This window comes from Typopeltis vanoorti, chromosome 25, assembly GCF_054136105.1.
Source record: "Typopeltis vanoorti isolate ZY-2024b chromosome 25, IOZ_Tvanoo_1.0, whole genome shotgun sequence".
In the NCBI taxonomy this organism is placed as follows: domain Eukaryota; kingdom Metazoa; phylum Arthropoda; class Arachnida; order Uropygi; family Thelyphonidae; genus Typopeltis; species Typopeltis vanoorti.
In genome coordinates, this window is record NC_143573.1 from 12,166,082 (window position 1) to 12,637,951 (window position 471,870).

At 35.5% G+C, this 471,870-nt stretch overlaps 3 protein-coding genes across 3 annotated transcripts; all 3 read left to right on the forward strand.

Annotated features, from left to right (window-relative positions):
• The first annotated feature begins 46,333 nt into the window (after nt 1-46,333).
• Nucleotides 46,334-46,789, forward strand: LOC150092544 (protein CFDP2-like). The gene has a single exon (XM_090414231.1). The coding sequence runs from the start codon at nt 46,334-46,336 to the stop codon at nt 46,787-46,789; it is 456 nt and encodes a 151-aa protein (XP_090270357.1).
• A 4,168-nt stretch (nt 46,790-50,957) lies between these two features.
• On the forward strand, nt 50,958-386,740 carry LOC150092545 (uncharacterized). The gene is made up of 13 exons (XM_090414232.1): nt 50,958-51,081; nt 77,031-77,096; nt 103,476-103,550; nt 122,048-122,136; nt 148,071-148,287; nt 157,455-157,707; nt 173,763-174,438; nt 206,618-207,013; nt 252,571-252,673; nt 264,768-264,808; nt 282,974-283,078; nt 331,539-331,672; nt 386,431-386,740. The coding sequence occupies exons 2-13, from the start codon at nt 77,033-77,035 to the stop codon at nt 386,738-386,740; spliced, it is 2,463 nt and encodes an 820-aa protein (XP_090270358.1). The 5' UTR covers nt 50,958-51,081; nt 77,031-77,032.
• An 8,841-nt stretch (nt 386,741-395,581) lies between these two features.
• On the forward strand, nt 395,582-440,333 carry LOC150092546 (uncharacterized). Its single transcript, XM_090414599.1, has 3 exons — nt 395,582-401,388; nt 416,652-417,377; nt 440,006-440,333. The coding sequence occupies exons 2-3, from the start codon at nt 416,904-416,906 to the stop codon at nt 440,150-440,152; spliced, it is 621 nt and encodes a 206-aa protein (XP_090270725.1). The 5' UTR covers nt 395,582-401,388; nt 416,652-416,903; the 3' UTR covers nt 440,153-440,333.
• The last annotated feature ends 31,537 nt before the right edge of the window (nt 440,334-471,870 follow it).

Sequence of the window (471,870 nt, forward strand, 5' to 3'; positions counted from 1 at the left end):
CGTAAATTCTGTAAATAGCCTTCAGGACATCCACGAGGTGACAGATGAGGCCGTGGATTGGCTTTCTGGTCTGGACATTGACCTATAGCTGCGTTTACCAGAAAAATAAATAAATAAATGCATTGATTGTTATTCAATTAATGATATTGAAAAGGATTTGACAGGAGGCTTATCGTTATTTGCTGATTATGCATAAATAGACTGCAGTAATCAGGAATGTGGCTGATCTGCAGTGCCTCCACAATAAGTCGAATAAGCTGGAATTGTGGGCATATGAATATTAATTCACTTGTAAGTTCAATGATAATAATTGTAAGGTCGTGCACTTTGGTGTAATGAGATACCTAATGTCATAATATATTGATGGAATTATGCTAGGAAAAACTGATCAGGCTAGTGTTTTTGAAGTTTCAGTACATATGAAGCTGAAGTTCAAGGGCTATAAAAGATTGCAAATACAATTCGGATGATAACTGCAATGCTGAGACATATCTTGACGTGTAAAGATAAGGAGATCATATTGACTCCTTACGAGTCCTTGACAAGCCCTCACTTGGACTATTGTGGCAGGTCTAGTCTCATGGTAGCGATTCTGAACACAATGGACAGAGTGCAAAGGAGAGTGTTAAAATGATATCGGGATTGTGGACCCATTTAAAATTTGTTGACTGCAGACACTAGAAAACGGGACTAAGAGAGGTGATGTGATTGTGACCTATAAATTTCTGAAAGGTTCATACAGAATATCAGTAGATAAATTTTTTCATTTTACAAAGGATGTGGTGAGAAGACGAGAAGGAAGTCATTGACGTTGAGAATGAATGTAGTGAAGAGGGGTGATTTTTCTCACATAGTGTGGTATGTGATTGGAATTGATTGTCGTTGGATGCGGTGAATGCAGGCAGTGTGAATAAGTTCAAGAACAGATATATCAGCTGGCGTGGGCAATGTGTAGTCTCTCTCTATGAGGGACTCATCGAGGGAGGCTTTCTTAATAATAATAAGAAGAAGAAGAAGAAGAAAAAGAAAAAGACCAATGGAGAATGCAAAGAGATAAACCAGTTTAAAGTATTGATTATATGGAAGAAAAGTGGGGGAGGGGAAATGTCACATTTTTCCTGTGTGTTTACAGAGGGAGTCTCTGTAGCTCACTCACCTTCAACGAACGATGTCATTCGGTTGGAAAGACCAGTGCTCCAATCCCATCTAGGAAGTGAATAATCGTTATCAGCGCTTTTCAAGTGAAGATGAGTTGGTTGGTGTCAAGAAGTTGACAGGATTTTCTTCCCTCCAAATTTATCCTCCCATGAAACAGATAAAGTGGGAATAACCATTGAAGACAATGTGTATTGGATTAACAACCTTATTATACGCAGTTATTATGTTTCTAAGAAGCCGAATTACTTGGCAGTGACAGATCATTGAGCCTGACACTAAAGGAAAGATAGATGAGAAAAAAAGAGACGGGGCTTCACTGGGAAAAAAAACAAAGAAAGATGGGATTAGGAAGCGCTACTTTTATGCAGTTTTGAAGATCGTGTGAAAGCTGGTTATCTGTGTTCCTGGTGAATTTTTTTTACTATGGATTTCACAAGAAACTTATGGCCAGCCTGTATTCACTATCTAATTATGGTAGCTGTTTCTGTTTACGTAATAGACTTAATCTGTTACAAGTGTAAACAGCACTTTACTTTCGTTGCTTTTTTCTCTACTCCTTTACCTCCTTAGCCCTTTTTTACTTGTGTTTTTTTAACCAAGACATAATTTCCAACCTTTTCTCTCTAATTCCTTTATCATCTATTTGTTCCCAGAGCTGACGATGCTACAGGGTGAAAAAAAGTTGGCCTTATTGTTAATTTTTCCTTTCTTTCATTCATTTCTTTCTCTGTTTATTCTTCAACCCTCCTTTCTGACCTTCTTCCCCTAAAATCCTTTTTAAAATTAATAGAAATTCTACCATGCACTACAATATTTAAGTTTCAGCAGCCTTATGAACTTCCTAATTCAAATATGCGATTCTTTTTCTATATCATTTTATTTTGATGTTTCATCTGGCTGTCAGGGCTTGTTTCTTGGAGATCAAAAATATTGTTGCTAATCAGTAAATAATATGTTCGAAGTATTTTTGACCATTTTAAATGCCTTCCATTCGTCATAAAAACATTGAGAAATCGTGACTATAAAGAGCTCGGAAGCATTACATTGGTGAGCATCAAATGGTAGTAGAATAACAAAAAAAAAAAAAAAAGGTTTTCTGGAGTCAGGCGAGGTAAATAAGCATGTATAATGCTAACCTTAAGTGATCCTTAGAAAATAATCTGTTTAATTTGATGTATTAGGTTTCCATGTTATATTATTTTGTATTGAAATTGCCATAAAATGCAGGCATTTATCACACTTACTTTTTCTGAATTAAATCTTATCCTGAATCTAGAACAAGTGGTATCGACCTCAGCAGAATTCAGAATATTGCATGTAATTGAGTTTCATACAAAGCACCCTCTGGACTGTTAGTTTTATAATTGACTTAGCATGATGAATATACGCTTTTGCAGTAGTCGTTTGTTGGATTTGCCATCCATGAGCGTTGAGTGGGAGAGGTATAGCAGGATTAATGAAGATGCAAGAAACAGCTATTTTTTGGGAGGGTGGGGATGTTAAAAGGAAGTTTAAAATAAAATCTTTATGAAATACAGTATTCCCTCGATTAATGTGCCCCCGATTAGTGCGTCATTTTTTTTTGCGATACCCAAATTCGATTAGTGCGCCTATATACATCTTAAAAATAAATGTTACAGATTTTAAAAATTTTCTATCTAGACATTTTTATGGCTAACTATTTTAAAAAATCACTTACCAGAATGAAATAATTCAAAAAAAAAAAAAATCAGCTAACGCCTTTTTATTCCAGTATATGTAGGGAGCATGCGAGGCCATTTTTAGCCCTATCTAACTTCTGGAGACTAAGTGGGCAGTTCAATCTTCACTGGTACCCAATCAGAGATAGCTGGCCCAAGGCTATCACTAATTAAGCGGCACGCAGTGAAGAGTGACGGCTCAACGAATTAGTTACCGATATAAAACATTTTACGAACTTATTTTTAATGGCATACTACACTATTTCCATGTAAACTATGTATACAGTACTATGTTCCAAATTTTTACCGCCAAAATTTGTCGTCTGCTATTGTACGCCCACAGATTTGAGACCCTTTGACACTTCTGCGTATGTCACAAAAAGGAGAATCCATTCCGATAATAGGGTAATCAATCGTCTTCTGGGATGAGTTGTTATTACACGTCGGAAAATTAACTTTTCTTTTATGGTCATTGTATTTTTTAAAGTGGTAACTATTTTGCTTGTATAACAGTCCGGAAATTTTATCTATAAAGCACGTGATTTCGCGTGTTGGCGACCAATTCGTACGTCCTTCATTTCTTTCTCCCCTTCAGTGATAATTAGATCTCATTCGGAAGAATTAGTGATTCCGACCTGCTAAATTTAGATGCACAGCGGGAAGATCCCGAAGAATATGAAGAAAATTTAACCACTGATAGTCAGCCAAAATAGATTTCACAGAAACAAGTTGAAAATGTTTTTCGTACAATCGAAGTTTTTAAGCAGCAATGCTTAGAGGCTGACCCCAATGAAGAGAGGGGCAGTAAAATTTGTAGAAGAGTAGAAGAGGCAATAGGGCCATATCGTCGGTTGTATGAAAAAAAAAAAAAAAAAAATGCCCGCCAAACTATGTTAGCTAAATTCTTTGTTAAGAAGTAGAATAATAAATTTATATTCTGAATATGTTTTATTGTCTTTCAGTTTCATGGTTTGTCATTCGGAACATGGTTTGTCATGTCCTTTAACTAGACCGTGAGACATACCGTAATTCTTTTATAAAAAAAAAAAAAAAAAAAATTAAAGGTCAAAAAAGAAATCTGAAGAACGAATTATACATTTTCCCATAGGTTCATTTGATACATTCGATTGGTGCGTTTTCGATTAATGCGCCTGTTTTAAAGAACGCATTAGGCGCACTAATCCAGGGATTGCTGTATTCGCATGTCTTCGGTATTCAGTTGCTTTAGTAAACCGACACACACAAACAGCACACACATCAGGTTTTGAGTGCTTAAGAACACTAGCAATCTCAGAACTGTTCCCTAAATGCGGTAGGTTTGATAGCAAGTACTTGTGTAGAATAAGATTATTGCTTTTCATGTTTATTTTATAAACCTTTAGTTCACAACTAAAGGTTTACAAAATAAACCTTCAGTTGTGAACCTTCGAATCGTGCGAAGGTAATTTTTTTCTATTTTTTATTCATTGTGTATACACCAGATTCGGAAACTCTGCCTGGAGACCAAACATGGAACTTTTGAAGCCATTTGAGTCCTCCAATAAGCAGGGTGATGGTCCCTCACCAGACTACGAAAATCAACTCCCTTCTACAGACATTCACAAACATGCCCACGGTGCATTTCGACTCGATGATCTGTTGGTTGGAGAGTGAATACGTTGACCACTCTGCCAACGTTGTTAATTTTAATTACTAGTGTGACTTGTACTGTTATCTATAAACAGAAAAGGGGGGGAAAGGAAATGATGAGTCATTCCACAGCTATGTTCAAAAAACGAAGTGTTTAGAATGTGTAGAAGAGCTGGTGTCAGGAGAAGGAAGTGATAGAAATGATTGCTGTTGCTCGCTTTGATCTTTGGTACTCGTACTATTTATTTATTTAGCGTTGGGCTAAGAAGAATACATGCATATGTCACCATACACACACACAAAAGGACGTACTAGACAATAAAATGAATAAAACATGCATAAAAGAATAGAATACTGTGTGACACTGTAGTCATATATAGAAATAAAAATATACAAATAAGTATAAAATTAAAATTGAATGTCTTAGTTCGACAGCCAATCAAAAGCATCTGTAGAAACTGTTATAAAGTCAGGGGCTGGTACTCAGATCCGTCGTCGTTTGAGCTAGAGATTTTATTGTTATTGCCAGACACCTCCAAGGAGTCCGAGGACTCATCGCGGGAGGGCACTTCACTCTACTCCGCTATACACATCTCTCCGTCTCCCCTATTAATTAACCTCCATCTACACACAACGACACTATTACCATCAACGCCATCTACCGCCCATCATCACCAACAGCAACAGTATTTTTTGTCTGTAAATTGCGCGTGTACGCATGGCTGATTTACCTGTACGCTTCTCTTTCACAGATCATATGTAGTTGTAAGATTCTTTCAAATTAGGAAACCTGTAAGACTTATCATACACTAAAATCTCGAATTCCATAGCACCAATTATGTCATACTTAACACTGTCGGTTGCATACTCTACTATATATAAATCAAGTACTTGTGTATACGCGTGTTGCATATTGTCAATACTTGTTGACAATATGCAACACGCGCATTTCCAACTGATTCACTGTGTCACACACGTTACTAGAAACTTAAGCGAAATTTAGAAATAGTGATAAATAAAAGAAAAGTGATCAAATCAAACTGCTAAGCGTTTTACGTGTCTTTCTAGTTTTTTTTAAGATGTTTCGCAATAATTGTAACGTGCTATTTCCTTCGTCATTGTTTCTTTCCTTAATTGTTTATATCCGTCACTGTAGCGAAAGGATTTTTATAAAATGTAACTCTTCAATGCTTGTCGAATCTAGTTTCCAAGGCTTACAACGAACGAGTGATTGATGAAACCACTTACAACAAGAGACTGATACTCCTGAACTGTTACCATCTTCATATGTCGTCACTATTAAAATCGATCTCCGTAAAAAAATTAATAAAAGAAAAATAATAATAATAACAGTGTGTGGAATTTCCCTCAACCTTATGGTGGGTGGGGGTAGCAATATGGTATTTTGCTAGGGAATTGATTATGATACAGGGTGGTTTCCCGTTACCTTTCTTGCCCTACAGTAAATATTTGTGTGTGTGTGTGTGTGTGTGTGTGTGTGTGTGTGTGTGTGTGTGTGTGTGTGTGTGTGTGTGTGTGTGTGTGTGTGTGTGTGTGAGAGAGAGAGAGAGAGAGAGAGAGAGAGAGACCGGATAAACCATCTTTAGTCGAAAAGTCCTGATAAAGGTTCCTCGCGTCATGGACTGATGGACTGGAAACGAATCCCGATCTTTCTGACCAAAGAGCTTCGTAAAGACGCTCTGAGCTACGGAGGCTCCATAATAATAGTAATAAAATAAAATAAAATAAAAAGCACTTTGAGCTGGATTGCAGCATATTATTTTGACTTAGTGAGTGTAATTCTGGGAAAGATTAGAACATCTTCGATGTTGGAGCATCGAGAATTTTTTTTAATAGATTTTCCAGCAAAGGTTGGTCGATTGGTAGAGCTTCTGCTACTAATGGCTCACGCCAAAAGTTAAGCAAGTTTGAGCGTGGTTAGTAGTTGGAAGGGATTAAATCGTTCGATGCTGTTGGCACACCCTCCCTTAATGAGTCTTTGGACTCCCTGGAGGTGTCACATAATAATAATAATAATACTCGGGAATAACAAGATGACATATTTTACCTATAATTCAATAATTTAACAACTGTTTAAAATATTTTCAATCTCTCTCTCTCTCTCTCTCTTACTAGATCTACAAATCAATTTCATTGATTTGTAGATCTAGTAAAACAGGCCAAATGATAAATTTGGAAATATTCATTAAATTCAGGTTTAATAGACTTTTCTAACTGAATACATAAAAATAAATAACTCCTCTAACGCCTTTCATCCCCCCCCCTCCCAAAGAGTAGGCGGAACTCTTAACTTTTGAAAATCAGCAAGTAATAGAACTGTTCGTTTACTCTACTTATGAAACAAAGCTTCACTCACAGAAGAGAAGTGCGTGTGTTTAAGTTACCAAGCGATTTAATAACGAAGGAGCAATCAAGTGCAAGTCATTTCCTACTACATTTTGGCTAAAATTAGAAGTATACTATGAACTGTCAGCAAAAATGCTCTTAGGAAACAACGATGTTTTTCCTTCAGCATATTTTAACAAGTAAGTCTTCTTCACTACAACTTAAAACGAAAGAATGACAGTCAGTCTTCAACCGGAAGAAGCAGGTCGATTTTCTATGTGAAAGTACTACCATGAAAACATCTTGTTAAGGATTGCGATCGTAAAACAAATTAATACTTCACTAAAAACTCAAGAGATTATTAGTTTGTTTCCCAATAGGATTATTTTCGAACACACACACACACACACACACACACACCTCTATATACAATAAAACATACCTGCGCGAAAAGGCGTAGCTATGGAGGGGTGGAGGGGGTTTCGGCCCCGGGCGGCACTTTGAACTTTCTCGAACTTTTGCAGTTAATTCTAAAATAGTCTCGAGAACTCATTTCCAAATATTGTAATACTACTGCGAATTTTCCTCATAATTGCTGTAAGTGTTGCTAGTTGTGAGAGGAGTTTTTCTAAATAAAATTGATTAAGCATTACCTACATTACAATGAAATAGACTTTGCCAATGTCATCGACGATGTTGCTAACAGAAAAGCAAGAAAAATGACATTTTAGAATGTTGTAATTAAAATTTTACTTCAAAAATAAACATAGTCGTTTACATCGCTTTGACTTTTTGTAGTATTTTTTTGGTGTGTATTGAGAGGGGCGACAAACTCAGGGATCGCCCCTGGCGGCAAAAGCTCTAGCTACACCGCTGATCTTACCAATAGCTGCTAAAAACGGAACCTGTTGTTATCTTGAAAAATATCACAACATAAATAAATCGTTTTATTATATAACAGAGAGAGAGAGAGAGAGAGAGATGATTTCAGCACAGAGAGATAGATGTTATTTTCTTTTTAATGTATTAGAAGTAAAAAAGTATTTCTTTAATAAAATCAAGTAAATTGCCAATCTAAAGATTTCCAGTTTTATTAAGATAATATATATCGATAACACTAGTTTGTTCAAATTAGAGTTTGTCTGATAACTGTATGTTTGGCCACTGCAGCAGATCAGTGGCGGCTCGTGGCTTGAAATCGTGGGGGTGCTTCATCTTTCGAAATATGCATACACAGTGTAAGTACAGTGTATACATGTTTGGATAAAATATCAAAATTATGGGAAAAAAATTTTTAAAAAAAACTAAACATGAAAAAATACTGTTTATTATCGATAAAATTATACATTTTAGTATAATTCAAAATTACTTAAAAATAAAATCCATTATCACAACCCCAATAATGTTCTAAAATAAAAACTATAACAAATGTTATGTCTTTAATTGTAATGTCCAAATATTTAAAGAGATGGAGTAAACACGATAAGCACTACGAACACTCTACTACTAGCGCAAACTGCATATAAACAACAGTGGAACTGCGCGACGGACAGTGCCCCATTAGGCTAATAGATCGCATTTCACTATGACGTGTATATGCTTGTGCGCGTAGCAAATACTAGCAATATGACACTGTGGTAAACACAGTGCTGCTAGCGTCCCTCCTAAGTGCTACAAGATGGATTTTTATTATTTTTTATACAAAATAAGAGAATTGTATAGGATTTTTGATGATAAAATTGAATATTACAAGCAAATATAAGTAAATTAATAAATATATTTATATATCGAGAAAAATTGGGGGTGCTGCAGTTCCGTAGTGCCTATGCACGAGCCGCCCCTGCTTATTTATTTATTTTTATGCTATTCCGCCAAAAAAAAAAAAAAAAAAACTTTTGGATTGTAAGGTCAAAATAGGAAAGAAAAAATATGATGTGGGAGGGATGTTTAAAGATTTTATTGAAAGAAAAGAATCAAGAATTGGTAGATGTGCTTTCTAGATATTTCGATAATGCATTCCTAGTTACCTGTATTTCATCGATTTCTTCTTCTTTTCAAGTGTCTTTCCAAAAATATTCTTGCAGTCTTAAGGTTTCTAGCCATTCGATAAGTTGCCTTCATTGTAAAAATAGAAACCTTATTGTTACTAAATCTTTACAACTTTTAATGGCTTAAGATTTTTATCAGCTGTTAATAAAATACTGGGCTGCACGTAAGATCAGAAATACTTTTCTTTTATTTATTTTTCTTTTATTTTTTTTTTTCAGGGTGTAACTTGTTTTAGAGATTGCAGGATAGTTCTTTTCTCCCCGAACTCCAACACTTTGTTTGGAACTAACAAAATATTGCGGGGGGGGGGGGGTTAGAAAGTTGAGGTTAGTGTCTTAGTAGACAAACGTCAGTCAAATTAGCACAAATAATAGAACAATTTGGAAGAAAATTAGGAATTTGAAACTGGTAAAGACTTTTTCGAAACTGTATTTGAACTTCCTGAATGTAAACATTACTAGCTGCACTTGTAAAAGTCTTACTGGCATATAGTCAGAAACTAAAGCAAAACTGCGTCAGGATGACGAAATCGTACTTGTTGTCGTGAAACTATTTAAAGCAAGTATTTACGAAAACAACCGAGCCAAATATTTACACTTGGCTTTGTCTGCAATCCTAGGGAGAGTTGCGTGTGACTGACACACTTTTCACTTAAGAGTTTGACACCGAACCAGCTAAATATGAATAAAATTTCAGACCTCATTGTTAATACCTATACGATAAGTAATTTTAAGAGTCAATACATTTCGATATATTTCGTCTCACGTATCGTAAGACATGATTAGTGTGGAAAGGACAATAACAGAAATTTGAATAGAACTGGGAAGCGAAACGAGCAACAACAGAGGGATTTTTTTTTTTGATAATTACGTGGTTGCATACAGGGGCGAATTCTCCATGCTTGCTGCGCAAGCTCATTAATTGAGAAAGAAGTAATATTTATTTGTTAATAAATGCATGCATTTATAAGCATTCCATTTAGGCTTTTATTTTTCTAGACAGAAGACGTCTTAAGCTTGAGCGGCAATAATTGAGCTTTGTTGTGTATCGAAGGCCGACGCTTGCTGGTCTAGTCAAAGCTACCTTGGCTTGCTCGGTTGTTGGAGCTTCCAGGTCCTCGCAGCAGCACTGTGATATCATGCGCGCGCTCGCATAGCCATTTCACGTCGTCTCACTCTGTTGCTTAAACACAGGGCATGCGCAGTCAACGTCGCTCTAGCCATTTTATGGCCCCTTTTTATGTTTACCTCTCCAATTTCTTCTCTATTTATAACGAACGTTGTTTTCCAGTTTTTCATGCTGGATTGCAAAAATTTTTGCACGTTTTCGCTAATACCAAATAGTTCTGTGCATTTTAAAATCCAACTATGAGGCACCGAATTAAACGCTTTTTTATAATCTATCCAAGCCATATGAAGGTTGGTTTTTCTACGTTTGCAATTTTTAAGAATCATTTTATCAATCAGCAATTGGTCTTTTGTGCCTCTTGAATTTTTGCTGTTACCTTTTTGTTCAATTGGGAAAAGAGAATTTGCTTTAAGATAGCTGTATATTTTATCAGCTAGTATGCCTGTGAGTAGCTTAAAAGTTGTTGGCAGGCAGGTTATTGGTCGGAAGTTTTCTGGGTTTGGACCTTTTTCTTTATCCTTTATGATCAAAAACGTTTTTCCTGCTGTGAGCCACTCTTCTTTGCATTTTCCTTCTAAAACATCATAAAATTGGTTAGCAATTCTTTCATGTAAGACTGTTAGATATTTCAACCAGTAGCCATGTAATTCATCCTTCCCGGGTGTTGACCAATATTTTATTTATTTTTGCTTGCTTTTGAACCATTTCAGTTGGTCCATTTTTCGTTCTTGAGATTTGTTCGTAATTTGTTCAATCCATTTTGCCTTGCTATTGTGCCTCTTAGGGTCGTCCCATAGGTTTTTCCAAAACTTTAGTGTATTTTCTTTGTCTCTGGTATTTATATTTATATTTTCTTTAAAGTTATCATTCCTGCAGCAATCAATTTCCTTGTAAAACTGGTGCTGATTTGCGCAAAACATCGAATTTTGCTTGTACTGTTCAATGCGTGCACTGTATCTTCTTATTTTAGCTGCAACTGCAACTACTACTTTTTGCTTCACTTCATCAATAGGTCGTGTTCCAGTATTATATCTCTTTATGAGGTTATTTCGGATTTTTGTGTTTTTCAGCTTCTTTTCCTTAAGGTTTTTCAAATTGCTCACGTCTGCTCTGAGTTTAAGAATTTTATTCTCCATTCGATGCTTCCATTTTGGTTCCTGAGACTTACTGCTTTTGGGTTCACTAATCTTATATCCTAATTCAGATGTTATGACGTAGGCTATTGAGTACATAAGTTGATTCGTTTGCCCAATTGTTCCAGTAGGAATATCCCTTGCAGCTTTATTGGCCTCTTGTAGGAGTTCCTTGAGTTTTTGTTGAGGTACTTGTCTCAATACTGGAAGCCTAACTCGTTCCTGGTTGCTGTTCATTTGCTCGATAATTTTTCGTGTGAGTTCTTGTTCCTTATCTGATAGCTTCCTTTCAACTATTTGTATATTTTCAAAATTTTCAGCATTCTGCACGCTGGAATCTGGTTCTGCTTCATTCATATTCTTGGTCACTTCAGGTTCAGTAGGGTCTCCTTTTACAGCTTGAGGTTTCAGTGCTTCCAGCTCAAGTTCACTAAATACCTTGCGTTTGATTATGAAGCTACGTTGCTGCATCAGCCATTCGAATGAAATTTCAGAATTTGGGTGCCGTTCAAGCCAAAGTTGGAACATTCGTTTCTGAAATCCCCTAACTGATGGGTTTGAAAACAGACAAGTCAAGCACTGCATGACTTGTCTGTTTTCAGCCATGCTCCACTTTTTCCTAGTAAATACTATCGAGTTCTGTGGATCTTGCTCCTGTAGTCCATTTGTCACTGGCTGTCCAGGAAGCCTAACATCCAGTGTGGTCCTTGGTAAACCGCGGAACGACCGATGCGGTATAGTCTTCTGATTTGTCTTCACCATTTTTAACTGGGGGTGGGCAGGTGCATGAGATAAAAAAATAGGTAAATATGACAGAATCACCCCTAGCCCTCGATACTCTAATAGTATTGGGGGGGAAGGAGCAAGGTGAAAAGAAATACAGAGGGAAAGAAAAGTAGGAACCAGTCTACAGATAATATAACAGGTATATATTACATGAAGTAAGGCGTGGTCCAGCTTCAGGTGCCTCGGGTTCGCCATGCCCGTACTCACTAGAGTGAGCCCTTGAGGTATATATATATATATAATCAGAAATGCTGCTGATATACAATACTTGCAGAATGATTTGAATTGTGGGCTTGGGAAACCGGATGTCAGTTCGGCATGATTAGATATCCAATGTCGTATTATATTGGTAGGATTATGCTAAAAGAAACTGATGAGGCTAGGGATCTTGGAGTGTTACTAGATAGGAAATTGAAGTTCAGGAGCCATGTGGCAAAAATTGCAAATACAACTCAAAAGATAATAGCAATGCTGAAACGAACGTTTACATGTAAAGATAAGGATGTCATTTTTCCTATTTGCAAGGCCTTGATAAAACCTCACTTGGACTATTGTGCGCAGATCTGGTCTCCTGGTTTCCGCTGTGATTCTTATATATATTGGAGAAAGCACGAAGGAGAGTGTTAAGAATAATATTAGGATTATAAAATACTGATTATGAAGACAGATTGAGAATTTGTAGACTGCAGACACTAACAAACAGGAGAAAGAGAGATATGATTGAGACTTACAAACTTCTGAAAGGGTCATACAGGATTTCAATTGATGGAATTTTTCAATTTATGGAGGGTAGGGAAAGAACGAGAGGACATCCTTGGAAGCTGAGAATGAAGGCTGCTAAGAAGGGGGTAAGGGTTAGATTTTTCTCTCAGAGGGTGGTGCGTGATTGGAATGGATTGCCATTGGATGTTGTGAATGGAAATGTGAATGAATTCAAGAATACGTATGATAGCTGGTGTGTGTAGTAAGTGGCCTCCCTCGATAAGTCTCTGACTCCTTGGAAGCCTGTCTTATTATTATTTTTTTATTGATTTCTAAAATATTTACACAATTACAATAATCATCTTCAGTGACATTCCAAATTATATTTTTTACAAAATTCAGCACTAAGTGCTGCATATGTGAATTTTTTCTACATTGCATTTGAATTACAATTTTGATAATAATACTTTGCATATATATATTTACAACACGTGTTCTTCTAATATTAACAATGAAGATTACACAGAATTATATATATATTATTCGATAAATATATATATATATATATATTAGTTACATTTTCTGTTCAGTACAAAATGTAGAGTACAGTTATTTTTTTAAATATAAATGTACATGATTTTTTTTCAGTATCAATATCATAGCTTATTATAATACAGCCTATTTACATATTCACAATTTTTTTAATATCAGTACTTCATTATTGTTATACACCTTATGTTACTTTTTGTGACTGCTTTGTTACATAATCTGCATTCTTTGATAATGAGGATTACGTGTAGATGAGTGAGGCAATTTAATCCCACCTACTTCGAAGCTCGGGTTAGCTTTTATGAAGAGAGTGGGATTTAGCCTTCACTATTTATGTTTTTGATACTGTTTATGTATAGGGATGTAGGCATTGGATGCTGGTAATTTGTGATGGGTATATTAACTTTGTTGGTATATTTTCCAGGGTTCGTGTTATCTCTGTGTTTTAAATTTCTTGGTAGGTTGTTGAGTAGCGTGGGTATCTGATGTGATCTCACAAAAGAACCGTATGAGTTGCTGAAGGGTGTGGGGATGTTAAGAGTTGTAGGTCGTGTTATACGATATGTGTCTCTGTTGTTTCGATAGGTGATGTTGAAGTAATTCCTTATTAAGTTATGTAGTGTTTCAGGTTTTTAACGCTCAAGATTCTGTGTGTCGCCATCTGCTGGTCGGATATTGGTTGTTGCGTATAAGGTGTCCAAATCACTGTTGACACAATTTTCCTATGATATTTCTAATTTTATTAGGTGGCTGTTTGATGTGTTTGCATAGACTGTTATACCGTATCTGAGTAGAGATTCGCAGATACCGTGATATATATATATATATATATTTTTTTTTTTTATGTTGGTTGGAATAATGTCTTTAACTTGCAAGAGTTTTGCTGCGATGATCCGGAGTTTAGTATGTAGGTATTCTATATGTTTTGTCCATTTAAAGTGCCAGTCTATGAAGAGACCATGTGTTACTATCTATCTATCTATCCCAATGGCTTTAACAGGCCTTTAAGGCCCACAACCTTCCAAGCATGCTTGGATTTCGTAACCGAAATACGAGGATAGAATGGTCACTCCTATGCCTCAAGGTATTCTTGGCTGTATCCATGTGTGTTCACGGGGCCGGTTTGCCTGCTTGCGGGATGAAAAACACCAGATAAACTGGCGGAAAAAACCCTACTACCCGCGCCCAAGACCGGCTAACTTGGCTATGGCTGAGGAAGATCCTTCAGCTCCTCACGTCTCCGACGGGAATCGAACCTAGGACACTCCTTCCCCAGGCATATGGTTGCGAAGCGCAAAGCCACTAGGCTAACCGCGCGGACCCATGTGTTACTACAGTTTTGATTTCGGGATGTTGGCAGGTATTTTTATTGTTAATGCAGCGGTATGTGTGACAGTGTATCGATAGTGGTGCGGGGTGGTTGATTCTTGGGTTGTGTATTATCAACATCTGTGTTTTGGTGCCGTTGATTGCAATTACGTTTTGGTAGATGTATGTTGTGATTTCATTTAGGTCTTGTTGTGCTTTGCAGAGAGCCGTGTTGATGTCTGTGTGGATTGCTAGTAGTGCGGTGTCATCTGCGTACTGAAATATTTCACTTCTTATGGCCATGTTATGAACGTCGTTAATGTGTATATTGAATAGAATGGGTGATAATATGGCGCCTTGAGGGACACCGTGTTTTATTTGTATACCCCGTTTGTGACATGTGCCTATTTTTGTTATTTGTGTTCTGTTTGAGAGGTAGTTCCTCAACCATGTATGCAGCATTCCTCTTATACCTATTGAATATAGTTTGGTGAGTAGTATGTCATGTTCAGGTGTATCAAATGCTTTGGTTAGGTCCAGCAGTATAAGGACGACGTACTTGTTTTTGTCGAGGGCTTTGTTTATTGTGTCGGCGATGTCTTCTAATAAAGTGATAGTGCTTTTTGTTTTCTGTAAGTCGTATTGGTTTTGTGAGATGATGTTGTACTTCTGTAAATAGTTCTGTAGTCTGGTGTGTGTTAATTTTTCTAGAATTTTTGAGATGACTGGTAGTGTAGCTATTGGTCTGTAGTTCTGAGTATCGTTTCTTTTGCCGTATTTGTATATTGGCGTAATTAGTGCAGTTTTTAGTTGTTGTGGAATAATGTCTGTGTCGAATATTATGTTCACGAGTCTCAAAATTATTGGATTTATTTGTTCAAAGTGTGTTATAAGGTCTGCGAGTCTTATTTTGTCTATTCCTGGAGTGGTCTTTGGTTTTAGTTGTAGGATTGCTTCTTTCAGTTCCTGTTTTGTTATGGATGGAAAATATATCGTTTGTTGTTGACTTTGTGTCGGTAGTTTTTTGTCGATCGTTGGTAGTTTGTCTTTTTTTAGTTGTATGATATTGTTTGTGAAGGCATGGTTGAATGAGTCTGCTGGTTCCTCTTGGTTTGTGTCCTGACCGAAGCTTTTTGCAATAAAATCTTGTGCTGAAGTTTTTTTTGGGGGGGTTACTAATTCGTTGAGTGTAGCCCACGTTTGCTTAATGTTGTCGTTATATTCCATGAATTTTTGGAGGTAGTAGCGTCTTTTTGCCCTACGAAATTTTGTTGTTAGTTTATTTCTTGTGTTTTTGTATAAGGTTTGTAAATGTGTGTTACTGGGTGACTTTTCAAGTTTTTTCCATAGATTTTCTTTTACAGTAATAGCATTTAGAATGTCGTCATTTATCCATGGATTGTTGTCTTTTTGACGCCTCGTTTGTGTAGGTTTTGTTGCTTTTTTGTATTATTCTGTGAACTTTAGTTGAAAATTCTCGTATAATGTTACAGGATCGTTTATTTTAAGTAGGGAATTGCAGTCTGTATTTTTTACTTGGTTATCGACAATGCTCTTTAGTATGATCGAGTTTTGTCGACTTTTGTGGTGGTGGGAGGGGGGTAGGAAACGTAATAAAACGAAGTTGAGACAAAGTAGTGATCGGCAATTTAGCTGAGTGGATTATTATCTGGCGATCTGTATATTGTGTATTTGATACTACGTTTGTGGCTATTTGTGATTTCCAAAATTAGTGTTTTCGCATTAGTAATTTTTGCAATGAGTGTTTTTCCGTCACATTGTATTTTCTTTGATAAAATGCCACGCTGCCACCTCCTCTTTTGTTTGGTCTACATAACATGTTGGTTTGGTAATTAATAATGTTGTATGCGTAGATTTCTGTGTCGTTTATTGTAACTTCGGTCAATATTAGCGCATCTGTGTTTGTCATGGTGTAGTTGAGCAGTGTTATCAATGTAAGCCGGTGTTTTTTTTATACTTCTTATGTTTGTGTGGACGATAGTGAAGTTGGAATTGGTGGATATGTTGTCTGACCATTTCTTCAAAGAGTCAAAGACCTTGAAGTTTATATTGTCTGACTGGATATGTTCGTCTATATTTGAGATCTCCATTATATGGTTTTTAGTGATTTCTACTCTTGTTCTTAAGGAAGTGAAGTGTTAGTGTTTTATATTGTTAGGCTATGTAGGTCGGATTCTCTTGCAATTATATAAACTCGAGTTCATTCTTTCTCATAAATATCTGTGAATCCTTAGTCCACATGAACTTGTAGTTTTTCTCTGTTTTTGTCTTCCTAGTTTGATATAAAAGATTTTTAAAATATGGAGTCCAGTGTTCAGTTATATAGATTGGTGTTGAGAGTTTCTTGTCAGTTAGGATCGATGTTGTCGACTTTGTTTTCTTTCTTGCTGCAAGAATGGAGTCTCTCAGAATTCTGCTGGTAAAATGAGCGATGATTGGTGGCGGTCTCTATTTTAATAATAATAATAATAATAATTTATTACATATGATACATACATTACATAGTTTTGATTACGTATGATACAACATTAGATACATTTGTTTACATATGAAACAAATACAACATTACATACATTTCTTTACATTTGATACATTCATGTATTCTGACAATAATAATAATAATAATTTTTTTCGCAATAATAATTATAATAATTTATAACATATGATACATACATTACATACTTATCATTACATAATTTGTTTACATGTGATACGTACATTACATGCATTTGATTACATGTGATAGATTTATTTTTTATTTATTTTTATTTATTTATTTATTATTATTATTTTATCTTAGATGAGATGAGATGTATTTTCTCAGCTTTCATCCTCGAAGCTTATTTGTGAGCTTATCTGAGGATGACACCAGTTATTATTTATTGGTTTATTTGCTGTGTTGGGAAGCTATGAAATCAAATCTATGTTTAATTGGCTTGATTTCCACCGCAGCCGTTGATTGAGAAATTCGCACGCGCATGCAGACACGCACGCCAACTTGGAATGTATTAATGCATCACTGAACTGGAAGCCTGAACGAACATATTGTGTTTCATTAAGTTTGTATGGTATTTTGGGTGCATGTTTCTTGTTCGTAGTATGTCCTTAGAGCTCGTTTCAGGCTATTGTAGTTTGTAAGGTTTCTGTATTCAAAAGGTAATTTGTTTATCATATTTGGGATGTAGAAGTTTCGCGTGGCCTTTCCGTAATGATTATTGTATTTATATGTGATATAATTAGTTGTCTGAGGTCTTGTTATACGCTATGTATTTCTGACTGACAATAATAATAATAATAATAACAATAATTTTTTTTAATATATTGAGTGACTTTATTTACAATAAAGATTATACAGAATTTTTGAATATAGAATATACATATTAATAGTAATAAAAAAAAATAATAATAATATTTTATTTATTTATTTATTATTATTATTATTATTTTTAATTATTATTTTTTTATGTCTCAGATAAATTGCATACATAGATGCTGTAATAAATATATATATATAATATTTATAACATGTTACAATTGTGATTAACAGATACTTGCAAGTTAATAATTTTCTTCCTCGAAGCTTAGGCTTATCTGAGGAAGATAATAGATGATAGATGGTGGTGGTTTCTTGGTGATGCTCCTGTAATAGTCACAAGCCAGGTATTGATTTTACTGTCTGATGGTACATGCTTGGAAGATTCAACTGCTATTACAGTTTAACTTTTTTTTTGTGCAGATAGGGTTGGATTTAGACATGGTGTGTTTGTTTCTTTGTGTTCTTGTAGTGATGGTTTTTGAGAGGGGGTTTGTCATAGGTTTGTGTGTGTGTGTATGTGTGGTGGGGGAGAGAGAAATAGGAATTGCTCTAATTTTCATTCTCGCTATAATATTTATACAGCGCCTGTTTCAGCTCTCTGTATGTTCCTAGGTTTCTGTTGTCAAACGGCAGTTTGTTTATCACGTCAGGTACATAGAAGTTTCGGGGGGCTTTGCTGTTGTGATTGTTGTACTTATATGTTATGTAGTTTGTTGACTGTGGTCTTGTTATTTGATATGTTGTTCTGGTTACTCTATATGTTGGGCTGCAGTGGTGTTTTAACATGACTGTGTAGTGGCGTAAGTGTTTCACCTTAAATATTTTGTGTTTTGTCCGTGCTTCCTGCATAAGAGTGGGTTGTTCCCAGAATATCAGTTTTAACATTTTATCTTGCAACCATTGTAGCCTGTTAAGTCTGTAGTCTGTGCAGAATGCGTATGATGTGATTGCATATCTTAAAATGTTTTCACGTAATGCTTTATAGATTAGTATTTTTATGTGGGTTGGGGCAATGTCTTTTAATCTGAATAGTTTGCTTGCTATTATCCTAAGCTTGGTATGTAGGTAGTTTGTATGGCTATTCCAACTTTGATCAGCATCGAAGTGAAGTCCAAGATAGCGTGTTGTTTTCAGCTGTGTGATGGTTGTGATTTTAGGTTCTACGCTTTGTGTATAGGAGGATGAATGTTGGATAGAGATATTTAATTTCTATGGGCATGGTTTGGGGGTGAATGTGAATACTATTAGATTTGTTTTCCCTAGGTTTATATATATGCCATTTTCAGTTAACCAGTTAGTGATTTGATTGATGTCGTGTTGCATATTTGTGTAAGCGATATTTGCATTGGTGTGAATGGATACTATGGCCATGTCATCTGCGTACTGGAAGATTTTACTTTTTAGGGGGAGTTGGCTTATGGCGTGTGTGTATATGTTAAATAGAATGGGAGATAGGACAGCTCCTTGCGGTACTCCACAGGTTACATGTACCTCTTTGCTGTATGCTGATCCTATATGTGTGGTGTGCTTTCTGTTTTTCATGTATGCTTTAAACCACTGGAGTAGACGACCTCCAATTCCTATATGGGTTAGTTTCGTTAACAAGGTTTTGTGTGTTAGTGTGTCAAATGCTTTTGTTAGGTCAATGAATACCACTAATATTATTCTGTTTTTATCCAATGCAGCGTTTATTAGATCTGTGAAATCTTCCAGGAGTGTTGCCGTTCCTTTATTTTTTCGAAAAAAGCAATATTGTGTTTTGGGTATGATTTGAAATTTTTCAACGTATGTGGAGCGTTTCTGATGCACGATGCGCTCCATGATTTGGTTGATTACAGACAGCGTGGCGATGGGTTTGTAATTACTTATAATGTTTCTTTTTCCCTGTTTGTGTATGGGTGTGATTAATGCAGTCTTCAGTGTTTCAGGTATGTGTCCCGTTTCGAAGATTTTATTTAACAGTTTTTGTATAACTGGAAGTAGGTTGGTTGAGTGTTTCTTGATGTCTTTTGGTCTGATTCCGTCTGTCCCCGGTCCTTTGTTAGGGTTAATTTGTTGAATTGCCAGTGATAGTTCTTCTTTTATTAATTTAGGGAACCACATCGACTGGGTTGCTTGTGGACCTAGTGGAGAATGTTCGTTTGTGTGAGGAAAGGTTGTTTCTTGTAGCTTTAGGACAGAGTTCACGAAGTGCTGATTAAATTTGTTTGCCAATTGTTTGAGGGATTGGGGTCGCAGGCAAAGCTGTGTTTTATTGTTTCTGAGGCAGTGGTTCTGTGTATATTGTCCAGCATTTCATTAATCAGCTGCCAGGTTTACTTTATGTCATTGTGAGCTGTTGTTAATTTGTTGCTGTAATAGTTTCTTTTTGCCGTTCCTATCTGTGTTGTTAGGAGATTCCGTTTTCTTTTGTATTCAGCTTTTAAAGCGATATTGTTCGGCGACTTCTTAAGTTGTTTCCATAGGGCATCTTTTCTTTTTATGTCTGTTAGTATGTTGTCTGTTATCTATGGATTTTGTTTCGTTTGGGGACGTATTTTTATTTTTGTTAATGCTTTGTTATATATTTTGTTAAATGCAAGTTTAAGATTATTATATATAGCTTCAGCAGAGTCTAAAGATGCTATCTGCATCCAGTCTATTTTTCTGATTTCATCGTTTACTATTATTTCGTTTAGAATGCTATATTTTGTAGTCTCAGTGATTTTTATGGGTTCTGGTTCAGTGTATAACTGTAATGCTGTGAAATAATGGTCTGCCAGTTTGCATGTTATGACGGCTGCTGTGTGGCTGTTTGGAGGGGCCCTTATATTTATATGATCGATGCAGGATGAGGTGTTGTGTTTCCGACTATCTCTTCTCGTGTATACGACTGTATGGATGGGGGTTATGTTATATGCCGATAATAGGTATAGGTATTGTTCTGTGTTGTTATTTATGTTCCTAATGTTTATATTAATGTCTCCTATTATCATCAAGTATTCTGAGGTGCCTACTTCCGTGGTTGAAAGCCATTTGTTTAGTTCATCTAGGAATTTTGTGGTGCTTAAGTTGGGTGGTCTGTATATTGCGTTTAATATCAGGGAATTTTCTTGTTTGGTGTTTTTAATTTTGATGAATATGTTTTCTGCGTATTCTAATTTATAGTTTGTTTCTGTTACTTCTAGTTTATGTTTGGTAAATATTATTATACCACCGCCTCGTTTTGTTTGTCTGCAGTGTTTGTGTTGTTGGAAGTGTAGCATTTGGTAGGTGGATGCCTCTTCGTTTGTCGTGGATACTTCAGTTAGTATTAAAATGTCTATATCGTCTATATCTTCCTTCAGATAAGCTTGCAGAGTCAGCCAGTATTTCTGAATGCTTCTGATGTTGATGTGGAGAATAGATAGTCCTTTTTTGGGGATTGTCAGTTGTTTCCATTCTGATATTGATTTCATAATGTGGCAATTATCATGTTCCGGGGTGATTACGTCTGCTTGATGGTGTGCATTCATGTTGGTTGGTGTGCTGTCCATTCTTTACGAGTTGTCCATATTCCTTTCAATGTCGCAGCCTGTTGAGGTCGTCAACGGATTTTATTTCGATTGGTTTTGCGTCTTGTGTCTTTCTTAGGAATATTTTGCTGTCTCTTATCCATATAAACTGGTAATTGTTTTCTGTTTTTACCTTCTTTGCTTGGTAGAATATTTTCTGGTAATATGGCGTTAGGTATTCGGACAAGTATATTGGGGTATTGTCGTGGTCTCCTTTCAGATCCTTGACTACTGGTTTTTTAATCCTGCTGGCTTTTATGAGTGTAGTTTTTGTTGGGCTGTTGGTGAGTCGCACTACGACGGGAGAAAGATGGGTACTATTTTCTCTTTTCCTTTTTTGTGGTAACCGATACCCTGTCTGGATGTCTCTTGATTCAATGGGAGAGCCAATTTTTTGGCTTAGTTGTATTACGGTGTCTCTTAGATGTTCCGTAGCTATTTCTGGGAGACCATTTATGAGGAGATCATTTTTGTGCTGCTGTTGGTTTGAGAGTTCGTACTGTTGCTTTAAAGAGTTTAGTTCTTGCCGTAGTTCCGTTGTCCCTTTAATTAAATTATGCTGTCTTTCCGTTAGCTCTTTAACGCAGTTTTTAATTTCTCTTACGGTCTGTAATACACCTTCTACCGAGTTATTATTAAATTTAATAAATTCCTCATATTAGTTGAATTTTTCTATAATTTGTGCGGTATGTTTTTTAAATAGTTCTCCAACAAAATCGATTAAACAGTCTTTTAGGTTTTGTAATCTCTTTTCAAGTAATGCATTTAAAGATGGCTCACCTGGGTTTCCGTTGTTGTTTTCTTTGTTTTTAATTTCCTCTGTTGTTGATAGCTGTTTACTGCCTGCGGTTGTTTTCTGCATGTGCTGTTTTCCGCCTGCGGTCGAAGGCGACATTCCTTTGTTGTCTCTGCAATGGGGACACTTCCACTCGTCACGGTTCTTGTTTGATTTTCTCTGCCAAGTAGACTCAGACAATCCTGAACATAGAAAATGCATGTTTCTCTGGCAGTTCCTACATGTTACGTGGTTTTCTTCCCCGTTAGGTCTTCTTGGCATTTGTAGCACTTCATATTTCTTGTTTGACGATCTTGCTGTTATTTTTAATATGGCGACTTCCTTTGTTCTCTCCTCGCGTAGTTGACCAGCGTAAACTTCGAACTTTGAATACTTATATTTTACTTATTACTTAACAGATACTTACATTTTTTACATCAATATGTTCGTCTTGAGGAGCGGAATTCACTGGTGTACTTAATAATAATAATAATAATAATAATAATAATAATAATAATAATAATAATAATAATAATAATAATAATAATCTATGTATGTATATATGTATGTAAAGTAAACACACAAAGGTGTTAAAAGGTATTTTTGAGATGCTGTATATTGGTTGCCCTTGCTATGAGACCGCGCCCTTCTGCTAATGTGTATTGTGACAGCAATTCCATAAAAGCAAAATTACTAGGTTTCAGATGTGGGTAGAAGGATTTGCTTCTCCTGGAAACTTTTTTTCCTGAAAAAATTTGCAAACTGGCCAGCTAACACATGCAATAGATACAAACAGTTGCCAGTGAACGTTAACATTAATTCCAAATAGCTGAATCGAACGCTGAATTCGTTATAATTCTTCTAGTAATTTCTCTCCTAACATTATGAATAGTTACTTAATGAAAAGTATTTTATTAAGTAACCAGCATTCATTTCTTGGTTACTAAATAATGTCTTACGACATTCTAAAGTGAATATAGTCGCCAAATATTCAGGACCCATGATGATGCATCCAAAAATTGGTATAGTGAATTAACTTTCTGGAATTTTGTCGGTGAAATGTGTAACCATTGTGTAAATGTGCAAACGATGTGTAAAAAATGTGTAAATGTGTAATACGTTGGAGAGAGAGAGAGAGAGAGAGGGGGAGGGAGAGAGAGAGAGAGAGAATTGTAAATACTGTTATTCGAATTTCGAAATGACGTAAGCTGTAACATTATAAACCAATATTAGCATCGGATGGCAAAGAAACTGAATACTCGATGAAGACATATCAGAACTGTATAAAAACATCATTTCAAAGGTCATAAAGGACTGCATTGGTATTCCTGTGTTACATGCAAGCGCATTTCGGAATGTTGGGTATGGCACATTGTTTGAAATTTAAAATGATACTTATTTTAATTTCAGTCACTGATATATTATAAAATTATTAATTTTAATATCCTTGATTGAAAAGGCCTAGGTTCGAATCTTTCTCGAACCTAGGTCTGTTAATTGAATATGCTTTCTGGTCTGTCTAACGACCAGAAAATACATTCAATTAAAAGATATAATACACTGGCCTTAGTTTGCGCCTGTTGTAATTCCAAATAATCACAGCAGTTGAATCGTCTCAACGATGCTCCTAGGCTGAAAATACCTGGGTTTTTCGAATTCGATCTAGGATTAGAAAGATTTTTTCATCTGAAAAAAGAATTAGTCAGCCCTCTCATAAAATGGTAAATTAGGTACAGAATATGCATTTCATAGGCATAGAAGACTACATAAATAAGCGCAAACTATGAAATTCGATATCGAAAGCTAATATGATATAGACTTTTCGAAACCAGACTGGGCTTACGAGCAAGCGTAAACAGATAACGAGAATAAATTTTAATAAAATACGTAATTAGTAAAATATAATTCCAGAAATATGTTTCGCATTAGGATCCTCTTGTATTCTTAGTCAATTTTGATACCAATAATAACAGTTTTTTAACCAAGAAACAGAAATAGCACTGTTTTGTTATTTGTTTTAACACTGGTGCGTAAAAAGATCCAAGTAATTTTTGGCTTGAAAAAGTTCCAGATTACCGAACCATTAGCATTTTAAAAGGAATAATGGGAGGTGCATAACTTTTCTACACGTTGTAAATTTAAGAAGGTTTGTTTTTATTTTTATTTATTTATCATTTTCCAAACTTTAAAATATAGTCTTCAAAATCAGAGTCTCTTCATTAGAATACTGTTTTCAACAAGATCGGATTAGAATGAAACATACCTTTTTCAGTCCTAAGAAGCCAACGATTGTAAGACGCACAATTATTTTCACTATCACTAACAAAGAAAAAAAAAATACCACAGAATACAATTTATTGACGATATCCAAACCATATAAAACAATTATTCACAGCATATCACACTCCAGTTTTACTTGCAGTATCTCTGTCCGAGTCTCAAACTTCTTTACATTCAGCCTGATTCTTTTTTTTTTTTTTTTTTTTCAAATCAAAAAATCATGTTTATTTGTAAGCTTCCTATAATAGTACAAAATGTTGAACAATCCTATGTGTAACCTAAGAGCAACAGCTCATTCAGGTTACGATATTCATAAAGCTACAAAAGTTTATGTAATGCATTTTCATTATATACACGTATGTACATTCATATAATATACATATTACATATTATTATAATATAATTACATAATAAAATCGCAGATAAAATAAAATTTCATCATACAGAGAAAGTTGCATAACAATTAATTAGGAACAAAATAAAACAAAGCAGTTAAATAGCATTTAAATTTTACGTTTTACACATAAGACTGGATCTTTGAATACAAATATGCTAAAAATCAATGATTTATACACTTATTTTGAACAGAGCTTCCTCATTTCTGTGGGAAAATATATACTCTTTGATTAGAGTTTTGTATTTGTTTGAGTTAGTTTCATTTGAATCACTTTTCGATTCTGAGTCGTTGATGTGCGTTTTCACCTAAAATATCAAATTACACTCAAATCAGAACCAAATTATAACTCTTTTTGATGAGCTTATTCTTGAACTGCTCAGATAATGCTCACGAAAAGAATGAAGAACTGACATACTTAATAATCCTAGACCTCTATTCTAGATGACCTTTACCAGTCTTCCATTAGCATTTTCTGCGTATCTAACATCTTTTGGGAAGATCCCATTCTTAGGGATAATTTTCCGGTTTAAAATTAAACACGGAGGGCGAATTTCAGGCCATCGGCAGATGTACGTCACGGTGAAACTGCTTAAGTAACCAGTGCCCATCATTTTAATCTCTTGAGCACATTTAGCGTTCACAGTATAGAAACACATCAGGATTTCGTCTGGTTTGCATTTTCTGTTTGACATAATTCGGTTGCTTCTTCCTCCCCCCCCCTTATTCGAATCAAATGATGCTGTAACTTTTATTCAAAGTCAACAGGAAATTTTTGGTAACTATAGTTGAACGCCTATGGCCCTATACGACGCATGAATCAGCCACATTAACCTCTTGTTTTCATCTATTTGGAGAGATGTTGGCAATTCGTCTTCCGATGCATTGCTTGGCATGTGATAGGCAATCCTTTTGCGCTTGTCTTAGTAACAAAACGTAATACAGCATCATCTAAGTGTGGGTATCTTCCTTTCTTAGGTCGCGTAAAGCAGATGGTTGTTAATTTGCAAGGGAACAGGGAATATAAGTCATTTTTCTCACGACAATTTTGCTTCATTAATAATACCGATTTCATGATCCTCAGGTATGTTATCATGTTTTCTGCGCACATAATAACATTTATTTTCAATGCAGCATCATAGTGTAATGCTTTCAAAGACATTTAAAATTGCAACTGGGGATCCTAATTTTAGTTAAACTCAACAGATGTAACAACAGGATGAAAATATATGAACAAGTGTGCCAGTGAATTCATAACTGTTACAGGACTGCCTCCTGGCGACCTTTCCCTGTTGATGATTGGTAACTTTTTTGACAGAAGTTGTAAGATGCCATCAAGTATAAAACGCATCTCAATATCAAAAATGTTAAAATGTGAAGAAATGTGCATTGTAGAATAAAAAAAAAGTACGCTATATCATTACATACTATTCAAATATAATTATTTGATATAAGTAATTATTTATACATGATACTGGAATATGTTTGTAAGGAAAAGTAAGTGATATGTTCCAATTATGAACAAAATTGTTCTATATTGAATTAATAACATGAACATTTAAATATATTTATGCTTATATTTTTCAGTCATCTAGGAAGGATTACATACTATTTGCGGAATAATACCAATTTTTGATTTGAACTATAATCATAGGAGATATCCAACTGTGGGACAAATTTGCAATGCTCAAACTATACATGTTTTACTTTGCTGGTGTAGAAAATGAGCTGAAAACATGCAAAAAAAAAAAAAAAAAGGAAAAAACTGGCGGACTTACAGCACCAAGGCTATTTAAACTAATATTTACGTTTAAATGGTGAAAAAGAGGGAGAGGTTAGATCCATCACTTTATTGAATTTGCTCTTATATCAAGGAAGCAAAGCGGATTTTAACGAAGAATTATAAGTGATAAATGCATGCAGATCAGATAGCATTCCTTGTAATATAAGCATTTAAGGTGTAAACACACAAACAAAAAAAGCATAAAATCTTTGAAATGTCAGTTCATAATAAAGTTTGTCCTCTTGCCAGAAACACAAACACGTGACCCCTAGTTAGACCAGTAACCTTGGCATGATTTGAACTGTAAGGGTTCGTCGGTTCCTAATTTAGAATCACTGGAGACCCATTTTTAGTACTTTTTTTTTCTCTCTCTGCTTTTCCCTCGTTCTCTCCTCACAGGCTGAATTCTTGGCAACTGAAATCACAATCTGAAAGAGGGAAGTGGCAAAATGAAATAATAAAAATAATAATAAATGTGTCATCCATCAGAATTGCATCCTGATACTCCGTTTAAGAGAAACTTTTTTGAGAAATAACTGACATAAATTTAAGGGCTTTTTTTTTTAATTGATTTCTGGGGGACATATCAGGAATTTGAAGTGTGTTAACAAAATAATAGTAAACAATACATTGACAAATAAGTGGTAATAAGTGATGCATTTATAATTGAAGTAAGTCAGTAAAAAAAAAAAAAAAATTCTCTGCTGCCTGCAGAGGTTAGCCAGTCTAAAAAGTAGAAAAAATTTGCAGCCAATTCATCTAAATGTTTGGCACTACATTATTTATCGCCCAGATGCCATCATCGTGATTTGGTGGTAGTAGTGGTCTCCTCCCACTAATTAATAATAATGCATATCTTCAGTCAAATCACAAGTAATCAATTAACTGGATTTAATGGCAATTTAATATCTAATTAAATATTTAAATAATAGAAAAAAGTGAAAACTTCACCATATTAAATATAAATATGAAATAAATATGAAAAAAATCACATTTTTCTCATTAACATTTTTCACGAATAGCTATAACTCCCGCCACACACACACACACACACACACACACACACACACACACACACCAAGAGACTATTGGTTCAAATCCACCATGTTTGATCTCTACAGCAGGTTTTTCTGATTAATAAAAAATAAAAATAAAAAAATATTTATTCCACTCAGAGTACTAATGTACTATAGATTTACACCTTTTACAAGCGAGTAATATCATTATGGGGGGGAAGTAATTTCATGCACGATATCTCCAAGAAGACATTCTTGAAGGAGGATGTACATCAAAGATTATCAGAAAAATTCTCCATTTTTTTTTTACTCTTTAAATATGTATTCTCCTGAAGTCTATTGGTTCCTTGTTCTTTTCTACTTTCATATTGTGGCCAGATGGGAAGGAATCTCGTTTAAATAAGCCTCTGGATTGCATAAGATATCAAGAGACGAACAGGCGAGTCTTATCCATTATCTGATTTCATTCAGACACATGGTACATTCCAGTAAAACTCATGTTACATTAGAAGATAGTGTCTCTACAGACTTACAGGCATGAAGCACAGTTAAACTATTTGTTTGTTTAAAGAATTTGACGAAAGTACTTCGTTGTGTTTATGATCGTGGTTTTAATCATTACTCACAGAAGTAATTCTTTCATATTGTTTAATGTAAGAGTCTTTTTTGTGTAACACTCTCTATTTATTATTAGTATAAATAAGTCCAATAAATAATAATAAATACAGACTCCACCAACGCTATTTATTTGTGAAATCTGCAAACAGAATCTTCGTCAGTATTCAAATTGTGTTACATTTTTTTCGGAGAATAATAGAAAACTTAAAGAAATAAAATTACTAAAAAATACTTATTCTGAAAGATATAAAAACACAAAGATACTTTGAATCTCTGTTTTAAAATCTTAGAAACGACAGTTTGAAGATCAGGCTCGCATTTGACAGGTGAATAATTAATTTTTCACTTGATGGCCCCACACATGAAAAGCCAATCTATAACACAACAGTGCCATATGTGGGTAAATGTTTATGGAGAAAGAATTAATCTATTGATATGTTTCTTAAAGAGCTGAGGATCATATTCAGTGAGGAAAAACAGTATGGCGAATGTCGTTACAAAGAACAGAGATGGATGGAATGGAGGAGGATGAGAAATTTGTTCGGCATGCAGGGGCGAATGCTGGTTCTTGAAATTCACGCTTGCTCTTGTTATCATTCAGGGAGTGAGAGGTGTGATTGAAGTCTGATTAGCGGAATAATGAATTACTTACCGTTTAAAACTATGTATTTAGAAATGTATGTACATTTAATCATACAAATACAACATTTATTTTACAAATGATATTCTACCTTTTTCAATTTAGCTACTTGAATACAAATTCTACCCTACGGTTCTTCTTTATGAACTGGTCAATAACATCGTCATAAAAAATTGGTTGTAACTTAATTTTCCCAAGCAACACGCACACTTGTAAAGGCTGGCTGAAGCTCACTGCTAGAGCTACGTTGACTGCGCATGGCCTGTGTTTAAGCAACAGAGTGAGACGACGCAAAGGGAGCGGAAATGGCTACGCGCGTGCATGAAATCACAGCGCTGTAGTGAGGACCGGGAAGCTCCCACAACCGAGCAAGCTAAGGTAGCTTTGACTAGATACACAACGCAAAGCTCAATTATTGCCGAGCAAGATTAAGACGTCTTCTGTCTACAAAAATAGAAGCCTAAATGGAATGCTTATAAATGCATGCATTTATTAACAAATAAATATTACTTCTTTCTCAAGTAATGAGCTTGAGCAGCAAGCATGGCAAGCCTGGAGAATTCACCCCTGTCGGCATGTTTGGAACTAGACAGTATATGGATGGATGTTAGCCAGTGGCTGCTCTAGTTTATAGATGGTTAGAGAAAAAAAGTGTAAGAATGGTAGTAGCCATTTCAGAGGAGCAATGCCCATGAAAGTACCTATAGAAAAGGAACAGCGCTAAAACAGAGAGTTCATGATAGTGACTGAAGGGAGTCTGTGAGAAAAGGGGAAGCTGTTAAGCAGATTGTCTTCTTCTGTATATCATCAAGAATTTTTAGGGAGGTTTGCGGTGGACCATCCCAAATATGGGAACAATATTGCTAGGTTGGTCGGATCTAAGACTTATAAAGTGTTAAGAGTAGAGAAGAAGAGAAGTAATGTTTTGAACGAAGAATGCCTAGCCACTTAGAGACTGAGGATGCTATGTATGTAATATGTTTATGCTATAATAATATGGATGTGATGGTCAGCTCTGAGCTTGGAAGAAAATTAAAACATTATCAAAAGTAAGTGGGAGTGAAGTAGGATAGTTCTTGGGGTAATAAGGCAAGCCTGAATTTTTATGGTATTGAAATTTACTAAGTTATTTTCACCCCATATGAGGATGCTGGAGAGACCAGTATTGACGTCACTAGTTACGATAATCTCGAAGCTTCTAACATTTGAGTACTGCAGAGTTTCTTGAATACACAAGAGGAATGGAGAGTACTGTCATTGGCCAAATTGGTATAGGATTTGAAGTCAACGAGAAGGTCATTGAATAAAGGGGTTCTAAATGGATAGGAGTACAGATGATTAACACACAGTTGACCAAAACAAGATTTATACACTATATTTAAGCAACTTCACTTCACGATAGTTCATACGCATTCCATTATTTGTAACCAAGAAACAATTAGACTGTTTGCTTGTTATACACTTAAAGCTTCAGTTTAACTTTATCTGTTAAGAAAAAAAACTATTTTGGTGTAACTTTACTGCACTTAATTTAAAATGCAGAACTATGAGACCCTAGTAAACCTGTATTTTTTATAGATATGTTCAAATTTTCAAAATACAAAGCAACTATTTATTGACAACTTCACAAGATGTGGTTGTTAAAGAGGTATTAACACTGGCGTCGGTGGATGAGAGTGATCATGTTGGGGAAGTGGTGACTTCCCCAACATGACAAACAAGAAAATGGTATTTAGAAAAAAATGATATATGTGGAATTGTAAGGTGGTGACTATACGAAGTTCCATAGTCAACTAGTATCAATAACCTTGGATTGATGAACTGCAGAAAAGATATTGATAGTACATGGAATTCATAGGACAGTTTTGAACACAAGCAGTGTATAACCGCATGCCAAGAGCTAAGCGAATAAATAGATAATGAGCAAAATGGATGAACAATAGAATCAGCCATCCATGTTGGAAAAGAAAATGTTAAGGAATAGTAAAAAGTATAAGACGGTCTGTAGCGATCAGATGCATGAAAATTATAAGATGCATGGTAAAGAAAGGACAGATGCAGTATGAGAGAAGATTATCTAGTCCGGCTAAGAATAATTCAGGGTTCTTCTGCTATATGGCAAGCAAGTGGAAGAACAGAGATGAATGGAATGTCAACCTGCTATATGGCAGGTTAATATTGGCAGATAGTCATAGTTAACAGAGTGAAAATGTATAAAGAATATAGTGGAATTCCTAAACTTGACTTTCGTCAGTGTATACCATGCAGGTGTAAATGATGCTGTCTAATATGTACGAGCAGAAGAAAAGCAATTATTAGAAAGAATTAGAGGTGTATCAGGTGTTGATTGTGTTAATGTTAACAAGGCTGTGGGAATGGAGGGCATATCACCATGCATTTGTAAGGAATATGCACAATGGTCATTTAATGAAAGTTTTGCAGTTGTGTAGCTCCTGAGAAGTCTTTTTTCCACTTCTCAGGAGCAAACACATGATTCCAAAACCATGGTTATAGGACAGAAGTATCCAATTATAGACCAATCTCAATAACTGCAATTGTAACCAAAGTGGTAGAAAGATTGGGTTGGAATAGAATACAGGACTGGGTTGATGGACATAACATTCTTATGATGGTCAACATGGATTTTAAAGGGTAGGTCTTGTTTTAACAATTCACTAGCAATTTTGGATAAGGTAACGAATGCGATAAAGGAGAATCATATGTAGTGACATGCTTGGACTTTGCAAAAGCATTTGATAGATTACCTCATGATAATTTAGGGTGCGGAGGACTGGAAAAGATAGTATCTTGGTTTAATGTATTGAAGACTGGCTCTTTGAATGACACCAGCAAGTTGTCGATAATGTAACAGTGTCCAAAAAAAAAAAAAAAGAAGAAGAAGATTGTAACCAGTTGTGTGGCCCAGGGTGCTGTTCTTGGGTCCCTGTTATTTAACTTGTTTGTAAATAATATTTCATATGAATTGACTGGTGATCTTCAGTTGTTTGCTGATTCAAAGTTGGGAAGAATTACAAAGAGCACTGCTGATATTAATTTCCTTCAAGAAGATTTGAATAAACTTTTAGTTTGGACAAATGGGGTTGTAGTTACAATATTAATAAGTGCAAAATGTTGCATTTTGAAGTGTACTATAACAAAGCTGTGTACTGCATTGATGGAGCTGCTGTGCAGAAAGTAGATGAGACTCGAGATCTGGGGGGGGGTAGTTCACACTAGACTGAAGTTTATAGGGTATGTTGCAAGTGTTTCAAAGACTGCACATCAGATTGCTGCAGTGGCATATAGCAATGACATGTAGAAATAAAGAAGTTGTGCCACTATATATAACACTGATCAGACCAAACGTAGGCTATTTTGCTCAGATTTGGTCACTTAGTTTTCATGATGCGGAAACATTGGAGAAGGTCCAAAGACGAGTGACTTAATTTTTTTTTTATGTTGTGCCCATACACAAGAGGTTGGTTGATCAACCTATAGTACATTAGTACCGTGTATGGGTAGTGGATTAAGAAAGAAGGAACTTGTTTATATTTGATTTAAATGACTGTAAATTGCATTCCTAGGGAAACACAACAGGGGAAGACTATTCCACAATACAGCAGTTGCAGAAATGAAGGAGGAGGAGAAGAAACTTGTTCTGTAGGTTTCAAGGTGCACTGTGAAGAGATATTGAGCAACAGCTGCACGTATTCCGACGTATTGAGTACAAAGTGGGGGAATTATTGATGCTAGTTCAGATGAATATTTCCCATGGAAATATTTGTAGAATTCGTGAATATGTAAGAGTGCGGTGAAGAAGGGCGCCCGTGTACATGTGTCTGTTATCATGTTGACTAACCTGACATCTTGGAAATGATGACTTCAGATCAGTATGCAGTCGTGTGTCACTGCCAGCCTGTCCATCATAAAGATTTAAGTAATTTTCTTCAATGTTAGCTTTCAAAGTTTTTATAAAATGCCTTTGATTCACTTTGAAATATTTATTACAAAAAAAAAAAAAAAGATTTACAGAGGTGAAATTATTAAGAACAAGAGGTTTGTTTACAAATATTCTAGTAGCATCACTGCGTGCGTTTATTAACATATATTTAGTATATTTACAAATATTATATTTTATTGCGTTTTTGTGGCCAGAATTCTGTGTAATGCTTTATGTGCGTACAACAAGTGTAGGTGTCACTCCCCATTAGGTAAGTCAAACTGCCCAGTCAGTGTGTGTGTGTGTGTGTTTGTGTGTCGTTATGGTTAGGGTTACCATACATCAGCATTTATGTGGACATGTCCGCATTTTGATAAGAGAAATATCTGTCCGCATACATTTTTGAAAAACTCCCGTTTTGTCCGCATTTCTGTGGGGGCATTTTAGAGTTTTCCCCCAGGCGTTTCTCCTGTGTTGGTAACATTGCTGAAACAAGAATGCAGGAGGTTGGTTATATTATAGAACAACTGAATCAATAATCGATCGAATTGCGCTTTTAGATATCCGCACTCTTTTTTTTTTCAATTAATTAATTCAATCAATTAATTAATCAGTTAATTAGTGTTAATGACCTTACCAAGTAAGTAAGATATTAAATTATCAAATTATATTAGAATTAAAATATATACCACGTTTTAGGTTATGACATAGCCGTTATGTAGGTCTACCTAAACATTACGATACAATTTTATATCATCTTACTTATATTTATTTCAGATTATCTGGAGGATGTCTAAAGCTAAAAGAAAGTGCTCCTTCGATGATAATCATACAGAAAAATTTCCATGTTTTCGCCCTGGACGTGAGCCATGGGAGACTGAATGAATTGTATGCAGTCCAGGTACATACGTTTCGGTCGCCCAGCATGGGATAAGAGACTTGGAACTACATGCAAAAACAGAAAAGCATTTAAAGTGTGTTAGGGGGATAGAGTTCAAAACGAAAATTAAGTGATTATTTTATCAAGCCAAATTCTGAATTGGAAGACGGTGTAAGTGCTGTTGAAGTGGCCTTGGCATATCATACTGTCGTTCAGCATCTCTCCTGGATTGTTGAAACAAATTTTCAGCGATTTAAAAATTGCAGCCAAAGTTGAGTTGTCGCACATAAACACAAGACGTTGTAAATTCTGTTCTTGCTCCCCATTCGATAGAAACTATAATCAAGGTAATGTGAAAGTATTTCCTATCCTTATTTAATATTTTGACTACAAGAATGAAGGTTTACAGATTAAAGTAGTGAATGTTGAGAGCAAACCAAATGAAACTGCAGAAACTATTTCAACTTATGTCAGTGAACCACAACAATTTGAGACTTCAGAATAAACGTCTTGCAAGAGTGAAGAACAGTACAATGAAATTGTAAAGATGGCTCAGTTTCTGTTTGCAATTTCAGGTCACAATGCCAGTGTTGAAAGGCTCTTTTCATTAATACAAGCTGTGGACCAAGGAAAGAAAAAGACTTACAATAGAATCTGTGAAAGGACTTGCTATAGTTAAATTTAATTACAGACATTTTACATGTAAAAATATGTTCGACTATTTGTGTCTAAACAAAGAACTGCTAAAGAAAATTAGGTCTAGTGAAAAATATGCATGGGCAGCCTGGGCTGCAAAGTAATGTATGTAGTGTTGATAAGTCTAATTCTTTTTCATATAGCCCTACTCTTGTTTCATAAGACTTATGATGACACTTAATTTTAAGTTAAAATCTCATATATTTGTGTGTTCTAATAAGCATACTCATCACATCTAATTAATGAAAATCTTACAAAGGTAAAGATTTCAAATTGTCCGGAGCAAGTTGGTCAGGCGATGGGGTGTCAGCATTTTGGCATTTTAGAATATGGTAACCCTAGTTATGGTTGTTCGGCATTACGGCCTAAGCAACTAAGGCAGGGAGATTCCGTATAATGTGGTTGTTAATTGGTGGTGTGTAGGTTTGCCTATTTTGAGGAATTAAAACCCCAAGTTCCTGGAAGCTATCATTTAACTATAGAAATGAGATGATTTGACATTTTGAAGGAAAATAATAATCGCTGATTTCGATTCTTTCAGTCCAATGAAATATTTACATGGCCTCAGTAATAAAAGTAAGCTCATTTTCAAAACAATAATAATAATGAATTATGTTTTCCCTTGCCTAACGAACTGTCAGCCTAATCGTTAAATTACGATAATTATTATTATTATTACTGCTTTGTTAACAAACGTTCGACCAAACCTACAAAGCCCAACATACGTTCCATTGCTTTTAATGCAGCTATGCTCAGTCCTTATCAGTGGCGGCCCGTACATAAGCACTGCGACACTGCAGCACCCCCAAGGAAAAAATGAAAATTTTAAATTTTGTTTGTGTTTATAAATAATAACAATGCTTACTACATTATATAAATGCAGTACAACATGTTAAAGGTTACAGCTTATGTTTCGACAGTGATTTAATAGTTAATAATTGGAAATGTTCGATTAACTCTTTATATTAAGAAAACAAATACACTGCGATCTAACGCAGTGTCGATATTATCACGTTCGACCAATCGCAGCCAGTCTCGCCGATGTTCGTTTGCGTTTGTGATTGCACGTTACAAGTCATTCCGACACTGCTCAAACGAGCAGTGTATCGTATGCTTGGGATGTTATTTCTGTGAGATACGAAACTTTTATTATTGGTGTTTGTTCGTTGCGAATGTGAAATATTTTTAATAAAGCAATTTTTTAATATGTAAATTTATTTATTAATAAATTGGTTACTGATTAGGAAAAAAAAAATTATTTAATTTTTATTTTGTATAGGCAGTACCCCCATTTAAAATTTTCACCTGCCACCACTGGTCCTTATAATATCTCCAATAGATATGCAAAAAACTCCTTCTGTGTTTACATTACATTAGAAAAAACCACGAACCTCTTTAAAGGAAACTAATGTTGCAGTATATTGAAGATAGATGGCAGCAGCTTATCGTGCTCAGTTCACGGAAAAAGAGACTGGTTTTCTATTAATCATAAATGTTCTGTGTACTTAAAGAAAATAAAATAAAACTCGGTAGCAAAATCAATTGTTTTAAAGAAAAATAAATATTTGTTTCTATGAGAAATGCAAGAATCCTTGGGAGATATTGTTTAAAAAAAAAAAGAAGTGCAAATCGATATGAGTGAAGAATAACACTGTGATGTGGAAAAAGTAAGTAAATAATTAAAACACACACACAACGATAATAAAGCATAAGCACGTCCAATTCAATGACGTGGAGTCATTTGCCTATCCCACACTAATAAGTTGAGAGTATACTTTTTAAAGTCAAATCAAGTGAAGATGTTTAGTTATGATGGCCATCAGGATAAAAATACATTTACTAATGGAGCATCACATCTGTTAAGTGTGACGATGAAGTAGTGGGTGTAGGGTCACCTGATTAAGATGAACATTCCTTGCTAATCACGTGAAAAAGAATTCGCTAACATTATCTTTATATTTAACATTTTATTAACAATTCATTTTTATTAACATTTTTACATGTAACTTTTACATTTAACATTTTATATTTTTACTAATATTCATGGCTAGAATTTTATTAACATTCTCTGTAAAATTCTGTGTTGCCAATACTGTGGTATTTGCAGAAATAGAATTTCTGAAGTCAGAACATAGACTGTATACAAAGATAGACTGTATACAAAAAATATACTATGTATACATAGACTGTAAAGTAGCAGAAAATTATGACCATCCTCTTATAGGCTGAATGAGGATAGTGAAAATGTTTCATCTACTACCATGGTGGCGAACCTTTTATTTAAGCGTGCCAAAAATTAACCAATCGATTTGCCGACGTGCCAGGCAGTTTTTAATAGGGGAAAAATTAATAGAAAAGTAATCTAACTTAATTTATTTATATATAAATTTATAATATATATATTTATTTATAATATTTTATAATATATATATTTATTTATAATATTTTATAATATATATATTTATTTATAATATTTTATAATATATATATTTATTTATAATATTTTATAATATATATATTTATTTATAATATTTTATAATATATATATTTATTTATAATATTTTATAATATATATATTTATTTATAATATTTTATAATATATATATTTATTTATAATATTTTATAATATATATATTTATTTATAATATTTTATAATATATATATTTATTTATATATATTTTATAATATACATATTTATTTATAATATTTTATAATATATATATTTATTTATAATATTTTATAATATATATATTTATTTATAATATTTTATAATATATATATTTATTTATATATATTTTATAATATATATATTTATTTATAATATTTTATAATATATATATTTATTTATAATATTTTATAATATATATATTTATTTATAATATTTTATAATATATATATTTATTTATATATATTTTATAATATATATATTTATTTATATATATTTTATAATATATATATTTATTTATAATATTTTATAATATATATATTTATTTATATATATTTTATTTTAGAGCCTGTATAGCTCAGTGGATGTGGCGTTTGCCAACCATCGCGCTTGGCCGCACGAAGGCAGACTTGGTTTCGAGTCTAGTCGGCGACAAGAGGAAATTTTTCTAAGCCTTTTTTCGACCGGTTCCCGAGTTAGTCGATCTCTGGCACGGGCAAGCAGGTTTTTCCTCCCGGAAAACTCGGGTTTTTCGTCCTGTAAACTCAAGAAAATCGACCGTAGAACCCACATTATTTCAGACATTAAATATATTGTGTTAGGATTAGGGACCACGAGATGGCGGCACATTTGAGCCGTCTCTCTTCACTGAGTACCGCTTAATTAGTGATAGCCTTGGGCCATCTATCTCTGATTGGTACCAGTGGAGATTGAACTGCCTACTCAGTCTCCAAAAGTTAGATAGGGCTAAATGGCCTCGCCTACTCCCCGTATACGGGGAATAAAAAGGCGTTTAGCTGATTTTTTTTTTTATTTTATTTATAACATTTATTTATATATAAATTTATAATATTATTCAGTTTAATTTATAATATTAAACCAACATTAATGATGTTGGTTTTGAAAAAAAAAAATGGTAGTGACAAAAATATTTATGCATTGTAACTCACCATAGAAGTCAGCTGATCAGGGAAAGCAGCAGAAGGATGTCAATTTGTTGGAGAAACGCTTACTGTATCTACTCGAATATAACTTGCCCTCACGTATAACTTGAACCCCTGATTTCTTTAGAAAAAAGTCATTAAAAGGTTTTGCATATATGCGCACGAAAAATGTTTGAACATGTTCACATCGAGGCGATAGTAACTCGCACCCCCAGGGATAACAATACGCCCTCCCCAACAGCCATTATATTGCAGATGCAAGAAAAACAAGTAGTTTTATTGTATCTCTGAATAAGATACAGAGCCTTTTTGCAGTTTGTGTAATATATTTCTACAAATAGTGCAATTACAGACAGCTGGAATAAAAATGGCACTAACTAATGAACCACATGTCCTCTCTTAAAGAAACTATGTTGTATAGGTCAGGAATGACAGGGAGAATAAAATGGGGGGAGTATTGTTGATGATAGCTGATGAGCTGCAGCCAAGGAGAATAGAAGTTGAATTGCAGGATAGAGAAAAGAGCACATTTGAGACCATTTGGTGTGAGATTGTGGCTAGCAGAACTAAATATACAATTGGGTGCTGCTATAGACCAGGTGATGGCAAAAGATGGTGGAGACAGTATGCACAAGCAAATAGAAGAAATGAGTGGAAGGAGGGTAATTATTATGGGAGATTTCAACTATGGTCGCATTGATTGGAGTGAGGAGAGGACACACGGGAGGAAGGAATTGGATTTTATGCGGTTATTAAGGGATAACTATCTGCGACAGCATGTAATGGAAAATACTAGGGGTAATTACATATGAGGATTTGGCTGTAACAAATATGACCACATTGCCACCAATTGGTGCGAGTGATCATAGGGTCTTAACTTGGAAGGTGTCTAAAGGTGTGGAATTTACAATTAAGACAGGGTATATGTGGAATTATCGGGCTGAAAAGTATGACAAGCTTAGGAGTTTGATTGGTTCAGTGCCATGGCATGTACAACTGCAAGGACTGGAAGTTGATAACGCATAGGAGCAGTTAAGCAGTGTTTGCGTGAAGCAATGGCTGACTGTATACCTAGAGTCCGAAATAATAAATCAGCTAGGTGTTAAATAGATGAATAACACCATTAAGCTTCAGCTGCAAAAAAAGACACAACTATGGAGAGAATTTAAGGAGAAAGGTGACCGGCAGGCACACGAACGGTATAAAGCGCAGGCCTGGAGGGTAACGAGTGTGGTAAGAAAAGCAAAAAAGATTACAAAAGAACATTGGTCATGCAGGCTAAAGAGTAAAGAGAATCGTAAACAGTTTTTCGATATGTTGCAAATAAAAGGAAAAATGTATATGGCAGAATGATTTCAAAGAATGGCAATGGTAGGGGGATAACTGAATCAGTTGATATTGTTGAGTTACTGAGTGAGCACTTTGCAAGAATATATCATCCAGGTGGTGACATTGCAGAAATGAATGAACCAGTAGATTATACGCGAATTGTAGTGAATGAAGTGGAGGTGAGTAGTTTATTGCATAACCTCAATGTCAATACATCTGTGGGATTGGATGGTGTACCAGCTTGTGTCCTACGAGAAGCGGCTAAAGAATTGTCAGTACTCTTGACCATTTTGTTTAATTTGAGTCTCGGGTCTGGCTTAGTCCCGAGGGGGTGGAAAGAGGGGGGGGGAATTGGTTTCACTGCATAAAGGTGGTTCCAAGACTGCTGTTGTAAATTACCGACCGATCACCATATCAGGAATCGTTGTCAAGGTCTTAGAGCAATTAGTCAAGAAAAGAATACAGAATTGGATAGATGAAAATCGGATATTGTATGGGGGACAACATGGTTTTGTGAAGAGTAGATCATGCCTCAGTTACTTGCACACGTTTTTTAACACAGTGACGGCAAAACTGGATAAGGGTAATGGGTTTACAGTGATTCTACTGGATCTTGCCAAGGCCTTTGACAGGATACCACATGGAACCCTAATCAGTAAACTGGAGCAGATGGGGATGGATATAGGGTTGGTGAGATGGATAGGAGGGTGGTTGATGGAGAGATACCAGAGAGTGGTTTATTCAGGAGTTGAGTCTAAAAGACAGCTTGTGACTTGTGGTGTGCTGCAGGGCTCTGTTCTTGGACCACTACTTTTCAATTTGTTCATCAATGATATAGGAAAGGATCTGAGAGGAAGTGTTTACTTGCTTGCTGATGATGCAAAGTTGGGTACAGCAATTGTGAGTGCACAGGATGTCAACATTTTGCAGGATGATTTGGATAGTTTCGAGGACTGGGCTAGGAAAAATGGATGTCAATTTAATATGGCAAAGTGTAAGGTTATGCATTTTGGAGTGAAAAGAATAGCAGCAGTATATCGCATTGGTGGAACCATACTCCAGGAGATTGATGAGGCCAGGGATTTGGGAGTGTTGGTGGAGAGGGAATTGAAGTTTAGGGGGCACATTGCAAAAGTGGTTAAATCTGCTCATCAAATCACTTGGCTTCTGATAAATACTTTAAAATGCAGACACAAAAGTTATTGTTCCTCTGTATCGAGCCTTGATAAGACCCCATCTGGACTACTGTGACGAGTTATGGGCGCCATTGTTTCTTCGTGATGGGGAGGAAGTGGAGAGGATCCAGATACGAGTGACCAAGATGATAGCAGGTCTGTGGAATGAACCTTATGAGAATAGGTTGAAGATTTTTGGGTTGCAAAAATTGGTCGATAGGCGGAAAAGGGGTGATATGATTGAGACATTCAAATTACTGAAGGGTTTCTATAAGATTGATCCAGAAGATATTTTTGAAAATAGGACTGGTGGTGGGAGGACTAGGGGCCATGCATGGAAGCTGGGTAAGAATGTGGTTAACAAGGGTGTTAGAGCTAGGTTTTTTACTTGGAGAGTGGTGAATGAGTGGAATAAGCTGCCAGAGTCTGCTGTGGGTGCTATGACCGTGAATGAATTCAAGGCAAGGTATGACCGATACTGTGTGAATGTCGAATAGTTGTTCTTGACAAGATGTTAGGGCCTGCCTCGATTAGTCTGTCGAATCCTTGGAGTTTCCCCGGATAATAATAATAATAATAATAGACTCAGGCAAAACCATATGTGGCACCAGGAACACAGTATCTAACTAAAAACTATTTTCCTATTTTCCAATCCAATTTTTCAATTACATGAAATAAGTGTTTGTTTTATTGCATTTGAAAATCTCGATGTCACTATGACAGATCACAAAGGCTAACTTCAAACAAAATTCTACCACTAATTGAAACATGCCATATAATGTGTGTGTGAGTTAGTCTGCCAGTGCGAACAAGCAAAAATGAAATTCAACCAAGGGTTGAAACTTTGTGTGAGTTGAGCCCGCCGGTAATGAGATGTTCCGTCGGAACGATAAATGACACCCCTTTGTGAATGTGTTAAAACTAATAAATATATACAATGAATGTTGTTATGACAGCTTCAGATGTTATGGAACAGAGAATTAGCATTTAAACTCAACAATTTTCGGTTGCCTTTGTGTTTAGGTCGCGCGATCTTTTGTTAATGCCGTACTAATCATATGCACGTCTTCATAGCTGCTCTCTTGTGTAAAACAAAATTTAACTTTAAATTTAAATTGTAAGTATTGTTACAATTTTAAAAAAAGGTTGAAGAATTCATGTGTATAAAAGGATATCACCTGTAAATCGTTGATGTGCCAGCAAAATTCCCGGACGTGTCACCTCTGGAACGTGTACCATAAGTAACCCATCTAGGTACTATAGTATAAAGGTACATGTAACATAATATAGCTTGTTATATTACTATTATTACTCTTACTTCTCAATGTATTCTTAACACTTTTTTGAGATGTATTGAAATATTTTTCTCCTTTATTTCTATTAAACCTCTTTTGCATCTACTCTTCTTTGTCGGCCTTATGCACAATTGTTCAAAAAATATATAAAACTCCAAGTAGTGACAAATCCTTGCATTGTGCTCATGCACTTCATAATCCTATCTAAAAATTATACTCAAATTCCTTGCTTGCTCCAACTTGTAATTGATTTCCACCAATGCATCGCATTGCATTTTATTTCTTTCGTCCAGAATACAAAACCGTACCATTCACAACAATGAACGAAAATCTATATTCTTCTATTTACAATCCAGTCTATTTAAATTGTCATGAAGTGACATCCTATCAAAGTTCTGTTTCACAACTCTCTCCATCTTGCATCATTTGGAAAGCAAATCAGTCTCTCTCTCTCTCTCTCTCTCACACACACACACACACACACACACACACACACACACACACACACACACACACACACACACACACACACACACACACACACACACACACACACACACACACACACACACACACACACACACACACACACACACACACACACACACACACACACACACACACACACACACACACACACACACACACACACACACACACACTTTTTTATGCTTCTTTACATGTTTAACTCTATTGTTTAGCTAATCTTTAGTTTATGTCACCAATTCATTGTCACTCTTCCCCCATAAATGTAAATACTAACTTATCATACGAATTTCATCATGTCTTTGAAAAATGAATAAATGTTACAAAAGAATCTGGCTACTCGTTACCTTATTGCAAAATGTAGTCAATTATACTAAAATAAATCCTTACTTTCAAATTGAGTTCTATTCTTTTGGTTTATTAGTCGACCATAAATATTAAAAGATCTACACAATTGTCAACAAGTTTCACCAGCTATTCTGTCTGGCTTCTTCAGGACAAGAAAGTCGGTACAATAACGTTTATTAGTAAAAAAGTAGAATGGAGTAGCACAGTCAAATCAAGTAAATTTAAAACTGACGCGTAACATCATAAGCATGGAGCGTGGTGTCTCAGTCATTGTTCGTTGAGCGTGTTGTAGTTTTTCACGAAATGAAATTCTGGTATGCTGAGTGAATTTATTAGCCTTTTCCAGATGTCTTTCAGTATCATGCCTTGATTTCTGTTTAGATTATCTCCTGTACAGAGTGCAACTGCAGGTTATTTGACGTTTCTACATCTAAAATCTTCTTCTATATAAGGCATGGAGCTGATATCCCAATCCATGGAATGGTGAGAAATCGAAAAATGATGGGCTAATCCGAAGTGTCTATACTGTTGTTGTTAACATCTCAGAAACCTGTCGAAGAAAGGGTTAGAAAACAATTCCTCTGGTAAGCGACTAATTTCGACCGGAGAACAAATCTCTCAAATTGTCATATTAATAAACTATATCAATTTATTTTTGTTTCGCATCCCTGTTATATCAATTGCAGTGAACACTTTGGATCCAATATAGTCATTGGTGTGCACACATGTCAAGGCTAGAACGATAGTTAAAAATTTATTCAATACTGAATAAATTCAATAACACACCCTATGACAACTTGACAACTCCTTACTCAGCAAGAAGCTAAGCAGCATTTATAAGGAGCAGTTGCAAGAGAGCATCTTATACCTTCAACACTGCTCAAAAATCTGGTCACACACATGCATGCACACCAACTCAAATCAACTAAACATTTGCTAGACACTAAAATAACAACTCAGATAACAACTCAAACAATGCAGCACATTCAAAAAATTGTAAGGCTAAGCAAAGTCACTTAGCTAGGATATGAATGGGATTATACTTATATAACATCGTCCTGGGTGCTTTTACTACAGTCCTTCAATATAACATTTGGTGTTTATGACAATGAATTTTATATCAAGTTATATACACACCACTTTCCTTGCTTACACTACAGTGTTTTATTTCCTGAATTTTGGCCACACAAATTTTATTCTTCCACTGTCATTTACTTAATTCTATCTGTATTGCTTACCACATTTCATTTAAGCTTTTACCATGTGAATGTTTTGTGTTGTGATTTCTTTTCTTCCGTTTTCTCCTTTTTTCCCTTCTCTTCTTTTCTTCTACTTATCCTCTTCGTCTCACCATTTTAATTTTAAGTTTATAATTGTGGGATTTTGGGTATTTTCCCTTTCCGTAAATATGACATATACTATAATAATCATAACATAAAAATACACACTAATAATTTTTAACCCGATTTTTTTAATAGTATTTTTATCTTTGAATATCAAAACTATTATTATCTCATCTTCCTTTTTCCCTCTTTTACCTTGCCGTGTCGAGGGTTCATATTAATCATCGGACCCCAAACCGTTCACAGGATAAGGTGGTCAGTCCTATGCCCCGGTGTATCCTATATCCTGTAGTGTTGAGTTCTCAAGGCAGGTTTGCCTGCTTCGAGGGATGAAAAGTTTTATGCTCCCCAGACTGGGAGAAAAACTCTACTGTCCATGCCAAAGACCGGCTAATTTGGCTATGGCCGAATAAGATCTTTCAGCTCCTCACTTCACCAATAGGAATCGAACCTAGGACACTCTTTCCCCGGGCATATAGTTGCGAAGCGAACAGCCGCTGGGCTAACCGCGCTGACAAACTATTATTATAATAAAAGAAATTACTCGACGTACGTTGACAAAACATAAAATAAATCAACTTACTCCTTTCATTCCCCTGTAAGGAGTAATCGAGGCCGTCTTAGCCTTATCTGATTTTTGGAGACTTAGGGCACAGTTCTCCACCGGTAACCAGTCAGAAATAGATGGCTGCAGATTATCACTAGATTATCTTCATTAGATGCTGCGTTATAATACGCAGCATCTAATGAAGAGCGGCAGCTGAGAAGTGCCGTCATCTCGTGGTAGCTAATCGTAACACTATGTTTACGGTCCTAAATAGTGTAAGTTCTACAGTCGATTTTCTTTAGTTTAAATGACGAAAAACCCGCATTTCCGAGAGAAAAAACCTCTTTGCCCGTGTCAGAGATCGACTAACTCGGGAACCGTTTGAATAAAAGGCTTAAAAAAGTTCCTCTAGCAACTAGAATCGAATTTTGGACACTCTTTCTTTGGACGTCCTAGCTTCATGGACACACATGTCACTTCCACTGAAATTATATTATTAATAATAATACTAGACTTAAACTTTCATGACAATTACATGAAATATAAAAGCAAAATAAAAAGGATGAGAACAAAATTTCCAGTTACTTAAGTATAAAGAGCTAATAAGCTTCATTTCGGCAATGAAAACATTACTTAAATTAAGGGGATATAAAATCCCACATAGTTTTAAAACCGAATAAGAAACTCAAAGATTGGAATCAGAGAGTTTAGGTCTAGCTACTCACTGATGAAGCCTCAAAAAAGGCTGAAACCGGTCTGGGTAGTGACCTCCCTCCATAATGTAATAACAGCATACATTTCCTAGGAAATGTGTTTTTACATTATGGAAAATACCTAAGAATAGCGATCTGAACTTCTTCCTCCACCTTTGCAACGAGCTGCCCAGTTTTGTACTACGTACTAGGATCACTTGCATTGGCTAACGCTAGTGTTCGCCGATACTTTATAGTTTACTATATTCGGCAAGAAACTCTCTGATTCCAATCTTTGAGTTTCTTATTCGGTTTTAAAACTATGTAGGATTTAATATCCCCTTAATTTAAGTAAAATTTCCAGTATTATTTGGAATGTATATGAATGAAAATAAAGAATAGCAGTCAATCAGTAAAGGAGACATCTAAATAGGAAATAAATTTATCTTAGATACCTTATTTTTTTAGATGATCAAGCGATATTTTGAGCAGCTGAGGAAAATCTAAAATAAACATTATGTATAAATTGAATTTTCCTTCAAGGGCTCACATTACTGAGTACGGGAGTGGCGAACCTGAGGTACCTGATTGTGGACCATGCCTTATTTCAAGTCATATATATCTGTAATATTATCTGTAGACCGGTCCCTACTCTTCTTTCTTTTCCTGCTTGCTCCTCTCCCCTTCAATCTTCCTATTTTAATTTTCTTCTTCTCTTGCAATTGTTTAGCCTTACTTAGTATGCTAAACAAACACAGCAGGAAGGCAATGGCAGACCACTTATGTATATATTTTGTCAAGAAAATCGTATGAACAGAAGCTTAAGTTATTGTGATATAGTGCTGGAAGATTGGACATCAGGTTGGAAAGCACTGAAATGGCTACTGGGGAAGAGCAGAGAGGAACTTCCAATGAAGTTAACAAGAATGAAGAAGCTGAATCAAAGCCTTTTGGAAGTTCAACTTCTTATAAAGTTAATCTCAAAAGAAGATGCTTCTGCTCTACTTACTTACATAAAATAGGAACATGGAATATAAGAAGCATGTATCAAGGAAAACTGGAACTTGTGAAGAAAGATATGAGAACTCGAGTTAAGATGTTAGGAATTAGTGAACTGAGATGAACACGAATGGGTCACTTTGATACCGATGATTTCATGATGTATTACTCTTGGCATGAAAACCTCCAAAGAAATGGAATAGCATTCATAGTTAGAACAGAATACAGAAAATACATTTTGGGTTACAACCCATTGTTTGATAGAATAATTACTATCAGAATAAAGGCACACCCAGTGAATGTTACAATCATGCAGGTGTATGCAGCCACTACAGATTCAAGTGGAAATGAGGTAGAAGAATTTTACGGCAGCTTGCAACAGGTAGTATATAGTCCTGATAAAGTAAATTTCCATTTGATATTACGTGATTGGAATGAAAACGTGGATGAAACAGAAGAACGAGGGATCACTGCAAAATATGGTGTAGGATTGAGGAACGGAGCAGGGAAAGGATGTTGGAGTTTTGTGCTAAGAATAGTGTGTTTTGTGTGCAACGGATCATTAATTATTGATATCAGAAGTTAAGTTGAAATTAAGAGCTGAAAAGAAACAAAAGGACAGTCAGATTTGATTTAGATCCTATAAATGAAGCATTTAAACTAAAAGTCGGAAAGAGATTAAGGAGGTTGAAGAAGACAGGATGAGAATTAGAACTGTGGGAAGAAACAAAATGTACAGCCATTGAGGCAGAAAAGAAGACTTAATAAAGGAACAGGGAAAGATCGTAAATGGTTGTCAGAAGAAGCTATTCAAATAGCAGAGGAAAGAAGAAAGTGAAACTTAAGAAGAAAAAAAAAGAAAGGGTTAGACAACTGAGTGCAGATTTCCAAAGGCAGGCTTGGAAAGAAAAAGAAAACATCTAAAGAAAAGGTGCAAGGAAGAGCGGCAGCTTGGAAGAAATTGAAGAAAGCAATATTGAGGGTTGAACAAGAGATCTGTTTAGAAAAATAAATGATGTTACAGGGAAGTTTATTCCTCGATTAGGAGTTGTAAAAATAATTCAAGTAAATTTCTGATGGAAGAAGAAGCAGTGAAAAAAATATGGAAAGATTATGTAGAGAATTTTTACAAGAAAGATAATAATATTGAAGGAGAATTGAAATGAGAGAATTTGTTGAAGAACCCATGATAATAAAAAGTGAAGTGATATCAGCAAGAGAACAGCTACCAAAAGGAAAAGCTGCTGGAGCTGATGGTGTGTCAGTGGAATTATTGAGAGTGGCTAGGGATGAAGTAGTGAATATATTAACTATAAATTCGGAACAGGTTTGGAAGAAAATATGTTGGCCTAGAGCAGTATTTTGCAACGTTTTTTGGATCATGCCCCACCTTAACGCCTCAAAGATTTTGATGTCCCCCCCTCGCCGACAATGGTGAGTGTTTTGAGTATATCAGTGATGAGGTGACAAATGCAACATAGTTTTCATTTGCCCCAAAAATATTCAAATTTCCCCTTGTGAGGCGTACGCTAAACGTTAAGAAACACTGGCCTGGAGATTGGTAAACATCAGTATTCATCCCAGTCCCCACCCCCCCAAAAAAATCAAATGCCAGAGATAGTGAGAATCATAGAACCATCAATTTAATTTCACATGCAAGTAAAGTTATAATGGAAGTGATCCAACAAAGTTTGGAACCAAATGTGAATAGAGAAATGTCACATGAACAGGAAGGCTTTAGGAGAGTAAAGGAACTAGAAAGCAAACATGAGATGGATTATGGAAAGAACAAGAGAATTTCAGAAGGAAGTATTCATCTGTGGATGTGGCGTTTGCATACCACTGCGCTTGGCCTCACGAAGGAAGACTTGGTTTCGAGTCTAGTCGGTGACTAGAAGAAATTTTTCTAAGCCTTTTTTCGACCGGTTCCCAAGTTAATCGATCTCTGGCACGGGCAAGGGGATTTTTTCTCCCGGAAACTCGGGTTTTTCGTTCCGTAGACTCAAGAAAATCGACCATAGAACCCACATTATTTCAGACATTAAATACGAGTGTTAGGGTTAGGGACCACGAGATGGCAGCACTTGTTGAGCAGTCTCTCTTCACTGCGTGCCGTTTAATTTGTGATAGCCTTGGGCCAGCTATCTCTGAATGGGTACCAGTGGAGATTGAACTGCTCACTCAGTCTCCAAAAGTTAGGTTAGGGCTAAAAACGGCCTCGCCTATTCCCTATATACTGGAATAAAAAGACGTTAGCTGATTTTTTTATAGTATTCATCTGTTTTATTAATTACAAGAAAGCTTTTAATTGTAGATCACAACAGACTCTTGATTGTAATGAGATCAATGGGAATACCTGAACATCTAATTCTCTTGATTAAAGAGCTGCATGACAACCAAGAAGCTTCAGTTAAAAGAGTCTTTGAAGATACAGACAGTGTTTGAGTAGAAAAAGGGTTGTGGCAGGATTGTATACTGTCGTCCTATCATCATCATCATCATTATTAAAGAGCCTGTGTAGCTCAGTAGAAGTGGCGTTTGCATTCTCCAGCGCTTGACCGCATGAAGAAAGGATTTGGTGGTTCAAATCTAGTCGCCGACTAAAGGAAATTTTTCTAAGCCTTTTTTCGGCCAGTTAGTCGATCTCTGGCACGGGCTAGCGGGTTTTTTCTCCCGGAAACTCGGGTTTTTATTCCCGTGAACTCAAGAAAATCGACCGTAGAACCCACACTATTTTCAGACATTAAAAATATTGTGTTAGGGTTAGAGACCACGAGATGGCGGCAATAGCTTTCCGCCTTCTTCACTTCGTACCGATGAAACGGTGATAGCCTTGGGCCAGCTATCTATCTGATTAGCTACCAGTGGAGATTGAACTGCCCACTCAGTCTCCAAAATTAGATAGGGTAAACGGCCCCGCCTACTCCCTATACGGGAACAACATAGGCATTAGCTGATTTTTTTTCTGATTATTATTATTATTATTATTATTAGACACCTCCAGGGAGTCCAAAGACTCATCGAGGAAGAGTGTGCCAACAGCATCGAACGATTGGTCCTCTTCCAACTACTAACCGCGCTCAAACTTAACTGAGCCATTAGTAGCAGAGGCTCTACCAATCGACCAACCTTTGCCAGCTTATAGTGAATATGTTATGATAATGACTGATTTAGACAAAGATCCAGACAAAGAATTAAGATTGGTGGCAGAAAAATAATTAATTTAAGATATGCAGATGATACAACCCTCATAGCAGGAACTAAGGAAGATCTGGAGCGGTTGATTGCATCCGTTAAGATGGAAAGTGACAAAGCTGGGCTTAATTTAAACATCAGCAAAACAGAAGTGATGGTTTCTGGATACTATCATATCCTCAACATCCCTTGAGGGTAAATGTCAGGAATTTGATGATGATGGGTTCTGGCATTTTAAATGAATTTACAATAGAGGGAGATAAATAGAAATTGTTGAAAGTTATGATTTCCTGGGGTTCAGAATCAGAAATGCTGGTAAATGTGAAGATAAAAGGGTAGTCATTGGGGAAAAAAAGCGATGTTAAACCTGGCAAACATTATAAAAGATAGAAGTGTGAGTAAAGTCACAAAAGTTAGAATTGTCAAGGCAATGATATTTCAAGTAGTGATGTATGGATGTAGAATCTGGATTATTTAGAAAGATGGAAAGCGAATTGATTCATTTGAATTATGGGTGTTGAACTAACTATTCAGAATCTCATGGACAGCAGAGAATTCCCCATGGAGGCGGTAATTGCTAAACGAAGTTGATATATTTTGGACATATTATGCGAGTTGATGAATCATTAGAAAAGGCAGTTATGTTGGGGAAGATTCAGGAAATGAGAAGAGGAGGAAGACCACAAAAGAGTTGGATGGACAATATAAAAGAACTTACCAAATGGACTTACAGTTACTGAAAGAAAGGACAAGAGGCCAAGTGGAATGAAGAGCCTTTCTTCACGGGATCAACAAAAGTCGAAAAGGAGTGGGTGGGTGGCAAATAACAACAACAACAATAAATTGATTTAATAATAGAAAAATATAAAATGTCATTTCCCTCTAGGAAAAAAAAATAAAAGTATGGCATTTAAAGGAAAAATTCCCCATCCTAACTAAAACTGTAAAAGTCAGTAAACGTCAGTATCAGACGGTGTGAAAGTCACTGTCTGATATTTCAGAATTTTTTCTCTAGGAAATCACTCATTTTGGACATTTCCGATTTTGTTCCACTACCAGTGGAAATTATTTATTATATTTATAATTATTATTTCTGGAAAATTTTCCATGTTACTCCTCTAAATTAATATTCATTTGTATGGCTATTTTGCCAATTTTTCTTTAGGAGTACTCCTTGTATAATGTCACTGGCTTTTTTACTAATTTTTTAAAGCATTATTGATATTTTGAGACTATATATGAAAAATATAAGGAAGGAATCATTTTGGACATGCCTTCGCTGCTCCAAAAGAAGAACATCCTACAACGGTATGTACAAAATTATTCCTTTCTTACATTTTTCATGTATCTACATCTATAAAATATCAATAGTGCTTTAAAAAACTGAGTAAAAAGCCAATGCCATTATACAATGGATACTAATAAAGAAAAATGGGCAAAATGTTAAAATAAAATTTCCATAAAAATTCATATTTATTATATATTTTCCACGTTTAGGAGAAAAGAGAGGGCGCTGTATCGTTAAAATGTTATAAAATTTTGTTTGGTAAATGTATCTTTGATATATGAACGTGGATATGGCATTGTTTTATTTATACTATTTGTAGTCGTAACTTTAGGTATTTTGTCGTAATAAATATTTTACTAAGAGTGTTTTGGTTATTTTCAATATACTTTTTTAAGGCAAGTTCACGTATTTCTTGGATGTTATTTTGAATATGAACTCTGTTGGTAACACGTATTTGATATATTAGCTTTTCATCATTGTGATGCTATTGAGGCCTTAGAAGTTTTGTTTGTGAATGTTGAAGAATTGTATTATTGAAGATATATATCAGGAGAGCTAGTAACCCGTTACGAGTTGCATATCACTTCCAAGTATTTCGCTACCTATGTCTGCAGTTTCAAAAAATGATACAGGAGGTTTTTTTATTAAGATATAATTATATACACACATACAAAAATGATAAAAATAATAATATTTTTATTATTATTTAGATTTGAAAGTACATCACATGTGATGTGATCATTATTATGTTTGCCACTTCCATAAAGTGGAAGTGGTAAATATAATTTACTCTAAGATTGATGTGAGATGCTAGTTAACAGACATCACACCATTCTGTTTCCATTGCTTCATTAAATTAGGTCAGCTTTTAGATAAACTTATTTAATGAAGAAAATACATGCAATTAATAGTTGACTGGTTTACCTGATTGCGAGAGAAAAAGCTTTCCAACTTATGTCATATCCCAACTTGCTTTTAAAAACCGTGACCATAAGGATAATACTTCATTGTTTTTACATAGCAAAAACAACTGTTCTTCCACTTGTATTTTAAATAATGTAGGAGGCCTATTTCTTTGTTTTGATAAAAATAATTTAGAACATCATACACACAATACAAATAATGAAGTTGGAGGTGTGGTTATTATTCTCATTGATTACCAATTGTTATTATGTTATGCAATACCTCCAAGGACTTATTGTGGGTGGGCACTACATGAGTCACCATCTGTGCTGCTTAATCCATCCACACTGTATGCTACTATCTAGCATCGACACAGTGCCATCTACTACCCACTAATATTATTTTTTTTTGTCTGTAAATTACATGTATATCCTGGTAGATTTGTCTGTATGTATGGAGAAAAATCCAGGTTTATAGAAGGAAAACTCTGCCACTTCCATATGGGATTGACTAGCTCATGTTTGAAAAAGCCAACATAAAGATTCCTCTTATGATAATGAGAAGTGAACTCAGGTCTTATCCACTTGAATGGTGCATCGCTCTTTTAACATTTTTATTCCTAATACCCCTTATTCCTAAAGAGTATTAGGAATAAGGGCACAGAGTTTTATGGCCTTGATACTGGTAGTCAATCCACAGATTATTAATTCCAGTGAGACATGGTTAATGGAGGATGATGTGCTCAGAAATAGAATGATGGTTATAGCATTTTTCAAAAAAAAAAAAAAAGAGAGAAGTTGAGGCATCACTGATATTTTAGAATATCTGTGTCCCCTCTTTGCAGAACTTGAAGCAGTAATGATAATGATTTTGAAGCCATTTGTTGTGGGGTTGAAGTATACACACATTTTAGATATTTAATGAGGTGTTGCTGTAGGCTAGTAAATGCAAAGAGAGAGAGAGAGATGATTCTGAAATAATCAGGCAGTTAAGACTTGAGTGGCAGGAAGGTAATAATGGAGACTTTAACTTTGGAAGTAGAAAATAACATGAAAGGAAATTGAATTCCTTGAGTTACTTAGGAACAACTACCTTAGACAGCATGTAGTTGAAGCCATACCTGGGATATGAGTGTTGGATTTAATATTTCATACAGTGATAATAGCAGAATGTTACCATGATGCCATTAATTGTCGAGTGATTTGGTTTTGGCAGGGGGAATGGCTAAGCAGGTACTGGCTTCACTGAACTAGAGAGATGTATGAAATTACAGAGTGGCAGACTGATAACCTAAGTAAACAGAACAGATTGGTTATGTGCAATGGCTTGATCAATTGAAGGAAGAGAAATCATGAGTGTTGGGATTTTGGTTTGGAATCAGTTATTTATGGTAATGTCAGATTTTATTCCTAAGGTTAGAAGGATAAACAAAATAGGGTGAAATGGATGAAAAATTAAATTATGTATGAACTTATGAGAAAGAGGTGGAAGTTTATTTTGCACAGGACTGGTAGCTCAGCAGCAATTTCCTCCATTCTGCTCTGTCATTGGCTTTCTTCTTAACCTCCTGGTAACTCCTCAAACCTGTGCTGTCTTTGACTTGATCAAGAAAGCTTTTCCTTGGTCTTCCTCTTCTTCTTTCCCCCTCTATTTTGCCTTCAGTTATTCTTTTCACGAGTCCATGTCGAAGTATATGTCCAAACCACCTATCTCTTCTAATTTTGATCGATTTAATTACAGTTCTTGTTTCATTTATCTCTCTCAGGACTTGTTGGTTTGATTTTTTTTCTGTCCATTTTATTTTGTTCGTGTGGTGCCAGCACCACATTTCAAAAGCCTCCAATCTTCTTACATCTTCTTTGCCTAGAATTCAGGTTTCACATCCATACAGTGCAATGCTCCATATCAATGTCTTTACTAATTTTTTTTTCAATTGTATGTTGAGGTTTCCTGTTAAAATGCTTTTCATCTTAGAGAATTGGGCTTTTGCATTGTTTCTTGATATCTTCTCTTGTTTTGCCATCTTCTGTTATTAGGCTTCCTAAATATTTAAAGCTTTTCACTTGCTTTATTTGTTTCCCTCTGATGTCTGTATGCTCTATATTGATAGGGATTTTGCCATAACAATGATTTTAGTCTTATCTGTGTTGATATCTGAGTGGCTTTAGCAATAAAGAGAGGGCATGAAACAGACAAGATGATAGTTATGGTGGGTACGAATGACCTGAGAGGTAGTATAAATCGGGTAGGAAAAGATTTAAGAACATTATTAGATATTGTGAAGAGGAAAAGTGTCAATGGGAGAATAGTGTGTGTGCTGCCTCGTTTTGACAATTACGAGTTAAGTCGACGAGCAATGATAATGAATGATATGATTGCAAGAATGTGCAGAAAAAGAGGTCTGGAGTTTGTTGATGTTTGGAGTGTGTTTGAAGGAAAAAGGCAGTTGTATGCTAGAGATGGACTGCATCTTAACATGGAAGGACATAAGAGATTGAAGAAGTTATTGTTTTCTGAACAGGTTGAAGTTATTGGGCAGGGAAACTAATATTGAAAAGGTTGAGTGTAAGAGAGAGCAACTTTAGCACTGATTGTGTATTTATTGATCCTTATAGGCAGAATAAATTGCAGAAGAGAGGGGAAAAAAATCGGCATAGGACTACGGTAGTTAGTGACTTATATATCAGTTCTAAAGCCGGTACAAGATCTAGAGGGAATCTGCAATTTTTGTATACCAATGCTAGAAGCATTAGAAATAAGAGAGAAGAATTTTTGGCATTAGTCAGTGAAATCTCACCAAAAGTTGTAGGCATTAGTGAAACTTGGCTGTCAGCAGAAGATGTGGTCACTGGAATTGAATGTGATGGGTACAGTATTTTCAGGGAGGATAGAGAAGATAGAACAGGAGGAGGAGTACTGTTGATGATAGCTGATGTGTTGCAGCCAAAGAAAGTAGTATATCATGATGATAGACATGTGAATGAGAGTTCATTTGAGGCAGTCTGGTGCGAAATAGTGACCAACGCAACCAAATATACAGTTGGATGCTGCTATAGGCCAGGGAGTACAGGGGGAGATATTGAATTCATGCATCAGCAACTTAGTGCAATGAGTGAAGGCTTAGTGATTATTATGGGGGATTTTAATTATGGTGATATCAATTGGAAGGAGGAAATATCACGTAGCAAAAAGGAAATGGAGTTCATACATCTGCTACGAGATAATTACTTGAAACAGCACGTAACTGAAGGGACACGTGGTGTGAGAGTGTTGGACCTGGTTATTGGTTCAGAGGTTATATGCATAAGTAAGGTGACCTCGTTACCTCCGGTTGGTGAAAGCGATCATGTGGTATTGACTTGGGAGGTTGCAAAATCTGTGGATTTTTCTATTAAGAAGGGGTATGTACGAAACTACAGGTTAGGCAATTATAACAAGCTTCGGAGTGAGCTTGCAGCCATCCCATGGCAGAACATATTGCAAGGGAAAGATGTTAGCAGTGCTTGGGATAAAATCAGTGGGTATCTGAGGAAAGCAATATCAGATTGTGTCCCCATGGTCAGGAGGTCAAACAAGGCAGGCATTAGATGGATGAGCAGTAGTATCAAGCTTGAACTACAAAAAAAGAAAATGTTATGGAGAATTTACAAGGAGAAGGGCGATCAGGACACCCATGAGCAGTACAAGGCTCAAGCTAGGAAGGTTACCAGCATAGTAAGAAAAGCTAAATCAGATTATGAGAAGACCTTAGCCAAAGAGATCAAGGGTAATCCCAAAGCGTTCTTCCGCTATGTGGCAAGTAAGAGGAAGAATGACTTCGGAAGGATAACCTTAGTGGGTGCTGATGGTATTGAGGTGACAAAATCAGATGTAATAGTCGAGTTACTGAGTGATCACTTCTCAAAAGTCTATCACCCAAGTGAGGATATCTCTATACCTATAGCAATACCTAATGTGAGAATTGAAGCTAAAGAATCAGAGGTATTAAATATATTGCAAAACTTAAATGCAAACACTGCGGTAGGCTTAGATGGAATATCAGCTCGGGTGTTGCGTGAATGTGCAAATGAATTGTCAACCCCTCTTACCTGGATATTTAATTTAAGTTTGAACTCTGGTATGGTCCCTAGGGAGTGGAAGTTAGGCAAAGTGGTTCCTTTGCATAAGGGTGGCTCTAAAACTGCAGTATTGAATTACAGACCAATCACCATCTCAGGAGTAGTGGTAAAAGTATTGGAAAAGTTGGTTAAAGACAAAATTCAAGAATGGGTGGATCAGGATATGATACTCTATAGAGGCCAACATGGTTTTGTTAAAGGTAGATCCTGCCTTAGCAATCTATTAACTATCCATAATAGAATAACATCAGAGTTGGACAAAGGAACTGGCTACACAGTGGTACTTCTGGATTTTGCTAAGGCTTTTGACAGGATACCCCATAGAACACTGTTACGCAAATTGGAGCAGATGGGAATGGATATTAAATTGGTGATATGGATAGGAGAATGGCTCAGGGAGAGATACCATAAGGTGGTGTATGGAGGAGCCGAGTCCAGAATGAGGCAGGTGACCAGTGGTGTGCCTCAGGGCTCTGTGCTTGGGCCAATGTTGTTTAATTTGTATATAAATGATATAGGAAACGGCTTAAAGGGAGATATTCAGTTGTTTGCTGATGATGCAAAGTTGTGTAGTGCAATAAAAAATCAAGCTGATGTTGAAAGTTTGCAGGAGGATTTAAATAAGCTGGTAAAATGGGCAAAAGAAAATGGATGTCAGTTCAATGTGGAAAAGTGTAAAGTCTTGCATTTTGGGATTAAAAGATTACCAGCTGTGTACTACATAGATGGAAAGGTACTCCAAGAGATTGATGAGGCTAGGGACTTAGGGGTATTAGTAGATAAGGAGATGAAGTTCAGAGGACACATTGCTAAGGTGTCCAAGATTGCACATAGGATTACTTGGTTGTTGAGGAACACACTGACATCCAGAGATAAAGAGGTTATTATTCCCCTTTATAAAGCATTGATACTTCCACATTTGGATTACTGTGCTCAGGTCTGGTCACCTGGATTCCTTGGAGATGAGGAGGCTGTGGAGAGGGTTCAGAGAAGAGTGACCAAGTTGGTGAGTGATATAAAAAATGCTCCCTACATTGATAGATTGAGAGCTTGTGGATTGCAGAGATTGGCTGATAGGCGAAGAAGAGGGGATATGATAGAAACATTCAAATTACTAAAAGGTTTTTATAGGATTGATGCAGGGGAAATGTTTCAGCTGTGTGATAGTGATGGAAGAACAAGAGGTCATCTCTGGAAATTAAAGAAGAGTGTGGTTAACAAAGGTGTCAGAACAAGGTTTTTTGCCTGGAGGGTGGTGAATGAGTGGAATTCATTGCCTGACTTTGTTGTGAGCTCTTCATCTGTAAATGAATTCAAGAAGAGATATGACAGATATTGTTTTGCTAGTTTGGGTCTCCCGCGATGAGTCTACTGACTCCATGGAGATACCCGTAATAATAATAATAATAATTTTCATTTTATATTTTTGAAGGTTATTATTTAGTAATTCTAGCATTGTTTTTAACTTTCTTCTGTTTTCTGCTACAAGGGCAATGTCATCAGCAAATCTTATACACATGACTTGCTCACCATTTATCTTTATGCCACTATTTATTTTATCTTTAGTTTCCTGAATGGCCTTTTCAATATATAAATTAAATAAAAGTGGCGAAAGTATACATCTTTGTCTTACTCCACTCCTTATATTTATTATTTTCTCCTTATCATTGATTTTAATCCGTCCATTTTGATTTTTGTAAATTTGATAAATTATTTTCCTATCCCTCAAATCTATGCCGATATTAGTTAGACAATTTAGGAGTATTTGCTGGTTTACTTTATGAAATGCTTTCTCTAAATCAAGGAAGCAAATGTAAGTATTTTGACTCAGGTGTAATCTCTCTATTATTGTTCTTAAACAGAGTATTGCCTCTCTTGTTCCTTTATTCTTTCTGAATCCAAATTGGTCTTCATCCAATAGACCATCTATTTTTGAATAAATTCTATTTTGAATAATTTTTAGCAGAATTTTGCTAACATGTGGGATTAAAGCTATTGTTCTAAATTGGCTGCACTTATTAGCATTATTCTTTTTTGGTATTATGGCTGATTTCATAAACTCCTTTGGTATTTCTCCTCTATCATAGATTTGGGCTATTAATTGATAGAGTAAGGTTTTTGTCTCATCACCTAGATTTTATAGCAGTTCTATAGGAATATTGTCTACACCTGGACTTTTTTCCTTACTCATTTCGGACAGTGCTTTATCAAATTTTTCTCGCATTATTGGGGTTCCTAGATTATCTTCATTTTTATTTTCTATGCTGATATCAACATCAAGTTCGTCGCCATTATAGAGATAGAGAACTGAATTAACTTGATTCAGTTAATCTACTATAGCAGTTGTTTTCAAGATCTGTATATATAACAATTAAGACAAACTCAAAGAGCTATCAAAATTTACTGGATTGGAATATATTGTGAAAATATAATTTACCTGCTGCCCAACATAAGTCTTGTATTTCTGTCAGCAAACCTTTTTTGTATGTGCTTGTTAAGTCGGGCCACTAACAGAAAGTTCATCAATGATAGTGTTTGTTTCCCACAGAGTAATTTGACTTATGGAGCAGATCAAAGTCTGGAGAGATCACGTAAGGGGAGTACTTATCCTCTACTCTTTACCATAAACTTATTTCATATGTTAACAGTAAAATAAGTAATTTACACATCTTTATAAAATTGCAAATGGCAACTTAGTTGCACTGCTGGAGATAAATTATGTAATCTAATATATTTGAACATAGTATTTTAATGGATTAATTCATCTATGTTATATCAATTTCTGTTCACGCATTCTCCTCCTTTCTTTTCACCCATGAAAGGCTGCAGACAGAATATGGATTTCATGTAGGGTTCCAACCCACAGCCTATTGATTGGAGGATAGAATTGCTATCCACACTGTCAGTTAGGTCAACAAATTTGCTTCTTAATTACATTTCAAAGTGACATTATTTTTAACACCAGATACCTCCATAGAGTTGAAAAACATTGCAGAAAGCACTCCCTCTTTTGCTCTCTCTCTCTCTCACACACATACACACACAGCTCATCAGACTGTACTTTCAACTCATTCATCATGTCTGCATTTAGCACACTCTCAAGCAGTGCATTCCACTCACCAACTACTCTCTATGCAACGGATCTGACTGTTTCTTGCACCATTCCTTATACATTTTCTAGGGATGACTTCTTGTTTTACTTTCCTCTTCTATGTTATGAAAAATTCTTCCTCATTAACCCAGTAACAACCTTTACCAATTTGGGTGTTTTCATAAAGTTGTATGAAAACCTTTGTTTTCATATGTCTAAATCATACCCCTCTCCTGGTCACTAGGTTTTGCAAATTGGGAGAGTAAGGAAGGCGAGATTGAAGTGATGCTTATGAAGTGAGTAGCATGAGTGTAGAGAATGAGAGAACAAGTGTGCAAGGCAAAGAAGGAAAAAGAAAACTCAGGATGAACAGTGGAACACAGCATGAGGAAGGTTGATTCTCCAAGAGGATGTGAAGTTGTGTGTGTCTGTAGACAGAAAGGGAAGGAGATGACCTAGGATCAAGGGAAAACAGTTTGATTTGAAGAAGGTTCTCAGGTGAATAAGGAAAAAAAGAAATCGCTCCTGGAAAGCATGGAGAAGTCACATCCAGTAAGTGGTATCAGTGAAACTTGTTATAGATCCAGGAATGAGCTGTTTGTGTACAAATGCTAGAAGTATAAGAAACAAGGCATGTGAAATGGTTACATTGAGTTGGTTCACTCAAAAATTGTTGGAATAAGTGAGACATGGCTGGATGAAGATGATATCTTGACAAGAATAGAGGTTTAAAGGTACGATGTGTTTCGTGAAGATAGAAAGGGTAAATAATGGAGGTGAGGTGCTATTGATGATAGAAAAAGAGTTATGTCCATGCAAGATAGAGATGCAAGAGGGAAATAGTGGCAATGGTTTAGAGGTGAATAGAATGAAATACTTGGTCGGATGTTGTTATAGACCTGGTAATGTGGATAGTAGTGACCATGAAATGTATAATCAAATTAGTCAAGCAAATAAAATGGGTGATTTTAATTATGGCAATATAGACTGGTTTGATAAGATAGCAACTGGAAGTAAAGAAAATGAGTTTTTGAAGGACAGCTACCTCGGGCAGTATGTAACAGAGGGTACACAAAGATTTAAAGTCTTGGATTTGAACATCTCTTCAGAGGATGTTATTATAAATGAGGTGTCAGGTCATTTTCCAGTTGGTGAGGGTGACTATGAAGTGATTACCTGGATGGTTGCCAGCAGTGCAAGGACTTCTGTAAGAAAAGAGTATATATGGAACTACAAGGCTGGTGATGAGAATCTCAGGAGACAATTTAGAACTGTAGCATGGAATGAGGAATTGGGTAGAAAGGAGATCAGTGCTGCATGAATGATATTTAAGACCTATCTAGTAGAAGCAATGTCAAAATATATTCCAAAGGTCAGACTATTAAATAAAGTAGGTGTGAAATGGATGAATGAAATCAAGCATATGATGCAGAGGAAAATATCATTATAGAGGCAACATAAGAGGAGTGGTAATAATCAATTCCATGAGGACTACAAAAAATGGGCAAGGAGGATGACTTGGTTGGTAAGGGTAGCAAAAGTGAAGTATGAGCGGCATTTAGCTAATGAAGCCAAACAAAATTCTAGTTAATTCTTTCGATATGTAACCAGCAAGAAAGAAAAAAGAATGATTATGGGCTGATGACATTGATTGAAGAAAATGTTATAAGAACAACTGCTGTGGAGGATATATATGGTCAAGATATTTAATGAGCAGTTCATAAAGGTCTTTCAGTCTTGTGAATGGTGTGATCACCTTGGAGAATTTGAGAGCAGTGGATGATGAGGAGGAGAGACTAAGTGAGCAAGAGGTGTATGGGGAGTTGAGCATAATAATAATAATAATAATAATCGTATGATGATACTCGTCCGTGAGTCCCCTTTACTGGGAGGTGCGGCACCATCTCAGTCCCCCCAAATTTTATCTGGGCTCCGGAACCGGCGTAGCTGACGAATTAGACCTATGGCTGGGTCAGTATTCCTGACTGTAATCTGTGTATGTTCACTGGACCGGTGAACATACACAGATTGAAAAACCCCAGATAAACTGGGGGGGGGGGAAACCCCACTGTCCATGCCCAAGACCGGCTAACTTGGCTATGACTGAGGAAGATCCTTCAGCTCCTCACGTTGTCGATGGGAATCAAACCTAGGACACTCCTTCCTCAGGCATATGGTTGCGAAGCTCATAGCCACTAGGCTAACCGTGTGGATGGAGTTGAGCATATTTGAGGTTCATAGGACTCTGGGACTTGATAATATATCACCACATATTTTGAAGGAATGTGCCAGGGAGTTGACATCTACCTTGAAATATTTCTCTAATATGAGTCTTACATTGGGTCAAGTTCCAAAGGAATGATAGGAAGGCAAGATTGTGCCACTTCATAAGGGTGGTGACAGAACTCAAGCATCAAATTATAGGACTATCTGTGTGTCAGTTGTTGTGGTTAAAGTGTTGGAGAGGCTGGTGAGAACAAGGATCCAGAATTGGGTTGACAACAGTAGTACTATCTTTGATGGACAGCATGGATTTGCTAAAAGGAGATCATATTTTAGTAATCTACTTACTTATTTCAATAAGGTGATGGCTTCATTGGACAAAGGGGATTGATGCACAGTAGTATAGACTTTGCAAAGGCTTTTGATAGATTACGTATTATAAGTTGATAGACTATAGCAGATGGGATTGGATGTTAAGACTAGTACATTGGATTGGAAATTGGCTATCTGATAGGTATCAGCAAATTGTGTATGGGGAAGCAATATCCTAGAAGAGAAAATTCACTACTGGTGTGCCTCAGGTCTGTTTTAAGGCCATTGCTGTTTAACTTGCATGTTAATGATATTGGGGAAGATTTGGATGGAGATATTCTGTTGTTTGCAGATGATGCAAAGTTGGGATGAATTATGAGCAGTATAGCAGATGTTCTTCTGTCCTTACAAGAAGACTTGAATAGATACAGTGAATTGGCATTGGAGTGGGATGCCAGTTCAATGTTGCAAAATGTAAGGTTTTAAAATTTGGGAAACAAAGATGGGATGTAGAATTTAAGCTTGGTGGGAATATATATATATATATTGTTGGAGTTGGAGGAAATAAGAGATCTTGAGTTGATGGTTAAGGATCTAAAATTTAGAGGATACATTGCCAAAATTGGGAGGACAATACAATGAATTCTGGGAATGATGCAGAAGACATTGACTTGTAGAAATAAGGAAATTCTTGTTCCATTGTATAAGGCCCTGATTAGGCTACATATGGACTATTATGCACAGATTTGGTCACTTGGTTTTTCAATAGAATGAAGAGATGTTGGAAAGGGTCCTGAGGCAATTGACTAAGGTAGTTTCTGATCTTGAATGTTGAATATGAAGAAAGGTTGAGAAGATGTAATTTACAGAGTATAGTGAATAGAAGGAAGAGGGGGGTGGTGTGATAGAGACATAAAAGTTAGTAAGGGAATGTTGAAGAGTTTTCTCATAAAATGGTGGGAGATTGGGGAAGAACAAGTGGTCATCCCTGGAAGCTGTATAAGGAGTGTGTGAGCAAGGGTTTTATTAGAAGCAAGTTTTATTATTATTATTCGTGATACCTCTAAGGAGTCCGAAGACTCATCGTGGGAGGACACCCACTATACAACTGTCTCCACCACTACACCGAATCTCTACTACCAATCAACACCATCAGTATATCTCCCCAGCTACTCATATTTACTCTGTCTGAAAGAAACAGTAAATATGAGTAGCTTGTGTCTGTGTCCCTTTCTTCATATGAATATATTTAATATATTTTGTACATTTTTAATATAAACTTAATTCCTTAAATTTACCAAGTGTTTCACTTTTTGATAGAATTTGCAATATATTTCATTCCTGCCCTAATTTTTCCTTTGACTTAATTTTCCAAAATATTAAGGTAGTGCATGTTATGCCAACTGTAAAATATGGTAAAGGGTGTGTGTGTGTGGGGGAACAGTTGTCGACTAATGGGTCACTGAATTATATGCTTTGTTCAAGTGGGCTGCAGCCAGAAAAGTTTAAGAAATGGATATAGTGATGAATAAGAGTGGAGTTAGTGGACTTTTGTCTCCCTTCTGATTTTACACCAACCCATCTTCCTGTACCCTTAATTTCTAACCCCTGATTTATAATGTAGATAACTGAATATTCCACTATATTTTTAGCTAATTTTTTTTAATGTTTTTAACTAATTCACTATGAATAAATATACATGAATAAAATAAGATAAAATAAGAACAACTAAAGATGCCTTCTGGAAAAATAAAGACCTGCTTAGAAGAAGTTCTGTGGGTATCGAGACAAAAGAATGATACGAACATTAGTGTGGCCAGTTTTTGCATATGGAAATGAGACCTGGGTATTCAAGAAGAGAGTAAGACAGTAGATAATGGCCTTTGAAATGTGGTGCTATATGAGGGCTCAGAAAACTTCATAGGCAGATTACGCGACAAATACAGAATTCCTACAGAGATCTTTTTTACAGGAAATGATCCAGAGGAAGATGAGATTGGCAGGACAGGTACTGAGAGGTTCAGCAGGACAGAGAATACTAATAGTTTTAGAAGGAAAAATTATGTGAAAAGGATCAAGCGGTAAAAATCAAAGAACATGGTTTGAAGATATAAGATCATGGACTGGATCACATGACTATGCAGAAACAAAAAGGAAAGCCACCAACAGAGAGAACTGGAAGGACATGGTGTTGCACTCTCTCACTGAGGAAGCTACATGAAGAAAGAAAAGAAAATATACATGAACTTAATAAATAATCAGGTTGGTAACTTGCAGACATATCAGATGTATTTCGTTGACATACTTTGCTGTCTGTATGGCTGTCAGCATACAGGAAGTTATTTAACATAAATAAAAAAATAATTTTTTTATTTAAATTCCCAACATCTGGAATGACAGTTTAATCACATGTATCAGTAGGCATTCCATTTGCATTCTTGTGTAAACTCTGTATGTGAGTTTCGGCATTTAATGATTTCCAAATGTCCTGAATGATTAGTCCTTAGTTTCTATTTATTTAGTGTGCCTTTTGAGTGAATGACCTTGGAAGGCTTCATGTTTGTATGTCCTTTTTTATGAATTTCAAAACTTCTCCCAGTTTGACCTATGTACATATTTCCACAAGAACACAAAATCTTGTATTATTATTATTATCTGACACCTCCAGGGAGTGACACCTCCAAAGACTCATTGAGGGAGAGTGTGGCAACAGCATCGAATGATTGAACCCCTTCCAAATACTAATCATTTAAAATTGTTAACTTATTGCATAAGCCATTAGTAGTAGAGGCTCTACCAATCAACCAACTTTGCTGGCAAATTCCAAGGCATTTTTAAAATGGGACTTTGGGGAATATAGGAAACTTTGTAAGGTTTTAACTGGTTTAAAGGCCATCCTGATTTTGATTGATTTTAATATTTTGCTATATTTCTTGATGAATTGTCAGCATATTATGAAGGATACCATGCCTTCATAATTAATTTCTTGATTATCATGGGAATGAATGTTCATCAGAGAATAAGGTTTCTTTAGTACCTTTTTTTGTGTTGCTAATTTGAAAGAACTGATTAAATAGGATTTGAAGTTCTTTTCTTTTAATATTATCATTTTTGAGTATATTTAATGCTATATTTTTTAAGATTTTGATATATCTAATTTCTGTTGAGAGTGATGGAATGAGTTTGCTTGTAGATACCTGTTTGTGTGAGTTTCTTTCCTGTAGACTTCTAATGATAATCCTCTAGCAATGTTTTTGTTAATAAGGATGTCTAGGAATGGCAGTTTTCTCTACTTCTAATGTGAATTTGATTTTTGGATGGCGATTATTCAAGAAATGTACAAAATCTACAAGGTCTTTATGGATATGTTTCCAAAATGATAAAGATGTCATCAACATATCTCTTGAAGGTCATGTATGCTGTAGTTGATGTTGTGGCTGGGGTTGAAAAATTGCTAAATTTCAGTTATCACACAGAGGCATTATTATTATTATATGGGTATCCCCATGGAGTCAGAAGACTTATTGCAGGAGACCAAAACTATCAAAACATCTATCATACCTCTTCTTGAACTCATTTACAGACTAAGCATTCACAACTGGGTCAGGCAATGCATTTCATTCGTTCACCACTTTCCAAGCAAAAAAATCTAGTTCTCACACCCTTGTTAACCACACTTTTCCTTAATTTCCAGGGATGACCTCTTGTTCTTCCATCATTATCACACAGCTGAAATATTTCCCTTGCATCAATCTTATAAAAACCTTTAAGTAATTTAAATGTTTCTATTATATCTCCTCTTCTTTGCCTATCAACCAACCTCTGTAATCCACAAGCTCTCAATCTATCAATGTAGGGAGCATTTTTTACGCCACTCACCAACTTAATCACTCTCCTCTGAGCCCTCTCCATCAATTCCTCGTCTCCAAGGAATCCAGGCGACCAGACTTGAGCACAATAATCCAAATGTGGAAGTATCAATGCCTTATAAAGAGGAATAACAACCTCTTTATCTCTGGATGTTAGTGTGTTCTTCAATAACCAAGCAATCCTATGTGTTATCTTAGACACCTTAGCAATGTGTCCTCTTCAACTCCCTATCCACTAATACCCCCCCCCAAATCCCTAGCCTCATCAATCTCCTGGAGTACCATTCCATCAATGTGGTACACAGGTGGTAATCTTTTAACCCCAAAATGCATAACTTTACACTTTTCCACATTGAACTGACATCCATTACCTTTTGTCCACTTTGCCAGCTTATTTAAATCATCCTGCAAACTCTCAACATCGGCTTGATTTCTTATCCACAAGATTACTTAGCATTTTGGTTTCATTAAACAGTTGTCTGCCAAAAAATAATATCACAGCATTAGAGGAAAGATGCTTTAAGAAGTTTACACGACAGTGATGAAATCATTATACTTAAAGCGGAAGGGAATTCAACAGTCATTTTAAATATTGTGGATTATGACAACCAAATCACCTGCATGTTATTGGACTCATGCAAATATTCAAAAATGGAACCATGATCCCACTTGGTTGTCACATATAAAAACTAATGATATGATCTCCAGTACTTTTGAATTTACAGATCTTAAAAAAACAACTGAAATCAAGACGCTCAATCAATTCCAAATTATATGGTGTGCATAAAATGGACAACCTCCTCCATCCAGTAGTGGATTGCAACTCCAACATTTTCTCTGACCTAAAGGCATACACACTCCTACTTGAGAAACTCGATGCATTTGCAGATAAAATTTCAAACACACAAATATCTCTATGAGACATATTTAGTAATTTAGACTCAGTTTTGTTATTTATGAACGTCTGTGGAAGAATCAGCAGAGATCCTTTTAGACCTATTTCCTCCTGACATCATGTCTCTTCCATCTTTGCTTAAAATCTTCATTATTTCAAAAGAAAAATTTTACTATCAAATATATGGTCTGTAAATGGGCTCACTTTTATTGCCTACTGTCACTAACTTATACATGGAAATATTTGAGAAAGTAGCAATAGCATAGGTGACCTTAAAACCCCAACGCCTGGTGGAGATGTGCTGATGATATCTTTATCATTTGGAAACATACCAACAAAGACCTTGAAGATTTTGTACGTTTCCTGAATAATCACCATCCGAAAATTGAATTCACTAATGAAGTAGAAATTACCATTCCTAGACATTCTTATCAACAAAAACACTGCTTGTGGATTATCCTTAAAAGTCTACGGGAAAGAAATTCACACAGCCAAGTACCTACAAGCAAGCTCATTCCATCACCCTGAACAGAAATTAGGTATCATCAAAAAATAGAACCTTAAATATACTGAAATCCTAGTTAAGATAAAAAGCCAAATGGCTAGTTTTCTGGCACCTTAATATAGAAAATAAGGGAATAAACATCCTTTGTTGTTTTATAGCCAATAAGCAAAACTTTAGTTTCACTTATTGGCTATAAAACAACAAAGGATGTTTATCCCCTTATTTTCTATACTGAAATCCTATTTAATAAGTTCCTCCAAAATGGCTGCACAAAAAAATGAAACAAAAGAAAAAAACACTTATTTTCTGACCAACCTTCTCATGATAATCCAGAAATTATTTACAAAGGCACAGTGTTTGCACCATACATTGACAATGCATCAAGAAAAACAGCAAGATATTAAAATAAATCAACATTGAAATGCCCTTCAAACCCATTAGCATCTTGCATAGTTTCCTACATTCTCCTAAAGACATAGTCCAATTTTATAAATTTTCTGGAGTATACAAGATTTTGTGTTCTTGTGGAAAGATGTATGTAGGTCAGACTAGGAGAAGTTTCAAAATTCATAAGAAGCAACGCATAAGCAATATTGAAAACAAAAGGGAAGAAAAGGACTCGCAATGCATATCTTCAAAGAACATCACACAGCAAATTGGCAAGCAGTCTCTGTGTCTTATCTAGAAGAGAATTACTTCAACAGATGGCTCAGGTAGCCTTCTGAGATAGCTGTATAACTGAGAGGAGACCTCCACATAGTCTTTAAAGAAATGCAGAGAACCGACCAGGGCTTCTGACCTAATGTTCAATCCTCACCTTCTTGTGGTGCACCCTGTTGGGTATCTACCTGGATACTGAACAAACGAGGATGGGCTGGCAATGTGGGATTTAGCTGACCAAATTGTATTCTTATTGGTTAAACCAAAATAAAAAATGATGGTACAACATGACAAAATTTCATACCTGCTGGGGCGTCGCCCGGTTAAACAAGGCGCCCGTTGTTTTCGCCAGGGAACCAGGGCGAACAGCAAAAAGTCAGTTACTGGAACAAATCTGAAAACACAACTCAATATAAACACAAACCCAACTCAACATCACCAGAGTTAAAGATCAGTACTATCAACATAAGAAGCCTGAATGGCAAAGAAATGGAGCTAGCTGAGGAATTAGATAAGTACCAGATCAACATAATAGGGGTGACTGAAACAAAAAAAGACAAAAACTGGTGAGATCTTTCTGAGCAATAAATACAAAATGTTTAGGCAATGACAATCAAGGAAAAGGAGTAGCCATAATATTCAATACAAAATATGAGGCTAATCTTCTTGAATGCCAGGCAGTCTCAAGTAGAGTGATTGGGCAAATATGAAAATGGGGAACTGGACAATGAGACTTATTTGTGCCTATGGTCTCACAGAAGATTCAACTAAGGTAGAAGTGGAGGAATTTTTTGATGCTTTAGAAAAAGCAACTGACACAATGAAAAAGGAAAAGTTGGTCCTTGTTAGGGATCTGAATAGCAGAGTAGGAAATGAATGTCAGACATATAAAAATATTTTGGGAAAATTTAGAGAAAAGCTAATAATAATGGCAAATGCCTATTGGATTTCTCTTCAGGACATGGACTGGTTATTACTAACACCATGTTCCTACATAAAAATGTGCAAAAATTCACATGGAGAGAAGAGGCAAGGAATAAGAAAAGTCTCATTGACTATGTTATTGTTGATAGTGATATTTTCTTCCTGGTTCAGGACGCCAGAGTGTACAGAGGATTTGAAATTGGAAGTGATCACTATTTAGTCTTGAGCAGGATAAAATTGAATTTCACATTGAAAAGAATAACATGTAAGAAAGTTTTAAAGCGAATAAAAGTTGAGCAGCTCTCAGATGTGAACTGTAGACTAAAATACACAAAGATTATTGAAGAAAAAATGAAAGAGTTTGAGAACAGGAATCAAATTTGGAGATTCAGTGGCAAGCCTTGAAGAAAACCCTGATTGATTCAGCTAGAGAGGCATGTGGTGAGGTTCTCTGCAAGGAGAGAAAAATCAGGACTCCATGGTAGACACAGGAAGTTAAAGAGGCAGTGAAGGAAAAGAAGAAATTTTATCAAAAGTTCCTGGCAAATAAGTCAGCTTTAGCTCTTACAGAATACAGAGACAAATGTAAGAAAGCGAAACACTGTGTAAACTAGCTAAACAAAAGTCATGGGAGGACTTTAGCAAGAACATAGAAAATAAATATCAAGAAGGTGGCAAAATATTCTGGAGGTTGTTGAAGAAGCTTAGGAATGGAGGAAAGATTGCTGTAAAAGGAGTTAGAGATGATAAAGGTGACATAAAAACAAGAGAAAAGGATATCCTTGAAATATGGAGTAATTACTTCGAAAAATTGCTAAATGAAACACGCAGTGATAGCACAGTAATAAAAAACACTGACCAGGCATGCAGTCAGGAATACATATCCATACTTGAAGTAGAAAAAGCCATCAAAGGCTTGAAATGTGGAAAGGCAGCAGGAGTAGATGATGTTCGACCAGAAATGCTGAAATGTGGTGGTGTAAAATTCTTACAGTGGCTGCACTGCATAATTAAGAAAGCCTGGACAGAGGGACGAATTCCCACTGATTGGAGTAGAGCTCTAATAGTGCCCATATATAAAAAGGGAAATAAAACTGAATGTGAGAATTACAGAGGTATTTCCCTACTGAGTGTTCCTGGCAAGATCTATGCAAGTATACTTGAGAAACGGTTGAGAAGAATTGTGGATGAAAAGCTTGGTGAAGAACAAGGTGGATTCAGACCAAATAGAGGCTGTCAGGATCAGAACTTCACTTTACGACAAATAGTCGAGAAAGTATGGGAATATAACAGAGATCTGTATTTAAGGTTTGTCGATCTGGAAAAGGCATATGACAAGGTGCCAAGAGAGAAGCTATTCAATACGCTACAGTTATATGGTGTCAGTGGGGCATTATATCAAGCAATACTTAGTCTTTATTCGAGTTGTAAGTCAGCAATTAGAATTGAAGGAAGTACAGGAAGATGGTTTAATGTTAAATCTGGTGTTAGACAAGGATGTACATTATCCCCTCTGTTATTCATTATCTATATGGATCACATTATGAAGGAAAGTGGTATTAAACATGATATCAGAATTGGAGATGTTAATGTCAGCTCTTTGCTTTATGCGGATGATGTTATACTTCTGAATAAATCCGCTACAAGTTTGCAAGATTCCCTGACTAAATTGAATAGCTGTTGTAATAAATATGGTATGAAGATCATCATTAAAAAGACAGAGACAATGAAAATAGGTAGAATTGTTGAAAATGTCAACTGTGTTGTGAACAGGAAATCTGAGGAACAAGTAAAACATTTCAGCTACTTATGCATGATTTTTAGTGAAGATGGTAAATTAAATATGGAAATAGACAACAGAATCAACAAAGCTGGTATGGTAGGAAGTCAATTGAATAAATTCATATGGAATAAGAGAAATTAGTCGGAACACTAAATTAGCTGTATACAAGATGGTGTTCAAACCAGTTTTAACTTATGGATCTGAGAGCTTGGTCAGAAGTAAAACACTTGACCAATGACTAGAGACCGCAGATATGAGAGTCCTGAAAAAGATTAGAGGCATGAACAGATGGCATCAATGGCAATATCATATTAAAAACGAGGATATTAGGAAAAAACTTGACATTGTTGGCATCGAGGAGTGCGTTAGCAGAGCTGATCTCAGGTGGTATGGTCACTTAAACAGAATGGGCGAGGAACGATTAGCAAAACAAGTGTTCTCTGTCAGGTTGGCAGGAAAACGACCGAGAGGAAGACCAAGATATAGGTGGATTGATACGGTACAAAGTGCCTTAAACGATAGAAATATAAGATCTGATAATGATAATATTGGAGTCTTGACAAGTAATAGACTGATTTGGAGGAAAATTGTAGATAGGAAGTTAGTAATGATGTAAATTTTTCATGTAGTACTATCATATCCAGTACACCCCTTGAGGGTACATGGTAGGAATTTGATGATGATTAATATGTAACATTCACGACTTTTCCTGTGCCAGCAATTGCATATAGAGTTTACATAATGTAGAGACTGCAAGTAACATGTTATTAAACTATCATTCGAAACTTTTTTTGATGTATAGAAATCACAGCTATTGGGGAATATTTCATTTTTTTTTCATTTTTTACTTATATTAAATAACTTCCTGAAGATGCTGTCAGCCAATGCAGACAGCAGAATGTGTTGAAGAAATACATCTTGTTTTATTAAATATAAATGTTTACGATTTGGAATCTAGTTATTTATTAAGTTAGTGTATCATATTATCCCATATAATTTTAATGTTTTGAAGAACTGTTCTCTTGTCATTTTCCAGATCTTCAAAACTTTGAGCTCCTTGTTATAATCCTGTGATTTCTTAAATAGGTACAGTGCTATAAAGTGAGGATCTGACCCTGACAACCTCTATTTTGCCCAGATCCAACATCCTCTTCCGTAAATTTTTCACAGCTGCTTGTGGATGCTTGTATAAATTTTACTAGGAACTTTAATAAAATTCCTTAGCAATTTTCACAATTATATTTATTCCCTTTTTTCTCTGCTCTAGTTACTGGGAATTCAACCTTTCAAATTATGCAGTGTATCCATCCACTAAACTTACACCTCCTTATTTGAGTATTTCATCTAATGTTACTTTTCTATTTCTAGTATTGATAACTTCTAATTGCATTCCTTGAATATTTTCCACCACATTTTTGTCACTTCATGTTTCATATAAGTCTTCCACATTAATTACTGCAGACATCACAAATACCTCTAACTTCAGTTTTATGTCAGCTTTATCATCTGATTTCTCTTACAGATCTCTTATTTCAAAGCTTTTCAGTTGCCTCCAGAAAATTTGTTACATTTGTGATATTCTTACCATCATGTTGGAGGTTTAATGGAATATTTTTAGCACTGGGAAAGGATTAAAACTAATTTTAATGCTTCCTAATTTTAATGTTTCTCAAATTTTAGGAAGTTTTATGCAACCATATTTATTTAAATTCGGTTCATTTCTGAGTGTTGCTGCAGATTCTAAAACAGTCTTTCTTTTTTGAATTTACTATGGTGGAACATGGTCTGCAAGGCCAGATTGACCATAGTCACGATTGCATATGTATGATTTCTGTTCTTCTAAACAGATGGTTGCTGATCTGCCTTCTGTCTGAATCCTGTAATCCTTTCCCAGTGCTGAAAATATTCCATTAACCCTCCTACCGGCCAAGGTGGATGAAATAGCAAGACTACCCCAGACTTTTTCATGGATCAAAACTTCATCGGCATTCTATCAAGTATTTACCCTCCCCCGCTGTTAATTCTTAATGGTGATTTGAGAGCCATTAGAGGATTAACTGTGGTCGAGCGACTTTTGTGTCACTTGTCTTTACATGTACTCTGTTACTTTGAATTTTCTTCACTGTACTAGGATATTTGATCGTTTTTTTTTTTTTTTTTTTTTTTTTTTTGCTGAACAATTTATTTATTGTGTCTCTTTCAAAATAGAAGTTTCATATCTGCCAAAATAAATAATCAATCCTGAAATGACCACAGATCAGCATTTGCAATGAATATACTTTAGTAATAGTTAATTTCCTTCGCTTTACTGACAATATAGATTCTTTTTCACGGATTTTCTTTTTACGTTTAAAATATGTTGTTCAAATATTTATATTTGTAAATAACATTTAGTGAAATAAATGACATTTTGCTGCTTTCTTTGCAAAATACCTTTATATTGTCACATTTCAATTTCAGGAACGTTTTTTTTTTAATGAACAACAAATGATTATAAACTGTATTACTCGGTTTCTGATATGGTGTCTTTTTTAGTATCAAAAATTTATACCTAACAGTATTTTATCAGAGACTCTTTGCCGCCGCCTTCTGAAAATTGCAATAGAGGGTTTTTTTTTTTTGTAGGATGCACATTACTATAATATCCAGTACTTAACCACTGCAGATACGTTAAAAATATAATAGGAAGGATATCCTGTATGGAATGATTAAAAATTTATGCTCATTTTTAGGATTTATTACTGCAACCCCCCCTCCCTCCCCTGTCCCAGAACTGAGTTGCATAACTACTTTAAATTTCTACAGTTTTGAAAGCTTTCAGACGGTATTCAAAATCTCTTATGAGATTTTGAATACCGTTTATTTCAGTTTACCATTTTGACAAAAGAAATAAAGCAATAATATTTTGTATATTCTAAGTGTATAATTCTGTACTCTTTCTTTGAATATGAAATCAGCGATCTGCTGAAATTATTCTAAGATCTAGAAATACTATGCTGTATTTTCAACATGTAAAACTGTATACCACACAAAGAAATTTCAATTGTGTTATTTCTGTTTCTTTTTTTTTAAAAAAAAAAATCTAAATATTACTACTTCTATTTCTGCTGATTGCTATTTCTGAAATACGTCTTAGAAATGCTGGACAATAATCCTCTTACCTAGAGAAAAAGCTTAAAGTCTTAGATTACTCTTTGGAGAAACACAAGACAGAACGTTTCCGAGAAGTCGAACTAAATTGCCTCAAGCAAGAATGTCTTGTTTTGTTTTCTGTTGTTCAGATATCCTAACACAGTAAAACTGACATTTCTTTTACAGGCTGATGAATTATTTATGCCAAAATGATTTCTTTATTTATAGTGATCAGTTTCACTTTGATTATCGAAAAATTCTAAATTATTTGATAATTATCTTGAAAAAAATTACTGCCATTGCTGCTCTTGCTTGCCATCTCACAAATGAATTGTATATTGGGTATACTTTCTAATATTCCTTTCTGCCCAATAACAAGTTGTAGACTAACAGAGATTACTAACTCCCCCCCCCCCCCCCACACACACACTGGGAACCTGGTCAAAAGAACATACCCAGAAGGCAGCACACTAAAGTAACTTGTGCAATAACTGAATATTTTACAGGCAGAAATTCCTTGTTCTGTTTTTCCATCTTTCTGATTGATTATCAGACATTCGAAGCATATTCTGATATTGCATTTGTAGGATGACAGTGTTTTTAAATATTAATTTACCCTATTAGCCAATGTCACATAACTTCCTGATTTACTATAATAGGGAAATAATATGTATATTTTCTGATTTATAATTTGCTAATTTATAATAATCACCACATAGTTTCAGTATCAAAAAATTAAAGTTATGTGGAACAATTACTAGAGAAAAATAACGAATTAAATAAAAACTGTACCTATGTTTCATAAGAGTTTTCGGGTGTGTGATAGTGATGCAACGGGGGGGTAAACTATCAGAGGTGAAATAAAGTTCAATTCTATTGTGAAAGGAAATAAAATTTCACATTTGATGCATTTGATATACATATTTTGAATGATAAAAATAAGCAAATGTATCACTTACTTTAAAAATTGGAGAATAAAATATCTGAATTATGCAGAAAATATCTCTAACTGTTAATTTCATTTTGTAATGACAAATTATACAGGGAAACCAAGAAAGTGAAAGTACAAAGAACAGTAGATTACTATATAATATAAAGAAAAAATTTAGTGATATGATTAAAGAATTTCATGTTATTCTCTATAAAGCAAAGTTGCTCCAGCGTGTCCTAAAGGAAATCTGTGAAGTATTATTCGATTTCGATGGTTTTGTACAAAAATAAAAATAATAGAATCTGGAACGTCGGCAGTCGGTTTTATTTTCTTTTTTTTAAAGAATATTTCAAATAATTATCGTGAATTAATTTCTTCGAGAACAAAGAAAAATGTTTTGTTTAGAAAGCTATTAGAAAAAAATTAGTGCAAAAAAATTAAAAATGAAATTGGTTCTCCAAGGTAAGGCAATATTTAAGTGAAGAAATTATGCAAGACCTTTATTTTGTCCAGAAATTAAAATTGTATTGTACAATAAAAAGAGAAAACAAAAATATAAATAATTTCTCTATTTTTAGTCTGTCCTATATAACTAAAATCCAGTTACCCAGCATAGAACAAGGAAGTGCATTTCTTGTTATAGACAACTGAGAGGTAGCTAGGAAAGTGAGATAATCTGATTTACCGTTCTCTTCAGCATGAGGGCTTATCACATCTAATGGATATGAAAGTCCAATTGCACTTCTTATCCAGGTTCTTTAAACAGGTGAGCTGAATCCAACATGATGTCCCATGTTTGAAATTCATTTCCTGTTTTGGACCTATGGAACCAGGTATTTCAATAGCAATATATAAGCAATATATACATAGACCATAACATATGCAGTTAACATCATATACTCTGCAGCATTAATTGCTTTAGTTATAACCAACCACATCTATAATTATGACAACTACAATTGCTGCAGAAGACAGCTTAAAAAGCAAAACAACAGTAACAAAAAAAAAATTATTAGGGTTTAAATGCTGTTACAGTATATGTAAATTGTAGTGGAAAAATTAGTGGATCTCAAGCGAACATTTTCTGTTTCTGCACTTGCCATGCTCTTGGCCAGCACATTTCACTCACCAACTCCATGCAAAAAATCTGATACCCAACTTGCACTTTTTTATGTCTTTTAGGATTGGCTTCTTATTCTGTTCTTCTTACTCTCTGTGAAAAACCTGTTCACCATATTCTAGTTCAAACATTTCACCAACCTATGTCTTAATCATATACTCCTCCTCTTCCTATCCCAGTCTCTGTAAATGGTATTCTCTACTTTACTCTTCTCTGAAACTTCCAAAATTCCTCCATCCTATTGAAAAACCAGATAACAAATTTGTACACAGTAATCCAGATGTGGTCTTGTACAGTGGAAATATAATCTCCAGGTTTGAGATACATTTATCAAGAAGTTCAGTCACTTGAGTTATGATAGAATATGTGAAATAAAGGCATAGTTGAGTAATTAAATTTTGAAATTTCCAAAGCAAAAAAATAAAGGAAGGTTTCTTGTCGAACATGTTATTATTACGTGACACCTCTAAGGAGTCCAAGGACTCATCATGGGAGGGCACTCTACTCCACACTGCTACACACCTGTCTCCCCTACTACTTAATTCTCCTACTACACACAATTACCATCAGTGCCATCTATTGCCCATCACCACCTTTTCTGATAAAAGATGTGAGTACACTTAACTAATACTTTCAATATTTCACCTCAGTCACTGAGACATCTTCAAGAATTACAACTAACTCTTGTAGCACACACTCAAATACAACACAATACTAAGTGAAACATGTGGGTAACTGAAGTCCTATCTAGGTGGTGTGCCTTCTATGGATGTTTGTAGGTGATGCTCCACAATAGTAAATTCAAAAAAGAAAGACTGTTTTTAGAATCTGCAGCTGCACTCAGACATCAACAATTTAAATAAATACAGTTGCATAAAACTTCCAAAAATTTAGGAAACATTAATTATCAGAGATCCCACTTTACATCCTAGGCCACCTATAAATGCCCATAGAAGACAAACCACCTAGATAGGACTTTAGAGTGTAAAGTAGCTTTTAATCCTTTCCTAGTTCTGTATTCCATTAAACCTCCAATTTGATGTCCTCACAGTACTTAAGCCTCAACAGATGTGTTAGATATAGTTAAACTGTAGACCAGTTTTAAAACTGCATAAGGACTATCTCAGCATAAGTAGTATTTTCACTTCCACCTTTTAAAATAGAAAGATACATGGAAAAGTAAGATGAGTGAGATACAGAAACCGTTGGTTGAATTTTGGTCAAAAAAAGCAAAGGTGGTTTTAAAAATTGGAAGTAAATTTTTATATTGATGTAATTTTTAGATTAACTTTATTGGCTGACCTCAAGTGCATTTGTATTTATACAGTTGACTCTCACTGTACCAAACTTGTAGGGATCATAATTTTGTGATATTTAGTTATCCTCTGCATTCCATAAGGTTGGTCCATTTCCTTCACATACCTGTCTTATTGGATGGGAATTTTGAGTATTTGTTACATTGTATTGAGTTTGTTATAATGGGTATCGTAGATTTCATTCACCAAAGGAATCTATTCAAATCTGAATTCAAATCTGTAATGTCTTAGTACTATGGTTTGGTGAAAAGCTGTAATTTAGAAACCCTATTATAGAAATCAAACGTGCAATTTTTCAGACTACTTAAGGCTTCTGAAAGTAGTGTGCTGCTCTTAAACTGGGCATTGAAATTCATTTCCTATCCAAAGGCATTGACATCCATGCTTGAAATGGGATTTGAATCCAGAGTCTATTGACTGGAGACCTGATAGGCTGGATATCTGTTCAGCTAGCCATGCTCCCAAAGTTTGCTATACTGAGAGTCAATTCTGTTGTTGTTTTTATTGCTTATTAAATCATAATAGTTAGTTATAAATATTTTCACTCCTTTTCAATATTTAGATATGGTTAAAAGAAGAGATAAAACAAGTCGCAGGCCAATTTTACAGCTGGATGATGACCGTCAGTGTAAGTAATTCTTTCCCCTTGTCCACTGGAATAATTGTAATTCACTTTTATGGTACATATTGTACCATAAAAGTGAATATCATAAAAGTACCATAAACATGCTCATAAAGAATGTCACTTAATTTTCTGTGTTATAAAATGACACTTGTCTGTCACATTGGTTAGGGTGTCCATGTTTGAGATTGTATTATTATGTTTATTACTTGGCATCTCCATAGTATCCAAGAACTTGGAATGTGAGGCTATCCCACTATTTGTATATATGTGTATATTTTTATATACATATTTTAAGTAAAAATTAATACAGCAGACAACTTATGTTAATATTTTGATTATATAAAATTTTCACCAAGATATCAATGGCAACTTTGGTATGAATTCAAAATTAAACAAAGCAATAACATAACAAAAACTTTCAGTTAGTCAACATAAATATATTTCTTTTAATTGTGTTGTGGTACATCTCATCAGCGGGTGTGCATTAGTATTACATCCTTGCTGGAAAGTGTAATATCATTGCATTAGATCTCCATGCCATTTGAAAAATATTAACCTTAAAGCTGCAAAAAAAGATGGAGAACAAAAAAGAACTGCATGCAGACAGGCCATTTATCATCATGCTGTTACTCTAGACTGGTGTATGCTCTGATCAGTTTCCTGTTTTGTTAGCAGAAAAACTTTGCTCATCCTGCATGAGACATTAGCTTACTTTACTTTGAAAAAGTCTATACAGTCATCCCTTGACTTACGTCAGTTCGAAGATATGTCCGTGATCCCATAAGGGAATAAATAATATTTTTGGAAATACTTTTGAACAAGACGCAAGCGAGCGTAAGGTAAAGCATGCACAGTGGCAACAGTGCTTTCAATGCAACCTCCCTCGGCAGTCGGCATGTGTCTTCAACAGTTCCTCTGTTGATTTTGTGTTTGAGAAATGTGTTATTTGTGTATTTATTGTTAAATATTTCGCGATGTTTTGTGCAACATGGCCCCTACATGCACAATCAAAAAACCTAGTGAAAAATCATAGAAAAAGAGGCAATTGATCTTGAAACGAAGTTGCAAATTATAAAGCAACATGAAGCTGATAAGCCCCTCAATGTGATTCCATATGATTTCGGATGGTCTCATTCTACAGTAACAACCATTTTGAAAAATAAGGATAAAATCTTAGAGGCTGTGAAAGGATCTGCTTCCATTAAATCAACGATAGTGACGAAGCAACGACAAGGTCCTATCTGTGATTTGGAAAAGCTACTTGCATCATGGATAGAGGACCTGAACCAAAAGTGCATACCCCTTAGCACTAGGACCATAACCGCCAACGCACTAAGTCTTTTCAATATGTTGAAGAAGAAAGCAGGACCCGATTACTACTACGAATTCAATGCTTCTTCCGGTTGGTTCATGATATTCAAGCAGCATTTTGTGCTGCATAATGTGAAAATGTATGGGAATCTGCAAGTGCTGAGAAGGTTGCCAAAAAGTTTGTGGAAAAATTGGATAAAATTATTATATAGGAAAATTATTTGCCACAGCAAATATTTAACGTGGATGAGACGTCCTTGTTTGAAAAAAGTGCCAGCAGACATTCATCCGCAAAAAGCTAAAATCTATAACTAGTTTCAAAGTTCTTAATGCCCTTATTACGATTCTATTACAGGTAATGTGGCTGGATATAAGCTGAAACCATTTGATATGGCACAGTGAGAATCCACAAATCTTCAAAAACATTAGCGAGCATATTCTCAGTTCATTATCAGAGCAATAAGAAGTTGTGGATGACTCAAAAATTGTTTGAGGACGCCTTAATCAACTGTTTTGCGAGTGAAATAAAAAGCTACTGTGTGAAAGAAAACGTAGAATTTCAAATTTTATTAATTCTAGATAATGCTCCAGGTCATCCATCTTATAGTGGTGATCTTCTCCAAGTTCAAGGTCATGTTTCTCCCTCTGAACACTACTTCATTGATCCAACTGATGGATTAGGGAGTTCTTGCAGTGTTTAAGGCTTATTATCTATGGAGAACTTTTTCACAAGTCATTTCTGCTACTGAAGGAAATGACCAGACTCTCATGCAATTCTGAAAAACATTAAATATTTTTCATGCTATTAAAAATATTGCTGTGGCTTGGGATGAAGTGACCTCTCAATGTATGAGTGTCATATGGGAAAAAAAAAGACATTAAAAAGGTTTGTGCATGATTTTGGAAGTTTGTAATAGTGGGCCTAGCAGACAATCTGAATCTCGAAGTGAATGATGACGACATAATTCAACTCATTGAAAGTATTGAAAGTCCTCCCCTGAAGAGTTGACCAAGGAAGAAATTGGTCGAACTGGAGGAACAACTGTTGCAGAAGAAAAAAGGAAGAGGGAAAAGAGAAACAGGAAGAGGTAGTTAAACAATTTACAGTGAAGGGTCTTGAAGAAATGTTCTTTGCCGTTAGCGATGTTCTCAAAACGGCTGAAGACGTGGACCCCAATGTTGAACGCTTTTTAATAATAGAAACGAAAGTACATGATGCGCTTACTTGCTATGAACAAATTTATGATGAAAAGAAGAGGAATAAGCAAAGCTCATTGGACATTTTCATCAAAAAACAAAGGTTACACAAGAAGAGGTCCGTGCGGTTAGCCTAGTGGCTTTGCACTTAGCAACCATATGCCTGGGGAAGGAGGGTCCTAGGTTTGATTCCCGTCGGCGACGTGAGGAGCTAAAAGATCTTCCTCAGCCATAGCCAAGTTAGCCGGTCTTGGGCATGCACAGCAGGGTTTTTTCCGCCAGTTTATCTGAGGTTTTTCATTCCGCAAGCAGGCAAACCAGCCCCGTGAACACACAGGAATACAGCCAGGAATACTTAGAGGCATGGGGTGACCATCCTATCCTCATACTTTGGTTACAAAATCCAAGCATGCTTGGAAGGTCGTGGGCCCTAAAGGCCTGTTAAAGCCCTTAGGATAGGACACAAGAAGAACCACAGCCTGATTGTTCACACAGGAAAGGTAATGAAGATATGATTGTGGAGGAAGATTTGGGTGATTATTCTCCTGTTTTATAGTGGCAGTAACACACAGTACAGTTTTATAATATGGTTTAAAAATTAAAATGACAGTATACTTATTACAGTTAAGTCCCTAACCCCTATAACTCTGTTGATTTAATGTATCGACTTACGTCCTGCCCGATGAAACAGAACCCGGACGTAAATGAAGTCGAGGGATGATTGTATAAAGGTTCCTTGCATCAGTGAAATGTAAACGTAGGTCTTCTCTGGCCAATGAATGCATCCTTAAATTTCACCTTTTTACTTTATAATTCTCTAGCTAAGCAGTGTTTACAAATTATGAATATTTTGTGACACTTATTGTAAGACCTAGCAGCCAAAAGGAACGGTCCTTAAGAAACCAGTTTTAATTCTTGTGTATTTTATCCAGAATTGCTTGGTCTTGGCTTTAACCACGTGTTGTTTTTGAGGATTATGATAGAAATCATGCTACATTGCTTGAAGTCTATTATGGAAAAAGCTGTTCTAAATAGCATACATGGAATCACAAGTGAAAATATTATCTTTTAAATAGATCTAGGATGAGTTGTTAATAATCGTTAAACATGGTATAACAAATTTTCTCTGAAAATAAACAATAAAATGCCACCTCTGAAAATGTAGCATCTACCCAAAAGTTGACATTTTAAAGAGCATTAATTAAAAAGTTAGTTTTTTGGAGGAAACATAAACTAGAAATGAAAGGATATACACTTCAGTTTTTTGAAATGAAAAAAAATACTCAGAAATTAAATAAATATATATAATTATTTAAATTAAGGGGATATTAAATCCCCTTAACTTAATTAAAATGATGTTTACGTTGCCGAAATGAAGCCTATTGGCTCTTTATTTTAAATAATATATATATATATATATGTTAAAGATACCAAGCAATTTTAAACCTGGTTTTACTCCATTTTTCCTAAGTAAGCAAACAGACAAAAATGTCAAGTTTGCGTCTGCAAGTGATGCAAGACTAGCTGATCCTACAGGTAGTGCAAGACCAAGACAACTCGTGGTAGGGGTGGAACAAGCTCCGATCACTAATCTTAATATTTACCCTTAATGCCAAAACACATCTCCAAGAAGGGGATGTATGATGTTTTGTATTAAAGGCAAGGGGCCACTACCCAGACCGGTTTCGACCTTGGTCTTGCACTACCTGTAGGATCAGCTAGTCTTGCATCACTTGCAGGCGCAAACTTGACATTTTTGTCTGTTTGCTTACTTGGGAAAAATGGAGTAAAACCAGGTTTAAAATTGCTTGGTATCTTTAACATAATTATACCCAAGGTAAAAATAACTTCTACATCTATATCTCCTCCTGAGATTTTTATTTAATAAGGTTAAAACACCTTATGGTAACTTGTTTTGGTAAAATACTTACAAGCTCTGTATTACTAAATCTTGGTATTTCTAGCCTAGCTCCCACTGATGAGACCTTAAAAAAAGGTCGAAACCGGTCTGGGTAGTGGCCCCTTGCCTTTAATACAAAACATCATACATCCCCTTCTTGGAGATGTGTTTTGGCATTAAGGGTAAATATTAAGATTAGTGATCGGAGCTTGTTCCACCTCTACCACGAGTTGCCTTGGTCTTGCACTACCTGTAGGATCAGCTAGTCTTGCATCACTTGCAGGCGCAAACTTGACATTTTTGTCTGTTTGCTTACTTGGGAAAAATGGAGTAAAACCAGGTTTAAAATTGCTTGGTATCTTTAACATAATTATACCCAAGGTAAAAAAAAAAAAAATAACTTCTACATATATATAGTCTACCCATGGTCAAGAGAACCATAGCTGACGGAGTGCTAAGAAGAGTCAATTCATGTTAAAGGGGAGAAAAGAATAAGAGATGTATGAATTCGTCACCAACATGTGAAATCGCCTGCTTAGTACGTAAAATTTTCCAACTGTTATACAAGCAAAATAGTTACCACTTCAAAAATTAGAATGCTCATAAAAGAAAAGCTAATTTTCCGATGTGTAATAATAAATGCTCATCCCACAAAACGGATAGATTACCTATTATCGGAATGGATTTGCCTTCTTCTGCCATGCACAGAAGTGTCAAGGGTTCTCTCATCTCTGTTCGAACTCTCTCTATATTTGTGGGTGTGTCTGTTGCTATTATTTTTCCTTTTAGTATTCTCAGGGGGGAAAAGGAAAACGTTGCTATTAGATCTGAAGGTTACGATGACCAAGGAAGACCTCCATTTCAAGAAAGTAGGCAACCAGGCATATAGTGGAGAGGCAAGCTACTGATTCTCTTGACTTGTACTAGGATAAGTTGTACCATCTTGTAGAAACCAGACTCCATTCTTGATTTATTATTGCTCTCCTATACCTCCCAGAAATGTAATAATCATTGCTTGTTCATGGTTATTATAACCATACCATCCTCTTGGTTAGGTGCAGTATTTGCTGTAATTTTCAGTGATTTTTGGACAATCTGGTCTTTCAGACTGCTACTAAATCATTTTCTCAGAATGCTTTTACCCATCTTCATGCTTTGTTTACTCTTTTCATTCTGTGCATTTTCAAAATGCACAGAACAAGAATTTTGTTCTGTGTTGTTGAGCAAGATGAAATTGAATTTCATACTGAAAAGAAGAGCATGTAAGAAAGTTTTAAAACGAAAAATTGATTAGCTTTCTGAGGTGAACTGTAGACTCAAATATACAAACATCTTCTGAGAAAAAAAATGAGAGATTGAAAACAGAAACCAAACCTTGGAGATTGAATGGCAAACCCTGGGGGGGGGGGAAGAAGATTGATTCAGCCAAAGAGGCATATGGTAAAGTTGTCTGCAGGGATAGAAAAATCTGAACTCCATGGTGGACTGGAAGTTAGAGGCAGTGAAGGAAAAGAAGAAATCATATCAAAAGTTCCTGGCAATTAAATCAATGTGTGATCTTAGAGAATGCAGAAAAAAATGTAAGAAAGCTAAGCATCTTGTAAAACTAACTAAACAGAAGTCATAGGGAGACTTTAGTAAGAACATAGAAAATAAATGTCAGGTAACAAAATATTCTACAGGCTATTGAAAATGCTTAGAAATGGAGAAAAGATTATAAAAGGAATCAAACACGATAAAGATATTCTATTATTATTATTAAGAGAGACCTCCAGGGAGTCAGGGAATATTCTCTGTCTGGAGTAATCACTTTGAAAGACTGTTGAATGAAACAAGCAGTGTTAACACAGTAGTAGAAAGTGCTCAACAGGAGTGCATTCAGGAATACATATCAATACTTGAAGTAGAAAAAGCTATCAAAAACCTGAAATGTGGAAAAGCAGCTGGAGTCCATGATATTCAACCAAAAATGCTCAGATATGGTGGTATAAAGTTTTACAATGTCTACACTGCATAATTGAAGGCCTGGTCACAGGGTTGAATTCTGGATAATTGGAGTAAAGCTTTCATAGTATCCATTTATAAAAAAAAAAAAAAAAAGGAGTGATGAAACAGAATTACAAAGGAATTTCCCAGTATGTCAATTTATGCAAATATGTGTGAGAAAAAGGCTGAGAAAAATTGTGGAAGGGCTTGGGGAAGAACGAGCTTGATTCATTCCACACAGAGGTTGTCAGGATCAAATTTTCACTTTGTGAGAAATAGTAGAGAAATCATGGAAATATAACAAGGATCCATATTTAAGTTTTCTAGATCTGGGAAAGGCTTATGACAAGTTGAAAAACTGTTCAAAACACAAGTATATAGTGTAAATGGGACATATCAAGCAATAATTAAGTGAAGCAAGTACAGGAAGATATTTTAAATCAGGTGTGACACAAGGGTGTATGTTATCTCCACTGTTTATTCATTCTATATGGATCATATTATGTAGGAGAGTAGTATTGAACCTGATATCAAAATTGGAGAGGTTAATCCCTGCCCTTTACTTTACAGGTAACGTTATATTTCTCAGTAAATCTAGTACAAAGTCTGAAGAATTCCCTGACTGTATCGAATAACTGCTATATTAAGTGTGGTGTGAAAATAGACTAAGACTATGAAAATTGCCAGGAACATTGAAAACATCAACTGTATTCTCAATGGAGATCTTGCAGAACAAGTAAAACATTTCAGCTGTTTACACAAAATTTTTAAAGAAAATGGCAAATTAAATATGGAAATAATAAGAATTAGCAAAGCTGGCATGACAGGTAGTTGGGTGAATAAATTTATATGGAATGAGAGGGGAAATTAATCAAAACACTAAACTAGCTGTATACAAGGCAGTGTTCAAACCAGTTTTAACTTATGGATCTGAGAGATTGGTTAGAAATACTTCTAACCAATCTCTCAGATCCATAGATCTGAAGAAAGACTGGAGACTACAGATATGAGACTTGCAAAAGATTAGATTAGTGAACAGATGGCATCAGTGGCAGTATAATTAAAAATGAGTATATTTGGAAAGAACTTGAGATTGTTAGCATTAAGAAATGTGTTAGCAGATCTAATCTCAGATGGCATGGACACTTAAACAGAATTGGAAAAAAAAGTTAGAAAAACATGTTCTATGTGAGAATTACAGGAAAAAGACCCAGAGGAAGACTAAGATTTAGGTGGATTGATACAGTAAAAGTGTACCTTAGAAGAGAGAAATAGAAGATCTGATAATATTGAAGTCTTGAAAGATGATAAATTAATTTGGAGGAAAATTGTCACTTGGAAGTTAGTAATGATGTAATTTTTCCATGTAGTACTATTATAATATCCTGTACCATCTCCCTGAGGGTACATTTCAGAAATTTGATGTTGTGCTCTCATAGTACTACAGTGTGCTCTCTCTCTCTCTCCACTTATCCATGATGACTTTAGCCATAATGTTATGAACAGTTAATCATGATTACTAATTATGCAAAAAAAAAAAAAAGTGTATATATATATATATATATATATATATATATATATATAAACATAGTAAATGGAAGGTGAGTTTAGCTGCTTTCATAGAGAAGTGGCAGCAGGGGTTTTACCTCCCAGGACTCTGGCTTTTCATCCTACAGAACAATAAACTAAAGATACCAAGAAATTATATACTTGGTTTAATCCTTTATCCAAGTGTAAGCAAACAAAGTTTTCTCCTGAAATATTTTCAGGACTGGGGCAATTCATATATAAAAGCAATGACTTCACACATGAGTCTCCATAGCTCAGTCAGTATGGACAAAGCCCTTTGGTTGGAAAGACCTGAGTTTGATTGCTGTTCATGATGTGAGGAACTTTTATCTGGTCTCTTTTGACTAAAGGTGAGTTAGCTGGTCTCATACAGAGGTAGAGTTTTTTCACCTGGTAACTGGGGGTTTTTCGTCCCTCAGAATAAGCAAACTAGCCTGTGAACACATGAATCTACAGTCATGAAATACATACTTAATCCCTCTTTAGGAAGGATCAATTAGTCCTAATCATCCCTAAGGGATAGTGGAGGAACGAGGGGAATAAAAAAAAATAATAATAAACTGCACATCATTTGCTTTAGTATCCCATAATGCAAAGCACATATCCTTATGGTGTATAATTATTTTAGATTAAGAGATAGTTGTTTGAAGTTTTCCCACTTCGCTATACTGTAAACTAAAGATACCAAGAAATTATATACTTGGTTTAATCCTTTATCCAAGTGTAAGCAAACAAAGTTTGCACCCCTGAAGTATTTTCAGGACTGTATTTCAGGACTGAAGTATTTTCAGGACACTTAGATAAAGGATTAAACCAAGTATATAATTTCTTGGTATCTTTAGTTTATAGTATAACCAAGTGAAAAAACTTCCAACAATAATTCTCTAATCCAGGGTATTTTAATAATAAGGTGTGACATCTTTTGGGCAATTCGTATTTGAAAATATGACTTCTGTGTTACTTCAACCTTAGTATCATCTCTGGGTCTGTCTCCCATTGATGAAACCTTAATAAAAATCAAAACTGGTCTGGGTAGTGACCCTTCCCATAATGCATTGCATTATACATGTCCATAAGGATATGTGCTTTGCATTATGGGATACTAAGGCAAGTGATGTAAAGTTATTGTCTTTTATATACGAGTTGCCCCAGTCCTGAAAGTACTTCTGGCGCAAACTTTGTTTGCTTACACTTGGATAAAGGATTAAACCAACTATATAATTTCTTGGTATCTTTAGTTTATAGTATAACCAAGTGGAAAAACTTCCAACATCCTTTAGAACAGTTCAACCAGCCATAATGTACTATGCAAATAGAATTAACTGCTGTATTACAGCATTCATTAGGTTTCAAGAAGCCAAGTTACTGGCTGTGACTGGCTAGTACACAGTGGGAAATGGGATGCGACCCATACATTCAATACTTCTGTTTTAACTTATCAGTGTCCCATCATGGCCAAGGAATTACTTTACTTATTATTGTCATTATAGGATGGTTGGTTTATTATACTTGACAAAAAATTATATTCTTGTTTTAATCCTTATCCAAGTATGATATACTTTATAACTAAGAGAAAAAAAACTTCCTGCAGGGTGGTTAACCTTATTTAACATAGGCTGCTATGTTTATCATAGCATGTATGTATTCTCGGCTGGTTTGTCTATTATATAGAGACACAAATGAAATAAAGTTACAGTGATCACACTTATAAAGCCTAATCTGTAACACACAAGAAGAAGATCTAAGAATAACAAATGCATATTTTTCACTGATTTTAATGCTACTTTCTTTCTTTTTTTTTTTTTTTTTTTTTTTTTTTTAATGTCCCAAGTGGCTTGTAGGAGACTGCCTGGTGTGGTCATCTCCCACCAGGCATTGCAGCTCATTATAATGGGATTACAAGGGTGATCTGAAAAGTTCTCGGCTTCAACTATAGATGGCAACATTTTTTTTTCCATGTTGGTACATCTGTCATAAGTATCGTTGAGAAATTGCAAGTCATTCTATCAAGTAGTTTGTTTTAGACAGCTGTCAGAAACAAAAGTGTTGTCTGCATCCCCTTGAAATGGATAAAATTGAGTATCATGCAGTTATAAACTTCTTTTAAAAGAAGGTTTAATGGCAAAAGACATTCATTTGAAGTTCATAAAAGTTTGAGCACTCTTCTCCTTCATTTTCGACAATTAAGAAATGGGCTGCTGAGTTGAAAACGTGGCTGTACCAGCCTTGAAGATGATCCACGTGAAGGACGTCCAAAAAGTGTAACAACACCAGAAATCATTGATCAAGTGCACAATATGGTATTGGATGACTGGCAAGTCAAAGTACTTGAAATTGCTGAGACTATAGGCATTTCAAAAGAACATGTAGGATATATTTTGCATGAAGAATTGCAAATGAAAAAGCTTTGTGCAAGATGGGTGCTGCGCTGATCAAAAATGTGCTCACATGAAAATCTCTGAACAGTGCTTGGAGTGTTTTAACAAGAATAAAAACTGATTTTGTGCGTTGATTTATTATTATGGATGAGACTTGATTTCACCATTACACACCAGAATCCAAACAGCAATCAAAACAGTGGACAGAAGCCGGTTGTTCAGTGCCAAAGAAGATAAAGTCAGTTTCATCAATAGGAAAGGTCATGGATTGGTGTTTTGGGATGGCATTTTGTTTATTTATTATCTTGAAAAGGTAAAACAAGAACTGGGGAATATCATTCCGATCTTTTAACCAGACTAGATGAAAAAATTTGTGGGAAAAGATCCGGTTTGCAGAAGAAAAAAATCATCTTTCATCACGACAGTGCACCTGCCCACAAAGGTGTTTTGGTAATGGGAAAATTAAAGGTATCTGCACTGTGAATTGTTGGAACATCCACCCTATTCCCCAGATTTGGTCCCTCTGACTTCTGTCTCTTTAGTATCCCAAAACTAAAATTCTTCCTCGCTGGTGAGCATTTTTCTTTGAATCAAGTGGTGATTATAGCTATAGAGGGGTATTTGGTATATCTTACTGAGAACACTACAGGGATGGGATAGTGCGCTGGAGCATGACTGGAATAAATGTATTAGTCTTAAGGGAGATTATGTTGAAAAATAAAAATAATTTCGAAATTATAAATTCATTTTTAAATTGCTAGGCCGAGAACTTCTCAGACCACCCTCGTACATGCTGTGTGTAACGTCGATGGAACTAGACACTACAAGAAATTTGAGTGTAAAGATTTGGAGGGTGATGGTAGACAGTTGAGGTTAGGACGACATATTGCAAAATTAAGCATATTATGGATGCAATAGTGGCATTTCACTACCAGGTGTTGGGTTACGTTTGGATTCGCCTTACTTTATGTAGTTTTCTATATTCGGCATGAAACTCTTAGATTAGATTTCCTATCTTTGAGTTTCTTATTCGGCTAAGAAATAATGTGGTATTCAATATCCACTTAATTTTGACTAAGCATATTATCTTAAAAGATCACATGGATGTCGAAGAACACAGACAAGTTGAGATAAGGAAGTGATTATCCATCTTTGTTAAGGACTTGATATGGCCACATCTGGACTACTATGCATTCATTTGGTTACCCGAGTTTCGTGGTTGAGGAATTGGAGAGGATTGAGGCTATTGATCGAGATGTTCACTGATCTGGTATGGATACTTGGACGTTAATTATCACTCATGCTCATATCATTTTTACAGTCCTAATTGGCAATGAATGAGGTGATGAACACTTGCTGAAGGTTTTAAAATTATAGTCTCCCAGATTTTTGGCAGTGTGATGCAGCCAAATTTGTTTAAGTTTGGGTAATCTTGTACTGAGGAAAATTACTAGTTGCCTCCATGCACATGCTGAATATATTACGTTGTGCCCATGACAAAGGCAAAATTATTGGCTTATTAAGCTAATTATCTAATAAATTATTACTTAATTATTAGCTTTAGGTGTCTGTTTTTCCATTAAACATCAATATGAGATGTTGACTGTCTATGCACATGTTGTCTCTCTCTCTCTCTCTCTCTGATTTAAATCTGTTCCTGATAGGAAAGTTTTTTCCCATTGAATCTGGTGATTTGTATTCATGGCATGACCTGATTTTGAACACACATTTGCCTATCACACCACCATCACTTCTTCTTATAGTATGGTGTTATAAAAACCTTAGCAAACAGTAGAATCTTATGGGAAACCATCATTTTGAGATCTTTAGTAAGTGTCCATCTATGGGTGTAGACCCATAGAGGGTACCAATCAGGACTCTAAGAGCCCACTTTTTACTTAGTCTGTTTTTTTTCTTGCTAGATGCCTCCATGCACATGCTCAATATATTACGTTGTGTCCACGAAGATGCCATGCTGACAAAGGCAATTGTCAGCATGGCATCAAAACATCTGTTTACGCCTCTAATCTTTCTCTGGACTCATATCTGTGGTCTCTAGTCTTTGGTCAAGTGTTTTACTTCTAACTCAGCTCTCAGATCTGTAGTTAAAATTGGTTCGAACACTGTCTTGTATAGAGCTAATTTAGTGTTGTGACTAATTTCTTTCTTATTCCATATAAATTTATTCAGTTGACTTTCCGCCATACCAGCTTTGTTGATTCTATTGTTTACTTCCATATTTAATTTACCATCTTCATTAAAAATCATGCCTAAGTAGCTGAAATGTTTTACTTGTTTTATAGGTTCTCCATTCACAATGCAATTGATATTTTCAATGCTTCTGCCTATTTTGATTGTCCTTGACTTGTTATTGCTGACCTTCATACTATATCTATTACAATAGTTATTCAATTTAGTTATAGAATCTTGCAGACTTGTAGCAGATTTATTTAGAAGTATAACATCATCCACATAAAGCAAAGAGCTGACATTAACATCTCCAATTTTGATATTAGGTTTAATGCCACTTTGTTTCATAATGTGATCCATATAGACAATGAATAACAGAGGGGATAATGTACATCCTTGTCTGACAACCAGATTTAACATTAAACCATCTTTCTGTATTTTTAACTGCTGACTTACAACTCAAATAAAGACTAAGTATTGCTTGATATAATGCCCCATTGACACCATATAACTGTAGCGTATTGAATAGCTTCTCTCTTGGCACCTTGTCATATGCCTTTTCCAGATCGACAAACCTTAAATACAGATCTTTAATTACTTCTCAACTACCTGTTTTAAAGTGAAAATCTGATTCCTGACAGCGTCTGTTTGGCCTGAATCCAGCTTGTTCTTCACCGAGCTTCTCTTTTACAATTCTTCTCAACCGTTTCTCAGGTATACTTGCATAAATCTTACATATAACACTCAGTAGAGAAATACCTCTATAATTCTCACATTCAGTTTTATTTCCCTTTTTATATGTGGGTACTATGAGAGCTCTACTCCAATCATCTGTATACCATTCAACTGTAGCATTTTAAATAGCTTCTCTCTTTGCATCTTATCATATGCCTTTTCCAGATGTTCCAGTGTAATCCCTCTGTCAGGCTTTCTGTACTAGGCAGTGCAGCCACTATAAGACTTTTATACCTGTATACATTAGCATTTCTGGTCGAATATCATCTACCACCACCACCACCAGCTGCTTTTCTACATTTCAGGCTTTTGATGGCTTTTTCTACGTAAAGTATGGATATGTATTCCTGATTGCATGCCTGGTCAGTGTTTATTACCACTGTGCTGTCACTGATTTTTTCATTTAGCAATTTTTGAAGTAATTACTCCATACTTCAAGGATATCTTTTTCTTCAGTTTTCATATTACCTTTATCATCTCTAATTCCTTTTACAGCACCCTATCTTCCATTTCTGAGCTTTTTTAACAGTCTCCAGAATATTTTGCCACCTTCTTGATATTTATTTTCTATGTTCTTACCAAAGTCTTCTCATGACTACTGAGAGCTCATGACTTTTGTTTAGCTAGTTTTAGACAGTGTTTAGCTTTCTTGTATTTGTTTCTGTATTCTTTAAGAGCACAAGCTGACTTATTTGCCAGGAACTTTTGATATACTTTCTTCTTTTCCTTCACTGCCTCTTTAACTTCCTGTGTACACCATGGAGTTCTGAAGTTTATTTATAAAATTGCTTGGTATTTTTAGCGCACAGTCTTTCTCTTTACCGCATACTAGCAGCCATTGTCCTTAGCTCATACTTCTTGTCCATTTATATCATCCTGTAGGATCTGCATATCTCCTTAATTCTCTACTTAGTTTTACATCATAACAACTGGTTATTTCCTCTTGAATAAATTTTTATATCATTTGATATTATTATTATTATTATTACCGGCAACTCCAAGGAGTCCTTAGACTCATCGGGGTAGGCCCTAACATCATGTCAAGAACAACTATTTGACATTCACACAGTATCTTATCATACCTCTCCTTGAACTCATTCATAGTCATGTCACCCACAACAGACTCTGGCAGCTTATTCCACTCATTCACCACTCTCCAAGTAAAAAACCTAGCTCTAACACCCTTGTTAACTACATTCTTACCCAGCTTCCATGCATGGCTCCTAGTCCTCCCACCACCAGTCCTATTCTCAAAAATATCTTCTGAATTAATCTTATAGAAACCCTTCAGTAATTTGAATGTCTCAATCATATCACCCCTTTTCTGCCTATCAACCAATTTCTGCAAACCACAGATCTTCAACCTGTTCTCATAAGGTTCATTCCATAGACCTGCTGTCATCTTGGTCACTCATCTCTGAATCCTCTCCACCTCCTCCCCATCAAGAAGAAACCCTGGCGCCAAAATCTGGGCACATTAGTCTAGGTGGGGTCTTATCAAGGCTCGATACAGAGGAACAATAACCTGTTTATCTCTGCTTGTTAAAGTATTTTTCAGTAACCAAATGATTTGATGAGCTGATTTAGCCACTTTTGCAATGTGCCCCCTAAAATTCAACTCCCTATCCACCAACACTCCCAAATCCCTGGCGTCGTCAATCTCCTGGAGTACAGTTCCATGAATGTGATACACTGCTGCTAATCTTTTCACCCCAAAATGCATAACCTTACATTTGCCACATCAAATTGACATCCATTCTCCTTAGCCCAGTCCTCCAAACTATCCAAAATCATCTTGCAAAATTTTGACATCCTGTGCACTCACTATTGTTCTACCCAACTTTGCATCATCAGCAAACAAATGAACACTTCCTTTCAGATCTTTTCCTATATCGTTAATGAACAAATTGAAAAGTAGTGGTCCAAGAACCCCTGTGGTACACCATTAGTCACAGGCCTTCTTTCGGACTCTACTTCTGAATAAACTACTCTCTGATATCTCTCCATCAACCACCCTCCTATCCATCCCCATATGCTGCAGTTGACTGATTAGAATTCCATGTGGTATCCTGTCAAAGGCTTAGCAAGGTCCACTAGAATCACTGTAAACCCATTACCCTTATCCAGTTCAGCTGTCAATGTGTTATAAAACATGAGCAAGTTACTGAGGCATGATCTACCCTTCACAAAACCATGCTGTCCCCCATACAGTATCCCATTTTCATCTATCCAATCCTGTACTTTTCTCTTGACTATTTTCTCCAAGACCTTGACAACGATTCCTGATATGCTGATCGGTCGGTAATTTACAATTGCAGTCTTGGAACCTCCTTTATGCAGTGGAACTATTTTCCCCTCTCCCCCCCCCTCAGGACTAATCCAGACCCAAGACTCAAATTAAACAAAATGGTCAAGGGCACTGGCAATTCTTTAGCCGCTTTACATACGGCATGAGCTGGTATACCATCCAATCCCACAGATGTATTGACATCGAGGTTTTGTAATAGACTGTTCACCTCCACTTCATTCACCACAATTCCCGTATAAGCTATTGGCTCATTCATTCCTGCAATGTTACCACCTGGATGATATACGCTTGCAAAGTGCTCGCTCAGTAATTCAACTATATCAACTGATTCGGTTACCTCTCTACCATCGGTATTCTTTAAAATCATTCTGCCGTATACATTTTTTCTTTTACTTGCAACATATCGAAAAAACTGTTTGGGATTTTCTTTGGCCTGCATGGCTAATGTTCTTTCATAATCCGCTTTTGCTTTTCTTACCACACTCGTTACCCTTCTGGCTTGCGCTTTATACCGTTCATGTGCCTGCCGGTCACCTTTCTCCTTAAATTCCCTCCACAGTTGTTTCTTTTTTTTGCAGATCAAGCTTAATGTTGTTATTCATCCATTTAACCTCTACTTGATTTATTATTCAGACTATAGGTATACAGTCAGCCATTGCCTCATGCAAACACTTCTTAACCACCTCCACTGTCAAAATCCAGCCCTTGCAGTTTTACATGCCATGGCACTGAACCAATCAAACTCCTATGCTTGTCACTTATCAGCCTGATAATTCCACATGTAACCTGTCTTAATTGTAAATTCCACACCTTTAGACACCTCCTAAGTCAATACATATAAATATATAGTCAGGATATATAAATTAAATCACACAGTTCATGACAGAACCCTACTGCATATTGGTAGTTACTTCTGGATTCAACTTCTCTGTATGGCTTTGTAGGCAGATTACTAGCTATTAAAGGGTAGCATAGAATATGCTACACTTTGATATCTATCCATCAGCCACTCTCTAATCCAGGCGTTCCCAACCCTATGCCCGCGGGCACCATGGCGACCGTCGACCAATTTGTGTGTGACTGCCTCTGTTCAACCGTGTGCCGTATAGTGTGAAATAATCACGTGCACATCACGCAACAATTCATGGCATGCTATATGACGCATGCGTTAATGGCACATGACGAGTATTAAACCCATACAATGTAAAGTAGACACGCATTGGAAGTTGTTCGTTATCTGTTGCTAGTTATATGCACATAACTTTAACTGTGTCTTGTACTTAAATTTTTGAAATATCATCATCATCATCATCAAATTCCTGCCATGTACCCTCAAGGGGTGTACAGGATATGACAGTACTACATGAAAAAATTACATCATTACTAACTTCCTATCTACAATTTTCCTCCAAATCAGTCTGTTACTTGTCAAGACTCCAACATTATCAGATCTTATATTTCTATCGTCTAAAGCACTTTGTACTGTATCAATCCACCTATATCTTGGTCTTCCTCTGGGTCGTTTTCCTGCCAACCTGGCAGAGAACACTTGTTTTGCTAATCTTTCCTCTCCCATTCTATTTAAGTGACCATACCATCTGAGATTAGCTCTGCTAACGCATTCCTGGATGCTGACAATGTCGATTCTTTCCTAATATCCTAATTTTTAATATGATATTGCCATTGATGCCATCTGTTCACGCCTCTAATCTTTCTCAGGACTCTCATATCTGCGGTCTCTAGTCTTTGGTCAAGTGTTTTACTTCTGACCCAGCTCTCAGATCCATAAGTTAAAATTGGTTTGAACACAGTCTTGTATACAGCTAATTTAGTGTTCCGACTAATTTCTTTCTTATTCCATATGAATTTATTCAATTGACTTCCCACAATACCAGCTTTGCTGATTCTGTTGTCTATTTCTATATTTAGTTTACCATCTTCAGTAAAAATTGTGCCTAAGTAGCTGAAATGTTTTCTTGTTCCACAGGTTCTCCATTCACAACACAGTTGACATTTTCAATGATTCTGCCTATTTTCATTGTCTTTGTCTTTTTATTGCTGACCTTCATACCATATCTATTACAACAGTTATTCAATTTAGTCAGAGAATCTTGCAGACTTGTAGCGGATTTATTTAGAAGTATAACATCATCCGCATAAAGCAAAGAGCTGACATTAACATCTCCAATTTTGATATCAGGTTTAATACCACATTCCTTCATAATGTGATCCATATAGATAATGAATAACAGAGGGGATAATGTACATCCTTGTCTCACACCAGATTTAACATTAAACCATCTTCCTGTACTTCCTTCAATTCTAACTGCTGACTCACAACTCAAATAAAGACTAAGTATTGCTTGATATAATGCCCCATTGACACCATATAACTGCAGCGTATTGAATAGCTTCTCTCTTGGCACCTTGTCATATGCCTTTTCCAAATCGACAAAACTTAAATACAGATCTTTGTTATATTCCCATGCTTTCTCGACTATTTGTCGTAAAGTGAAGATCTGATCCTGACAGCCTCTATTTGGCCTGAATCCAGCTTGTTCTTCACCAAGCTTTTCTTCCACAATTCTTCTCAACCGTTTCTCAAGTATACTTGCATAGATCTTGCCAGGAACACTCAATAGGGAAATACCTCTGTAATTCTCACATTCAGTTTTATTTCCCTTTTTATATATGGGTACTATGAAAGCTCTACTCCAATCATTGGGAATTCGTCCCTCTGTCCACGCTTTCTGAACTATGCAGTGCAGCCACTGTAAGACTCTTATACCACCATACTTCAGCATTTCTGGTCGAATATCATCTACTCCTGCTGCCTTTCCACATTTCAAGCCTTTGATGGCTTTTTCTACTTCAAGTATGGATATGTATTCCTGACTGCATGCTTGGTCAGTGTTTTTTATCACTGTGCTGTCATCACTGCTTGTTTCATTTAGCAGTTTTTCAAAGTAATTACTCCATACTTCAAGGATATCTTTTTCTCCTGTTTTCATTTCACCTTTATCATCTCTAATTCCTTTTACAGCACTCTTTCCTCCATTCCTAAGCTTCTTCAACAACCTCCAGAATATTTTGCCACCTTCTTGATATTTATTTTCTATATTCTTGCCAAAGTCCTCCCATGACTTTTGTTTAGCTAGTTTTACACACTGTTTAGCTTTCTTACATTTGTCTCTGTATTCTGTAAGAGTAAAAGCTGACTTATTTGCCAGGAACTTTTGATATGCTTTCTTCTTTTCCTTCACTGTCTCTTTAACTTCCTGTGTCCACCAGGGAGTTGTGATTTTTTTATCTTTGCACACAACCTCACCACATGCCTCTCTGGCAGAATCAATCAATGTTTCCTTCAGAGTTTGCCACTGAATCTCCAAGGTTTGATTCCTGTTCTCAAACTCTCTCATTTTTTCTAGAATAATGTTTGTATATTTTAGTCTACAGTTCACATCTGAGAGCTGCTCAACTTTTATTCGCTTTAAAACTTTCTTACATGTTATTCTTTGCAATATGAAATTGAATTTTATCCTGCTCAAGACTAAATAGTGATCACTTCCAGTTTCAAATCCTCTGTACACTCTGGTGTCCTGCACCAGGGAGAAAACATCACTATCAACAATAACATAGTCAATGAGACTTTTCTTATTCCTAGCCTCTTCTCTCCATGTGAATTTGTGCACATTTTTATGTTGGAACATGGTGTTAGTAATAACCAGTCCATGTCCTGAGCAGAAATCCAACAGATATTTGCCATTATTATTAGCTTTGCTCTTTTCTCCAAATTTTCCCAAAATATTTTTGTATGCCTCACAATCATTTCCTACTCTACTATTTAGATCCCCAACAAGGACCAACTTTTCCTTTTTCATTGTGTCAGTTGCTTTTTCTAAAGCCTCAAAAAATTCCTCCACTTCTACCTTAGTAGAACCTTCTGTGGGACCATAGGCACAAATAAGTCTCATTGTCCAGTTCCCCATTCTCATATTTGCCCACATTACTCTACTTGAGACTGACTGCCATTCAAGAAGATTAGCCTCGTATTTTGTGTTGAATACTATGGCTACTCCTTCTTTTCCTTGATTGTTATTGCCTGAATATAACATTTTGTATTTATTGCTCAGAAAGATCTCACCAGTTTTGGTCTTTTTTGTTTCAGTCACCCCTATTATGTCGATCTGGTACTTATCTAATTCCTCAGCTAGCTCCATTTCTTTGCCATTCAGGCTTCTTACGTTGATAGTACCGATCTTTAACTCTGGTGATGTTGATTTGGGGTTTGTTTTCAGATTTGTTCCAGTAGCTGACTTTTCGCTGTTCGCCCTGGTTCCCTGGCGAAAACAACGGGGGCCTTGTTTAACCGGGCGACGCCCCAGCCGGCATGAAATTTTGTCATGTTGTACCATCATTTTTTATTTTGGTTTAACCAATAAGAATACAATTTGGTAGGCTAAATCCCAAATTGCCAGCCCATCCTCGTTCGTTCAGTATCAAAGTAGATACCCAACAGGGTGCACCACGAGAAGGTGAGGATTGGACATTAGGTCAGAAGCCCTGGTCGGTTCTCCGCATTCCTTTAAAGGCTATGTAGAGGTCTCCTCTCAGTTATACAGCTTTGACCCTTAAGCACCCCCCCATTGAAATATTTTGATTTTTAATCCTAAAATGAGTGAATTAAGTAAAAGTAAAATTGAAAAAATAGATGGTGCCCGTCACCCTACTGGTATTTTAAAATGTGCTCTAGGAAACAAAAAGGTTGGGAACCACTGCTCTAATCCATATCACCAGCTTTGTATTCATCCTTATTTTTGCTCCATTTTACAGAGTTCTGTGTGGTCTTCTGTTGAATCTGGCAGCATCATGTAGCCATTACCTTTATGCAGCCCATCTGCCACCTTATAAAAAAGTGAGTAAATTACCTGACCTTATAAAATGATGTTGCCTCTACAGAGTATTGTATTTCTGTTCCATTTATTCTTGAATTCTGCCTTTGATTATTTTGTTTCATTACCTTAACCACCACTCCTGAAATATGAATCTGTTTATAATTTTATTCTTTGGGCCTTTTGGTGGAGCCTCCTTTATGAATCAAAACTACTTTGCCCTTTCTTTCTCTATTCCATAAGGATCTTATTAGCACTGAAGCTTAAATTAAGCTGCCCAGTCAGGGCACTAACAATTCTTTTGCACATTCTGTTAATATGCATGCTGATATCCCATCTGACTCCATGATATATGATATATTCTATTGTAAGATATTGTAATAATATCTCAAACACTTCAATTTATCACTGTTCTCACATATTCTTGATCCTTGTCACATCATTCACTGCACTTTCTCCACCATAATGAACTTCCTTATTAAGCAATCTCTCAATCATCTTATCATCATTCATTATAGTTATATTTCTGCATCATGTTTCCTTTAACTTACCATATAGTTAAAGAACTTTTTCTCATTTCATCTTCCTTTTCCCTCTTTTACCTTGTGGTGTCGAGGGTTAGTTAATCATCGGACCTCAAACCGTTCACAGGATAATGTGGTCAGCCCCATGCCCCAGTGTATTCTATCCGTAATGTTGGATTCTCAAGGCTGGTTTGCCTGCTTTGCAGGATAAAAAGCCCCAGGATAAACTGAGGAGAAAACCCTACTGTCCATGCCCAAGGCTGACTAACTTGGCTATGGCTAAGGAAGATCCTTCAGCTCCTCACGTCACCAACGGGAAGATCCTTCAGCTCCTCACGTCACCAACGGGAAGATCCTTCAGCTCCTCATGTCACCAATGGGAATCGAACCTAGGACACTCCTTCCCCAGGCATACGATTGCAAAGCACACAGCCACTAGGCTAACTGCGTGGACTGAAAGAACTTTTTTACTTTCTCTAATTTCTTGAAATATGATTTTGTCCATTCTTATCATCCCGATAAGAATCACTTGCAGGTCGCTTCTCTTCATAATACTCTTCGCAGCATTTTTTTTTCATCAGTTCTTGCTTTACTCCTCAGTGATATATTCTCTTCCTGATCCTAGGTATATTGCTTGATACTGCTTCTTTCAAGTGCTCTCTGACCACTTTCCATGCACTGCTGGCATTGTTCCCTTGCAGATTCATGTTATGTTCCTGCTTCATTGTGCCTAATAAACCCTTAAGTACATGTGGAAGTAACTCAGATTGTTTCCACATGTACCCTTTCTTAACGGAAATTTTACATGTGGCATCTTCCAGTTGAATGTTGCATGATCACTCTCCCCAATCAGAATCGATATAGCTACATTGGTTATTGACAATGCTCTTGATGCTCTTACTAGATCCAGCACTCTCAAACCTAGAGTCTCCTTTTTTACCTGCTGTGTTTTAGGCAATATTCTTAGTATCTATATAAATTCCATTTACTTAATCCATGTGTCCTTTCAGTCTATGTTGTGTGTAATAATTATTTGCCCAGTGCTTGTTCTAATTTGCTGATATATGATGTCTGCATTCTGCTTTTTACTCTCTGCCTATATCAGCAGCTCATTGTGTTTTGTCTTTTTTTGCCTCTATCTCATACAGATATTCTCAGATGTACTTCCTTCTTCATCTTGCTGTCCTTTTGGTTTTGGCTGCAAATCTTATTGTATCCTTAAAAAAATCCTTCCTTCTCCTTCTGTTCAGTCTACCCTCCTTGAAAATGCTAATTTTCTTTTAGCTCTTCCCTTCTATCACTGATTGCCTTTATCTTTTTGCCATGTTGAACTAACCAATACCAAAAACTCCTACCTTATTACAGATGCTATTGCTATTAGCATACTTAAATCTCAGTATTCTCTTGTTTCCTTAGCTGCTGTTTCATCTATCATTGACTATTCCACTCAAATTCATGACTTGAGAAACTATGTTCACAATTTTTTTATTTATTTTTTATCATTCCCTTACTCACTCGCCTCAAGGATGCCTACAGACATGCTTACCTGCTTCTCTCCTTAAACTTCTCGTTTCTCTGACTCTATGCTTCTGTTATTTAACAACTTATTCCAGAGACCTAACTCTAAAATCTATTTGAGTGCAATCCATCATTCATATATAAGTTCTTCCATCCATCAAATTTACTCCAAGCATCTGCAAACTGCCTGTGTGTTGACTTAGTGCATGAGCCTTCTTCTTAACTCATCTCTATTATGCTGTGACAGCTGAATCAAAGTCTTGACTTCCTCACTACTTCTTTTTCTTGTTCTTACAACTTTTATTGCTTGCATACCACACATTACTTGCTAGATCATTTGTACCTACCAAAGCAATCATCTTTCATTTTCTGAATTTTTGGAGTCACAGTAACATCTGTAATTTCATCATCTGAGAAACACGACTTTTCATTCTTCTCATCATGCTGTGCATCATTAATATTTCTGATTGCCATGTCTATTTTTGCATCATCAACAAACAAAATGGTAACTTCTTCCCAATATCATTAATGTATAAATTGAATAACAGTGGTTCAAGGACTGATCCAAATTTTAGGTTACCTATTAGTCACCTTAAATTTGGCAGATTCACTCCCTCCCATATACTACGTTCTGATATCTATCTATCAGCCACCTGCCTATCAAAGTCAGTAGTTTATATTCCATTCATAACTTCCAATTTGTTCAACAGTAATGTGATATCCTGTCATATGCCTTAGCAATATCCAGCAGTAGCATAATCCCACCAATATAATACAATATTGGATATCTGATTGTACTAAAGTGCATGACCTTACATTTATTAACATTGAACTGATAGCCATTTTCATGTGCCCACAATTCCGACCTATTCAAATCATTCTGCAAGCACTGCATATCAGCAGCTCTCCTGATTATCCTACCTATTTTTTGCATCATCAGCAAATAGCTGTATGTCACATGTCAAATCCTTTCCAATGTCATTAATGTACTGATTAAATAACAATGGATCAAGGACTGATCCTTGAGGCATACCACTGGGTACCTTGAATCCGGATGATTTGCCCTTCCCCACCACTGCCATATACCACTTTTTGATATCTGTCAGTGAGCTATCCTCGTATTTATGCTAATAGGTTATAAGCCAATCCAATATTCTCCAGATTATGCAACAGTCTTCCATTTCAAAAGACTTAGTAAAATCCAAAAGTATCATGGTATATCCATTGCCATTGTCTAACTTAGTGGTAACATTATCATAGAATGTGAGCAAGTTGCTAAAACATGACCTTCCCTTATTAAACCTATGCTGTTTGTTGCAGAGCAGAGATTCTCTGCAATCACATTTCTGAATGTGAGGCTTAACCAATTTTCCCAATATCTTCACCACCACTCCTGAGATACTAATTGGTTGAATAGTTGGATACATCAGTCTTTGCACCACCCTGTTCTGAGACTCATATTATATAGCCTAGTCAAAGGAATAGCCAGTTCAGCTGAACAATCTTTTAGCATCCGTGCTGATATCCCATCAGTTCCTATGGCAGAATTCTTATTCAGTTTGTGCAACAGCTATAGTACTTTCTACTCATGCACAAGTTTTCTCATACAGTGAAGAGGTAGTGACGAGTTCAATGCACAACCTATGTTGATACCAGGTTGACAGCTTTTAGCAAAATGGCTACTCATTAGTTGAACAATCACTTCTGCATCAGTTCCCCCCCCCCACACACACACCTCGTACCATCTGCATTCAGAAGTGTTATTCTTCTGAATGCAGATTAACATGCTGAACTACTCAGACTTAGTTTTCCATACAAGACTTCTGATTCTTCTGGCTTTCTGCTTACAATTATCATTCCATATGTCCTCATCTGGATTACTTTGCTCAAGTCTGGTCCTCTGGATTTTTTGGGGATGTGGAAGTGGTGGAGAGGATCCAGAGGCAAGTGACCAAGATGGTGAGTAGCTGGAATGTGTCCTATGAGGATAGATTGAAAGTGTGTGGATTGTAGAAGTTGGTTGATAGGAGAAAAAGAGGGGATATGATAGAAACATATAAGTTGCTTAAAGGATTTTATAGGATAGATGCAAGAGAAATGTTTCAGCTTTTGGCAAGAAGGACTGGAACAAGGGGTCATCCCTGGAAGTTGAATAAAGTGTGGTCATTAGGGATGTGAGGACTAGATTTTTTGCTTGGAGAGTGGTGAATGAGTGGAATCGGCTGCCAGAGTCAGTTGCGAGTGATTTTTCTATTAATGGGTTCAAGGAGAGGTATGATAGATTGTGTGGATAGATTGGGTCTCCCGTGATGAGTCTTCGGACTCCTTGGAGTACCTGTATAATAATGCTGACATCATCCTTATTCACACGATATTCCTTCCACATGTGAAGTATTTTTTTAAACACTTCACATGTACTGTTTGTCTTTCCCATCCAATAACTGATACCATGGCACAGAACCCAGCATACCCCTCAGGTGGTCATAATTTCCTGCTTTGTAGTTCAGCATGTAACTTTTGCTGAATGGAACATCACAAACTTAGCCACTTCCCAAGTGAGTATCGCATGATCACCATCACTAACCAGAGGCAGAATAGTTATCTTTAATTGAAACCCTCTCTGACAGTCTTTGATGTAGAGTTCCTTCTGTCACATACTGCTTGAGGAAGTTGTCTCACAACAGCTCAATAAACTCTATTACTGTTACCAGTAACAGTAATAGAGTTTAGTAATAGAGTAACAGAACAACTGTTACCAGTATTGTAGTCATAGGTTTCAACTCTAACTGGATTCAAGTCATGTGTTATCATTGGCAGCATGATCGATTAGTATGTCTGCTTCTCATAGCCAGGTCTCACTAATGCCTACAATATGAGGTCCCAACATATTGACCAAGGCAACGAACTCTACTCCTTTGTTTCTGATACTCCTAGCATTCGTGTACAGACATACGTTACTTGCATGACTTTTGTGTATTTTCTTGTCTTTGTTCGCATGATGCAGTTCGACAACTTGCATATCTATGTTCTTATCTAGTTCCTTACTTATGCAGACATCATTACACATTCTTGATAGGTCCAAACCAGATGAACACACAATCGTTCTCTTTTCATAATCATAATTGATAACCATCCCCATCATTAACACAATTACCCAACATTGTCACTCTTACATACAGATTCTGATGATTCTTCCTATTTCCCTGACTCTGCATTAGGTCTCATATCAGTTAATAATTTTTCATGACTTCTGATGGCAAACGCATTAAAGTGTAGGCCGTCACTCTTATACAAATCTAATCTTCCCTCAAACTTGCTCCACTCATCCAAAAAATCGCATTCATTCTTTCTACACAGAATGCTGATTAAATTACATCAAATCGTTTGCCATGAATAAATGAATGAAAGCTGATTAAAGAACTTATGTTTCCTGCCTGTTCTAATTTTTCAGTATGCATAATTATTAAATTCTTGGTTTGTTACAGCATAAGTTTTAATTTATTATAAATATTAATCCTGGTTGGTCGAATGGTTAACATATTCACTCTGTGGGTTCGAATCCCGCTGTGGGCATGGATGTGTGTGTGATTGTGCAAATAGTGGTGGTGGGCGGTAGATGCTGTTGGTCTGATTGCAGTTCGTTGATGGATTGAGTGGTGGAGACAGTTGTAGAGTAGATGCCCTCCCTCAATGAGTCTTTGGACTCCCTGGAGGTGTCATGTAATAATAATAATATCACTATTTAAACTTGCTTAGTACTTTTTTTAGTCAATGTTGGAGATTTATTTTGAAAAAAGAATTTTTAAAAAAGTAGTAGCATCTCTTATACCTCATTTGCTTTATCGTTAAGCGCTTTGTATTTATTTTTTTAAAGCAACTAATAATAGAATTCCACTTCGTGGGTTATCACAATATAGTGATAGTGATGATGACAGTAAACAGATCCAAGGTATGATATAGTTTTTCTATATTTATTTTTATTTATTTATTTTGTTCTTTGTTTTCATTTATTTTAAATTTTAAGTTGTATTTCATAAGATATTACTGTAGGATTGAGTCTTTGTTGCATGAATAGATAAAAATCCTGATTTTTAACTTTCATTGTATTCTTTCTTTTCTTCATTTCACAGTTTAAAAGTGGATTACAGAATGTAATGCATAACCAATTATATGCTTGTCTAAACTTTTGTTGGTTATTACACATGTTAACAACACAACATAAAAAAAGTCAGTATTTTATTCCAGTATTTCTCCACAGCAACTGATGCATTTTTAAGGATAAGGCCAAATTGAATAACAACATGAGATTTCAAGCAAGCATTTATATAAAGAGATAATCAAAGCTTTTATGTTATGGAACACCATTGGATAAGAACGTATCTTTTGACTTCAATCATTTTTTTAAAATTTAATGAAATACTCGTTATACCTAGCCTAGCTATAAATACTGTTACAACTTGAACAGTGCATAAACTTTCAATCTATCAGTAAATCATTTAGAGCTTTCAGCACATACAAACCACATATATAACATGCATATAGCAGCATTCAATATTCAAAGTGTCTCCCGTTTGCCTTCATGCATCCACGCCCAAAGTCTGTGAGTTCACACATTGATGGTGGCATGCACAACATCCAATGAAAATGTTGCCGCTGCACATTCCAATTCTGCCTTCAGGCTGGCATTGCTGGGGTGTCTTTTCTTGCAAACTGCTCTCTCAAGCTTCAACCACAATTTGAAGTTTAGTGGATTCAGATCAGGACTTCTAGATGGCCAATCAGATAGTGATATGCAGTCAGGCACATTTGCATCTAACCACTGTTTGTGTTCCTTGCCTTGTGTGCAGGAACTAGGTCCTGTTGGAAAGTCCACTGCCTACCATGAAACAATGTGTTGTTCATGAGCTGTGCCACAGGTTCCAGCATGGTCTTGATACACTATGGTAGAGGTTTCGACTCTTTTCTCCTAGAAATGCAACTTGGATACCCAATAGATCATCTCCCACCAAAACCATCACTGATGCTGGGTGATGACCTCTTTAAATTCTAAGTGCTATGTTCTGTGCAACTATCCAGGTCATAGCTAATCATTTTAGTGGTTAAACAACTCTTCAGTTGTGAAATTCTTCTCATCTGTGAAGAGGATATCTGTGTCTGTTGTTCACATATTGCTAGAGAAGTGCATTTGATTTTATCATTCTCTGCCGCATAAGTTGTGGTGTTAGGAAGTATCCAGTAGAACGATGATAGGCTTTCACCCCCAGGTTATCAGTTAGCAACATGACATTGTTTTCTGTGAAATGTTCATCACTTTCTGCGTTCTCACAGAATTACAGTAGAGGTGTGCCTTCACAGCTCTCACAAGCTCTTGCATCCTTATGCAGTGTGATCGACCCATTCTTTGGCAGTCAGATATGTCTTCTGTATTGTTATAATAGTTAATTGTCCAATACACAAGCATTCTACTGATCCTGGGTGTTTTTTAGCTTGTTGAAAATAACAGGTGGCTGCATTCCAACCTTGTGAAGTGCTATTACAGCTACATAGTTCTCGTAATCTCCTCACTGCATGTTAACCCATACAGCTAGACAGTTCTCTCTCTTTCTCTCTCTACTGATAAACACATGAATGTTGACTGCACACAGCATCACTAATGTAACTGACTTGTGGAACCGTGGTGGCATGCAGAAGTTGTAACCTGTGTATATGTTCTGAACTAGCTTTTAAACCCCAGTCCACTCTCCATCTCCTGTTAGATAAACTCATTAGATTACAAACAGCTGTCTGATTATTGTAATGCAGTTCCTCCACCATTTTCTGAATATGCTTGATTTTCTTGACATCCATTAAAAACCTTTTGCATGTAAAGTTGGGAACCATAATCCAACATTGGTGTAACCAACCTATAAATGGTATCATACCTTCCTTTTTTTTATCTGGAGCTTTACTAGTTGTCTTACCAATATAATTTCTGAAAGTAAATTCCTTATCAACCAAAAGACCCAAATCTTTATATTTCACTGTTTCTGAGCCAGTCCATTTCAACATGAATTTCTTTATGGAAATCCATGCTCTTTATTCCACGATTAATCAACTGGTCACAACATTGTTTAAAATTAACAGACTTAATATACTGGCCTTTGTAGTCGTAATTGCATAATTCCAACAGCAATAACTATTCAACTTATATTCATCTGATATCTTTTACTGAATCACATATTCTTATGTTTCTTGACATTAAATTTTAAACTCCACTTCTCTGTCCACTTAAAAAAATGTTAGGCTGTTATCTTGGACTATTTATTTCTTGTGACTTAATTGTAATAATTGATCCTCCAAATTATATTGGATATAATTCGGAGGATCAATTATATTGTCACTTGTAAAGTTATGAATAGGAGTTGAAGTCTGTGAGAACAGATCATTTACAGTATGAAAAAAAAAAAAAAAAAAAAAAAAAACAGTAATGCTGAATAACTACAGCAATATATGTCATGGAGTAAATCGATGTTGAAGTTCAGTAGTTATTTTTTATTTATTTTCTTTTCTTTTATTTTTTTTGCACCATACCATATATACATGAAGAAGAGTGTCAGTAAAAGTATACCAAACATTGGATAATTGTGGGCATTTATTTTTTTTTCCCTTGGTTGTAAATTAAACTTGCTAAGGAATTATATTGTTTAATCTTTTATCCAACTGTAAACAAATAAAGTTTACACGTTAAGTATCTTCACGATTAGGCTACTTCATGTCACTTATCATAGTATCCCATAATGCAGTGCACACTTCATTTTGGCTATGCATTATGGAAAATTATGCTTTTAAATGTGAAGCATGACCATGTGAGTTTTTCTAAATTTTTCCATGGCTTGAATCCGGAGATGGGTTGTGAAGACTAGAACAGCTGTGAATCTAGGCAGAATGCATATTGCTGGTCACTGTTTAGGTGGTTGGTCTCCAGGTGGTGCTGAAGTTGCCTCTTGATGACATTTTCCTTAATTTTTGAGAGAACAGAAGTGAAAACAATTCAATGGTATTTTTGCTGACTGATTTTTGTTACCTTTCTTTGGAATGGGTGGATGTGGGCTGTATAGTAAGCAGTTCTGTAAAGTGGGGGGGGGAACTTTCTCTTGGTTATCAGTGCAGGAATTGTCCTTTGGGTGAGGTGGCTATGGTGCCATCTGGATGCAAGACCCTTGGAAAAGAACAAGAAAGTCAAATCCCACATTCTCCAATTTATATAACAGACTTCCATACTGCATTGTTAATAGAAAGAGAATTTATTATATTTACAGATGGTTATATAGAGGATATTTATATAATATTTATCCTACCGGCTGTGCCATTGTTTAAATATAGGATTTTTAATTATTTAATATTATCCTGTCTATAGAGGTGATCTCTGTTCAACAATTAATTTTTTAATTTATTTCCGAGTGTACCTATATATGCACAAGGGTTCTCTCCGATTGGTGCAATGACCTCTTTTTTACTATTTCTTTCAGAATCCAAATAAATCACTGACTCAAGACCAAAATACAAAATAAACACATTTAATATAACAAAAACAATATATATATACACTTCAAACAAATATTACATAACTAACTACAAATTAATTGGATCCAAGGCCTTTTAAAAATAAACTTACACTTTAGACTTAACTAAACACTTTGTTTTCACAATGTCAAAATGTTCATAGCCAGTTTCTCTCTCTGTCAAGGCCCTTTTCCGAAGGTATATGACTTTATTCTTCATTTTCATAGGATCCTTTTTCTTCACTCATGTAGCACACATTTAATTCTTCCTGACTCAATTCTGTCTCTTTTTAGTAGAAATAATAGTTAAATCCGGTGTCCTTAAGACAGATGAAATTTCCTAATCAGAGTTTTCTCAAACATTCCTTTAGAACATAAATAGCAACTTCTTCTTTTATTCACTAATGTTTATTGACAGTCTTAACTCTTCCAAAGAATTCACAGTTATACGATTTCCTTTTCAGAACCTACTGTAAAAACGCCTATAGCAATATTTCCTTTTTATTTATCAATACTTATTCCACTTTGAAACTTAATAGTTCCACGATTCTCTTTTCGGAATATACAGTACTATTCATTTTCTTCCGACTGTCACATAAAAAAAAAACTCAATTTCCTCTGAATCTAAATGTCTGCCGGCCTGTGTTCTAATTCCCTTCCGAACGCTATCCTTGTTTACTCTCCTGTTGCTATGATACCAAACTTGTCAGCTGTCAATCACACATCAAACTTCTTGGCAAGCATGCGCACTCCTTGAAAATGTCCAGCGAGGAACAAAATACAATGGCTGACACGTGTCTCCATTAGCGACAAGAGAATGTCTCCATAAAACAGAACTTTTGATAATTTTAAACTACAATAAAATTCCTGTAAGTAATACAAATATCAAATCCAGTAAGTACATACATTTTTTTAAATGTTTTACATATCTTTACATCCCCCCCCCCCACTTTACATTTTTAAAGCATTTAAAAAAATTTGCAAATTTTTTTAAATGCTTTGACAAAACAATTTCAATAACGGGCACATCGTAAGTGCTGACAATGTATGTTATGAAATTAAAACTAATAAACATACATCATCATCATCAAATTCCTGCCATGTACCCTCAAGGGGTGTACATGATATGACAGTACTAAATAAACATACTAACATAAATAATATGTAAAAATATTCAGAATTTTAAGTTATGATTATTTTTACAGTATCCTATTAAAAGTTTTAGCAAAGTCCAAAAGTATCATTTCAGATCACAGTTTCTCTTTCAACCTATTTCTGTATGCACGCACTTGCCAACTTTTCCAAAAAGTTCACCACTCCACATATGGATACGTCAACTTTGCACCAGTATTGTATGATGGGATTGTTATACGTTCTTTCCACACTGGGTGCAAAATTCCACAGGTGTGGAATTTTGCACCCTTTTCACTCATAGAAAGAGAATTTGACCATATAAGAAACGAAGACATCAGAAAATAACTAGATATTTATAACGTAAATGAAAAGATCAATGAAAATAGAGAGAAATGTTAAGATATTGACTACCAAAAGAAGTGAATAGATTTAGGCCAAAGGGAAAGAGTGAGAGGGGAAGACCAACGGCAAGATGGAAACACCAGTGAAGCCAGAACAGTCAAAGCCTAATCCTTGAAGAGAAGAAGAAAAAGCAAGATAATTCATTACAGTGATGTTTGCTATAGTGAGAGTCAACTGTATTTGATCTGGAGGAGAGATTTTAATTTTTGGTTGCTAGAACAAATCTGGAAAAAATAAGCTTATTTTTTTTATAAGTTGCAATTAAGGGAGGGGTAAAAAAAATCAGAAAATATTTATATTTTCTTCCTGATTGAAATTCTTCCTGATTATGTACCTTCAGAGTGTGTATAGGATATTATAATAGTACTATATGAAAAAGTTACACCATTATGAACTTCCAATAATAATTTTTCTCCAGCTAATCTGTCATCTGTCAAGACTCCGATATTAATAGATCTTACATTTCTGTCTTCAAACATACTTTTTACTATATCAATCAATGTAGATTGTGGTCTTCCTCTGGATCTCTTTCCTGCCAACCTGGAAAAGAACACTTGCATTGCTAATCTTTCCTCTGCTATTCTGTTTAAGTGACCATACCATCTGAGATTAACTCTGCTAAGACATTCCTGATTGCTCACAATGGCAAATTCTTTCCTAATACTCTCTTTTGTAATACGATACTGCCATTGCATACTGCCATATGTTCACTCCACTAATCTTTCTCAAAACTCTCATATTTGTATCTCTAGACTTTGATCAAGTATTTTATTTCTAACCCAGCTTTAGATCCTCAACTTAAAATTGGTTTGAACACTCACCAACTCACAGTTGGTGTTTTGATTGATTTCTTTCTCATTCCATATAAATTTATGCAGCTGACTTCCTACTAATTCTGTTATCTATTTCCATATTTAATTTGCCACTTTCACAAAAAGTGCCTAAATAGCTGAAATGTTTTACTTTTTCTATAGGTTCTCCATTCAGGATATAGATGTTTTCCCATGTTTCTGATTATTTTGTTTGTCTTTTTATTGCTGATTTTCATACCAAATTTGCTACAGCAGTTATTCAGTTTAGTCAGGGAATCTTGCAGACTTGTACTGAATTTATTCAGAACAAGTCTGCAAGATTTGTTCTGAATAAAATTAACATAAAGAGATGAGATTAACATTTCCATCTTTGATATCAGATTTAATACCACTTTCCTTCATAATTTCCTTCATACAGATAATGTGCACCCTTGTCACACACCTTATTTAACATCAAATCATCTTATCCTACATCCTTGAATTCTAACTGCTGACTAATAGCTTAAATAGACTGTATTGCTTGATATAATGTCCCATTGGCATTGTATATAACTGTAGCATTTTGGATAGCTTTCATCTTTGGCACCTTGTCATATGCCTTTTCCAGATCTACAAAACTTAAATGCAAATCAAAGGCATAATGCCCAGATTTCTCAACTATTTATCTTAAAGTGAAAATCTCTGACAACCTCTATTTGGACTGAATCGAGCTTGTTCTTCACCACACTTCTCTTCCACAATATTTCTTAGTACCCATTTTTATAGATGGGTATTATGAGAGCTCTACTCCAATCATCCGGAATTCATTCATCTGTTGAGGCCTTTTTAGTTATGTAGTGCAGCCACCGTAAAACCTTTATACCTCCATACTTTAGCATTTCTGGTTCGGTATCATCTACTCCAGCTCACTTTCCGCATTTCAGGTTTTTGACTTTCTCCACTTCAGGAATTGATGTCTTCTTGATTGCATTTCTGTAGGCATTTTCTATCACTGTACTGACACTACTTGTTTCATTTAGGAGTCTTTAATTACTCCAGACATCTAGAATATCCTTATCTTCTGTTTTCATGTTGCCTTTATCACCTCTGATTGTTTTTACAGTACTCTTTCTTTTATTTCTATACTTTTTCAATAACTTCCAGAATATTTTTCCACCTACCTGATATTTGTTTTCAATGTTCTTTCCAAAGTATTCCCATGACTTTTGTTAGCTACCTGTACACACTTCTTTACTGTCTTACATTTTTCTCTGTATTCTTTAAGAGCACAAGTTGACTTACTTGCCAGGAACTATTGATATGCTTTTTTCTTTTCCTTGACTGCCTCTTTAACTTCTGAGTCTGCTATGGAGTTCTGATTTTTCTACCCGAGACGATCTCACATATGCCTTTCTGGCTGAATCAGTGTTTTCTTTTGGGTTTGCCACTGAATCTACAAGGTTTGGTTAATTTTTTTTTTTTTTCAAACTCTTTCATTTCTTTTTGAATGACGTTTGTGAGTTTGAATCTATAGTTCACCTACTAGAAAATTAGTACAGACATAGAAATGTTGGAAAAATTTAGATAAAGGGGCAAAGCTAATGACATTGATAAGTATCTACTGAATTCAGGACATGGACTGTTCATCATTAACACCATGAACCGGTGTAAATATGTACACAATTTACACGGAGAAAAGATATATATATATATAAGGAATAACAAAAAGTCTCATTGATTATGTTATTATGGATAGTGATATCTTCATTCTAGTTCAGGATATAAGAGTCCTAAACTTTCATCAAGTTTATGCCAGTTCTAGCATGAAATATCAAGTGGTAGTGACCACTTGATATTTCATGTGATGATTCTTCAAATTCTTCCATGGCCTGTGTTCAAAGGTGGTAAGGTTATCAAGGAGGTCTGCAATAGAATGATCACTGGTACGGATTGTACCAGCGATCATTAACTGATGGATATCCAAGTAGTGCAGAAGCTAGGTGTTGTTGACCTTCTCCATCACTTTTGAGAGTATTCAGATGATGACAATAGAAACAGTTTGGTGGTTGCCTTTTAACTCCCTTTTTTTCAGAACATGATGGATAAGGCTTGTTTCTCTGTTGTTGGATGGATGCCAGATGAACAGGACAACTTGTAAAGGTAATACAGGAATTTATTTTGGTTATTTGGAGCATGCTGCTACCATAGCTCATGCACATAGTTCACGGAAAATTCACTGCCAATGATTCATTGTGGCATGGATAATTTATTGCGAGGAAAATTCATCGCAGGAAAAAGCCTCATGCAAAAAATCCACGGAAAATGTTATTCGCTAAAAAAATTGAAATGATATTGTATTGATATTGTATTAATACAATGAGTTTGTATTAAAACTGCAAGGGCTGGATGTTGATAGTGCATGGGAGGTGGTTAATCAGTGTTTGCAGGAGGCAATGCCTGACTGTATACCTAAAGTCCGAATAGTAAATCAAGTAGGGATTGAATGGATGAATAACACCATTAAGCTTCAGCTGCAAAAAAAGAAACAACTGTGGAGGGAATTTAAGGAGAAAGGTGACCTGCAGACACATGAACGGTATAAAGTGCAAGCCAGAAGGGTAACGAGTGTGGTAAGAAAAGCAAAAGCGGATTATGAAAGAAAATTAGCCATGCAGGCTAAAGAGAATTCCAAACAGTTTTTCGATATGTTGCAAGTAAAAGAAAAAATGTATACGGCAGAATGATTTTAAAGAATACCGATGGTAGAGAGGTAACCAAATCAGTTGATATAGTGGAATTACTGAGCAAGCACTTCGCAAGAGTATATTATCCAATGTCAATTGCAGGAATGATGGAACCAACAGCTTATACGGGTATGGTATGGTGGTGAATGAAGTTGGAGGTGAATAGTCTATTACAAAACCTCAATGTCAATACATCTGTGGGATTGGATGGTATACCAACTCGTGTCGTACGTGAAGCGGCTAAAGAATTATCAGTGCCCTTGGCCATTTTATTTAATTTGAGATGTTGGGTCTGGGTTAGTCTTGAGGGGGTGGAAAGATGTGAGAATAGTTCTACTGCATAAAGGAGGTTCCACGACTACTGTTGTAAATTACCGCGTTTTATAACACAGTGACTGCTGAACTGGAAAAGGGTAATATGTTTACAGTGATCCTACTGGACCTTTCTAAGGCCTTTGACAGGATACCACATGGAATTCTAATCAGTCAACTGCAGCATATGGGAATGCATATAGGGTTGGTGAGATGGATAGGAGAGTGGTTGATGGAGAGATATCAGAGAGTGGTTTATTCAGTAGTAGAGTCCAAAAGACAGCCTGTGACTAGTGGTGTGCAGCAGGGTTCTGTTCTTGGACCACTTCTGTTTAATTTGTTCATTAACGATATAGAAAAGGATCTGAGAGGAACTGTTCATTTGTTTGCTGATGATGCAAAGTTGGGTAGAGCAATAGTGAATGCACAGGATGTCAAACTTTTCAAGAATGATTTGGATTGTTTGATGGATGTCAGTTTAATGTGGCAAAATGTAAGGTTATGCATTTTGGGGTGAAAAGATTAGCAGCAGTATACCACATTGGTGGAACTGTACTACAGGCGATTGATGAGGCCACGTGTTTGGGAGTGTTGGTGGATAGGGAGTTGAAGTTTAGAGGGCACATCACAAAAGTTGCTAAATCAGCTCATCAAATCACTTGGTTGCTGAAAAATACTTTGACAAGCAGAGACAAACAGGTTATTGTTCCTCTGTATCGAGTCTCGATAAGACTCCACCTAGACTACTGTGCCCAGATTTGGGCGCCAGGGTTTCTTTTTGATGGGGAGGAGGTGGAGAGGATCCAGAGACGAGTGACCAAGATGATAGCAGGTCTATGGAATGAACCTTATGAGAACAGGTTGAAGATTTGTGGGTTGCAGAAATTGGTTGATAGGCAACGTGTGTAGAGGCTTAAGTGCTGTGAGGACATCATGTTGGAGGCTTAATGGATTTTTTTACAACACTCAAAAAGAATTAAAATAGAATTTAATACTTTGGGAAACACTCATCACCAGAGTTCCCACCTTACATTCCAGGCCACCTACTACTGCCCTTAGAGGGCACTCTACCTAGATAGGACTTTAGTGTCACCCAGGTGGATGGGCTTAGTATTGTTTGTTATTTGTGTATATGTTACATTAATTGTTTTTGTAATCCCCATAGATGTCCTAGTGACTAGGACAAAATATAGGAAGTATTAAATTCTATTTTAATTCTTTTTGAGTGTTGTAAAAACTCCATTAAGCCTCCAACATGATGGTACTTGATAGGCAGAAAAGGGGAGATATGATTGAGACATTCAAATTACTGAAGGGTTTCTATAAGATTAATTCAGAAGATATTTTTGAGAATAGGACTGGTGGTGGGAGGACTAGGGGCCATCCATGGAAGCTGGGCAAGAGTGTGGTTAGCAAGGTTGTTAGAGCTAGGTTTTTTTATTGGAGAGTGGTGAATGAGTGGAATAAGCTGCCAGAGTCTATTGTGGGTGACATGACTGTAAATGAGTTCAAGATGAAGTATGATAGATACTGTGTGAATGTTGAATAGTTGTTCTTGACATGATGTTAGGTCCTCCCTTTATGTATCTAAGGACTCCTTGGAGTTCCCTGTACTACTACTAATAATAATATCCATGTATGAAAAGTAAATGGAGTACAAGATATATTTCACAAAATATAGTTTTGTTTTATGTATTTGTGTTATTTAATTAGATTTTCATAATATTTTTATTCTTATAAAGTGAAAGTAATATTTTATTGATCAGTGAGTTTCCTAATTTCTGTTTTATCTTAAAAAGTTTTATTCTTATAAATAAATATATACATATAAATATGTTAATGTTATATAATGCTATAAATATATGTGTGTGTGTTATGGTTAAAGTGATAAATCTGGTTATTATTAATAATTACCGGTTAAAGTGAATAATTAGAATTAATCACTTTGACCGGTTAAATTGAATAATTCCTAGAGGAGTCTGGTAAATGTAATAAAAACATGTTTATAGATTTTCTATATAGGTTTTCATTCTCAATAGAAATTATAACAGCTTAGGTTAGGTTAGTTATAATGAAAAAAAGTAAGGAAAGTACTTCTCAATAGAAATTATAACAGCTTAGGTTAGGTTAGTTATAATGAAAAAAAGTAAGGAAAGTACTTCTTTTGCACTCAATGAAATCAGAAATCATTATAACCTAACCTTTATCAGTCGGAAATCATTATAAACTAACCTAACCTGAACTAACATAATCTAATCTTTATTGGTTAGGTTAGTTTAGGTTAGATTAGTTTATAATGAAAAAAAGTAAGGAAAGTACTTCTTTTGAAAGTACTACTTCAATGAAATCTGAAATCATTATAAAATAACCTAACCTAACCTAAACTAACCTGGATGTCGCATGTCAAACCAGAGTGTAGTCATAGTTTGTCGTGAGCAGGTTAATGGGGATGAAAGATAAATGTTGTTGTGGGCCGAGCTTAATGATTGCAGGCAGATAAATGGGATGACAAATAAAAGTTGTGGGCAGATGAATGGGGATAATAGATAAATCAGAGAGGAACTAATCAGTGCTTTTCTCCATTGATGAGGAAAGAGGGTACAGCAACGACGTTTATCTATTATCCCAATTCATCTGCCCATGACAGCCTTTATTTGTTATCCCCATTTATCTTCCCTCAATCATCAAGCTCGGCCCACAACAACGTGTATCTTTCATACCCATTAATCTTCCCACGACAAACTATGACCACACTCTGGTTCGACATGCGATATCCAGGTTAGTTTAGGTTAGGTTAGTTTATAATGATTTCTGATTTCATTGAGTGCAAAAGTACTTTTCTTACTTTTTTCATTATAAACTAACCTAATCAATAAAGGTTAGGTTAGTTTATAATGATTTCCAACCGATAAAGGTTAGGTTAGTTTATGATTTCTGGTTTCATTGAGTGCAAAAGAAGGACTTTCCTTACTTTTTTCATTATAAACTAACCTAACCTAAACTGTTATAATATGAATTATTCACTTTAACCATAACATTTATCTGAACTAATTCAGAAAATGAGGTGTTTCAGTTATTGAATACACATGTATTTTAAAAATGACTCCACTTTTCCTGCATAGTAGAGACATCTTGCATGCTATTATCATTTACAGAGCTAATTTAAGACATAGGTACACTTTTGAGTAATATTAAAGAAAATGATAATAAAATTACATGAATTCGGGTGCTTAAGGGTCAAAGCTGTATAACTGAGAGGAGACCTCCACATAGCCTTTAAAGGAATGCGGAGAACCGACCAGGGCTTCTGACCTAATGTCCAATCCTCACCTTCTCGTGGTGCACCCTGTTGGGTATCTACTTTGATACTGAACGAACGAGGATGGGCTGGCAATTTGGGATTTAGCCGACCAAATTGTATTCTTATTGGTTAAACCAAAATAAAAAATGATGGTACAACATGACAAAATTTCATGCCGGCTGGGGCGTCGCCCGGTTAAACAAGGCCCTCGTTGTTTTCGCCAGGGAACCAGTGTGAACAGCGAAAAGTCAGCTACTGGAACAAATCTGAAAACAAACCCCAACTCAACATCACCAGAGTTAAAGATCAGTACTATCAACGTAAGAAGCCTGAATGGCAAAGAAATGGAGCTAGCTGAGGAATTAGATAAGTACCAGATCGACATAATAGGGGTGACTGAAACAAAAAAGACCAAAACTGGTGAGATCTTTCTGAGCAATAAATACAAAATGTTATATTCAGGCAATGACAATCAAGGAAAAGAAGGAGTAGCCATAGTATTCAACACAAAATACGAGGCTAATCTTCTTGAATGGCAGTCAGTCACAAGTAGAGTAATGTGGGCAAATATGAGAATGGGGAACTGGACAATGAGACTTATTTGTGCCTATGGTCCCACAGAAGGTTCTACTAAGGTAGAAGTGGAGGAATTTTTTGAGGCTTTAGAAAAAGCAACTGACACAATGAAAAAGGAAAAGTTGGTCCTTGTTGGGGATCTAAATAGTAGAGTAGGAAATGATTGTGAGACATACAAAAATATTTTGGGAAAATTTGGAGAAAAGAGCAAAGCTAATAATAATGGCAAATATCTGTTGGATTTCTGCTCAGGACATGGACTGGTTATTACTAACACCATGTTCCAACATAAAAATGTGCACAAATTCACATGGAGAGAAGAGGCTAGGAATAAGAAAAGTCTCATTGACTATGTTATTGTTGATAGTGATGTTTTCTCCCTGGTGCAGGACACCAGAGTGTACAGAGGATTTGAAATTGGAAGTGATCACTATTTAGTCTTGAGCAGGATAAAATTCAATTTCATATTGCAAAGAATAACATGTAAGAAAGTTTTAAAGCGAATAAAAGTTGAGCAGCTCTCAGATGTAAACTGTAGACTAAAATACAGAAATATTATTGAAAAGAAAATGAAAGAGTTTGAGAACAGGAATCAAACCTTGGAGATTCAGTGGCAAACTCTGAAGGAAACATTGATTGATTCTGCCAGAGAGGCATGTGGTGAAGTTGTGTGCAAAGATAAAAAAAATCAGAACTCCCTGGTGGACACAGGAAGTTAAAGAGGCAGTGAAGGAAAAGAAGAAAGCATATCAAAAGTTCCTGGCAAATAAGTCAGCTTTTACTCTTACAGAATACAGAGACAAATGTAAGAAAGCTAAACAGTGTGTAAAACTAGCTAAACAAAAGTCATGGGAGGACTTTGGCAAGAACATAGAAAATAAATATCAAGAAGGTGGCAAAATATTCTGGAGGTTGTTGAAGAAGCTTAGAAATGGAGGAAAGAGTGCTGTAAAAGGAGTTAGAGATGATAAAAGTGACATGAAAATGGGAGAAAAGGATATCCTTCAAGTATGGAGTAATTGCTTTGAAAAATTGCTAAATGAAACAAGAAGTGATAGCACAGTGATAAAAAAACACTGACCAGGCATGCAGTCAGGAATACATATCCATACTTGAAGTAGAAAAAGCCATCAAAGGCTTGAAATGTAGAAAGGCAGCAGGAGAAGATGATATTCCACCAGAAATGCTGAAGTATGGTGGTATAAAAGTCTTACAGTGACTGCACTGCATAGTTCAGAAGGTCTGGACAGAGGGACGAATTCCCGATGATTGGAGTAGAGTTCTCATAGTACCAATATATAAAAAGGGAAATAAAACTGAATGTGAGAATTACAGGTCTTTCCCTACTGAGTGTTCCTGGTAAGATTTATAGAAGTATACTTGAGAAACGGTTGAGAAGAATTGTGGAAGAAAAGCTTGGTGAAGAACAAGCTGGATTCAGGCCAAATAGAGGCTGTCAAGATTAGAGCTTCACTTTATGACAAATAGTTGAGAAATCATGGGAGTATAACAAAGATCTGTATTTAAGTTTTGTCGATTTGGAAAAGGTATATGACAAGGTGCCAAGAGAGAAGCTATTCAATACGCTGCAGTTATATGGTGTCAATGAGGCATTATATCAAGCAATACTTAGTCTTTATTTGAGTTGTGAGTCAGCAGTTAGAATTGAAGGAAGTACAGGAAGATGGTTTAATGTTAAATCTGGTGTGAGACAAGGATGTACATTATCCCCTCTGTTATTCATTATTTATATGGATAACATTATGAAGGAAAGTGGTATTAAACATGATATCAAAATTGGAGATGCTGTCAGATCTTTGCTTTATGTAGACGATGTTATACTTCTAAATAAATCCGCTACAAGTCTGCATGATTCCTTGACTAAATTGAATAACTGTTGTAATAGATATGGTATGAAGTTCAGCATTAAAACGACAAAGACAATGAAAATAGGTAGAATTGTTGAAAATGTCAACTGCATTGTGAATGGAGAACCTATAGAACAAGTAAAACATTTTAGCTACTTTGGCACGATTTTTAATGAAGATGGTAAATTAAAAATGGAAATAGACAACAGAATCAACAAAGCTGGTAGAGTAGAAAGTCCATTGAATAAATTCATATAGAATAAGAGAGAAATTAGTCTGAACACAAAATTAGCTGTACACAAGACAGTGTTCGATCAATTTTAACCTATGGATCTGAGAGCTGTGTCAGAAGTAAAACACTTGACCAAAGACTAGAGACTGCAGGTATGAGAGTCCTGAGAAAGATTAGAGGCGTGAACAGATGGCATCAATGGCAATATCATTAAAAACGACGATATTAGGAAAGAACTTGACATTGTCAGCATCCAGGAATGCGTTAACAGAGCTAATCTCAGGTGGTATGGTCACTTAAACAGAATGGGTGAGGAAAGATTAGCAAAACAGGTGTTCTTTGCCAGGTTGGCAAGAAAACGACCCAGAGGAAGACCAAGATATAGTTGGATTGATATGGTACAATGTGCCTTAGATGATAGAAATATAAGATGTGATAATGTTGGAGTCTTGGCAAGTAACGGACTGATTTGGAGGAAAATTGCAGATAGGAAGTTAGTTATGATGTAAATTTTTCATGTAGTACTATCATATCCTGTACACCCCTTGATGGTGCATGACAGGAATTTGATGATGATAATTCTTCCTCCTTATCCAATGGATATAAGAAGTCCTTCATAAATAGTGTTGAGTAGTCGTGTTTCAGCATCCTCTTCAAATACAGAAGAAATAACACATATACCTATCCCCTATGTGCATGCTATTAGCAAATGCATGGCTAAAGTGTTAAAACCACTAAATATTTGTGTTACTTTTCGACTAATCAGAAAAATCTCCACATTCCTCAGGTCTCCAAAAGAACAAACTCCCACATATCAGCTATCTAGGTGTACCATATTCCCTGCTCTTGTGGGTTATCCTATTTTGGACAAACAGGAAGATCTGCTCTTATCCAGTTAGAAGAACACAGGTCATGTATTCAGTACCTTGAACCTGAACAGTCTCGACTTGCAGAGCATGCCATCAACACTAGACATAGAGTTCATTGGAACAAGACAAAAGTCATTCACAAAAGTCGGTTCCTCATGGAACAGCTTTACAAAGAAACATGTGAAACGTTACTTCACTCCACTAACTTAAACAGATCGGATGGTCTACGTTTTTCCCCTCTGTGGGAGATAGTACTCTATAAATCAGCTAATCTTTCCTAACTTTTGTAAATGCATACACATATATTATATAGTTTATTTTTAAAAAAATAAGTTTAAAAAAATTAAGCACCGTTTTTAGTTATCTTACTTTAGCTACTTAGGTGGCACCTTGTGAATATGTCAGTTATTGTTTAATTAGCCTTTGTACTTGTACTGATAATGGCTGTGATACTTAGGCGAAAATTCTACTAATAAAAAATATTTTACGTGAGTTAATTCCGTTATTATAATTGTAAGTAAGGGTACTGAAGGGGAAAGAGTAGATTATAGAGGTGGGGTGTCCCCCCCTCTATAGATATATAGGCCAGAAATGGGAAAATCCTGTAGCCCTCAATAACTAATAGCATAAGTGTTATGAAATAAGAACGACTTTGCTGATATGAAATAAGGCCTTATAGGAAAGATTCAAGTGAGTGTATCTTCCTTAAAGTAAAGGAAGAAGAGGATAGATCCAGCTAGGGGACCATGGGAGTGTCACTTCACTACAATCAAGGTGATTGCCCCCTTATGGCCCTGTTGGTCCACGAGTCCTTATTCAATATATTCGGACCACCCACCATATTTGGTGGGCTTCCCTGTTCTCCACCCAGGGGACGCATTCTGTAGAGGTTACAGGGTCCCCCGAAAGGTTGATGATGTAGGTATACTGCAGGATTGGATTCTTATTGTGGGCAAGGGATAATGGTTATCAATTTCCTTCCTTCCTTTCCCATCCATCACTTAGGACAGGTTGAGTTCCTTAGTGAGAGGTTTATGATGATGAATTAATGCAGTATCCTGCCTCTGCTGCATCCCCTAAGGGCAAGTATGCATGACTGTAGATTTGTGTGTGTTCCCAGGCCTGTTTGCCTGTTCTGTGGGACGAAAAACCTGAGTTTCCAGATGAAAAAACCCTCTGCCACTGTTATGAGACTGGCTAACTCACATTTAGCCAAAAGAGAAAAAGGTTCCTTACATCCGAGAAACAAACCAAGGTCCTTCGAAACGAAGAGCTTCATCTATACTAACTGAACTACAGAGGCTCTCGGTTGTTGATTTAATGTTGCAAAATGTAAGGTTTTATGCACTTCTGGTTAAAAATATTACGTATCATTGTTGGTGCTGAATTGCAGGAAATTGAGGCTAGGTTCATAGGGTTACAGTAGACATGGAGTTGAAATTCAGACAGCAAAAGTTGGCGAAGTAGCTCAAAGGATTACTTGGATGTTGAAAAACAAAGTAAAGATAGGGAGGTTATTATTCCTCTTTATAAGGCTATGATTTGTCCACATCCTGATTACTGTGCACAGTTTTGCTCATTTGGGTTTCTTGATGATCAGGAGGTGGAGAGAATTCAAAGACAAGTGACCAAGCTGGTGACAGATATATGTGCAATGCTCCCTATGAGGATAAGTTGAAATTGTATGAAATCTAAGAAATTTTGATCTAGAGTAGATCAGTAAATTGTGTAAAATGTAGTAAAAGAAAAATGAAGTTAAAATTAACATTGAGGTTCCATTAGGAATAACAAATGATGTTATAATGACTATAAATGGTGCAGCACATCATCTATATATGCAAGGCCATGAATGTTGTTGTGGAAATTTTTTTTTTCCTCTGCCATGTATTTATTATTTCATTTTGGTTTTTGTTGTGTTCTTTATAATTTTTTGGTGGCAATAGTTTTTATTGCAGATCACAAAATCTACCAAAAAAAAACAGACATTGACTCTCATGGTTAATGGAGGGAAGTTAAATAAAGAGCATTTAGTGGGAAGTGAAAGACTTGTGATTATGTCATCTACACAGTTAGAATCTGGTCTGCTTTCCATGATACTTGGACTTGTTCTAAGAATAATCTGGCAAAGTAAGTGTCAGTTGATTCGCTAGCTAGTTGGCTCCTGATTTGCTACTATTACGTTCAGTTCCATGAAGAGAGACGGCTCAAATGTGCCTCCATCTCGTGGTCCCTAACCCTAACACAATATATTTAATGTCTGAAATAATGTGGGTTCTACGGTCAATTTTCTTGTGTTTATGGAATGAAAAACCTGAGTTTCCAGGAGGAAAAACCCGCTTGCCCGTGCCAGAGATCGATTAACTCGGGAACCGGTCGTAAAAAGGCTTAGAAAAATTTCCTCTAGTCACCGACTAGACTTGGAACCAAGTCTTCCTTCGTGCGGCCAAGCACCATGGTGTGTAAACGCCACATCCACTGAGCTACACAGGCTTACACTTCTAAAATTAATAAAAGTAGTAAAAAATTTCCTTAGTCTACCCACAGTATTAATTGTATTATAGGTTTATAACCTCTCATGTGGGTGAAAGATGCATAAAAAAAAGGGGAAACCAAAAATCATGTAAGTTGCTGCATCTTAAAGTTTAATTTTTTAAAAAATAAAATTTAATATTTCAGGTGACCATGAATCACTTGTTACTTCATGTGAGCCAGATGTTAAGGATTCTTCAAGTGCAATTGCTTCTCAAGTTGCTGATTTTCTTAAGGTATGTTCATTATATATTTTTAGCTTGATTGTTTACGTTTTATTGTTTTTTCATGATGAGAGGTAAAGTATTATGTCATAAAGAAATACATTATATATATTCTTAAGATGTACTGTCATACTGTTCTTATTCTGATATATCTGATTTTAGATATTTATAAAATTGCAATCCAGCTTTGTGTGGGGAGTAAGGAAGGGGGTGACCAGTAATGTATATACAGGGTGGCCATAATTAAACTTTCCTCATTCAGAGCTTTCTGTAGCTCGATCTAACAACTGGAATGTCATCACATTTGTAGAGAGAGACTAATCAAGACATTGGCAGAAGGATTCTGTAAAAAATAAAAAATTAAAAAAATTAAAGTTGCTGATAGGGGGAACATGGCACTATACAATGTAAAAAAAAAAAAAAAAAAAAGCATTAAAATGAACAGACAAATGAATAACAAAACTGAAATGAAAGATTACATTTGTGTTTCACTTATGATAACGTAGCAATAAAACATTTAATATCAATTTAATTTAGCGCAGTAATTATAGTATTAGTTACAGTAAGTGTTGTCATAAATCTGCACTCGAGCACATCAAATTTACCCATATGAAAGAAGACCTGGTTCATTGTAGCCACTGTTCTTGTGAACCAGAAATTGCATTCCATACACAGCATTCCCAACAGCAGAATATGACATGTCTGAAGGAATGTTCATCATAGTCAGTGATATGTTGACACTGCCATGATACACCAGAAATAGCATTGAGTAATATCAGGGGAGTGAGGTGGGCATGCAACTGGAAAGAAGGAACTGATCACTTTTTCTTCTGTGAAGTGATGCTGTAGAAGCTGCTGTACTGGTCATGCAATATGGGGAAGTTCTCCATCTTGCATAAAAATAGTCTCGACATCATCGTTGCTGAAGTTGTGGAATGATGAAACTATTCAGCATATTGCAATATTTCCATGCAGTAATGGAACAAATTACTGATCCTGTCAGAGTGATGTCCTCAAAAAAGAATGGCCCCATTATAAAATTTGCTGTGAAGCCCACCAAACAGTAATTTTCAGTGAATATAATGGGAGTTCTTGGAGTGTGTGGAGTGATTTGGATGCCCAAATTTGAAATTTTGGGTGTTTACATACCCATTCAGATAAAAATTAACCTCATCTTCCCATCAGAATTCTCCAAGGCTAAGCATCGTCGACTTCCAGTCTAACCAGAAATGTCAGGGCAAATGTCAGTAGCTTATCATACGTGATTGACATTTGCTCTGACAATTACTTATCATAATCATCATGTAGCAGCTGCTGTATGTGACTGATTTTGTATAGATAAAATGAAATATTTTTTTGCAAGATTTTCCATACCATGGAATAAGGCATATCCAACTGTCACACTACTCCATGGGTTCTGCTACTACCAGCAACATTTTCGTGTAATCTGTCAACAGCTGTGGTGGCACTGGTTTCCGTCTTCTGCCAGGTTGAACATCCAAAGATCCATTTCTTCAAACTACTGAATGATTGATCTGTGTTAGCTAATAGAGACCTGACCTTTTATGCATGTTCTGGCAGGTTCTAAATTCACGAAGAGCAGCTGATGCATCATGCAGGATAAGGTAAAGTGAGGCATGTTGAAAACTATCAGTAGGAATGTGTTTGTGAAGTTTTCCCTTTACTTTATAGTTCTTATCATGCAGCAAAACAGTTGTTCAACTTCGTTTTATGATTTTTATTCTTCTGTGCTATAACAGTGCCATATTTCCCCTATTGGCAACTTTTTGAACTAAAATATTTTTTCCTGCAGAATATTTCCCATGTATTGACTAGTCTCTCTACCAAATTTTGTAAAATTTTGGTTGTTAGATTGAACTAAATAAAGCTCTGAATAGCGGAAGTTTAATTATGGCCACTCTGTATCTTATGTTATTTATAACATTTATGAAGTGTCAGTGTTTTCTTCCTTCTTGTTCACTCTCTGTTCTTAATCACAGATGCACATTTCTGTTAACAGATTTCTGATGTATTCTTCAAAACTTGCATTTTCTAGAAGGAAGTGGTGGAGGAGGGGGGGGGTAGAGAGAGAAAGAGCTTTTTTGGTTTCTCTTGTAACCAGAGCATTTTGACAACTGCAACACATGCCATGAATATCAGTAATCACTCCAATTGTTCCATAGTTACATAAAAAATATTTTTTTCAAACAGAATACTTTTTTCATGTTTGATGTCTTATTAACATTTCAGGTGTCTAGCCAATTTTGTGCATCCTGTCCAGTAGTAGGCCATGTGGTCTTGCAATCTCAACTCATCTTTTAGGCTAATCTTCCTGTTAGTTTTCTTCTTGTGGTGTATCATATTTATTTTATTCATGATATCTTATTTTCTGATGACCTAGATTTCACATCCATAGGTAAGAATTGGTGTTGCTAATGTCTTGTATGCTTTTATTCTGGTAGACTTTGTAGGATTAAAAACTTGATTAAGTATTCTAAGTGCTATACTTTTGAATTTTATTATTAATTCATTTTTCTTTGTAAGTCACTACAAGCAAGATAATTAAAGCAGTTTACTTGCTCAATAATTGTTTTTTCCAATATGTATTTTATTGTTGAATTGGTTCCTTTCCTAGAAAGCCATAATTTTAGTTTTTGCAGCTGATATTTCCATATTAAATCTTTCAGCAATAAGTTTAAATGATTTACAGAATATTGCAGTTCATCTTCATTATTGGCCAGTACATGATCATCTGCATATAAGAGTGTCCAGGTGGGTACCATTTCATAATGAGATTCATGAACTTTCAATCTCCAGTGTTTGACAATGGTTGTGATATATATAAATATATATATAAATCGAAGAGCTGTGGAGATAAAGGGTAGCCTTTATTTGTTGGATGCCACAATTTATTGGTTTCAATTTGATATTTCAGTTCCCACCTTGACTGCTACAAGATTATATCTATTAAGATTGTAGAGTGTTACTGTTATTTGGTTTGCAGTTTTATCAACAAATGTTTCTAAACATTATTCACACAGTCAAACATCAACATGTACTATGACAGTACTTCAAGATTAAGTTTACATTATTAATAATCTCCTATCACTGGTTTTCCTTCATATTAACATCACTTGCCAGCATTCCAGTATAGTGATATCTGATATTTTGGTCTGTCTCTGAAACTTTTTATTACTATCTCGGCATCAAACACCTCTTTTTTTCTAACTTTTCCTCTTCCATTCTGTTTAAGCGATAATACCACTTTAGATTAGTTCTTTTGGCACATTCTTGAATGTTAACAATGTCAAGTTCCTTCCTAACATCTTCATTCTTAATGTAATCCTGTCATTGATGCCATTTATTTATCTTTGGTGTCTAAAACTTTGATCAAGTGATTTATTTCTAACCCAATTCTCATATCTAACATAAAAATGATTTGATCACTGTCTTGTATGCTGCTATTTTAGCTTTTGGCTTCCCACCATACCTGCTTTGCTTATTCTGTTTATTTCCAAATTATAATTTGCCATCTTCACTGAAAACTTTGCCTAAATAGCTGAAATATTTCACTCGTTCTATAGGTTCTCCATTGAGAATGCAGCTGAAGTTTTCTGTTCCTGCATATTTTCATAGTCTTAGTAATTGTATTGCTGATTTTCATGCCAAACTTGTTAAAGCTGTTATGCAATTTAGTTGGAGAATTTTGAAAACTTGCACTGGATGTGTTTAGAAGTACATATCTACATAAAGTAGGGAGCTAAGTTTGATATATCCAATTCTGGTTCAGGGAAAAAAAAAGCTATCACTGTTTTCTCTTCAAGATTTTGGAAACTTCCGAGCATGCTTCTTGTTTCGTACCTCTATTTGCTGTACTCAGTGTATTTTGTGTCCTTGTTTCCTGATTAATCTATGTCGTATTATCTATATCTGTAAATAGTCTCTGTGCCCTGATCAGTAAAGATCTTCTGCCTATGGAAAAGCACGTAAGGAATCTGAGTCAAGCTTGTGGAGGTTGAGTCTGAGAAAACTCTCTCAGTGATGGTCATGTCTCATGGTTTTAAGCTAATAGATATTGACATGACTCTTTGAAGTACATGATCCTGACCACATGAGGAGCTTTAAAGTGAAAAGTAAGATTGAAAATGTCTTAAAATGCTGCAAGGACAGCTACAATCAGAAGTTAAAAACTACAAGTGAGGTTTCCATTGCGAGATCCCTCAGAAAGCAGCCCTCTACTTACTATGAACATTCAACTTTAGCATGCTGGCTATTGAAGATGTGATTAAGATGTAGTTGTGATGTATTAAAGTTGAAAATAATGAACTGCTTTAATTGTTATTTGTTTTATACTTGATGAATATTCTATTTACTTCTCAAATGCCTTTATATGTATGATAAATCGATGCATTTTTGATTAAATTAATTCTGAAAGATCAGAATCTCACTTGTTTGCAAACCCAACATTTATTATTCCATGTTATGAGCCTCCCATTTTATGCATTTTGGTATATGTGGCAATTCTCTAGAACACAACCCCTGCTAAAACAAGATGCATCTGTATCAGGTGCCTGCCACTTTCCTTCATAATGCAATCCATATAGATGATGAATAATGGTGGAGATAGTGGAGGAGTCAGTTCTAATTGCTGACTTTACAACTTAAATATGGAGTATGTATTGCTCTGTATAATATTACATTTACTCTGTATAATTATAGGGTTTTGAAAGGCTTTTTCTCTTTATACTTGTTGTATGTGCCTTTTCCAGATCTACATAACTTAAGCATACATCCTTGTTATATTTTCATGATTTCTCAACTGTTTGTTTTAAAGTGAAAATCTGACCTTGACATCTTGTATTTGGCCTAAACTCAGCTTGCTCTTCTCCAAGTTTCAATTCCACAATTTTTCTTAGCCTTTTCTCAAGTATTCATCCTGCATAAATCTTACCAGGGACACTCAGTATGGAAATTCCTCTATAATTCTCACATTCAACTTTATTCATCATTTTATAGATGGGGACTATGAGTTCCCTACTCCAGTAATCTGAAACTCAACCTTCTTTGACTAGGTCTTTTGAATTATGCATAGCCATTTCAAAACTTTTATATCTCCATTTCTGTCTAAATAGTTTATTTCCAAATTATAATTTGGAAATAAACAGAATAAGCAAAGCAAGTATGGTGGGGAAACCAAAAGTTAAAATAGCAGCATACAAGACAGTGATCAAACTATTTTTAAGTTAGATATGAGAATTGGGTTAGAAAAAAATCACTTGATCAAAGTTTTAGACACCACAGTATCATCTGCTCCAGCTGCCTTTCCAAATGTTGAGCTTTTGGTGGCTTTTTCTACCTCAAATGTTGATTATATACTTGATCTTACTTGATACCTGTATTTTTCTTGAATATTTTATTTTGCTGTTCTGCACTTCCTGTTTCATTTGACATTGTTTCAAAGTAATTACTCTAGACATCAAATATATATGTCTTCAGTTTTCATGTCATCTTTATCTTCTTTGATTCCTTTCATGGTATTCTTGCTCTATTTTTAAGCTTTCTCTGTGGCTTCCAGAACATTTTGCCACCTTCCTGATATTTATATTCTTAAAGTCTACTCATGACTATTTTGTTTAGCCACTTTTATGCATAACTTAGCTCTTTTACATTTTTCTCTTTATTATTTTAAGCATCTCTTGACTTATTTAATAGGAACTGTTGGCTTGCTTTCTTCTTTACTAGGACTGCTTTAACTTCTTATTCCCACTGTGGTGTTCTTATTTTTCTATCCTTGCAGGTAACCTCACCACATGCCTCCCTAGCTGAATCAATAGAGATTATTTTTCAGTTTACTATATTACTCCGACTTTTGGTTCTTGTTTTCAGTTTAATTTTTTTCTTGAGTAATGTTTATATAGTTGAATCTACAGTTCATCTGTTAAAGCTGCTGTTGTGTCCCAATTTATGATTTTTATTCTATCTAGTAATTTCCTCTTATCTATGCTCGAGATATCACCAAAATTTTTACTAATACTTAAGTTATTTCTCCCCTTAGTACCCCTAATATTTGTATTTATACTGCACCTTTTGGGATATTTAGTTTGAGATATTATATACAAAAACAAGGAGAAAGAACTCAAATATGTCTGAAAGTGTAACTATGTTGCAGTCGTGACACTTTATCTCGTTTCATAACACATTAATTTCCCGCGTGATTAGGTTCGTATTTTTCAAGTGGTGCATTGGACAGCAATTTCAGACAACTGTTTTATCATTGAACAAAGGGTTTATTAAATTCCTTAACATGGTACAATTCAAATTTTAGTTATTACTAAATTCAATGCTATACTAAATATTTACAAACTAACATTAGCTTATAACAAGTAATTAGGCTATGATCCAATAGTGGGTATTACGATCATGCCGCCATACACATTCAACACATAAATTCATTTGACACGGACATATAAGATTAATTCACACTATTTAACTATCCAAACGTAAGTAGATTAACTAAACCTTTTACTGCACTAACACACAACTATGACATTTCAACTTTCCTACACATTACAATAAGCATTCAAAATTCTCAGGACACGTAATTACTTAATTCGCACTATTCAGCTATCCAAACTTAAGTAGATTAACTAAACCATTTACTGCACTAACACATAACTATGACATTTAAACTTTCTTATACAATATAATAGACATGCAAAATTCTCAGGACACTTAATTATTCATATAACATTAACACTAGCCAGCTTACTTTTAATATATTCTGTCAGATACTAAAGTCCTAGTATAATTTTTCCTTGGTCACTTCCACAGTTCCGTATTAGAATAATGATACCTATTACAGACAAATTTTAGTTAACATTAGATATAATTTACAGTACCTTTCTTTCTTGAGTTTTCCACATGGGCCTTTACCTTTTTCTGATTGAACTATCTGGTATGACCTCTCCGATAATCTGCTACTCCTGCGTTCCTTTTGGAATTGAACTAGGCTTACGCAGTCTTAACTTTTCGTAACTCTGGACACACTTTGAATCATCTATATATCGGCTGTGCAACTCGGACATCTATTTCTTTACAGCTCTCCCTTTTTCTTTGTTATCGCTGGAGTTGAGACACAAAGAATATGCTTTCTTTTCTTTGACTCTATGGCATTCTTCGCTTCTTACATAGGAAATTCGGAATCGAAATCCCGCTCACTTTTGTTTCCATGTTGTGACAACGGAGATATAACCCCAATCTCCACTCAGGAAAACTCCGTGAAACCTATGCCACGGAGCTCGTAAAGAACTCTCCGGGAACAGAACCAAAACAAAAAACCCAAAAAGCCTCTTGGGGGGGGGGGGGGGGGTTCCAATCCTTTTATTCTTGCTCTCCTAACGGCACCCTCTTTAACTTCTTTTCTCTGCCCCCTACTTGTTTTTACTTCACCGACCAATTAGGGTGGCATTTTTTTTCCCTGCCAAACGTCCTTTGGTCGGCGAGCCAAATGATGTCTCAATCCAGGAATCGGCCCTGAGCGATAGTCTGTTGTTTTTCTTCCGCTAGCCTCTAACGTAATCCTCTTTCCAAAATTTTTCTATGAATTCACTTAATATTTTAATCTCTAGCCTCTCACATATCATCTCTTATGACAAATCCTTTTCTGTCTTATTTAGTTAAATTTTCTCTTTTATATCATATTACAACATTAATATATTCTTTCTTTTTGTTAGTTAGTTCAACAAACACCTTTATATTTTATATATTTTATTGGATGCAAGAATATTTCTTTTTCTTTTAAATAATTCATCTATTATCTTTTTTTGCAGGGTTTTTAATTTATTTATTCTTCATGTTACACCATGATAGCTGAGAATTCTACATTCTTAAGTTATCAGGTGTAACACTGCTCAACTTAAATTCTTTCTAAAACTTGCTTACATATTATTGTTTTCAATGTAAATAATTTTTATCCTACTTAAGACTAACTGATGATTGCTTCCAGTTTCAAATCTTCTCCATACTCTTGTATCCTGAACCAGCATGAATATATTACTATTGACATAATAATCATCGAACCTTTCTTATTTCTTCTGCCTTCTCTCCATGTCAATTTGTGCACATCTTTATGTTAAATATGATGTTAGTAATGACTAGTCCATATCATGAACAAAAATCTAGTACGTGCCCTTTTCCTGAAATTTTACTAAAGCATGTCTATATGTCTGGGATTCATTTCCTGTAGTATATAAATGCTGCTTGTGATTTTTATTTGGTATACTGAATTCTCTGTGCTTTTCAATTAGTTATTACTTTTCTTTGAAATTACTATTGGCACAGGATCTGTCCCTTATTAAATCCATTTTGTTCTTCACCTATCTTATCACTGTAATGACTTGTTTGTTTGTTTATAATTTTTGCATTTATTTTGTAATCACTATCAAGAAAACTTATTCCATGATAACTTTCACAGCCTTTACAGTTACTTTTTTTTGTCAACTGGAAGAACTATGATGTTGAAAGTTTATTTTTCATTTGGTTAGAATATAATAAATTTAATTTAATCCTTTATCCAAGTGTGGAAAAAGTGTGTGCAACTCCTATAGGTAAAGATGACCTCTTCATTGCTTCTGCTTGGTATCTCCACTTCTGGGCCTGGCTCCCAATAAAGAGACCTCAATAAAGGTCGAAACTAGTCTGGGTAGTGGCCCTTCCCTTAATGCAAACATTATACATATCCACAAGGAGATGTGTTTTGCATTATGGGAGATACTGAGATAGGAGTGATGTTAGCTTGGTCCACCTTTGCTACAAGTTGCCCAGTGTTGTACTACCTTACCCCAATCCTGAAGATATTTTCAGGTGCAAACATTGTTTGCTCACACTTGGATAAAGGATTAAACTAAATTTATTATGGAAGAACTATGACTTTCTGCTAGGATTCTGATAGCTCTTCCCCATATGGTATTCTGGAAATCTCTAAGTTTTGATGAATTTCATTAGAATATTTGAACATTCTGTGTTATTACCATCATCTCCAAATGATTTATTGTTTTGGAAAGTTATTTAATATGTTACTCAGTTCTTTTATAGTCTGTAAATGTATTCTGACAGATTATTTTTGAATTTTGGTATTTCTGATATTATCATAGTATGTGACCATAAAAACTGAAAATACTGTAGCCACATTGTTTTATCAATCACATTGATTCTTACATTTGGTCTTGTTTCTTGATTGAAATTATTTAAAAAATTATAAATTATTCTCTCTTTAAGTTATATAAGAAATTATTCAACCTTTCTCTGTCTTTACTGGTTTCTATTTTCGTGATTTTTTTCCATGTTATATTCAGTCTTATTTCCAGTTTGATCTGGTTGATAAATACTTCTTGAAAGCATTTCTTTTATCTTTTATAATCATATCTATATCCTCGTTCCACTTTCTGAGACCACTTTTATGATACCATCTCCTCTGCCTGCTTAAGCTTTCAAATACTGCTTTAATGTACGGTTTTGATATGCCACAAATGTTTAACCATTCTTCTTCAGTTGAATCCCAGATTTTCTATACCTTCTGTTAATTTTTTTACTCTATTGAAAAACTTGCTTTATACTTTTCAGAGACTGACTTTGAAGCAGTCTTCTTAGTTTCTACTTTCATTATCCTCAACCATGAACAAAATCAAATTGGTTAGACCAGTAGGAAGTGGTCCGGTTCATCGCTTCTAAAAAGCGTTGCATTAAGAACAAGTTTTGCTAATTTGTTATTTACCATTATATACTGTATTGGTATGTATCCTCTTCCCATCTAATTGTATTAATGACAATCTTTTTGTGTGAAAAATGTGTTTGTATCTTTAAAATTATTATAATCTAACTGTTCTCAACCAGTGGTATGCGGAAAAGGATTTCGTATGTGAATAATGGACACTTATGAAATTATATGAAAAATCAAATATTAACCACGCTACCGGCCAAGACGCCTATAGGCTTCAAGTTTATCATGGATGCGAAGTGCATATTAAAATTCTAATACCATTGATATTACATTGAAATATATGATGGATACAAAGCATATGAGGATGTGTATTTGATCCATAATGGCCGGTAAGGTGGTTAACCCTCCCCTCTAAACATCAATAATTATATGTATAATATGAGCACGTATACACAAGAAAGATATTTAATTAGCCAAATATTTCGGTCTGAAAATTGCAGACCATCTTCAGTGGCAATACAAGAGCAGTATTTAAAAAATACAAGGTGGAATGCTAACAATAGATCATTTATAAATAGAACAAGCCGCGCGATGTTATATCACTAAGTATTAAAGAGAAATATTACTTAAATTAAGGGGATATTAAATCCCACATAGTTTTAAAACCGAATAAGAAACTTAAAGATTGGAAATCTTTTGCTAACGCTAGTGTCGCCGATACTTTATATAGTTTACTATATATTCGGCAAGAAACTCTCTGTTTCCAATCTTTGAGTTTCTTATTCGGTTTTAAAACTATGTGGGATTTAATATCCCCTTAATTTAAGTAATGTTTTCATTGCCGAAATGAAGCTTATTAGCTCTTTATACTTAAGTTAAAGAGAAATATTTTTAAACAGAGACATGATTGAAATAAAGATATTAATTAATAATTTCAATAATTTTAAATAACATAAAATTAATGAATTAATGAGTTATCCTGATTAGACTTTCCCAGATTTTTGGTACAGATATACAGTCATTCCGATTCAAGTTAGGACGATGAAGTAAGGCCTCTATACTTTCTTTGAGTAAACGTTCAAATTTATAGCGGGATCTATGTAAGAGGCAAGTTTTTGACCAAAGGATGTTGTGGTTACTTTCTATTCCGTGCTGAGCCAGTCCAGATTTTTCGGGTTTGTTGTGACGAATGGAGGATTGATGTCCTAGGATCCTTTTTTCTAGAGAGCGTCCAGTTTGTAAAAAAAAATAGGAGAGATCACAGTTGCAGGGAATTTGATAAACTCCAGGAAGAGACGTTTGAGCATTTGTCTTTAGGAGAATGAAAATGGGAAGATAATTTGTTAATAGGTGAACACGTAGCTGTTAACTCATATTTCTTCAGAATTCTTGCGATAGGTTCTGAAATCCCAGAGATGTATGGAATTGGATCTCGATGTATTGAATCTTTGTTGTTTTGTGGTGGATTATAAGAATAGAGAAGATGTTGTGTACTCTTTTCAGAAAAGCCATTGAGTTTCAAGTGTTGTTGGATAGTAGAAAGTTCTTTCTGTAGAAAATTAGAAGTAGAACAATTAGTTTTGGCTCTTCTGATTAGACATTTTATGATTCCTGTTTTTTGACAAGGATGATTGGCTGATTCTTTAAGAATATAACAACCTGTGAATGTTGGTTTCCTGTAAACTGTAGTTGTAAGAGTATTTGAAAGTGACCCGATGAGGAGAAAGTCTAAAAAAGATAACTAGTTGTTTTCTTCCATTTCCTTAGTAAACTTTATACGATGATGTAAGGAATTGATGCTGTTTAAAAAAGAAGCTAAGAAGTCTTTGTTGTGAGGCCATACAGTAAAGATGTCATCTATATATCTTACCCAAAAGGATGGTTGAGGGAATATAGATGAGAAGAGGACTTTTTCTAGATGTTCTAAATAAAAATTGGCTAAAGCAGGAGAGAGAGAGGACTTCCCATGGCTGTTCCTTCTACTTGGCTGTAAAATTTGTTTTGACATAAGAAATATCCAGAGTGTATTACGAAATCGAATAGTTTTATAATGTTCTCTTCGTCCAATAGTAGATTGTATTGATTCTCGTACTTACCGTATAGCCAAATATCTAGCTAAATTATTGAAATCTCATATAGGCAACTCTAGTTCCTTTCTTAAAAACTCCTCAGATTTCTTAGAAAAATTGAAAAATATCTCTTTGCAACCTACAGATCTTATGGTGAGCTTTGATATAGAATCTTTATATACAAATGTGTACCTCTCAAGGAGACTTTAAAATTACTGGCTGACATCTTTCCAGAAGACATTATAAAACTATTCGATTTCATAATACATTCTGGATATTTCTTATGTCAAAACAAATTTTACAGCCATGGGAAGTCCTCTCTCTCCTGCTTTAGCCAACTTTTATTTAGAACATCTGGAAAAGTCCTCTTCTCATTTATATTCCCTCAACCATCCTTTTGGGTAAGATATATAGATGCCATCTTTACTGTATGGCCTCACAACAAAGACTTCTTACCTTCTTTTTTAAACAGTATCAATTCCTTACATCATCGTATAAAGTTTACTATGGAAATGGAAAAAAACAACCAGTCATTTTTAGACGTTCTCATCACGTCACCTTCGAATACTCTTACAAGTACAGTTTACAGGAAATCAGCGTTCACAGGTCGTTATATTCTTAAAGAATCTGCCCATCATCCTTGTCAAAAAAACAGGAATTATAAAATGTCTAATCAAAAGAGCCAAAACTAATTGTTCTACTTCTAATTTTCTACAGAAAGAACTTTCTACTATCCAACAGCACATGAAACTCAGTGACTTTTCCGAAAGGAGTACACAACATCTCTGTTCTTATAATCCACCACTAAACAACAAAGATTCAATACGTCGAGTTCCAATTCCATACATCTCCGGGATTTCAGAACCTATTTCAAGAATTCTGAAGAAATATGAGTTAACAGCTACTTAATCACCTATTAACAAATTATCTTCCCATTTTCCTTCTTCTAAAGACAAACGCTCAACTATGTCTCTTCCTGGAGTTTATCAAATTCCCTGCAACTGTGATCTCTCCTATTTTTTTTTACAAACTGGACGCTCTCTAGAAAAAAGGATCCAAGAACATCAATCCTCCATTCGTCACAACAAACCCGAAAAATCTGGATTGGCTCAACACGGGATAGAAAGTAACCACAACATCCCGTGCTGAGCCAATCCAGATATTTCTGGATTGGCTCTCGCCTCTTACATAGATCCTGCTATAAATTTGAACGTTTATTCAAAGAAAGTGTAGAGGCCTTACTCCATCGTCCTAACTTGAATCGGAATGACTGTATATCTGTATCAAAAATCTGGGAAAGTCTAATCAGGATAACTCATTAATTCATATTAATTTTGTTATTTAATATTATTGAAATTATTAATTAATATCTTTATTTCAATCATGTCTGTTTAAAAATATTTCTCTTTAATACTTAGTGATATAACATCACGTGGCTTGTTCTATTTATAAATGATCTATTGTTAGTATTCCACCTTGTATTTTTTAAAACTGCTCTTGTATTGCCACTGAAGATGGTCTGCAATTTTCAGACCGAAATATTTGGCTAATTAAATATCTTTCTTGTGTATACGTGCTTATATTATACAATATTTATGTCACAAGTATCCTTAAAATATCAAGAATTATGTGTTTTATCTGCCTTTTTTTCATTTTAGCAGGAGCTGACCAATTATGCATTGGTTTTCAAATATTTTGCTATTTTAACCTTCAAGCAAATAGCTATGGGAAGCTTTAAATTGAGAGCAAGTCTTATCTCGCATTGTTTTCTATTCCTTCCTGGAAACTTTCTTACATGGCATTGTTGCTTTAGTAAGTTACTGTGCACAATTGGGGATTTAGTAAAGGTCTGCATCAGTCAGTGTAATCCATGTCTTGACCACTTGCTCGTATAATTTAATGTGACATCAACATTTCCTTTCATTTAACTTCTAATTTCTGTCACTACAATATGATGATTGTTTTCTGGTGAAAATTTAGTCATAAGAGTCATTGCAACAAACATTACCAATTTAATTGTTATTGATTACACTTAACCCATTAACATACAAAGACGTCTGTGACACGTCTTTTGTTTATTGCACCAAAATTGATTTTGAGGTATCGCAGATGTTACGAAGTTTGCATCAATTCAAACGAATTTAGAGTTTAAAAATAATTTATATGTCACCATGCTAATGCAGTATTTTATAGTTTATTTTGTATTGTACATATTTTAATAAGTGGTACTAGAATTTTTCGATTTTTGTTTTGGTGATACATGTATTAAAAAAGGTTGAGAACTACTGTTATAAACTAAGTAATTAACCTTCTCCCATTTTTGTTAAGTATTTGCTATCCATTCTAGTGACTGAATTAATTATATATTGCCAGTTCTAGCATTTAAGTCTCCCATCAACACTAGATAGTTATTTATTTACAGTATACATATTCTTGCTGATTTATATATGCTTTCATTTCAATAAATATAATTAACTGCTTTCTTTTCAAAGAGTTCTGTGTACTATCAATGCTCCTCCGATTCTCTCATTACTGCTTATACCACTGTAAAATTGTATATAATTATTTATTTCTGAGCTGTTCAACTTTTTTCGTGGTTTCAGATATTACTTCATTTTTTATGTTTTCTTAAGAGTTCATGTGGTTGTTCATCTTTGTGACCTGTGCCTTGGATATTCAAGTTGCCAATGTTAATTAGATTCTTTTCATTACATGTCCTTATTTGTACTTTGTCATCATCAGTTTCCTTATGTACTCTCAAAAAGTGTACAGTCTGCTGTGACAAACTTAAACATATTTAAGTTTACCTTATTTTTAATATATTAACAGTTTTCTCCATTAGCTAGTCTCTTAGTTGTCTGCACTCCAGTATTGTCATATCTAACATATCGGCCTTCTAAGGCATTTTTGGCTGAATCACTTCACTTAGATCTTGTGTTTTTCTTGCCATCTTCGCATCAAACCTGTCTTGCTAACTTTTTCTTTTCATTCTATTTAAATGACCATACTACCTTAGATTAACCCTGCTCACACATCTTTGAATGCTAACAATGTCAAGTTTATTCCTAATATCTTCATTTTTAATATGATTCTTCCATTGATAATTGTATCATGCATTTGACCTTTATATCCAGCCATTTTGTTTCCTTTTGAGACTTGAAAGCAGTTTAAATATTGTATCACTCAGTTGACAGCCAAGCAGTAGTTAATTCAGTGATAGGAGCGTCGTTTTACGGTTTTGCGGCATCTTGACCAACACAAATTATATTGGCTTTTCTTCTAATATGATGAACTGGTTTTGCCCCTTGAACTCAGTATGAATGCAAGATGTAAAATGCCAAATGTGATAAAAAAAAAAAAAGTAGGTTTATTTTGAAAATCTGTTTTGCATTCTCTTTTATTTCAGACTTCCATTTGTCTATAAACTTCATTTTATTTTTACCACTTTAAACACTCAAGTACAGTTTGTATAGTCATTATTTGCAGTTTTGTTTATTGTTATGAGGTGTCATTGTAGAATCAGTGATTGTCTTATTATAATTAAAAGGCAAATAAATCATGTTTCTACAAGGGAAGAGAAGTGCATGTTGAGTAGATTCTACTCAGTAGTGCATAATTTTTTTTCCTAATCTTTTTTCCCCCCCATTACTATTAGTAAAGCTATATTTTGTTTTTTTCATGTTTGTATTGACTTATAACAAAGTTTGGAAGAAAGAAATCAACATAAGTTGATCTTTTTTCAATGCATATAATATCACACACTTTCAATTTAATTGTTGTTCTCTCTCTCTTTTGTTATATTCCTGTAATGTATTTGAAAATGGCTATGAAACAGCTGAAAATTCTACAAGTTGATAATTTTAATGTGACTTTCATCATTAATTAGTATTATAATGTTTAATCATGTTTGTCACAAGTTGTCTTCTTGACATGAATCCCCATCTGTGGCTAAATAACAAATATAGAACCAGATTTCACCAAACTAAATTCTTAACAGAAACAATTTAATTTGTCTCATTATACATTTTTAATTATTGAAAATTTAAATTTCGTAATTTGTTCCTACTGTGTGTGTGTGTGTGTGTGTATATATATTGGATTTATAAAACTAAAAATATATTAAATAATTAAAAAAAAAAAGTTATTATAAAGCAAATATTAAAAAATAGATTTATAATTATTCATGTTTGAATGAAATATAATTTTATCCAAATTGGTCTCCTGAGAGTGGGTTATGGCAATGGTACTAAAATTTTAAAAAGGTCACACTGATACTAAAAGTTGGAAAACACTGCTCTAAAGGTTTGTATGTAGTGTGGTGTCAGAGAAGCACATTCATTTTGTGATTATATTCACTAGTATTGAGGACCACAGTGTCGTTACCCTTGTCAGCTCTAGTAACGACTGTGTTTCCTCCCAATTTTTTCATAATTTATAGCATGCAGACTTCCTCCAAATTAGTAAAGTTTTTTGTGGTGAAGCTTGCTTGATTAGCAAAACAAGTGTTCTCTGCCAGGTTGGCAGGAAAACGACCCAGAGGAAGACCAAGATATAGGTGGATTGATACAGTACAAAGTGCATTAGACGATAGAAATATAAGATCTGATAATGTTGGAGTCTTGACAAGTAACAGATTGATTTGGAGGAAAATTGTAGATAGGAAGTTAGTAATGATGTATATTTTTCATGTAGTACTTTTATATCCTGTACACCCCTTGAAGGTACATGGCAGGAATTTGATGATGATGAGCTTGCTTAATGAATTGCATTGACAACATGGTATTATCTATGATGGACAGCACAGATTTGCTAACAGGAGGTCACTAATCTATTTGTTTATTACAATAAGGTGTGACAACAAAGGGAGTGAGAAGCAGGTTTTTTGCATGGAGAGTTATGAATGATTGGAATGCATTGCCTGAGAGCATTGATCTGATGAAAATTTGAATGTGTTTAATTCATGGTACGATGAGCTGTGTGTGTATGACAAAAGAGACCTCCTAGATGAGTCTGTGACTTCATTACGTCTTAGAATAATAATAATAAAGATGTTGTCTACATTGAGCTTGCTGTTGGTGATCTTTAGACACAGATTGTGGATGCTGTGTTCTATATGCAACTAGAGTCTAATGTTGGTATTTGATGAAATTCTGCTGCAAAGTTGTAGTCAAGGCTAAGTTGCTGGTGACTGTTTTGTAAAGTCAGTGAAATTATTAAACATGTATTTAATTCATTCTTTGTGCTGTTTTCATTCTATTAAACCATAATATGAGATTCAATCAGCACTTAAGCCTTCATTTAAGTCATGTAATTTTGATATTGAAGGTTGTATGTAAGAGAATACAACCTCTGTAGCTTTTTGTTTTGAGAATATTTGGCTATGAAAGAATAATTAATGTTAATATTTCCATTTGATAGTTTTGTCTCCAAATTGAAGCCTTCCTAATCTCTTTGTTCAGCAGTTGTAAAAAATACAACTCTCTAACATGGGATTGCTGTAGTATTGAAAAGATGATGTTGGTTCTCAAGGTTTCTGCCTGGGTCTGATGAGAAGAAACAGCTTCCAGTGAGAGTTTGAAACAGCTGTTCAGTGATCAAAATTGACCTTAATCAAAAGCATTAATATAAAGAAAATTGATAGTCTCCTGGGCAGTGTTTGTGTCTTTTATATAGTGCAATACCAAGGAAACTTTTGCTGAAACTTTTCTCACAAGCTCTGTGGTCAGCTTTCAAATATTTGTCAATAGAATTTAATGGATTTTAATTTATTTCATTCACTAACATAACTTTCATCCTCTGCCATATGTCTTGGTCTTGAATGCAGAAATTTCATTCAGTATGACATGCATTCAAATGTTACTTAAAAAAAAAAAATTGTATTCATTCATAAAAAATATCTCTCTTCACTGATTTCCAGGAAACTCTTTTCCAGTTTCTTAGATAAATGGTATACTGCCAGAAGAATGATGGCTGGTAAATGAATAATAGATGTTACCATGATTGTTATTTAGTCTTTTTGAATTGCTTGCATGTTGTTCTAAGTGACTAACAAATTAAAATGCTTATCAACTTTCATGGGACCTGGAATGTCAACATTTTTCATGAAAATAGCAAGCATCTCATCCATTATACATCAGAAGTCATTCAGCATTTTTAATTTACTGAACAGTAGGAATTAAAAAAAAAAAAAAAAAAAAAAAAATATATATATATATATATATATATATATATATATATATATTCATTAAGCTAAACCAGAGAAATTATAGTCTAAAAACTTCACAAACTCACTTAACTATTAGCATTTCTGGTATGCACTCACTTTGTAGCAGAAATAAAGTTAAAAATTGTGTAGCGGAGCACCTAACAATTCATTACTGTGTGCGTGTGTACATTATCAAGACAGGTGTTGGTTAAAGCTTATAAATGGGTTTAATGGAATTAATATATCACAGAGAATTAAACACAGATTTAATCATTCAATGAATCCAATATTTGTCTGTTAGAGACAAAATATTGGATTCATTTCAGAGACAACAGTGTTAGAATTAATTACTTTAATTTCCTGACTTTTCGACCTTCATATTAAGATCATTTAGAGTATACACACAGACATACACACACAAGTATATATATATAAAGAGACAAGCTATATTACATTTTAAATAGTATGCTAGAGAGAGAGAAAATGATTTGATCAACCATTATTCTACTAACCTGACCTCTAGTGAGGGAAAAAACCTACATCAAACCTATATTCTATTTATAAACATCATCAGAGAACAAATTCATATACTGTAGATAGTTTTATTATAGCAAAAGTGGTGTCATTATTTAATATGAGAGTTGTTATATTAGACTCAAGCAGATTACTTACAGTCCTATTTATAATTAACTCTTAGATGAAAAGGTTATGTGGGTAGAATATGTGCCATCTATATTCTTAGGATTTTTTGATCATTATTATTAAGATTAGGATGGTCGATAAGAATTTCACAAGTTTCCTTAAATTTACGTTCATATTACGTTTTGGTGTGATGTAAACAACAGGTGCCTTTCCTGTCAATTGTATGGTAGAGTATTTAGGGATTACTAATGATCAGAAAGGCCATAGATCAGATTTACCATAGTAATTATATTTAATGGAGTATGAGTGAGAGGTATAGGGATGCTCAAAGAGGAGAGAATGGAAACAGTAGAAGAGAGGGAATGAGAGAGAGGTATGGGAATGCTAGCAGACGAGAGGATGGAAACAGTAGGAGAGACAGAATGAGAGAAGGATATGGAAGTGCTAGAAGTGGAGAAAATGGAAACAGTAGGAGAGAGAGAATGAGAGAGATGTATGGGAGTGCTAGAAGAGGACAGAATGGAAACAATAGGAGAGAGAGGTATGGGAATGCTAGAAGAGAGAGAATAGCAGTAGAGGAGAGGGAATGAGAGAGACCTATGGGAATGAAAGAAGAGGAGAGAATGGAAACAATAGGAGAGAGGGAAAATGGCAAGAGGTATAATGTATGGCGACTCAATGATCCGTGGTGTTCAAGATAGAATGCATGAGGAGTGTTTGCCAGGAGGAACAATAGAAAGGGTGGCTATGGCAATTGAGAGAGGTGAAAGGGTGGATGGGATGATTGTGATGGTAGGAACGAATGACTTGAGTGGTAATGTAAGTCGGGCAGCGAGATATATGAGGTTTTTGCTTGAGACTGTACGGAAGAAGACAGAGAGAGGAAAAATAGTGTGTGTGTTGCCTAGGTATGATAATGATGAGCTGAGCAGAAGAGCAGTGATATCGAATGGCATAATAGCAAGAATGTGTGACAAGAGAGGACTGGTGTGTGTGTGGATGCTTGGAGCACGTTTGAGGAAAGAGAGGAATTGTATGCGAGAGGCCGTTTATATTTGAATGAGGAAGGACATAGGCATCTGGAGAGATTGCTGTTCTGAAAGAGTCAGGGTGTCCCAGGGAGGATGATAGCAGGGGTGGCCTCTTGTGGGAATGGATACTTGGGAGAAGGGAGGCGATGTCAGGTAACACTGAGCCCAGTGGAGTCTAGAAGGGATAATGCTGGGTATAGAAACAGTGGCATTTATATGCTTTATACTAATGCCAGGAGTATCCGGAATAAGGGAGAGGAATTGGTGGCGCAGATAGCATCAGCCTGGCCAAAAATTATTGGGATCACTGAGACGTGGTTGACAGAAGGGGATATAATAACAGGAATAGAAGTCGCTGGGTATAGCATTTTTCGTCAGGATAGGAGGGGAAAGTGTGGTGGTGGGGTACTGCTTATGATAAGTGATGACCTATGTCCTCTAAGAGTGGAGGTTTTGGAAGGAAGTGAGACAAATGATTTTGAGAGCATATGGTGTGAGGTAGAGGTAGGCAAGACAGGATATTTAGTGGGGTGTTGCTACAGACCCAGGAGCACGGAGGATGGGGACCAGGAGATGTTTAGACAGCTAAGTTTGGCAAGTGCAAGAAGAATGATTGTTATGGGAGATTTTAACTACAGTAGTATAAATTGGGGAGAGGAAGATGCATGTAGCAATAGTGGAATGGAATTTCTAGAATTCTTGAGGGACAAATGTCTTAGGCAACATGTAACAGAGGGAACAAGAGGTTCAAGAGTTTTAGATTTGGTTATAGCATCAGAAGAGTTGATAATAACTGAGATGACATCGCTCCCACCAGTTGGAGAGAGTGACCATATGGTTTTGACTTCGCAAATGAATAGACATGCAGGAGTATCAAAGAGACGGGAACTTATGTGGAATTATAATGTAGGTGATTATAATAGTCTTAGACGTCAACTTCGGGAAGTTTCATGGAGGGAGGAATTGGAAGGCCGGGATATCGCTAGTGCGTGGGAAATTATGAAAGAATATTTGTTAGCAGCAATGGTAAGTTGTATACCACGAGTGAAGAAGAGGACACAATTTGGAGTAAAGTGGATGACAAACAATATTAAATAGGAATTGCATGTGAAAAAGAGGCTATGGAAGAGATATAAGGAGACAGGTGAAGAGAGGATGCGTGAAGAATATAAGACACAGGCCAGAAGAGTGACTAGTGTGGTAAGGAAAGCGAAACTGGAATATGAGAGGAGATTGACCCTGGGATCCAAAGAAAATCCTAGGAAGTTTTTTGGCTATGTGGCCAGTAGGAGGAGAAATGACTGTGGAAGAATGATATTGTGGGATGAAAATGGGAATGGAGTGACTGATGCAGAGGACATAGTGGAATTGTTCAATGACCCCTTTATTGGAGTATTTCGTCCTGGAGGAGTCAGTTTTAATGCTGGAGGGATAGGGCAGGTTCAGGGTTTAGAGGTACAAGAGGAGAGTGTGTTTCAGATACTGAGAACTCTGGATGTCAATAAAGCTTTTAGACTGGATGGTATTTCATCACGAGTTTTGAGAGAATGTGCTTGGGAACTGACAGTGCCTTTAACCTGGCTTTTCAATGAAAGTCTGGCTTCGGCAAAGGTGCCCAGGGAATGGAAGGAGGGTAAGATGGTGCCATTGCATAAGGGTGGTGACAGACTGGAGGTGTCTAATTGTAGACCAGTCTGTGTGTCATCAGTAGTTGTTGGGATCTTGGAGAAAGTGGTGAGGGACCGTATGCAGCACTGGGCAGATGAGGGTAATGTTGTCTGTGAGAGTCAACATGGATTTGTGAAAGGCCGCTCTTGTTTTAGCAATATGCTAGCCTTTTATAATAAAGTTACAAGAACATTAGATGAAGGAAAGGCATATACTGCAATTTTCTTAGACTTAGCAAAGGCGTTTGACAGGGTTCCACATGATAAGCTGATATTTGAGTTGCAACACATGGGTCTGGATGTCAGATTGGTCAACTGGATTCAGGATTGGCTGTCTGATGGGTATCAGAGAGTTGTGTATGGTGGAGCAGTTTCAAGGAGACAGAAGGTTACAAGTGGGGTCCCACAGGGCTCAGTAGTGGGGCCTATATTGTTTAACCTTTATATCATTGACATTGCCAGTGGATTGTAAGGGGATATTCAGTTGTTTGCAGATGATGCGAAGTTGGGAAGGATTATTAGTAATAGTACAGATGTGGTAGCCCTGCAGGAGGATTTGAATAAGCTGGATAGATGGGCAAATGAATGGGGTATCAGTTTAATGCAGCAAAATGTAAGGTCTTGAGGTTTGGGAAACATTGATGGGATGCTGCATACTCTATGGGAGGAGTTATACTGGAGGAGGTGGGAGAGACAAGAGATCTGGGATTGATGATTGATAGAAACCTGAAATTTAGAGGACATATTGCAAAGGTGGTGAAGGTAACACAGAGGATTGCTGCAATTATGAGAAGGACGCTGACCTGCAGAGATAAGAGGGTTATCATTCCGTTGTATAAGTCTCTGATCAGACCACACTTGGATTATTGTCCTCAGATTTGGTCCCCAGGATTTGAAGGGGATAAATTAACTGTGGAAAAGATGACAAAGATGGTCTCAGGACTGTACAAGGATAGTTATGAGAATCGGCTGAGGGAATGTGGACTGCAGAGTTTGGCAGATAGAAGAAGGAGAGGTGATATGATTGAGACTTTTGAACTGTTGAGAGGTGGTTACAGGGTTGACACTGGGGAGTTCTTTCGCTTGGTTGAACAGCGGAAAGGAGTGATGACAAGAGGCCATCCCTGGAAGTTACGAAAGGAAACTGTGAGCAAGAGAGTGAGGAGTGGTTTCTTTGCATGGAGGGTGGTTGAGCTGTCGAATGCATTGCCTGATAGAGTGGTGGGGGCAAGAACGGTCAATGAGTTTAAGGATTGGTGTGATAGACCTTGTGTTTCTTAGGGGGAACCTCCCCTCGATGAGTCTTGACAGACTTTGTTCTTAGGAAGGACCTCCCACGATGAGTCTTTTGACTCCATGGAGGCCTGAATAATAATAATAATGTGCTATTTATGTTCCTTTTTTCAGATAGAAATTGTGTCCTGTTTCACCTATATAGGGCAAATTACGGGTGTAATGAATATGATGTACTCCAGTGGAGGAAGTGGATCCTTGGTTGAGTTGAATAGGTTCTTTAATTTTGCAGGAGGTTTAAAGGTGGCATTAAGGTTGTATTTCTCTAGTATTCTGTTTATTTTATCTGATATCCCTTTAATGTATGGAATGGTTAGTTTTATTGTAATCTAGTTTATTTTTGTTTTTAAGTGGGTCTTGTGAAGAAATTTGTTGATAGTATTTTAGCTGTAGCCATTTTTCAGGAAGGTATTGCTGATAACTTTTAATTCATCTTTCAGTGCTTGTTCACTGGAGTAAATCTTCAAATCCCCTTTTTTTAGTGTGTTAATGACACCTTATTTTTGTGTTGGGTTGGTAAGAGTTTGTGTATATATTGGCCAGTATGTGGAGGCTTCCAGTAAATCTTTTTGTCTGTGATGATGTTATAAATAGAATATAGCTTTGATTTTTTTCCACTAGAGGTCAGGTCAGGTCAGTAGAATAATGGTTGATTAAATCATTGTCTGTTTGAAATGTAATATAGCTTGTCTCTGTACATATATAGTATACTCTAGATCAGTGGTTGCCAAAGTTGTCGATATAACATTGTTAAGGGTCGATTCGGGATCAGGGGTCGATAGAAAAATATAAGATGTTGCACCGAAACCATTTGGTGGCATAAACTCTCAGTCATGAACTGCATGATACTCTAAGAGTGTGTATTAAATCTATTAATCAAATTAGAGCTCATCTTCTTAAATCGCAATTATTTGCCAAACTTTGTGAAAAAAATGAAGTATCAAACCAATTACTCTTGCATACTGAAGTAAGATGGTTGTCTAGAGGTGCAAGTCTACAAAGATTTGTTGAATTCTTTGACTCAACTCTAGAGTTTCTTACAGATGTTAATTTGTTTTTGAGCGATGAACTGGAGAGAAATAAGAATCATATTTTCTACTTAGTGGACTTATTTTCAAAATTTAATGACATACAGACCTGTCTACAAGGTAAAGATGTCAAGATTATTCAAGCTCGGACGAGTCTTTTAGGCTTCCAAGCTAAATTAGCCTTATTCTCTAAATCATCATTGTTGCAAAAAAGATTTTCAGTATTATGCACAAACAAATTCAATATTCGAGTGATGCTTTTAAATTGCACTTTGCAGGTTTTGAAAACATGCACATTGCAAATTGGGTTATCACCCATTTTCTGCAGATATTGAAAATATCGAATGTAACTTACAAGATGAACTTATTGAATTGTCAGTTGATATGAAGCTAAGACGATTTTTAAAAATAGGACTTTAAGTTACTTTTGGATGAATATAAATGTTGTTGAAAAATACCAAAACTTTCTGAAGTGGTACTCCCCCTTTTGCCTGCATTTCCAAGGCTCGTACATAGTTGAAGCTGGTTTGAGCCACGTTAATTCCATTTTAACAAAACAAAGAAATAAGCTAGATATAGAATTCCGTGGCGATTTAATGCTGAAACTTACTAATTTTGAACCCAACATTGCTAATCTTGTCAAGAGTCATGAAGCACACCCTTCACAATGACAACGTTAGTAAATTGTATACTAAGTTAATAAAAGTCTTATTTTCATGTATATAAGGAAGATTATATTATTATTATTTTGTTATCTAAATTAAATTTTATATATTATTCATCCCTCGTATCAAATATGTAATGCTAAGAAGGACGTCAAAAACATATCCCTTTAACGTTAATATAGTATATTATAATAAAATATACTATATTATACATACAATAAGCACTGTATCTATAAAATAAACAATCTAAAAACTCGCATAAGCATATTTTTTGCTCATCCTATTATAATTTCGTAATAGTAAAATAGAAGGGGTCAATAAAAAGTCAAACTCTTGAAGGGGTCGACGGTCAAAGAAGTTTGGCGACCCCTGCTCTAGATTATGACCTTAATATGAAGGTTGAAATGTTGGGAAATTAAAGTAATTAATTCTAACATTAACATAATTTGTCTGAAATGAATGCTAATCACTGTGCAACACTAAAGGAAAAGAACAAAATATTGGAGCTCCTCCACCTCCATAGCCATTATTCCAGAATTCAGTTTACTATAGAAAAAGAAAATACAATAGCCTGCCTCATCTAAACATTCTAGTCGCACATCTTCTGAATAGCACTTTTTCTCAGTTTACAGAAAACCTACCCACAAAATAGATGCAAAATAGATTAAAAAATTTCCCCACTTCCCCTCCCAATAGTGTGGTGTTCTTAAACCCTTATCAGCAGAGCCTCAATCTGTGTTCCAACTAAACTTTCCTCATAGCTGAACTCTCCTTTAATTGCTATACCTTCCTGTCCACTAGCTACTACAGTGCTAAAAAAAAAAAAAAAAAAAAAACCACCTTACATCACTCTCAATAATACAGGTTATAGTAATCCATCACTATTCCCAGTAAGCAAGAGCACCTTGGAAAAAAATAGTCAGAATTTCAAAGAAATATAATCTCTGCACTACTTTCAAACCTTAATTGAAGCTGGCTGCTCTTATCCACACTCTTAAAGATCTAAGATTTCCTAAAGATCTTCCTGCCTCTCTGTTCCAGGTGTTTATAAGGTTCTTTTTTCTTGCAACTTGTCATATTAAAAAAATAATAAAATAAAAATGGGCAAATCTGCCAATGCCTTGGAGAACATAAGAAATTCATTTGTGCCACAGCTATAGTTAGTCAGATCTAGCTGACCATGCCTTTGAATACCTTGCATGGAATAATATTAAAAAAAAAAAAAAAAAATGCTTTTCTTCACATCAGCAAATGCAAACTTGAAAGACATTTATTAGAATCGCAGCAAATTTTAAAACCAACCTAATCTAAATAAATATGGTTGTGTTAGATTTTCCAGTATTTGGGAAACATTAATTCTTAGGCCTCCTGCTCAGTGCCCATAACTAATTACCTCTACCCATGTAGGGTACTTCTTATATAAGGCTTTTAATCTAACTTGTTATTACAATTTTTGTATTGTATCCCAGAAGATATCTCTGTGAGAGAGACAAAATGTTGGAATGATTAAACCTATGTTTAATTATTTTTTATGCTATATTTCTTTCATTGAGCCTTATTGTGGATAAATGTTTCTCTTGCAAGCAACTCAAAAGTCCCATTGCTAACTTCAGATTTATAATCTATAGGAAATAGATGCACTTACAACAGAAGAACAAGAAATACGCGAGGCTGAGCCTAAAGAAGAAGCAAGTGAAGAAAAAAATATCAATCAAGAGTCTGAAAATATTTCAAATGAACTGAAATTGCTAGATTTATCACAGACTGAAACATCTGACAAAAATGAAGAAAAAGATACTGTAGTTGCAACCGAAATGTCTTCTCTTCCTGATCAGGATACATATGGTAAGTTGTTTTTTGCTTCCATTAATTACGTATAATTTCATCAAAGTATGTAAAATCTGCTTCTTGCTTGTGTTTTATGTACAATTAATATACAAGGTGCTATCAAAAAGAAACCGGACAGTGCTGGATAATCGGTGACAGAGCAAGTTACAGTCTCACATCGCCAGGTGTCAGTGGCATGGACATTGTTGAGTCAGCCTGCCATGTGGTTTTGAGCTGTGTGCACTGGAACTTGTGGAACACATGTTATTCTTATTGCATGTTTGTGCCATTCTGCAATTTCGCCATGAATGCCAAATTAGAGCAAAGGGTGAATTTAAAATTTTCCATAAAACTGGGGAAATCTGTCATACAGACCCTCAAATTACTTTGTAAGGCACATGAAAATGAAGCCATGAGCTGAACTCAGTGAACTTATTGATTGGCACTTGCATTTCAAGAAGGGCAGAACTGCCTTGGAGAACAACCGTCCATCAGCACAATACATGAAAATGTCGAAAAAATACAACAGATCATCTGTGCAGATTGTCGCATCACCATCCAGGAAGTTGATGACAGAGTTGGGATTTCATATGGAGCAGCTCATTGCAAGTAGATTTGAACATGCATCGCATCGCCGCCAAGTTTGTTTCTCATCTCTTGACTTCTGAACATTTGTCAAGATATTTGTCAAAAGGCCATTGTTGACCTAACTTTCATCACAGGGGACAAGACTTGGGTTTACGGCTATGATCTGGAGACAAAACAGCAGTCATCACATTTCCCAAGACCAAAGAAGACAAGGAAAGTTAGGAGTGGCAATGAGCATGTCAGTCAACTTTTTTAACATGAAGGGTGCATTGAGAATGTTGACAATCCCACAAATGAAAGATGGTTGTTGCCTGGAACTGTGGCAAAGCTTCTTCAACTGGCCTCCACCGTGACAATGCTCCCTCCCACAGTGGCTTAACAATGCAAGAGCTTTTGGTGATCATCCCACTTCCTCCTTACTCACCAGATTTAGCTTCTTGTGAGTTCTTTTTGTTTCCAAAAATGAAATAGAAGCTTTAAGGGGTGGTGATTAGACACTGTTAAGGGGATCCAAGACCAATCGCAAGTTGTGCTTGATGTACTTCAACAAAAAGACTTCCAAGATGTTTGGAGTATGGCAAAAGCAGTGAGATTGCTGCATGAACTCGGAAGGGGACTACTTTGAAGGGGGTTTGAGCCTAAATTTAAATTGGGTAAGTTGTAAAGATTTTATTAGCCTAGTCTGGTATTTAATGGGTATACAATCTGACCTCCAGTTTGCATTCAGCTCTTACATTTGGTCTTCTAATCTCAGTCCACAAGAATTGATCTTGGTCCTTCTGGGCCATTTTCTTTTCATTTAAATATATTGTGTGTTGTTTGAGGAAATGTTCTCAACATCTCCTCTCTTTAAGACATTCATTATGTTTGCTAGTCTTATCAGATTGTTTTATTTGAAAATGATAATACTAGAACTAAAAGAAACAGATAATTTTCTTTAATTTTACTGGTGGGGTTTTCATCTACGTATCTAAGGCATGAAGTACAACTAAATAAATGAAATAGAATAACATACAATTAATTAGTATGTTTTTCAATCTGCTACAGTACTTTTCAATGAGTGGCCTACTGTCATTGAAAAGTACCTAGCTGAAAGGTTAGTGTATCTTTTCTCCAGCTGATAGGTTGCAGTTTTGAATCCTGCTGTGAGCATAGATGTTTGGGATTGTCGTTACCTAGTCTAGCCATCAATACTGTTGCAGCTTGAACAGCATGTAAACCTTTAATCTATCAGTAAATCATTTTACAGCTTTCAGCACATACAAACCACATGTATGACATGCATATAGCACCACTCAATGTTTCAAAATGTCCCCCTTTTGCCTTTGTGCACACTCTAAGTTTGTGAGGCCACATATCAATGGCAGAACACAACATCCAACAGAAAACGCTGCCACTGCTTGCTCAAAATCCATCTTCAGGCTGGCGATGCTGAGATGTCATTTCTTGCAGGCTACTCTCTCACAAGCTCCAACAGAATTCGAAGTCCAGTGGATTCAGATCTAACTACTGTTGTGTGGTCCTCACCTTGTGTGCAAGGGCTGAGTCCTGTTGGAAGATCCACTGTCTACTGTGAAACAAGTGTTGTTCATGGGCTATACCACAGGTTCCAGCACAGTGTCTTGATACGCTTTGGCTTTGATCCATTTCTCGCAGAAATGCAACTAAAATACCTGCTGATACATTGCCCCACCTGCCCACTACCACCAGCAAACCATCACCGATGTGGGGTGATGACCCCTTTGAATCACATGCTGTTGGCCATCCAGGGCATATACCAATCATTTTGTCAGTTAAACAACTCTTTATTGGTGAAAATCTTCTCATTTGTGAAGAGGTTATTTCTGTATCTGTTGTTTGCATACTGACTGAGAAGTGGCTTTGATTTTATCACCCTCTGCTACATAAGTTGTGGTGTTAGGAAGTGTCCAGTAGAACGACAACAGGCTCTCACCCCCCGTCATCAGTTAGTACACGTGACATAGTTGTCTGTGAAATGTTCATCTCTTGTGGCATCACTTGCTTCGTTCTCACTGGATTATGGCGAAGGTTTGCCTTCACAGCCCTCACAAGTTGTACTTGCCAATTTCTACTTAGAGCATCTTGAAGAATTCCTATTCTCTTCAATTCAACTTCAATCTTCCTTTTGAATACAATATGTGGATGATGGGTTTGTCATCTGGCTACACTCAGAAGCATCTCTGTTTACCATTTTATCCAAAGTCAGTAGTCTTCACCCATGCATCAACTTGACATATAGAAAAAGAAAAGAATGAAAAATTAGCCTGCCTGGACATTCTCCTTTCCTGTACTCTTTCTGGAAGGGATACTACATCTGTTCACTGTAAATATACTTTCACAGGTTGCTACATACAACAAGATTCAATGCATCATTCATTTAAAAAAAATAGGCATCTTCAAATCTTTGCTCAATAGAGCATATGTTATCTACTCAATTCCCAAGCTCTCCAACAAGAATTGAGCACTATCTAGTGCATCATATTACATAATGTCTTCACCTCAAGGAAGTTTAAATGCATTCTGGACACTTACAAACCTATACCCAAGAATTCTGAACCTGTATGGCGAGTCACTGTCCCATACATTGTAGACATCTTGGAGACAATTGCAAAGATCCTGAAAATATACAATTTAGTTCCTTTATTCTTCCCTTTCAAGAAAATATCCTCTTGGTTACCATCCATACAAGAACACCAATCTTATATCAGTAACAATAAACCTGAAAAATCTAGCAATGATAGATTTTTCAGGAGTGGACACTAACCACAATATTCTTTGGTCCAGTACTTGCCTTTTACATTGGTGTAGGTTTAAGTTTGAGCAATTATTTAGAGAGTCCTGAAGCACTTCTACACTGCTCCTCCCCTTTTTAAAATATAATACTGTCATTCAATTAATTATCTATAATTTGTTAATTTTTATTTCAAATTACTTAATTTAATTTTAATTGTAAATTTAATCTTATTTTATTTTGTAACCACTTGTAAGGTAGTATTCCAGCATACGGCTCAGCTCTGTAACTAAGTTATCATTCTTTGTTCTAACTTCACCTTTTAATTATGTTGATGCACTAATGATGGTCAGTTCATTTCTGGTTGAAATATTTGCAATATTAAAAACTATTATTTATTCTTGTGAATATGTGTTTCTAATAAATTTTATCATATCACAAGTGCCATTAAAAACTCATTATTGGAACATGGGGATCATTGAAAGGCAGCTGCAACAAGCATTTAATTGTATCTTTTCATGGACTCTTAATAATGGGTTCATAGTTTCAGATGGAAAAAAGTGTTTGTAGGCACTTCACCAAAAACACACAATTCACCCACATCCAGAGTGACCAGGATAAACTGTTATATCCCAGTAGTGACAGAAAAGAGTCATGATTATCATTTGCACTCTCTCCTATACAGAATAGGGTATGGATCAATTTTACTTACTTTGCTTTTATCACTTGTTTGATAAAGCTTGATTATGGGGTACTAAATCTATGGTTTTGCAAGGGAGAGTATCCTGTGAGGCTGGATCCTGTCCATCATCATGTTAGATGAATAGCTAATTGTCCATATCTGTCATTGCCAATTCAAAGTCTTCATGAAACCAGATGAACCTGCTCTGTCACTTCAAAGAGAAATAGTTCTCTTAATTTGTCCTAAAAATAGTCTCTTCCTAAGCATCCTATGTGAATTAGTATTTTTTCCCTATGTTGGGAAATTCAGTATTACTCACATCAGACTGCCATTTGCCTGTTTGGATGAAATTTGTTGACATGAATGTTGACAACATTGCTTGCATTGAACATGGTAGTATTCCTTCATGGAAGATTTGCATTCAGTCATGCATTGCATTGCATGCAGCCTTTTGCTGTGCCAGCTAGGGAGGTCTTAGACCTCTATCTACAGCTGTTTAGTACATGGACAGAGCAGAGGACTGATTTCTTACTCTGATGGTTTGAGATCTGAGAAATCTGTTGATTTTCCTCACTGCATTGCATCCAGTCAGATTCCACTTGAATGCAGTATCCCATAATTATGGGATACGATTGATGCGAAGTCAACAGCCTCTTTATACAAGTAGCCTCATGTGCAGCTCAGCAGTAATTATACTGCTGAGCTGCACATCATTCAACTCTGTAACTAGAGTAGTCCCCTCTTATCCATGGGGCAGGGATACATTCCAAGAAGTTACCTGAAATTGCAGACAGTACCGAATTCTATGTATATACTATGTTTTCTCCTAATATATACATACCTATGATAAAGTTTAATTTATGAATTAGGCAGAATAAGTGATTAACAACAATAACTACAATAATAAAATAGAACAATATAACAATATATTCCAATAAAAGTTATATGAATGTGACTGGAATCTTAGCAACCTCAGCATAAGTTTTTTTATTATTATTATTATTTTATGAAGTTGAGAACTTTCACCTTTTCACTTAAAAGGAAGAACTTTACAGATTCTCTTTGACACATAACCGAATTGCCAGCATCACTACTCTTACGCTTCAGGACCATTATTAAGTAAAATAAGGGTTACTTGAACACAAACACTGCAATACTGCAACAATCGATCTGATAACCCAAGAACTACTCAGAACAGCATGCAATTTAAAACTTATGAAATGTTGATATCTGGAATTTTCCATTTAATATATTCAACTACTAAGTGACTAACGGGCATGCAGCATATCCGATACATCTTGAATATGCTGGACAAAGGAGTGATTCACATCTCGGGTGGGACAGTGCAAGATTTCATCACATTACTCAGAACTACATGCAATTTAAAACTTATAAATTGTTTATTTCTGGAATTTTTTATTTAATATTTTTGCACTGGGGTTGACCACAGAAAGCAAACCTGCAGATGAGGGGTGTCTATTGTAATTGATACCAAACATGATGATTTATACAGATTTGTTGAGTTCTTTACAGGCCATTTTCTCTCCTGTATACAATCCTGTATATATCCAGTGCTTTATGATGTTCTACAATTATTGTATAAAATGAAGACCCTTAATTTTGATATCTAGTTTTGCTCGATTCCTATCCACATTGGAATTAAGAGTTATGAGACTGTAGACACAGTTTGTATATCAGCTCATAATTTAAACTTGCCAAGACATTATATTCTTATTTAAACTTTTATCCAAGTGTAAGCAAACAAAGTTTGCACATGAAGTAACTTCACAACTAGGGCTACTTGTATATAGAGGCTCATGACTTCACATCAATTAGTTGCCTTAGTATCCCATAATTATGGGATACGATTGATGCGAAGTCAACAGCCTCTTTATACAAGTAGCCTCATTGTTGAAGATACTTATGGGATACTAAGGCAAATGATGCAGTCATCAACAAGCTGTATTTTCATGCATTCATTTGGTTAAAAGCTTAAACAAGAATATAATTTCTTGGCAAGTTTAATTTAATTTCTAACCATGTTAAAAACTTTCTATGATAGGTCAGCTCATACTTTTTTCCATGTACCGTTTGTTAGTACACTATACAGATACCGACCACATACAGTTAACGAGTCGTTAATTAATAGTATTCATCATTGCAAAGAGCATTAGCAATCTGTTCAGTGTAGAAACAGAAAAGTTGTTGTTGCTAGGCTCTGCATAAATCATGATATCTCAGACATTCTTATATCCCTTGGGAGATGATGACCCATCTATGTGTGCATCAGCAGCAGCGTAAGTGGATACAACATAGGTGGATGCAACATAGATGGATCATCGGCAACATTTGTCTTAACATTAACCATTTTCTGGTATATTGTGAGCACTTCGCTTCAGAAAGGAATGCAATTTTTACTTACCAATGAACCATATAAACTCAGATCTTAGACTCAGACAAACTGCATGAACTTTTAAAAAATAATGAACTTTTACAAATACATTTGATTAGCGATATAATCAATATGTAAATATAGCATTGAACAATTTGTTTTCTTGTACATAACATGTTATTTACTCTACTTGCATAAACACATTACATCAATTGCCTCTTTAGCTTAAAAAAAAAATATTAAAAAAAAAAAAAAGTAAAAATAAACTCTTTTCCATTTGAGACACTGCTTTTCATCCATCCAGCTACTAACTATATGAATTGCCCAACCATGCTATTTAAGAGAGAAGAGCAATATGGCTCATAGATGATGCTCCCCTTTCACTCTCTCTCACAGATATGCTGTTTCAGTGCTGTCTTTTCTATGGATACCTCCATGAACACTGCTTCACTGAAGTGACAACTATTGTTTCTCCACTTTCTGTTGGGCCTGTGAATACAAGAGCAGCAGCTGTCCAATGCCCCTTTTCAGTACAACTTCAACAAGTGTTATTCTGATATCTTTCTGGCAGAAGATCAGAGGAAGTATGAATTGAACCATTCTTAATTATAGTGAAAAGTAAATTCTTCATACCTATCTCTTTCAGAGTTGAAGATTGATAGCAGAAGCTCAGCCTCATGATGTTTTGATGCTGCTGCTGGCTGTGAGAGATGGAAAGCTGCAGATGGCTGTGAGAAAAGGAAGTGTGACTTTTGTGAAGGGAGCCGAGAAAGCATGACAGCCATTTAAACAGGAAGCATGTTTCTGCATTTCATGCTTTGAAAATCATATTTGGATTTTTGATGGTATTTCTGCAGATTTTGCAATCTGTGGTGTAGACTTAGTGTAAATCTGGGTTTTTGACTTGGGTCACTTGAGATATGCCTAATTTTTATCTTGGACTTCTTTGTCACACTTGTTGGTAAACCAAAGTTGCACAGTGGTCAAGGTTTTTGGATAGAGTGGAGGATGAAGACTCATTCAGCAAGGATTATTATTTCGGTTCTAGCAAGTGTTTGAATAATTGGGAGAGTGGAGTCGATAATTTGACCATGTAATGAAGAAGTCAAAATCACAGAAGCCATCCCATTTGGCACCAACATAGTACCAATGGATATGAGTGGGATTGGTTAGATTGAAGTTCCATCTTTTGAAAATAAAATCATAGCTAAGATGGGGAGCTGATATCAATAGTATATTTTCAAGGTTATCTGGCTAAAAAAAAAATCAGGCATTTTGTGTTAGATCATTACCAACAGTAAATACTTTGTAATTTTTTTCCACCTTTTTCAGTGGATTAGAGAAGGGAAGTCAGATTGAGTTGGAAAAACATCAGATTTCCCAAGGAATATTATCTGTTTAGATAATTAGACTGCAAGAAATTAAGTTTCAGAGATAAATAATCAAATAGATTATAATGATTTTCCAAGTTTCTGAAAGTAATAATGACAGCAAATGAAGTATGGCAAGGAAATTTTGATCTAGAGTAGATTATAAAGATGGTTTTTAGTAACTGGCATTCTCTGATATCAAATGCCAGATCTGATGAATGTATGTGCTGTCATTATTTATGGAAGTTATATAAAGTGTAATTTGGATAGTTGGGATGGCAGTTGGTGCTTGTGGTGTAATGTTTGTTGTAGAGGAAGAATTAGAAGCTTAGTGACATAAAATTCTATTTCATTAAGTTGATATGATCTGCTATACAGATAATGTTTATCTACCTACTATGAATGCATAGTAGTTGTCTTAAAAACATGTTAGTAATTTCATTCTCAGACAAGCTCCATTGGAAAAATGTTAATTGCATAACTATCCATTATGTCTGAGGCATCTCAGAGAAGATTATCCACATTCTAAATAGTTTAATTTAAAAAAAGTTCATGTTATAAATTTTTAAAATGATCATAAGCAAGCCACATTAAGGGCTGTTTCAAAAGTCATGCGCAAGAAGGCTTATAAATGTATTTAACTTAATACATTTATTTGTAGGCTTTCAGGATAGTCTCTATTTTCCTGTATGATTATTGCTGATGTTTGGATAAATCTTGTTTCAATCAGCAAACCTTTCTTGGTTGATGTGTATGATAAGTTGCATCACTTCAGCAGCAACCTCATCATTTGTAGTGAAGCATTTCCCATGGTGTAGTTCTTTCAGCTTAAGTAATAGATTGAGATCTGGGGTAGCTGATATCAGAACTGTACAGGAGGACTGTATGGAAGTACTTGCCATTTATACTTTTCCAGGAGATCAGATACTTCATGTGAAACATGACTAGTCATTATGCAATATCTGACCTGACTCAGATTCTTCCTCCATTTCTATTTGTATTTCAGGAACAAGAACATCATAAACAGAAAACAAACACAACAATTTTACTTAGTTTGACTTTATAGCCAACATGACAGTGGAACCTCTTGCATTATCCATTGGTCCGTTATTTGTCAGATCTCTGATTTGATAAGCTCTTACATTTTAATATTCTGAAACATGCCAGCCATGCATGCATATGTGCAGTTTACAGTAATGACCCCCCCATAGTTGCCAATGTTGGATATGTTGCAAACAAACAAACATACCAGAAATTGGCTACTTTTACATATCTTTGGTCATCAAGAAAGAAAACATGGATATATATTTTTTATACTATAATATAATTGAAACATTTGGGTTGCATAACTAAATTTCATTTTCTACTTGTTAAACACCATTATCTTTTTATTACTGTTAGCAGTGTATTCTGTTTGGCAACATTGTCAAGATGAAAGCACTGGATATACTTACTTCTGGAACACTAAAACCAATGAAGTTACTTGGGAATGTCCAGCTGAGTATGCAGCATATCTTCAGGCAGCTCAAGGAGGTAATGAAATAGTTTCTGGATTACATGAGGTTAATCAGAATTTGGCTGCTGCTTCAGAAACTACTTCCCTTTCCTTGAAAAAAGCAAAATCCAAAAAGAAATCAGTTAAAATTGAAGAAGGGTAAGTAATCAAAATCTTCCTTGTTTATTTAAGTATGATCATTTCTTTCCAGAATGGTGAATAAAGCATTATAACTATGTGAATTGTTATGAAATTAATGAGATTTATCATTCCATTTCTTGATCACTGATTAATAGAAATTCAAATTATAATGTATTCTTTTAAATTATTTTTTTTTTTAAAATCAGTTCATTTACATGAAAGGCCTGCAAAATCTCTATTACATTTTGTGCTATAAATTTTGAACTTTACAATGTAAAGATTTGTGTTATTTGTAGTCAGAAGTTTTTGTTTCATTTTTTTTTATTATTATTATTTTTTTATTTTTTTTTTCAACTACTTAGGCACGATTTTTAGTGAAGATGGTAAATTAAATATAGAAATAGATAACAGAATCAGCAAAGCTGGTATGGTGGGAAGTCAACTGAATAAATTCATATGGAATAAGAGAGAAATTAGTCGGAACACTAAATTCGTAATACACTTGACCAAAGACTAGAGACCACAGATATGAGAGTCCTGAGGAAGATTAAAGGTGTGAACAGATGGCATCAATGGCAATATCATATTAAAAACGAGGATATTAGGAAAGAACTTGACATTGTCAGCATCCAAGAATGCGTTAGCAGAGCTAATCTCAGGTGGTATGGTCACTTAAACAGAATGGGCAAAGAAAGATTAGCAAAACAAGTGTTCTCTGCCAGGTTGGCAGGAAAACGACCCAGAGGAAGACCAAGATATAGGTGGATTGATACGGTACAAAGTGCCTTAGACGATAGAAATATAAGATCTGATAATGTTGGAGTCTTGACAAGTAACAGACTGATTTGGAGGAAAATTGTGGATAGGAAGTTAGTAATGATGTAATTTTTTCATGTGGTACTATCATATCCTGTACACCCCTTGAGGGTACATGGCAGGAATTTGATGATGATGAGTTTTTGTTTCTTGTATACACATATGCTGTAATCTTCAAAAATATTACAGGTGAAGTCCGTCCAAGTGCAGAAATGGAGATGATGGATGGATATTATTGCATGGCAGTGGGTGACTGTTCTTAATGCAACCTTTGGGTTAGTCCCTTGATTGATTAGTTAGTTTCCTACTTATGGGTCCTTAGATTAGTTACCTCAAATATATGTCCAGTGTAGTCTGTAATTTGAGTCCTGTTAGGTGACCCCATAGAGATCTATATTGTTTATCATTTAGATTGTATCTTAACATCCCACATTTAGACCATCTATGCCAGGCTGGATTTTTGTTTGCAGTATGAAAATCAGAATTGGCAGGGATAAATCTGTCACCTCTATTTTGAGTCCGGCTAACTCACATTTAGATGATAAGTCCTAAAACTGTTTCTTGTATCAGCAGTGAGAATTAATCAAAGTATTTCCTGGAAAGTACAACTAGTTCCAGGGGGAGGATAGGAAGCATGTCCAATCCAGGTTTTTTCTCTGTGTTTGTGTGTGTGTGTGGAAATGAGCTTTCAGTGGATGTTGTAAGTGCATCTTTAGTAATTGTTTTATTATTATTATTGCACAAGCACCTCCATGGAGTCTAAAGAAGACTTATTGCAAGAGACCCAAACTGTGCCTACACAATATATGTAACACCTTTCCTTGAATTCGGATAAAGCACTTGCATCAGACTCTGGCAATCCATTCATCACTCTCCAAGTTAAAAATATAGTTCTCGCATCCTTGCTAACTGTATTATTACTCTGTTTCCAGGAATGACCTATTGTTCTTTATCCTCTAGCCAAGTGCTGAAATCTCTGCATATGTCTTATGAAACCTTTTAGTAAATTGAGGGAACACTACTGTAAATGGAATCATTGTTATGTCACCTTTATCATCTTTATCAGTTGATAAAGGTAGCATGAAAACTTAGATATTCTAGATGTTTGGAGCAATTACTTTGAAAGATGGTTAAATGAAACAAGAAGTGAACAGAACGGTGGTAGAAAATATTCAAGGAAAAACATAGTTGGGATACATATTGATGCTTGAGGTGGAAAGAACAATTCAAAACTGAAATGTAGAAGACAACTGAAGCAGATGGTATGTGGAGGTGTAAAAGTTTTACAGTGCCTGCACTCATTATTCAGAAGGCCTGGGCAGAAGGTCAAATTCCAGATGATTGGAATTAAGCTGTTATAGTAATTTCATAATTTCTAAAAAGGGAAATAAAACTGAATGTGACAATTATAAAGGAATTTCCATATTGAGTGGTTCAGGTATGATTTATGCAATCATACACTTTGAGAAGCAGCTAAGAAAATTTGTGGAAAGGAAACTTGGAAGGGGAAAAAGATGGATTCAAGCCAAATAGGAATTGTCAGGATTTGGTTTTTCACTTTATAACATAGTTGAGAATAATGAGAATATAACAAGAAACTGTCTTTAAATTTTATAGATTGGAAAAAGCATTGGACAGCTTCTGCCAAGAGAAATCTCGTTAAAACACTACAATTACAGTAGGTTCCCCTTCACTTCTCTGTTGCAACCTAATTGGTTCTTGAAAAATTTCATTAGATAAGCCATCATAAATTGAACTCAAATTCTGAACATTGAGCCTATGAGAAATTAGAGTTACATTCGTGGAAATAGTCTGAACTCTATAATATAGGATAAACTTTGTATTTTCTGTAAGATGGTTCTTATTGTGGAATGGGACAACTGAAACTGGGAGTAAGTTCTATCTGTTAGTTTCATTCTGAATTCAAATTAAAAAAATTCATGCTTTTCTTTCTAATGTTACTGATTTCTGCTTCTGGAAGGATTCTGCTTTCTCGAATTTTCCTCTTTCCAGACATTTTTGAGAACATAAATATGTTCTGTTGTGTACTGTTCTGTAAGAAGTACTTTTCTAATCGTTATAGAGAGCACACATAGATTACAAAAAGGTTAATGAAACAAAAACAAAAAATCTGAAAGTACTGTGAAACAATCTTACATTAGAAAAATAAAATAAAATAATAGTTGAAATGGATGAGATATCAAAGATAAAAAAGGCATAGTTGGAAAGAGCTAGATAATATTTTTCAGAATTGTTTGTTTATTTTTTTATAAATATTATTATTATTATTATTTGACACCTCCAGGGAGTCCAAAGACTCATCGAGGGAGAGTGTGCCAACAGCATCGAACGATTGGTGTGTGTGGAGGACTGGGATAGAAGTTTTTTTTCCTGAAGAGTTGCAGATTGTAGTTTGGAAATACTTCATGAGGAAGGCCATTCCAGTGGACTAAGGTGGATAGAATAAAAGAAATATAGAAGTAGGTTTGGTTTCTGTGTTTGCAATTGCACAGCAAATTGATGCTGGACAGCTGCTGCTCTTGTATTAACAGGAGCAACAGAAAGTGGACGAATGATGGTTGTCAATTCACTAGCGCAGTGACCATGGACAGTACTGAAACATTTGACTGTGAGATAGAGGTTGAAGTGAACCTGTAAGAGAGGAATCATCTGTGAGCCTAATTGCTGGCCTCTGGACTGTGTAAAGGATTTTAAGGGAAGTTTCAGGTGTCCCCCCCCCCCCCATATATGTGAACAGTATTCTAAACATGGGCAGATTTCATCAACTCAGAAAACTCATAAAGAAAAAAAATATCCATCTACAAATAACATCAAAAATCCAACCAAACAACCCACAAACATTAATTCTTACCAAAAAAAAAAATGTAACATCCACTTCACCAACGTCCATGGTCTAAACAGCAATATAAATGACGTTCACCACCACTTAGTCATCTAAACCAGAAGTACTATTCCTATCAGAACCCCAGCCGGCAACTTCAACAGTTTCCAAGTTTGTCAGGTATTCTGGTAGGAAAATCTGTCCACCTGAACTGCCCAAACTACACATTACACAACTCTTTCTATCACAAGGGCATTCATCAGAACTGATATACCATGCCAGAGAGACTGTGTATATCCTTGCATCCCCACTATTTGATCTGCTTTGGCTCAAAATTTCTCTACCAAATCAACCTGCCCTTTTCATATGCTCTCTGTTGCTCTCCAAACTCTGTCAGCCACTCTGACTTCTTCAACTATCTCTCAAGCTCAACTTTCTGCAGTTGAAATACCCCAATAGTGAAATCATTCTTCTTGGGGACTTCATTGTCCACAACTCACATTGGCTCTGCTTCTCCAGTTTCACCACCCAAGCAGGCTGGGATGTTGAGGTGTTTGCCATCAGCAATGACTTATCAAAGGAGAGCAGGAAGGGAGACGCTGTCAAAGGCCTTTTGGAGGTCCAGCGACGCCATATATAGAAGCTTAAGGTGGCGTCAGGAATCAAAGAGAAGAGAAGAAAGAAGATATATATTCTCGCACAGCCATCCGAAGGGACATAAGCTCTCTGTCTATAATCATGCTGTATATGTTGCTGAAGTCGTTTAACTACTATTTTATGATAGAGTCTAAGTAACACAGGGGAGATGTTAATAGGCCTAAAGTCTGATGCACAGCTTGAAGTTTCTTTCTTCGGAATGAAGATAGTTCTTGAAGCACATAATTATAGTGGTATTACTTTACTGGAAAGGAGAATGTCCACCAAGTCTTGAAGAATCTTCAACGGCACCTTCCGAAGCCTAGACACAGGAAAGCCATCGGGTCCGGAGGCAGAGAAATTGGATGGAAGTGCTCCTTTAATCTCCTGGATGGAGACAGGCTGATTATTTGAAGGGCAGGAATGGACCTCAGTATCGTAGGTTGGTCATCATAATAAGGGAAGTGTGGAGGTGGAGCAGAAAAGACGGTACTCCAGAATTTGACAAAATCATCATGTAAGTCTGCTAGAGGTGGAGGGGAAGCACCATCAAGGATGGTTTTGGCACATTGCCCTCTATTCTTTTTATAGAGGGCCTGCATAGCTGCATAGGCCCTCTTCCTCTGCTTCCTATTTGACAAAGTCATTGTAGAATGAGACGTAGGCTGATGTTGACGAGGAATAAAGTGTTCAGAGAATTCAGCATGGAGGTAGTCATTTAACTGATCTGTGATATCCATTCTCAGAAGGTGAGTCTGGATGAGATATTTAAGAATTTGATGGTTATATTCTGGAAGAGGAATATCATCTAGAGATGATGTCCGTCTGAGAATCAAAGCCTCTTCAACAGCAGGATGGTGGCTTGAAGATGGAAAGGCAGGGACAGGAGATACGAAGATATTACCTGTGGCAGATGGACTGCCAATTCTTGAAGTAAGTCTTTGTAACTGGCTTTCCATTTTGCAGATTCACATTCCCCCATATGCTACTTTATGATATCTGTCAGTCAACCATCCTCTTATCCATGCTAATATTCTATAATCCAAACTCGTATACTTCAATTTATGCAACAGTCTACTGTGCTGTATTTTGTCAAAAGCCTTAGCAAAATCCAAAAGTATCATTTTGTCATTCCCCTTGTCTAATTCAATGACGACATTGTTATAGAATGTGAGCAAGTTGCTAAAACATGACCTTCCCTTAGTAAACCCATGTTGCTCATTGCCAAGTAGAGATTCACTGTCAACCCATTTCTGAATGCGAGCCCTAACCAATTTTTCCAAAATCTTCATTACCACTCCTGAGATACTAATTGGTTGATAGTTGGATACATCGGTCTTTTTTGCACGACCCTTATGCAATAGAATTATCATGCATTCTTTCTCTTCTTGCAGAATCTTCCCTGTTCTGACACTCATATTAAACAGCCTGGTCATACGAATAGCCAGTTCAGCTTCATCTATAGTCCTCTTCTGCATCTGTAACCTCACACCATCTGCATTTAGAAGAGTTATTCTTTTATATTCATTTTTTCTTTTACTTGCAGCATATTGATAGAATGCTTGTGGGTTCTCTTTAGCACTCAGAGCCAGTTTCTTTTCATACTCACTTTGCTTTCCGTTCAACAGTTTTGAGTATTCTGGCCTGCTGCTTATAATAGTCATAATGTACATTATCCTTGTGCACTCGGTATTCCTTCCACTTCATCATTTTCTTATGAATTTCTTGCTTAATATCCATTTGACTCCTACCTTATTTATTCTTCTAACTCTTGGGATACACTCTGATATTGCATCATTTAAGCATTGTTTAAATGCTTCCCATGCACTGTCGATATTCTTCCCATCCATCAACCGATTCCATTCCACTGAACTTGGTATACTCCTCGGTTGGTCATAATTTCCTGCTTTGTAGTTCAGCATGTAACCTTTTCTGAATGGAATATTCATAAACTTAGTCACTTCCCATGTAGTACCACATGATCACTGTCACCATCCGGAGGCAAAATAGTTACATCTTTAACTGAAATGCCCTCTGACACTATAATGAAATCTAACACTCTTTTACCTAGAGTTCCTTCTGTCACATGCTGCTTGAAGAAGTTGTCCTGCAACAGCTCAATGAATTCATTTTCATTCTTCTCGTGAAATTCTGCTGCTACCCAGTCAATATTTGGATAATTGAAGTCTCCTGTTGTCATTACTGTTTTCACTCTCATCTTATCTATTTGGTGATGAATTTCTTCATCACTAGCAACCGATCCACCAGGTCTGTAACAACACCCCACTATGTAATTGATCTTGTTAGATTCTACCTCACACCAGATGGCTTCAAACTCACTGCCACATGAAATACTGTTAGTAGTAGTAGTAGTAGTAGTAGTAGTACAATCATAGGTCTCAACTCTAACTGGATTCAAGTCATCCAATATCATTAGCAGCACATCCCCTCCTCTTCTATTCTCTCTATCCTTCCTAATAATAGTGTACCGTTGACACTTGATACAAGTTAGTATGTCTGATTCTAATAGCCAGGTCTCACTAATGCATAATGTCTTAGGTCCCAACATATTGACTAAGGCAACAAACTCTATCACTTTGTTTCTGATACTCCTAGCATTCATGTATAGACATAATAATCTACCTGCATTTTCTTTTGTATACTCTTGTCTGCATGACACAGTTGGACATCTTGCAGATCTCTATTCTTCTCTAGTGCCTTATACGTGTAGACATCTTTGCACATGTTTGATGGATCCGAACCAGACAAACACAATGCCAAAATTGTTCTCTCCTCATCAACATTTCCACGACAAAGCAGCCCATTCCTGTCATTAACACAGTTATATAACATTGTCACTCTTACTCACATTCTCATCCTTCTTTTCCCTTTATCTGAATTTTTCTGAAGTTTAAATGTGATATGAAAAGTTATATCAGAAAATTCCTCTGTAAACTTTCACACAATTTCAGCCAAATGGCATTTGCCCATTTTCCATTTTAGCTACTTCTGTAACACATCTGAACAGCCACCATCTGAAAATATTACACTTCACATTAGAAAACAATCAAATAATTTTGTGCCCTTTTTTTTAATACACTATTCTGACTTTTAGATGGTTCACTACCTTTTACTATTTATAGAAAGCCAACATATATTTGAAGATATTAGCACAAACACATTACCACAATCTTAGTGTTATGGGGTTCTTTTCCACATCCCATTTTCACAATTCAGAAATATGGTAAAGGATGGAATTTGTCCTTTGAAGTGTGGTTTAAATGTGATATGAAGGCACTTCAGTTATCTTTTTCTTTTCAGGTAGTACAAATCCTCAAAACATTAACACAGAGCAGGGGCTATTTGTTCTAGTGATATGGCTTTTGCCACCAATCTTTTTGGCAATGTCTACAGCTACTACAAAGATAAAATATTACATTCACCCCCACCCTTCCCCAAACACACAACACCAAAGGACCACTATTCTTATCTAGTATGTCTCGAAATAGCTGAAAATAAAGCTCAAGTCCTAAAGAAGAAAGGAACAAATGAATGACCACCATTAAAGCACACTTTCATTGTGGCAACAGTAATCTGCACACCAAAGAACAAACTCCATCCTTTATGACATCCAAAAGTATATACGAGGGTGGTCTGAAAATTTCTCGGCTTTGACCATATACAGGCAACACTATCAGCAACATTTTTTTTTTCTATGTTGGTACATCTGTCATAAGCATCCATGTGAAATTGCAAGTTATTCTATCAAGTAGTTTGTTTTATACAGCTGTCTGAAGCAAAAGTGTTGTCTGTATCCCTTAAAATGGATAAAATTGAGTATCGTGCGGTTATAAAATTCTTTATAAAAGAAGATTTAACGCCAAAAGAAATTCATTCAAAGTTCATGAAAGTTTATGGGCACTCTTCTCCTTTGTTTTTGACAATTAAGAAATGGGCTGCCGAGTTTAAACGTGGACTGTACCAGCCTCAAAGATGATCCACGTGAAGGACGTCCAGAAAGTGTAACAATGCCAGAAATCAAAGTACGTGAAATTGCTGAGACTATAGGCTCAAAAGAACATGTAGGATATATTTTGCATGAAGAATTGCATATCAAAAAGCTTTGCACAAGATGGGTGCCATGCTTGCCCACGGCAGATCAAGAAAGATCATGAAAATCTCTGAACAGTGCTTGGAGCTTTTTAACAAGAATAAAAATGATTTTGTGAGTTGATTTATTACTATGGATGAGACTTGGATTCACCATTACACACCAGAATCCAAACAACAGTCAAAACAGTGGACAGAAGCCAGTTGTTCAGCTCCAAAGAAGACAAAGTCAGTTCCATCAGCAGAAAAGGTCATGCATTGGTGTTTTGGGATGCTAAAGGCATTTTGTTTATTAATTTTGAAAAGGGTTAAACAATAACTGGGGAATATTATTCCGATCTTTTAACCAAACCAGATGAAAAAATTTGTGAGAAAAGACCGGGTTTGCAGTAGAAAAAAATCATCATTCATAAGGACAATGCACCTGCCCACAAAGGTGTTTTGGCAATGGGAAAATTAGGGATCTGCACTATGAATTGTTGGAACATCCACCCTATACCCCCAATTTGGCTCTCTCTGACTTCTATCTCTTTCCAAAACTAAAACTTCCTCACTGGTCTGCGTTTTTCTTCGAATCAAGAGGTGATTGCATCTGTAGAGGGGTATTTTGCAGATCTTACTGAGAACCACTACAGGGGATGGGATAATGGCGCTGGAGCATCGCTGGAATAAATGTATTAATCTTAAAGGAGATTATGTTGAAAAATAAAAATAATTTTGAAATTATAAATTCGTTTTTTCATCTTTAGGCCAAGAACTTTTCAGACCACCCTCATAGAGTGTCCTGTGACTGCAACATGACCTACAGTGGACAGACAGGAATGTCTGTTAACAACCACATCTGAGAACAATCTTCTTCTGTCTTATCCCAGAAGAAGCTGTGTTAATCTGCCAAAAATTTGGGAAGCAGTCATTTTAAGAACAACTTAAATCCATGAACTGTTAATAGCTGCTATTTATACATTAGCGGGTATCAAATTGGGACTTTAGGTCTTTGCAATTTGAATTATTTCCTTATACTCATTGTCACTCATGTTGTAATAAGTAATTGGGCTCTGGAGATGCTGGGTGAAAATCCAGCAAAATATAAATTAGTTAATAAACATCTTTATATGATTTATTGTTTTAGTGTTGTAAATATCATAAAAGAGAAATGAACAATGTCGAGCACCTATGCCTGCCAACAAAGTATCTAACTGAAGATTAAGTTTGTTGAAAGATAGAGAAAGCACTTTAATAAGATATTAAATGTAGAAACAGTATAAGTACAAGAATGGAGGTATCTCTCCTATATGTGTGTGTGTGAATTTAAGTATTACACATGAAGGTAATCCATAGAGGAAGAAAGGAAAGGCATGTGGCAGTGGTAATATAGCATTAGAATTGCTTAATATGGCTAATGAAATTGCAAGTGATATTTAATAGAGTGCTAGAGAGTATAAAAATATCCCAAAGAAAATGAAAGAAATGTTAATAACCATAATTCCAAAGAAAGAAATCTGAATATTGAAGAGAAATTAGCCTCCTATCAGTACCTGCAAATTTTTGTAAAATTTTGATAAATAGAATTATTGAAATACAAAAGATATTAAAGCATAAGTAAATTGGCTTTAGAACAGGTGGAAGTTCTGTACATTTGAACTTTAAGGAGTATAATAGCAAAAATTGCAAATACAACTCAAAACCCAGCCTGGCTTGCTGAGTGGTTAGCGTATCTGCTCTCCATCCAAAAGGCTGTGGGTTCGAATCCCACCGTGGGCATTGATGTTTTAATTGTCTGTGGAAAAACAGGTGATGGTGCTCTGCGGTAGATGCCGTTGGTAGTTGCGGTCATTTGGTGAATTGAGTAGTGGAGACAGCATTGTAGAGCAGGTACCCTCCCTCGATGAGTCTTTTTTGACTCGCTGGAGGTGTCAAATAATAATAATAATAAAAAAGATAATTGTGATGTTGAAATGAACATTGATCTGCAATGAACTGTCGCCTCCTTTGATGAGTCCTTGACTCCCTGGAGATTGGATAATAATTGAGTTGAGTATAGAATTTAGAAGACCATCTTTATACCTAAATTTTATAGATTTTGTCAAAGTTTTGACAGTATTGATGGATAGATATTATGAATATTTATTAGAAGTTGGAATTAATATATAGAATAATAAATGTATAAAGAAAGTAAAAGTTATTACCCACATGTATTATATTCTGATTTCTTCCAAAAATGTTTGCATTGGGCAAAAGCATTGTATCAAGTATGGCTCATCATTATAACATTAATCCATAAATGAATAGGGGAAATTCTTGCACAGTGCTATCTGATTGAAAGTTAAAATCCATTAGTGTTTCAGAGCTGACTTGCATAACTTTTTTGCACATTAGTTATGCTACACCAGTCTTAATCATACACATTTTTGCTATTATCCATTTTTACCATTTTCTATTTTTCTTAGTCCAAAATTCCAAAGAGACAAGTATTTTCTTTACTTTCAGGACAGATTCTTGTCAGCTTTAGTGCTTTTTATACTGAGTGAAACAGCTTGAACTTCAAAAATGGCAGAGTTGCTGTCTGAGAGCATTATTTTCATTCATTCATTCTTTCATTCCAAATGCATGATAATCAGATTATTTTGCCCATCAAACTTAAATTTGCTTTCTTAGATCTATTTGCATAAGATGCATAGGTTCAGACAGATAAGCCAATGTCTTAAGATTATTTTTTCTAACCATAGAAGATGCTCCTCTTCAGCAGCAGCCAATCAGCATTATTCACAAATTCTGAATTGGTGAAGGACCTTATTTTTTACAAATATTTCTGCATAAAATGAAGTGACTTGTCATTACTCTCAATTTACAAAAAACAAGTAAAAAATTCATCACTGATTTTGTTCAATAACAATATATTAAAACTTACAGTTGATTCTTTTGCTTGCAGGCCTGGTTGGCTAAATGGATAGTTTCCACTTTTCAATATATGGGTGATGAATTTGAATCTCATTATAACATTGGTATTAGTGGTATGTAGGGAGGAAACTGTCAAAGCCACAATGAATGGGAGACCAGGGGTTTAGAATTGAACAGCTGCTAGCAAGCCATCTCCATTCACTGTCTCACTGCAGATGTAACGAACTTATGTTTAGAATGGGACAGTGGCATCGAAAAGGGGGCAACTCTCGTTTCCTGTTCTTTCATTCCATTTACCTTTGTGCTTTAGAACAGTCTTTCTCAAAACACATTTTCCATAAGGATTTCACCCTCTATTTCTTCAAAAAATATTAACGGGTTCCTTCTTTCTTCTTGCCTCTGTGCTATAGGATTTTGTAACCTGTCGTGTGTTTGATTGATGTTAAAAACAATAACTATTTTCATCACCTAATGTGAGACCCCAGCCATCTCATTTGCTTGAGGTATGAAGTGGCTTGAAAAAGCAAATCTTAGTTTCTAGGATGTTTTCTGGATTATGCGAGTCATTATTATTATCAACAGTTCTCCATGCAGTCAAGAGACTTATCATGGGAGGTTCCACTCTCACATGTGCAGTTTATCGTACCTCGACTTAAATGCATTCACTGTCCTTGCACTCATCACACTCTCAGGCACTGCATTCCAATCACCCGCCACACTCCATGCAAAAAATGTACTTTACACCCACCTTATACAGCTTCCAGGGATGGCTTCTTGTTCTTCCCGTTTCCAAATACTCTATCAAAAATCTCATCCATGCTAATCTGATAATTACCCCTTACCAACTTATATGTCTCGATCATGTCTTCCCTCTTCCTTCTATCCACTAGGCTCTGTAATTTGCATTCTCTCAATCTGTCCTCATATTCCACATTTTAGATACCAGAAATCAACTTGGTCAATCATCTCTGGACCTCATCATCTCCAGCATCTCATCATCCTTTTGAAAACCTGCCAACCAAATCTGTTCACAGTAATCCATATGCAGTCACTAGTGATAGGAATGTGTTATAGGCTACTGACCTTTCTTGGTTGGGATTATCATTAAAAAAAACAACAACCCAAAAGCAGTTATCTGATAATGCTGTATTTATGTTTTTGAAACTTTATGAAATTGTTCACAACAAAAACAAACTCGTCATTTCATGCAAAGTGGTTTTAAAAAAAGAATACCACCTTTTTTGTTTACCTCTATCCTCTCACAACTCTAACTACCCTTTTAGTCAACAGTAAACTCCCAGGTGTATTAAGAAGTTGTCTTGATTTTTGATAGCATTGTTGATTGAACCTAATTAAAAAAAAAGTATTAAAAGTAAGTAAAATCATGGATATTAAAGTTTAATATCAGCCAGTTTTTCTCAGAATAATATTTTAGTATATTTGTAAAAATAATCATAATTTATAATTATGAATCTTTTTACAATTATTTCTCTGTTAGTATATTATTAGTTTTGGTTTCATAACATGTATATCAGCACTTGCGATGTGCTGCTATTGATGTTATTGTCAAAATGAAATGTGAAGCATTTGGAAAATTGATGTATTTACTAGATTATGATAGTTGTTACTTTCATTTTTTTTATTATAAAAAAATTGGAAGTGACACAACTATCAAAATCTAGTAAATACATCAATTTAAAATTGTTAAATTTAAAATCAGAAATTTAAAATTGTTAAATGTTGAAGTATTTGTGGTAGTTTTGTTTAGACATTCTTGTTATGGTAACTGAGACGTGTCAGCCATTATATTTAGCTTCTCCCTTGCCATTTACATGGAGTGTGCATGCTTGACGAGGAGATTGATGGGCGATTGACAGCTGATAGAGAGAATGTTCGGTATTGGAGTAACAAGGAAAACGAGAGAGCTAATGGAAGTTTAAGAATGCAGACTGGAGAAATTTTGTTAGGAAGTTTTTTAAGTTTTACGCGACAGTTGGCAGAATATTTGTAGAAGATTCCAAAAAGGAATCGTAGAACTGTGAGTCTTTAAACTGGAGGAGTTGAGACTGTCAACAAGTATTTAGTAAATAAAAGAATATTTGCAGTCGATGTTCTAATTGAATGTTCAAGGTAATGCTGAATGGAAAGTTTCATCTTCTGTCTTAATTCCCCAACTGGCCAGTACATTTATATACGTCCAGATAAATCTGGATACGATTCTGTAACACCTATTGAATAACATGGATAAGAAGTGCAAGTTGGTCTCACTATTTCATCCATCTCGGCCAGTGGAGAGGTTAAGGATGCTGGATTACTATGGAAAAGCAATTGGTGAAATTTGAAACTGTAAACTGGCTTAACTGTCAAACCTATTGATATCAGAGTAACCGTCAAACCTATCGAGACCATTCAAAAGTTTATAAGATCACCGAAAGATAGCCATCCTTTCTACAAATACTCTGGAGTTCATATAGCATACCCTGTTCATGCAGTATCAGTTACATCGGACAGACATCTAGAAGTTTTGAAACAAGAAAGAAAGAACACATAGGCTATGTAAGGAATAACAGACAGGATATATCAGGCCTTTCTTCCCACTTTGCCTCTACCACCCATAATATTGAATGAGATATGAGTCATATGCCCTACATAGAAGAGAACTACCATTCCAGAACATTCAAAGAAGCTGCTGCAGTTGCCCGTTCAACAGGTAACTTAAATAAGAATCAAGGCCTAATCTTACCAGATATATGGAAAACTAATTAGATCATTTAACCAAAAAGAAATGAACTTTCTTGAAAATTACAATAAATATCTCAACAAATAAAATGCACTTGCGACATGCATATTATATCATTGTATCATGCACAAAGTGATAACTTTATATAATTTTTAGAATTGTCGGTTAGTTTTCCTAGTTTTTGTTACTTTCTATTGCTTACCAGTGTATCCTTTGAAAATGCTGACAGATATTAGTCAGTGAAACGTCGGATATTAAACTATTATTTACTTGACTAACAAAGAGAATTAAGTCTTTAATACTAGTGGTCAAGAAAAAGGTCATAAAAGCAATCTGAAGTTTGGAAACACATTTAAGAAATGTAAAAGTGAGGAGGCACTTGTGCAGTTTTGTCCAAAGCAGATTTCATATAAGGAATTGAACACTATTGGACTGAGAAGGCATTTATGTATGAATCACACTTTAAAAAAAGGACTGAGCAAAAATACTGAACCTTCAAGTAGCTCAAAAGAATTTTTGTGAAATAAAAAAATTAAGTAGGATTATATCGAGATTGGCTGCTGCGGATGATTCTCATTTTGAAGTATAGAGTTGAAAGTCTTCAATTTAACTTTCTGATGTAGGATTACTGCTATGAAACTTTTGTATGCAAATAAATTCCAAAGTAGAATTATGTATTAGCAAAGACCCAGTCTGATATCTTACAGTTAATTTTGGACCTCTGCGAACATAAAGGGGAAAAAAAAAAAAAGAGCAAATATCAAAAATAAAAGAATTAGCAGAATTGGGTCACAAATTTCATTTTACTTTGGCTGTGAGTGGACCAGTATTGGAAATAAAAAAAAAAAATAAAATAAGATCAACATTCTTCTGGGTATATACCGAGAAGAATGTTGATTAGTTGATATTCAAAATATTGTGGACTTACAAAATCGAGCATTTGGAATAATTTTGAAAAATATACTGGGTGTAACAACAGATAAATGCAGAAATTTGAACGAGAAAGCTTAGTCGAAAATTTACTCTGACTTAATTATTCAATTATTGATGTATTTCAACAATTCATTATTTAAAAAAATATAAAAATTTAATATATTTAAAATATATATTAAAATTAAAATATTTTAAAATATACAATAAAATTTAAATATAATTAAAAAAAATAATTTTCACGAACAAAATTGTATAGTCATTGAAATTCTTGGGACTTGTGAAAAAAATGTCTTTATTCCTGGAAACTGAAAAATAGCTGAGACTCTGAAACCCTAGTAGGAATATATAGCACATGTACTGACAGAGTAAGGATTAATTAAGCTTTGGAAGCCTTTCTCTAGAGCATCAATTCCCAACTGGTGGTATGCATACCCTCCGGGGGGTTACATGCTGGGCCGTTCAGGCGTACACGAAAAATAATCAGTAATGGTGGAAAAATAAGTAAACTATTTTACATTGAGATAGGTGCTGAACAAAACTGTCAGTATTTAAAAACAGCTATTTTAAAAACAAAGAGTACAGTTTATAGAAATGGGTTTAAAAGGGGTACACAAATTGGAAAAAGGTTGGGAACCATTTCTCTAGAGAATAAACATTATTTTGCATCACTTCAGATCTTCAATAAGCATTTAGTGATGGTGGCTACACACACAAGGCAGTAAAAATCTTTTTCCCAAAAATATCCCAGTCAGATTCAGTTCTGTAATCTCTCTCTCTCTCTTTGTGTGTGTGTGGAGTGGACATTTCATTTCCTCTGATGCCAGTGACATGCTCATAAACTACTATAGTCAGATTTTATAACTTGAAAATTTATATACGAACTCCTCACGTAGAAGTTATGTATCTCTGAAATTTCATTAAATGTGCAATGCATGTATGACTATGGTTGTTTAAATTTATAATGAGCTTTTATAAATGAATTGTTGTGCTATCAAATTTTTGGAGGTGTTTCTGTGTGTGTTCATTTTTAATGGTTAGTTGATAATATGAAGCAATATTTTAAAATTTGGAAAAATTTCTCTGTCTCTCTCTTTTCAGAAAAATCATTCCTATATCTTATTTTGGGCCTTCTTCGTCTTCAGAAGATTCATCTGATGAGGTGACAAAAACTGAAATAAGAACAAAAAAACATTCCAAAGCAACACGGTTGCGTAAAAGCAGGCATGGTTCATCTCACTCCAGTAAAAGTACTTCTGGTCATAAAGGATCCCAAATACAGGCTGAAATAGGCCCTCAGTTGCCACCAGATTTCCAGTTCCCTGAAGATGTTCCTGTAGCACCATCATTACCAGTATCTTCTGAAACTAATGACGTACTTCAGCAGAATGTGAATGAAAATAATGCAATTATAGGCCCACACCTTCCATCTTACTATTTACCAAAGGAAACTAAGCTGAAAACAAAGGCTGAAAAGCAGTTGTCTGTTGAAAATGCTAATAGTCCAACACCAGCTGACTCTCCTGAGGAGACAGAAAAAACACAAGAAAATAGTCTTCCATCTTCACCTATCAGTGAAGCACCACTAGAATCACATCTTCAAAATGAAGAGAAAGAGACTGCTGATGAAGGACAAAAAAGTGTTAATCTGTTTGATGGTGACAGTTGCAATGAAGAAGAGGAACCAGATTCTACAACAAAAAAGGAGAGTATACTAAGTTCCCCAGTTGCAGCAGATGTTTCCATATCTCAAAGCAAAGTACACAGTGATGTGCAGGTATGAGAATTATTATATAATTATTTGTTGAAAGAATAAGGAATTTGTAATTAAAAAAAAATGGTTTAAAAGTTCTTATGATTTTATATATATATAATCATTTGATTATATATAAAATTTCTTTGAATTTCATATTAGCTGAATTCAATCAAATTTGATTGAATTCAACTAATTCAAAGGGACTATATAAATAAAAACTTAGTTTACAACTTTGAAATCTTTCAAGAAAAGTACAATAAAATTCAGAAAATGAGGCAGTTTGTTTCTTCATTATGCTTTTCCTCTGGCTTAGTGTCAAGCCAGACAAAATAATGTATTCCGGTGTTTTGACTTGCCGAGTTGAAAGATCAGATTTGAAACTGATGAATGATGGAATTATTTTGAATGCTCAGTTTAGCTGTTGTCACTTGCACATGTGTGTGTGTATACAAATGAAAACACCTAAACTCAATGTTCAAAATAATTCCGTCACTCATCAATTTCAAAAGTGCTCTCGTTCTGCTCTGTGTTTGTGTATTGACAAAATATACAGATCGTAATATTTTGACATTCAAATAATCAGCTGCCACCTGTAAGAAGAGGATGGTCTCACTTTGAGCTTTATTTGGTCATCCACTGCATATCTTATAAAGGACAGAGCAGAGATTCATGACACAACATTACTTTACAAATGTTTTCTTGACATGTATTAATTTTAAGAAGCAAAAATAAAATTTTATGAAAAGGTAATTTTTTTTTCTTCTCCTGAAGATGGGTAGCTGTTACTTCATTATTAAAATATTCAGATTCTAAGATTTACAGTTGTGCTCATAAATGACAATATAATTGTATGTAGAAATTTTGTTATAATATTAGTCATAATATTATAACGTTACAATAATAGAGAAAAGAAGAGAATACAATTTATAAACACATATTGCATTTATTGACTTTGAAAAAGCATTTGACAAAGTTAAAAGAAACATGATATTTAACATATTAAAAGAAAGACAAATACCAAATAATATCCTAAAAGCTATCGCAAGTATATATGAAAATAATCAAATACAAATAAGATTAAATCACGAGCTATCATATATGAGAGAGATAAACCAAGGGGTCCGACAGGGATGTCCCCTCTCAGCAACTCTTTTTAATATTTACTTAAATGAAATAATAATAAAATGTAATAAAAATATACATCAAGGAATTAAACTTTCTCCTACAGTGAACTTAAACACCTTCCTTTTTGCTGATGACCAAATAATAGTTACAAATTCTGAAGATAACTTACAGAAAGCCATTTTAGATCTAAATGAAATAGCCAAAGATTATGGTATGATAATATCAACAGAAAAATCAAAAACTGTGGTCTTTAAAGGAGACAAGATCCAGCAAGAACTAAAACAGTAATAGATAACAAGATCTTAGAACAGGTGAATTCATTTAACTACCTAGGATGTATGATCACATATGAAAATGAAAAAGATATAAATGTAAAAATTGCAAAATATTTAAAAATAACAGGTGTAATTAACTCTATACTTAAACCAAACCTAGTTCAAAAACAAACCAGACTAAAAGTATACAATACATTAGCCCTAGCAGTCTTAATGTATGGAAGCAAAATCTGGACAATAAAACAAAAAGACAGATTAATCAGAAATGGAGTTTATGAGAAAAACTGCAAAGTATACCCTATTTGATCACAAAAGAAACAAAGATATTATGAAAGAATTAAACCAAGAACTAGTAATAGAAAAAATTAAAAGATATAAACATAAATGGATGGAACACGTTCAAAGAATGAAAACAGAAAGATTACCAAAACAAGCCTTAAAGTACAAGCCATTAGGAAAAAGAAAACCAGGACGTCCTCTTAAACGATTCAACAATGACTTCTAAGGCCGGAACAGGCCAGGCCGAAATCCTTGATACGCGTGATGATTATTAGTCATTATTATTACTGCAAGGACACCTCCATGAAGTCTAATGACTCAACACAAGAGTCCCAAACCATCCACACAATATCTATCATATCTCTCCTTGAACCATTGACAAGGCACTCACAACTGACTGGACCCATTCCATCCATTCACCACTCTTCAAGTGAAAAGTCTATCCTCGCACCCTTGCTAACAACACTCATACTCAGTTTTCAAGGACATCTTGTTCTCTCTTCTCTGTAGCCAAGTACAGAAATCTCCATTATAGAAATCATCATTTCTATAAAACCCTTCTATCATATCCACTCTTTTCCACCTATAAACCAAATTTTGCAATTCACCAACTCAATATATCATCATAGGGAAGCATTTCATAGACCACTTATCATCTTAGTCACTTGTCTCTGGATCCTTTCCACCATTTCCTCATCCTCAAGAAACCCAGGTGACCAGACCTGGGCACATTAATCCAGATGTAGATATGTCAAGGCCTTATAAAGAGGAATGATAGCTTCCTTATCTCTGCTTTTTAGTTATGTTCTTCAATAACTAAGTAATACTATGTAGTGCTTAAGCAACCTTAGCAGTATTCCTTTTATTTCAACTCTCTATCTCCTATCATCAAATTCCTAGTGTGTGCCATTGAGGGGGGAGGGGAGAGTATAGAACATTATTATAGCATTAAATGAAAAGTAGATCATTATTGACCTCTTATAAATAATTTTCCTCCAAGTTAATCTGTTATCAGTCAACACTCCAGTATCATCAGATCTTATGGCAAAAACATCTCATTGTATCAATCTACCTAGACCTCGGTATATCTCTCACACTTTTTTCCTACAATTTTGCAAAAATACTTATTTTGCTAACCTTTCCTATTCATACCATATGAGGTGTAGGGCCTAATGGGATGTGAAGGAGTGGGGAAGTAAAATATAAAGCCTTTTCAACTCAAATGCTAACCTCATCTCGTGGTCCACCCTGTTCTAAAAGTACAAATAAGGCAAAATGGCTAAAAATAACCATCAACTGAGTGACAATTTCTTCATTACAGGATCCCCATACTATGCAACAACATAAGAAATGCACTGATTTAAAAATAAACCATACATGAATCAAATAACGTAGAAGAGGAATGGGAAAATCAGAAACAAATCCTCACAAAGCAGCAACAGAAAGATTAGGAATAAAGAGTAAATGAAATAGAAAAATAGGACTACAAAACTAGAATAAAGAAATATAAAAGATAATAATAATAAAAAGTATTACCAGTAATTGGCTAAATTCCTAGACAGATGCAAAAATAGAGTACAAAAGAAAAAGTGCAATTTCCATACAAGAAGTAAGGAAAAAACAGAGAGAGAGAGATGCAACAATTTTTTAACAGAGCTAGAAAAGGATATATCTAAGCCACAACAAAAAAAACTATAAAATAATAAACTACATAAACAAAAAAATAAGATAAAAATACAAACAACAGATTTAGAAAAATGAGCATCATCATCAAATTCCTGACATGAATATATATATATATATATATATATATATATATATATATATATATGAATCTCCTGTACACTTATCCCATACAAGGGGTACATGTACAGGATATTGTTAATATTAGAGATGTTTATATATAGGGTTTTTATTTATTTTATTTAATCTCTGTATTTCTAACAATTATTTTTCATTTCAGAGTGCTTTTATTATATTTATTTATTGCACAATGGTTGACTCCGTTTGGTGCAATGACCTGACTGAAGACCAAAATACAAAATAAACACATTTAATAAAATAAAACTAATATATATACACTTCAAACAATATTACATAACTAACTACAAATTTAATTGGATCCAAGGCCTTTTAAAAATAAACTTACACTTAAGACTAGACTAAACACTTTGTTTTCACAATGACAAAATGTTCATAGCCAGTTTCTTTCTCTGTCAAGGCCCTTTTCTGAAGATACATGACTTTATTCTTCATTTTCACAGGATCCTTGATCATGACTCATGTAGCACACATTAATTCTTCCTGACTTAATTCCGTCTCTTTTTAGTAGAAATAATAGTTAGATCCGGCATCCTTAAGACAGATGAAATTTCCTAATCAGAGTTTTCTCGAACATTCCTTTAGAACATAAATAGCAACTTCTTTTATTCACTAATGTTTATTGACAGTCTTAACTCTTCCACTTTAAAAGAATTACAGTTCTATGATTCCCTTTTCGGAGCCTACTATAAATCTTTCAATCAAAGTTTCCTCCAATATTCCTTTTAAAATGCCTATAGCAGTATTTCCCTTCTATTTATCAATACTTATCCCACTTTAAACTTAATAGTTCCACGATTCCTTTTTCGGAATATACTATTGATTTTCGTCCGACTGTCACATAAAATACTTAAGTTCCTTCTTATCTAAATGTCTGCCGGTCTGTGTTCTAATTTTCTCTCAGAACACTATCTGGTTTTCTCTCTTGTTACTTCGATACCGAACTTGTCAGCTGTCAATCACACATCAAACTTCTCAGCGAGCATGCGCATTCCATGAAACTGGTAAACAAGAAGTTAAGTGTAATGGCTGATGCGTTGTCTCCGTTAGCGACAAGAGAATGTCTTCATAAAAACACAAACCTTAATATTTTAAATTACAATAAATTTGTTTAAAGTAACACAACTATTCAAATCTGGTAAGTACATAAATTTTTAACTGCTTTACATATCATTTTTGACAAAACAATTTCAATAACGGGCACATCGCAAGTGTCGACAATGCGTGTTATGAAACTAAAACTAATAAACATTCTAGCATAAACAATATGTAAAAATATTCAGAATTTTAAATTATGATTATTTTTGCATCAGTTTCATCCTTCTCCAAAAATTTTTTTTAAAAAAAATTTAAATATTTAACCTATGTCTAACAAAACTTTTAATGCTTATTCCTAGATCTTAAAAAATAACGTGATTCTTGCTGATCATTATTTACACTCTCGGAATCACTGGTTTCAGAATCATCTGATGCTAGAGATGATTCAGAATTTACATCTTCTAATTTACTATACTTACAAATCTCATTTCTGTACTTCTCAAATATTTCATTTAAACTATTTGAATTATGCCCTAAATCTACAGAATCATCACTATCAGAATCAAATTCTACAGGTTGAGATTCTTTATCCTTATTAACTAACGTAGAGGTATTTTCACATTTTTCTGGTTTATTTAATTCTAAGTTAACTAACCTATGATATTCTGCTACTATTTCATCCATGTTAGAGTCAGTTTGATTATCATCACTCTTACATTGTACATTATTTGAATTATGTGTCTTGGGATTTCTAAAATTTCCTGCATTAGGTTTTGTTTTGCCCAAATTAAATTTTATCCTTTGCTGTGTATTCATCTAACAATACTAAATCTCCTGGTGCAAACGACTGATACTTTCTGAAATGATTTATATACTGCCTAGTTTTCTGAGAACTAGATTCCTTATTCATCTTGTGAATAACATTTTAGATTTTTCTTTATCTTGATTAAAATGGTTATTCTTAGAGACGATTCATCATCAGATCCTAGAGATCTAGATAAGTAATCAGCTACTATATTTCTTTTTCCTGGAATATAAGCCACATCGATATTATATTCCTGCAGTTCTAGTGCCCACCTAATTATACGTTGATTTTTATCCTTCATAATACTTGAGAATGACAGAGGCTGGTGATCAGATCTTATTTTAATAGGTTGTCCTAACAATAAGTATCTAAATTTTCTCAATGGAAAAATTATTGCTAGTGCTTCCTTCTCTATGGTTGAATAATTCAATTCTGGACCTGATAGTTTTCTACTAATAAAAGCTACTGGCTTAAAATCTTCTCCTTCTTTTTGTTCTAATACAGCAGCAATGCAATCATTTGGAGCATCAGCAGAAAGATAAAATACTTCACCAAACTTAGGATAAATGAGAATTGGAGCTTTAGTCAATGCCAGTTTTAGTTTGTCAAATGCTTACTGTTGAGCTTCACCACACTAAATAAATCATTTTGAAAATATTTATGGATAAATTATATGCTTTTTATCATCAATCACCAAAAAATCAACGGGAATTAAATAAGATTGCAAAAGACCTTCAAAAAAATTTTAAAGATCGGCTGTGTGTTTGGACCATGATGAGCAGCTTGCAGTTTACAAACTGCTTTTGCTTTGTGGAGAAATTACCCAGCTTTATGAAAACATTTTGCCTCCAACGATAAATATAAGGGCTTTTTAAACCGACTTCTCAATTTGGAATTTTTAAAAGATCTAGCATTAATGATTGATATCCTACAGGAATTATCATATCTGTCAGAAGCTCTACAAAGTCGCAATATAAGCATCATAAGGGCTAAATTAGGCTTTTTTTTTTTTTTTTTTTTTTTTTTGCTCGACGATGCGAGCCCTTTGTTAAAATTTCCATAGCTCACCACTGTCTATATCCCTTGAATAGATTAATAGATCATCCTGAAAATAGATGACTCCATTTCCCAACATATCTGATAAGACAGAATTCATTAAAGACTGGAATGACATAGCAGAATTTCTTACACCTTGTGGTAATCTACATAGTTGATATTTTTGCCATCTAGTAGTAAATGCGAAGTATTTTCTGTCTTCCTTCTTCAAAGGAATCTGAAAGTAGCCAGAATTTAAATCCAGTTTTGTAAAATATTGTGCTCCTTCCAAACAGATCAATAATTCCTCAATTTTACACAAAGGGAAATCAATAGGTTTTGTAACCTTATTGATGGCTCTCAAGTCTAAGACAAATCTCAGGCTTCCATTTGGTTTTTCAATTAAGATGAATGGACTGTTCCACTGAGAATTTGACTTCTCAATTATTCCTGCCCTTTCATATTCCTGCAGTAGTTTCTGACAACTTTCCATATATTTTAGTGGAGTTTGATATTGCCTAATGTAAATAGGAGATTGAGTACAAATCTGCACTGAGTGTTCTACTGCATTAGTGCAAGACATTGAAACAATATCCTCTGTGAAAACACCAGAGAAAAATTCAAAGGTAGATTTAAAGAAATTCAGAATTCTATTCCTTTCTTCACTAGTAATTGCTGATTTCATTGAATTCTGCACCAAATTCTCTTTTAATTCCTGAATGTTTTCCTTCTCTTTTTTCTTTAGAGTTTCAATATTAAGCACTTGATCATTATCATCAGGGTGTTTAAAATCTTCAGAAGACTGTTCTAATTTTCCATTGTCACTTGATGTCCTGTCTAAACAGTATTCTAGTCCACACAAGGACACTGTACTATCAACAAAATTACATGCAACACCAAGACATTTCAGAAAATCAATTCCAAATATTACTTGTACATTTGGATTAGATGATTCTGGAAGAACTATTAATGGATGACAAACTTTCAATGGAAAACAAGGAATTGAAATAAAAACAGTGATTTGCTTATCAGCTGAAATCAAATATACCCTTTAATTTAATTGGACAACTTAAAACTGAAATTTTATTTGGAATTAGAGATTTAATTCTATTAAACAAACTATAAGAAATTATAGTTTCTGACAACTATAATTTGTGCACCTGTGTCAAGTAAGATTTCACAAGGCACATCTTCAATAAATCCTTGTAGAACTATCAAAGGATTACCTCCATTAGCATATGGAGCTAATGATACGTTAAACTCTCTTTCAAGGTTAGAGCTGCCTCTAGCTTTACCCAGAAATGTCAAACTAGTGAGTAGTTTGACATTTCTGTCCTTGCCAGTATGATATTGGAATAATTATTTCCAGATTTTTCTTTATTCTCTGATTTCTTATGTCGAAAACAAGATTTTTCCCTAACATAACAGTCTTTAGGCAAAATGACCAGGTTTGCATCTAAAGCATTTTGGAATATGTCTCCTTGGAGATCTTTTATTCCTGTCAATACCATTAGATTTACAAAAAAAAGATTGATTATCTTTAGGATTATTGGACATTGTTAAATCAGATGTCATCTTAAACAGAAGTTCAGGTCCTTTTACTATTGGTCTCTGTTGTCTTTCTGTTTCTTCACTAAGAAATGTTTTCAGTTCCTCTAATTTTCTCAAATCATGTGATTTTACCTTGGAATCAGATTCTGGAACATTTTCTGTTAGATTTACAGAAATTTCCTTAGACTGTTTCTTTTTCTTAGCTCCCTTTAATTTTTGAAACTTTACTTCTCTCACTTTATTCTGTAGCCATAATGTTAGAAGAATGAGTTTCATTATACTGAAGAGAGTTTGGCTGTGTATTATTTGCAGAATAAAATATGTCTTTAAATCTCTCTTCCTTTTCTCTAACAAGTTCAAAACATTGTTCAATATTTTTAACCTTTTTCTTGTATGCTGTTTCTTTCAAATTATCTTTAAGGCCATGCCTAAATTGATTAAACAGCAACCATTCTAAAGAGGATTTCTCTTCAGATGAAACATTAAGTTTATGAGCAATGCTCCAAAGTCTGTGGTAATACTCTGAAATAGATTCATTACTTCCCTGAATGCACTGATGAATTTTCCAAATGTTAGGCCCTAATCCTCTTACACTTGAAAATTCTGATATTAGTAAACTTTTAAAAGTTGCATAACTGTCAGTGTCTCTTAGTAAAGGAGATTTGTTTAAGAATGTTTTGGCTTTGCCCAACAAATTTATTATGAAATAAAATCAACAAATGAAAATCTGACCATTTTCCTAAATCTCTAATTTGTTCTGCATATCTGAAAAATGTTTCTACACTTTCACCACTATCTCCTGAAAAAGAAGGTATTACTAAAGTTGGATTAATTACTTTAAAAAATTCCTCATCTTTAACTAAAGAAACTTCACAACTAGAATTGCTATCTCCTGTAGCCATTTTACTTGAGTCTAGATTTACTTTCTGGATTTTAAAAATAAAGTTAAGTCATAACCAATCCTGTCATTGACTGTGCCATTGTTAATATTGTGGATTTTTTTTTTTTTTTTTTTTTTTTAATTTTAGAGTGTACCTATATATTATATGCACAATGGTTCACTCCGATTGGTGCAATGACTTCTTTTTTTACTATTTCTTTCAGAATCCAAATAAATACTAACTCAATCCTGACATGAATATATACATAATCTCCTACATGTATCCCATACAAGGGATACATATAGGAGGTATTATGATATCACTACATGAAAAACTTACATCATTACTAACTTCTGTCAATAATTTTCCTCCAAATCAGTCTTATCTCTCAAGACTTCAGCTTTATCACATCTTATATTTCTGTCTTCTAAGCCACTTTTTACTGTATCTATCCACCTATATCCTGATCTTCCTCTGCGCCTTTTTCCTGCCAACCTGGCAGAGAACACGTGTTTCTGTAATTTTTCCTCTTCCATTCTGTTTAAGTGAATATACTATCTGAGATTAGCTCTGCTAACACATTCCTGATGCTAACAATGTCAAGTACTTTTAACCTCGTTTTAATGATATTGTCAATGATGCCATCTTTTGATACCCCTACTCTTTCTCAGGGCTCTTATATTTGTGGTTCTAGTCTTTGGTCAAGTATTTTATTTCTAACCCTGCTCTCGGATCAATAAGTTAAAATTGGTTTGAACATTATCTTCTATACAGCTAATTTAGTGTTCTGACTAATTTCTCTCTTATTCCATATAAATTTATTCAGTTGACTACCTACCATACCAGCCTTGTTGATTCTGATGTCTATTTCCATATTTAATTTAGCATCTTCAGTAAATATTGTGCCTAAGTAGCTGAAATGCTTTACTAGGTTTTACTACATTCTATAGGTTCTCCATTCATGATGCAGTTGATACTTTCAGCATTTCTTTCTGTCTATTTTAATTGCCTTTTTCTTGTTATTGCTGATTTTGATACCAATTTTATTACAGTTCTTCAATTTAGTCAGGAATCTTGCAGACTTGCAGCAGATTTGTTTAGAAGTATAACATCATCAGCATAAAGTAAAGAGCTGAGATTAACATCTGCAATTTTGATATCAGGTTTAATACCACCTTCATAATGTGATCCATATACATCCTTGTCTGACACCAGATTTAACATCAAACCATCTTTCTGTACTTCCTCCAATCTAACTGCTGAGTTACAACTCGAAGACTAAGTACTGTTTGATATAATGCACCATTAACACCATATAACTGTAGTGTTTTGAATAGCTTTTCTCTTGACACCTTGTCATATGCCTTTTGCAGATCTCCAAAACTTAAATACAGATCTTTGTTATTTTTCCATGATTTCTCAACTATTTGTTGTAAAGTGAAAATCTCATCCTGACAGTCTCCATTTGGCCTAAATCCAGCATTTTCTTCACCAAGCTTCTCTTACACAATCCTTCTCAGCCGTTTCTCAGGTATACTTGCATTACTCTTACCAGGAATATTTAGTAGAGAAATACCTCTAGAATTCTTTCCTCTGTCCAGGCCTTCTGAACTATTTAGTGCAGCCACTGCAAAGCTTTCATACCCCCATTTGACTAGTATTTCTGGTCAAATATCATCTATTCTTGCTGTATTTTATGCTTTCGTATGGCTTTTTCTACTTCAAGTATGGATCTGTATTCCTGATTGCATGCTCGTTGAGTGTTTTTTTTACTACTGTGCTGTCACTATTTGTTATTCAAAAAATAAGTAGTGATACTTGGCAATATTTTGAAGTAATTACTCCATACACAAGGATATCTTTTTCTAAAGTTTTCATGTCACCTTTATCATGTCTTACTGACTTTTTCAGTGCTCTTTCCTTCATTTCTGAGCACTTTTTCAACAGCCTTCAGAATATCTTGTCACCTTCCCTGATGTTTATTTTCTATGTTCTTACCAAAGTCTTCCCATGAGTTTTGTTTAGCTAATTTTATACAATGCTTTGCTTTCTTACATTTTTCTCTATATTCCCTAAGCACACAAGCTGACTTACTTGCCAGGAACTTTCGATATGCTTTCTTGTTTTCCTTGATTGCCTGTTTAATGTCCTGAGCACTATGGAATTCTGATTTTTCTATCCTTGCAGACCACCTCACCACATGCTTCTCTGGCTGAATCAGTCCATGTTTTCTTCAGGGCTTGTCACTGAATCTAAAAGATTGATTCCTGTTTTCAAACTCTTTCATTGTTTCTTAATTAATGTTTGTGTATTTTAGTCTACAGTTCACATATGAGAGCTGCTCAACTTTTATTCACTTTAAAACTTTCTTACATGTTCTTCTTTTGCAATATGAAATTCAATTTTATGCTCAAGACTAAATGGTGATCATTTTCAATTCGAAATCCTCTGTACACTCCAGTGTCCTGCATCAGTGAGAAAACATTGCTACCAACAATAACATGGTGAGATTTTTCTTATTCCTTGCCTCTTCTCTCCATGTGAATTTGTGCACTTTTTTATGTTGGAACATTGTATTAATAATAACCAGTCCATCTCCTGAGGAGAAATTCAACAGGTGCTATTATTATTAGCTTTGCTCTTTTTTCAAAATTTTCCCAAAGTATTTCTGAATGTCTGACAATCGTTTCGTTGATAATTTAAAGAAATTTTTATATTGAGAGATGTTTATATTAATTTAATCCTGTATATAGAGATGATCTCTATTCAACAATTATTTTTAATTTATTTCTGAGTGCATCTTTATATTATTATATGCACAAGAGTTCACTCCGATTGGTGCAGTAACCTCTTTTTTACTATTTCTTTCAGAATCCAAATAAATCACTGACTCAAGACCAACATACAAAATAAACACATTTAATAAAACAAAAACAATATATATACACTTCAAACAATATTACATAACTAACTACAAATTTAATTGTATCCAAGGCCTTTTAAAAATAAAATTACACTTAAGACTAGACTAAACACTTTGTTTTCACGACAAAATGTTCATAGCCAATTTCTTTCTCTGTCAAGGCCCTTTTCCAAAGATATATGATTTTATCCTTCATTTTCACAGGATCCTTTTTCTTCACTCATGTAGCACACATTTAATTCTTCCTGACTCGATTCTGTCTCTTTTTAGTAGAAATAATAGATAGATCCGGCATCCTTAAGATAGATGAAATTTCCTAATCAGAGTTTTCTCGAACATTTCTTTAGAACATAAATAGCAACTTCTTCTTTTATTCACTAATGTTTATTGACAGTCTTAACTCTTCCAATTTAAAAGAATTTACAGTTCTATGATTCCCTTTTTGGAACCTACTATAAATCTTTCAATTAACATCTCCAATATTCATTTTAAAACGCTTATAGCAATATATCCCTTTTATTTATCAATACTTATTCCACCTTAAACTTAATAGTTCCACGATGCCTTTTTTGGAATATACTATTAATTTTCCTCCGACTGTCACATAAAAAAACTCAAATTCCTCCGAATCTGAATATCTGCCCGTCTGTGTTCTAATTTTCTTCTGAATGCTATCTTGTTTACTCTTCTCATTACTCAGATACCAAACGCTGTTTTTGTCAGCTGTCAATCACGCATCAAACTTCTCGGCGAGCATGCGCACTCCATGAAACTGGTAAGCAAGAAGTTAGGTGTAATGGCTGACACGTTGTCTCTGTTAGCGATAAGAGAATGTCTTCATAAAACACAACTTTTGATAATTTTAAACTACAATGAAATTCTTGTAAGTAATACAAATATCAAATCCAGTAAGTACATCAATTTTTTAACTTCTTTACATATCATTTTTTACAAAACAATTTCAATAACGGGCACATCGAAAGTGGCGACAATGCGTGTTATGAAACTAAAACTAATAAACATACTTACATAAACAATATGTGAAAATATTCAGAATTTTAAATTATGATTATTTTTACATCAGTTTCATCTTTCTCTGAAAATTTTTTTTAAAAAAAATTTAAATATTTAACCTAGATCTAACAAAACTTTTAATGCTTATTCCTTGATCTTAAAAAATAACGTGATTCCTGCTGATCATTATTTACACTCTTGGAATCACTAGTTTCAGAATCATCTGATGCTAGAGATAATTCAGAATTTTCTTCTTCCAATTTACTATACTCACAAATTTCATTTCTATACCTTTCAAATATTTCATTTAAACTACTTGAATTTGCTCTAAATCTACAGAATCATCACTATCAGAATCAAATTCTACAGGTTGAGATTCTTTATCCTTATTAACTAATATAGAGGTATTTTCACAGGGAGACTCTGCCCCACTGGTGCCCTAGGCATCAGGGGGGCAGAGTCCACCTAGTAGAATATATAGAATGTGGGTGGAGGGGAAAATAAAAAAATTGGAAGACCAAGAAAGCAGACCAAGACTGGAACAGACTGCTTATCCTAAAATAACAACATAAGGTTCTTTCCTATCCTCATTTTTAATATAATATTACCATTGATGCCATCTGTTCTCTTTCCTAATTTTTCTCAGAACTTATATGCTCATATCCGTGGTCTCCAGTGTTTTATTTTTAACCCAGAACGCAGATCCATAAGTTCAAATTGGTTTGAGCACTATTCCAAATACAGCTAGTTGAGTGTTTGACAAACTTCTCTCTTTTTTTTCAGTTGACTTATTACCATACAATCAGATAATTCTGCCATGTTCACTAAAAAATAGTGCCTAAATAGTTTTGTAAACTCAAGAAAATCGACCATAGAATCCACACTATTTCAGACATCAAATATAATGTTAGGGACCACGAGATTGTGGCACTTGTTGAGCTGTCTCTTCACTGCATGCCGCTTAGTGATAGCCAATCAGAGATAGCCTGCTATCTCTGATTGGCTACCAGTGGAGATTGAACTGCCCACTCAGTCTCCAAAAGTTAGATGGGGCTAAGATGGCCTTGGCTACTCCCTATATGTGAATAAAAGACATTAGCTGATAGCTGATAATTCTCCATTCAGGATGCAGTTGATGTTTCCTCTCCCTCATCATGGGCAGCTGTTCATGGTAGTGGGGACCTCCCGGTGATGGTATGCTGGCCCTTTTCATGCTTCTTTGTCTTTGCTTTTCTTCTGTAATCTTTGCTCTACTTCTGATTCTTTTACACTATCCTTTCTTTCAGACCATCATCACTGGAATCCAATGCCACTGTGCAGTGCAACCTGTGGACATCCAGAAAGGGGAATCTTTGTAGTCTTGCACTACTTTCTCTTCTGCAGCAAGATGGGCAGTCCTGGATAACCCAGCCAATATCATTTGGCTAGTGGTCTTGCATTTAAGGATCAACAACAATGTTGCAGTAGGTCTCTACTCCCAGGGTCAGGGTTCAAGGCTTGCTATGGTGCTGGTATAGCATTTAGGATAGCCCTGGCCATTTCTTTACAAGATCCCAACCAACCAAGTACTGATACTATAGATTCATCACTTGATTATAGAAGTAGAAACAAAGCCAGTATAAATGTACTAGTTTTTCTCATCATTCATGCAACAGGTGAAAAGCCAATTGGAAAAATGTCACCCTTGTTTATTCAAAAGGGCTTAGAAGGAATGGCTGGTTCTCCCAAATCAGTCAAGAAACTTTGTGCTAGTGATGTTTTGTTTCCACAAGGAAACAAAACATTGTGTCAGCAACACTCAAAGAAAGTGTTCAGTGCAGGATCTGCAGGTGGAATATCAATTACAATAATGTTCACTAGAGGAATGATATCAGAATGCGATCTTGATGTTCTTTTGAGGAAATCTTTTTTTCTTTTAAGGTTACACGGTGATCAGCATTCATATTTATAAATTTAGGGACACAAAAACACGTGTTGAAAAGATTATTTTACTAATTAATAATAAAATAACACTTGACGTTTTTCGACCCCTGTATCGAGGTTATCATCAGAAGGATACATGCGTATAAGGAACCAAGCTACATGCTCTAGCCTTGTAAACCGGTAAACTAAATCTACGTAGTTAATTAATCTTTTTCCTAGCCTGACCTAGTGATAAATAAATAAATACGACTACAATAAACTGCTCAAGTCCTCATGTATTAATATTCTTCTGGATTTGTACAGTTCTGATTGTTATAATATGATTTCCTTCAGTTGCTGTTGAATGTTACAAACACTTCACCAGGTTGTCTTCTTGTAGTGGGATTTTTCTTCAGCTTGTTTAGGTTGCTATACGGATTGTAGATGGGTCCTCCACATTCTTGGAATGGTTAGGCTGTCATTTTTGTTGAGATTTGGGTTATGTCTGAGCATTTCACATGACTCTTTAAATTTCCTCTCAAACCAGGTTTTCGTGTGAAATGCTCAGGCATAACCCAAATCTCAACAAAAGTGATGGCCTAACCATTCCAAGAATGTGGAGGACCCATCAACAAGCTGAAGAAAAATCCCACTACAAGAAGACAAACCTGGTGAAGTGTTTGTAACATTCAACAGCAACTGAAGGAAATCATATTATAGCAATAAGAACTGTACAGATCCAGAAGAATATTAATACACGAGGACTTGAGCAGTTTATTGTAGTTGTATATATTTTTTTTATTTTTTATTTTTTTTTTTTATCACCAGAGGTCAGGCTAGGAAAAAGATTAATTAACTACGTAGATTTAGTTTGCAGGTTTATAGGGCATGTAACTTGGTTCTTTATACGCATGTATCCTTCTGATGATCACCTCGATACAGGGGTCAAAACGTCAAGTATTATTTTATTAATAATTAATAAAATAATCTTTTCAACACGTGTGTTTTTGTGTCCCTAAATTTATAAATATGAATTTTGAGGAAATATGTGCAGAGCTTAAATATTAGGGTGTGATTGGTATGATATGCGTCCTATATAGAAATGGTCACCTGGTTTCAACCAGGAACCTCATTCTTACTTTGATTTTTAAGTGAATCTTTAAGTGCTTGTTTATTGGAGCAAAAGTTATCGGCAATACCTTCCTAAAAATGGTTACGGCCTAAATACTATCAACAAAATTCTGTACAAGACCTCACTTAAAAAGAAAAATAAACTCGACTACAATAAAACTATAACCATTCCATACTTAAGGGATATCAGACAAAATAAACAGAATACTACAGAAATACAACCTTTAAACTTCCTGCAAAATTAAAGAACTTACTCAACTCATCCAACGATTCCCCCCCCCCCCCCACTGGCCCACCCTGGAGTATACTGTATTCATTGCACCTGTAATTTGCCCTATATAGGGGAAGCTGGACACATGATTCCTATCAGAAAAAAAGGAACATAAAAGACACATTAAATGTAATAACTATGGTCAAGCTGGTCTTTCTGATCATGCCCTGAACACTTTACATAGAATTGACTGGAAAAACATCTGTTATTTACATCACACCAAAACATGATATGAATGTAAATTTAAGATGTCCTGTGAGATTCTTATCAATCACCCTAATGTTGCCAATAATGGTCTAAAAATGCCAAGAATATGGAGGACACATATTCTACCCACATAACCTTTCTCCCTAAGAGTTAATTGTAAATAGGACCATAGGTAATCCAGGATCTTAAATCTATTTTAAATCTAATATAACAATTGTCATGTTAAATTAGGACATCATTTTTACTGTAAAAAAACTATCTATATGAAAAAATGTTTCTCTAATGTTGTCTTAAATAGAATACAGCTTTGATGTAGTAATTTTATTTTATTTCTTTATTGTAATTTTATTTTCGTTAGAGGTCAGGCTAAAATAGACATTGATCAAATCATTGTCTCTTCAGCATACCGTGTGAAATGTAATTTGGCTTGTCTCTCTATGTATATGTGTGTATACTCCAGATGATCATCTTATTATGAAGGTTGACACATTGGGAAATTAAAATAATTATTTATAACACGATTGTAGAGTCCATAATTTGTGTAAAATGAATGCTGATCTCCGTGTAACACTAAAGGAAAGTAAGTCCTCAACATTTTGGAAATTGGACAAGCCTACAAAGCTAAAACAATTGGAAAATTTCTACAGGTAACTGTTGTGGGTTTTGCCATAATATTGATGATATCAAGGTTCTGCTCAGCAACACAAATCTTTCTTTTTCTGTCTGTAGTTAACCTATTTAAAACCCAGTGAGATTCTACCTTAAGGCATTTTACAGTTCTTAACAAGGACAGAACTGGGGGGGATAGTCTAGCTTGTGGTGGAATTATCCTAGTGGGCATTCATACCCTTTTCCAGCATGGCCAGCTTAATACTGCTCTGGAAACAGTAACAATTTGCGTATCTGTTGGATTTCTTATTAACATTTATTTATCATTGGTTTGTGAATTAAAATTAGATTGAACTTGATAATCTTATATTGCATCTCATCCCATACTTGTGATTTTAATAAGTACAACACTCTTTGAGGTAGTGTTGTGCTCATAATAACACAAATGGATAAGGTCGTATCACTGAGTACATGCTCAACAATCATGACCTCTCCCTTCTAATTATATATTTGGTTTAATCCTTTATCCAAGTGTAAGCAAACAAAGTTTGTGCCTGAAGTATTTTCAGGACTGGGGAAACTTGTGGTGAAGGTGGGATAAATTCTGATCATTGCCTTAGTACCGCCCATAATGCAAAGCACATCTCCTTGCAGATATGTATACTGCTATGCATTAAGGGAAGGGTCACTACCCGGACCTGTTTTGACCTTTATTGAGGTCTCGTCAGTGGGAGCCAGACTCAGAGGTGATGATACTAAGGTGGAAGTAATGCAAAAGTCATATACCAGTTGCCAAAAGGTGTCAACACCTTATTACTAAAATTATCTAGATTAGAGATAGTTGATGGAAGTTTTTTCACTTGACTATGCTACCAATTATATATTTGGTTTAATCCTTTATTCAAGTGTAAGCAAACAAAGTTTGTGCCTGAAGTAGTTTCAGGACCGGGGCAACTCATGGTAAAGGTGGGATAAGTTCTGATCACTTGCCTTAGTATCTCCCATAATACAAAGCACATCTCCTTTGTGGACACGTATACTGCTATTCATTAAGGGAAGGGGTCACTTTGTTTACTAAGGCAGCGATCAGAACTTATTCCACCTTGACCACGAGTTGCCCCAGTCCTGAAAATACTTCAGGTGCAATCTACTCCCTGCCATTTTTCCAACATGGAATATCAAAAAAAACATATGGAGTGATAATTTTTCTTGTTATTTGCATTGTCTTCACAGGAACCATGTTCTCCTACACCATTCTTTACACACCCACATTCATCAACTTAGGGACATATGCAAAAAACTATTCAATCTCCTTCACACTCTATTCTTTACAGAATTTGGTCATGATTGATGTTTCTTGTTCCACCTTTATTGTGCACTTGTATAGTCAAAGCTTGATACGTGGGTCCCAAGTTCTGCAAGGGATCACACTCCAATGGTTGGATCCTATCCATTAATAGGGTATAAGAATAGCTACTAGTGCTCTTCACACATTGCTCATTCAGTTCTTTATCTTGAATCAAATGAACTTACTCTATTGCTTAGATGAAAGCAGTTGTCTCTTAACTCTGCCTTAAAAATAAGGTCTTTTCCAGGACATCTTACATGGACTAGTATCTTTTCTCTGTATTGAGAAGCTCAATATTACACGTTAGACTGCCACACATCCCTTTGGTATGTGTGGCATGTTAAAGAGATTATGGTAGCTATTGGCATGAATGATGACAATGTTACCTCTTATTATTATTGCATAGTACCCCCAGGGAGTCCAAGGACTCATCGAGGGAGGGAACCTGCTCCACAACTCTGTCACCACCACTCAACTATGTTCATCATCTACACCAACGCCATCTACTGCCGACCACCACCACTAGTATTTTCACAAACATCCATGCCCATGGCAGGATTTGAACCTACAGCCTTTTGACTGGAGAGCAGATATGCTAACCACTCGGCCAACCAGGCCAGCTGTTATCAACAGCAGAAGTCTCATACTCCATCTGTATACCTGCAATTGTTGGCTGCTCTGTGAGTATCAGAGCAGCTGACTCTGATTTCTTGTCCATCTATACTAACAGTTCAAGATCTGAGACCCCTCTGTTGGTTGTGCAACTCTTTTTCCTGATATTATTATATCCTGCTTAATTGCAGTAATTGTATAGCAAAATTGCATGTCACTCAGCTTGCACTTGTGCATATACAAGAAAAATGCTACAAAAATGAGTAATTTATACAGACTCATTGAGTTCATTACATGCCATCTCGTCTCCTGTTTATAATCCCCATCCTGTGCTTTGTGAGGTTTTACAGCTGTTGTGCAAAATGAATATCCATAATTTTGATATTTGGTTGTGCTGGACTCACAGCAATATTGGAATTATTAAAAGAAATGAGATTGAAGCTGTGGAGATAGTTTTCGGTATTGCGACCACATGTTTATTAAACAATAAAACACCCGACAAGTTTTGTTCGTCTTAAGAGATTGAAGCTGCTAAATCAGCTCATACTTTTTCCATATAAGTGTTTGACAGTCCCAAATACAGACTTCAGGCGGCTTATAAGATCAAAGCCAATTACCCAGTAGCGGTCTTCATGGTAGAAAGCACTGAAAACCAAATTGCATGAGATTAAGCTTGAAATTAAGCATTTACAATCTAGTTAGTGTAGAAACAAAATGGAGGAAGTTATTCTTGGTAGGCTCTGCATAGGTCAGTCATCTTACACATTCTTGTATACTGAGAGCTGATGATCCACCTATGTGTGAAAAATGCATCATGTCTCACCATTTGTTATATTCTTATGGAATGCCAGCACTTCTGATGTGAGAGGAATCAGATATTTACTAATTGAGTTGAGCCAGAGACACTTAAGCATATGTTATCAGACTCAGACAAATTGCATATGTTTAACTTTCTACAAAGAATTGATTTTTAATTATATTTGACTAGAAATTATATTTCTGTGTAGATACTGAATTGTTTAATTTATAAATTTTTAAAGTTTGTTTTTTATAGAGTACATGTTATTTACTAATTTATCACTTTATTACTGTTGTAATCTTTGCTTTAGTCCGGTATGACCTTTGCTGTCCTTGTGCCAGTGAACCATAAATCACTAATTTTCGATGTTTCTGCCTATTTGTGTTGTCTTTTGTTGTCGATTTTCAAACTTAATTTATTACAGCAGTTATAAATTTAGTGACTCCTTGACTAAATTAAATAAATTTAGTCAAGGAATCCCTCAGTCTTGTACTGGATGTAAGTATAATTCCATCACCTGCATTAAGTAAGGATCTGAGATAACATCTCCAATATTTGACATTAGTTTTAATTCCACTTTCCTTCATAATGTGATCCATAGATGTCATAAATAACAGTGGAGATAATGTGCACCCTTGACTCTCATTTGATTTAACATTAAACCATCTTCCTGTACCTCCTTCAGTTCTAACTGCTGACTTACAACTCAAATATAGCCTGTGTATTGCTCGACATATAATGTCCCATTTACACCCTATACAGGTAACCCTCATATAACGCAGTACTTATACAACACTGTTTTGATATAACGCAGTCTACAAATTGTAGTAACCTTTGTTGAAGGCTGTACTTATAGAACGCGGTTTCGATATAAGATGGTTTACAAACTGTAGTAACCCCTTATCTTTTCATATGTTTTTCAATCCACTACTAAAAAATCAAATTTTATCTTCATTAAATTTGCGTCTGCCTATATCGTACATGTAGTTATAAGTAGTGAATTTATATTAGGGGAAATACCCTTTGGCATGCATGAACATCAATAGTTTACCGTATGAAGTATTTATTGTTGAAAATTGTCTTAATTTTCTGCCTGGAAAGTACATTAAAAATCATAGGTGTGTTAATCTCAAGCTGAGCACTTTATTTTTTGGTGAGTTACATACAATATGTAATGCTATTTTTTATGTAAAAAAAAAATATTTTTTTATAGTAATAGCCACTTAGAGCACTTTTGTGATATATGTGTTTGTTAATAGAGATAAACCCACCCACTGTAAACTATGAAGGTAACAATTGAACAAGACTGAAGATACATTCAGTTTCAATCAGCACATGAGACTCAACCTTCGCAAACTTCTTCATAAATGCTCCAATCTCTTCAGTAGTGAATTAATTGATGGAGAAATAGATTTAAATGAGGAGGAACTGGTACAATTAATAGATGACATCGAGCCAAATAGCGGGGAAAGTTCTGCCAAAGATTCTGATTGTGATGAATTTGTTAAAGAATTCAGTTTATTAGCAATAGAATTGGACTTGGCAAGAAAGTTATTTTATGGATAATTAGCTCTCAATGGAGCTCTCCGGAAAATTCACGAGACAATTGGATATTTGTTTAGCTCCGTATTATGAACTTAATAAAAAAAGTGCAGCATAGTGGTAATCAAGGTCTTATTACTGACTTCTCGATAACTAAACCAGCCAAAATATGCAATGAGAATTATACTAATGTTCAAGAGATTTCAAGTGATGATGACGTCTGGCCACTCGTAAATAAACAACATCTACGAAATATTAGTTTTGAAGAGAGTGATGACGATGGACTTTCCTACATAGGCCAAACTTCAAGATGCCTGGAAATTAGACAGAAGGAACACGTTGGAGATGTAAATCACAACAGAACAGATACCTCAGGTTTGGCGCATCACTTCTCAACGTCTAACACGCAATAGATTGGGAAAACAGCTCAATGCCATATATAGAGGATGATTACAGATGCCGAATATTCAAAGAAGCAGCAGTGGTCCTACAAACATGAAATAACCTGAACAGAAATTAAGGAGTAGTATTGAAAGATACATGGAAAAATCTGATTAATTCATTGAGTATAGCAGAACTACAGTACGCTAAAAACTATGTAATGCATATTCACAATAATGACTGAAGCAGCTCGCTATATGCATACATTGTCATGCGAGCTGTCCAATTTGGTTGCCTAACCGTTGTAAATGGTTATTCGCTGTATTCTTTCGTTTTTTTGCATTTATTACTATTTTTCACCTTTTTTTAGCCTTGACAAAGCTAGACAGTTTGCTAGCAAAACTAGTCAGTGTTCTTGTACATGTGTATATTAAATTCTTGTAATCATTGATTGAATCTTGTAATCAGAATAAGTTTTTGTGTTTATTAAGAGAGATTATTCTTAGAATCAGCAGCAGCTCTCAAAAATCAACCAAATCTTAATAAATATGTTTGTATTAAGCTTCCTAAGATTTGGGAAACACTTACCACTGTGTGCTCAACCTAGATAGGACTTTAGTGTCACCCACATGGTTGGGCTTAGTATTGTGTGGTATTTGTGTATATGTTACATTATTATTATTATTTTTTTTTTTGTAATCCCTGAAGATGTCTCAGTGACTGAGACAAAATATAGGAAGTATTAAATTTCTGTTTTAATCCTTTCCGAGTGCTGTATACAATCCATTATGCCTCCAACATGAATTACCTGAATTAAATAAAAATTTTTTTTGTTGGATATTGTCATTGTTTATATAATCTTTTTTTTTTTTTTAAAAAAAAAAAACAATTTCGGAACTTAACCCTACTTTCTCTATGTGATCTGAGTCTCGCATAACGCAATTTATATAATGTGACATTTTTGTGGAACCTAACATCCACATTATGCGAGAGTTACCTGTAATTGTAATGTTTTCAGTGGTTTTCGCTTTTGCACTTTTTCAGTGCCTCTACCAGATTTACAGAAGTTAAATATAGATTTTTTTGTTTTATATTTTCATGATTTCATGAAACGACATTCACTTTAGAACAGTGAATATCGTATCCTGATGACTTCTCTTTTGGCCTGAACCCGTCTTGTTCTTTCTTGGTCTCCTCATGTCTTAGGACTTGTTACCCTAGCCGTAATGTCTCTCCATTTCTTTGTTTTTTGTTGCAGCAGTGGCCAACTCAAAAATAAGTCTTTTTAATCAGGCCCAACCATCCTTGGGCATTTTTTTTTTCCCTTCCACTTTGCCCTGGATGATTAGTTTTTCCAGGTCGTTATTCTCATGTCTTGAAATGTGACCAAAATATTTGAGAATTCTTTCATTTACAGTGTCACATAGCCACCTTTTGATTTTTAGTTGACTTACTATACTATCATTAGACCTTTTGTCCATCCAGGAGACTCTTAACATCCTTCTCCAGCACCACTTCTCGAAGCTGTTTATCTTGTCCATATCTTTCTTCCTGAGTGTCCAAGATTCAGTACAATAATGAAAATCGAAAACATCAAGCTATTTTAGTGTTTTAGATTTCCATTAGTGGTGATAAAAATGTTTATCTTTTCATATTTTCTGCAATTGCATGATTGCTGATCTCACCATGGTAATTCTTCTTTTTTCTGGTTAACATCTACTCTTCGTGCTTATTAGAGCTCCAAGGTAAATGAATTGATCCACCTTCTCGGAGTCAATGTTGTAGACAAAATTGTCATTTTCATCTATGGCCATGCATTTTGTTTTATCATGATTAATTCTTAAACCATATTTCGGGCTTTCCCATTCAATTCTTTTAACAAGCGATTTTATTTATCCTTTGCTGCTGTCAGTAAGAACGGTATCTTCAGCATACCTGAGATTATTTATCTTTTTGCCCCCAACTGAGAAACCACTATTGTCTTTCTCAATGTTGAACCACTGAGGTGTTTTTCCATACATCTTCAACACAGCCTGATTCCTCTCGTAGAGTTGTTTTAAAGGTGGGTCAAGTGTTCTGGAATGTCCATTTTACTTAGTATTTTCCATGGGTACTCCCACCTGATACAATCAAATGATTTAGCATAATTGTGTTGTTGCTCAACATATTGTTTAAGTGTTTCTCTAATGAATGTTGCAGCCATGAACATGTAAGGTTATTTACAAATTACAAGTCTCTATTATATCCCCTCACCTGTTAACTAGCTTGCCTGTTTGGCCGAGTGGTTATGGTTATTGTATCTTCTCTCCAGCCAAAAGGCTGTGGGTTCAAATCACACCATGGTCATGGATGTTTGTGATTGTCTGTGAAAATACTAGTGGTGGTCAGCAGTAGATGGCATTGGTGTAGATGATGAAAGTAGTTGTTGGAAACGGAGAGTTGTGGAGAAGGTGTCCTCCCTCGATCAGCCTTTAGACTCCCTGGAGGTGCCATGTAATAATAATGAAAGACCTATATCATGAAAGTAGAAAAGTCGGTCTAAAAATAAACAGAGAAAAAACTAAAATCATGTTTAATCATTTTGTAACACCAAAAAACATAATAATAGAAAACAATTTCTTGGAAAGAGTCTTTTCATATACATACTTAGGTTATCTCATTGATCTAAACTGTGGACTCCAAAAGGAAATAAATAGGACAGTTCAAATTGCCTGGAGTGCATTCGAAAAATTGAAAAGCATTTTTCAAAACAATGATGTCTGACTATCTTTATAAAGGAAGATATTTAACCAGGGGGTGCTTAAGGGTCAAAGCTATATAACTGAAAGGAGACCTCCACATAACCTTCAAAGGAATCCGGAGAACCGACCAGAGCTTCTGACCTAATGTCCAATCCTCACCTTCTCGTGATGCAACCTGTTAGGTATCTACCTGGATACTGAACGGACGAGGATGAGCTGGCAATTTGGAATGTAGCCGATCAAATTGTATTCTTATTGGCTTAAACCAAAATTTCAAATGATGGTACAACATGGCAGAATTTCATGCCGACTGGGGCTTCGCCCAGTTAAACAAGGCCCCCGTTGTTTTTGCCAGGGAACCAGAGCAAACAGCAAAAAGTCAGCTACTGGAACAAACCCTAAAACTTACTCTAACTCGACATCAACACAGTTCAAGATCGGTACTACCAGCTTCTTCTGTTGATAAGAATGGCAAAGAAATGCAGCTAGCTGAGAAATTGGATAAGCACAGATCGATATAATAGGGGTGACTGAATCAAAAAAGACAAAAACTGATGAGATCTTTCTGAGCAGTAAATACTAAATGTTATATTCAGGCAATGACACTCAAGGAAAAGGAGTAGCCATAGTGTTCAACACAAAATATGAGGCTAATCTTCTTGAATGGCAGGCAGTCTCAAGTAGAGTGATGTGGACAAATATGAGAATGGGGAACTGGACAATGAGACTTATTTATGCCTGTGGTCCCACAGAAGGTTCTACTAAGGTAGAAGTGGAGGTGATAGATGTGAACTGTAGACTAAAATACACAAATATTCAAGAAAAAATGAAAGAGTTTGAGAGCTGGAACTAAACCTTGGAGATTCAGTGACAAGCTCTGAAGAAAACACTGATTTATTCAGCCAGAGAGGCATTGTGTGCAAGAATAGAAAAATCAGAACTCCATGGTGGACACAGGAAGTTAAAGAGGCAGTGAAGAAAAAGAAGAAAGCATATAAAAAATTCCTGGCAAATAAATCAGCTTGTGCTCTGAGAGAATACAGAGACAAATACAGGGTGTTCGGGATAAATTTGACAGTTTCGTAAGGAAAAAGAAAATCTTCTTTGTATCTAATAAATTTAATGAATTGACAAAAAACATTACAGGCAGAGTTAATTACAATACTATCAACAAGATTTACTCAAAATAACCACCATTAGCATCGATCACAGCTTCAATCCTGCTTCGGAACCTCGAACAAGCTGATGCTACAGTCTCCCTGGGAAGGGCCGCAAAAACTGTTTTAATTTTATCCATTAACTGGGCTTTTGTATTACTGGAAGTGCGATTGGTGTCTTTTTCAACTGCGCCCCATACAAAATAATCCATGGGGTTAAGGTCTGGGGAGTTTGGAGGCCAAACATTTGGACTGGTGAAGTCGTAGAAATTTTCAGACAACCATTTTTGACTTTTCCCAGAGGTGTGGCAAAGGGGCCGAATCCTGCTGCCATACATACGGCCTACCATTGGCTACCCTTGTTATCCAGGGCTTGACTACAGTGTTTAGCAACTCCACGTAGCCATCTGAAGTCAACCTGAGGCCCTCTTGGAAAAAATGCGGAGGCATCACATTGCCTTCAGAGGATACACATCCGAAAACCATCACACTTTGGGGAAATTTAGTCTGAATTACACGAGGAATGTCCTTTGTACTGTATGCAAGCCATCTGTTATTCTGCGTGTTGTGTTTTTGATCCTGGCAAAAGTTTTTCTCATCGGAAAAGAACCAGATTGTTTGTGGTTCCGCAGGATGTTTCACTCTGCTTAGAAGTTTCTTCGCGTTTATCAAACGTTTTTCACGGGCCTTTTCTGTAAGCAGCTGACCTTTGCGGCGCTTGTATGAGTAATAGCGGAGGTCTTCATTGAGTGCAAGCTTCATAGTAGAGGCTGCAACATTCATTTCACGTGACAAAGCCCGAATTCCAATGCCAGGGTTCTTCAACACCTGTTCCTGCAGATTTGCGAGGAATTCTGCTGTACGAACGCAATCAGATCGTCTGCTAGGGATCTTTCTTCTTGCTACATCCTCGTAGTCACCATTGCAAGTCTCTAGTTCATGCCTGATTGTTTTTACTGTATTCAGGGAGCATTGGGCAGCAGTCGAAATATCCTTATTTTGATGGCCGGCACGAATCATCATGATACAAGTTATTCTCTTCCATGATTCAGGTGGGTTCCAGCTATCCATCCTTTCTGACATCTTGTATATGAATGAAGAAGGGTCCAACCTTTTAAATGAAGAGAAGTGTGTGTTAATACATGTAACTTACGGAAAAATATAATTAATTATAAATATGTCAAATTTATCCCGAACACCCTGTATAAGATAACTAAACATTGTAAAACTGGCTAAACAAAAGTCATGGGAGGACTTTGGCAAGAACATGGAAAATAAATATCAAGAAGGTGGCAAAATATTCTGGAGGTTGTTGAAGCTCAGAAATGGAGGAAGAAGTGCTGTAAAAGGAAATAGAGATGATAAAGGTGACATGAAAACAGGAGAAAAAGATATCATTGAAGTGTGGAGTAATTACTTTGAAAAATTGCTAAATGAAACAAGTAGTGATAGCACAGTTTTAAAAAAATAATGACCAGGCTCAAGAAATACATGTCCATACTTGAATTAGAAAAAGCCATCAAAAGTCTGAAATGTTGAAAGGCAGCAGGAGTAGATTATATTAGACCAGAAATGCTGAAGTATGGTGGTATAAAAGTCGTACAGTGGCTGCACTGCATAGTTCAGAAGGCCTGGACAGAGGGATGAATTCCAGATGATTGAAGTAGAGCTCTCATAGTACCCATATATAAAAAGGGAAATAAAACCGAATGTGAAAATTACAGAGGCATTTCATTACTGAGTGGTTCTGGTAAGATATATGTAAGTATACTTGAGAAACAATGGAGAAGGATTGCGGAAGAGAAGCTTGGTGAAGAACAAGCTGGATTCAGGCCAAATAGAGGCTGCAGGTATGAGATTTTCGCTTTACGACAAGAGAGAGAGAGAAGCTATTCCAAATGCTACAGCTAACAGCTATATGGTGTTAATGGGCATTATATCAAGCAATACTTAGTATCTATTTGAGTTGTAAGTCAGCAGTTAGAATTGAAGGAAGTACAGGAAGATGGTTTAATGTTAAATCTGTTGTCAGACAAGGGTGTACATTATCCTCTGTGTTATTCATTATCTGTATGGATCACATTATGAAGGAAAGTGGTATTAAACCTGATATCAAAATTGGAACTGTTAATCTCAACTCTTTGCTTTATGCAGATGATGTTTTACTTCTAAATAAATCTGCTACAAGTCTGCAAGATTCCCTGACTAAATTGAATAACTGTTGTAATAGATATGGTATGAAGGTCAGCATTAAAAAGACAAAGACAATGAAAAGAGGCAGAAATATTGAAAATATCAACTGCATTGTGAACGGAGAACCTGTGGAACAATTAAGACATTTCAGCTACTTTGGCACGGTTTTTAGTGAAGATGGTAAGTTAAATATGGAAATAGACAACAGAATCAACAAAGCTGGTATGGTAAGAAGTCAGCTGAATAAATTTATATGGAATAAGAGAGAAATTAGCCAAAACACTAAATTAGCTGTATACAAGACAGTGTTTAAACCAAGTTTAAACTAATTTTAACTTATGTATCTGAGAGCTGAGTTAGAAGTAAAACTTGACCAAAGACTAGAGACCACAGATATGAGAGTTCTGAGAAAGATTATGGGCATGAACAGATGGCATGAATGACAATATCATATTAAAAACGAGGATATTAGGAAAGAACTTGATATTGTCAGCATCCAGGTATGCATTAGCAGAGCTAATCTCAGGTGGTATGGTCACTTAAGGAGAATGAGTGAGGAAAGATGAGCTAAACAAGTGTTCTCTGCCAGGTTGGCAGGAAAATAGACCCAGAGGAAGACCAATGTGGATTGGTCTTCCTCTGGGTCAAGATATATGTGGATTGATACTAGAAAGTGCCTTAGAAGACAGAAATATAAGACCTGATAATATTGGAGTCTTGACATTTAACTGACTGATTTGGTAGAAAATTGTAGATAGGAAGTTAGTAATGATGTAAATTTTTCATGTAGTACTATCATATCCTGTACATCCCCCTGAGGGTATATCAGGAATTTGATGAAGACATTTAACCCGTGTATACTTGGTCTAGTAAAAGCACTGGCAAAACTATAGCCACAATGTGCCGGACGTCTATCCAGAAGAGAAGATCAGCAATGGACCAAAATACTAACAAACTGAATTCCAAAAGAAGAGAAACGAGGCTGAGGACGTCCTAAAATAAGGTAGAGTGATAAATTGTCAAATTTTGTTGGGAAAAATTGATCAGCCATTACCAATAACTGAGAAAGGTGGAAAGAACTAGAGGAGGCCTTCGTCCAGCAGTGGACAGAAAATGGCTGAAAAGAAGATTTGAGCAATAGGATTTCCGTCTATTAAGAATGTCCGTTGGATCAGTAAGCATGCTATTGTTGACATCAGCTATACTTGAATTCTTTGCTTTATATTTTATATTCAACAGCTGTATTTTGCTAAATAAGTCTGGTTTTATTTTGATTTGAGTAATCTTCAATTTTTCTGTATATGTTATTGATAAAGCTCTTTTTATCTTATAGTGCAAAGTTTTTTTTTTGATGAGCTTTGAAAACTCACTATAGATCTGCCTATCATTTTCAATTGAAAGTCCTTTTGACTTTATTTCTCTACTTTTCTCGATTTATTTTAGTTTCATTTGATATCTAGGGTGTGTTGATTCTGTATTTTTTGGGCAAGTTGACTTTTCAGTGTCCGTAATATTATTTTGGTTTTATCCCTAAGTTTTTCTGGGACCATTTCATCAGAGTAATTTCCTATTTCTAGAAATTTTTTTTTTAATTTGTTTGCAAACATATTTTCATATTAGCAGTGAAGAGTTGATGATCAGAGCCACAATCAGCTCCACGAAATGCTTTAACATTTTTCATCATAGACCTCCATCTTTTGTTAAGGATTTAATCAGTTTGATTCCTTGTTCTGCCTCCATCCAGGTGACCTCCATGTGTATAGTCAATAGGTGTCCTTTTGTTTTGCTCAAATGAGGTGTTAGTAACCATAATTTCTCTTTCTATACAAAAGTCAGTCAGTCTTTCACCTCTTTCATTTTGAGATCCCAGGACTATTTTCTTATCGTCTTCCGTCCTTTTTCACTTTTGCATTGAAATCACCCTTATAAAAAAAATTCATTTAACGAATTAATCGACCATGCCAAACGCTGTATCAGAGCTGATGGGGAGTATATTGATTAAAATAAATGATTCGAATAATTATAATTGGCCTGTGTTTTATTTTCTATCAAAAGTTCGTTTTCTTTTTGGACAGAGGGTGTATATAAGATACAAGCTACATGACACTGCGCTGTACAAAAGTAAAATGAATCTAAATGCTTGTTAATCTTCTAACCTAGACTGACCTCTTGTGGGAAAAAAAATTAATATAATATAAAATAAATAACAGTTTCCCATTGTGATATTGCCCCATCACTTTATTTGATACTATCTGCCATTCAAGAAGATTATCATCATATTTAGTGTTGAATGGCTTCTTTTCCCTTGTCGTCATTGCATATAACATCTTTTATTTGTTGCTCAGAAAAATCTCAACTGTTTTTGTCTTCTTTGCTTTGGTAATGCCTATCATGTCGATCTAGTACTCGGGAAGTTAAAGAGCAGTAATGGAAAAAAATAAACGTATCCAAAGTTCCTAGCAAGTAATTAGTATGTCATCTTAGAGAATACAGAGAAAAATATAAGAAAGTGAAGCATTGTGTAGAAGTAATTAAACAAAAGTCATGAGAGGAATGGTAAGAACATGGAAGATAAATATCATGAAGGTGGAAAAAAATTCTGTAAGCTATTGAAAAAGCTTTGAAAAGGAGCAAAGAGTACTATAAAAGGAATTGAAGATGACAAAGGTGGCATGAAACTGCACTGTTGAAATATTGTTAAATGATGCAAGTATCAGAATAGTAGTAAAAATATTCAAGAGCAATGATTAATACTTGAAGCATTAAAAGCCATCAAGATGATCTTTGATTAGAAATGCTCAGATATGGAGATATAAAAGTTTACATTGGCTGCAGTAAAGGCATGGTCAGAAGGTTGAATTCCAGGTGATTGGAATAGAGCTCTCTTAGTACTCATCTATAAAAAGAGAAAGAAAACTGAATATAAGAATCATACAGATGAATTCTAAATGTCCCAAGTAAGATTTATGCAAGTATAGAGGCTAAGAAAAATTGTGGATTGTGGAAGAGTAACTCAGAGAACAACTATCTGGGTTTGGGTCAAATAGGGATTGTCATTATCAGATTTTTACTTTTGTTGAAAAATCATGGGAATATATAACAAGGATGTGTATTTTGTATTTAGGTTTTGTAGATTTGGAAAAGACATGCAACAAGGTGGCAAGCAAAAAGCTGTTGGAAAACATAGTTATATCTCAAGTAGTATATTGAACAATACATAGTAGACCTGAAGGGAAGTTTGTAAAATCAGGTGCGAACAGGGGCACACACTTTTGCCAATATTATTCATAATTGCACTCATTATTGATTATTGGTCTTCAGCATTTTCAAATGCCTTGTTATGGCAATTTTTTTTTTCCTATACAGTGCAATAAAAATCAGATGAACAACATTTGCATATTGTGTGCACTTAATAGAATGGTTTTTCATTCCTTAAAATGTCTTCAGAATCGGAATAGAAGTTTTGTCAGATTTTTCCCATACTTAATAAAGTGAAATCTCCTGTATGGTTAGTTTGTTGCAAGAAAAATATCAATATCACTCCTGTAAATATATTAATCAACAAGGTAAGTAAATGTCTTTTTGTTTCTTGAATGTTAAACTTCAGAAGCATTAATAAAAACATCAAGAGCAATTTTGATGTGCTTTCTTATGTTGTCATCTCTGTCACCAATCTCATTAGCTTTCTTTGGGCAGCCTGGAAAATTCTATTTGATTTATTAATATATAATGCACATAAATTTAGAACAAAGGTTTGTTCCTTTGAAGATTTTTTTTTTTTTTTGAATGGGATTGATAAATAATTATTATGCATTTTCTAACTAGATGGATGCATCAAAACTTGGTGTGTGCACACACACACATATGCACCAATATATTTCTCCAGTCACACTTATAGATAAGTGATGCCTTTGGTTAGAAAGACCTAGATGTGAATCCTGTCCAGGACATGAACTTCTGAGAGCTTTTTGATTGAAAATGAGTTAGCCAGACTCATGTAGAAGTGACATTTTCTTAAAACTTGAGTTTCTCTTGTGCAGAACAGGCAAACCAGCAAGAACATGTATTTCACTGAGATAATAAGGCTGACCTCACAGTCTTAGTTGCTTATTTTGTGATTCCAACCCAATGATTATATAACTAACTTTCAGAAACATTTCATAATTGACTTAATTGACTTGTGCCTTCTGTTTTGTCATCCATAATGTCTTGGATTTGTAAAAAAAAAAAAAAAAAAAAAAATCTTGTCTTAATGTTTTTATTTAAATTTTGTTTCCATTTTATTTTAAATTTTTTGATTACTTATATATCTATATATTAAAAAGCAATGTAGGAAAACAAGTGGACTATTAAAAAAAAAAAAATGGTAGACAAACAAGGTTTATGTTTTGAAATTGACTCTGCTGAAATTTCTCCCACTCTACTCAGAAGGCTGTTGAATCCTTATATTTTAAATAATGTGAAATATGTTGAATAGGTTCTTTAATGGATGCATGATTCATTAATAATATGTAGAAAATCTTGTTTATTCAAATATTGTTTTTGTTGTTTGTTTATTAGGGCATTAAAACTATAGTTCATTATGATGAATCAAGTGATGAAGAAAATGATGGAGAAGATGAAGAAAAACAAGAAGAAATCATTCCAGAGAAAATAAATGTGAATCGAGGTTACATTGAAAATATGTTCAGTACTGCTCAGAGTGGAAGATTTGGTTTTGGTTTTAGCAAAAAACGACAGCTTGCTCTAGAGGAGAAATCCCATAATTTTGATAATATGCAAAAGAAATCTAGAAAGCTTACTTCAACCCTTTATCCCACAATTAGTTTTGTAAAATCAAATGAAATATTAGATTTGAATAAACTGATTTCATTTGATAAAGAGGTTCCATATGAAGGAGAAGATATGGATATAGATGAAATAGATAGGGCTCTAGATCTTGCTTTGGAGAAGAAGGTTAGTATACATATATCTCTCATATTAACTCATATATATATGTTTGTTATCAAGCCTCAGTCACTGTACTTGTTATACTGTATCTTTATTTCATTGGATGTTGTACATAATATTTCCCCATCCTACCTTAGAGCACATTCCAGAATTGTGCCTCATCCTTTTCATTACCTGGTTCCTTTGTTACCAAGTACACTACTTTAAATTTTGTTATGAGTTTTGTTCATTTGTTTTTCTAAACTATTCAGAAATGGTTGTTATAGCCGCTGAGGTAACGCTGTATAAAAACATTAATGCAAGAATGATGTGAGGATTTCTCTTAAGGAGTATTTCCCATAAGAAGAAGAGAGATGTTTATGATGTATAACATAATCAATCCCACAAGAGGTTACAAAAACTAGGACATGTTTTTGTAACCTTTTTGACTAGGACAAAAACCAATGCTACTATGTGTAGGCATGCACTAAGGATAAGGAAAAAGAACGATCCTATTGTATTGAACAGCTGAAGTCATATTCCTTGGAGTAAATGATGTGAGGAAGTCTTTCCCAAAGAACAGAGGCCGAGGAATAGAAGAAGAGGAAGATGATTTAGTTCAGCAAGTCTGAAGCCAAATTGTGTATGGATCCACTTGCATCTCTTCATTCCTCCCATGGAAAGCAGAACAGTGGCAATCGATCAGCAGATCAGTGCCCCTGAAAAAAAAACCATAGAAAAGGCAAAAGCAGAAACAGAATTGAAAAACCAGATGGAGTGAGTCTTTGAGAGAGGTGGACCAAGTGGAGTGCCCTCTCTTAGACATCATGTGTCATTCCTAGGCTGGTTGTTCTTATTGTATCACTCCAAATTTGAGAACGATGCTCCAAGGCTGGACTATCTGGGATGCATGCCTGCGGTGTCAGAAGCTACACAAGTGAAATGAAGTGTCTCAAGTAAGAGAATACTAAGTTTTTTGGAAGTAGAGAAGGCTTTGGATGTAATGTTTGTACCAGAAAAGGCCAGAGGCGCAGGTTATCCTAAGAAGAAAAATCTCATTGATAGGAGATTTGAATATCGTTGAAGGCAAGGGAAAGCAAGTTGAGATCTCTCCCATGAGAATCAATGCAGACTGCCCTGGTAGCAGAGGTGCACACCAGACCATACTTGTCTAGCTGTAAAATGGCAAGGAGACTGGCATTCAAAATACCAGTCATGAGTATATCAAAGCTGGCCCGATGGATCACTATAAGGCTTATAAATGAAAATAGAGTGCATTGTCATTAGCAAAACTATGAATGAATTCTTGGTTAGTGAGAGAAGGTCATGAAATATATAGGAGAATGTATGGGCAAAAATACAGATCTGTATATGGGACCCCTCCAGCACTATCAAAGAAACTGAAAAGAGAATCAGTCTTTTTGACCCATCTGCAAAGTGCTTTTTATTTCATGAAGCAGACCACGGGACAGTAGCATGGCAGGTAAGACTCTACCTACCAAGGCCACTCACGTGATCTGTCATGGAGTGAGCAGTAGAATCCAACTCATGATAACCATCTCATTAGTATGCAGTGAAGAAACCAGGCGTTCATAATCCCTTACACTCTCCCTGAGAGAATTGAAGTGAGGGAAGTGAGATAACAGTGCCATAGCTGACCTTCTGGACAGGCTGAATACACCCACCTTTACACCATCAGGCATGTGCCAGATAAGTATGACATCCTATAAAAATGATATAGCATAGGGTGGCTATCAGAGTGCAAATACCAAGTACAATAGGTAGAACACTATCCGGGCCAGGAGATCCAGTCTCATCTAAGACATTAAACAATCCTCCTAAATGCAAAAGAAAGAAGATAGAGATATACAGTGAGCACTCCCAGCATGGTCAACTTATTCCTGTTGTCCATACAGTAGCAGGAGGAGAGGATTGTTACCAAGAAGTCAGTGTTATCTTTAGGTGATGTTACAGTGGCACTATCTGGATGTAAGAGAAGTGGAATTATGGAAGAACTGTTACTCACAGTAGCCTTAGTCAGGGAGCAGAAGGCCTCATATGCTGCTGAACAGAGGCAAATTTTCTACATCTAGCCTCTCCTAAATTGTTACCTGGACTCACCGATGGTCTTTCCACAAAAGCTATGGTCTTTAGTGTGAGCAGTGTTTAATTGGAATTTCTTGATCTGCCACAGAACATACTAAATTTTTATTTCAGAATGTCACCCAGGTTCACCATAAAGAACCATGCTCTAGGCCAGTTGTTCTCAAACTTTTTTGCCTGGCAGCACACTAAAATCAATAAATAAATTTCACGGCACCCCTAGTATTATTTGCTTTTTATAGAGAGTAAAGTGCCAATTAATTGATTCTGAAAGACTCGCATATATAACCCATAAATAAATTGATATTACAGATACTAAAGATATGAAGGAAAGCTTGTTTAAAAGAAAACAGATTTTATTTAAACTAAATGGGTTTATTTTCAAACAACCCAAAAACATACAAAACAAAAGCTATTATAAAGGTTCAGATAATAAAATATGAACTTAATGTGAAATATGTGTCTGATGTTGTTTGCATATTTCTTTGATATTAGGCCTTGTTTTTGAGAGACATTTTCAAGGGCCTTTAGTCTTTCTCTCTTCTTTGTTTTAATATTTACGAGTGCAGAAAAACCCAGTTCACACAAATAAGATGTAGAAAATTGCAATAAGATGTTAAGTGCTTTGAATCCTATATTGGGGTACTCCTTTATAGTTGTTATCCAAAATGAATTCAGAGACATTTCTGAATGCTCTGATCTCAATGTACGATTGTTACTTATATCAATTAATTCTTCGGTTTCTATAAGACTTAACTCACTCATTGCTGATGTTGACTCTACAAATGGATTTCGAATCCAATCGTATAAATTGACTGAAATGTCTGGAAAATAATGGTCAATTTTTTCTTCTAACGATGTTAAATGACTGTAAATAAGCTTTTGCAGATCGGTGTTCTTCATTTTCTGGAGGCAACTTTAAGGAACATTTCTACATTGTTGGTGCTTAATTTTATCTTCCACATTTTTATTTTATCTTTAAAAGCTTTCATTTTATCTGTAGATGTCAAAATATTCTCATTTCTTCCTTGCATGTTGGAGTTCAGCTTGTTCAGATGATCGAATATGTCTGTTAAATAGGCTAGTTTGGAACACCAAAAATCATCTTGTAATAATTTATAGAATTCTGGTTTGTCTTCATTTTGGAAAAACATTAATATTTCTTCTTTAAGTTCAAAAAAACGATCCAATACGAGATCTTTTGAAAGCCATCTTACTTCGGTATGAAGAAGAAGCTTCCTGTAATGAGATTGCATCTCTTCATATAGTCCTGCAAATATTCTAGATTTTAATGGTCTGACCTTGATATAATTAACCATCTGAATGATTTCTTCTAATACACTTTTTAATTCCAAGCCTATTGTCTTTGCCACCAATGATTCACGATGAATGAAGCAATGAGTCGTTATAATGTTCTCATTTTCTTTTCTAGCAAAGGAAACAAACCCTTTTGTAATTCCAACCATAGAAGGTGCATCATCTGTACATATACCCACACAAGTTTACCAAGATAGACCATTTGTATTAAAATATGTGTTCATTATATCAAAAACATCTTTTCCCATCGTAGTTTTTTCGATTTCCTTGCAGCATAGAAATTCTTCGATAATTTTAGCGTCTTCAATGAATCGAGTAGAAACGAGTAAGTGTGTTTTACCACTGATATCACTTGACTCATCTAACTGCAAACTGAAAAATTTTGATTCGATTATTTTGGTTATAACTGACATTTCAATATCGACTGACAGATCATTAATATGTCTACTCATCGTATCATTTGATAGTGGAATCTTCTTTATTTCTTCTTCTTCTGCCTCAGTACCAAAAATTGTTCTTACAATTGCTGAACAGGTCGGACGAATCAAGGTTTTCGCCGATAGTATGAGGCTTCATTTCCTTCGCATTATTTCAGCGACTAAATAACTCTCTTCTTGAACTCTGTCAGAAATTGTAAACTTTCTTACAAAACTTTTACTTTGTTTTTCTGTAATCTTATTAACTCTTTGAAATATTCAGGATTTTTATTCGACAAGTTGTCATGTTTTGTGGAGAAAAGTCACAATAATTTGCTAGGAACCATAACCTCATTTGATAGAACCAAACCACACAAAATACACTTAGGTCTGGGAATTAATTTATCACCACACCACTTAAATCCCATTTTTAGATAGCTCTCTTGATATAAACGAGTTTTTACATTCTTTTTCATTGTTCCCTTTTTACATGAACTTATTCTTTCTGTTTCTGTTGTTTCATTAGTGCTTTTTTGTTGCTGAACGTTAAAAATAGTCAAATCTTCATTAATGCAAGTATCAGTTTTTGATAATTTATTAATGCGAATTGGATCATTAGCTTTGCTACAAGTAGACATTTCTTGATCGTCAGAATCTTCACTTCTTCTTTTTTTTTTTTAAGGAAAAAAAAGTATTCATGATTTTGAAGGGCATATGTAACTTTAATATTTTATTTTAAAATTTATTTCAAGTAAATAATTTTTTTTTCTGGATGAAAAAAGGAAAAACATTTGTTTACGATGTCTCTCGTTATAGTTGGAATATATAACAATAAGAAAAACCTCTATTCACTTATTCAAATTAAGGGGATATTAAATCCCACATTGTTTTAAAACCGAATAAGAAACTCAAAGATTGGAATCAGAGAGTTTCATGCTGAATATAGTAAACTATAAAGTATCAGCAAATTGCTAGTGTGAGCTAATGCAAATAGTCGTAGTACAGTCTCGGGCAACTCGTTGCAAAGGTGGGGAAAGTTCAGATCGTTATTCTTAGGTATTTTCCATAATGTAAAAACACGTTTCCTAGGAAATGTATGGTGTTATTACATTATGGTGGGAGGTCACTACCCAGACCAGTTTCAGCCTTTTTTGAGGCTTCATCAGTGAGTAGCTAGACCAAAAGATACCAAAGGGTATAGCGAAAAGAACTTATATACTTTGCTATGCGAGTTGTCAACCAGGTGCAACCATTAAGTTATTTAAATATAAAGAGCCAATAGGCTTCATTTCGGCAATATAAATATTATTCAAATTAAGGGGATATTAAATCCCACATTGTTTTAAAACCGAATAAGAAACTCGAAGATTGGAATCAGAGAGCTTCATGCCGAATATAGTAAGCTATAAAGTATCAGCGAATTACTAGCGTGAGCTAATGCAAGTAGTCCTAGTACATAGTACAATCTCGGGCAACTCGTTGCAAAGGTGGGGTTCACTGAATTTAACGACTTTAATATCGTACTTCGTTTATTCTCACCGATGACAAAAGACTTATGATTTTTGCTTAGGGGAATTGATCATGTATAATACTTGTCACACTAAACAGAGAAATACTAAAACAGACAGCAGGACAACTAACCATTCATTAGTTCATTTTCCCCAGTATTTATGTGCCGTCACATATCTAGTTACTACGACACGCGGTGATCTAATGAAATCAGAGGATATAATATAAGAGTGATACAAAAAATGATAATTTTTATATACGCTTCATCCATTAAAATCAAAATATATAATTTTTTTTGTTTTTGATTTAGTTATTTGTGGCAATTGAATATTTTGCTTTTTTCAAATAAACGATTCAAAATTTCCCGGCACCCTTGTGGCATACTTGCGCCACCCAGTTTGACAACCACTGTTCTAGGCACAAATTCCTTCCTCATTCTGCCAACTACATTTGAAGTAGGTAAGGATAAATTCTCCTTCCAGTAAAGATTTCACTTACTCATTTGGAGGCTGTTTTGTTTCATAGTTTAAAATTTATGTTTTTAATATCCACTTTTGCTTATTGATTCATTAACGTATTTTATTTAAAAAAAAAAAATAAATTAAATAAATAATATACCTCAAACCTCTCAGTGCTAGTGTATTTTTTTTAAGTATAATTTGGATCAAATTTAAAATTGACTGCATCTTCCCCCTAATACTTAGTTTTCCTGAGTTTATACTTCCAATCTCTCACTGAACAACATTAACTCCCAAACTATTCAGATGCAGGCCATTGTCATATACAAGTTCTTTTGTTCCTCAAATTCATTCCATACATCAATAAACTACACACCATTCCTCCTACACAATCTTCTCATTGATTCATTCGCAATCATGGTCCTTCTTCTCAGTTCAGTCCCATCATATGAAGGAGGCAGACCCACAATCTCTATTTCCTCACTCTTCCTTTTCACTTATATCAGTAACTCTTTTATATCTTCCTTCATTGCATATTTCTCATCTTTCAGATATTTTGTGCCAGCCAAAACAGTCAATTTATATATAGTCCATATATGCATATAGTTCATATTTTGTTTTCTTCTCCACTCATGTTATCGGCCCAACAACTTTTCTAAGGATTTCGCCTTCAATGATGAGCATAGTTAGAAACTTGCATCTTGGTCTATTATGCTCCAGGTTTTGGCTCCTTATAAAACAATAGATATTATTGCCTTGTATATCTGTTTTAGCTTGCTTGAGAGAATTTTTGCAGATAATTATGATAGTACTACATAAAAAAGTTACACCATTACAGATATTGCAGATTAAAGACATTACATATTTAATATAGAAATAACAGAGCTCGGTAATGTTCAAGTTTCAGAAATTTCCTATTTAAAATGTTTAGTCCATTTGATTCCTTGTTTACTGTCTTATTTATGCATCATTATCAACATCATTTTCTTACTGCATATTCTCAGCTCAATCAAATGTGGCACCAAATATTTTGTTTGTAGGTCTGAAGTGGTGCAGCATCTGGTGATTTTTCTACAAATGAAACTTTATCTTTCTGTTAAATTGGCGATGTCTTCCTTCAGTGTAGTGTTGCTTTTATTGTGGAAGTTGAGGATAATGGCATTATATTTTTTTGTGTTCGGCATTGATTGAGTTATGAATGGGTAATGCTATACAGCTGGCTGGTAATGGTGGCCAGTGATTTTTCATTGAAATACTGATTATGAAGCTCTTCTAACTTGACTTCAGTTAATTTGATTTTGCAGGAGAAAGTTTCATCAGTAGCAATGAGACACTGCTCCAAGCTTTCAATGCATTTTTCTATTCAGGAACTGTTTCACTGAAAGGAGGCACAGTGGGCAGAAGAAAGCATGTTTCAAGTTCACAAGAAGTTTGTATGCTGATTTATTGATTTTAATGCATTGAGTATTCATCCATTAATGACAAAAATTGCATAAAAAGGCCTGTTTTGATATCTGTGATGGCTAATCTACCATTGCGATACTTGATAGCATCACTGAATTTATTGGTGCTGGTCGACTGCACTGTGTTGACTATGCTTGGATTACTCTGTTGTCATTGGGCTCTGTTGCTGCCATCTTTGCTCTGTGTGATAGGCATTAGTGGCTGCTTGCATGTTGCCGATATTATATGAATAAAACAGACTATTATGGGACACTTAAGGAGTACTTGTGGGTTTCTCCATGATATTAATACTTTTTTCTATTCTTACAAATGTAGAGGCAGCCAGCTCTCAGTAAGATCTCCTGTGTTGGCTATGCCTGGAATATTCTGTCGTCGTTGGGCTCCACTGCTGCCATCTTTGCTTTCTGTGATAGGCTTTAGTGACCTCTTACACATGGCCAATAGTATACAAATAAAACAGACTGTTATGAGACACTTAAGGAGTATTTGTGGGTTTCTTCATGATATTAATCATTTTTCTATTCATACAAATGTAGAGGCATTCGCTCTCAGATCTCTTATAAGAATGTGCTTCATCCTCTTACCTCCTACTATAAATATCTTAGGATGATCTTGGTGATGTCATATTGCAGTTGTTATCTCCTTTACTTTCTAGGAACACAAATTAAAAATTGGAGAACCCGTAACAATAAAAATAATAGTAGTGATAATTATTTTTATTATCTCTACTAATGATAATTAGTAGGGATAAATAATGAACTATGCACCCACCTCAACAGCTGACAAAGAAGAAATAGAAAATTTCTATAAACACCTACGAGAAACATTACAGAAAAAACAACATACACAATAGTGTGTGGAGATTTCAATGCAAAGATTGGTACAGGATTTATTGAAGAAAAATACATTGGAATGTGGGATAAAAGAGAAAGAAATGAACGAGGTGAACTCCTAGCAGAATTTGTAGAAGCAGAAAGGCTGTACATTATGAATAGTTTCTTTAAAAAGAGAACTGGAAAAAGATGGACTTGGCAATCTCCAAATGGAGAGACAAGAAATGAAATTGATTTCATCCTAACAGATTGCAAAAGAATAATAAAAAATGTCGAAGTCATTGGGAAAACCTACTGCGACATTCATTCAGACCACCATCCAATAAGAGCCACCCTCAAAAAAAAAAAAAAGAATGCATACGAGCAAAGTCCAACCATGAAGAATGCTCTAAACAGATAAACCCAGAAGAATTTAGAAAAAATGTGGAAGAAACTGACTGGTAATTAAAAAATGACACCGACGAAGATTTAACAATCAATTAATGAACTGCAAAGAAAGAACCTCGTATGAACTTCCTCCTAAGACCAGGGAACGCCTATCAGCAAGAACAATAGAACTACAGTGGTACCTTGGATTGCGAGTAACTTGGTCTGCGAGTGTTTTGCAAGACGAGTAAAAATTTTTAATAAATTTTAACTTGATAAACGAGCGACGTCTTGCAATATGAGTACTGTATTACCTATATGCTTTGTCTGCCAAGCGTCACGTGATCACAAGCTGCTCGGGATTGTGGGTAACCGTCTCGTGCAGTCTCAGTCCGCATACCTCATTCGTATAGTCAACATTCGTGCTAGCGTTGTGACCACGTGGGTATGCATAAAGCATTTTTTTATTTTGTGTCCAAATGTAGTGACTGTTCTTTATTAACTGTACTATGACAATGGCCCCAATGAAGAAAAGGGTTGAAAAGGAAGGTGATAAGAAGGAGGAGATGATTACAGTGGAAGTTAAGGAGATTATTGGGAAGCGTGAACAAGGTATGCAAGTGGCTGCCATCACAAGATTTTATAAGAAGAGTAGGGAGGTGTGTAAAATGTGGGAAACAGTGCAAAATTTTGTAGAAAAGCACCACCTGAGTAAGGCTGTAGCAGTGCGAGCGATGAATCTGTTTTAACGACAATGCAATGCCATATTTCCATAAAATCCTCAAAAGGAGGCAAAAGCAAGTGTCATTGGATAGGTTCCTGTTAAAGTCGCACAAAAAGAAAAAGAGTCAACAGATAACAGTGATTCCATTAGTGACAATGAAAGTCGTCCTACCCAATACAATTACTGTAATATGTAATTGTAATGTAATTAATAAATTCGATTACTTTATGTATTTTGTATTAATCATTTTTATATGAATATTTTTGAGTTTTGGAACGAATCATCTGAGTTTCTATTATTTCTTATGGGGAAAATCGCTTTGATATACGAGTGCTTTGGATTTCAAGCACATTTCCAGAACGAATTATGCTCGCAAACCAAGGTACCACTGTATTGAAGAAAAGAATACTGAAAGATACAGGAAAAGACTATCTAGAATATAAAATTATTTGTAAACATCTGAGGCAGAATATCAAAGACGACTATAACATATATAGAACAACAAATTTGGCAGAAGCAGCTAGGCTCTGCAGTAGCCTAAAAAAAGTAGAAAAAGAAATAAATTTAAAGCAGCCACTACCGTCAGCCTTCAAGACAATCAAGGAAACAGACACACAAACAGAGGTGAAATGGAAAAAATAGTAAAATCATTTTATGAGAACCTTTACTCATCATCTAAACAAGTAATCACAGCTCCAGTACTGGACGAAAATTTGGAAATAAATAAATTTCTGTCCTACCTGAAGAAGTAAAAATGACTATCCACCATATGAAAAATGGCCGATCACTAGGAATTGGCAGTATAAAATCTGATCAATTAAAGATGGGTGGACAAATACTCTTTAAAGCTTTAGCAGAAAGGTTTACCCGATTGTACAATTAAGGAAAGTACCTACTGAATGGAAAACATCAAAGACCATAATTCTGCATAAAAAAGGCAATAAAGAAGACATCAGTATCTACAGACCCATCTGTCTATTAGCGTGCACACATAAAATATTCGCCAGAGTCATCCTAAACCGAATACAAACCTCCATCAACGAAAATAGCTGCAAAGAACAGGCTGGTTTCAAAAAAGGCTTTTCAAACAATACATCACATTCAAACTATTACTCAGCTAACAGAAAGATGCAGAGAATATTAGATCCCACTTTGTCTTCTTTTTATAGATTTTAAAAAGGCATTTGACAGCGCAGTATTCGAAGCTTTAATAGAATAAGCCATAGAAAAAGCATACATCCAACTCATAAAAGATATCTACAAAGAAGGCACAACAAATATCACCCGATTAAAATTAACTTAAGTAGAGGAGTATGTCAGGGTGATGTCTTATCACCTAATCTCTTCACATCTATTCTGGACAGCATCATTCGAAAAATTGACATGAAAGATGGAATAAACATTGATGGTGAAATCTTAAATATCCTATTATTCGCCGATGATGTGGTATTAATATCTCACTCACCCAAACTCTTAGAATCAGTGCTGAATAACATAAGCCAAAACTGCCAAAAATTGGATTGGAAATACACTCGGACAAAACAAGATGGATGAAAAACAAATACTGTAAAGATCCTACAATCACTCTTGAATCTCACACCATTGAAAAAGTTGAAGAATACATCTACCTCAGCCAGTCCATAAAAATGAATAATGATATATCAAATGAAATAGCAAGGAGAAAAAGAGCTGCTTGGATAGCCTTCAACAAAATAAAATCAACAATTCCAACGAAAACATAGATATAGAAATAATAGCCCATCTTTTCAATAGTCACATCTTACCAGCATTAACTTATGGCAGTGAAACATGGAACACAACTTTAAAAGAAGAACAAAGCTTAATAACAACTCAACGTGCAATAGAAAGAAGAATGTGCAATATAAACAAAATAGACCACATAAGACACACAGAAATCAAGAAGTCTGGACTCACGGACATAATAAAAGTGATCTACAACAGCAAAAGAAGATGGGCAGGACATCTCGCCAGAATGAGAGACAACAGATGGACAGTCAGAGTTACAAACTGGTATCCAAGAGATACTAAAAGAAAACCTGGAAGACCAGCCTTAAGGTGGGAAGACCCAATGATTAAGAAAGTCGGAAGAAAATGGAGAAGAAAGGCCCAAGATGGACTCTTTACGACCTGTAGTCATGGAGAAATCCTGACTGAAATCACAGGTCCATCAAGGTAATTATGTATACTATATATATATATACTTTAATGGGAGGATTTAAATACACACAGTACTGTATAGAGGATACTGGCAACTAACATAAAAAGAAGAGTTGATGTATGTATGCTCGACAACAATAACCTCTAGAGCTTTCTTTCCATATGCCTACCTGAACATTCGCTTCCACCAACTTAACTGTCTGCTCATTCTCCCTTTTCTTGGTCTTTAAGTGAGAAACTGAAGACAACTTATTCAGGAGTGATCATTTTCTCATGATATTCACTTTTCTGCATATACAAATGTGTATACATCATGGGTATCACAATGGAAAATCAGACAGGCTTACTTTCTCCTCTTAGCACAGAATCTTCAACACAAACTACTCTCCTTTGCAATGTAATGAATCATGTGACAGTATGTTACACAAGCTGCCTCAAGTGCAGTTCCCAAAACATCCAATTGGTTTCCATACTTCCATAAACCTTACTGGAACACTGGTTTTACAGCAGCTAAGGAAGCACAGAAGAAAGTTTGAGTATTTTCTGGAGATATTCCACAACAGCAAACCTCATTGCTTTTAAATGTGCACAAAGCTTGAGTAAGACACATCCATCATTAGAGCCATAAGGATTCCTGGATCCAATTCACATTTTCCATTACAAGAGGCACCACAAGTTAAGAAATCTGAGACAAAATCTTGAAATATGAAAGGAAGATATACCTGTATGTCTTTTCTGGTTGTTTTAGAGGCGAGTCCTTTTTACACATCATCATCTTCATCATCAAATTCCTGCCATGTAGTACTATCATACCATGTAGTACATATACATATATGTAGTACTATCATTCCTGCCATTTAATACATATATTTTTTTCATGTAGTACTATCATATCCTGTACACCCCTCAAGGGGTGTACAGGATATGATAGTACTACATGAAAAAAAATTTACATCATTAATAACTTCCTATCTACAATTTTCCTCCAAATCCGTCTGTTACTTGTCAAGACTCAAACATTATCAGATCTTATATTTCTATCATCTAAGGCACTTTGTACCGTATCAATCCACCTATATCTTGGTCTTCCTCTGGATCGTTTTCCTGCCAACCTGGCAGAGAACACTTGTTTTGCTAATCTTTCTTTGCCCATTCTGTTTAAGTGACCATACCACCTGAGATTAGCTCTGCTAACGCATTCTTGGATGCTGACAATGTCAAGTTCTTTCCTAATATCCTCTTTTTTAATATGATATTGCCATTGATGCCATCTGTTCACGCCTTTAATCTTTCTCAGGACTCTCATATCTCTGGTCTCTAGTCTTTGGTCAAGTGTATTACTTCTGACCCAGCACTCAGATCCATAAGTTAAAACTGGTTTGAACACTGTCCTGTATACAGCGAATTTAGTGTTCCGACTAATTTCTCTCTTATTCCATATGAACTTATTCAATTGACTTCCCACCATACCAGCTTTGCTGATTCTGTTATCTATTTCTATATTTAATTTACCATCTTCACTAAAAATCGTGCATAAGTAACTGAAATGTTTTACATGTTCCACAGGTTCTCCATTTAAACACAGTTGACATTTTCAATGATTCTGCCTATTTTCATTGTCTTTGTCTTTTTATTGCTGACCTTCATACCATATCTATTACAACAATTATTCAGTTTATTCAGAGAATCTTGCAGACTTGTAGCGGATGTATTTAGAAGTATAACATCATCCGCATAAAGCAAAGACCTGACATAAACATCTCCAATTTTGATATCATGTTTAATACCACTTTCCTTCATAATGTGATCCATATAGATAAGGAATAACAGAGGGGATAATGTACATCCTTGTCTCACACCAGATTTAACCACCTTCCTGTACTTCCTTCAATTCTAACTGCTGACTTACAACTCAAATAAAGACTAAATATTGCTTGATATAATGCCCCATTGACACCATATAGCTGTAACGTATTGAATAGTTTCTCTCTTGGCACCTTGTCATATGCCTTTTCCAAATCGACAAAACTTAAATACAGATCTTTGTTATATTCCCATTCTTTCTTGACTGTTTCTCGTAAAGTGAAGATCTGATCCTGACAGCCTCTATTTGGCCTGAATCCAGCTTGTTCTTCACCAAGCTTTTCTTCCACAATTCTTCTCAACCGTTTCTCAAGTATACTTGCATAGATCTTGCCAGGAACACTCAGTAGGGAAATACCTCTGTAATTCTCACATTCAGTTTTATTTCCCTTTTTATATATTGGTGCTATGAGAGCTCTACTCCAATCATCGGGAATTCGTCCCTCTGTCCAGGCTTTCTGAACTATGCGGTGCAGCCACTGTAAGACTCTTATATCACCATACTTCAGCATTTCTGTTCGAATATCATCTACTCCTGCTGCCTTTCCACATTTCAAGCCTTTGATGGCTTTTTCTACTTCAAGTATGGATATGTATTCCTGACTGTATGCCTGGTCGATGTTTTTTACCACTGTGCTATCATCACTGCTTATTTCATTTAGCAGTTTTTCAAAGTAATTACTCCATACTTCAAGGATATCTTTTTCTCCCATTTTCATGTCACCTTTATCATCTCTAAGTCCTTTTACAGCACCCTTTTCTCCATTCCTAAGCTTCTTCAACAACCTCCAGAATATTTTGTCACCTTCTTGATATTTATTTTCTATATTCTTTCCAAAGTCCTCCCATGACTTTTGTTTAGCTAGTTTTACATAGTTTTTAGCATTCTTGCATTTGTCTCTGTATTCTCTAAGAGCACAAGCTGACTTATTTGACAGGAACTTTTGATATGCTTACTTCTTTTCCTTCACTGCCTCTTTAACTTCCTGTGTCCACCATGGAGTTCTAAATTTTCTATCCTTCCAGACAACTTCACTACATGCCTCTCTAGCTGAATAAATCAGGGCTTTTTTCAAGGCTTGCCACTGAATCTCCAAGGTTTGATTCCTGTTCTCAAACTCTTTCATTTTTTCTTCAATAATCTTTGTGTATTTTAGTCTACAGTTCACATCTGAGAGCTGCTCAAATTTTATTCGCTTTAAAACTTTCTTACATGTTTTTCTTTTCAATATGATATTTAATCTTATCCTGCTCGAGACTAAATAGTGATCACTTCCAATTTCAAATCCTCTGTACACTCTGGTGTCCTGCACCAGGGAGAAACCATCACTATCAACAATAACATAGTCAATGAGACTTTTCTTATTCCTTGCCTCTTCTCTCCATGTGAATTTGTGCACATTTTTATGTTGGAACATGCTGTTAATAATAACCAGTCCATCTCCTGAGCAGAAATCCAACAGATATTTGCCATTATTATTATTAGCTTTGCTCTTTCTCCAAATTTTCCCAAAATATTTTTGTATTTCTGACAATCATTTCCTACTCTGCTATTTAGATCCCCATCAAGGACCAACTTTTCCTTTTTCGTTGTGTCAGTTGCTTTTTCTAAAGCATCAAAAAATTCCTTCACTTCTACCTTAGTAGAACCTTCTGTGGGACCATAGGCACAAATAAGTCTCATTGTCCAGTTCCCCATTCTCATATTTGCCCACATTACTCTACTTGAGACTGCCTGGCATTCAAGATTAGCCTCATATTTTTTGTGTAATACTATGGCTACTTCTTCTTATCCTTGATTGTCATTGCCTGAATATAACATTTATTATTTATTGCTCAGAAAGATCTGAGCAGTTTTATCATTTTTGTTTCTGTCATTCCTATTATGTCGATCTGGTACTTATCTAATTCCTCAGCTAACTCCATTTCTTGCCATTCAGGCTTCTTATGTTGATAGTACCGATCTTTTACTCTGGTGATGTTGAGTTGCGGTGTGTTTTCAGATTTGTTCCAGTTGCTGACTTTTCGATGTTTGCGCTGGTTCCCTGGCGAAAACAACAGGGGCCTTGTTTAGCCGGGCGACGCTCCAGCTGGCATGAAATTTTGTCATGTTGTACCATCATTTTTTATTTTGGTTTAACCAATAAGAATACAATTTGGTTGGCAAAATTCCAAATTGCCAGCCCATCCTCGTTGTTCATTATCCAAATAGATACCCAACAGGGTGCACCAAGAGAAGGTGAGGATTGGACATTAGGTCAGAAGCCCTGGTCGGTTCTCCGCATTCCTTTAAAGGCTATGTGGAGGTCTCCTCTCAGTTATACGGCTTTGACCCTTAAGCACTCCCCTTTTTACACATAAATATTGCAATTAAACAGTTGTGTGAACAGGCCATGACTATACAAAGATTCCTCTTATATGTAACATTAGTAAAGAAATTTCTGATTACAAGGAGTAATGCATTTTTGTTATGCATTTAAGAAATGTTCACATATAAAATAAAACTATAACTTATCCTTTCCTTTTTATTTATTTAAATTTGTGTCACTAAAAATTACAAAATAAAATAAAACGCAAGATATTCTGATATCATTAAATCGCAGATATCCCACACACCACTCGCCAACTCTCCATCCTCGAAAATAATGGATGTACAATTGTCCCACCCAACGATAATTGCTGACACTCTTAGAGAGAATTTTGCTAAAACATCAGCAGTATCTTATGTCCCCTGAGTTCCTTACCCAAAAATGCAAAGCAGGAAAACAAATTTTCTTTTCTTCAAGCAGTATGAAAGAATACAATAGGCTGTTCACAAAAGAAATGAAAACTACTTTACTTCAATGCTGCTAAGTGCTGTTAGACCAGATAACATCCATTATATGATAATTAAACATCTGTCACCAGCTGTCAAGGATCAGTTGCTTGAATCTCTTCAACAGAATATTTGTGAGAATGTTTTTTCAGATATTTGGCAAATATTATTGCCAAGTATCAAGAGGCAATTATTATTGCCTTATCGAAACAGAAAAGATTCAAAATCCCTAATAAACTGTTGGCCAATTTCTCTGACCAACTGTTTTTGCAAGATTGTGTAGAAAATGGTGAACCCTTGTCTTTTATGGAGAAAAACAAACTGTTTTTTAAAAGATAATCTGGCTTCCATAAATATCATCCAACAACTTATCATCTAATCTGATTGGAAGCATCCATTTAAGATGCTTTCCTAAAACACTTGCACTTAATATTGGTTTTTCTTTGATATGGAAAATTTGATATATCTTTAGCTTTATGTTCTTTTATTTAATTACTTTCACATAATGCTGAGACATTATTTTTATTCGCAGTATTACCTTAGCTGTTTTGATATTAAAAGCAAAAAACCTCATTCAAATAGAGTTTACTTCATTCAAGTTTATCCACGTCACTCTACTTGATATTGTCTGCCATTCAGGAAGAATATTCTAATATTTTGTGTTGAATATTATAGCTACTCCTTCTTTTCTCTGATCATTATTGCTGAAATATGACATCTTGTATTTGTTTTTTACTAAATAATTTAAGGAAATTACAACGTCAACTAGGATATACATTAAAATAAATTTTAATATACTTCAGTATTTCGACAACGTCACGTTGCCATTTTCAAGAAACTTAAGCACAAGACACATGCATGCAGGCACAACAAACAGTAAGTGAGGAAGAAGCAGGAAGCTATTATTTCTCCTCAAGTCCTGATGGTGCCCCCTAGCAGGTAATGTTGATATTCTTGGGCAATTGGGCTAAAGGTCTTCTGATGTAGGTTTCCCAAATTTGAGGCAGTCTCATGCAGCCAAATTTGTTGAGGTTTGATTTGTTTCTTAGGGCTGAAGCTGATTCCATGAAAATCCTTTCATATTTGTATTAACTACGGTGTAATTATCGTAGCTTTCTTCCACCGTATTCTATGGCAGGTATCCAGCACATAGTCAGCAAGACCAGAGTGGCTGTATTGGTGAAACTGGATGTAGTCCTTGTGTTCTGAAATTCTGATATTAGCTGTCCTGCCTGTTTGGCCAAAGTAGGACAGCTTACAGCTGCAAGGGACCTGGTATACACCAGGTGGGTCTAGGGGGGAGGTTGGTCTTTGGTCGAGCAGATAAGGGATGCCAAATTTTTATATGGTCTGTAACAAGAAGTTAAGTCATGTTTTTTTAGGATTTTTGTAATTTTTTCTGAGCTGCCTCGGATATAGGGTATGGTGATGGATTTAGAGTAATCCTTGTTGTGAGGGGGGAGGTGGGGGTTGTGGTTTACTAGTTTCAATATTTTTTGGATTTTTTTGGGGAGAGGTAGCCATTGGCTGAGAAAGTGTTGAGAATGTGGTTTAGTTTTGTGGTTAGGGCATTGTCATTTGAACAGATAAGTTTAGCCTGTTGTGCAGTGTCTTAATGACTCCATATTGTTGTGAGGAGGGATGGTGGGATTGTTGATGAATGTATCTGCCTGTATGGGTGGGTTTTCTATAGACCGAGAAAACCAAGGTTCAATTAGGCTGGCAGGTGACTAGTGTGTCTAAGAAAGGAAGGCAGTTGTTTTTTCTTCTTCCAGGGTGAATTTGATTCTGGGGTGTTGGTTGTTTAAGTGTGTTAGGAAGGAGTGCATCAGAGCCATGTGGCCAAATAGGCGAACACATCATCAACAGCGAAGCCAAATGGTTGGTTTTTGTGGGCAGAGTTTAAGGCTTTCTCTTCAAAAGTCTCCATATAAAAGTTGGCCAAGTGTGGGGAGAGTGGAGAACCTATGGCTGTCCCCTCTATTTGTTTGTAGAATTTTCCTTGCCAAACAAAATAGCTTGAGTTCATTGTGAACTGAAATAGGGCTGTGATATCGGGAGGAAATTTAGCTTGGATTAGCTCTAAGGATTCTTTGAGTGGGACATTTGTGAATAAGGAGGAGACATCAAAACTGACCATTATGTCAGTGTGTTTGAATGCAAGGTTTTCTATGCTGGCTTTGAAGTGGGCTGAATTTTTTATGTGTGAAGGTTTGTTGCTAGTATAGTGTGAGGGAGCTTTGGCCAAATGTTTAGCTAGTTTGTATGTGGGGGAATCAATGCCATCCACTATGGGACGTAATGGTACAATCCCACCAACTCACAAATTAGAAAACTCCACAGGCTCCTTAAGAAGGTCACTTCTTGGTCTGTGGAAATCACTAACAAATTAAAACCATTTAACTCCATAACCCCCCCCCCCCCATTTATGGACTCCCAAAAATACATAAGGAAAATGTGCCATTACGTTCCATAGTGGATGGCATTGATTCCCCCACATACAAACTAGCTAAACATTTGGCCAAAGCTCCCTCACACTATACTAGCAACACACCTTCACACACAAAAAAACTCAGCCCACTTCAAAGCCAGCATAGAAAACCTTGCATTCAAACACACTGACATAATGGTCAGTTTTAATGTCTCCTCCTTATTCACAAATGTCCCACTCAAAGAATCCTTAGAGCTAATCCAAGCTAAATTTCCTCCCGATATCACAGCCCTATTTCAGTTCACAATGAACTCAGGCTATTTTGTTTGGCAAGGAAAATTCTACAAACAAATAGAGAGGACAGCCATGGGTTCTCCACTCTCCCCAACCTTGGCCAACTTTTATATTGAGACTTTTGAAGAGAAAGCCTTAAACTCTGCCCACAAAACCCAACCATTTGGCTTCGCTGTTGATGATGTGTTCGCCTATTTGGCCACATGTCCCCGATGCACTCCTTCGTAACACACTTAAACAACCAACACCCTAGAATCAAATTCACCCTTGAAGAAGAAAAAACAACTGCCTTCCTTTCTTAGACACACTAGTCACCTGCCAGCCTGATTGAACCTTGGTTTTCTCGGTCTATAGAAAACCCATCCATACAGGCAGATACATTCATCAACAATCCCACCATCCCTCCTCACAACAATATGGAGTCATTAAGACACTGCACAACAGGCTAAACTTATCTGTTCAAATGACAATGCCCTAACCACAGAACTAAACCACATTCTCAACACTTTCTCAGCCAATGGCTACCTCTCCCCAAAAAAATCCAAAAAATATTGAAACTAGTAAACCGCAACCCCCCCCCTCACAACAAGGATTACTCTAAATCCATCACTATACCCTGTATCCGAGGCACCTCAGAAAAAATTACAAAACTCCTAAAAAAACATGACTTAACTTCTTGTTACAGACCATATAAAAAAATTGGCATCCCTTATCTGCCCGACCAAAGACCAACCTCCCCCTTAGACCTACCGTGTATACCAGGTCCCTTGCAGCTGTAAGCTGTTTTACTTTGGCCAAACCGGCAGGACAGCTAATATCAGAATTTCAGAACACAAGGATCACATCCGGTTTCACCAATACAGCCACTCTGGTCTTGCTGACTATGTGCTGGATACCTGCCATAGAATACGGTGGAAGAAAGCCACGATAATTACACCGTAGTAAATACAAATATGAAAGGATTTTCGTGGAATCAGCTTCAGCCCTAAGAAACAATCCAAACCTGAACAAATTTGGCTGCATGAGACTGCCTAAAATTTGGGAAACCTACATCAGAAGACCTTTAGCCCAATTGCCCAAAAATATCAACATTGCCTGCTAGGGGACACCATCAATACTTTAGGAGAAATAATAGCTTTCTGCTTCTTCCTCACTTACTGTTAGTTTTGCCTGCATGCACGTGTCTTGTTCTTATGTTTCTTGAAAATGGCAATGTGACGTTGCCGAAATATTGAAGTATATTAAAATTAATTTTAATGTATATCCTAGTTGACGTTATAATTTCCTTAAATTATTTAGTAAAAAATGCATAACCAACATCTAAGGCTTTCCACGAGACATATTTGTTGCTTAGAAAGATCTCACCTGTTTTTGTCCTCTGCTAGTTCTGTTTGTTTTCCATTGATGCTTCTTATGTTGATGATGTGTCAATCTTGAACTCTGCTGATGTTCAGTTGGGATTTGTTCCAGTAATTGACTTTTTTTGCCCTAGTTCCCTGACAAAAATAATGGTGACCTTGTTTATTTGGGTTATTCTCCATCTGGTAAGAAATTCTATCACGTCATACCATTATGTTATTTTGATTTATGCCAGTAAGAATACAGTTATGTTTTCTGAATCCCAAATTGTTAGCTTATCCTCATTCATTGAGTATCCAGGTGGATACCTACTGATAGAGTGCACCAAGAAAAGGCAAGAATTGAACTTTAGGTCAGAATTCGGGTAGGTTCTCTATATTCTTTAAAAGGCTGTGTAGAAGTCCTAGTTATTCAGCTCTAACCCTTAAGCACTCCAGTGAATTTTCTGCATGTTATTCTTTCAGCACTTCCTCAAACTAGACGGATATCACTGGCTGGCTCTAGTATTATGCTTCTACTTTTGTCATATGTTATGGTTTTACGAATACATTTTCATTTTGATAAATCATGTATGCTTTATTTTTTTATTTTTACCCCCTCAAAGCCAACATATCTATATGAAGAAATGTCAACTTTAAGGGGAATATAATTTAGCAAAACAAGTGTTCTCTGCCAAGTTGGTAGGAAAACGACCCAGAGGAAGACCATGATATAGGTGGATTGATACGGTACAAAGTGCCTTAGATGATAGAAATATAAGATCTGATAATGTTGGAGCCTTGACGAGTAACAGACTGATTTAGAGGAAAATTGTAGATAGGAAGTTAGTAATGATGTAAATTTTTCATGTAGTACTATCATATCCTGTACACCCCTTAAGGGTACATGGCAGGAATTTGATGATGATAGGAATATAATTTGTCCATTAACATGGACAAATTATATTCTTGTTTTAATCATATACCCAAGCATAAGCAAACAGTGTTTGTGCATAAAGTATCTTCATGACTAGGCTGCTAGTCATGAACTATATACAGCTGATGTCAAGTGATCAGCTGTATATAGCTCATGGCTTGACATCAGTTGCCTGGGTATTTCATAATACAAATACACTTCTTTCCAGAGCTGTATATTGCAATACATTGTGGGAAAGGTTGCTACCTGACTGGTTTCAACATTTGTTGAAGTCTCCTGATTGGAAGCCAGATCCAAAAAGACACTGCAGTTAAATCAATACCAAAGTTATATTTCCCATCTACAAGGAAAATTAGTAACATAGTGTATTACCATACACTATGCGGGGGGGGGGGGGGGGCTTAAGGGTCAAAGCTGTATGACTCAGAGGAGACCTCCACATAGCCTTTAAAGGAATGCGGAGAACAGATCAGGGTTTCTGACCTAATGTCCAATCCTCACCTTCTCGTGGTACACCCTGTTAGATACCTACCTGGATATTGAACAAATGAGGATGGGCTGTAGTAGAGGGATTTGTAGTGTGTAGTGTTCGTGAAAGCTCCGGATAAGAATAGGTATTATTTTCAGTTATCGTTGATAAATTTATTTAATATTGCGTAGTTTTGTTTGCCTTGCGTCTCTTAGTGCATCTTTTTGTGTGTTTTTGGTGTGTTATAATTTGATAAAATACGTTGCAAGTAAGTATGGCTCCAGTACGAAGGAAAATGGCAGCCAGTAATGATGGTTCGCCATCTTTATCAAAGAACGGTAGTATAAAAGAGATGATTCAGTGTACTAGCTGCAAAATGTACGCTTTGTGGAGTGTAGTCAGATGATAATAAAGGAGTGAATGTGTGTAGAAAATGTAGGGAGAATGAGAAATGGAAGAGTATTTCGGATCGTGAGTGTGATATTTTTGTCAAACTTCAGAATGAAGAAAATAGGGATATGACAAGAAACGGCGAGGTTGTACCAGAGAATTGTGAGAGTGTGAATGTAGAAAGTGTGAATGATAGTATTAATGGTTTTAATGAGAATAAAAAAGATGAGATAGACGCAATGAGTGAGATCGCGATGTTGAATGGTGCGATACAAAGGGCCAAAACAGCAGCTAGAGCGTATGAGCAAAAGTCGACTGAATAAACCAGCCAATAATAAAAAGTATGACAGGAAAAATAGACATATGAGTGTGAACATGAACAAAATGAAGGATAGAGTGCTGTTTGGAGACTCGTTAGTATGAGGTGTGATAGTAGAGGATTTGACAAAATCATACCCATCTAGTGCGACTATAAAGGATATAACTGAGTCTATTAGAGAGCAAAAGGAAAGGGTGAAAGAAATGATTGTTGTGGCAGGTATGAATGATGTGAAAGGAGACAAAATGGAAATGATAGAAGACCTGAATGAATTGTTTGAGGTAGCAAAAGAAAAGAGTGAGAGAGTTAGAATGATTAGTCTTTTGCCACGGTATGACAGTGAAATGTTTAAAAGGAGGGCCATAATTGCGAATGACTTTATGCGTGGGTTATGTATGACGAGTGGAGTGGAATTTGTGGACGTGTGGAGTAAGTTCGATGGACGAAAGGATCTATATAAGATGGATGGCTTGCATTTGAATGGTTACGGTGTAAGAAGACTTGAGAAAGTGTGGTGGATGTGCAAATTCAGGGAAACTAGATTTATTAAGGGGGGGGGGGGAGTAGATATATAGTCCTTAGGGAGGCAATTGAATGTAAGAATGAATATAATCTGCCCGAACAAATAAGGACAACAAATCAGAGTGGGATAGTTAATATAAGGCATCAAGGTAGAGTTAGGGCTAATGGGGGTCTTAAATTCATGTACACTAATGCTTAGGAGTATTAGGAACAAGAAGGAAGAGTTTTTGGCCATGGTTGGCACTTCCAGACCACAGGTTATTGGTATTAGTGAAACATGGCTGACTGGAGATGATATAGCTAGTGGGATTGAATGTGATGGGTATAATGTGTTCAGGAATGACAGGGAGAATAAAATAGGGGGAGGAGTATTGTTGATGATAACTGATGAGCTGCAGCCAAGGAGAATAGAAGTTGAATTGCAGGATAGAGAAAAGAGCACATTTGAGGCCATTTGGTGTGAGATTGTGGCTAGCAGAACTAAATATACAATTGGGTGCTGCTATAGACCAGGTGATGGAAAAGATGGTGGTGACAGTATGCACAAGCAAATAGAAGAAATGAGTGGAAGGAGGGTGATTATTATGGGAGATTTCAACTATGGTTGCATTGATTGGAGTGAGGAGAGCACACACGGGAGAAAGGAATTGAATTTTATGCGGTTATTAACGGATAACTATCTGCGACAGCTTGTAATGGAAAATACTAGGGGTCAGAGAGTGCTTGACCTAGTAATTACATCTGAGGATTTGGCTGTAACAAATATGACCACATGGCCACCAATCGGTGAGAGTGATCATATGGTCTTGACTTGGGAGGTGGCTAAAGACGTAGAATTTTCAATTAAGACAGGCTGCATGTGGAATTATCGGGTTGGAAAGTATTAAAAGCTTAGGAGTTTGATTGGTTCAGTGCCATGGCATGTACAACTGCAACGACTAGAAGTCGATAGTGCATGGGAGGTAGTTAAGAAGTGTTTGCATGAAGCAATGGCTGACTGTATACCTAGAGTCCAAATAATAAATCAACTAGGTGTTAAATGGATGAATAACACCATTAAGCTTCAGCTGCAAAAAAAGAAACAACTATGGAGAGAATTTAAGAAGAAAGGTGACCAGCAGGCACACGAACGGTATAAAGCGCAATCCTGAAGGGTAACGAGTGTGGTAAGAAAAGCAAAAAAGGATTACGAAAGAACATTGGCCATGCAGGCTAAAGAGAATCCTAAACAGTTTTTTAGATATCTATCAAGTAAAAGCAAAAATGTACATGGCAGAATGATTTTAAAGAATGCCGATGGCAGGGAGGTAACTGAATCAGTTGATATAGGTGAGTTACTGAGTGAGCACTTTGCAAGAATATATCATCCAGGTGGTGACATTGCAGAAACGAATGTACCAGTAGATTATACGGGAATTGTGGTGAATGAAGTGGAGGTGAGTAGTCTATTGCATAACCTCAATGTCAATACATCTGTGGGATTGGATGGCATACCAGCTCTTGTTGTATGAGAAGCAGCTAAAGAATTGGCAGTACCCTTGACCATTTTGTTTAATTTGAGTCTCGGGTCTGGGTTAGTCCCAAGGAGGTAGAAAGAGGGGAAAATAGTTTCACTGCATAAAGGTGGTTCCAAGACTGCTGTTTTAAATTACCGACCGATTAGCAGATCAGGAATCATTGTCAAGGTCTTAGAGAAATTAGTCAAGAAAAGAATACAGGATTGGATAGATGAAAATGGGATATTGTATGGCGGACAACATGGTTTTGTGAAGGGTAGATCATGCCTCAGTAACTTGCTCACGTTTTATAACACAGTGACGGCTGAACTGGATGGGGGTAATGAGTTTACAGTAATACTACTGGACCTTACCAAGGCTTTTGATAGGATACCACATAGAACCCTAATCAGTAAACTGGAGCAGATGGGGATAGTATAGGGTTGGTGAGATGGATAGGTAGGTGGTTGAAGTAGATTTACCAGAGAGTGGTTTATTCAGGAGCGGAGTCTAAAAGAGACGGCTTGTGACTAGTGGAGGGCCACAGGGCTCTGTTCTTGGACCACTGCTTTTCAATTTGTTCATCATTGATATAGGAAAGGATTTGAGAGGAAGTGTTCACTTGTTTGCTGATGATGCAAACTTGGGTAGAGCAATTATGAGTGCACAGGATGTCAAAATTTTACAGGATGATTTGGATAGTTTGGAGGACTGGGCTAGGAAAAATGGATGTCAATTTAATGTGCCGAAGTGTGAGGTTATGCACTTTGGGGTGAAAAGAATAGCAGCAGTATATCGCATTGGTGGAACCGTACTCCAGGAGATTGATGAGGCCAGGGATTTGGGAGTGTTGGTGGATAGGGAATTGAAGTTTAGGGGACACATTGCAAAAGTGACTAAAACAGCTCACCAAATCACTTGGCTTCTGAAAAATACTTTAACATGCAGAGAGACAAACAAGTTGTTGTTCCTCTGTATCGAGCCTTGATAAGACCCCATCTGGACTACTGTGCCCAGTTATGGGCACCAGGGTTTCTTCGTGGTGGGGAGGAAGTGGATAGGATCCAGAGACGAGTGACCAAGATGATAGCAGGTCTGTGGAATGAACCTTATGAGAATAGATTGAAGATTTGTGGGTTGCAGAAATTGGTCGATAGGCGAAAGAGGGGTAATATGATTGAGACATTCAAATTACTGAAGGGTTTCTATAAGATTGATCCAGAAGATATTTTTGAAAATAATACTGGTGGTGGGAGGACTAGGGGCCATGAATGGAAACTGGGCAAGAGTGTGGTTGACAAGGGTGTTAGAGCTAGGTTTTTTACTTGGAGAGTAGTGAATGAGTGGAATAAGCTTCCAGAGTCTGTTGTGGATGCTACGACCATGAATGAGTTCAAGGCAAGGTATGATAGATACTGTGTGAATGTCGAATAGTTGTTCTTGACATGATGTTAGGGCCTCCCTCGATGAGTCTGTCGACTCCTTGGAGTTGCCCGGAACAATAATAATAATAATAATACCTACCTGGATACTGAACAAATGAGGATGGGCTGGCAATTTGGGATTTAGCTGACCAAATTGTATTCTTATTGGCTTAAACCAAAATACAAAATGATGATATAACATGATAGAATTTCATGCTGGCTGGGGTGTTGCCCATTTAAACAAGACCCCTGTTGTTTTCGCCAGGGAATCAGGGCAATCGCGAAAAGCCAGCTACTGGAACAAATCTGAAAACACAACTCAACATCACCAACCCAACATAAGAAACCTGAATGGCAAAGAAATGGTGCTAGTTGAGGAATTAGATAAGTACCAGATCGTCATAATAGGGATGACTGAAACAAAAAAAGACAAAAACTGGTAAGATCTTTCTGAGCAATAAATACAAAATGTTTTATTTAGGCAATGATAATCAAGGAAAAGGAGTAGCCATAGTATTCAACACAAAATACCAGGCTAATCTTCTTGAATGGCAGTCAGTCTCAAGTAGAGTGATGTGGGCAAATATGAGAATCGGGAACTGGACATTGAGACTTATTTGTGCCTATAGTCCCACAGCAGGTTCTACTAAGATAGAAATGGAGAAATGTTTTGAGGCTTTAGAGAAAGCAATTGACACAATGAAAAAGGAAAAGTAGGTATTTATTGGAGATCTAAATAGCAGACTAGGAAACGATTAATAAACATGGAAAAATATTTTGGGAAAAAAGAGCAAAGCTAATATTAATGCAAATACCTGTTGCATTTCTGCTCAGGACATGGACTGGTTATTACTAACACCATGTTCCAACATAAAAATGTGCCTCTTCTCTCCAAATTCACATGGAGAGAAGAGGCAAGGAATAAGAAAAGTCTCATTGACTGTGTTATTGTTGATAGTGATGTCTTCTCCGTGGTACAGGACATCAGAGTATACAGAGGATTTGAAATTGGAAGTGATCACTATTTAGTCTTGAGCAGGATAAAATTGAATTTCATATTGAAAAGAAAAACATGTAAGAAAGTTGTAAAGTGAATAAAAGTTTAGCAGCTTGCAGATGTGAGCTGTAGACTAAAATACACAAAGATTATTGAAGAAAAAATGAAAGAGTTTGAGAACAGGAGCCAATTTGAGATTCAGTGGCAAGCCTTGAAGAAAACCTGTTTGATTCAGCCAGAGAGGCATGTGGTGAGATTGTCTGCAAGGATAGAAAAATCAGAACTCCATGGTGGACACAGGAAGTTAAAGAGGCAGTGAAGGAAAAGAAGAAATCATATCAAAACTTCCTGCGAAATAAGTCAGCTTGTGCTCTTAGAGAATACTGAGACAAATGTAAGAAAGCTAAACACTGTGTAAAACTAGCTAAACAAAAGTCATGGGAAGACTTTAGTAAGAAAGTAGAAAATGAATATCAAATAGTGGGAAGATATTCTGGAAGTTGAAGAAGCTCAGAAATGGAGGAAAGAGTGTTGTAAATAGAAGTAGAGATGATAAAGGTGACATGAAAACTGGAGAAAAAGATATTCTTGAAGTATGGAGTAATTACTTTGAAAATTGTTAAATGAAACAGGCAGTGATAGCAAAGTGGTAAAAAACACTCAACAGGCATACAGTTAGGAATACATATACATACTTGAAGTAGAAAAAGCCATCAAAGGCTTGAAATGTGGAAAGGCAGCAGGACTAGATGATATTCAACCAGAAATGCTGAAGTATGGTGTTATGAAAGTCTTACAGTGGCTACACTGCATAGTTCATTAAGCTTGGACAGAGGGACGAATTCCTGATGATTGCAGTAGAGCTCTCATAGTACCCATAAATAAAAAGGGAAATACCTCTGTAATTCTCACTGAATGTGAGAATTAGAGGTATTTCTCTACTGAGTCTTCTTGGTTTATGCAAGTATATTTGAGAAATGGTTGAGAAGAATTGTGGAAAAAAAGCTTGGTGAAGAATAAGCTGGATTCAGGCCAAATGAGGCTGTCAGGATCAGATCTTCACTCTACAACAAATAGTTGAGAATTCATGGGAATATAACAAAGATCTATGTTTAAGTTTTGTAGATCTGGAAAAGGCATATGACAAGGTGGCAAGAGAGAAGCTATTCAATACACTACAGTTATATGGTGTTAATGGGGCATTATATCAAGCAGTACTTAGCCTCTAATTGAGTTGCAAGTCAGCAGTTAGAATTGAAGGAAGTACAGGAAGGTGGTTTAATGTTAAATTTGGTGTGTGACAAGGATGTATATTATCCCCTCTGTTATTCATTATCTATATGGATCACATTATGGAGGAAAGTGGTATTAAACCTGATATCAAAATTATAGATGTTAATGTCAGGTCTTTGCTTTATGCGGATGATGTTATACTTCTAAATAAATCTGCTACATTCTAGTGGTAAGACTTATACGTTGGTTAGACATAACTGGTAATTAATTTACGGAATTAACAACGCATATAAAGTAAATTAATTAAAGATAACTTTAATGAATCACTTCTATATTTCGACAATGTCACATTGTCATCTTCAGGAACATAAAGATATGGTATGTGCACTACAGGAACTAACAAAGCAAATGAGGAAGAAATTAAGACACTAATTTTGTTCCTAAAGTCCTAATGGTGCCCTCTTGCGGGCTAATTTGGTAGTCTTGGCCATTGGGCTGAAGTTCTCATAATGAAAGTCTCCCAAATTTGGGGCAGTTTCGAAAATGCACCCAAATTTGTTGAGGTTAGGAACGTTTTTTAGAGCTGCTGAAGATTCTTTGAATAATCTTTCGTATTTAAACTTGCTGCGATGGATTATTTTTGTCTTCTTCCAACGAATTTTATGGTGGGTATCTAAGGCATGGTCTGCCAGCCCAGAGCGGCTGTACTGGTGAAATCGGATGTAGTCTTGGTGTTCTGAAATCCTGATATTTGTTGTTCTGCCTGTTTGGCCAAAGTAGGACAATTTGCAGCTGCAAGGGACCTGGTATACACCAGGTAGGTCTAGGGGAAGTGGTTGGTCTTTGGTAGAGCGGATAAGGGATGCCAACTTTTTATATGGTCTGTAACAGGAAGTAAGGTCATATTTCTTGAGGATATTAGTTATTTTTTCAGAGGTGCCCTGGATGTAGGGGATAGTGATAGACTTGGTGTAGTCTTTATTGTTGAGGGGGGGAGGGGGGTTGTGGTTTTCAGGTTTTAGTATTTTTTGGATTTTTTTGGGGTTATAGCCATTGGCTAAGAAAGTGTTGAGGATGTGGTTTAGTTCCATAGTCAGGGCCTTGTCATCTGAGCAGATTAATTTTGCCCTGTTATATAGTGTTTTTATCACCCCATATTGTTGTGAGGAGGGGTGGTGGGATTGCTGGTGAATGTATCTGCCAGTGTGGGTGGGTTTTCTGTAAACAGAGAAAACCAAAGATCCATCAAGCTGGCGGGTGATTAAAGTGTCTAGGAAGGGGAGGGTGTTGTTTTCCTCTTTTTCTAAGGTGAACTGGACTCTGGGATGTTGGTTGTTTAAGTGTGTTAGGAAGGAGTGGAGTGAGTCTGAGCCATGTGGCCAAATAGCAAACACATCATCCACATAACGAAGCCAAATAGTGGGTTTTTGTGGGGCGGAGTTTAAGGCTTTTTCTTCAAATGTCTCCATGAAGAAATTGGCCAAGGGTGGGGAAAGTGGTGAACCCATGGCTGTCCCCTCTATCTGTTTGTAGAACTTTCCTTGCCAAACGAAATAGCCTGAGTTCATTGTGAACTGAAATAGGGCTGAGATATCGGGAGGAAACTTGGCTTGGATGAGCTCAAGGGTTTCTTTGAGTGGGACATTAGTGAATAGGGAGGAGACGTCAAAACTGACCATTATGTCAGTGTGTTGGAGTGTGAGGTTTTCTATACTGGCTTTAAAGTGGGCCGAGTTTTTTATGTGTGATGGTGTGTTGCCAGTGTAGTGTGTGAGCGTTTTGGCTAAATGTTTGGCTAATTTATATGTGGGGGAATCAATGCCATCCACTATGGGACGTAATGGCACATTTTGTTTATGTATTTTTGGGAGTCCATATAATCGGGGTGGTCTAGAGTTATAAGGTTTAAGCTTGTTGGTGACTTCCACAGGCCAAGAAGTGACTTTCTTAAGGAGTCTGTGGATAGTTCTAATCTGAGAGCTGGTCGGATTATATTCAATGGGGAGGTAAGTAGTACGGTCTCGTATTAAGGAATCGCACGAAAGGCCCGTCAATACGGCAAACTGAGGTTAAAGATATCGAGGCAAATAAATCGCCTGACGTTCCTAAAACGCTGCCGGGATAACAAAGTGATCCCCAACTGTGTCAAATTGAAGCACCGTTTCACTTCCGAGAAAGCTCTACAGTGAGAATTACAGAGGTATTTCCCTTTTTATTTATGGGTACTATGAGAGCTCTACTGCAATCATCAGGAATTCGTCCCTCTGTCCAAGCTTAATGAACTATGCAGTGTAGCCACTGTAAGACTTTCATAACACCATACTTCAGCATTTCTGGTTGAATATCATCTAGTCCTGCTGCCTTTCCACATTTCAAGCCTTTGATGGCTTTTTCTACTTCAAGTATGTATATGTATTCCTAACTGTATGCCTGTTGAGTGTTTTTTACCACTTTGCTATCACTGCCTGTTTCATTTAACAATTTTCAAAGTAATTACTCCATACTTCAAGAATATCTTTTTCTCCAGTTTTCATGTCACCTTTATCATCTCTACTTCTATTTACAACACTCTTTCCTCCATTTCTGAGCTTCTTCAACTTCCAGAATATCTTCCCACTATTTGATATTCATTTTCTACTTTCTTACTAAAGTCTTCCCATGACTTTTGTTTAGCTAGTTTTACACAGTGTTTAGCTTTCTTACATTTGTCTCAGTATTCTCTAAGAGCACAAGCTGACTTATTTGGCAGGAAGTTTTGATATGATTTCTTCTTTTCCTTCACTGCCTCTTTAACTTCCTGTGTCCACCATGGAGTTCTGATTTTTCTATCCTTGCAGACAATCTCACCACATGCCTCTCTGGCTGAATCAAACAGGTTTTCTTCAAGGCTTGCCACTGAATCTCAAATTGGCTCCTGTTCTCAAACTCTTTCATTTTTTCTTCAATAATCTTTGTGTATTTTAGTCTACAGCTCACATCTGCAAGCTGCTAAACTTTTATTCACTTTAAAACTTTCTTACATGTTTTTCTTTTCAATATGAAATTCAATTTTATCCTGCTCAAGACTAAATAGTGATCACTTCCAATTTCAAATCCTCTGTATACTCTGATGTCCTGTACCAGGGAGAAGACATCACTATCAACAATAACACAGTCAATGAGACTTTTCTTATTCCTTGCCTCTTCTCTCCATGTGAATTTGGAGAGAAGAGGCACATTTTTATGTTGGAACATGGTGTTAGTAATAACCAGTCCATGTCCTGAGCAGAAATGCAACAGGTATTTGCATTAATATTAGCTTTGCTCTTTTTTCCCAAAATATTTTTCCATGTTTATTAATCATTTCCTAGTCTGCTATTTAGATCTCCAATAAATACCTACTTTTCCTTTTTCATTGTGTCAATTGCTTTCTCTAAAGCCTCAAAACATTTCTCCATTTCTATCTTAGTAGAACCTGCTGTGGGACTATAGGCACAAATAAGTCTCAATGTCCAGTTCCCGATTCTCATATTTGCCCACATCACTCTACTTGAGACTGACTGCCATTCAAGAAGATTAGCCTGGTATTTTGTGTTGAATACTATGGCTACTCCTTTTCCTTGATTATCATTGCCTAAATAAAACATTTTGTATTTATTGCTCAGAAAGATCTTACCAGTTTTTGTCTTTTTTTGTTTCAGTCATCCCTATTATGACGATCTGGTACTTATCTAATTCCTCAACTAGCACCATTTCTTTGCCATTCAGGTTTCTTATGTTGGGTTGGTGATGTTGAGTTGTGTTTTCAGATTTGTTCCAGTAGCTGGCTTTTCGCGATTGCCCTGATTCCCTGGCGAAAACAACAGGGGTCTTGTTTAAATGGGCAACACCCCAGCCAGCATGAAATTCTATCATGTTATATCATCATTTTGTATTTTGGTTTAAGCCAATAAGAATACAATTTGGTCAGCTAAATCCCAAATTGCCAGCCCATCCTCATTTGTTCAGTATCCAGGTAGGTATTATTATTATTATTATTGTTCCGGGCAACTCCAAGGAGTCGACAGACTCATCGAGGGAGGCCCTAACATCATGTCAAGAACAACTATTCGACATTCACACAGTATCTATCATACCTTGCCTTGAACTCATTCATGGTCGTAGCATCCACAACAGACTCTGGAAGCTTATTCCACTCATTCATTACTCTCCAAGTAAAAAACCTAGCTCTAACACCCTTGTCAACCACACTCTTGCCCAGTTTCCATTCATGGCCCCTAGTCCTCCCACCACCAGTATTATTTTCAAAAATATCTTCTGGATCAATCTTATAGAAACCCTTCAGTAATTTGAATGTCTCAATCATATTACCCCTCTTTCGCCTATCGACCAATTTCTGCAACCCACAAATCTTCAATCTATTCTCATAAGGTTCATTCCACAGACCTGCTATCATCTTGGTCACTCGTCTCTGGATCCTATCCACTTCCTCCCCACCACGAAGAAACCCTGGTGCCCATAACTGGGCACAGTAGTCCAGATGGGGTCTTATCAAGGCTCGATACAGAGGAACAACAACTTGTTTGTCTCTCTGCATGTTAAAGTATTTTTCAGAAGCCAAGTGATTTGGTGAGCTGTTTTAGTCACTTTTGCAATGTGTCCCCTAAACTTCAATTCCCTATCCACCAACACTCCCAAATCCCTGGCCTCATCAATCTCCTGGAGTACGGTTCCACCAATGCGATATACTGCTGCTATTCTTTTCACCCCAAAGTGCATAACCTCACACTTCGGCACATTAAATTGACATCCATTTTTCCTAGCCCAGTCCTCCAAACTATCCAAATCATCCTGTAAAATTTTGACATCCTGTGCACTCATAATTGCTCTACCCAAGTTTGCATCATCAGCAAACAAGTGAACACTTCCTCTCAAATCCTTTCCTATATCAATGATGAACAAATTGAAAAGCAGTGGTCCAAGAACAGAGCCCTGTGGCCCTCCACTAGTCACAAGCCGTCTCTTTTAGACTCCGCTCCTGAATAAACCACTCTCTGGTAAATCTACTTCAACCACCTACCTATCCATCTCACCAACCCTATACTATCCCCATCTGCTCCAGTTTACTGATTAGGGTTCTATGTGGTATCCTATCAAAAGCCTTGGTAAGGTCCAGTAGTATTACTGTAAACTCATTACCCCCATCCAGTTCAGCCGTCACTGTGTTATAAAACGTGAGCAAGTTACTGAGGCATGATCTACCCTTCACAAAACCATGTTGTCCGCCATACAATATCCCATTTTCATCTATCCAATCCTGTATTCTTTTCTTGACTAATTTCTCTAAGACCTTGACAATGATTCCTGATCTGCTAATCGGTCGGTAATTTAAAACAGCAGTCTTGGAACCACCTTTATGCAGTGAAACTATTTTCCCCTCTTTCTACCTCCTTGGGACTAACCCAGACCCGAGACTCAAATTAAACAAAATGGTCAAGGGTACTGCCAATTCTTTAGCTGCTTCTCATACAACAAGAGCTGGTATGCCATCCAATCCCACAAATGTATTGACATTGAGGTTATGCAATAGACTACTCACCTCCACTTCATTCACCACAATTCCCGTATAATCTACTGGTACATTCGTTTCTGCAATGTCACCACCTGGATGATATATTCTTGCAAAGTGCTCACTCAGTAACTCACCTATATCAACTGATTCAGTTACCTCCCTGCCATCGGCATTCTTTAAAATCATTCTGCCATGTACATTTTTGCTTTTACTTGATATCCGCTCTACCAAAGACCAACCACTTCCCCTAGACCTACCTGGTGTATACCAGGTCCCTTGCAGCTGCAAATTGTCCTACTTTGGCCAAACAGGCAGAACAACAAATATCAGGATTTCAGAACACCAAGACTACATCCGATTTCACCAGTACAGCCGCTCTGGGCTGGTGAAATTCGTTGGAAGAAGACAAAAATAATCCATCGCAGCAAGTTTAAATACGAAAGATTATTCAAAGAATCTTCAGCAGCTCTAAAAAACGTTCCTAACCTCAACAAATTTGGGTGCATGAAACTGCCCCAAATTTGGGAGACTTTCATTATGAGAACTTCAGCCCAACGGCCAAGACTACCAAATTAGCCCGCAAGAGGGCACCATTAGGACTTTAGGAACAAAATTAGTGTCTTAATTTCTTCCTCATTTGCTTTGTTAGTTCCTGTAGTGCACATACCATATCTTTATGTTCCTGAAGATGACAATGTGACATTGTCGAAATATAGAAGTGATTCATTAAAGTTATTTTTAATTAATTTACTTTATATGCGTAGTTAATTCCGTAAATTAATTACTAGTTAAATCTGCTACAAGTCTGCAAGATTCTGTGACTAAACTGAATAACTGTTGTAATAGATATGGTATGAAGGTCAGCAATAAAAAGACAAAGACAATGAAAATAGGCAGAATCATTGGAAATGTCAACTGCATTGTGAATGGAGAACCTATAGAACAAGTAAAACATTTCATCTACTTAGGCACGATTTTTAGTGAAGATGGTAAATTAAATATGGAAATAGACAACAAAATCAACAACGCTGGTATGGTACTAAGTCAATTGAATAAAGTCATATGGAATAAGAGAAATTATTCAGAACACTAAATTAGCTGTATACAAGACAGTGTTCAAACCAGTTTTAACTTATGGATCTGAGAGCTGTGTCAGAAGTAAAACACTTGACAAAAGACTAGAGTCCTGAGAAATATTAGAGCCGTGAACAGTTAACATCAATGGCAATATCATATTAAAAACGAGGATATTAGGAAAGAACTTGACATTGTCTGCATCCAGGAATGCGTTAGCAGAGGTAATTTCAGGTGGTATGGTCATTTAAACAGATTGGGCAAGAAAAGATTAGCAAAACAGGTGTTCTCTGCCAGGTTGGCAGGAAAACGACCCAGCGGAAGACCAAGATATAGGTGGATTGATATGGTAAAAAGTGCCTTAGACAATAGAAATGTAAGATCTGATAATGTTGGGATTTTGACAAGTAACAGACTGATTTGGAGGAAAATTGTATATAAGAAGTTAGTAATGATGTAAATTTTTCATGTAGTACTATCATATCCTGTCCCTTGAGGTACATGACAGGAATATGATGATGATGGTTTATTATCATATTATTAAAATACTCTCAGTCGGAGATAATTGCAGATGTTTTTTTTTTTTTTTGCTTGGTTAACAAGTAAATTATGATTGACAAAAACTTATATTCTTATTTTAGTCTAGTCATGAAGATGCCTCGCACTCAAACTATGCTTACGCTTTAGTGTTGGATTAAAAACCAGAAGATAATTTCTTGTCTGTTAATTATTAATCATTATAATTTAACATAAGAGTTTGACCATTTTTGAATCTCTTCTTTTTGATCTTTTTCATTACCAAATTCCTGATATATCTCAGTGGATATACAGAATACCGTGATTAAGTATACATTAAGTTCATGATACTGTATTTGTTATTCATAATTTTTGTCGTTGTCAGCAGTTTGCTCAATTGTAACCTTAGTGTATAGGATCATATGATAGTACTACATGTAAAAAATTACATTATAATTTCCTATCAACAATTTTCCTCCAAATTAATCTGTTATCTGTCAAGACTCCAATATTATCAAAGCTTATATTTCTGGTTTCTTCTCAAGCATTTTTTATGACAAGGAACATGTCTGCTTTACTTTACTATCCCATTCTGTTTAAGTGACCACACCACCTGAGATTAGCTCTGCTAATCTATTCCTCAATGCTAAAAATGTCAAATTCTTTCCTAATATCCTCATTTTTAATGTGATAATGTCATTGATGCCATCTGTTCACTTCCCCAATTTATTTGAGCACTTTCTTATATACTGCTAGTTTAGTGTTTTGAATAATTTCTTTCTTATTCCATACAAATTCAGTTGACTTCCTATCATACCAGCTTTTCTAATTCTGCTATTTCCAAATTTAATTTGCCATCTTCACTAGCAATTGTGCCTAAATAGCTGAAATATTTTAATTGTTCTGTAGGTTCTCCATTCAGGATACAGATAAAGTTTCTGTCTATTTTCATTGTCCTTTTATTGTTGATGTTCATACCAAATTTATTACAGCAGTTATTCAATTTAGTCAGAGAATCATGCAGGCTTATACTGGATTTATTTAGAAGTATAGCTGAGATTAAATATCCAATTTTGATATCTATTTGGTTTAATACTATTTTCCTACATACTGTATTCCCTATAGACAATAAACAACAGTGGTGATAATGTGCAGTCTTGTATTATATCTGATTTCACAACAAACCATATTCTTATACCTCTTCAATTCTAACTGCTGACTTACTGCTCAAATATATATATATATACTGTATTGCTTGATATAATGTTCAGTTCTAACTGCTGACATACTACTCATATATATATACACACACACACACACACACACACACACACACACACACACACACACACACACATGCACATACTGTATTACTTGATATAATGTCCTATTTATACCATATAGTTGTATCTGTCAAGACTCCAATATTATCAGATCTTATATTTCTGGTTTCTTTTAAAGCACATTTTACTGAATCAATCAACCTAGACCTGAGTCTTTTTGAGCATTGTTTTGAGCATAAATGCAGCTTTTCTCTTGTCATGTCCCTCTTCCAGATTAACAAAGATCTGTATTTAACTTTTGTTATATTCTCATGATTTCTCAACTGTTTGGCCTGAAGCCATCTTGTACTGTAAGTTGCCCTTCCATAATTTTGTCATATTCAGTTCCCTTTTTTTATAGATGGTTACTATGAGAGCTCTATTCTAATCATCTGGAATTCGACCCACTCACCAGGCCTTATGAATTATGCAGTGAAGTCAAGCAGACTTTTATACCTCCATATGTGAACATTTCTGGTCATGTATAATCCATCTGCCTTTACACATTTCAGGTTTTTGATGGCTTTTTTTTTTCTATTTCAAGTATTGATATCTATTCCTGAATGCATTCCTGGTGAGTGTTTTCTTCCACCATGCTGTCACTGCTTGTTTCATTTAGCAGTCTTTGAAAGTAATCACTCTAGACATCTAGAATATATTTATCATCAGTTCTCATGTCATCTCTATTATCTTTGATTCCATTTACGGTACTCTTTCATCTATTTCTAATATTTTTAATAGCCTACAGAATATTTTGTCACCTTCTGATAATTATTTTTTATTTTCTTACATAAGTCTTCCCATGGATTTTGTTTAGCTAGCTTTGCAAAATGCTTTGCTTTCTTGCATTTTTCTTCATATTCTCTAAGAGCACAAGTTGACTTACTTGAACTTTTACAAGAACTTTCAATATGCTTTCTTCTTTTCCTTCACTGCCTCTTCAACTTCGTGAGTCCACATTGGAATTCTGATTTTTCTATCCTTGAAAACAACCTCATCACATGCCTCTAAATCAATATTTTCTTCAGGGTTTTCCACTAAATCTCCAAGGTGAAGTTCTTGTTTTCAAACTCTTTCATTTTTTCCTGAATAATATCTGAAAGCTGCTCAACTTTGATTCGTTTTAAAATTTTCTTACACACTCTTCTTTTTGATATGAAATTCAATTTTATCCTGCTCAACACTAAGTAGTGATCACTTTAGATTTCAAACTCTCAATACACTTTTGTGTCCTGAACCAGTGGGAAAACATTGTCAGTTAGACTTTTCTTATTTCTTACATATTCTCCTCGTGTGAATTTGTGCATCTGTTGGAACATATTGTTACTAATAACTACTCCATATCCTGAACCAAAATCCAGCAGGTACTACTATTATTATTTGTTTTGCATTTTTTCCAAATTTTCCCAAAACACGTCTGGTAATCATTTCCTACTCTCTGTTTAGTTTCTCCAACAAGCACCAAGGTTTTTTTTTCATTGTCATCTGCTTGTCTAATGCCTTAAAATTCCTCCACTTTTTCTTTAAAAGAGCCTTCTATTGCATAACAGGCACAAATAAGTCTCATTGTCCAGTTTTCCATTCTGATGTTTTGCCCACATCACTTAACTTGATATTTCCTGCTATTGAAGAAAATTATTCTCATGTTTTGTATTGAATACTATAGGTACTCCTTCCTTTCCCTGATCATATAGTATTTTGTATTTGTTGCTTAGAAAGATATCACCTGTTTTTGTATTCTTTGTTTCATTCAAACCTATTATGTCAACCTGGTACTTTACCAATTCTTTTGCTAGTTCCCTTTGTTTTCCATTGATGCTTATGTTAATCTGGAACTCTGATAAAGTTGACTTTTCATAATTTCATTAATTTTTCTCTAATTTAATCTTCTGTTTGTCAGTATTCCAGTAATGTCAGATCTTACATTTAATTTAATTTCCTTGGTAGTATTTTAACTGTGTTTGTCTGCTTAGATATAGGTCACCACAGAGAGATGTCATCCTCTGAGTATTTTTTTTTCCCTTCCATCCTGGCAGACATCTTTCTTCTAACCTCTTCTCTCTACTTCTGTTTAAGTGACCATAGTAACCTTATATTATAATAAAATTAGTTTAATCCTTTATCCAAGTGTGAGCAAACAAAGTTTGCGCCTGAAGTATCTTCAGGACTAGGGTAAAGTGATACAACACCAGGGCAACTCGTTGCAAAGGTGGAGAAAGCTACCAACACTCCTAACTCAGTATCTCCTATAATGCAAAACACATCTCCTTGCGGATATGTCTAATATTATGCATTAAAGGAAGGGCCACTACCCAGACTAGTTTCGACCTTTATTGAGGTCTCTTCAGTGGGAGCCAGGCCCTAGTGGAAATACCAGGCAGAAGCATTAGTAGGTCATCTCTACCTATAGGAGTTGCCAAATGGTGTGCCACCCTTTTTTAATAAATTACTCTGGATTTAGAGAAAGATGTTGAAAGTTTATTTTTTCACTTGGTTAGAGTATAATAAAATTAGTTTAATCCTTTATCCAAGTGTGAGCAAACAAAGTGGATTTTCTAAATCCAGAGTAATTTATTAAAAAAGGGTGGCACACCATTTGGCAACTCCTATAGGTAGAGATGACCTACTAATGCTTCTGCCTGGTATTTCCACTAGGGCCTGGCTCCCACTGAAGAGACCTCAATAAAGGTCGAAACTAGTCTGGGTAGTGGCCCTTCCTTTAATGCATAACATTAGACATATCCGCAAGGAGATGTGTTTTGCATTATAGGAGATACTGAGTTAGGAGTGTTGGTAGCTTTCTCCACCTTTGCAACGAGTTGCCCTGGTGTTGTATCACTTTACCCTAGTCCTGAAGATACTTCAGGCGCAAACTTTGTTTGCTCACACTTGGATAAAGGATTAAACTAATTTTATTATACTCTAACCAAGTGAAAAAATAAATAAACTTTCAACATCTTTCTCTAAATCCAGAGTAATTTATTAAAAAAGGGTGGCACACCATTTGGCAACTCCTATAGGTAGAGATGACCTACTAATGCTTCTGCCTGGTATTTCCACTAGGGCCTGGCTCCCACTGAAGAGACCTCAATAAAGGTCGAAATTAGTCTGGGTAGTGGCCCTTCCTTTAATGCATAACATTAGACATATCCGCAAGGAGATGTGTTTTGCATTATAGGAGATACTGAGTTAGGAGTGTTGGTAGCTTTCTCCACCTTTGCAACGAGTTGCCCTGGTGTTGTATCACTTTACCCTAGTCCTGAAGATACTTCAGGCGCAAACTTTGTTTGCTCACACTTGGATAAAGGATTAAACTAATTTTATTATACTCTAACCAAGTGAAAAAATAAACTTTCATAACCTTATATTACTCTACACACACATTCTTGAATGCTACTGATGTCAGCTTTCTTCCTGACATCTTCATTTTTAATATGATTCTGCAATTAATACTATCTGTGGTCTCTCTTGATCAGTGATCCTGTCTTATGTACAGCTAGTTTATGGTTTTGATAATTTTTCTGTTATTAACATATAAAATTTCTCTTTTGACTTCCAACCAAACCAGATTTATTTCTCCTGTTTATTTATAAATTTTATTGGCAGTTACTAAAATTCTGTCTAAATTTCTGAAATGTACTTGTTCTATAGATTTCCCATTCTGGAGATGTAGTTAACATTTTCTGTGTCCTTGTCTGTTTTGTAGTGTGTCTTGTTAATACTTATTTTCGTACCAGATTTGTTCCAACAGTTATTCAATTTAGTTAAAGAATCTTGCAGACTTCTTCTGTATTGTTTAAGCATGTGACATCATCTACATAGCATAAAGAACTTGGATTAACATTCCAATTTCATATCAGGTTTAATGCCACTTTTCTGCATAATGTGATTGTAATTTAAATAGATGATGAATGACACCAGGGATGTGCTCCATAGTCTAACACCTGATTATATGTTCAAACCATCTTCTGAATGCTGAATTAACTCAGATATTACTCAGTATAATCTACTATTTACATATACAGGGTGATTAAAATGAAAGTATTTCTGTTTAGGGTCTTATGGAGCACCATCCAGTGATCCATTCGATGCGAAACATTATGCAGAAGCAATATCTGAGGTGAAAAAAAAAGTAGTTCCAAAATTCACCACAAGGGAATTGTAAACACCAAATGCATGGAATTTGCATATTACACAACTTGGCAGGTGCCAGGAGGGTTTAAAAAATGGGCATGGGATTTTTCCCTTCATTCTGGTTGTTAATACCATCTGCAGTGATGGCACTAACCATGTCCCCAACATGCTTTGCTCATGAAGCTGTACTACCTAAACAATTGCAATGCTGTTACTGCACTCTGCAAATTTTGTCACCTGAACAAATGTCAATCAGATCCACTATTTCCGTGTGCCCTGCGACCAGTGATCAGTTGTTTTGAAGGAAAGGGATCATTGGGAGTTAGACCCAGCAGGGATTGCAAACAAATCAGTTTGCAAGTGAATGACATTGTTACTGCTGTTATGGAGCAGGCCATGAATAACAGCGTTAGTTCCTGCAGTGCATGTGCTTATCAAGACACATGGATGTGCCTTACACAACTGTCAGAAAAAATGCTATGGAAGATTCTGTATTTCTTCCCATTCAAGATAATCCCGACACAGGAGTCATGACTGCTGGACTTTGAAAGTCAATTGACATTTGCTTTAATATTCCTTGCTCAAGTGGAGTTAGATGTTACGTGGTTGTGGATGATTTTGTGGGGAGATGAAGCTCACTTTCACCTGAACAGAGCTGGGAATGGGCTTTGCAAAACCTGCATGCATTCTGACACATTCCTTTGCATTCACCCAAAGTTACTGTCTGCTGTGGGTTTACAGCTTTGTTTCTCATTGGACCATTCTTCTTTGATGATGAACAATTTTGTTGTGCTACAGTGACAGCAGCACTTGTCATGGATTCAGACATTTTCATGAAGGATGGGGCCTCCTCCACACATCAATAGACCTGTATAGAAAGTTCTTTTCAGAATCCAGAGTAATCAGCTGTGCATTTCCCACTGCATGGCTGCCTTGTTCACCTGATCTGACCCCCTGTCACTTCTGGCTCTGGGGATTTCTCAAAGACAGGGTTTATTGGGAGAATGCATAATTGAAGTGAATAAAAACATATTATTTATGCTTGTATCGCTTTCCTCCTCTTTACACACATGCACACAGATAAAGCACTACATCTACGTTCGGTACGTCATATAGCACTCCCTGATGGTGAATTTTGGAACTTTTTTCCTTCTCAGATATCTTTTTTTCATGATGCACAATGCATTTCTGTAAAGTTTCTCAGCATTCCAATCACTAGGTGGCACTCCACAAGGTCTTAAACAGGGATACTTTAATTTTTTGATCACCCTGTATAATATCCATTGACTGATCCCTAGGATATTCACACTTGCCATGTACCCTTTTCTGATACCTATATGTCAGCTACCCACTTATCCAAGTCAATAGTTTATATTATTTATAATATAATAGTTTGACATGTTTGTGCAACATGAGTCTCAGCTCAAGAAAGTTCCCACAGGAGTGGAAGAAATGTGTGAGAGTTCCATTGTTCAAGAGTGATGCAAAAAACCGATGTCTAACTACTAACCTACTAATGTCTGTAGTGATGGTGAAGATTTTAGAGAAGTTGGCAAGAACTCACATACAGAAATGGATTGACAGACAGTTTGCAAACAACAACCTCCCTTTAGCGATGCTGTTGTTTGCAAACTGTCTGTCAATTTCCACATATTTTATAATAATGTTACAGCTGACTTGAATGAAAGAAATGGATACACTTTGATGCTGTTAGGCTTTGCTAAGGCATTTGATATACCATATGAAAGGCTGTTGCATAAACTGGAGAATGTGGGATTAGAGTATAAAAATATTGACTTGGATAAGTGGATGGCTGACAGATATCAGAAAGTAGTATATGTTAGGTGTGAATCTACCAAATTTAAGGTGACTAGTAGTATACTCCAGGGATTACTCCTTGAATCATTGTTGTTTGATTTATACATTGATGATATTGATAAGGATCTCACAGGAGATGTTTATTTGCTGATGATGCATAGGTAGGTAGGTCAGTCAGGGATGCTGCTGATATACAGTGCATATAGAATGCGCTGTATATCGGTATATACATTTTGCTTCTTTACAAGGCAAAATGATATGACCCACCTTGACTACTGACTGTGCACAGATTTGGTCCTCCTGTGTTCTGAAAGTGTAAAGAAGCTGTAGAAGCGAATATGGAAGAGCAACAAGGATGATATTGGGATTATGGAATATAGATTACAAGAACAGATTGAAATGTTTACTGTAGACAGGAGAGAAAGGAATTGATAGAGGTCTAAACTCCTGAAGAGGAGTTATAGGTTATTAACCAGTGAACGTTTTCATTATATGGAAAGTGGGAGAGAATAAGAGAATGTCCATGGAAGTTTGTGCTCATTGAAGAAAGAAGTGAGAGCTCAATTTTTTTTCTCACATAGAAGTGAGTGGGTGGAACAGTTTGCCTGTTGAAGGAGTGGGTGTATCCGTGTGAATGAAGTTAAGAAAAGATACGACATCTGGTGTAGATGATTTATACCCTTCCTCAATGAGTCCTTGACTTCCTAGAGATCTCTGACAATAATAATTATAATGATTTTTATGGCTATTTTGCCTATTTTTGTTTAGGAGTAAGCTTTTATAATGTCATTAGCTTTCTGCTCAGTTTTTAGGGCATTACTGATGTTTTAAATATATAGATATATGAAGAATATAAGGAAGGAATAATATTGGACATACCTTTGTAGGATGTTCCTGGTTGTCATCTTATTGAGCGGCATATGGCAATATTGCTAAAGTATGACTGGAAGAAGGGGGGGGTTGGAAATGTGGAGATAGATGTGGGAGAATTGCAGGTATAGTATGCTCCCACTTTAGAGAGCTGCGCTTGGAGACTTGCCAAGAATAGTCGATTCATGCTGAAGGGGAGAAAGAAATGAAGGACATATGAATTAATCGCTAACATGTGAAATCACGTGCTTTATAGGTAAAATTTTCAAACTGTTATACAAGCAACATAGTTAACTACAATGATCATAAAAGAGAAGTTAATTTTCTGACGTGTAATAATAAACAACTCATCCCACAATACGGATTGATTACCCTATTATCGGAATGGATTCTCCTTCTGTTGACATGCGCAGAAGTGTCGGAGGATCTCGAATCTGTGGGCATACTATAAGACACAAGGTATGTGAAATTTAAAAACCCGGGTTTTAAGGGTGGGCAGTGAATTCTTTGGGAAGAAAGTAAAAGATAGAGATTTTATGGGGAAAGGAGAAAGATAGAATATGATGAAACAAGATTAGCGGTGGTTTTGTTTATTATACTAGGAGCACTTAAGTTTCTTGCTGCATTCCAGGCAGTCTTGATAAGACTTGAAATACTACTTTTCCAGCTTTGCCTATAACCCCTAATCTTGTTTTGTCATACTCTATCCTTCTCCTTTCCCCATAAAATTTCTATCTTTCACCTTCGTTCACCGCTCACCCTTAAAATCCGGGTTTTTAAATTTCACATACCTTGTGTCTTACTTGCAATTCTCGCACATCTCTCTATATCCACATTTCCAACTCCCTCACCTTCCTTTCAGTCATACTTCAGTATCGACATACACTGGATGCCGCTCAATAAGATGACAACCAGGAGTATCCTACAAAGGTATGTCTAAAATTATTCCTTATATTCTTCATATATCTATATCTTTAAAACATCAGTAATGCCCTAAAAATTGAGCCAATGACATTTAAAAAAAATAAATAAATAAATAGCCAGTGATGTCATAAAAGGGGTACTCCTAAACAAAAATAGGCATAATAGCCATAAAAATTAATATTTATTTAGAGCAGTAACATGGAAAATTTTCCAGAAATAATATCTATAATTGTATTGTTTTGAACAACTTTTCTCATGACTCCACCCTTTGTCTTTTCTAATGTTGAATCATTTATACTCTATTCATTGTACTTTGTATGTTTAAAGGTGTTCATCAAATAAAGTTAATTCTTATCTTGTCATCTCTTGTATTGTATTTGCTCTCTAAGTGTTCAAACATGATTTAAAATACCTCCCATTCTTGATCTTGATTATGCTAAATGATCCAACTTTTGAAACGTTATTAAAAAAACTCGTATATTATGATTCCGTTAATGACATACTTGCCTTTAAGTTTTTATGAGTCTTAAGTTACATCAGAGACATAGATAAATCTGTCTTTGGGATGTAGATGAAATTTATATATTGTCTTCTTCCTCTTTATGGCACTGTTATCCCACTTGGTGCAGGGTCTGCCATGATTATGCAACTGTAGGAAACCCCAACTGGCTCGTCGCAGAGTCTAGCATTGGGGAGGGGGAGAATTTTTGTGGCTGTAGATACATGTATTAATGGGGCCACTTTGCCTTTTCTGTGTGTGTGGGGGTGGGGGGGGGGGAACAGAGTTTCTAGGTGAAAAAACCCAATCTCTGTATGAGACCCTAACTCACCCTTATTTGAAAGAGACCATTTAAAGGTTCCTCATATCTTGGACAGGAAGTGAACTGAGGTCTTTCCAACCAAAGGGCTTTGTCTATACCGACTGAGCTATGGAGTCTCTAAATATTGTACTTTTGTTTATTATACTAGGAGCACTTTAGTTTCTTGCTGCATTCCAGGCAGTCTTGATAAGACTGGAAATACTACTTTTCCAGTTCTGCCTATAACTGTTTTTTTAATATTCTGTTTTCAATATTTCTGTAGCATTACCACGCAAGCAGTAACTATTAAGTAACTATATTTTTATCTCTATTTTTGTTGTTTATGCCAGTGATTCTTAAATGGCTACTATGCTTTTAGGGCACAAGTACTAGTAAGTAGTTTGAACCTAATTAATAAATTAAGCTCTTAGGTATTTCTTTTTGACTAGATGTGCCATGAAAAAATTGCTCAGACAATAAGGGTATTTTGAACCAAGAAAGCTTGAGAACCTCTATTTTATGCAATGTTAATGTTGGAAAGTCTGAAATTAGTTTGTCAATCGATTGATATTTTGAAAAATACTCTTAATTCTTTATTATTATGATATGATATTTTTCTTAACAATAATTTCATTTGGTAATTCTCCATCTTATTTCATTAATTTCTTATTTTATTTTAGTCACTGGAAGAATCCTTTCCAGATTCATTGCCAGATACCACCCACAAGCTTGCATCAAATGAAGTAGATGTTCAAGGATTAGATACGACAAGTGATGAACAAGGTAATATATTGACTCACTTAAAATCTAATAATAATATGCCCAAGTAGAATCAATTGTTACAACAGATATTAGCTCACTGAAAAAACTACAGAATAGAGGTACTGTAATGAGATAGTTACATTCTGTTAATTTACTGCAGGGAAGGAGTTATGTATGGACTTCAGCATGTAAATTTTATTCTCTAAGTGATAAGTCAAAGTTAGCATTAATTTGGGACTAATGAAATTTAAATCTTTGCCAATGACAGCAACAAAAACAGATATGGTGAAATTTAAATGCAGTTTGCTTGAATTTTTGATTTTGCAAGAGAATATCTGCATCTTACGCAATCATCGAGGAAAAGAAAATTGGATGATTTCAATAAGAGAATAAGTAGTTTTTGAATCAAAATGTTAATGAGATGGTTAAAAATTTGTTTAGGTTTACAGAGTTTAAAAGGTACACCTTTTGCATAAGTTAAACATTTCTCTATATTATATTTATAATTACTAAAAACACTTAATAACCACAGTAATGACTATTTAATTCATAAATATTTCATCCCAAGTATCTTGGGACATCATCAGTACAGTAGTTTAAACAATACTAGGAATAACATACAGTTAGGGCACATGATTACAATGGAATCTCAGTATGCATGCAGTAATGTGTTATATATTCATGAATTAAATAGTCATTACTGTGGTTATTACGTGTGTTTTTAGTGATGAATTCACCACAGGTTTCGTTATATAAAAAAAAATTTATAATTAACCTTTCACTATGTGTGTGGTCATATCATGAAACCCTGTTCTTATCCTCTGCCCAGCAGACTTATATGCAACACTACTGTCAAAATGTATTTGAAGATGATATTAAAAAAACTACTTCTGTTAATGTGGAAAGGGCTTTTTTTTGTGAATAAGGTTATTAAGCAAGATAGATTCCAGACCAATTCAGAAAATTGGCAAGTGATTACAGAATAAAATTTAAATTGCAGTAAATTAGAGGCTTCCTACCTTAATCGGGAGTAACAGTAAGTAATAATTGGTTGAAAGACCAGAATGTGGATCCCTTCTTTTCAGCACAGTGAATTAGTTCAGGGCTGTCCAAAACGCTGCCGTGGGCTGCATCTGGTTCACGGTGCGATTTTGTACAGCCCACCTATGGGTTTTGATTTTCACGAACGAAAAAATAAAATTACAATTTGAATTAAATACGTATTAGACATTTTAATTCCATCACTAATCAATAATCTTGATGCTGGTAATTTTATTTGATGTTTTTACATCCCTATATACTCATATTTTTCAAATATTAGATGTGTCAAAGAAGTGTTCTTGCACTGTTTTGTTCCAACATATATAATATGTGTACTGTATTTATTATTCTGGATGCAGCCCTCGGATAAATCTTTTTTTTTTTTTTTTTAATGTGACCTTCGGATTACCTAAGGTTGGACAGCCCTGAATTAGTTGATCTAATATTCAGGAGGCAGGATTTTTCTCTGCAAATGAGACACCAGCCATAAAATACATGTATTTGACAGACACAGAATATGCAGGTGAATAGCTGTATTTCATAACAGTCAAGTTGCTTGACTGACAAGCCTTTTGGTCTGAGACCACACTGTGGTCTCAGAGACTTGGCAGTATTTTCCTTTCAATCAGGAAGATTTGGGTTTAAGCACCACAATGTTGGAAAGGAATTGTTTATACATTATTAAAATTTACTGATCTATCCCAATCTTCTCGATTATGTGTTAAACTCATTGGCTTAATTGGAATTATGACCAAAACAATTGAGGCTATGAGACCAGTATATATTATCTGTTAATTTATTGCTGGGAACAATCCGCCTGTTGTGAAGAAACCTGAGAGTTCCTGGAAGAATTTGATGTATCTTCTTGAAACCCTGCTGTTACCATATGAGACCAACTCACTTTCATTCGAAAAGTCCTTAGAATGGTTCTTAGGTCCTCGTCAACTGTGAGGATACTTTACTCACACTTTTCTCTTTATTTTTTTATAAATCATTTGTGTATGTTTTCAGGTAGTATATCTGTAAGATGGTGTACAGCTACATGTGAAGGGCATATAGAAAAGAAGCTATATTTTCAGTTAATTAAGTTTTCAGGAAAATCTATATTATATCTTTAGCTACTAATTTTCATTTATTAATTCACAGCAACACAATAAGGAAATATGTTATATTATAACATTCTTCAAAATTCAGTCATTGCAGTTAGCTTTGATATTACAATCTGCTCACTGATGTACCACTAAAAGATACTTTTGTTCTAATTACTCCTTGGCATTTGGGAAATATTTAAATTACTGTTCTTAACTCATTATTTTACACAGAGAAGGGGGGGAAATGTATACAAACAACTACATCGGGCTACAGTGGGCATATACGTAAAGTAAAGAGCTTTATCTTCAGTTTTCGTACAAGTTTTGATGCTTTGATCAATGTGATCCATGTAGACTGTGAATGAGTGGAAGTATTCTTCATCCTTGTCTTACCTTGTTTTACATGAAACCATCTTTCTATTCCTTTCAATTTTATCTGCTGACTTACAACTTAAAAATAGGCAATGCATGGCTCTCTAGGCATCATATACACCATATAACTACGGTGTATTGAAGAACCTTTTATCCTTGCAGCATGTCATATTCTTTTTATCATCATCATCAAATTCCTGCCATGTACCCTCAAGGGGTGTACATGATATGATGGTACTACATGAAAAATTTACATCATTACTAACTTCCTATCTACAATTTTCCTCTAAATCAGTCTGTTACTCGTCAAGACTCCAACATTATCAGATCTTATATTTCTATCGTCTAAGGCACTTTGTACCGTATCAATCCACCTATATCTCGGTCTTCCTTTCGGTCATTTTGCTGCCAACCTGGCAGAGAACACTTGCTTTGCTAATCTTTCCTCGCTCATTCGGTTTAAGTGACCATACCACCTGAGATTAGCTCTGCTAACGCATTCCTGATGCTGACAGTGTCAAGTTCTTTCCTAATATCCTCATTTTTAATATGATATTGCCATTGATGAAATCTGTTCATGCCTATAATCTTTCTCAGGACTCTCATATCTGCAGTCTCTAGTCTTTGGTCAAGTGTTTTATTTCTAACCCAGATCTCAGATCCATAAGTTAAAACTGGTTTGAACACTGTCTTGTATACAGCTAATTTAGTGTTCCGACTAATTTCTCTCTTATTCCATATGAATTTATTCAATTGACTTCCTGCAATACCAGCTTTGCTGATTCTGTTGTTTATTTCTATATTTAATTTACCATCTTCACTAAAAATCTTGCCTAAGTAGCTGAGATGTTTTACTTGTTCCACAGGTTCTCCATTCACAACACAGTTGACATTTTCAATGATTCTGCCTATTTTCATTGTATTTGTCTTCTTATTGCTGACCTTCATACCATATCTATTACAACAGTTATTCAGTTTAGTCAGAGAATCTGGCAGACTTGTAGCGGATTTATTTAAAAGTATAACATCATCCGCATAAAGCAAAGACCTGACATTAACATCTCCAATTTTGATATCATGTTTAATACCACTTTCCTTCATGATGTGATCCATATAGATAATGAATAACAGAGGGGATAATGTACATCCTTGTCTCACACCAGATTTAACATTAAACCATCTTCCTGTACTTCCTTCAATTCTAACTGCTGACTTACAACTCAATTGCCCCATTGACACCATATAACTGTAGCATATTGAACAGCTTCTTTCTTGGCACCTTGTCATATGCCTTTTCCAAATTGACAAAACTTAAATACAGATCTTTGTTATATTCCCATTCTTTCTTGACTATTTCTCGTAAAATGAAGATCTGATCCTGACAGCCTCTATTTGGCCTGAATCCAGCTTGTTCTTCACCAGGCTTTTCTTCCACAATTCTTCTCAACCATTTCTCAAGTATACTTGCATATATCTTACCAGGAACACTCAGTAGGGATATACCTCTGTAATTCTCACATTCAGTTTTATTTCCCTTTTTATATATGGGTACTATTAGAGCTCTACTCCAATCATCGGGAATTCGTCCCTCTGTCCAGGCTTTCTGAACTATGCAGTGCAGCCACTGTAAGACTTTTATACCACATACTTCAGCATTTCTGGTCAAATGTCATCTACTCCTGCTGCCTTTCCACATTTCAAGCCTTTGACTTTTTCTACTTCCAGTATGGATATGTATTCCTGACTGCATGCCTGGTCAGTGTTTTTTACCACTGTGCTGTCATCACTGCTTGTTTCATTTAGCAGTTTTTCAAAGTAATTACTCCATACTTCCAGGATATCTTTTTTTCCTGTTTTCATGTCACCTTTATCATTTCTAACTCCTTTTACAGCACTCTTTCCTCCATTCCTAAGCTTCTTCAACAACCTCCAGAATATTTTGCCACCATCTTGATATTTATTTTCTATATTCTTGCCAAAGTCCTCCCATGACTTTTGTTTAGCTAGTTTTACACACTATTTAGCTTTCTTACATTTTTTCAGTATTCTCTGAGAGCACAAGCTGACTTATTTGCCAGGAACTTTTGATATGCTTTCTTCTTTTCCTTCACTGCCTCTTTAACTTCCTGTGTCCACTATGGAGTTCTAATTTTTCTATCCTTGCAGACAACTTCACCATATGCCTCTCTAGCTGAATCAATCAGGGTTTTCTTCAAGGCTTGCCACTGAATCTCCAAGGTTTGGTTCCTGTTCTCAAACTCTTTCATTTTTTCTTCAATAATCTTTGTGTATTTTAGTCTACAGTTCACATCTGAGAGCTGCTCAACTTTTATTCGCTTTAAAACTTTCTTGCATGTTATTCTTTTCAATATGAAATTCAATTTTATCCTGCTCAAGACAAAATAGTGTTATGAGACTTTTCTTAATCCTTGCCTGTTCTCTCCATGTGAATTTGTGCACATTTTTATGTTGGAATATGGTGTTAGTAATAACCAATCCATCTCCTGAGCAGAAATCCAACAGATATTTTTCATTATTATTAGCTTTGCTCTTTTCTCCAAATTTTCCCAAAATATTTTTGTATGTCTGACAATCATTTCCTACTCTGCTATTTAGATCCCCGACAAGGACCAACTTTTCCTTTTTCATTGTGTCATTGCTTTTTCTAAAGCCTCAAAAAAATCCTCCACTTCTACCTTAGTAGAACCTTCTGTGGGACTATAGGTACAAATAAGTCTCCTTGTCCAGTTCCCCATTCTCATATTTGCCCACATTACTTGAGACTGCCTGCCATTCCAGAAGATTAGCGTCATATTTTGTGTTGAATACTATGGCTACTCCTTCTTTTCCTTGATTGTCATTGCCTGAATATAACATTTTGTATTTATTGCTCAGAAAGATTTCACCAGTTTTTGTCTTTTTTGTTTCAGTCTCTCCTCTTATGTCGGTCTGGTACTTATCTAATTCCTCAGCTAGGTCCATTTCTTTGCCATTCAGGCTTCTTATGTTGATAGTTCCGATCTTTAACTCTGGTGATGTTGAGTTGCGGTGTGTTTTCGGATTTGTTCCAGTAGCTAACTTTTCGCTGTTCGCCTTGGTTCCCTGGTGAAAACAACAGGGGCCTTGTTTAACTGTGCGACGCCAGCTGGCATGAAATTTTGTCATGTTGTATCATCATTTTTTATTTTGGTTTAACCAATAAGAATACAATTTGTTCGGCTAAATCCTCCCAAATTGCTAGCCCATCCTCGTTTGTTCAGTATCCAGGTAGGTACCTAACAGGGTGCACCACGAGAAGGTAAGGATTGGATATTAGGTCAGAATCCCTGGTCGGTTCTCTGCATTCCTCTAAAAGCTATGTGGAGGTCTCCTCTCAGCTATACAGCTTTGATCCTTAAGCACCCTTATTCCTTTTATAGATCTACAAAACTTAAACAGATTCTTGTTTATATCTCCTGATTTCTCAGCCATCTGTCTAAAAGTAAAAATGTGATCCTTCTTTATTTGCCTGAATCCTTTGTTCTTCAAACTTCTCTTCCAATTTTTCTTAGCTTCTTTGCAAATATGCTTGCATAAATCTTACCTGGAACATTCAATTGGAAAATTTCTGTAATTCTCACATGGTTTTATTTCTCATTTTTATAGATGGTCCTATGAGAGTCTACTCCATTCATTTGGAGTTTGACCCCTCTAACATGGCCTTCTGAATGATGCAGCGCAGCCAGCCACTTAAAATTTTATACCTTTCATATCTGAGCGTTTCTGGTCAAATATCTACTCCAGCTACATTTCTATCTCATATTCATATGTACTTCTGATTGTATTTCTCTTGAATTTTTTCCACCACTCTTCTGTTACTTTTCATTTCATTTCAATTGTTTCATTCAATTCTCAAATTCTCCAGACATCTAGAATATCTTTATCTTCCATTTTAATGTCACCTTTATTATCTTTGATTTCTACTATTTTCTCCATTTCTAAGATTCATCAGCTTCCACCAGGACATTTTGCCACCTTCCTGATATTTATCTTCTACTTTTACCAAAGTAAGAACATAGAATATAGATGTGATAGTTATCTTCTATATTCTTACCAAAATCTTCCCAATACTTTTGCTTAGCTACTTTTATTCACAGCTTTTTTTTTTTTTTACATTTTCTTTGTATTCTCTTAGAGCACAAGCTGATTTCCTTACCAGGAAGATTTAATACACTTTCTTCTTTTCCTTAACTGCCTCTTAACTTTCTGAGTCTGCCATGGAGTTCTAATTTTTCTATCCTTGCAGACAATCTTACCACATGCCTCTCTCTCACTGGCTGAATTTAGTCAATGTTTTCTTCAGATTCTTCCAGCAAATCTCCAAAGTGTGGTTCCTGTTTTCAACTATTTCATTTTTCCTTGAATGATATCTGAGCCTACAGTTCAGATTTGAATGCTGCTCAACTTTGATTCTATTTAAACTTCCTTACATTCTTTTCTTTTTAATATTATACTCAGTTTTATCCTGCTGAAAACTAAATGATGATCAGTTCTTATTTCAAATCCTCTGTATACTCATGGCCTGAACCAGCCAATGAAACTTTCTTATTTCTTCTGTTTTCTCTCCATGTGAATTTGTTCACATCCTTATGTTGGAACATCACATTAATAATGCCTAGTCCTGTGTCCTGAACAGAAATTCAGTTGGTACTTACCACAATTATTTGTCTACTGTTTTCTCTATATTTTCCTAAAACATATCTATATGTCCAATAATTATTTCCTACTCTGCTGTTTAATACTCCAAAGACCAACTTTTATTTGTATTATCTGCACCCTAATTCTTTGGTGTATATCAAAATAGTATGTTGTACCTAAGGAATAGTTATTTTGTAACACTCAATACTTGTTCAGTTCAAGTTTGTCTTAAGAAAATTTGCATTGATAGAAAAGACTTGAAATACAATCATTCAATGTGACTTTTACCATTTTTTTTTTTAATATGTATCCACACTTCCAAGTTTTATAGTTCAAAAACTTTAATTTATACTTAAGAGTATCACTGAATATACTATCATTTTCATTGTTTACAAGAAGATTCAAAATAATGCCCAATAAACTTCAGTGACATAATTTCCCCATGCAGTATTAGTTGTACATGGCTTGCAGCCTTTCTCAGAGGTTCATTCATGATTGTCATATCAGTTAAACAGATATTTAAGATAAAATATTCTATTTGTCATATAATATGCAAGGAGGAATCTGAAACTTTAATTTAAAGACTATAAGTATATAAATTAAAGGCCATAAATTGTGAGTTGTAAACACATTCCTTCGAATGAAGTTTTTTATACAAAAAATTAATATAAATCACTTAATGTCTAGGTGGATAGTAATTACTCTTTGTTTCACTTACTCGTTGTATGTAAACTGTGACATCATTTTTGCTCTGAGGATACTGGTTTGAAATCCAGTAGGCCAGTTAATAAATATCCTTTTATAATTTACTTTTGTTTAGTGTTGTAATACTGCTAAAATAAGTTATGAATGATTTTGTAAGCTACTTCAGCTTTCAAATAAGCATGATGGGGGGGGGGGGTCTCATACTGAGCAGTGTAATTTAACCACCATCCAACAAATGTACATGCCTATGGACTTTTTAAGCTACTTTGCCCTTCAAGTGATTGGGATGTTGGTCTCATACATAATGTTTTTCATGTTTCTGCTTGTTTTCATAGTTTTTATCACCGATTTTCACATTTGTTATATCATTCATAGTCCTGGAGACTTGAACTGAATTTATTGAGTAGTATGACACTATTTCTGATTTTTATATCAGGTTTAATGCCACATTTCACTTGTAATGTAATCCAAATAGATGATGAATAGCAGTGGAGATAGCGTGTACTTTCATATTATATCTGATTTTATATTAAACCATGACATTGGGAAGCAGCATTGTCAGTACTGACACAAGGTTGAAGCCAAATGATGACGGAAAAGCTTGTTATCAGAGATTTGCAGATGGCAATATGATTATATTGTGTACGTCTGTAATACTGCAGAGCAGAAAGCAAACGGAGAAACTACTGCTCTACCTTATCTCCAGAACAACCACCATGGCGAGCAAACCCTTACAATTGGCCCCAAGTTCCCGGCGTCCCTTAAATGGGACAGGGGTGCGAAGAATCTCCGGGCTCAAAATGGTGTCCACTTTTAAAATTGCAACTTGGAATGTCAGAACTCTGTATGAAGCTGGCAAATTAAGAAATGCCACAAGAGAAATGAAGAGGCTGGGCATCCGGATTTTGGGAATTTGCGAGACAAGATGGCCAGGATCTGGAAAGTGTCAACAAGATAATACTACAATGTATTACTCTGGGAATGATGAGAACAAACATCAACATGGTGTAGCTGTAATAGTAGATGAAGAAATCAATAAATCAGTAATAAATTGGATTCCATTTTCTGAAAGGATAATGCTGTTACAACTTAAGGGAAACCCCGTTAACATAAATATCATCCAAGCTTATGCACCCACAGCTGACAAAAGTGAAGAAGATGTTGAAGAGTTTTATGAACACCTAAAAGAGATTAAAAACCTAACAAAGAAACATGATATAAACATAGTGATGGGTGACTTCAATGCAAAAGTAGGAAGAGGGGGTGATGGAGAAATTGTTGGCAAACATGGCTTAGGCACCAGAAATGACAGAGGAGATCGCCTAGTCCAGTTCTGTCAGGAAGAAGATCTAACAATAGCAAATACCTGGTTTAAACTTCCACCCAGAAGACTGTACACTTGGAAATCACCTCAAGATGACCAACATAACATTGTCCGAAATCAAATTGATTATATACTGATAAATAAAAGATTCCACAGTAGTATAAAGAGTGCAAAGACTTATCCTGGAGCAGATATCTCATCAGACCACAATCCCATAGTTGCAGAAGTACGTCTTAGATTAAAATCAGCTAAAAAATCACAAAAGAAGAAAAAGAAAATTGATGTAGAAAAACTGAAAGACCCGCACATAAATAAAAGTGCCAAGACACAGCTTAACCTGCGATTACAACAGATTAACATAGAAGAAAATAAAAGTGTGGAATCTCTTTGGAATAGCTTAAAGAATGCCATCGTAACAACAAGTATTGAAGAAGTAGGTTATGTGAATAATATAAAACAACAGGAATGGATGACAGATGAGATTCTTTCTCTTATTGATACAAGAAGAATGTACAAAAACAAAGACCTAGCCAGGTATACAGAAACACATAACATCATCAAGAAAAAAATAAAAGAAGCCAAGGAAAATTGGATGAAAAATTTATGTACTGAAATTGAACTGCTTCAGAAGAAACATGATAATTTCAATCTGTATAAGAAAATCAACGAAATTTCCGGAAAACTGAGGAAAAAGCAAATAGTGTCTCTAAGAGACGAAAATGGAAAAATAGTTCTAGAAGAAGAGAATAAAGCACAGATTTGGATAAAATATGTAACAGAACTTTTCAATGATACTAGACAGAAGCCTATAAATATAAAAGATAACATTCGGGGACCAGCAATCATGAAATGCGAAATAGAGAATGCTATACGAACAAGTAAAACAGGAAAAGCCAGTGGACCAGATGGTGTGCAAACAGAATTTTTAAAATTAATAGAACCAGATAACATCAAACTTCTTGAAAAACTATTTAATGAAATATATGAAAGTGATGAATTTCCATCAGATTGGCTCAAATCTACATTTATCACTATCCCAAAGAAACCCAAAGTGAATTCCTGTGGTGACTTCCGACTTATTAGTCTATTGAGCCAAACATTAAAAATATTTTTGAAAGTAATTCAGAATCGCATTTATAGAAAAAGTGAAGAAACTCTAAGTGAAACACAATTCGGCTTTCGGAATGGTTTTGGTACTAGAGGGGCCCTTTTCTGTACCCAAATATTGATACAAAAATGCATAGAAAGACAGAAATCTGTCTTTATGTGTTTCATAGATTTTGAAAAAGCATTCGACAAAGTCAGACACACTAACTTAATAGAAGTCCTTCAACAAACAAGGCTAGACGAACAAGACATAAGACTAATAACAAATCTGTATTGGAATCAGTCGGCTACCGTTCAATTAGACAACATTACCACCAGTGATATTAACATCAAAAGAGGAGTGAGACAAGGATGTGTGCTCTCACCACTCCTGTTCAACATATACGCAGAGGTAATCTTTAAAAAAGCATTGCAAGAATGTCCAGAGGGAGTCGCAATAAATGGAAAGATTGTTAACAACCTACGATATGCAGATGACACCGTGCTAATTGCAGATAACATTATGGATCTCCAAAAACTCATTGACAGAGTATACATAGAAAGCCAAAGAATGGGAATAAATGTAAACATCAACAAGATAAAATACATGATCATCAGCAAACATCCAGCCTCATCAATGAAACTGACACTCAATGGGAAAAATATTGATCAAGTGTCAAGATATAAATATCTTGGTTGTTGGCTTAATGAACGGTGGGATCCAGAAATAGATATAAAGACAAGGATTGAAGTTACACGGCAGTTTCATGAAAATTAGAACACTATTCTGCAATAAAGACCTAAACATGGAAGTCAGATGCCGAATGCTGAAATGTTACATGTGGTCTGTTCTGCTCTATTGAGTTGAAACATGGACATTGAAGGCGACAACCATCAAGAAAATTGAAGCCTTTGAGATGTGGCTATACAGAAAATGCTAAAGATATCATGGACAGAAAAAATTACCAATGAAGAGGTCTTAAAATCCATTGGCAAAGCTAAACATCTTGTACAAATAATCAAGAAACGAAAAACATATCTTGGCCACATCATGAGAAACAGCAAATACCAACTTCTACAAACTATTTTGGTAGGAAGAATTGATGGCAAAGGAACTAGAGGAAGAAAAAGAATATCATGGTTTGACAACATCAAGACGTGGACAGGAAAGAGCAATGCACAACTGCTCAGATTAGCACAAGACTGCAGTTTGTTCGCCAAGATGGTCGCTGACCTTCGATAGAAGATAGCACAATAAGAAGATATTAAACCATCTTTTAACTCCTTCAATTTTAATTACTGACTTACATCATAAGTATAAGCAATATATTGCTCCGTATAATGTCTCATTTTTACACCATATGAATGCAGTATCTTCAACAACTTTTCTCTTGTTGCCTTGTCATATACTTTTCTACAAAACTTAAACATCGATCCTTGTTATATTCCCATGACCTATTCAACTGTTTGTCTTGAAGTAAAAATCTGATCCTGATAACACGTTTGGTTATCAGATGATAACACATTTGTTCTTCCCAATATTTCTCTTTCAATTAATGTTTCTTAGCCTTTTCTCAAATAAAATTAATGCTATTTGAATATAGGGAAAAGTTATAACTCCAAATATAGGGAACACATCTTCTCTATATTTAGAATTGTTAACTTTTCAATAGTTTGATTTTCAACAATTTGTTCAGAAGGTTACAGAGCATTAAGAAACAGAAATCAGATAAGTAATTTGTGTTTCAACACTGAATGTGATAAAATGATAAGTAGCTGCCATTATGTATCAGTAATGTTGTTAATGTTTTATTTCTAGTTAAAACAAATGAGGAACGTCCTAATAAGAATGATCTCTTGGTATGTTACTTTTTTTTTCCTTTTGTAAAATTTTATTGATTTACTTGTATTTACAAAGCTTTGGATGTACAGCAGGCCCCCATATCTGCAGTTTGAAAAAAGTGTGCGAAACGGTTGAGTGTCGCGATAGTTGAAACATGCATATGCACAGGCTGAAAACTTGTCGAAACACACTTGTTTTGCTAGGTGTGTAGGCTTAAACGTGCATGTTAGTTTTACTCGAATTGTCAAAGAAAGCAGTCAAATGTCTGTCATTGCAATTACAAATGAGGAACGTCCTAATAAGAATGATCTCTTGGTATGTTACTTTTTTTTCCTTTTGTAAAATTTTATTGATTTACTTGTATTTGCTAAACTTTGGATGTACAACAGGCCCCCATATCTGCAGTTTGAAAAAAGCGCGCGAAACGGTTGAGTGTCGCGATAGTTGAAACATGCATATGCACAGGCTGAAAACTTGTCGAAACACACTTGTTTTGCTAGGAGTGTAGGCTTAAACGTGCATGTTTGTTCATGTTTAGTTTTACTCGAATTGTCAAAGAAAGCAGTCAAATGTCTGTCATTGCAATTAAAAATTGTGTTTAAATTCAAGCAAATAAATTGTGAAAAATTTAACTTCAAAACTGAAGAGAAGACATAAAATGTTCCGTATCTGTGAAAAATCAAAGATTATCAATATGATTGAAGTAGAAAAAAAGTCAAATGCAACCGTTGCCAAGATCTATAATAAAAACGAATCTTTGATATGTGAAGTGTTGAAGAACAAAGAAAAAATTCATGCCAGTCTTTCCATTGCTCCCAAATCTGCAGAAGTTACGGGTATACTGTGTGATAAGGCGTTAGTCAAGGTAGAGAAAGCTTTGAATTTGTGGGTGGAAGACATGACAAGAAAAATGATTCCTATTGATGATAACAAGTTATAACAAAAAGCATTGATCCTATATGAAGACATGCAGCTGCAAGACAAAACAGAAGAGGAAGAAAGGTCATTTACAGTAAGCAAGGGCTGGTTGCATAGATTCAAAATTAGGTTTAATCTAAAAAATATAAAAATTACTGGAGAATCTGCATCGGCTGATGAGAAAGCTGCTGCATTGTTCCCAGCAGAATTTTAAAAAATTATTGCAGAGAAAGGTTATCATCCTAAGCAAGTTTTTAATTGTGATGAAACCAGCCTCGTTTGGAAAAATGACCCAATGGACTTTCATCCATTAAACTGTGAAGCAAGCACCAGGCTTTGAAGCATTTAAGGACAGATTGATGCTGGTACTTTGTGGCAATGCAGCTGGTCATATATTTAAACCTGGCCTTGTTTACTAAGCACAGTATCCATGTGCCCTTAAAAACAAAAGTCGTCTGCTTGTTTTTTGGCAATCAAATCTGAAAGCATGGGTCATGGCCGTGTTATTTACAGAATGGTTCCATCAATGTTTTATTCCAGAGGTGAAAAAATACTTGAAGAGGGGAGGATTACCATTTAAAGTTTTATTGATAATAGACGACATTCCGGGGCACCCTGAGTCACTAGTGTTATGTGGTTTAAGTGGTTTTCTTCCCACCTAATATGACCTCATTGCTTCAGCCACTCAATCAAGGTGTCATTAGATGTTTCAAGGACTCATATGCTCGGCAGGTTTTCAATATGATTCGTGCAATGGTTGAGGATTCTGCTGATGTTGGAGTCATGGAATTCTGGAAATCATTCACAGTTGCGGTTGTATTCATCAAGGGAGCAATGGACGAATTGAAACCAGAAATGGTAACTGCATGCTAGAAGAATTTGTGGAGTGATGCCGTTCATAATTCCCAAGATGCGCCTGATATTAAATCGCAGATAACAATGATAATTAACACAGCACAGAAAATAGGTGGAGAGGGATTTGACAATATGATAGAAGAATTAAATGATTACATAGATGAACATCGTGAGGTGCTCACTAACGAGGAGTTGAAGGATCTTGCCAAATCTTCTACAGAAGAAGATGATTGATGAGGATGAAAGTGAACAAGAACCACCAGCATGGACACTGGAAAAATTTGCCATGATATTTCGAATAGCTCAAACATTAAAGGAACAGATATGGATTATGATTCAATGATGGAGCACAGCATAAAAATTACTCGCACAACTACAGAAGCTTTGGAACCTTTGCAGAACCTCTTTACTGAATTGAAGAGACAAAAACGGCAGCTTCTAATAACAGTGTTTATTAAAAAAGTCGACAAAGCTTCTACTATCGATGATCCTCAGCCGTCTACATCATTTGCTCAGTAGGCAAGCAAGCAGCCGACTGCCAAAGATTCGGAAGATGAATATATATGTAGCTGAACACAACGAGATGTTCTGATCTCAGTTGATTCCTCCTAATAAGAATAAAAATGTTAAGATTTTATTAACAATTACATTTTCATTAGCATATTTTCTCTCGTTCTACATAATTATTATATGGGTTAAATTTTGTTTGTCTAAAGATGAAATTTTATTGAATGAGGCAATTTTTTTGGTTTGCCACTTCACCAGTACTACTCAAGGGTGCTTCCTACCGCATTTGGGCACACATTCCATTGCTCCTCGTAGATTCTAAAGACGTAAAAATTTTTTCATGATAATTTTAAATAAATATGTAATATTATTATCAAGGAGCAATGGAATGTGTGCCTAAATGCGGCAGATAGCATCCCTGGATAGTATGGGTGAAGTGTTAGTCTAGAAATTACCTCATTTAATAAAAAAAAAACTCTTTTTATTATTTATTTAGCTATACAATTTAGTATATACATTATATATTAACATAACATATTCACTAAGGAATCCTACAGTCCTAGCATGTGAGACTAAATCAATTTACTAATAATTTCCTACTTCAATTTTGCTATATATGTGCAAAAATCTGGGTGTCACTAGTGGTTCGCTAGTAGATCTCTAATAAGGGTAAGCTGGTTTTTCTCCTGGAAACTTTTTTTTTTTTGCCCCATTAACTCAAAATCCACTGTATAACCCACACTATTTCAGACAATAATATACTGCATTAGGGATCACAGGATGGGTGGCACTTGTCTGCCTCTCTTCACCAGATGCTATTTAAAATTAGCAAGTCTTGGGCCAGCTATCTCTGATTGGCTAATGGTGGAGATTAATTGCCCTGCAGTCTCCCAAAGTTAGACAGAACTTTAGACACTCTCACCTACTCCCTTTGGGGAATAAAAGGCATTAGCAGATCCTTTTTTTTTTTTTTTTTTTTAATATTCTATTTTGTCCTTTTGTAGCTACTTCCCAACAGGCAAAATTTACTCACCATGGACAAATGACAAATATATTTGAGTCCTGTGTATTATATATATATATATATATATATATATATATATATATATAAAATATCATGTGTATTTGTGTGAATGTATTTCATCCATTAAATTTCAGACTGAATTATATGGCCTTATAACCTTGTGTTTTCTTGTAAATAATTCATATAACTATAGCACAAGTTTTTCTGAAAGAAAGAAACTCTGTGTATTATGCTATGTATTATGGGAAGAGCCCCTCCCCAGGCCCAGAGTTTCTTCTGCAGCATGTTTAAAGCACACTCCTTATTTCACATAGGGAGGGAAAATATACAAATAGCTCGATGGGACAGCTATGGATTCACCCCCCCCCCCCCCAACACACATTTTGGCCAATTTCTGTATTGAACACAAGCACTCAACACAGCAACTACCAATCATTGGTTTGGCTGTGCTATAATGTTAGGCCATATGGTCCAGACACAATCAGTACATTTTTATTAGTGCTTTTAAATAGCCAATATCCTAAAATCCACTTCCCAATGGAAAAAGAATTTATTTACCCTTCCTAATTACACTAGTCACACATCTTTCAAATGGTTCATTGCTTTTTTTCCATTTATAGAAAACCTATACATATTGGATGATGTTTGCATAGACAATCACACCATCATCCAACTCAACGATATGGCATCCTGAGAACACTAATACATGCATCAGAGTTACATGTTCCATTGAACCACTGAGCTCGCCTACTTTTGCCACAAAATCTCTACACACTCCAACTTTAAACATATTGGACCACATATTTCATATTTTCCTTCATTTTATCTACCTTTGAACAACCTTTCTCATACTGTTTTTCCCAATGAGTACAAATATTTGATTTCCCATTATGGAATGAATGACAAGAACACACACGTATGCATGCATATGTTGCTCTCAGTGACAACCAAGTGTGCATCATTTGATGAAGCTTTATTTATTTGAAGTTATATTCTTGTAAGTTTTTGATTACTTTTGAAACACGTTAAAATTTAAATGCAGGTAGTTTTAGCCTACTTCGTTTATATTGTAGAATGATGGATTTTTTACTTATTTATTTTATTTATTTTTTTTTTGTTATCCTTTGTTTTAAGAATAATTTGCATTGCTAACTTCAAACTTTATTTTTGAAACTATTAGTATTTAATGAGCAAAACGAATAAATGCCAACAGAGAAAGAAGAGTAGTGTGATCTAGGGTGAGGAATATGAGTATCGTGTGGGAATGGATATTGCATCAGGTTGCGTAATAGATTTAGAGGATAAGAGTGGGTTGCTTGGAGAGAGAATGTCTGAAAAATGAGTTCAGAAGTGTGAAAGAAGAAATATGAAGCAAACAAGAGGAGGAGAAAGAGAATTATGGAAATTATAGAAGGAGAAACAATAGAAGAACCAGGAGATGAAAGGATTGAGAGGAATGCTAGGTAGTGCAGGAGCTAACGATGGAGAGATGACAGGAAGGCATTGCTCCATCCTTAATTTTTAGTGGAAGTGCAGAGATAGTCAGAGGAGAGGCAAAAGCTGGGGATGGAGAGATAATGGGAAGCCAGTAAGTGGGAGTGCAGGTAATTAAGAAATGAATGGAGCAGTGAGAGATGTGATGTATGGAGATTCAATGATTTGTGGAGTGCAAACTAGAAGAGTACTTGCCTGGAAGAAAGATAGAGAATATGATTTGGGTACAAATGACCTGAGAGGGAATGGTATCAAGAGAGTAAAAGGTTACAACTGGGTCCCTGAAGGCTCATTACTGGAACCAGTATCATTTAACTTGAGTTGTGAAGGGGTGGTGAAGCACAATATATAGCCTCTCCCACTCAAATGCCAGCCCCTCCTTCACTGGCCCATCCTGTTCCAAAAGTACTTTTGAAAGGGTGAACCAGGGGATGGATCGGTGATAGGACTTAGCCTTTCGCTACATCCCATCACTGGACTTAGCAAAAGGCTGGTAACCTGTCTTGGGGGGAAATTTGACACTTTCACGTCTCAGCCAAAGAAAAGCAGGACAGACTATAGGGGAAATAACCATGATTCAGGAAAATGTAAACAAAACTAAAAGAAGGAACATCATCATCAAATTCCTACCATGTACCCACAAGGGGTGTACAGGATATGATAGTACTACATGAAAAAATTATATCATTACTAACTTCCTATCTACAATTTTCCTCCAAATCAGTCTGTTACTTGTCAAGACTCCAACATTATCAAATCTTATATTTCTATCGTCTAAGGCACTTTGTACTGTATCAATCCACCTATATCTTGGTCTTCCTCTGGGTCATTTTGCTGCCAACCTGGAAGAGAACACTTGTTTTGCTAATCTTTCCTCGCCCATTCTGTTTAGGTGACCATACCACCTGAGATTAGCTCTGCTAACGCATTCCTGGATGCTGACAATGTCAAGTTCTTTCCTAATATCCTCGTTTTTAATATGATATTGCCATTGATGCCATCTGTTCAAGCCTATAATCTTTCTCAGGACTCTCATATCTGCGGTCTCTAGTCTTTGGTCAAGTGTTCTACTTCTGACCCACCTCTCAGATCCATAAGTTAAAACTGGTTTGAACACTGTCGTATACAGCTAATTTAGTGTTCCGACCAATTTTTCTCTTATTCCATATGAATTTATTCAATTGACTTCCCACCATACCAGCTTTGCTGATTCTGTTGTCTATTTCTATATTTAATTTACCATCTTCACTAAAAATTGTGCCTAAGTAGCTGAAATGTTTTACTTGTTCCACAGGTTCTCCATTCATAACACAGTTGACATTTTCAATGATTCTGCCTATTTTCATTATCTTTGTCTTTTTATTGCTTACCTTCATACCATATCTATTACAACAGCTATTCAATTTAGTCAGAGAATCTTGCAGACCTGTAGCAGATTTATTTTAAAAAAAATCAATATAATAAAAAGTTAGGAAAGATTATCTGATTTGTAAAGTACTATCGCCCATAAAGGGGATAGACATAAGCCGTCGGATCTGTTTAAGTTAGGAGAATTAAGTAGAGTTTCACATGTTTCTTTATAAAAGCGTTCCATGAGAAACTGACTTTTGTGAAGAACTTTTGTCTTTCTCCAGTGAACTCTGTGTCTAGTGAAGATGGCATGTTCTGCAAGTCCAGACTTTTCAGGTTTAAAGTATTCAATATAAGATTGGTGTTCTTCTAGCCGAATAGAGACAGATCTTCCTGTTTGTCCGAAATAAGATAATCCACAAGAGCATGGAATCTGGTAGACACCTGGATGATTAAGATGTGGAAGCTTGTCCTTAGGAGAAGTGAGAAAGGCAGAGATTTTTCTAAACGGTCGAAAGGCAACAAAAATATTCAGTGGTTTCGAAACTTTTGCTAGACGTTCACTGATGCCTTGTACATAAGGGATAGTAACGTGCGTTATTTCTTCTGTGTTTGAAGAGGAAGACATATTAAAACTACTCAAAGTTCTTTTAATGAAGCAATTCTTATAACCATTAGATAGAAAGGAAGAAGTTATATATTGTAGTTCTTTCTGTAAAAGATTGTCTGAAGAACAAAAGGAGTGGGCACGATGAATCAGTGTTTTAATAGTTCCTGCCTTTTGACTGGGATGGTGATGAGATTCCGCATGAATATAATGGCCTGTATGAGTCTTCTTTCTATAAACTGCGAAATGTAGGTTACCATCTGGTTGGCGAAGAATTAGAAGATCTAAAAAGGCTAACTGCTTATTTGATTCTACTTCTAGGGTAAACTTGATCCTAGGACGAAGTGCGTTTAACTTGGTGAGAAATTGTTGAAGTTCATCCGAAGAGCCATTCCATATAGCAAAAATGTCATCGACATATCTGAACCAATGAGTAAGTCTGGGATAAATGTTGTCAAAGATATGTTGTTCAAAATGTTCCATAAAGAAATTGGAGATAGCAGAAGAAAGAGGATTGCCCATTGCTGTTCTTTCAATTTGTTGATACAACTTATTTTTAAAGGAAAAATAACCAGAATGTATTACAAAATCAAATATGTTTACAATGTCCGAAGGAAATTCCTGTTGTAGTAATTCAGTGCTTTCAGAAAGAGGCACATTTGTAAATAAAGAAACATCTAAACTGATCATGATATCAGAAACATCCAAATGAAGATCTGAAATTTTATTTTTGAAATCCAGAGTATTTTTTATATAAGTATCAGTTCTTCTAGTTGAAGAGGAGAGTAAATTTGATAAAAATTTTGAGATTTTGTAAGTGGGGCAACCTATACAATCTACGACTGGTCTTAATGGGATGCCTGGTTTATGAACTTTTGGAAGACCATACCATCTAGGTGGACGACCGAAGAAGGTTTTAAGTTTTTTCTTTTGATCTTCATTCCATGTAGATACATTATAAGAGAATGAAGTCTCTTCAATTGACTCTGGGTAGGATCCGATGTAAGAGGCCTATAAGTTGAACAGTCGTGAAGTAAAAGAGACATTTTTCTCTCATATTCCTTTACAAATCAGCTAATCTTTCCTAATTTTTTATTGTATTGATTTTTAGGAAATTTATTGACCTTCTTAGTTACCTTACACCAGCTACTTAGGTGGTGCTTTTTGGAATTGTCAGTTATTGTTTAATTTGATCTTAATGTACTGAAGATGCCTGTGACACATAAGCGAAAATTATACTATTAAATAATCTTTGTATGCGAGTTTTTTCTGTTATTAATTTTGTATCGATATGTCTACTCATGGTATACCTTTTTTAAAACTCATATTATTTGTATTCCTACTTCTACCAGTACTGGGTGATGTTGGTTATGTGGAAAATCTTCAAAGACTTGTCTTGTGTTTAGCATCTGATTTTGCAAATTTTGGGTAACAAAGCACAGGTCTGGGTTGTATTCTCTATTCCATGCTGCAGCCTTAAAGGTTCCTTTGTTCTTTGCATTGAATGTTAAGCTGAGACTTTTTTGCTCAGCCCAGTTTTATAATACTTCACCATTTCCATTATTATTATTGTAATTCCACAAGATGTGATGGCTGTTAAAATATCCTATGTAGATAGTAAGAAAGACGTGGGAATTACTTCACGTGGCCATTCTGCCACAGGAGACTTATAGATGTTAACCAATGTGAGACTTTCAGTTTTCACTATAATAGTGTGTATATTCTAATTAATATATACTGATATTAAGTGAGCATGCTCTATATATTGTGTACGTAAATTGCAGAATCATGAGTTTGGTGATATGTAGCTACTAGAATATCATACCCTGCAATTCTTCCTCTAGATTTCAATTGTTTTTCATTTTTTGTATGTGTCTCTTGAATGACAGCTACATCTAGATAATTTTCTTGAATGATTTTTGAGAGATATTGACTTTTAGCAAAAAAAAGCTTGTTCTGCTCCCTCTAGCCAAGTGCAGAAACATTTCCCCTGCATTTATCCTATAAAACCCGTTAAGCAATTTTATGTTGCAATCATATCCCCTCTTTTTCTCCTATCAATCAACTTCTGCAATCTACACATCCTCAATCTATCCTCATAGGGAACATTCCACGGGCTACTCACCTCTGAATCCTCTCCACCACTTCCTCATCCCCAAGAAACCCAGGGAACTGAACTTGAGCACAGTAATCCAGATGTGGGTGTATTAAGGCCTTATAAAGAGGTTGGAAGTTTATTTTTCACTTGGTTAGACTAATAAATTTAGTTTAATCCTTTATCCAAGTATAAGCAAACAAAGTTTGCACCTGAAAATATCTTCAGGACTGAGGTAAGGTAGTGCAACACCAGGCAACTCTGAGCAAAGGTGGACCAAGCTCTCATCACTCCTTGTCTCAGTATCTCCCATAGTGCAAAGCACATCTCCTTGCAGACATGTATACCGCTATGTATTAAGGGAAGGGCCACTACCCAGACCAGTTTCAACCTTTATTGGGGTCTCATCAGTGGGAGGCAGAAGCAATAGGAGAGGTCATATTTACCTATAGGAGTTGCCAACAGGTGTACCACCATATTATTGAATTACTCTGGATTTAGAGAAAGATGTTGGAAGTTTATTTTTCACTTGGTTAGACTATAATAAATTTAGTTTAATCCTTTATCTAAGTGAGCAAACAAAGTTTGCACCTGAAAATATCTTCAGGACTGAGGTAAGGTAGTGCAACACCACTATAGGTAAATATGACCTCTCCTATTCTGCCTTAGTATCTCCACTTTTGGGTCTGCCTTCCACTGACGAGACCTCAATAAAGGTCAAAACCGATGGGGACTGTCCCTTCCCTTAATGCATAGCAGTATACATGTCCGCAAGGAGATGTGCTTTGCACTATGGGAGATACTGAGACAAGGAGTGATGAGAACTTGGTCCACCTTTGCTAGGAGTCGCCTGGTGTTGCTCTACCTTATCTCAGTCCTGAAGATATTTTCAGGTGCAAACTTTGTTTGCTTACACTTGGATAAAGGATTAAACTAAATTTATTATAGTGTAACCAGGTGAAAAATAAACTTCCAACATCTTTCTCTAAATCCAGAGTAATTCAATAATAAGGTGGTACACCTCGATACAAAATAAATAATGGAAAAAAACTCACGTAGAAAGATTATTTAATAGTATAATTTTCGCCTGTGTGTCACAGGCATCTTCAGTACTTTAAGCTCAAAATTGAACACTAACTGACAATTCCAAAAAGCGCCACCTAAGTAGCTGGTGTAAGATAACTAAAAAGGTCTATAACTTTCCTTTAAAAAAAAAAAATAATAATATTAATAATAATAATAAAAAATTAATACAATAAAAAGTTAGGAAAGATTAGCTGATTTGTAAAGTACTGTCTCCCATAAAGGGGATAGACGTAAGCCGTCGGATCTGTTTAAGTTAGGAGAATGAAGTAGAGTTTCACGTTTCTTTATAAAGGCGTATTAATTTTTTTTTTTTTTTAGGAAAGTTATTGACCTTTTTAGTTATCTTACACCAGCTACTTAGGTGGTGCTTTTTGGAATTGTCAGTTAGTGTTTAATTTTGAGCTTAAAGTACTGAAGATGCCTGTGACACACAGGCGAAAATTATACTATTAAATAATCTTTCTACGTGAGTTTTTTTCCGTTATTTATTTTGTATCGATATGTCTACTCACTGTTTACCTCTTTTAAAACTTAGGTGGTACACCTGTTGGCAACTCCTATAGGTAAATATGATTTCTCCTATTGCTTCTGCCCTAGAATCTCCACGTTTGGGTCTGCCTCCCACTGACAAAACCTCAATAAAGATTCAAACCGGTCTGGGTAGTGGCCCTTCCCTTAATGCATAGGGAAGGGCCACTACCCAGGTATGTATCAATACAGTGTAAAGAGGAATTACAACTTTCTTATTTCCACTTGTTAATGTGTTCTTCACTAGCCAAGTAAGCTTATGGACTACCTTAGCAACCTAAGCAATATATCCTCTAAACTTTTACTCTGTCTACCACCACCCCTAAATCTCTAGCTTCATCTGTTTCCTGGAATACAGTGCCATCAATATGATACATAGCTTGTTATTTATTTATCCCAAAATGCATAACTTTACATTTCTCAATATTAAACTGAAACCCATTATCTTTTGCCCATACTGACTGCATGTTAAAATCGTCCTGCAAGCCTCTCACATCGCCTTAATTAACTATTACTCTATCCTAATTTTGCATCATCAGCAAACAACTGAATATTTTCTTTCAGGTTATATCATATGTCATTTATGTACAAATTAAACAGCAATGGTCCCAGCACTGAACTTTGCAGCACACTACTAGTCACCTGTTTTCTCCTCAATTCTGTCCCTCCACATAGCACTTTTTATTATCTGTCCAGCAGCTATCTTCTTATCTGCTTAACCAGTGTCATATCCATCCCCATTTGTTCTAATTTGCATAACAAAGTTTCATTTGGTATTCTGTCAAATGCCTTTGCAAAATCCAACAAAATCATCTTCTAACCGTTTCCTTTATCCCACTCAGCTGTTACTCTATTATAAAAAGTTAGTAATTACTAAGCCATGACCGACCCTTCACAAAGCCATGTTGATCCTCATACAATATCATATTTTTATCTACTCATTCTTGAATTTGCTTTTTGACCAATTTTTCTAGTACTTTTACCACCACACCTGAGATGCTGATTAGTCTATAATTTGCTAAAATAGACAAAATAATTCTCTTGCATAAGAGAAGTTCTAAGATGCAAGAGAATTATTTTGCCTATTTAACTCAGTTGGCACTCTACCAGAGATGAGACTTCATTTAAAGTGTCTAGTCAAAACCATTGCCAGTTCCATTGCACATTCTTGCAAAACCCTAGATGATATCCCATCTAATCCTACAGCTGTATTTACATTGAGATTCTGCAATATCCTAAGAATTTCCAATCCATCCATCTCTGTTCCCACATTAGTGTCTGTCACATAGGTTAAAGCAGTAACCTCACTAGGATGATATACCCTTGCAAAGTAGTGGCTCAGTAACTCAACTATTTTATCCACTCCTGTCTCCTCGTGACAATCATCACTCATTAAGGTTAATCTAAAAGAACTCTTTAGGATTTATTTTGGCCTGCTTAGCTAGATTCTTCTTATAATCTGATTTTACCTTCCTTGCCATGCCAGTCGCCTTTCTTGCTTGAGCCTTGTACTGTTCATGAGTTTGCTGGTCAGCTTTCTCTCTATATACGTTTCACAGCATTTCCTTCTTCTACAGCTTGTGCTTAATGATATTACTCATCCATCTAACTTCTACCTGATTAATCCTCCTTATCCTAGGTATATAATTTAATGCTGCTTCCTCTAGATGACCCTTAACTATATCCCATGCATTACTCACATCCTTACCCTGCAATGTTTATGCAATGGCACAGATTTAAGCTTGTCATAATCATATGCCTTGTAGTTCCACATGCATCCCTTCTTGGCAGAATATTCCTCATGTTGTACAATCTCCCAAGTCAAGACCGCATGGTCACTTTCACGAATTGGAGGCAATGTGGTCACCTTGGTTATGGATAGCTCTTCTGATCCTATTACCAGTCCAATACCCTCTCACCTCTAATCCCCTCCATCACATGCTGCATTAAGTAATTTTCTCTTAGTAGATGTATAAATTTCATTTTTTTTCCTGCCATGTGATTTTTCTTCCTTCCAGGCTATATCTCCATAGTTGAAGTCCCCCATAATAATCACTTGACCTGTACTTGTGCTAATATACCACTGCTTATCTTCCAGATCATCTGTGGAACTTCCTGTCCTACAAGGGTGGTCTGAAAAGTTCTTGGCCTAACAATGAAAAAACGAATTTATAATTTCAAAATTATTATTATTTTTCAACATAATCTCCCTTAAGACTAATACATTTATTCCTGTGATGCTCCAGTGCCATCATCCCGTCCCTGCAGTGGTTCTCAGTATGATCTGCAAAATACCCCTCTACAGTTGCAATCACCTCTTGATTCGAAGTAAAATCCTGACCAGCAAGGAAGCGTTTTAGTTTTGGGAAAAGATGGAAGTCAGAGGGAGCCAATTCTGGGGGATAAGGCGGATGTTCTAACAATTCATAGTGCAGATCCCTTAATTTTCCCATTGCCAAAACACTTTTGTGGGCAGGTGCATTGTCCTGATGAAAGATGATTTTTTTCTACTGCAAACCCGGTCTTTTCTCACAAATTTTTTCATCTAGTCTGGTTAAAAGATCAGAATAATATTCCCCAGTTATTGTTTTACCCTTTTCAAAATTAATAAACAAAATGCCTTCAGCATCCCAAAACACCAATGCCATGACCTTTCTTGCTGATGGAACCAACTTTGTCTTCTTTGGCACTGAACAACCGGCTTCTGTCCACTGTTTTGACTGTTGTTTGGATTTTGGTGTGTAATGGTGAATCCAAGTCTCATCCATAGTAATAAATCAACTCACAAAATCATTTTTATTCTTGTTAAAACACTCCAAGCACTGTTCAGAGATTTTCATGTGAGTGCTTTCTTGATCTGCTGTGAGCAAGCACGGCATCCATCTTGTACAAAGCTTTTTCATATGCAATTCTTCATGCAAAATATATCCTACACATTATTTTGAAATGCCTATAGTCTCAGCAATTTCACGCACTTTGTCTCGCCGGTCATTCCGTACCATATTGTGCACTTGATCAATGCTTTCTGGTGTTGTTATACTTTTTGGACGTCCTTCACGTGGATCATCTTCGAGGCTGGTACAGCCTTAAACTCAGAAGCCCATTTTTTAATTGTCGAAAGCGAAGGAGAAGAGTGCCCATAAACTTTTATGAACTTCGAATGAATTTCTTTTGGTGTTAAACCTTCTTTTACAAAAAATTTTATAACCGCACAGTACTCGATTTTATCCATTTTAAGGGATACAGACAACACTTTTGCTTCAGACAGCTATATAAAACAAACCACTTGATAGTGTGACTTGCAATTTCACATGGATTCTTATGAGAGATGTACTAACTTAAAAAAAATCTCTTGCCATAGTGTTGCCATCTATGGTTGAGGCTGACACTTTTCAGACCACTCTCCTATAGCAACACCCAACTGTATGTTTTGTTTTACTGGCCTTAATCTCGCACTAGAACTGCTTGAAATGAACAGCCACCCTCTTGCCTATCTTCTGTTCTTTTTGGCTACAATTCATCCATTATCATCAGCAGCAGTACCCTTCCCCCATCCTATCTTCTCTGAAAATACTAAACCCTTCATACTCTATCCCTGTAACTACATCTGCTGTTAGCCAAGTTTCACTAATGGCAGTGACCTTTATCAAGATTGCACTAACCAATGACAAAACCTCCTCCTTGTTTACTAAAATAAAGAGTAAAAAGGCTTGACTTCTCTATATTGTTCCTGATACTTCTGGCATTAGTATATAAAAACTGCAGCATCTGTTTAGGCTCCCAGCCACCTTTACTCTATGAATTGAGTACTCTATTCAATATTTTTGCTTGAGAGACTGATTCCACACTTGGTCATTCTCACAATCACTTGCTTCATTGGTGTCTTCACATGCTTCTATCCTAATTGCTTAAGTTTCCCTGAATTTGTATGTCAGCATGCTCGGTGAACAAATCTCTCTCTAGATACCTAAAATGAAACAATTTGGATGCAGTCCATCAGCCATTGTACAGATCCTTCTTTCCATCAGACACAGATCCACAAATCCTACATCATTCCTTCTGCACAATCTATGTATAGACTCATTTTCTATCAACATCCTCCTCCTCCTCATTGCGTGGTAGGAGACTTAGTCTTCACCTTCTTGCTCTTCAGTTTTGCCTGTTCTAACAACTCCTTTACATCCTCCCACATAGAATACTTCTTGCCTCTCAAATCATTTGTATCAATCAATGCAATCATTTCCTTTGACTTACTTTTTTTGTACCTGGGAAACGGGATTTTGTCACACTTGTTAAGTACTCCCTTTATCATTGAATCTCCATACACAATTTTCTCCTTAACTTGTTTTTCTTGTTTGTTTGGTTGGTCTTTATCATTCCTTTAGACCAGTGCTTCCCAAACTTTTGAATGTAAAGGACCCTTGGAAAAATTAAAATATTTCACGGCCCCATCAGGGAAAAAAAAATCTTATTACAGACATATATTTGTTGTATTTATATTCAATACAGTCTTACAGGGGCTGCCTCAATAGTTCAAAAGGGCTGGACAGAGGGATGAATTCCTGATGATTGGAGTAGAGCTCTCATAGTACCCATATATAAAAAGAGAAATAAAACTGAATTACAGAGGTATTTCTCTACTGAGTGTTCCTGGCAAGATTTATGCAAATATACTTGAGAAACAGTTGAGAATAATTGTGGAAGAAAAACTTGATGAATAACAAGCTGGATTCAGGCTAAATACAGGCTGTCAGGATCAGATCTTCACTTTACGACAAATAGTTGAGAAAGCATGGGAATATAACAAAGATCTGTATTTAAATTTTGTCGATCTGGAAAAGGCATATGACAAGGTGCAGAGAGAGAAGCTATTCAATACGCTGCAGTTATATGGTGAAAATGGGGCATTATATCAAGCAATACTTAGTCTTTATTTGAGTTGTAAGTCAGCAGTTAGAATTGAAGGAAGTACAGGAAGATGGTTTAATGTTAAATCTGGTGTGAAACAAGGATGTACATTATCCTCTCTGTTATTCATTATCTATATGGATAGTGGTATTAAACATGATATCAGAATTAGAGATGTTAATATCAGCTCTTTGCTTTATGTGGACGATGTTATACTTCTGAATAAATCTGCTACAAGTTTGCAATATTCCCTGACTAAATTGAATAACTGTTGTAATAGATATGGTATGAAGGTCAGCAATAAAAAGACAAAGACAATGAAAATAGGTAGAATTGTTGAAAATGTTAACTGCATTGTGAATGGAGAACCTGTGGAACGAATAAAACATTTCAACTACTTAGGCATGATTTTTAGTGAAGATGGTAAATTAAATATTGAAATAGACAACAGAATCAACAAAGCTGGTTTGGTAGGAAGTCAATTGAATAAATTCATATGGAATAAGAGAGAAATTAGTCAGAACACTAAATTAGCTGTATACAAGACAGTGTTCAAACCAGTTTTAACTTATGGATCTGAGATCTGGATCAGAAATAAAACACTTGACCAAAGACTAGAGACCGCAGATATGAGAGTCCTGAGAAAGATTAGAGGTGTGAACAGATGGTATCAATGGCAATATCATATTAAAAACGAGGAAATTAGGAAAGATCTTGACATTGTCAGCATCCAGGAATGCGTTAGCAGAGCAAATCTCAGGTGGTATGGTCACTTAAACAGAATGGGCGAGGAAAGATTAGCAAAACAAGTGTTCTCTGCCAGGTTGGCAGGAAAGCGACCCAGAGGAAGACCAAGATATAGGTGGATTGATACGGTACAAAGTGCCTTAGACGATAGAAATATAAGATCTGATAATGTTGGAGTCTTGACAAGTAACAGACTGATTTGGAGGAAAATTGTAGATAGGAAATTAGTAATGATGTAAATTTTTCATGTAGAACTATCATATCCTGTACACCCCTTGAGGGCACACGTCAGGAATTTGATGATGATGATATTCATTACAAAACATACACAGCAAATATTGTAAAAATCAAATGCAAATATTATATTTTTAACATCTTACATACACATTTGACATGGCACACTTAGTCTTAAAACATTTTAAATTTGTTTTCATTATTTAATGGCCCTCTCAACAAAATTAACGCTCCCAAGAGGGCCGTGGCCCACAGTTTGGGAAGCGCTGCTTTAGACCATCTTCTTCTTTTTCTTTTCTGATTTTCCCTGCTAATCTCTTGTCGCTTCTGCAATTTTTCGATTTCACACTTTGTCCTATGAAGGATGACATTCATAGGACATAACCTAACAGACACTCACTTTTGAAACACTTAATGTATACTCTCTCTCTCTCTCTCTCTCTCTCTCTCCAGTTTCAATTTCTTTTCACATATTCATTAATTTTCTCGATGAATACATTTCATACACACTGCACTGAATAAAATCCAGCAAATTCAAATCCCTGGACAACGTGGATTATGGTGACATTGTTCGTTGCATTGGTGCCATGTCAACAATATCACAATAAAAATGTTATAAATACACTAAATAATTGAAAAACTCAAATTTACATTAATACATTATATTACACTAATTTTCTAATGAAATAACACAAAACAGATAAAAATCGCCAATTTTACATGAGTTCTTAATTACATGACCTTTAGCCAGGAGAGTCTGGCTGCCAGCAGTCGTTCTAGCTAATTCAGCATTAGATGCACCATGTGGATTCCAGCTAGAAATGCACCCTACTGGGGAGAATTATTAGCAATAGTGCCGAAATGGTAGCTCTTCAGGAGGATTTCAATAAGCTGGGCTGGTGGAAAATGAATGGGGGAAATCATTTTAATGCAACTAGATGTGAGGTCTTGAACTCTAGGATCCATTGATGAGAGGCTGCATATTCTAGAAACTACTAGAAAGTGGAGGTGACAAGGAATCTTGGGGTGGTGGTAATTAATAGAAACTTGAAGTTTATTATTATTATAATTATTTGACACCTTCAGGGAGTCCAAAGACTCATCAAGGGAGGGCATTTTTAGGGAATGCAAAGGTATTGAAGTGACTCAGAGGATTGCTGCAGTACTGAGAAGGATGCTGACCAACAGAGATAGAAGAGTGGTGATTCCATCATATAATATTCTGATCAGACCACATCTGGAGTTTTGTACTGGGATTGAAGGGGGATATATTAACTTAGGAGAGGGTGCAAAGGTGGATAACAAAAAATGATATTAGGATAGTGCAGTATTATCTATGAGGATAGACTGTGAGGGCATGTAGAATGCAGAACTTATGGTAGATGGAAGGAGAGTTAATATGATTGAAGCATTTAAACTGTTGAGATATAGTTATAGGGTCGAAGCTGGGAAGTTCTTTCGTATGGTAGAACTAGTGGATAGAGAAACACAAGGGGATCATACCTGGAAGTTACAAATGGAGGTGGTAAGTAAGAGGCGAATAACTTTTTTTTTTCTTTTTTTTTTTTTGCATAGAGAGTTGTTGTTGGATCACAGAATGCATTGCCTGATAGGGTAGTGAGATCTATTTCACTGATTCACAAACAGTGAATGAGTTTAAAAAATGGTATGATATATTTTCTGTTATTTAAGATGGGCTTCTCACAATGAGTCTCATGACTCCATTGGGAGTCCTGAATAATAATAATAAAAGAACATGAGTTATTTTTCATTAATTACTAATAGCTCTGCTGTAAATATATATATATATGTTGGTTCTTTATATATAGGAAGAAATTCAAGAGCTCTCTTCATTATTAGTTGAGAAATTATCCTTCCTTTGTGCTGGTCATTTAAATATGTCTGCTCTTACAAGTTTGCTGATTCAAATACAGGTAAAGTTAATAGGTTCAATTTTTTCATAAAGTAAGATATCTTTTGAAACAAGAAAGGTTTATTGTTTGATAATTTCTGTCTCTAATTAAATGAAATCAGATATACGATTCATGTTATTTGTGTTAAACAGCTATAGGCAGTTTCACATAAAAAAAAGGGTCATTTTATTAGATAAATAATTTTGCTGTTTTTCTGAATAACTATTTCAGGATCCCAGTTATGGTATTAAATTGCAGTTGTGAATATAAGGAATTTCATGAAACCAAATTTAAAAAAAAATCCATTCAGAAAACAACAGTGATTTATTTAATTATATCTAAAAATATAAACCTTAAATATTGTATTCTCGACTCATTGTTTGCTTGAATAGACGCATTTTCTGTTCATCCATGTTAAATTACTAGTTCAGAATATACTATATAAAAGTAAGTATATCATCCCTTTGTTCATATTGTATCAAATAGTCAGGATTAGTTTAGAATACTAATCTTGATTAATTAGAATTAGTCAAGATTACTATTAATTAGATTAGAATACTAATCTAAATATGAGGCTAATCTTTTTGAATGGCAGGCAGTCTCGAGTAGAGTGATGTGGGCAAATATCAGAATGGGGAACTGGACAATGAGACTTATTTGGGCCTATGGTCCCACAGAAGGTTTTACTAAGGTAGAAGTGGAGGAATATTTTGATGCTTTAGAGAAAGCAACTGACACAATGAAAAAGAAAAAGTTGTTCCTTGTTGGGGATCTAAATAGCATAGTAGGAAATGATTGTCAGACATACAAAAATATTTTGGGAAAATTTGGAGAAAATAGCAAAGCTAATAATAATGGCAAATACCTGTCGGATTTCTGCTCAGGACATGGACTGGTTATTACTAACACCATGTTCCATCATAAAAATGTGCACAAATTTATTATTATTATTATTATGGTTATCTCCATGGAGTCAGTAGACTCATCACGGGAGACCCAAACTAGCAAAACAATATCTGTCATATCTCTTCTTGAATTCATTTACAGACGAAGAGCTCACAACTAAGTCAGGCAATGAATTCCACTCATTCACCACCCTCCAGGCAAAAAACCTTGTTCTGACACCTTTGTTAACCACACTCTTCTTTAATTTCCAGAGATGACCTCTTGTTCTTCCATCACTATCACACAGCTGAAACATTTCCCCTGCATCAATCCTATAAAAACCTTTTAGTAATTTGAATGTTTCTATCATATCCCCTCTTCTTCGCCTATCAACCAATCTCTGCAATCCACAAGCTCTCAATCTATCAACGTAGGGAGCATTTTTTATATCACTCACCAACTTGGTCACTCTTCTCTGAACCCTCTCCACAGCCTCCTCATCTCCAAGGAATCCAGGTGACCAGACCTGAGCACAGTAATCCAAATGTGGAAGTATCAATGCTTTATAAAGGAGAATAATAACCTCTTTATCTCTGGATGTCAGTGTGTTCCTCAACAACCAAGTAATCCTATGTGCAATCTTGGACACCTTAGCAATGTGTCCTCTGAACTTCATCTCCCTATCTACCAATACCCCTAAGTCCCTAGCCTCATCAATCTCTTGGAGTACCTTTCCATCGATGTAGTACACAGCTGGTAAACTTTTAATCCCAAAATGCATGACTTTACACTTTTCCACATTGAACTGACATCCATTTTCTTTTGCCCATTTTACCAGCTTATTTAAATCCTCCTGCAAACTTTCAACATCAGCTTGATTTTTTATTGCACTACACAACTTTGCATCATCAGCAAACAACTGAATACATGGAGAGAAGAGGCAAGGAATAAGAAAAGTCTCATTGACTATGTTATTGTCGATAGTGATGTTTTCTCCCTGGTGCAGGACACCAGAGTGTACAGAGGATTTGAAATTGGAAGTGATCACTACTTAGTCTTGAGCAGGATAAAATTGAATTTTATTTTGAAAAGAAAAACATGTAAGAAAGTTTTATAAAGTGAATAAATAACATTTAGTAATAAGTAACATTTAGGAGAAGAGCAAATGGATTTAGGAGAGGGAAATCTGCAACTGTTGCAATCTATACTCTTTTACAATTGACTGAGTTAATGTGGGAAAAAATCCAGAAATCTTTGCTGCTGTTTTATAGACTTTAAGCATTTAAAGTCTAAGCAAGAACTTACAATTGACTGAGTTAATGTGGGAAAAAATCCAGAAATCTTTGCTGCTGTTTTATAGACTTTAAGCATGCATCTGACTCAAAATAAGCAAAAATAAATTGCTTGAAACTTTAGAACAAAAATTAAAAGAGGAAAAATACTTGGTATTATCCTCTAATAGTATAAAAATACTATGGTAACAGTAAAATTTGGAGCAGTCGAAACGTCTGAAATACCTACCAGTGGGGGAAGGGGGAGAGACAGATGTCATGCAGGAATGTCAGCTTTCATCATATTTGTTTTAGCTGTGCCTAAAAGAACTAATAAAGGTCTGTTAGTCAGATAAAAATAAAGTCAGTCTAATAAAGGTCAGAAAACATGGGAATAACTCTGAATAGACAATTATATCATATAAAATATGCAAATAATATAGTATTATTTAGAGATAATATTATACATGAATGAAAACAATGAAGACAGTGGCAATAGGAAGAAATGGAGAACAGCTTAACTTGGAAGTTAATAAACTGGAACAAGTTAAAATTTTCAATTACCCGGCGCATTGTTCACAGACCAGGTGGGCTAAATTATAAAAACGCTGTTGAACACTGAATAAATCTAGGGTAGTCTACCATGACCAAACTTACAAATATGTGAAAAAATACACATTTCCAAAGAACTTAAAATCAAAATATGTAGAGCAGCGGTTCCCACAGATCTGTGTGGTGCATAGACTTGGCTTATCAAACAGAAAGAAGAACAAAGATTGACAGCTTGAAAACAAGTGTTTGAGAAAAATAAATAAAACATCACGGACTGAAATGGAAACTAATCAGTCAATCTGAGAAGAATTGTACTACAATTTTCAGTAATAACAAGAATCGGAGAAAAACGTATGGACATTGTACGAAATGCCTACTAACATTTCTCAGATTCTCCAGAATAGAAGAGTTGAATGAAAGAAACTACCACTAAAACCTAGTAGAAAATTGATATAGAGAGGATAAAGAATATAAGTGGTCTAAACTCTTACAGATCTTTAAATGACTTAGCTTCCAATAGGTTGGACTGTAAAATTATTGTTTGTGGTAGCCTCAGTTCCTCATCTGTGGTAGGCAGATGAGGAACTGGATGCTGAATAATTTGCTTATCTCATGCTTTATGTCGCAGTGTCACATCCTCTGAATTTTTTGTTTGAACTTATGGATCTGAGAGTTAGGTTAGAAATAAAACACTTGACCAAAGACTAGAGACCACAGATATGAGAATCCTGAGAAAGATTAGGGGCATGAATAGATCACATCAATGGCAATATCATATTAAAAACAAGGATATTAGGAAAGAACTTGACATTGTTAGCAGACCTAATCTCAGATGGTATGGTTACGTAAACAGAATGGGAGAGGAAAGATTAGCAAATCAGGTGTTCTCTGCCAGGTTGGTAGGAAAAGACCCAGAGGAAGACCAAGATGTAGGCGGATTGATACGGCAAAAATTGCCTTAGAAGACAGAAATATAGATCTGATAATGTTGGAGTCTCGACAGCTAACAGATTGATTAGGAGGAAAATTGTAGATAAGAAGTTAGTAATAATGTAAGTTTTTGATGTAGTACTATCATATCTTGTACACCCCTTGAGGGTGCATGTCAGGAATTTGATGATGAACAGTAGTAGTGCAAGGTGAATTTAGCCTGCAGTCTATGTCCATGTTCGATATACCATAAAATCGTCATAAAAATCACTAAATTTAATAATCTTAGTACGTAATGTAATATGTTTACACGTCTTCTTTGCACCTTTACTTTGAATTTTATCAGCCATAATTAACAATAATAAAATAATAGTTATAAACAGTTTATAATTGACAGAGAGATGTAGTGGCCAACGAGATCATAAACAATCATTTTACAAAAACTGTGCATCGGTTGATTCGCAGGAGCATCATGTTGCTAAATCCATCATGTGAGTTGATGCAGCATTGCATAAATGGGCATTAGTAATAATTGAAATGTATCATATCAGCAGATCATTGTAAAGCAAAGCATTGTATTGCAGGATATTACTGTGATTTAGTTTGTCAGTGCCTAGGTTAAATCATAATGAGATGGAAGGAATACATTGAAGATCCCTATGACAAGGAAAATAGACCAAATGAGTTACCATTAGAAGATATAAAGAAGGTAAATGGAGATGATCTAGGCCCAGAGAGTTTGAAGACAGAAGTAGAAGTGGCCATTAAAGAACTAAAATGTGAAAAGGCAGAAATCATAGATGAAATACCTGCTGAATTCCTGAAACAACTTCAGAAGAAAGGAACTGAAGAAATAACCAAAAGAATAAATTTAATTTATAACAAAGGAGAATTACCAAAAGATTTTATTACTTTAATATTTATACCTATGCCAAAGAAAAGTAATGCAGTGAACTGCAAGGATTTTAGAACAATAAGCCTCATTTCCCATACATCAAAAATACTTATGAGAATCTTAACACGAAGAATTGCATCTAAGGTAGAAGAATTTCTTGGAGAAGATCAGTTTGGTTTCAGGAAGGGTAGGGGAACAAGAGATGTGCAATTGGACTGTTAAGAATAGTAAGTGAAGTCTGGAAGAGAATAAAGAAGTTGATCGGTTATATAGGTTGGTCAATTGGTAGAGCTTCTGCTACAAATGGCATGCAAAAAGTTAAGCAAGTTTGAGTGCGATTATTATTTGGAAGGGGTTGTTCGAGGCTGTTGGCACACTCTCCCTCGATGAGTCTTCGGACTCTCTGGAGATGTCACATAATTATTTTTTTTTAAACTGTAATAACATTTTATTTATCATCATACAGAGTAGTTACATATATACAATAAAGTATACTATTACATTTTCTGTTCAGTACAAAATGTAGAGTATAACGATTTTTTTTTCAATATCAATATCATAACTTATTATTATACAGCCTATTTACATGTACGCACATTTTTTTTTTAAATATCAGTATCTTCATTGTTGTTATACACCTTACTGACTGATAATAATAAGATAATAATAATAATTTTAAAAATTTTTTTATTTATTTTTCATAAATTCATTAATTTAGTTATTTATTAATTTTTTTTCTTTCTGTTGATCTTGGTTGGGATGTAATGTCTCAGCTTGCATCCTCGAAACTTTGTAATTAGCTTATCTGAGGATGGCACCAGTTAGATATATTTTTCTTTTTATTGATTTGATTGCTATGTTGGAAGTAGGCAGATGTTTGGGAGGTCAAATGAATGAGCTGAAAGGTCTGATCGAAGTGAAATTGCCAATATATTCTGGTGGTATTGCATCTGTCTTGATGGTTCACATTCTTTTTTATTGTAGTCTTCTTTTTGAACTAATTAGGAGACTTTTTTTTTTTCACTGTGTCAGCTTTTCTATGTCTTCTGAGCTTTTAATTTGTATCGGCTTTGAAGTTTGTGACTTCCTTAAGAATGTCTTGGCATCTCTGATCCACAAAAATTGGTATTTTTTTTTTGTTGTTGTTTTTGCTTTTTTTCCTTGTACAACAAATTCTGGTTGAATAGTGTTAAATATTCGGATAGGAAGATTGGTGTATTGTCTTGCAATGCGTTCAAGCCCTTGGCAACTGTTTTTTTCTGTCTACTGGCTTTTATGGGATTGTCTCTTGCGGACTTGCTTGTAAGATGAACTAAGACTGGTGCAGGTCGTGACAAGCCTTGGTTTTTGCTCTTCCTAGGAATCCGATTTCCAGTCTGAATGTCGTTAAGCTGTAGGGGATATCAATTGCATGGCCTAATTTTAAAACTACGTCTCTGAGGTTTTCTGTAGCAGCAGTTTCAGGAAGACCATTTATGACAAGATCTTTATGTTGTTGCTGATTTAAACATTCGTATTGTAGTTTTAGAGAATGAAGTTCTTGACAGAGTTTGGATGTCTCTTTCATCAAATTGTGTTGCCTGTCATTTAGTGCGTTAATGCTGATTTGAATGTCTTTTACCGTTTGCAACACTTTTATCATGGCTAAATTATGTTTGACCAAATCTTTATATTTTCCTAGACTTTTTTGTTATTTGTTTGTTCTGTTTGTCAAAGACTTCTTCCACAAGATCTACTAAGTTGGCTTTTATAGTCTCTAGACTGTTTTCTATTAGTATATTTAAAGATTTGAAATTATAGGACTCGCGTGCATTTTTTTGTCTTTTGTCTACATTCAGTTCATTGTCTGATTTTGCCTCCAGTATAATTGGCTGCCTTAGGTGCATTTTTTTGTTCTTCCTGCAGAGTATGCACTTCCATTCTTCGCACGTTGCATTGGATACACGTTGCCAGGTTGTTTCTGAAAAGCCAGAACATTTTAAGTGTAGAATCCTACTGCATTTCGTACAGGTTATATGATTTCCTTCGGATGATTAATCCTCCAGGCATTTGATATGACTCATCTTTCTTCCATTGAGCAACTGTGGCTGATTGTAAAGATGGCGACGTCCTTTGCTCTTTGATCATTGTTGACCACAGTCCTCTCTGTTCACTTTTCAATACTTCAAAATTTGGTTTCTTCTTAGCCGATTTTGGTGAATTTTATATCACTGTCTTCGGTGTGACAAGTAGAGTTACTTGGGAACACTTTCAAATTAAAAACAGGAGTTGGAACCACTTTAAAACTATAAAAAACGGGAGCAGTGATATCACCGTGTTCCCTTTTGTATGCCTACACAGCCCCCTCTGTGATATATAATAATATAGATTTTGAAAAAGCTTTTGACTTTGTAAAATGAGATAAGATGGTGGAAGTAATGGAAAAGATTGGTATAGATTGGAAAGACAGAAGGCTTCACTATATATTGGACAAACTACCATAGTGAGAGATGTATATGGTACAACAGAACCAGTTATCGTTGGATGAGGAGTAAGACAAGGCTGTTCTGTCACCAGTTTTGTTTGACATGTATTCTGAAGCAATGTTGAAAGAAGCACTGGAGAATTCGGAAGAAGGAATAAAGATTGGAGGTAGACAGATATTTGCAATAATATACACAGATGACATGGCATTATTATCAAATACTGAAACAGGACTACAATATCTGTTGAAAGATTACTGGAATCCTGTATTAATTATGGAATGAAAATTAACATAAGAAAAACAAAGTTAATGAAAATAGCAAGGAAAGAAGCAAATATGGATATCAGAATAAATGGGGAAAAATTGAATCAAGTAAACATTTAAATATTTAGGAAGTGCTATTAGCAGTGATGGAAGATGTAAAAGTGACATAAAAGCAAGAATAGCGATGGGGAGAGATACCTTTAATAGAAAATGGAATTTATTCAGAAATAAAATGGATAGAAACCTGAAGAAGAGACTAATAATATGTTATGTGTGGATTGTTGCCTTCTATGCAGCTGAAACTTGGACATTGAACAAAGAAGAAATTAAGATTTTGGAAAGCATTGAGATGTGGATTTGGAGAAGGATGGAAAAAATCAAATAGACAGAAGAAAGAGGTCTGTTAAGGAGGATAAAAAGAAGCAAGGGAAACTGGATCGGACATATTCTGAGAGGGAATGGAATCATCAGAGATGCGATCGAAGGAAAAATAGATGGAAAAAGACCCAGAGGAAGAGTAAGGAAAATGCTAGATGACATGCTGAATGGAGACAGGTACACAACCTTGAAAGAGAAAGCTCAGAACAGAAGAGAGTAGAAGGAAAGTTTCTGCTACTAAAAGAGGAACAAGCTCAATTGCAGAATACTCAAGAAGGTTAACAATCTTTGAGTGAACTAGTGTTATACCCATTTCTGATTATTGAGGGAACTGTTTGCATTTGGCACAGCAAGCATGGTTAATGCTGTCATTTTTCTTCATATGATTGGAAAGTTGGCCTTGCAATGGATGATGTATCTCACTTCAACTTATCAGTCTGTGTTATGTCCTTTTAAGCAGCAAGCAGTAATTACCATATCCCACCTGTCTTCTCTTTACTTATTAGGCACAGAGGCCTGTCATTATCAAGTAACTGAGCTGCCATAACTAATTCAGTATGAATGATGCCCTTTGGTTGGAAAGATCTGAGTTTGAATCTTTTATAAAAGTTTTTGTTAGCTTTGGCTGTAATTCCAAAACATACAATTCATAAGACAAAACGGACAGAAATAAATAATTGTTAATCAATCCTTTCTTTTAGGCTTGCACGGTGATCCGAGTACATTTTTGAAAATGATGGAGACAACTACCGTGTTTGAGTAAAACTTTAGTTTAATATAATTAAACTCTACATTTAACATTTCAACCTTTATATCAAGGTCATCTTCTGGAGCATGTGCACTATATACAGAGAACAAGCTAAACTACAATCTATCTGGTTTGTTAAAGTTACTGACCAACCGTTACAACAATTGTTGGCCTGACCTCTAGTGAAAAAAAAAAAAAAAAAAAAATTAATAAAATAGAATATACATCAACGCTAGAGTCCTATTAGGCTAGGTAGTTGTCCATAATTTTCAAAAATGTAATTATTAATTAAAAGGTTTACACTTAGCATGGGATCACTATCCAAAGTAGAATTTACATTATTCAAGAAGCCTTTTCCAATGAAATCCTCCCAAATAACTCTTGGTCTAAACTCCTAAACACCTCCTTAAACTGTGGATTTTGATCAAACTTGTTATAGCCTTCTGGAAGTATTAATAAATATGTTTACTTTGTCTTTCACCTTTGATTTTATGATAAGCATCAATATTTGTGTGTTTGTATGTGTGCGTCCAACAAGTTAATATTATTTTTAGAAAATTTGTCATCATTCCCCAGAATGTGCATTTAAAAATCCTTTTTTTTTTCTTATATATCTCGCTCAATTTCTTTTATGTAAAGAAAAACTTAAATTTTAAATCCATCTTATTAGCTACACACCATTGTAGTTAACTAGATGTCTTCTTTATGCAGCTAATAAAATATAGGTTCATATCCATGGTAATTATTATCATTTATTTATTTTATTCTTTCTTTGTTTATCTTGTTTGTTTATTGCCCAAATTGCACTGCCATATAATAATATAGGCACGTCTAAAGTATTGTATATTTTTCAATATACAATACTTTCGAAGCACGTGTTTCTTTTTGTACACTATTTGGATTGAGTGTTTATCAGGCCTATAATCTAAAAATTTTGAAGTTTTTAATTTTATATCTTTTTCTCCTTCATGTGATATTTCACATCCACGATAACTGAAAATATTTATCTGTTCTATTATTTTATTATTAATAACTATTTTATTTCTAACTGGAGTTTGTCCACAAAATTCCACTGTTTTAGTTTTATCTACGAATATTTTCATTGCAAACTATTCTACTGTAATGTTTAATTATATATTGCTCTTTGTAAATTTTCTTTATCTGATATCATTACTTGATCATCTTCAAATAATAAGCATTTTATTTTGTTATGCTAGGAAATTTCTATTCCTGGGCTTTTTATTTCATTATCTTTGTACACTACACTGTTCAAAACAATTAGGGGATATTTTAGTTTCTATCAGATAATTATAAATTTCTGCAAATAATTATAACTATTGGGTACTTTATACATGAATGAATATTTCTTACTTATGGATAGGGTATAATTGATGAGATATTGTTTAAATAGTCGATATTTATTACAGATTTAACAAATTATACATTTTAGTGTGAAATAATTTTAACAAGAATAACAACAAGAATAGCCAAAAACGTTTTTATTAATTTTTTAATAGAGCATATGGTCTCCATTAATAGCCAAAACAGTACATTTTGATTGCATGGACTGGATAAGATGATCAGTTTTTGTGGGATATTTCCCTGCTCTTCTGTGAGAGCAATTTCGAGCTCTTGAAGTGATCGTGGTGGCCCAGTCAAGCAGAAACATGCCTACCCAAAGCATCATCATCATCATCAAATTCCTGCTATGTACCCTCAAGGGGTGTACAGGATATTACAGTACTACATGAAAAAATTACATCATTACTAACTTCCTATCTACAATTTTCCTCCAAATCAGTCTGTTACTTGTCAAGACTCCAACATTATCAGATCTTATATTTCTATCGTCTAAGGCACTTTGTACCGTATCAATCCACCTATATCTTGGTCTTCCTCTGGGTCGTTTTGCTGCCAACCTGGCAGAGAACACTTGTTTTGCTAATCTTTCCTCTCCCATTCTATTTAAGTGACCATACCACCTGAGATTAGCTCTGCTAATGCATTCCTGGATTCTGACAATGTCAAGTTCTTTCCTAATATCCTCATTTTTAATATGATATTGCCATTGATGCCATCTGTTCACGCCTTTAATCTTTCTCAGGACTCTCATATCTGCGGTCTCTAGTCTTTGGTCAAGTGTTTTACTTCTGACCCAGCTCTCAGATCCATAAGTTAAAACTGGTTTGAACACTGTCTTGTATACAGCGAATTTAGTGTTCCGCCTAATTTCTCTCTTATTCCATATGAATTTATTCAATTGACTTCCCACCATACCAACTTTGCTGATTCTGTTGTCTATTTCTATATTTAATTTACCATCTTCACTAAAAATTGTGCCTAAGTAGCTGAAATGTTTTACTTGTTCCACAGGTTCTCCATTCATAACACAGTTGACATTTTCAATGATTCTGACTATTTTCATTGTCTTTGTCTTTTTATTGCTGACCTTCATACCATATCTATTACAACAGCTATTCAATTTAGTCAGAGAATCTTGCAGACTTGTAGCAGATTTATTTAGAAGTATAACATCATCCGCATAAAGCAAAGAGCTGACTTTACATCTCCAATTTTGATATCAGGTTTAATACCACTTTCCTTCATAATGTGATCCATATAGATAATGAATAACAGAGGGGATAATGCACATCCTTGTCTCACACCAGATTTAACATTAAACCATCTTCCTGTACTTCTTTCAATTCTAACTGCTGACTTACAACTGAAATAAAGACTAAGTATTGCTTGATATAATGCCCCATTGACACCATATAACTGCAGCGTATTGAATAGCTTCTCTCTTGGCACCTTGTCATATGCCTTTTCCAAATCGACAAAACTTAAATACAGATCTTTGTTATATTCCCATGCTTTCTCGACTATTTGTCGTAAAGTGAAGATCTGATCCTAACAGCCTCTGTTTGGATTGAATCCAGTTTGTTCTTCACCAAGCTTTTCTTCCACAATTCTTCTCAACCATTCTCAAGTATACTGGCATAGATCTTGCCAGGAACACTCAGTAGGGAAATACCTCTGTAATTCTCACATTCAGTTTTATTTCCCTTTTTATATATGGGTACTATGAGAGCTCTACTCCAATCATCGGGAATTCGTCCCTCTGTCCAGGCTTTCTGAACTATGCAGTGCAGCCACTGTAAGACTTTTATACCACCATACTTCAGCATTTCTGGTCGAATATCATCTACTCCTGCTGCCTTTCCACATTTCAAGCCTTTGATGGCTTTTTCTACTTCAAGTATGGATATGTATTCCTGACTGCATGCCTGGTCAGTGTTTTTTATTACTGTGCTGTCATCACTGCTTGTTTCATTTAGCAGTTTTTCAAAGTAATTACTCCATACTTCCAGGATATCTTTTTCTCCTGTTTTCATGTCACCTTTATCATCTCTAACTCCTTTTACAGCACTCTTTCCTCCATTCCTAAGCTTCTTCAACAACCTCCAGAATATTTTGCCACCATCTTGATATTTATTTTCTATATTTTTGCCAAAGTCCTCCCATGACATTTGTTTAGCTAGTTTTACACACTGTTTAGCTTTCTTACATTTGTCTCTGTATTCTGTAAGAGTAAAAGCTGACTTATTTGCCAGGAACTTTTGATATGCTTTCTTCTTTTCTTTCACTGCCTCTTTAACTTCCTGTGTCCACCAGGGAGTTCTGATTTTTTTTATCCTTGCACACAACCTCACCACATGCCTCTCTGGCAGAATCAATCAATGTTTTCTTCAGAGTTTGCCACTGAATCTCCAAGGTTTGATTCCTGTTCTCAAACTCTTTCATTTTCTTTTCAATAATCTTTCTGTATTTTAGTCTACAGTTCACATCTGAGAGCTGCTCAATTCTTATTCGCTTTAAAACTTTCTTACATGTTATTCTTTTCAATATGAAATTCAATTTTATCCTGCTCAAGACTAAATAGTGATCACTTCCAATTTCAAATCCTCTGTATACTCTGGTGTCCTGCACCAGGGAGAAGACATCACTATCAACAATAACATAGTCAATGAGACTTTTCTTATTCCTAGCCTCTTCTCTCCATGTGAATTTGTGCACATTTTTATGTTGGAACATGGTGTTAGTAATAACCAGTCCATGTCCTGAGCAGAAATCCAACAGATATTTGCCATTATTATTAGCTTTGCTCTTTTCTCCAAATTTTCCCAAAATATTTTTGGATGTCTCGCAATCATTTCCTACTCTGCTATTTAGATCCCCAACAAGGACCAACTTTTCCTTTTTCATTGTGTCAGTTGCTTTTTCTAGAGCATCAAAAAATTCCTCCACTTCTACTTTAGTAGAACCTTCTGTGGGACCATAGGCACAAATAAGTCTCATTGTCCAGTTCCCCATTCTCATATTTGCCCACATTACTCTACTTGAGACTGACTGCCATTCAAGAAGATTAGCCTCGTATTTTGTGTTGAATACTATGGCTACTCCTTTTCCTTGATTGTCATTGCCTGAATATAACATTTTGTATTTATTGCTTAGGAAGATCTCACCAGTTTTGGTCTTTTTTGTTTCAGTCACCCCTATTATGTCGATCTGGTACTTATCTAATTCCTCAGCTAGCTTTTTTAATAGCTTTTTTAATTTTAATTTTTTAATAGAGCATATGGTCTCCATTAATAGCCAAAACAGTACATTTTGATTGCATGGACTGGATAAGATGATCAAACAGTTTTTGTGGGATATTTCCCTGCTCTTCTGTGAGAGCAATTTTGAGCTCTTGAAGTGATCGTGGTGGCCCAGTCAAGCAGAAACATGCCTACCCAAAGCATCCCAGGCATGTTCGATTGGATTACAATCCAGTCAACAGGCAGGCCAGTCCATTTGTTCAATACCTTCTTCCTCAAACCACTCTTGTACCAAATTGCGCACAGTGTAAACGAGCATTGTCATCCATAAAACTGAATTCTTGGCCAATTGCAGCAGAATATGGATGAACTATAGGTTCCAAAATCTCATCATGATATCTTTGGGCTGTTAAGGAACCGTTTCTGATAAAATGGAGATCAGTATGGCCACCTATACTTATTCCAGCCCATATCATCAAACTTCCACCTTAATGTTGGGGTCTTTCACGAACAAACTGTAAATTATTTCTTGTTCCACTTTCACACCATATCAAGTAAGTCGGTTATCTGGTTGGAGACTTAACCAGGAGTCATCACTAAAAAGTACACGGGCCCAATCTTTATTTGTCCAGTTGCGGTGTTCCTGTGTCCAACTCGTTGCTGCAGCAAGTTTGCTTCGAAGTTGTGTTGCGCTAAGTGTTCGATTTCTTCTGGCAAGTAATGACAAATATTGATCATCTCTTGGAGTTGTTGTAGATGGATGATCTTGACTTTGTCTTCAGCAAACATTTCCCATCTCCAGAAAGCTATTTCAAAGTCACAAAATTACACTTTGAGATACACAAACTTGAGCGACAACTTGCTGCATTTGTCCAGCTTCTAATTGACCAATGGCTCTCCAAGCCATGAATTCTGAGATATGTTGCTCTATCATTTTTAACAAAATAGTGGGTGGTAGATGACACAAGTTTACAATTGAAGTGATAATTATGCATTGTGGAAGTGAATGCTTTCTTCAACCTCATTTGCTTGTCGTTATGCCTGGTGCACATAACATAGTTTTATGTTCCCAGAAGATGGCAATGTAACATTGCCGAAATATTGATTAAAGTTTTTTAATCAATATTTTAGTATACATTTCATTTCCTGAAAAATTTAAAGTGATCTCACGGGATCAAGGAGTTCTCCTCCTACTGGCTACATAATAAAAGAATTCCTTATGATTTTCCTTGGGCTATAGTACTAATCTCTTCTCGTATTCCATTATTATTTTAATGGCCAATATAGCCTACTTTCATTTAGGAGTGCCCCTTTTTTACAATGTTATTGGCTCTTTACTCAGCTCTTAGGGCATTACTGAAGCGTTCTAAAACTAATGTATGAAGATAATATAGGAGGAAAATTCAGACATACCTTTTTTTGAATGTTGTTTTCTGTTTCCTTATCCTGCGATATGCATTCAGACAGAAAACAACATCCAATAAAAGGTATGTCTGAATTTTCCTCCTATATTATTCTTCATACATTATTTTTATAACACTTCAGTAATGCCCTAAGATCTGAGTAAAGAGCTAATGACATTGTAAAAAAAAAAAGGGGCACTCCTAAATGAAAGTAGGATATATTAGCCATTATTTTAGAGGAGTAACATGGGTTACTAAGTAGCTTAAGGAAATTACAACGTACAATAGAATATACATTAAAATAAATTTTAATACACTTCCAATATTTCGGCAATGTCACGTTGCCATTTTCGCAAGAACTTAGAAACAAGACACGTGCACACAAGCACAATACACAGTAAATGAGGATGAAGCAGGAAGCTATTCTTTCTCATAAAAATCCTGATGGTGTCCCTAGCAGGCAATGTAGGTATTCTTGGTTGTTTGGGCTGAAGGTCTTCTCATTTAGGTTTCCCAAATTTGGGGCAGTCTCATGCAACCAAATTTGTTGAGGTTTGGATTGTTTCTTAGGTTTCTTCAGCCCAAACGGCCAAAAATACTTACACGTTGTCTGCTAGGGAGGCACCATCTGGACTTTTAGGAGAAAGAATGGCTTCCTGCTTTGTCCTCATTTACTGTGCATTGTGCTTGCGTGCACGTGTCTTGTTTCTAAGTTCCTGTGAAAATGGCATGTGATGTTGCTGAAATATTGGAAGTGTATTAATTTTTTTTTAATGTATATTCTACTGTACATTGTAATTTCCTTAAGCTATTTAGTAAGCATATATAACCAATGTCTAAGCCTTTCCACGAGAAGGAGTAACATGGGAATTTTCTCAGAAATAATACCTCTTCTCATAATCATTTTTTCCCCTCTCTTCCTTCCTATACCAGTCACTTTCTTTGCTTGATTCTTATGTTATTCAACTGCCTTCCACTTCTTTCTTGATACTTTTTCCTTAACCTCTTTTTCATCTGAAATTAAATTCCTACTTCGTTTCATTAGTTATGCACTTTACCAAATCATGTTGTCTCATTCACTTGAGGAATGCAATTTGTCATTGCTGTTGATAAATATATCTTAACTAGATCCTGTGCACTGCTGATATCTCTCCCTTTTAATTCTGCTATCAATTAAACTGCCAAAAGCTGATATCTAAGATTATTATAGTCACCTTATAATTCCATATAAAATCCTTTCTCCTCGATACTCGTGCATGTTCAGTCAGCCTCCAAGTCAAAACTACATAGTCACTCTCACCAGTTGGGAAAGACTGACATTATAGTTATAATCAGATATTCTTATACAAAGACCAAATCTAACACTCCTGATCCTCATATTCTCTTTCTCTACTATACATTGCCTAAGACTTTTGTACTGCTATAGCTAAAATTTCCCATAAATCTCCCAAGTGTCTCCATAGCGCAGTTAGAAGAACAATGTGCCCTTCAATTGGAAAAGACTTGAGTTCGATTCTCGTCAACATGAGAGGAGTCTTTATATGGGCTTTTTCAGTTGAAGGTGAGTTAGCTGATTTCATACGGAGGTAGCAGAGTTTTTTCTTCCGGAAACTCAAGTTTTTCATCCAGCATATAGACAAATTAGCCTTGAGAACATATGCAATTTACAGACAAAAAAATACTAGTGGTGGCTGTGGGCAGTAGATGGTATTAGTGTAGTTGATGATGGCAGTGGCAGTTCGGTATTGTTGGTAATCATGGCGGAGACAGAGTTGTAGAAGTAGGTGCCCTCCCTTGATGTGCCCTTGAAGGTGTTATATAATAATTATTATGCATTTTGCGCTCACCATACTGCTTAAAAATTCCCTGCTCAGCACCTTCTGTGTTCCCTGGCCTAAAGTAAGGTCTCACTAAATATCTTGTCTCTCACCTCCACCTCACACTATACATTTTCAGAATTATTAGAGCATTTCCTTCCAAATTCTTCACTCTCAGAGGACTCAGCTTATCCCTTACCTCAGATAACACTCCACCACCTATTTGCCCTTCCTATCCTGCCAAAATATGTTATACCATTCTATTCCTGTCATGACATTAACTTCTTTCACTGATTCCAATAATCTTTGGAGAGGTTGAGGCTATTAATGTGACAAATTCATTTCCTTTACTCCTAGTATTCTGCATTTGTATAAAGAAACATTAATGTGTCACCAATTCTGTACCTGTTTATATGATTCCTTACAGACTGATTTGACTATGCAATATATCATAAATTCTCCCATCACCCAAGCACCTATTTCCCCCCCCCCACACACACACACAAGAGGCACTCCTGCTACCATCAATCCTGAAAACTCTAGTTTCCCCACCTCAGCATTCTCACTTTCCACAGAACAACAACCCCTCTAGATACCTATGCACTTCCATGTTCAAATGCAGTCCATTTTTTGTATACAGCTATCCTCAAATTAACTTCAAGCATCCATGTATTTCAGACCTGTCTTTCAACACATTTCTTGTTATCATGTCATTCGTTATTATTACTCTTCCTCACTTCTGCTTTTTCATATCACACTCACTACTTCCTCTTTCACATTTTTCTGCTGCACAGTTTCTAACATTAACCTGAGATCTCTCACCACCCAATTCGTGCTACCCATTTTTCATATCTTTCCTCTCTTAGAACCTCTATCTCCCTCTCCAAGCATCTTACCCTTGCTTAAGATTCCCTGACACAGTTAACATCATCCTTCAGATCTCTTATCTCCAGTCACATACTTAGTGTCATGTCCATTTCCACCTAATGCTCGCCTTCCTCTCCTTCAATCATGTTACTCTTAACTCTTTCTCAGTAAATGCTCATTTCTGTAGTACCACTATTGCTGCCACTGATACTTGATCTTACATTCCACATTTTTAAATGATGATGAGAATGCTACAGGCACAGCACAAAATCTTGCATTATACTTCACAATCACTCACCATCTTGGTGACAGTAAACAGAGGTGCATCGGCTGCCATAATAATTCAACTCAGGCAGAAATTTACACACTAAAGTGATAATAAATCACTAATAATTAATATCAGTGCTTATCTTTTTTTCTTTTGCCATACACAGCAGAACTAAACTCTTTTTGTTTTACTGGATCTGCTTATAAGATATCCAGAAGCATTTCCAGTAAAAGACTAAAGGGCAGAGACTTTTGCTATTATTGACATTATTATGGCATTTAATTTTCATGAAGTCCAAAGACTCGTTGTGGGAGGATTACTCCCCACGCAACATCTGTCATACCTCTCCTTCACTGACATAATACAACAGATTCAGGTAAACCAGTCCACTTCTTTACCATTCTCTATGTGAAAAATCTACTCCTGAGACTTCTGTGGTCTTATTCAGTTTCCAAGAATGACCCTTGTTGTGCTCCTTAGCCAAGTGCTGAAAATTTTCCTCTGTATAATTCTATAAAGCCCCTTTCTCTCCACCACTTTCTCATCTTCAAGAAACCCAGGTGACCAGACCTATGCATAGTAATCCATATCAAGCCTTCTAAAGGGTTGACTTCTTTAACTGTGCATGTTAATATAATCCTTTGATCTACCTTGGCATTTTTATAGTTTGCCTGAATGTTGACTACCTCTCCAACAACATCTCCATCACCAAGCTTCATTAGTTTCCTGGAGTAGATTTCTGTCAGAATCATTAAAAAGTTAATGCTGCAGAATTATTTAAACTGGCTGACACTATGGGTAAAAGAAAATAGGTACCAGTATATAGTATATTTTACTTTTTTTTCCCCATAATGTCAACCTTTAAATAATTCTGCAAGTTCTAAATTGCCTTGAGTAATTGTTACACTATCCAATTTTGCATCCTTAGCAAGCATCTCAATATTTTGCTTCAGATCATTTCCTATATCATTAAATATGTTTGTCCAGAATCTTAGTCAGATGGAAATCTAATTTTACTTCAGAAATGTTGTAAAACATTAAGAAACTCTTCATAACACGTGTGTAGAGGCTTAAGTGCTGTGAGGACATCATGTTGGAGTCTTAATGGATTTTTTACAACACTCAACAAGAATTAAAATAGAATTTAATACTTCCTATACCAAAAATCCACAAACCCAATTCCCCACTCAGGCCTATAGTAGATGCCACCAATGCATCTTGCTGTAGACTATCTAAACAGCTGGCCAACTCTCTGATCCCCCTCACCGGAAGGTCCCCTTCCTATATAAAAAAACTCGACCCACTTTAAAGCCCTCACAGAAAATTTAACCTTGAATAAGACAGACATATTGGTAAGCTTGGATATCTCCTCTTTGTTTACCAATATTCCGTTAATTGACACCTTATCTCTCTTAGAAAACGTTTTTCCCTCTGACATCTTAGATCTCTTTTCCTTTGCCATTAACTCTTGGAACAAAAAAATCTACAAGCAGATAGAGGGAACTGCCATGGGTTCCCCCATCTCACCCCCCCCCCCCCTTGCCAATTTCTATATGGAAGATTTTGAAAAACAAGCCATAGACTCAGCCCCACTCAAACCTTCTATCTGGGCTAAGATATGTAGATGATGTGTTCTCTATTTGGCCTCATGGCCCAGACACATTAGACTCCTTCCTCAGTCATCTCAATAGTCTACATCCAAGAATCCAGTTCACTATGGAAAAGGAAAAGAACAATTGTTTACCCTTCCTAGACACCTTAGTCACACGCCTGCCTAATGATACACTGACCTTCACCGTATACAGAAAACCCACACACACAGGCAGATACATTCACAAACTCTCCCACCACCACCCCTCTCAACAATATGGCATTATTAAAACTCTTACCAAGAGAGCCCACAATCTTTGTTCCAGTGGAACCGTCCTCACTACTGAGCTTAACCACATACACAGCACTTTCCTCTCCAATGGCTACAGCGATCACAGTATCAAAAAAATAACCAACTCCTCCCCCATTCCCCGTCCTTCTCCTCAACAAGATTTTAAAAATGCCATCACCATACCCTACATCCGTGGCACATCCGAAAAAATAGCCAAGATACTAAAACAGTACAACCTACACACAGCATATAAGCCCCACTGCAAACTTGCTACCCTTATCCGTTCTACGAAAGATCAGCTCCCTCCTCTCTCTCTGCCTGGAGTTTACAAAGTACCCTGTTCCTGTAAGCTGACATACTTTGGACAAACAGACAGATCAGCATCCATCCGTCTAGAGGAACACAAGTCTTACATCTTCAAACACAACTATGGCTATTCAGGCTTGGCTGACCATGTTTTGGACACCACCCACGGGGTATCATGGAAGAAAACCACCATGCTCCACCACAGCAAATTCAAGAAAGAGAGACTTTTCTTAGAAGCAGCAGCAGCTCTCAAAAACCAACCAAATCTCAATAAATATGGTTGCATTAAGCTTCCGAAGATTTGGGAAACACTCATCACCAGAGTTCCCACCTTACATTCCAGGCCACCTACTACTGCCCTTAGAGGGCGCTCTACCCAGATAGGACTTTAGTGTCACCCATGTGGTTGGGCTTGGTATTGTTTGTTATTTGTGTATATGCTACATTAATTGTTTTTGTAATCCCCGTAGATGTCCTAGTGACTAGGAAGTATTAAATTCTATTTTAATTCTTGTTGAGTGTTGTAAAAAAATCCATTAAGCCTCCAACATGATCTTCATAACAGCTTATCAACTACAGTGAAATAGCTCTTTGTGAAAGACTGAATGAGTCGATAGAACAGATTCTCTCAAGTTTTTCTCATGAAAGAATAAAACAAATTGGGATCTGTATCTTCCAAAACTTTATTTGCTTATCACATTGTAGCTTATTCAAGTATCAGGAAAAAACTTTTGATTTCATAGATACCCTAGCACATCAAACTTAATAGCTTCTAAACATGCTCAGGCCAAATCACATTATGTGAGACTTCAGAGTCAAAAACAATCTGGAATCCAATTTACATAATCATTTAATCAAATAACCAGTGCAAAAATTGTATGGGATAAAATCCAGAAAATAAAAGGTAAATATAGAACAATACACCATTTGTCTACAATAGACCCATGTTGTTGCTGATCCCAAAACTATCTCACACTTTGAGAAAAAAACATTTCCAGAATCTCAAGCAATAACTTCATATTCTCCTGAATTTTTAATATTGAGGCTAAATTTTTCTACCAATGGACTTGAGCCATACAAGCAGCCCTTCATTAAAGAGGAACTAAAGAGAGCTCTTTTATTGTCTCAGCCCAGAACAGCAGATCCTGAAGACCATCTATTATGAAATGATAAAACATCTTCCATTTTGTGAATCTCCTTCTGTTAATATACAACAGAACACACTTAGAGGAAGAGTTTCCAAATTCTTGGCATAAGTCGGTTGTCAATGTTATTCCAAAACCAGGAAAGGATCCAACACATACAAACAATTATCGTGTTGATTTTGATAAATTATGGAGACTACAACCATGTTAAGAATATTACTTTAATTTCCCAACTAAGATCCTGGATTACTACAGTCCTAATTATAATTTATTTTCTTTTTTTTATCTGCAAAAAGAAGGCACAGCCATTGGCTTGCCATGATTCCCCATTGCTAAATTTTATATGGAAACTTTTGAACAATGTGTTCTAAATTTCTTTGAGGATGTTTTCGTTGTCTGGCTTTAGATACTTTCCTCAGCTACTTAAACAAATAACACAAATGCATACAATTCACAATTGAAATTGAAACTCAACTTCTTTTTCTAGATATGCTTGTCACATGTTTTCCCTCTGGCAGTCTTTCCTTCATTGTTTACCAGAACCTTATACATACTGACCAATATATACACGTAAACTCCTACTGCCCCCAGCACAAAAACTAGGTGTCATTAACACACCAAAAACCTGGCTTTAAAGATTTGCTCTAATGAGCAAGCATTTAAGCACAAATTGAAAGTTATCAGCAATATCCTCCTAAAAAATGGCTATAGCAAAAATACTATTAACAAAATTCTTCACAAGACTCTTCACTTAATAATAAAAATAAAATAGATTATGCTGGACTGAACAAGCTGGACACAATGACAAGATGAGATTTTTAAGAACAATTAAAGGATGCACAAAATTGAACCATATAAGAAATGAAGACATCAGAAAAGAACTAGATATTTATAACATAAATGAAAAGATCAAGGAATATAGAGAGAAATGGAAAGCACATCTATTTAGGATGGAAAGATATCAGCTACCAAAGAGAAAGAGAGGAGATCAGCGACAAGATGGAAAGACCAGAAGCTGGAACAGGCAAATGCCTAATCCTTGAAGAGAAGAAGAACTAGATTATGATAAAACTGCAGCTATTCCATACATTAAAGGGATAGCAGATAGAATAAATAAAATTCTACAGAAATACAATCTTAGTGCCACGTTTAAACCTCTTGCAAATTAAAGAACTTATTCATCTCCTCCAAGGGTCCACTTCCTCTCCTGTTCTGCTCAGAGTATACTATATTCAGTGTACCCATAATTTGCCTTATATAGGTGAAACTGGACACACAATTCCAGAAAGAAGGAACATAAATGATAGATTAAATTTAATAACTGTTGCAAATCTGGCCTTTCTGATCCTGCCCTGAATGCATAAAATTGACTGGAAAGGCACTTGTTCATTACATCACACCAAAGCATGGTATGAGAGCAAATTTAAAGAGGCCTATGAAATTCTAATCATCCACCCTAATCTTAAGAATAATGTTCTAAAAATCCCAAGAATTTAGATAGGACATATTCTACTCACATTCTCCCCAAGAGTTCATTATAAATTATAATTAGGACTGTAGTCAAGGATCTCAGCCTTAAAATGTTTATGTTAAAGTATTGATTAGGCCAGTGCTTCCCAAACTGTGGGCTGCAGCCGCCTTGGGGGCCATAGGTTTTGTTGAGGAGGGGGCTGTGAAATAATGAAAACAAATTTAAAATGTTTTAAGACTAAGTAGATTTTTTTATCTTAAAAGAAACTTATTTAATTTTTATTATTTATTATTTCGTTTTTGTTATTTTTTATGTTTTAATGGAAAAAAATCACACATTGGTGTTGGTTCACAAATTTTGCTTCCTGCATATTTCGGCGCTTAATGAATGTTAGTAAATATAGGCTTATTCATATAAGTTTCATTTCAAAGCAGAAATCTAAGAATTGCAGTTTCAAATATTTCACCTGATATTTACTTTTTGCGTAGCAGTATTGAAACACATCCATCGCATTAAATTGTTATTAAACTTCTTTTATGTTCTTAATTCTTTCTTCATTACTAATCGTTTTATGTTTCATGTACTTGTATTGCAAATGTATAATAACAATATATCTATCTATATAAAAATATGAGATAACGTGCCATGTCAAATGTGTATGTAAGATTTGTTTTTTGCAATATTCGCTGCGTATGTTTTGTATTGAATATAAATACAATAAATATTATAATAATATATGTCTGTATTACGATTTTTTTTTCGAGGGGGGCCATTTTTCCAAAGGGGTCCTGACATCCAGAAATTTGGGAAGCACTGGATTAGGCCACCACTATTGCTGTATTAATATGAATTTGTTTTCTGATCATGTTATAAATAGGATATAGTGTTGATGTAGGTTTTTTTCATTAGAGGTCAGGCCAGTAGAATAACTAATGGTTGATCAAATCTTTGTAACTTTGGCATACTGTTTAAAATGTAATGTAGCTTGTCTTTGTGTGTATATATATATTTATATGTGTATACTCCACATGATGACCTTAATATGAAGGTCGAAATTTTGGGAAATTAAAGTAATCATTCTTAACACAGTTGTAGTCTGAATAATTTATAAAAATTTAATGTTAATCACCTTCTTTCCTTTAATGTCACCTTGTAACATTAAAGGAAAGAATTATGGCATTGGTGAAGAAGAGTCTAAGAAATAGATTTTGTATGTGGAGAGTTGTTGGTGGGTGGACTTCATTAACAGAGTGCATTGTCAATGCAGGAAGTATAAATAACTTCAGAGCTCATTATGATAGACATGTTGCTGGTTGAGTGGGTATCCCATGATGAGTCGGTTGACTCAATGGAGGTTACTGTAATAATAATTATCAACCTCTTGCTCTGACCAGCTGTCTTTGCAACATATTAAAGAAAATGGTTAATGCCAGATTTCTCTGGTATTTAGAAAACAATGATCTTCTCTCTAGTACACAATGTGACAGTAGACATTTTTCAACTTTGAACCATTTGATTAGTTCAGAAACTTCTATAAGAGATGCATTTCTGAAACGAGAACATCTGGTTTTAGTGTTCTTTGGCATGGAAAATGCTTATGACAACCTGGAAATATTAAACAATGTCTATAACATATGTCTCACAGCACACCTGTATTTATTAAAAGCTTTGTCTAGCCGAGTCTTCCAAGTGTGAGTGGGAAGTATGCTATCTCACCCATATCATTAAGAACATGGTGTTCCCCAAGGCTGTACTAACAGGTTGATAATTATTATTACAGTAACCTCCATGGAGTTCGTTAGTTGACTTTTATCACCTTTCTTTGGAATGGGATGGATGAATGGGGAAAGCATTAAATCTCCTTCACGCTCTATCCTCTACTGAATGGGGGTGCTGATTGATCTTCAATGCTTCGTTTTTATTATGCGCTTATACATTGAAAGTTGGATTATGGATCTCAAGTCTATGGTTTGGCAAGGCAGAGTAATCTGCAATAATTCAATCCCATCTATCATCAGGGTATACAGATAATTATTGGTGCCTTTTGTGCATCACCCACTGTCTTTATGTCGAAGCACATGAAATGCGTCTATCATTTAGAAAGAAACAGTTGTCTCTTAACTTTACCCTCTTTAGTCTATCCTATTCCACTGGTATCTCCCCTACAACATGAAAGCAGGTCCACATCCATCCCATTCCAAAGAAAGGTGATAAAAGTCAACTAACGAACTCCATGGAGGTTACTGTAATAATAATTATCAACCTGTTATTCTGACCAGCTGTCTTTGCAACATATTAGAGAAAATGGTTAATGCCAGATTTCCTTGGTATTTAGAAAGCAATGATCTTCTCTCTAGTACACAATGTGATAGTAGACATTTTTCAACTTTGTACTCACTTCTGTTCTCTCTAATATTATGGAGAAGGTCATTAGCAACTAACTTTTGAAACACTTAGAATCATACCAACTAATCAGTGACTGGCGATTTGGATTCTGCCAATCTGCAGTCTACATCTGATCTTCTTGTTTTCACCACCCACCTCTGGACTCAAGCCATGGAGAAACTCACATGGTTGCCCTCGACATTTCAAAGGCATTTGATTGGGTTTGGCACTGAGGCCTACTTAACTGCCATCCTATTGTCTGCCTTCAGCACTCTGCAACTGGATTGCCAACTTTCTCACTGGTTGCTCACTACATGTCGTGGATTATTTACTCTCCTCAGATTTCCCCACCACTGCAGGAGTACCCTAGGGTTCTGTTCTTTCACCCAATATCTTCCTCTTGTACATAATTGACCTGCTCTCACTGACTTCCAATCCTATCCATAGCTTTGTGAATTACAGTACACTCCATTCCCCTTTTCATTCGACAAACCTTTTAGTGCTCAAGTATTAGAATCCTCGAGATCTACCATAACCAATGACCTGAACTCAGCTCTAGCTATATCCCAGGGGCAAGAACAACCGTGTAAACTTCAATGCTACGAAAACCTCAGTTCTGCCTGATCTCTCGCAAGAAATAGCTTGCATTCCCTTCCCCATTACCTTCAGTAATGCTGAGATATCCAAACATGATCGGATTTCTCTACTCAGACTGACCTGCACCTCCGATCTTTCCTGGCTCAACCACATTTCGGTTGAAATGTGGTTGTGCCAGGATTGATAGCTTCTTCATTTGCCAAAAAAATTTGTGTACTTTTTTTGCACAAAACACTACTTCACACCTTCACAACTGCTAACTTTATACAAAGCTCAGATCTGCCCAGCCATGAAATATTATTATTATTCGTGACACCTCCAAGGAGTCTGAAGACTCATTGCAGAAGGATACCTACTGTACAACTCTGTCACCACCTTATTGCTCCCATATTTGTGGTGGAGCACAAAAATCCTGTTTAATATTGCTCAGTTCTATCCTGAAGAGGGCATTCCTTCCATCTAATTAACGATCCTTCTCTCACAGACATTCGGTTTCTATATTATGCGTCTTCTACAGATAATGTCATAGGCAGTGCTCTGCTTAATTGGCCATTATTATTATTATTCTACTCTCCTCCAAAATCATTAAAACAGGAGTTCTTGTTTTAATGATTTAATGAAAAAGATCTGAGATCTCAGTTTGCTGTGTTGCTGCTGTGCTTGCTGATGTTACTATATCCAACCATATCCCACTTAATTGCAGTAATTATACAGCAGAGTTACATACTATTCAGCTTGCACTTCTTCATATAAAAGAAAACCGTTACTGACAGTGTGTAATTTATACAGATTCATTGAGTTCTGTACAGCCATACTCCTGTCCTTTACAGGACAGGAGATGGCCTGGACAAAGCACACATCAAGTACTTTGTGAGGTTTTAGAACTGTTTTCACAAAATGAAGATCTTTAAATTTGGTTGTGTTGGATTTCCAGTCATATTGGAATTAAGGGAGGTGAGACTGCAGATGCAGGCTGCTAGATCAGCTCATACTTTCTCGATGTACTGTCTGACAGTCCCATATACTGCCTACAGGCAGTTTATAAAATCAAAGCTAATTACCTAATGACAAGCATCATGGCAGGAAGCACAGACAAACAAATTAAATGAGATTAAGCTTGAAATTATACATTGGCAGTCTAGTCAGTGTAAAAACAGAAGAGAGGAAGTGTTCTTGTTAGGCTTTGCATAGGTCACAATCATCTTAAACATTCATATTTACTGAGGGCTGATTATACCTACCTTTTATTTGAAAAATGCAATACACATCTCACCATTTATCATATTCTGTTGGAGTGCTAGCACTTCACACAAGAGAGGAATGAAATTTTTACATATCTGTTCGAGCCATGTACGCTCTGTCAAATGTCATCAGATTCAGACGAATTGCATAATATTTTTAAATTTGTACAAGTAATTCATTCTTACAGACTCATTTGATTATAAATTCTTTTTTATATGTAGATACTGTTGTTTAACTTTTTGTACATAGCATATTATTAAGTAATTCATCTCTTTGTGACTATTTATTGATGCCTTGTGTGCTGCTGTAATCTCTGATGTGGTGTAGTATGAACTTTTCTGTCCTTGTGTCGATAAATCAATCAGTCAGACTTCTTTTCCATGCTGATTTTCATTCATCTGTTCCAAGTTCAGGAATTAAAGATATTCATGTTTATCTGATGGATATAATAGATTCACTATAAATAAAACTTGAAAGAAAAGAAGTTGGAACTTGGGCAACTGATGTTAAAATGGAGGGGAAAGTTGGGAGTGGGTACATCAGCTAAATATAGAACACTGAAAACAATCTCCATAGTTTACAGGATTGTAGATATTAAACACCACCATAGGTTTATAGGGCCCATTCAAATTGGGGGGGGGGGGGAATGTTCAGTAAATCAGCTAAATTTTAAAAAATAGCTTTTAGAGGAAGGTATAATAAATTTAGTTTAATCCTTTATTTAAGTGTAAGCAAACAAAGTTTGGGCCTGAAAATATCTTCAGGACTGAGGTAAGGTAGGGCAACACCAGGTAACTCCGAGCAAAGGTGGACCAAGCTCTCATCACTCCTTGTCTCAGTATCTCTCATAATGCAAAGCACATCTCCTTGAGGACATGTATACTGCTATGCATTAAGGGAAGGGCCAAAGGATAGAACTGTGGGTAGTGGCCCTTCCCTTAATGCATAGCAGTATCAAGGAGATGTGCTTTGCATTATGGGAGATACTGAGACAAGGAGTATGAGAGCTTGGTCCACCTTTGCTTGGAGTTGCCTGGTGTTGCACAACCTTACCTCAGTCCTGAAGATATTTTCAGGTGCAAACTTTGTTTGCTTACACTTGGATAAAGGATTAAACTAAATTTATTATTTAGAGGAAGGTTTTTTATCTAAATCGAGAAAATCGAAATTTAATAATCCATAGAAATGATGGTCGTATTAGTTTAAATCAGAAATATAATGATGAATATCATGGTAAAAGAGATAGTAATTAAAACATTCAAGCTTTGAGAGTAATTGTTATGAATTTTATAAATTAGAAACTTTGTTTATACTGAATATCTCAGTATATTAGATGAGTTGGGAAGTATTAATATGAAGCAGGTGATTTCTACAAAAATCCCTTCTGCTGATAATGCTTAAGAAAATCTTAATGTGTATAGAGAATTAGCAGCAATCAGCAGTGAGCACATCATAAATCAGGATTTAGAAAATAATCTGTCAGTATATAGTACTTTCATCTGAATCAAGAGTCTAAATGTAAAGCAATTTCTGTAAAGAAATATTTTCTAGTCTCACATAGACAAGAAAAAAACTTGTATATTTTTTCCTTCATAACACATTCACTATTATTGAACCCTGCATTATTTTTCTAAGGGTAGACCTGTATAAAATATCTAAAGTTTAGCATGTGATGCCATGTTCCCAGTATATCTGGTAGGAATTTGCCTTAGTTATCTATGCAAGGGTTGGATGGGAAGAAAGGACATCATCTTTAGGTGATATTGCGGCATGTGAATTTAGCTAGAGTTTGTCTCAAGTCACTTACAATATGCTGTTTTACTTCTTGGACTGTCTTAGCACACTTTTTGGGAAATTAGGACTTGAATATTGTGCAGAAATTCTGAACAGAATGAGGAATGAAGGCCCTCATTCCAGCATGGATAATTTCTGTAACATGATCACAGTGCTTATCTTGTTCTTCATAAGCAGAAACAGTGACTCCATTATTAACAGATCTTGTATTTCTGTCTTCTGACATACTTTTTACTGTAGCAATCCACCTAGATTGTGGTCTTCCTCTGGGTCTCTTTCCTCTCCAATGCTGTTTAAGTGGCCATTACCACCCGAGATTAGCTCTGCTAATACATTTCTTAATGCTAACAATATCAAGTTTTTTCCTCCTCATCATCAAATTCCTGCCATGTACCCTCAAGGATATGATAGTACCTACATGAAAAATTTACACATGACTAACTTCCTATCTACAATTTTCCTCCAAATCAGTCTGTTACTTGTCAAGACTCCAACATTATCAGATCTTATATTTCTATTGTCTAAGGCACTTTGTACCATATCAATCCATCTATATCTTAGTCTTCCTCTGGGTTGTTTTCCTGCCAACCTGGCAGAGAACAATTGTTTTGTAAATCTTTCCTCGCCCATTCTGTTTAAGTGACCATACCACCTGAGATTAGCTCTGCTAATGCATTCCTGGATGCTGATGATGTCAAGTTCCTTCCTAATATCCTCGTTTTTTAATATGATATTGCCATTGATGCAATCTGTTCGTGCCTATAATCTTTCTCAGGACTCTCATGTCTCTAGTCTTTGGTCAAGTGTTTTACTTCTGACCCAGCTCTCAGATCCGTAAGTTAAAACTGGTTTGAATACTGTCTTGTATACAGCTAATTTAGTGTTCTGAATAATTTCTCTTATTCCATATGACTTTATTCAATTGACTTAGTACCATACCAGCGTTGTTGATTTTGTTGTCTATTTCCATATTTAATTTACCATCTTCACTAAAAATCATGCCTAAGTAGCTGAAATATTTTACTTGTTCCACAGGTTGTCCATTCACAATGTAGTTGACATTTTCAATGCAGACAACCCTGAGTTTCAAAACGTTTCAAATAACTTGACAAAAAACGTGGCACAAAAACATTACAGAAAAAGGTTTATCATTTTATGTTATAGAGTAGATATAAATATATCACTTTTTTTAATTTACAGCCATTATTTTGATTATTTTGACATGATACTGTATAAGAACATTAAAATCTGACATGCATGTGTAAGAACATAACAGTTACTTTAGGACAATATTATCTATTTACGTGAGGTTTGACAGCTGATTAATATTCGCACTGTTAAGCACAAAAAATCTTTCTTCCCCCTTTCTTGGGGGGAGGGAGGGATGGTGTCACTTCTATGCTGGAAAGTGAAATATGATGCAGTCGCCCTGCTCAGCCAGGAGTTGATTCTGTGAATTCCAGTCTTGATGGAAAAGATCTAAGGTGTTGTTTTGCCTGTGGTGGTGATGCTTGTAGGATCCGACTTCTTACCTTTTGTTTGAAGGCTGCAAGGAGTTGGTCAGCTGCCTCTCTCGGTGAAGTTGCTGTGCTGTCTGATCTTGTATGTCTGAGGTAGAAGCTGTATTCATTCTGCATGGACAAGATTGAAATACTTCTCTTCTGTATGAAGACTACCACAAGTAAGAGCTGCCATTTCCCGAGATAAACTGATTAATTGGGTGTTGACTGGGCATTCCAAGTAGATATGCCGGACTGTTCCTGATCGGTAGCAGAACAGGCAGTTATCTGAGACATCTGAGTTAAATTTTCGTAATATAGTTGGAGTGGGTAATACATTGTCCCACACATTCTCCACTGAATATCTGCATCGGGTTTGATGGCTCTTGTGTGATACGGTAGGTCCCATTGATGGTGTTTGGAAATGGTGTTGAAATATATATATATTGATAGATAGGTAGGTAGGTACTATGAGTGCTCTACCCAATCATCTGGAATTTGACTCTTTGACCAAGCTTTCTGAATTATGCAGTGTAGCAACTGTAAAACTTTTATACCTTCATATTTTAGAATTTCTAGTCAGATATCTGTACTCCAGCTGCTTTTTCACATTTCAGGTTTGTGATCACTTTTCTACTTCAAGTACAGACACCATACTGTCACTGCTCATTTCATTTAACAGTCTTTCAAAGTAATTACTCCACACATCAAGATATCTTTATCCTCAGTTTTCATGCCCCCTTTATTATCTCAGATTTCCTTATACAGTACTCTTTCCTCCATTTCTGAGCTGTTATACTAATAGCTTCCGAAATATTTTACGGCGTTACTGATATTTATTTTCAATATTCTTGCCAAAGTCTTCCCATGAGTTTTGTTTAGCTAATTTTACACCATGCTTTATTTTCTTACATTTGTCCCTATTCTCTAAGAGCACAAGGTGACTTACTTGCCATGAACTTTTGATATGCTTTCTTCTTTTCCTTGACTGCCTCTTTAATTTCCTGAGTCAACCATGGAATTCTGATTTTTCTGTCCTTGCTGATTACCTCACCACATGCCTCTCTGGCTGAATCAATCAGTTTTTAGGAGTTTACCACTGAATCTCCAAAATTTGATTCTTGTTTTCAAACTCTTTCAGTTTTTCTTGAATAATGTTTGTGTATTTGAGTCTACAGTTCATATCCAATAGCTGTTCAACTTTGATTCATTCCAAAACTTTCTTAGACACCCTTCTTTTCAGTGTGAAGTTCAATTTTATCTTGCTCAACAGTAAATGGTGATCACTTCCTATTACAAATCCTCTGTATGCTCTTGTATCCTGAACCAGTGGGAAAACATCACTGTCAACAATAACATAGTGAATGAGACTTTTCTTATTCCTTGCCTCTTCTCTCCATGTGAATTTGTGTACATTTTAATGTTGGAACATGGTGTAAGTAATAACCAGTCCATGTCCTGAGTAGAAATCCAACAGGTGTTTGCCATTATTATTAGCTTTGCTCTTTTCTCTAAATTTTCCCAAAATGTTTTTATGTCTGCCAATCATTTCCTGCTCTGCTATTTAGATCCCCAACAAGGACCAACTTTTCCTTTTTCATTGTGTCAGTTGCTTTTTCTAAACCCTCAGAAAAATTCCTCCACTTCTACCTTAGTAGAAACTTCTGTATGCTCTTGTGTCCTGAACCAGTGGGGAAACATCACTATGAACAATAACACAGTCAATGAGACTTTTCTTATTCCTTGCCTCTTCTCTCCATGTGAATTTGTGTACATTTTAATGTTGGAACATGGTGTTAATAATAACTAGTCCATGTCCTGAGCAGAAATCTAGCAGGTACTTACCATTATTATTAGCTTTGTGCTTTTCTCCAAATTTTCCCAAAACATTTCTGTATGTTTGGTAATAATTTCTTTTCTACTCTTTAGATCTCCAACACAGACCAACTTTTCCTTTTTCATTGTTCCAGGGTGCTCTCTTATGCCTGAAAAAATTTCTCCATTTCTTCCTTATTAGAATCCTTTGTATGAGACCATAACCACAAATAAGTCTCATTGTCCAGTTACCCCTTCCCCCAATTCTGATATTTGCCCACATTACTCTACTTGATATTGCCTGCCATTCAAGAAGATTATCCTCATATTTTATGTTTAGTAGCTACTCGTTCTTTTCCCTGCTTGTTATTTCCTGAATATAATATCTTTTTATTTTTTGCTTATAAAGATCTCACCTGTTTGTCTTGTTTGTTTCGGTAACATCTATTATGCCGATCTGATACTTATCCAATTCTCCTGTTAGTTCCATTTATTTTCCATTGATGATTCTTATGTTGATGGTGACAATGTTGATCTCTCTGCTGGTTTTGATTTGATGCTTAGGTTTGTTCCAGTAGCAGACTTTTCGCTGTTCACTCTGGTTCACTGATGAAAACAACACGGACCTTGTTGGCGATGCTGGGTGTCATTGACTGGTGATGCCCCAGCCAGCATGAATTTCCTTCATGTTGTACCATCATTTTGAGTCATGGTCTAAACCGATAAGAAAAACAATTTGGTCAGCTAAATCCCAAATTGCCAGCCCATCCTTGTTTGTTCAGTATCCAGGTAGATACCCAACAGGGTGCACCACAAGAAGGTGAAGATTGGACATTAGGTCAAAGTTGCTGGTCCATTCTTCACATTCCTCAAAAGGCCATGTGGAAGTCTCATCCCAATTATCCAGCCTTGACCCTTAAGCACCCTCATAGTTAAACATTGTATGCATATTAGTAGAAATTATCATCCTACAAAAAATAAATAAATAATAAAATAAATAAAATATTCAGGTACTGCATTTTTAAACTAAAGGAGGGATTTTTTGAAGTATCATCTCTATATAAATTTGTAATATTTTATAAATTGTTATTGCAAAGGTAGCTCTATGGAGTCGGAAGACTCATTATGAAAGATGCAAACTATCCACATAATGTCTATCATATCTCAACTTCAAGTCATTGACTGATAAAGCATTCACAACTGGATTTAGCAACCCATTCTTCTCAGTCACCACTCTCCAAGCTAAAAATGTCCTCGCACCCTTGTTAACTACACTCTTGCTCAACTTCCAGGGATGATCTCTTGTTCTGTCCACTTTAGTCAAGTGCTGAACATGAGTCCTATTATTGCCTTCTCTAATCCCTTTTACTAAAATGTTTCTATTGTATCCCCTATTTTCTGCCTGTAAGCCAACTTTTGCAATTCATAAACTCAGTACCTTCTCATATGCAACATTCCACAGGCCACTCACCTCTGGTTACTTTCTGCCATTTCCTTATCCCCAAGAATCCTGAGCATGGTAATCCAGATGTGGCCATGTCGGAGCCTTATAAAAAGGAATGATAACTTATCTCTGCATAGTGGTGTATTTTTCAATAATCCTGTAAGCTACTTTAGCAATATCCTCTCTGAACTTCAATTCCCTATCCATCAATCTTCCCAAATCCCTAGGTGCTTCATTTCCTGGAGTCACTGTGGTACACACCTTGTAATTTCTTCATCCCAGAATGCATAATTTTACACATTTCCAGATTGAACTGGTATCTGTTATCTTTTGCCTCTACTGTCAGACTATTTCAATTATCCTGCAAGCTCTCTACAGCATCTTGATTAACTATTACACTAACCCAGTTTTGCATTATCAAATACCTCAATACTTCCATTCATCTCCTATATTTTATGTAGGAATTAGACAGTAATGGTCCAAGCTTCAGAGCCTTATGGCACACTACTAGTCATCAGCTTTCTCTTGGATTTTGCTCCTCCTTATACTACTTTATCATACAAGGATAGCTGATAGTATCTATCCATCAGCCATCCTCATATCCATTTGTATCCAATCCAATTCTTCCAGTTTGCATAACGCTGTTCGAAGTGGTGTCCTGTTAGATGCCTTCACAAAATCTAGCCATTCCCATTATGCAAGTCAGCTGTGTCACTTTATTATAAAAAAGTTAGTAAATTACTAAGTCATGCTATGACCAAAAGCATTTATCAACCATATCCTTATCCACAATTCATTTCAGACAAATTATGGGGACTACAACCGTGACTAAATCTTACTTGTGAATTGTATGCATTTCTGTTGTTTGTTTAGGTGGCTGAGGAAAGTGTCTAGGTCTGGCGGCCATGGGACCAGATAGCGAGAATATCATCAACATATCTAAGCCGGACTTTGTGTTTTAAAGTAAAGGAATCTAGAGCATGTTGCTCAAAAGCTTCCATATAAAAAGTTAGCAATTCAGGGGGATAACGGTGAGCCCATGGTTGTGCCTTCTTTTTATAGGTAGAAAGTGTTTTGCCACACACAAAATGGCCAAAATGTAGTACATGTGCCAAGAGTTCTATAATTCTTCTGGTTCCCATCTGCCATACGGCCTGGGGAGGGTAGCTATATGCTACCATTCTAGGGAGAGATAATTATGAGCAAGGTGGTTTCCCGTTGCCTTCCTTGCCGTAAGTATTTATGACTGTAACCTGTGTGTTCACGGGGCCGGTTTGCCTGCTTGCGGGATGAAAAACCCCAGATAAACTGGCGGAAAAAACCCTGCTGCCCACGCCCAAGACCAGCTAACTTGGCTATGGCTGAGGAAGATCCTTAAGCTCCTCACGTCGTGGACAGGAATTGAACCTAGGACACTCCTTCCCCAGGCATATGGTTGCAAAGTGCAAAGCCACTAGGCTAACCGCGCGGACAGTTCTATAATATTAGGCAGAAATTTGTCCTGTGAAAGAAGAATTGTGTCACTGATTGGGACATTTGTGAAAAGAGTGGAGTGGATATGTCAAAATTGACTAATAAATCACTTTATTCTAGTGTGATATCTTTAATTTTGTTTACAAAGTATTGTGTGCTAATATAGGAGGAGGAGGAATGATTTACCATTTCTTGGAGTGTTGATGCTAGTTTCTTGGCTTGATGATAATTGAGGCTGTCTATATGTTCAGCTTTCAGCCAAGCAGTATATTCTGGTAGTGAATCTTGGGTAAACTATAAATTCTCATGGAATGAGTGTAGTGCAGAAGCAGCTTTTTAACTTTATCCTCCTGCGGAGATGGGACTGATTTAAGTCATTTTTCTGTTTCTTTTTTATTCGATTAGTTGGATTAAAATTAACAGGTTGATTGGTTCTCTGGTCTGTGACTAATTGATTCATTTTTTTCTGAATATGTTGTTCGGTTTAAAATAACAATGGCAGCGACTTTATCATCTCTTGTGATTACGATTTCCCGATTTGATTTTAATGATTTAACAGCTGCCAACAGCACTTATTCTGTACACCCCTTGAGGGGTATATATATCAGGAATTTGACAATGATGAAGAACAGCATTTATCAACCTGTTACCTTTTTTCACTTCAGGCTTCCAGTAAGTAGAGCCGTGCTCTTACACTGGGCAATGAAATTCATCTCCCACCTAAGTTATGCTTAACTTACAACTGAGGAGAAATAATGCATTACTTCAGTTTTTAGTTAAAAAAATTTAACGTAAAATAAGTATAACAGTATGTTTAATGTACAAAGTAAAGGATAATTGCTGTTATTCCTCTATTTGTAACCTAGGCTGATTTATTTCTTCTTCTCCCTTCTATGTGTTAGGCCTACTGGCCTGTTAGAGCAATCTTAAGCCCTTCTAAGTCGTACCTATCCCAAGGATAAGGTAACTAGCCCTATGCCTCCTGGTATATTCTATGGCTGTAGCTGCATGTGTTCACAGGACTGGTTTGTCTGCTTGCAGGAGGAAAACCCCCAGATAAACTGCAGAGAAAATCTTGCTGACCATGCCCAAGACTAGCTAACTTGGCTATGTCTGAGAAAGATTCTTAAGCTCCTCAAGCGACAGAAATCGAACAGAGGACACTCCTTTCCTAGGTATATGGTTGCAAAGCACACAGTCACTAGGCTAACCACATGGACTCTGATTTATTTATTATTATTATTTAGGCCCTTTGGAAAGTTGGAAGGCTCATCTTAGACAACACAAAGTCTATCATACCATTCCTTAAATCCATTCATTGTCTGAACATTAACCACCCTATTAGGCAATACATTCCAAGGTCCAACTACTCTTTATGATTCACTCCTTGCTCTTACTCATCACTTTTGCAACCTCCAGTTCCTTCCTCTGTATGCTACAAAAAATCTGCCCAGTGTCAGTCCTGTAAATATCTTTCAACTGTTTAAATATTTCAATTATATCAGCCATTTATCTACTCTCATAACCAACACTGTACAGTTATATAATTTTTATTATTCATCTCTGTACTTATTCCAAGTTTATTTCCTCCCCTTCAAATCCTGGTTATCAGATATATGCACACAATAGTTCAGATGTGAATTCATCAGGGCATTATACAGTGGAAAAAACATCACTCATCTCTTCTGGTCAATGTTCTTAGTTTTCCAGCAATTTTCTGGATTACCTTCAATACCTTTCTAATGTCCCTAAACTTCAAATTTTATTGACCATCATCATAAGACCCATTTTGTCTAATACAGTTCCACCAAAAGAGTATGCACTCTCACATTGGTGGATCCCAAATTTTGATACCTTATGTTCAGATGCATTATTTCCATTCATTCACTCACCTGTTCAGCTTCTTCAAATCCTTATGAAGATTCGCCACATTGGTAATATTACTGATTACCCTTCCAAGCTTCACGTTATCTGCAAACAGAATATTTCACTGCAGTTCAGTAAAAATATCATTCCCATCAAAAATGAACAGCAAAGATTTTGAAACCAAGCCCTCTGGAATCCTACATGTGACCCCCTTTTTTCCTCGATACTGCTCACCTATACATAACATATCTAATACCATGTGTTTAAACTTAAAAGGCAGGTTGATTGCCGAAACAAGAGCACTCTCTCATTAAATCCATGCCAACCTTCACATAATCTTATCTTCATTTGCCCAATTTGTATACAATCTCCCACTAATTTCTCCAAACAGTTAACAACCACAGAAGAAATATAAACTGGTTAGTAGTTGATGTCTCCATTACTGTTATGCAATGGCACTAATCTTCTTCCTTCCAGTCCTTTGGCATTTTCCCAGCAGCTAGACTTTCATCAAGCAGAGGTCAATGAAGCAGTCCCTGCACATTTTTCTTAAAACATGAAAAATCCTATCCAGTCCCACTACCTCATTGATTTAAAGAATATTCAGTATTCAAAAATACATTCTCCTCATGCACTTCTAAACCTTCAACCCTTCCCGGTAAAGCTTTTTATAAGGAGAAAGGTGATTAGCAAGCTAACAAGCAATACAAGACTCAGACAAGAAAGATGACAATCAGGAGACCTAAATAGCAGAGTAGGAAATGATTGTCAGACATATAAAAGGAAGGGCTGGCAATTTGAGATTTAGCTGACCAAATTGTATTCTTATTGACTTAAACCAAAATAAAAAATTATGGTACAACTTGACAGAATTTCATGGCGGCTGGGGCATTGCCTGGTTAAACAAGGTCCCCATTGTTTTCGCTAGGCCAAACAGCAAAAAGTAAGCTACTGGAACAGATACAAAAACCCATCTCAAGTCAATTTTGCCAGAGTTCAAGATTGGTACTATCAACATAAGTAGCCTGAATGGCAAAGAAATGGAGCTAGCTGATGAATTGGATAAGTACCAGATCGACATATTGGGGTGACTGAAACAAAAAAGACAATCTGGTGAGATTTTTCTGAGTAATAAATACGAAATGTTATATTCAGGCAATGACAATCAAGGAAAAGAAGGGGTAGCCATAGTAATCATCATACGTATCAAGGATTTAGGCCTAGCATGGCCTGTCCTGGTTTTCTTTTTCCTAATGGCTTGTACTTTAAGGCTTGTTTTGGTAATCTTTCTGTTTTCATTCTTTGAACGTGTTCCATCCATTTATGTTTATATTTTTTAATTTTTTCTATTACTGGTTCTTGGTTTAATTCTTTCATAATATTTTTGTTTCTTTTGTGATGAAATAGGGTATAATTTGCAGTTTTTCCTCATAAACTTCATTTCTGCTGTTGTTAATCTTTGTCTTTTTGTTTTATTGTCCAGATTTTGCTTCCATACATTAAGACGGGTAAGGCTAATGTATTGTATACTTTTAGCCTGGTCTGTTTTTGAATTAGGTTTGGCTTAAATATAGAGTTAATTACACCTGTTTTTTTAAATATTTTGCAATTTTTACGTTTATATCTTTTTCATTTTCATATGTGATCATACATCCTTGGTAGTTAAATGAATTCACCTGTTCTAAGATCTTGTTATCTATTACTATTTTAGTTCTTGCTGGATCTTGTAATTTAAAGGCCATAGTTTTTGATTTTTCCATTAATATTATCATACCATAATCTTTGGATATCTCATTTAGATTTAAAATAGCTTTCTGTAAGTTATCTTCAGAATTTGTAATTATTATTTGGTCGTCTGCAAAGAGGAGAGTGTTTAAGTTAACTGTAGGTGAAAGTTTAATTCCTTGATGTAAATTTTTACTCCATTTTATTATTATTTCATTTAAGTAGATATTAAAAAGATTTGCTGAGAGGGGACATCCCTGTCGGACCCCTTGGTTTATCTCTCTTGTATATGATAGCTCGTGTAGCCATAGTATTCAACACAAAATACGAGGCTAATCTTCTTGAATGGCAGTCAGTCTCAAGTAGAGTAATGTGGGCAAATATGAGAATGGGGAACTGGACAATGAGACTTATTTGTGCCTATGGTCCCATAGAAGGTTCTACTAAGGTAGAAGTGGAGGAATTTTTTGATGGTTTAGAAAAAGCAACTGACAATGAAAAAGGAAAAGTTGGTCCTTGTTGGGGATCTAAATAGCAGAGTAGGAAATGATTGTCAGACATACAAAAATATTTTGGGAAAATTTGGAGAAAATAGCAAAGCTAATAATAATGGCAAATATCTGTTGGATTTCTGCTCAGGACATGGACTGGTTATTACTAACACCATGTTCCAACATAAAAATGTGCACAAATTCACATGGAGAGAAGAGGCAAGGAATAAGAAAAGTCTCATTGACTGTGTTATTGTTCATAGTGATGTTTTCTCCCTGGTGCAGGACACCAGAGTGTACAGAGGATTTGAAATTGGAAGTGATCATTACTTAGTCTTGAGCAGGATAAAATTGAATTTCATATTGAAAAGAAAAACATGTAAGAAAGTTTTAAAGCGAATCAAAGTTGAGCAGCTCTCAGATGTGAACTGTAGACTAAAATACACAAAGATTATTGAAGAAAAAATGAGAGTTTGAGAACAGGACCAAACCTTGGAGGGTCAGTGGCAAACCCTGAAGAAAACATTGATTGATTCAGCCAGAGAGGTATGTGGTGAGGTTGTCTGCAAGGATTTAAAAAAAAAAAAAAAACTCCATTGTGGACACAAGAAGTTAAAGAGGCAGTGTGAAGGAAATAAGTCAGCTTGTGCTCTTAGAGAATATAGACAAATGTAAGAAAGCTAAACACTAAAACTAGCTAAACAATAGTCATGGGAACACTTTGGTAAGAACATAGAAAATAAATATCAAGAAGGTGGCAAAATATTCTGGAGACTGTTGAAAAAGCTCAGAAATGGAGGAAAAGAGTACTGTGAAAGGAATTAGAGATGATAAAGGTGGCATGAAAACTGGTGAAAAAGATATCCTTGATATATGGAGTAATTACTTTGAAAAATTGCTAAATAAAACAAACAGTGATGACAGCACAGTGGTAAGAAACACTCAACAGGCATACAGTCAGGAATACGTATCCATACTTGAAGTAGAAAAAGCCATCAAAAGCCTAAAATGTGGAAAGGCAGTGAGAGTAGATGATATTCGACCAGAAATGCTCAAATATTGATGTATAAAAGTCTTACAGTGGCTGCACTGTATAATTCAGAAGGGCTGAACAGAGGGACGAATTTCAGATTATTGGAGTAGAGCTCTTATAGTACCCATATATAAAATGGGAAGTAAAACTGAATGTAAGGATTACTGGGGTATTTCCCTACTAAGATTTATGCAAGTATACTTGAGAAACGGTTGAGAAGGATGTGGAAAGGAAGCTTGCTAAAGAACAAGCTGGATTCAGGCCAAATTCATGCTGTCAGGATCATATTTTCACATTACGACAAATAGTTGAGAAATCATGGGAATATAACAAAGATCTGTATTAAAGTTTTGTTTTTTTGGAAAAGGCATATAAAAAATACCAAGAGAAAAGCTATTTAAAATGCTACAGTTATATGGTGTCAATGGGGCATTATATCAAGCAATACTTAGTCTTTATTTGAGTTGTAAGTCAGCAGTTAGAATTGAAGGAAGTACAGGAAGATGGTTTTATTTTAAATCTGGTGTCAGACAGGGATGTACATTATGCCCTCTGTTATTTATTATCTATATGGATAACATTATGAAGGAAAGTGATATTAAACCTGATATCAAAATCGGAAATGTTAATCTCAGCTCTTTACTTTATGCAGGTGATGTGATACTTTTAAATAAATCCAGCACAAGTCTGCAAGATTCCTGACTAAATTAAATAACTGTTCTAATAGATTTGGTATGAAGGTCAGCAATAACAAGAACAAAGACAATGAAAAAAGTACAGAAGCATTGTAAATATCAACTGCATTATGGATGTTGAGCCTATAGAACAAGTGAAACATTACAGCTACTTAAGCACGATAATGGTAGATCAGTGGTTGTAAAAGTATTGGAAAAGTTTGTCAAAGGAATTTCTGTTGTCTGAGACTGATCGATTCATTTTTTAAAATATTAGACCATAACAGCATTCATTTCAGAGAAATTTTGAAGACTACAACCATGTTAGAAATAATTACTTTAATTTTCCAACGTTTCAACCTTCGTATTAAGGTTATCGTGTACACATAAATGTACAGAGACAAGCTATATTACATTTCATTCAGTATGCCAAAGAGACGATGATTTGATCAACTGTGGTTCTACTGGAGTAATTATTACTATGGTTCTACTGGCCTGCCCTGTCCTCTTGTGGGGTAAAAAACTACATCACAACTATATTTTATTTGTAACATCATCAGAAACACAAATTCATATAGATAGTTTTATTTCAGCAAAATTTCTATAATAAAACTATCCTAATTTATGTCCTAAATGGTGGTGTCCTAATTTAACATAAGAGTTGTTATATTAGAGTTAAGTTCCTGGGTTACTTAGTGTTATTTATAAATAACTCTTAGACAAAAAAGCTTCTAACATGGTTGTAGCCTCCATAATTTGTCTGAAATTAATTGTGGATAAGAATATGTTACTCTATGTGGGCAGAGCATCATAGTAATTTACTAACTTTTTTTTTTTATATATAATAAAGTGACACAGTTGAGTTGAATAAAGGGAATGGCTACATTTTGTGAAGGCATCTAACAGGATACCACTTTGAACAGTGTTATGCAAACTGGAAGAATTGGGTTGGATACAAAGCTAGTGATATGAATACAAAGATGGCTGATGGATAGATACTATCAGCCATCGTTGTATGATATAGTAGTATAAGGAGGAGCAGAATATAGGAGAAAGCAAATGACTAGTGGTGTGCCACAAAGCTCTGGAGATTAGACCATAACAGGTTGATAGGTACTGTTGTCTGAGACTGATTGATTCATTTTTTAAAATATGTTGTTTGGTTTAAAATAACTGTGACACACCTTTATCACCTGTAGTGATTACAATATCCTGATTTGATTTTAACGATTTAACAGCTGTCAACCATACCTGTTAACTATAACCTATCTAATCTGATAAAAGAAAGAATAGAAATATTAATTAAATCATTTACTTCTTCTCCCAATAGTGTTAAAAAAACTACTTCCCCACTATGCTCATTCCCCGAGAATTTATGATTTACCCAAGATTCACAAACAGAACATACCACTGCAGCTGATAGTTGAAGATATATACAGCCCCAGTTATCATCTGGCCAAGAAGCTAGTGTCAGCACTCAAGGAGTTGGTAGTACATACCCCTCTTATATTAAAAACACACAACACTTTGTAAATAAAATTAAAGGCATCACACTGGGGGGAAAAAAAAGTGATTTATTAGTAAATTTTGATGTGTCTTCTCTCTTCACAAATGTTCCCAATGAATGGCACAATTCTTTTACAGGATAAATTCCCTCCCAATATCACAGCGCTCTTTGCACACGTATTACGTTTTGACTATTTCGTGTGGCAAAACACTTTCTCCCTACCAAAAGAAGGCACAGCCATGGACTCATCGTTATCCCCCACCACGAATTGCTAACTTTTATATGGAAGCTTTTGAGCAATGTGCTCTAGATTCCTTTACTTTAAACCCAAAGTCTGGCTTAAATACGTTGACGATGTTTTTGCTATCTGGTCCCATGGCAGCCAAACATTAGACTTACCTCAGCCATGTAAACAAACAACACAAGGGTGTAGAATTCCCAATTGAGATTGAAAGTCAGAACGCACTTGCCACATGTCTTCCTTATAGCAGTCTTTCCTGCACTGTTTACCAGAAGCCTATGCATACTAACCAATATATATATATAAACTTCTACCACCAACACAAAAACTAGGTGTCATTAACACACTAAAAAACAGGGCTTTGAAGATTTACTCCAGTGAACAAGCATTTAAAGATGAATTAAAAGTTATCAGCAATACCTTCCTGAAAAATTTCTACAGCAAAATTCTTCACAAGACCCCACTTCAAAACAAAAATAAACTAGATTACAATAAAACTGTAACCATTCCATACATTAAAGGGATATCAGATAAGCCAAATACTACAGAAATACAACCTTAATATCACCTTTAAACCTCCTGTAAAATTAAAAAATTTATTCAACTTATCCAAGAATCCACTTCCACTGCTTTCTCACCTTGGAGTATACTATGGTGATTGGTATTCACTGGTATACTTCATTGGTATTCATTGCATCTGTAATTGCCCTATAAGTGAAACAAGATGCACAATTCCTGTCTGAAAAAAAAGTAACATAAATGGCACATTAAATTTAATAACTGATTATGCCCTGAACACTACATAGAATTGACTGGAAAGGCATCTGTTGTTTACATCAGACCAAAATGTGGTATGAACGTTAATTTAAGGAGGCCTGTGAAACTTATCAACCACCTTAATCTTAACAATAATGATTGTCTAAAAATTCCAAAACAATTGAAGGCACATATTCTATCCATGTAACTTTTCCATCTAAGAGTTATTGATAAATTGTACTGTAAGTAATCCAGGATTTTAATTCTAATATATCAACTCTCATATTAAATTATTTGCTTTTGCTGTAATAAAACTATCTATATAAATTTGTTCTCTGATGATGTTACAAATAAAATATAACTGTGATCTAGTTTTTTTACTAGAGGTCAGGCCAGTAGAACAACTATTGAACAAATCATTGTTTCTTTGGCACACTGTTTGAAATGTAATATAGCTTATCTCTAAGAAGATTACACAAGAAAGATGAACACCCTCTTAGAGGATTCTACCACCTATTTGCCTATTACCAGAGATTCCACATGGTGAGCACATAATAAAACTAATGACTTAATTAAGAAGATACCTAACTGGCCTGAAGAACTAAAAAGAACTCTATCATCTAAACACCCATTAGTCCCAAGAATTTATGGAGCGCCGCCAAAAATACATAAAATAGATACCCCGTTAAGGCCGATTGTGGATAGAAGAGATTCCCCGACATCAAATCTGGTGAAATATTTGACAAGCACGTTAGCCCCACACATATAGGAAAGACAGATTCATTCGTAAAAAAACAGTTTACATTTCACTGAGAAGATCAAGGATGTTAATATAGAACGTTCAGACATTTTAGCAAGTTTGGATATAGTCAGCCTCTTCACTAATGTACTGAGAAATGATACAGTGACTCTTCTTGAAAATCTTTTTCCACCAGACATTGTAGAACTATACAAACACTGCATGAATAATAAGTTTTTCACATTCTAGGAAAAATTTTGGGATGATCAAAAGGGACTAGCAATGGGCTCCCTGCTCTCCCCAGCTTTAGCTAACCTCGTCATGGAAAACTTTGAAACTACTACTGCTCTAAAAAAACTATCAAAAGAAACCCAAGAGGTATGTGGATGACATTTTTGTCATTTGACCAGAAATGACAGATGCATTAATTGTTTTAAAAGAATATCTTAACAGAATACACCCAAATATAAAATTCACTTTGGAAATAGAAGAACATAAAAATTACCTTTCCTGGATATTGTCATAGAAAAAAATGAAGAAGAAAAAAGTTTAACCTTTTCCGTTTACAGAAAATTGACAACTACAGGAAGATTTCTTAATGCAGCCTCATACCATCACCCCTCACAAAAAATAGGTATAATAAAAACCTTGAGAGACAGAGCATATAAGATATCCATCATGGAAAAAAAGTGAAATGAAGAATTACATTATTTAAGACAGATCCTCACACTTAATTTATTTGAGCCAAAAACAATAAAAAAAAATCCTGAACGCAGTTCTCACAACCAGCCTAGAAAAACAAGATTTCAAGAACACATTCTCACTACCATACATCAAAAATGTCACAGGCAGATTAGCGACATTGTTCCGCAAGTACAACTTAAAAGTAGCTTTTCTCCCTTTAGAAAAAATATCAAGATTCCAACATCCACCGAAACCTTTGCACCATCCCATAAAAAAACCGGGGTCTATCAAATCTATTGTTCTTGTGGCATTTGTTATGTAGGCCAAATGGGAAGGTCAGGAGAAATCTATATGGCAGTACATAAAAAATACGTAGAAAAAAGAAAATACAAATCAGATGAAATATTTTTTGATAAAAACTATTTCACAAGGAAACTGCAAAAATGCTTAGAATTCCTACACTGTGCAACAAAAACCAAAGTTTGATATTACACCAAGTGTGGTCAGCATTCATAAAAAATCTAACTTCCTCAGATCTCGGACGTAACACATCTGAAGCACAGAACGTGACAACAAATAACAATGTTCCAACAAACATTCAGTAACGAATGTTTCAATATTACAGTTAGAAACATCTAATGGACTAGGAATTTAATCTTTTGTTGGTTGTGTTTAACTTTTTATATGTAAGTCGAAAACCCTGACGAAACTTGTCAGGTTTTGATGTATCCTGTTCGTATTTAATAAACATATGGACTCAATACTGGAATCTATCTCTCAAACTACTGAACCACAGAAACCTTCGCACACATAGCTTATCTCTACATATATGTGTGTATCCCTCCAGATGATGACCTTATGAAGGTCGAAACATCGGGAAATTAAAGTAATTATTTCTAACACGGTCTCCATAATTTCTCTGAAATGAATGCTGATCACTGTGTGACACTAAAGTAAAGGATTCTTATCCTCAAATTCCTGAATTCTTTCTTTGACAAACTTTTCCAATACTTTTACCACCACTGTAGAAATACCGATCAGTCTATAATTTGCTACCAATGTCTTTCTCATAGCAGTATCCTCACTTTATGCAATGATGCTATTTTGTCTTCCTTCCACTCCATCAGAACAATAGAAGAGTTGAGACTTTAGTAGAGGTAATGCCAGTTTCTTTGTACATTATTATAATACACAGGTTGATATCCCATCTATTCCAACAGGAGTATTCGCATTCAGATTCTGCAATATTAAGTAATTCAGATTCATCAACTGCTATTCTCACATCAGCTCCTATCACATTTCTCACAGCAGTATCCTCACTTGAATGATAGGCCCCTGCAGAGTTCTCACTCAGCAATTCCAGTATTTTAATGCTGGTTATCTTTCCGTAGTCATTTTTCTTTTTACTTGCCACATTGCAGAAGAACTCTTTGGGATTTCATTTGGTCTGCTTGGCTAAGGATATTTATTCTCATAATCTGATTTTGACTTCCTTAGTTTGGTCATCTTTCTTGACTGAGCCATGTACTGCTTGTGAGCTTGCTAATCACGTTTCTCCTTATAAAAAGCATTTCCTGGAAGGGTTGAAGGTTTAGAAATGCACGAGAAGAATGTATTTTTGAATATTGAATATTTTTTAAGAAAAATGTGCCAGAGACTGCTCCATTGACCTCTGTTTGAAAGTCTAGCTGCTGTGAAAATCTCCATGGATTGGAAGGAAGGTAAGTTTAGTGCCATTGCATAACAGTAATGATGACATCAGCTACAAACCTGTTTGTATTTCTTCTGTGGTTGTTAAGAGTTTGGAGAAATTAGTGGGAGATTGCATACAAATTGGACAAATGAAGATAATATTATGTGAAGGTCGGCATGGATGTAATGAGGGAGTGCTCTTGTTTCAGCAATCAACCTGCCTTTTAAGTTGAAACACATGGAGTTAGATATCAGAGTTATGTATGAGTGAGTTGTATCAAGGAAAAAGGGAGTTGAATATAGGGTTCCATAAGGCTCGGTTTCAAGATCTTTGCTGTTCATTTTTTATGCAAATGATATTTTTACTGAACTGCAGTGAAATATTCAGTTGTTTGCAGATAATGTGAAGCTTAGAAGGGTGATTAGTAATATTACTGATGTGGTGATCCTGCAGGTCACCACATCAGTAATATTACATTCTTATATTATATTCACAAGGATTTGAATAAGAATAGGTGAGTGGATGAATGGAAATATCAGTTTAATGCAAATGAACATAAGGTATCAAAATTTGGAATCCACCAATGTGACATTGCATACTCTTTTGGTTGGAACTGTATTAGACAAAATTGGTCTTATGATGGTCAATAAAAGTTGAAGTTTAGGGGACATTACAAAGGTATTGTAATCCAGAAAATTGCTGGAATACTAAGAACATTGACCAGATGAGATGAGTGATGTTTTTTCCACTGTATAATGCCCTGATGAATTCACATCTGAACTATTGTGTGCTTATGTCTGATTACCGGGATATAAAGGAGAAGAAATAAACTTGGAATAGGTACAGAGATGAATAACAAAAAATTATATGACTGTACACTGTTGGTAATGAGGATAGATAAAGAGCTGACATAATTGAAACATTTAAACTGTTGAAAGATATTTACAGGATTGACACTGGGCAGATTTTTTGTAGCATACAGAGGAAGGAACTGGAGGTTGCAAAAGGAGGTGATGAGTAAGAGAGTGAGGAGTGAAATTTTTTTGCATGAAGAGTAGTGGACCATGGAACGTATTGCCTAATAGGGTGGTTAATGTTCAGACAATGAATGGGTTTAAGGATTGGTATGATAGACTTTGTGTTGTCTAAAATGAGCCTTCCATAATGAGTCTTGCAACTTCCCATAGGGCCTAAATGATAATAAATAAATAACTCAGCCTAGGTTACAAATAGAGGGATAACAGCAATTATCCTTTACTCTGTACATTAAATATACTGTTATATTTCTTTTACTTTAAATTTTTTTGGACTGAAAACTAAAGTAATACATTATTTCTCCTTAGTTGTAAGTTAAGAATAACTTAGGTGGGAAATGAATTTCATTGTCTTAGTGTGATACCACTGCTCCACTTATTGGAAGCCTGAAGTGGCTTGAAAAATTCCATAGCAGGGTTTCTGGACTGTGTGAAAATATATATATAAATTTAATAATAATAATTTTAAAAAAAAGATTCTTAGCTCACCCACATTATGAATATACTATAAGTTTATGGAAGCATTTCGTGGGTGGGAGCAACATAACTTATAAGTGATCTTGTAAATATCATTTGGTTAGGATTCATTTGTCATTGGATAAAAATCAAGTATAATTATGTGCTATACTCAGTTGTCGTACAGTGAATATTTGCACATGATGTTGAAATGTGGTTATAAGTATAATGTATTTATAAATATTAATAAAGTATTCTTCATTGAATTGGATGATTTTTCATAATCGTCCTCAAATGTATCTATAGTTTTTTTTTTCTTTTTTTATATCTATAGTTTGAAAATCCCATTATACCATATTGGCAAACTCTTATTTGTCTTGAGGGCCTTGATTTTTCTACTTTCCCAGTTAATGAGCTTTGCTTGTCTGGATGTATTATAACACTTTGAAAGTGTTTTTGGATTATCCTCCTATTGATTATCTTATTAGTGCTTTTTGAATAATGTCAAGAATAAAATTTAAAAGATTTTAAGATTATCAAACTGTCTTATGATTTTTATATATCATTGAGTTGTAATTAATCAACATTAATATACTAACTTAATACACTAACACAACAAGAGAATCGATAAATATATATTTTTTAAAAGAACGGTATGGTGTTTCTCCTTTTCTAGCTCATCTATTACACAGATGTTACTCCACTGAATCCAAAGACGTTGTGGGAGGCCCATATTGTTGTTCAAACAGTTCACATCGTACCTTTCCTTGAACTAATTTTCTCTCTCTCTCCTAACATGACAATTAAAATAAAGTATTTATGAAACTCCACAGGAGTACTGAAATGTGATAGTTATCAGTCTCTGAATAGTTGCAAAGTGTACACATATATTTTTTTTGTGTCACATTGCATTTACATATCTTTTGCAAATCATTTTAAATATTCAAAAAAAAAAATTATTCGGAAAAAAAATGAAATTGTGATTTGAATATCCATAATTGTTTTGTCTTATTGAGTTTAAGAGCTTAGACAGATTAACTACATTTCTTGCATTGCAGTTAATCTTTTAATGCATTTTCACATTTTCTTGTTTTTTAATATTATGGTAGCTGGGATGAGTTGTGTGTAGATTAGATTTTTTTTTTTTTTTTAATTGAAGATTGATGTTCCTTTCAAATGATTTCAGACACGCCTTGTAGATTGGCAAGAAGGAGCATTAGAGGGTAAATACTTTTTCACCAGACTTCAAGAAACGGATACATTCCTCCATCAGTATGAGCTGAGTGCTATGCCTACTGGCTGGACTTGCCTTTGGGACAGGTACGACTCCACTGTGTGTCTTTCATCTTCCTGGTGGCAGCTTTGTTTTGCCATCTTGAACAGTGAACTGGGAACTGGGAAATACATTTGTTGTGAAAGTGCAGATGGGATTATATATAAAGCAGTAATTTATGGACACAGATTTTTTACATTTCTCAAATTCAAATAAAGCTTAGATGTAAAAATTACAATAATCCTTTATAAATTAAAGAATATCTAATTTACCAATCAGCTTTATATGAAACATTTAAATGTAATGAAAGTAAGGAAGGGTAAAGTATCCTATTTATTGTCTGCATTGAATTTAATTTTTAATGGCTCCAGTTTATACAGAATTTAGCAATTTTTGGAATCTAGTTTTTTTGAGTTGTGCAACATACAGCGTTGAGACTTTCAGCATCATCGACTCTGTGGAAGGATGGATATACAAAAAGAAATGAAGAAGATGGTGAGGTAGGACTGAAATTTGGTATCTTTGTGTAGATTAGTCTTTTTTATTGTTGTTTATAATCATTATTTATATATTGTATATACATACATATATAAGCGATTTAGCAATTCTTTCTCTGTAATTTTGTTATCACTCAAACATTTCTTATTCATTGAGAAATCCTTACTGAATAAGAAATATTCAGCCATAAGCCTTTCTTTCTGAATGCTTATTCTTAGTTGGTTTCTTTTCATATACATATATAAGCAGTTTTGCAATTCCTTCTCTGTAATTTATAAATAGTGATTTTGATATATCACTCGAAATCATTTCTTATTAATTGAGAAATCCTTACTGAATGCTTATTCTTATTCAGTTTCTTTTCATACATAACTGCTTTGTGCAAGAACCTTGTCTAAAAAGAAATGCAGCTGTTCATAAAGAAGTAATTATTATAGTACGCTGCAAAGAATATACATAAGGTGAATGCTTGTCCAGTAGCCTATTTTCAGTATACAAGTATGCACTGGAAACTAACTGCAGCTCTTTGTGCAAAAACACTTCATGAATTTCAGATATTATTTTTTATGTAATTCTACATGATCCTTGGCATCCTCTTGCTGAAATATACTTCTTATCTCAAACCTGAGCAAATTATCTGTTTGTTTGTTTTTTAATACATGGCAGCAATTGTCTGCCATGCTCTTGACCTCACTGACTTAAAATAAATCATTGATAGCCACGAGCTCAGCTGTTGTTGATGACTAAGAGTGAAAATTAGCTGCCCACCAATTTGCAAAAGAGTTACTTAAGCTACAAGAACTCTGCCCACCTCTTTTAGTAATAAAAAAAAGTGTTTTTTTTTAGTAATACTTAAAAATACATTTGACTTGTGACATAATTTGTGTTCGTTCACAGAAGAGGTTCCATGAAACATGTATACAACTGTGTACAAAGGATGCTACCAACTTCTGGTTGGATTTAATCTATATACAGTCATTAGTGATGCTCCTTTCCAACACATGCATGCAGCACACCTTACCTTCCCAAATGCATTGTATCATTTTATTCCTGTAGGATATCCTTTTCTGTTAGCTATATCTCACTAATGGCCATAATTTTTAGTCCCATATAATTTATGAATGCTAAGAATTCATTGTCTGATTTATTCCTGATGTATTTTCAAGCTCTTAAAACTGGTACGCAAAAACAGTCTGCGTTATTTTTCTGATAGGTTTGGTTAATTATGCTATGTACAGGACAACATTAATAAAAAGTTTATTATATATGAGGGGAGGGGTCTGGAAAGTTCTTATATAAACACCTAGAACAAAAACGATATTAAAGCATAATTCCCTGTCTCCTGCTGCTGCAATTGCTACTGTTTTTTGCTGACAAAACTAGTCCCGTAACATTGATCTTTCTGTTCATGATACATCTATCACTAATGTATATGCCTAATCTGGCCAGTAGCCACCCTGTCATACTTAGTTTCTCTGTATTCTCTCTTTCACTGAGCAATTTCTCCAAGCACTTATCAATCAACATCCCTACCTCAACATATGTGCACACTTTCTCCTGTATGCAGTGTATGCGTTGAATCATAAAGAGAGTTGTGATTGTTATCACAACTCTCTTTATCTTTCACTTATGTCATACTTCACCAACAGGCTCATAACCTTGACTCTTTTGCTCTTCCTTTTCATTTCATTCACAATATTGAGGAGTTGAGCAGTAAGGAAATAAATGCTGCATGGGAACTTACAAAGAAATACATAACATCATCAGTATGAATGTATCCCAGAGGCTGAATAAGGTAGGTGTAAAATGGATGAATGTGGAGCTTAAGCATGAAATCTGGAAAAAGAAAGTACTCTGGAGGAAGTACAAGGTGAATAATAGTAATCAGTCACATGAAGAATATAAAGAACAAGCCAGGAGAGTGACTCAGTTAGTAAGGAAAACAAAAGTAGAGTATGAGCAGAAATTGGCAAATCAGGCTAAGAAAAACCCTAGAGAGTTGTTTAGATATGTGGCAAGTAGAAGGAAGAATGATCATGAAAAAATGAAGTTAAGAGATTAAAGTGGTAGAATGGTAACTGCTGCAGAAGACATTTTTGGGGTATTCAGTGATCAATTTATAAGTGTTTCATCCTGATCAGGGTGGAATCATGAGGAACTTTAAGTGTAGAGGATATAGGAGAGGATAGCTTAATTGTGAGTGAGCAGGAGGTATTTGAGAAAATAACCTTGATGTTGATAAGGCAATAGGATTTGTTGACATATCACCATGCATCTTAAGGGCATGTTCTAGGAAACTAGCAGTAGCATTGGCATGCTTGTTTAATAAGAGTTTTGCAACAGCACAGGGGTTCCAAGGGAGTGGAAGGAGGGTAAAATTGTTCCACTGCATAAAGGCAGTAATAAGGGTATAGCTTCAAATTATAGGCTGGTCTGTGTATCTGGAGTTGTGGTGAAGGTCCTGGAGAAATTGGTGTGAAGTAGGATAGAAATGGGTTGATAACAGCAGTATTCTCTGTGGTTATCAGCATGGATTTGTTAAGTGGAGATCATGTTTCACTAACTTACCTATGTACTATAGCAAGGTGACAAATACCTTGGACAGAGGAGATGCATATACAGTGATGTACTTGGATTTTGCAAAGGCTTTTGATAGACTGCCACATGACAAGCTCTTAAATAAATTGAAACAGATGTGATTGGATAACAGACTTCTGTGTTCGATCAGTGACTGGCTATCAGAAAGTTGTATATGGGAGTGCAGTATCTCGAAAGAGAAAGGTCACCAGTGGTGTGCCACGGGTCAGTTTTGGGGGCACTGTTGTTCAGTTTGTATGTTAATGATATTGGATTGGGTTTAACTAGTGATATCCACCTGTTTGCAGATGATGCAAAACTGGGGAGAGGCAATGCACAGTCAGGCTGATGTTAATGCCTTACGATAGGACTTGAATAGATTGCATGAATGGGCAGGTAAGTGGAACTGTCAGTTCAATGTTGCCAAGTGTAAGGTTTTGAGATTTGGTAAGCAACGATGGGATGCAAAGTATCCACTTGGTGGGGAAACTTTAACAGAAGTAGAGGAGATGAGAGATCTAGGAGTAATGGTGGACAAGGACCTGAAATTCAAGGACCACATTGCACAAGTTGTGAAGACATCACATCGAATAATGGCAATGATGCAGAGAACCCTGACATGCAGAAATAGAGAGGTTATGATTCCATTGCATAAGGCCTTGATCAGGCCTCATGGATTATTGTGCACAGATTTGATCGCCAGGTTTTCATGATGACGAGGATATGTTGGAAAGGGTACAGAGAAGATTCACAAAGGTGGTCAGTGGTCTTTGGAATGTGGAGTATGAGGACAGATTGAAAGAATGTAAGTTGCAGAGCCTTGTGAATAGGAGGAAGAGGGGAGATATGATTGAGACATATGAGCTGGTCAGGGGTTGTTATCAGGTAGACATGGAAGAGATTTTTCATAGAATGGGAGAGGGGAGTAGAACAAGATAAGGAGGATATGAGCAAAGGAGTAAGAAGCAGATTCTTTGCATGGAGGGTGGTTGGTGAATGGAATGCATTGCCTGAGCGTGTTGTGGATGTGGACACATTGAATCAGTTTAAGAAGTGGTTGGATGAACATTGTGTGCAATAGTGAGTGCCTCCCACGATGAGTCTGACTCCATGGAGGTCAAATGTTAATAATATCTTTCATATTTTCTCTGATCAGTATAGTGAGTTTTTTTTTTTTTAACCACGTGTTCTACCTATCTTGCCTGTTGTATCAGTCACATCATGAATCTTTGCTCCTAGGAAAAAAAAAAAAAAAAAAAAACACTTTCATTATTTGCTTGGCTAGCATGTTCCTAATCCTGCAGTCTTTGTACCAAATTGTCATATCTTCACCCTTTTTTGTCTTATTCACCCCCCCCCCTCCATTCTGAGGTTTAGTCCTTTTCCTTGGGTTTCCTGAAACTAAGGTTATTTAATCTATCCATCTCCCATAAGTATTTAAAACATTTAACACCACAGATAATCTTCCTTTTCAGTGATGGTGAATCTGTTGTAAAAGAATTGTTTGCATTAAATATTGTAATTATAGCCTTAATATTCATTTTAATATTATAATAAGGATGTTATCAGTAGGTATGTATGAGGAAAAAAAGCATCAGGACTTCCATTTCTAATATTATACAAAGGCTGTTCAGTAAGTAATCACAATTTATTTTCAATTTATTATTTGATATTAGTTGTCCTAATAACAATTGTCCTTAAGAATGTTCATTTCCTCAGTGCATCCTACTCTCTTAGGCAAAAGCTTAGTATACTTTACCTGCACTGTTTTTTTTTTTTTTTTTTTTAGTGACATTAATTATTATTCTTCTTCTTCTTCTTTTCAGCCATTTTCTGTCCACTGCTGGATGAAGGCCTCCTCCAGTTCTTTCCATCTTTCTCTGTTCTTGGCAATGGTTGACCAGTTTTCCCCAACAAACTTTGACAATTCATCACTCCACCTTCTTTTAGGATGTCCTCAGCCTCGTTTCCCTTCTTTTGGAATCCAGTTCATTAGTATGTTGGTCCATTGCTCATCTTCTCTTCTGTATAGATGTCTGGCCAATTTCCATTTTAGTCACTTGTGGTGAAGAATGATGTCAGTGATGCGAGTCTGGCTTCTTATCTTTTAATGTGATGCCTAGCATCAGCCTCTCCATTTTTCTTTGCGTTGTTAATTTATTTGCCAGTGCTTTTGTTAGCAACCAAGTTTCACAACACCATATGAGATGACTGGAAGTATACACTGGTTAAATGTCTTTCTTTTTAAACAGAGTGGGACATCATTGTTTTGAAAAATGTTTTTCAATTTTTTGAATGCACTCCAGGCAAGTTGAACTTTCCTATTTATTTCCTTTTGGAGTCCACATTTTAGATCAATGAGATGACCTGAGTATGTATATGAAGAGACTCTTTCCAAGAAATTGTTTTCTATTATTATGTTTTTTGGTGTTACAAAATGATTAAACATGATTTTAGTTTTTTCTCTGTTTATCTTTAGACCGACTTTTCTGCTTTCATGATATAGGGCTTCTGGAGTCTTTGCAAAAATCATGATATCATCTGCATACCTTAGGTGTGTTAAGTTTCTGTTATTAATTTTTATACCAAGGTTTGTCCAGTTTATATTATTAAATATTTCTTGGACTGCTGTAAAGATTTTGGGTGATAATCTCCTTGTCGGACACGTTTTTCAATTGATATTTTATTGCTACTCGTGTGAAGTTGGATTGTTGCAGTGAGGTATATTGCCTTGAGGAGGTCTATGCGTTCTCCAGGAACTCCCCGATTCTGGAGTACTTTGATTATTGCATTAGTTTTGATGGAATCAAATGCTTTTTCATTACCAATGAAGGCTAAACAGAGAGGCAATTGGTTTTCTTCTAATTTTTTCTATTATTTGTTTTACTGCATGAATATGATCAATAGTGTTAAAGCCTTTATGGAATCCTGCTTGTTCTGCTGGTTGATTTGAGTCAAGAAGAGGTGCTAACCTGTTATTACTTTTGTGAGAATTTTTTACAGATTAGAGAGAATACTAATTGGTCTGTAGTTCTTTACTTCTTCTTTGTCTCCTTTTTTAAATAACAGTATCAGAGTAGCATTTTTTCAATTTTCTGATATATTCTCTAGGCATAGATTTAGTAAGTTTGTGACATGGTGAATTATGTTATTTCCTCCCCATTTAATTAATTTGTGAATTAGGTCTTCACCAGGACATTTTTCATTTGTTTTAACCACCTTACCAGCCATTATGGATCAAATACACATCCTCAAAAGCTTTGTATCCATCATATATTTCAATGTAATATCAATGATATTACAATTTTAATATGCACTTCGCATCCGTGGCAACTTGGACATATATATACATCCTGGCCGGTAGCATGGTTAACGCTCGTTTTATTTCATCTAGGGTGAATTCCATATGCAATGGAGAAGAGTTATTTATATTTGATTTATCTATTGAAGGATCACTATACAGTTCTTTATAAAAATTTTCTAGCCTGCTTAGGATTTGTTCTTAGTTCCTTATTGTAGTTTCATTCTTATATTTTATTGCAGTTACTTGACTTTTGCCAACTGATAAATGTTTTCTTAGTATTTTCATATTTTTATTGTTTTCAAATTGTTTCTTTTATTTTTTTTAGTGTTATAAGATCTTATTTCATTTCTCATCTTTTTCCTTATTGTTTTGCATAGTTCTGCATATATATTCTATTTTAGAAATTAAGTTTTTGTCTTGTTTCATATTTCGTCTCTTTTTTAGTAGTTGTAAGGTTTCCTCTGAAAGTTTATGGTCTTTTTGTTGCTTTTGAATTCATTGGCTGCTGAAATTATTATTTTTAGGTTTTTGCTTATTTTAGTTATCTTTTTCAAATATATTTATTAAGTCTTAGTTTTTCTTCATAATCGTTCTTCTTGTTTTCGATAGGTTTTAAGTCAAAACTTCTTGATTTTTTGTTGTTTAGCCATTTTATTCTTTCCAATTTGGAGTTTATTTTAATTTTGGCTCTGACCAGTCTGTGGTCACTTCCTGTTTTCACGTGATTTATTACTGAGCTATCTTGAACTATTTCTTTATTATTACACAGTATATAATCTATTTCATTTTTTATTTCTCCGTTTGGACTTCTCCATGTCCATTTTGTCCATTTGCTTGAGGGCTTTCTTAAAAAATGCATTCATAATATAAAGCTTGTTACTGATAGAGAATTCTGTAAGAGCCATCCATTCCTGAATTGCTGCTTGGACCATATATGTATGGCCCTATATCTATTTGGTGAATGGGATGACCTACTTTGGCATTAAAATTGCCCATTACTATAGTAAAGTTTTGATTGCTATTTCTTTTTTTATCTAGAGTGTGCTGCAGTGAGTCATAAAATGCTTCTATCTCTTCATCAGTGTGGAATGAGGTGGGAGCATATATTTGGATGATCCTGATTTTAAGTTTAGAGTTTATTTTAAGTGTAATTTCTATTATTCTTTCATCTGTATAATTAAATTCTTTTATAAGGTGTGTAATTATTTTCTTAATTAGAAATCCCACTCCGTATTGTCCTTTAGTTTTCCCATAATAGTATAAGTAGTCTCCATTTTTTAGTTTTATTAAATGTTCGTTCTGCCTGCGATCTTCACTTAAACCTATGATGTCCCATTTAATATGTTTGAGTTCTTGCTGTAAGATGGTAAGGTCTTCCTCTTCTTTAAGTGTTCGACAATTAAATGTTCCTATATAGAGGAAAATAGGATTTTATTGATTATTGTTATATTTATGAATTCTTTGGGCTATTCCAGTATTGCTTATTATTTGGGAAAGCTTCCCCACTGCATCATGCTCTGGTCTCTATAAATGGTTTCGATCAGAGTAGTCATATAGTTGGAGAAATTTAGTCATATCCAGTGATTGGCCATGGGCTTTATTGCCTTTCTTTCTTCTTCTTGGCATTGGAGCCTAATCTCCCACGCTAGACACATAATGTCTTGGGAGATGCATTTTATAGCTTTCTGCCAGCTCTTTGCTCAGTATCAACTTTGCCATGGCTCATTATGACACCATGTTTCCCAGGGGAGTCTATGTGGAGGCATGATACTACTAAGACTTCCTGGGTATGGCCCTCCGGACTTCACTGAAATATTGGCACTGCCATCTATAGCAGTTCCATCAGGGTTTTTGACCATGTTGTAGGTTGCCAGCCCATCACGGAAATCCATCCCAGACTTAATTGTGCTCAACATGCTACAAACATGACTGATGGCTAGTCAGCCAAGATCCTGGTACGTGAACATAGCTAACCCCCCCCCCCCTTTGTTTCTGCATATTGTTGCAGAAATGGAGCAATTTTCCAGAATGATGTGGTAGAAGAGGCTATTTAGAATGCTTTTGGATGTATACTTCCTTTCTGTACTGTCAGAGAAGTGCAATTTAGTAAAGGGAATATGCATAATTTAATAATATAAAAAAAAAAACTAAAATATTCTTCTAACTTTCAATTTTGTGATCTTACTTTATGCAAAGCTTATTCAATAAGTACTGAATATTAGTACCGATGTGAGCAGCACCCATTTTACATGCTGTGTACTTTTTCGATGGAATTTTAATGAATTACAGTACTTGATCTGTGATTTCTCTCTATATGAACATTACTATACTAAGTGCACACATAGAGAAATCACAGATGAAATGCTGTAATCCTATAGAAACAGTATGCAATGTGGCATTATTTCCTTCTTGAGATAAAAAGTGTGGTATATAGACATCATTAAGAATGCACTGTGAATAATATATGTGCTTTCCTTCTGTTTTAATTAATTTGTATGAAACTCGATTTCAGTGGATTAGTGGCTCAAATCATTCTTGTGTCTGATCACAAACATGTCCATTCCTTGTATTAAATAATTTATTTTGTATTCAAATTAAAAGTGTTTTTACCTTGAAAATATGTTTTTTAATAAACTCTATTAATAACATATCAGATTTTTGTAGTCCTGATTTTCTGTATTATCCTCTCCTCCAGGACAGTGGTATGCTGTTGAGATCCTGCCTCAGAAAATGGTATGGGACTACTTTGACTTTAGGAAACACTCTCCAGATACTGTAGTTCATGTATACTTGCATACAGGCAATTCACATATTCCAAGAGCAACAGAAATAAGAGGAGAGAGTTTTTGTCATTGATTGGTACAACCTTGCCCAAAGTGATAGGCAATATTGAGATATTTTTTTAATAAATGGTGTACTTACAGTGATAGAATGTGAGAAGTATAGTATTTTCAGGCAAGATAGAGAGAGAGAATAGGATGATGGGAAGATTACTTTCAGAAGAACTGCAGCCAAAAAAGGACTAAGAGTGGTGGTGGGGTCACCTGGAAAGCAGATGTGGAAGACATTTGAGACAGTCTGTTGCAAAATACAGGCCATCAATACAAAATATATAGCTAGTATATATTAGGAGTTTAAAGGAAGATATGAATGACATGTACTAGCAGATTAGCATGAACAGTGGCAAGAAGATTGGAGGAAAGATTTCATGGTGGTAACGAAATTAAATTTATGAGCCTCCATAGCTCGGTAGGTATGGACAAAGTCCTTTGGTCAGAAAGACCGGGGTTTGATTCCTGTCCATGACATGAAGAACCTTTATTTGATCTCTTTCGACTAAAGGTGTGTTAGCCAGTCTCATATGGAGGTAGAGGGTTTTTTTCACCCAGAAACTGTTTTTTTGGCCCTGTGAAGACACATGGATCTACAGTCATAATATATACTTAATCCCTCATTAGAAGGGCTCAATTAGTCGTAAGGGACAGGGGAGGAAAGGGGAACCCCATACAAAATCAATAGAATTTATTCACATATTTAGAGATAATTGCTAACAGATAACAGACACCATATGATGGAGAGTTTTGAGAGTGCTTGATAACATTAGCATTGCCTCCAGCTGGAGAGAATGATTGTGTAGTCTTCACTTGGGAGGTCGCTAGATGTGTAATTTTCAGTTAAGAGCATATGTGGAACTATTGCAGTTGATTAGGACAGCTTTAGGAGTGAGCTAGAAACAGTGCTATGGCATAAGAATCTGCAATGATAGTATTGCATTTGAGATACATTTGAGATTCATTCAGCAGTGAATTGAAAACGGCTGAGAAAGAAAGAAGGTAAGAAGGTATCAGTTACTGAATGGGAAAGATATCAGCATTACATGGGAATCTGTGGAAAGGTGCTTAAATGAGGCAGTATCTGAATGTGTCCCTAGAGCTCAAAGAACAAGTAGGAAGGGAGTGAAATGGATGTACAAACTTATTATAAAAAGATTCACAAGAAAATGTAGAAGGAATATCATGAGAATAAGAGTGAGAGGAAAGTTGAAATATATAAAAGCACAAGCCAGAAACGTTATGCTCATTATGAACATTTCTGTGTAGACAGAAAAAGAAAGAAAGAAAAATTGCTTTGCAGGCAAAAGACAACTCAAAAAATTTTTGTTATGCTGCAAATAAATGAATTGAATTTATTGAATGCAGATGGTACCTAGTCAGAGACAGATGTGATCTTTCAAATAGTGAGTATTATTTCACTAAGATCCATCAACCCATGGTATATAATAAAGTGCATAGTGCTGCCACTACATTGAATGAAGATATAGAGGTACATGAGAATGCAGTTTGAGTTGTTGCATAACCTGGATATGAATTAAGCAATAAGGCCAGATGGTGTATCTTCATGTGTACTAAAGGAATGTTCAGTCAAGATGGCATGTTCTTTGACATGTTTATCTCAGCTCAGGAAAGATACAACAGGAATGGAAAGAAGGTATGATAGTTCTTTAATAAAATTAGTTTAATCCTTTATCCAAGTGTGAGCAAACAAAGTTTGCGCCTGAAAGTATCTTCAGGACTGGGTTAAGGTGGTACAACACCAGGGCAACTTGTTGCAAAGGTGGAGCAAGCTACAAACACTCCTATCTCAGTATCTCCTATAATGCAAAACACATCTCCTTGCGGATATGTCTAATGTTGTGCATTAAGGGAAGGGCCACTACCCAGACTAGTTTTGACCTTTATTGAGGTCTCTCCAGTGGGAGCCAGGCCCAAGTAGAGATAGAGATACCAGGCAGAAGCATTAGCAGGTCATCTCTACCTATAGGAGTTGCCAAATAGTGTGCCACCCTTTTTTTAATAAATTACTCTGGATTTAGAGAAAGATGTTGAAAGTTTATTTTTCACTTGGTTAGAGTATAATAAAATTAGTTTAATCCTTTATCCAAGTGTGATAAAGGATTAAACTCCTGTCTCAGTAGGAGATATCTCCTATCCAACTCCTATAGGTAGAGATGACCTGCTAATGCTTCTGCCCGGTATCTCTACTTGGGCCTGGCTCCCACTGAAGAGACCTCAATAAAGGTTGAAACTAGTCTGGGTAGTGGCCCTTCCCTTAATGCATAACATTAGACATATCCACAAGGAGATGTTTTGCATTATAGGAGATCCTGAGATAGGAGTGTTGGTAGCTTGCTCCACCTTTGCAACGAGTTGCCCTGGTGTTGTACCACCTTAACCCAGTCCTGAAGATACTTTCAGGTGCAAACTTTGTTTGCTCACACTTGGATAAAGGATTAAACTAATTTTATTATACTCTAACCAAGTGAAAAATAAACTTTCAAAAACTTTCAACAGTATGATAGTTCTGCTGTACAAAGGTGGTTGCAAAGACTGATATGTGACCCATCATTATCTCAGGAGTGATTAAGATTTTAGAGAAGTTTGGTAATAACTCTCATACAGAAGTGGGTTAACATACAAACTGTACTTTGCTGGGAACAGCGTGGGTGTACTGAAGGAACGTCATGTCTGAGCAATTTGCTCTTATTTTATAATGTTACAGCTGAGTCAGATAAAGAGAATGGATACACTGTGATACTTTTGGAATTTGATAGAATACCACATAAGCCTATTGCATAAGCTAGAGAATATGGAAATGAACATAAGCTGTTGACTATGATAATTGGGTTGATGATGGGCAGATATCAGATAATGGTATATTGGTGTATGAATCTGTCAGATTTGACGTGACCAGTGGTGTACCCAGGGATCAGTCCTTAGGCCTTTGTTGTTTAATCTGTATATCAAATGATATTGGGAATGGTCTTACAGGAGATGTTTAGTTGTTTTGTGATGATGCAAATACAGGCAGGGCAGTCAGAGATGCTACTGATATACAGTATTTCATATTTGATAATGGCCGTCGGTTCATTGTTAGTAAGTGTAAAATAATGCCCTTTGGCATGATGAGATTTCCAACATCGTATTATATTTTTAGGATTACACTTGGAGTAAACGATGCTACTGGAGATCTTGGAGTTGTGTTGGATAAGACGTTGAAATACAAAGGTCACTTAGCAAAAATTGTAAATACAACTCGGAGGATAATTACAATATTGAAACAAACACTAGAAGGATGTGGAAATCATATCCTCTTTACAAGGCCTTGATACACCCACACTTGGACTACTGTGTTCAAATTTGGTCTCTTGGTACTGATGAGATAAAGAAGCTTTGGAAAATATTGAGAGTATGTGAGCTGCAGAGACTGGTAGAATGGAGAAAGAGGGGTGATATGATGGTCTATAAATGAGTGGAACAGTTTAGTGCTGATGTAGTGGATGCATCTGGTGTGGCTGATCTATGACCTTCCTCGATGAGTCCTTGACAACCTGGAGATCTGGTATTAATAATAAAAGGAAGCCCTGAAACTGAGGTATCATATTATAGATTGAATCTTGTAAGTAGTGACAATGGTATTGGAGAAGTTAGTTGAGACCAAATTCAAGATTGGGCGAATAAAAATTACTTTAAAAAAGCATGATTTTTTGAAGGATAAATCATGCCTTAGTAATTTATTAGCTATTTTTTTATAATAGTGACAGCAAGTTGGATAAAGGGAGTGGTTAGATGATGGCATTGCTAGAATTTGCAAAGCCATTTGATGGGATACTACACAGAACTGTGTTACACAAATTGGAACAAATAGGAATGGATGTAAATCTGTTGATATATTATTATTACGAGCAGGAGTCCTTAGGAGATGATTCTAAGGACTCTAAGGAGTCCTTAGAATCATCTAGGGAGGCCCTAAACATCATATTATGTCATGAACTATCCAACATTTGTGCAGTATCTATTATTTTTTGCTTTGAACTCATTCACAGTCATAAATACATATAGATATAAGTATGGCTGGTGGACAGATACCAGAGAGTGGTATATGGAAGAGCAAAATCCAGGAGAATACAGGTGGCTAATAGTGTTCTACATGCTTTGTACTTGGACCACTGCTGTTTAATTTGTACATTAATGATATAGGAAATGATCTGAAGGGAAATGTTGAGTTGTTTGGCTAATGATGTAGAATTGGATAATAATTAATCATGGTGATGTATACAACTTGCATAATAATTTAAATAGGTTGACACTATGTGCAAAAGATAATAAATGCTAGTCTAACATGACAAAGTGTAATATTATGCATTTTGGGAAGAAAAGATTCTAAACTGTGTACTACATTGATGGAACTGTACTCCAGGAAATTGATGGAGACCTTTGGGCATGTTGGTGTAGATATTTAGTTTGGAGGGTATATTGCAAAAGTTGCCAAGGTGGTTCTTAGGATTACTTGATTATTAAAGCACACTAACATGCTGAGATAAGGGTTATTCTCCTTTATATGACTTTTATACAGCCACATATAGATTATTGTGAATAGGCTTGGTCACCTGGGTTTTTTAGGGATTAGGAAGTAGAAGATAGGATCCATATGGAGTGACTAAGATATGAGTGTTAAATAAAACTTGTCAAGAAATTGCATTCTTGTTTAATTCTTTATCCAAGTGTGAGCAAACAAAGTTTGCATGTAAAGTATCTTCACAAGTAGTCTATTTGTATATAGAGGCTGATGACTTCACATCAGCTGCCTTAGTATCCCATAATGCAAAACACATTTTCTTTCTGAACTAAGCATTATGGGTCACTGTCCAGAACCAGTTTCAACTTTTATTGGGGTCTCATCAGTGGGACCCAGACCTAGTCGTGAAGATACTTCACACCCAGACTTTGTTAAAACTTGGATAATGGATTAAAGAAGTATATAATTTCTTGGAAAGTTTAATTTCTAACCAAATAGAGAAACGTTTTTAAAATGGTGAGTGGTCTTTGGAATGCTCTCTATGAAGAGTTTGTTGGTAAAAGTTGGTTAATAAGTAGAAAATGGGGGATATTATTAGAAATGTTTTAGGTACTAAAATATGCTTGTGATATAGATATGGAAGAATTTTTTCAGCACTTGGCTGGGGATCATAGAACAAGGAGTCATTCCTGGAAATTCAGTAAGTGTGTGGATTTTTTTGGAAAGTGATGAATGAGTGAAATTGATTTGCCAGAGTTTGTTGTGAGTGCATTGATGATAGGTATTGTGTGTATAGTCTGTGATTTCCACAGTGAGTATTTGGACTTTATGTTGATTCCCATACAATAATAATAAATATTGTTTCTTTTTTCTATTGCCATACTGAATTGTTTTCACTGTCTCTTGATCGTAATTCCTTGTATGTTTTATTTATTAATTTTTAATGTGCTCCCATTTGTGAAAGGTAAGCCTATAATACTTTTGTATAATTGGGTCATAGATTTTTTTTTACATGGAACAACTTTTTCAATCAAGGCACTTCAGGCCTTCAATAAGCAGGGCAGTGGTCTCACACCACATAATGAAATAAATTCATCTCCCACCTAAAAACAGTAACAAGCATCCATGCCCACGGTGAGTTTCAAACCTGCAGCTTGTTCATTGGAGAGCAGATATGCAAACTACTTGGCCAACCAGGCCACCAATTGCTTTTGTGATTCAGAAATATTGGTTTGAGTTCACTGATCTTTTAGTGGATACAAACCACCATTTATACAACTTCTCCATTGTTGTTTTATTTATTTATTTTTTAAACATATTATCAGTAAATTACATAATTTATTGTAGTCTTATATTGTGTTCTTAGTTAATCTCTTTCGGTAAACTTACTTTATGAATAACAGTCAACAGCTAAGCCTTGCTGTACAATCGAATAATCCATGAACAGAACACAGTAGAAACATTGCATGTAGTCATCTTGAATGCCACAGGAAAAAATCTGAAATAGGACATCATTCTATGATTCAAGCACAGGAGAACTATACATGAAACTTCTGAATTATCCATCCCAAGAAATACCAGAACATAAATCTCACTTTCAACATGTTCAGTTATGCCAGAGTAGAGATAGAAGTACATGCCACAATCAGTGTGTCAACATTAAGTTTATACTAATAAACATAATTCGAACTATTAAATAAAACTTAACACAACAGAACACTTATGTTAGAAGTTTAATTGCATAAAATTTTCACCCAAGTATCAAGGGCATCTTCAGTGTAAATTCAAAAATTAAAGCCCATGTAACATAACTGATGAATCAACAATGAGAAAGTGTCATTTCCACATGAAAAAAGTAGCTGCATGGACCAATCTGCTCTCAAGTCTTATTTACATTTTATATATATATAAAATTAACTAGGACAGACTGTGCAAAGAAGAACAATTTCCCTTAAACCCAAGTTCAGATTGGGCAACGTAGCAGGTTCCCTGTTTTCTTTATACGAATGCTCCATTTTTATTTTATTTTTTTTAGCCATATTACTGGGGGAAAAAATGACTGAAATATAGAGCCAAAAGGCTTCATTTTGGCATAGGTAAAATATAAAATGGATGATATTATGGATACAACCATATTTTATACCCAAATATAGAAAGAAACTTAGAAACATTTCAAAAATTTATTGGCAAGTTTATAAGAATATAACCTTTTGGAATCGAAGTTACCATGGTATAAACTACTGAAAAGACATAAACTCTGCTCAGGAGCCCATACATTTACCTTTTATTAGTGCCTAAATTAGGTTTCACTGGCCTGATGACTGTTTTGAACTTGGTTCTCATTAGATAGCCAGCAGAAAACCAGAGAGCAAAAACTCGATACCATAGTAGTCCTATATTAGAAAATTAAATTCACCATAAGTGAGTTCTCAGTAGGATGCATAATCAAATTACTAAAATGTATCCTTGATTTTAATATCTTACGTACACCAAACTGAAGCCTTTTTAGCTCTATTTTAGTAAGGAAGTTATTGCCCTGTTCAGCGAAGAACTTCCTTGGTATGCTTAAAAGAAATCTTGGAGAGATCTCTCATTACATGGCATGCAAAAGAAAGAATGATTACAGAAGGATAACTTTGAATGATAAGGAAAAGGTAGAAGCAAATGAAGTTGTTGAATTACTGAGTGATCACTTTGCAAGTATGTATCACCAAGGTGCTTGGAGATAATGCACTGACCAGCATGACAAGAATCATGATAATAGAAGTAGATGAGTTCTAGGTGTTTCATATCTCATCTCTGGGGTGGGTGAGATGTCAGACTGTTTAAGTCTTAGCACTGGTATGCCATGGGAGCAGAAAGGGAATTATTTTGTTTCCTTTATGCTCTCAAAGGAGGCTTTAGATTAGAGAACAATTAAAATCTCAGCAGTGGTGGTTAAGGTAAGATATTGGAAAAGTGGATTAATGGCAGAATTCAGGAATAAGTGGACAGGAATATAATATTCTGAGATGACAGAATGGCTTTCTGGCCAGGAGGTCTTGTCTTAGCAGCATATTCATTTTCTACAATAAAGTTATAGCTGGGTTAGATAAGGGAGAGATGCCTATACCATGATAAATGTCTTTACTAAAGAATTTGACACAGTATTGAATGATGTGCCCTATTACCTAAGTTGTAGCAAATGGGATTGGATGCATGCTGGTGAATAGACATTAAAAAATAGTGTGTGTTAGAGATGAATCAAGAAAGGCAGTGACTAGTGGTGTGCCACAGGTCTTTGTACTGAGACTGATGCTGTTTTTCCTTTGTAATCAGTGATATTGAAAATGATTTGAAGGAAAATATCCTTCAAATCATTTTTTCAAATCAAAGTTTAGCATTGTTTGCTGATAATGCTAAAATGAATAGAGTAGAAATTAATAGTATCGCTTGGATGTTAGCCGACCCTGTTGGCCGAGTGGTTAGCATGTCCGCTCTCCAGCCAAGAGGCTGTGGGTTTGAATCCCCCCATGGGCATGGATGTTTGTGATCGTCTTACAAACTTTGTGTGGAAAGGGAATCTGCGACTCTACCACTTATTCTAGCAGAAGACATCATTGCCAAAACCATGTGAGGTATGGCAGCGACCATACGGCATCTACGGATGTCAAATGTGAAAATCTTGGATGTTAAGAGAGACACTGACAGAAAGAGATAAGGAAGCTATTATTGCTTTTTATAAGACCTTGATATGACCATATCTGGACTATTGTGCCCATATTTTGTAACCTGAGTTTCTCAGGGATGTGGAAGTGGTGGTAAGAATTTCGAGGCGAGTGACTAAAATGATGACACTTGTTTGTGTAGTGCTTCCTATGAGGATAGATTAAAGGTTTGTGGGTTACAAAGTTTAGCTATCAGGCAAAAAATAGAGAATATGATAGACATATAAGTTACTAAAGGCATTTTATAGAGTTGATCCTAAGGAAATTTTCCAGTACATGACTGGACAGGAGAGAACAAGTGGTTACCTCTTGAAGTTTGAATAGATTGTGATTAACACAGGTGTGTTAATTGACTAGATTTTTTTCTCAGAGAAATGGTAAATAAATTGGAATGGGTTGCCAGATGGAGGGCATTAGTGCTTTGTTGGTGTATGACTTTATGGAGTGATATGGTATTCATTGAGTCAAGATGGAATGTGGATGCTTTTTGCTTTTCTATTTCTTCTATTTTTCTTGCTAATATCACATGATTATTTTTGCTTATCTTATTTATAAATGTTTTGTCACAGTTTATAGAATTCAGTGCTCTCATCTCATCTTCTCTTTTCTCTTCTGGACTGTATAATCCAGTTATAGTTAAATAAACTATGTTTATTTTAAACCAAACTTCTGTTTATGTTTGTAGTAATTTAGGCTTTAACATACTTAGGAGACCAAATGATTTCTGCTTATGCCTTTTTGGATATGTTACTAAAGAAATTTATAGAGTTGCTGCTGAAGAAATTCTTCAATACATGACTGGACAAAAAGAGAACAAGAAAAAAAGTCTAGTCCTTGCAAATTGCTGACCATAAACAGTGTGTGGCTAACAGTTGTGTAAGGACTAATTTTTTGCTTGGAGATTGGTGAATGAGTAGATTGCCAGAAATGGTGGTGAATGATTTGTGACTGAATGAGTTTATGGAGAAGTATGATAGGTATTGTATGAATAATGGTTAGTGTAGGCCTTCCACAATAAGTCTTTGTGCAGATACTTGTGTAATAATATTATAAGTAAATGCTTTTTTAATTTTTTTTTCTTCTCTCCTGGCTCATCTCATAGTCAAAATCATGTTACTAGTATATAATAGATTCTCATTATCTTTATGGGATGCATTGCTACATATTGTCATCCTTCTTTAGTTTTTGTACCTTAAAGGACTGAACAGTATAATAATTTAATATTAAGATTTTGATAACAGATTATCAGCATTTGGTCTGTTATTAGCTCCTAACTTGTCCAGCCTTTTACATTTGTTTTCTGAAGCAGTTCTAAACTGCAATCGTTCTTTCTCAATGCCTTCTTTGCTTTTGACACTGAAGGTGAGTTACCCATTCTTATATGAAGATGGCATGGTATTTCTTCCTGTAAACTTGGGATTTTTCATCCTACAAAACAGCCAAACCAACTAGATGAACTACAATTAACAGGTGTGATACAGTCCCCTCATAGGCTAGTTGCTTCGGCCTTAAGTTGTAGGTGAAATAGATGATCAAAAAATCATATTCAAAATAAAGATATTAGAAAAAAAAACTGGATATTATTAATATGCAAGAATGTGTATACATACCTCTGGTGATATACAGTAATTTAATTAGAAATGTACTCAAAGTTTAGCATAAAAGTATTTGAAGAAAAAAGTTGTTGCAGTTACAACTTAACTTTGGGGAGGCATAATCCAAAAGTTTCAGGGACTGATTGCTAGTTGGCTCCTGTATTGCATGGCAATTCGTAATTATTGAGAATGGAAGGGATTATTACTAGTTAAATGTGATGTCCTTCACAACTATTACACACTTAATTAGCCATAGATGTAGATTGCATCTTTTTACAGTTATTTAACAAAACTGTGTGAAATTGGATAAAAGATTTCAGAAATTTGCAAATATGCAAGTAAAACTCCCCATTTTTTTCTTGCTTGAAACACTGCTTTTTACTTGTACATTAAATTTCCAAAAATGCTTGAAAGGAGAAGATAATCTGGTTAAAATTCTCTCTCTCTCTCTTTCATAGGTTAACTTAAATCCCTTTCTTAAAGGTGTTCTCTGCTTACCTTATGCTCTTTTCAATATACATTTTAATGATGATAAACATTTATTTTGCTGAATTGGCACCACTCATTCCTTCACTTTCACTTAAGCCTTTAAAAACATGAAAAATTGTTGATCACTATTCATCGTCCAGTTAAAATATACCAAACCCACTTCTTCACATGGTATATTCCAGTAATTGGACCACATTTTTTTTAATAAGCTATATAAAACACATTGAATTAATAATAAAAGACCTGACAAGTTTCGTAAGTCATTTAACTTACATCTTCAGGGGTAAAAGGTAACTGAAAGTTAAAACAACAAAAAAAAGAGATTAACAGTTCATACTATACAGTTGTAGCCGTCTGACTATTCATAAAATTAAAAATCAGAATGCAGATTCAAAGCAGTGCTGGGTTTAAACAATGCTGGATGATGCCACGTTCTGTTGTTCACGTTCATAATGTCCGAGGTCTGACTGAGGGTATATTTTTTATTAAAGCTGACCAAACTTGGTGGAGCATTAATCCTTGATTTTTATTGCATTGTGTTGGTATTTTAAGCATGTTTGCAGCTTCTTTAAATTTCCTTATGTAACAGTTTTTTTCCATGTACGACATGTTTGTATTCTACCATAGTACATTGTGGAGGTGGTATGGAAAGCTAGACCTGATTTTTGTTCTCTTCTGTTTTGTACAGCCTTTTGGTGTTCGTTCATGCAAATTTCCCCAGATCTTCCTGTCTGTCCTACGTAGCAGATGCCGCAAGAACAATAAATTTTGTAAACTCCTGTTTTTTTTAAAGGATGATGAGGAGGTTTTGGACGATGTAGAAATCTCGAAATTTTTTCCAGTGAAAGAAAGGCTACTTTGATGTTATATTTGTTAAGTAATTTAGCCATCTTCTACAACCCCCAAAACTTCATCATCATCCTTTAAAAAAACCAGTTGTTTGTAAAATTTATTGTTCTTGTGGCATCTGCTATGCAAGACAGACAGGAAGATTTGGGGAAATTCACATGAACGAACAGCAAAAGGATGTACAAAACAGAAGAGAACAAAAATCAGGTCTAGCTTTCTATACCACCACCACCACCACCGGTGTTTTATATAGCTTATTAAAAAAAAATGTGGTCCAATTACCGGAATATACCATGTGAACTTCTAAACCACAGAAACCTCCACTTACAAAACCCACTTCTTGTTTGTCTCCTTTATTCTCTCTATCTTTGTTCTTTGAAAGTTCTTTACATTCTTTTCCAAAAGGTATTGCAGTCTCTGTAAAACTGCTAGAAATGCAATCCCTTTTCCCAAAGGGGATTGCAGTGTCTCTAGCAGTTTGACAAGCATATCAGTAATTATTTTTCTTCTTAACCACTTGCTACACATGACACCGCACATTAGAAGCGCTTATGCATATGAGTTTAAGACAATTAGTCAAGAAATTGCAGAAATATAACACTGAACTGTTTTAAGTTTTGTAGATCTGGAAAAGGTATATGACAATATAACAAGTGCTAAGTTATATTCCTTTAATAATATTCAAGTAAATTGGACATTATACATAGCAATATAAGTAGTCTGTATTTAAGTTGTAAGTAAGCAGTTAGAGCTGGAAGTACAATTGTACTGTGATAGACAAGAATGCATGCTGTATTCTTGTTCTTCCTTTTCTTTATGGATAACATTATAAAGGAACATGGCATTAAACCTGATATCGAAATTGGAGTATATTTAACTCAGTTCTTTACTTTGTGCAGATAATGTTATACTCCTAAGTAAATCTGCTGTAGGTCAACAGAAAATGGATCCAGGAAAATGAAGTTTTGTTTCATTCATGTAAATCTAAATCTAAGAACCTTATTTGAAAATCTCTTCTTAGATCAGAAATTACATAGCTGTACTTTTCGAAGCATATTTCTTCATAATCGGGAAAATATTCAAGTGATTTCGGGGTAGCAAAGTGAAATAAATTCCCTTTCAACATTTGATTGGCCCGAAGCTCCAGCTTAATCTCAAATGCTTCAGTGCATGAAGGAGTTTTTTTTTTTTTCACAAAGTGAAATTCTTCAGTAGTTTAGAGAATTTTTCCCAGATTTTTTATTTAGTTACTTTAATACTGAATTTCCTTTACTTGAAATATATATTCTGCTTCTACATCTAGGAGAAATAGAAGTGTGTTCCTAGCTGAACTAGGAACATTTTATGATTGCATCTTTTACTGGACTTCTGTGATGTCCTCTCTAGTGAAGTTGGTGGTCAGCAGACAACTTTCTTTCATATGCCACAAAATAGTTTCTTTTGAATTAAAGATGCCAAGAAATTATATTCTTGTTTAACCTTTATCGAAGTGTAAGCAAACAAAGTTTACACGTGAAATAACTCCATGACTAGGCTATTTATATAGAGGCTAATGACTTCACATTAATTGCTTTAGTGTCCCACAGTGCAAAGCATACATCCTTTTGAACTTGTATAATACTATGCATTATGGGAAGGGACACTATCCAGACTGGTTTCAATCTTATTGAGGTAAAAAATTTAAAGGGGTGTTGCTCTCTTATGCCCCTATACAAACTATTCTAGGCATATGATGAACACTTACTTTTTCACCTCAATAAAGGTTGAAAACAGTCTGGATAGTGGCCCTTCCTAAAGACAGATGGATAGTATGAGAGGTAGGAGGGGGGGGGGTGCTTCAGCTCTTTTATATATCATGGAGCCAAAGGCTATTGTTTTTTGTTTTTTTTTTTCACCATTTGCACCAGTTGCATGTAGCTGAACAACCAAAATACCAATTGAAACTGAAGTGCAAAGATGACTGATACTCAGAGGTGGTAGCCTTATCCAAGTTAACTGCTTTGGGATGGCCTTCTCTGCCTGGGATTGCTCTCCGGTCATCTCTGCAATTGACCATAAAACCACAGTCAACTAACAGGATGAAATCATTTAAAAACTTCTCATGGTGAAAAAAATAGATAGAATTTTATCTCTCCCAGTGAATATTGCATAATGTGGCAGACTACCAAAAATATTATACAGATACAAAATAAGTGGAAAAAGAAGAATCGGAAGACCAAGAAAGAGATGGCATGAGACCGGAACAGGCCACATGGCCTATATTCCATGATAGGAAGAAGAAGAAGACATTTTTTGCCTCTTACCGTTTGGTTCTGAAGACAATGCTGGCTGTTCTGGTAAAATATGAAATACTGTCCTTTTTTTTTTTAGTCTGTTTCTGCTTCTTCTGATTGTTCGCAAATAAAAAAAAAAAAAAAGAACCTGTTCTGTTGTATGTAATGGAATGTGCCCAACACATTACATAATCTGCTCCAAATATGCACAGGGCAAGAGGACTGTAAAATTTTACTGTTTCCAGTCTGTAAGAGATGTCACAAGTTGAATTTTTTTCAATGTTGAAGTGCCTCCATTTGATGGCATTTACTGGAAGGTGAAACAGACAAGCAATATCCCTCCTGTTAGGATATCCTTTGAACTTCAGTTAGCTATGAAACAATGTGATTGTCAGTACCCAACTGTGGAAATTCATGGTTAAAGATTTCTTTATACCAAGTTTTGCTTTTGTTAATGGAAAGAAAGTCAGTACCGGAATGTGTATCAGTCTGAGAGTTAAGCACAAAATGTTGTAGTATTCAGGAACAAGCTCAGCTTTTGGGCCCTTATAATCATTTACTCTGAATAGCAAAAGATGAAAACCCAGGTAGTACTGGAGATGTGTGCACATGTGTGACTGCATTTTGAAGAACTGGATTGCTTAATTGCAGAATTTCAGCCCAAAACTCCCACGCTTCTTTGATAGTTAAAGAAATTTCATTATAACTTAATGAAATTAAGTTATAATGAACCAAAAAATTGCACGGGTTTACTAGATAAATTGCTTTCTTCAGCTTCTGTAATATTTATTATTTATAACTGAGTAGGAAAAATTATGGTTTTAAGTACTATGGCTTTCTAAAGAAATTGGGCCACTTTCCTTTTCTTATAAGATAAGGAAAGTGCCTAAGGTTTCATTGTTGTTATTGTATATAAGTTCTTGGACTGGTAACATTTGATTAAGTGGAAAAGGGAATTCCAAGTACAGGTAACTCTTGTATAATGCGGATGTTAGGTTCCGCAGAAATGGCGTGTTATGCGAGTCTCAGATCACATAGAAAAAGTAGGGTTATGTTCCGAAATCGGTTTTTTTTTTTTAATTATATAAACAACAGTGACATCCAACAAAAAATATATTTTTATTTAATTCAGGTAATTCATGCAAGTTAAGAAAACATATAAACTATGAAACAAATACATAGTATAAAAGAATAAAAATTACAAATTGTACTTAAACTTCATTGCACATAATGTATAAATGTTTTAGGCAAAATAAAATAGTGCATATTTTAATCTTTCATAGCACGAAGATTTGAGGATTGGTTAATAAACACTGGTTTTGTCATGCAATCACCTGATGCATTACTCAAAACAGTAGAGTAGTTCTTTCTTTGGAAACTTTGAATCCAAGAGCTGATCTTTCATTTTTCAAAATATAGGTGTGTTTTTGCTCTTTTTTCCAATATAACCCGGATTCATCTGTATTGAACACCTGATCTGCACTATAAATGTTTATAAACTTTGAGAGTTTTTTGTTTAATAAGATTTCCATCCATAGGAATTTTCTTTTGAGGTACAATCTTCTATCAAAATCATTAGAGATTTCTCCATTTTTCCATTAGAATATCGTGTACACAAGCAACGCGCTTTGCACTTATCGTTGACCCAGCAATAAACACTTTCTCGGATTTTATATTCATTTTGTTTGATTGTTCGAATTGTTGATTCATTTAAATTCAAAGTCCCTGCAAAAACTCCTGGTTTTTCTCCATTTTTCAACCGATCCAAGATTTTGAATATTTTTATTCGAGAGAAATTAATTTTGTTTTCAATGTTAGTTTTCCCTTTTGTTGCAGTTTGTGGCCATTACTATAAAAATAATTTTTTACACAAAAAGCAAGCATTACATATTGTATGTAACTCACCAGAAAATAAAGTGCTCAGCTTGAGATGAACACACTTATGATTTTTAATGCACCTTCCTGGCAGAAATGAGGACAGTTTTCAACAATAAACGTTTTATATGGTAAACAATTGAGGTGTGTGTTATGATCCACTGAGTCGTTTCCAACTCCATGAACATACATTCTCCATTCCGATCTGTCCCTGACCATGTCTTTCAGAACCTCCAAGCGCACTCCAGTTGCTTCTTTAACTCCATCCACCCATCTAATTCTTGGTCTTCCTCTTCTCCTGCTTCCATCAACTTTAGCAAGCATCAATGTCTTCTCCAGACTGTCATTTGCTCGCATAATATGTCCGAAGTATGACAATTTTTGTTTGATGATCACAGCCTCAAGGGAGCAATCTGGCTTTATTCTGTCTATCACTGATTTATTGGCTTGCTTTGCAGTCCATGGTATTCTTAGTAAGCGTCTCCAAACTCATAATTCAGATGCATCTATCTTCCTTCTTTCACTCTTTCTCAGGATCCAACTTTCACATCCATACAGCACCACAGGAAATACTATTGCTTTCATGATTCTGATTTTTGTTGTGAAGCTAATATCTTTATCTTTAAAGATCTTGCTTAAATTTATCATTGCTTTTTTTCTAAGTAATAATCTTCTAACTTCTTCGGTACAATAACCATCTTTATCAATTCTGGATCCTAGGAACACAAAATTGTTAACTGCTTCCATTTTCTCCCCATCTACTTCAAAACAATTGAGGTACATGCATACTAAAGGGTATTTCCCCTAATATAAATTCTCTACTTATAATTACATGCAGGATACAGGCAGACACAAATTTAATGAAGATAAAATTTGATTTTTAAGTCGTGCAGTGAAAAACATGTGAAAAGATAAAGGGTTACTACAATTTGTAGACCGTGTTGTATAATTGCCACGTTCAACAAGGATTACTACAATTTTAGGCCTTGTTATATCGAAACCACGTTGTATAAGTACCGCGTTATACGAGGATTACCTGTATAGTGAGAGGTTTTCACTAAGTTTCTCTCTTAGGGATTAGTCAGAAGGGAATGCTTTTGAGATCCCACCTTTCAAAAACTTTTAATTTTGTCTTGTCACCATTGGCAGTTAATCCACTGATTTTGCTGAATTTTTCCAGAATATCAAAAAATATCTATATAGAATCATTATCCCTCAAAGTGACTACTACATTATCAGCATATGCCAATACCTTATTTTCCTGTGTAGTTGAGGAAACTATTGTTCCTCGCACAGCAAAATGTATTGTCGACTTTCTGCAAGAAAGGTTAAAGAACCAATGTGAACAGTAATGGACTAACCATGAATCCTTTTTGAATTTTCGCTGGGTCTGATAGGAACCCATTAACTAGGAGGTAGGTAGTTGAATTTGCCGTAAGCTCCTTTAATAATGAATAGCAGGCTTTTGCCCACACCAATTTGCTGGAGGATTGGAACACAACTTCTATTGAGATATGTTAAAGTGTGTATGGATACCACTCCAAAACCTCTTGTGATCCTAAAGGATCATCACTAAATTCATCACCTCTGTCCCCAAATCACTCCAGGAGAAAACTAAGCAATGGTTCCACTCAGTGACAAGCAAAAATTAGCCACTAAGCAGAAACTCTCTACTTCCTTGGTATCAAGATGCCATCAGTAGCAGCCAGAACTCATCTCATCTCTTGGTATCTCTTCTGGGAGCCAGATCCAGAAGAGATACCAAGGTTGAAGTAATGCAAGGTGCAAAACCTTATTATTAAAATATTCTGGATTAAACCTTTTATCCAAGCATAAGCAAAGTTTGCACGAAGTAATGAGGTGTTACACCTTTATGACTTCAGCGTTGATCTCTCTTCTGGGTAGTGGCCCTTCCCATAATGCATAGCATTATACACATCCTTTTGGGTGTGTATAATGCTATGCATTATGCAAAATTATATTCATATTTTTTCTTAATTTTTCATTGAACTTCACCTTATACTTTATGTCTATCAGCATTTTCTTCACTTTTCCTTAGCAGAATATATCTGCATCTAGAAGTTGTTTAACTTTCATTCTTTTCAAAATTTGTTGCAAAAAATATTACACATTTTCCTCTTTGGTACACTTATTTATCCTGCTGAAAACTTGCTAGCAGCCACTTCCTGTTTTCAGATGCTGAATGATATTTATCTGATAAATAAAGGTAGAATTTTATTTGTTATGATTATCAGGATGTATCTTAATTACTTACTTCAGTGTTTTCTGCATATGAAATCATTTTCGTGCTGAAAATGTTAATGATTTATTTATTTGCTAGAATAAATAAATATTCTAGATATCACACAGGATTTTATTATTTATTGGCTGTGCTCACTCCCCCCTCTTTTTAAACATTTTTTATTAATATGAGATTAAATTCTTATCCTGATCTTTTAGTGTTAAAAAAAAAAGATTTTTCATTCTTATTTTTCCAGTTTCTCCTGCCAGTAATTCAAAGAATCATTCTGCTTCCTGTTATGAAACTATTTCCAGATCATGCTACTCACATAATATGAACTACTTACATGAACATGTAAACAGAATTTACATGTTCATGTAACACCATGTTCTTAGATGAGATGTTCATGTGCTGAAGAAGAGCATTTGTATTCATATTATAGTTATTGAAGTCATGCAAGTGTTTTATGGATGTAAAAACTTGATCATTTCTGTTACTGATGTTAGTTTCCTTCTCTTTTAAAAAGCTTCTTTTCATGTCTAGTCAAGAATTTGGACATATTTGCATAAGCATTCTTGCTTATAGTCAATTAGTAAATTGTCACTTCTAACCAATTTCTTGGTAGAAGTAACATATACAACTGAATAGGCTTTCAGACCTGTATTGTATTCTGTGGATTATATTCATTTTCTTATAGGAGAATTTTATATCATATTTGATTATGTGGTCTACTGGTTTCAGTTTTCCACAGAAGAATTTTATTTAGTTCATGTATTCTTTGCATTTAATTGTTAACAACCTGTTTTCCAATAATTCCTAAATGGAAGAATGCACTTGTTTGTGGTCAGACTGAACAGAACAATTTCATTTTATTAGATCCTCGCAGTTTAACTTATGCCTCAGATAGCAATCACATTAGCGTGATTCTTGTCTCGCTTAACTTCTTTTCTGCTGATGTGTGATGCCTATTTTTATTTCTGTCAAAATGGAGATTTTCAAGATACATTTTGACTTTTGCACTCTTCTTCAACAGAAGCAGTGGAGACTTGGATTAATTAGATGATGCCCTACACCCAGCTTGATTTTTTTTTTTTTGTGTGTTTTTTTATTTTTTTTTTTGCTTAGAAATGGCAAAACTAATGATTGCAGAGCTTACCTAATTATTGCACTTGAAATTTAGAAGGACATTTTAAGGTAAGAATTTGTTGGCGAGTTAAGTTTCAGGTATTAATTAGGTTGTTAAAGAGCATTTGTCTAATTGAGAAGGAAGGAAGTGAGATAGGAAAGAAAAATTGAGATAGATGAAAGTTATCAGGGGAAAGTGAGAAGTCTGTGTGTGTATATATGTGTGCACGCATGTGCACACACACACGGATACACTGGGGGGGGGGGGGGGGAGTTCCAGTAAAAGCAATCATGCTCTTTCATATAGTAGTACATTTGTTTTGCTGTGAATTTGTATATATATTAAAAAAAAAAAAAAAAAACTAATAAGTTGGCCAATTTTGAAGGAGGGCTGAATTATATGAAAAATAAACTCAAATGAGTGAATTATACAGGAGGAGGATATTTATGCTTTTTTTTGGTTCTAAATTCTGTTATTCCATGTTAATATATATATATATATATGTGTTTTTTTAATGTGCAAAAAATTAACACATTAATTTTTTAACATGATTCTTTTCCTATTATCTTTATATACTGTATTCAAAGCACATTCTGTTCCTTTTTTTTTTTAATTTTTTTTATTAACAATTTTAAAATAGTACATCTTCACCCTAGGATTTCCCCCCCCCCATATGATACAAGAAATAGGTTATAAAATATGTATATTTTAATATCTGGAAGCTAATTGTAATTATGATATACTGAAAATCAAATGCTGATGTAATAGGAAACAGTAATGTCGATTCAGTAATAATCAGAAAATTTTGAACAAAATTCATGTAACTATTTTTATAAGGGGAATATTGGTAATAAATAATAGTATTATCATAATAATGATTCCATATATTGAACAGCTCATTTACACATTGCCCAGTGTAGATTTAAAAAGAAATATAAAATTGATAGGCATTAATAATCTCTAACAACTGCATCTTAAGTGAAATATGATAAAGCATGTCCTGGAATATATATTTTTTAATGCTAGAAATTTCAATATCGAGAACAATTTTATTCCCATGGATTACTTTAGTTATTTTACAATAACTTAAATAGACCACAAGTATTTTCTTGTTTCCTCAACTGATAAAGTTTTCAAGGAGATATAAGAGATATGTGTTTTTAACCACTCTCAGACATTTACTAATTTCATGTCTTGTGTTTTGTAAATGCCGTCATAATTAAATAGTTATTCACTAAATTTGAACATACTTCAAACCTGTATGTTCTTAGCCTAAACCTGTACCTTCTAGAAAACATTAAAAATCAGAATAGATAATGAAATTTAGGAGCCATAGTCTATTTAAGTCAAAAAAAAAAAAAAAATAGTAATCCAGGAAATGCATTGATTCCAGTTATTAATAACAGACTATCTACTTAAATCTTAAAATATAGGTTTGGCATTCTCTTCTCATTCCTGGCAGGGTAAAAAAGGGGGAAGGCAATGAAATAAGTCGTGACTGTATTATAATAAAGTTGCTATAAGTCTTTTCGGTAATTGTTTTGTATTTTCAATATATGTAGATTAAAAACAGAAAGGTTTTTAATTATTAATGACTTAATATTATTTAAAATTCATGCATAATAATAAACACACAGAGGAATATGTCAAAACTGACTTGAATTTCAACACTGTTTCCATTTCAACATTGTGATTAAAATTTCTGTGGTGTTGGGAAGATTGCTTATAATCTTTTTTGAAGGATTATATCTTAAACTGAGAATTGCATATTCCCATGTTAATCTAGGTGGCCTGTTTAGCCAAGAAATGTGGCTTCATTTAAACATAATTAACACAAGGATACAGGAGTTAATTCTACTGATGTACTTTGCTGTATCTATCTATCAGATCAAAATATGTATTCTCTGGAGAATTTGTCTCTTTTACCAGATGTAAAACCTGAGTTGATAGGAGTAAAAGCTTCATAAAGACTTCTCATTGAAAAGTCTTTATAAAGCTTTCTTCACCCTAAAAATCTTTTAGAAGCCCAAAAAAAAATTATTAAAGCTTTAGCCAGTCTTAAGCATTTGCTGATTTTATATTTCTTTGTTTTTAATGTCATGAATATGACACATTAAACAATGAATATTCTCTAATAATAATGTGTAATTTGCTTGAAGTGTTCTTAAGTTTTGTATGTTATCATTTGAGACAAAATAATTGACTTATAGAGTTTAACTAAGTTATAGTAAAATACTCTAATCTGCAAATTGCACCAATTTATTCTCTTATTCATAGATATGTGCATGAATTTAAAAAATAATAATAATAATAAAAAAGTCCATTCTGTTCTTACACACATACAGCCCTACCTTCAAAACAAATTGCATATACAAGAATAAAAACACCATAAATACCAGTTGTCATTTGGGAAACTTCTTCAGAGAGAGCAAAATAGTTTAAATTATATCATAGGTTGAATCACTACATAGTCAGTAATTACTTTTAATTTGTTTAAAACTTGTCGTTACGTGGGTGATATGTATTTTTGCTAATACCAAGTGTTCCTTGTTATTTAAATGATGTGTTATATTACTAAAACACTGGAAACACTGTTAAAATTAAAGATAGTTTTTACATTTGATTCCTAATACAAGCATTTCTCAAATAATATCCTTTATTTTGCTAACACATTATTCTGCATTTTTTAATAAGTAGTTACTGATTCTAGCTTTTAGTTTGCTAATATTCAGAGAAATTATTTAAAATAAAATGCATCCTTCATTATATGAATTTTTTGCAGCAATTATTATAATTCTAGTTAATTTGTATAACATCATTGTAACTAAAGGCTTTAGATGCCTAAATCAGATAGGTATAATCTTAAGTTCAAATTACTTTACTCATCCAATCATTTTACAAAGATGAGTAACTGTATGATTTTTCATTTGACCACATCAGCTTATAATGTATGTGATAATATTGTGAGGTATTTTAATATGTTATTTGTGCTTATCAAGAACAGCCAGTAAATAAAGAAACATATATAATGCATATACTTCATTAAGCTTTTACAGTTATAAATCCAACCTGCACTCAGCTGTAATGAAGTATCAGCTACAGATGTGGCTTCCAGTAAGGTAAGAAAGTACAAGAACAGAAAAGGTGTATTTTTGATCAGAATGAATATCAATGGTGGTTCAATCATAAATTCCTTTCTGTGAAACTGCTCACATTGGCAGTTTATATCTCAACAGTTTGTTTTGTGTATATATTTTGATATCTAATGCACCAGACTTCCATTAATAAAGAGATGCTCCTTTATATAAATGTTATTTTGTTTACATTTTCCTAATAATCTATAAATTATTGTATTATGTAATTTCCACTTAGCTGTACCCTGTTTGAGTCTTGTATAGAATTTTACTAAATAAATCTGTCCAGATGATGCTAGGCTTGTGTGTCAGAGAGGGGGATTTTTATTGTTGTTCTTCATAAAATTGTTAATTTCCAGACTGCATTGGGAGGTGGGATAAACCAGATTTCATGCTAAGTGCATGTGATTTCATGAGAATGTGATGTTTTGCTGATTTTCTTCCCCATCCCCATACATTTGATGTAACACTGGATAAGAAAGAGAATATTCCCTTGACTGTTACTTTGTAAAAATGACTGATGGCTGACTGTTTCACAATCATCAGCTGTTGTTTTGTCTTTAGTGTTATGATTAAGTTCCTAAAGATATATTGCTAGCAGAATATTGGAAATATGACTGAACATATTATTTATAATATACAGTTTTATTATGTTATACACTTTAGGTTTTATTTTTATATTATTTTATTTTATTTTTTTATTTATTCATTTGCTTATTTATTTTTATTTTATTGTTTTTTTGGGGGGGGGGGGGGGGGGATATGATACATACTTTTTAGCCTTTGCTAGCACATCCCTCCTCAGTCCAGTAAATAAAAGAAAATAAATCCTTTTCTCCTCATGATAGTTACTCTTTACCTGCTAACTCTAATTTCAACTCAAACCTTAAAATATTGTTCTCATATTTTGGACATTTAAAAAATTCTCTTGATAATGTCTAGAAAAGGGTACTTTGTCCAATTGATAACACCTCTCATTCCAAATGAAATTTTGCAGTCTGTTTCTATATTATACCTATTCTTTAGGTACTTATTCATTCATTATGCATATAAAACCATGAGTAACAGCTGGTCAACATTCATAATCTGGTTACACCGAGTGAATCATTTTTTCCCCTTTCTTTCTTTCATTTCATTCATTTATTTCATTATCTCTTTCTTTTTTCTTTTTTTTTCTAGAAGATCTTTTTTCCAGTTGTTTAACAACAGCAAGTACCTTTTCTCTTCTTAACCTCACAGCATTAATTTACTACTGGTTCTTCAGCTTTGTTTGTTAAGACTGATATTAAAATAAACAATGAATAAATATTTGCATGTGTGTGCACACACAGTAAAGCTAAAATAAGCTGAGCCAAAATACTCCCTATCCTGAATATATATCTTCTTCTTTGAGTGTTATCTTCTATCAGAAGCCAGCAACCACCTTGGCAAATTTTGAATGATTCTCAACCACTCTAACAGTCCCTCAGACTCATGCCAGTTTACTGTCTGATGTCTGCCAGCTAAGATTTTCTTCTTCTTCCATTTATCTTAAAAGTTAATGTGATTTCCCCATTTGTTCCAGTACTTCTTGATTGGATGTTTTTGCTGTACATGGGATTTTTAACATTCCTATGTAAAACCACATCTCAAGGCTTCAAGTTTTTGTTATCAATATTGTCTTCTAGGTTCAAGTTTCTGCACCATACATAGCATTTAACCATGCATACTCTAAGCTGTAAATTTATATTGCAGTTACAGTGTTGATTTCATCAGGAGAAATTTTTTTTTCTTGCCATTTCAATTCTAACTTTTATTTCCATTTCTGGATTGCATTCTTCATTTAACCAGCATCCGAGATATTTAAATTTTGTCACTCTTTCTGTTTGCTTCCCATTTAAAGTGCTGAATTAAGAATTGGTTTCTTGCTTATGACCATGGATTTAGTTTTGGTAATATTTATTCTCAATCCCTTTTTTTTTTTTTTCAATCTTTTCATTCACTAGTTCGAGAAGATTTTGAAGATTCTGAATATTGTCAGCATTCTGAATATGTGTCATCAGCATATCTGATGTTACTGATGATTTCATCATTTACATTAATCTCTTCCTTTTAAGATTTTTTGAAATATGGCTTCTGAGTATATGTTAAAAAGGAGAGGCAACAGCACACATCCTTGCCTTACTCCTCGTTTGATCTTAATGGAGTCTGTAATAATGTTATCAACTTGTACAGATGCCTTTTGGTTCCAATATAAGTTTTCAATGATCCTGATGTCATTACCATCTAATCCAATTCTTTTTAATAGTTCAATCATTTTAGTATGTTGGACTTTGTCAGATGATTTCTCGAAGTCGATGAAGCAAATGAACACTTCCTTGTTTTGGTCACTACATTTTTGGAATAAGATTTGAGAACAGAAAAGAGCCTCTCTCTCTTGTGTGTGTTGGTGAGTGGGTGTGTTAAATTATTATCATCCTCAAGACTTGTGAGGTTCTCATTTCAATGACAGTTCATTTGAATTGCCATACTTTTAATTCTTCAGCAGATCATTGAACTAAACAACCGATTTATAGCATTGAACCTTTTGGATCATTCTATGTAGTTTATTACTATTCTGGGGGAAAAAAATCAGTTATAGTCATCTCCTTGTTTATATTGTTTTTTCTTTTTTTACTTAAATTATATTAGTACAACCTAAATCATGCATTTTCATTTAAATAACGAAAAATCAAATGAGAAAAAAGCAATCTGAAAAAATAGACTATTATTCACCATACCATTGTATTTCAATCATTACAATAAGAACTTTTGCTTGTGATAATACACGTACTACTATATTTTTTTATCGTTTTCTTTCTTTTTTATTGCAGTTCTATTTTCTTTTTTTTTCCCATATTTTTTAATTATTAAAACACATGTAATGATGACTCTTATATGGCCAAATTGTTTTAGCATGGTGTCTCAGGTTTACAGTAAAACTGATAGTTACACTGGGTGGGGAGAAAGGAAGGGGAAGTCAATGAGCAATTAATAAGTATAATAGATATTTTATCCTTTAATTATTCAAAAAAGTTGTTTTTGCTTTTACTGCTTGATAATTGATAACTAATAACATTTTCCTTGTATTTGTAAAATGATATAAACTTATGAATAAAATTCTTAATTTAACTTGAATGAATATTATAGATTTGAGAAATGACAGAACTTTGTGTGAGAGATTGGTTTTTGACAAGGTAATAAATAGGCTAATTTTGTGTTTTGGATTAATTGGCCTTGATGCAACTCTCTGAAGCAACCATAAACAGGATTACAGTTTGGCAAATTGTGCGGTCAATTGTTGTTATTGTTTTTAAAGTACTGGTTTCTTTAGCTTAATTGTAAAATACTACTTTGCTACCACATACTGTAAGTTTAAGATTTGCTGAGGCATGGACATCTGTGATGTCCTCACACTAATAGTTTATTTATAATAGGACTGTTTTTTAGATTCCAGCAGCAGTATGCTGTATAGTAAATTTTGCTGTTCATAAAAAATGTGCAAATTTTCATGGTAGCATAATTGACACTTCACTTTAAATATGCAAATTTTCATGAAAAGCATAATTAACACTTCACTTTTTATTTTATTTTAAATTTAAAATAAAAAGTGAGGTGTCAGTTATGTTTTCCATGAAAATTTGCATATTTTGTATGAACAGCAAAATTTGCTATATAGCATACTACTGCTAGAATCTTAAAAAAATTAACAACTGTCCTATATTATAAGCTATTAGCTTGAGGACATCACAGACGTCCAGTCCTCAGCAAATCTTAAACTCACAGTATAAAATGTTACATGCCATTAAGCTGCTGTGAATTTGTCTGCAAATCTCTTAACATTCTATTGGAAAAGAACAGCTCAGTTATCACTTCCTATGTATTCCATGTGCTTTCCAGGTCTGTGCCTGGTGGATTTTTGTCTGTCAATTTGCATATTTAAACTTTTGTTGGTTATACATTATCATTTCTTGTTCTTATTCAAATGCTTTGTTTGCCTTTTGTCATAACACTGAAAATGCCTCATTAACCATAGATGAAATATTATATTGAGATATTTAATTATTTTTTTATCTGTTTTGTTGTGATAAGCCATTAATATTTTTTTACACAGGCTACCTCAATTTTGATTTAAATCAGACCATTGTTAGGGGCAAAATAATTCAAATACTATAAAGTTATACATTACAAAAGATAATAAACTGTTTGTTACAGCCAAAACAGTCCAGGTTCAGTTTCTGTGCAAATGAATGACCTTACCATAAAATAAAGCAAATAATATAAAGACGTCACTTTGTGATTGTCTTAATATCATTTCTATGATTGTTGTATAGGATATGTCAAGAGTGAAATGTTTTGGTATTCATTCACTGAAATACAAAAATGCATCATAAATTATTCTTGCAGAGTGAGTTGGTAGTAATCAACAGTAATATATCATGCTCAGAACTGTGCTCACAGCCAAGAATTTTTTCATGCCTAACTTGGTTCTAGTTTTACTAAGCATGACTTATGAATAAGACCTGAATACTAAATAATTAAGAGGAGTACATACTATTATTATTTAAGGAATCTTAGAACGCTAAAGTGGTATATGTTAAACATTTATTATTCAACATATACCAATACTAACTCGCAGCTGAATCCATGAGACAGTAAAAGTTAGCTATGTGACTGGGATTCATGTCTCTGGTTGAAAGATATGAGGAAGATACTTTCTTTTTAGAGAGTAAGTTTTGACATCTAAATATGAACTTTGGTTTACTGGTTAAGTTTAAAATTTCTTCTGTAATAGAAACTCTAGAATGATTAAAATGGCATACTCAGCATGTTAATGGCAAACACTCGTCAAAATACTAAAAATCTACTAATAAAGAATATTTTACGTGAGTTAATTCCATTATTATAATTGTAAGTAAATCTAACATCATACTAATTTCTTCAAAATTCTTCTTTGGTTTTCATTTCAGCATCACATATTTATAAATCTAAACTGTTTTTTTTTTTTTTTTTTACTTTGATATGAAACAAAAATTCACCTTACAGTTATGTCACCAGTTACCTGATGTTTTCAGTCAGCATATTTTGTTGAGAAAGAATAGAGAACTAGAACTGAGCTACAGAGAATAATAAGATATTTTCCAGCTTACTGTATCACTTATAAATTTAGCAATTATGATGTTTTAATTAACATCTAATGATCATTTACTTGTTATTTTGTTTTTCTCATGGAAAAGCTTAGACGTTGGTTATGCATTTTTACTAAATAGTTTAAGGAAATGACAACATATACTAGGATATACATAAAAATAAATTTTAATACATTTCCAGTATTTCGACAATGTCGCGTTGCCATTTTCACAGGAACTTAACAACCAGACAGTTCATGCAAGCACAACAAACAGTAAATGAGGATGAAGCAGGAAGCTATTCTTTCTCCTAAAAGTCCTGATGGTGCCCCCTAGCAGGTAATGTGACCAAAGCAGAACCACCAAAAACTAACATGCCCAGTAAGGAAATTAAATCTTTACTAGAATTAAAGAAAAACAAGGAAATAATAATCACCAAAGCAGATAAAGGGAATGCCACAGTATTGCTTAACCAAAAGGATTACACAGGTAAGCTGAATGCTCTATTCTTAGATCGGGCTACTTACGTCATTATCGAGTACAATCCCACCAACTCCCAAATTAGAAAACTCCACAGACTCCTTAAGAAAGTCACTTCTTGGCCTGTAGAAGTCACTAAGAAATTAAAACCATTTAACTCCATATCCCCCCCCCCCCCCCATATTTATGGACTCCCAAAAATACATAAGGAACATGTGCCATTACGTCCCATAGTGGATGGCATTGATTCCCTCACATACAAACTAGCAAAATATTTGGCCAAAGTTCTTGCACACTATACTGGCAACGCACCTTCACACACAAAAAACTCAGCCCACTTCAAAGCCAGCATAGAAAACCTTACACTCAAACACACTGACGTAATGGTCAGTTTTGATGTCTCCTCCTCAAATGTCCCACTCAAAGAATCCTTAGTGCTAATCCAAGCTAAATTTCCTCCTGATATCACAGCCCTATTTCAGTTCACAATGAACTCAGGCTGTTTCGTTTGGCAAGGAAAATTCTACAAACAAATAGAGGGGACAGCCATGGGTTCTCCACTCTCCCCACCCTTGGCCAACTTTTATATGGTGACTTTTGAAGAAAAAGCCTTAAACTCTGTCCCACAAAAACCAACCATATGGCCTCACTATGGTTGATGATGTGTGAGCTATTTGGCCACATGGCTCCGATGCACTCCTCTCCTTCCTAACACACTTAAACAACCAACACCCCAGAATCAAATTCACCCTGGAAGAAGAAAAAAACAACTGCCTTCCTTTCTTAGACACACTAGTCACCCGCCAGCCTGATGAAACCTTGGTTTTTTCAGTCTATAGAAAACCCACCCATACAGGCAGATGCATTCACCAACAATCCCCCCCCCACACACACACAACAATATGGAGTCATTAAGACACTACACAACAGGGCTAAACTTATCTGTTCAAATGAACAATGCCCTAACCACAGAACTAAACCATATTCTCAACACTTTTTCAGCCAATGGCTAATCCTCCCCTCCCCCCCCCCCCCCCCCCAAAAAAAAAAATCCGAAAAATGTTGAAACCAATAAACCTCAACCTCCCCCCCATCCTCATCACAAGGATTACTCTAAATCCATCACCAAACCCTATATCCGAGGCACCTTGGAAAAAAATTACAAAAATCCTAAAAAAAACATGACTTAACTTGTTGCAGACCATATAAAAAATTGGCATCCCTTATCTGCTCTACTAAAGACCAACCTCCCCCCCCCCCCCCAGACCTACCTGCTGTATACCAGGTCCCTTGCAGTTGTAAGCTATCCTACTTTGGCCAAACAGGCAGGACAGCTAATATCAGAATTTCAGAACACAAGGACTACATCCGGTTTCACCAATACAGCCACTCTGGTCCTGCAGACCATGCGCTGGATGCCCGCCATAGAATGCGGTGAAAGAAAGCCACGATAATACACGTAGTAAATTCAAATACGAAAGGCTTTTCATGGAATCAGCCTCAGCCCTAAGAAACAATCCAAGCCTCAACAAATTTGGCGGCATGAGACTGCCCCAAATTTGGGAAACCAACATGAGAAGACCTTCAGCCCAAAAATACTGACATTGCCTGCTAGGGAGCACCATCAGGACTTTTAGGAGAAAGGATAGCTTCCTGCTTTGTCCTCATTTACTGTTTGTTGTGCTTGCGTGCACGTCTTGTTTTTAAGTTCTGTGAAAATGACAACGTGACTTCTTTGCCGAAATATTGAAAGTGTATTAAAATTTATTTTAATGTATATCCTAGTATACGTTGTAATTTCCTTATTTTGTTTTGTTGCAAAATATTAGATGTAATTTGGAGGCGCAATGAGTTTCAGGTAATGAACTCGGAGATTCTGAAAAAGTGAGGCACATAATCTAGTGTAATTTGAATGCCTAGTTTTTATGATTTTATTTGCACAATAAAATCACAAAAAGGATTTCTAGGGTTTATACTCTCAAGTAAGGAGCAGTATTAATGACAACATTTTAGTTTTGATAAATTTAGTTTAATCCTTTATCCAAGTGTGAGCAAACAAAGTTTGCACCTGGAAATATCTTCAGGACTGGGGTAAGGTAGTACAACATCAGCAACTCGTAGCAAAGCTAAATCCAGAGTAATTTAATAAAAAGGTGGCACACCTTTTGTCAACTCCTATAGGTAAAGATGACCTCGCCATTGCTTCTGCCTGGTATCTCCACTCTGGGCCTGGCTCCCACTGAAGAGACCTCAATAAATGTCGAAACTAGTCTGGATAGTGGCCCTTCCCTTAATGCATAACATTATACATATCCGCAAGGAGATGTGTTTTGCATTATGGGAGATACTGAGATAGGAGTGATGTTAGCTTGGTCCACCTTTGCTACGAGTTGCCCGGTGTTGTACTACGTTACCCCAGTCCTGAAGATATATTCAGGTGCAAACTTTGTTTGCTCACACTTGGATAAAGGATTAAACTAAATTTATTATAGTCTAACCAAGCGAAAAATAAATTTTAGTTTTAGTTTGTAATGTTACACTAAAAGTTATCATCACTTAGTGCCTTGTAGTCATGAACTGTTGTAATAATTGGGGCCATTCCATATTAATAAATTTTGTTTTTATTTGCATACTTAAACATTTTAGTGATTTGATAGTGTGCATATAGCATAATTTATATGTTAGTATATAATTTAGATACAAAAGTTCTTCAGTTTAAATCAAAATTGAAATGGATCAGTGTGTTTTAGTAAAGATTCTCACAGATTTTCAGCAAAATCCACTTACAATTTTAAAGCAGCATTATTATTTGAGCATGGTTAGGTAGATAGGCTGAGAAAACAGCCTTTTAGATGCATTATTTCAGAAGTGTTTGCAAAAAATTACAGGAAGCACGATTTTAAAAAGTCTATACTGTGAATGGTAAAGGCTTCATTTTGAAATGAAATCTGCTTGAAAGAAATAACATTAAAATGTGTGTGTGTGTGTGGATGAGTAAGTTTTTAGGGAAGGTTTTAATGTAATAATTAAAGCAGGAAGGAGTTGCCTTGATTTTATATAATGAAGAACTGCTGCAAGAAAATGACAAAGGTTTATATTTCTTGGTTGACTGATCCTGTTTCTGGTGCCTTCACAAAGAAGCATCATCAGTTATTGATTTAACTAACATGTTTATAATCTGCTGCTGTTGATTAAAAAAAAAAAAACAGAAAAGAAAACTTAGCATTAATGTAGTCATTACTTCACTTAATAACAGTGCAATAGCATTTTACAAGATGAATAGCAGCTACACAACATATGCAATGATTGTTAGTGTATTCTCGACCATCTTAGAATTTGGCATAATAGTAGCATTTTGCATCATTTTGTAAAAATTAAAGTGGCTCTTATTTTTAGTAAAGATTATAAATAGTAAATTTCATCAAAAATGCTAAATTTTATCAGTTTTATGCAAAGGATGTTTGGAAAAAATATAGCCTAGTTCATTTTGTAATAAAAGTTTTGACAACATTTCATTCTCCATTTGAGTCTTCATCATCAGTTTAATTTGACCTTTCAGTACTGTGAAACTGAAAAGTTGAAGAGTTCTTATTACTACATTAGGTCAGTAGAAGAAAAAAATAAATAAATAATAATTAGGAAAATTCTTAAGTTAATACGAAGAAGTGTTCAATTTAGTATTACACAGTACTATTTTTATTGTTGAATTGCAACATTCTCATTTGGATTGAAAGAAAGCATTTAATTTTTTTTTTTTAATTTTTCTTGCGTAATGTGTAATACAAAATACAAGGGTCATTTCCAAGGTTCTACATATGCACAGATGTTAAATGAAACATTTATTTAACAAACCATGGTTCCAAACTTTAAATATGATTTCCTGTTGGTAAACTTTTATTTTTGTTAAGTGGTTTTCAACAAACAGATGGAAGTTTGGGAGGCATGTCAGAACTGTACAGAAAATGAGAAAGCACTTATTATCCATACTTGAGATGCCTCACATGAAACATGAAGTCTCATTTTTATGCAGAATGAAGGTTCCAGCCATGAACATGTAAAGTTATTTACAAGTTTCTGTCATATCCCCTCATATGTTAGCTAGCCAGCCTGGTTGGCTGAGTGGTTAGCGTATCTGTTCTCCAGCGAAAGACTGCAGGTTTGAATCCCACTGTGAGCATGGATGTTTGTGATTTTCTGTGAAAATACTAGTGGTGCTGGTGGGCAGTAGATGGCACATTGCTGTAGTTGCAGTTCACTGTATAATTGGTGGATTTGAGTGGTGGAGGAGTTGTAGAGTAGGAGGTGCTCCTCCCTCAATGAGTCTTTGGACTCCTTGGAGGTGTCACATAATAATAATATTTGATGCAAATTTTCAGGCACAAAATTGTGTAGAAACTTCCTGTAATATGCTGCTTCACAGTCAGTTGCCTCTACAGGTACTCATCTTTTGTTGTCACTTCATTCTTATTGTAAGCCATTATCATCATTAACATAATTTTGTAGACATCAATTTTTTTTACACAAAGAAGAGGTTGGATATTTCCTTGAAAAGTCAATCAGCTATGCAGATTGGCTTTTCATTTTAGGTTCAAAATCTTCTCTCCATGTTTATGGCAAGAATTCTGTTCAGAAACTGCTCAAAAAATATTCTACCTTTCACCTTTTTTCCAACAAAGAATTTACAGTCCATCCTTGGAAACTCAGTTTTTAATTCATATACCTTTGTTTTATCTGCAATTCTAGCTCTTAAAAAATTATTATTATTATTTATATGGGTACTCCATGGAGTCAAAAGACTCATCACTTGAGACACACTCCATTCTTTAACACAATACATATCATACATCTCCTTAAATCTATTCACTGTTGGAGTTCTCACAACCACCTCTGGCAATCCATTCCATTCATTCACTACTTTCCAAGTAAAGAACCTGGTCTGCACATCTTTACTAACCACACTCTTAGACAACTTCCAAGTGTGACACCCTTTTGTTTTCCCTCTACTTTTCATGTATTGGAAAATTTCTTCTATGTCAATCTTATAGCATTCCTTTAGTAACTTATAAGTTTCCATCTTATCCCCTCACCGATTAGCTAAGCTCTGCAACCCATACACACCTTCAACTTATCCTCATACCTGTCACTAGCTTTGTCACTCATCTCGAAATACTGATAAAGAATAATAATAATAAAATAACCATAAAAATTAATAATTTTTATGGCTATTTTGTCTATTTTTCTTCAGGAGTACCCCTTGTATAATGTTATTGGCTTTTTACTCAGTTTCTTTTAAGGCATTATTGATATTTTAGAGATGTAGATACATGAAAGATATATGGAAGGAATAATTTTGGACATACCTTTGTAGGATTTTCAAGGTTGTCTTCTTTTGGAGCAGCATCAGGTGTATAACGATAAACATTTATATAGCAGTATGGAAGTATGACAGAAAGAGGGGGGGGGGAGTAACGGGGTGCGAGTCATTTGATTCCGTAATGGCTTGCACCCCATTACTTTGACCCCTAATCTTGATTCATCATATTCTATTCTTCTCCTTTCCCCTAAAAATATTCTACCTTTCACCTTTTTTCCAACAAAGAATTTACAGTCCATCCTTGGAAACTCAGTTTTTAATTCCATATACCTTTGTTTTATCTGCAATTCTAGCTCCCACATTTTTCTTTCTGTATAACGATAAACATTTATATAAATGTTTATCGTTATACGTCTGATGCTGCTACAAAATAAGACAACCTCGAACATCTTACAAGGGTATGTCCAAAATTATTCCTTCCATATATTTTTCATGTATCTGTCTCTCTAAAATATTAGTAATGCCTTAAAAAATTGAGTAAAAAGCCAATGACATTACATAAAGGATACTCCTAAAGAAAAATAGGCAAATTAGCCATAAAAATTAATATTAATTTAGAGGAGTGACATGGAAAATTTTCCAGGAATAATATTTTGGATAATAACCTCTCTATCTTTACTTGTCAATGTGTTCTTCAGCATCCAAATAATCTTCTGAGCTATTTTGCCAACTCTCTGCAATATGTCCTATGAATTTCAAATCTCTATCCACCATCATCCCTAGCCCTATCACTTTGCTGTAAACTAGTACCATCAATATAATACAAAGTATGTAATCTTTTCACCCCGAAGTGCATTGTCTTTCATTTTACAACATTGAATTGGCAACCATTGTCCTTTGCCCACACTACCAATTTATTTAAATCATGCTGTAAGATATCTACATACCTTTATCAATATTGCCTTCTCTAATTTTGCATCATCTGCAAACTGAATATCTCCCTTCAAATTTTGCTATATCATTAATGTACAAATTAAAGAGTAGTGGTCGTAGTACTGGGCCCTGGGATGTTCCACTAGTCTCTCTCATTCACCTTGGTTCTGTTCCACCATACACCTTTTGATGTCTATCAGTTACTCCCTCCCCCAAATCCATGTCGCTAGCCTTGTATCCATTCCCATTTGCTCCAACTCGTATTAGTTTTCTATGCATTACTCTGTCAAACGTCTCAAAGTACAGAAGTATCATGGTGTAGCCATTTCCTTTATCCAGTTTTGTTGTCACCTTATACATGAATAAATTACTGAGGCAGGACTTACCTTTTACCAAGCCATGCTGTTCCCTATAGAGTATGCTATTCATATCTCCTCATTCCTGAATTTTACTTTTAACCAACTTTTTCAGTACTATAATTATCACTCCAGAAATACTAATTGGTCTGTAATTTGCTACTTCTGTCTTGGAGCCACCTTTATGTAATGGAACTGTCTTACCCTCTTTCCACTTTCTTGGAATTGTGCCAGAGCTGAGACAGATTAAACAACTTTGTCAGCCACTGCCAGTTTATTTGCACATTCTCATAGCACATGAGCTCACATACCATCCAGGCCCACTGCTATATTCACATTGATATTTTTCAATATACTGAGTATCTCCAGTTTATCTACCTCAGTGCACACATAGTCTTTGTCACCTCAGTAACTTTGCAGTTACTGAGGTGACAACCTGAATGATATAGCCTTGCAAAGTGATCACTTAGTAACTGAACTATTTCTTCTGCTTCTGTCATTTTCCTACCATCAACACTGAGTAAAGTTATCTTTCCATAATCATACTTTCTCTTACTTGCTGTGTAGCGAAAAAAAAAACTCTTTTGGATTTGCAAGACTGTATAAACGCTTTCCCCAATCAGAGCTAGAGTCCTACTGTAGTTATATACAAATCTTCTGATGCTATTACGATATCCAACACTCTCAAATCCCTGATTCCTTCCATCATGTGCTGTTTCAAGTAATTATCCCTTAGTAACCGTATAAATTCCATTTCCATTTTGCCATGTGCCCTCTTCTTCTTCCGATCTATATCGCCATAGTTGAAGTCTCTCATGATAATTGCTTGGCCTGCAGTCACTGTGCTGATCTGCTGATGCATGCTGCCTACATCTTCTTCTGGACCCCCTAGGTCTTTTCCTGTTGGCCTCTATCTCACACCAGACAACCTGAAATGAAATGAACCATTTTCATCAGATCTACAATTTTCCTTGACTTCTGTTTTTATTGGTTGCAGTTCTTCAGCTGTCATTAATAATACCCCTCCTCCCTCCTGCAGCAGTTCTTTTGTAAGCTGCCTATTGGTTGTTTCTGTCAAATTATATTTGCAGAATTCGACAGAAATTTGACATTTGTTTGAGATGTTTGTTGCAATTCTGTAACCTCGTGATCCATATCTGCTAATGGCCTGCCACTTCTTCGATTATCTTTAATGATTGTCTGTGCTTCAAAAAAGCAAGATGCCTTTGCTTCTTTGAAGCAAGGGCATCTTGTAATATGATGTGATCCATGACACTACTCGCAGACTTCATGCAGAGCATTGTGAATCTCATTTGAGTTTTTCCCCACATCAGTTTTTAGTTTTGATCAGCATACCACAAACAATCAGGTTTGTGCAATACCTGACCTGAGTCATATTCTTCCTCTGTTTTGAAGCCTTTGTAGAACAAGAATCCCAGAAACAGAAAACAAGCTCACTATGTATTTTACTTAATCCATCTTATAATTCGTTTTAAGATGGACACTATTATATCATCCTACTGTACATGCATTCATGCTGTGTAGAACTTTTGAAATGAAACTCTTGTATCTGTGCAAATGTATCCACACTAAATAAAAAGTTCTGACTTAAAGAAGTATGCACATGGAGAGAATATTTGATAATTTTTATTTCTTGCGAAGTGATGACATACTGAAATCTTGAACATAGTTCTGCTAGTGAAATGCAGCAGACTTTGACAGAATACTTCCCTTCAAGGAGAAAATTTGTCTTGTTAGGATTGATAGTTCACTGAATTGCAGTATTAAAATTATCTTTTTCTGAACATTGAATATTAAAACAGCTGTTCGGGTTATTCCTTTTTACAAAGAAAGAAACAAAAGAAACTTGCATTTCTATATAATTTATTCAGCAATATATCCGTTCTGTTTCTGCACCTCTTTTCAACATAGCTGAAAAATCAAGGAAATCTTTCTCACCTCTAATGTGTTTTGCATTTATATTTGAATAATAATTTTGACTTTTCAAGAAATGAATAGTGATTATAAAATATAATTTAGATCAAAATCATATTTAAAAATGTGATTTTAATATGACTTTAAAGCAAAATTGTAGGAAAGTTTTATCAAAGGTTTTTAATATTCATTGAATTCCAAGTTGAAAAAGACATACTAAGAAATATCAAATTTGGGTGAGTCAAATGTGATTGGAGAACTGGGTTGTGTTTCTCAACAAAGCATTTTGGTATTACACTGCATGTGATTGCCCATTTCATGCATAATTTGACCAGTAGTTCTAACAAGATCATATGGTAGAGCACACCCAGAATTCCAGCATTTCATAACTAGGCTTTTTTTGCTGAAATCCCATTATATACCAACTTATGCATTTACTAGGAAAGACAGCAAATTACGTAATATACTTCTCAGAGATTATCATTAAAACTGCACTATTAATATATTGAAAGTAAGATAATGGTGAAGTGCTTATTATCAACATCAGACCTCAGTGGTGTTGAGTCTCATCATGGGAGGTCCACACTCGCATGTAAAATGATTCCATCAAAGCATGCCTTAAACACATCCACAGTTTCTGCACTCATCACACTTTCAGGAAATGCATTCCACTCACCAACTATTCTCCATGCAAATAACTTTCTCCTCGCTCTTGCTCACATCCTACTAATAAAGCTTCTAGGGGATGGCGTCTTGTTCGGTCCTTGTCTCTCTACTCTGAAAAATCTTTTTCACATTAATCTGATAACAACTCTTCAGAAACTTAGTCTCAATCATGTCCTACCCCCCCCTTCTCCTTTTTATTCACAATTCCCTTAGTCTGTCTTCATATCCCACATTTCATGGACTTGAAACTGACTTAGTGACCCTTCTCTAGATCCTCTCTCTGGTTTTCAAGGGGATGAGGATATTTCCCCCTTCAAAACCAGGCAACCAAATCTATGCACAATGGTCTATACAAGGAAACTATAATATTTTTGCCTTCTACATACAAGATCCTCCTCATCATTGCCATAATTTGTTATGATGTTTTTACAATATTAGCAGTGTGACCTCCTAAGCTTTGTCTCTATCCTCCATCACTCCCAGAACTATGATCTCTTATCTTTAACATCTATTACATGACCACAAAAGTTAATAAAATCCCAAGGTTTTCCGTTTGCACTCATCCGCATAAAGCAAAGAGCGGACATTAACATCTCCAATTTTGATATGTTTAATACCACTTTCCTTCATAATGTGATCCATATAGATAATGAATAACAGAGGGGATAATGTACATCCTTGTCTCACACCAGATTTAACATTAAACCATCTTCCTGTACTTCTTTCAGTTCTAACTGCTGACTTACAACTCATAAGTATTGCTTGATATAATGCCCCATTGACACCATATAACTGTAGCATATTGAATAGCTTCTCTCTTGGCACCTTGTCATATGCCTTTTCCAAATCGACAAAACTTAAATACAGATCTTTGTTATATTCCCATGATTTCTCCACTATTTGTCGTAAAGTGAAGATCTGATCCTGACAGCCTCTATTGGCCTGAATCCAGCTTATACTTCACCAGGCTTTTCTTCCACAATTCTTCTCAACAATTTCTCAAGTATTCTTGCATAGATCTTGCCAGGAACACTCAGTAGGGAAATACCTCTGTAATTCTCGCATTCAATTTTATTTCCCTTTTTATACATGGGTACTATGAGAGCTCTACTCCAATCATCAGGAATTCGTCCTTCTGTCCAGCCTTTCTGAACTATGCAGTGCAGCCACTGTAAGACTCATACCACCATACTTCAGCATTTCTGGTCGAATATCATCTACTCCTGAAGCCTTTCCACATTTCAAGCCTTTGATGGCTTTTTCTACTTCAAGTATGGATATGTATTCCTGACTGCATGCCTGGTCAATGTTTTTTACCACTGTGCTGTCATCACTGCTTGTTTCATTTAGCAGTTTTTCAAAGTAATTACTCCATAGTTCTAGGATATCTTTTTCTCCTGTTTTCATGTCACCTTTATCATCTCTACAGCACTCTTTCCTCCATTCCTCCTCTTCAACAATCTCCAGAATTTTTTGCCACCTTCTTGATATTTCTTTTCTGTATTCTTGCCAATGTCCTCCCATGACTTTTGTTTAGCTAGTTTTACACAGTGTTTAGCATTCTTGCATTTGTCTCTGTATTCTCTAAGAGCACAAGCTGACTTATTTGACAGGAACTTTTGATATGCTTTCTTCTTTTCCTTCACTGCCTCTTTAACTTCCTGTGTCCACCATGGAGTTCTGATTTTTTTATCCTTGCAGACAATCTCACCACATGCCTCTCTGGCAGAATCAATCAATGTTTTCTTCAGAGTTTGCCACTGAATCTCCAAGGTTTGATTCCTGTTCTCAAACTTTCATTTTTTCTTCAATAATCTTTGTGTATTTTAGTCTACAGTTCACATCTGAGAACTGCCCAACTTTTATTCGCTTTAAAACTTTCTTGCATGTTTTTCTTTTCAATATGAAATTCAATTTTATCCTGCTCAAGACTAAATAGTGATCACTTCCAATTTCAAATCCTCTGTACACTCTGGTGTCCTGCACTAGAGAGAAAACATCACTATGAACAATAATGTAGTCAATGAGACTTTTCTTATTCCTTGCCTCTTCTCTCCATGTGAATTTGTGCACATTTTTATGTTGGAACATGGTGTTAGTAATAACCAGTCCATGTCCTGAGCAGAAATCCAACAGATATTTGCCATTATTATTAGCTTTGCTCTTTTCTCCAAATTTTCCCAAAATATTTTTGTATGTCTCACAATCATTTCCTACTCTGCTGTTTAGATCCCCAACAAGGACCAACTTTTCCTTTTTCATTGTGTCAGTTGCTTTTTCTAAAGCCTCAAAAAATTCCTGCACTTCTACCTTAGTAGAACCTTCTGTGGGACCATAGGCACAAATAAGTCTCATTGTTCAGTTCCCCATTCTCATATTTGCCCACATTACTCTACTTGAGACTGACTGGCATTCAAGAAGATTAGCCTCGTATTTTGTGTTGAATACTATGGCTACTCCGTCTTTTCCTTGATTGTCATTGCTTGAATATAACAGTTTGTATTTATTGCTCAGAAAGATTATTTTTTTTTAAACCTATGTGAAGTAGTTAAGATACCTGGAATTATCAACCATTTCAGCTTTGATATTTGTTCATCTCATTTTCACCACTTCACTGGTTTATTGTGATTCTTTCATATTGAAAATTAATCATACAGATCATTTTCTATCATACATGCTACCATGTCACATGCATAATATCTGTGAAAATGCTTTCTCTACATTGTAGAATGAAATGAGCTGAGTCTTTTTTTTTTCTTGAAATGTAAAGTTTAATCATTTGAGTATTTACTAAGCTAGGCAGTTAAAGCTGAACATGTAACAAAATATAGTATAATTAAATCTTTCACATTATAGGCATGCAATTTCTTAGAAAGATAAGAAAACATGGTATTATGTATCTCCATGAAGTCTAAAGACTCATTCTGGGAGAAATACTTCTAACCATTATTCACCGAATGCTTATCATACCTCTCCTTAAATTCACCATCTCTCCAAGCAAGAAGTTTAATTCTCATCTTGTTATATATTGAGAATTTTCTTCATCTACTGTGTAAAAACCATTTTATGACTTATGTGTTTCTGTCATGTCCCTACTTTTTGCACCTCTTAATTAAAGTTGGTAACCTATAGCCTTCATTTTGTCAACCTTTTTGATCACTTAGCTCTGGATCCTCTCCACTACCCTCTTAATCCCAAGAAACCTAGTCACCAGATTTGTAAACAGTAGTCCAGTTGTGGTCATATCAAAGCATTATTGTACTATAATGTCCACTTACATCCATGCTACACATGCATACATCTTGTCTTTTCATCCAAAATACATAACTCGAATTGGTAACTATTATTATTTTTTTTTTTTTCATGTGCTGTTATCTTTAAATCATCCTGCGAGATAACTGTCAACAAACAACTACATAATCCCACTCAAAATATTTGTGATAACATTAATGTACAGAACGCTGTAACACAACTAGTCATCTACCTTCTTGATTATCTCTACCATACTACTCTCTGAAAGCAGTGTATTGTAGAGATGAATCAAGCTCATTTAACCATTCTCATTTACTTCAGTTTATGTAATAGGATTCTTTGCTTTATTCTGTTATATGCCTTTGCAATGCCATATTATCTCCATGAAGTATCATATTCCTATTCATCTGTTCTCGAATTCTGTCCTTTGCCAACTTTTGCAGTACTTCAGTCACCACAGCCACCACTCTTTAGACACCGGGTGGTCTATAATTTGCTACCTCTGTCTTGAAGCCATCTTTCTCTTTTTCCCAATAACTTTGGACCTTCACGGTGCTAATACTTAAAATTAAATTGCCTGTTTAGGGAGAACTGCCATTTTTCTTATACATTTCTTATAATGTTTGCTGATATCCATCCATTCCTATGGCTATATTCATGTTGACTTTCATAATATACAAAGCTCCTTCAATTCTTGTACCAGTATTAGAATAGTATACACTGATCACATCAGCTACAATATTATCTCCACTGGATGATGCACCCTCAGAGTTGTTGCTAAATAATTCAGCTATCCCTTTAGCTTCTCATCAATGTTCATTGGTTATCTTTCTCAAAATATTTTTCATACTTTCATATTTTCATAGGCAATAAAAGAATGTACTCATTCTTTTATTGCCTATGTAATGAAAGAACTAGGATTTCCTTTACAGGTGCTTGGCTGATTTCTTCTCATAATCTGATTTTCCTTTATGATGGTACTTAGCTTGCTAATCACATTTCTCTTTGTTATCCTAGTTTTTTTATTTTATTTTTTATATTTTTTATTTTTACAGCTCCTCCTTAATAAGTCACTGATCAGCCTAACTCTCATCTGATGATTCTCCTGATCCTGGGTCAGGAGGATTGTCACCTTTATTGCCATAAACATTTAAGGTCTCTTATATTAATAATTTCCTGAACAATGACATCTTAGCAACTATTTTTTTTTTGTCATTATTTACTTCACTGAACTGACCAAACATTCCTGTATTATTTTTCATGCACTGCTGCCATCATTGGAATTTCTTATGCTATAGCATTAACCCATTACTTTCTGGGTTTGTCATAATCACTGGTAGTTAAACATATACCCATTTAGCTAAAAATTCACAATCTCATCTACCTTCTTTGTTGGAGAGAAAGTGGTTATTTTGGTTATGGACAATATATATATACAGTCATACCACGACTTACGCGAATCCGGAGTTACGTGGTTCCTTATATGTGCGCATTCCCGTCCCGCTTTCCGCCTCACCATTACTTATCTTTCAGGTACCAGCCCCATTTACCAGTGTCGCACATGCTGTGAACAAGCACTGATGTGTTTCACGCAGTCTCCATTCATACACAATTTTTATATAGTCTAAAACCTTGCGATTGTTTAATGTTATGTTCTTGATAAAAATTTTATCACATAAAAAATAATAATGTCTTCCAAAAGAAGCAAGTCCGATTCTTCTACAGCTAGCAAGAAAAGAAAAACATTGACTTTGGAATCAAAACTCAACATTATTAAGGATTTTGAAGGCGGAATGAAAATTTGTGAGCTAGCAAAGAAGTTCGATCTACAGGAATCCACAGTAAGAACAATCATAAAAGAAAGGTTTACAGATTTTGGAGGACATAGATTCTAATGAGGAATGAACTATAGGTAAAAGGCAAGGAATAAAAAAATCATTAGCTTGCTCTGAAGAAATTTTGCATGACAAGAAAAAGACATTATGCCGTCAGATGAATCTATTGGATTTTATGAAACCATTGACATCGAAATAACTTTCTTTTTTTTATGTACGAAAAACTACAATTATGATTATTATTATTTCTGATACCTCCAAGGAGTCTGAAGACTCATCACGGGAGGATACTTACAACTGTCTCAACCACTATACCGAACCTCTACTACGAATCATCTCCATCAACGCCATCTACCGCCCACCACAACTAGTATTTTTTGTCTGTAAATTGTGTGTGTTCTGAAGGGCCGATTTGTCTGCATGCGGGATGAAAAACCTGAGTTTCCGGGAGAAAAAACCCTGCTGCCTCCGTATGAGATTGGCTAACTCACCTTTGATTGAATATTTCTTAAAAAAATATAGGTATTTTTGTAAACCTTTGGTCCCAATTGTATGTTTGTATATATAAATTACATGCAAAATTATACCCCGAGTTACGCGAATTCGACTTACGCGCTTTTTGTTGGTCCCACCTACCCCATAACTTTGGGGTTTTACTGTATATATATATATATATATATATATTTGTCCTGTTGGCTTTTATCTTGCACCAAATAGAATTCAGGTGTATCACTTCCCATAACCATGCTTTATCCTTCTCCTGTTCTCGTTATCCTTTCTGAAAATACAATATCCTCTACATTCTATCTTTGTAACAATGTTATCTTCCTTTATCCATGTGTCTCACTAATGCCGATAGTTTTTTCCCTAAATTGAACTAATTATATTGGTATACATGAATTGCTGCATCCCTTTATGCTTAAGCATCTTTTAATGACTGTCCCATTCAGATCTCAAATCTGAATGTGGAATCTTCACTCTTATCATACCTTATCAGTAGAATTAGTCTTGACTCTTACCCTTCTTTTTTGCATTTGCTAGTAACTAATATCATCTCGCATTTCATTCTTATCACCTTTTACGTCATTAATATTGTCAGAAGTATTAACTTGTTCACTTGTTCTCTTTACATTCTAACAGCATCAGTGATATCCTTTATTTTTCACACTAGGAAAACATGATTGCATTATGCACTTATCATGCATGTCCCTAATAATGAAAATGTCCTTCACTTTTCTCCCCCCCCCTTTTTTTTTTTTCTCTCTCATACTTCCTTATTCTTTCCACTCAACTTTCTTAATCTTCTCTGCTGTATACCGCTCTCACCAGATGCTCATGCTTTGTCACAGGGCCACCAAGAGGGAGTGAAATCTGAGACTTTTGTCACAGGCCCTGACTTGTCACATAACCGTGTTTATAATGCATGATTTTAATTCTCGTAATGATACAAGAATGACAAAGGATAATGGCATATCGAGAATGTGTTTTGTTTTAGACAGGCGACTATGCTTTTTAGCTCGCCGTGAGTGTCTGGAAAACACTGATTCTCTTGGCACGGATCACTGTAGTTATAGCGGGTGATGACGTCAATAGGCGTTCGTGCAAGGTTGTTGCAGTCAGCTGCGCTAGCTAGTAATTGCATTCACAGTAAATATTAAATGGTCTAGCTTTGCTATCAATAGAACATGACCTGGCAATGAAAATTGATTATGACAAGGTGATTAAAGATTTCGCTAACCATAAAGTGAGGAAGTGGATGAGACAGATGAGACAATAAAAATTTTAAAATTCTCTTTTTATTTAATGTTTGTATTTTGTATGGTATGTAATGTATCGAATTTTGAATTTATTGTACACTTTTTTTAAATAAATGTTTACTGTTTTTTATGACTTTTTTTTATTAAACAAAAGTGATGCACTTTTTTAAGTGTGGTCCGGACCACAGACTTGTCACGGGCCCGAAAATTTCTCTCGGTGGCTCTGCTTTGTCGTTAAATATTCAGAGCTGTTACACTTTGAAGTCTCTCACATTTTATTATTCTCTTTACTTTTTAATTCTTATGTTGCCTTTCTTCTAGCTTGTACTTCTATGATTCATATTCTCAATCATCTTCACTCACTCACTCCTACATCCCTCCTCATTTGAGAAGGAGGGATGCAGGATTGCATTTCCACCTTTATTGCCACAAACATTTCAGGTCTTCATCTCATCTTCCTTTCCTTATTTTACCTTGCGGTGTCAAGGGTTTATTAATCATCAGACCTCAAACCATTCACAGGATGAGGTGGTCAGTCCTACACTCCGTTGTATCCTATGTCTGTAGTGTTGAGTTCTCAAGGCCAGTTTGCCTGCTTTGGGGATGAAAAACCCCAGGATAAACTGGGGAAAACCCTACTGGCCACGCCCAAGACCCAGCTAACTTGGCTATGGCTGAGGAAGATCGTTCAGGCATATGGTTGCGAAGCACACAGCCACTAGGCTAACCGCACGGGCCATTTCAAGTCTTTTATATTAATAATTTCCTGAACAATGACATCTTAGCTACTAATTTTTGTCATTATTTACTTCACTAGTAAAGATTTAACACACACCAATTCAGACTAAAACTGTACACCGAGTTAAATCTTATAAACTAAACATAAATTGTACAGTATTGCTAATTATAAAACAAAATATATTTTTGTTTAATACTTAATGGAAAATTACTGCTTTTCTCCAAAGCAGCGCTTCTCAGTCTATGCCCCAATGACTGCTGGTCATTTGTTGTGTAAATGCTGTCATGCTGTAAAAGTATTGTAAAATGCAATGATGTAGCATGTTTGTATACAAATGGAAAATCACACTGCATCCAGCTAATAATAAGAGGCCTTATATGTGATGTCCCCAACTGAAATCCAACTTTTAGCTGTTATGTTGCACAGCAGTTGGTGTATTGCATTAGTCAAGGGATATTTTACTTTATAAATGATTTCCAGTGTTGTAAGGAATGTTATTTTGAGGAACCGTGCCTGAAAAAATGTTTCTGGGTAGTTTTTTTTTAGTATATTAAATATGAACGGTATATTTTTGGCAGGATCATCCAAAGCTATTAACATACTTATGCATTGTAAAGCCATAAGCTGAGAATTTGGTGTCTCATCAAGAAGAAAATGTACACCCATGCATTGATTTGCACAGATTTGGCTAGCTCTATTAGCATTTCCATTTTCTATCTAGTAGTCTAGATTAGTAACATTCACCAGTGTAACCTCATGCTGATGCTTATCTTTTCAAAATCCCAAACACAATCCATCCCAAAACTATTAAGAGGGTTGTAATTTATAGATGGCGCTGAAAAAAAAAATATATATATATAATAAAAAGTGTTTAATATAAACCGGGTCAAATATGCCAAAGTTATTTGCAGTTGAGTTTTTGTATTACCAAATTTGATAAAGTGTGGCAACATATCTGAAGTGCAAGTGATTTTAAAAATATATGTTCATTATAGTTATAAGGGGAGGAAAAATTATAATTTTTGTGTAAATAACTAAAGTTAGTATTATTTACTCAGAAATGTGGTGGTATTTTTTTTTTTTTCTTTTGGTTAGCATAGTTTACTTTGTTTTAATTTAATTTGATAAAAAATTTTATATTATCTTAATGCCATTATAAAATATAGTAATTTTAATCCAGCATACTTGGATACAAGATTTCATAAAACTTTTTTTTAATAAATACAATAATTATGCTAGCATACTTTAATTATTAACTTTGTTTTGCATATTTCAGCAATTGTTGATTTATTGTAAAAACTACTTTTGTATTTTTCATTTGGTTTCTTTTTTTTCTTTATTCCTTTCCTAATACCTTACCATACAGGGAACACAAGAGATATTTTTACATCAATGAACGAACTAGGCAGTCACAGTGGGAATTTCCTACAGAGGCATCCAATATATTTGCAACACCAAGTATTGAACCACAACATTGGAATAATATTTCAAGCAGTGAAACTGCATCAACTCATCAGAAATCTGGCAATGCTCAGCATCCTCTGGTTTCTTCATCTGTACCTGAGGAGCAGCCAACTAGTTTATGTAGATTGGCGAAAGTAAAATTTGAAAATGGTGAGTTTACTTATGAAAACATCTTTTGTTTGAGAGAAATTAACAGCATTGAATTACATTGAATCAGTTCAAAATTGACTGTTTAAGTAAGTTTACTCTCCAAGGTAAGCAGATTTGTGAAGATTACAGCATCACATCATGTGACATGTATTGTTTTCATTCTCCAGCTTCATTCATGTGCCATGATTGGACTGCCATGTAAAGCAAAAGTAGGTAGATGTATGACTATAATAAATTACCATATCTGGTAATTAGTTACCAAACGTGGCATTTTGTCATTTTCTCAAGTTGTAGGTGTATGAACATTGTAGACTCATTTTGTCGTGTGTGTGTGTGTATGGCAAAGTGGCATTTGATCTGCAGAACAAGTTACCCCTCTGATCATTAAAGTATGAGTTGTATTTCAGATGTACAGTAGAGCAAGCCCTAGCTTATGTTGCAACAGGTGTGCATGGAGTTTTAGAAGAGGAGGATTAAGAGATTCATATTTGTAAGTCCATTTGCTGTTCCAGTAGTAGGTAGGGAGCAAGAACATTGAATCTTTGTAGTTTTCCGTTTGTGAACTATCTTCTTCTTATTGTGCTATCTTCGAAGGTCAGCGACCATCTTGGCGAACAAACTGCGGTCTTGTGCTAATCTGAGCAGTTGTGCACTGCTCTTTCCTTTCTACGTCTTGATGTTGTCAAACCATGATATTCTTTTTCTTCCTCTAGTTCCTTTGCCATCAATTCTTCCTACCAAAATAGTTTGTAGAAGTTGGTATTTGCTGTTTCTCATGATGTGGCCAAGATATGATGTTTTTCATTTCTTGATTATTTGTACAAGATGTTTAGCTTTGCCAATGGATTTTAAGACCTCTTCATTAGTAATTTTTTCTGTCCATGATATCTTTAGCATTCTTCTGTATAGCCACATCTCAAAGGCTTCGATTTTCTTGATGGTTGTCGCCTTCAATGTCCATGTTTCAACTCCATAGAGCAGAATAGACCACACGTAACGTTTCAGCATTCGGCATCTGACTTCCATGTTTAGGTCTTTATTGCAGAATAGTGTTCTAATTTTCATGAAACTGCCGTGCAACTTCAATCCTTGTCTTTATATCTGTTTCTGGATCCCACCGTTCATTAAGCCAACAACCAAGATATTTATATCTTGACACTTGATCAATATTTTTCCCATTGAGTGTCAGTTTCATTGATGAGGCTGGATGTTTGCTGATGATCATGTATTTTGTCTTGTTGATGTTTACATTTATTCCCATTCTTTGGCTTTCTATGTATACTCTGTCAATGAGTTTTTGGAGATCCATAATGTTATCTGCAATTAGCACGGTGTCATCTGCATATCGTAGATGACAATCTTTCCATTTATTGTGATTCCCTCTGGACATTCTTCCAATGCTTTTTTAAAGGTTACCTCTGCGTATATGTTGAACAGGAGTGGTGAGAGCACACATCCTTGTCTCACTCGTCTTTTGATGTTAATATCACTGGTGGTAATGTTGTCTAATTGAACGGTAGCCGACTGATTCCAATACAGATTTGTTATTAGTCTTATGTCTTGTTCGTCTAGCCTTGTTTGTTGAAGGACTTCTATTAAGTTAGTGTGTCTGACTTTGTCGAATGCTTTTTCAAAATCTATGAAACACATAAAGACAGATTTCTGTTTTTCTATGCATTTTTGTATCAATATTTGGGTACAGAAAAGGGCCCCTCTAGTACCAAAACCATTCCGAAAGCCGAATTGTGTTTCACTTAGAGTTTCTTCATTTTTTCTATAAATGCGATTCTGAATTACTTTCAAAAATATTTTTAATGTTTGGCTCATTAGACTAATAAGTCAGAAGTCACCACAGGAATTCGCTTTGGGTTTCTTTGGGATAGTGATAAATGTAGATTTGAGTCAATGATGGAAATTCATCACTTTCATATATTTCATTAAATAGTTTTTCAAGAAGTTTGATGTTATCTGGTTCTATTAATTTTAAAAATTCTGTTTGCACACCATCTGGTCCACTGGCTTTTCCTGTTTTACTTGTTCGTATAGCATTCTCTATTTCGCATTTCATGATTGCTGGTCCTTAATTGTTATCTTTTATATTTATAGGCTTCTGTCTAGTATCATTGAAAAGTTCTGTTACATATTTTATCCAAATCTGTGCTTTATTCTCTTCTTCTAGAACTATTTTTCCATTTTCGTCTCTTAGAGACACTATTTGCTTTTTCCTCAGTTTTTCCGGAAATTTCGTTGATTTTCTTATACAGATTGAAATTATCATGTTTCTTCTGAAGCAGTTCAATTTCAGTACATAAATTTTTCATCCAATTTTCCTTGGCTTCTTTTATTTTTTTCTTGATGATGTTATGTGTTTCTGTATACCTGGCTAGGTCTTTGTTTTTGTACATTCTTCTTGTATCAATAAGAGAAAGAATCTCATCTGTCATCCATTCCTGTTGTTTTATATTATTCACATAACCTACTTCTTCAATACTTGTTGTTACGATGGCATTCTTTAAGCTATTCCAAAGAGATTCCACACTTTTATTTTCTTCTATGTTAATCTGTTGTAATCGCAGGTTAAGCTGTGTCTTGGCACTTTTATTTATGTGCGGGTCTTTCAGTTTTTCTACATCAATTTTCTTTTTCTTCTTTTGTGATTTTTTAGCTGATTTTAATCTAAGACGTACTTCTGCAACTATGGGATTGTGGTCTGATGAGATATCTGCTCCAGGATAAGTCTTTGCACTCTTTATACTACTGTGAAATCTTTTATTTATCAGTATATAATCAATTTGATTTCGGACAATGTTGTGTTGGTTATCTTGAGGCGATTTCCAAGTGTACAGTCTTCTGGGTGGAAGTTTAAACCAGGTATTTGCTATTGTTAGATCTTCTTCCTGACAGAACTGGACTAGGCGATCTCCTCTGTCATTTCTGGTGCCTAAGCCATGTTTGCCAACAATTTCTCCATCACCCCCTCTTCCTACTTTTGCATTGAAGTCACCCATCACTATGTTTATATCATGTTTCTTTGTTAGGTTTTTAATCTCTTAGGTGTTCATAAAACTCTTCAACATCTTCTTCACTTTTGTCAGCTGTGGGTGCATAAGCTTGGATGATATTTATGTTAACGGGGTTTCCCTGAAGTTGTAACAGCATTATCCTTTCAGAAAATGGAATCCAATTTATTACTGATTTATTGATTTCTTCATCTACTATTACAGCTACACCATGTCGATGTTTGTTCTCATCATTCCCAGAGTAATACATTGTTGTATTATCTTGTTGACACTTTCCAGATCCTGGCCATCTTGTCTCGCAAATTCCCAAAATCCGGATGCCCAGCCTCTTCATTTCTCTTGTGGCATTTCTTAATTTGCCAGCTTCATACAGAGTTCTGACATTCCAAGTTGCAATTTTAAAAGTGGACACCATTTTGAGCCCGGAGATTCTTCGCACCCCTGTCCCATTTAAGGGATGCCGGAACTTGGGGCCAATTTTAAGGGTTTGCTCGCCATGGTGGTTGTTCTGGAGATAAGATAGAGCAGTAGTTTCTCCATTTGCTTTCTGCTCCGCAGTATACAGACGTACACAATATAATCATATTGCCATCTGCAAATCTCTGATCACAAGCTTTCCATCATCATTTGGCTTCAACCTTGTGTCAGTACTGACAATGCTGCTTCCCAATGTCAGGGGCAGTGACCCCAGCAGGTACTTATTTAATGGTGGCACTACTCGCCATGTCACCGAGTTGTCATTGGGCTTTGTGAGGTTTTAAGTGAGACAGAGTTGCCACTTCTGCTCTCCTATGCCCTGATAGCTCAGGCACTGTTGGTCCACGGCTGCTTATTCGCCAGATTGCTCTGCTTATATCGCAGCTAGCCTCCATATCTGTGAACTATAAGATGATTTACTCATGTAGCATAGAGTCAGAAAAATGCAGGAATAGAAACATGAAGTACACTTTTTCACTGTGAAGCAGTAGAAATATTGACACAAGCAGATTTCAAAGTACTAACAAAACATAGAAATTAATCAGCAGAAGAACAACTGACATTATTATTTTTTTTTTTTTAAAAAAAAAAAGTCTCTTTGGAAAACTAAACAATTTGAAAATGAATTCCCATACATAAAAAAATGTTCTGAGAAAAGTTTGAGAAACAGAGATAACAGTATTGGTAAACACATACTTAATTTCTTCTCTGGACTAATCATTACCAACACCATTTAGCAATAGAAAGATGTGTATGCTTATGTGGAGAGAACAACACGAGTTTAGTTTTGTATGATCAGGGAGTTGATAATAGTAATGGCATTTTTTTTTTTTTTTTTTTTTTTTTTTTTTTTTTTTTTTTTTTTTTTCCAGCTCAAAGTAAATCGTGTGCATGTTCCGTTCAAGTCGTTTCCGACTCCTGATGGAGAATATATGAACATATACTCTCCATTCAGATCTGTCCCTGGCCATATCTTTCAGAATTTCCAGGTGCATTCTGGTTGCTTCTTTTATTCCATCCACCCATCTAATTCTTAGTTCCTCTTCTCCTGCTTCCATCAACTTTAGCAAGCATCATCATCTTCTCCCCCCCCCCCCACCCCCCCCCCCCCCCACCCCCCCCCCCCCCCACCCCCCCCCCCCCCCACCCCCCCCCCCCCCCACCCCCCCCCCCCCCCACCCCCCCCCCCCCCCACCCCCCCCCCCCCCCACCCCCCCCCCCCCCCACCCCCCCCCCCCCCCACCCCCCCCCCCCCCCACCCCCCCCCCCCCCCACCCCCCCCCCCCCCCACCCCCCCCCCCCCCCACCCCCCCCCCCCCCCACCCCCCCCCCCCCCCACCCCCCCCCCCCCCCACCCCCCCCCCCCCCCACCCCCCCCCCCCCCCACCCCCCCCCCCCCCCACCCCCCCCCCCCCCCACCCCCCCCCCCCCCCACCCCCCCCCCCCCCCACCCCCCCCCCCCCCCACCCCCCCCCCCCCCCACCCCCCCCCCCCCCCACCCCCCCCCCCCCCCACCCCCCCCCCCCCCCACCCCCCCCCCCCCCCACCCCCCCCCCCCCCCACCCCCCCCCCCCCCCACCCCCCCCCAGTCAAATGTGATTGGAGAACTGGGTTGTGTTTCTCAACAAAGCATTTTGGTATTACACTGCATGTGATTGCCCATTTCATGCATAATTTGACCAGTAGTTCTAACAAGATCATATGGTAGAGCACACCCAGAATTCCAGCATTTCATAACTAGGCTTTTTTTGCTGAAATCCCATTATATACCAACTTATGCATTTACTAGGAAAGACAGCAAATTACGTAATATACTTCTCAGAGATTATCATTAAAACTGCACTATTAATATATTGAAAGTAAGATAATGGTGAAGTGCTTATTATCAACATCAGACCTCAGTGGTGTTGAGTCTCATCATGGGAGGTCCACACTCGCATGTAAAATGATTCCATCAAAGCATGCCTTAAACACATCCACAGTTTCTGCACTCATCACACTTTCAGGAAATGCATTCCACTCACCAACTATTCTCCATGCAAATAACTTTCTCCTCGCTCTTGCTCACATCCTACTAATAAAGCTTCTAGGGGATGGCGTCTTGTTCGGTCCTTGTCTCTCTACTCTGAAAAATCTTTTTCACATTAATCTGATAACAACTCTTCAGAAACTTAGTCTCAATCATGTCCTACCCCCCCCTTCTCCTTTTTATTCACAATTCCCTTAGTCTGTCTTCATATCCCACATTTCATGGACTTGAAACTGACTTAGTGACCCTTCTCTAGATCCTCTCTCTGGTTTTCAAGGGGATGAGGATATTTCCCCCTTCAAAACCAGGCAACCAAATCTATGCACAATGGTCTATACAAGGAAACTATAATATTTTTGCCTTCTACATACAAGATCCTCCTCATCATTGCCATAATTTGTTATGATGTTTTTTACAATATTAGCAGTGTGACCTCCTAAGCTTTGTCTCTATCCTCCATCACTCCCAGAACTATGATCTCTTATCTTTAACATCTATTACATGACCACAAAAGTTAATAAAATCCCAAGGTTTTCCGTTTGCACTCATCCGCATAAAGCAAAGAGCGGACATTAACATCTCCAATTTTGATATGTTTAATACCACTTTCCTTCATAATGTGATCCATATAGATAATGAATAACAGAGGGGATAATGTACATCCTTGTCTCACACCAGATTTAACATTAAACCATCTTCCTGTACTTCTTTCAGTTCTAACTGCTGACTTACAACTCATAAGTATTGCTTGATATAATGCCCCATTGACACCATATAACTGTAGCATATTGAATAGCTTCTCTCTTGGCACCTTGTCATATGCCTTTTCCAAATCGACAAAACTTAAATACAGATCTTTGTTATATTCCCATGATTTCTCCACTATTTGTCGTAAAGTGAAGATCTGATCCTGACAGCCTCTATTGGCCTGAATCCAGCTTATACTTCACCAGGCTTTTCTTCCACAATTCTTCTCAACAATTTCTCAAGTATTCTTGCATAGATCTTGCCAGGAACACTCAGTAGGGAAATACCTCTGTAATTCTCGCATTCAATTTTATTTCCCTTTTTATACATGGGTACTATGAGAGCTCTACTCCAATCATCAGGAATTCGTCCTTCTGTCCAGCCTTTCTGAACTATGCAGTGCAGCCACTGTAAGACTCATACCACCATACTTCAGCATTTCTGGTCGAATATCATCTACTCCTGAAGCCTTTCCACATTTCAAGCCTTTGATGGCTTTTTCTACTTCAAGTATGGATATGTATTCCTGACTGCATGCCTGGTCAATGTTTTTTACCACTGTGCTGTCATCACTGCTTGTTTCATTTAGCAGTTTTTCAAAGTAATTACTCCATAGTTCTAGGATATCTTTTTCTCCTGTTTTCATGTCACCTTTATCATCTCTACAGCACTCTTTCCTCCATTCCTCCTCTTCAACAATCTCCAGAATTTTTTGCCACCTTCTTGATATTTCTTTTCTGTATTCTTGCCAATGTCCTCCCATGACTTTTGTTTAGCTAGTTTTACACAGTGTTTAGCATTCTTGCATTTGTCTCTGTATTCTCTAAGAGCACAAGCTGACTTATTTGACAGGAACTTTTGATATGCTTTCTTCTTTTCCTTCACTGCCTCTTTAACTTCCTGTGTCCACCATGGAGTTCTGATTTTTTTATCCTTGCAGACAATCTCACCACATGCCTCTCTGGCAGAATCAATCAATGTTTTCTTCAGAGTTTGCCACTGAATCTCCAAGGTTTGATTCCTGTTCTCAAACTTTCATTTTTTCTTCAATAATCTTTGTGTATTTTAGTCTACAGTTCACATCTGAGAACTGCCCAACTTTTATTCGCTTTAAAACTTTCTTGCATGTTTTTCTTTTCAATATGAAATTCAATTTTATCCTGCTCAAGACTAAATAGTGATCACTTCCAATTTCAAATCCTCTGTACACTCTGGTGTCCTGCACTAGAGAGAAAACATCACTATGAACAATAATGTAGTCAATGAGACTTTTCTTATTCCTTGCCTCTTCTCTCCATGTGAATTTGTGCACATTTTTATGTTGGAACATGGTGTTAGTAATAACCAGTCCATGTCCTGAGCAGAAATCCAACAGATATTTGCCATTATTATTAGCTTTGCTCTTTTCTCCAAATTTTCCCAAAATATTTTTGTATGTCTCACAATCATTTCCTACTCTGCTGTTTAGATCCCCAACAAGGACCAACTTTTCCTTTTTCATTGTGTCAGTTGCTTTTTCTAAAGCCTCAAAAAATTCCTGCACTTCTACCTTAGTAGAACCTTCTGTGGGACCATAGGCACAAATAAGTCTCATTGTTCAGTTCCCCATTCTCATATTTGCCCACATTACTCTACTTGAGACTGACTGGCATTCAAGAAGATTAGCCTCGTATTTTGTGTTGAATACTATGGCTACTCCGTCTTTTCCTTGATTGTCATTGCTTGAATATAACAGTTTGTATTTATTGCTCAGAAAGATTATTTTTTTTTAAACCTATGTGAAGTAGTTAAGATACCTGGAATTATCAACCATTTCAGCTTTGATATTTGTTCATCTCATTTTCACCACTTCACTGGTTTATTGTGATTCTTTCATATTGAAAATTAATCATACAGATCATTTTCTATCATACATGCTACCATGTCACATGCATAATATCTGTGAAAATGCTTTCTCTACATTGTAGAATGAAATGAGCTGAGTCTTTTTTTTTTCTTGAAATGTAAAGTTTAATCATTTGAGTATTTACTAAGCTAGGCAGTTAAAGCTGAACATGTAACAAAATATAGTATAATTAAATCTTTCACATTATAGGCATGCAATTTCTTAGAAAGATAAGAAAACATGGTATTATGTATCTCCATGAAGTCTAAAGACTCATTCTGGGAGAAATACTTCTAACCATTATTCACCGAATGCTTATCATACCTCTCCTTAAATTCACCATCTCTCCAAGCAAGAAGTTTAATTCTCATCTTGTTATATATTGAGAATTTTCTTCATCTACTGTGTAAAAACCATTTTATGACTTATGTGTTTCTGTCATGTCCCTACTTTTTGCACCTCTTAATTAAAGTTGGTAACCTATAGCCTTCATTTTGTCAACCTTTTTGATCACTTAGCTCTGGATCCTCTCCACTACCCTCTTAATCCCAAGAAACCTAGTCACCAGATTTGTAAACAGTAGTCCAGTTGTGGTCATATCAAAGCATTATTGTACTATAATGTCCACTTACATCCATGCTACACATGCATACATCTTGTCTTTTCATCCAAAATACATAACTCGAATTGGTAACTATTATTATTTTTTTTTTTTTTCATGTGCTGTTATCTTTAAATCATCCTGCGAGATAACTGTCAACAAACAACTACATAATCCCACTCAAAATATTTGTGATAACATTAATGTACAGAACGCTGTAACACAACTAGTCATCTACCTTCTTGATTATCTCTACCATACTACTCTCTGAAAGCAGTGTATTGTAGAGATGAATCAAGCTCATTTAACCATTCTCATTTACTTCAGTTTATGTAATAGGATTCTTTGCTTTATTCTGTTATATGCCTTTGCAATGCCATATTATCTCCATGAAGTATCATATTCCTATTCATCTGTTCTCGAATTCTGTCCTTTGCCAACTTTTGCAGTACTTCAGTCACCACAGCCACCACTCTTTAGACACCGGGTGGTCTATAATTTGCTACCTCTGTCTTGAAGCCATCTTTCTCTTTTTCCCAATAACTTTGGACCTTCACGGTGCTAATACTTAAAATTAAATTGCCTGTTTAGGGAGAACTGCCATTTTTCTTATACATTTCTTATAATGTTTGCTGATATCCATCCATTCCTATGGCTATATTCATGTTGACTTTCATAATATACAAAGCTCCTTCAATTCTTGTACCAGTATTAGAATAGTATACACTGATCACATCAGCTACAATATTATCTCCACTGGATGATGCACCCTCAGAGTTGTTGCTAAATAATTCAGCTATCCCTTTAGCTTCTCATCAATGTTCATTGGTTATCTTTCTCAAAATATTTTTCATACTTTCATATTTTCATAGGCAATAAAAGAATGTACTCATTCTTTTATTGCCTATGTAATGAAAGAACTAGGATTTCCTTTACAGGTGCTTGGCTGATTTCTTCTCATAATCTGATTTTCCTTTATGATGGTACTTAGCTTGCTAATCACATTTCTCTTTGTTATCCTAGTTTTTTTATTTTATTTTTTATATTTTTTATTTTTACAGCTCCTCCTTAATAAGTCACTGATCAGCCTAACTCTCATCTGATGATTCTCCTGATCCTGGGTCAGGAGGATTGTCACCTTTATTGCCATAAACATTTAAGGTCTCTTATATTAATAATTTCCTGAACAATGACATCTTAGCAACTATTTTTTTTTTGTCATTATTTACTTCACTGAACTGACCAAACATTCCTGTATTATTTTTCATGCACTGCTGCCATCATTGGAATTTCTTATGCTATAGCATTAACCCATTACTTTCTGGGTTTGTCATAATCACTGGTAGTTAAACATATACCCATTTAGCTAAAAATTCACAATCTCATCTACCTTCTTTGTTGGAGAGAAAGTGGTTATTTTGGTTATGGACAATATATATATACAGTCATACCACGACTTACGCGAATCCGGAGTTACGTGGTTCCTTATATGTGCGCATTCCCGTCCCGCTTTCCGCCTCACCATTACTTATCTTTCAGGTACCAGCCCCATTTACCAGTGTCGCACATGCTGTGAACAAGCACTGATGTGTTTCACGCAGTCTCCATTCATACACAATTTTTATATAGTCTAAAACCTTGCGATTGTTTAATGTTATGTTCTTGATAAAAATTTTATCACATAAAAAATAATAATGTCTTCCAAAAGAAGCAAGTCCGATTCTTCTACAGCTAGCAAGAAAAGAAAAACATTGACTTTGGAATCAAAACTCAACATTATTAAGGATTTTGAAGGCGGAATGAAAATTTGTGAGCTAGCAAAGAAGTTCGATCTACAGGAATCCACAGTAAGAACAATCATAAAAGAAAGGTTTACAGATTTTGGAGGACATAGATTCTAATGAGGAATGAACTATAGGTAAAAGGCAAGGAATAAAAAAATCATTAGCTTGCTCTGAAGAAATTTTGCATGACAAGAAAAAGACATTATGCCGTCAGATGAATCTATTGGATTTTATGAAACCATTGACATCGAAATAACTTTCTTTTTTTTATGTACGAAAAACTACAATTATGATTATTATTATTTCTGATACCTCCAAGGAGTCTGAAGACTCATCACGGGAGGATACTTACAACTGTCTCAACCACTATACCGAACCTCTACTACGAATCATCTCCATCAACGCCATCTACCGCCCACCACAACTAGTATTTTTTGTCTGTAAATTGTGTGTGTTCTGAAGGGCCGATTTGTCTGCATGCGGGATGAAAAACCTGAGTTTCCGGGAGAAAAAACCCTGCTGCCTCCGTATGAGATTGGCTAACTCACCTTTGATTGAATATTTCTTAAAAAAATATAGGTATTTTTGTAAACCTTTGGTCCCAATTGTATGTTTGTATATATAAATTACATGCAAAATTATACCCCGAGTTACGCGAATTCGACTTACGCGCTTTTTGTTGGTCCCACCTACCCCATAACTTTGGGGTTTTACTGTATATATATATATATATATATATATTTGTCCTGTTGGCTTTTATCTTGCACCAAATAGAATTCAGGTGTATCACTTCCCATAACCATGCTTTATCCTTCTCCTGTTCTCGTTATCCTTTCTGAAAATACAATATCCTCTACATTCTATCTTTGTAACAATGTTATCTTCCTTTATCCATGTGTCTCACTAATGCCGATAGTTTTTTCCCTAAATTGAACTAATTATATTGGTATACATGAATTGCTGCATCCCTTTATGCTTAAGCATCTTTTAATGACTGTCCCATTCAGATCTCAAATCTGAATGTGGAATCTTCACTCTTATCATACCTTATCAGTAGAATTAGTCTTGACTCTTACCCTTCTTTTTTGCATTTGCTAGTAACTAATATCATCTCGCATTTCATTCTTATCACCTTTTACGTCATTAATATTGTCAGAAGTATTAACTTGTTCACTTGTTCTCTTTACATTCTAACAGCATCAGTGATATCCTTTATTTTTCACACTAGGAAAACATGATTGCATTATGCACTTATCATGCATGTCCCTAATAATGAAAATGTCCTTCACTTTTCTCCCCCCCCCTTTTTTTTTTTTCTCTCTCATACTTCCTTATTCTTTCCACTCAACTTTCTTAATCTTCTCTGCTGTATACCGCTCTCACCAGATGCTCATGCTTTGTCACAGGGCCACCAAGAGGGAGTGAAATCTGAGACTTTTGTCACAGGCCCTGACTTGTCACATAACCGTGTTTATAATGCATGATTTTAATTCTCGTAATGATACAAGAATGACAAAGGATAATGGCATATCGAGAATGTGTTTTGTTTTAGACAGGCGACTATGCTTTTTAGCTCGCCGTGAGTGTCTGGAAAACACTGATTCTCTTGGCACGGATCACTGTAGTTATAGCGGGTGATGACGTCAATAGGCGTTCGTGCAAGGTTGTTGCAGTCAGCTGCGCTAGCTAGTAATTGCATTCACAGTAAATATTAAATGGTCTAGCTTTGCTATCAATAGAACATGACCTGGCAATGAAAATTGATTATGACAAGGTGATTAAAGATTTCGCTAACCATAAAGTGAGGAAGTGGATGAGACAGATGAGACAATAAAAATTTTAAAATTCTCTTTTTATTTAATGTTTGTATTTTGTATGGTATGTAATGTATCGAATTTTGAATTTATTGTACACTTTTTTTAAATAAATGTTTACTGTTTTTTATGACTTTTTTTTATTAAACAAAAGTGATGCACTTTTTTAAGTGTGGTCCGGACCACAGACTTGTCACGGGCCCGAAAATTTCTCTCGGTGGCTCTGCTTTGTCGTTAAATATTCAGAGCTGTTACACTTTGAAGTCTCTCACATTTTATTATTCTCTTTACTTTTTAATTCTTATGTTGCCTTTCTTCTAGCTTGTACTTCTATGATTCATATTCTCAATCATCTTCACTCACTCACTCCTACATCCCTCCTCATTTGAGAAGGAGGGATGCAGGATTGCATTTCCACCTTTATTGCCACAAACATTTCAGGTCTTCATCTCATCTTCCTTTCCTTATTTTACCTTGCGGTGTCAAGGGTTTATTAATCATCAGACCTCAAACCATTCACAGGATGAGGTGGTCAGTCCTACACTCCGTTGTATCCTATGTCTGTAGTGTTGAGTTCTCAAGGCCAGTTTGCCTGCTTTGGGGATGAAAAACCCCAGGATAAACTGGGGAAAACCCTACTGGCCACGCCCAAGACCCAGCTAACTTGGCTATGGCTGAGGAAGATCGTTCAGGCATATGGTTGCGAAGCACACAGCCACTAGGCTAACCGCACGGGCCATTTCAAGTCTTTTATATTAATAATTTCCTGAACAATGACATCTTAGCTACTAATTTTTGTCATTATTTACTTCACTAGTAAAGATTTAACACACACCAATTCAGACTAAAACTGTACACCGAGTTAAATCTTATAAACTAAACATAAATTGTACAGTATTGCTAATTATAAAACAAAATATATTTTTGTTTAATACTTAATGGAAAATTACTGCTTTTCTCCAAAGCAGCGCTTCTCAGTCTATGCCCCAATGACTGCTGGTCATTTGTTGTGTAAATGCTGTCATGCTGTAAAAGTATTGTAAAATGCAATGATGTAGCATGTTTGTATACAAATGGAAAATCACACTGCATCCAGCTAATAATAAGAGGCCTTATATGTGATGTCCCCAACTGAAATCCAACTTTTAGCTGTTATGTTGCACAGCAGTTGGTGTATTGCATTAGTCAAGGGATATTTTACTTTATAAATGATTTCCAGTGTTGTAAGGAATGTTATTTTGAGGAACCGTGCCTGAAAAAATGTTTCTGGGTAGTTTTTTTTTAGTATATTAAATATGAACGGTATATTTTTGGCAGGATCATCCAAAGCTATTAACATACTTATGCATTGTAAAGCCATAAGCTGAGAATTTGGTGTCTCATCAAGAAGAAAATGTACACCCATGCATTGATTTGCACAGATTTGGCTAGCTCTATTAGCATTTCCATTTTCTATCTAGTAGTCTAGATTAGTAACATTCACCAGTGTAACCTCATGCTGATGCTTATCTTTTCAAAATCCCAAACACAATCCATCCCAAAACTATTAAGAGGGTTGTAATTTATAGATGGCGCTGAAAAAAAAAATATATATATATAATAAAAAGTGTTTAATATAAACCGGGTCAAATATGCCAAAGTTATTTGCAGTTGAGTTTTTGTATTACCAAATTTGATAAAGTGTGGCAACATATCTGAAGTGCAAGTGATTTTAAAAATATATGTTCATTATAGTTATAAGGGGAGGAAAAATTATAATTTTTGTGTAAATAACTAAAGTTAGTATTATTTACTCAGAAATGTGGTGGTATTTTTTTTTTTTTCTTTTGGTTAGCATAGTTTACTTTGTTTTAATTTAATTTGATAAAAAATTTTATATTATCTTAATGCCATTATAAAATATAGTAATTTTAATCCAGCATACTTGGATACAAGATTTCATAAAACTTTTTTTTAATAAATACAATAATTATGCTAGCATACTTTAATTATTAACTTTGTTTTGCATATTTCAGCAATTGTTGATTTATTGTAAAAACTACTTTTGTATTTTTCATTTGGTTTCTTTTTTTTCTTTATTCCTTTCCTAATACCTTACCATACAGGGAACACAAGAGATATTTTTACATCAATGAACGAACTAGGCAGTCACAGTGGGAATTTCCTACAGAGGCATCCAATATATTTGCAACACCAAGTATTGAACCACAACATTGGAATAATATTTCAAGCAGTGAAACTGCATCAACTCATCAGAAATCTGGCAATGCTCAGCATCCTCTGGTTTCTTCATCTGTACCTGAGGAGCAGCCAACTAGTTTATGTAGATTGGCGAAAGTAAAATTTGAAAATGGTGAGTTTACTTATGAAAACATCTTTTGTTTGAGAGAAATTAACAGCATTGAATTACATTGAATCAGTTCAAAATTGACTGTTTAAGTAAGTTTACTCTCCAAGGTAAGCAGATTTGTGAAGATTACAGCATCACATCATGTGACATGTATTGTTTTCATTCTCCAGCTTCATTCATGTGCCATGATTGGACTGCCATGTAAAGCAAAAGTAGGTAGATGTATGACTATAATAAATTACCATATCTGGTAATTAGTTACCAAACGTGGCATTTTGTCATTTTCTCAAGTTGTAGGTGTATGAACATTGTAGACTCATTTTGTCGTGTGTGTGTGTGTATGGCAAAGTGGCATTTGATCTGCAGAACAAGTTACCCCTCTGATCATTAAAGTATGAGTTGTATTTCAGATGTACAGTAGAGCAAGCCCTAGCTTATGTTGCAACAGGTGTGCATGGAGTTTTAGAAGAGGAGGATTAAGAGATTCATATTTGTAAGTCCATTTGCTGTTCCAGTAGTAGGTAGGGAGCAAGAACATTGAATCTTTGTAGTTTTCCGTTTGTGAACTATCTTCTTCTTATTGTGCTATCTTCGAAGGTCAGCGACCATCTTGGCGAACAAACTGCGGTCTTGTGCTAATCTGAGCAGTTGTGCACTGCTCTTTCCTTTCTACGTCTTGATGTTGTCAAACCATGATATTCTTTTTCTTCCTCTAGTTCCTTTGCCATCAATTCTTCCTACCAAAATAGTTTGTAGAAGTTGGTATTTGCTGTTTCTCATGATGTGGCCAAGATATGATGTTTTTCATTTCTTGATTATTTGTACAAGATGTTTAGCTTTGCCAATGGATTTTAAGACCTCTTCATTAGTAATTTTTTCTGTCCATGATATCTTTAGCATTCTTCTGTATAGCCACATCTCAAAGGCTTCGATTTTCTTGATGGTTGTCGCCTTCAATGTCCATGTTTCAACTCCATAGAGCAGAATAGACCACACGTAACGTTTCAGCATTCGGCATCTGACTTCCATGTTTAGGTCTTTATTGCAGAATAGTGTTCTAATTTTCATGAAACTGCCGTGCAACTTCAATCCTTGTCTTTATATCTGTTTCTGGATCCCACCGTTCATTAAGCCAACAACCAAGATATTTATATCTTGACACTTGATCAATATTTTTCCCATTGAGTGTCAGTTTCATTGATGAGGCTGGATGTTTGCTGATGATCATGTATTTTGTCTTGTTGATGTTTACATTTATTCCCATTCTTTGGCTTTCTATGTATACTCTGTCAATGAGTTTTTGGAGATCCATAATGTTATCTGCAATTAGCACGGTGTCATCTGCATATCGTAGATGACAATCTTTCCATTTATTGTGATTCCCTCTGGACATTCTTCCAATGCTTTTTTAAAGGTTACCTCTGCGTATATGTTGAACAGGAGTGGTGAGAGCACACATCCTTGTCTCACTCGTCTTTTGATGTTAATATCACTGGTGGTAATGTTGTCTAATTGAACGGTAGCCGACTGATTCCAATACAGATTTGTTATTAGTCTTATGTCTTGTTCGTCTAGCCTTGTTTGTTGAAGGACTTCTATTAAGTTAGTGTGTCTGACTTTGTCGAATGCTTTTTCAAAATCTATGAAACACATAAAGACAGATTTCTGTTTTTCTATGCATTTTTGTATCAATATTTGGGTACAGAAAAGGGCCCCTCTAGTACCAAAACCATTCCGAAAGCCGAATTGTGTTTCACTTAGAGTTTCTTCATTTTTTCTATAAATGCGATTCTGAATTACTTTCAAAAATATTTTTAATGTTTGGCTCATTAGACTAATAAGTCAGAAGTCACCACAGGAATTCGCTTTGGGTTTCTTTGGGATAGTGATAAATGTAGATTTGAGTCAATGATGGAAATTCATCACTTTCATATATTTCATTAAATAGTTTTTCAAGAAGTTTGATGTTATCTGGTTCTATTAATTTTAAAAATTCTGTTTGCACACCATCTGGTCCACTGGCTTTTCCTGTTTTACTTGTTCGTATAGCATTCTCTATTTCGCATTTCATGATTGCTGGTCCTTAATTGTTATCTTTTATATTTATAGGCTTCTGTCTAGTATCATTGAAAAGTTCTGTTACATATTTTATCCAAATCTGTGCTTTATTCTCTTCTTCTAGAACTATTTTTCCATTTTCGTCTCTTAGAGACACTATTTGCTTTTTCCTCAGTTTTCCGGAAATTTCGTTGATTTTCTTATACAGATTGAAATTATCATGTTTCTTCTGAAGCAGTTCAATTTCAGTACATAAATTTTTCATCCAATTTTCCTTGGCTTCTTTTATTTTTTTCTTGATGATGTTATGTGTTTCTGTATACCTGGCTAGGTCTTTGTTTTTGTACATTCTTCTTGTATCAATAAGAGAAAGAATCTCATCTGTCATCCATTCCTGTTGTTTTATATTATTCACATAACCTACTTCTTCAATACTTGTTGTTACGATGGCATTCTTTAAGCTATTCCAAAGAGATTCCACACTTTTATTTTCTTCTATGTTAATCTGTTGTAATCGCAGGTTAAGCTGTGTCTTGGCACTTTTATTTATGTGCGGGTCTTTCAGTTTTTCTACATCAATTTTCTTTTTCTTCTTTTGTGATTTTTTAGCTGATTTTAATCTAAGACGTACTTCTGCAACTATGGGATTGTGGTCTGATGAGATATCTGCTCCAGGATAAGTCTTTGCACTCTTTATACTACTGTGAAATCTTTTATTTATCAGTATATAATCAATTTGATTTCGGACAATGTTGTGTTGGTTATCTTGAGGCGATTTCCAAGTGTACAGTCTTCTGGGTGGAAGTTTAAACCAGGTATTTGCTATTGTTAGATCTTCTTCCTGACAGAACTGGACTAGGCGATCTCCTCTGTCATTTCTGGTGCCTAAGCCATGTTTGCCAACAATTTCTCCATCACCCCCTCTTCCTACTTTTGCATTGAAGTCACCCATCACTATGTTTATATCATGTTTCTTTGTTAGGTTTTTAATCTCTTAGGTGTTCATAAAACTCTTCAACATCTTCTTCACTTTTGTCAGCTGTGGGTGCATAAGCTTGGATGATATTTATGTTAACGGGGTTTCCCTGAAGTTGTAACAGCATTATCCTTTCAGAAAATGGAATCCAATTTATTACTGATTTATTGATTTCTTCATCTACTATTACAGCTACACCATGTCGATGTTTGTTCTCATCATTCCCAGAGTAATACATTGTTGTATTATCTTGTTGACACTTTCCAGATCCTGGCCATCTTGTCTCGCAAATTCCCAAAATCCGGATGCCCAGCCTCTTCATTTCTCTTGTGGCATTTCTTAATTTGCCAGCTTCATACAGAGTTCTGACATTCCAAGTTGCAATTTTAAAAGTGGACACCATTTTGAGCCCGGAGATTCTTCGCACCCCTGTCCCATTTAAGGGATGCCGGGAACTTGGGGCCAATTTTAAGGGTTTGCTCGCCATGGTGGTTGTTCTGGAGATAAGATAGAGCAGTAGTTTCTCCATTTGCTTTCTGCTCCGCAGTATTACAGACGTACACAATATAATCATATTGCCATCTGCAAATCTCTGATCACAAGCTTTCCATCATCATTTGGCTTCAACCTTGTGTCAGTACTGACAATGCTGCTTCCCAATGTCAGGGGCAGTGACCCCAGCAGGTACTTATTTAATGGTGGCACTACTCGCCATGTCACCGAGTTGTCATTGGGCTTTGTGAGGTTTTAAGTGAGACAGAGTTGCCACTTCTGCTCTCCTATGCCCTGATAGCTCAGGCACTGTTGGTCCACGGCTGCTTATTCGCCAGATTGCTCTGCTTATATCGCAGCTAGCCTCCATATCTGTGAACTATAAGATGATTTACTCATGTAGCATAGAGTCAGAAAAATGCAGGAATAGAAACATGAAGTACACTTTTTCACTGTGAAGCAGTAGAAATATTGACACAAGCAGATTTCAAAGTACTAACAAAACATAGAAATTAATCAGCAGAAGAACAACTGACATTATTATTTTTTTTTTTTTAAAAAAAAAAAGTCTCTTTGGAAAACTAAACAATTTGAAAATGAATTCCCATACATAAAAAAATGTTCTGAGAAAAGTTTGAGAAACAGAGATAACAGTATTGGTAAACACATACTTAATTTCTTCTCTGGACTAATCATTACCAACACCATTTAGCAATAGAAAGATGTGTATGCTTATGTGGAGAGAACAACACGAGTTTAGTTTTGTATGATCAGGGAGTTGATAATAGTAATGGCATTTTTTTTTTTTTTTTTTTTTTTTTTTTTTTTTTTTTTTTTTTTTTTGCCAGCTCAAAGTAAATCGTGTGCATGTTCCGTTCAAGTCGTTTCCGACTCCTGATGGAGAATATATGAACATATACTCTCCATTCAGATCTGTCCCTGGCCATATCTTTCAGAATTTCCAGGTGCATTCTGGTTGCTTCTTTTATTCCATCCACCCATCTAATTCTTAGTTCCTCTTCTCCTGCTTCCATCAACTTTAGCAAGCATCATCATCTTCTCCAGACTGTCATTTGCTTGCATAATATGTCCAAAGTGCAACAATTTTTGCTTGATGATCATAGCTTTGAGGGAGCAATCTGGCTTTATTCTATCACTGATTTATTGGATTGCTTTGCAGTTCATGGTATTCTTGGTAAGCATTTCCAAATCCATAATTCAAATGCATCTTCTTCCTTCTTTCACTTTTTCTCAGGGTCCAACTTTCACATCCATAGAGTACCACAGGGAATACCATTGCTTTTACGATTCTGATTTTTGTTGCGAGGCTAATATTTTTAAAGATCTTGCTTAAATTTATCATTGCTTTCTTTCTGAGGAATAATCTTCTTCTGACTTCTTCAGTACAATACCCTCTTTATCAATTCACGATCCTAGGAGCACAAAATTGTTAACTACTTCCACTTTCTCCACATCTACTTCAAAATCATTAAGTTCACATGTTGCCATAACTTTTGTCTTGTTGAGGTTAAGTTTAAGGCCATATTTAGCACTTTCTTCTTTAACTTCCATAATAAGTTCCTCCAAATCTTCTTTGCATTCTGCTAGCAAGGTGGTATCATCTGCATACCTCAAATTATTAATATTTCTTTCATCAATTTTAATTCCAACTGAAGACTCCTCCAGCTATCTTGTACAATTAAACAGGTACAGAGATAAAATACATCCTTGTTGCACCCCTTTTACCTATTGTGAAATACTCAGTTTCTCCAAGATCTGTTTTGACAGTAGGTTCTTGGTGGTTCTTGTTCATAATAAAGATTCCTCAGAAGGATAATGAAATGCTCTGGTACTCTCATTGTTCTTAACACATTCCACAGTTTCACATAATCCACAGAGTCAAAAGCCTTACTATAATCAAGGAAACAAAGGTAGATATTCTTTTGACATTCCTGTGCTCTTTCTATTATCCATCTCACATCAGCGATTTGATCTCTTATTCCTCTGCCTTTTCGAAATCCTGCCTGTTCATCTGGCATTTCTCTCTTCATGAATGGTTCCAGTCTTTTCTGAATGATCTTAAGTAAGACTTTACTTAAGATCATTCAGATTTGGTTGACTTTACATCGAATTTTCATAGTTCCCCATAATCTTAGCACACTTACTTTTTGGCCATATGTATTGCCCTGCATTATCAGAACTAATGATAATAATCATTTCCATATACAAGTAGCAGAACAGTGTAATCACCATGTTATTAAAATACTGTGAATGAAAGAGTGTAGCAAATTTTTTACTGGAAGAAAATAAATCATATTTGACATCTAAATTATATATTCAAGCCGAGGCCATCTGTATATAGAGGCAGTTGACTTCATGTCAAGCTGTTCCAGAAAAATAAAATTGATATATTAATCAGTTTTCTTGTTTTTTTTTTCCTGTTTAACTCAAGATTTGAAAATGATGTTCTGAAACTTCTTTCTTGGTTGATGGAAATTTAATATATTGTTTAATTGGTGTGTGTCATTTTATTTATTTTTTTTTTTAAAAAGTGAATAAATAACTTGCATGAGTTATTCATTTTTTTTTTTTTTTTTTCAGTTTTTTTCCTTTTTAACATTCTGTATACAATTCAGTTTCTCTCGAGCATAAGACAAGCCACAATACCTACAGTAGCATCTTTAATAAATAAGCAAAGAAATTGGCTTAAATACAAATCATGTCTGGTTTTAATAATATTTTTGATGTTGAAAACTTTTCCACTTTGTTATACTATAAATTAAAGATCTGAAGAAATTATATTCTTGGTTTAATCCTTTATCCAAGTGTAAGCAAACAAAGTTTCAAACAATAAGACCTCAATAAAGGTTGAAACCAGTCTGGCCCTTCCCTTAATGCATAGTATTATACACACCCAGAAGGATGTGTGCCTTGCATTATGGAATACTAAGGCAATAATGTGAAGTCATTAGCCTCTATATATAAGTAGCCCAGTGGTAAAGATACTTCATGTGCAAACTTTGTTTGCTTGCATATGGATAAAGGATTAAACCCAGAATATAATTTCTTGGGATCTTTAATTTAATAACCATTTTGTTTTTCCCTCTGAAACAATAAACACAGCTTTTAAAAGAAGGAAAGTATTAAAATTGTTTTATGATATTTCCTGCCAAAAAAAAAAAAGTGTTTGGGGAGTGGGGTGGGGGGATGTTCAAATGTATAAGTGCAATATGCATCAGATAGTGGCAGGCAAACTTTATTGTTGGTGAATCCATTGTACAAAAGATGCATCCAAGTTTTGAATAAGAATTTCATAAAATGGAGATTGATGAAAAAAGCTGAGAAAGACTGGATCAGTAGGAGTGGACCTCTACAGACACTCAGACACTGCTCATATGGTTAAAGTACTAGTCACTCAGGAAAAGCCAATTGATTATAGCAAAAGAATTGGATAAGAGAAGCATGTCTTTTCATAGAACAGTTTGTGAGATGATGCTTGTTAGCTTCCTTTAGGTATCACCAGTTGGCATTATCAGATAATTTACAGATGCATCTGTTTCATGCTTTACTATTTCATTGTTTTCCCAAATGAAAGTTTCTCTGAACTACCTGATTTTTGAATGAATGCCACGCTACATTGTAACGTTATTTGTCATTACATCAATATTGTCAGATTTTATGTTTCTGAATTCTAATGCTGTTCTAACTGCATCAGTTCACCTAGATCTTGGTCTTCCTCTGAATCTTTTTCCTAGCATCAGATACTTGTTCTGCTAATCTTTTCTCTCCCATTCTGCTTTAGTAACCATACTATCTTGGATTAGCTTTAGCTCTGCTCTCACATTCTTGAATGCTAACAGAGTCAAATTCCAGTCTAATATCCTTTTTAATATCATTCTGCTATTAATGCCATATACACTGAGTTGGCTTTGCATTGGACCCCTTCCTCCACGTACATATTTGGCATGATAGCAAAGTACCATGTGATATCAATGTTGTGTGTGGCTACTCTAAATGGGCACACCTATCCTCTGATAGTGTATTTGGGCCCTGGAGGGTAGGTGCTGGTATTTCAGAAGCAGCCGCACTTGATTTTTTTATGTTGATCCCATACACGAGAGGTTGGTTGATGAACCTTACATTAACATTTGATTAACATTAGTACCATATATGGTTGTTCCCATACTACTGTATCAAGGATGTAACCAGGACTGAATTAACCATGAACAGACATCCAGCAGAAGGACTCATATTGGTCAGCCACACGTGGTTGATCCTAGAGGTGAGTGTTGAGTGTCACAACTGGTATCTCAACAACAAAGTGCAATAGCCACACAGCTTACTCACCAGTAAAAAACCAGGACAACTTTCATTTAGGGAAAACAAATGCATTCAACCCATTTCCACATGCTCCTTGCTTTGCCTGGGGTTTCACAGCCTGAGACCCACAAGGGTACCCATGATGACAGCCCATGGAAGGCTGACAATTCCTTGCATCGGCCAAGGAACATCGGCAATGGACCCTCAGCAGATGGAAGAAGGTTGTCTATAGTGATGAGTACCTTGCTGATGACCTGGTTCGTATTTGGCATAAACAGCATGAATCCCTATACACTGGTTGCACAGTTGGGGTTTGACAAGTTGGTGGAGATGGTGTTATGATCTGGGGAGCTTTTTCCTGGCATGCCTTAGGTCTGTTGGTTATTGTCCCACAAACACTGAATGGTAAATGTGCTACAGGGACCTGTTAGCCAACCATCTCCATCCATATCAGCAGCAGATTTACCCTAACCACAGAGCCATCTTTCAACAGTACAATACACCTTGTCATCAGGCATGTACAACTACTGAGTGGTTGGAGGAACACGACAATGAATTTGCCACAATGCCTTGGCCTCAAAACTCTCCCCAATTGTAAATTAATTGAGCATGTGTGGGATATGAAAACTGCTGATTCTCCTCCACACAATGAGCATGAACTGATGCAATTGCTGTAGTGGACATGGGGCGAGTTACGCATGTAGGATGTTCGACACCTGTGGAATCTGTTCTTAGGTATCTGCAAGCCATGATTTGTTGTGTAAATTATTGCAAGAAGAGAAATCTTCTGTTTGGAGATCTGGGTATTATCATGGATATGGCAAAGTGATGTTAATTTCTTGTGAGAAATTAGAGCTATGTTTTGGTAGCATTAAAGTTTACAAGGCCATCCTCACCCTGCCAAAGGATAACAAGGTGATCCAGGGTTTAAGCTATTATTTGTGGAAAAAGTCTCGAAACTTCTAATGGTTATACTACAATTTTTTTTTTTTTCAAAGAATAAAGAGGAATGGAATATAAATTGGATTTTGAGGTATTGAGAGAATCATTTATGCACTAAAGGAAAATAATTAATGAAAAATACAGAACCCTGGCATACTCTGACATTGTTGGGAAAATCTGAGGAGAGGAAAACATCATCCATGACAAACAGTAAATGATAAAATATATACACTAAAATAAATAAATATTAAAAGAAAAGATTATAAATATCCAGTAAGCATAGTGTTTTAGTTTCAAAAGTGACTGTGTTTAAAGAATACAGCCATGACTATGAGATTTGCCTTGATATTGCACTTCTTAAGATGCTAAACTGCATGAGCCTGCATGTTCATTTTTTTATCTTTTGAAACTTAAATTTCAGAGAGAACTTGCTTTCTTATAAACATCCATATAAAATCATATGGATGTTTATTAATCTTTTTTTTTTTAATTACTATTATTAACTTCTTGATTGGAAGGCAATTTCAAGTATCACACAGAAGGTTTCTCTTAAGGAAGAAGTGGAGGAATTTTTTGACATTAGAAAAGGTAGCTGACATAAAGAAAATGGAAAAGCTAGTCCGTATTAGAGATTTAAACAGCAAAATAGGAAATGAATTCCACCATACATATAGAAAACTTTTGGGGAAATTTGGAGAAATGGGGAAGGCTAATAATGATAGTAAGTACATGCTGGATTTCCATTTGAGATGCAGACTAGTTCTTACTAACATGTTCCAACATAAAGATTTGCACAAGTTTACATGGAGAGAAGACAAGAAATAAGAAAAGCCTCATTGACTATATTATTGTTGATAGTGATTCAAGAATAGGTGGAGGATTTGAAATTGGAAGTGATTATCACTTAGTTTTAAGTAGGATAAAAATGAATACCACATTGAAAAGAGTAATATATAAGAAAGATTTCAAAAGAAATCTTTTGAAAATCTTTCTTATGTATATCTATATAAGAAAGATTTCAAATTATATATGTCTATTCTTGAAAATGATTGATTCATCTTGGAAGAAAGCATGTAGTGAGATCATTGCAAGGATAGACAAATAAGAATGCCATATTAGACATAAGAAGTTAAAGAATATCCAGAAAAGAAGAAAGCATACAAAAAATTCCTGACAAGTCAGCAGATGCACTAAAAAATAAGTAATGATGATAGTAATAAAAAGCAGAGAAAATGTAAGAGAGCTAAGATATGTGTATAGATAGCTAAACAGAAATTATGGAAAGACGTAGGAATATAGAAGCTACATATCAGGAAGGTGGCAAAATATACTGGAGGCTATCCTTGCAAAAAAAAAAATAAATAAATAAAAAATTCACAAACCTAATACATCCTTTCATCCACTATACAGCCCCCACCTACAAACGAGGAACATAGACGTAATTAGCATAATTGCTTCCTGCCCCTCCACTACAAAACTAGTCATCCTTTCTCTTAAAAATTCTATTCACTTTAAAACCTTACTGAAGTATTTTATCCTGAAAAATTCAGATATCATGGTCAGCTTTGACATCACATCATTGTTTACCAGTGTACCTTTGCAGAGACCTTATTAAGTCACTTTTCCCTTCAGATGTTTTGAATTATTCAGATTCACTATTTATTCAGGTTATTTTTCATAGTAGGAAAGATGTGCAAATAGCTAAATGTGGCTGCATTAAATTCCCCTCTTTCCCTTAGCTAGCCAGTATAAAAATTCCATATAGACATATGGAATTTTTGGAAAACTCATCACAGTCGTATATAAACCAGCAGTTTGTCTGCACTGTGTTTGCCAAATATGGCCTCATAGCTTAGACACATTAGATATAGTTTTAGTACATTTAAACAGCCAAGATCTAACTTTTTTATATTGATCCCATATATAGAGGTCACAAGACCTATAATATCACGTTGTCATGTTTGGGGAAGTGATTAAGGAGAATGAAGTAATCTATTAGCATGTTTCTTTGAAAGCTGAGGTTATGTTCATTGGGAAAATCAATATGAAGAAGAATGATCAATATGAAGTACTGGATTACTGCGCTATGGGAATCAGGCAAATTGTAGCTTAGATTGTTGTTCAAATGTGAAGGGTCCAGAACTATTTCTTTTGATTTGATGATTCTTCTTTTGAATTCATCCTTGCATATATATAAATTAGTAGTGCGTTCCCAGTCAACTTGATGTGGCTTTTCTTCAAGGTTAAAGTTTGCCGAGAAGAGGACATGACTGGAAATGGCACTCACTCGTGTTCTACTGTAAGAGATGTCACGTCTATGTTCCTCAAGACGAAGTGAAACAGATTTATCTGTCTGGCCAAAATAAGGTCGACCACAGTCGCACAAAACTTTATAAACACCAGGAAAATGCAGTTGGTTGTGTTTTGGTTTTGGTCGACTCAGAAAAGAACGAAGTTTTGGCAGAGTAGTATACACGGTCTTTATGTTGAATTTCTTCAAAATCTTAGCTAGTTTTGGGGTAAGAGAGCTGATAAATGGTAACTATATGAGTGATAGGGTTGGAATCATCTTGTCGAGGATGTTGGCATGGTCTCAAACGTTTAGTGATGTTACGAGACGAATATCCATTATTTAAGAAGGTGTTTTTCAGGAAGTTAAGCTCTGTTTGAAGGTCTTCTTCTGTGGAAGTGAGACATCTTGCTCGATGGGCGAGGGTGGAGATGATGCCCAGTTTCTGAGGTGGGAAGTGATGAGAAGAACCATGTAAATATCTATCAGTGTGGGTGGTTTTTCGAAAAATTGAAAATTTAAGACAGTCAGGTAATCTGTTGATCTTCGGATCCAAGAAGGGGAGAATGCTGTTAATCTCTAGTTCTGAAGTGAATTTAATGTTCTGATGTTGGTTATTTAAATGGTTTAGAAAGTTTTGCAGTTCCTCTAAACTATGTCCCCAGATAAGGAAGACATCATCAATGTAGCGTAACCACAGTTTAGGTTTCAAAGTAGCTGAGGAAATAGCTTTCTCTTCTTCAGAAATCTTCTAGAAAAATGTTAGCTAAGACTGGGGATAGAGGGCTTCCCATAGCTAAACTGCTAGTTTGTTTGTATATTTTATCTACGTAGCAGAAATAGCCGGAATTTATGCAGTGAGTTAGAAGAGCAAACATTTTTTTAGAAACCTTGTCCTTACGAAGAGTCAGAACTTCATCTGTAGGTACAGAGATACGATGTCAAAACTCACCATTCTGTCAGAGTCTAAAAGATTCAAATTTTTTTGAACAACAATCTAAGCTACAATTTGCCTGATTCCCATAGCGCAGTAATCCAGTACTGAAAATTAGCTGTCGCACACGTTCAACTCATGCCAACGGTAGCACGCGGTCACCTATTCAGATATGACTGTTACTATTCTGCTTTTTATTAAGCTGGAAAGTCCATGTTTTTTACCTTGTTATTTTTATATCTTATGTTTTTTATTTCTCACCTGAAGAAGTCGGAGCACCGATGAAACTAGTTGTGATGTATTAAAGGTTTTTGTTATACTTTCTCGGGTTCTAGTCAGTTAAATTTATTTTTATAAATGCATACACCCCGAGTAAATCCTAATTTCAATAATATTTATCTACCTTCTGACGAGGTTAATGTACATCTTATCAAGGATTATGAAAAAACTCTGGTAAAAATTGGACGTTTTATTAATAGGTTAGTTTTTCTAAAAAGATGCAAATTTCACTCTGTCATCCCAAAATTTTTAGATTTCAAAGAATCGATTCGCACTAAACGTGCTTATAATATCTATCACAAGGCTAAACTTGATTTATTATATGAAAAAATTGCAGATACCAAGTCCACATTAGCTTCTTTGTTCTGCAAAAGAGATTCTTTAGAAAATAACTTAAGTTCATCTTTAGATAACAGGTCCTGGATTGATATTAAAAACATGAGCTCTCTCTGTGCTTCTAGATCGCAACTCTCCAACAAATTAATTCTTATCAGAAAATTCAACCAACTTAAACAGGAACAAACTCGCCAATCCCATATCAACCCACAAAATTTAAAAAATGTTGTGATTAACAAATCCTCTCACACACTTTCTCCTGCAGAACTTAGTGTGCTCTCAAAGGGCCTTAACTTCGTTCCTTCTCCGACCTTCATTCCTAAAGAACTCTTTCTTACGAAAGTTGAAAAGGCAGCTGCACAATTACCAAAACAAACTGTGAATCTACTTAGGATCGATGCCATCTTTACCATAAACAACAGTCGTCGTCCTACAGATAATCTATCGCCGACAGAAAGGAAAGCAATACACCAACTTCGTAACAACAATAACATTATTATCTTACCTGCTGATAAAGGGAATGCAACTGTAATCTTAGACAAAGCTGACTACCATTCAAAGATTAACAACTTATTAAGTTCTAATACGTATTCTATGCTAGAAAGTGATCCCACAAGAGAACTTCATAACCGTACAAACAATCTTCTGAAATCAACTTCTGAACTTCCTACACACACAAGACTATCTCTCCGCTCTCTCCATCCCCTCATTCCTCGGTTGTATGGCTTGCCAAAGATCCATAAGGCTGACACTCCTTTAAGACCTATTGTGGAAGTGATTGACTCACCTACGTACAATCTGTCTAAATATCTTGCCACTTCTTTAAAACATTTAGTTGGCAATTCCTCCTCCTTCATCAAAAACTCTGAAGATTTCATCTCAAAAATAAAAAATTTGAATCTTTTAGACTCTGACAGAATGGTGAGTTTTGACATCGTATCTCTGTTTACGAATGTACCTACAGATTGGAAGTTCTGACTCTTCTTAAGGACAAGGTTTCTAAAAAAAATGTTTGCTCTTCTAACTCACTGCATAAATTCCTGCTATTTCTGCTACCAAAATAAAATATACAAACAAACTAGCAGTTTAGCTATGGGAAGCCCTCTATCCCCAGTCTTAGCTAACATTTTTCTAGAAGATTTTGAAGAGAAAGCTATTTCCTCAGCTACTTTGAAACCTAAACTGTGGTTACGCGACACTGATGACGTCTTCCTTATCTGGGGACATAGATTAGAGGAACTGCAAAACTTTCTAAACCATTTAAATAACCAACATCAGAACATTAAATTCACTTCAGAACTAGAGATTAACGGCATTCTCCCCTTCTTGGATCTGAAGATCAACCGATTACCTGACTGTCTTAAATTTTCAATTTTTCTAAAAACCACCCACACTGATAGATATTTACATGGTTCTTCTCATCACTTCCCACCTCAGAAACTGGGCATCATCTCCACCCTCGCCCATCAAGCAAAATGTCTCACTTCCACAGAAGAAGACCTTCAAACAGAGCTTAACTTCCTGAAAAACACCTTCTTAAATAATGGATATTCGTCTCATAACATCACTAAACGTTTGAGACCATGCCAATATCCTCGACAAGAAGATGATTCCAACCCTTGGTTGAATTCGAAAGAAGAATCATCGAATCAAAAGAAATAGTTCTGGACCCTTCACATTTGAACAACAATCTAAGCTACAATTTGCCTGATTCCCATAGCGCAGTAATCCAGTACTGGCGCTCTAAAATTAGCTGTTGCACACATTCAACTCATGCCAACGGTAGCACGCGGTCACCTATTCAAATATGACTGTTATTATTCTGCTTTTTATTAAGCTGGAAAGTCCACGTTTTTTACCTTGTTATTTTTATATCTTATGTTTTTTATTTCTCACCTGAGGAAGTCGGAGCATCGATGAAACTAGTCGTGATGTATTAAAGGCTTTTGTTATACTTTCTCGGGTTCTAGTCAAATTTATTTTTATAAATGTATACATCCCGAGTAAATCCTAATTTCAATAATAGGTATATATATATATATATATATATATATATATATATATATATATATATATATATAGGTACTTTCGGGGTACCATCCCAAATGTGAGAAGAGTATTCTAAGGTTCATTATTAAAAATTATGGAAACAACTACTGTGTTATAGTAAAACTTCGTGTTCAATTATCAACAATAAAAATCTTTACTGTTTTTTCATTGTATTTTAATACTTTTTAACTTTTCTGTGTGTGTATGTTAATATTTTTGGTGAGTTTGAGTAAACAAATGATGCACGATTATGTTTTCCTCTACCAATATTGTAATTTTCTGTTCAGAATGCATTATAATGTTTAAACAGTGCAGTTCTGCATAGCGCAGTTTTTTTTTGGCACCTATTAACTGCACTATGCAAGATATTACTGTGTATACAGTAATGCCTTGTAATAGATATATATGCTCCCCACACACACACACACACACACACACACACACACACACACACACAGAAGAATACAAATGTGAGTTAAGAAATCAGATTTTTGAAACTAATACAGCTGATGATGAATATAAAAAATACAAATAGAAAATGTTGTAGGATATATTGCTTTAAAATTTTCATATTTTTTTGTTCTTCCTAGGTTGGACTACTCAGAATGCTATCCCTGTCACATGGATAGATGAAAATTCTAATTCCTCTTCACATAGCCCTTCACCTTCCCCACCACCACCTCCACCTGGAGTAGATTCTCCACCACCACCTCCTCCACCTGGGGTGGATTCACCTCCTCCGCCACCACCTCCCCCCCCCACCACCTCCTCCCCCAAAAAGTCCACCACCACCACCACCAGATAGCACTGAGCTAGAAGAAGGTGAAATACCAGATATTGAAATGGACCTTGATGAATCTAATAGCTCAGAATCTTCATCATTTGGTTCTAAAGTAAATACTTCATCTGTAAAATATTCATATAAGCAAGTGCCTTCCAATAAAGCAGAATCATTGAAATCTTATACATCTGCAGAACCAACTAACAAAGGATCCTCCAGTGTGGTTTCATCAACTTCAGCTTCTACACCGGAAAAGGCTGTGGTAATTGCTAAACCTCCACAGCCTGCATCAGGATATTCACCTGCAGTATCCGTATGCGAAGGTTCTTCCTCTAATACTTCAGTGGCTGCAAGCCTGAATTCCCAAGTATCATATTCAAATAGTCATGGTGATGCTATTTCACTGACATCTGGAATTTCTTCTGTTTCTTCAGTGCCTGATGCAGGGATTAAAAGTAATATTAAAGATGCATCTCTGGGTTCAAGCACAGCTTCAGAAACATTAGTTATTGCACCTAAAAAGGAAAAGAAAAAGGTAACGCCAATGCTTACTGATACTCCTGTTATTCTCATAATTTTTGTTCATGCTTTTCTAACTTAAATGTTATAATTTTCTGTAAGTGCAATCTCAGGTAGGTGTGCAAGATGTATTGTAATAGTCTGGGTTTGGAAAATTTTGTGCTAGCTCTCCATAGTCAGGCAAATATCTCACTAGTCAAGTTTCTACCTGGGTGGAGTACTGTGATTGCCTAATATATTATAATCATGTATTCAGCCCTGGACCTGGTCAGTTTATAAGCTATTGTCAATCTTCTTCTTGCTTTTTGCTTCAACTTGTTGCATCTACTTCAGTACAGGTGGTCTGTCCATTGTTTTCTTAGTCTACCAACTGGTCTTTTCATATTTGGTTTCCTGTCTCTTGCTACTGTATCTATTCTTTTTGGATTCATTCTATTAATGTGTTTGTTCCATTCTGAACTTCTCTTTTTTATTCATTTGTTTATGGATTGTCACTGATATTATTCTTAAATCTTTTCATTTTTTCACCCTATGAAATTTTTATTTTATTAACTGTTTTTCTTTACTTAAATTAAGGGGATATTGAATCCCACATAGTTTTAAAACCGAATAAGAAACTCAAAGATTGGAATCAGAGAGTTTCTTGCCGAATATAGTAAACTATAAAGTATCGGCGGACACTAGCGTTAGCCAATGCAAGTGATCCTAGTACATAGTACATTACTGGGCAACTCGTTGCAAAGGTGGAGGAAGAAGTTCAGATCGCTATTCTTAGGTATTTTCCATAATGTAAAAACACATTTCTTAGGAAATGTATGCTGTTATTACATTATGGAGGGAGGTCACTACCCAGACCGGTTTCAGCCTTTTTTGAGGCTTCATCAGTGAGCAGCTAGACCTAATACCAAAGTGTATAGCGAAAAGAACTTATGTACTTTGCGAACGAGTTTTCCAAACAGGTGCAACCATTAAGTTACTAAAGTATAAAGAGCTAATAAGCTTCATTTCGGCAATGAAAACATTACTTAAATTAAGGGGATATTGAATCCCACATAGTTTTAAAACTGAATAAGAAACTCAAAGATTGGAATCAGAGAGTTTCTTGCCGAATATAGTAAACTATAAAGTATCGGCGGACACTAGCGTTAGCCAATGCAAGTGATCCTAGTACATACAGGGTGTTCGGGATAAATTTGACAGTTTCGTAAGGAAAAAGAAAATCTTCTTTGTATCTATTAAATTTAATGAATTGACAAAAAAAATTACAGGCAGAGTTAATTACAATACTATCAACAAGATTTACTCAAAATAACCACCATTAGCATCGATCACAGCTTCAATTCTGCTTCGGAACCTCGAACAAGCTGATGCTACAGTCTCCCTGGGAAGGGCCGCAAAAACTGTTTTAATTTTATCCATTAACTGGGCTTTTGTATTACTGGAAGTGCGATTGGTGTCTTTTTCAACTGCGCCCCATACAAAATAATCCATGGGGTTAAGGTCTGGGGAGTTTGGAGGCCAAACATTTGGACTGGTGAAGTCGTAGAAATTTTCAGACAACCATTTTTGACTTTTCCCAGAGGTGTGGCAAGGGGCCGAATCCTACTGCCATACATACGGCCTACCATTGGCTACCCTTGTTATCCAGGGCTTGACTACAGCTAGCAACTCCACGAACAAAGCCCGAATTCCAATGCCAGGGTTCTTCAACACCGGTTCCTGCAGATTTGCGAGGAATTCTGCTGTACGAACGCAATCAGATCGTCTGCTAGGGATCTTTCTTCTTGCTACATCCTCGTAGTCACCATTGCAAGTCTCTAGTTCATGCCTGATTGTTTTTACTGTATTCAGGGAGCATTGGGCAGCAGTCGTAATATCCTTATTTTGATGGCGGGCACGAATCATCATGATACAAGTTATTCTCTTCCATGATTCAGGTGGGTTCCAGCTATCCATCCTTTCTGACATCTTGTTTATGAATGAAGAAGGGTCCAAACTTTTAAATGAAGAGAAGTGTGTGTTAATACATGTAACTTACGGAAAAATATAATTAATTATAAATATGTCAAATTTATCCCAAACACCCTGTAGTACATTACTGGGCAACTCGTTGCAAAGGTGGAGGAAGAAGTTCAGATCGCTATTCTTAGGTATTTTCCATAATGTAAAAACACATTTCTTAGGAAATGTATGCTGTTATTACATTATGGAGGGCGGTCACTACCCAGACCAGTTTCAGCCTTTTTTGAGGCTTCATCAGTGAGCAGCTAGACCTAATACCAAAGTGTATAGCGAAAAGAACTTATGTACTTTGCGAACGAGTTTTCCAAACAGGTGCAACCATTAAGTTACTAAAGTATAAAGAGCTAATAAGCTTCATTTCGGCAATGAAAACATTACTTAAATTAAGGGGATATTGAATCCCACATAGTTTTAAAACCGAATAAGAAACTCAAAGATTGGAATCAGAGAGTTTCTTGCCGAATATAGTAAACTATAAAGTATCGGCGGACACTAGCGTTAGCCAATGCAAGTGATCCTAGTACATAGTACATTACTGGGCAACTCGTTGCAAAGGTGGAGGAAGAAGTTCAGATCGCTATTCTTAGGTATTTTCCATAATGTAAAAACGCATTTCTTAGGAAATGTGTTTTTACATTATGGAAATGTACTATGTACTAGGATCACTTGCATCGGCTAACGCTAGTGTCCGCCGATACTTTATAGTTTACTATATTCGGCAAGAAACTCTCTGATTCCAATCTTTGAGTTTCTTATTCGGTTTTAAAACTATGTGGGATTCAATATCCCCTTAATTTAAGTAATGTTTTCATTGCCGAAATGAAGCTTATTAGCTCTTTATACTTTAGTAACTTAATGGTTGCACCTGTTTGGAAAACTCGTTCGCAAAGTACATAAGTTCTTTTCGCTATACACTTTGGTATTAGGTCTAGCTGCTCACTGATGAAGCCTCAAAAAAGGCTGAAACCGGTCTGGGTAGTGACCTCCCTCCATAATGTAATAACAGCATACATTTCCTAAGAAATGTGTTTTTACATTATGGAAAATACCTAAGAATAGCGATCTGAACTTCTTCCTCCACCTTTGCAACGAGTTGCCCAGTAATGTACTATGTACTAGGATCACTTGCATTGGCTAACGCTAGTGTCCGCCGATACTTTATAGTTTACTATATTCGGCAAGAAACTCTCTGATTCCAATCTTTGAGTTTCTTATTCGGTTTTAAAACTATGTGGGATTCAATATCCCCTTAATTTAAGTAATGTTTTCATTGCCGAAATGAAGCTTATTAGCTCTTTATACTTTAGTGTTTTTCTTTATTTTCATTTCACATGTATTTGTTGTATTTTTGGTGTTTTTTCTATTCTTGTTTCACTTGCATAAGTCAGTATTGGTTGGACTACTGATTTACATATTCTTACTTTTGTTATCTTTGTTTTTCCATATTGTTGAATTTAGTCATCATGATATTTTATTAGCCTTCTTTTACTTTGTTTTTGTTTCTACTTATTTCTTTTACTTCATGCTGTGTTATGTTTTCAGTGTAGTTATTCCTAGGTATTTAAATTTCATTACCTGTTCCAGTATTTTTCCATTTAGTTCTACTTTACATGTTATTGGTTCTTTTGCAGTTACCATTATTTTTGATTTTTCTGTTTGGTATATTCATGTTAAAACTGTTGCATATCTGTTGCTTTTGGATTTGAATAATCACTCATAGAAATTGTGCAAAGTCAAGTGAAACCATACAGATGCTTTAGTTAATGCTATGGCTAATTTGACACTAACTACCAATGTTGAAGCAAATATGTTAACTACTTAGATTGTATTATCTGTCAGTGAATTAAAAACTCTTGCATTTTATCAGTGACACATGCCCATTTATTATTTATTGATACAAGATCATTGTCACATGCAGGGCGGGCATGCGGGCGCCGCTATGATGGGGGCGCCTCTGCCAGGGAACGGTTCATAAGTTAATTTTTAAGAAACAAAATTTTTATCATAAAAACAAAATAATTCTTAGAATGATCAATATTAAAATAAATGAAGCCGTATACACTGAATAAAAATTTTTTTAAAAATGTATATTGCCGCCTCCTTGATCAGTCGGCTGTTTACAATTTTGCAGCTAGACCAGGCTAAATGCTTGCCTGCAGAATGTTGTGTCTACTGCAGTCAAGCATTTAGCCTGCTCCAGCTGCAAAAAAAAATTATGGAAAATCAAAGTGAAACAATGAACAGTTTTTATGCTCAGAAATGAATTTTCATACAAAACATTTGTTGCTAGTTAACCAGTCATATGGTAAGCATCTCAGTAGGCTACTGACAGTAGAGCACTATTATTTCGTCTCTGTGTCGTGTTGTGTAATAATTTCTTGTGGGTATAAAATAGAAACGGAATCAAAAATTTAAAAAAAAGTTATCCAGTGCACAAAATCATAAGCGTCACGCTGCGAAAGAAGCAGATATTAAGAAACAAACTGGGGCTCTTAATAAATTTGTTAAAATATTAAAATATTCTGATGCAGATTGTAACCAACTCGATACATCAGAAATCGGAGTTGAAGAACCATGCACATCTTCCAATTTGCATGAAGGTACTATTGCAACTATTGAACAAGATAATTGAACATGATTTAAGTGAAAAATAGTTAGGATTTAGTCAACTACAACAAGATTTAGTTGTAGTTGACCACGAAACTAACAATGTGTTAGTCTCCGTGAATTTAGAAGATCCAGGTGAACGGGGAAATATTGATGAAAAATTCCGAGTTGTTAATTGAAATGGGGCTGTTCAAAATAAAAATATAATATATCCCAGAGATACATATGGTCATAAATTTGGTGACACGTATTATAATAGAAAAATGGAAAACGGGAGCTCGTGCCAAGAACATGGCTCATTTATTCCGAAACTTTAAATTCTGTTTTTTGCTTTTATTGCAAACTTGTCGCACCTACTGAATCAACCGAATCACCCACTGAGTCTTCTAGAAGATTATAACGATTGGAGAAATGTAATTACAACTTTGCATTTACATGAGACTAGTTTAACTCACATGAAAAATTTCTTAAAATGGAAGGAACTTGATAAAAATTTAAAAAAACAAAACTACTATTGATTTCCAGGCTCAAAGCATGTATGAAATGGAAAAGAAACTTTGGACGAGTGTTTTAGAACGCTTGATTGAAATTATAAAATTCCTTGGTAGCCGAAATTTAGCTTTTCGCGGATCATCTGATAAATTATATGAAAGAAATAACAGCATTTTTTTAAAATTAGTCTAACTGTTTGGGAAGTTTGATCCCGTTATGGAAAATCATGTTGAAAGGGCCCTACAACGAAACAATAGACTACACTATTTGAGTAAAGACAGTCAAAATGAAATATTGGAAATTTTAATTCTTGTAGAGAGGCTTATACGCTGGTTAGACATGATAACTAATAATTAAGGAATTGACAGCGTAGACTAGAAATATAAATGAAATAAACTTTAATATATACTTTCCAATATTTTGGCAAACGTCACGTTGCCATCTTCTTGGGAACTTAATACAAACACAAGTGCACGTAAGTACTACATAACAGCAAATGAGAACAGAAGCTAGGAAGCTACCGTTTTCCTAAAGTCCTGATGGTTCCCCCTGGCGGGCTATGTTGGCAGTTCTTGGCCTTTGGGCTGAAGTTCTGATAAATGTTTCCCAAATTTGGGGCAGTCTCATGCATTCAAATTTGTTGAGGTTTGGCATGTTCCTAGGGGCTGAGGCTGATTCCATGAATAGTCTTTCATATTTGAACTTGCTGCGATGTATTACTGTGGCTTTCTTCCATCTTATTCTGTGGCGAGTATCCAGAGCGTGGTCTGCAAGTCCAGAGTGGCTGTACTAGTGAAATCGGATGTAATCCTTGTGTTCTGAGATTCTGATATTTGCTGTCCTGCCTGTTTGGCCAAAGTAGGATAATTTACAGCTGCAAGGGACCTGTGTTGTGTCCCATTTTACGATTCTTATTCTATCTAGTAATTTCCTCTTATCTATGTTCTTCTATTATCTACGCACGAGATATCTCCAAAATTTTTTCTAATACTTAAGTTATTCCTCCTCTTAGTACCCCTAATATTTGTATTTATACTGCTCCTTTTGGGATATTTAGTTTGAGATATTATATACAAAAACAAGGAGAAAGAACTCAAATATGTCTGAAAGTGTAAGTATGTTGCAGTCGTGACACTTTATCTCGTTTCTTAACATTAATTTCCTGCGTGATTAGGTTCGTATTTTTCAAGTGGTGCATTGGACAGCAATTTCAGACAACTCTATTATCATTGAACAAAGGTTTATTAAATTCCTTAACATGGTACAATTCAAATTTTGTGATTACTCAATTTAATGCTAAACTAAATACTTACAAACTAACATTAGCTTATTACAAGTAATTAGGCTATGATCCTATAATGAGTATTACGATCATGCCACCATAACAATTCAACACATAAATTCACTTGACATGGACAAATAAGATTAATTTACACTATTTAACTATTCAAACTTAAGTAGATTAACTAAACCATTTACTGCACTAACACATATCTAGTATTACGATCATGCCACCATACACTTTCAGCACATAAATTCACTTGACATGGACAAATAAGATTGATTCACACTATTTAACTATTCAAACTTAAGTAGATTAACTAAACCCTTTTCTGCACTAACACACAACTATGACATTTTAACTTTCCAATACATTACAATAGACATGCAAAATTCACAGGACACTTAATTATTCACATAACATTAACACTAGCCAGCTTACTTTTAATATATTCTGTCAGATACTAAAGTCCTAGTATAAATTTTCCTTGGTTACTTTAACAGTTCTGTATTAGAATAATGATACTTATCACAGACACATTTTAGTTAACATTAGATATATTTTACAGTACCTTTCTTTCTTGGGGTTTTCATATGGATCTTTACCTTTTTCTGATTGAATTATCTTGATATAACCTCACCGATAATCTGCTTCTCCTACGTTCTTTTTGGGATTGAACTAGGCTCATGCTGGCTTAACTTTTCGTAACTCCGAACACACTCTGAATCATCTATATATCGGCTGTGCAACTCACCACGTGGACATTGATTTCTTTGCTTCTTTCCCCTTCTCGTAGTTGTCACTGAAGTCGAAACACAAAGAATATGCTTTCTTTTCCTCGACTATATGGCATTCTTCGCTTCTCACATAGGAAATATGGAATCGAAATCCCGCTCACCTTTGTTTCCGTGTTGTGACGTCGGAGATATAACTCCAATCTCGCCATTCAGGAAAACACCGTGAAATCCCTACGAAAGAGCTCGCGAAGGGCTCCCTTGGAACAGAATCAAAACCAAAACCAAAAAAGCCTTGTGTGTGTGGGGGGGGGGTTTCCAACCCTTTTATACCTGCTCTCCTAACGGCACTTTTTTTAACTTCTTTTCTCCGCCCCCTACTTGTTTTTACTTCACCGACCAATTAGGGTGGCGTTTTTCTGCCAAACGTCCTTTGATCGGCAAGCCCGTAACGATGTCTCAATCCGGGAATTGACCCTAAGCGATTTTCTGTTATTTTTCTTGTGCTAGCCGCTAACTTAATCCCCTTTCAAATTTTTTCTATGAATTTACTTAATAACTTAATCTCTAGCCTCTCACATACCATTTCTTATGACTAATCCTTTTCTGTCTTATTTAGTTAAATCTTCTCTTTTAAATCATATCACAATATTAATATATTCTTTCTTTTGTTAATTAGTTTAACAAACACCTTTATTTTTTTAATTTTATATATTTTTTTAGATGCAAGAATCTTTCTTTTTCTTTTAATTAATTCAACTATTATCTTTTATGCAGGGTTTTTAATTTATTTTATTTATTCTTCATGTTACACCATGATAGCTGAGAATTCTATATTCTTAAGATATTAGGGTGTAACAAAGGTCTCCCCTTTAGACAAAAAAAATTTCTTTAAGAGAAATTTTTTATTTTTGAAGTGTTCCACTTTCCTCTTATATACGGGGTTACCCCCCCTTTTTTTTGTACTTTCCTTCCCCTTTTCCTTTTTTTTTTTTTTTTTTTTTTTTTTTGTATTCATTATCCATATACTTAATATACATAACTGATGTACTTAATTTCTTTGGTTCTTATTTCTCTTCCCTTTTCTAGTCTTGCAAAAATTTACCTCTGATTTAACCTTAACTACTTGTGATTTCCTTTCACAGACTACCTCCTCATGTGATGATTTCTTCACTTTATTTACAGGGGACTCACGATTCCTCTCTTGAGACTCATTTCTCTCTTCCTTCTTCCTTAAGTAACTCTGGAATTTTTTCTTTCCTTGTAAATTGTCTCCTTCCCAATAAGTATATTTCTTTCCTCATGTAATCACATTTAAAGTCATACCTTGATAGGAAATCTCTGCCTAGGATCAGCTTGGTGTGTGGAAGAGAGGATCCTGGTAGGATCAAAAACTCCTGCCAAACACATAATTTGAACTCAGGCAGATATAACTTTAGATTCACAGACCGAGAAGCACGAGTCATGGAAGTTGTGACACCTGACACTCTAACTCGTTGTTTAATGTTAGTGATATTATCCTTGGCATGAGGTTCTATTAATTTAAAGTAATCCTCCGATATGATGGATGCTTGGGCCCCAGTGTCTAGCAAAGCATTGCAGTATTTTCCATATGCACTGGCCTTCACTTCTATCTCATAAGGTTGCTCCTTTCTTCCATGTTCCTTTTTCCATATTCTGTTAGTATACGTATGTGAATCTGAGTCTCTGACATGAACTCTACCAAAGCGCTTCTTGTTGAAGTAACAGTTTTGAGCAAAATGTCCGAGTTTGTTACAACTGAAACATCTTGGGGGCTCTCTGCCTCTTTGGTCATTAATTCGCCCTTGATTTTGAGAAATAACTGTCTCTTGTTGTGGTTCGACTTCGGATAGTCTCTGCATAACTGAGTCTAATCTATCTAGAGAGGGTCTTTGCAGACGCTCAACTTCCTGTTTAACCAACTTAGTGGTTTCCTCAGTTCTGCTACAATTAGGCTCTGGGGTTCTTACAGATAACGTTCCTAATTGTCTCATTACCTCATCTAACCTATCCATAATGGGTTTTTGGAGTATTTCTATCTCTTGTTTTACAATAACCCTGATTATATCTGAATCATTATAAGACTCTGTCAAATTGTTTATCTCTTGCTTATTGTCCCTTTCTAGTCTCTCTCTTGTTCTTGATCTTTCTCTCCTTTCCTTACTCTGTATATCATGTCTTTGCTCCTTTTCAGAATTTCCCTTCTCTTCAATTATATTTACTGACCCATGAACATGTGTGGGACGAAGGTCTCCGAGCAATTGTTCGCGTTCTTTTACAGCATCGTAACATACTCTTAAATTGGATAATTTCTTATCGAATGCTGTCTCCTTCGATTCAGGTTTGACTCCCTGTCTGAATTGTTGGAAAATGTCCCAGTCCAAGTGAGGCTTTACTTCACTAAGGACACTTAGGGTACTAGCTATCGTCAGTAACCTGTTATGGAACTCAGCCACACTTTCCTTTTCCTTCTGAGAGCACCTCTGGAGCTTCCATAAGTTAAGTCCTAAGCTTCCCAGTTTTGAGAACTCAGAAATTAGGACCGTCTTAAATCGGGAGTAATCCAGGGTTTCCTTGAGAATGGGTGAAGAATACAGGAAAGCTTTAGCCTTTCCCACCAATTTACCTCGGAGTAGGACTAGCAACTGAAAATCAGTCCATCCTCCAACAACTCTTCTAAGCTCTTCTATGTAACTAAAAAAATTTAGGACGTCATCAGTCTCCTCGCCCGAAAATTGTGGGAACACCTGCTGTGGGTTAATATAACGAAAGAATTCCCTGTTATCCATGCCTAAATTACTGGAGGGTTCAGTCATACTTGCATCCAATTTACACTAAATTACTCACTAAAATTCTCAACAAAACTTAACTAAACTTCTACCTCTTAGTCGTCTGATCTGCTACCAAAAGCAACTTGTTATAAATAGCTTGTAATTAAGATTTAATTAGCTAAACTATATCCTGCTGACTGCACCATTTATGTTGTGACTTATTCTTCTTATTCTATTCTATTAACTTTCTTATACTTTATATCCTACCGGCTGCGCCATTTATGTTGTTTACACCAGGTAGGTCTAGGGGGAGTAATTGGTCTTTAGTGGAGCAGATAAGGGATGCTAATTTTCTATATGGTCTGTAACAAGTAATCAAGTCATGTTTTTTTAAGATTTTGTTGATTTTTTCCAAGGTGCCTCAGATATAGGGAATGGTGATGGATTTAGAGTAATCTTTTTTGTGAAGTGGGGGGGGGGAGGTGGTTTGTGGATAACTGGTTTAAGTATTTTTTGGATTTTTTTCCGGGGGTAGCCATTGGCTGAGAAAGTGTCACGGATGTGATTTAGTTTGGTGGTTAGGGCTTGATCATTTGAACAGATTATTTTTGCCCTGTTGAGTAGTATCTTAATAACTCCATATTGTTGTGAGGAGGGGTGATGGGATTGTTGGTGAATGTATCTGCCTGTATGGGTGGGTTTTCTATAAACTGAGAAAACCAAAGTTCCATCAGGTTGGCAGGTGACTAGTGTGTCTAGGAAGGGGAGGTTATTGTTTTTCTCTTTTTCCAGGGTGAACTTGATTCTAGGGTGTTGGTTGTTTAAGTGTGTTAGGAAGGAGAGGAGTGAATCCGGGCCATGTGGCCAAATAGCGAAGCCATATGGTAGGCTTTTGTGGGGCTGAGTTTAAGGCTTTCTCTTCAAAAGTCTCCGTAAAGAAGTTGGCCAAGGGTGGGGAAAGTAGTGAACCCATAGCTCTCCCCTCTATCTGTTTATAGAATTTTTCCTGCCAAACGAAATAGCCTGAGTTCATTGTAAACTGAAATAAGGCTGAAATATTGGGAGGAAATTTAACTCTGATTAGCTCTAAGGTTTCTTTGAGGGGGACATTTGTGAATAAGGAGGAGACATCAAAACTGACCATTATGTCAGTGTGTTTGAGTGTAAGGTTTTCTATTCTGGCTTTGAAGTTGGCTGAGTTTTTTATGTGTGATGGTGTGTTGCCAGTATAGTGTGAGAGTGCTTTGGCTAAATGTTTGGCTAGTTTGTAAGTGGGGGAATTAATGCCATCCACTATGCAGCGTAATGGCACATTTTCTTTATGTATTTTTGGGAGCCCATATATGCGGGGGGGGGGGGGGTCTAGAGTTATATGGTTTTAGTCTGTTGGTAATCTCCACAGGCCAAGAAGTGACCTTAACACGTTCATTGCCAAGCTGAAAATTGGAATTTCATGTGGTGGCCAAATTTTTTTTATTTTTTTATTTAGTTTTTATTGTGCTCAAAATAAGTTAAATATATTATTTATATGCTTTTATTATTATGTACATAGGATTTATGTACTCTAAATATCTATTACGCAATATCGCGTGATATGTAATTCGGTCAAATAAGTTATATATTTTACAAATAAAAAACATTTAAATATAATAATTATAACTTTAATTATCAGTCTTCTATAATCACATAGAATTTTTAAAAATAACGTACAAATAGAAAAAAATAATTATCAAAAATCAACATTTATAGGGAACTTACTAAAAAAAAAAACAAAAACAATACTCAAAATAAATAAAAACCAAACTTCAAGCACGCTAAATCAACGAATAACTAAACAAAATCATCGCGTCGTCGCCTTGCCCGAACGCCACCACTGTGCGCACTGGCTAACATAAACAATAGACAATGGCTGGCGGCCATCCCCACTCCACGGAAGTCGATCCCTTCCCTAATGGCCAATATAAATATTACGAGCCGTTTCGCTGTGGCCACTATACTATTCCGCCTAGAAACTTGGTAGCGACGTCCACGCGATAACGCGTGATCGGCCACCCGGTGAGAACTCGTATCACGCGATATTGTGTGATTGACAATGAACGGGTTAAGGATCCTATGGAGTTTTCTAATTTGAGAGTTGGTGGGATTGTATTCAATAGGGAGGTAAGTGGCTCGATCTAATAGTAATGCCTTAAGCTTACCTGTGTAGTCATTAAAATTGAGTACCACAGTGGCGTTCCCCTTATCCTCTTTGGTGATAACTGTTTCTTTGTTTTTCTTCAATTCTTGTAGTGACTTGTATTCACTAATAGATATGTTGGGTTTTGGAGGTTTTGCTTAGCAAGCAAAAGTTTTGCACACCAAGTTCAAATATGAAAGACAATTCATGGAATCTGCCTCACTCCTTAGGAACATGCCAAACCTCAACAAATTTGGATGCATGAGACTGCCCCAAATTTGGGAAACATTTATCAGAAGAACTTCAGCCCAAAGGCCAAGAAACTACCAATATAGCCCGCCGGTGACCATCAGGACTTCAGGAAAACGGTAGCTTCCTAGCTTCTGTTCTCATTTGCTGTTATGTAGTACTTACGTGCACTTGTCTTTGTATTAGGTTCCCAAGAAGATGGCAACGTAACGTTTGCCGAAATGTCGGAAAGTATATATTAAAGTTTATTTAATTTATATTTCTAGTCTATGATGTCAATTCCTTAATTATTAGTTATCATTGGAAACTTTAAGTAACACAATCAGGGATACAATTTTATTATCAATTCTAAAATCTAAATATTATTCCATAATTTTAGACTGCACACCTCATGCAAGTTAAAACAGTACAAATGACCATTGTTATTCGCTTTGTTTCCTGTGACAATGGAATTGTCAAGATCAGGGAAAGCGTTTCAGGTTTTGCAGATATATCAGATTCCACAGGACGTGGTTTATGTGCAACAATAATGGAACAAATGGAACATTACCATTGAAGACATGCGAGGTCAAGGGTATGACAATGGGGCAAATATGGGCTCCAAAATTTGCTTTTGAACAAAAATCCTCTAGCTTTTACGTGCCATGTTCTGTTCATACTCTAAATTTAATAATTAATGATGCAGCCAAAGTGAATGCAGATGCAATTATTCAAGAAATATACAATTCTTTTCATTCTCTTACAAACGTTGGGCAATCCTTTTAAAGTTCGTAAAAAATTAACATTGAAACAGCCATCAGAAACATGATGGGATAGTAAAATTAATGCAATCTGCCCTCTACGATATCAGTTAGGAGAAATTTATGATGCACATTTTGAAATTTTAAATAATGAAAATTTTAATAAAGAAACTCAACAAGAAGCACAAACATTATGTAGCACATAATGTTTGTGCTTCATGTTGAATTTCTTTAATTTTATTTATTTTACAAATTTATTTGCTCTCTTATAGCTTGGTATGATTTACTTAACAGAATAAACCCTGTGAGTAAAATGCTTCAAGACAAAAATATGAACATTACACTTGCGAAAACTTAAAAATATTCATACAAGAGTAACGATCAGATACAAATTTTAAAGAAGTTCTAAAAACGGCAAAATAACTGAGTGAAGAGGTGGATGGAGAACAAGAATTTAAAACTGGTACGGAAGTTCGACGACGAAAGAAGACACGGCAATTTGACTACGAGCATCATGATGAAACGCCACAATCACCAGAAGATAAATTTAGAGTGAATGTGTTTTATACACTTCTAGACGTTGCAGTGTGCTCGTTAATAGAACATTTTGAACAACTAAAAGATATGATAATTTCAATTTCTTGTATAGATTGCTACAAATTAATAACGAAGATTTACGAAAAATTTGTGACGATTTAGAGATTCTCTTGAAGGACTGCGAAAATAAAAATGTAAATGCAATAGAACTATATGACAAGTTATGTGCTTTCCGGGATATTTTTCGGATGGATAATTTAAATATTCAAAAGCCTTTTCGATATTCTTAATTTTATTGTGTCCAATAATTTATCTTTCCCTAACTTTTCAATTGCTTTAAGAATACTATTAACCTTAACTGTTAGTGTAGCAAGCGATGAACGTTCCTTTTCCAAGTTGAAATTGATTAAAACCTACTTAAGAACAAGTATGTCACAAAAAAGGCTTGTTAGTTTGGCATTAATAGCTATTGAAAATGATATATGTGTAGAATTAGACATTAAGACCATTATTTCTAATTTTGTGAATATGAAATCAAAAACCTTAAAATTTTAATAAAAAAAATTTCGAGTATATTTATGTAATTTAATTTATTTTCTTTTATTCTGTAAAGATATTATTTTTTGAATACTTATATTAAATGTTCTAATTATTTCTGAATTATTTTATTATTTTCTCATCTATCTTGAGTTTCTTTTAATTTCCTAAAAGATAGTTCCACTTATAAAAAATTATTACAAGTTACTAAGAATTTAGTAACTTGTAAAATGCAAGAATTTTTTAAACTTTAGTTCAAATAAATTTTAACTTTAATCAAAATTTATTTTAATTTTGTTAGTGATTCGGATCAGTGGGAAGGCTATAATCCCTGTATCATTATATTCAACGATTAAAGTGAAGTGGCTTTATCAAAATTTGCTTTAACTTTTGAATTTTTTAATATACGGGTTTTTAACGATTATCCTGCCTAGTCAACACTCCCAGTTCGTTACATTTAGCGAACCAACGTGTGGCTGTTCTGTCAAAATTTATTTAAGAAATTTCAAATAATTAAAATTTTTATTATCGTAAAAGAACCACACACTCCCGGATCGTTACAGGGGTGCTTAGATAGAAATTGCATGCAGGCATCAAAGACCCTAGCGCCAGCTCTGGTCACATGTTTGTTTTCTAACACTTATAGTATGTCTAGAATCACTTTTATGGGGAAAAAAGTGATTCTAGGCAAACAATTTCTTCTACTCCTGTTAAATCTTCTTCTTAATGTCTTTTTTCCTTCCAGAGAGAATAAACAAGACTATTTAGTCCTAATTTTTTGCATATCAGTAGGCAGATAGCTACCACCATCTTGTTTCAAAGATCTAGTAACAAACATGGGATTTGGTTTCAATTCTGGTCATCCTCTCCAGTGGCTGACTAGAGAGGATGATTGGAATTGAAGAGTTCCTTGTTGAGGAGGAACTGTTAATCACAGATGACTGAAGCTCAAAGAAATCTCATCAAGGTTGGGGCTTTTTATAACAACTATCTTTTGCATCATTTATGAGAAGTTTCACATGACAAAGGTCAGAGCAGGATGGGTGCACAGACTTCTCTCTTTAATTCAGAAGGAGCATTGTGTGACCTGTAAGTTTTTAGAGCTTTGCCAAGGGAATCAGAGAGAGAGAGAGAAGTGCTGGAATCCGGTCACCAAGAATGAAACCATGATCCTTTATTATAATCCTCTTTCCAAAAGGGAACTCATGGAGCGATGCAAACCAGACAAAGCACTGCCGAGCAAAGTCAAGGTCACTCAGTCCACCAAAAAGATTGTGGCAACAATATTTTGGGATTGCCAGGGAATTCTGCACGTCGTGAATACAGAATATTGTTTCACTCCTGCACAAACTGCATGACGCCATAAAGGAGAAGAGATGAGGAATGCTGAGTCATGGTGGTCTTCTGCTTCACAGAAATGTTCCAGTCCATGCAGCTATTGTTGCAAAAGCTGTAACGAAACTTTCAGGAGATTGAACACCAATCGTGCAGCCCAGATCTAACACCCAGTGACTGTTATCTCTTCTTGAAACTGAAGACCTTCAAGGAAGAAAATTTACAGATGACAGTGAAAAATGCAGTTTTAGGCCATTTTGCTGACAAAAGTACAGATACAGAAATGTTAATTCAAAGATGTGAAAAGTGTATTGAAGTAAAAGGAGATTATGTTGAAAAATGACACAGTTGTTCTCTTTTTTTAACCTCTAAAAGTTAGTCAGGCCGGAAACTTATGGAACCACCCTCATAGAAGTTGGTTAACATGCATGGTTCGGTTAATTGAAGGTTAGACAAATGGTATTTTATTGTATTACATACATTATTACCCCCACACTGTCCACAGAATTGCATGAGCCTCGTTCTTCTTCTTTTAGCAGTGTTATGCACAGCTAACATTCATGTGTTTATCAGTAGAAAGAGAGTTGTCTAACTGTATGGGTTAGCATGCAGTAGGGAGATTATGAGAACTGTGTTGCTGTAATAGCACTTCGCATTGTTGGAATACAGCCACTTTTTAGTTTCAGCATGCTGAAAACACTCTGGTTCAGTAGGATGTTTTGTGTATCAGACTAATAATCAATATAACGATACAGATGATGTATATTACCATCAAAGAACAGGTTGACCATGCTGCATTAGGATGCAGCATCTTGTGAGGGCTGTGAAGGCATGCCTCTGCCGTAATCCTGTGAGAATGCAGAAAGTGATGTCACGAGAGATGAACATTTCACAGAGAATGATGTCACATGTACTAACTGATAATCTGCAAGCCTATCATTGTTTCTACTGGACACTTCCTAATACCACAACTTATGTGGCAGAGGATGAAAAAATCAAAGGCACTTCTCCAGCAGTGTGCGAATAACAGACATAGAGATTCTTCACAAATTAGAAGATCTCACCATTGAAGAGTTATTTAACTGCCAAAATGATCATATATATACCCCAAAAGGTTTCACATCATGTGCCATGGTACCCAGGATTCAGAGAGGTCATCACTCCTTCATCAGTGATGGTTGGGGAATGGGGGAGGGACATATCAGGGCAGTATCCAAGTTGCATTTCTGCAAGAAAGGGGGGGGGGGATCAAAACTTCTGCCACTGTGCTGGAACCTGTGTTATGGCCCCTGAACAATGCCTTGTGTCACAGTATGCAGTGGATCTTCCAACAGGACTCATCCCCTGTACACAAGGTAAGGACCACACAACGGTGGTTGGAGGTGAATGTGCCCTGAAAGTTGTGATCTGAATCCATTGGACTTCAAATTGTGGTCAGAGCATAACCTGCAAGAAACAACACCCCAGCATTGCCAGCCTGAAGGTGAATTTGGAACGAGCAGTGACAGCATTTCTGTTGGATGTTGTGCATGCTACTGTTGATATATAACCTCATGGACTTCAAACCTGCATGAAGACAAAAGGAGGATTTCAAATGAGTGCTGCTATATGCATGTTATACATGTGGTTTGTATGTGCTGAAAGCTGTAAATGATTTACTGATAGATTAAAGGTTTATTCACTGTTAAAGTTGTAACAGCATTTATGGCTAGACTATGTATACATGAACCTGGTTGCATTTGGTTTTATAGTTAAGAATTATTACTTCTATTACTAATAATGCTAACTTAATTTCTGCAGCAAATGTTTTATTATCCATTTCACTTCTTAATATTGTAAAAATTGTCTTCATAGCTGATTATCTGATGATTCTATCTGAAAGGCTCTCTGTCTCTCCTGCATGCATGTGCACACACACACACACATGTGAAATCTCTACATATTGCTAACTAGAATGACCTGGTTAGTCTAAAGAAAAGTGAAATCCTAAGGACTCCCATTTCTCTACTGTCACTCTTTGATAAAGATTAGAGTTCCACATTGAACCTTGTCGGTATTGATGGAATTTTGTCAAAATTCCATTCAATACTGTTTTTTTTCTTTCACACACTCATGCCTGATGTCCAAATGGTATACATAGCTTTTAATGGTGATTGCTCGTAGTCGACTTGTCTTGCAGCCAGAATGTTTCCATTTATAAGTGGGAGTTGTAGTAGATAAAAATATTTGATACAAATGTATTTCTCTTTGTTGTATAACATCTCGTGGTAAAGTGCTTCTTGTTCTTTTCATAAGTGATAGGTAGCAGGGCTTTCGTTTTTTTTTTGCTTTAACCTAGATTTTAATTTGCAAAACAAACATGATGCACTTTATAAAAAAAATTTTGTAAATTGGAATTTTGGAAATCAGAATTCATTGAGGCTGAGCTTTATGATCTCATCTCTTCTTTCTTCTTGGTGCTAAGGTAAGAGAAAAGTGGACCTTGTAAGCTTTGTGTATACTGCTCTTGATTTTATGTGTACTAATTTCACTTTGCTGTAATTTTCTGCTCCAAACTGGGTATCACTTAGTTATTTCATGAACATTCTAAGAAGTCTTCATGTAATTCCAGGGAGAGAACTGATTTGCCAGGATGTCATTTTACACAAGAGATTAGACCCATACACAAGAGATTAGACGACCTATAATATATTAGTAATGTGGATGAGCAAGAAGGAACTTGTTTACATTTAGTTTTAAGAGCTATAGTTTGTGTTCTTTGGGAAACATAACACGGGAGAGTGGTCCAGAGGACTTCTGTTGAAGAGATGGACTAGGAGAAATTTATTCTTTGGAGTTGAACTGTGATGGAGTGTTAAGCAGTTGTTGAATATATTTCAGTGGATTTAACAGAGGGTAGGAGAATTGTTTAAGCTAGTTCAGATGAACACTTGCCGTGGAAGTATTTGTAGAAAATGTAAGTAGTGGAAACTGAACATCTCTATGAGAGGACAGAGAAAATTGGTAAGAGATGGGTCATTAATCAACCTAATTGCTCTCCTCTGTATTGAGTTAGGTATTTTTTGGGAGTTATGGGCACCACCCATTAAAAACAGTATTGATTGGTTGGGCAGATTTGTAATTTACGTAGGGTTAATATCTGTTCTGAGTAAAACACTTTGAGTGAAAGGAAGGTTGAGGAAACAAAAGTTTTTGGCAAGAGAAGAAATACCAAGGAGAGAGAGAGAGAGATCTTCTCTAAAAAAAAAATTGGGTGTTGTCAAGAGTAAGACTTGAAGTAAAAGGTTCTTTATATTGGGAGATGGGGCAGAATTGTTTTGCTAGCATCAAAACTGACAAGGTTATCTGGACTCCATCGAAGGTTTGTCAAATGAGAATTGTAATGTGTTCAGTTTGCAGTTAACTGGAATAGGTCATTGTTATAAATACGAAGAAGAGGGTGGATGAAACAATAGATCCTTGTGGATCCCAGAATTAGTTACATAGTTTGAAGATAAGGAACCTCCATCATTATGCATAGCATGCATCCAGTAAGAAAGCTGGCAGTCCAGTTGCAGAAGTCATAGGATAGACCAAATGATCGGAGCTTGCTTAATAGACCCTACGAAAACCCTTGGAGATAAGAAATCACCCAAGACTCACCAACTGTATTTGTCCAAAGATGCATGACACTGTTAAGAACATTAAAGATACCATGAAATTATATTCCTTAGTTTTAATCCTTTAGCCAAGGAAACAAAACCGTGTTTTGTGCTTTGAATATTTTTAACATGCAAAATTTGATGTCTAAGTTACTTGTATATAGAGGCTAATGACTCCACATCACTTGCCTTAATATGTATCCCATAATGCAAAGTACACATCCTTTTAGATGTATGAAATGCTATGCATAATAGGAAAGGCCACTACCCAGCCTTTCAACATGCTGGTAAGAAGAATCCCTGTTGATTGAAAGTGGTAGAATCTACATAATGAGTACATTTATTACTCTGATGCCTTCTGGGTAGCATAGAAGTTGAGTGTTGATAGTTCTCCATTACTTTAGAGAGATTGAGTAAGAGAAATTGGGCAGTAGTCCGAAGGTAAAGATCTGTCACTCCTCGTAGTTGTATGTAGGCTAATTTTCAGGTTGAATGGTTGCAATCTGTAGAATATGAAAATGTAAAATCAACACTGAATGGGAGTTGATTCTAGAGATATGCTGTCAGGACCAGGAGAGTATCGGTGTGACAAATGTTTGGGGGCATTTGTTGTAGTACATACATTAATTTGATAAGAAGTCAGGAGGTTGGCTTTTTCTGTGTGTGTCACTGCAATTGAGCCATCATCACATTCAGATGGTTCATTTGTGGTGGAAGCGGTGTTGGACAGAGTATATAAGAAGTCTTCTGAGAGTGAGAGTGAATGCCAGTTGTGTGAGGTAAATGAAATGCTGATCCCAGAGTGGAGAATTGTCAGCAAGATTGTTGATGAAAGTGTAATATTGAAAGGTCAAGGGAATAAAAAGGGTGTCATGAAGGAAATATCGCACTTACATGTAGCCATTCACAAGGATAAAGCATGAGCCTGAATGATTACAGAAATGACAGGCTACTGGTAGAACTGAGAAGAGTGTGGGATAAGAAAAAGGAACATATGACGAAGTGAGAAAAGAACAAGAGAGAGTTTTTCTTTCTATTTTTTATGGTGATTCTGTAATAAGAGGATTTGATATCACTAAATCTTGTTTTCCTGGTGCAGAAATTTAGATTATTAGTAGATTGCTTGGATGAAAGAGTTGATTATTTTGACAGATACAAATGATTTGAAAGGTGAAAAGTATGATGTGAGAAAGGATATGAAGGAGTTATTAAAAGAAGAGTGACAGAGTAAACGTATAGAATGGCTTAGGTGTTAATTATTCATAATAGCACTTCACGGTATAAACAACACCAAGAAAGTAAAAAAAAAAATAATAATTTAGCGATCTTGTGAGCTTCGTAATCAAATTAGCTTATGCCTTTTATTCCCTTTATAGGGAATAGGTGAGGCCTTCTAACACTATCTAGATTTTGGAAACTTAGTGGGCACTTCAATCTCCATCGGTAGCTAATCAGAGATAGCTGGCCATAGACTATCACTAATTATAAGCTGCAACCATTAAAGAACTTGGCAAACAAGTGCTTCCATCTCTGGCACCTAACCCTAACAGGACATGTTACTGTTTGAAATAGTGTAGTTCTATGGTCAGTTTTCTTGATTTACGAGACGAAATTCTTTGGGATACCATCAAGCAGAGTGTTGCGATAGTCGAGGGATGCGATACTCTATAGTGGGAAGTACAGCTTTGTAAAGGGTAGGTCCTGTCTTAGTAACTTATTCACATTTTATAATAAAATGACAACAGAATTGGATGACTACACCATGATACTGCTTGACTTTGCCAAGGCATTTGACAGAATACCACATGGAAAACTATTCCAAAAACTGAATAGGGAGGATGGCTAACAGACAGACATTAGAGAGTAGTATATGGTGGAGTGGAGTCTATGAGAATGATGGTGACTAGTGGAGTACCTCAGGGTTTGGTACTAGGGCAACTACTCTTTAATTTGTATATTAATGACATCGGGTAAGATTTAAAAGGGGATATTCAGTTGTTTGCTGATGATACAAAGCTGCAGAGAGCAATAGTTGATAAAGATGATGTAGATATCCTGCAGGATGATTTAAATAAATTGGCTTTGTGGACAAAGGAAAATGATTGTCAATTTAATGTTGCAAAATGTAAGGTTATGCACTTTGGATTGAAAAGGTTGCATATGATTCATCATATTGATGGTATTGGTTTGCAGTAAATTGATGAAGCTAGGGACTTGGAGATAATGGTGAACAAAGAGTTAAGTTCAGGCGGCATGTTGCAAAAGTTGGTTAAATAGCTTAATGAATTACTTGGATGTTGAAAAACACTAACAACTAAAGATTAGGAAGTTATTATCCTCTTTATAAGGCTATGATTCAGCCACATCTTGACTACTGCACACAGATTTGGTCATCACCTGGGTTTCTTTGGGACCAGGAGGTGGTCAAAAAGATTCAGAGATGAGTGACCAAGATGGTGACAGTGTTGTTGAATACTCCCTGTGATCACAGGTTGAATGGTTGTGGGTTACAAAGTTTAGTTGATAGGTAGAAAAGGGGGAGACATGATAGAAACTTTTAAGATGTTAAAGGGGTTTTATTAAATTGATGCAAGCAAATTCTGGTTGGGGACCAAATTTTTTGCAGAGAGAATGGTGAGTGAGTGGAATGGATTGCCAGAATTGGTTGCGAGTTCCCTGACAGTGAATGGATTCAAGGAGAGGTATGATAGAAATTGTGTGAATGATGATTGATTTATGTCTCTCACGATGAGTCTCCGGATTCCATGGAGATACTGTAAAATAATAATGATAATTCAATGCTAGCTTTAATTCACATGCATTGCTAAAGTTTTGTGAAATGTTTTATAGACTAGAATGTGATTTGTGAATGTAATCTAGAAAAGCATTTTCTACCTTTTAGCTACTTCAGCTACAAATATTTCTCTGCATTATAACTGATGTAAGTCATGCTTATGCTACTGTTCAAAATATCATGTACATGCCCCCCCCCACACACACAGCAGCTTGAGACTTGAAGCGTTCATAATTTACAGTATTGTTGCCGCTTCTACATCTGCCATCATATAGATATGTTTTTGCATCTGACTTGAGCAAATACAATGTGCAAACATAATCCTTCACTTTGTGAGAAATACTGTATGATTTGAATCCATTTAGTTTGAAGTTTGTAAATTATGGTCACTTGAACTTCTGATCAAGCAAGTCTGTAGCAAACAATCCCAACCAACAAAGGTTGTAGTTTCTAAAGTACACTATGAACATTGTGTGGAGATTGATTTTAAAAAATAAAAAATTATGATACTGTCCAGAAATTAATTCTTAAAAAATAAACAATAATAAAAATTGGAAATCTCTAAATAGTTATATTGTTGTTTGCTAATGCAGTAAATTGAAAAATTAAGGAAAAGAAAAAAAAATACCTCTCTATTGCTCATAATAAAATAATTGTTCTGTATGTTTATAAGCTAATGTTTCTAAATCATATATTTATCTTACAGACAAAGTTAACTTCAGGGTTAGCCCTTAAAAAGAAAAACATTCCATCTTTGGTTCAAAAATGGCAAAAGATAAAGAAACAACAACAACGAGAAGATGGAGAAGGAAGAACTTCAGATGGAGAAGGAAGAATTTCTGCTCCATTGTGATGCATTTCCAATATTTTGTACAGTTGTTTTTTTTTTTTTTTTTCCATGAACTCATTTAGGATATATTCATTAGCATAAATTATACCAATCTTAAGTGATACTTGGAGACTGTTGGAAATACACTTGTTATCGCTGTAAATACAAATGTATATATTTAAAAGAAAATTGTTATAAAGATTGTTTTCAATAATTTCTGATTATTTTACTGGTACACATTCCATAATTTATCTGAGAACGAAAAAAAATCAACTATTGAACAAAAAACGTTTTCACCATCAACTCATCCATCAGCTAATTTGGGATAAAGTATATGTATGCTACTTATTTATTTGGCATATGGGTAAGAATACAAGATTTTTTTTTAATACAAAACTCATCATCAAATTCCTGCCATGTACCCTCAAGGAGTGTACAGGATATGATAGTACTACATGAAAAATATTACACCATTACTAACTTCCTATCTACAATTTTCCTCCAAATCAGTCTGTTACTGGTCAAGACTCCAACATTATCATATCTTATATTTCTATTGTCTAAGGCACTTTGTACCGTATCAATCCACCTATATCTTGGTCTTCCTCTGGGTCATTTTGCTGCCAACCTAGCAGAGAACACTTGTTTTGTTAATCTTTCCTCGCACATTCTGTTTAAGTGACCATACCACCTGAGATTAGCTCTGCTAATGCATTCCTGGATGTTGACAATGTCAAGTTCTTTCCTAATATCCTCGTTTTTAATATGATATTACCATTGATGCCATCTGTTCATGCCTCTAATCTTTCTCAGGACTCTCATGTCTCTGTTCTCTAGTCTTTGGTCAAGTGTTTTACTTCTGACCCATCTCTCAGATCCATAAATTAAAACTGGTTTGAACACCGTCTTGTATACAGCTAATTTAGTGTTATGGCTAATTTATCTCCTATTCCATATAAATTGAATATCAGTTGACTTCCTACCATACCAGCTTTGTTGATTCTGTTGCCTATTTCCATATTTAACTTACCAACTTCACTAAATATTGTGCCTAAGTAGCTGAAATGTTTTACTTCTTCTATAGGTTCTCCATTCACAATGCAGTTGATATTTTCAATGTTTCTGCCTAATTTCATTGTCTTTGTCTTTTTAATGCTGACCTTCATACTATATCTATTACAACAGCTATTCAATTTAGTCCGGGAATCTTGCAGACTTGTAGTGGATTTATTTAGAAGTATAACATCGTCTGCATAAAGCAAACAGCTGATATTAATATCTCCAATTTTGATATCATTTTTAATACCACTTTCCTTCATAATGTGATCCATATAGATAATGAATAACAGAGGGGATAATGTACATCCTTGTCTGCCACCAGATTTCATATTAAACCATCTTCCTGTACTTCCTTCGATTCTATCTGCTAACTTACAACTCAAATAAAGACTAAGTATTGCTTGATATAATGCCCCATCGACACCATATAACTGCAGCGTATTGAATAGCTTCTCTCTTGGCACCTTGTCATATTCCTTTTCTAGATCGACAAAACTTAAATACAGATCTTTGTTATATTTCCATGCTTTCTCAACTATTTGTTGTAAAGTGAAGATCTGATCCTGACAGCCTCTATTGGCCTGAATCCAGCTTATACTTCACCAGGCTTTTCTTCCACAATTCTTCTCAACAATTTCTCAAGTACACTTGCATAAATCTTACAAGAACACTCAGTAGGGAAATACCTCTGTAATTCTCATATTCAGTTTTATTCCCCTTTTTATATATGGGTACTATTAGAGCTCTACTCCAATCATCAGGAATTTGTCCCTCTGTCCAGGCTTTCTGAACTATGCAGTGCAGCCACTGTAAGACTTTTATACCACCATAATTCAGCATTTCTGGTCGATTATCATCTACTCCTGCTGCCTTTCCACATTTTAAGCCTTTGATAGCTTTTTCGAGTATGGAAATGTATTTCTGACTGTATGCCTTAGCAATTTTTCGAAGTAATTACTCCATACTTCAAGGATATCTTGTTCTCCCATTTTCATGTCACCTTTATCATCTCTAAGTCCTTTTACAGCACTCTTTCCTCCATTTCTAAGCTGCTTCAACAACTCCAGAATATTTTGCTGCCACCTTGATATTTATTTTCTATGTTCTTGCCAAAGTCCTCCCATGACTTTTGTTTAGCTAGTTTTACATAGTGTTTAGCTTTCTTACATTTGTCTCTGTATTCTCTAAGGGCACAAGTGGACTTATTTGCCAGGAACTTTTGATATGCTTTCTTCTTTTTCTTCACTGCTTCTTTAACTTCTTGTGTCCACCATGGAGTTCTGATTTTTCTATCCTTGCAGACAACCTCACCACATGCCTCTCTGGCTGAATCAATCAGGGTTTTTTTCAAGGTTTGCCACTGAATCTCCAAGGTTTGGTTCTTGTTCTCAAACTCTCATTTTTTCTTCAATAATCTTTGTGTATTTTAGTCTGCAGTTCACATCTGAGAGCTGCTCAACTTTTATTTGCTTTAAGACTTTCTTACATGTCATTCTTTTCAATATGAAATTCAATTTTATCTTGTTCAAGACTAAATAGTGATCATTTCCAATTTCAAATCCTCTGTACACTCTGGTGTCCTGCACCATGGAGAAAACATCACTATCAACAATAACATAGTCAATGAGACTTTTCTTATTCCTTTCCTCTTCTCTCCATGTGAATTTGTGCACATTTTTATGTTGGAACATGCTGTTAGTAATAACCAGTGCATGTCCTGAGCAGAAATTCAACAAGTATTTGCCATTATTATTAACTTTGCTCTTTTCTCCAAATTTTCCCAAAATATATTTGTATGTCTGACAATCATTTCCTACTCTGCTATTTAGATCCCCAACAAGGACCCACTTTTCCTTTTTCATTGTGTCAGCTGCTTTCTCTAAAGCCTGAAAAAATTCCTCCACTTCTACCTTAGTAGAACCTTCTGTGGGACCATAGGCACAAATAAGTCTCATTGTCCAGTTCCCCATTCTGATATTTAACCACATCACTCTACTTGAGACTGCCTGCCATTCAAGAAGATTAGCCTCATATTTAGTGTTGAATACTATGACTACTCCTTCTTTTTCTTGATTGTCATTGCCTGAATATAACATTTTGTATTTATTGCTCAGAAAAATCTCACCAGATTGTCTTTTTTTATTTCACTCACCCCATTATGTCGATCTGGTACTTATCCAATTCGTCAGCTAGTTCCATTTCTTTGCCATTCAGGCTTCCTATGTTGATAGTACCGATCTTTAACTCTGGTGATGTTAAGTTGAGATGTGTTTTCAGATTTGTTCCAGTAGCTGACTTTTCGCTGTTTGCCCTGGTTCCCTGGAAAAAACAATGGGGGCCTTGTTTAACCAGGTGACGCTCCCAGCTGGCATATAATTTTGTCATGTTGTACCATTTTGTATTTTGGTTGGCTAAATCCCAAATTGCCAGCCCATCCTCATCCGTTCAGTATCCAGGTAGACACTCAACAGGGTGCACCACGAGAAAGTGTGGATTGGACGTTAGGTCAGAAGCGCTGGCCTGTTCTCCGCATTCCTTTAAAGGCTATGTGGAGGTCTCCTCTCAGTTATACAGTTTTGACCCATAACAAAACTAATAGTAATAATTAGTGGCAGAATAATGAAGCTCATACCAACAGGAATGAATATGTTATGATGTATGAAACATAAGATGTAGCATTTAGGCTTCTTCATGATATAATTAGCTAAGTGAGAGAATCTACCAAACAGTCCTCACTACTCCCCCAACATTCAATCTTTTTTTAACCAGTTCTCCATTCAGATGCACTATTATTTATCAGGAAATAACATATACTAAAAATTAAAGTTATTATAATTAATACTTTCCTGTATATTTGTAATGTTATAGTGGCATTGCCAATGTCACTGACATCAGGGATCACAAAACATTGATATGTGTACACAGTCACTAACTGAACTGGACAAATGAGGTTGAAGAAAGGCAACCAAAATCAGGCTTAGCATACTAAATGGTGCTCCTAATGAGCTAAATTTGGTGGTATTGGCTGTTGTGCTGAAGATCTGAGGATGAGTGCTTCCCAAATTCGGGGCAATTTCATGAACCCAAATTTATTGAAGTTTAGAAAGTTTCTAATAGCTGAAGCAAATTAGAGTAATAGCCTCTTGTATTCATTGTGCCACAATAGAATGCAGTGCATCTTGTAGTGGGTGTTGTCCAAAATACAGACAAGTCCAGAGTGGCTGTAATGGTGGAACTGGATGTAGCCCTTGTTCAGAAATTCTAATATTGGCTGACCTGCCTAGTCAATCCTATTATGAACCTATATCCTATTATGTCCTAAGATACTTAGGTTGAAATATTTACAATTAAATAATTTTCACTGTGGTTTATACGTGTGTTTCTTCTAATACAGAAATAAGTTGGCAGAGAATCTATATTTTACAATGAACAGCATGGGTTTACTAAAGCAAGGTTATGTTTGAGCAACTTGCTTAAATAATCTCTAGAGTAGTGGTGAAGATTTTGGAAAAGTTGGTTAGGGTTGCATACAGAAATACATGTTATGCACGTTTTCATGAGATTCTATTGTAATCATGCGCCCTAACTGTATGTTATTCCTAATTTTGTTTAAATACTGTACTGATGATGTCCTAAGATACTTAGGTTGAAATATTTACAATTAAATAATTTTCACTGTGGTTTATACGTGTGTTTCTTCTAATACAGAAATAAGTTGGCAGAGAATCTATATTTTACAATGAACAGCATGGGTTTACTAAAGCAAGGTTATGTTTGAGCAACTTGCTTAAATAATCTTTCTTTAGCTAGCTGGAATTGTGATCTCTCTTAATATTACCATTGAGTTAGACAAGAGGAATGGATGCAACGTGATATGTTTTGATTTTGCTGGAATACTGCATGGAAAACTGTTGCATAAATTGGAGAATATGGAATTGGATTATAGAATATTGGGATGGATAAGAGGATGGCTGACTGACAGATATCAAAAAGTGGTATATGGAAGGGAAGAGCCTGCAAGATATATGGTGATCAGTGGCATACATAAGGATCAGTCCTTGATTCATTGTTATTCAATCTATACATGACATTGGGGGGATTTGACAGGTGACATACAGCTATTTGCTGATGATGCAAAAATAGGCAGGATAATCAGGAGGTGCAACTAAATCTGCAGTATGTGCAGAATAATTTGAGTAGGCTGGAATTGTAGGCATGTGGAAATGGCTGTCAGTTCATTGTTAATAAATGTAAAGTCATGCTGGTGTAATGAGATATCCAGTGTTATTATATTGGTGGGATTATGCTAGAATAATCTGATTCTTCTAGCATAATCTTAGAACGTGTATTCTCTGTGTTCAATCATGTCCAACCTAGGGATCTTGAAGTTTTAGTAGATAGGAAGTTGAAGTTCAAGGGCCATATAGCAAAGATTGCAGATACAACTCAGAGGATAATTGCAATGCTGAAACAAGCAAACTCAACATGTAAAGATAAAGAAGTTGTTTTGCCTCTTTACAAAGCCTCAATAAGACTCCACTTGGGCTATTGTGCACAGGTCTGGTTTCCATGGTGATTCTGATACAGTGGAGAGAATGTAAAGGTGAGAGTTAAAAATTATATCAGATTGTGGAATACTGATTATGAAGACCGATTGAGAACTTTTATATTGTAGACACTAGCTAACAGGAGAAAGATGGGTAATATTCATCACACCATTCAATAGAGAAAAATCTAGCTCTTGCCCTCCATAAAATGAGAAATTCCATCAAGAAGGGGTTGAGAGGTAGATTTTTCTCTCATGGTGGTGCATGATTGGAATGGATTGCCATTGGATGTTGTGTGTGTACGTATTGTGAATGAATTCAAGAAGGGCTATGACAGCTGGTGGTGGTAGTATGTGCCCTCCCTCGATGAGTCCCTGGTTCTGTAGAAGTCTCTCTTAATAACAATATGAAATCAGCCAAATCACCAGTATAGCAGTATGTGCAAATCATGTCCAACCTTGTTAACAGATAGATTTGAGAGTAGATTAGTAACAAAATAAAAGAGCTTATAAATAGATTTAAAAAAATGAAGTTCAATGTTAAATGAAAAAGCATATAATAGTGTTAATATGATGTTGGGTTCTGTTGATTTTAGGTTAGGTCTTTTTCTAAGTAGACTTACTTAGCCATGTTGACCTATGGCAATTTGGCAAGATTCATTGGACAAATCACATCAGTTTTGTTGTCTTGTCAAGGTTCTGTGGAACTTTATCTGCTTCCAAGAGATCTTCGGGGTTATTGTGGGTGTCTGTGGAACATTTATTTGATTACTTGGTTTTCTTCCATCTGATGAAGTGATCTTTATCTAAGGCATGTTGTGGAAATCCATTTGTGGATGGCAGTGTGTATTCTCTGTGTTCATTTTTCTGAACTACCTTGGACAAGGAGGAATGTCTGCGTTGACAGAGGGTCCCATAGACATCTAGAAAGGGAGGGTGAGAGGATCATGCCAGACTTTGATTTTCCTCAGGAGGAAAAGACCAAAAACAGTGGTCTTGTAGACTATTCTAATTGTATGTTATAAAAGACCCAGATCCTATCTGTTGTTCCTTTAATGTGCAGTTAGTATTACACCATATCCCCTACTTTTTATTTAATTCTTTAAAATTTTTTATTGGTGTACAGTATATATTGTTTTCTTGATTCCCAGTAAAGGATCACTTGTCCAATTTCTACAAAAAAAATAAAATAAAGTTCTATTCTTTGTTTTAATTTCTCACTTAACAATATAGAAAACAGAAGTGGTAGTATATACAGTAAAATAAATCTGAATGAAATGGAACTATCATAACATATTGCAGACTTGCTTAGAAATGAGTAGCCATTACACCAAAATCAATAACCATTCTAAAAATATAAATTGATTGAGTAGCTTATGATATTGCATGAAAAGAATGAAACTGAATTTATTGAGCTGTTGCGAGACAACTTCCCCAAGCAGCTTGTGACAGAAGGAATTCCAGTCACAAAATAAAGAGTGTCGGAGGGCGTTTTCAGTCAAAGATGTAACTATTCTGCTTCAGGTTGGTGACAGTGATCGTGTGATACTCACTTGGGAAGTGGCTAAGTTCATGAATGTTCCATTCAGAAAAGGTTACATGCTGAACTGCAAAGCAGGAAATTATGACCACCTGAGGATTGTGTTGGGTTTTGTGCCATGGTATTGAATGGGAAGTGTTTAAAAAATACTTAAATAATGTAATATCAGAATGTGTCCCTAAAGTTCAAAGAATAAATGGTATAGGGGTGAAAGGAACATGTAATCTAATTAATCAAGAAATTCATAATAAAAAAAATGAAGTGGAATATGTGAAGATGTATGAAATATCATGTGCATAAGGATGATGTCAGTCATGATAATTATAAGCAGCACACACCCAGAAGAGTCACAAGTGTTGTACAGATAGTTAAGTCTGAGTCTGAAAAGAAACTGGCTCTGCAAGTTAAAGACAGCCAAAAAAAATTCTATTCTATGCTGCAAGTAAAAGAAAGAATGAATTTGAAAGAATAACTCTACTGAATGCAGATGGTATGGGGGTGACTGATACAGAAGTGATTGTTTAACTAGTGAGCAGTCATTTTGCTAAAAGCTATCAACCTGATACATGCAACATTGAATTCACTGCTGCCTCTTCACTATATGAGGAAACTGTGGATGAGGAGGACGTACTAGAGTTGCAATGAATAAGAATTCTGCAATTGAAACTGATGGGATATCAGCACGGATGCTAAAAGAGTGTTCAGCTGAACTGGCTATTCCCTTGACCATGCTATATAATTTGAGTTTCAGAACAGGGAAGATTCCTCAGGAGTGAAAAAAATGTATGGTAATCCCATTGCACAAAGGTGGTGCAAAGACTGATGTATCCAACTATCAACCAATCAGTATCTCAGGAGTGGTGGTGAAGATTTTGGAAAAGTTGGTTAGGGTTCACATTCAGAAATTGGTTGACGGTGAATCTCTACTTTGCAATGAACAACATGGGTTTACCAAGGGAAGGTCATGTTTTAGCAACTTGCTCATATTTTATAATAATGTTACCATTGAGTTTGACAAGGGGAATGGATATATCATGATTCCTTTGGATTTTGCTAAGGCTTTTTGACAGAATACGGCATGGAATACTGTTGCATAAATTGGAGAATATAGGATTGGTTTATAAACTATTGACATGGATCAGACGATGGGTGATTGACAGATATCAAAAAGTGGTGTATGGGGGATGTGAATCTGAAAGATTCAAGGTAACCAGTGGTGTGCCACAATGTTCAGTTTTTGGTTCATTGTTATTCAATCTGTGCATTACTGACAAAGATTTGGTAGGATCAGGAGTGCTGCTGATATGCAGTATTTTCATTCGAATAGGCTGGAATTTTGGGCATGTGAAAATGGCTGTCATTTCAATGTTAATAAATATAAAATCATGCACTTGGGTGGGATTAGATATCCAATGTCATATTATATTGATGGGATTATGCTTGAAGAAACTGATGAGTGAGGCTAGGGATCTTGGAGTTTTAGTAGACGGGAAGTTGAAATTCAAGGGTCATATAGTAAAAATTGGAAATTCAACTCAGAATAATGGCAGTGTTGAAACGAACCTTGACATGTAAAGATAACAAAGTCATTTTTGCCTCTTTACAAGGCCTTGATAAGACCTCACCTGGACTATTCCATGTAGGTCTGGTCAGGGTTTCCATTGTGATTCTGATACAGTGGAGAGAGTGTGTGTGCAAAGAAAAGTGTCAAAAATAATATCAGGATTGTGGAATACAGATTATGAAGACAAATTGAGAATGTGTAGGCTGCTGACATTAGCAAACAGGAGAAAGAGGAGTAATATGATTGAGACTTACAAACTTCTGAAAGGGTTACACAGAATTTCAGTAGATGAAATTTTTCATTTTATGAAAGGATGGGGAAAGGATGCGAGTGCATCCATGGAAGTTAAGAATGAATGCTGTCGAGGAGGAGGTCAGGGCTAGATTTTTCTCTCATAGAGTAGTGCATGATTGGAATGGATTGCCATTGGATGTTGTGTGTGTAAGTAGCATAAATGAATTCAAGAGCAAGTATAACAGCTGGTGTGAATAGTATGGCCTTCCTCAATGAGTTTCCGACTCCCTGGAGGTTTCTCTTAATAATAAATACAAAAATGAAAATATTCAGCTGCTCTAAAAGGAACAGCTGAAGTTCCAAGAATTCCACTGTTCCAGAGTTAACTCTACAAAGGTATGCTGACAATATCATACTATTATTTTCATTAAAAAAAAAAAAAAGCCTTCCATTAATTTAATTTAAAACAACTGTAGCCAATAAACAGTTATTAGGGCTCCATATTCAACAAAAGCTTGCTCATAGTATGGTATCAGCTGTCTACCATCTACCATACTATGTCCTCCACCCAAAGTTTTCAAGATCTTCAGTGGCCATCAGTTGGACTGTTGGTGATGACTAAGGTTGGAGTCTGGCTGCATACTGATTTCTAAAACTATGTTAGTTTTAAAAAAAAAAGTTCTTGCTTTTAGCATAAACTTTCAGAAATCAGCAGGTAGCATTTCTCTGCCCATAATCATTAGAAGCAGAGTTCATTTCTAACAACAATTAGCAGTTCGTAAACTCTGATAATAGGAGTACAGAATACAACTGCCACGAACTGATTTGTTATCTTAACTGATATTATGTGAAATGGAATAATATTTATGATCATTTTTCTGAGTTGCACAGTGGGGGAAAAAAAAATTTCCAGAAGGTAAAAGCTATCTGCCTGTCCCAAACATTAAGTCGGGAAACAGACAAAGAAGTGCCTAGGAGGAAAAAAGTTCTTTTGTTCACTGACTAGGATTGAACCTATGGCAGTATTGCATTTTACAGTCCATCCCATAAAACCGACAAACAAGTCAGATGACCACACCAATTAACAGACAATAAACTTCCCTTAGAGCTTTAGTTGCTTATGCCATAACTCTTCATAGCCCAATATACAGCCATTAACCTCAATGTTCAATTAGAAATTCAGCACTTAAGTCATATTCACAACATACAGCTTGCGAACATTATTCATTTTTATTTTTTATTTATATTTTTTTCACCAAAGATGAACATCTCCCTAGCATAATACTGGTATTTACAATAATCATCCTCTGCCTATATGGATCAGATAGGAAGTAAAGAGAAAGAATATTTAAATTTAAAAACAAGTGCATCTCTTTTATTGGATATAAATTACATTTAGTTCCATTAAATTAATTTATTAACTTTTCATTCTCATTTAGACACAAGATGATGTGATATGGTAGGTGCTTTTTGGCGTCACAAATGTGAGATTTTTAGCGGGATTTCACGTTTGTTAGCAGTTTTGTTATTAAAATTTACTAAGGTCTGTAGAAGGGAAGATTATGATTTTATTCAGCAACTAGAATAACTTTTTTTTTTTTAAATCATTTCCTGAGATAACTGATCATTGGAGGCAAGTAAGGTTTTCTCCCTTCCAGAAGAAAGTGATCTTTAATCCTACAACTCGGCAAAATTGACCATGCTTCATATAAAGACATGCACATGCAAATAAATGCTGCTATGGATTACAAAATGTTGGCTCCATTTAATGCAATTAACCTTAATAATGGGCAGAGGTTGAGGGCAGCTGTCTGCTGATTTCTAAAATGTTAGCGGAGTTATTTTTAAACTAATTTTCATAACAGTGAAGTTGTTTTAGCTAAATGAAGCAGATTTAGCCATGCAAGAGTTTAACTGTGTTTGGGTGCATCAGCACTTCTGTGGATAGGTTAAATATCCATGCACCTAATGGATTTTGCATGGAACCAGAAGCACTATCTCTGCTTACATTTGAACATGAGGCAAGTTTACTATGCTTGAGCCCATCAAATTAGGTTTTGAATTTGCTGAGGACAAAGCTGAAATTTTTGTGGCAAACTCTGTTACTCTGAATTTATTTCTTAGACCTCTTGGCCGAGTACTGGGAAAACCAAAGCTTAGTAATGGTCACAAGTAGTAATGGCAACAAAGACTTTACTCCATCAGTACTTATCCTAGTTTGGATCAGGAGAGCAGAAATAGTAGACCATGGGAATGAAAAGAAAAATTATGGAAATCATCCCATTTGGCACTATTATAGTACAAAGAACAGGACTAAGAGTGACAAGCAGAAGGATATTCCATACAAAAAAGATACTAGCTCAAATTACAAATATGTGATTTGGACTAGTATCAAAATCATAATACTCAGATGTTTCTAAAAATTATTGTTGCATTACTTTTTATCACATGTATAGCTCAAATACTGGATATCACAAAATTCAGAATCAAGTTTTTGGCAGCATGGCTGGCTAAGTGAATAACATTTCTACGTTCTAAAATAAAAGGCTGTGGATTCGATGCCTACTTACAGCATTGATGTTTGTGGGATGCTTTAGGTAGATGAATTTCCATATGTAAAACAAACATCCTACTTATCGAAGGCTTCAAGAGAATTTGAAAATGATCAAACCCTTAGCACATCCATGGCATTAATGCCATTTAGATTTTAGTAGGTTGGATTCGTATAAAAGTTTGAACATGTAAAAGTGTGATTAGAAATCCTATTTTTTTAATATGAGATTGCAACAAAGATGATGGGAATTCAAGAATGCTACTTTTGTCATAGTGACCGTTTCATTTAGTTCACTTGTTTTCATGAAAATGTGTCCTGTAAGATTTACTTCTTACAGTGAAATGTTCAATAATGTATACAAATTAAGATAAGATTGACAATTGACAATTATGTCTTTAGGGGTGAAGCAAGATGCTTTTCATATTCCCCGCTATCTGTTGTGGTTGCAGTGAAGGTAAAATTTATGAGCAGAGTGCTCGCCCTGATTGGGCATGGAGATTATGCATCACTAAAGGAGGCCTAAGATAAGATCTTTATGAATGCCATCTTATATAGAAGAATTTGAAGCTGATTCAATTATATTGATATATTTAGTCTCTCTCTCTTTTTTTTTTTTTTTTTTTTTTTAAGTGTTTCATATCAAGACTTAGGTAAATACTCCATAAAACTGAGCAGGATTCATCTTCAGCTTTCTATTTCCTAAAATATTTTCTTATTGCTAGACTATCTAATTCCTGTATATGAATATTGCATTTGAGGCACAACTGATATCTATAAATAATATAATATGAGAGAAAGATTAGAGATCTTGATTAGTTGTTGTATTTCAATTTATTGATTTTTGTAGCCTTGTACATTTGAAATTGGTTTAACCATTTAGCAGGATTTCATGGTAATTCATAATTTAACACAATAACAGTGTTGTTTATATCCTTTGAAGCATATTATACTGTAACATGATGTTTGAATATGTTTTCTTCACATAATCAAAAGTCCATTTAAAAACAGTGGAGAAATTTAAAAAATTAAAAGTGGAGAAAAATTTAGACTTCTTTTTGAAGCAGTGAAGTGTTGTGACCTGTTACAGAACTTTCTGAAACCATAGAAGTATGACATCACACTAGTCTAATCCATTGAGAAGCAAATTTTTTTATTATATATATATATATAGAAAAATCGGATAAATCTAATTCTTATGCACCACTTAACAAATATAAAGATTTTGTTTTGTTCAGTGTGATTCTGATCGAGGCATCATCAATACAACCCACAGACGTTGAATGCCTATGACAATTTCAAACAAAAATAAATTGGACCTACTTATTCAATTCAATAGAAATTTAAAAACTGCAGTTTGAACAACTTGCATTTTCAGTGGGTTTTATGCTGCCATCTTTTTTCAAATTAGAAATCTATTCAATTAGCATGTGTCTTTTAACACACAGCTCAGATATGATAATATAACAGTGTATGCATTGTCTATTTATATTTTAACCGTATTATATAAGTTCAGTAAGTCCTCCACCTATGTGGTTAATTCTTTCTGGAGGTTTCTGTGTAAAGTCGAATGGTACTAAAAATACAATGCATTTTTTTTTTTTATGTGTGTTCATTTCAAATGATAACTAAAGCTAAATAGGTTCTGCTTATGAAAAGAAAACTTTGAGGAAATTAAAGTTTATTCACTATCCTATGGTACATGAATATAAAAACATGTAACTGGAAGAAAGCAAATGCAAATTGTATATTCATTATGAATATGTAATACTGTACTAGTACATATGATCTGTGCTACTGCAGCTTTTTTTTTTTTTTTTTTTTTTTTAACTCGTCGTATATCAATTTATGGCATGCAATAGCATCTTGGGTTTTCTCTTGTATGAATGATAAAATGAATTATTGGCATTCATTGTTGTTGCATGTCTTAAATTCAGATTGCTGAGAATTTTTTTTTTCATTTCATCTATTAATTATGACTCTCTTAAAGTGATTGAGGATTGCATTGGCACTGAATTTTTCATGCACTGCATAATGCAAAATTTATTGTTATATAATAGTTCTAATTAGTATGTCTGTCTGGGACAGTAAGGCAGGGCACATTCATTAACAGTGACTTCTGACATACGGATGTAGTGCATTTAGAAATTTGTAATCAGCTAACGGCTTTTTATTCCTCTATAAGAGAGTAGGCAAGGCCATTTTAGCCTATCTAGACTGAGTGGGCAGTTCAATCTCCGCTGGTACCCAATCAGAGATAGGTGGCCCAAGGTTATCACTAATTAAGCGGCACGCAATGAAGAGATAGCTCAACAAGTGCTGACATCTTGGTCCCTAATAATATATTTGATGTCAGAAATAGTGTGGGTTCTACTGTAATTTTCTTGAGTTTACGGGACAAAAAAACCAAGTTTCTGGGAGAAAACCCGCTTGCCTGTGCCAGAGATTGACTAACCCAGGAACCGGTCGAAAAAAGGCTTAGAAAAATTTCCTCTAGTTGCTGCCTAGATTTGAAACCAAGTGTTTCTTCGTGCAGCCAAGCACCATGGTCTGCAAATGCCACATCCACTGAGCTACACAGTAATATTCAGTAATTTTTTACACATTTACATAGTATACAGATAAAGTTATTTAATGAAATTTACACTTTCCACTACATCTGTTGTTGAGATATTTGCTATATTTTCTATTAAAATTATTGCATAAATATTACTTATTTTTTATATGCTCAAAGGTGATGCCAAGTGCTGACTGTGGATGTGAATGTAGACTGGTCTTAATGAAGATAAATATTCGCCTGAAAACAATAAAAATTAAAAGAAAACAACCCCTAAAATGGGATCTGCAGATGGTACAGAATCAAATAGTAAAATCAAAATTTAATGAAAATGTTTCAGAACTGTTTGCACAGTTGCAAAACGAAAATGAACCCTCTCGGTGGAATAAACTAAAAGGTGGAATAAACATTGGATAAAAGAATCAAACAGTTATGCAGGAGACTGAAAGAAAACTGGATAAATAAATTAATGGAAAAGCAAACGTACACAGTCTAATAACATCAAGGACAAAGATGGGAACACAATCATTGATAAGGAAAAGATAAATGGAAGATGTGTGGAGTACTCTATGATAATGATAACATTGTAGATGATTCGCGACACCTTAAGTTAAACGTAACAACAGATATCACTCTACCGACAAGAAAGGAGATACAACACATAATTAAGAATCTTCCTAATAATAAATCCCCTGGGTGCGATAATATTCCGGCTGAGCTGCTGAAAGTTTTGACTGGCTATAATAATAATTATTTAGTGGAATCCTTCAGGACATCTATAAAACAATACAATTACCTGAAGTTCTTTCATCTATTTGCATACCAATTCCAAAGAAACATAATGCACAAAATTGCGAAGATTACAGAACTGTGAGCCTAATATCCCATACATCTAAAATTATTTTAACTGTTGTTAACAAAGAAATTGAAAGAGCCTTAATTGGTGAACTGAGTGAACAACAGAAAGGCTTCCGAAGAGGAACGGGAACCATTAATGCTATCCTGAACTAAAAATACTAGTAGAAAGATCACTTGAAAGAAATAGGAACATTTACATATGTTTCATAGACGTTCAGAAGGCCTTTGGGTAAAACATAATAAAACGATCAATATATTAGATAAGTTAGACAGAAGATCATGTACGTGAGATTATAAAAATGATTTACACCAAACAGAAAATGTAGCTGTTTAACTCTGAGATGAAAATAAAAAGAGGAGTTAGACAAGGTATCTTTTCACCAAATTTATTTAATATCTATAGTGAGACAGTGATGAAAGAGATTGAAAAACAAAAAAAAATAGGAATTAGTATCAATGGTATAAAATACAACCATCTTAGAATTCTGATGATACCATTCTAATAGCAGAAAATAGAAACAAATTAAATTACTGCACCTACTAATTGAAGAAAGTAAAGAGTTTGGATTATATATATATAAATGCAAAAAAGACCAAATTTATGAAAATCTCAAAAAGAAAACATTTGAGCTGAAATATTCATAAACAATATGAAAATTGAACATACAACAGAATACAAATATTTAAGAACCTACTTTACTGCAGATGGAAAGCAAGATAAAGAAATAAAATAAGAACAGCCATAGCTAAAGATGCCTTCTGGAAAAATAAAGATCTGCTCAGAAGTTTCGTGGGTATCGAGACAAAAAAAGAATGATAAGAACATTAGTGTGACCAGTTTTCACATACGAAAGTGAAACCTGGATATTCAAGAGGAGAGTAAGGCAACAGATAATGGCCTTTGAAATATTGTGCTATAGGAGAGCTCTAAAAATCTCATGGACAGATTACGTGACAAATACAGATGTCCTACAGAGAATGAGAACACAGAGCTCTTTATTATAGGAAATGATCCAGAGAAAGATGAGATTGGCAGGGCATGTACTGAGAGATTCAGCAGGACAGATGATACTAACAGTTTTAGAAGGAAAAATTATGGGAAAAGGATCAAAAGGTAAAACAACAAAGGACATGGTTTGAAGATATAAGATCATGGACAGGATCACATGGCCATGCAGAAACAAAAAGAAAAGCCAGCAACAGAGAACTGGAAGGACATGGTGCTGCGTCCTCTCACTGAGGAAGCTATGTGATGATGATATGCTTGTACAATAAGTTTATGCTTAATTAGCTGTGTGTTATATTCTTAATTTGCTGTTCTTGTTCAAAATAATTCACACTGTAAATTAAAAATGTTAGTAAATATTTTTATATACTGGGTGATTATAAAATAACGTCAAGTGTTCAGAGCCCTCTAGCGAGTAATGTATTGGACGAAACACCAATATTCGGAAGACGTACACAGTAGAACATGGGGATTCTATTTAACGAAAAAAATAGTACAAAAAGTCGCCAACAGGGGAAATTTTGGCGCTGCCAAATTAATTTTAGTAGGTGTGATAAATGAATGACTAAATGGCAAATGAGAGACAGCACACATCAATTTCATGACGTTTATTGTTAATTACAAATGAGGTTCAATATGACCACCAGTCTGATGTTTCAGGAACTGTATACGGTGCACGACATTTTCCACAGTGGCTCGCAACATATCGGAATTGATTTGTCTCAGGTATAATTAACGTTATTCGATCTTTCAAAGTTGGAATATCGGGTATATGTCTTTGATACACAATGCTTTTAAGAAATCCCCACAGCCAAAAGTCACAAGGATTGAGATCAGGCGATCTGGGTGGCCATGGTGTGGGAAATGACGACTAATGATTCTTCTGTCGGAGAAATGTCGTAAAACACGCTGTACCTGAAGTCCGATGTGGGGTGATGCACCATCCTGCATGAAGATGGTCAAACCAAGACATCCTCTTTGCTGCAGTTGTGGAACCACAAAAGCTCTGTAGCATATTGGCATACCTGTTAGCATTGAGGGAACAGGTCACTGGTCCATTATGGAGCTTTTCCTCGTAAAAGTATGGATCGATGATAAAAGATGCCGTAAATCTGCACCACACTGTGACTTTGGACGAGTGGATAGGCATCTGCAGACACATGTGCAGATTAGTTGCAGCCCAAATGCGACAGTTACGTGTGTTAATATCGCCGTTCAAATAAAAGTGCGCTTCGTCATTCCATAAAATCTGCCACGGCCATGCATCATCCATTTCCATGCACGCTAGGAATCTCAAAGATAAGTCTATTTTCGTGTGGTCGCATCACCAGGGCGCAATTCTTGAACATGACTGATTTTATAGGGGTAAAACTTCAACATCTGATGTAGAATTTTCCACACCGTTGTGTATGCGATATCCGTTTGCCTGGATATTGCTCGTGCACTGCTGGTACCCTGCACATTCGTCATCTCCTGTTCCACAATAGCAGTTGCAACTTGTTGGTGATTGATTGGTTTGCGTCCCCTGCCTACCTGCACTGCTAGAGTTCCAGTAGTTTCAAATCGCTGAATCAGTTTTTGTAAGTTTGTTACGCTAATCGGTCCTTTTCGTAAATTTTTCATACGCCGAAAATCACGAAGACAAGCACTGGCATTATTGTTCCGCTGATAATAGAGTTCGACTAACAAAGCATGCTCACGTAAGGTGAAGGCATCGAAAAGCAGTTCGTCTACGAATGATAAGAAATCTCACAGGCTTTCCTTTTATTGCATGATCGCTCACAAGAAACGCGATAATGCAAATTAATGTATTTTACTAGGCAAACAGCGCTAAAATTTCCCCTGTTAGCGACTTTTGGTCCTATTTTTTTTCATTAAATCGAATCCCCATGTTCCACTGTGTACGTCTACCGAATATTGGTGTGTTTCGTCTAATACATTACTAGCTAGAGGGCTCTGAACACTTGACGTTATTTTATAATCACCCGGTATATTTTTTATATTGTATAATTTTATTATTAAAACCTCCATAGAGTCAAAAGACTCATTGTGGGAGGTCCCATTGTTGCACACACAGTTTATCATACCATGCCTTAAATATGTGCACTGTCTCCATGCTTACAACACTCTTGTGCAATACATTCCAATCACTCACCACTCTCCATGCAAAAAACCTGCTCCTCACCCTCTTGCTCACATTCTTATTCTTCTTCCAGGGATGACCTCTTTTTCTCTCCCTATCTTCCCATTCTATGCAAAATCCTGCACACATGAATCTTGTAATAACCTCTTGACAGCTTATATTTCTCTCGATCATATCCCTTCTCCTATCCATTAGTTTCTGCAAAGTGCATTTTCGAATCTGTCTTCATACTCAAAGTTCCATAGAGAAGAAACTACCTTTGTCAATCAGTCTTCTTTGAAATTTTTCCAATGCGTTTCGAAAATCAGTGACCAAATCTGTACACAGTAATCCATAAGTGGTCGGATCAAAACTTTATACAAGGGGACCATAACATACTTCTACAAGTCAGTTCCCTCCACAATATTCCCATCTGCTGTGCTGTCATCACGATTTTAGGTCAATGTCCACGATCTATGATCGTGGACGAGGACATAAAATCCTTGATCTCTCACCTCTTCCAAGATATTTCCACCGATTGTGTACTCTATATTTCATCTCTGCTTCCCAAATTTCAAACTTGCACTGTTAAATTGATATCCCCACTCATTTATCCATTCAGCTAGTGGATTCAAGTCCTCTTGCAAAGACAAAGTGTCCCCTCTACTCCTGCTAGCTCTCCCCATCTTTTCATCATCTGCAAACAGCAGCATATTACCATTATCATTTACATACAAATTAAACAGCAATGGACCCATAACAATTGGGATATACCACTGGTAACTTTCCTGTTCTGTGATATCTCTGATACTTATCAGATAGCCAGTCTCCAATCCAGCACACTAGTCTACTGTTTAACCCCACCTGTTCCAATTTAATTACTAGTTTGTCATGTGGCAATTTATCAAAGGCCTTTGCAAAATCTAAATATACCACTGTGAATGTATCACCCTTATCCAATGCATTTGTCAACTTATTATAATAAGTAAGCATATTGCTAAACATGATCTTCCTTTAACAAACCCATGCTGGCCACCAAAGAGAATTTTCTGTTATCAATCCAATTCTGAATATTTTCCCTAACTAACCTCTCTAACACTTTAATCACAACTTCACACATTCAGATTGGCATATAATTCAAAGCCCTAGTCTTATCACCTCCCTCATGAATTGGAATAATTTTATCCTCTTTCCACTCATTTGGAACTTGTGCTAGTGCAAGACTCGCATTAAAAAGATATGTAAAAGCTGTTAACTCCCTGGAGTTAACAGCTTTCACATATAAAAACACGTGGTGAAATAGCATCAAGTCCTACAGCGTTATTTACATCAAGTAATTTTAATTTTTCCCTGCTATCATTATTATTAGCATATGATGATATGATAAAACGGCAAGCCTCCATAGCTCTGTCAGTATAGCCGAAGCACTTTGGTCGGAAATATCTGGGTTCGATTCCCTTCAGTGACGTGAGGAACTTTTATCTGGTCTCTTTCGACGAAAGGTGAGTTAGCCAGTTTCATATGGTAAGGGTTTTCGTCCCTCAGAACAGGCAAACAGCTCTGTGAACGCATGGATTATAGTCATAAATACTGGCCTTAGGGGATGCAGCAAGAAGTGGCGACCCAGTTGCATTAATTAGCTGTAAGCCTCCTCGGTAGGGTGGGGGAGCACTCAACCCATCCTAAGATAGCTTGAACGAGTAGATATGATGACACAGCGGCCATGAGTCCAGTATGCGATGAACGGCGCCATCTTATGAAATCAACAAAGCTATCGGTTAAAATGTATTTTTGTCTATCAATTAGATGTTCTCCTAGCCAGTTTGCCTGTTTTCGAGAGACGAAAAACCCGAGTTTCCGGGAGTAAAAACCCTCTACCTATGTATAAGACCTGCTAACTCACCTATCGGTTAAAATGTATTTTTATCTATCAATTAGATGTTCTCCTAGCCGGTTTGCCTGTTTCGAGAGACGAAAAACCCGAGTTTCCGGGAGTAAAAAACCCTCTACCTATGTATAAGACCTGCTAACTCACCTTTAGTCGAAAGAGACCAGATAAAGGTTACTCACGTCATTGACGGTAATCGAAACAAGGTCTCTCCGATCAAAAAAAAAAAAAAAAAAAAGCTTAGCCTATACCGATTGAACTACGGAGGCTTTAGGGTTTTGGTGATTGAGTTCACCAACTGAACCCATACGGAGACAAGCTGATCCTAGCGATTTTTTGGCTTGCCACTGTGTGGGTGAATGTATCGGGCTCAGGGAGGATTGTGGCAACAATATCTCCTTAAGAAACTTCCAAAATTAGGTTTTACTGATCATTTCGAACAACCGTAGATCCAGTTCCTCTGATATACTTTATCCTCTGTCTTCATTTTTTCATGCTATTAAAGAATGAGTACCGGTATTTATTTTATTTCTGGGAGGGGGGGGGGGGTTGTAATGGTCAAATCATTTTTTCGTAAGCAGGTGCGAATTTATATCTAAGGTTTGTCTCTATAGTTATAATATGGCTATTCTTACTATTTATTCTCGTGACTTTTATATTTCTGAGACATACTTAGAGTTTAAATTTTGTTTTCATTTAGTACTGCGTAGGTTTCACTAACAAGACACTAATTATAAACAAACAAAATGGCGATGATAGTATCAGATATTATAATCAAAGTGGCGCTTCAGAGATAACGTATTTAGCAATCTGTGGAAGGCAAAGATTTACTGTATCGAAACTATTTTTCTACTGCAAGAACATTTTAATATTTACGACTGAAGTGGACATGTACAAAACAAAGTTTAGGCAGCATTCTATGTAAAATAAATCAGTTTGTGGAAAGATTTTCCCATCCTTGAGGTACTGGTCATCTCCACTATTACTACCTATGTAGTAGAATTCGAGAGAAAATGTAAATTGTAAATATGTTTGAGAAAAGTAAAAGTGATCTGTATTAGTAAAAAAAAAAAAAAAAAAATCTGTGGAAGGCAAAGATTTACTGTATCGAAACTATTTTTCTACTGCAAGAACATTTTAATATTTACGACTGAAGTGGACATGTACAAAACAAAGTTTAGGCAGCATTCTATGTAAAATAAATCAGTTTGTGGAAAGATTTTCCCATCCTTGAGGTACTGGTCATCTCCACTATTACTACCTATGTAGTAGAATTCGAGAGAAAATGTAAATTGTAAATATGTTTGAGAAAAGTAAAAGTGATCTGTATTAGTAAAAAAAAAAAAGACTCATTATAACTATAAACTAAACAGGATATTATTAAACGACATGAAAAGGATATGCGTACGTGCCCTTGAACTATTGCATAATAATAATCCATCGTATTCTATATGCTTATGACTAACAACCTACCCAGATTTGATTTTTTAACCGTCATTGTTAGGATAAGGTCATTACTATACAGGTAACCCTCGTATAACGCGGATGTTAGGTTCCATAGAAATGCCGCGTCAATTAAATCGCATTATGCCAGACTCAGATCGCATAAAAAAGTAGGGTTATGTTCCGATATATATATATATATATATATATATATATATATATATATATATATATATAAACAACAATGGCATATCCAACAAAGATATTTTTTTAATTTACTTCAGGTAATGCATGTAAGTTAAGAAAACATAAACTATAAAACAAATACAGTACATAGTATAAACTTATAAAAATTATGAAATATACGTAAACTTCATTGCACATAATGCATAAACGTTTTAGGCAAAATAAAATAAAATGCATATTTTAATCGTTGTCACTCTCTTCAAAACTAAAAGAACGTAGATGTTCTTTATTTACGAATGACCGGACGTCGTCATCACTTGAAATCTCTTGGACATCATTTGTATAATTCTCATTGCATACTTCGGCTCGTTTAGTTATGAAGAGGTCAGTAATAAGACCTTGCTTACCACTATGCTGCAATTTTTTTTTATTAAGTTCATAATATGGAGCTAAACAAATATCCAATTGTCTCGTGAATTTTCCGGAGCGCTCTTGAGGGATCATTATCCGTAAAATAACGTCCTAACTATCTTGCCAAGTCCAATCCTTCTGCTAATTTCTTTAAATTGAATTCTTTAACGGATTCATCATAATCAGAATCTTCGGCAGAACTTCCACCGCCACTTGGTTCGACGTCATTTATTAATTTTTACCAGTTTCTCCTCGTTCAAATCTATTTCTTATCAATTAATTCACTAATTTCGTTTTCAACCATATCGCTAAAGCGCTCTAAAGTGGCCATTACTATAAAAATAAATATTTCACATAAAAAAAAAAGCATTACACATTGTATGTAACTCACCAGAAAATAAAGTGCTCAGCTTGAGATGAACACACTTATGATTTTAATGGGCTTTCCTGGCAGAAAACGAAGGCAATTTTAAACAATAAACACTTTATACGGTAAACAATTGACGTACATGCGTGCTAAAGGGTGTTTCCCCTAATATAAATTCGCTACTTATAACTACATGCGCGATACGGGCGAACGCAAATTTGACAAAGATAAAATCTGATTTTTAAGTCGCACTGTGAAAAATATATGAAAAGATAAAGGGTTATTACTGCAATTTGTAGACCGCGTTGTATAAATACCGCGTTATACGAGGGTTACCTGCACTTATATTTGACATTAATGGCTTTAGAGGTGAAGCAAGATGCTTTTCATATTCTCCGCTATCTGTTAGGGATATAGCGAGGGAAAAATTTTTCGACCAGTTTGCTCGCCCTGAATGGGCATGGAGATGTATCGCTACAGGAAACTAAAATGGCTTTTGGTCTTTTATGTTTGAACAGATCCGTTGCATCGTAGGCTACAACTTTCTGAACCAGATCAGGACGTTTTTAGGAAAAACTTTGTTGCTAGAGATTGTAGGAAAGATAAGATATAAGGATTATTTGTATCTCGATGAAGTTGATTGTTTCTGACGAACCATGGAGCGTTTAGAATCATTCGTAAGCACTTGTTTTGTATACGTTGCAGTTTGTGAGAATATTAGTATTTGAAGTATGGCTCCAGGCTGGAGAGGCGTAAGCGATTATGGGACGAATCGTCAGCTGGTATAAGAGCAATTTGATTCTGATGGTTAGCGTGCAGTTCCTGTTGATTAAGGGATAGATCTGGGCGATGGCTTTAGATGCCTTCGCACACGTAGTCTTGATGTGCTGGTTAAAAGTTAATTTTTTGTCCTGCACTACACCAAGGTAATTTGTTTCTGTCTGCCAGGGAATTTTAGTATTGAAAACAGTAAAACGCCTCCTGAAGGAGATATCGATCTTTTCGTGAAGAGAATAGCTGTGCTCTTTTGGGGACTTACTTGTCTCCATTTGGAGAACCATTTCTCTAACTTTAGGTTTTCTTGAAGTGTGGCCAAAGAGATCTGGCTAATGCTGTATCATTTGCATATAGGGCGATGATGGACAACATTGGGTTGTGCGGAATGTATGAGTAGAGAAAAGTAATGGAGCCAGTAAGGTCCTTGCAGAACTCTGGCCAAGATATGGCGCTAGGCTGAGGTTCTACCATTTATCTTGACTTGCATGCTTCTGTTCTGTAGATATGATCTAATTAGGTGTACCATTTTCAATGAGATATCAGCTGAGATAAGTTTATGTAGCAATCCAAAGTGCCAAATTTTGTCAAATGCTTTGGATAAATCAAGAAAAACAGCTCAAGTGTATTGATGCCAGTTATAGCTGGTGGTGATATATTGAACTATTCTGAGGATTTGTTGAGTAGTACTATGGTACTGTCAAAAACAAAATTGTTCGTTTGGATGTTTAGTTCATTTACTGAAGCTTGAAATCATGAGAATGACTTTGTCTGCAATTTTACCCAAGTTGAAGACGAGAGTGATGGGACGATAATTTTGAGGCAGTGTGGGTCCTTTCCTGGCTTATGTATTGGGATTACATTAGCCAGTTTCCAAATGAGAGGAAAGTAGTGAAACTTTAAGATTGAATTTATATTTATGGTCAGGTGCACTGCAGCTTTCGGGGCAGCAGCTTGATCATTTTATTTGTGATGCCATCCAGACCAGGAGCTTTTTTTTTTTTTAATTTTTTATGATATATATATTTCAGCAAGTGATGTGGGTGCAATATGATCAGCCGGTATGAGGGAATTTTAATGAGTGTCTGACCTGTCTGTGAATTTTATACAAGTGATTGAAGTTTACACCCTGTTTCCAAAAAGAACTTTTGATAGAAAATAAAACACAGGCCATTATAATTATTCAAATCATTTATTTCAATCAACATACTCTCCCTCAGCTTCGATACAGCTTTTGGAACGGTCAATTAATTGGTTAAATGACTTTTTTATATGTTTTTTTTGGGGGGGGATACTGTTGAGGGTCGTGGTTACTGCCTCTTGAACGTTTTCAATGGTATCGTATCGCTTTCCTTTCATCGGCAAATGAAGTCGGGGGAAGAGAAAGGAGTCACGGGGTGCTAAATGAGGTGAATACGGCGAGTGATCCAACACACAAACTTGGTTTATCCTCAAAAATTGTTTCACAATGTTCGAAAGATGAGATGCTGCATTATCGAGCAAAAAGTAACCAGCTGCTTGCATCACGATATTCATGCAGTAGGCGACGAATTCTCGCTATCAATCGCTTCAAAACTTCGAGATAAAACTCATCATTGGCCGTTTGGCCAGGTGGAACGAATTATTTGTGGATGATGCCCTTGGAATCGTAGAAACAAATCAGCAGTCTTTACTTTTGACTTCTCCAAGCGACTTTTTTTTTGGATGCCCCTCTTCTGGTGGTCTTCACTCTGGTGCTTTGTTTAGAGCTCACTCAAACACCACGTTTCGTCACGAGTAACGATCGTGTTAAGGAAGTTTGAGTCCTTACGAGCAGTTTTAATGAGGTCCTTGCAGTGTTTAATTCGATACATTTTTGGTCGTCGGTCAACTTGTGGGGAACAAATCGCGAATTCAATTTACGAAGGCCCAAACTCTCGGTCAAAATGTTGTGCACAGTTGATTTTGGAATCCCCAATTCATCTTCAATCAATCTCACGGAAGATTTCGGGTTTTCTTTGATGAAAACCCGAAATCGTCGATTTCTTTGATGAAATCACGCACTTTTTGGATGACCACTTTGAAATCGCTTAAACCACTCGTAAACTTGAATACGGGGATAAGCATTCTTCATCCTATGCTTTTTGAAGCATTTGATGCGTTTCGGTAAAACTTTCACCAAGTTTAACACAAAAGTCAATCGCAGCTTTCTGTTTGAAACTCATTTTCCGACCATTCGTCAAAACACACTGTCACTCTTAGCACTATAACTCGGCTTCTAATGAAACAAATGTCATAAACAGCTAATACAATCTTAATGAAGGGTGCTGCTTTCGACAAGAAAAAGATAGAACAGGTGACGCCACTAGTTTCTTCTATTTTCGAAAAGTTCGGTTTCTTTTCTGGACAGAGGGTGTAAGTTTTCATATGAAGGTTTGTACTGCTCTTCTAAATTTTTTGCTATGGCTTCTGCCTTTTCTTTGTCTGTGTGAACAAGGGCCTGATCAGAAAGTAGAGGAGGAAGGGATATGCCTTTGTTTCTGATATTCCTCAGTAGTCCCCAGATCAGCAGGTGAGATAGAAAGTAACTTTTCTTCCTAAAGTTGATCTCTGTAAGCTTTGAGTGCATCTCTAACGTCACCATTTAGTCTGTTAAGAACTTTTTTGTCTTTTGGCGCATGGGTATTGTGAAATGTTTTCCTTGCTTTTTTTTTTTTTTTTCTCTGATCAAGTTCATAATGTCTTCTGGCAGACGACCAGGATTGGGGTGGTGGCTGCCATTATAGTGGAGTTAATTTGTTGGGTGAGACTTGTGACTGCAGTTTCGACATCTTATTTTGAACTTATATGAAGAGCAGGACCGACATAGTCCGGGAGTACTTTTGATAATTTCTCCCAAGATATAAATGAGTGAGAGGGAGGAGACAAATGTTGTTTTCCCAGTTGGAGTAGAATTCGGTTGTGATCAGATATCAGCTCATTCAATGATTTTAGGCTGTACTGGAGTTTGATAATTTGCAGGATGTCAGCAGTGCAGAACGTACTGTGATAGGTTGGTTCAGAGGGGGCTGCCACAACTGCAGAATGGGAGCCTGCATAGCTGAAGAGGATTTTGCCGTTTTTTTTTTTTTGATGGTTGTATAGTTCCATGCAAGATGTTTCGAATTTAGATCCCCAGCAATGATTTGTTCTCTAGTACCCAGGATGGCATTTGGATCTGTATGTAGTAGGGTTATTAAAGGAGGGTTTTAGGCCCCGTAGATTTTCAGTCTGCCAGCCGAGCTTGTGAAAACTTCCATGCATGTGACCTCAAAGTTAGAGGGGTATTTACAGAATTGTTTGATATAATTTTTAATGAAGATGGCCGTGCTATAGCCTCTGTACGTTAGCCTGTCCGTTCTATATGAGTAATATCCCTTAATTTTAGGGATGTTCGAGGGTCTTAGATGTGTCTCACTTATTAGAACAATATCTGGCTGATATCTCTGAGTAAAGTCTTGGAGCTCTAAAATTTTGTTTCTGAGGCCATTTGCATTCCATGCAACGATCTGTAGAGAGGCTTGGAATTCGATTGTTTCTATTCATCTATAAGTGCTGTGAGGATGGCTTATTATTATTATTATTATTACCTCACACCTCCAGGGAGTCCAAAGACTCATCAAGGGAGGACACCAACTCAACATCTCTATCTCCACCACTCAATCCTTCAACTACAACTAACTGCAACAATGCCATCTACCACCAGACACTACCACTAGTATTTCCAGATAATCACAAACATCCATGCCCACGGCAGGATTCGAACCGACAGCCTTTTAGCTGGAGAGCGGATATGCTAATTGCTTAGCCAATGCTGTTTCTTTTGGCTATGCCAATCTGGATGCATACTCTGAATGTCATTACTGTTCTTGCTCTTCTGATTCTAGCACTTGCCCCAAACAAATACCTGAACTAATATTTTTACTGTGATGAGGATCTTCATTTCTTACTTTACACAAAACCATTGACCAATTCAAAACAAGTGTAACAAAGCAATCCAAGATTTTCGAGAATCTCCATAACTTAAATGGTTTCAATGGAAAACAAGTTTTGCACCGAGTACACACTGTAGCCCTCGATATCAAACGCATATCCAAAGCTGTTTTGAAAAGGGGCATGGCCCAAAAAAAAAAAAATTCATCCTTCTTGTTCCATGTTGAATTTATGGTGAAGCCTTTCACTTCAACCTCTGCCACATTTAAAAACGGCCTTAGTGATATCACCGAGAGATAAAGCAAACTCTTCTGCAGGTAACTAATGAAAATCACCACCACTACTACCCTTCCCCAAGAATTCTGAGTAAATCCAAATACCAATAAGTTTCTTGGTACAGATGGTATCTCTCCAGCTGTGCTGAAAACTTGTCCTTTAGAATTATCATTCAGTCATCTTAGCCTTGTAATAATCTGGCAGATGCCAGATTATTACAAGTTTGAGGACTGACATCTCTTAAAAATGGAGATGTCAGTCCTCAAACGTTCATCTATCTGCTCTCGTCAGTGCTGACGAAAATAATGGTCATCAATAGCCTACCTCTTCACTACTTTGAGGCGAATTATTAAAACCACTCTATTGACCATGACACATTATGCCGTCAATCCCACCTGGATGCGAAGTGTATCATTGAAATGGATATAACAGAAATAAAATGGATGTGACATAAGCCTCCTAAAAATGGTTGATAAATTTTATTTATCATGGTTAATTAGTGATCGCAAGTATAGATGCGGTCGTATTGGTGGTCATTAATTAACCGATTCGGATCAGATTTCCTAGCCAACTGCACACATGCGGTAGAAAAGTTTGGAGAAATGGTCGCTATCGTTATTTTCAAAACTATTTACATTTATTTGAGTATGAACCAAACCACTTCAAATTTACCATCCTAGTTTATCGTCTGTGAGTTTATCATTAGTTTCTTCTCTAATCTTTCACTGCATGTCATGGTGAATGGTTTTCTGATTAGATTTGCCAGAGTAACCTGAACTCAATGTTTTCACCTACTTTTGTTCATCTTATACATTCTATCTATTGATATGATTACTACACTAAATTCCTCTTTCATGGAACCATTTAGTGCTCAAATGACAAGCTTCAAGATATTGCAATGTTGAAACGAATGTTCACATGTAAAGATAAGGATGTTGTTTTGCCTTTAGACTATTGTGCACAGGTCTGGTCTCCGTTGTGATTCTGATATATTGGAGAGAGTACAAAGCAGTGTTAAAAATGATATCAGGATTGTGGAATACTGATTATAAAGACAGATTGCTAAGAGGGGGGGGGTAAATGCTATATTTTTCTCTCAGAGGGTGGTGCGTGATCAAAATGGATTGCCATTGGGTGCAAGAAGTGTGAATGAATTCAAGAATAAGGATGATAGCTGGTGTATATGTAGTCTCCCTCGATCAGTCTCTAACTCCCTGGAAGTCTCTCTTAATAATATTCTATAAACCATACCTTAAACGTTGATCCCTTCACCACTGATGTCATGAGTTTTAATGTTGCTGCTGTAACACAATCATGTCTTATTTCTCAGAAAGATATTATTTCACTCCCCACTTACTTCTGATAAATTTAGAGCTATAGTCATGATCAGATTTCTGCTCTTCAGTCTCCAAAAAACTCGATATCGTCTCTCATTCAAAATACCACTACCACTGACACACAACTTTTGACACTTATGCAATAAATTAAACAGTAATCCAAGGAAAACGAAATTGAAAAAGATCAGAAGGTTGGAAAAATAAAGTACTCTATAGTCAATATTTTAAGGATTTTGAAGAGAAAAGTTGAAGTCACTTGACTTGGCAATAACTTAAATAGGACAGGATTAAGAAGAGAAAGATGGTTCTCTCGTTTGTTGCTAAAGCGCAAGCGTCACAAGCGAATTCAATAAAGGTGAAGATTGAAAATGTCAGTCAATGCTGATTGTGTAAATATAAAGAAATAACGGAACATCTAATTCGTGCAACAAGAAGACTCATACAGACCATAAACATAGGCATGATTGGGTTGCAAAAGAACAATGAAGCATGCAACATACAGGGTGTTCGGGATAAATTTGACAGTTTCGTAAGGAAAAAGAAAATCTTCTTTGTATCTATTAAATTTAATGAATTGACAAAAAAACATTACAGGCAGAGTTAATTACAATACTATCAACAAGATTTACTCAAAATAACCACCATTAGCATCGATCACAGCTTCAATTCTGCTTCGGAACCTCGAACAAGCTGATGCTACAGTCTCCCTGGGAAGGGCCGCAAAAACTGTTTTAATTTTATCCATTAACTGGGCTTTTGTATTACTGGAAGTGCGATTGGTGTCTTTTTCAACTGCGCCCCATACAAAATAATCCATGGGGTTAAGGTCTGGGGAGTTTGGAGGCCAAACATTTGGACTGGTGAAGTCGTAGAAATTTTCAGACAACCATTTTTGACTTTTCCCAGAGGTGTGGCAAGGGGCCGAATCCTGCTGCCATACATACGGCCTACCATTGGCTACCCTTGTTATCCAGGGCTTGACTACAGTTAGCAACTCCACGAACAAAGCCCGAATTCCAATGCCAGGGTTCTTCAACACCTGTTCCTGCAGATTTGCGAGGAATTCTGCTGTACGAACGCAATCAGATCGTCTGCTAGGGATCTTTCTTCTTGCTACATCCTCGTAGTCACCATTGCAAGTCTCTAGTTCATGCCTGATTGTTTTTACTGTATTCAGGGAGCATTGGGCAGCAGTCGTAATATCCTTATTTTGATGGCGGGCACGAATCATCATGATACAAGTTATTCTCTTCCATGATTCAGGTGGGTTCCAGCTATCCATCCTTTCTGACATCTTGTATATGAATGAAGAAGGGTCCAAACTTTTAAATGAAGAGAAGTGTGTGTTAATACATGTAACTTACGGAAAAATATAATTAATTATAAATATGTCAAATTTATCCCGAACACCCTGTATATAGGAAATATGGTTTCTCGATTTGCAAAACCGTTGGGAACATAAACTGAAAAAAATTCTTGAAAATGAGATATTATGAGAATTTAAAAATCAGACAGAAAGACATCTGGAGTAGAATATATCAAATAGCAATGTATTTGACTCATTGACATCTAAATATTAGGGGATTATACGGATCGGGAGTGTGAAATTCATCTAATTTAGAACAAAACAAGAGATCTGAAAAGTAAAGCTATTCGTTTCCTACACCTCACACAAGGCTCGAATTGGCAACAAGCAAAGAATTGATTATGCGTTACACAAACAAGACAACTTTGTCTCTGGCTCCAGAGAGGTTTCTACTAAGAAAGCTGTGCAGAAAATTTTCGCATTATTAGATACTTCGGAGGAAAGAGCAAATCTAATAATGATGATATATAACTGCTGAATTGCTAGGAAGTTTTTTCACTTGTTTTAAAGTGTTATATTTGAGATGAAAGAATATCGGTTTTAATCTTTATTGAAGCAAAAAACGAAGTTTACGGGTGAAGTATCTTCACGATAAGTCTATCTGCTCTGCATATAGAAACTGTTGACTTCACAACTGCCTCAGTATCCCCGATTTTTTTTTTTTTTTTTTTTTTTAGTAAGCGCATATTGCTATGTATTATGGGATCAATCACTACACAGAGTCGTTTCGACTTTTATTAAGGTTTCATGCGTGGGAGCCAAACCCATGGATATAATATGATCGAATCAATGCATGTGATAAAATGTTTCGGACATGATAAAGAGTATACACAAAAACTGAAGATGTGTTAGATATATGAAGTAATTCGTTTAAAATATTGATAAATGAAAGAAGACACGAGGGAATACTAGTAGAAAATATCCAAGAGGAACGCAGTCAGGAGTAGTAAATATCAAGATTTAGAGGTAAAAGGAACGGAAAGGCTGGAATAGGTGACATCTGACCAGAAATGCTAAAATATAGAAGTATAAAAGTTTCGCAGTGGCTGCACTGTATAATCGAAAAGGTGCGATTAGAAGGTCGAATTCCAGACAATTATAGGCTCTCATAGTACGCACCTATTATTATTATTTTTTTAAGGTGATGAAACAATGTGAGAATTGCAGAGTAATTTCCCTATTGCCTATATTTTCATGGGTTCAGAATAGGGGAACGGAGAAAGGGGAATTTCTGGAGAATGACAAGTTGAAAATTCATGATATAAGGAACAGGAAGAGAAATGAAGTGCCAAGAAAGAAAATTAAAATATCACACATTTATGATATAAATAGGACATATCGAAAAGTAAATAAATATAAATCCACTAACGTCCCGTATTGCCTAAAGCGACACGGTTTAGCACTAACGTTTGGAAACGGTGGGGGGGGGGGGGGGAAGTTGAGCTACTCATCTGCACTGTTATTCATCATACATGTGATCCACATACATGAAGGAAAGTTACCTTGAACATGATACTGGAGTTGAAGATCATATTAATCTCAACTATTCCTTTATGCAGATGATGTATTAAATAAAGCCTATACAAGTCTGCATGTTTCATTAAATAAATTGAATAACTGCTGAACAAAATTGGCATAAAAATCTGCATTAAAAATACAAACTATGATATTAGGAGGGACACTGAAAACATCAGATGCATCCTGAA

What these genes read in the sequence shown, in the direction of transcription:
- LOC150092544 (XM_090414231.1), top strand. Translation starts at nt 46,334, where the DNA reads ATGGGTCACTTTGATACCGATGATTTCATGATGTATTACTCTTGGCAT.
- LOC150092545 (XM_090414232.1), top strand. Translation starts at nt 77,033, where the DNA reads ATGGTTAAAAGAAGAGATAAAACAAGTCGCAGGCCAATTTTACAGCTG. An exon ending in GCTGGATGATGACCGTCAGT is followed by an intron (nt 77,097 to 103,475) that starts GTAAGTAATTCT and finishes ATTTTTTTAAAG; the next exon opens with CAACTAATAATAGAATTCCA. An exon ending in GTTTGCTGATTCAAATACAG is followed by an intron (nt 283,079 to 331,538) that starts GTAAAGTTAATA and finishes AAATGATTTCAG; the next exon opens with ACACGCCTTGTAGATTGGCA.
- LOC150092546 (XM_090414599.1), top strand. Translation starts at nt 416,904, where the DNA reads ATGGACCTTGATGAATCTAATAGCTCAGAATCTTCATCATTTGGTTCT. An exon ending in CTAAAAAGGAAAAGAAAAAG is followed by an intron (nt 417,378 to 440,005) that starts GTAACGCCAATG and finishes TTTATCTTACAG; the next exon opens with ACAAAGTTAACTTCAGGGTT.